Genomic DNA, 532,834 nt, shown 5'->3' on the forward strand with positions numbered 1-532,834 from the left:
ATGATCCTTTGCAAGTTTACAATTTTACCTGCTCTTAGAAAGCTAAAACATTAATTTCACGACTTCCAAATACAAACAAAATATTAAAATTAAAATACCAGTTTAGTTTTTGAAATATATTTTTTATAAACGCGAAAAAATATGCGACGCACGCTAGACTAGACAGCCGTGACATAGCGAGTGAGTATAGAATGGAGAGCTTTTGGTTATGATTGGAAAATTGATTGCAATGATTGGTGCTGGCTGCCGGAGCAGACTGCACGCCGTCGCTCGAATTATGGGCACCAAATTGGTGTTTTAAAAAGAGGACTTCCTTTTTACTACTAAAAAGTCGTTAAGAATTCATTTGGAAGAATTTTATGGATTAGATTTTTATTGTCAAATGTTTTTTACCGTTATGGTTGTGGATTCAATTCCCATTCCTATATTTGCCTTCTTCTTCTTCCTCCTGGCATTAATCCCGAATACTGCCAGAGTCTGCCTTCCTACTCACCTTACTCCACTTTGCACGGTCTTTTGCGTCCTCGGTGGTTAGACCATTGGCTCTCATGTCCTGCATCACGACATCCAACCAGAGTTTGCTTGGGCGTCCGGGTCGGTCTTATTCATATATTTGTATGTATTTATAATGTTCATTGTGGTAACTACGTTCATTACAATGATACAAAAACACGGTTAACGACATTATTCCATATTTTTATCAAAGCTTCAAATAACACAATAAAACGTTTATAAATATGAAAGAAACAGAAAAGTTTTATATGAAAATAATATTAGAAAACATAAATTAATTTGTTATAATATCCTTTGAAGGAACATCTAAAGTTGAAATCTCATAACTTTATGAGTGCTTTCCGAGGGTTATTCTGTATGCTTCATAAAACTCATGTTTTCTTTTAACTCTGAACGCGCTTGGAGATATACTATAGGGTTGTCATTGGAAGAAGAAAAAAGAAAAAAGATTTTTGCGATATGATGCCGTAATAACTATACCGTCCGTATCTTTTGTAATCTATGGAACTAAATAAATAAGTAAAAATTAACAGCTAAATAGTCAATAAATCCATCTATATGAGATACATATCTTTCATTTGGTGCAAACAATGACGTAATTACATTCTTTTTGAAAACGACAAGTTAAATATGTAAATATATACGGAAAGACTAGCCTCAAACTTTGATTTGGCTCCTTCAAATTCTAAGAAGTGTATATACGTCCTTGTGGTACAAACTGGACAATATACTATATCTTGCTATCGTCATTCGAAATCAATGAATTAAAAGTAAATAATCATGATATTACAGTAGAATCTCTTCTCTCTCTCATTAATCGCTTTTAAAAATAATAAACTAAAAACTTTATTTTTATTTTTTTTACTATAAGTTTTTTTTTTTTTAAAGTATCGTAAAATGTTAACCCTAGCGAGCTCATCGATACGTAAAAATAATTTTACGGACGATATTACAGAGAGCATTCGTACGCGTAACGCGTGTGGAATATAAAGCTTTTCAACAAAACAAACGTCTTAACCTGGAAACCTACTTATAAAATATTCGTAGGGAATCAGAGTTACGCCTTATGGGTCGCTTTATTTACTTTCAATATATTTTCAGCCTTTTATTTTTTAGAGTTCTGTATATGACTGAAACCGCGACGATTGTAGATTTGAATAACTGGTACTATTACTAGTCAAGAAGAAGTGCGGCGTTGAGTTCTGCTACTCAATATACAGGGTGGAAGAGGCAGCGCTTCTTTTATTGAAACTGCATGTAGGGTAATATATTTCAAACCCACACATAGAGAAATTAATCAAGGTACCTCAACAGTTTGAACGTAGGATTTTTTTTTCATTTCACGATTTTTATCCATACCTGTATTCCGTGTGACGCGTGTACGACGTGTGCGACGTTTCCGATTTGACAGGTAAGTGTGTGCATGCCTATGTTATACTTTACAAATGGCGTTTTATTTTAAAACGATAATTTTATTATTTATTTTGTTTGAAAAAATAACTTTTTCATTTTTGGGAATTATTTTTTTTCCGAATTATATTATATTAAATAGAGTAGTTAAAACTGTGGTTTCATTTAAAGTGGTGCCGACAATTCCACCCTGTATACAGATTATATGTCTTCTATTATTCAGCTATATGTAATTAAGAGTGTATTGATACTTGGATATCTTTGCGTGTCTTACAATATGCTGGTCAAAGCATAGAGCTCCAAAATATATATATGCACAAAAAAATTCCCATGCCATTACTTAAATTAAATTTATATTATATGTTTATAATATTTTTACTTTTCACATTTTTTCTTTTTTAAATAATCTTCTGGTCATGGTTTTCATTATGTTAGACCTACTTTCTGTAGACAACCTTCATTTTTCATTTCTTTAATTAACTCTTACATCATAAATTTTCTATTCCTACGGGAATTTTTAAAATAATTACTTCTATTTTAAAGTCTAAAAAAAAACATTTTTTTTATAACATTTAAATTTTTGAGTTACAAATGTACAATGTAAAGTATAAATAGTAATAATCTCATACACTAGCTTTACACTGTATCTCGCACATAGCAGGGTATGTAGGGGGAACCTGGGAACTTAGTGTTAACACTCTGTTGCCATTACGCCCATTTCCCATTTTCTGTCGAGACTCAGCACCGCCCTTTGACTCAACACCAGAACGAAGAAATGAAAATATTAAATATTTCATTTCCTTGAGTGAGAATCGAACCCATAACCTGTCGCGTGTACACTTATAAGCTTGTGCCCCAGCGCCACGACTGGCCTCACTTTTTCCTTATAATCTTATACCTAATAACCTAGGCACCGGCAGTCGTAAATCTTTAAAATTACGCTTAAATTATGCAATAGTTAAATGCAGCTTGAATTTATGCGTTTAATATAACTATGACAGATTTATTGTTACCTATTTGTAACTATATAGAAAAATACATAAAGTAAAGTTATTAAATATGTGAACTTCTCGCGACAGTTTGTGGGTTTGATTCCCACTTGAGACACCGAAATATTGGATATTTTCATTTTCTATTGTTTTATTGTTGAATTCCGCCACTCAATACATAGTGCTTCCAGAATTCAACGAAAAATGAGAAACGGAAGTGTCCTAATAGAAACGGAGTAACTCAGCACTTAGTTCCCAGGTTCCTTTTCTACCCTGCTACGTGCAGGATACGCTAAAAACATATATTACGATGAATTTTGTGAAAATATGGACACCCTCAAGTGTCGTGAACGTTTATGGAACCAGAAGTTGATTTGTGGCTGACGTGTAAGCTTCGTACGACAAATCTGCCGAGACTATCACTTAGCTGTCAAATTTCGACGTTGGAAATTCAACGACGATGGCAGAAACAGACGGGATACTTGAAAGCAGATTGGCAGGTAAGTAATATCGCTTAACACTTAGGTATATTGGCTATGTATTCTGATCCAATTGTGTATTTTTTGTACTTGCATACATAGTTTAGTTCAATTCTTGAAAATATTGGATAAATATATTTAAAATTGTGCTTCCTTCATTTCTTAAGATAATTTATTTCAGATTTCAAGAAGGCAGTTAAATAAATGCACGATTATGGGTTAGTCTTGTTTTTGTATAATGTTAAAAATTATACGCCAGTTTTTTGGGGCAATTTTTACGTGAAAGCGGAAGATATATTCGATTGTTATACCAAAATATAATTATCCATTACATAAACGTTTTCCTGTATTTAGATATTTAAAAGATGACATTTCTTTTTTCTACAGTCACCACAGAAATTCCAAGTCTAAATGGGTTAAAAGTGATGATGATGATGGAGATGCGTCTTATAAAATATTGAATGTTATGTAAAGAAAATCATAATTACAATGGTACATTTATACCTGGACCCTTTCAGATATTCCGCTTCCGCTCTGGGAGCTGGAATTGAATTATTCTGAATAAATTGGAATATCTATATTTAACCAACGACCTTTGTCTCAAATAAATATGGGTAATAAGAAATAGAGTTTTCTAGCGAGAACTATTTCTGTACGTAAACACAAATTTAAAACAAAACTAATTTTTAAAATGTTATAATGGGATATGATTTCAAATAAGTAAACTCAGTTACGCTAAAAGTTTTAAACTTGCTTGTTACTTCTGTGGGATATTATTCACCAAGTTACCTGCTCCATTAAAGATGAATAGGCCGGGTCAAACGCTAAATACGTTAACTTGGTCCAACTTACTTGCAGCTCATTGAGGAACATTAATGAGGCACATTTATAATTTAATACAGAAGTAGGTATGGCTTTTGAACTGACGTCGCTTTGAAAGTTTTTTTTCTATAATGAATATATAGAAGCCTTATTGCAAGAATATGCCTAGTTATTCGGCCTAGGATAGATCTATTAAGGTAACATTATTATTTATGTACTTCTTTTCTATTTATAACATACTTTAGTTAGCTATATTTATATCTCTTTTTATATCTATCAAAGATAATCTTGCGTTTCTTTTTTTTCATGAGCATGAGCTCGCGTATTCATGTCCGATGACAATACAATGTTTTCATAGGAGGAACCTTTGAAAGCATTTTTTTTAATTGTACGCGGCGTTAAGCATCCCCGCTCTAAGCTGTTTATCTCGAATGATATTAGATCCTCTGCTATATAAGGGATATAACGTCAAGCTAAAAAAAATAATTAAGCAGTTCAAGCAACTCTTGGATTGCTACTTCGACCACCACAATTTCTATAAAAGATTTTGTTGATTTAAAATTTGCTAATTTTCAGTGTTATCTTATGTAATTGCATTTAAAATAACAATGAAATTTCATTGTTATTTTATAATTCATACAAAATTATTTGTACATTTACAATTTCCTGATAAGATAATATTATTTTAGGTTCTCGTGGTCGTGGTACTGCGAGCTCTAATGTTATTTCGCGTCAGTGGAATATTTACAGCAGGGAACAGAAATTATGCAATAATAATGTGGCCGCAATTAGTTGATTAAATATCCTCTGTAATCATTTAAAATGTTCTTCATTTTGTTTATCAGCTTCACGCTGTATCCCGCACACAGCAGGGTAGGCAGAGGGAACCCTGTGTTAAGTAAGACACATCGTTCCCAACTTTCAGTAGGGAAATAAAAATATTAAATATTTCATTCCCTAGATAGAGAATCGAATTCATAAACGTCGCATGCTTGTACCACTGAGCCTATGTTTTAGGTATGCAAAAATTTATGAAATTTGTAGTAATTTACCTTTTTTATGATAAATCTATCTAAACTAAACAAAAACAAAGCACTTCCCTGCGTCCTAATAACAAAATGCGATAGTTAATGTTTTAAGAGAAAGGCCAATTTCCTAATGCTCCAAAAATCCCTGATCCCTAATATCCCGCAGTTCTCCCGCGGGATCAGCCTTCGGAACTCTATATTACCCCAAGATACACAACCGGGTAACACGCGACCGAACGTGAGCTCAAAAAAGTTTGCCCGAATGAAGGATGACATGTGCTTGTGATATATGGGATAGGCGGAAAAAAGGAAGGCATTTCGTAAGTGGAAGACCTTTTTTATAATGTAATAGTGTAACATATTTTTTTGCTTCACTCTCCTGTATACAGCAGAGTAGGCACAGGGAACCTGGGAACCTAGTGTTAATACACTCCGTTCTCCGTGTCCGAGTCCCATCTCCGATGTCTCCATTCTCGCGTAATGGAGAACGGAGTGTGACTTCAATTTTCCCTTTTCGCCGAATTCTCGAGACATTGTGTGTTGAGTGGCGGAATTCAACGCCGCGCTATTCTACGACGCCAAAGCAAAGAAATTAAAATATTAAATTTCATCAAATTTTAAATGTCATTTCCTCGGGTGGGAATTCTAAATGTATTTGTTTAATAATGAAAAATATATATAAAAAACAATATACAATTAAAAAATAGATATATAATATATAATAATAATAAAATTATAAAATAGTTGCCTGCCTTAAACTTGTTTAAACGATATTTAAACTCATATTTTGTTATTAGCAACAACGGGAAAAGCTAGTTTACTCTATAAACGCTTTGTCGAGCCGCGTTTTATAAAGTTCTTAGCTTAAACTGTCTGACTAATATTATCTTGAAAACATTTTCCACAACTGCTTTGTTTTATGAAGGAATATAAAATTTCCTATAATACTATAGGTGTATGTTTTCTTATGCATATTTTATACGCGAAAATCTGTCTTATCTTCTTTTTTTTCAGCTGTGTCTAAATATCGCGTGGAGAGACCCCATTTTCCACTCAATTTAATAAATAATATTTCTTCTTTAGTATCTATGAAAAAGCGCGGTGTTGAGTTCCGCCATTTAACACGTAATGTGTCAAATTATAGCTAAAAGTATAAATAGCACAGAGTCTTAGAACTAGGTTCTTCCTACTTGCACATTGAAAGGAAGGAAAAAAAGGAAACTGACAAATCTCAAATGTGCTAAATTTATTTATTTACTAGCGGCCCGCCCGCGGCTTCGCCTGCGTGAAGTACGTTGTTATTAATTTCTGTCTCCATGAGTACCTACGTCCTATAAGTGACGTCCATGCAAAATTTGAGACTCCTAGCATTTGTAGTAACGAAGTTTCATACAAATTTTCGACCCCAAAAACAACCCCTTAGAAATCGATTATTGCAAATTCCCGTCTTAGCGAGCACCTACGTCCTATAAGTAACTCCTATGCAAAATTTGAGATTCCTAGCACATGTAGTTTCTGAGATTTCGTGATGAGTGAGTGACCTTTCGATTTTATATATATAGATTTATTTATTTATTTGGTTTATCACATAGGTACAGTACAGCTTTGTAAAATTGGTATATATATACTTAAAAAAAATATATAAGAACTATACATATGTTTGTTACGATAAACTCCACATGCAAATATTTATGTGTGAGAAAAAGATTACCTAATAAGAATCACAGTAAAAAAAAATTGTCCTTACAACTAAAACTGCATAAAAGTAAATTCTAAGTTGCAAAAAGTGACAAAGGAAAATTCGATATAATACTATTATTAAACTTTATATGCCAAATTTACATGCAATTACTCCAAAACGATAAAATATGTCGACATCTTCAAAATTGTCTTGTCTCATTGTAAGTATTTCATTCTCCAAAAACGTCAAAGTAATGACAGCCTTTAAAAAAATTACAAACAATATTGACGGGATATTTAATAATATAAAAAAAACCAATAAAGCGCGTGTCGGTCTCGTCTAATGAGGGTTCCGTACCGATTTCAGTATTGCTATGGTAATATATAATACTAGCGGACGCGCGCAGCTTCGCTTGCGTTATTAGGGATGAATTCTAATAAACCACGAAACATGTGTTCAATGAAATATTTTTAAGAGTCTTAATATCAAATTTTATAAAAATCGGTGGCGATTTGAGAATTTTCCCATACAAACTTGCAACCCCTTATTTGCACCCTTATTCTAGAAAACCATGAAACATGTGTTTAATTATATACGTTTAAGAGTCTGAATTTCAAATTTTATAAAAATTGGTGACGATTTAAAAAAAACCTATACAAACTTTCAACCCCTTATTTGCACCCTTAGGGGGAGAATTATAGAAAACGATGAAACACGTGTTCAATTAAATACTTTTAAAAATCTAAATTTCAAATTTTATAAAAATCGGTGCCGATTAAAAATTAAATCGGTAAAATTTCCATACAAACTTTGAACCCCTATTTCACCCCTTTAGGGTTAAAATTTTTCAAAATCCCTTCTTAGTAGATGTCCAGATTACGAAAGTAAACTTTTGTCCAAATTTGACGTTTCTACGCACAGCGGTTACGGCTGTGCGCGCGTCTTGCCTCAGTCAGTGAGGACAAGTCCTTTTATATATATAGAAGATAATATATTGCTGGCTGTAATATCTCAAATTCGGGATTAAAGCGGAGAACGGAGTGTAGGTACACCGAGTTCCATTGCCTACCTTGTTACTTGCGGGATACAGAGAGAAGCTGAAGCTAATAATAGTCATTAATGTGAAAGCTCTATCAAACACAAATAAATTAAATTTCATACAAACACAATTAAATTTTACGGCAGTAATTTTGGCTCATATAACTACATTTTAATGAATTAATTAAGGTTTAACAAAGCGTACATGAGGGTGTTTTTTCAATTTGGAAAGCATAATATACTGTATAATCCTATATCTTATAAAACAAAGTCGCTTTTCGTGTCTGTCTGAACTTTCTAACTCTTCTTCTTCTAAACCACCCAACGGATTTTTATGCGGTTTTCACCATTAGGTCGAGTATTTCTCAGGGAAGGTTTATATATAGTTTATTATTTGTACATTCTTATGTAAATTAACATAAATACGATAAATGTGTCTAAAGTCCTACCCGTTGAGACACTTTCGCGCATGCGCTGCTTTAATGGTAAGTACTACATGAAAATAATGTACTGGAGTATTGTTCCTCTTAATAAGATCTACAAAAAAGTCCGCGAGAGCATATTTTTATCTTATAAGGATAACGTGTTGTGATCATATTTCTGTCTAAAAATAGTAATTTCAATATATTTTTTATTGTGAGGGATATTTTTCCATAATGGTATTAATCCTTATCCTTTAAAATACTTTATTAATTTTCTACGTTAAACGAAGATAAAATTTGCTATTTACACTATTTCGAAATTGCGAATAGTTTTAGAGAAAAACGCATTTAATTGTTGACACATCACGCCGTTGACTCATCAGCTGTGCCGACTTAAGTTTTACTTATTCCTTACTCTCAGCATATAAATAAGTATATTAGTTACGTTGGCCATTTAATGTAGATCAAAACTGTCTTTTACTGTTTTTCATTTTAATAAGTACTTTAGAAGTTGTTACAATATCAAAACATCCTTGCTGCGAAACGCGCCCCGCGACGTTTTGCTTATACAAGCGCGTCATGAGCAGTCATCGGTGGTTCCGTGGTAGAATGCTCGCCTGCCACGCGGGCGGCCCGGGTTCGATTCCCGGCCAATGCATTCTATTTAATTTTTCAGGCAGCCACGTAGTGCTTGCTTTTCATCAGGGACAGAATACCCTCTTCAGCATTAACCACAAGCTCGAAAAAAAAAACCCGCCCGCTATAGAGGCATAGCAACGAAGATTTAGATGCGTTTGCACGTATTGGATAATTGGAGTTGAATGTATTATTTCAGCGCGATATATTTGGTTTCATATTTTTTGTAGTAGTTATTAGTAGGAAGGCTTTTGTTTATAATTTCTTCCGTTTAAAAATAGTAATTAAACTATCTAAAAATTGTCATTTAAATATATTTTAATAAGTACTTGAAAAGATTAGTAGCACAGATTTAAAATTACGATACCTACTAAAAAATCCTTGCCGAGTAAAACAATTGGAAAATCCTTATTGGAACTACGAAAATGCGGGTTGCATTAGAGTTTAATTAATTTTCACATTATCTTAAGTGCTTTGCAAACATACATTATATGAATAATCCAGTAGTAAAAGCGGGCGAAGCCGCAAGGGGGTCGCTAGTATTTTATAATTATCTGCAATATGACATTTAAATTATAAAGTTCAATAATATTTTATATTTTCTTATAATTTATCTTTTATTTTAATATTTACCCGTAGATACATAAATAAATATGTATGTATGGATGTATGTACAAACATTTTTAAATAAACTGAATGTTATAAATATGAAGTATATATCTAATATACGACGACCTTTTTATCTGCCCGTTAAATAAATTCTGTTAGAACTGCATTAGTTAGTTAAGTGCGGTTATTTATATAACTTTAAAATAATAAAAAAATATATTAGTAAAGAAGCTAGAAGTGTTGGTAAAAATTGAATTGTTAACAACATTTCGGAAAAATATAAAAAATTAATACAAAATATTTGTTTTTGATTCATTGCGCCACAGTTGCCAAGTTCTTAAGCAAAAATCGAAGTTTAATTTTGTTAATTCGATATGAAATAATAGGCTTAATGAATGATCTGAAACTTATATAAGATATTTTTTGGGCTTACTTCAAGCTTAAATAAAAAACTAGGTTATTATAACTTTGGCCTCAATAAGGATTTGGATTTAGTAGAAAGTTTTAATGTGTTTTATGTAAAAGTTGGTAGACTAAAAAGGATTTATTTTGGAAACCAACATCGTCATTAGTGTAAGGCAACCTTACATTTTATAGTTTTTCACTAAACCTTGCTTGGAATGAACGTCTAATACAAAGTTAGGGTGACACAATGTTATAGTAAATGACGTAGACCAAAAATTCAATTTTATTTAATTTTGGCGTTGATCCAGTAGAGTTGAAATAAGTAGGGTGACAATATTTTAATGTGTTTTATATATTATGAAATTATTGGCTACACATATACAAGCGCAGTAGATAAAAAAATGCTATGTTAGCAAACGTAAGTCAATGATTTTAGTTACCAAGATTATTAACTTGAGAAAGCAATGAGAATCAGATTTACTGGTAAAAGCAAGAGAGGTATGTAATTGCATCTCTTAGAAACATTACCAGTTCGTTGATTGATATCAATTAATTGATTAAGAAATTTATCACAAAATTCCCAAAAAAACACAAAAAAAAACTTTTATTTTAGGGTCTAGTTGTGCAAGCTTAATCTGTACACCCTTCTTACATAAAGCTAAATGAAAGGATCAAGTTTCACGGGCAGCCTGCCAGTCAAGATTGATTAGTCGCGCCCATTCGTGAGGAGTATAAAATAATTTTTATGGAAATTTCGTTTCAAGGCTGGCGCTAAAACGTGTTTTAATATACAAAAAGTAAGAACGTGACGAGATAATTCAATATACTGATTGATGGAAGAAGCTTCACTTAAATTTCGCCTTTCATCTTTAATTGCCATTGTTGTTTCCAGGAAAAAATGTTTTATTAAGTTATACTTTTTTATAAATTTATAGATACAGCAATATTTATATCGTAAATGAAATAAATTTGAGCATAAAATTGAAAAGATTCTCATTTCAAAAACTGTTTCAGCTATCAGTTATGCTTAAAGTGAAGCATTGCGTTCCACTGTCCAACATAAAATGGTGAGAAAGAGAAGGACGTAGTGATCTCATGAGCGTAGGAAAGGGGGGGGGGAGCCACATGGGCCGTGCCCACCCCTAAAACAAACAAGGAAAACTAAGAAAAGTCCTCATTTTTAATTTAAAAACATTTTAATATGTTTACAGTATGTAGCATGGTCACCATGCTATCTCAAGATGTTATTTACCAAGCAGTCTGAAGCAGAGCTCCGATTACCTGTTATGCTAGTAGGAATAGCGAACGATCTCACCTATCGCCGTAAGATCAAACGTGCAATTTCCCCTTTGCAATCTTCAAAATTTTCTACGAGTTTATGGTGAAAATGTTAAAGGGTTTTAACGTATTGGAGGAACATATTGTAGTCGTGTTATTATTTAAACGTTTTTATTTTTACATTTGTGAGTTCTAGTATTATTTTTTAACAAGTTCATTGTAATTTCTACGTAGGAGGTAAGGCATAGAAAATTAGTGTCAATATACTCAGTCTTTGCTTTCTATTCGTTTTCCAGACATTGCATGGTAACTTGCGAAAATTAACGCCGCCGCATTAACGATTGTAGAAGCAGGGAAATGGAAATAATTCAATACATCGATTGCATTGCCTTTACTTTTCCTACTCTGCCTTACGATAAAAAATATTAATCTAAATTTATAATAACCATACATGCGACCTTAAACTACGTAGAGATATCCACTAACAGCTAAAAAATGTAAAGTCTAACATAAAAATTGTTTTATAAGCTAGAAAATCTATTATAATATGTACGAGTATATTCAAAATATTTCAGTTCAAATATAACGCCCTTTTAAGTTGGGTTTTATGAGTTTTATACTTTTTACGGCACTTTTACTCCACTTTACGCATATTTTATAAGTCGAGGCCATAATAGTGTCGTTAAAAATTAGTGCAATTTTTTATATCGCGTAATAATATTAGCGTAGAAAATTATATATGTTACACGCTTGTTGGTTTCGGGTTCGATATTATACTAATGAAATGTTTTTTTGTATAGGTACTCACCATTAACTGTAGGAGATGTTTTCTTGAGCTTCATATTTTATTTCGTACAGCAGGGTAGGCAGAGATATAAGAGTAACAAAATCGGAGAGTTTTACACTATCAACCCTAATTCGAGATATTGCCGCTTTGATGCTGTTTCAATAAAATAAAATCTTGGTCCTATTATTGAAGAGAAATGTTTCTGGGAAACTAAATACACATTAAATTTCTTAATATTTCATACTGATAGCCGACTAAATAAAAATATATTGATTCTATAGCAATTAAAAGGCGACTTATAACGTTTTTAATTATATCCGGTTAAGGAAATGGGAACTAATCGTGAGGGACAACGACAGTGACGTATCGCCGCCCATCGGTCAAGTGAACTAATATCAGACGAACAGGTGACGCTCGACATATGTAAGATTACTATTTACATATGATATTTGGGGTTAGTTCTATATATAGATATTTACAAATATAGTTAAATTTGGGGCTCTGAGAAAATCTAATGATAAGACATTATTTAAGATTTCAAGAAATTTCAAATCAAATTTGAGAAAAAATTAAAAATGATCAAATTATCCATAAAATTATTGTCGCACCCTTGTGAGCTAAGACGGCCCAAAATATTATAGATAGAAATATTAAAGACTTTTAGCTTCACGCCGTATCCTGCAGAGAACACATGGGAATTTAGAGCTAGGACACTTCTGCTCCCCACTTTAATACGAATTCTGGTAGCATTGCGTGTCGAGCGACGTAACTTAACGCCTCGTATATGGGTCATAATCAGAAAAGTGGACATTTTCGAATTCGTAACGTAACTGATAAGTAACAACACTGATAATATTTGTTACGAAACTGATGACATAAGGCATTATACACAACAAAATAAGAATATTATATGAATAAAACTATTGTTTTTTTTTATTTAATGAGACACAGATTAAAATTTTAAAGATTCAATCGTTGAATTAACAAATTATAAATGTAAGAAAACATAACAAAGTGACAATATTAACAATATAATAATGCTAGTTCGTAACTTAATAAACTTATATTTCTAGTTCACAAAGTTAATGATAAAATTAAATCCACTTTAAAATATATCAAAATTTGAGTCGTTATCTTTGGAATTAAGTTTCATTCTTTGTAAGTGTTTATTCCGCATATCTTCATATTTCATAGGATTGGTCTGTTTAAGAAGTTCTCTATATCTTTATTGTCTTTCAGCATTTGACATAGGAGCCATGACGCTTACTGAAAATAAAAAAATGTTTATCAATAGGTATTTAATAATATTTTATGTTTATTGTTTAGATCTTTAACAACGCTAGTACAGAAAGTATTTGTCTTTATATAAAAGCCTCACCCGCTTGAGCTACAGAATTATTAATTCGCTATCTCCAGAGAAAAAAATAGTAATTACAAAATAACAACTAATTTCAGGAAGAATAAAAAAATGTTTTTAATTAAATCGGTTAAGCCGTTTCTGAGATAAGCGTGCACAAACACATTAGACAAACAAGCAAACAGGCAAAAAACTTAAAAATAATTATTTTTGGTTACTTTACGTTGTGAAAAGTCACTAATTATTTTTATCCTATTTTTTTTTAAATACATATCTTCCGATGGTAACGTAATTATGAACTAGGCTTCATATTTTCTCAGTTTCGTTACGTAACGAAATGTAACAAAATTGAGAATAAAGTCTAAGAAATTCTAACCTTTTTAAATATTTGCTCATAAGTCACGTGTTGCATGTGCAAGCACTGAAGTTCTTTTTTGAGATTTTGTAAAAAGAAGCAAATAACATAAACAAGAAAACGAAATTATAGAATACTTACCAAAATAAAAGCCGTTTATAACCCTGAGATGTAATTTCACGCATTCACTCTAAAACATTTGAACCCCTCAACTGCTGCGAGAACACTACTGGTTGTAGCTACGATGGCTTTGACTTTTACAATAATGGTGCCACAATAAAAATTATATTAAATACCATTCAAAATAATTGCTTTCATAATTTAATTGTACATTACTAGCCCTGAGTAACGAAAATGCAATATTTTGGGACAAATTTACTTAACTAATATATATTATTTATTAAATAATGTATCAATAAAAGTAGTTATATTTAATAATATGCATAAAGTAAAGTAATATAAACATATCCGAAATCAAATAAAATCATAAATGTTCGTAACAAATCAATTCTCAAAAAGTGAAGTGGTGAATGGGACACGAAAAATTGTATGGAAGCATTTTGAAAAGTTTTTTGCAACTAACATAAAATACTATTATTAGCCATAATACATTTAAAATATTACAAAAACCTTTGAGTTAATAAATAAATTTATCTTAAATGGCAAAATATTTAAATTATGTTTAAAATTGTATTTTTAAAACGCATTCAAAGTAGCGGGACAAGAAAAGACACAAAATGTACACTTTTTCTGATTATGACCCATATATAGATAGATAAATTAAAATATTGTATACGATACAGATAAAAAAATTGTTTATTTCAAAGCGCCAGTAATTACGTATTACTATCGTTTGACGAGCCCACGCTGCGGTGGGATTGGCTGTCAGCTTTAATTAACATGCTCAGAGGTCCTTTGTCCTTGTATTGCATTTAACGGTGGCTGCCTTCCCTTATTTGCAAAAGATTTTATGTATAGATACATTTTTGTGATAGTAATTACTTTGGTACTTGTCTGTCTGTAATCGTAAAACTGCATAGTATAATCTTTTAAGCTGAAATATAAAATAATTTTTATTCTCCTCTCCAATATATAATTTTCCTTAGAAGGGGACAAAAGCAAAAACATGAGTGTAGTCATGTAGTGTATAGTATCTAAATTAGTTGAATATGACCTACTTACTAACGTAATTACAGGCTTAGTGGGCAGAGAGTTTGAACAGCTTCTAACGATTAACATTTTAATATGTTATGTAAAATATTTCTCTGTCTTAGTGTGGAATAACTCTCTAAATTACATACGTTGATGAAGACATTAGTCCCCAATATTCTACAAAGCTTAAAAAAAACTAATTGTTTAATAGTATACCCATTAAAGAAAATAGAAAATAGAGTTATATATGACAACTGACCATGCAAGATGTGAAATATGCGTAAAGATAAAATAATGAATACTTTATGCATGCCAATATATGGTTGTTAGCTGCATTGTTATTGACTTTTATTGTATTTCCGTTTTGCTTCACTGTTGTAGAACTTTATGAATAACAACTATGAATACTAGAAAGTACTTAATTAAAGGAATAACGTTTCAATGTAGTAATATTTTTTGCCATATTTTTTTTTATTGTGACATGAGATAAAAAAAACAATATTAAGCAGAGAGTGAAAACACTACAATTATGTTATCTTATGCTTAGTAACTAAAGGGCGAAACGCGACATGGTTTCATAACAAATTCATAGGGAAATGTATATTATAAATATACATTTTCGTTATCATACATTAGAAGCTTAAACACCCACTTTGTAAAGTTAGATACTTTCATATTCCGCCCCAACGGAGTTTAACTCTGTCGCTCACGACGTTGAATACGTCTTTAAAGTTGCAATTTCCATACTCATCTCTCAAAGGTGCAAAGGCGTAAAGTCTTGGAGCTCAGCCAATTTGATTTGTTTGTCCCACATCTGAAACGAGTCGGAGAGTTTTTGAAAGCATTGAGAATTCTCTTGTATAAAGAATTGTATAGAAATATGAGTCAATTTCTACGCTATATTAGTTTTCAAATATTTACATATTTTATTTTGATAAAATGCTGAGAAAATTGAATCATAGGTATATTATGTAAATGTAGTAAATGTAGTAAGAAGTTAATTCAAAAATAGATTATTTTATTTAAGGCACTATTCGTTTGATATAAAGCTATATAATTAATATACATTTTTTCTTTTGAAATTTAACATGTTTAATTTTAATTAAATCATTTATTAAGATAAGCTATAGTAAATACAACACAGATCACACACATATCAAAATCAAAATGGGGAACAGAGTTTCTTAATACTAGGTTCTCTCAGCGTGAAGTTGATAAAAAAGGTTTAGTTAAACACTTGTTATATCACTTCCATTCACTGAATACTATGTACGTATATGTGCACCTAATGCCTATGACGCTTAAACCAATAAAAATACATTTTTTGTTTTCCTATTTAAAGTATTGAGTTTTACTAAAGCAAATAATCCTTTTCTAAAGCACTTTTCAGATGCACTTCTAAGAGAAATGTATACATATAAAATATATACAAAACGTCTCTGTTTAGCGTAGTGTACCGTAACAGGGTACTCTCGGGGGATGGTCTCGGGCACGCACCTAGCAGTAGCTAGTCGCCGTAATTTCTTTCCCATATAAATATTACATACCCCTTCATGCTCCTTGCCTTGCATAGACTTAGATGAAATTGTACGCTATGTTTTTATTTTATTTGTTTTTTTGTGTCTGACTGTGTAATAGGAAACTTAAAAAAAACCAATTTGTTTTGTAAAATATCGTCTTTAGTTTAGAATAAAAAAGAATAGAATAGCTATGAATGAAATGTAAAAATTAGTCTAAGTTGGAATTGAAGTCACTTTTAGAATTCATGTCAATATAATATACCCCATATAAATTCATTGAAAATATGGCGGCTGGGAAATATTGTCACCAGGAACAGAAAATAGGCGAAAAACTTTATTATTTAAACAAATAAATATTCCTATTGAATATAAAACAAAGTCGATTATATGATTTCACTCCAAAATGTATAGTAGGTCACAAAGTTTACCTCTGCCATACAAATGTTAACCGCCTTATTAATTATTTCTTTCTCTCCTTATTCGTATGCAGTTGAATATTATATGCAATCTCCTTGGTTTCTAGTTCCGACCTTTTGTAATATATTCATGAAACTACTGGCGTTTTGCTATAATTTAAAGAACAGACTATAATATTTCTGAAAGTAAGATACCTACAATGGAATATGGAGGAAAATTTTGAACTATTTAATTTATATTTTTTTCACGTAATTTCATAGTGACATAAATTAATCAATATTGTGGATATATCTGTTCAGCCTGGATTATTTTTGTATCTCTTTTCTTATAGTAGGAGAGCGGCACCAATTTAAGGGTAGTATTTGAGGCAAGCTGAAAACTTGTCACATACTTCTCCTATTACACCCCAACACGGAATTCATACCCTAATCTGGCTGGTGATAGCGGGGCTAAATCTAACACTGATTTTTTGTAAATATATCTATATTTTATATATATTACGCAAACGATAATTAATTATTTTGTCATTAAAAAATATTTTTATATCTACACTGGCAAAAAAAAACAATTATAGAGTATAAAATCTTATTTAAGATTAGATGCTTTCAAAATCTAAATTTTAAGACACAAAGTAAATATAATAAGCGAGCGGTCTTGGTATTTTCTGCCTCGATGATTCTTTTGAGATATTCTACGAAAAATTTGAAATACTTGTTGAAAGGAAATTGGTACTTTTAGCGTTGTGCTCCATTACGAGCATAAAGCTGTATTCGATTTAAAGCTAAATTGAGTTTTTAGCAATTCAAATGCTGTCATGTTTCATTCATTAGTTCATTTATTAAAATTTTTTGTCAAACTATTCTATTAGTTGATTTGTTGGCTTAATTCTTTTTAAGCTTTCTGAGAGGTTTTATACAAGTTTTGGAGATGTTTCCTGCATGATTATTTAATATCATTAATGTAGATTAAGTAAGCTGAGTAGCATTTTAACTGACAAAAGGTATTTAAGGTATCTAAATGGTATTTAAGATCTTCTTAGATTACATTTAGGTTTTTCGGTCATTTTAGGTTAGATGGAATCTACAATTTCGGAACGAATCTTAACTTTTACATCTTTTTATTACTATAGCAGCTGTAAAATACCGTTTACTCTGTCAACTCAATATCTCGAATTTATATTGAAATCACTACAATCGAATATCGATCGACAGTAACATATTGGCTGCCATACGTTTGATGTCAGACGCTTGTCATTGTATCGAATGCATCGAATTAATAAATCTGTCGATATACGAGCACAGTTTGATTAAATGAAAATAAAACATTTTTAAATATTTTTGTGAGTCATTAAGATAGTCTCCATTAATGGAAAGATAAATATCTTCTTAAGTCTGATAATGTTTAGTCGAACATAGTAGGGTAGACAGACGGAAACTGGGACATAGTGTTGAGACACTCCGTTTTCTATTAACAGCCGTCGCGTTTAATTTTGCCTGCTCCACGACGACGGCATTATTTTTATTTAACATCATTTTTTAATTTTAAATCAAAAAATTATACTTTTGTACTAGTTTCCGATAAGTTACAATGCTTATTATAAACTACTGCAATACTATTGGAAAATGTCAGAGTATGTCCGCATTTTGGTGCAGTATCATATAAATTTTCGAGTTTTTCATATTTTTTTCAACAATATTTCAATTTCGGTTCTGCAAGTGGCAATCAACCTAAGTGCTCTGGAAGATAGGTCCAATAATGTTAGAAGCTTTTGCCTAAAGCATTTTAACTTACAGTCACATCATAGCATAGCGTACTTTTAATTTTTTGAAAAAATTTATACGTATTTATATGATAAACATAAATATATTACTATTTTTTATAATTTTTTTTGGAAAGACAGATATGTAAATATACGATTCCATTTAAGTTGTTTACTCTTATTAATGTCGCAATTTCAATGACCAAAATCTGAACACACTAAACAAAAAACATTCCAGCGAATAATTAATTGGAAAACATTTTTAATAATTTTAAGGGTAATTTTCAATACGTTTTCTATAAAACTATTTTCTAAATAAGTTTAAATTTAAAGCAATTCTAATAATAATTATATTATATTGGAAATTATCTTGCAAAATGTGAAAAGATGATTCTGATCTAATCTTGCGCCATATTTTTGTTTTAATTTTCCCTATATACCATAGGAACAATGTATGGTTAAAAAAAACATTACTTCATAAAATTGATATTTAAATATTTAAAAAACCAATTACGTATTTTTTGTATTTGCTGTAGGTATATCTTACTTTTGTAATAAAAAATGTTCAACAAAGTTAAATAAGTAAATAATCATTTTAAATTCTTAATATTTTTCATCCTCTCGAAGCTTAAAAGCTTAATATAGCAATTAAACTAAGTGCTTACTGCTTAGTATAGAATCAATGATAGTTTCTCCAATACTGTCTAATGCATTGAGCTCGCGGTCATTGGTCGGGCCTTCACTTATACATATATGTGCTTTCGGGCTTAATGGCGTTCCGTTACACCGTACTATATATCTATATTTATTTTGTTTTCTTTTATTTTTAAGCCTTTCTGTAGGGATCAATTATAATAATTTTTGAATGCTTGAGAAAAAGTCAAGAAAATAAAAAAAGAGCAAGATTAGAAATCAAAAATTAAAAAACAAAAATGGAAAGAAACAATATTGATTTATTAATGCCGAATTACCTTTGACGGGTTAAAGTTTTACTACGAATTCGATATATTATATGTCTCTGTTATTATTGTTTACACAACATATACGTAATAGTTCCCCGCGCACAGCACGCCCGGCGGAGAGGCTTAGTGTTAAGACACTCCGTTCCCCACTTTCCGTCGAATGTTGCGGGTATTGGGTGTGAAATGGCGGAACTTAACGTCGCGCTTCACCTCGACACCAGAGCGAAGAAATGGAAATATAAATTTAAATAAATATTTTATTTCTTTAAGTGGGGATCGAACCCACAACCAGTCAAACGTTTAGAGTCAAACTTTGTGCCCCTGAGTCCAAATTAACGTATGTACGTCACGTATTAGTTAATCCGCTTATTTAGCTTTTACATTAATTTCATAAATAATGAGCTTAAAGCTCGTTACGTGGAATATATCACATTAAAACGTTATCATTTTGCGTAAATCATTATCGAATATGTACATTATATTGGTAAGATAAAAACCAGTAATTAAAGATTTGCTGCAACAAGAATAAATACTGTAAAATAAGTAAGTCAAAAAATAAAAAAAAAATCAAAATCAGCTTCACACTGTATCCCGCACACAGCAGCGTATGCAGAGGGAACCTCGTGTTAAAACACTCCGTTTCCCCTTTTTCGCCGAATTGCATTCCATGTTGAAGAACGTTTACGTTTACGTTGCTCGGTAATAGATTCATACATTAATTATTAAACTTGCAAATGTCTATTAAAAATACTGCAAAGAAGGATTTCCAAATTTTTTCCAAAATTAGTCACTATTAATCTTCATACACGTTCTAAGTAAGTTCTGGTCACGAAAACCAATAAAAAGTCTGCCCTAATATTAGCTCGAGTGCAAAGGGCTTAGAGACTCGTAAAAAGTTTACAGTTTTTTTTACCGAACCAGTACTAACGTTAGTTCTTTATGTGGATTCTGAAAGGAAAAATCGAATGCTGTATGCTTTTAGCGTGGAAAAGAGAGTTTATTTATCTTTTTCATGACAGTTACGGATTCAGTTAAACTATGTAAAATTGCAAAACATATTAGATAAAGTCAGAAAATCACAATTTGTCCATTTTACCTTATTTAAAAAATATAAAATTAAAACTTATATTATCTGTAAATTCATTAGCATAAATATTTTAAGTTAAAAATAAAATGACGACTAAAACATTTAATCTAGATTATAACCTAAAAACTTATTGACAGAATTTAATAAGCGACTCTCGCCTTACAAAGCTAAGTTTTAAGAAGTGTTTAATATAAAATGAAAGCAATAAACAACAAAATTGAAACTTCTATTAAAGTTGATCCAAACAAGACTACGTTTGAAAGATACAATCAATTAAGGACGAATCCAAGACAACTTCCTTTCCTTCACTTTGGTGTTTTCCTTCGAAGAATTATCGAAAAAAGTACTTTATTTGAATAGCAATAGAGTTGTTTATTTAACAGCTATTATTGAATAATTACAGTTCCATTGCTTCCTACTTGCCAAAGGGCTCTAAAGAACATAAACAGTCGTTATGACTAGTCTGATAGTCAAAAGTTGGGCGTCGTTGCCAAATTCGTATTTTATTACTTCACAATCTCGCTTCTGTTTAAACTTTGGCATAAACATTAGTATGGCGGTTTCTATGACTTATACGCTAATTTTCATATTAGAAGTCAATTTATTTATAGGTACTTCTATATTTATATTATAAAACTGAAAGGATTTATAGAAGTATTCGCCAATTAGTTTAGTAGGCGCCAATCTCGAGAACGGCGAGAATTAGGGGAGACCTATGTCCAGCAGTGGACGTTGAAAGGCTGATTGATGGATGGATGGAATCTCGAGAACTACTGGTTCAAATTCCACAAATATTTTTGCGGTCGATAGGCTCTTACATCATCTTAATTATTTCGATAAACCATACCTGAAATCTGAATAAATCCAAATCGATTTAAATAAAAAGAAACGCTAACTACCTTCAAATTAGGGCATTGTTGTTGTCGTCCTCTACATTAAGTCAAAGAAATTCACTCTTCAACTTGTCAGATCTTTGAAATGCTAATGCTCAAACAAGGTAAATCTTACCCAAGGCCTGTTTTTTTAAAAGTTCCACTTCTGTAGCAGTTTCATTGAGGGGAAAGTGAGTTGATTGTCGTTAACTTTTTTTCGTCCCTTGTTATATATAAGTAAAAAAAAAAAGAAATCCTGATTTTGTGTATATTTAAGTCTTAAGAAGTAAAATGTAAAAGTAAAATATTTTAGCTGTGCAAATAGTTTCAAATTGTTTATGGCTGGTTTTTTGATGACACACGATTGATTTTATTGTTTTTTTACCATGGTAGGTAGAGGGAACCTGGGAACCTAGCCTAGTTGATTTCTGGAGTGTGCTGCGGAACTCCACACCAAGCTTCTGCTAGAGCGAGGAAATGAAAACATTGAATATTTTATTTTCTCGAATAGAAATCGAACCCAAAACCTGTCGCATTTTTAATAGCAGGTTTGTACCCCTGCGTCACGACTGATTTTTAATTATTATTAAAACTTATATTTTTATATATAAAAACTTTTGAAGCTACCCACGTCAATTCACAAAATTCCAAATAGGGTCCAGGAATCTTAGATAGGGTCTCTTTGGAACCTTAAAGTCCTTTCTAACAAAGTTATTTCAATTTTTTTTTGCTCGTATTTTCGTACGAATTTCAAAGAGGAAAATTGGAATTTTATCATTTTTTATGGATGTGGCTTTATCTATACTTATAACAAAACAGTAAAAATATATTGTCTGTACATTTAGTATTTTTGACTGAAATGGATAGAGGCGGAGTAGCTTATCGACGTAATATTGTTGACGACAACGAAGAACGTCTTGGAGTGCTCCTAAGGATAATATAAGAAGATTGAGAGACTCTCATGTTGGTGCTTGTAGTATGTATTAAGTTTCTAAGCCTATTTTTATTTATTTTTCAACAAAAACCTATCCTTAAAATAAAAATTATAAATCGATACTACTACTTTTAAAGTTTCATAAAAATTAGTCCAGATGTTTCATTAATTAGCCCGGACAGACAAAAAGACAAACTTTCCATAGAGTAGCTTTATATCGCACTAGTATCTGTTGGACACGACATCCAATTTTGCTCTATTTCCGCCCGCTGGGACAAAGATTTCATCTTTTTGTGACATATTTTAGTTTTAGGTGGTTTTGTAGAAGGGATAAATAGGCTTGTATGTGTAGAGTACAAAAAATATATACCCATATGTATATTTAAATAACCCAGCCACAACCACATATCATATAAACGAATAATGTAAGTATACCCAAAGCTAGGCAAATCGTAAAATGATTCGTTTTCCATACATACAATCTGACAGGTATTCCCCATGTATTTCAATAGACGCGTGTCTAGACCACCGGGGTAACGTAACGGGGTGCTAAGTGTGCAAATAAAGGTGTCGGTTATACTATAAAATGTTAAGCTCGTCCAATATATGCTAGGTTTAATAAAAGGTTTTTGCATGTAATATGTATATGTTTCTATTATACATGCTGTATTTTATTTATAAGTTACACGCTGTATATCGCACTTTTCGCGCATTTTCATGATGCATTGCGTGATGCAGCTCCAAAGCAAGGAAATGAAAATAATTTAATCTCTCGAGTAGAAATCGAACTCACAACCGTCGTGTTTACAGTCAGACAAGTGTTTCTGTAGCATCGAGGGCCTCATAATATATGTACTGCTATTAAATAACTAATTTAAATAAATATACGTAAGTAACAACTTAATTAAATATATCGATTGCCTTTATTAATGTCTAAAAGAAAACGCAAATATGATTATATTTAAAAGATTACTCATATATTATATATCCTACTTACCTGTCTCATAAAATGTGGGATATGTATAACCATAAAAAAATGCTTTAAAATTCATCATCATCATTATCAGCCTGTCGTCGTCCAGTGCTGGACATAGGCCTCTCCAATGGCACGCCACTGAGCTCGATCTTCAACTCTTCACATCCAGCCGTTGCCAGCCACTTTGCCACTTGTTTAATTGTGGACATTTAATTATACAAAAAAACCATAATTTGTATAAAGCAACATAATGATTGTAAACTAAGAAAGGTTCCCCTTTCAAGTTTTTTCGCCCAAGTGTTATTACTGAATAGTAGAGAAACTAGAGAATATACATAAAGGAGCGGCGCGACGCACCTCGTAAAAAATAATCACGCTACATACAAAACATCTACAATTATGCCACAGAGTATAATCATTCATATGTAAGCTGAAAAAAATCACCAGCTCGACAAAAATATATGTATAACATTATTTCACTCTGTGGCTACGTAGTTGTGGGTATATAAATGTACAGTATCCAATAAAATGGTTTTACGGCGAACTTTACGTGCTCCTATTGTAGAAAATTGTTAAATTTAGAGCAAGGTCTACATAGAGCCGTTAAGTCCAAGTTATGAGGTTTGTATTGGTTATTTTGGACGTGCCTCATAGCGGAGTAGTATATTATTTAATCATGTATGTTTATTTATTGTTATACCAGCCTATTGAATTTGAATTTCCATACCGACTGTAAGAGATATATATTTCTACCAACAAATCTATCTGTAACTCAGTTGAAATGTATGTATCTGTCTCTCTATATATATATTTTTCATTTAAATTTAGTTCATAATTTTAAATTTCCAATCATTTTAATTTTGCTCTTACAAATTTACGTAAAAATTCAATAATTAAACCTTTGAGAAATAACTGTATTTTGACTCTAAGTTAACATTCTTAAACTTTGCCAAAATATTTCATCCACTAAAGTACCTGGCATTCTGTAATATTTTCGTAGTAAATAACTTTATGAAGCTTCGCGTCATACATTCTTCAAATCTACGATCTTTAAATATAAGGTGTGTAGGAATAGGAAGGGAAGGGGGTCTCTTAACACCAGGTCTATCTTAACACTTAAGCGTTAAACTAAAAAATAATTATATTTAATTTATTGAAAAACAAAATAAAATATTGTTGATAATAATATAATTTATTATTGCAATAAAATGAAAAACCTGTCCATTTTATTTACATATTAAAGACTATTAACATAAAATTTGACGTATCGGAATGTGTAATTTTATCGGCAAGCGTTTTCCGATGACTCATAAAATATTATTTGCATCCAGAGAGTATCCGCTTTACGCCCCTTCACTGACCTTTCAACATAGTTTATTCACTCGTATTTAATGTAACGTTAAATAAATATAAATAGTCCGTCGTGGTGCGGGGGCACAAAGGTGTGACTGCAACGCGACGGTTATGGGTTCGATCCCCATTCGAAAGAATGAATTATTATCTATATATATAAAAGGACTTGTCCTCACTGACTGAGGTAAGACGCACGCACAGCCGTAACCGCTGGGCGTAGAAACGTCAAATTTGGACAGATGTTTACTTTCGTAATCTGGACATCCACTAAGAAGGGATTTTGAAAAATTTTAACCCTAAAGGGGTGAAATAGGGGTTGAAAGTTTGTATGGAAATAAATTTAAATCGGCACCGATTTTTATAAAATTTGAAATTCAGACTTTTAAAAATATTTAGTTGGACACGTGTTTCATGGTTTTTTAGAATTCACCCCCTAAGAGTGCAAATAAAGGGTTGAAAGTTTGTATAGAAATGTTTTTATATCGGCTCCAATTTTTATAAAATTTGAAATTCAGACTCTTAAAAGTATTTAATTGAGTACATGTTTCATGGTTTTCTAGAATTCTCCCCCTAAGGGTGCAAATAAGGGGTTGAAAGTTTCTATGAAATAATCTTTAAATCGACATCGATTTTTATAAAATTTTAAATTCAGACTCTTAAAATTATTTAATTGAATATTTCATATTAAGAATGTTTCATAGTTTATTAGAATTCATCCCTAAGGGTGCAAATAAGCACGCGAAGCTGCGCGCATCCGCTAGTTTATTAATATTTTCATTTCTTCGCTCTGCTACGAAAGCATAAAGCCTGGCGTTCAATTCCACCATCTAATAATGCTGAGGTCGACAGGGTAGATATGTGTATAGTTAGAAGTCTACAAGCTGATCAAAATCCTGCGCTTAATGACAGGTAAAACATAGTCTTGGAGGTGAATCTGCTCTATATGGCAGACATAATAAGTTTCTAAGTTTTAACGTAAGAAAAAATTTTTAAGTTTCGCAAATTGCGAGAGGAAACCCAAAACTTATTGCAGCATTACATATATATTATTAATAGAAAAAAAATCCTGCAATAACAACTCTATAATTAAGTTTGTACAACAATCCGTACATCTGTTACAATTTTATTTTAATATTGATCTGACGGTTTAAATTTTCATAAATAGTAAAATAAAGTAATTTATAGAATCGCTTTCAATATTTTAAAATCGCAAAACCCAGCATTGAATATATTAATAGTTTTAAATGAAATTATAGTACAAAAAATATTGGCAGGAAATGAAATTATAGACTTTGCAATATATAAATTTTCAGGAAGAATATCTAGATCTAAAATATGTTAATTTTCCTACTCTATAATCATTATAAAAAATATTATATAAACTTGACTAACTATTAAGTAAAATATAGGTAAAAAGTAGATGAAAGATGTTTTTTACAACACTTTATCTTGCACAGCAAGATAGGCAGAGAGAATGTAGTGTCATGGCACTCCATTCTTCATTTTCCGCCTGAACTCGAGATGAGTTCGATGCCGCGCTTCATTTAATTTTTCCAGGGCGGGAAAATTACAATTATTCATTCCCCTAAATGACAATCGGAACCACTGCCATCGCGTTATAATCAGATGCTTTTTGCCGAGCCAAAATACCTCATTTTCTTTGTCAAAATAATATTTTAGATAATACTAAAAAGCTTTATTTTATAATTTATTTGTAACGGGAAGCTCAGCAGCTGTCCTGCTTGTCTGTTACTTGGCTGTAACAAAAAGCCCCTATGATGTGAGGAAATTAGTACACAAAGCACGAGCTGTCCTAATGAAATTCTGTTTATTCAGATGTAAGCACGAAGTTGGTAATACATTTTTGGAATGTGCTCTGGAATGTTGAATATAAAGTTTGAGAAATGAAAATGGAATTATAATTAATATAGGTGGTACGATTAGAAAATTCAAGATTTCTTAATTATTTTTGTTTCAGCGAGTTTCATGGTATATCCCACAGTCAGCACCCTACTGAGGCACCCTGTGACCCTAATTATAAGACACTCTAAATAAATAATCTCTAGATAAATAATCAGCTTCACGCTGTATCCCGCACACAGCAGGGTAGGCAGAGGAAATGCTCCGTTCCCCACTTTCTGCCAAATTCTGGAGGCATTGCGTGTTGAGTGGCAGAACTCGAATTTCTCGGATACAAATTATTCAAAAACTATAAATAAACGAATTATGTAACATTTGCTCGACAATCTATATAATTAAAATAAATTATCAGCCTTCAAATTAAATTTCAATTAAAAGTTATTGACAGTGACATGTCCTATATTAAATACAAAAATATTCAAGGAGATTTACTTTTACTGTATTTTGTATATATAAATATTCCAATCAGCAAATTCCTTTCTAACTATATTATTTTCTAAATATCACATATATTTTTCATATGCAAATTCTTTCCAGCCATTAAATAGGGGAGGGTGCACACACGTTATACGCAATAAAAACGATTTAGTGCAATTTTTCCACGCGTACGAATACATATCTCATAACACACAGCTTGGATTGTCGCTGTTTCGTCTATTTATAAGAATTTATTACATTTTAACTATGCTCGACGGGTTTAAAATTGTATTTTTAATTGCTCCTTTTTATTATACATATTATATAATTTATACATATATATGTTATCATTTGAGCCGAAATAGAACCCACAATTGCATTGACGGTTTTGTGTTTAATGAATATTCCGACTGTAGACATAATAAAATATAACGTAAAAACAAACTATTGAAATCCCTAAGTACATACTTTATTGTTTTATACAAATAACTCCACTTAAAACAATATTATTTTAGCTTTATGAAAATCTCATCTGATATTACAAATGCTCTCAGATTTAGATATTTCAATAGTGAATTTATTTCATCAAAATGTTACACAGACCTATCGGGAATGAAATGGAGGGCTCTACAAAACGTCAACCACTTGAAAATAATGATGCCAAAATAGAATTTCCATCCCGACTCGCCTTTTCGTGCATCGATGCGCTGACGAAATATGAAATGCTTGTGGCTCGCGACGGCACCGCTTTAGTTGCACAATCGTGCACGTATATCCCAGGAAAAGTCCTTTGAGACGAACTATCTAAAGCCAAATGAAATGTTATATTTTCTATATAAATGAGGTTGTGAAATATTTTCTATAATGTTGAAATAGATGTGCTTGACTGAACCTAGTAGCTGGACTTGGCTAGACCCTATCCTGGCAAGTTCCCTGATTATTTTGCAGAATAAAACGATAGTGACGTCACTCAACCCAACCCGTCAGTAATACCACCCATCATCAGTGCTGCAGTGCTCTCTTGCAGTTTCTTGCTATATGTGGAAAGCTAAGAAAAAAAATCTATAAGTACTTCTAACCTTTGTCTGTGAACTGTCAAGAATTATGTATATCAAAATACTCATACAAATTTTTGAATAACAAATAATGTTGCTTCGGGCATATGGATAGGTACTCGAGAAATTTAAAACGTACACAAATATAAATAAATAGTAAATGTATAATATGTATATGTATGTATAAATATTGAAATTCCTTTTTCCATTTCTCAACGATAATAATAATTTAACAGTGACAATAATAATATTATTTTATAGCCTCATTAGTAACTACAAATATGGGCTCGGAAAATAGAAAAGATTATTTAATTAATATTTGAAGTGGAAATTGACTCTCGTCGTCGTCTAAAGTAAATGAAGTGCTTGTTACGACAATAATAAATAATTATAAGTAGGACGAAGATAAATATTGTTTTTCTGTAAATTATTTATCTTATTATTTATCTTCTGTTTTGTTTTTTTTTGTGTATTGTCTAGATTATTTGTTTTGTTTAAGTGTAAGAAATTTGATAATGGCAATATTTTTTTTTGCCTCTTACCTCGAAGTAATATTAGATTATAATTAATGTAAATTTATAATTATAATTTTAAATAAGTATTATTTTTAAGCAATTATTTCAGTAGGGATCGAACCTACTACCAGTCGCATTTACGCGTCTAGTCACAAACTTGTGCCCCTACGCCACGACTGCCCTCTATTTTTACGATGCCATCCTAAATATTCTTAAATTTTTCTCCATATACTTAAATATTTAAACTCCATCTTAAATTACAAACTAAGAGACGTGAATGTATGTTAAGATTTAAGGGAAAGCGGAATAATTAAAGGCTTCATACATGTCGAGTGCGTGTTAAGTCTTAATGCCATGAGTTTGAGCTCCGCTCCAAGACGGCTTACGCGAACAGACGAGCAAACATCTTAATATAATCCGAATAAACCTCGTATTTTTGATCTACAAAGCTAGTACATGATATTTATTTTATATTTTACATTTTAAATGTAATAAATGTCTAATAAAATTAGTAAGAGTAACTGGGAAAAATTATTGTCCTCTCTTAAAGCACTCGATAAACCTGTCAACCTCTAAGGGTCCAGATATTTAAAGTCTAACTGAAAATTAGAGATGGCTTAGATTCCATTTTCATTAAGTAAGGTTTGTGTATTATTTGCACAGATACTCAGTCTAGTATAATCACTCTTCCCTTTTCGACTTTCACTGATTCTGAAATTGTGTATTAATGGGAACGGAATGTTTTAGTACTGGGTTCCCTATACTTACCGTGCTATATACGGGATACAGTGTGAACCTAAAAAAAAACTTTAGTTTACAAGAAATGTTATTCAATAAATAGTTTAAACTTCAACTTAGCAGTTATAAGTGTAAAATTAGTCTCATTGTACGAAGACGGGAGACGTCCGTCCTGTTCCGCAACCAATCTATTAAGCAATCGATGCGGAAATTATTGTTCATTCATTTTATTTCAACATGTCTGCATCTATCTTTTGTGATATCTATTTTATATATTTTGGTGTTTTAACAGAAAATGTGTATTTAAATTTTATAAAATTATTTATAAAATGTTCTTTTACCAGTAAATATTCTTTATAATAAACTGTGGTTGTGACATAGTTCGTTGTAAGTTCAAAATTTGATTTGGCAAAGTATTATATTAAATTCTACGATACAGCACGTGTAATAAAAATAAGGTAGCGAAGAAAGGAGAACAGAGTGATTTATCATTGGATTTTTGATTTACCACTAGGTTGATATTTTATCCTCCCCAGTGGGGAACGAAGAGTCAGACGCTGTAAGCACTGAGCGTTTAGGTTGTTCCTTCTAGATAAATGTGACAAATATATAAAGGGAAAATAGTTGAAATGTTATAGTAATAAACATTTCATTAACGCCTCTGTTACCGTTACCGTACTTTTAGTTACGTTAAAAATGGTAATATTTTGCACTGTACTTGTACATTAGCGCTGCACCAGCTCTAGGTAATTGAAAAAGCGTAAACTTCTGCATTATTTCTGCAATTTTAACATAAATTTTTAGTATACTTTTTAGGATGATTTAATATTAAATAACTGTTTTAACATAGTGAAAATAGTACGTTTTATACATCTAGTTGTTACTTATAAACAAATATAATGATAGAAATATAGGAAAATATATAAGTACTAGCGACCCCCTTGCGGCTTCGCCCGCTTTTACTACTGGATTATTCATATAATGTATGTTTGCAAAGCACTTAAGATAATGTGAAAATTAATTAAACCCTAATGCAACCCGCATTTTCAATAAGGATTTTCCAATTGTTTTACACAGCAAGGATTTTTTAGTAGGTACCGTAATTTTAAATCTGTGCTACTAATCTTTTCAGGTACTTATTAAAGTATATTTAAATGACTATTTTTAGATAGTTAAATGACTATTTTTAAACGGAAGAAATTATAAACAAAAGCCTATCTACTAATAATTACTACAAAAAATATATCGCGCTGAAATAATACATTCAACTCCAATTATCCAATACGTGCAAACGCATCTAAATCTTCGTTGCTATAAAGGCAGGCGGGTTTTATTTTGCTTGTGGTTAATGCTGAAGAGGGTATTCTGTCCCTGACGAAAAGCAAGCACTACGTGGCTTATTGGAAAATTGGTGGAAAATTAAATAGAATGCATCGGCCTGAATTCGAACCCGGGCCGCCCGCGTGGCAGGCGAGCATTCTACCACTGAACCACCTATGCGTGTGGCGGACGCATGACGAGTGGCGAGCCGTTTCGCAGCAAGGATTTTTTGATATTGTAACAACTTCTAAAGTACTTATTAAAATGAAAAACAGTAAAAGACAGTTTTGATAGTACATTAAATGGCCAACGTAACTAATATACTTATTTATGTGCTGAGAGTAAGGGATAAGTAAAACTTGAGTCGCTACAGCTGAAGTGTCAACGACGTGATGTGTCAACAATTAAATGCGTTTTTCTGTAAAACTATTCGCAATTTGAAAATTGTGTAAAAAGCTAATTTTATCTTCGTTTAACGTAGAAAATTAATAAAGTATTTTAAAGGATAAGGATTAATACCATTATGGAAAAATACCCCTCACAATAAAAAATATATTGAAACTATTATTTTTAGACAGAAAAATGATCACTACACGTTATTCTTAAAAGATACGAATATTCCGTCGCGGACTTTTTTGTAGATCTTATTAAGAGAAACAATACTCCAGTACATTTTTTTCATGTAGTATTTACCATTAAAGCAGCGCATGCGCGAAAGTGTCTCAACGGGTAGGACTTTATTCATATTTATCGTATTTATGTTAATTTAAATTAAGAATGTACAAATAATAAACTATATATAAACCTTCTACGAAAAATACTCGACCTAATGGTGAAAACCGCAACAAAATCCGTTGGGTGGTTTAGAAGAAGAAGAGTTAGAAACAACAGACAGACACGAAAAGCGACTTTGTTTTATAAGATATAGGATAGGATAAGTAAGTCATCATCATCATCATCATTATCAACCTGTCCTCGTCCACTGCTGGACATAGGCTTCTCCAATGGCACGCCACTGAGCTCGAAGTAAGTATATCTTCTTATTTTTATCTTTTTCTAAATATAACATACATAAAGGCTTTAATGACTACGAACTTCCAATTCACCATTTCCCATTTAATTCGCCCAATTAAATAAAGAAAAAATATTGAAATCAAAAGTCAGATTTTCATTATTTACCAGTAAATAAAATATGGATACGCCTTTTCCGGTCTGGAGGCGTCAATGGCGAAATATAGATGCAAATCAACAAATCCCTTTAGGGCCCAATCCTATTGACGTTACTGTCGAGACAGCCTTTATTCGGAACCGAGGGGTGAAAAATATACAACTTTTGCTGATTATTTTAAAGATACAATAAATTGAATTTCTTCTTCTTTTTATGATGAGATACATGAAATTATTTATGTATGTATCTATATAATAAAAATAATGTTTAGTAAATGTTTTCGAACGTCTCCTTATAGTTTTCTCCTATTTTGTCTTAGTAAAAATTTAAGTTAAGGTGAAGGTACAATAATACTAAACTGAATTCCAAATATTTAAAAAAACTGTTACAATGTGTACATAACACACGAACTAAAAAGAAATAATTATTCTTCACCTTTTTTCAACCACTTTTTAAAAGCTTTTTTTTTAAATGAATTACATGAAGCACTTACACTTTTAGGTCTAATCCTGTCATTTGAATTTCCTTTTTCAGATGTGATATTATTCATTTTCCTTACATCCAGCCATCACTCAAAAAGGTGCCTGAATAGATTAAGGCTGTCAATGTCAAAGTGGCCTAAGTGATATTTTAAGAAAAATTGTACTAACCGTAAATAACATTATAGATATATAATTCAATAATGAGGTTCTTATTTCCATTATTATAGTTAATAGTTTTGGATTCCTAAGCCTAAAATTATGCAAGCTTTTATGATCATATAAATTGTGTATAACGAGGTTCTGACTTGATAGTTCAAATTTAAAAAAAAAACTTTATTTTTTTCTTTTTAGAGCGTTTAAATAAAAGCTTTTTCTAAAAAAGATTCGATATACTCTCAACTTGACATTAATAATAGATACGAGCTTAAGCTTTTGAGAATTCCAAATGTCAAACAAATTTCATATTTATAACAGTTAACTAGCGTGGAATAGAGCGGAACTATCCCATAGAATATTAAGGCGCTTTTACTCTTTCCACATCAAAAAGCCAGTACCAAGCGACCGGAAGCAGGATGTGACGCAGCCTCCCTGAGCGCAATTTAGATGAAATATCTGGATAAAACCAATTTTCACTGGCTTGTACTTCATAAGCAATAACGAGATTTGTTAACGTATTTCTTACGAGGAGCTTTATAATGTTGTATTTTGTGATAATTTAATATCTTTTTATTATTATTTTTTATTCTCCGTCCGTATTGAGGCCGTCGTGGGAATGAATGAATATTTATTCATATTTTCATTTCTTTGCTCTGGCACCAAGGCAAAAGCCCGCCAGTCAACACGCAATGAATCAAAAAATTCGGCGCAATGTGGGGAATGGAGTGTCTCAACACTAGGTTCCCTGTGCCCCAATTCAAATCTCCCCAATTTTGTATATAACTGAATGAATTACTACTTCTTGCTGGTATCGAGGCAACGCGTGACTTTGAGTTCTGCTAATAAACGCGAATTCGGCGGAAAGTAAGATCGGAATAGGTTCCTTCGGCCTACCCTGCTATACAGCGGGATTCAAATTCTACTAAAAAAAAATAAAGTAATATCTTGCAATATTATATGTCAATAAATTACATTTTTATAAAGAATTGAGTAAATAGTGCCTTCAGGCGATAAACCTAGCAGTGTCATACATGATGTTGTACCGCGTTTGTCAAGGTTCGACATGACGAATATTCTACAAGGTCCACATATTAATTATTTCAATTTTATAAAATGTCAACCAAATCGTTTTGCTTGACAGTACAATTGGTCAGTGACATTTTTATAACATTATATTTTGAATATAAAATGGTTTTTTGGTTCGCAACTGGTTATTTATGATAACCACAGCATTTTATATTTTTAAAAATTATACAGAAACAAAAGGGCAAATAATATTTTAATTAAACTACGAGTAATTTAAAAATATTTTATGTTTGTATGAGTGCCACTCATTGAATTTGGTTCTGACCACTCATTGGTAAGAGATGAATAAGCAAACCTCATTTGACCTACCATAACAGTCCTGGTACAAAAAAAAAGATAGAAACTCGAAATATCTCTTGTTCTCTCGATCACGTAAAGAACAATAATAATAATGTATAATAGATTAAAGTTTAGTGATATTTTTTGTAATGCAATTTCATTAAGCCTGATTGACCCCTAAAGCAAAATCAAATTACTCTCGAGTCGATGTTAAGATACCATGTGTTTCCTGGTGTGCCGCTATCACGCAATACCTCCAAATGAACGGAAAGTAAAACAAGGTCGTACGTAATACGCATATTGTTTAACATGCCTTGTAAAATTAATGTGGAATGTGACGAATGTGTTCAAAGTGTGCTTGTAAACGCGAATGGTTGTGGGTTCGATACCCATTCGAGGAAATAAAATATTCATTTAAATTTATATTTCCATTTTTTTGTTCTAGTATAGAGGCAAAGTGCAGAGTTGAGTTCAGCCACTCAACACGCAATGCCTTCAGAATCCGGCGGAATCTGGGGAACGGAGTGTCTTAACACTAGGTTCCCCCTGCCTACCATGCTGTGTGCAATATACATCGTGAAGCTGATTTAATTTAATTAAATATTTAATAAATAATAATAATATAAATTTTCCTACTTTCCAAAGCAAAAAATGTGCAAATTTTATGTACAAAAAAAAAACAACAAGTGGCACATTAAAGTAATTTGTAACTTGGTTTATTTAGATGTAAAGTGAACCGCGCACCTCCACATTCCTTGACGTCGTAAAATCCTGACGACGCGGCGTGAATTATCCAAATCATTTAATCTTACTTAATCACAACAACAAATAAAAACTATATGATGTAATTAACACCCTTATGGCACAGTGGGACGGCGTTTGAAAAACGTGATGGTCGTGGGTTCAATCCCTACTCGTTTATGTTTAAAATACTAGCAATCCAAAGGCGGCTTCGCCCGCTTACACATCTTGGTACTCTAATGTAAGTATGTACTCATATAAATCTGTCCAGTGCTTTTTGTTTGAAAGTAGAATTCTCACCTTCACATTTATAAAATTAGAAAAAATAAGATAACATTTTCTCAACAGACAAACCACCACTTAACATGCAATGCCTCGAATTTGGCAGAAAATGGAGAAAGGAGTGTCTTAACTTCAGGTACCCTGTCGACCCTACTATATGCAGGATACATCGTTAATTTGAAAAAAATAATGTACATACCCATATGGAAATTGCGCCTTTGTGAAAGTCGATTAATGTGATGATATAGATGTATAATTATGTTGATAAAATTCTTCCGTTACCATCATAATGGATGGACAAGGCGAAGTCCTAAATTACTAGGTGTGGAAAACGTAATGAAGAGGAACAAAAGTTATTTTGCTGGAGACTACGGAATACAGAAATCAAAGTAGTTACATAACAACTTGATAACGCTTTATTTGACATTTTATTAAATTAATTAAAATTGTAATTAGTGTGTGATCTTACGTATCAATGGACATATCCAACCTTGGTAACTTTAGTGAACAATATGTATCATATACTCTTATCACCTAGAGCTACTAGTTTTTAAGTTTCTTAATAAGTTATTTTATCGATTAGATGCAAATATTTTTAAAGGAACAATAAATTTAAACAGTTTTTCTAACATTCTAAGTTACTAAAACGTAAATCTTACAGATTATTCAAGAATCTTCATTTTTTAACCTTCCTGCACTCTACGCCATTGAAAGCCAGTTATGTACGAAGTTCCGTTTCGCGTCATTATAGACACAGTATAAAAGCTGACTGAAACGTAATGAGATCAATCAGTAGCTTTCGAGCAGTCTAACAGAAGTGCACGATGAGATTTCTGGTGGGTTTTATTGCGTACTCTCAAAAACCAAGGGTCGTTGTTGCAAGCTCCATTAGTTACCGACAACGTTCTCCACTTGTGCTGTGAATTGTGATATGTATTGTGTAACGGATATTTAGTTATTTTGCGCTAGATTTTGTTGAGTCCATTTTTTAATGAATCCTCTCAATTAGATATTTACTATTATAATCCTTTAAATTACAATCGATTCGTTGTTAAAATACTTGAAGTTTAATTTATTCATGAGTCAAGGTTTTAATACTATTTATATTTTCATAGATTGTAGCCGTCGCCGTCTTCGCCTGCGCCGCAGCCGCACCTTCCGGTGCTCTGCTGGCCGCACCCTACTCCGCCGGGCTCCTCGCCCACGGAGCTCACTTGGCATACGCCGCTGTCCCCGCGGCCCTGCCCGTCAACTCCGGTGACATCCAGGGAGCCGCCATCGACGCCCACGTGCAGGTGGCCGACCACGTCCGCGCCGTCAACGACCAAGCCGCAGAGATCCAAGGCCGCGCCATCAACGCCGCTGAGGACCACGCCTGGTCCGCAGTCAACGCCGCCCAAGTGGCCGCCGCCCAGATCGACGGAGTTGCCGCTAACGTGTCGCCTGTCGCTGCCCGCCAGCTCGCCGGTCACGGTGTAGTCGCCCCCGTGGTCGCCGCCCCCGCCGTCGCTGCCTACTCTGCTCCCTGGGTCGCCCCCGCCATCTCTGCCTACTCTGCCCCCTTGGTCGCCCCCGCCATCTCGGCCTACTCTGCCCCCATCGTCGCTGGTGTCGCTGGATCCCACTCCGTGTCCGTCCAGAGCCTGTCTCAGTCCCACCCCGCCCCCATCGTCCACGCTCCCCTCGCTCTCGCCCACGGCCTCGCTCACGCGTGGTAAATTATTAGACCAAATTTAGATTTAATAGACAATGAAGACGTGCGATTAAAAACATTAAGTTGTTACATATTTTGTATCATTTCATATTCCTCATTTATCTATATTAACATTTTTTAAATTTACCAATTCTGTAATTTCTAAATATTTGAAGTAGAGTAAATTATTAACTAAACTAAAATCAAACAATGATATGAAATCTTGTTTTAACATCTCAAACATATTTAAATATACATCGCAACTACGATCTATCAATAATAATTAGTATAAGTTGTTATTATTTCTAGTTCAAATGTAGGTACATTTGAACTAGAAATAATAATAGAATTAGAAGATAATAGATTCTCTTTTAAAATACTATTATCAACAGATGAAGAAGTCGTTTGAATTTGTTTCCTTCCACTGCTGAACCTCAAGTCAAACAATGAATTAAATATTTACACGTAATCGATAAATTCTTCACTTAATTTCTTAATTTCTTAACTTATGTATATAGTGACATTGCCTGGAGGACACAGGTATTCTACACATTACCGAGCTATTGTATAAAATACCTGAATTATACAGATTTTCAGTAACATTATATAATATCAAGGAAGTTAGAGAAGATGCTTTCGTGTCAATGAAATTTCAAAAACTACATTAGAAACATAAAATTTCTTATTAAAACTGGATTGGACGGTGACATTTTCATAACATTATAGAGTCTCCCGCAATTTCGTTTGGGTGGACTTTATTAACTTTAGTCGTAATATTTCCATTTCAGCAGTTACCAGGAAAATTACATCATTATCTTTAGCCTTACGAATTTCGAGAAAACCTGAGGCAAGGAAAATCCAGTAGGTATCATACAGTGCAGTACATTACCGAAAGCACTTATAATTTACATGCTGATTTCTACGCCCAGTAGTTTCAATTTTTCTTTCTATGTTAGTCACCTAATGAGTGATAGAACAGTTTTATATGTGAATACTAGTGAACTAGTGTTCATACATATATAAAACTGCTGCTTTCAACTTTATTTCTTCATGAACTTCATGATCATTTCCATACTACTTAATTAGTATTAATAATTTAGAGCCAAAGATTCGCAGACATCGCTTGTACTTAGTGACGGACCACAATGTCGCGCTTTGATTTATCGCAACGGTAATATGAATTGAAATTTTAAAAGTATAATTTTCTTGTGTAAAATGATGAATTTGATGCTTAAAAGTATGAATTTGGAATGAAAAACCGATAACACCACAAAAACAATTAACTCACTTACTCTTTTGGCGTTATCACGGTCTTACGTTCAAAGGCTTACTCTTTCTGAGTACAAAGAAGTGGTTTTTCGCGGGTAGACGCAGAAGTGACTAGACGTATTTTTACTGCTCCTAATTTTTCTTATTAACTAAAATAGTAATAAGTGTGCATATGTGTTAATAGTTTGATACGTGTGTTAAGTTGAACATTACTAAACTTTCTCACAAACTTTCTACACTAAATAAGTAACAATGGTGACACCAGTGGACCAGCTTCTCAAGAGTATGGAGGAACTCTCCTCTATGTTTTCTACACGAATGGGCGAGTTTGAAAAAAACTTGTCTCAGCCGGGTCCTGCAGCAGCCGCTACCACCATAAAGGCTTTATCTACAGAATTTCACTCCTTCAAGGCTTTTGTTTGGAAGACACTGAATTTACTAAAATCACAGGTGGAACTTGTTGTGCTTGGTATGGACCGCCTGGAGACACAGTCCAGACGAAAAGTTCTTCTTATGCATGGTGTAAAGGAGGACAAGGATGAAAACCTGATGCATAAAATAATTGAAGTGTTATCCGGCCAAATGAAATTGTCTGACGTGAGGCCTGCAGCTATTGAATCTTGTCACCGACTGGGCGCTAAAAAAGACTCTCCTCGTCCCATCCTCGTTAGATTTACTAGTTTGCAAGTCCGCTCCAACGTGTGGAGGGCTAAAACATCATTGAAGGGTTCTAAAATGACAATTACCGAATTTCTAACAAAATCACGCCAAGAGGTATTTATAGCAGCTCGTAAGCATTTTGGAATCAATAAATGTTGGTCGGCTGATGGCATGATTATTATATTAATGCCAAATAAAGCTAAAAGTAAGATTTCTTCTCTATCTGAACTAAAACAGTTAATGCATCGATGTTCTGATATGAAATCAGCTGACGACAATTAAACTGGCTGGATGTGATTTGCTTATACCAACGTAATTTCCTCGGTTTATACTTAATTGCTGATGCAATAACATATTTTGTTACATATTAATATTTTTTTTATTTTGTAGGGTACATTCATGTTCTCGTAAGATTCAATCTTAACACGTAATAATTTTGTTTTTTTTTTGTTCTGTACCATATGTAAGTTTATTTTTGATTGTTGGTATTTTTTTATTATGTCCCATTGTGTTTTTTTTTAATAGTTGTAAATGTAAAATGATAAAATTATGTTATTTTTTTTTCTTAGTGTTAATTTTGTATTCAGTCAACTTGTGCACATGGATCAAATTTGCACAAGTTTCTGAAAGTCAAAATCACTCTTCACTTTCTGATTCCGAACCACTTGTAGATAAATTGTCTAAGACCTTTAACAACCCGTCTAATACTTTTCCTTGGTGCATATCAACGCTCAGAGCATTCCTGCTCACTACTCAGATCTTCTCGCATCCTTTAGCTCCGGCATAGTCGATTGTATTTGTATATCTGAGACCTGGTTAAACCCTTCTCTTTCCTCTGTTAGTTACAGTATCCCAGGTTATCAGCTGTTTCGCAATGATCGTACTTTGCAAGGTGGCGGTGGGGTCGGTATCTACCTTCGCAACAACATTACTGCTCGTATTATTGCCTGCTCCCCCAATCAATCGACAGGAACCCTAGAATATATTTTTGTGGAAGTAACGTTAAACCATAAAAAAATTCTTTTAGGGACTTTATACTCCCCAAATGATAAAATCAACTATTTTAGTGCTTTAGAAGGTGTTCTGGAATATCTTTCACCTCAATACGAGCATGTAATCTGTACGGGCGATTTAAACACTTGTCTGTTAAAAAATGATACAAGATCTAATTTATTAAAAACATTATATGATACCTACAACTTACACATTCTTCCGATGGCGTGTCCCACCCATTACTTTCCTAACTGTAGACCCTCTCTTATTGACCTCATCTCTGTCTCTAACCCTAATCTCGTTGTTTCTCATGGGCAAATGACAGCTCCATTCTCTTTTCATGATTTAATTTTTCTTACGTATAAATTCCGTCCTCCCAAGGTTAGAGGTAAAATACTTCTCCAACGCAATTTTAAGCATATGGACCTTGAACGCTTAAGGGAGGATGTGAGAAACATCGACTGGTCACCCATAATGTCATCAACAAATATTGACAGTATGGTAAACTCTTTAACTACTGAACTGATTCGCATTTACGACAAACATGCCCCTGTGAGACCGGTTCGTATGAAGCATGCGCCTGCTCCCTGGCTAACACCTATTATTAAAAGAACGATGTGTAAACGTGATAGAGCTAAAACTAGAAATAAAAAATATCCTTGCCAACAAAACCTAGCTGCATACAAAAAATTGCGAAACATTTGCAACAGAATGTGTAGGGATGCTAAACGCCGATACATTCACACCACTATTCAGAATCTCAGTCAAGCGCAAGTTTGGAGATTCTTAGAGTCGTTCGGGGTAGGCAACACCAAGCATACTCATTCGGTATCATTGGATCTTCATGATTTAAATTTATCTTTTACTACACCCCTATTAAATTTAAGCCCTTCAACTAAATCTGAAACACTGTCATTTTTATCTTCTACTGTCCTACCTGACTCTACATCTTTCTCTCTTAAAACTGTAACTGAAGTTGAAGTCAAGAAGTGTATCAAGTCCATATCCACTAAATCCTTTGGAAGTGACTGTATCAGCATGGACATGATCCTTCCTGTGTTGGAATACATTGCTCCAGTGGTCACCCACATTATTAATTTCTCACTGACTTGTAATGTTTTTCCCGCACAATGGAAGTATGCTTATGTCATTCCTTTACCAAAAATCTCCAATCCCTCTAGCGTCACCGATTATCGTCTTATATCTATCCTTCCAATCCTATCCAAAGTCCTAGAATCCTTAGTAAATAATCAGCTGTATTCTTTCCTTTCCTTTAACAACCTACTGTGTCCTTACCAATCCGGTTTCCGATCCTCTCACAGCACGGTTAGTGCGTTGCTGAATATCACGGAGGACATTCGATGTGCTATGGATAACACCAAGCTCACTGTAATGGTACTGCTGGATTTCAGCAGCGCTTTTAACTGTGTTGATTTTGATATACTTCTGGGCTCTCTTCGTGCAGTTAACATCTCTTCTGAAGCCTTAAGCTGGTTTCGCTCCTATCTCTTAGGTCGTCAGCAATGTGTAAAATCTAATGATGTCACATCGACGTGGTTAGAGATCACTTGTGGCGTTCCTCAAGGCGGTGTTCTTTCTCCACTTCTATTTTCTGTTTTTATAAACAATATATCTAGAGTCATTTCTTCTCCCTACCATCTGTATGCGGATGACTTGCAATTATACCGGCATTGCTATGTTAGCGATTTGCCTGGGACTATTGCAGCTTTAAATAATGATCTCGCTGCTATTTTTACTTGGGCCGAATCTGTCGGACTGTTAGTAAATCCAAGTAAGTCACAAGCAATTATCATTGGAAGCAGCAAACTTAGACAAAAAATAAATTGGAACTCAATGCCGAAGATCCTGTATTCAGGAGTAGTAATCGAATATTGTAACAGAGTAAAAAATCATGGCCTAATTTTTGACAGTAACATGTCCTGGGTACCGCACATTAATGATGTCAGCAAGCGCATGCATTTCTCCTTTCGTTCTCTTAAGCGTCTCCAATACTACCTACCTCATAAAACCAAAATTATGCTTGCACAATCTCTTCTCTTACCTATCCTCGACTACGCTGATGTATGTTATTTGGATGTGACCGAGGAGCTGCTTAACAAATTAGAGCGACTCCAAAATCTTGCCATACGCTTTATTTACGGTTTGCGTAAGTATGACCACGTCTCCGAATTTCGAACTCAGCTCAAATGGCTCCCAATTCGACTTCGCCGAGATATGCACGTCCTGTCACTCCTTTTTAAGATCCTTAACTACCAGAATTTTCCTTGTTATCTTCGATCCCGCTTTGACATTCTTCCTATCCCTACACGCTCAAGGAGGTCTGGTGTCATACCGACACTTAACGTACCTAAGAGCAACACCAAATTCCTTCAGAAATCCTTCTCTGTATACGCCGCATCCCTTTGGAACCAACTCCCTAAAACTATCCAGAAAAGCCCTTCCATAAAGTCCTTCAAATCCCAATTAAAACTACATCTCCTTGCATCGTTAGACAATTAATCTTTTTTTTTTTATTATAGTGGTTACTTATACAATCTCTCCTCATCTTATATAGTGAAGCTTAATTTTCTTTTTGTTCCTTTTTATATAGGTATATATACTTTATGTATTTATTATATAGTATATATGTATTTATATTTAGATGTTATAATATATTATTTATTTTGTATAACTATTTATTTATGTGTATGTCATGCCTAATTATTATTATTATTTTTTTGTATTTATTATTACTATTAGTTTTATTTTATTGTTTATCTTGTTTTTGTCTTTCTCAATTTCCCTGCACTATCTTGTCTTTCCCGCTACTTTGCACTTATCCACTTCCACGGGTTGACTGGAAGAGATCTCTTCTAGAGATAAGTCCACCGTTGTGTATGTCTTTTCTTAATGTATGTTTTATTCTGTGTTAATTTAGTGCAATAAAGAATCTTAAAAAAAGAAGGAAGAGTAATAATAGATATTATAAATCTTCCTTATAAACAGACACATTTACATTGATATTTTTTTTCATATTCAGAAGCAATAGTCATCAATTCAGGGGTTAATAACAGGATTAGACAAAAGGTTAACAGTGCCTAACTTTAGCAGCCATTCAACACAGCCAAATGAAACCATAATACAAACACAACAAAAGCTGGAAGCAAGGTTGGCAAATGTCTTCATGGAAGGCATATGACTTGCTCAACCCCATTGTCGTCAAAACAACGTCGGCTCAATAGAGGGAATTATTTACTGAAACGGAGACCAAATTATTGAAACTGGGAATTACATAAAACATATTTCACACGATACGCAAATAAAAGTCTGCAGACGTTGTCATTCTGCTAGCGAAACTACTATATTACTGCATTGTAAATCTGTATGTACAAATAATTAAAATACCCATACAGGTTGCACGCAGCAATAATTAGCAGAAAAATAAATTTAATCAATAAAGCCTTGCCGTATCATAATAAACCTCAAACTGTAATAGATTCAAAAGATTTTTAGCTATATTGAGATAGGACTTTTAATTACTTAGTGTAAATAAAAACTTCGTGTATATATTCACTTGAAAAAACACTGTTAAATTTGGAATCCATGACAAATATAGATTTTGTTTATATGTGTTCTAGATACTCGTACAATTAGGTAGGTATATAATTAGAATTCTTTCTATACGGAGAACACCTTGAAGTATTATTAATGTTATAAAAAGTCTATTCAAATAAATGTCAAATGAGAAATGATACAAAATGTGTAACAACTTAATGTTTTTAATCGCACGTCTTCATTGTCTATTAAATCTAAATTTGGTCTAATAATTTACCACGCGTGAGCGAGGCCGTGGGCGAGAGCGAGGGGAGCGTGGACGATGGGGGCGGGGTGGGACTGAGACAGACTCTGGACGGACACGGAGTGGGATCCAGCGACGCCAGCTACAATGGGGGCAGAGTAAGCAGAGATGGCGGGGGCGACCAAGGGGGCAGAGTAGGCAGAGATGGCGGGGGCGACCCAGGGAGCAGAGTAGGCAGCGACGGCGGGGGCAGCGACCACGGGGGCGACTACACCGTGACCGGCGATCTGGCGGGCAGCGACAGGCAAGACGTTAGCGGTAACTCCGTCGATCTGGGCGGCGGCCACTTGGGCGGCGTTGACTGCGGACCAGGCATGGTCCTCAGCGGCGTTGATGGCGCGGCCTTGGATCTCTGCAGCTTGGTCGTTGACGGCGCGGACGTGGTCGGCCACCTGCACGTGGGCGTCGATGGCGGCTCCCTGGATGTCTCCGGAGTTGACGGGCAGGGCTGCAGGGACAGCGGCGTATGCCAAGTGAGCTCCGTGGGCGAGGAGCCCGGCGGAGTAGGGTGCGGCCAGCAGAGCACCAGAAGGTGCGGCTGCGGCGCAGGCGAAGACGGCGGCGGCTACAATCTATAAAAATATAATTAGTTACTAATTATCAATAACCTTTACTAATCAATAAATTAAACTTCAAGAATATCAGCAACGAGTCAATCGTAATTTAATGGATTAGATCTAATTGAGAGACTTTTTTTAAAAAATAGACAACAAAATCTAGCACAAAATAACTAAATATCCGTTACACAATACATATCACAATTCACAGCACAAGTGGAGAACGTTGTCGGTAACTAATGGAGCTTGCAACAACGACCCTTGGTTTTTGAGAGTACGCAATAAAACCCACCAGAAATCTCATCGTGCACTTCTGTTAGACTGCTCGAAAGCTACTGATTGATCTCATTACGTTTCAGTCAGCTTTTATACTGTGTCTATAATGACGCGAAACGGAACTTCGTACATAACTGGCTTTCAATGGCGTAGAGTGCAGGAAGGTTAAAAAATGGTAGTTTTTAATTTATGTGTAAATCTAATATACATTCTTTGAATAGGATTTGGACTCTCAACTATCACGTGTCCGCACTTCGCATTAATAAATTTTATATAGATAGTATGTATACTACCTATATAAAATTTATTAATACTACCTATATAAAATAATGTATTATTAACAACTCTAAGACAATTCTAAGTGCTCAAGCCAAAAGGATCTCTAATAATATAATTGAAAAAAATTAAACTGACTTAAAATTAGTATAAAAAACAAAACAGCCTGTGAATTCAAAATTAAACAAATTATGGTTCCTACTACCTGCCTACTATCTTCTAAATTTTCTCACATCTTTGAAACTACTCTAGCGATTTTAATAAAACTTGTACTGTTCCCTAAGTTTAAATATACTTAACCTAAATTATAAAAAATCATCTCGGTATAACTTTTAGTTGTACATAAATTCATGGACAAACATACATTTACCAAATTAAGCACACGTGTTTGGAAGCCTAAATAGATCATACTTAAATTGCAATTCCAACAATATTACACACATACATATCAAACTAACTACTTCCTATTTTTGAAGGCGGGTAAAAATGTCCGTACATTTTACGTCGCCAGAGCGTGACTGTAACGCGACGGTTGTGGGTTGAATCCCCACTTGGGGGAATAAATTATGATTTAATAATATTTTCATTTATTCACTCTAACAAGGCAAAAGCCCGGCGTTAAGCTCCGCCATTCAACAACATTTCAAAAGTGTGAAACGGAGTGTCTTAACACTATGTTCCTTCTATCTACCCTACTGTATACGAGATATATAGATACGAAGCCGCTTGATAATACACGTGTACACGCAAGATTATGTTTACTTTTAATTAATTCGATAACGATACGTACCTCTTTTAAATTTATTCATTAATTTGTTGTTTCTTAAAAATATTTGTCTTAAAATTATAAGTTTCTTAAAAATATTAAATACAAGCGGACGCGCGCAGCTTCGCTTATTTGCACCTTTAGGGGTTAATCCTAATAAACCATGAAACACGTGCTCAATTAAATATTTTTAAGAGTCTAAATTTCCAATCTTATAAAAATCGGTGGCGATTTCAAAATTTTTCCATACAAACTTTCAACCCCTATTTCATCCTCTTAGGAGTCGAATATTGCAAATTCCCGTCTTAGCGAGCACCTACGTCCTATAAATAACTCCTATGCAAAATTTGAGATTCCTAGCACATGTAGTTTCTGAGATTTCGTGATGAGTGTGTGACCTTTCGATTTTATATATATAGACTAGCGGCCCGCTCGCGGTTTCACCCGCGTGAACTATGTTATTATTAATTTCTGTCTCCATGACTACGTCCTAGTGACGTCCATGCAAAATTTGAGACTCCTAGCATTTGTAGTAACAAAGTTTCATACAAACTTTGGACCCCAAAAACAACCCCTTAAATTAGTTAGTATAGCAAGCAATCGATGACATTATTAATTGTAATAAAACAAAAAACATAGGCTCTAGTACATATTGTAGCACTCAAGTAGTCAATGTCTGAAATAACTACTGCTATACACAGTGGCGGACTAACCCCGTCGGAGGCCCGGGGCGGTGTCGTTGAATGAGGCCCCCCTAACAATCCCCCCCCCCCCCCCTCTTCCGTGTAATTTTTTTTTATATATTACATTTTTTTTCATGTACAAATTAGTGTGTATGCTTACTTAGTTTACATCTTGTAATTAATGTTTGAGTTACACTTGCAAAAACATAGAAAAATAAAATACTAATACTATGGAAGAAGAGAGGAATTTGTATTAAAACCGAAATAAGAATGGTACGAGCACTGATATTACTACCAATTGATAGATAGGTACAGGTGGAGGCAGATCATCTGCTCTAGATGTAAAGCCTGATCATTCTCAAATTCATTGTAAATTTCTACCAGATTATCTAGTACTACAGCCAGAGCGTCATCTGAAGCTTCCATCATAAGCTTAGTTCCAATATAGATAATAATTTGTCATCATGAGCTAGTTCACGCGCTGTAGTAATATTAGTTCCGGATATAAAATAAAATAGACTGAGATCCCAGGACCCCCAGACCTACGTCATTTTAGTAAAGCTGAAATTTTGAAGATTAATAGTCTAATAAGTAGGTAAGAGTGTATGCGTACTTACTAACTTGAAAGTGAGGCCCTTTCAAAGATAGTGCCAATTTAAGGTACACGCTTACCTACGTTAAAGTAACGACGCTCGTATTTAAATATGTTTTTGAGAAAAATGTAAAAAAAAACTTGGCTTTACTCTTGCCAGACGTCCTAAAGATTGTTTAATATTGGGACAAAATACGTATACTTCTTCTACTTCTTCTTGGCATTAATCCCGGCTATTTCCAGGGTGTGCCTTCCTACTCAACCTACTCCATTTTGCACGGTCTTAAGTGCCTCGGTGGTGAGTCCATTGGCTCTCATGTCCTGCATCACAACATCCAACCAGCGCTTCCTTCGGCGTTCGATAGGTTTCACTCCAGGGGCTGGGATAGCATGGCACTTGCACCCGCGTAACGTGGCCAAACCGTCTCAGGCGATGCTCTTGGAGTTTATCCGCTACGTCCACGGACTCCAAGACTATCTCGAATGAATGTGTTACGATTGCGGTCATACCGTGTTACGCCGTACATCCACCATCTATAGCAACTTCATTTCCGTGACGTGAAGCTCCTGAATGTGCCGAAATAGTGCTGGCCAGCATTCTCTACCGTATAAAATAACAGGTATGCTCTTGTATATTAGCCATCACCTCTGCTAAGAAGTCAGTCTGCATCGGTCCATTCGGGTGGCACCACTTGATCCGAGGATTAAGTTTCTCGAAGACGATGTTGGGCCGTCAGACTTTCGCCTGGAATTACTTTACAGTTAGTTACTCTGCCCATATGACACCGTCTGGTCAATAAGTAGTCAATTTGAGTTGAGTGGGACCCAATTTATACGTAATAAGGTGCTGAGAGTTCTTTTGGAAAAACGTATCTAATATTTTCTCCCTCTGCATTACGAAGTCCGTATCTAAAACCCCCGTGAACACGTTCATACGGCTCAGCAGCCTTATTGACGTGACCGTTCAAGTCTTCCCCAACAACAAACAACCATTTCGGTAGACGGTATAGCAAGTAGAAGTTTTTACCTGAGGGTGACCCGGTGTATATAAGCTGGCAAACCTGTCCGTTATTGCGGGACTTATTGCCCTTCCAGCAAGCTTCCTGGAGGAAAGCACAGTGCACCCGAAGTTTTATAAGTACATCTGCGAGTTCTCTGCATCGTCCGGTTAGAGCCAATATTCCACGTTACAAAGCGGAATTTCTGTCTGGGTACTAGCGTTTTAAGCAGTGTTCGTACTTGATACGTTGTTGCGTTCCATATTAGCGGCGGATGGCGCTTTTTAAATGGAGCAACTGCCATTTGACTTCCAAAACCACTTTGAAATAGTACGCTATAATTTTACATATATTATTTATGGACTATTTTAAGACCCCTTATAAGCACCCAAACCGATCTGATGGCTCAATCATCCTCCCAGACAGAGCAGAGATGTACCTTTATTTTGCGCTACTTCTGGGAGGGCCCCACTTTCACGCTAGTGAGTACACAAACTTTTATAAAATGACGTCGGTCTGGAGGCCCTAGGAACTTGAAGTAAAAAATTACGAAACTGGATCCACATGCAAACTAAATTATTTACATTAGAAAGATAAAAGTAATTTTAATTAATATAATTTAAACTACCGGTACAGGCTGCACTAATCCTTGTACCTTTTTGTTTATTTGGGGCCCCCTCCAACCTCAAACTTCCTCTTAAGTAGATACTATGCGTTTTTTCAAAGACTTATTTAAGATTTGATTAAGGGAATTTGCACCATTTGGAGGCCCCCTAGGACCCGAGGCCCGGGGCGGACCGCCCCCGCCGCCCCCCCCTTAGTCCGCCACTGGCTATACAAAGTCCACATTTAACTAATTTAATAACAACCAAAGGGACATACTTGACACTGGTAAAATACTTATTACTAAATTATTATACTACTATTTCTATTTTTTTCTTCCGTAGTCTTCACTAAAACGTCTTATGTTCTCCTACATACCGATTTTCACCACTAGTAATTTCGGCTTTCTTTTTTCTTCTTCAGGAACTTAGTAACGGAGGAGTTTTATCTATATGTAGGTATGTCAATAAGCTGAAAGATAAAAGCGTAATTTTCATCTATGCTAATATATAAAATCGGAAGAATTTTGTTTGTTTCTTTATATAAATGCTAAGAAGTCTGGAACTACTAGTCGATTTTTTTTGGATGAAAGCTGCATTCCTCAGGAGTGCTATAGGCTATATTATATTACAGTGTAATTCTTAGTGAGTCCTAAATACCAATAATAATCAAATTGCTTTAATCGTGAGCGCTGTAGAAATAATGAAATATATGTAAGGTAAAATGTTGATTTCCTTAGTTTTATAAACTCCACGATAGTATATATCAATCTACCCCTTAAAAATAAGTCACATATAGAGGCAATTAAAGAGCAACGAATATACTACTTTTTATCCAGGAATTTACGCGGCATCGGGATTTACGCGGATTTGCCGCGCAGAAGCCATTAATATTGATTGTTATGTAGCTAATTTGGTAGTGTTTTACAGTATTTTTTCAGATCTTTATATTTTTATGTTTTCATCGAAGGCCGCTGCTTGTCTGGTCTGAGCGATGAAAATAATTTAAATATAATCTTTCTCCCGAGAGGGGATTAGATCCACAACCACCGCCCTTACAGTCAGACACTGCGACAAGAAGGCATCAATTACATAACAAAATTTGTTGTTATGATTAAGAATGACGGTATACATAAAAAGGGTTTGAACGCATGGCGTAGACAGGATTTTACGACGTTGAGGAATGTGCGCGGTTCTTCTCATAGCTAAGTAAAACAAGTTACTAATTACTTTAATGTGCCACAAAATTTTTAGGACAAACGTGAATTAGCACAATTTCACATTTGTTTTTTGCTTTTCTTGGGAAATAAATGGGAAAATCTAATATGAAAATACTTAAGAAACGGTGGACTGTCTTGGCACTAGAAGCTTTATTTACCTATAGAAAAAGAAATCTTGTATCCCGCACATAGCAGACTCTGCTATATATTGTTTATTTAAATAAATGAGGCCGTCATGGCACAGGGGCACAAAGGTGTGAGTGTAACGCGACGGTCGGTATATTCGATCCCCACTCAAGGGAATGAATTAATATTTATTAATATCTTCATTTACTCGCTCTTGTAACAAGGCGATTCACGGCGATGAGTTCCGCCACTCAACACGCACGCAGAATACAGCATGAAGCTGATTTAGTTTATTTTTAAATAAATGAGGAATATGAAATGATACAGAATATGTAACAAATTAATGTTTTTAATCGCACGTCTTCATTGTCTATTAAATCTAAATTTGGTCTAATAATTTACCACGCGTGAGCGAGGCCGTGGGCGAGAGCGAGGGGAGCGTGGACGATGGGGGCGGGGTGGGACTGAGACAGGCTCTGGACGGACACGGAGTGGGATCCAGCGACGCCAGCGACAATGGGGGCAGAGTAAGCAGAGATGGCGGGGGCGACCAAGGGGGCAGAGTAGGCAGAGATGGCGGGGGCGACCCAGGGAGCAGAGTAGGCAGCGACAGCGGGGGCAGCGACCACGGGGGCGACTACACCGTGACCGGCGAGCTGGCGGGCAGCAACAGGCGAAACGTTAGCGGCAACTCCGTCGATCTGGGCGGAGGCCACTTGGGCGGCGTTGACTGCGGACCAGGCGTGATCCTCAGCGGCGTTGATGGCGCGACCTTGGATTTCTGCGGCTTGGTCGTTGACAGCGCGGACGTGGTCGGCTACCTGCACGTGGGCATCGATGGCGGCTCCCTGGATGTCTCCAGAGTTGACGGGCAGGGCTGCGGGGACGGCGGCGTATGCCAAGTGAGCTCCGTGGGCTAGGAGCCCGGCGGAGTAGGGTGCGGCCAGCAGAGCACCGGAAGGTGCGGCTGCGGCGCAGGCGAAGACGGCGACGGCTACAATCTATGAAAATATAAATAGTATTAAAAACCTTGACTCATGAATAAATTAAACTTCAAGTATTTGTAATTTAAAGGATTATGATAGTAAATATCTAATTGAGAGGATTCATTAAAAAATGGACTCAACAAAATCTGGCACAAAATAACTAAATATCCGTCACACAATACATATCACAATTCACAGCACAAGTAGAGAACGTTGTCGGTAACTAATGGAGCTTGTAACAACGACCCTTGGTTTCTGAGAGTACGCAATAAAACCCACCAGAAATCTCATCGTGCACTTCTGTTAGACTGCTCGAAAGCTACTGATTGATCTCATTACGTTTCAGTCAGCTTTTATACTGTGTCTATAATGACGCGAAACGGAACTTCGAACATAACTGGCTTTCAAGGGCGCAGGGTGCAGGAAGTTTGACAGATCGGCGAATTCGACGTATGATCGATTTTAGTTCACAAGAATGCGGCCAATGTCGTTAACTTTTTAATTTAGTCGAACAAGATTAAGTATGCAGCTTGTTCGTAGTTTAATTGTCTGCGTACATATTAGAGATTTATTGTACACTTGTAAAACTAGTGCAAATGTTGAGAAGTATTACATAATACTTAATGAAGGCCAGTCGTGGCGCAGGGGCACAACGTGGGACTGTAACGTGCGGGTTCGATACTCGTTCGAGGCAAATAATTTCCTATAACTAGACATTTAAAATTATTTAAATGTCTACTTCTTCGTTATTTTCGTTATTTTTTATTTATTCACGAACACAGACAAACAGACAAAAAATGAAAAATCGTTGCTTTTGAGTGTATTACGTTATTAAATACTACTAATAACATTTTATCTTATTTATTTACAAACATGGATCTTTTACGATTTTATTATAAGTATAGATAAGTATATACTTATTACTTAACTTCTCTAATAATAGCAGTACATGTTTTTTTTTTACATTTACAAGTAAGTTTGTAACAATTAATCGGTCTAATTGTATACACGGTTTCACCTTTCGACTAGACAACTTAGATTTTAGATAGTGGTTTGCATTGATTAAAAATATTATTCGTATTTGAATGTTAATTGTAAAAAGTGCATGTGACGCCATCATGGCGCATTTGGGAAGTGATTCAATGTATTGTGCAAATGACTGCTGGTTCGTATCCCGCTCGGGGAATATGTGTAAAAGATAAATCACTATGAAAATTTATTTTATTTCATACATATAGGAAAATAGATAATATTTATTTTATGAAAATATAAATTTGAATAAATATTTCACACTTGTACCCCTGCGCCATTACTAGCCTCCTCTTAACCTTCATTTTAGATAATTTGTATGCAGAAGATCTAGAAACCTAAATTTAAAAAAATAATTTATATACTTATTTATAACCATTTCCCAAATGGGGATCAAATCCACGAACGCCATGAGTTCACTTTAAAATTTAGCACTACAATAACTTAAATATGTTAACATATTTTTTTCTTTCGTTCTTATAATTTACTAATAACAATAAACTATATAAAATATAAATACTTTCTAGACTCCTTATAGGGCTGCCCTGACAAGGTCGACATCATATTACTTACATAGGTAGGTACATACTACATGTTTGTTTACAGTGGATCCGGGTTCCAATCAAACTTATAGGTTAAACACCTTGTAAGTAGTTATGATAAAAATCTGTCTATAGTTAATACCAGCCCGCATATATAAATATTAATTAAGTGATAGATAAGTTGATAGATAGATTTGGAGGCTATCGAAATACTGAGAAAAATATCTGTAATATGCTTAAACTATTATTATCCGATTTCTTAGGAAATAGTAATAATAATTGGTCAGTTGCCTAACAGAATAAGAACATGGTAATAAAATTTTATTGTTTCCTTTCCTACTTTATAAAAAAGTTTTATTTGAATATTTTTTATAATTCATATAACAGCGTGATATCAAGAATATAATTTATGAAGAAGCAATATCATAAGCACTAAAAAATAACATAGATATCCTTCAAAGAGTGTTTTTATCATTACAGTGAGCGAAGCGAGAGCTGATTGATGAGCGAAGTGCAATGCGACCTACAAAATGGATATAAGGAATGAAATGACAAAAATGCAAACTATAATAATTATGACATGTCGATTTCGTTGTGACATAAATAGGACGTGCCTTACGTTTTGTACGTGAAATCTCGGAAAATATTTGTATTTTTAATATAACCTACATTCTCGAATTTGGTTGGTTCTTATAACACAATTTTTTTGTAAGGAGAGAAAAAAGTGATTTATCGCTAAGGCTGCTGGAAGCTTTGCAACATGTAAAACGACAATTTTATGTTAACAATATTTAAATAACAAAATTTTCTTTTACTCCACCTGTTTTATACAAGCATTGTCCAGTATTATTAATGATATAACCCCAGGATAAATAACAAAGAGTTTTATAATCTGACATTATAACAATGCGACCCCCGCGAAGCCGACAAAGGGAAGTCAGGGGCAGCACGTAACCCTTGAACTGGGTCACGGTTCATTCACACTGACGCGAGAAAACTTTATCTATTTGGAAATAAGGAAATTTGATGCTCCTCAAATAATATCTATGGGAATAAAGCAGATATTTAAGCCTCATTTTATCTATGCTGCATATTTCCTCGGGTCTTTACGTGCACACCATGGAATGTTGTATAGACATGGTAGAAAATCGAAAAACAAGTGACTTATGTTTTCACTTTGCCTTACACGTAGTATAAGAAATGCGTAAATTAATTAAAAAAAATTGAAATACACGAAGCTAAAATAAGAATATAAATAAAATCGATCTACCAGTTTACTTTCTCACGGGTATTACCCGCACTTGCTCTAAGGAAAGGGTTTTTCAAGGACAAGGATAAAATTATAAGTCAAGAATTTTTTAACATTCTTAATAGGCTTCTTAAAGGTTTTTTACCTTTATTTATAAACGCCATCGTTGCGCAGTGGCACCAACGTGTGAATGTAAATACGGCGGTTCGATTCCCGCTCGGGGAAATGAATTACTTAATATTTTCAAATTAGCACCACTCAACACTCAATGCCAATGCCCTACGGGATGATGAAAAAAAAAGGAGAAAAAAAGTTAACAATATAATATATTTTGTTTTATCACATCTGAATGAACACATCAGCGTTAAATCTAATTTATTAAAAGGTTTTTTTCAAGTGACATTTTGCTTAACATGAATAAATCCATTTATAAAACTCAATTTCAGTAATTCTTTTGTTATATATTTCTTTAATATATTCACACGTCATCGCGGCGAAATAGTTATATGTTCTAAGCGATGGTTGTGGATACAATCCCTAGTAATAGTATTGCTTATATTTTGGTTTATTTAATGTAGTAGCAAAACAAAGCCTTTACTCCGTTACAAAACATGTTATATCTCAAAAAGCAACATAAAAAATTGTATTTCGAAAAATTGTACTTTAACACTATTTTAACTCTCTTAATTTTTCTGTAAAGTGCAGTTGACACCAAAATTATTTAACTGTTCGTTCATTTCTTCTTTAACTAAGAAGTATCCACTGCTAATATTTAAAATTGAAAAGATGAACATATCCTCAATAGTCACTATTTCTTATAGAATTCGGTCGTGATAAAATTAAACTATAAAGTAGAATATCGTGTAAATAAAGTCAGATATTTAAGTTAAATTAATTTACTAAGAAACCTCGAGTTCAGCTCTAGTTATTTAAGTTTAAATATTAAGGTTGACATGCAGACGTCTACATGGTGCCATTTACATACAACCTTACTTACGGTTTCTTTATGCAAGATATATTTATTTATGTATTGAAAGGTTAATATGTTTAAATAAAAAAAATAATGTAATTTTTTTGTAGGGGCACAAGCGTGTGAATGTAAAGGCGTCCGGTTGTGGGTTCCATTGCCACTCGAGGAATGATTTTTTTAATATTTTCATTTCTTCACCGATGTCGAGGCAAAGCACAATGTTAAGTTCCGCCACTCAACACGCAATGCCTCCAGAATTCGGAGGAAAGTGAACAACGGAGTGTCTTAACACTAGACTCCCCCCTGCCTACCCTGCTACATGAGGGATACGGCGTGAAGCTAAAAAAATTACGTAATACTATCTAACTCGAAAAAGTAGAATTCCACACTGATAATATATCGTGTCAATTCGATCCGATCCGTTACAATTTTATTATAGGTACCTATAGATATAGATAAATTTTCAAAATAATTTTCTTTAAAGATTTTCTTTTTAATTAATTTCTTTTATTTTCTATTTTAATGAAATAATTTAAGAATTTACTAGCGTATATACGTACTTCTAGTATATTAATACATAGAACGTGCCTCTCTGTAGACCAAAACTTAAATGAACTCCCAGAAACACTTGACTGGTTGTTCCAGACAATTTGCACATGTTTAAACTTCCAACATTTAATTAGTATTGGAAGTTCATGTGCGTATAAACTACTTTTTGACGCTCAGATAAGATGCAATTTTATATTTTTATATTAGGGAGAATAATGTTTTTATTGCATTTTTGATATTGCAAAAGTTGTAAAACATCTTTTCTTTTCTTTTTAAAGTAGGTACCTATATAACAGAAACTTTTTTTTTTGTTTTTCTCATAAGGGTTTTGAAATTTTCGTACAATATATTAATGATATAATTTACTCTATATTTAATTTTATCTATATTTTTTTTCACACGTATAACAAGAAGAATTTTGCTCATATTCTTTACTGTCTTCTTAGTTCTTTGATTGCAAGGCTTTAATATTTTAATTAATAGTAGAATAATTTCGTACAAGTTTCCCGACTTTCAAACTGAAAGTTGAACTGATCTAAGCAATTTAATTATATCGGGATTCCATTAAATTCAGTTCCGCTTTATTTCTACCTTGCTAACTAGATTATACGTATTCACTATAGTTTTCTAAATATGTTATTCACGCTTTATCACGCACATAGCATGTACTCAGCACCGGAAGCCTAGTGCCAAGAAACTTCGTTCGAGCAGAAATTTCCAGCAGGACTTCGAGTTGCGGCGTTCAACTCTGTACTTTATCTACCAATGCGAGGAAACCCAAATAATTCATTCACTCTATTAGGGAACGAATCCACGACCATCGCATTTACATTCAGACACTGTCCCAATGCGCCACGATGACCTATTTATAAAAAAAATAAAATTTAATTAATTAATTAATTATTAAATCTTAGAAAATTTAAAATTATAAAACACGTATAGTCCATATTAATAGATATAAACTCCAGTACATTACGTTTCATTGAAGCGTTAATATTCACTCAGTAGATGAGCAAGAGTCATTAGTTGTAGGACTTATTGATCGGAACCTTTTATCTGTTCCAATCACATCCCTACAGACATCACTCATTAGACCTTTTTTCATTAGAAAACTCGTGAACGTAATCGTGTAAACAAGGTTACTTAGTATAAACGCGGCGAGAATATGTTATTTCTTTTTTTTTTCAGCTTCACAGATCACAGTTAAGACACTCCGCTGCCGACTTACCGCCGAAGTTAAAGTAGCAAGCACCCGTTTTTCAACATTTATTATTGTTACTACATTCCTTTTGATCATAGGATGATGTAACATTGCCAATAGCCTTCCTCGACAGCCTAGCCTACCAAACCAACTCTTCCAATGTACTTATGTACAGTAAATGTACGTAAATAACTATAAAAAGTAAGTAATAATACTTTTTATCGATGTCTCCGACTTCCGTTTATTGGTTATTGAATAAAGCACTTCATACGTAAGTGGAGACCCAGATTCTTCCGGTACGATGAGTCTCGACGGTATCATGTCAATATCATTGTTAAAAAGAAGTAAGTATCTACTCATGTTTTTCCTTCTTAAGTAAAAAAGAGAAACGCTGTATAGAGGCTTAGTAGTGTTGTATATACTTGTATCTGGCCAAACTTATATAATGATTGCTATTAGGCAATTGATAGACGATTTTCATGATACAGTTTATTATTATATATTTATGAGAAAATCTATTATTGTACCTTCAATATTTTAGGGCACGGAGGAATGGGGAAGGAGAAGTTTGTGCCTACTGCAAAACTATCCAGTGCCCATCCTTGAATTTTTTTTGAACATATAATACAGCCAAAAAATTAAAAAAGAAAATTAAACAAAAAGATCAGCTCTAAGCTATAGTCGAAGCCTCCCTGGAAAATATCTCTGAATACGCTCATAATTGAGGCACATGCATTAGGCAAAAAGCAATATTGATAAATATTATTTTCACATCTAACAATATAAATCAATATTGTTGGGGATAAAAAGAAAATCCAAGAAAAAAATATTTATACTGTTATTATCATTTTTATAATTTAATTCTGTAGTTGGCAAAACGGTGTATATCAATTTAGCTATGATGAATTACAAGGCGTTTTAATTTTACATGTTTCAAAAATATATAAAGCGATTTGTACAATATTATATTTTATAGTTTTCTCTTTTATATATAAATAAATTGACTGTAAAAGATTTTGTTTAATTTGAACTATAAAAACAGTAAAATAACATTTACATGTTGTGGGGAACAGAATGTCTTAACATTAGGTTCTTTCTGCTTACCTTGGTACGTTTATTTTATTTTATATAGTAGAGAATACAAATAAATTTTCAAGTAGTAATAGTAAAAGCCTTGTAATAATATAATCATAGTTTTAGAAAAACATTTTTATCTCTCCTGGGATTGTATTAATATGTTTTATAGTATAAAACATATTGCCTACATTTATTAAAACACGCTTTTTCAACTTAATACCAAAATATTTTATACCACTATACAATTCGAATATAATTAATTGGGAAGCCTGCAAAGCTCGAGCCGTCAAAATTTAATTTGAACAGATTTTACACACACTGCTACTGCCGTAAGGGGCGCCTACATCTTGTTTGTACATATATACGTCTATCTGTGAACGTTTACACATGATTGATCTCGTCTTTGATCTGATCTCGCGTTAAATAGTTTTAGATGTTTACACAAATGTAAGGGGAAGTTGAGACAGACCGTGTCTGTTTTATTGAATTATAATATGAACAGTGTTAGTTCAATTAGTTGGGAAGTGCCTCTGTAAGCGCTACGGTTGTGGAAATGCATTATTTTACATTTGAATTTCTACACTCTGCTAACATGATAAAGCGAGGCGCTGCCTTCTGTTACTCTAGCCGCAATGCTTCGAAAATTTAGCGGAAAGTAGGGAATTAATACTAGGTTCCTTCTGGCTACCCTGCTATGGACGGGATACAGCGTGGAACTGAAAAAAAAAACCTTACAAAATATTTGATATGCAAATTTTAAAAGTTACTTTTACATATGGTACAAAAATATAGACACAACAGAGGTTTTGAATGACCTTTTTGACCTTTTTGACAGACGCAGCCTATTCGCTTCCGGCTTAATTGAACAAAGTGAACTAAAAGGCAGTGAAATGTTTTGATTAATAAAAAAAGGTTTCTAACATTTTTTGATAGAATCGACAACATTTATTTTGTATATAAGACAAAGAATATGATCATTCCTTTTAATTTTGGGTATATGGAGTAAAAATACTAGAATGCATTTTAACAATGTATAATTGTAATAAAACTTAAAAACAACAACGGTGAAAATATGTAACTATATACGCATTGAAAATCTGTAAGTAATAAAAATGAGGCGATAGTGATGCAGCAGCCCGCCTAGAAATTTTTTGCATTCCTTCGCTCTGGTTCAGTTCCGTTCCACTAAACGGACAGAAACCAAAGAATCGAATGTTTTCAGACTAAGTTGTCTCTATCTATTCTACTATGTGGGAAAATATGTGAAGCTGAAAATAAAATAATAAGATTTAAAGTATTTAAAAAAGTAGCTTAATAAATCTGAACTTAACGCTGTTAGGTTCTAATATTAATAACAAGCTTAAAACACCAAGGGTAAATAAATTACTTTCCGAATAAAAATATTAAAAGCAGCGGTGAATTTGTACGATTTTCCACAAAGGATATCTTTAACGTAACCATCGCCGCCCGCCCTCGGGGACGCTCTCGATCCGGTAAATATTTCTTTTTAATTATAGGCTTATGTTACAGAAAAAACCTTTTTCTTATATTTTTAGAGAACAAAATTGAATTAAACACACAGTTTTTCTTCTCTTAAACAAGGATATTTTAATTACAAAAATAATAAATCCTTATCTTTACATAATGTTATAAATGTGAGTTTTCAAAAACACGTTTTCACACGTAAATTATTCAACTGATATACATATATTCATCTAGAAATTTTTGAATTAGATTTTTTGAATATTTTTGTAATATAAAAAATATGATGTTGCTATATATAACAACAATAACATACATTATTTATATGTAATATATTATAATACATATAAAGTGTATTTTGAAATGAATCATTTTCTAAATGCTTAAATGAACTTGAATTTCCTTATTTCATATATTTTTTTATGAATATTGACAACTATTTAAGTACAATAATCAACGTGAGCGAAGATGTGGTCAAAACTATATATTTTTTAAAATATTTAATGAAAGTTTCTAAGAAATCTTAACCTTTTGCCTGTGTTGGCCCTTTTAATTTTTTTACACAGTAAGAGATCAATTAAAAAGCTTTTTGCAGTGTAATGAAGCCTGTTCAGTCTCGTTATGGCTATCGATGCTAGGTGGATGAAAAGAACGCAATTATAAACACATTCTAGAATTTTCTTTTTACTTTAGTTGAAAAATGTATATTTAAACGCATTTTTCTGACTTCTTTTCATGGAAAAATTTTTACATTACCAAATTATTGAATGAAATATAGAATTTAAAAATTTGTAGAGTCCATTTCTATTTTTAATCTATGCTTTATTAAGTCTAAATCTAAAGTAAAGAGTAGTTTCGAGATGTAATTATAATTAGTATTTTTCGTTGTATATCGTTGTAGTTTAAACTTAGGACAATGAAACGTTAATATAAAATAACGTTTCGTTTTCCTATCTTTAATCCTTTTTAAACCTAGATATATCCTAACTAAAACTAAAAATAAAAAGAATACAAACCAAGTATATGTAGTATTATACTATAGAGAGATTACTAAAATAAACTTCCAAATCTCTTTACCTACAATAATAGTTGTCTAAATCACCACTCGTACGTGAATCATTAGCGATAGAGGCAATATCGATTATAATAACAATAAATTAAGGTTATTTACGCCTCGAGCACACGGCCGCCAGCTAATTTGTGAATAGCGTGTGAGCGAACAATTAGGTTTAAACGGCCCTATAATCTTTTACTTAATAGTTTTTGGTAAGAGATGAGGATGTACAGAAATTATGATATTATTTGATGTAATGAAAGCAAATCATGCTAATATTTTAACTTATTTAATTTCTTCGAATGAGAATCGACTTCCACACATCCCACAAGCAGTCGTGTTTACAGTCACAGTACACGCTTTTGCCCCTGTGCGACGACTGGTCTATCATAGAATTGCATTCAATATATTCAATAGAACAAGAAGGACTGAAAGAAAGAGTTAAACGCAGCACCTTATCTAAAAAGAAGAATATGCATACTAAAGTATTGTAGAAATAAACGTTATTTGGAGTTAATTTTGAACTTACTCGTACATCCGCTGCATTAAGGCAGACATCCTAACTCCGCCGCGGTACCTTTGTGCGATTGCTATGAACATCCACCAAGCAAAATGTCACATTCACAAAGCTACTTTTGCTTCTGTATTTCATATAGAGTTTTCAATTTTATGAATATTTAATTTAAAATATATAATTCTTTAAAATAATTTTAGATTATAAATTATGTTTTAGTACACTTACATATCGATATTGGTAGGTAGATTATTAACCGGATAATTGTAAATATTCTATTATTTAGTAGAAATGTAAAATGTAGTTTCCAAACTCCAAACTTTTTGTCCAATTTTCGTCACATTACGTATTTAGAAGCGGAATTCAACCCCGCATTTGTTTTGTTACCAGAAGAAAGAAATGAAAATAATTAATTCGCCCATGTGGGAACCAGAGCCACAACCGCCGCATCCACAGTCAATAATTATGCTGTCTTCATTAAATATTAAGAGATAGGTACAGTATTAAACGTTTCTGTCATTTTCCAACTTATGTCATGACAAAGAAAATGCAATATGTGTCCTATTTTACACTTTGTGGACGGCTATTACGCGCGGGCCGCACATCATGTGTCATGTTTAGATTAAGCTATCAAGGGAACGCCAACTTTACCCAATTTTATTTAAAAACATCTTTTAATTATGTTTGTGTTTGTATTACTATTACATTTTTAACAATTTTACCTGAAAAATATAGAGGATTTTTATTCTGAGCTGAATAATTTAACCAGGCATATATTGACTGTATATAAAATACGATGGATTAAAACCATCGTATTTTAAAATCGTTAAAGTTAAATTTAAATCTAGCATAAATTTCGATACAACTAAAATAAATGAAACACAAATCACTTATAAATATACTGTCTATATCTGTATGGTATATCCAATATATATTTCAATCAATTTATCTGTTGCCCGACGCTGATTGAGTTCGTGAAGAAGCAATATGGAGACTTCCAATCCCCTTAAGCAAGCGAAGTCACTTGAATTGTAGTTCCCGTAAAGAGATTAGTGTTTGAGTAATTCAAGCCCTAACTATTAGACGTTCAGTCGACTAGTAAATTAACTGGCCTTTAAATTTACCTCCTAGATTTAGCCAATAGCAATAATTAATTATTATTTAGATCTCGAGTTCTACGTTTGTCCCAAGTGTTTCTCGTTTTAACTCATTGGATTGATTTTAGATATCTGTTTTTTGCTTACTATAGTTGTTGACGATAAAGTAGACGATTAAACCCTTCTATAGAATTAAAATTTATTTATTAATTTATTAATATAATATAATATATATTGTACTTGTTAATTGTTATGACGAGTATTAAAAATTACATATATTTACATACTTGAAGTTTAAACTTTAATATAACCACTTAAGTTTTAGTTTATACTTAAACACATTCTAATGTACGATTTTCATATAATACTGCTGACTTTATTTATAACATAATCTTTCAAAAAAACCCGCAAACTGGAGAACAGCCTTCAATGTTTGTAAAAGTTTTAATTAAAACAGATTACGTGAACCAAGAATAATTTCAAAGGTTCCGCAGATAATGGGCCTCTTTGGTGAATTTCTTTTCTTATTTAGTATAAATAATTCACAAATGTTCTGTAATCGCAGCCTGCCTTTGTCTCCCGGGGGGAGATAATTAGCCGGGATATCAATTCGAGCTTGGCTTGTGACGGATGCCAACTTCGCTTTAGAATCAACATGGCGACGAATTTATCTTTTGTCAGCGTTTCCTTTCAATTCTGTTAACGAGACTCGTGGCAAACTAATTAATTTTGCAACATATTGTAAGGATTTAAGGCCATGTTAAGGAGATACATGCCATGTACACAGCTTTTTAAGTGTGTCTTGTGTGACAAATAATATTAATTAAATTTATATCTATTCTATTTTTAATTTGTTGCGGTGTTGTCATCACTCGGTTTTACAGTTTCCGATCTTGGTGAACTACACGCTAAACTTTGTATGACCACGGCGGAAATTCATAGATTAATAGTAAGTATAGATAATTAAGTAATAGAATTCTACTATAGTCTCCAAATATGCAGTAAACAAGTAATTTTCATTAAAGGCAAAAACCACATTATGGAAATCAATCGACGGATCAATGGTACCTACACATTTCATCCCCATGTATGTTCAGCGATTTTCAGTGGTTCAGTAGATATTTGGAAACTCGTGATTTTTTGAAAAAAAAAGGAGGAGGAAAAAAGGAGTGTCTTACCACTGGGTTCTTTGTTTACCCTACTATATGCGGTAAGCGTAAGACTAAAAAAAAATAACATTTGATTTACCAAACAATTCCAACTACTCGCTAACCCACCATTTTTCCCTTTTATATAGGACAAAGATGTAACATCTCCGTAGGTCACGTATTTTTTGCAAACTCGATTAGCAATACATAACTTAGTTTAGATTCTCATTTGTGCATTTGGAGCGACGCCAAGAATGGCTGGAAATTTCACGATTTTCCTCCTTACCCGACAACGTCTCATGTAATTTTCATCTTTCACTTCGATATTGCGGACTTTTTCGGCATAGAGTGGTCGATTTATCCGCTTATGCATAAGCTGTTTGATTTGATGTTTTGAATTTTAAATTAACTTAGTTTTAGGCAGAATAATTCTGAGTTTTTTTTTTGTTTGTTAAGCAGTTAGACCTGACTAACCTAACCACATCTAAACTAATTTCGTAGCTATAGGTACTAAAATAAATAAGCATATGATAAATTACTAGAGATTCTTATTTTTCCGCAAATTTAGAGGTATTGTATATCTTTATTGATTTTAGAAAAAGAAATAATTTTGATAATTTCTCAGACAAATTTATATAAATTAATAAAAGTGGTAAGTTATTCAGGTGACCCATACGGTCGTTCGCCTTACCTTTACCTTTTCGATAAAAAAGTAACTTTAAAAGTACTAATTCAGTAATTCTTTTATTACATTTTTATAAGAAGAAACTATTTGAAACATGTGTATAACATGAAATAAAAATATATCTTATTAATAAGTAAATAGGTAAACATTAGGGCTAAAACACAAGAAAACACAAGTCATCATTAAGAAATAAAAATTTTTATTATTATCAGTTCAAATATCGTATTTACATTCTTTCAAAATGATTAGAAGCACATTGTTTACATAATTAAAATAAATGAAATAAAACCATTTCATCGAATTGCAACATTATATAAATCAAGTTAATAAAATAGTAAAATACTTGTATTACACAATCGTAACTAAAATAAATCTCATATAATTCCCATTGGTGTGCGGATATCATTTATATCTGTCAAAATCTTTTATTTCCAGTTTCATGTTTTATAGTACATAAATAGTGTAGTCAGAGGGAACCCCTAATGTTGAGAGGTTGCACTCCGCTTTCCGCCAAAATTAAAACTCTAAACCGCCAAAAGGCGGAAAATAAAGATCTACCAAGGCGGGGAAATAAAAATAATTAATTCCTGCTAGTGAGAATCGAACCCATAACTGTGGCGTTTACAGTCAGACGAGAACCCACTGGGACACGATTACACGATGGCCTGTTTTTATATGCACACATATTAGACATATAAAAATGCAATGTTAGATGCACTTTTATTTAAAAAAATAAAATATGCCATAGCAACGCCATTTAAAATATCAGACTAACAATTGATTTGTAGTAAATAAAGTAAATTTACTGCTAGACAAGTAGTGAATAAGACAAAATACCTACTACACTCGCAAGTCACTGCTTAATATTTACGTAGATATTATTTATTCTGTTTAATAAAAATAATAAAAAGTAATAGATAAACAAAATATTGAAATTCGAAACTAAATTTAATCATAGAGATCTTATTAAAGGATATTGACAGATATAAATTTGTTAATATAAAACGATGTAATGGAAACAGTTTCGTTGCACCGATATATAAGAGTCAAAACAAACTTAAATCCACTGCAACTATTAAAAAAACATAATTAAAACGTAAAATGTATTGAAAATAACATTCTTCCCTATCTTTTTCCATTTCATTGTCTAATATCATCGCACCGTAAATAAACAATGGCAACACGTAGGACTGGAAACCAGAGTTGGGCAAATTTTAATTGCGATTAACAATTAAATATTAATCATTTGTTTAAGCAGAAATCACAATTAATTAATTTATTATTCATTATTTGTTATCAAATTATTAATATGTAATTGTTAATCGCAATTAATATTTACCTAACCCTGTTGGAGACAATTAAAATAATAAAAAAAATAAACTAATACAACTATATATACAACGTCTACCTCAATTGTAACATCAGTTCATCATTTTACAAATGCATAATTCATATTACGCGACTATATCGCCATTCGTTATTTTATACTTGTTACTTGTAAAATAAAAATAAAGAAAATAAGATAAAATGTAAAAAGGGTTAAAATTATTGAAAAAATTGAAAAATTAAAATGAAATTAATTGGTTAAACAACAAGTATAAAACAACGAGAACCATTCAGTTAAATGCTCAATATCAAACAACATATTATACTTATGTTACATGGCATCGCAAGATGCCCGGTGCCTCACTCAACGGGTGACCTCCACTTATTACATAGAAAAACTCAACAAACCATATACACTGAAATGTATTGCGTTTCTATACAATTTACTCACTAATTTGGTGTTTGGGGCCGAATTAGGGTTAACTAAGCCGAGAGAATGGGAAACGGCATTCGACTAACGCCGCCAAGTTGGGTATTCATTCACGGTGGCACAGTCTCTATGGTCATTAGACTTGGCGTTACATTACACCTGCACAATAACCGAAGTAGAACAATGCAAAAACACAAATTAATGTCACGAATGGGTTTTAATTCGTTCACAAACAAATGTTTCCGTCGTAAACACCGAAACAAACTCCACCAATGAATACCGTTTTCAAATTAATTTAGAAATTTCTATACTGATTCTAAATATAATTTTAAACTTTACGTTCAATCGTTTGTCGTTCCCCACTCAATGTTACTCTTCTAATATCCGTAATCAAAAACGTCCCTAATTCACTGAATAAATTTCACATAAATAACCATCACATCTATAGCATTACCTAGAATTGTCTATAGTAATACGTAGTTGTAAGTCAAGGGACATCTATGAATACAGACGTAAAGCTCTTTATTCACTACACTACACTAATTACACGCACTACCCGCGCACATTGACAACTTGATATTAGTATTTGATATTATTTTCTAAAGTGGCAGTGAAAATACGACTTACAAGACTCAATTCGTATGGAACTTTATCGTATTGCTATATACTATTAAGGTTGTAGTTCAAAGTATGAAAAGCTGAATAATATTCTTTTTTCATTAGCTTCAAAGAAATAGTCTAATTAAATAGTATAGTAAGAATCCTGAAGAAATTTGATCCTAAGAAATTTGATAATCTCTCTCTATCTTATAATAATAAACAGAAAGAGACGACATTACCTTACCAGGAACTTATCGGGCAAGGTTTACAAAACAATAGTTTAACTTGTCAAAACTTTTCGAATAACCGTTTTATTGTTTTCATTTACGTAATCGAATGCAATGGGAAAATCTACTAACAGACTTGCATTGTCTCTGCAAGATGTTCCCGAGATTGGAAACTATAATAAATCCTTGAAGGACGACGTTCCCAACATTCAGGAAAATATGAAACTCTTGGATGTGATATAACTTTTAGAATATCTTTTCCGAAGTACGCAGCGAAGTGCAGAGTTTCTTGGCACGATATTTTATTAAATTTTCTTATTGGTAATTTAGTCTATTCTAAGTTTCTTACTGTAATTTATTCTGGTTATTACTACTACTGCCGCTATTTTATTGCTTTAATGGAATTTATTTCATTTATTTAGTATCTGCTGTCTAATATTAGGTTTATTTTAAGAAATCGATAGTCGTATTTAGTTTAAATTATGACAAAAACGAAAATAGTAATAATAACAATATTCAAGTTGCCAATGTGCCAGTGTCTACGCACCCCCTAACCTTACACGTGAGGGACCACTAAAATTTCACTAAACTGGTAAATTCACTAATCAGCTAGACAACTAGCCCCACCTACGATTGTCGTATCGATTAAATAGTATAATTTTAATAATCGAACCTATCACGTTATTTTACAAAAGGACGGTCCCACACTTATCAAACTTGAGATCTGTCATGATATTATAAATTTTATTTAGTTGACGTCTCTACGTATCGGGTATTTGATAGTTTAATACATTTGACTGGAGTATTGATTGTAGACATTTTAAAAAAAAATCGTTTAGTGTAATAAATAAAACACCATCAAATACCCTTCATTTTATATTGAAAATATTCCATCGTTCGCTTCACCGAAACTTTAGCGAAGAGCGATACGGTTCAAACAAAAGTTAAGAGACATTGAACAATCTAATCAGCTAAGCCATTATAACTAGCAAACGAAATCGATGTTCTCTAATCGAGAAAATTTGTTATAATCGTTATCGATATTCCCATATATTAGATACATATCCGATAACGACGTACGATTATAAGATGCGAGTTATAATTGCGGTTATCGATATCGATTAAATCTCTATCCCGACAGATTGTAATATAAAGTTCGAATAGCACCGCAGGAATGTGCAATAAGACGCCAAATAAAAAATAAAGCTCGAATACAAAATTATAGCATTTATTTAAAATCTTTGTTCGCATCAATTCATATTTCCGTACCAGGCGTCAATAAACTGATAAGTCGACATACACTTATATTTTTTAATCGTAATTAGCATAGGTCTATTCTACTGGATTAACTAAATTTGTGAATTTTTAAATTCTCTTTCATCAACCTATTCACGCCTGATACGAGTTTGATACAGAGTGTTAAGATATATCCCTTACAATATAAATAAACCTCTTCAAAATTTTTACCAAAATTATGAGCATTTAGCGTAAAAATCTTTTTTTTTTTAAAATAACGTCGTACTCTCAGTAATAGATAAATGGCACACTGCTCTGTTACATATATGTATATATAGTATATATATTTATACAAGACCGGTACACACCTATCAGTATACCTTGTCACCATACAATAATTGAATTACATGGATGGATATATTAGAAGCTTAATAAGCGATAATTTAACAATAAAGTCGAAGCGATCGACGGATTTAAGGAGGTAAGAATTTCTAATTTGCATGAAATAACCGATGTTTATGTGATAGATTTTAATAGTTTATATTTTCTTATTTTTTTGGTAAAGTAAGCAACTGTTACCGCTTAATTAACTGACTGCGTGCTAAGCGGCAGAACTTTACTTTGCCTTCGCACCTGACAAAGGACATGAAAATATTTAATTTTCTCGGGTGGGAATAGAATTTATTACCCTCGTATTTATAAATTTTCGTACGATAAATACGATGTTCCATTGCGCTACGATGGCTTCTTTTATTCCTTATCTTTAAAACTGTTTCCTTTTTGTTTAAAATATAAACCAATTGATTTTAAATAAAAATGATAAATAGTATATATTGATACTAAAAAGTATATTTTTTACGTATAAACAATAAAAAAAAGTCGATAAATCCTGCAAATTAGTAAACCCTTTAACAGTTATCAATTTTAACTTTATTATTAGGAGGGGAAAGAAGTTTGGACTATCACGAAATTTTGGTCCGTCGAAAAGAAAGAACCTTATTTCGACCGTACATTATAAACTATAGGAATTTAAAGGTACTAACTAATAATGTCCCGCAGGTTAGGAACGAGAAATGTAGCGTGGATCTAGTCTTCTTGGTGTAAACTTACGCCTTCTACTGTGAAGATCGACACTTCTGTAACAAATACGTTCATTATATTAAACATTATACATACATTAATCAAATCTATATCTATGTTACATCCATGTGAAATTGCTTAATATTTATTATTTATTAATATAATAATTAACATTGTGAGCATAAATAATTAATTTTCTACCATTTCTTAAGATATCATGTTAAGTTATAATAAAACGAGTTGAAATCAAGGAATGCAACAATACAATGTTTACTATAGTACTAATATTCCTTCTTCACCCTGGTAAGATAAAATATTTTAATTTCTGCCAACCATCATTTAAGATCAAAAAATGACGACTAGTCTCTTAGCAATATTCTCTGCCTACCTTGCTACAATTACAAACAATAGCTAGTCATCTAGCAAATGCAAGTAGAAGCGTATCCCACGACAAAGCTGGCCGCTGGATGCACGAATCTCTAAAGCCAATAATCACAAAACAACTTACCATCCGGCAAGTGCATCAACCTGACAGGCAGACTCGCGAAGTACTCATGCATGAGCGCGCGCGGCGCGGGAGTGCGGCGCGCCGGGTCGGGCTGCAGCAGCGCGGCGGCCAGGCGCTGCGCGTCGCGGCCGGCGTCGCGCAGTCGCGGGAAGGCGGCGGCCAGTGGGCGCGCCGGGCACGCGCCCCAGCGCGCCACGTGCGCGCGCAGCCCGCTGAGCCGCGACACGCCGGACCAGCTCTCCTCTGTTGGGGTGCCCACCACCTGGTGGACGTGAAGGGTTTGCTGATGAGCATTGATGCGATCTACGGTAGTGCACGCTTGCCTAGTCAATATCTATTCACTCTGTTTTTGAAGACCCCCACATTGTAAGTCATAGGAAATATAGATCCTGGCAATGAACTCCAATCTTACGCAGTACAGATAAAAGAGGAGTCACAAAATAAAGTTATACTAGTTCCATGTATCCATTTTATATATAAACTGATGTACCAAAACTCAAGTTTAGTAAATATAGACATCAATAAGTACTCTATATATTTATACCTTATTGACTATTTTATAACTTTATTTTACAGAATGAACTAAATTTAATTACAATTAATATAAGCTGTAGTCACCAAAACTCAAAATATTTCATTAATAACAATTAGTTAATTGCTAAAAAATGTTATCTTAGTAGCAGTACTAACTGTACCAAAAATACTTTATTTATATAGAAAAAAAAATAAGAACACCGAAGTACTACGAAACCAGCCCGCGTAGCTATTAAATAATAAAATTCATTCGTGAGCTATAAAAGTTCCACATAAAACTACAAAGTTGAGCAATGAAATCCTTCATAAATACATTACGAATGTTTTTACTAGCGCCACTTTGGAGGCGGAAAGGTCAAGAGTGAAACAGTTGTAGTTATGTTTGACAGATTACATTATGACACTGTGTTTCAACTTCTAGTAATACAAGAATTTTATGAATGTAGTTAAACTAACAAGCGATAAGTAAAGTTCTTTAATAAAGTTTATGCTGTTATCTATATGACTACAAAACTAGCTATTCTTAGTAAATGTTACACAAAGGATGACCCACATTTTTTTATAATCACTTTACGTGAAAATTACATTATTAATTAGCCTGTTATCATAAATTTCAGTTATTATTATAATTAATTATATAAACAAAAAGCACAACACATTAAATATTCAACAATAGAACATGAAAGTTCTCAATATAGTTACCTTAAATATTTTATCAAGCTGGTCATTAGTGTCCCTAACGCCGGGGAAGGTGGGCACCCCGCACAGCATCTCCACAAATATGCACCCAACACCCCACATGTCTAACGACGTTGAATACTCTGTGCTACCTAATAGGACATCTAGAAAAGAAAAATAAACACATTACTATAAAAAATATTTATTTACATGTATATGTTTTAGGTTCACGTCACTTCACTTAGTGTTACGTCACTGTTTAATACGCACTGCGGAATTTTCGAAACATTGTGTATTAAGTAGTGGAACTCAACCTCACGCTTAAAAGAAATGAAAAGAATTTACGCTTCCAAATGGGATTCAAACTGTCATAAGTTATGCCTTGATGGCCTTATTTATATTATAAAATTACTTTATTCATAAAGCTCCAAAAGAAAACGTTTACAAATCAGAAAGTTTTCATTTACAGTTTAACAATTTAATTTATTCTTACATTGAAATGCTAACGTAAATTGAAATCGGATGTAGTATCGACACAATGCACATGGCATCATTCAATTTAAAAGAATTACTCGCAGAGGACACGTCAGTACTGAAAATAGTTGTCAAGTGAGATTAAACAAAATGTCGTTAAATCCATTCATAAAATTTTAACCTACGTTGTTTTTAAAATTATATAATCAAAATTATATTTTATTATGTTAATCCAAAACCTAAATATATAAGCCAATAAAATGCATATATTGTAATAGTTTATTTGAAAAACAATTGTTTTTTTAAGCTATAGCAGGATAAGCAATGAGAATCTAGTGTCAAAACACTACGGAATTTTCATGTGACTTCTATAAATTGACAGTAAAATAATCATCTAATAAAAATGTATATAGAGTGAAAGCCAATTACTTTCATAATTTTATTAAAAAAGTTCATAAACATAAATTAAAAAGCGAAAGGCAAAATTTAAAAGCTATTAAAAACAATAAAAACAGTAAATATTAAGGAAATTTCCTTGTAACGCCTTCACGTTTTATGAGGGCCGAGATCGTAAAACATGTTACAATAACAGAATTATATTTTTAACATGGAAAAATAATTACATAAATTATGTACGACAAAGCCTCATTAGGAAGTCCTGTGTTGAGAGTTCTTATTATATAAAATGTGACATATAATAATAAACGCTGGGACGATAAATAAAGTAATCTTAGAAAATATTTATTATCTTATTTTTACGTTGATAAAGGCTTCTTTTAAATAGAAAAAAAACCTTTCGCTCCGTTTATATGAATAAGAAAAATGTTAAGGTATATATTTATTTAAGCTGTAAACTATCTAACGGCTTGGACATTCGTAATTGGTTTAGTATTAATATTCTCTTTGAAGTTAGTTGTAAAGTTGTTAACATTTATAGGTTTAACCCAGTTCCAGTTCAAACTTCGCTGTTAACTTAGGAATTCTATAAAGCTTGTTTTAGAACTTTTCATCTACAAGTTTTGATTTTCATCTTTGCAATCACAAAATTCTGGGACAGTAAAAAATTACGTTGCTTGTTGAGTGGCGGAACTCAACGCCGCTCTTTGCCTCGAGAAATAAAAATATAAATGTAAATAAATATTTCACTTCCTCGAGTGGGGATCGAACCCATAACTCGCGTTACAGTCACACTCACAGCCGCTGCGCCACGACGGCCTCATATATAATGAAAATAATTTAAATAATAATCACAATATTAGTTAATAGTTTCCAAACTACAATAAACGATTATATTTATACAAATTGAAAGTACTGATTCCTACCTATCCAAAACTTGAGATAAATTGGGTGAAAGACTTGAATAGCTATTGAGATCTGTAGTATCATTGAAAAATCGATATTTTGATTGTCAACCGACTCTCAGATAATAAACCTGCATTATTGAAAGGTAACTTAATATACGAGTATAACATTTTATTGATTGCTGAATAATTTAAAGCAATTTTGTTTATCTCAAAACATTTTTATATTCTTGTTTGAATATATTCTAAATATTTTAACACAAAATATACATTTCCTAAAATCTTCATGCTGATTTGCCCAGATTAAATATAGTGTCATGACACTCTTTTCCCAAGTTTTCACTTAATTTTCAGGCTATTGTGTTGAGTGGAGGAATTCTACGCTGCATTTTGTATCTTTATCAGAGCGACGAAATGGAAAATAATAGATTCCTTATCAAGTGGGTATCCAACACACAATCTACCTTATTTCAACATATGAATACTCGTATACATTATTTAAAACAATATAAAATATACAAAACTAACCTGGCGGCCTGTACCACAGCGTGACAACTTCGTGCGAGTACGTGTGGCTAGGGACCGACTTCGCACGAGCCAGTCCGAAATCCGCTAATTTCAATTCACCGTGTGAACTTATTAATAAATTCTGTGGCTTCACATCCCTATTTGAAAAGTAAAAATATATGTTATTTATTTATTTCAGCCTACATTCTCTACTTTTCGTCCTTTATTGGGAGTACAGAACTCAACGCAGTGCATCTCACAGAAGCTGAAAGTAATTCATTCCCTCGAGTGGGTATCGAATCCACAACCATTGCGTTTACTGTCAGACCCACTATCTCAAAACATATATGATAAATTTAATTAATTTTATTCCATATGATTTAGCCTTCACTTTAGTATGACCTTCCGCTGCCAGTTGACATACTAAACCCTCGTAGAAGCGATGCCAGTTATATATAATTATAAAAGTTACTTGAAATCATATAACCTTGTACCATTCACTATAAGTGTAATAGAATTCAATTTATACATTCCACGAAGTAGAAAAAGTAAAGGTTCCTTTAATCTACAATACCAAGAAATAATTAGAAAGTATGTAAAGAGGCCTATTGTACCATATTCTTTTATTTGTATTCTCCTATTTCTTATTTTGTGTGTACAATAAAGAGTTTTATTATTATTTTTAAAGTTTTAAACATCCAATTTACACCTTATAGCTATTATATAATTGATATCAACTTATGCCAATGTACTAAATAATTAAATAAGACATTAATTAGACAGCAACGTGTTCTTACCTATGTAAAACTCTTCTCCGGTGACAGTAAGCGAGCCCCCGTAGAAGCTGGAACATGAATAGCCTAACGTTGTGTCGGTTTAGACCGCCGGGGTGCATCTCCATGTATTGTGATAAATCTGTATCCTGTATAAACACACATAGAATAATTATCTTAAATATAACAAACAACAACCATAAAACTATAAATAGTTTAAAACATATACAATATAAGTTAAACAGAAAATAAACTTTGGAGTAACATAATGTGAAAAAAAATCCTACGGCTATACATTAAAAATTATGAGTGAAAAATAACATTATCTTTATAGATTAAAAACATCCTTCTATAAAAGATATTATTTTCAACCTCATGTTGTATCCTATGTATAGCTAGATAGGAAGAGCAAATCTAGTGTCAAGACACTATGTTTCCCACCTTCAAAACAACACGCAAGTGTCAAATAACAAATCTCAACGCCACACTTTGCCATACCATCAAAATGAAAGTAATTACCCAGAATGGACACCGAATCCAAAACCATCACGTTTCAAATAAGACGCGGACCACTGCGCAAAGATCCACAGGCTTCAAAGATTACATAATAATAATAAACCTCTATTCTCTATTCTCTACTTACAACAAATTCAAAAACAAATGTCAGTGTCTCCCTAGTATGCACAATGTCGTGCAGAGTGACGATGTTGGCGTGCTTCAGTTCTTTGAGCAGCGACGCCTCGCGTATCGCCGTGAAAGGTGCGCCTTCTTCCTCTTGTAGCCTTATCTCTTTTAAGGCTACCACTTGCTGTGTTAAACTATAACAAAAACATTTTTCATGTTAATTGAAAAGCTCCTATTAAGCTTTTGGCAGCCAAATGTTATATATAGAGATATTTTTTTTACCATTAATTAAAGAGATCTATCATAAATCTGAATTAAGAGAATATTACAAAAATAATTAATTAAAAAACAAATATAATAATAATTAAAAGTATTTAAAAGTTTCTGATATTACACCTAAATATTGTTTAAAATTATCTCAGGCAGCTTGACGTTATTATTTAAGTACCTATATATAATTTGTCAATATCAACCATAAAAGAAAAACCGGAGATATTTGTACCTAGAGTAATATAAAACTTCAATTACCACACAAAGGTTATTGAATTCTTAACCACCCTTCGAAAATACAAAATGCAAACGACTTTCTATTGTATGGAACTAAACAATGTATTTAACAACACAGGATGCGACACCGTAACGTGTTACGTACGCGAGTGGCAAGTTCCTTTAACGCCATCTTGTAATGGGGAGTTAATTATTCAATCTCAAGTATTCGTAAACTAATTTGTCGAGGGTGCGAGGCATACAAATTGCCTGTATACTTTAAATGTCTAAAGGTTTTTTCAATTTGTTTATTTTTTTTAGCTTCACGCTGTATCCCCCATGTAGGGGGGTAGGCAGGAGATTTCTCTTGCTAAGGCACTCCGCTACACTTTCCCCATAATTCTGGAAAAATGCGTGTTAACTGGCGGAACTCAACGCCGCGTTTTGCGGCCTAGAGCAAAGAAACGAAAAATTAAATATTTTAATTCCTCGAGTGGAAATCAAACTCACAATCACGAATCACTCACGAATTCTATTACTTGGGAAACTTAAAACGTGTTTCTGAAGAAAAGAAAAGAAAATAAAATATTAGCCTTAACAAAATACATAAATAAGAACCGAATATTTAAAAGCTTACTCTTTAACTTAGCTTTACTCTCTTCTCATAATTTAGGAGTAGAATTTCTAATATAACGTAAGAATAGAGCGTTCAGCAAATAATAAGTCAGTACTTGTAGATTGTGCAAGAAATCCTAGCCCACGTAGAACATCTGTAGTTCCTTGTTTAACCAGTATTAGCTCTATTCGAACCCGTCTCACTAACTCGCTAGCGTTAGCGAAAACTTATGCATTAATTGGAGTTGCCCAAACATTTCTAATCATGTTCTAGGAGCCCAGTGAGCGTGTTAGTGCCTCAATTAAAAGGTCACTATCGATTGTATAAAATAGCATAATAACAATTGGATAACGACTTGCGACATTAATTTCTTTAATAAAGAAAGGTCACCGAAATTGTTCTATCTATACTAATATAATAAAGCGGAAGAGTTTGTTTGTTTGTTTGTTTGTTTGTTTGTTTGAACGCTAAGATCTCTGGATCTACTGGTCCGATTTTCATTGTTTTTGTTTTGTATGAAAGCTGCATTCTTCAGAAGTGCTATAGGCTATATAACATTACATTACACATATATACTAATATATTTTAAAGTACTTTCTAATTTGACATGCAGTTTATTCTGCCATGTTAATAACAACCGTCGCGTCGCTACGCAACCGTTACCGCGACATTTTAATATTCATCCTTATGAAAATAAATATAATAGTCACTATTAACATTTTATCTAGATTGAAATTATAGTTTACTGTATAACATTCTAATAAATAATTAAGGAGATGTCACTGATTCCAAATGACCTAGCCTACGGGCGGCACAGTGTGAGTATGACCGACGCGAACGGGCAGATGACGTTGACGGTTTTATAAATTTTCATACATTTTCGAACTATTGTAAATGTTTATGTAATTATTTGCTGTTTATAATTAATTTAAGCTACACTTTGGTTCTCTTCTTATTTTATTTGATATTGCCCGCTAAAATTATCCTGCTTAATAGAGAGAAATGTTTAGTTATTTCGTAGAGTCGATATCTATGTACGCACGCACGGAAAACTTTAGGTACTTTTTCTAAACTTTAGGTACTTTTTCTATTAAGAATATCTATCCTTTAGTTACTTTTAATCCTTTTGTTGGTTAATTTCAATAACTCAGATATTTTTTTCTAATAATGTATATCTACTTATTATTCTTTTTGATTATTTAAGCTTATATTTACTTACTAATTCTATTGAAAATTGAAAATAATTTAATTAATATATTTAATAAATATTCTTATAGTTGAAGCAGGCGTAGCCGCGTCCGGGTCCACTAGTGTAATAATAATGTTGAAGAAGCTAATTACTTAGAATGACTCTACCATAGAGTTACGAATACTATAAAAATACTATAAAAAAAGACCATATAAAATTTAAAAAACTTAAAAAAGCCTAACAAAACAACATTACATTCATTATCGTCAAACATCAACAAATATTGGAATTCTCTCATATTACAGTGTACGTAAGTCAGAAGCACTACAATTGCATACCACGCATTAGGCGGAGTTATGCAAACCGGTGTCAGCTATTCCTGAAAATATTCCACAAAGCGACACCAGTCATTCGAACATTTTAGAATTGCGGAGCGGAAGAGATCTGAATGAAATTTTGACGAAATTATTTAGGTTAACAGTTTTGAGTGTTGTAGAAAATGTCAGAACTATTTAAAAAAATGATATAATGCTTTATTCGCATCTAAGTAAAGTCAGTCGCAAAAATAGTATCGATTAAATAAATCAATATAATATTACACATGTGTATACTTAGGTTTAGCGGAAATAAATTTAGGTTTTATATAACCTGAAGGTTCACATTATTTTCTTTCCAATTTTTTTATATAGGTACTACAGAACTTTTTAGTTTCCTCTAAATACAAAATTGTGTACATATTCAAAATTAGACGAATCAAATTGGCATATTTCAAATTATTATCACATTTTATACTGAATACGAATAGCAATATGAATTATTGAATTATGGTAGGAAAATTTGTGAACATTCTAATTTACCAGGGCAACACGTGGGCGGCACTGAAATTACAATCAAGCTGTATAATATTCAATATAATATGTACGTGCTCCGTGTATAAAACATGCGTATTTTATCGTATATTTAGGAGACATCCTTCAATTGAATATTTGAATGCAATATAATTTTCTTTAAGCGTTATGCTTAATTTAGTAGTATCCAAAATAGTAATTAAAAACTGAGGAAGTCAAAGAAGTAGAGAGCGAGAAGCAGGTCATGTGAATAAAATTTAAACTGAAAGTAGCTGCCGTACAAAAATTTGAACATCTTGAATATATATATCTAACAAATATTCTCCGAGCCTTGTTTTCAAGTTAGAGACTGCAGCATAAGTTTTGGAAACTTTAGATTTATACTTTGACAAAGACTGAAACTAAGAATAAAATTAAAACTTTTGAATAAAGTTTTATAAATGTTGCACTACAAACAGGTGCCTACTATAAAAAACAATGAAACGTCACATCTTTTCATCTTACTATTTAAAACCCGGTGGCAAAATGGTGGCTACAAGCACGACGGTTCTGAGATCGATTCCCACTTGAGGGATTAAAATATTAAAAAACATATATTTTACAGCGTGAACGCGTGCGCATGTTTAATATATACTCGTATATACAGAAATACAAACAATTTTCATTAATCATCACAGTACAATATTTACGAGTTAGATAAACAAAACGTTACGCATTAAATCATCAAGCAATCAACAATAGACTCGGTCCTCTATAAATGAATATAACAAACAGTATATTAAAACACACAAAGGACATAAAACGGCGCCACTCGTAATTACTATTGACTAGGCTACATAACATACTTGTAGTATATGTACTTGCCCACTACAAAATAAAATATGTGAAAAGTTAAAAACAAATGACTAATAATAGAAAATTACTATGTTTACATATTTATGTGTTTAGTAGAAATAACTTTATGACATACATAATAATATGGAAGACAACAATGTACATTATATTTTGTATGACAATAGTATTAGTGCGTAAAGCTAATGCCTCTTTAAGTGACACGTGAATGAAGTTTTATTTTTGCTTTATCAAAATTAAAGTTTTACATAATTATCTAAATACAAGTAAATATAATTATATTTACTAACATATACATATAGCAGGGTGGGCAGAAGGAACCTGGGAATCTAGTGTTAATACACTCCGTTCCAATTAAGAAATTTCCGTTCTCCACTTATCGCTAAATTTTGGAGTCATTATTTGTTGAGTGGCGGAATTCAACGCCGCGCTTTATCTCATCACCAGAGCTAAGAAAACAAAATATAACATATTTTATCCCTCTGAGTGAAAATCGAAGTCACAACCGTCTCATTTACAAGCTTACGCTTGAGCGTCCATATTCATTTAACAATACGAGTATAGTGCAATAATATTTTGTATACAAATATTTATACTCACTTGCTATAACCTTTGTAAACTGTAGCATAAGAACCCTCTCCTAGCTGCTCCAGCTTTATATACGCCTCGGACTTGCCGAACGGGGAGTCACCCTGTTAAACAAAATATTCATAAATTAGTAAACCAAACAATTGATTATAAAATTAAAAGTAAAACTTACACATATATATTTTATATAACTACTGATATTAACTAGGGATAAGAGCAGACTAGGAACCCCTCTTAGTTCTTTAAATATCTACATATGGGTAGATAAGAAAAAATCACATCCCTACCCTGCCATTCTGTGTGCGGGATGCAGCGTGAAGCTGATGACGTCAATCACGTTTTTACACGTGTAAAGTATATAAATATAAATGAATTTTCTATTTATGTATAAAGCTAATAAAAATAGAATACAGTACGTTAATATGATAATTATAAATCATTTTATTTTCCACATACATTTTTGTGGTTCTCTAGTTTTTTAGTTTCCGCTCTGCCCTACATATAGCAGGGTTAGGCCGCGGGAACCTAGTGTTAGGACACTCCATCCCCCACTTACCGCAGAATTTTCGAGAAATATTGTGTTGAGTCGCGAAACTTAAGACCGCGCTTTGTCTTGTGTTACTAGAGCAAGGAAATGAAAATATTGATAAATTATAATTCATTATCCAAGTGGGAATTAAATCCACAACCGTCACGCGCTTGCGCTTGTATACTTTCCAGTTAAAAACACACTTAATACGTTCATATGTTATTTTAATTATACAACATAAATATTTAAATTAACAATATTAATTTTGCTTCTAACAATAAATAATGTTATTAACCGTTAGCTAAAAAGTGACCTTTCGTGCCTATCGTACACCCATCAAGTGAACTTTATTTTCTAATAAAATATATTGTAAAAGCTTGTTTATTTAATTAATTTTAAAATAAAAGGGTTAATTTGATAAAGGGGTACTTAACCGTATAATAAATTTATAATCATTTACTTTGCTACAATAACATATTTATATAAAGAGCTTACTCATTAAGCTTCGTATGTAAATTATGGCAAATTATAAGTACACACGCAATGTTTTACAATAAATTCAATAAAAATATATCGTCAAATATATTGGAATGTGTACTATATATACATATAGATATATTTAAAAAAAAAGCCCTATATAATTTATCACTTTACGCTAAAATTAGGAGTAAGTATAAGATGTTAGAGCACCTTCACGCTTTTACCGCAAAGCAGGTTAGGCAGAAGCAACCTACGTAACCTGTTATATGTTTTCCAGATATTATAAATATGTTAAGTGGTGGAACTTCACGTTGTCTACCATAGCAGGAAGATGAGAATCTATACCAATATAATAAAGCGGAAGAGTTTGTTTGTTTGTTTGTTTGAACGCTAAGATCTCTGGATCTACTGGTCCGATTTACATTGTTTTTGTTTTGTATGAAAGCTGCATTCTTCAGAAGTGCTATAGGCTATATAACATTACATTACACATATAAACTAATATATTTTAAAGTACTTTCTAATTTGACATGCAATTTATTCTGCCATGTTAGTAACAACCGTCGCGTCGCTACGCAACCGTTACCGCGACATTTTGATATTCATCCTTATGAATAGTCACTCTTAACATTTTATCTAGATTGAAATTATAGTTTACTGTATAGCATTCTAATAAATAATTAAGGAGACGTCACTGATTCCAAATGACCTAGCCTACGGGCGGCATAGTGTGAGCGACGCGAACAAGCAGATGACGTTGACAGTTTTATCAATTTTCATATATTTTCGAACTATTGTAAATGTTTATGTAATTAATTGCTGTTTATAATTAATTTAAGCTACACTTTGGTTCTCTTCTTATTTTATTTGATATTGCCCGCTAAAATTATCCTACTTAATAGAGAGAAATGTTTAGTTATTTCGTAGAGTCGATATCTATGTACGCACGCACGGAAAACTTTAGGTACTTTTTCTAATATTAAGAATACCTATCCTTTAGTTACTTTTAATCCTTTTGTTGATTAATTTCAATAACTCAGATAATTTTTTCTAATAATATGTCTCTACTTATTATTCTTTTTGATTATTTAAGCTTATATTTTCTTACTAATTCTATTGAAAATTGAAAATAATTTCATGAATATATTTAATAAATATTCTTATAGTTGAAGCAGGCGTAGCAGCGTCCGGGTCCACTAGTAATTTATATATCTATACTAATATAATAAAGCGGAAGAGTTTGTTTGTTTGTTTGTTTGAACGCTAAGATCTCTGGATCTACTGGACCGATTTACATTGTTTTTGTTTTGTATGAAAGCTGCATTCTTCAGAAGTGCTATAGGCTATATAATATTACATTACACATATGTACTAATAAATTAAAATATTTTCTAATTTGACATGCAATTTATTCTGCCATGTTAATAACAACCGTCGTTGCTAAGCACCGGTTTGCAAAGTTTCTTTGTTGTTTCAAGAAAACGTCACCCAAAATGAACTTATATTTTGATTCATCCTTATAAAAATAAATATATTATAGAATATTTAATAAATATTCTTATAGTTCAAGCAGGCGTAGCCGCGTCCGGGTCCACTAGTTATTATATATAACGACCCCACGGAGAAGTAACCCACAACCATTGCATTTACAATCAGCGTCTCAATGTACCACAATGGCCTCAAAAATCTTAAAAAAAACTAGCACATAAAGAAGAATTTAATAGTTAATTATGATTATAGAATAATCAGAGAGAGATTAAGACAGGAAAAAAACGATAGGTTTTTCCGTTTTCACTTGTTTTTAAAAAGTCTTTGCCAATGGCTAAAACTTAAACAACTTCAAGAAACTTTTCTTTTTAATTGCACGGCTCTTTTATTTTATATCGAAGCGAGATTAAAACTAAAAGAATTTGTGGTAAACATTTTCAACTTGCTTTATTACTTTTTAAGATTGTATTTGTTAGTTCTAAACGAAAACAGACAGATTTTTATATATATTGTAGAGGCATTTGCTTGTTGAGTGACGGAACTCAACACCGCGTTTCGCTTCGACACCAAAGCGAAGAAACAGCCTGTCACGTTTACAACCACACTATTACCCCTATTTTTAGTTGACATACCTAATATTAAACCTAAATTTATTCAAGTTGTTTTTCCCCAAGAAAATCCGTTTCAGTTTCTTATTCGTCCTTCAGAGAACAATAAATATCAATCAATAGGCAGTATATTTCTAGAGCACAAAGAGAGAAAATGTAAAGGCGCACAGTCCGTGCGGAACGTAGCGGCACTTTATTATCGTGCGGTGTATCTGCCATGGCAGTAAAGTTGTTTATAACGATTAGCGTCTAATGTGAACTATTCTGAAGCGTAGTAGAAGACTTCAGTGCATAATATGTTTCTTAAAAGTGTCATATATAATAAATAAAATTTTTTATTTGTAATTTAATAATTTAAATTCAGTAATCCTTAAAAAAATTGGCCGAATAATTATATTTACTTTCAAAATTGTGAGCAAAAAGATACGAGCCAATGCTAAACTAAAAACATAATATCTTGATCTTGTATTCCAGATTTTGGTTGCATATTTGTATTTACAAATAGATAAAATAGCAACGGGCGCATCGTTTCTGCTATTTTGTTGCCTGAACGGTTAGTATATCTCATCCAAAATCAATTTTGTGTATGAAATCGAAATCAATATAACACTACGGAAGCTTCGTTTATGTAAATAACTTAGCTGAACAACGACCATATAGGAACAACAAAGAAATTTTTAACAGAACCTTTTTTTATTTTAAGATATACGTGCCACGGGAACCTCATGAATACAAATTTCCTTAAAATCCATTAACAATAGAATTTAATTCATGACAAAATATACTTGAGCGCGCTTAGCGTTATCTCCTACCATTATTTAACTCCCGCTTACACCGTTTCGCTTTCTTCCAGCGCCTGTCTAAATATTTGACTTAACTAATGTGATACGGTTTGTTAGAGCAGTCGTCATGCGGGCTCAGGCGCTGTGTGTAGAAATAGCTATTCCGTACCATTTCTTTTCAGCTTCACGCAGTATCCCGCATGTAGCAGGATAGGCGAGGGAGCCTGGTGTTAGGACACGCCGCTACCCACTTTCCGCTGAATTCTAGAAGCATTGCGGCGGAGCTCAACGCCGTTCTTTGCGTTGACGACACCAGAGCGAAGAGATATTAAACATATAATTTCCTCGAGTGGAAATCCAACCCATAACATGTCGCGTCTACATAGACATGCTTGTGCCGACGACTGGCCTGAACCTCTGATTAGGGAAAAGATTTAGATATGCATACACAAAAGCATCTAAAAACGATACAAATGAAAAGTACCTACATGTTATCGACAACATGTGTTCAATGTTAATATAGACATAGTCAAATACAGCTTCAATATAAGCTATCTGCTATTTTGCTCAAACTAATCGAAATGGGAACGACTTTATTGAAAGTTCTCTACAGTATAAGTTACTATTTGTATTAGGAACAGCTATCTAGGATACTCGAAAAATTAAGGTTTAAAAATTGAATAAGCATTAAACTCTACATTTATATGGGCAGGCTCGTTGCATATTGGAATAGCTAAGAAATTTGCACGATCAACAATTTGCATTCAATATAAAAATTAAGATCAGTCGTGGCGCACAAGCGTGTAAGCGCAGTGGGTTCGATTCCCACTTGCGGAAATGAAATATTTATTATTTTCATTTATTCACTCCAGTGTCGAGACAAAGGTGCCGCGTTAAGTTCCGCCACTCAACAAGCAATGCCTCGTAATGGTATACAGCGTAAAGCTGGAAAAAACATGCAGAACACATAAAAAAGTGATATTAATCATTAGCACACAATGCATAATGACAACATTTGTGTGTTTCACTTGCGACGCGTTACTGCTTTGGGACAATATATTTCTTTGTGTAAATACAGTTTATGTGTTTTTAATAAGACAGTTCGTACCTTAAAAGGATTTTGTATGCTAAAGTTACGTCGCGGGTTTCCTTTATATGTTAATTTCTTTGAAAACTTTAAAATTACTGCTTTAACTTTTACCTAAATGAAATACTAAGATAAAGATTTAATTTATATTCTCGTTTCACTCTTCCGAATATGAAGATTTTCACTGAAGGATCTCATGTCAGATCATTTTAATTTACATGATGAACAGAAAAAAAATGAACGGCACACTTTTATGATCTTAAATATCACTGTGCATCGATCAAAGTTAGACGCTGTTTCTTTTTGTATTCATTCTCATTGCTTCGCCGAGCGCACAGAGGCGTCATTATTCTTATACCCTCACGGGACCTTTACGAGTGGCCGAGTGGTTCGTGCCTTGCTAAATGATCCACGAACATCTTGGCAGATTTATAAGGCGCAAAAATAAAAATATTATGGGATCACAGAAATGAATCGTAAAACGTAAGGGATTTTTGTAACGTAGTAAACTCTTAATATACAGATTACTTACCCCAAAGGCACTAAACCGCTTGGTGCGTCTGTTTGAATGGTCGTGCGGTCCAAGGAATGCCTCAGACTTGGGCCTAGGAGGTCGTTTCGGCCTCATTACCACCCTTGCGTCCTCCCTCGCTCCCTCGTCTAAAAGCTTCGAATCTGAAGAGACTGACAGCTGTCTCCTGACACGGTACTCCCCGTTACCGGCACCACCGCTCCACTCTGGAACAATATTGAATATGATCTACTTTGCTTAAATATATTCAGTAATAGCTTTCCCAAGGCGCAGAAGCACTTAGCAATATTAAAGTCTCTTAAGACGTAGACTGTACGTATTTTAACCAAATCAGTATAGTTAGATTTTTTTACGTTATACATTTTCGTATACATGTATATTATCATACTATAGGTACCTTATACCTGAACAAAATAATCAATATCAAGTACTACAATTAAGGAATGAATTTAAATCAAAAGAGATGGAATACGTAGTGATAAATTTAGAAGCAATATCTCTAAAAGCACCAATCGAAGTTGTGGTATAAATCTCTTTTATCGATGTCTAGATCAACGGCAACAAAAAGAGTATCTAAGCGATTATAGCCAAAGTTACTTTGCTAGCATCGTCAATATTTTCGCTCTGAAGAGCACTCCTTTAACACCACAAAGGCGCTATAGCTCGCCGTAAACACGGGGCGCATAAATCATAGAAATCGGTTGTATCATACAAATCGATTATGAAGACAATCGATCAAGTCGGATAAAAATGGGGGGGAGCGATGGGAGAAATGTTATGATTTATAACTGGCGATTTTTTCGCCACATTCTACGATATTGGGTTAATAATATAAAAGATGGGAACCATTTGATATGTTAGGGCTATTTATAATATATTTTATTTATAGCGCAAGTTTTTGTCTTATTTGTGATACTTTTTTTATGTATATAAATAATCGAAATATTTATATAATAATTAAATATATATCTTGAAAGATGGTATCCGTACATCTATCTATATATATAAAATCGAAAGGTCACTCACTCATCACGAAATCTCAGAAACTACAAGTGCTAGGAATCTCAAATTTTGCATAGGAGTTACTTATAGGACGTAGGTGATCGCTAAGACGGGAATTTGCAATATTCGTCTCCGAAGGGGTTGTTTTTGGGGTTGAAAGTTTGTATGAAACTTCGTTACTACAAATGCTGGGAGTCTCAAATTTTTCATAGACGTCACTAGGACGTAGTCATGGAGACAGAAATTAATAATAACATAGTTCACGCGGGTGTAACCGCTAGTACCATATATAAGCAAAGTCAATTTCAACTGAACTAAATAGTCGTAATGTACAATTTAGAATGACCTATATTTACCTAAAAATATATTTAATAAATTATTAAAATCCAAAAATATAACTGAAAACGAACTTACTCTATTTAATTAAAGTTGGTTTCAGTGAAAACGCAGAACACGCAATAATCTATATCATAACACAAGTAGGTCACAGGAGGTAGGGTAGGTACAGTGCGGGTGTGGCTGACAGCCGATATCAGGGATGTGGGAATTCCGCACCTTTTACAAAAGGATATCATTTGTAATTCAAACTAAACTGGCGTAATATGACTGGATGTTACACATTAGTGCTCGCGGAGCGATTAACAGTTATAGTTAATTCATGACGGTTAATTGAAATATGCTCTCGTTACTAAATGAAGCCAACATACTTTAAATTTTCAATAATTTTTAACTAAAATCCACACATTTTACATTTTTATACATAAATTTAAAATACAGGTAGGTTTGGACATTTATTTATTAACGTTGTCAGCCAATTTTATATAAACATTATTTAATTTACAACCAAGCCGGAAAAAGGTTTCAGTTTTCAAATACTAGTTGTTGAAATATTTTTAAATACATATGAGTACATATATAATGAAATAGTTGTTAATTGAAATCGATTACTCAGCCTTGATAATGATTTACACCATACACCGCCTGGATAACGGATTCTCACAAGAAATACCGAACGGATTTTAATTAAAGTTTACAGTTACATAAGTTAGCAAAGCTATCTTTAGCAACAGTATATTTAAGATGGACGAAACTACAGGTATAAATAATATTTTATAAAAGGAGCAAATTTTAAATATCTATAGAAAGAAGAGGTATCATAAAATGTAAAGGCTCATTTAGTGCCATTCATAGGAAAATGTCGTGTATAAAAGTATGGTTGATGCTTACAGTCTGCGGCATTCATTTCGATGCTCACGTCACACTGACTTGCGGTTTCAGTAGGTATATCATAATTCATAACGGAGAATAAAAATGTTTATAGAGCCCTAAAGTCCTCGTCAATTCTGTCGACCTCGTTTTCGGGTGGTATTTTCGTAATTAAAATGGACATTTGGACAGGTGTCATTTGTCATTTCAGGTATTGAGGGTTCAAAGCTGTTTTGCGTTTGGATAACCACAAAAATTAATAAAGTAAATTGAGAAGGTTTCAGGTAGAAATTTCGATTAATATTTTCAATTACATAACTTCGTCATTCGAATGGTCTTATATATGTGTCCATACGCACATAATATATAATAGTACTTCAGCTATGTAAGAATTATAAAGAGAACTTAGGCAATTCAATTTCCACTTTTAGGTAAGTTAAGACTCTCAGTAGAGTGGCAAAACTTGCTTAGTTTATATATACACTAGCGGACCCGGACGCGGCTACGCCTGCTTGAAATATAAGAATATAATTTCTATAGAAATATAATTTCAATCTAGATGAAATGCTAAAAGTGACTATTATATTTATTTTCATAAGGATGAATATCAAAATGACGCGGTAACGAACGCGGTCGCGTAGCGACGACGGTTGTTATTAACATGGCAGAATAAATTGCATGTCAAATTCGAAAGTATTTTAATTTATTAGTATATATGTGTAATGTAATATTATATAGCCTATAGCACTTCTGAAGAATGCAGCTTTCATACAAAACAAAAACATAGTAAATCGGACCAGTAGATCCAGAGATCTTAGCGTTCAAACAAACAAACAAATAAACTCTTCCGCTTTATTATATTAGTATAGAAGTATAGATATCAAGATAATACTTTTAAATATAAACTTTCCTCAAATAAGAACCATCATATTCACTTTATAACTAAATCAAACATTTTAAATTCTCTACAAATTAAAAAAAAAAAAAATTTTACAATACAAGAGCACCATGTATAAACATTGGATCCTAAACCAACATTCCGAACACTAATAAACACATTTCTAGGCACCACATAATATAACAGAATAGATAGATAGATAGATAGAGTATATATATTTAATATTAGCATAACAAGATCGCAATTAGTATAAACAGCACACGGCTGTACATTTTGATATAGAACTGTTTCGTAATTCGATATCCCAGGTTTGCACTTTACGTAATATTATTAAGTGCCCAATTACTTTCGAGTGTAACTCAGTTGCTAGTGAGACTCACTTCGAAACTACTTGGGGGAGGTAAATTTGAGCAATGTATTATAAATTTCTTGATTAAAATTGGGTTATTTGTATTTAATAGTTAGCAATTTTTACTTAGAGCAGTTTTCTTATAAAACTATATTAAAATATTATACGAGTCATTTTAAGTAAATTCTAATGTACGATGATTTAATTTTGTATTTCTTTCCTTTTTCAAAACAAACATTGTTTGGAACGTAGACAAAAGATAAACTGAATTTGAAGCCAAGGGTAGACATGTAGAGTTCTGTCCGAAACATAAATACACTTCCATATTACTTATTTATTCATAGTACTTTTAGAGAGACCCTTCCTAAAGAATAATACGAATGTTATTTACTCGTTGAGCAGGCAGACGAAAGGGAAGCGAAAAAAGCTAATCTATTTAATGATAAACAAACAAAGAGTGTCCCAATTGGGACGGCCTGATTGATTGTTATTATCAATCAACATTTTTACCATATTAATATTCATAAAAAGTTACAATTACCATAACATTTACCATAATATTAAATAAAAAAAATATCTGTCACATTGTTAAGTCATTTTATTTAAATAACAGAAGACGACAACTTAACAACACAAAATATAACATTTTATAAAATCAAAAACATCTTTATATAAGTACAGATAGCTTCAAAGCTTCACTCTACTCCTTTGTTAACGAACAAAAAAGGAGTTCAGGAAAACTGAGAGCTGTTAGCGCCAACTGCTAAGAACCGACAATCCGATTAAAAACTGAAGTAGTTTTAAAATTCAACTCTCGCCACGCTCTACGATGTTGTATAAATATTTATATGGGCGGTATATTTACATGTGTCAAGCACATTGCCGGTGTACGCAGAGACGGCGTGCTTTACCTCATTGTTTGTGTACGTTTGCCGAAACAATAAATACATTAAGTAATCGTTATACCTAATTGTATCGGTTGTGGGTTCGATCCCCATTTGAGGAAGTGTAGTATTTATTTACGTTTATAATTCCATTTCTTTGCTTTGGTGTTGAGGCAAAGCGCAGCGTTCTGCCACTCAACACGCAATGCCTCCAGAATTCGGCAGAAAGTGGAGGAAAGGATTCGGATGAAACAAAGTGTATTAACACTAGGTTCCCTCTACGTACCCTGCTGTGTGATAATTACTTATTAGTTTTTTTTCTATTATTGAATTGATTGTTTTCATTTACTACAAGGTTAAACATTAAAACAACTAATTATACTTAGAAACATTTTTAAGGTAAATATAGCAGTTAATTAATAAACTTCAATTAGAAATTATGCATACACTTAGGTATCTCGTTACGTTATCGATATTGGATTCTCAGACATCTCCATACATAATTACACGTACACTATCATTTAACATGTAAATTGTAGTGCTATCGTATATTTGCTTACATTGGATAACAACTGAATTAATTACTAATTAATAAAATTATATCGGTTTCAAGTTTCTTAAGACACGAAATCTGTAGTTACAATAAACGATATTTTTAATAGCTTTAACATAAGACCCATCCAAAATTTGTATACATTTCAAGAAAAAACGCTTGCAAAAGTGAAGTCTAAAAATTCTATTTCGACTGAAATTGAAACGAGACGAAATTCTAAAAATGTTTTGCGAATGTCCGTGTCTATACTATACATCCAATTTAACTTGGATTTAAGTATATCACATATATATATCACTCATCCTTTCTTGTCTATTTAATAAATCGAACATGTAAATTAGACCTAGAGCTATTAACTGCACATTATTAATCATATTATTATAAACCGAAAATCTATTTTTGTATCAACTAGCAATTTTAATTTTTTCGAGATTTTCTTTGTGATGTAGACAGAGGGAACCTATTAATTATTCTGTCCGCTATGAACTTTCCGCCCATTTAAACTTTGCCAGAGTCAGAATATTTGACCAAGATCGCAATTGTGAAATTATGGGACAGTCAGATTAAACAAGATTAACCTTTAACTATGGACGTGATTTTTTTATAACACAAATATGGACGTCGGGTCTGTCAGACCAGTGTATTTATTGGTCATGTTCCGTCTGTTTTTTAAAGGAAGAAGACAATTTTATGTTTTAGTTTACATGAATAGCCTCAAATCAAGCAAAATCAATATAAATAAAATCGCTTTTTATTAAAGTTTACGCATCACAACGATTTAAGTAACTTAAAGTCACAATTTCAGTCTTTGGCCACATGGGATGACTCTTAAGAAAATAATACTATAAAAAAAGACAGATAATAAAATAAATATTTTTTTAACAAAATATAAAGTCTAACAAATAAAAAAATTACATCTTATGTTATAAAATAAAAATTTTGACAACACCTCAAGATAAGGTATTATTGAACATCGATACACAATGGCTTTCAACATTGTTGGCTAACAGGACGATTGCAGTCAACATAAGTATGTGTTGTCTTTTTATATATCTTATGGGGGCAAAGTATACATGTTTTTCAAGAACCCAAAACTATTTTTTTAGCTTCATGTTCAATAAATGATAGATCAGATCGCGAAACGCGAGTCAAAGTCATTCTCAATTTTTAGAGTAGTTTAGTATACGAAACGCGTCTTTTTATTTGATAAAGTGTTATTTTCTTTATAAAATGTCGTCGTCCAATTCTTTTGATTGATGTTGATTATAAAGAACCGATATATTTGTCCCTGACGTGCTTGGTCGATCATTTTTTTCCATTTTATCATAAAAACTAAAAAAATTGAATCTTTTTTTAGGTAAATAATATTTATATTACTAAAATATATGACAAACAATGCAAAATAATATATGATATATAACAATAAAAACATTTGAATACAAATAATACAATTAAAATATTAAAGTATATTTTGTAATATTATAAAAATATATGGTGTTTTCAAATCATTATGTATGGGAAACATGGACGTCGGGTCTGACAGACCCAGGCCCCGTTTAGAAAGTTAAATACTCACGTGTTTTGGACCCAGAGACACAACCACTGCTATCTACATTCATTTTGGCATTAATACGAAAGGTACTGAGCGACTCAGTGGCGGAGGTCACCGAGAAGTGGCCGATTTGTAGAATTCGTAGACCTAGATGGGTCTGTGAGACCCGACGTCCATACTTAAAGGTTAAGCACACCCTAAGTCCAGAAGATGAGTAAAAGAGGGATTACGCCATCATTGACAGACTTTACGTAATACGAACTTCACTAAAGACTTCTAATTAGTGAAGCTGGAGCTTACAGCGCTGCATCACGTTCCTGTAACAGGATAATCTACTATCGCTTGCTTCGTAAGACTACTTTTGCACTTTACTAAAAATCTTTTATCTTGTTTTAAATTTACTCATTAGACAAAACGAGGCTCTGGGTCCCATATCTGAGCAAGGGTTGTGGAAATGTCAAAAATGTGGCAAAGAAAAATATTTTAATATTTTCCGCGATACTTGGTTTTTACTAATAAACTAGTAATAACTAGTGATGATAATAATTTGGTATAAATTAAGATAATCTTAAATAGTTATTGATATTAAATAATGAAGCAAAGCAATTTATAGTATTAAATATAATCAAAATCTTCTAAGCTAAGTTTAAGTTATAGCAGGTAATAAATTACTAAGCCAATGAAAAGCATTCATCATTTTATCTAATAACGAGGTCTGCTAAAGCCATCAAATTGGAAAATTCATTCCCAAGTCCCGTTAACAAAATAGATTGAACATAAATACTTATTTCTTTACTCGTAATTAAATAATCACCAATTCACTTAAGAAAGCAGTGAGAAATATTTCATAGCTAAAAGATTATTATAATTGTAATAGTCAATCATAATCACAAAAAGAAAAAATAGGAAGTCTACTAATGAATACGAGGAAGTATATAAATAAGAAATATTTTCTGTATCTTTTCATAATTATATAAAATATGTGTACAATAACATTATATTAAATTTATATTTGCCGAGAGACACTTCCTAGAAATAATAATTGTAAATTCCCGGTAGAGCTCTCGGCGAGTCTAGCTTAATGACACTACCGTTTCGAATACCTGTGGGATTCTCTATTGCAATTTTACCGACTGTAGATTTAGATTGCACGTGAAGTTATAGGGTATACTTTATAAACATATAAGAGGAAGATGTTAATCTATTAATGTATACGCAAATCTGATTTACGAATTACTTTTTTTATATTAATAATTAATTTTGTTTCGTCTTCTTTTATGGTTATAATTTAAACAGAAGTTGTTAATATGAATATTAGGAACAAAAATTAAGTTTCTACCCTCATAATAATAATTTTGATATAATAAAGTATAAGGCAAAGATATTCAATGGGGGAGGTGTTACACTTTTAGTAGTAAACAGTAAAGGTACGACGTACAAATAAAAAAAATCGTAGTAAGACACAGATAAAATAAAATATGAAAAAGGCAAGGATTGATTTTTTTTAATTAGCTAAGTGCAAGCAAATACGTAGACAAAAGCTATACACGATGGGTATGTGACCAGCATCCAATCAATGTTTTGCGGTTTGTATGTTCTCCGTAACTAGGAAGGTCGGGGTGTTTAATATCACACGTGTTGCGGTGGATACATCGCTTGTTTGAGGTATGTGATATAAGTAGTTAAATATAGGATATCTATCTATACAATAACTAAGTTAAAGATAGAAAACCTTATTAGTAAACTTTAAATAATAGGTAATTCACGTGAATTTTCGCGAATCATGCGATCTCAAGATGATGACTTTGACAAAGAAAGTGATCATATAATGGTTACTTTTTTTCCTTTTTACGTCCGGAACCCTAAACATTGTAAATATACCTTTATATATAAGCACTTACACACACAGAATGCAATATCTTTAACCTCGAAGCAAAAATAAAAAGTTGGGCAGTTTATTTCTGATTGCAAACTTTTATTTCCACATCCCATAAGAAGTTCAGCAGTTATAAGTGCTCTTACCATAATGGGATTCCTTATCGTTAGGTATGTTGCCGTTGGGCTCCAGTCGGTCGAGGCACTCCTCCGAGTATCCGTTGTAGGGTAGTTTGCCGCGCGCGCCGCCGCCGCCGTTTTGCCGGCCTCGACACTCCCCTTCTACTTCTGAATCGTCTTTTGTGGCTGTAACAAACAAAAATATTTAGTTTTTATCCTTTAAACTGCTTACTTGTATTTATTTAAATTTGGATTTTTTTTAATTAATACGAACCGATTTATATTGACATATTTTTAAGTATCTATGCGTTTTTTTTGTTTTTATGAAATAAAGAAAGCTACTACAAAACATTTAAGAAACCATACACATATATTTTGTACATATATATATTATTCTATGAACCTATGTGAACATTGTTGTGGCTACAAAATCCAGACGTAACATCATCACCCACAATAGAGCCCGTAGACTTCCTATCTGGAAGTTAAATTATATTTGTATTGAACTAAACTGCTTTGAGCGAGCAGAGAATATGTCGATGTGCTTGTCAACTGCAAGTCAAATACAATTCAGGAAAATGAAACAAATGAAAGCCACAGTGTAAATTCAAGTGAATTCACGCTGTCTACGAAATTCAAAACACAATTCGGTACAAATTGCACAGCTTATCTTTTGTCCCATACAACGGCGGCTCGTCTGTCGCTGCGTAACTGATTCTCTGGAACACAGCGGACATTACGAGGACAACTTACGCTCACGACTGTAATTGAAACGCGGTACCAGAGATACCTTCGCTTTTCACGGAACACAGATTTCACTGAACAATGCGTTAATTAGGTACCGCGAGCACACGCCGAATAACTCCATTCCCCATGGACCAGTACCAATAAGCTTACTAAAATATCACAGTGTCAACACGAGCGATAATTTGAGCAAACACTTCTCGAGTAAATACGGTAGAAAAACAATAGCTCGTGGCTATTTTCCTGGTGGGATTATAGGATTAGAGGCGAATCGTGTCGGGGCACGTGCAGAGTGGGCGCGATAAGACCATCTTATACTATGGCAGAACAATGGGTGTGTGTATGTATACGTGCCAATAATACCAGTTCCGTTCTGTAGAGATGCAATTAGATAGATAGCATTGTTTCGTTATTCTTCAAGTCGCTCGATCCCGGAACAGATTTTATCGGTGGAACTGATATAATATATTGGCTTCCTATCATAATATTTAATAAATAAAACATACGAGAGGAAAGACTTAAGTATTTTCGAGAAGTATCCCTGTTGTATTATTAGTTATCCATCAAATAACATATATTTCAAGTACTGAGAAAACGTACAGAAATAGTTATTCTAGCTACAATTTTAGTTGAGTCAAGTTGTTCTTATCGTTACGTTACAATATCATTATTTTCGCTTACAATGCAATTAGATACAATTTCTTTGTTTGAACGACCTTCAACAAATAGAATCAACTAACAAGCGACTTTCACATTTATTGCATCTATTGACTGTACATTCTAAAGTTATATATGTATTGCAAAAATATTTCCAAAGAATTCAGTATTCTTCTATTTGGACTTATTGTATGGTGAGAGGCTTACTTCTAAAACGCTATTTCTCAACGAAAGATATTCCAATATTGACTTACAATGCCGTATTGTGGCTGTATGTGACTCACAAACTCGGAAACTATTTGATGTAAGGTCAAAATACATAACATTAATGTTTAACTACCGCCATTGAGTACTTTACTCATATTATAGCCATTTATAATTGTTAAGGGTTGCTTATACATTCAAATGTGAAATATAATTTTGTTTATACTTTTATAAAAAAAATCTCATGTTTTTCTTTAGGACATGTATGCCTCTATCATAATAAATATTTCCATCTAAGTAAGTTACTGATTGGTTTTGTGTAAATTCATTGATAAGCAGAACAACAATAAGTAAAAAGAATAATTATAGCCTTCATTGAATGAATTATAAATTCTACGCAGCAGTAAACTATAGGTAATATAAGCAACCGATCACATTTCCGATTTAGTAATTCAATATAGAAATGTATAGAAGTATATTAATACACTTGTACTGTAATGTACTAGTGGACCCGGACGCGGCTACGCCTGCTTGAACTATAAGAATATTTATTAAATATTATATAATATATTTATTTTTATAAGGATGAATATCAAAATATAATTTCATTTTGGGTGACGTTTTCTTAAAACAACAAAGAAACTTTGCAAACCGTTCCTTAGCAACGACGGTTGTTATTAACATGGCAGAATAAATTACATGTCAAATTAGAAAGTATTTTAGTTTATTAGTATATATGTGTAATGTAATGTTATATAGCCTATAGCACTTCTGAAGAATGCAGCTTTCATACAAAACAAAAACATAGTAAATCAGACCAGTAGATCCAGAGATCTTAGCGTTCAAACAAACAAACAAACAAACAAACTCTTCCGCTTTATTATATTAGTATATTATATATGAATATATTAATATATAAAATATAAAATGTGTAACAAACAGCGTTGTGCATAAGGTGTCGGGTTGCGGAAATGAATCGCTTGACCAACGACCTTGCTACGACGATGGTTTCGCTCGTAAATATCAAAATACATCCACTTTATAGTTAACTTTAACGTAACACTGCCTGCCAGGCGTTTTTAATTAACACAAATAATCGAAGTTAACTTCTGAGTCATATCTTATCTGAATGTTAATTTTATGTTGCATTCTTTTGAAATTAGTAAAAAAAAGGAATACTTTACCAAAATGTTTATTGTTAAAATAACGCAAATATTTTTATTTGTACGGGTATTTCTATTTAAAAGGTTAAATACACACATCCAGTTTACATAGCTAAAGTGCAAATATACACTACATTCGTACATTCATTGAAGTTATTCGGCGTAACAATGAGATTTAACGCGGCCATAAAAACCGTGATTCATCAAACGCCGTATATGACGTACACTCGAGAAGAATTTAATATTACATATAGCATTTTATCAATGGAACAGTCATTGTGTGGACTCGCACTACGAGCCAGGCTGTCGGTCACCATTACACTTCAATACATTTCTTTTTACTACGGGCTTTGTATGGCGTAGAAAATGTCATTTTTTTTTACAAGACTGGGGTTAATAGCCTTTTTTTAATTATAAGTGGGTATTATAGCGTACGGATCCTAAATATTTAACTAAAGCTTTTTCATCTACTTTTATTGGTTTGTTTTAATACATCTAGATAATATATAATTCATAACAATCATAACGGAATAATTTACTTTTCTATTCATAAAAAGTTCTATAGAACAATAGAAAAATGCAGAAGCCTTTCCAACTGCATCCTACAATAAGCATCGAAAAGCCTATACTTCGAAATCTTAAGGAGCAATCCACCTTGCTTTTGACCTCTTTCAGACATTTGTACTTTCTCAAAAAGAATGCATAAAGAAAAAAAAATAAAAACGTTTACAGTTCTATAGAATATTTTTTTTATAACATTCAATTGTAAAACTAAGTTATAGAATATAAATAATGGCAACGCAAAGGAATTTTAAAATACGTATAATTATAGTATTAGCTATATATAACATTTAATTTAGAATTTCTTTCATATTTTTAAGCCAGGAATTACCATTTACTTCAGCAAATTATACCTAATAGCATAACTAAAATTATTTAAAGTATAGTATTTAAAGTTTCATGCAAACGATTCGTATTGAAGTAACAATTTTAACTAAATAATAATTTAAAATAATTATTATGTCTCCAAAATTGACATCACAAATATTATTACCAAACCATAACATTAAAACGTTTAGAGGACAATACGATACCTACTATAAGTAGCGCTTTCTACGGAGCTCTACTACGTAGTCAGTTAATTAAGCTCGCTGTAACGGACGTTTACATTAAATCTGCGGTTAACCCCGCCGGGATCGTACATACTTGGTAATCACGCCCTATTTGAGGAAACAAAGTGAAGTGGGATTATCTTCTAAGCTAATTTTTATCCAGGGACACCTGGAGTTGAGTTAGGTTTTTACCATATTCACTATGGTTAAAAAAAATAGCAAAAATCAAACATTAATATTTGCACCTCTACAATAATAAACTATTGAACAATATTTACTACATTTAAGCAATTATATATACATATAAATGAATGACTCGTAGTAAGTAACTAGTTTAAAAAAGTTCAGCAGTAAAAGTATACATATAAACGTAGAACTGTTCCGCAACTCATTAACGTCGAGTTAAAGAAAAAGTGCAAAGCACGGAAACATAAATGAATGAATGATGAAGGTATAAAAGGGGGTGGAAAATTCTCTGCGGTGTATTTTACTTACATAGCTATCTAACTTTTCCTCTTGCGAGGTTACAAAAGCAAGAGCAATTGCGTTTCATAAGACCACTTACAACTTTTTAAACAGTTATCCTGCGTATATGTTGTGTTTAAGTTAAAAAAATATGCTAGCGCAGTTTGATATTAATATTATAAAATAAATACATTTTAAAGTAAAAAAATGTAGTAAATCTTATAAGATGATAACAAGGTTTATGTAACTACTTAAAATCAAGGTTGATTTAAAATTAAGTGATTTTTTATTTTAACTAAAACGCAAAACAAATTAATAATTATTCACAGTATTAAAATACTGTGAATAATAAAAAAAATAGTTCCTTAGAAGGAACTATTATATACAAAGACTATTAAATGAAGTAATAGTCAAAGTTACAAATTGATACCAAGTTCAAAGGTAATGAAGCAAGAAGGGGGGAAATGGAGAAGTTACGTCGAAAAGTTAGGAGAGTTGTAGCTTGTGGTCAGCCTTTAACGATACTTATTTAGAGACAATGATTTAAACAATGTTATATACACCAACTACGTATGTAATAATAATTATAAATAATAACATAATTGATTAAAAATAAAATTCATTTGTATTGTATAAACACATGGTTAGCAAAATAAATGATATTAGCGACATATACATATTTTCTATTTTTATCAAGACGACTGCTACATTTTCGCTCAAAAAATGATCTTAGCAATGTGACAGACATTACAAAAATTATATAACGCGAGACTCGCTTGTACCATACATGTATGCATACGAGTACATATAAGAGATACAAAATTAAATTATAACAACAAGGTTAGAACACGAAAGGAGGTAACAATATTAAACTTAATTTCTTTAATTTTTCACATTATAAGTTAGGAAAGGGGATTCTCTGTAGCTTCACATAATCTATATATATAAAATCGAAAGGTCACTCACTCATCACGAAATCTCAGAAACTACAAGTGCTAGGAATCTCAAATTTTGCATAAGTTACTTATAGGACGTAGGTACTCGCTAAGACGGGAATTTGCAATATTCGATTTCTAAGGGGTTGTTTTTGGGGTCGAAAGTTTGTATGAAACTTCGTTACTACAAATGCTAGAAGTCTCAAATTTTGTATAGACGTCACTAGGACGTAGTCATGGAGACAGAAATTAATAATAACATAGTTCACGCGGGTGAAACCGCGAGCGGGCCGCTAGTAAACTTATAAATCCACAGTAGTTATAAAGATTTACTTTCGAACGACTTATAAATAAGTCGTTCTATTTCATTATATGAAAGCCAAGTTAAATTTTAAGTATTGTGTCGTTCTCGATAATGTAAAAGGGAGATGTAATATATCAGTATCGAATTCTATGTTCACTCAGGATAAAATTCAAACTCTAAATTTCATTCGAGATTTTTTTAGTTCTAGGCGTTATTATATTTGCATGTTAGTACTTCCAGCTTGCACTAGACTATTAGGTTGATATTTGATTTGATGACTGGTGGTAAAAAATTATCAAATCAAATTAAGAATTGAAAAAACAACTCAGACATCCATATCGTTAAAATCATTAACAAACACCCATAAATTAATAACTTAAATACCATAAACAATGGAAAAAAAAATGAGGAACAAACATTATTATTAATACAAACGTTCTAAATATACTTTGCTATTTCTAAGAAACTCGTGTTCCCAACATATGTCTTTCCTCGAAGCTATAAATACATCATATGTAAAACTGTCTCTCGCAATAGACGCAACGTATATAATAAAAACGTCGTTTCCACAATTATTTTCAGGCAGCGAGTCGTATTGCATAATGTATAACCTTTACACCGTGACTTTATGCTGTAGTCTGTCCTTGCCGAACTAGGTCGGCCATATCCCGTTATAAACGTACACTGAAAACTGAAATTTAGGTATGATTTTGACTTTTTCGAATCAGAACTATTTTAGCAATCCCTGATAAGTTAAATAGATGATAGTTGTTGTGGAAATTGCACATGGTGTAGCGCTATTCTAATACTTCCATTGTCTACAATCTACCGAAAAAAAATAAGAATGCATAAAGATAAAAAAATTACGATAAAAAAAATGATCGATTAACACTTAATTATTATCAAACAAACATGAAAATATATTTATCAGTTTACCCGAGATTAAAATAATAAATAAGCCTACTTAAGTAACTAGACCTAACATTTGCAGTACATTGACATACTTAAAAAATAAAAACCTTGTTTAAAATTTAGTTTAACCCTACCTAAATTACTAATTATATACAGGTTATAAGCAGTCAAAGGCGGTTAGTATCGATTATCACAAAGGTCAAGTTAGGTTGCCGGCAGGTAGAATACTACTTGAAATTAACCTTTATATCATTCAGTAAATAATGTGCCGCTGTAATGACTCGAGTGTGATATTTTAATTCCAACGTATATATATTTCCAAAGTACTTATATAAATAAAGCTCGCGTATATACAATTCTAAACAAACACAATTGCTATTAGAATAAAGCTAATAAAACACGCGAAACGATATATCTATTTGTTAAATATAAACAAATACAAATTATTATACATATCTAACGTACCTAATGATTTTAAAACAAAAAATACTAACATATAAACAATATGTGTAAAACGAGCAAAGCCGCGTTTGAATCGCTAGTGTTACATATTTTACTTAATAAGTACACAACTCTCGTTCTGTATTAAAGTTTGTTTCTCGGTCTGTTCTCGGCACGATCGCTGCAAGCTGTTCCGATTATTATCAACCGCTTATTGGCGTCATAGCTCGCACTTCGCACTTGAATTATATGGCATCGAATTATTTATTGGCAGTTTGTGATGAATTATTTATCCTATTCTATTAATACTAGTTCTCTGTTCGCGAGTAGCTGATAAAAGTGGTGGTTCAACGAACTCGTGTAACGATTTAATCGCGACATGCGTTTGGCAAATCTACAAGAACAATTAATTTCAAATTTAATTTGCGAGGTTAATGCTTTTTTTACGTAGTTATTAGTTTATCTTTCACAGAATATATTAATATATTTAATAAAAAACTACTTCATATAAATTTGTGCCAAAGTAATTTTGTAACATTTTTTTTTTTTCAGCTTCACGCTATGGAAGCGATATTGCTTGTTGAGTGACGAGACTCAACGCCAGAGCGAAGAAATGAAAATATTAAATTAATAACATATTTCAAGATATTTTTTCGGACATGAAGTTTAATGTTGTTAGCTCTATTGGCTTTTTCAGTGACACCTGGTAGGTTGTGAAGATGGTATTCTGTCCCTGAAAAATTTGCAAGCACAACTTGGCTCCTCGAGAAGACGTCAAAGGCGTCCCATGTAGGACGCTGGCTTCGTCGAATCCCGGCTTGAGAGTTAAAGTTTAAGTTTAAAGCTTTCGTTCACAATCAATGTATCATATACAAATACAAAACACCAAATAATCACTCACGATTACGAGTGTTGTCAACAGTTACACAATAAGGGCAAAGTTCTTTAAACCACTTAAAGTTCAGTTAAACATGGTGATGACGTGTGCCTCAACAGTCAACACTGTATAATGAGTCACGCGTCTGCCTCTGACGTATCGTCAGCTCGTTTGTTTAAGCGAGTGTGACCTGGATTGTTAGCGGGTTAACGACTGGCCCTGACTCCCCCAGTCTCCTGGGAAAGGCTGTGAGCTCGATTCCCCAAGTTGTTGTACCACAAGCGGACCGAAACCTGAACTACATTATATTAGGTTATATAATTATTGAGTTTGCGTTAGGCCTGTAATATACATACATATTGAACAATTAGTTCAATGTACACATGTCTAGAAGTAGTTTATTTAATATTTAGAAATAAAATTAGGCAAAATGTAATATTGAATTTAGATTTTCAGCAAGCAATGTCTCTAGACACGAAGGAACCGTAAATATGGTTTTTTATGACTGACCCCTCCAAATGCAGACATTTCAATTACATACTAACAATGAATACTAAGTAAAAAAAATATCAAATATATTCACAAAAATTATAAATACAGAATGTTCGTATTTTTGTGTGGTTTTTACAATAAGGAACCTTTGATACATACAACTTCCTTGAATATTTTTGATTACGCATACAAATTTATATGTAGAGCACGCACGGCTTCTTAATGTACCTACCGACGACAGCCGTAGTAAACAAATTAGGGAGGAAACAACAAGAGGCCACGGCGTACGATGTCACATGAGTACGACGAGACCATTCGATAAACAAACCAACACAAGTGCACCGAACTCTGAACGTCACTGGACTTGCGCAACGACCGGTGGGTAACAAATTATAATTGAAGCTACGGAGGCAAAACATGAGAATCTATTATAACGACATTAGGGGCATCGCTTGTACGGCGTGTAAGGTCGCGTGCACACTTGTACAACAAAATCAACGAGAGTTAAATCGTCAGGAATTTGTTTAATGGTAAAAAAAAGCTTGTGTTTTGTTTGTGTTGGTTAAACAATGGGGAGTCGACAAAAGGCCGTCCAAGTTTCACGGCTTCGACGGAGGGAAAACAATGGGGCATTTCTGTGCGGCCGAGTGACTCAACCTACCCGCTAGGGCTTGCGTTTGTTAAATAGAAATTCAATACAGCTTCGAATAATTCGATGTATCGAATGACGTTAGAAGAATATTAGAAATTTGATACATCCAGTGTGAATGGCATTTAAGCAAAAGTAGCGGCGGTTTCTTGGAAGTCACGCTGGCGGGGCGAGCGGGACGCACGCCCAATAACACGCGGAAGTCTGTCATCAATCAGCGACTAGATAATGGTGATGTCGAACCCCCCGTGACGCGTGCCGGAAGCCGCCGATTCTGGTAACGTGTCAAGGATTTTATGTTACAACATGTCCATTGTAAAAGTTTCAACGTAAGCATGGTATAAAGTTACCTACTACTCATGTTAAAATGATTGAGAGAAAGTTCTTTGATCTGATCGCTGAACAGTACTTAATATGTATTAATTACTATTTCACGCTTGAATACCGGGACTATTTGTATGTGCATTTATTACTTAATTTATTAGACAAGCACACATTAGGTTGAGTAGTGCTGTAACGATCGACTTGCCTAGCGTCTGAACATAACGCACGTTGTTTCGAACCCTATTTGCAGTAATGTTTATATTTCATAAAAAAAATTATAATTAGAAAGACCTTTGCCCACCACACAAAAGATATCTCGTAAACATATGACAATAAAAAAATATATACATATAAACATTGAACAAGTCAAATAAATAGTATGTAATTGATTCAATAATTAGCATTGAGCAATACTGTTGATAGTATTGAGAACAGAAACCTCCGTATAAGGACCAGTCGGTTAGTCATTATTAATTAGCTGATTCATACATCGAAGGCTACACCTACGTCCGTCCAGACGTGTCCATCAATTAAAACTGAGAGCTTCCGTAGAATAACAAACGATATTGCACTGTTTTAACTCGTAATTAAAGGTCGACATGTTACAGTATATCTTCTCTATCGTTATTTATGTAGTGACGGAGTATAAATCGCTATAGTGACAAATCACTCAGTTCTATTTCAGCATATTTTGAGACACTGGATATCGCTTGTCAGAGTAACAGTTGTGCTAAAAACCTATCATAAATATTAATCAACGTATGTCCCACTTCGAAAGAAGGCAAGATAGTTTTAGGTAGCGCGTATATGTTTAGAAAATATTGTTACTTATAGGCACAGGAGATATGGAGATATGAATCCATACCTATATTATAAATTCGAAAGTAATTCTATCTGTCTGTCTGTCTGTATTTTACGCAATCAGGGCCAAACCGCTAATTTAATTGTGATAAAATACTCATATAGAGATACTTGAAGGTCTCGGGATGAACATAGGATACTTTTTTTTCTCATATTTGTAATATTTTCGATATATACCAATATATTAAAATACTTTCTAATTTGACATGCAATTTATTCCGCCATGTTAATAACAACCGTCGCTATGCGACCGTTGCTAAGCAACGATTTGCAAAGTTTGTTGTTAGAAAACGTCACCCAAAATGAGCTTGCTGAACGCATCTCTCTATTGAAAACTGAAAATAATTTCATAAATATATTTAATAAATATTCGTATAGTTCAAGCGGGCGTAGCCCCGTTCAGGTCCACTAGTATATTATATATTGTTATATTATTCTAACATGACCGTGATGCGAATACTCGTACATTGTTATTATTTCAATGAGTATTGTAATTCAGTGTTATGAACACAATATCTCACGACAAAAAATTTAAAACGAGTGAACTGATAAGATATATAAACAACTAAAATAATAATATTGTTTATCTATATTACACTGAAAAGATAAACAACAACTTTACTGCTGGCCTATTATTCTATAAACATCAATTTGATAAATGCTTGTGAACCGACCTAAGACTTTCAATTCTCATGTTAACGTCATATTTTGGGTGAGATTCTCATACTCATGTTATAAATATAAAGTGCTTTACATAAATTTCTTTGTGTAAATGAGGTCAGATACAACATTAAGAAAAAAAACCTTAAAAGAGTGCTCAAAAGACTTTAGAGGCAAAGGCGAATTCGTATGCTCACTCACATCGCCATAAAGAATTGGGATCTAAAACAAAACGACTTACAGTTTGAGCACAATTAGCGCTTTCCATTGTATTGAGAGATTTGAGGATAAAAAAAAACAAAAAATGAAGAGAATACTACGAATAGAGTTAGTGGCTATTCGCAAATATTATTAGGCGAGAACTTTTCAACGGACCGAGAACTTTTTAACATATGACATATCAAAACACTTACACAAATAAAACAATTCAGTTTGTTTATATTTAATGTTTTTATATTTGTAATATTCTAATTTTGTATATTTCATTGAATCGATAACATTATAATTATTACGGTGATAAAGAATTCTTATACAATATCGGACGTCTCGTTTGTTACACATACAAACAATATCTCGATATTGAGTATCAAAACAATTTATAAAATTGTATTTATCATAAAATATGAAAACATCAAAATATTATGGCTAACCACATATAAAACGCATTTCATTTTGGGCCTAAGTTATTTAAGAAGACATTTTTAGTAAACATTTCTTCACTCTGGTTCAAAATGGGGAACGGAGTGTCTTATCACTGTTCTTTCTGCCAACCCTTCTGTGTACAGTGTAAAGCTGATTTATCTTAGTAAACAAGTTCATCATTCAAACTAATTATCCACATATTAAAGTTTAATTAATATATTAGCAGAAGCACTCCGAACACCCCTCGTTCTATATTAATTTCTAATATACGCTTTACTACAAGTTATTAATTAGTAACTTATGTTTAGTTTAACACCTTTTGTTACTGTGTATAATATATCACGCTATTAGTGGTAATTAATGTAAGTATAGAGTATGTGTAATAAACAATGTTTTACAGGATCTGTAAAACAAACATATATTGGTATTTACATTGTTAGAGGACATTCGTGGCGCAGGAGGACAAGTGTGTGATTGTAAAAGCGACTGGTTATGGGTTCGATTCCATGCGAGGAATCGAGGAATGAAATATTTATTAATTTCGTCGCTCTGGTATCGAAGCAAAGCGCGGTGTTAAGTTTCCCCATTTACACGCAATCCCTCCAGGATTCTACATTAAATGTGGAAGGGAATGTCTTAACTCTAGGTTCCCTCTGATTACCCTGCTGTGTGCATGATATAGCGTGAAGCTGTATAATAAAATATACAATTTTAACTCGTAGTGCACTCGTTTGGACGTCAACGATACAGTCACTGACTGATAAGAGTCAATTAAAGAGGGCAGCCCTAAATCGATGATTCATTTCCTATTTGGTATCATAGTACTAAAAGGCAATTGATTAGATATATGATAACTACATCTTATACTTGAACGTTATCTATTATAGTTATTTACTTTAAGTAAGACATATACCTACTGTATATGAGGAATTAAAATGTTCATTATATATTATAGTTTCAGAATGTAGCTTTTTTTCAGCTTTTCAGCTTCTTGCTGTACCTTGAACAGAGTAGAAATCGAACTCACAACTCGTCACGAGATCGTAATAATTTAATAAATTTGTAATAAAATTAAACAATCGCATTATTATTTGAATATAATAAATATAAAGTGTATAATATATTTTCTATTGTATACATATTTATTATTTCTTAACGAGCTGTCGTTACTTACACTTTAAAAATGTAGCACATACGAGTAAAACATGTAAAGCACTGTGTACCTACTCATAATTATTATCTGTAGGTACAGACTTAATCGCTCAACCCATATTTCACGATAGTACTAGCAATTTTTAAACAAACTGAGGCGCCTGGCATTGCTACTCGCCTCTGTAAACATGACATGATTTATGATTCATATCTCTTGCTCGAACAGAGTGATAAATTTAAAATAACGTTATACACCACACACGTTATACAAACACAAGTAATAGTGAGAAAATATGAATAAACTGGATAAGTTTCTTTTTTTTGAGCCTCACGCTGTTTCCCGCATACAGCAGTTATATCCAGAGGGTTTCCAGCTAATTATTAATTAACTCCCCCGACTGAGAATTGAACGCACAATCGTCGCGCTACAGTCACACGCCTGCGCTTCCCACGCCGCGACGGCCTTAATTGTACAGAATATAAATCGCCCCTATCTATAAATATTACTAATATTAATACAGTCATAAATATGACAACGATGAGCGTGTGCACGTAAAAATAACCAATATTTTGCGCTAGTATTGTTTGTAATTCAAAGTAAATAAATAATTAAATTCCTTGTAAATTGAACTAAATCTAAGAAAGAAGAAATAAAACACAGTATTGAAATAAGATAAAGATGTGTTTAAATCTGTTACGATGTAAACGGCCCTCTTACGCAAAATGGCTGTATTCAGGGGGAGCGAAGCATCAGGGATTATGGGAGGAACTAAACAGTGAACCGTTTCGGTAGCAAGGCAAACGAGCCAATTACTATTAACTGGTCCATTCTATCGACGGAATACCATTTAGAGATAAAATTGCCGCTGCTTTTACGTGGAGCTAAATATACAACGACAGAAACAAGTTTATTTATCATAGAATGTAGTATAGCTAGATAAAAAAACCTCTTTATTGTGCAAAATTCTATTTTAGGATTAGTATTTAAAGATATCATGTACAAATTTAAAACAGACAGTACAATTACTGGATAAATATTATTTAAGAGCATTAAATTAAACATTCGTACGCAAAGAATATTATTTATTTAATAGTCACGAACGTTATTTACATCTTTTAATTATAGAAGAACATACGATAAAACAAGTATATCCCGAAAATATCTTAAGGTGATTTGCATTTAAACACCCAAAAGTAAAAATAAACAGTATACCTTTAAATGGCATGGGTAAAGGTACCGTATATCCAATGATTGTACGTGAGTTCTAAATATATAAACACGTGTTCTATAACAAGGGCCGTTTGCTGACTATATATACCCAGGACACCCAGGACAGTCGTAAAGAGGGTGTTTTATTCGATGTAGAGCCACACGAAGGTGTTATAAATTCATAGCGCAGTCTCGCATAGGTGACGCTAAATTTACATACAGATACTTTAGTCCAAGCAAAAAATATAAAATATTTCGAAACAACACAAATAACTTCAATTACATCGACATAAATGACATGAGCTGATGAGCATCATCAACCAGTTATTTTACCCACTAGCCCTGTCTTTACTGAGACAATATAAAAAAGTTTATTCAAAAAGTGTCCAGCAAATATAATCAGTGCCAAAATGTATTATTCGTGCGTCAACACTCTTGATTTCGTATTCATTATCGGCCGCTATCATATGACTGGGCGACAGACCAGCCAACGATTACTGATGAGATGGACGCACACCCAATGTAATGTTAATTGAGTTCGTTTCCACGCCGTCTGATGCGGGCACGGAATTTGTATTGTTTGACTGTGGGTAAATTTGTACAAACGATGTCTTGGCGATTTAAAATCGCTGTTACTTTCCTTTTTACCTATCAATGTCTAGTCGAGCTCAGCATTCTTGAATCTTAGAAAAAAGGTGTGTATGCATATTTATGTACTTCTACAAATTTCTTTGAAAGTCAACTTTTAAATTATTAAACACTGAAAAATGTACTGTTTTTGGGATTTACTATTCTGTAGAAGGGAAATATTGTGTTTTCAGCTACTTAAACTTCGTTAAATCACGAGATCTATCAGATACTATTTGGCTTTGTGAAGTAAAATAAAGTGTTCCCTCGAGATGAGGGACGAGGGTATACTAATAATAACACAAATTTCCCAGGCTGTTATTTATTTTATATTATGAACAATCTTTAGGATATTACAACATAAATAAATAATATATGTTTCTACTGTTGGGCTTGTTTATAAGAAAACCACCACGAGATAACTATAATTTTGAGCATTTGAAGGAATTTTTGTATTAATAGGCATACTTGATCAGGAGCATAAATAGAGTATAATTTAGGTGGGCTACTAAATAACCCATATGCACCGTCCATTATGTTATTCTATTTTCGTAATTGATTAATTTATAGCAGACGCCCACAACATTGCTATTAATATCACACGTATAGCTTTAACAGAACTATACACTAAGTAAATACTTTTATATAGGTTGTATAAAAAGTGATGTCATCGTACAGCAATTGTGCTGATCCTACCATAACAAGACGGTTGCCGATTCAAATTTCATATTTAAAATAGTAACGAGGCCAGTCGTGGCGACGGGGCAGAAGCGTGTAAATGTGGTTCGATTCCCACAATAAATTAAAGTGTTAATTCTTCTGGTCTATTAGGAAAAATAATGGTTACGATGTAGCTAAATTACCATATATACGATAGTCTATGTTTGGATGTAAAGTGAAACTAGGAGTGGACACTATTTCGTGACGTGAACTATTCACAAAGGACAAAATACTTACATAATCTACCGAAGCTAAGGGATAGGCGCTTCCTGAGCTTTTGCATTTTGCTCATAGCACCCCCCCTTTTTTCTCTCATTGTCACGCCTGTGGACAAAGAAAATGAACGGATAAAACAAATTTCTTTAAAAGCCATTATATTAATCTAAATCTATTAACATCTTTTTCTACTTCTATTGAAGAAAATTGAATTGCTGTAATATTTACAAAAGCTTTTAATAACAAAACATATTAAAATAAAAAACATATATTTTAATTGCTTGTAAATATATACGTAACTAGTTAAACCTTGTAACAGTTATTAGCTCTCACAACTGATGTATTTCCACCAACCTTGCGGTCATCAATGCACATGTTAATCCAATGATATATTAGGCGCAACACACGCAAGAATTTATAATTGTGCCTAAAGTTATTTATAACAAGTTTAAACTATACAAAATAATAAGAAGAATTAGCCTGCAATAATTCTACTTTAAACATTTAATTTTAATTATAATTAAGATAGGATTTGATTAAAAATATGAAACATTTACTCTGAAAATAAAGTTCACGTCTTTGTATTCGCGACATATAAAGTGCGGTCACTTTCTCTTGCACTTGATAAATTTAGATCCAAACACATGCAAGATACTTTTGTATTGAAAATTATATTAGAACACAAAAGAAACAAGCTGTAGCATAACTAAAAGAAAAACAAAATTTATCATTATCTTTACTACACTATTGTAGTTAAATAACTTAATCGATAAGTGAAACATTCTGTTTATTTGTGTTTTAATGGTACATTTAAATTCAATATATATCACAAGATCGATCTTGACTTTCTAAGGTAAAATAAAATGCTCCCTAGGGATAAAGGACAAAGAAACTCTAATAGCAGTACCAATTTCCCAGGCTGATATTTATTTAATATTACGAACAATCTCTAGAATATTACAATATCTACAGGATATTCATTTATTGCTGAGCTTATAAAGGCAATTTTACTAAGGGATAGATAACAATTGAAACCAATAGAAGAATTTCGCTATTGGATATATTAATTCAAGGTGATATAGGTTACTACACCCGCAGCACGAATAAGATATATGGGGGGCTTCTAAAATAAACGCATATATAGTATACATCCACCAATTTAGAATTTAACTGAAATAACCAAAATTTCATCATATATTCCATATTAAAATGATGAAAGTAAATAATAAAAAAGTTTTTCTTCTTTATAATTAAAAGTGTCGAGTTCGCGGTAGTATGTTTGTGTCATTATAAGTTTTTTATAGTGATGCATAGCTACATGTGAGTTACAAGCTAATCTCAGCGGTGCCTGCTTGCGTGCGAAAATTCCACGTACTCATTAGACTATACTTTTTCTCTTCACACGTAGGATATAATGAACATATATTTTTTTAGATTATTAAAAATACGGAATTATGACCGAAAGTATCTTAACTGTAATACATTAAGAAAATTAATAAATTCGAGATCACTAATTGACATATTTTATCATATAAATTCAAAAACAAGATAATTCAAGAGAATGACAATTTATCTGTAAAACAAACTAGGTGACCTACATTCAATTTGCTAATATAACAAGATTCAAAACATCACACTAACAACTCGTTAAGTAGACGTTAAATTAAAAGGCCTATTACAGTCGTAAGGCAATTTGAAAGTGGCAAGAAAATTTTCTATTTCATTTGAAAATTCTAAGTGGGTCATTTCTTTAATGAGTTTCATTAAAATTGAAATGTCTAAAATGTATCTCAGAGTCTTAAATAATATAGTATTTGATCTCAACCTTGCAATCTTAACAGTTAAGAATATGAACAATATTTAAATAAATTAAACGTTTTGATTCAATAAAAAATATATCTTTATTTTTTTTAAAAATCATATTTAGTACAATTAGTTTACAATAAACAACTCATTGTTAGTTTTCATTGACTACACGAACGAAGTCGCGGGTAAGAATATACAATTAAATACATAAGATTGCATAGCTGACAACATTTAAAAATATATTATCAGCCGAACGTTTCTCTTAAAACAAACTGTATAGATATGGAGATACAACTGACAATACGAATATTACGATTTTGAACTTTATGCCTAATAGCAAATAAATATTGGGTTATTTTCTTGTAATGAATACAGCAAAAAAATCCAATTATTTTTTTATCGATTGAACAGACGACCTAAGAAATCCTCAAAAGGCCTGCGACGTGACCTAAATATTTGCGAGTTGACGCAGTTGGCAGCAATAATGAACTCATAAACAACTCTCGAGAAAAAAATAAGGAATACGCCAATTAAACTACGGAACGCCATCGACGCCCTCGTGACGCACTGGGAACATATTATACCTAAGGTCTACCTAAGGGTCTAAGTCTGATAAAACCAGCAGTTTTATATTTGGCCATCTAGCAGCATTATCTTGGCATAGGCAGTACATAAATGGAAAACGGATATACAACTAACTTCCTAATACCTAAATGGGAAATTCGATAAGATATAAATAAAAAAGATTAAATAGTTTACAACGACTGGTTTTCTTAAAGTTTGGCACGCATCGGAGACGAGACCGCAATCTGCAGCCACTGAGGCCGCTTATCACGAACTGCATTCAATTCGATTGCAGTGACCCACAAAACGTATTACCGTTTAAAATCTTTAAACTTACATCTACTTGTATTAATTTTATACGAATTAAGTAAATACTGAACAAGTAAGTAGGTGCTTGAGGTCAGTTCTAAAAACATGTAATAGTATCAAAGAAATACTGTTCACATCACTAGCATTCTCTACCACGTACGATACCCTGAAACTTGAGGTCAATAAATCTATAAAGGATATCGCGGCAACGTGGACAACACAAAAGGATATTAACCATATAAAATGATTAGGTTCAATATTGAATACGCACCGAGCACTGCCCCAATGGTGCGTGTGTCAACACGCCTAGGGCTTATATAAACACGGCCACCATTGACAAACAATCACGACGTCGACGCTATCTAATCTGAAAAGCGACAGGAACAATATTCGTTCTCGTATACGTGTGCGTGGACGTAAAAATAACTTGACAATAGTGAAATTTCAGAAGTTTAAATATATAGCTTAATAAAAAATAATATTGAGAAATTACAGTTATATAATAATTATATAAAATTACATAATTACAAACGTGACATATTTGGTGTACGTGTTTTTAAAAAAGTCAATTGAAATATTAAAGGTAATATACCATATCAAGTCTTATCGTCATTTACAAATCACTATCATTTTATATCTTCAATGATAAAGTGTATCTCGAGAACACATTTCCGTATTAGCTCGACACGTAATTACTTTAATGATACTCCTTCCGGATCCGCTATCGAGTAGAATTTTCTATTCTTACTAGTGTATAGCCTCCTATAGACTAGAAAAGTGCATGACATTAATCACAAAACATGTTATCTTTCGCCTTTTATTAAATTAAAATAAGCGATTTCATATAATCTTATCCACTTAGATATACAAAGAATTTGTAATAATTATACCAAATTTACACGAGTCCTATTATATTGAAATTAATGTAGATAAAAATAAAATCATTAAAGTAAGTGATCGCTTCAATATACTCAGCAGAAGTAGCTCCAGACGTGTGGTTTTTATGCAAATAAGTTTCCTCGTGTTTTCTCTTTACTCAGGTAATAAAAAGTGGTCGTAAAGCTATCCTCTCTCCACATCCCCGGGGAAACGGTTTAACTGCCAATTTAAGACCGTTATCCATGATTAATGATGTAAAACATGAAACGGTCTTATTTAGGTTAGTTAAGATTAAGATGGCTTTATAATTCGTCTACTGCCGCTTCTCTTTAAATTGAGATTTGACTTTGCTTTTAAATATTAAATATGCTTAAGCAGAAGTTCTTTATAGTTGAAAATATCATATAATATATATTAATATATAATGTAATAAGCCCATATTGCCTCATTATAAACGCCTTTATTTCAATTAACAAATTATTGAGTATATTTAATAATAAAGTTACGACCACATTTATTGGGTAATGTTAAAACACATTAAAGTCCGGGAAAGGTAAGCGTGATAAAGATATTCAAAATATCCTCCAAACCCAAAAGTTTTAATGGATTTTACGATTTTTGTTTCAACCTTTTCGAAATTATTACCAAACTATGTTTGTGAAGTTACCGCAACTTTTACATGTAACGTACAGACATATAAAAACTTATAGCTTACAGATTTAGTACAGTTTATTTGTATAAAAATAACTTGATTTTGGAAGTTATGGAAGTTTATATAGGAATAGATTGATAGAATGTCGATGAGATATATCATATAACAACAAAATAAAACTAATATTTGAATTGATATTATTAAACACAGCAATCTTCATCATTTAAAATTTAAGCAAACACCTAAAAACACACATTTAAAATTTCTAATATTAACAAAAACAATAACAAGAATAATCATCTAAATATGATTCGCCCTACTCGCTATCAAGTGCATTGGTGACAATAAATTGGGGGGGACGAGCCAGATACCAAGTTCCGCATACCGGGAATGTCCGATGAACCCGATGCTCACGTCTCGCCCACGCCCGCCGGTCCACTCGACATTAATCCGGCTAAATGTAAGTGCTTTATGTGCCAAATTGATATATGGATTGATTTTCGAGGGTTTTTAGCATGGTATTTCTTTGTTGAAAATTACGTTAAAAAATTAAAATTTAAATAAAATACCTAAGCTCAATGGCGTGAATTGGATATCGAAATGTGTTTTAACTATTTTTACAAAGTCTACCCTGAAAATACTAGAAATAGACATAATCAAAACAAACACAAAGAAATCACTAAGATAAAAGTTGTTACATACTACTCTGTTACTATCATCAAGAAATCTGCTATCGTAAACGGATCTATTAAGACGAAAATTCATTTAAAGATTTTCCAATTTTCCCACAAATTACATAAACGTAAACCAACAACGTTTTCATCTTTAGGAGATGAAATAGACGAAACTCATCAAGCAGCATTTTATTGCTTCGCATAAACCATACTTGCTACTCCAAGAGCTATAAAGATGATCGACTACAAAATTAAATTAAAGCATTGGATCTTTTGCTGCAATTCTAAAGAAGATATTAACCAACTGCATAAAATGTAAATAGAACAAGTTACAGTCTAAATCAACACGACTTGTGTTAGTCAAAGTAAACAGTTATTTCCTAATATAAAATTGGTGTGTCTCCTACATATAGTCCTTGTTATATCAGGTTTGTACACCTTCGCGCTTTATAATGTTGTAATGCATTAACCAATTTCAATTAGCTAATAGCGAAGCCTTTCAAAAATGATAAGTCAGATGAAAATAATATTTTTTATGAAACCAAGAATAGGAGCTACATTCAAAATGTATTAATGTAATATATCAGAAACACAATTCATTAAGTTCACAACTACTTAAAGTTTTGTAAATGTTACAATATTATTGAAATCTTTTATATAATGTTAAAAAAACTAAGCCCCAATGTCAAAAATAAAATGTTTTATATTGTTATGTTTGTGAACATTAAAATGAGAAATAACTCAAATTCTTTTGTTTCACTTATGCAGACAATGTTATTTCAAAGCGAGGGTAAAACTCTGCAATTACCGAGCAGATGAATTAACATTGCATTCTAAATGTGCATTTTTAATGCAATTAACAACGCACTAGTGCTAGCACAAATATGAAATATTTATTAAACACAGACACTTGAACTCAATTTTTGTTGTTTTTAAGTAGATTCAATTTAAATAATAGCGGGGTCGCTACAAGAATCAGCCAGTATAATTAGAAAGTTTAATTTTATTAATATAATTAAAAATACAGAACACGACACTTACTGATATTCATCTAAGTTTTATCACAAAATATAAAGAATTCTGTAATAAAAGTAAATTAATTAAAAAAAACAATTGAACATGAAATTAAATCAAAGATCAATTATAACCCGGTTTGTATTAGTACAATAATTCTGTCAACTATCTGAAAGGAAAATAAAATAGAGCGTGACTGGAAACATGATCATGTAGATTATGACCGCGATTTCATATGGGTGGACCACAGAATTGAGTCTACAGAGAAGTTAAGTGTGACTAACATAACACTGTACTTCTGTCTTCTTTTTAGACATTTCTATAGACACGTCGATAATATTTATTAGGATAAAAGCTATAATTTGTATGAATTCAGAATAAGAACTAAATATTTCATTAAAATCTCGTAGAAAAATAAAATAAACTGTCTCTAAAACTTTCAAAGTATCTCAGAGTGGCCATTGTGAAGCAAGTGGTACGTCTAACCAAACTATGTAATAGAAACAACAAAGGCAACAGCGCTGGCGTGTTTTGAACATGCGAAAGTCGTTCGTCGACCTTGCGCGGCCCGCGTGCCATTCCACCCACCCTGCGCCCGCGCCGCTGCAGCTAAACAGGCTGGTGCATACAAAACGTGAACAGATAAGTATATGGTGATTTTAAGAAGTTCTTAGAGGTAATTTATAATTCATTAAGCAATTCGTTAACTTAATAATTATGTAAATGAATGTATTACATGTACAAACATAAAAAATAGTATTTTTCAGGGAAGTAAAAAAATATATTATTTGGAAACGCATTCTATAAAAAAAGGTATTTCCTTCTTCCTGGCATTAATCCCGGCTATTGCCAGGGTCTGCCCTCCTACTCAACCTACTCCACTTTGCACGATCTTTTGCGTCGATAAAAAAGGTATTTATAATTATAAAAATTACAAGTTATATAAAAAATAATTTCTAGGCAGTCAGTATAATAAAATACAAATATCGATTAAAGATGACACTACTGGCGCCATAACCCGATGAGTCTCGTAGCATATTTGAATGTCGGCCAAAATATGTTTTCGTGTGCTCCAGTTTTACCGTCAGAAACTTTTGCATAAATATATAGTTTTAATTGAATGCGGTGTTTATTTTTTATACTTTTATTATATGAGTCACAATTTTAAAATTTAAAAAAATCTTTTAAGCATTACCGAAGTTAATAAATACATTAATATCTAAAATCTGTGTATAATAAAAGCTAGTAAAAATAAGTTTACCTATACTTTGCAAGACTCTATAGTCTATAGTGGTATACCACTATGTCATACAAATAACAGAAACAAAATCACACAAGTACCAGATGAGTCAGACTGTAATGAGTCGTACGTATTGTTAAAACAAACACTAACAAGTGCGTTGGCGTTGCGAGTTTGATTAGACCGCTTGCTACAACTTCACAGATACTAACTTGTGGACTGTACTGACCTACCTATACGAAATATAACGAATAAACAATAATTATGTAGTCTTCTATAGCTATTAGATAGTATTAAACATAAAACTGAAGCATAATTTAAAATTGAATTCTTCTTTTGCATTCTTAAAATGCCTTTCATTTTTGATATAACATTTTAAAGGAAACTAATTAAAAAAGTTATGCTGCTTAAGTTACACTACGAAAGTAATAAGTTTAATGCTAACTTTATCGTTATTACAGGGTTTTCTTTGAAACCCGATCCAGTTTAAGAATTGATATTTCATAATTAATTTTGATAGATTTTTCAAAATCTTTGATATAGTACTTTAATTTTGTTAACAACTAATTGTAATGTTGTCAATAATGTGATATACATATGCATATACGAGAGAGAGAGAGAGAGAGAGAGAGTCAAATTAGGCCCGCCTTCAACGTGTTCCAAATCAATGTTTTCCTCAATGTGTGCACCTTGCAACAATTTGAGTCAGTATTTAGAGGTAATTTGGAACGATTCTAACAACAACTGTTACTAATTCAGTAATGATTCATTTCTTTAAGCATAAAAATATTATTTGATTCGTACAGATAAATATTTGTATGGAAAAATAACAATAAACATTATGTCAACTAATTTCTAAGTAATCTTATGTACTATAAGTTCCTTGAATATCTACTTAACAATAATGAGTTGGTTCATGACTATTACAATCTATATCTTTTTAATGACCACATTATATAATAAGTATTTCTGCAGGTGATTTTTATCAAATTAGGTTTTTTTCAGTCTAAAATACAAAGTTCTATGTCTGATAAACTTTTAAAAATATTACTTCATTATTTTAATCTGTTTTACGCTATGTATGCGTTTATTTAAGATTTGTAGTTTTTAATGTAACAAATATTATAATTGTTATTCTCGTAACCGGTGTTCAGGCAAAGCGCGCGGTTGAGCTCCGCCACTGAACACCCAATGGCTTCCAGAAGCTCTCTCTCAACCTCTGCCTACCCTGCTGTGTACAGGATACAGCGTGACGCTATAAAAAAAAATAATGGTATTTGGCTTTGCATATTTTTTTAAATACTTACTGTAATAGAAAAAAAAGATTAAGTATAAAACTTACATGATAAGATAAATTGAACAGCTTTCTCGTACAAAGTTGTACTGTAGTTAACTATTACTAGTTAACTACATTCTAACATTAATAAGTCAAGGTATAGCGTCATCCCAATAGGTTATATATTTAGTAGTCTTAAGGAGTGGGTTTCGACATAAGAAGCAATTTTAAAATTTAAATTCTACAAGACGAAAACCTACGACGCCTCTGCTTCCGTACATGACGCCATGCATACCTCTTGAATTTTAGTCATTAAAATTTTCTGTTGCGGTGAATGCTTAAATAATAATTTTAAATTATATTCCTTACATATTTAAATATCTCATTTACATATGAAAACTAAGCTAATTCAACATAATAGAGCTATTAAGATCAAAATTTTTCAACAAAATTATTATGTATTAAAGCCAGTCATGGCGCAGAGGTACAAAATCTGACTGTAAACACGACCAGTAGTGGGCTCTATTCTCACCCGATAAAATGAAATATTTAATATTTTCATTTCTTCTCTCTTCTGACGAGACAAAGCGCGGAGTTCAGTTCCGCCACTCAACACGGAATGCCTCCAGAATTCGACGGGAAATGGGGAACGTAGACTCTTTACACAAGGTTCCCTCTGCTTCTATTCTGCAGTCTGCAGGATAAGCGTGACGCTAAAAAATATATATCTTTGTTCAGTCAACATTCTTTGGAATGTTACTGTCATATGACATAATTATCAAACCAAGGCTCGTTTAGCCATTTACAAACAAACAGTATTTACAATGGAGTTTAATTATCTTGTATTTATTTGCTGTATCTAATGTGAAAGTTAATACTTAAATTGTAAACAAAGGATAAACTGTGATTACATTTCAAGATTTAATTGTATTTTAAAAGACGTTAAATTATGGCGTAATAATAAATAGATTAGTATTTATATCATAAAATAGATTAAATATTTCGTGGTTATTATGCACAGACACTATCAAGACATTTCAGAAATTTCAATGACAAAAAAAAATTAATAATATTTAATGAACAATTGAATAGAAGCAATACACTAAAATAAGCTACTATAGCAATCGAATACCTAAATAACCATTCACATATTGGAAATACAAGCCATCGAATACAAAGTTGGGGACAATTTAGATGGACAACAAAATCTATAATATAGACGAGACGCGGCTAAAAACTATTCAAGCACAACTGAAACGAGATCCTCGCCTCGCTCAGAAACCCGCTTGGAATATTAAACGTTTACTTTTTTTCTACATAGCAGTCAGTAGCAGGTGTTTATAATGCGGTCTGTTCCCGAAATTGTAATAAAGCCGTGACGTTGTAACATCATTCACTTTGGAGTTTCGTGGGATAGCGACTCCTCCGCTCAAATTATCTTTTAGTTATGAGATTTTATAACGCACTTAGAAAAAATATTATTTTGAGTACCTTTTCTTAAGATTTAAAGTATAATTTTAACAGGAAAAAAGTCTTTATTCTATTATTCAGCAGTATTAGATAAGAATAATGACATGTTTATAACATAAACCAAGTTTACGAGGCATACGACAAATGACCTCGAACCTGTGACCCTGCGCACTGTACAAACTATTGTAATGTAAATGAAATGAACGATGCATGTATTTGTATACGAAGATTACAATAAGCCTCGCCATATGGAAAAACAACTATGCATTTTTCTTTATTCTCGTAAGTTATGAATAAATAGCCAATGAAATAATTACTAAAACTCCATTTTAGGGTCCCAAAGCCTAGTCTCTAAACATGATTGAGTAGACTACGTAGCTTAACGCCGTACACCGTATGTAGCAATGAAGGAGCCTAGTGTTAAGGCACTCCGCTCGCCATTTTGCGCCAAGAGACGTTGCGTGTTGAATGACGGAACTCAACAATGTGCTTTTTCTCGACAATAGAGCGAAGAAATCAAAATATTAAATATTTCATTTCCTGGAGTTGGAATCGAACCCAGAACTTGTTGCGCTTACAGTCACACACATGTGCCCCTGCTCCACGATAGACCTAACTCATGATTGATTAGACATGCTCACTATTTATTTACCAACTATTTTAGATTTAAATGTAACTCATAAAAAGTAAAATAATACCATTTATTATAATAAGAAACACAAAGTAAATATAAAGTATCTAAATATACACATTGTGTACACAATTACCTGTTAACGCGTACACAAAAATCACGTTACCAAGATCAAATATTTCCCTTCCACATTAGATAATACTTAAACGTTAAGTAGATCTCTACACATGTTGTTTATACATATTTGCGGATCACGAGTTTTCTATTCTTCATCCATACAAATACGTAATCGCCTTATGATTAGTTTATAAATATATAAGTAGTATACAATGGTGTGGACAAAAACTTTTAACATATATAATGTGAGATTTCTAAGTCGGTGAGTGGAGCCCTGACCTAACAGGCTAACACCGCGGTCAACGAAGCGTTCATTTTCTCACCAAGTTTTCGTTATAATAAATAATATATTCTCTCATATCTGCCTTATTTTCTATAATATAAAAATTCAAGCCTAACTTAAAACCCTCTAAGTACACCCAACTATTGAAAACAACCCGGATAACAGAGAAAGTAAGTATTTACTGGGCGCCTTCATTTTGGATCCATTAAGACTTGAAGAATGGAAGACTGTTTTTACAACGTTATAAAGTATAATGACGACGGTCAAAAAGATTATTTTTTAATACCCGATTAAAATCAAAATTTTAGTTATTGATAATATTCATGTCAATCATATTTAATGTATACTATTTTATTAGAGAGATTTTTATAAGTTTAAGTTTAAACAGACGTAACCTTTTAACTTAGTGTACGGTTTGAAAAATAATATTATTATCTTTTTCAACTACAGTAGCAGCTCCCATAGAGCAATTAGGAGATTTCTAATTGTACCAGATGGTACAATTAGAAATACGCTATCTTTATCTTATTAGTATTTATTTATATTTATACTAGTGGGCCCGGACGCGGCTACGCCCGCCAAAATATAAGCCTAAATAATTAAAATAAGTTAAAAAATAATAATAAGTGGAGATTTATTATTAGAAAAAATATCTGAGTAACCTAAATGAACAAACAAAAGACGTAAAAGTAACTAAAGGAAATTCTTAATATTAGAAAAAGTACATACAGTTACAGTTTAGAAACAGTAAAGTTTGCCGTGCGCGCGTACTAAACATTTTTCTATTTTAAATAATTATTAATTTTTGCGAACAATATTAAATAAAATCTCAAATGATTAAAATTACGATATTTTAAGTGTATAACATCGGTATAGATAACCGAACTGAGATAAATTAATTATAAGCAGCAAATAATTACATAAAAAATAATAGTAATTCGAAAATATATAAAAATTTACAAAATCATCAAAGTCATCTGCCCGTTCGCGTCGGTCATACTATACCACTCGTAGGCTAGGTCATTTGGAATCAGTGACATCTTATTTATTAGAATGTTACACAGTAAACTATAGACGCTGTAGAGGCCGATATGGCCAACAGCATACTGCTCATTCGAAAAAAAAAGTAAACTATAATTTCCATCTAGATGAAATGCTAAAAGTGACTATTATATTTATTTTCATAAGGATGAATATCAAATTAAAGAAATCATCTAATTTTTGTAAATGTATACAAATCTATATCAGCGCGCGCCTTGTATGCATTAAGCAAACTCACTTTGGGTGACGTTTTCTTAAAACAACAAATTTTGCAAGCCGTTGCTTAGCAACGCGTAGCGACGATTGTTATTAACATGGCGGAATAAATTGCTTGTCAAATTAATTATTTTAATATATTGGTATATATCGAAAATATTACAAATATGAGAAAAAAAAAGTATCCTATGTTCATCCCGGGACCCTCAAGTATCTCTATATGAGTATTTTATAACAATTAAATTAGCGGTTTGGCCCTGATTGCGTAAAAGACAGACAGACAGACAGACAGACAGACAGACAGACAGACAGAGTTACTTTCGAATTTATAATATAGGTATGGATCAAGCGATTTCTTTTTGTGGTGCACACCACAAAAAGAAATCGCTTGATGATAATAACCTACTCCTAGTAGAAGTAGAGGTCTATTAATAATAATTTTATGGTGAATAAAATTACTTTTTAACGCTAAATTGGTATTTTACAGTTAAATTTCTTTGAGCACTCAGAGTTTATAGAAAGTTTTAGAAAAACTTCGTAAAAAAAATGTAACAATCATTGCAAGTTTTAACAATATACTATAGTGATACTTATACAGACAGCACTACAATTTAGCTAGAAACGTTTAAAATAAGGCGACTAAGTTGTAATTTTTCATATACAAATTACATAGTAGTCACCATCTATTTTAAATACCATAATTTGTAAAGAAATTAACTGATACAGAATAATTGACGTCATTTACAAGAAATCATTTTAAAAATCTCAGAAATATTTTTGTATGAAAAACTCGTACTAAAATTCTCGATATTTTTAAAATATAATATCTTTATTTTAAATTAAAAACAATAAGAGCTTAAATAAATAGTAAAACATTTATCAAATTATACAAGCAAACTAGATTTAGATTATGGCCAGTCATGATTTTTCACATCCAGTCTATTTACATCCGGTAGAGTCGTTGACCTGACCGAAGAGGCACCTGCACATCAGATTAACATCTGACGCCTAGCGGATGCGTTGTCAAGGTTGGGCTGTCGAGTTTCAATCAATTACTGTCCTGTGATTTCCGGTAAGAGAAGTACCACCTGGCATAGTGCCTGCAGATTTGTACTTACAACAATAAGATGAATGATGTAAGCAAGTAAATATCTAAAGACTTAAACGAGATTTAAAAACAATAACAATGTAGTGCTCAGAGATATTAAAACTCTTAAGTAAATATACCGTGAAAACAAGCTGCGTGTAAGCTTGTATATATAGTATACTAGCGGCCCGCCAACGGCTTCGCCCGCGTGAACTACGTTATTATTAATTTCTGTCTCCATGAGTACCTACGTCCCATATCTGACGTCCATGCAAAATTTGAGACTCCTAGCATTTGTAGTAACGAAGTTTCATACAAATTTCAACCCCAAAAACGACCCCTTAGGAGTCGAATATTGCAAATTCACGTCTTAGCGAGCACCTACGTCCTATAAGTAACTCCTGTGCAAAATTTCAGATTTCTAGCACATGTAGTTCCTCAGATTTCGTGATGAGTGAGTGACCTTTCGATTTTATATATATAGATTAAGGTTGAATTAATTATTAAATCATTTTCATGAGAGCTACTGTGCCAGACGATAAATATTACCAATTCAATATAACCGCACATTACTAAACCTTCATAGGAAATTTATTTAAAAAAAAATTCACCAGACATTGTAATGTAATGCATGAGTCAGTAGTACTCAGTTCCTGATATCTGGCCTTCATTTTATTTATCGTTTCATATAAAAGTTGAGTTTGTAAGTTTAAAGATTTGTTTATATTTACAAACTTTAATGTTATCAATAATAACTCATAAGTACCCATTGATTTGGAGCGAATACAAAGGGCCGCGCCCATTGTATTGTACAATTACTAGATATATAGAAAATTGTTTATATATTCGTACACATTTTTTAACCGAAATATTACCACATTTTAAGTATCAGTTGGACTATAAAAAAAAACTTATTAAACTTGTCATAAGATTAAAATAGTAAAAAACTCGTTAGTACCTCAAAAGTACTCAAGCGTTGTTCTAAAATTTTGTAATTACATCTCAAAAGTCCAATTACCAAGATAAATTGTAGATTTAAATATACTTTCTCCAATCAAAAATGACCTAAAACGTTCCTCATACTTAAATCATTTAATATTATTCACGTTTCAACATACATTGTTGCATGATCATTGTAGTAAGTTACCGGAGCAATAGAGTGAACCTTTGGTTGCACAGCGCACTTGATATAGAGTATAGAATTTATGTCACTAACAAGATAGAACACGCGCGAAGGGTTGGGTTAGAAACACCTTAAGTGCAGTTCGATACGACAAGGTGTAAAAAAAGCGTATTTTAATTGAAACGCGAAACAAAAAATTTAATAACTTGACAAATACATTAAAACAAAAGTTGCCCAAAACTATTATTTGGAGTATAAAATAACACTAAATTATAATAACTGTGAAATAGTTAAACAAATAACTTAACAACGAGCTAAATATAAGTGACAAAGAACCATGAAAGATATACGAGTATTACCTTCAGAGATGGTGGGCAACACGTTGACGAAGTTAACAATCCCGACGCCTGTTAGCTGACTCATTCACAAAATCAATTCAGCACTTCTAAGAAACGTCCGCGGACCGTATCCGCTAGGAATACAACAAAAGCCTCAACAGCGGTAGCACTTCAACATCACACAGCCCACATAGATAGATCCGCCATTTTTCGGCACTTTAGATTTGTATCATCACACACATGCGTACAACTGACGAAGAGAACTGCCAGACGCGAAACCGTTACAACAAAAACGTGGTGCGGTCACTGATCACTTTTTCTCGTAAGCGAGAGAAATGTGAACTATCATATGAGTGCGACCCAAATAGTTTTTCTTATTAAGAGATGCGCGCGCGCCGTCCTCTCGCAATGAAGCGCAGGGGCCTACTGAATACTGGACAAACGACTCGTTTGTCGACGAAACGAGTCGGCAAACGCCCGTTCGCTAGTTTACCTCTTATCTCGCGATGACAGTGTATTCGCCCGGTTATTCGAGACTGCATTTACTAACTGGTTCCCGATGTACTATATCGGCTTAAACATAGGAACAAAGATATTCATTATAAAAATAATTATATTAACACAATATGTATTATATTCTTATTAATCAAAATAGCCCAAAATAGATAATAATGCAGTACAAATGACGCTTATAAATACGGTAAACAGTATAAATAAATTTAGTACCTCTTATGCTAAAAATAAAAATTACACATTTGGAGTTGGGACAAACCACTCGGATTAATATAGAATATTTATGTTGTTCTGTTTGTATATTTACATTGTTTGTCTCTATCTGCAATTTAAACAAGTAGAGTCCCAGGTAAACCATGTTACAGATTACTTTTAAGATTAACAAATTTTTACTGTAAATCAAATATCATCATTTCAAAGTTCTTGCTTTCAAACTTTTACTAAGGAGCTTTAAGTGAAAGATCATGAAATTGTACGATTTACGGACTTCAATACAAGTTAATTGATTTGCTTTCATTAAATAAGATAACCTACATTTGTAATGTTTATCTGATAACTTTCATATTTAAACAAGTCTATAAACAAACTAATAAATATGAAATGTTGATTATAATTGATCCAAATTTACATATTATTGAGAAACAATTCACGTAAGCCTCTGACTCTATATTGAGCAATTTATAATCTAAACGTTTAAACGATATTAATGTGTTGTTTTTAATTAACACATTAATTTGAACATGCCCTTAACTGAAATATTTTCAAGAAATTATATTTTTTTAATAAGATTTATGTTGCACATTATGTAATGTGAGGCAATCAATATTTTTAAAATCAAATATTTCTCTACATAATAACAATTTTCACAGCAAGCTTCAAGCTTCAAGCTTTCAAACCAATTTTCTCGAAGTCTATGTTTTGGTAGATACAATATTTCCAAAATGGTTTAACATATCTATCAATTAGATACACTTTACAAGGAATATAGTAGGGCCATTGTAGCTTTTTTGTAATAGCCTCAAAGTATCTATACTAAAAATAACTTTTTCAATAAATAAACAATGCACATTTAGGACAACACACCCGTCCCACTTTCCCCTACAAAAAATAATATATACTTCTCAAACAAATTAAATTAAAAATGCTTTAACATAATATCATCATAACACGTAATATTTCATCTCTAAATGTATAAAAATTAAGATAATTAAAACCGTCGTATTACCGTTATACGTGATACTGTTTTCCGCAATGCCACTTTAGAAATTCAGGAAACCACGAGCGCATAAAATGATGTGCATTAAAAAAAAGTAGCGATGATAATTATGTTTATCAACATTTTGCCTTTCGCGAAGCAACTGCAGTTACATTCGAGCTGTGTAACTGCAATCCAATTATATATATAGTAATTATATATATAGTACTAGCGGCCCGCTCGCGGTTTCACCCGCGTGAACTGTGTTATTATTAATTTCTGTTTTCCATGGCTACGTCCTAGTGACGTCTATGCAAAATTTGAGACTCCTTGCATTTGTAGTAACGAAGTTTCATACAAACTTTCAACCCCCAAAACAACCCCTTAGAAGTCGAATATTGCAAATTCCCGTCTTAGCGAGCACCTAAGTCCTATAAATAACTCCTATGCAAAATTTGAGATTTCTAGCACATGTAGTTTCTGAGATTTCGTGATGAGTGAGTGACCTTTCGATTTTATATATATAAATACACTGGGTGTTTTAACGTGCCGTCATTTCATTTAAAATGAAAAACGCTACCAGAGACATAAATAATTGACATGGGAATCAATCAATGTGGCCGACCGATAAATTGTACTGAATATCTAATTCAATCGATTTTATATAAATGCATAGAACTCGTGTGTGCATAAGTTTTGAGACAAACGGGTTTTAAAAAATTAAAAAATATGAAACTGAAACTTCATAAACATTATTATTATTAGTACTACGAAATAATGATAATGAAACTATAGTAATAATACTATAATAACATATACAAGCCATTATCACATACTGAGGTTAAAGTTACTTCGTAATTATACACGCATTGTGAGTCTAATTTTAGAATATAAGGAAACGTGTTGGTTGTATGATTTGTATAATTTAATTATTTATATATACAACTGAATTATAACATATTATAGCTTCAATAATATTTAAAATATATATGTTCATATATGTACTTATAAAGGTCGTATTTTTATGTTTCTTTTCGCCATCATGCAATGCAGTGTAGAGTTAACGTTATATCAAAGTATCTAAAGCTTGCCGTTCTGAATTTATCGAAAACCAGTCCCACTGCTAGCATTCAAACTGCTACATTACTTCCACACTTCTGTTTCTCACTTTTCAATGAATTTTTGATTGCGTGGTAAGTGATGGAACACGACTAGCTTCTTTTTTAACATATTCACAGCAATTCCTATAGCAAAGCCAAATCTTATTTTGCCTGTATGCCAAACTACAGCCTAGCCTACAGCTAGCCTGTATGCCATTCTGATGTATAAGCTATTATTGCATTGTAACGGCTTCTGTAAATGCGTTCAATAGTTTTTGCGTGAAAGTGGAACAAACAAAAAAAAAGTGGAATCCATCCTCATACAAACATACAAACTTTATTTATGTTAATTGTTAACAAGTTGATGAGAAAGCGTTTACATTGGATTTTCATTTTCATACTAATCAAATAATGTGAAAAAAAAGAAAGAAATCTTGAAACACATTTTTCCATTGCTTATGCAACATCTGATACTAATGATTCTTATTTAAATAAAAAATTACCACGTCACGGCGCCACTTTGATCACAAGCGTGTTGTTAGCGACGTAACAACGTATCTACAGTTGTACCTACCTACGTATATTAAATAAAAAAGAAACGTATTACTTAAATATATAAATCGTGCTCACGATTTAGTAAATTTAGGCAGATACGTTTTAAATAAACAAATTTTAATGTTGTCTAAAAATAAAATTAAACCATGTAGCTATATCCATCCGCACAAACCAAATATTGAATTTTTTCATCAGCCGTGACATGTAAAAATAGCTTTCAAAAGTTTATCTTGTGATACGTCGTGTAGGTCATTGCTTCATTTTAATAAAGGTGATGTTATTTTTTTAGGTCATGTTTTTTAAGCCTTTTCTATTTCATAAAAGATATACATTGAACTTTGCTAGTTATTAAAATAAATCTATCATGTTTAAATCCAGCAATTATTTTCTGCTTTACTAATTTTTATAATGGAATTTGCAATTTCAGTTATATAAAGGATTAACAACTTGTATATAGAACGGATTAATCATTGATAAGGTATGCACATTATTAAATACGAATAATCTCATCAGTACAATCGAAGCATTTTAATACAGCGTGAAATATGACGTACAAACTCGTGCACATTCGAATACAAATCGTTAATTATTCTAGTAGGTATGCGACAACAAACGGCAGGACAATGAAATATTTGTTGGTCCACATCCTTACAAATGTGTGTCAGCTATAATATCGCATGGAAGCATCACGACCGCGCATTTATCGATTGAATGCTTCATACATTTCATGTTATCATTAAATTTCATGAGGAAAAGGAGCACGACTGGTTTATGCACAACATCTTTGTACTAGAATACGATTGAATAATAATATTCAATAAAATTCTTGTGTAGATATGAAAGAAAAATATTTTAGTGTACGTATATCTTTTTTATATTTTATACTATTCTTACAATTTATGCTAAAGTGAAAAAGTTGACCGCCTTATACGTGACTAGAAAGTGGGTTAACGTAAACTAAACAATAAAAACGATAAATATTAATATTTGAAAAAAATACTATATACTATATAATATAAAGGTAATAATTTCATCTAGACAAACCTTTTGTAATATTTTTTAACATCATATGGAATAATACGAAAAATAATACTGAGCAATTTGACAACTACAGTCATTCCTTTCAAGTGATTCCTTCCGATGATATTTTTATGTCAATAATTTATATTCTAGAGACACGCAAAACCATTTTTTAATGATAATGTTTCATACTTTTAAATAAAACAAGATAATTTTTATATTGCTTTAAATTGTCAGAATAGATATTTTTTAACGAAATTAATAATTGCAGACTCTAGATCGTTCTAGTGTGGTAGTGGTTTATATTTTTTTCAGGAATCACTTCAAGAAAAACTTAGCATATATAAAATATTGTAAAGTTATTTCAAAATTGTTGATATCTCCCGAATAAGGTATAAATTTAAGTAATGAACCTGATAATAAGATGCTTATCTCACATTTAGTTTCTTTCCATTCTACTAGTCTGTACACGAGGGCAAGTTACCAGCAGGGCACACTTGCTGCAGGCGTGCAAGCGCCCTCAGTCTATTTACAAACTAGATTAGAACCCTTTGAATGTGTCACTTTCTAGTTGATCTACTTACGCCATAATTACTTCTATCGTATAAGAAGTTATACATTTATTGATTCTTAAATTTAGTATTATACGAGAAAATAAAAAAAAAACAAATGTACTAGATAATCTATTTTCTATATAAAGTATAGAATATGATTTACTTGTTTCTCAATCTAAACAGTGAGCTAAAACTTAAAACAACAAAATATAAACTTGACGTTTTGCTTTAACAAACACATAACATAACGAGGTCAGGTTCGTTCCCATGACCATTGCAATAACTATAAATTAAATCGTCTATTTTATATATAACGTTTAAACATCTACAACAACTACTCTATAATAGCGCTATAGAAATTCAATTATCAAGGACTTACTTTTCTTATGGGTCCCAAAGGTATCCTCATGGCCGTTGTACGTTGTGTCCTCATCGTACTCGTACACCTTAAAACTGTCGAAGGAATACAGTTTGGCGGCTTTTCGGTCTCTTTTCACACGAAAACAAATTTTTACCGCTCTATCGACACCCGTATCAATAACAACCGAAGACGTCGACCGTACGATATTTCAAAATATAACAAATATAAACAAATCACGCACGCAACCAAGCCGTCACGAAATCAATTCGACAATCGGAAATAGTATTACGCGAAAAGCATTATTCTGCCAACAATGACTTATATTATCCGGGGGAAGTAAGTAAGACGTAGTAAGTTGCAAATTTAACGTCAAGTTCGTGTAATATTCGTCCGGGACGGTCGGTGAGGCGGGAGCGCTCGGGGATGACCGCGTGTCGTCTGGCCGGGTTCAGTCTCCCGACTCGCCGCGCCGGCGCCCGGAACCGTGTCAGACGGAGCACCCCGGCCTTTCATAGATACACCTCGCTGCGAGCCTGACGCATCAATACATAGGTTACCTACTGTATGCAAGCGTGATTGCTGCTTGCGTTTTTATTTTCGTTTCTTAGATTGCAAATATTGTATGTCATTCATTGATGCAATATAATTATGCGTTAGACTGCATAAAAAATATAAATTTGTATTGAAATACATATAGTAAAAACTACTACACAAATTACATATATAATCAGCTTCACGCTGTATCCACACACAGCAGCGTAGGCAGAGGGTACCTAGTGTTAACCTAGTGTTGTTAAGACACTGCGTCCATCATTTTCCGCCCAATTCTCAAGGCATTGCGTGTTGAGTGGCGAAACTCAACGCCACACTAATATAAATAATTATTTCATTTTCACGAGTTGGTATTGATCCCACAACCAATGGCGTTTACAGTCACATCCCTGTGCTCCTGCACCACGACATATATCCAAATTTTTTTCAATTTACATTCAAATAAATAATTTCAATGTCACGGTGCAAAGTAACTTAATTAATTCGCCGTACAACGCCAGGTGCACAATTAAATCGAACAATTGCGATTTGCGAGGCACTCTATTCCACGCAGGCAACGCTCGTGGACTTCAAACATTAAGGACTTATTTTATATAAGTTGTTTATTTTGTTAACTTAACATTTTTGAAAAACTCATTCAGTATTAAGTACCAATTGCTACTCCCTAAAGTATGCACATGTGTTATTTACGAATTTAATATTATTACATATTCTTTTGTATGTGTTGCCTGTTTTTTTTAACTTATTATACTTTCGAGATGGAAATATTCATAAACTAACATAGTAGGCCATTGACAATTTAAATATCCAAGGAATATTCTCTAGAGAATGGTGCCATTTTACCTCTTAAAAGTTTGCGTGGCTTTAACTTCACGGAACAAGTTCCACTAAATAGTAATAAATATAAATCTTAAACCTTTATTGACATTTTAATTTACAATTTAAAAATATATAAAATGAACAAATAAAGGAAAATGTTATTAATTAGTTTAAATACAATATACACGTGAGTGATAGACTAGCTAAGGAAGAAATTATAAGGTCACTTAAAAGTTATTTTAATATAAAATTTATAAAATATTATCTTATAAAATCGCGAAAATTCAAAGAACCTATTTAATATATGTATATTGTAAAGTTGTAACTCACATCGCTAACTGTACATAAGAAGATTATGAGAAAATCTATTATATTAATTTTTCTAATATGGGTGGTGGATTCTACTTCTTTGATGAATGTCTGGGAACATTTATCAGAGTAATTTAACGCAAAACAATATTTTTTTTAATATTTTATTTTATCTGTTCGTCACGCAAATCTTAGAATCGGCTTAACTGATAAGTGTTAGAGTAGAGTTTTCACTATTATATATTGGCAAGCGTCCCTTTACATTTAGTGTTTGTTTTAGTACAATCGGTTCATAAATATAAAAGTAATGTTACTGTAAACTATTTGGTTCGACAAAATTGCTACACAATGTTTTTTTTTATTGGCTAAAGCTTTAATTTTCAATGTGTTACTTTAATATGATAAGATATAAGAAGCCGATTAGTTTCAACATAATTGTATATTTCGAGCGGGCGAAACGCGAGCTAGTCGCTAGTACCTAAATACAAATATTTATTTTATATACTAATATGCATTTATATAGTATATAAAATATTGCACATTTATTGTATCTTATATAAAAATAACTGGGATACAACGCCACCTGAACCTGATATCGAATTCCATCGACCCCTGACATTTGCGAGAGCATTACAGGCCACCGAGCTGGGACGTTTCTAAGTAGGGCAAACCCGTGCTTATGTAGCGTCTGTTAAACCTAGACGTCTAAGGGTCCACCCTCGCTTCCGGTGACAAGAGCACTGCAGTAGTAAATATATATAATAAGTTTTATGTATATTTATATTGGCTAAGCTAAATCAATATCTTGATCTTGCTTGAGGCCACTCGCGACTGTTAAGGCGACATATTGAAGGTTCGATTTTCACTCTAGAAATCGAAATATTTATTATTTTTATTTTCTAGCTCTGGTAACAAAGTAAAAAACGATGTTAACTTCTGCCATTCGACACGCACTGCCTTCAGAATTCGGCATAAAGATGTATTGTGCTTTTCGTTGTTGCTAATGTTGGTAAAAAAAAGTTACCCCAGACAATTAAGTATTTACGAATTACAAACACGCACTTCGATTTTATCGTTTGAGTAAATATCAACAAAAAATATTTCTGTCAAATGCATCGTGAACCATGGGAAGTGAGCCGTAATCGAGGCATGACAGCAGGACTTAAACACAAGAGAAAACGCTTCAAACAACATTGTTTCATAATGTTTCTATAACGATATAGGTAGCATAATTGGTTTCGTAACACAGGACGTAAGACTTCTTGAGGTAGCCCAGTCTGCGGTGTAAGTTTCAAGGCGTATAAATTGCATTTGCATGTAAAAATAGATGCACTGTTAATACGTATTGATTATCGAATGAGTCATTCCATGTTTGGAGGTCAGAGGGAGTTTAAACTCGAAAGCTAATCTAATTATTAGTAAAGATGCTGTCTGAAATAAGAATTATTATTACAATTTTTAAGGCTTCATAGGTGCCTAAAAGTATTATTTCAATATTTTTGGGAATAAATTATAATATCGTTTTTTTTTAGCTTAATGTTGTGCTCCTGGTACATGCGGGGTAGACAGAGGGAGCCTGTCTTGTATTAAGGGCACCCCGCATCCTACTTTCTGCCGAATTATAGAGGCATTGCATGTTAACTGACGGAATTACGTTTGCCTTGAAAGCACAGAGACGAAATAAAATAAATATTTAATTAAATATTTTGAGTCGAATCCACAATCTATCGCGATTATAGTCATACGCTTGTGCCCCTCGCCACAACCCTCCTCGGCCCGAATTATATTTTATTTTTTTATATATAGAAAGAATCATCTTCCATACTCGTAACAGCTGGTGATACGTGTCTCAGACAATAAATCTAGCGTGAGCAGATATAGTATCGTAAACAAATTGTTGTCTATCAGTTTAAAAACGTACGCATCGTTTTGGCTCATGAAAGTAGTCATTTTTTGTTTAACATTCAATATACGTAATACATAAATTGGCAATTTATTTAAAACAAATGTTATTGATGGTTTTTTATTACATTTAATTTAAATATTATATTGTTAATACTATGCTATGTTCGACCAACGGAAAATTTTCTTTCCTTTCATTATCATCAGATGAAAGTTAGACATGGGACCGATCCATTTTTAATATCACTCTCGCTAAAGTCTCGAAACAGATATCGATCTATCTTGTCCGAAATAGACGCGCCATTCGCAAATTCATACAACCTTGACCTATGTACTGAAATACCTGACAGACTGTTTGATGTTGAAGTTAATATTCAGTCTGAATAATTATTTCATGCTTACTTTTTACCCCTGACTGGGTTATATAATAATTATATAAGCTATTAGCAAATAGCAGATTTTATTTGATTATATTAGTACATGTGAGAACATTATTATGTATGTTTCAGTATATTTTCATTGGCATACTAAGGAAGGCAGAGGGAACCAAGTCTTAACACACTCTGTTCCCCTCTTCATTATAAATAATTTTAAATATTCCCTAAATGATTACATTCATTTTGTATGATCATAATTTTATTATATTAAGTTCTCTTCACAATATGAAAAAGTCATCACAATAATTATTTAAATGTCTTACTAAAAATATTGAAGAATGCTAATATCAAGAAATCAACCTTTTGATGATGAGGAAAAATAATTAACTTACTATCATAGATTAATTGTTAAGTTTTCTCAATAATTAGAAAATTTGTTAAAACTTAGTGTTAAGGCACTCTGTACAAATTTGTGACAGTGGATTGTGTGGCGAACTCAACATGCTGTTTCTCTACCAGAATATGAAAATGTATATATTTCATTAAACTGAGGGGGTGACCAAACCCATAAACATGTTTGCAGTCAAACATAGTGCCACTGCATTACAATGGTCTTACAATCATTTTAATATATGATGGATAATGGTTAAACATTTTTAAGTATATTTGTGTATTCACTGTGAATATTAAATTATATTAAACTATTGATATATCAATATTAAATGGTTACAATTAAATATTAACTAACAATATACAATGTATTTTTATGTGAATTATAGAAAATTTAAACATCCTTTAAAACAATACTAATTAATTTGATCAAGTCATTTAGTAATACAGCATTTCTAAGTTGATTTAATATAACATAAGTAAATAAGAACCTATTTAGCACTTCTATAAAATAACTGTATGGCTATGGCAGTATTAATCAAGTAAGTTTAATTACATATCAAATAAAATTTGTGTATATTTTGTTTATTACATTTATTATGTTGATGAATAAGTGTATGTCATTAAAACTGCAGGTTTTTTTTTGTGTGTAACAAAATATGTATCAAATATGTTTTTTTAATGTAAAAGTATTACATTTAATTCTTCATATTTTGTATTTAGTTATGATTTTAATAGTTAGAAATTTCATATCTTTCATAGCATAAATTTATTTTTGTAGTAAAAATTTCATATATTTAAGTTATTATTCAATATAAATTAGGAATTACATAAACAACAACAATCGACAAAGCGATATTTGTCATATATCATAAAAAATATATACTTTCTTCGTCTTTAAGTTTAAAAGTTAAGCTGAGATAAATGTTTTAAAAGCAACATAGCTACTGTCAAATTATTTGTAAATAACTGCTAAATATACATAACCAAAAACGTTAAATATATCCAAACTGACAACTACAAACTTACCATCTTTGACATTCTTCGAAGACTGCGAGGATGACACTCCGGGTATTGTTTTATCACTCGCACAGTACATCGTAACAGTCTCTACAAAAATTATATTAATTAAAATAATTCAGTTCTCTATAATATAGCATATTATTATCTTACAATCAGTATAATAACACAAGACATTCGCATATAATGCGAAACGCGTCGGCCATTCCACATTCCGATTGTAAATATGGCGTCATAGACAATAAACACATTAGGGCACATACACATCCTTTGCTGAAAATTAAAAAAATATTTTTTAATAACACTATGGACGTTTGTATTTCATTAAAACGGTCTCAAAAGTAATTTAACTACGATGTTTTTACCATTTTTCGGAACTACAATATATTTGTTACTTTTCTTAAAGAAACATAAATTTCGTAATCTATAATGAAATTTCAGTACCCTGCTGAACATTGACTGTAACGTCAAATACTAAGTCTATGGTTAAATATATTTCAGCACTGTTTTCGGCAACAACGATGAATTTATCATAAATATATTTTAATTTACCATTCTAATTGAATAGTGATATAAAAATGATGCAGCATCAGTATTGGGTGACTAAAAAAACTGTTCTAAAGAGATTAGGGACAAAAGAGGATGAGTGTATCGTTTCTTCCGATGCGGAACTTGATGCCAAATTAGAGTTGTTTCGATCAATATCTGATAGCTGTTTGCAATTACAGCGTGTATTAGATCAGTATCAAGAGCGGATTTGTATTTTAGCGCAAGAAGAAAATGCTTTAGGAAAGTTTTTACGAGATGCAGGTAAAGACGGTGATGCAGCAGGAAAGCACATGATATCAGCTGGTAAAGCAATCTCGTACTCCGGCCAGCAACGTCTCTCAGTTAGGCCGCCACTGCTACGACTTTATCATGAGGTAGAAACATTCAGATGTCGCGCCGTAAAAGATATGAGAGCCACAGTGTCTGCCATGGAAAAAGCTCGTATTGAATACCGCGCTGCCCTTAGTTGGATGAAATCAACTAGCGCTCAATTGGATCCTGATACTGGACGTGGTTTGGATAATTTTCGAAAAACACAGCGGCAAGTTCGCGAAAGTAAAAAAGTTTTTGACAAATTAACTCTTGATGTACTTCAAAAGGTAAAAACCTAACATTATTATACATAATAAAATATTTAGTACCCTTATTAAATTTTATAAAAATATACTCATTCATAAATTGTTTACAGATTGATTTATTAGCAGCAGCAAGGTGCAATATGTTTTCACATGTATTATCCAATTACCAAAGTTCCTTTTTAAATTTTACAACAAAAACTGGTCAAACATTGGAAGCTACTGTGGATACTATGAAAGATACACCACAATATGAATTTTATATTTTAAAGAGCTTAGGAGAAATAGATGGTAATCAGGAAGAGAGTATACCAGACAAAGACCAGATGTTGTTCTTCCAAGTAAATGTTTACTATTTTTACTTCACACTATATCACACATATAAGTGGATTTACAGAATATAATGAAATTATTGAGTGTATTTAGTAGTGGTATAAACTAAAAATCTCTAGAAACTATCCTGTTATTGGTATAATAAAATTGTCAAATTTGATATTATTGTTAATTTTTAGCTAAATCTTTTGCAATCAATTTCAACATCAAACAAAACTATTATAATTTACAGGATGAATACAAAGATGAAAAGCCAGATAAACCACAAACTGAAGAGAATTCTCAAGTTGATAAAGAAATGCAACCGTCCAATGATAAACCTATTGAAGAACCATCTACATCAACTAGTTTAATTGACACTAACACTGAAGGAATAATAAAACCAGCTATAGAAAACAATGTTAATGAAGATTTAGCAGGTTTACTACTGGATTGTGACATGCCAGCTAATTTTGGTTCTTTTATGCCATCTCAGTTGTTACAGGTAATATATTTTTTGTATTTTTGAGTGTCATGCATCATCAAGGATAGATAAGAAAATCTATTCTGTGTTTTCTGTCTTGAATTTGAGACACTACCTGTTGAATGGCTTCTAATACCACATGCCAAATATTAACAAACCCACAAGCATTGCACTAAAAAAATATATATATACTTTGAGTCTGTCTTGGTACAGCAGTACAGAATTTGACTATAAAATTGACAATTGTGGGTTTAATTTCCACAAGGGGATATAAATTATTTTTATTTCCTTGCTTTAGTAACAGAATGTGGCAATGGAGTGTAAACTTTCTCTGTCTAATACATAAGAAATACAGTGTACAGCGAAAATAATCCTATATTCTTTAGAAGATCTTGTTATGAATACTACTGTGTTTATTTTTTATTTTTTATTTAATATGTTGATCACATAACTGACTAATTATTATTATATATTTTAATTTTAGAACTTAAACACCAACTTGCTAGAAGGTTCTCTGACACCAGTTCATTCTATCACAAAAGACACCCAGCCTGCTTCTCAGCCACAGCCTTCAAAAACAGTACCTAAGAAAGACGACAAGGCTGCCTGGTTTAAACTATTTGCAGAATTGGATCCTCTTGCTAATCCCGATAGCCTTTTGGGAACCAATAATAACCAAAGTCATGCAGCTTAAGTAAAATAGAATCAGTTAATGTCACAGCCACAGTCTAAGACAAAACTTTAAAAAGATGAATAATTATTTGAAATATTGGATCCTCTTGCAAATTGACATGACTTACTGGGAATTAATAACAATCAAAAAAAGAATCATCCAAGTTCTTGGCTGCAGCCTAAGACAGTACTTTAAAGATGGATAAGTAAAAGAGAATCACAGTACTTCAGAAAGACTACAAGGCTGCCTATTTTAAATTTACAGAATTGGATCTTCTTTTAAATCCCGATAGCTTATTGGGAACTAATAATATTTAAAGTTATCCAGCTTAAGTCATCTAAAATGGATGTATCCAAGGCCTGTATTTGTAAAATGCTCTCAAGTTTGAGATAGATCCTGAGATACCGTTTTCGTTATTAATTGATATACCTTTGAATAAAAATGAAAATGGTATTTGAAGATCAATCTCAGACTTAAAGTGATTTATAAATAAGGGCCTAGGACATACAAATATTTCAGGGGGCCATTGTTTTGTGTGAAGTTATTTTTAATTTCCAGGCTTAATTTTGTGTAAGTAAAATTTTCACTCTTCTGTCTACGCCCATGCATCTAATCATTAATGGTATATAATATTGTGTACTTAGTATATATATTTTTTTGAAACTATATTTCTAAGTAAATCCTTATTTAAATTAATTATGCATTGAAGATGAATGTAACTTTTTGTGCAATATTGTTTATTTTTGAAAGTTTAACATTTCTGTTTGATACTTAAGCATGACTTATCTTCCAAAGCATTGTTAAAACAGCTATTTCTATTATTTAATGTGAATAAAGTAATAAAACCAGAAAAAAACCAGTAAATATAAAAATTGAGAAAGTTATGCAATTCAGTATTGCTGCAGCTAAATTAGTTTTCAAATTACTTAAATGTTTTTTTCTTAATAGTATATGAGAACATTTCCCAAAAGTACAGTGAACTGAATATTATGTACAAATATTTTGAAACACTTCAAGAAAACAGGGTTATCGATTTATGTAATGAAATGTTAACAGCATTATTTTCATTCCCAAAATTATATACGTAAAGCTTAGCATGACCAAATGTAATTTATGGTTATAATTTGAAATAATAAAAAATATATAAAAATGTATTTTTAAAATGTAAATAAATACTGTGGTATATCAAAACTGCAAAATATTTTCTGTTAATATCTAATTTTTGCTATAAAAAAATGTTGTGCAATGAAATAACATACCTTAACATATTTTTAAGGCTGCTAAGTTACACTAACTATAGTCTTATACTAAAGCTTGCAGCGCAACCATTATATACCAAATTTTATAAACTATTTAAATAAGATGCCCAAAATGACTAGTCTTCAATTTTATTATTAAATATAACATAATAAGCACTGCATTAATCTATTATCATTTGATTTGTATATTATGTTATATGCCAAATATATTATACTGCCTATTATAATTTAATTTTGTTTAAGTTGATGTTTAGTCTAGTCATATGCATATGTTAAAATTACCAAAGATTTGTTAAAATGTTAACCTTTTTAGTGTTTATGTTTAATTTACATTCCACATGTAATCTTGTCTTATATTTTAATCATTATAATAAAATTGTGTCCTTAAGTGGTCTTTGATTATATACGTAATTAAATTATATTCAGATTTTTTTCAATTTTGAGAGTGCAATTACAAAAAAAATCAGCTTCACGCTATATTCCGCACGCAGCAGGGTAGGTAGCGGGAATTTAGTGCTGTCACTTTCCGCGAGTATCGGACTATAGATATAGTAGGTAGATAGAAAGAGGTCCGATGATGGAAGGCTGGCTCGTAGCGATACGACAATCCCTGCTATCGCTATCTAAGGCTTCCATTACTCCATGCACTCCATGCTAGATGCTAGAGATGCCGCAAAGAGATGCACATCAGTGCATTCCCACTGGTCACTGTGATATACATGAAAAAGTGGGCAAAGAAAGATAGAGCTACAACATCATCACAGATCGACTTGTATATGTATTATACAAAAAGATAAGGCTTTAGATTTGGAACTCTTTACAATTGCAACATAAAAATGTAAACCTTACAATTTACACTGTAAAATTCCAAATTTTTAATTATTTAAATTTGAAGTTTACGTTTTAAGAAGGGTATATATATACTCTATAGGTTTTAAATAAATGTCTACTTATTGTCAATACTCGACTGTCATGTAACTTGACATTGACAGTGACAAATTGTTATTTGTCATTATTAAATTTTTCGGATTCAGTGCAATTTTTTGATTTCAGTGGAGTCGATATGTTACTCGCATGCCCAAAAATATTATTTAACTAGTATTCTAAATACTATAGAAAATATTTTCTGAAACAATATACTTATTTGTTATACCAAAATGTTGAATTCATGTAGGTTTACGTTTTCTTACCATTAGTTTCTTATTATTAAATGACGCGAATTTTTTAACAATAGTTTAATGCAGTGATTCGCAGTTTTCTGAGCTTTGAAGATCCTCCTGAGAGAGTACTTGAAGTCCAATCAGACAACTATATATCAAGGCCTATACACTACAGGGATGATGCTATGTTACTTTATGGACCAAAACTGCCTGCGGGAGGCAAAAATACGAAGGATAAATATTATGAAATTGTGCTTCACAAACCATTTACTGAAAGCTTACATCATATGTACAGGTATGTGATCACTTGTCCTTTTTTATGGTTAATTCTTTTATAAATAAAATGTTGATCTTAATGTTTATAAATTATATTTTTGTTTGTCATCAGCTTATATCGATCGGAAAATCGAGAAACTTGTGAAGAGAGATTTATTGTGTTTAAAGAAAAAATACCTCTATATATTAAAATAACTAAAGAAGTAAGTATAAATATTGTTGTAACCTAAATAAGATATGATAACAAAGATTAATATTTGACCTATTTACTAGCTACTCCTCTAATGATAAGGGTATTAGAATCATTTGTTTTTTAATCACTTTTGGCTTATATTTATATGTAACTTTATATTTTTTGTTGATATTATCATGTGATCAGACTTAAAGCTATGAACAAATGTGTGGAAAGTAATAATGATTTATAAGGAACTCATTCCATCTATGAAGTAACCTTATTACATAATTATAGAAGAATTATAAATAAATTATTTATTAAGTCAGAATTAAATAAAAAAAATAATATGTGAATTTTAAATATTAAAATGTTGGGGTTGAGTACTCAACCATTTTTTTAATTATTCTACTTACATGAACATAGTGTGGAAAGTTTTTTAACATGTACTGTTATAACCATTGATGACACATAAAATTATGTGCTACATGTTAATATTATTCATAATTATGAAGGGTAATTACCCACCCACATAAAATTCTCCACAGCTATATTTCTAACTAATAACATAAGTCATAATAACAATTACTGTTAAAGTTAATCAAAACTAAGCATTGAATGAGAAACAAGACCTTGATTGAGCTCAGTCATTATTTTGTATTTTTATGTTAATCTTATTAAAATATAATCATTATAGATATTTAATAACAAGAACAGTTGTATATTTTTTATTTATATATAAAACAATTCACTACACTATATTTACCCGTCTCATATTTGGAGTTATTTTGTTTATTTACTGACAAATTCATTTTAGTGTTCAGTGGCAAGCCTCCAAAAAGTTTGCGATGAGCTTACTAAACACAAGTCCTGGTCCCTAGCACATCTTGTGACACACTTTGGACAGTATGAGCTGTTTAATGATCCTGATATACAAAGGTTAATAGATGATGTTGATTCTGCCACAGGAATGACTCCAGTGATGGTAAATGATAATCAATAAGTCTTTTTTCTTTTCATATTGTTCCACATATTTTAGACTATGCAGGGAGGGAGAGATAACCTATTGTTAAATCTAAACTTATTTTTTGTCTTATTTTTGAGAGATTGCATGTAAGAAACGGAAAGAAAAAGGTCTTGAAACTGTTAACATTTTTTATTTACTTTTTTTAAAAATAATAGTGGCTTTATAGATGTGAATTATTATATAAAGGAACATTTTAGATTGCAATCAAAGCTTCCAACTTAAGAATGGTACAAAGTCTTGTCTCATTGAACTGTACACTGGAGACTATAGACCTTGAGGGTAACACTGTCCTGCATTATGCTGCTGCTAGCAATAAAGAGATTATTAATGTAAGTATTATTACATTTTTTTTTAGACTTTGAGTATATTTAACATAAAGCACCATTTTTAGCTCACACTCTATCTCTCATAGCATGCCATAGCATGTCACAGTGATTGTAATATTAGACATCCCTTTCGGACTTTCCGTCCCAATATGTGATTCCCTATTAGAGTCTCAACACTCTAATTGGGAATTCTTTAGAGCTACACATATTCCTGAGTGACACAGTGGCCTAAATATAGCTACAAATGGAAAATCCATTCATTCCTATTGAATTAATTTTACAATTGGCATACATATACTAAAAATGGCATTAGAGACAATTATTATACGTGTATTTTTTTGTTAAATGTATCTAAGGACGTGATTCAGTTTCTTTTCTTTATGTCATGTTTGACTTGCCGCTGTTTTTTCTCTAGCGCGAGACGCAAAATATTTACATCCTTTTATAGCTATTACATGTTGACTATATTGTACGCTTTGCAGGAGATACAATTGGCAAAACAGTAAAGTTTTTATAACTCTATGAATATTTAATCTATCAATTTTCTAGATTCTATCACCAAAAGTGTCATCGTACCTAAACAAGTACAATAAGCAGGGCTACACGCCCCTGCACATGGCGTGCCTCGCAAATGCGCCCGACTGCGTGCGCGCGCTGTTGCTCGCTGGCGCGAACGTAAACCTGCCGGCCGCGCAACGCTCCGTTGCTAGCGGGGGGAGCTCTATACCGGGTATGTGTATATGTGTGTGTGTAGGTAGACCTGGGCACAGGTAGAGATGGTGGCTTAACGTGATGTAATATAGCCTTCATTGGTAAGTTCTATCGTAACTTAAACTTTTTATAAAAAAGGCAATGTCATCCAATTTTCACATTTTCTAAGCAAAGCTGAGTAAACAATGCAGGACTCATTACTGTTATTATTATATTGTCTGTTTAATAAATATTTTAATTAATCAATTTATCAATTCTATCATTCCTAAGTCTCTAAGCATTTATTATAAAAATTATTCATACAGATCCCTATATATACACGTAAATCCCAATATTCTGGTGAATCACTGGCACATTACCAAAAATGCATAAATGAATTGATCACCAAATAAAATTAAACAATACAAAATAAAACGTAATGGGTTAATTAAATTTTATTATATGAGCTGCAAAATAACAATGTAAATAGACTATATAGTAAAAATATTAGGCCGTATTGCCATTCATTACTTAGGCTTCTGTCGGAATCGATACATTAGTAGAGAAGTGGAAAGTGACTATGGACTCTAAATGTTTTTTGGCTGACATTGTGCCGGATATAACAAGTATTTATTTATTATTTAATCTGTGATTTATGTATTTTTTAATTTTTTAGGTCGTGTTTTTATTAAATCAATTGTTTAAACAATTTTTTCAATTTCGTGGTATCTCTTAAGTGTGGCAATGTTTAAGTTGTGTGTGTGATGTTAATTAATAAAAATATTATTTTTATTAAAAGATTTATTTTTATACAACGCAAAATATTAAATATTTACCGTAATTCATTGTATATTGAATATAAAAAAATAGTCAAGCATATATGTATATTAGATATTTGAATTAAATGAATCCTGTTAAGGCCATAAGTCGTTATTTTAATTGATTTTATTACTGCTAAGTATAATAATATTTATTGTTATAATATTTTATGTATACAATGAATCATTAAACAATTTCTTTTATGGAGCATAGTAAAAAAATATTTTAGATTGTGACTGTGATTGTAGGTTCAATTTCCAGTAGGATGCATAAATATATTCAGAATATTTCTCTTTCTCTCATTTTATATATTCAATAGACTATCTATCGATGCATAAAGATGGTATTTTTTACTTAGAATACGAAAAAAAATTAATATTACTATTTAAAAATTTTAAGGCATCGTCGGCGACGTACTCCAAGACAACCAACCCAAGTTATTCCAACAAGATATGAAACGTGGCGGCACTCCACTACACTGGTCGATATCGCGCGAAGTTATCGAAGCTTTGGCTGACAAAAACTGCGATATAAACGCTTTAAACTTCGATGGACGAACAGCTTTACATATAATGGTGTTGAGAGGACGACTGGAATGCGCTGTGGCCTTACTATCAATGGGCGCGGAACACTCTATTAAAGATAATGAGGGCAATACACCACTGCATTTGGCTGTGAAGCAAACTAATATAGAAATAGTGCAAGCTTTAATCGTTTTTGGAGCAGATTTGGAGTCTAAAAATAATTCTGGGTATACAGCGCGACACGTTGTGCCCAATGAAATGAAAAATAACGGTTATGATAAGATTTTATATGTGTTACACGCTGTAGGTGCACAGAGGTAAGTGATTAACGGTTATAAGACAAAGTCATTCTTCATCATTGTATATGTAGATCTCTTAAGAGATCGTCGACGAGATACTTCGTTTAAACGACGTAACGGATTTTAGTATGATTTTCGCTAATTGACTAGAGCGTAAACCACTTCAGCCTAGGTGACAAGATATATAGAGGCATTTTAACAGCTTCACCTGTATTGCTTAGACACTTCGCTCTGCACTTTACCTAATATCTAATTCTGGAGGCATTCCGTGTTAATTGGCAGAACTCAAAGCTAAAATTATTTTTTACTAGTGTAGAGAATTTATGGTTTAGTATTCAAAGCGCGGTTCTAAGAGGCGCGGGTTCAAATCCCATTACGTTTAAACTTTTGTACGCTTTATCAAAACGTATGTCTATATATAATTTTCTTAACTAAATGTAGAAGTAACACTAAAAATGTTCGTAAATATTATTTCAGATGTTCATCAGACATGTCAGGGTGTGGTCCAGGTTGTTCTTCCAAAGGGGAATATAATGGAGTGCCACCAGAATCTGTCGCTAAAGCACCGGTAAGAGATGAAATAAACGATATGTTAAACGCCGCTACTATGGCAAAGGCGGCGGCCATGGATGCTAATGAAAAACAGGGACGGTAAGTTTTAAACAGCTGTTTTGCAAACATTTTTAAAAACGTCACAATTTTAATTTTCCATGTATCTAATTAGGATTCAAACTCACACGTCTGGGAAAATCCTTCATATAAAATGTATGGGGATCGTACTGCGTTAAGTGATCTCTCAACGCTAATTAAATAATGTTACGAGATGTAAAAACAAATAAAATTAAGACCTCGTGGCGCAGTGGCACAAAAGTGTGACTAAAAACGCAACCGTTGTAGGTTTTGTTCTTACTTGGGGGAATGAACACTAGTAACAAGTTCTGCTACTCAACACGCAATGTCTCAAAAATCGAGAGGAAAGTAGCGAGTGTCTTAAAATGAATCTATATAGTTATATACGTGATACAAGTAGAAGCTAAAAAACTGACAAACAATTGCATTTCCAGCCTACTCTGTCTAGATGGCGGCGGCATAAGAGGTCTTTTATTAATTCAAATACTATTAAACCTCGAAGCGGCGGTTGGCAAGCCAATCATACATTGTTTCGACTGGGTAGCTGGCACTAGTACTGGTGGTATACTGGCACTGGCATTGGCAAGTGGCAAAACTCTCAGAGAATGTCAAAGATTGTACTTCAGGATGAAGGAACAAGCGTTTGTGGGTCACCGGCCGTATTCATCTGAAGTTTTAGAGACTATACTTAAGGAGAATTTGGGTAAGCTTTAGTATGTTCTGTACTTTTATAATAAATCATTTTATTGTTCAACAGGTTCTTTTAATATAGTGTATTTTAGGTACTTTTTTATTTAATGTTACGTTTATATGTAAACTAGCGACCCTATTGCGGCTTCGCCCGCTTTTACTACTGGATTATTCATATAATGTATGGTAGGACTTTATACACATTTATCGTATTTATGTTAATTTACATAAGAATGTACAAATAATAAACTATATATAAACCTTCCCTGAGAAATACTCGACCTAATGGTGAAAACCGCATCCAAATCCGTTGGGTGGTTTAGAAGAAGAAGAGTTAGAAAGTTCAGACAGACACAAAAAGCGACTTTGTTTTATAAGATATAGGATACAGAAGAAACAAATTATACAGTGAAAAATATGACTGTATAATTTATTTATTAATCCTAAATAATAATATTCTTTGTAAAAAAAAATAAAAAGAATCATACTTTTTTATTTACTTTCATAGAATATCTCAATTGAGTAATTATTGTTTATTTTCCCTTTTTACTTACAGGTACCGAAACAGTAATGGCGGATATAGACCATCCAAAACTAATGATCTTAGCTGTGCTTGCTGATAGGAAACCGGTTGATTTACATATATTTAGAAATTATCAATCTGCGCAGGATATATTAAATGAATATAATGGAACATTTAGTGAGTAATTTAAAAAAAAATAACTTCGTATTGTTAGCGTGTAAAATAAACAGATAAATAATTAAGAAAGACAGTTCTATGCCGTGGTCGAATTTCTAATTTTCTTTACTTTGTCTGAATTTTGAATTTTCTTTACTTTCCATTCTTCGTGAGTATTGTAAATGCTCAAAAATTCAGAAAGCCTTACTTCGAGGCGGCCACGAGACATCAGCACTATTGTGAAAAGCATTTGTGTCTAGGTCCTCAAGCGGAGGCCAGTGATCGTAAAAAAGTGGTACTCCTACCACCGCCACCACCACCCGCCGAACAGTTAGTATGGCAGGCTGCTCGCGCTACCGGCGCTGCGCCTTCATATTTTAGGGCTTCGGAGAGGTAAGAATTAGAAATATTGTGTTGCTCCATAACCGAAAGTAAAAGGATAATTGAACTGCTTTTTATTTGTTCATTAGTACAATATATAAAGTAAATGTATTTGGATTTACTCATTTACATTTTGCAAATTGTATAATATAATAGGTTCCATATTGTGCTGCTAGTGCTGAATAAAAAAATGTTACAGTAAGGACGACCATGTCCCGGCCGTCTTGAAGTTAGCTGTATTGATTTTATATTTTTTTCTGACTTTTGTTCATTTTCGTTCCGAGTGAACAATGCACATAAGTTAATTTTAGCTAAAAGCTAAAGCTTAACTTTGGAGCGGCTACAATTCATCGACAGTACTGTATCTATATTAATTATTTATTTGTTTACCTTCCAGGTATCTCGACGGCGGTCTGATAGGCAACAATCCGACATTAGACGCCTTAACGGAACTAGCGGAACTGGGACTCGCGTTAGAAGCGACGGGACAACACGAGAAGGCTAAGAAAACACGACTAAAAGTTGTGGTGTCTTGTGGAACCGGTATGTACAGGGGATGATTTAGTCATTAATTGTAATTTTTTTTCGGATTTTCCCGTTCCCGTAGGAATTTCGGGAAAACTTCTCTTAATTTTTTTAGCGTCACGCTGCATCCTGCATATAACAGAGTAAATAGGAGAGAACCTTGTGTTTAAAACACTACATTCTGTTTGTTCTATTTTATTTGTAAATTTGCTAATTAAAGAATATTGGTTAAAGTAATATGTATAATTGTTATATGTATGAATTTTCCTTGATCTTTTCAAATATTTTTTTCCAGGTTCAATACCAGTAACAGTGTTGAAAGACAGAGACGTGTTTATACCAGAGGGTCTGTGGGATACGGCGAGGCTGGCGTCCGGTATTACTGCTTTAAGCGGAATGTTGGTCGATCAGGTTAATATATTAAGTATTTATTTGAAAGTATTTTCTCGTTTAGTATCACGCTATATCCCCCACTTATGATAGGGTAGGGAACCTAGTAGTAAGAAATGCCGTTCAAAAAGTTAGATGCTGTGCCATAACGGCCTCGTGGTTCAAAATTATTTTTATTTATGCCCTCCTAGTAGTTTAAATATAGATTTGATATAATCTACTTAACATTCATTGATGGAAACGAAGTTGTATTTACCAATACGACTAGCGGCCCCTGCGCAGCTTCGCCCGCTGGAACTATACGAACACGATAATTATAATTTTTTAAGAGTTTTTAGGTAAAATTGGTTGATTGTTTTAGTAAGCTTTTTTATACATTAAACAAATCTTAATTTAAATATTTAGGGGATTGTTGATTTATTCTGCTCGCAAAAAACGTCGTATTTGAAAAATGTTTCATTATATCATACTGTAAGAAAATTTAAATAATAGTCAGACATTTCTATTTATATATATATACTTATTTTGATTTACTACGATAGTTTGTATACTTAATCTGGCCATGAATAATGTTACATTTAAAAAGAAACAAAATATTACATTTATTTTTTTTTTATTTTTATACGCTTCTTCATTGTGTTTTCTTATTTTCGCTCCATTATATCGTAACTATATTCCTCCAACTAATATAGTTGTGATTTTAAATGGAGTGGGGTTATAAAGAGAAGCGATTGGCTGCAATTGCATTACATATATAAAGTAAGTATGAAGCTAAATATTTTTTTTAAAATCCTTCATACGCTTAGTATTAGTCTAATGTTTGTGCATCGGGCTATTGATAGGTACAATGAAACCCCTTCTGTTTGTGACAGAAAAAGATCTGGCCGTCCTGGTTGTGTTTGTCCGTAAAAGAGGTTCAAAGCAGGAAAGGAAGAAATATCGAAGAAATCCTTTCCAAAAGCACAAGACCGACCGAAGACCATGATGTGTATTTAAAAAGATACTTAGGATTTGCAACCTATAAAAGCTGCAAGAACCAAATATCATTATAAGCAAATATCTATTGATAATTTGTTAACATTACCATTAAATGTTGCGGTCATTACAGGCGACCCAAGCGGACGGACGCGTCGTGGAGCGCGCGCGCGCCTGGTGCACGTCGCTGGGCGTGCCCTACTACCGGTTCAGCGCTCAGATGTCGTTCGATGTCGCCATGGACGAGCGCAGCGACGCGCGCCTCGTGCGCATGCTGTGGGAGGCACATGCGCACGTGCGCGCTGCGCGCGACCGCGTGCTCGAGCTGGCAGCCATTCTGCGCGACTAGGTGAGTTAGCGAGTAAATGAGAGACTATACGACCATGTCGTGCTGTGGGAGGTGCGAAATTCAAAATTGGAACCTTAAAAACAATAATGTAATTATGTCTTGTTTCAGATAACATTCATTTGTACGCAATTTGCACAACATAGAGATTGCTGCTTTTAGTGTTTGAGTAGCTTTATTACAGTGAACTTCTTTTAAGAGTCAATGTAACGGGTATCTATGTATTGCTTTAGTTCTCGAGGGTATTTAATCTAGCAATTAATAATTTATTTTTCATTATGAAATTAATAGTTAGTTGTAATGATGTGGCTAATAGTACATAATAAAGTCAAATATATCGCTTATACTATGGAGTACATTTTATTTAAACATTAGATTAACTAATATATTTTAGTAAAATGTTACTGTACCGGACTATATTTTCATAGTTGTTGTTTTTAAATTATTTAGTGTGTTGTCTACCGGTAGGTAGCGCTATTTTACAATTAGGACAATAACAATAGAGATTTTTTTCTTTATTAATAATTCGAAGAATTATTTTAATGAAAACAATATTTTGACTTACATAGTAAAAAATTAAAATCTAAAATATCATTAACTCGCGCTCTAGATATGTATTTGTGTAATTCTTAACTCCATTACCGAATCTGTTTGTATTGTTTTGTTTATTATTATTTGTAAATGTATGTTCTTTTATTTTGTTAAAAAATCCATAGAAACTAAGTAATATATATATTTTTATCTCATAACGCTAAGGAAAAGGCTATAGACTATAGTACGCGAGTTTTTAAATATAGATGTATTTAATTTATTAAGAAATACTTTTCATTTATTCTTTTATTCAAAATTCGTTCAAAATAATAATTAGAATGGTTGTTATACATTGATTTTTATGCTCTTACTTGTATACAAAGTACAGATTCCGCGTTGCTATATGATATTACAAAAAATACGCGAGATTTAGTATTAAAGCATAAATATAAGAAAAATTCTGTTTTTTGAGCATGAATTTCATGAGTCCCATTTAGTATAATTAATAAAAATTGTTCAATGCCTTTGATAACTTCAAAAATTAGAAATCTTGTCTCAAAACATGGAAAAACTTTACACCATAGATTTCTTGTTTTAAATATTTGATTATTATAAGTGATTCGTTTATTTTTAGTTATTAACAGAAAAACGATAAATCTTGTGTATATGTGTATTGTTGACTGATAATAATATATGGAAATGAAATGTTAAAAATATATTTTGTTTTTATTTTCTTTTTCAGAACATCAACCCCCCTCTATTACCAGTAGTGCAGGTGGCAACTCCCCATTCCCGTTAGGGGAAATGATTATATTTCAATAATTTTATTGGTCATACGGCACACCTTGTCACTTCTCCCTTCGTCTTACCATTGATAGATGCCACTACGTAACACGAAGTTTTAAAAAAATTGTCGAAATTCTTGAAATAATGAATCTCTATGTTCTCCTTTGCATGTTGGTACTGGTATTGGAAAATAAAACAAATATTTCACAAAGCACTTTATTTTATATATAAAAACTTTCACTAACGGAGGCTTATACAAAGACTCAATAATATCACATTTCTGATGTGGATATTATTAATCCACGAACTAAACTAATCTATATTAACTAACTACTAAGTACCAATGATCATTTAAGTCTCACGGCTAAGTGTTCACGTGAAATAACAAAAATAATATATAAAAAAAGGAAAATTTTGTTTTGTCTTTTTCAATTAGAATTTTGAGATTCTACTTCTGATATAAGGATTCGATTTCCAAAATGTTTTTAATAAATTAATTTTAATTATTTAATAAACATGTTATCAGGACTGACTTAAGAAGAAAAACGGTTAAAAGCTGCATACAGGCGTTAAAAGCTCCCTTTTTATTTTTAAGTAGGTACTACATTATAAGAATGATATTTTTGTATCCAAGACCTTTTGGAGACGTCAATTATTAAATTGCTTCGTGCTATTTCTTACTTAAATCAGCCATTTTCATATATTGTTAAGATTTAAAAACAAATATAGATAATCGCGAGTTTGACATTTGCAAGGTACTTACATAATAGGAACGTAAACACTTATACTAAATCTAATGCGGCAACATTACACAAAAAAAAACAATTAAATTGATTAAATATTATAAATATGTACGAAATGTACGTGAAAGGGCTTGCTATGGTTTTTTTTTTGTATTAAAAAATATTAATAATTTGAAACTTGAATTCGGTTGTAATTCCGTAAATAGACCAATAAATATGATCAATTTATTCAAATCTCAATAGAAAGAAATAATATATTTAAAATGGTTTCTATTTAAAAGTAAAAGATTAATAAAAAGTTATTTCAAGCGGTGTTGGAGTTTTGCGTATGAAACGCAATTATTAATATTAATAAGCAGAAGTTTCCTACATGAATGCGTTACGTGTTTCTCTTTAGTAATCCAATAAATAACAAGAAATGCGAGATGATAAATATGTAGAATATACATAACGTTAAGTGTAATGCGATTTTTTTCTTGTTTAATAATTTATACAAAGTTTTTTTTTTGGATTCACCTGTATCCGCACTTAGCTACCTAGCACTATACCTAGAGTTAGTTCGATCTGCCTAAAGCATTCCGTTTCCATTAAGATACTTGCGTTCCCTACTTTCTGCCGAATTCTGAGAGCAATGCGTATTGTGTGGCGCGCTTAGAGCGAGGAAAATATTAAATATATTATTCTCGAGTGGAAATCGAACCCACAACCGTTTACATTCGCACTCTTATGCCACTGTGTCACCATTGGGATCAGCAAATTACAAAGAAAATGTTAGATTAAGTTGTTATGATATATTTAAATTATTATTAGCGACATTGATATTGTAATTTTATTGTAATTTGTTGATTGCTATCATTGGACACTATAGAGGTCATCATAAAAACATTTAGCATATTTTATATAAAGTGATCCATTTAAATAGATGACAATCTTACTTCATTTAAATATTTGACTTCTAATGTTATTAAAAAATGGCTGTTTAAGCTACTTATGTAATTTTTTTATCCATTGTGCGACCATTAATTCCAAATGTGGATGCAAAACGTGGCGTTAAGTTCCCCCACTCAACACGCATTGCCTCCAAAAATTGGCAGAAAATGGGGAACGGAGTGTCTTAACATTAGGATATGCACTAGGCACTTGGAGTACGATACAGCGTGAAGTTATTTTTTTTAATTCTCCAAGTAATCGAATATTTATATTTTAATATATGTATACAATTATAACAGAATAATGCAAAGAGGATATTAACCACCGAGCCAATAATTCTTCGAATTTTGTAACAGGACAGAACAAATGAATTAATTATGCTAATATTTAAGGCATACGGAAAATCTCATTGAAATTATACAATACACTATGCTTTAAGAACCTTGCTCTATAATGTTCTACTAAAGTGACAGTTTCATAATTACTTTTTAATTGAAGTCATTACATTTGTTGTAATAAATCACTATTTTATTTTTTAAATGAAATATATTGTTAAAGAATTAAATGATTTATATTGTAGGTATCAAATATAAATAAGGAATATAACGCCGCTCTTTATCTTAACAGACAGAAAAAATAAAGACCTTTTAAAATATGGATATTCTTTCTTAAAGAACATGTTTATTGGTTCACTCTGTCTTCCGTATACACGGGCAGTAGGTAGGGGGAACCTTATATTAAGACTAACATTAGGTTCCCTCTGCCTACTCTGTTTCCCAAACACCGCCTAGTTTACGATATATTACGTATTGTGTATATTAAGTTTATAACAAGCCCTTCCATTCAGTCTAGTATTAAAATAATTATTTAGTTAGTTATGTAAAATTTCATTAACAACAAAGATATTTGTTTTTTTAATAATTTTTATTTTATTTTTGTGATAATTGTAAGCGTCCAATGCAATTCTTTCTTTACATATTTAATGTGAAAAAAATATTTTTGCAGAGATTGCAAAACCTATGCAAAAATTTACTTTTAAATTTATCATATTTTTATCAATTAAATAATTGTTAAAGACGTTGCTTCTATTTAATATGTAAGTAGTTAAGTATTAAGCTACTTTTTATATTTTTAAAATGTAAATTATAAAGAATTGGACGCTTATAATTGTATTGTATTCATTTAGAAACGAAACATTTAAAAACAAAAAAATTAAGTACTAAATACGTAAAAACATTTAGTTTTATTTATTTTTTTAATATTTGGCTGTATTATAATTATATGATATATTTAATATATTCTATATTTCCAAAACCTATTTATTACACAGATAATAAATATCAGCATATTGTATTACATATTATTTAAGCTAAGCCCATTTGAAAGCTTTTTCTTGATATTTTGTAAAAAAGTAACGCTTAAGTATTTTTTTACTAAAATATTGATATGAGATTAATAATCATAAATATCAAAAAGTAATTTAGATATTTCAAAAATAAATAAAAAATTAAATCACTAAAATAATCACTGAATAAGAATTTTGACTTTTTTTATAAATTAATTAAATATAAATGCTAAAGATATTTGCGAAACAACCATTTATACGAAGATTTATAAAAATGACGCCAAGAAAAGTGTTTGGCAAAAAAAGAATATAACATAACATTGAAAATTAAAGGAATTCACATAATGGCAGTAAAAACACGAAATGTACTAAATAAATACGATATTTGAGCACAAAACGCAAACAATCAAAAGAAAAAAAAAAGAAAATATTTAAATTTAACTTTGTTACTTTAAGTAGCTGCCAAATGAACGCATCGCGGCAAGGCACCGTGTATTACAAAATGGCGTCCAAAAGTTTGTACAACCTTAGGATATCTTAAATCTATTTATTGGATTTTAGCCTTAGGAGTTGGGTAACCAAAAATTTTAGTAGATACTACTAGCTGTTGTATCGAAAATATGTCTTTCCTACAAAAGAACTTTCTAGAAAACCGTGAAAAACCAAAAAGGTTGTCACCCTAATTCAAATATCACAAATGACCTTTGGACTCTCCAGTAAAGTATACTTACGTATACTATTTATTATTTAATTTAATAGATATCATCTTGCTCCATATTGGCTATTAAGTTTTTCTTTTCTTCCTTCCTAGATTTGGAGTCCATTAGAGAAGGTCGTATCGCGTTCCTCGGTTCAAAACACGGCTGTAACAAAGAAAAATAGAACGTTATTATTAAATATACTTACATTTTGTATTTTTTTAATATAAGTGATAGCGTAGAAATTGTTAAACCTGTCTTAACACAATTTCCTAACAATTTTTAACAGAGTATAATTAAAAGCTGTAAAATAGTATTAAAAGTACCTACAAATTATTTTTTTGTTAATGTACGTTTTTGTTAACGTCTTTGTCAAGACGAAGCCGCCATGTTAGTTAGTGCAATAATAATTACATTTAACTACCACAAAAAAATAACCTTTACTAAGACTATTAAATAGTAAAGAAATTCAAGATTTTATTTTTGAAAATGAGTTTTATTTTAATGGTTATTTTTTTAAATATTGGTAGCTAAATAGTACAATACAAGCGTGACATTCATGCTGTAAGCTGTATTCTTATAAAGTGAAACCTGATGATTAGTGCTCGATTAAGTTGCAATCTTCATTCACAGCTCTCTCTAGCCTATTTACCTGTTGATATTAAATAGCCATTTATAGCCATATTAAATACTATAATATTTTTTTCTGTATAAAATATATACCAGTAAATACTATGAAGAAAAGTAAGATTATTGTAAATAATGAAACAAACAGTGCCACGTCGCGTGTGTATTTAAGAAAAAGGATTTAATATATAAATTGATTTACAAAAAAATAATTGTTTTATTGTATGGCCTTTACAAAAACCAATGAACTCATCGACGACGCAATACATGTCCTTTTTACCTCCATAAAAATCTACTTTTAGCCTGTGAAATTTTAGTATTACAATTTACCATAATTAAAAATAGGTATATGAGGGAAAATAATGGCGGAATCAGTCATCCAACGCATAATGTCTATAAATGGAAGCAACGACGTGAGGAATACGGCAATGGCATACAATAACATAAATCTCTTTAAATATATATAATCTACAAGAATAAAAAATAATATTTATTAAATATACAATGTATCCAACGCATAAGTTCAACACAGTTCGACAGGTGTAAAAATGTGCAAGCAATTTATTATCTGTTACAAGAAAATGACAGTAAGCATTTCCTACATAGATAAAAAAAGAATCTTATCTAATAAAAACATATACTACATATTTTTTATATTTTACTAAATTAAGTAAATTGTGTATAAAGTTTATTTTTAATTGTTTTACAACGAATTTCCAGCACTTTGCAAAGTAGGAAGAATGAATTCAGCGAAATGTCATTTCGCTTTTTGGTTTTTCCCATTTATAGACAAGTGTGATAAGTAATGCCTTTATTGTAAATAAAATGCCTCCAAAACTCCTGCTATACATATGTGGAAAGAATTATAAAGGTAAAGAAAAATCTTATTGAAGTCACAAGTAAGAAGGGAAATTAAAAGTTAATAAACCTGTGCCCGTCTGATAAGGCCTTTCACTATTATACATACAGTGGGTAAAAAAAGTATTTGCACACCTAATTTTTTTGAAGTTACACCTAGAAAATTTCAGTTAATTATTGTATTTAATAGCTTAATCTATATATATTTAGAATTGATTATTAAAAATTCTTAGAAAACAGAAATAAAAAAATTAGATGGTAAAAACACCTTTTTTAAAGTCAAATAAGTATTTGCACACCAACCATTCCCTAGATACAATGTTATTCCCGCGACATTTTGTCACTTTAGGTAAAATGTGAACATTGTATGTATACATGTGAACATCGGGAAACGTATTCTAATAACGAGACATTTGTTTAGTGTTCAGAAAAAATCTTGAAGCCAACATGCCGAAAAAATTTGAACTGTCGTTATCGACGCGTGAAGAAATTATTTTACTCCGTAATGAAGGTTGAAGTTATCGCCAAATCGGGTCAAATTTAAAGTTAAATTACTCGACTGTGTAGTAAATTATAAAAAACCGAGAAGAAATGGGTAGTGTTGAAAATAAGGAAAGGTCCGTTCTTCCGAAGAAGCTCAGTACGAGAGAAAGGCGACAAATTTTAAAATCGGTACAAAATAAACCATTTACAAGCGCTCAAAGCTTAGCAAATGATATCGCGTCAAGTTCAGGTAAGGTTGTCTTTGCCCAAACTGTAAGAAACGTACTGGGTAATGGTGGTCTTCGTAGCAGAACAACGAGGAAAAATTCTTTCATAAGTAAGGCCAATATAGCAAAAAAAAAAAACTTTCGCGAAAGAATACTTAAATTCCCCTTTTAGAATTTTGGTACAATTTTATTTTTTTCTAACTAAAGCCAAGTTTATCTTTTTGGAACGGACAGAGAAACATTTGTGTGGCGCAAGCCAAATACTGAACTTCAGGCGAAACATGTGCATAGTACAGTCAAACACGGCGGTGGTCTTGTGATGGTTTGAGGCTGCATGACGGGAAATAGTGTCGGAAACTTGGCTTTTATCGAAGGAATAATGAAAGCAGTAGATTACGGTAAAGTGTTGCGCGATATTTTGTCTTGCAGCGCATCGAAATTAGGCGTAAGTGCGACATACTACTTTCAGTAGGACAATGATCCTAAGCATACAGCTATGAAAACCTAAGGAATGGGTGATGTACAATGTCCGTAGAATGCTGAAAACTCCACCATAAACGCCAGACATCCACCAAATTGAAAATTCATGGCATCTGCTGGATTAAAATTTGAGGAAAATAAAATTTTTAAATGAAAATGATTTGAAGGGTGCTTTGGTGGAGAAATGGGCTCAAATCTCGATTTAAACAACGTCCAAATTATTGGAATCGATGCCAAGGAGATTGCAAGCCATCATTGATGCTAATGGAATGCACACAAAATATTAGTGTCTTTTCTTTCATTTATGATTGATTTTTTTTTACAAAATACGTACAAGCCGGTTGGTGTGCAAATACTTATTTGACTTTAAAATATGTGTTTATACCGTCTCATTCTCTAATTTCTATTTTCTGAGAAATTTTATTAACCAATTCGTAATATATATAGATTAAGCTATTAAATACAATAAATAACTAAAAGCATTCTGTTTTTTTGTAGATGTAAAATCAAAAAATTAGGGTGTGCAAATACTTTTTTTACCCACTGTATATGGGCATACAGTATAAAGCTAAAGAAAAATCTTATTGAAGTCACAAGTAAGAAAGTTAATAGACCTGTGTACGTCTGATAAGGCCTTTCATTATTATACATATGTATACTTAATTAAGCAAAGAAAAACCCTAGGATAGAATAATAAACACACAAGTAAACAGATATTAGTTAAGTTACAAGATTACATTTGTTTGCAAACGTGACCTTTAATCATTACCTAAGTTCAAGAATTGTTCTAGAATTAACATATACGATGTAAAACTAACATAGGATATTTATGTGATTAATTGATTTTCCTCATATATTAGTTATATAATTATTAATATTATTTGTTGTAACATTATTTCCGGTTTTATTTAGCAAATTAATAAACAAATAATATCTACTTACAATCGCAAAATTAATAGGTTATTTGAATTTTATATAAGTTACCTTTGAAAGTCATTTTGTATCTTGTTAGAGGAAAGGTAGATGTACTGAGTTGCGAAATAATTGGATTAAAAACAAAATTATTCCATCAAGAAGAATTCCGCCATTTGACATTGAACGTATGTTTTGGCGGGAAATTAGAACGGAGTTACCTCCAATTAGTTTTCTATGTCTACACAATGCGTGAAGATAATAAAAAAACACATTTTTTTTTAAATTTAACCCCAATGTGTTAAACACTAATATATAATTTCATGATCACGTAAAAGATTAAAAAATAACGTTCCGTCTTTTGACCTTCACAGAGGTAATAACAATGTCTCAATGTCAAAAATATTAAGCAGCTGTAATAAGAAAATTATTATTTTTTATTTTATAGAGCACTCAATTTAAGTTTTATCTTTTCACTGTAAAGAACGTAATGTTTTTAAATGGACAGTACTAAATTTTAAAAAGGATAAGACTATCAAAAAATAGGAGAATCAATCAGAACAGACAGTCCAAGATCTGAAATACGCAAAAAATCTTCTTTAGTAATCTTCAGATAATTTGATTCTCTTTATGACAAAATAAAATGATATGACTGTACTAAAATTAATTGATATTATATATTTTTGTAGCAATTAATAAGTTCCGTAAACATTAGTTCACGCGGGGTCCAGCATATAGCAGGGTAGACAGAAGGACAGGGTACTCAAAAAACTCAAAAACACGTTGCCCACGCACCGCCTAATTTTCGAGGCATTGCGTATTGCAAGCAGAATAACGAGCAGTGGAACTCAACGCCGCCAATTTCACAATTTAACTAAAAAAAGTAAATACCTGCTATTCCTTCATTTATATACTAATACTAATATTTTATAAATGTAATCTATTATATTATATTTGAGGTCAATTGGATTGAAAAAAAACAGACATAATCGTATTACAAAAGTGTTGCACTTGACCCGTTGATCTGGTTTACGTGAATTATTCATGATTTACTTGTGAAAGCCATTTTTAATTGAAAACTAGAATTCATTTATATCGGACCACGCCCGCTATAACTAAGTCTCTGTGTAGAAAATCGTGCAATTTGCTACAACGAGGCTGGCGATTATTCAGTAATTAGTTTGCGTAACAATAATTGAAAACATTTTAATTAATAAAACACGATAAAAAAAATTAAAATATTCAAAGTTAAAATTGGAATATTATTGCTGCGTGTAGCAGTAGGAATAAAATTATTATTAGCAATGTACAAACAGACTATCATTCACTTCTTTTTACTAATACGCAAGGTTGCAATGTGCGAAAATATATGAAATGATATTATTGCTTCAACTGTGGCCGATACAAAAATAAATATTTTTCTAAAGCAAATACATTTTACATATAAAATTACAAAAAATATAAATATTAAGAAAATGTATAAATTCCGATAGATTATTTTGTTAAGAACTATTTTAAGAATGTAAAATATTTTGTATACAAATGGGTATAGATAAAAAACAATGATAATATCGACACTGCGTGCCAGAAATGAGCAACATCGATTGTTTGTTTTTTAAATATAAGCAAAGTAAACACAAACAATCAGTTGAACAAAACAATCGAACAAAAACAATAAATAAACTGTGTGAGTACATACACTGTGCAATAAAATCAATACATTATAATATATGATAAGTTCTTACTTATTTGTAAATTTTAATATGTTAACTTTTTAGGTAAAAAGGGAATACCTTTTTTGTATTTAAACTTTCGCTAGGGATAAATATGTAAAATTCATATTACACGAAAATTTTTGCAGTTATGCAAATTTTGTGGAAAGCGTGCGTATGTGTGTGTTGGACATACGCACGCTTTCCACACGTACGGGCACGGACAATTATACTTTAAATATATTATTTAATACAAAAAAAGATATATTTCAGATAAAATATAACAATAATTAAGTATATACATTCGTCAAGAATTTAAGGAGAATTTATCATATTATTGTATTGTAATAATTTGAGTCTGTGGAGCCGGAAAACCATCAAAGTGCATTAAAAATGCAGACATACTTTTTAGTGTGAGAGGAATGAAAACTTACCGTTTCACAGATATTCATGTTACAGCAGTTCTCTATAGTTATCTCACATTGGTCCGGTCGCGCCGTCAGCGGGGTAACATTCTTATTTACTATGATCCTCTTCTTAATCCTGGAAAGTGAGTGTTATATGAAGATGGGATAGTGAATATCCTATTAATATTATAAATGTTAAATTTGTGAGGATGGATGTTTATCCCACTTTCACGCAAAACCTACTGAACGGATTTAGATGAAACTTCACATTTATATAGTTTATACATTGGAATAACACAAGCTACAAATTATTTAAACATTTTATATAAATTGACTAAAATATAACAATAAGTTTAAGCAGGAGGAGCCATGTTGTAATGATTCTTCAATTCTTTAATATAAATAGATAAAGTTAATAGTTAATATTTTAACAGAAATATGAATTTGTAATTTTTTTACAATATGTTCAAGCACTGTATTTCTATATATAAATATTATGTTTTTGTGAATTTGTTTAATATGTTGTGTTACTGTTATTTTAGTAAATAATGCTCATTTGATACCCCATTGTAAAATAATTAATAAGAGTATTTAATGATGACTACAATGTAAGCAATTCATAAACAGTATTAACAGTTAATGAAACAAATTATGCCATGACTAATCTAGTAATTGAAAAAAGAAAAGAAATTAAAATTCATAACTTCCATTTGAGAATAACAACTTCAAGTTAATTAAAATATATGGAATGTTAAGAAAATATCTAAAAAATCAATAAAAAAGGTTGTTAGCTCTCCCACATACCCATCCATACAAATACATATACAATACACAAATGCACACACATAAAACAGATAAAAAATAAAATAAATCAATATAAACAGATAATAAATAACAACTGACCTTGGCCGTCTCTTCAAATGCATTATCTTAGTGATAAGCATAGCACAGATTAAACAAAGCAGTCCACACAACACTCCTAACACCATTAAAATGGGATCTCTAATTGAATCCCAGCCTGTATAGCAATTTTCGTCAAAGTATACATCTTTTGATTCTTGTAATATGCTCTTTGAAATATTTTCTTTTGTACAACTGTGAAAAAAATATATTTACTTGTAAACATATTGTTAGAGAGAAGAGTTTATAAAAACACAGTAAATTGGCTTTTACTTAATTTTGTTAGAAATAATATAAATGTGTGCTTTTTTTATTATACTTTTAAAAATACTATGAGTATTAAGTAAGACAAAATTTATAAAATTGCCTTATTAAATAAAAAATAAAATCTGCTTTGATAAGACTGCTAAGATAAGTGAAATGTTCAATTGTGACTATACAAATTAATGATATTAATTTAAATGAATTCCTAAAACACTTACTTGCATTGTTCTACAGCTGGCACTGTTTCTATTTTATCCATTTTCTTAGTTTCACATCGCTCCCCTTCGAACTCGTTAGTACATTTACACGTAGGTTTCTCCTCTCTCAACAGACATTCACCATTGTTCAAACAATGACTGTAGCAAATATTCATCTCACATCTTATTCCAGTAAAACCTCGCCTACATCTAAAAAAAAAATAGTTTTTAGTATTGAAGATTTATTTTAAAAAAGTAAATTATACAAGGAACATATGTATTACATCATCAACATACACAATACAATTTATTAAAACAGTTTAAACTTAAACTCGACAGCCCAATATGTTTTGGAATATTTTCGCTACTTACTTGCATTTAGGTTGACCTTCATTCGTGGCTACGCAGTCGCCATTTAAACAGAAATTTTGGCATACAGATATCTCGCACCGGTCGCCAATGTAGCCGGAGGAACACTTGCACACCGACATACCCGTCTTGACACCGTGCAAGCAAAACAAGCCCACATCTTTAGGTATGTTAATCGAATCAGTAAGTACTGTTTTATTATCTGACAATTTCGCTAAAGCTGTACATTCAGGAACACCGGCTGTTTGGTCAGAAATTTGGTAGTTTGCCACAATCCCGAAAGGCGCTTCGTTGGAAAAACCAATAAGTTCTTCGGGTTCAGTGGGAGCTTGCGAGTTTTTCGATAACTTCCACACTGATTTGAAGCCCCAATCTACCCAGTAAATGTCATCCTTTGAAACTGTCAAGGAATTAGGCTGATGGTATGTCCCAACTATTAATTTCTTTCTGTCTTTACCATCTAAATCAGATGTTTCTATGGAGTAGTGGATGCCTTCTTTGTCGTCTGCCCAGTAGAGGCGTTTGGTGCGTTGATCGATTGCGATACTGACCGGCATGTGGATATCAGTGTCAACGATAATTTTCCTTTCACTGCCGTCGAAGCGCGCTCTCTCAATTGTTGGTTTAGTAATGTTTGTATTGGTCCAGTAAATGTAACTGTAAAGATAATAACACATTATTTATATAATGGTAATATTTTTTTATAAGAATCTTTTAAAACGGTCATACCCGGCTTTATTTTTACGATTCTGTGCAACTCAGTCTAAGCACATATATCGTTTTTATTTTTAGTTAAAAACTTAGGCGATATAAGCTTACCCTCTACAGCTGTCCACAGCAATATCTCTCGGTATCTCATCATCCATTTTCATTAAAAGATTTCCATAAATGTTATTTTTTGATCTCGGCCATAGAGCTATCCAATATATGCTTCTTTCATTTGAGTCTGTCCAGAACATCTTGCCAGTTATAGGATCAAAAGCTAAACCTTGAATATTTTCATAGGACTTCCTACCTACTAGGGGCTGGTATTTCTTGGTTAGCAAGTTGTAGCTAAATATTGAGGCATTGTCGTTTTGTTTATCGACGAATAGCAGCATATTATGCACAGCATCGTACGCGAGCGCTGTAAGTTCTCTAAACCTGATGCCTTCATTGCTGGTTTTTGTTTGATTTGTATAGAATTCTAATTGGTCCCCGCTGGTGATTGCGATGTCTGAAACAATAGTTTTTACGTTTAATCTTCGTACACAACTAGCATTATTGGTATACTTTTTTTTAGAAAACGTATAAAAATTTGGAATAAAAATACAAAATCTACCTTTTCTGTTATTTAATTTAATACAGAATGCAAATCAATATACATATAGTTTCAGAAAAAACATTTTTTTGTATCTCTTGAGAATTTGGTCAATAGATATTTGTTATCGATATATTTGAGTTTAGACTGGGTTTAGAACCAGGTTAGGATCCACAATATTTGTTTATACCCAGACGATTGGCCAGACTTTTCGACTTAAGTATTTATAAACAAGTTATATAACTTCAATGAACATTATAAATATTTTAGTCATTGATACATTTTTGGCAGCGATGCATTGTATAGGTCGCGTGATGTCGCTCACAACAACCACTGTTACATAACAATTGGCGGTAAATGATCTGTGAGATTGTTATAAATATAATTCTATACTATTTCCACTGTGCTTGCGCTTCACGTTGTATCCCGCACGTAGGGTAGGCAGAAGGATACGTGTTAAAACACTCCGCTCTCCACTTTCACCGAATTCAGAAGGCATTGCGTGTTGACTGACAGACCTCAACGCCACGCTTTGCCTCAACACCAGAGCGAAGAATATTTCATTCCATCCAGTCGGAATGGAAGCAACAAACTATGCGCCACGACTGGCCCCAAATTGTATCTTATAATTCCATACGAAAGTATTATAAAATAAAATTTGCTAAATATTCTGTTTTCATCGATTTTTCCTAAATGAAAGACAAAAAATAGGAAAAGCCATAACTCTTATTATCTCAAAAGTAGTTAGTTTTGCAAAAATATCAGAAAAAATCCAACATATCGCTAGTAGAAAGGTTATTATTAAAGTTACTTATCAAAATTGTATGATGTAAGTATAACAAAGAATTCTTTCAATAAACAACGTCGCTCTGTGTCTAGATTTATTGATAATATTCCTACTTGGCGTGGCAACGGACGGACGTCATTACATTCGTTCATCACACGGGTCAAATCCTAACCGAGGTCAAATATTTTAATACATTCGCTGTCACAAATCAACAGTTGACGAGCGTTGGGCTCGAATAACTTTGAGAATTAATCGAACTCGTGCCCACCGATTCTTAGTAGACGATACTTTTATTTGGACTCGGACTTCGTAGCTATAGCAGCCGAAGTTTAAATTAACAATCTGGATGTTTGTTTTGCAATTACTCGAAATATCCACGCTTCGAAGAATAATATAATGATTGAATATTTGTATCTTCTTATTTGAATATTTTTGTTTCTATATAAGAATTCGAAGTTTAATTAACAGAAAGATATTTTAAAAATAATATTTATTTTTGATATCTTTACAAATGTCTTTGTAAAGTCACAAGACTGGAAATACTCTATGCGACTACGTAATTATACGGCGAATACCGACACGTTGTTTACGTTTAGGTGACGTAGACGCGCGCGCGTCGAATGTAACACTATGAGCTATTTGTAAAACATTTGATACAAAAATTAACATAAGATTATTTTAAGACGTCAAGTTCACAGAATTGATAAAACTATGGTATTTCTTACCTGAGTCATATCATGTTATTAATATTTAATACGTAAAGTTTTTACTTTGGACCCCTTTTTACGAAAATTGCGCGGACGCAGGTCTATGAAATTTGGCACATTCATAGTTTATATATAGGAGAAGTGCAGAACGCAAATATTTTTCAAAAATAACTATAAAATAAATAAAATAAATAAAAAAGTACATTAAATCAATAAATAAATTACACGCACTACCATGCATTTGACAATATACACTATTGTATTTATGAATTGAAATACATGTTGCCATGGCAACGCGTATTACTTAGGCGTCAACGTTTCCTCTAGTAAAAATAAAAACGCAGATAGCAACGGAAAAGACAAAAGCACTTATTAAAAATAAAGCAACTACAAAAGCAGCAACTTATAATTATAGTGTCAAAACACTACTATTCTCTATTTTCTAGTAGAGCCAATATATAATATGAATGATTGTTATTAAATCAAATTTATTGTTATATATTAATTCTTTAAAACTGTCAAGTATAAATTCGTTCCCATATAATTATCTAATAGTGTTCTTATGACGAATTGAAAAAAGTCATTACCCGTTTACATTGTAACGTATAAACATGACCATCGAGAACTGTCGTAAATCAGATCAACCTATCTCAACTTTAATAATAATAAAATAAAATTAATCACTGTTTATTATTTTCATTATAATTTGCAATTACTGGTTAAGAAAATAATTCTTGAGAAATTTTAATAGATATTGTCTTGTTGTTGTTTCCTTTGTAGAATGATATATTACATGTAAATGTTAATAATTAAGAGTGTTTTACTATTTCGTTTATTAAAGGCAGACACGATTTAAATATAACCATATATTTTGTATAGTACGCGAGGCGTTAGCTGAGCTTTGTGTTAGTGTGAGTCTACATAGATGAATGTAGGTGTAACGACGGCGAAAGTTCGAAAGCTCTAGAAGCACGGCGCATCCCTTATCCTTTTTGACGTGTTTAAATATTAATATTTTCTAGTATGATTTATTAAAGTAAAAGAAAAAAAAATGGCATGATTACTATAAAAAAATTTTAAAATATATGTGACCCACTTGTAAAATAAGAAAAAAATCGTAGTCTCTTCTGTTCTTGATTATGTAATGGAACAATTCTTTATTAATACAACTAACCTATCAGACGAGAGTAAATATGATGAGGATACAATTATACTTATAATTTTTTTTTCCAGCTCTAATGGTGGTGGTAGTGGTTTGGTGATCAGTAAGATCTCAACAAAGTCGTTGTTTAATACACTCATTACATTTTAATATGTAATGTAACAAAATTATTATTGCCCAGTCGATATCGACTATCGATTTATATATACAAAATATAATCAAATTTTTACCCAAATTTTTATTTTATTATAGAATCACATAAAATCGCTTTTTACACTTTAGGCTAAACATTCCAGTCATTTTCCAGATTATCTTGCAATGTAAAGAAACGTTTTGAAATAAGATATTTGCTATTCCATAGACTATCATTAACAATTATGAAACAATGCGGCATTTAAATAAGGAAATTATAAATGGATATAAAAAAATAAAGACAAATGCCTAAGTATTTCAGATGGTGATTTCTATGTCAATTTTCCGGTCGAGGATAATTATTTATATTTATTATTCATTGAACTACGTAAAATATAAGTGTACATTAATATAGGTAATAGGTTTTTTATAATAATAATATAAATGACTTGGGAAAGATCTATCTAAAGGAGGGTTGCTTTATTTGCTTAAAATGCCTCCGTATTTCCATTTGCTAGAACATTTTCATATATTAGACTTTATAATCATTAATATTTAAGGTTAGGTTATTTAAGTGTGAATGGTGGATATGCAATACGATTATAATAATATAAAATCAATTTTTCAAAGCTGATTATTTCCAGGCACAGACATATAAACAAAAATCTATTAAACTTGTATTCGTAAAGATATTGAAGTAACCAGCTCATTTTATTTTTGATGTTTGCAGGAATGTACCTTGCAAATTATACAGAAAATTATAATTTTATTATTATACATGTATTTCAAGAAAAAAACATATATTTCCCATCTTATTTTCCGATATTTGAACAGTGGACATTATTAGTTAGCATAGCTCGTTCTTCAAATATTGGAAACCCAACATGTAAACTGCCAATACGGAAAATTGTACATAGCTGGTGAGTGTCCAATAACATTAATTATACTTATATATACCTACATATTTTTTTGAGATTTTGGCTTCGATTTATAATTGCAAGAATGTTTATGATTTTTTAAATATTTGTTACCCCAGTTTGACGAGAACAACGTTTTGTTCTACCACGATAATACATTACTCTCCTTTGCGTTGCACAGTCGAGTAAATACACATTGAATATTATTTATCATTGTCTCTCTAGCTTATGCTATGCTTTTATATACATTATGCACAGTAACTTTATAGACGCTTAGTGTTTCATAAATATAGAATTTGGATTACATAATGTAGAGAAAATTAACCTGCAACTAATGAATGCGTAATTATTAATAAATAAATAAATAAGAGACGCCATTTGTAAGTCAAGTCTGTTTTTCGGCTCATTTAGAACGTCTACGCAAGCTACATTACCCATCTATTGACTTAAGTATCTTATAGTCCAAGAGCTAACCAACTTTATTAAAATATATTTTACTAGGATTTTTTTAGGTAAATTTCATTATAAACTTTTTACATTTCAAATTTAGCCTGTTTTCAAAAAACATAAGGATAAAATTTACGAAAAGCGGAAAAATATGTGATTTGGAAAACTTAATCTAAAAGATTGAATACTTAATATACCTTACGTATGGGGAAAAATGAATAGATACCGCTTTTCTTTACATAATAAACATATTATATATGCAAAACAGATAAACCGCACTTGTCTTAAGCGAAATAAATTTTAATATTTTTTTCTTTACAAATACAAATAGTAAAACTTTCATCTTTATTTATTCAAATTATTTTATTATGATGTAGATAAAAAATAATTTTTATTGTATCTTTCTTACTTTACATAAATAAATACACATATTTATTACATTAGCTGTTTACTACGAATACTAAAATATTAAATTGTATATTTAATATTATATAAATAATATTTCTTCAGCTCCTCCTGAACTACATCCTAACGAAAGTGGCGTACGTGACTCAAGGCTTCATCGAGTACATAGGTACTACATATACTGGCATCATATTTCAAAGGCTTCTAGTTCATATATCATTGTGAAACGTCTACAAACGCAGTGTTAATGATTTGATAAAAATAGTATGTTAGCTTATATTATTATTTAGTTAAGTTAGTTTTCCTTTGATTCGTGATATATGGGGGTTCAAATCCGAAATGAGCTAATATTGAATACGAAAGTTCGTTTTTAGTTTCGCTAAGCTTATGTTAAGAAAGTGTAGAGTGTAAAGTAATACTGCTAGGTGTTGCTTTTATGCCTGATTCGGACGTGCAAAACTCAACAAAATAAATAATTTATAGCTAACTCGGGTTAAATTAGGTCAAAGACATTTTTTCTAGAACCGTTAAAGTCGTCAAACTTCAAATTTAAATCGAAAATGGCTAACAATGAATAAATTCAAATTTGGAAACATGTAGCTGATTCACAAATGCGTAACTGTCAGTTTGACATTTGAAGATTAAAGCGAACTACGATAACATTAAAAAAAAGAATTACTTCAATTTAATAGATTCAGCCTCCAGCTAGATGGGGTGACGATATTCGCAAAGTGGCGGGCAACGGCTGGATGCGAAGAGTTGAAGATCGAGCTCAGTGGCGTGCCGTTGGAGAGGTCTATGTCCAGCAGTGGACGAGGACAGGCTGATGATGATGATGATGAATAGATTACATTGATATTTTATTTATAAAGAATAAAATATCTATAGTATTTTAATATTTCATCACCTTTATGGTGATTATTAAAGATATAAATTTGTTGCCCTTATAAAAAATAGAAATAGTCTTAGAAAGAAGTACATTTATATGAAAAAACAATATAACTGATAGCAATATATTTTTATCGTATGTAATTTTAGCTATAATTCGTTTTACACCCGACCTTTTGAACATTTTATAGTAGTTACGCGTGACTGTAGTCATTATGAAAAGTTTTATAATAGAAGTAAATAATAATAATTTTACGCGATAATCTATGAAAAAAAGATTTTATATGTTAAAGATATTTTTTCTGTTTAAGTAACTATGCACGTTTGTTTGTTTCATATTAATTTATCTTTTCTTTGTTTAATTTACCGAAGTTCTTTAAAAGATAAACAAAAATATGATTATTTTATTGCTTATTAATAATATTGAAAATACGTAAAACGTAAATAATATAACGTTAAATTTGCTAAATGAAAGTCATGTTCGTGTTTATTTTCGTCATACGTGCTAAATTACATTAACATACAAACACTTATTTGATTTTTGTATCTTATCGGAACTGTTAGTATCGAGGGCGCAAGGGCGTGACGCTCTACTACTTTATGGATTATCCGTGAATTATGTTAGCGTGTGTACCGTATATGGAAATATGTATGAAAATATTATATAAGTATGTATGTTTATATTGCTATTGCTGTGTTTATATTAAAAAAAAACATAATATACTTAGTTTCCTTAATAGTTCTCCAATTTTTAATACCATTCAAACCCTGAGTACCCTCCACTGCTGACATACCACTATTTAATAGGAACAGGTGAACGTCTATACCATAAATAACACTTTTCTCCAATAAGCAATCGACTGTGCTACGATAGTACAAATAAAGTAGGTAAAAAAATCTAAACAAATTTTAAAGAAAGCAATAAATATTTCTGCAATTCTTGTTTAATTTTCATCTTAAAAGGTTTTAGGTTTGCAACTAATACAATATTGACCTTTATTGCGTACGATGTAACGTTAGGCCTTCGGTTCTGTCTGATTTATAACGCATTATTATAATTTGTGTTCAAGAACAGTAATTTAATTATGAATTGTGATTATTGAAAAATAACTAACTTGCAAATGTTTAAAATATATAAATACAAAACATTGAATATTATTAGTACGTTGTTTTTTCAATATACAATTTTTAATTTGTTGATGATTCCTATACATTTTTAAATCATTTCTGTAAAGTGACTAGAATTTACCAGTTTTTGTATTATTCATAAATCGCAGTATAATTTTATATCTGATCATGATATGCTATCGTATTTATTTATAAGTCTTAGATAAATGTATAATTTAATGTTAATCTAAAAATGTATAATCTATTATTATCAATTTCCGCATTTTTTGGGGAAGGTAAGAGAATTTAATACTAACATACTGTTAAATATTGCCCATTTGAATTTGACTTTGTCAAACTAGACCTCAGAAACATATATCTTTCTAGTTTCTATTACAAAAACAGATTAGTACAAATCATTTTGTATTATTACTATTTATTTTTATTTATTTGTATTTTTATTCTCTTGTATTATTACTATTAATAATTCTAAATATTTTTAACGGGTGACATTTAAGCCGTCAATTTCTTATATAAAAAATACAAAGATAAACAAAACAGTATTCAGAGAATAAAACAACGGAAGTAACAGTATCAGTGCCTTGAATATATATTTTTCAAAATATTTTTATTTAACATTACACCTACGCAACTAGTTGAGATGAAGGGCATTTAATTTTGAAAATTTTATACTCATTTTATTTCCTTATAAAAGTTATAAAACAAAAACCTTGTAAATATTAACCAAGTTTTTTAAGATTTTATTTGTGGTTTTTGTTTTCTTATTTTAATATACTAATGTAAACCAGTGAGTACTGGTCCCAATAAGAGAAGAAAATAAGAATATAAAAGCTAATTTACACAGTGGGGCAAATAAATGCAGTACTTTATCTTATCGGGACCAAAATAAATATTAAAAGAAAAATATATGTAAATACTTAAACCATTTTGAACCCACGTCCGCCAAGTTTTTACAGGCAATGCTAAAATATAGTATATACCTATATTATATATATTTTTTTAGATTCACGCTGCACCCCGCACTTCGCAGGATATCCAAAGGGAATCTGGAAGCTAGTGTTAAGACAATTCGGATTCTTGAGGCATCGCGTGTTGAGTGGCAGAACTCAACGTCGCGCTTTGCCTCCTAACCAGAGCGAGGTAATGTAAAGAATAAGTATTTCAGTCTCAATAAAATATTAAAGTAAAAGTATTAGTCAGTAAATTATAGTTATTAATATTATCATCAAAAACATACAGTTATCAAGGATTTAATGAAAAATAAGGATGTCCAAACTACTGATAATACATGATTTATGTGTTTTAAACAATTAGGTGTTTATCTGAACACTGATGTAGCTGATGTTCTTCAATTAATATGAAAGATTAGAACAACTAAACTGCTTATAACCTTATTAATTTTTGTAGTGCTAATTAATAATTAAATTCTAATGACAAATATCCGTTCTAAAATTTCCATTCGATCTCGACGCATTGTGTTGTAAGATGCGGAACTTAACCACGCGCCTGATCTAGTACCAATTGTTTGAATGTGTATTAATTATAGTTTTCTTACCACTTATTTTAAATAAATCGTGTAGAATAACACACCAAACTTTGTTCGACATACCGAAAAAGGAATTTAAAAAATATACTTTAGGGTTTAAAAAAATAAAATAATCTATTTACTCCAGGGATAGATAATAAAATTTACTTCAGATTTAGTCATTGTGCGAAAAGACAGAGTGTTTTAACACTAAGTTCCCTCAGCTTACCATGCTGTGCGGGATACAGCGTGAAGCGGACTTTGTAATGTTGGCGTCATATACGTAGTTAAATTATTTAAACAATCGCTCTAAATCTTTACCTGGTCTAACTAAAAAGCAGCAAATCTGACCCCGCCCTACATTACCCGACTACAATAAAAGGTTACTATTGGGCAATTGTCGATTAATGTCGTATTTCAATTATTCAATAGAAATATCTAGATTACTCTCTCGCCCGTATTTCAATTAACCTATTTTTGATTTTGATTAATTTAATTTAAAGTTTTTATTATCGGTGTTTTGTAAAAAAATATATTTTGAATATTATGTAAAACTGTTACCTTTATGATTTTAACTTTAAAATATGTTAAGTTGAGTATATAACATAAATATTTAATAATATAAAAAAAGGAACATGACTTATTTTTCTACATAGCATGGTAGGTAGAGGAAACGTCGCGACACTTTATTTTCCACTCTCCCGTAGTTTGCGTGTTGAGTAGTGGAACTCAACGCCGCGCTCTGTCCAACGGTGTGGGGAAATGAGAATAATGAAATAACATCATTACCCCCAGCGGGGATCAAGCCTTGTGGGTTTGATCCCCGCTCGGGGTGACTATTACTTCATAGATAGTAAAATAAAATCGTAAATACTAAAATGATACATGAATATAGAAAATTGTATAGTAGTTTTAAAATTGCACTTTAAAATTAACCCAGCTATACTACTTTAAGAGTTAAGTGAAACTTATGGCTTCATTTTGTTATACATTCCACAGTTATTTTAATTTGATATTGCATTCTCTTGTATCTCCATTGACCTAATATTTTATTAATTCAGTGGAAATTTCGAAAAAAGAAAAATAGTTTTTATATATTTGATTTCAACTTTGATTAATATCGAATTGTATTTAACAACAATTATTAATATAATAATAATTTATTAAATAAATTTATTCAATAATAATGATATCCTACCTACCTACACATATATTTCCTTGAACTTAATCTGAACCCCACAGATAATAAAAGACATTCATATTATCATTAATATATGTGTAACAATAAATAATTATTATTTATTTATTTAAAAACAATTATTTCTCCGATATCAGAAGAAAACATATATTTATATGAACGACTACTTTTATTCTAGATTTATGTATATGTGAATAATACTATTACAACTAAAGTCGTTAATATTTCCTTAATAATCTATGCTGTTATAAAACTAAAAGTAGTAAAAATGTTGTATCTGTAGTTGTGTACATGCATTATATTAGTGTTAAAACAATGTACATAAGTGGATGTGAAATTACTAATACAATTATTACTATAATCCACGACTTAAAATTGTCTTTTCATAAACGAGTATCTTTAAAAATTTCTAGAAAATTATAGTGTTTTATTATTTACTATTTTTGCATATATTCTGTTTTATATAGGAACAGGAATGTTAAGCAATCACCGTTTGATCGTAAAAAAATGATATTTAAAATTATATTAAACATATTATGTATAATGATACAATGTTATTTATTTATACTTTTGATTTACGTATATAACAGATAGTGATTATTCATTTGTATATAAAATATAAACATTAATGAATCTACCCATATAACCATTGAAATGAAGGAATTAATTCGTAATTTAAATATATATTTTTTCTTTAAATTTGATTTAAATTACACAGTTTAATATACACATATTTAAGTATAATATATTTATATTATTATCTATAATTAAGTTATTTTTACGACACTAACTACTGCCTTCCTCAATCTTTATTAAGGGTAAATAAACTTTAGTCTTACATATAATAAAAAACCTATTTATATCCGCAAATCAGGTAAAATTAACAAAAATGCGGACGTAAGTTATATAAATATAACTGTTTTGTTAAATATTAATTCTCCTTGGCATACTTCAATAACATATAGTTTATTTAGTTTTAATAAAATCTTTTTAACATATTAAATTATTAAATTCTGTTTCAATTCTACCAACGTCATTCTAAAATTAATAGGAAGGAAAAAATTACAGCACTCATTTGCGATGTTTGTTAAGTTCGTTACATAAAACACGCAAAGATAAGGTTATAAAACTTAATTAATACCGTAATATTTTGTCAACGTTGTTTATTTGTATCTTATTCGAAATAGATAGTGATATTTATTTAAGATATAGATAAATATTTAAAAAAATCGACCCCGTGAAAAAATGCCGCAAAGCGCTTTTCATTTTTCCACTCTTCAGGAATATAATCCAGCCGTATTACATTGCGTTTGATGCGTTTGCGGCTAGTAAAATTTCTCCGCCTCCTCAATTCGGGCGGATTACCACTGGCCCGCTCGAAGTGGCCTACGTGACTCGCGGCCCCCTCGGCGTGGTGTCGTGGCGCCAAACGAATAACCGCCTTATCGACATTTCGGCTTGCACTTATCTCTTAAAATCAAAACTATCCACACACTGTACTTCCACAAGGATAACTATACAGACTTTAAACCTCGTTGCGTAACATCGAGAAAAAACGCACGTGTTAAATAAAAAATCGTACATCAGCTGATTTCTGCGATACTCAGTACTTACCCCACGAATGAACTAGATTGACATATATGGCTAGGATTGCGAGCAAACAGTTGGTTTTGCACATTTTGTGTTATAAATTTAGTATAATTATCAATAAATGCACATCGGATCGGATATTAGTCGAGTTTCAGCCGGAGTGAGGCAGAGGGCGCACAGTCGCAACCGCACGGACCGCGCGTTAGACCGAAACTAAATTCACGAATGGCCGTTTTGCCGCGAAGAGAAATACAAAATAGGTTCATTGAAGCCCGCGGTCCCGCGCATGCCTCGGCGCGTAGCGCGAAATCATATCTTATCACTGGATTTATAAGATTCTAAAATGGCACTCCTCTCCTCTGTTATTGCAATTATCAAAACCGAAAAATACTAATTATATAAGGCAAGTGCGTACTAGCACTGATTAGTTCATTTTATTCTTCGAGCGTTTATACAGCAATTAAAGTACTGAGTTTTTTTTTTAATGTTGTTATAGATTATGTAAAACACTACATAATCTATAATAATAGAAGAATATAAATAGGAAATAAGTAGAAAGTAATATCTTATACTTTTCTACTTATTTCTTATTTATATACATATATTTTTAAATAAACTGTTTATAATTTCAATTGATGTCCTTTCCATTCTTAAATTATTTCCAAATAATTGTATTCTTTAAATACCATATGAACATCATAATCAAAAATGCTTAATAATCATGATATGCCTTAGATTACTATATTTTTTTACAGTTTATATTTTTTAATACTTAACATAATTTTTTGTTCACGCTAGTCTTAGAAACGGCTTAAACGATATAAATACAGCTTTCACTGTTGTATTTTGGCAAATTTGCTTTAACATTTAGTATTTGTTTTGTTTCCATCGGCTTATAATAATAGCATTCAATAATTTATATCCTCGCGTACGCTGTGGAAATTATTGACAATAGAGCAGTGATATATTACAGTTTTATAGAGGACAAAAAAGTTCTTATTATATGTAATAACTAGCGGCCCTCTCGCGGTTTCACCCGCGTTATGTTATTATTAATTTCTGTCTCCATGACTACGTCCTAGTGACGTCTATGCAAAATTTGAGAGTCCTAGCATTTGTAGTAACGAAGTTTCATACAAACTTTCGACCCCAAAAACAACCCCTTAGAAGTCGAATATTGCAAATTCCCGTCTTAGCGAGCACCTACGTCCTATAAGTAACTCCTATGCAAACTTTCAGATTCCTAGCACATGTAGTTTCTGAGATTTCGTGATGAGTGAGTGACCTTTCGATTTTGTATATATAGATTATTTGTAACTGTTAGGGACGGTAACTGCGGTAGCTGAATATATAACAATCAAAGAAATTCACAGAAATCAAGTAAGTAATTAGGTAGGTATCTAAATAATAAATATTAAATATAAATCAAATTATTTCTGTTATTAGACTGATTAATATAGGTCAAAGTCAGGAAATTGTAAAATATATCTGTATAAAAAAAAACTAATTATTACGTTGTACGTGCTAATATCCGTTCATCACTTTAAAAACACAAATAGAGCAATTTTTAATTACGAATATATAAAAGTATATAATTACAATTACATTTTGAAGATTAACCTTCAAATTATTATTATAATTGACGTTGGTTACATAAGAAAAAATTACAGTAATTCTGTGCTAAATAGCTCTTTGTTTGCATCATAACCACGAAATCTAATAATTTTAAGTCCAATTTTGTATTTTATAGGTTTTTTAAACCTATATATAAGTTTTTCAGAAAATGATTTGGGTGGCTCACACTCATCAGCTGTGTTTACCCATTATAGTAGGACCCGTGAAGGGTTGCCGGATCCAGGCTTGTCATTCCCGGGATATTTGTGGGGCCACGAACGGAAATCGGAATTCGAGGTTAAGCTACCAAGAACTGAAGGTTGATATTTTTTGTGATTTTTTAATTACGTAAACTGTTCTAGTTAAATATTAAGCTTTGATAGATTTAAACAAGTAGGTACTCATGAATTCCGGGACAGCAAATTAAAATTACAGGTCGCGGGACAACATTCAAAACTCCCTAAACGGCCGTCTGGCAACCCCTAGACACATGTGAAGATGAAAAAAATACCTACATTGTCTGTATATTTCATAAAAACAATATTTACCAGACAGTGACGTAATCAATATTTAAATTTCAGAATATATAATACAAAATAAATAACAAATGTTTCACGCACCAAGCAAAACTGGTATAAAATGCGCCGTGGGCACAATTTTTTTTAATTCTTGACAGCAGGATATAAAATAGCGTAAAGCCCATTTGATATAATATACATTTGCAAAGATTGTTGACCACATAAATATTGCTAGTACATTGTTGGTTGCCGGATATCCGGTTTCCAGACTTCCTGAAAATACTTCCTAGAAAGAGAATGTAATTAGACATTCAAAATTAACCTATTAATTTTGTTTCTATAAATTTTACAAAATCATTCAATTCTTTTTATTCGAAGCAAATTTTTATAAAAGCTTATAGCTTAAATAGAGTGTGATGAATTTTGGTTCTCGGCTCTTGCAGTGCAGGATAAATAATAAAGAATTAAGACGAACAATGGACAATGTTTGTTTTTGTAAAAATCATATAGATAGATTTTTTAGCTACATGCCGCACATAGCAGGGTTAGGCAGGGGGAACCTGGGAACCTAGTTTGTTAAGACATTTCCGATCTTCGAATTCTGGAACCATTGCGTGTTGAGTTTATTTTAGTTACATTTCAGTTTTTGTTCAAGTTTGTGTATGAAGTCAGCATATGTATAGTTTGAAGTCAATTTTTCTTATTATCCTATCCTATCCTATCCTATATCTTATAAAACAAAGTCGCTTTTCGTGTCTGTCTGAACTTTCTAACTCTTCTTCTTCTAAACCACCCAACGGATTTTTATGCGGTTTTCACCATTAGGTCGAGTATTTCTCAGGGAAGGTTTATATATAGTTTATTATTTGTACATTCTTATGTAAACTAACATAAATACGATAAATGTGTATAAAGTCCTACCCGTTGAGACACTTTCGCGCATGCGCTGCTTTAATGGTAAGTACTACATGAAAACAATGTACTGGAGTATTGTTCCTCTTAATAAGATCTACAAAAAAGTCCGCGAGAGCATATTTTTATCTTTTAAGGATAACGTGTAGTGATCATATTTCTGTCTAAAAATAGTAATTTCAATATATTTTTTATTGTGAGGGATATTTTTCCATAATGGTATTAATCCTTATCCTTTAAAATACTTTATTAATTTTCTACGTGAAACGAAGATAAAATTTGCTGTTTACACTATTTCGAAATTGCGAATAGTTTTAGAGAAAAACGCATTTAATTGTTGACACATCACGCCGTTGACTCATCAACTGTGCCGACTCAAGTTTTACTTATCCCTTACTCTCAGCATATAAATAAGTATATTAGTTACGTTGGCCATTTAATGTAGATCAAAACTGTCTTCTACTGTTTTTCATTTTAATAAGTACTTTAGAAGTTGTTACAATATGAAAACATCCTTGCTGCGAAACGCGCCCCGCGACGTTTTGCTTATACAAGCGCGTCATGAGCAGTCATCGGTGGTTCAGTGGTAGAATGCTCGCCTGCCACGCGGGCGGCCCGGGTTCGATTCCCGGCCAATGCATTCTATTTAATTTTCCTCACAGGCAGCCACGTAGTGCTTGCTTTTCATCAGGGACAGAATACCCTCTTAAGCATTAACCAGAAGCTCGAAAAAAAAAAACCCGCCTGCCTCTATAGCAACGAAGATTTAGATGCGTTTGCACGTATTGGATAATCGGAGTTGAATGTATTATTTCAGCGCGATATATTTGGTTTCATATTTTTTGTAGTAGTTATTAGTAGGTAGGTTTTTGTTTATAATTTCTTCCGTTTAAAAATAGTCATTTAACTATCTAAAAATAGTCATTTAAATATATTTTAATAAGTACTGGAAAAGATTAGTAGCACAGATTTATAATTACGGTACCTACTAAAAAATTCTTGCCGAGTAAAACAATTGGAAAATCCTTATTGAAACTACGAAAATGCGGGTTGCATTAGAGTTTAATTAATTTTCACATTATCTTAAGTGCTTTGCAAACATACATTATATGAATAATCCAGTAGTAAAAGCGGGCGAAGCCGCAAGGGGGTCGCTAGTTTCATTATAAAATGAACCTTTAATTTCGCCAAATATATGTATTTTTAACCTGTTTTTTCTGTATCAGATTACGGCATTCCTTTTTTAAAAATCAATTGTAATTTTGAGTGGAAACAGTACAGGGTGTACAATTTATATAATTAACAATAACTAAAGTAACTTAAAAGTAAAATAATAACTTGACTATTGAGATATAAATCTAAAGATATTAATCATTTACTACACAAGTCGGTTATTGCCCGACTTCCTACAATGTCATGGTTGCCAAAACTTTTTAAGGTCAGTTTAAGTATTTTTAATTTATGATAATATTATTCTTTACTGTAAACTTCATGGTTTTAAAAAAATCACGAAATAATAAAAATATTTAAATGTACACTCATAAGTGGCTTATAAATAATGAATGTTTTCATTTTTTTTTCAATATAAAATAGTAAGTAATTATTAAAAAGAGAAGCTATTTTACATAAATAAATTATTAAATTAACAAACTTTAGTTACAATCTCAACCCTACTCTCACTACACAAGGAAGGTCATGTGTTATTCTCATGAATTACACTCATTTAAAAGTAATTTTCAATTAAGTATATTATAGTGTAGTTGCGTAATCACATATTACCTGTTACTGTTAGTCTGTCAAATGTAATTATGATATTATGTCACAAACAAGGTGATTCTTTATAAAGTGTATAAACCAGAAACAAATCGCTCAATATTTTCACGTTTTTTAAATATATTTGTTGTTTTTCATTAAGAAATTTCATTAAAACAAAATTAGAAAGAAATATTTTAATGTACTTACTTGAACACCGCCTAAACCTCCGCCTTTTTGGGTGGAATAAAGAGAATAAAGTGATATTTTTATAGAAAATGTCGGGAAATAAAGTAAATGCTTTATAAATGCATGAATTATGGATGTAAGTAAAACCAAAAAAACTAACTAAGTATGTAAACACAAAACTTTTTTAACATTCTCATCTCCCTCTAAGAGACTTGTCCCCTAATATGGTAAGTTAATACACATATAGTGATCGATAATGAAGAATCTACAGTTTTCCATATTTAAACGTTATTGTATGACTAAATAAGTAAATGAGGCTTAAAGAATTACTTTATTTTGAAATAAATATATACTTAACCTTTTTCTAAAGTGAAATTTAGGTCTCTAGGCTATAACCATCATTAGTTTTCAGACAAGGTTTTTATAATATTGATTGTCTAGTTAATGCAAATAAATTGTAATATAATATATTGATAAATAATAATGTTGTATTTATGGAAATTTAATATTAATATGTAAGAATTATCGCGCATATGAGACTTCCAGCAACGCCATCTCTTGACAATTTTTGGAACTACATGCAAAGATTATGTTTGTGTTTTTTTAAATGTATGTCGTTAACGTATTGAAAACTAGATGACGCTACTGATTCTAAATTTTGCTATAAGAGAAAAAACTTCATTATTTTTTTTTGCCTTTGCCTACCCTTCTTTACGGGATAAAACAAATTGTGGATTCGATCCCTACTCGAGGAAGTGAAATATTTATTTACGTTTATATTTCCATTTCTTCGTTCTGGTGTCGAGGCAAAGTACGGCGTTGAGTTCTGCCACTCAACACGCAATGCCTCCAGAATTCGGCAGAAAGTGGGGAACGGAGTGTCTTAACACTAGGTTCCTTCTGCCTACCCTGCTTTGTGCTTGATACAGCGTGAAGCTGAAATATATAATAAAATGCGAAATAGCATTTGACAATTAATTCAGTTCTTTAAAAACCTATTGTTGTCAAAATGAATATTGATGATAGTAACATGTGTTATAATATACCCTTTATGAAATGTGGGGGTTTTTTATTGTTACTGCTTTCTACCCCAAATTTTGTATTACGAAATGCATCTGTTCATATTCGAAGTAGGTAAATACTACTTACTAGGAGTCGTCACTTAAAATTCATGATAAATGATCTGCTTTTTGCTAATTCATTTAGTGTAGTGGAAAATAAGCAAAAGGTTCTAATTTCCGATATTAATAGTTAACAATTTTGAATATAAGTGGTAAATATGGTATAAAAGTCGAAAAAAAATATAGTAAATTTACCAAATCGATATCAGTTCCTTCGTTTCAGCCCTATCCAATGTTGGATATAGGCCTCCTTTCAAATTCCCAATGATTATCGGTCCTGCAGCCATAGCCTTATGCTGAATTTTACTGCATCGTAGGTCTACCTGTTAGGGAGCCTGTCTAATGATCATCGTCCGGTTCACAGATTTTATAATATTTTTTTGATAAAAAAAATAAAACTTTAATAAATATTTCAAAATCTATATCTATCATTTGTACTTTAGCTTTCGTTAAAATTAAATCGTAATTTACTTTAATTGAATTTAGCGTGAGAACGAACAGATATTTCCACATTGAGGGTGTTGCAGGGTAAATGGATTAGGCAGGCCATTATTGTATTAGAGGCACTTGTTCAGTTCCCTTGTGTGAATAGGGGCTTCTCGTTATTGATAGGGTCCATCTATTTTATAGTAGCAACTAGAATCTACAACATGTTATAATATTTCATTGTAGTAAAATATATATAAATAGTTTTTTGTTGTACAAATCTCTGGGAAATTAACTCTTTGCTTACTGTGTACAAAACGGCGGGTTTTCTTAATCATTTAAAATTTAGTATTAGGTATAGGAAGCTTATCATACGGCTAACCGCATGATAAATCTCCTACTTTTTAAATGATCTTCCTCCAGTATTAACGATAGTGTGATGGCTCCCTGCCCCCTTGCTACTCGAACTAAAAAGACAGAGGAAACTAGGCCTTAAGACACTCCCACAAAATATACATAGTAGATACGCATACGTACATATTTAATATTTCAATCAGTACAATGTACTGTTATTACATTGATGGACCGCATGATAATGTGTTCATCAAATTATCTTGAACTAGCGGCCCCCTCGCGGCTTCGCCTGCGTGAACTACGTTATTATTATGTTTTATGTCCCCATGAGTACCTACGATCTATAAGTGACGTCCATGCAAAATTTGAGATTCCTAGCATTTGTAGTAACGAAGTCTCATATAAACTTTCAACCCCAAGAACAACCCCTTAGAAGTCGAATATTGCAAATTCCCGTCTTAGCGAGCACCTACGCCCTATAAGTAACTCCTATGCAAAATTTGAGATTCCTAGCACTTGTAGTTTCTGAGATTTCGTGATGAGTGAGTGACCTTTCGATTTTATATATATAGATGATTAAAGTATTTTCTGTAAAACTAATAAAGTTCATGTTGAAATAATATTGTTATATATTCATTTGTTCTTGGACCTACATACAAATATGTTCATTGCTACAATGACAGACACTAAGAGCAAATCTGCATCCAACGTTAAGTATTCTACTTCTATTAAAATAATCGTATATGGCCAACTTTTCTTGGGACAATATACTGATTTCAGTAGTAATAATGTAATCAAAACTGTTATGATGTCTTATTGCATTCTCTTTAATCTATTGTCTTGTTTTCGCTGTTACTATTATTTCACTTATACAGAAATTATGTCACCGAATGTGTTTGACTCTGTCGCTGTAATGACACTATTTAAGCTTTTCTACTGCATCACAACATCTTTAATCTTCCTATTGGGCAAGGGTAAAAATTTCAACAAATTTTTAAATACCATAAATTTAACTGATCCTAATTGTTTATTGCAACAACAAGATTATATGTCAATAATAAGTTTATGTGCATTCAGTGTGATGGTCATCAGAAGCACAGTTCAATTTTTATATTATTCTATAAGTGAGGGTCACGATTTTTTGTTTTTCTTTGCAATGTCTTTGCTATCATTGCAATTGAATTTAACTAATTTGAAAAGAATAATAGTGTTTGAGCATTTATGGTGTAAGTTTAAGTCATTGAGAAAGACGATACTTAAAGATTTAGATTTTGCTCCAAATGCTGATGATGCAGTGATGGAATTAAATATAAAGAAAATGGAGGATTTTATCAACATCTATGAAAAAATAATCGACAGTATGAGATATGTAGGTCATGCAACAAAATTCTTGGTACGTCCAAACTACCTATATGTAAAATTTTCAGTGTTTTTTTGTAACAGAATAAAATTACATTTAATAATATTTGTTTTAAATTTTCAGATATTGATAGGCTTGCCATCGTTCTTCTTGTATATCTACTATTTTATTATTAAGCTCACAACTCAAATTTATACTTCTCGTGTACGTAATAAATATATAATTATGTTTTTGTTTTACATTCTGAATGTATCTTTTTAGAAACCCAAACATATATAATCTCATGAAAATTAAGGACAAATGGAAGTCATTGATTTATTTGATATTTTTATTATTGTATCTATTATATTTGTTGTATCTTTTATTTGGGAATTATTTATACTTAAATAATATTGAGTTTCATCAAAAATGAAAGAATCATAAAATAATAATGTTTATTTACAGACAAAAGCTATCGTGGCTGATTTTACAATATTATATTTAGTAACATTGGTGACAGCCGTTCTTGTAGAATTAGGAAATGCAGAAATAGATAAAATCAAGACTTTCCTTCGAGCTCAACTAATTCATATTACATGTAAGTGTGCTTATATTTTAGGTTTAATTATTTTAAATTATATATATATATATATATATATATATATATATATATAAAATAGGAAAAATATATCAGCTTCACGCTGTATCCCGCACACAGCAGGGTACGCAGAAGGAACCTAGTGTTACGACACTCCGTTCCCCTCTTTCTGCCGAATTCTGGAGGCATTGTGTGTTGAGGGGCAGAACTCAACGCCACGCTTTGCATCAACACCAGAGCGAAGAAATAGAAATTTAAAGCTAGTGAGAATTATGATAATTAAGTACACTTGATTAGTGGACATTGTGAAGAAAAGGCAACTATAAAGTCTATAACAATAATAGGACTATACTTGATTTAAAACCGAAATTACAATTTAGACATGCATGCCTAACATTAGGCATTCAATGTACATACATATTTTTCTTGTATTATTTCAGATTCACCGGCAAGAAATAGAGTAATTGATGCTCTTAAATACTTGGAGCTTCGTCCCTATAAATACTCCATATGGCGCATCTTCTACTTGGACATTTCGTTACCCTTGTCCATTATCAGCGCATGCACCTCTTACACTATTATAGTCATCCAGTTCCTTCAGATATATTAATCTATATATATAAAAGGACTTGTCCTCACTGACTGAGGTAACGCACGCACAGCCGTAACCGCTGATGGAAGAAACGTTAAATTTGGACAAAAGTTTACTTTTGTAATCTGGACATCCACTAAGAAGGGATTTTGAAAAATTTCAACCCTAAAGGGGTGAAATAGGGGTTCAAAGTTTGTATGGAAAAAAATTTAAATCGGCACTGATTTTTATAAAATTTGAAATTTAGATTTTTAAAAGTATTTAATTGAACACGTGTTTCATAGTTTTCTAGAATTCTACCCCTAAGGGTGCAAATAAGGGGTTGAAAGTTTGTATAGGTTTTTTTTAAATCGTCACCAATTTTTATAAAATTTGAAATTCAGACTCTTAAATGTATATAATTAAACACATGTTTCATGGTTTTCTAGAATTCACCCCCTAAATAAGGGGTTGAAAGTTTGTATGAGAAAATTCTTAAATCGCCACCGATTTTTATAAAATTTCAAATTTAGACTCTTAAAAATATTTCATTGAACACATGTTTCATGGGTTATTAGAATTCACCCTTAAATACGCATGCGAAGCTGCGCGCGTCCGCTAGTTATGTATATATTTAATGAAGTTTTACTTTTATTTTCATTTTTAGATATATTCATAAATAGTGGTGCACCGTATTCAGTTAAAATCCACGTTAAATATAACATTCAGCTCATTTGCCTTTTCTTTAGTACCGTCTACCGCCTACTTACCTAGAATGTGCCGCCCCTAGAATCCGGCGGACGAATTTTACAACATCGGAAGTGTTAGTACTCTCCTGTCCTCTCAGTTCACTCTTTCCTAGTGTAGCTGTCATATTCCAGGAGAAGTTTGGAGTTTTTCCCCGTATTTCCTCGCATGCCTCATACGACACCAACAGTACCAGAGGGATCGGAGCCGAAATTACATGGCATTATGTATGGCATACTTAGCAAAAACTAACATGTTATGAACACCGTGTGTCAACAACAATATATACCCAAAATAAAAACGATTTCACTCCATATAAATCTATAATCTTTCTCTCAACCAAAGGACTATGTAGTACTTAAGTTACTTAAAATTAGTTAATATAGTTACAAATATTAACAAATTGTATTAAAACGATAAAGTAACTAGTTGTAACGCTTACAAATGTCACAAACATACATATACATATCAACTGACATAAAACGGAAAATGGTGTATTTGAATGGTAATATTTTTTGTAATTATGTATATAAATGTAATTCAATGAAATGCACGACATTTCATTTGTTTAACTTAAATATTTGCTTTCAGAACAACTCTCCCTTGAACAGATAATCAGAAACATTTTAGATCAATCTTGTTCTAGCTTCAAATAAACGTATTTCTCCTTTTCTGTCACTAAACGGGCTATTTACTTAAAATACTCTAGAAGGTACGCGTTCCAGCTCGAGTGAAAGGAACGTCATAACTAACATGCGCCTGTAGAATTTAAAGGAGCAATGTTTGGGTGGGTTCGATTTCCCTGCTTAGTGTGTACAGAAAATATATGTTATTTACATTTTATTCCGTTACCGTATCGCCGGTATTGACGTTGAATTTGTTTTCTTCGTTACTAAAGGTTTTATTGAAGTTTCTGCCTTAGGATTTCTTATTATATTCCTTGTTAGTCGTTAGGCTCAATTACCTTGTTGACTTTGTTTATTTAAAAAATAAGAAGTAATTAAAGAGTGGGTTCATTTTGTTTTATTTATATTATAACGACCACATTACTAAGCATCTTATACTTAATAAAATATTTTTATTAGTAAAAATATTCTTTTATTTTCAGCTTCAGGCTGTATCAGTAGGCAGAGGAAGCCTAGAGTTAAGACACTCCGTTCCTCTCTTTCCGCCGAATTCTGGAGGCATGGCGCTAATGCATTAAATATTTAATTTCCTTAAGTGGGGATTGAACCCACAATTTGTGGCGTTTACAGTGACACATTAGAATCCCTGCGCCAGTACTGATCTTAAGAAATCCATAAATATTCATACTTAACAGAAATAATATTAAAAATAACATCTAATATTATAGTATTCTACATCTGATGCACCAACTGATAACTAACTACTACAGTCTACAGTCACGAAATGCATATTGAAATGTACTGCATAAATTTTATTCAGAAGAGTACCGCCACTAGAAACTTACAGTTTAATTGGACTGCCCATAATTTGAGAGGTTTTCATGCATTTATATGTAGATATGTATTATATATTTGAAGTATTCGTTATACAATATGAAATGTTGTTTTTGGCGTTTTAGCAAATAAAAAAATATTTTTTTTTGGATTTTAGTATGAAAAAAATGCTACGCTATAGCAGCACAATTGAGAAATGCTTTAAAACGATTATTATTGAGAATATCTATAGACGCATTGGTTCTAGGTTCAATCACGCCTTGCGTGAGTGTTTATATTTAAGTTATTTTACAACACCTTTCTGGCTAGTATAAAGCGGCACTGAGTCTCACTAAACCACTTACAATGTTTTTTTAAGCTTCCCGCTGTATCCCGCACTTAGCAGGATAGGCAGAGGAATCCTGAGAAACCTAGTGCATAGTACACTTCCTTAACATTATACATAAGACACTTCCGTTTACCATTGGGAATTCTTGGGCCATTGCGTGTCGAGTGGCGAAACTTAACTCGGTGCTTCGTTACCAGAGCGAGAAAATAAGAAAAAGAAGCTAAAACATAAGAAAAATGTTAAGCAAAAAAGAAAAAGGACTCTACTTTTCTTTCTAAATACATTATAACACAGCGAAGTTTAAAAACCATACGTAATATAACCCAGGTAACGTGACCTACAGTGACCTTGAAAGAGTAAAAACGTGAAATATTTACGTTCATTCTTACATACGGCCTTCCTCCGGTTATTTCGGACGACCTCGTCCACTTCCGCACCTATTGAGATAATTGTATTGTTCTTACTGATTTTCACTAACTAATTACTTAATGCATGTTGCTAATGCGTGCGAAACGTCTAAATGGAATAATATATCTAGTTACGTTATGAAATACGATAGTGTTTGGTGCGATTTTTTATGTTAAGTTAATGCTAACTTAGATTTTAAGCAAAAAAGTGGATTATTCTTTGAAAAAGTTGGTACCAAACTAAGGTATACTCTTCTTTACTTGCACGAAGTATCTTAAGCTTTCAAGATATTCATTTTCTTTTGCTTATGAGGGAATGCTTCTTAATTATAATTTAGTTAGACACAAAAAAAAATCAGAAGAAATTATACCTACTTTGCATTCAGTTTATGTGCAATTAGGTCATTTTAATTTGATTAAAATTATAATGAAGAAACCTCGTTTATGAATGATTTTTTTATATTTTTATATTTAAATGCGTGTTAACCCGAGGAAATGAAATATTTTCATTTTGAGACAAAACTCGCTATTGTATCCCGCAATGTCTCCAGAATTCGACAACAGAAGACGAGAAGACATCAGTGTGTCTTAACACTAGGCTTCTACCTATCCTGCTATATGCGGGATACGGCGTGAAGATGAAAAAGAAATACCCATTTGTAATGTTTTATAAATTATTCTATTGAATACAATGCACAATTATCAATCTGTACGTCTATAGTAGTTTCGAGTAACTGGCGCCGTGGTGTCGCTATTGCATTGCGCCTGATTGTAAGCGATGCGTGTGAATTAAAATTCCATTTGGAAGAATGTTCATTCTCATATACCTGGTCTGTTGCTTAAGTGCTGGATCAGATTTCGCTGTACAGCATTCGATATCTTTTTATGTCAGATATAAAATTATGATTTTATAATTTAAACATACTAAATTTTGCTAGGAGAAATAAATAAAATATGTTAAGAATCTAAAGAGTCCACGATGTGTCTATCATCTTCGGCTTTCCTAATCAGGCTAACTCAACAGTATATTGTAAACGCGACAGGTTGTAAGTTCGATTCGCACTCAGGGAAATGAAATACGTATTTAATATTTGAAATTTTTCGCGTTGAGGCAAAGCGCGGTGTTGAGTACCACTCAGAACTCAGAATTCGGAAAATAGGGAACAGAAGTGTACTAGGTTCCCTTTGCCTACCGTATTGTAAACCGTACCGTACTTAAAATTTAATACATTTTACTTGGTTTGGATCTAATAAATGTTCAAAATAGAATAATTTATTTAGCTAGATTCAGTCTGTTTATTAAAAAAAACTCCACAAGCACTAACTAAACATTAATACAAACAAGTATTAACGAGAGGACAATAACAGCATTAAATGTAATTCCCTCCAAAGAGGACATGAGCTTGAAAGTTGAAACTAAATCGCACGAGAAGTTGGATTAAAATGTTAATATTTAATACAAACGGTATATCTCACGCTGCTTAGAACTGGAATGGGGACCCTTTGCCGGTTCCTTTTCGTAAAAAAATATTCCTTGTATCTATTTTGGAGAGAGGATCCCCGAATAACTGATCTTATGTAATATTCTTTAAAGGAAAAGCTTTTTGGAACACGGTTTGGTGTAAAAAAGGGACTTATCGGCTTAAAAAGCAAAAATTAAGTATAAGCTTAAACATAAACCTTTTTATATTTAGTCAAAAGTTGTGATTCATCTCGTACATGCCTAGTTCAATAATATTTGTTTTCTTTTTTTTTTCTCAGCTTCACGCTATATCCCGCATACAGCAGCAAGGAAATTTGGGAACCTATTAAGACACTTCGTTACCATTAAGACACTTACGTTCTCCACTTTCCCTCAAATTCTGGAGTCATAGCGGGTATGTGTATATTTTCTTATTTTTGCACCTACTACTGGCCTTTAATAATATTTTAATGAATTTAATTAGACCAAAAAAAGTGTAATGTATGTAGATAGGTTTATTACTAGATAAAAATAATTGTGCAGCTTTACCTAAATCATTGTTCGAAAATGTGGAAGCATATGGAAACTAGACATGAGAGAGTTATAATGTACGTATTTACTTTGATTTTTATTACAACACATAATGCCTCCAGAATTCGGCAGAGAGTGTGGCACGGAGTGTCCTGACACTAGGTTCCCTCTGCCTACCCTGCTTTGTATAGGATACATGCATGAAGCTGATTTTACATAATTTTCTACACAGAAAATTTAAAAACAAATTTTAACATTTTAACATTCGAAAATATACTGTAAACAAGAAATGTAAATAAACACCGTCATATCCTTATATTTACTCCATGAGTTTCCCGGAAGTTCTTTTCTTTGCGCTCTTGAAGTTAAATAAACGGCCAATACATCCATACATTTGGAACAGGTGCTAATAATTAATATAAATGTTAAAAGTTAAGGTATTTACAATGAACGGTTTTTTAAATAAAATATGATCTAAATTTTGTATTTTATTTGACTGTTATAAAGTACATTTTAAGTTTATTGACTGGTCGAAATGTTAAGGACAAGGGCATACATACATACATATTCATATTAATATATATATATATATATATATATATATATATATAAAATCGAAAGGTCATTCACTCATCACGAAATCTCAGAAACTACAAGTGCTAGGAATCTCAAATTTTGCATGGACGTCGCTTATAGGACGTAGGTGCTCATGGAGACAGAAATTAACAATAACGTATTTCACGCAGGCGAAGCCGCGGGCGGGCCGCTAATAGAATATAAAATCATGTGAACATCTAAGGCTGTCGTAGAGCAGCGGTACGGCATGTGCTACAAACACAGGTTCGAATCCCACTCAGGGGAATGAATTATTTTCCACCCTGTCCAATTTAGGAATATTGCGTTTTGTATAGTAATATCAAATACTCTGTCCGTACTTCGTCTTATTGGACATTATTAGTTTCTCACTATATTTAACATGGTAGAAATAGAGAACCAGTGTTAAGACACTCTCCGCCTAAATCGAGATATTGAATGTTGAGTGGCGGAACTCAACCCCACGCTTTGTTGACATAATTAAAATTTAATTTAATATGAAAATAAAAAAAAATGGTTTCATATGTATTTTCAAAGTTTAACTTCACCACTCGTGAAAAATTTCGATTAATCCAACTATAGTGCGATATCGTTCTAAGTAACAAAAGTACTGACATAAATCTCTCATTCACTAATAGAGTTAGCCGAACTTGTAAAACTTTATCGCATTAACTTTGTATGCACCGGATTGCAATTTTAATTATAGCAAGAAGGTGTATCTATCTCTTTCTTTCCTGTGATAAGAGTATTAGAAAGAGCGAGCAAGCAATATATCAGGTAGTTTATTCGTTTTCGTTTCATCAGTCAGTGCAGTGTAGCGTTGGAGGAAGGTTGTGTCGCCCGTTAGTTCTATAACCGGTCGTATTTACAAACTTTATGAATGTGTTTTTTATTTCTTTTAAATTCTTAACATATTAGTTAAATAACTGGAAAATTGTGACGTTGTCTTGAGTTGGTTTTACTTGTGTTTTTAGTGGAAATTAGTGTTTGTTCGTAGTTATTTTGGCGGTTATGATGTAACCGAGTCCGAGGTTCGGTTCCCTTTGGATGGGATAGTCCTGACACTATGCATACTTCAATGATGATGGTAAGTCTACACCAAATTATAATTTTAATATAAACTTTACATTATTCACAAAAAATTAAAAAAAAACAACGCACAAAAGTTCTTAACTCAATTAGCGTAGACAGACACAATTCAAACTTAAATATTATAATCATAATTATAAATAAGTATTTTCTTTTATCTTTAATTAATTAAAAATCTTTAAATTATACGCGCATATTACAGTGTCCGATAAGATTTACAAACATGTTTATCGATGCTGAGTTGATCAGCTGATCAATGCTCTTAGTAATTTAAATTAAATTAACGTACATACTTTTAATAATGGTTCTCTCCTTATTTAGCATCACTATGTATCCCGCACATTTATATAACACGATAGGCACATGGACCTAGTGTTGATATTCCGTTCTCCACTTTCCGTAAAATTACCTAACATTAAGAGACAAGAGTAAAAAATATTTTTAGCTTTTTTAACTGGACCAAAAGTCATGAATGGTATAGGAAAACAAACACTTATGCATTCAATACAACACATGGCCCACGGCTTCCTTGTTTACGTTAGTTATTATTTAAAATAACCAAGCACGCTGTCTATATTATTTTAGTTGATTATTATATGCCAGTCGTGGCGTACAAGCCAGGAAGACAAGCTCGCTAATGTAAACGCGACAGGTTCTTGGTTCAATTCCCACCCGAGGAATTAAAATATTTAACATTTTCATTTCCTTGCTCTGGTAAAGTTGAGTGGAGTAAAGCTACTGCCACGCATTGATTCCAGAATTAGTTGGAAAGTGGGGAACGGAAGTGCCTTAATGGGAACGAAGTGAATTATTGCCTATCCTGCTAGGACTACACTTTACAATATGTTTATACATATACCATGAAGCCACAAACACTACCATAAAACATAACCTACTTTATTTTAAACTTATTATACAAATAAAAGGCTACATTACACCCACCAGCACTGGTAATTCCCCCCTAATGACGCCATGGTGCTTATGTCTTAGCAGCGAGCCGTTATCGTGAATCATAATAACATTTAGGCTTCAGGTGGCTCTGAAGGATACTTAGTGGGTACTTTAATTAATATATGGTATAATGGGTTAGAGTATTCTTTGTGGTAAGTTACTTGATCATGGCAGTGTTTTATATTGAGCTAGCGTTCCACACGCGGCCTCGCTCGCTTTAACATAGCAGGTTAAGCAGTGGGAACCAGGGAATCTAAACTGATAAGACACTTCGTTCCCATTAAGACACTTCCTACTTTTCGGAAGAGTGGCGGAACTTTGCCTCGATATCAGCGCGAGAAAATGAAAATAATCAAATTTTCACACCCCCGAGTAAGAATCGAACCCCTTAATCTTTGTTATGTCCCTGCTCCAAGGCGCCACGACTGTCTGGCCATGGCATATACATATATATTACGCCACATATATATATATATATATATATATAAATGTATTAATGCATCCAACGCATAAATCTGTACGTATTATGTGTTACGTAGCCATTTACATGCGCCAAAGGTCATATTGCAGTCTAGACATGCTCACATATTTAATGCATTTTTTAAATATTAAAATATATATTTGTTATTTTATTATTAAAACTATTTTTTTTTTTCTTATATTAATTGGCGAAAAAATTGTTACAACTTAAAACTATGTAATCATAATTGATTAATAGGACTAATGTCTTATTTCTGTAAACTGAGGCTATTTATATAAACTAATATTTTCATTGCTTCGCTCTGGTGTCGAGGCATAGCGCAGTGTTGAGCAGAGCAAAGTCTCCGGAAAATGGGAAACAGAGTGTTTTAACACTAGTTTGCCTCTGCCTACCCTACTGCGGGATATAGCGTGAAGTTAATCAAATTTCAAAAGCGACATGTGTAAAATTTCATCAAAACTATAAAACTTAATGTTTGGTTAACATTTCATTCTATTTACTAATGTGTATTTGTGGGCTCCCTTCCAACACATGTGCTAAGTGGAAAACCGAGTCGTCCCTATTTTCTCTGTCCCTGTAACGGAAGCACCTTGTAATGTGTAGTTGTACTACAGTTATTCTACTATAGCTAGTCTAGTTGTAGAAGTGTGTTATTATCGATATTGCCGGTATTTAGTTTTTTTTACCGATAATTGCTTCAAGGTCCTAAAAGTACAGTTAGATTATTTTTTTGTTCGCGATAACAAATTGGTTGTTTTAATATGCTATTAAAATCGTATATAATTATTTAGTCAGGGCTATAAGTAAGTACTTAGAAGATTTTTAATTCTGTAGATATCATTGCATTTTAGTGTATACTGTAATTAATACGAATATTTATCTGTAGGTTTAGAATCGAAGTTTTCCTTATTCTATAATAATAATCAATTCGGTAGCGAAAGTCGAAAAACTTTAAATAAAAAAGAGAACGACATAAAATTATAAAGAAAAGTGAGAACTCCGTTAACTGTTTTACTTTTACTATTTCTACCGTAAAGTAAAATTATATTCATATAAAAAAAAACAAGTACCGTGTAATCAATTGACGTTGCAAACTAGCACTTTCGATTATGATTGTTTAAAGTTGCATCATGGATAAATACAGAGGAAAATGAACTGTCTCTATCGCAAACGGGAAATAGTTAAAAATACATGTTATTTTTCTAGATAGGAAAAACCTAGAACCTAGTAAATTATGTTTTTCATATTTCACTTAAATTCGAGACATTGCGTGTTGATTGACAGAACACAACGCCGTACTAAACTTTTCCAAAACTGGAAAGTGAATTTTTTTTCCTGACAATCAATCGAACCCCTTAATCATCAGCCAGATTCACTGCCAGACGCCGTCCACTACGCCATGACATTTAGCAGCTTCACGTTGTATCCCGCTCACAGCAGGGTATGCAGGGGGAACCTAGTGTTAAGACGCTGCGTTCCCCTCTTTCTGTCGCATTCTGGAGGCATTGCGTGTTGAATGGCAGAACTTAACGCCGCGCTTTACCTCGATACCAGAGTGAAGAAATGAAAGTATAAACGTTAGTAAATATTTCACTTCCTCGACTGGGGATCGAACCCACAACCGTCGTTACACCCTTATGCCGCTGACGGCCACGATATTTATAAGTAAATTATTAATATCAAATAATAATAATATTAATATGCATAGTAAACAAGTCTACATGAGAAAGAGCAGTGGAGCAGTGTATTGATACGCTTCAGTTCATTCATATCTAACCGGTTTCGCTGGCATTATATTTTGTTGTTGTTGTTCTTTAATTATGGCGATCCGGATTTCTAGGTCTTATCTTTGACTTTTCTATTAGGTTATAAGACTAGTATTTTTTTTATTTTTAACATTCTTGATGTGAATTTAATGAATTATCTTAAAAATGTATCCACTTTCTCTCTCTCTCTCTCTCTCTCTCTCGATATGTCATCTAACCACTAATTTTTACATGTTGTTTCGTGCCCGTGGTCAAGTACGTGGCTAAGAGTTATGTATCTGTCATGTCATGACACATTTTAAATGGCTAAGGTAGTTTTTGCCACAGGCATACTTAGTGGTTTACATATATCAAAACGATTTACTAGGATTTCGATAAATAAACTATCCCACACAAAAAGAAATTTTCAATACGAAGCAGTAGTTGCTGAGATTAGCGTGTTCAACCAAACAAACTCTTCAGATTTATAAGATTAATGTCGCTGGTAGAATTTGATCTCTTTGTAATGTTTAGATATTATGAATGATTTTATTCTGCGATGATGTTATTATGTAGATATAATGTAAATAGTACTTTTATGTAGGTATTTTATAAACATTATGCATTTCTTAATAATTTGGCTGCAACAGCATACTTAAAAAACCTATAATATAATAAAAACAATTATATAATTCAATGTTAACGTTAAATTACGCCAATTCTATACCAATTAATAAAAAAATAGAGAACTTAAGAAAAAAATCCAAAGAACAATACTACAAAAACTTTAGTTATTGAATAGTATGTAATATAAAAACGTTCAATAAAAAACACAATACAAATAGTATTGGTGAAAGCGGGCTCGTCTGTCTGTCACTTGATTAAATAAAGGTATTATGTCTCGTTGATCCCCAGATTACCGCCTCCTTCCATCGAGGTGATGGTGTCGAGTGTCCGTAGCTAGTTTAATAACTTGCCAATCATAGTTTTTTTTTACTAAATAACTGAAAGTAATATATTTTCTTGAGACACATTAGGAATTTTCAAAATTCATACTTTTAAAAATTATTTAGGTAGTCGTGGTGCAGGGGCATGACTGTAAACGCGAAGGTTGTGAGTTCGATTTTCACTCGGAGAAAATAATATTCAATATTTTCACTTCCTCGCTCTGGTAAGGAGGCAAATCGCGTAGTGGAGTTCCACTATTCAACACACAATGTTTCGAAAATTCCATGGAAATAGGGAATGGAAGGAATAGTGTCTCAACGCTAAGTTTCCAGGTTCCCTCTGCTTACCCTGCTATGTGCGGCATACAGCGTAAAAATATAAATAAAATAATTATTTAGTATAGTTTTTTACATAACTAGAAAAAGATTAATATACTGTGAAAAAAGAATTCTTTTAGTCAACATGCGTAACAGCTATCTATAGCATACATAGAATAGGTATAGACTATTTATATTTCGCGTTTCAGGTGAACAAGTGATTTCATTATCAGCCAAGGGCGTTTACTTAAGTACACTTGATACGTTAGTAATAGATATTTATATAATCTTGGCTAAATATATTTTGTATTTTAAACGTTAAGAAAATTATTTCATATATAAAATATTAATTATAAGATGTTTTGGGGTTCAATTTCTTTGTTAGATTGTAAATATATTTGAAATTTGAATATTAAGAGCTAACTAGCGCTAACTTATCAGTGATTCTTCATTATATCTATTGTTTGTTTACATTACAAAAAGATAAAAAAATATTTCTAATATTTCTTTTTAAAACTAGTTAAAGGTTATAGTATAATTTTCCCTCTAGGTGTAGATATATAATGTAAAAATATTCTTATTTTTGTCTTGTTTAGGTAGTCAAAGTATTTCTAACTTGTTCTCAGACAAGCTTTTATATATAAACAAGTAAATATTTTTTTTTATAAAAATTACCATAGAAACTACTGTACCCAATCTAGATGAGGTTTACCGATGCTATTATCGAATATGACCCAAAACATCTATACACTGTAGGCTTACGAGAATTGAACGCAGTAACGAAGGATTACACCAGTCGATAAAGGATACTGTGAATGCCTATACAATAGTTAATAGGCAGCCTTGAGCTTTATTATGGAACTTTCTCCACAAATACCAAGGAATATTATTGAAGAAGTAATTTTCTAAGACCTTATTAGAAAAAGTTAACACCATCGTTGCTCAGTGATGCAGTCAGTCAGGCAGTGTTTATTAATTCAAACCCCAATCGGGGCAGTTAATAACTCTTATTTAGTCGTTCAGCTGTCGATAGGAATTATTACTTAGCAGAAGCAAATAGAGGGAGCACTTGAATGTACGTATGAAACGTACTACACGCTCGTATGAGAAACGCGAACAATGACTGTGACAATTGAAAACATTTGTCTTTGAATTCCTGAATATTATTCTTATTTTTTGCATATATGGAGTATTATTGTAGATACTGCAAGTACTATAATCAATTAAAATATATTACGCTCTATTCAAGATATATTATAACCTTTTTTAGCGTCTCGCTGTATCCCGCACACAGCGGGAAAACATTTTCCGCCGAATTCTGGAAGAATAGCCTGTTGAGTGGCGGAACTCAACGCCGCACTTTAGCTCGACAAGAGAGAGAGAGAGAGGAGAAATGAAAATATCAAATATTTCCTTTCTTCAAGTGGTTTGCGGTCACACTTAATGCCTCAGCCCACGATGACCTCATATAAGTAAGTAAAACATTAATAAACTAAACCGACTTTGAAGACAATTATAGACTACTGGCTTGTTACTGTTTAGTCTTAAGAGGCACTTATTGTTTCGATAACAACAATAGTTTAACTTGTTAACACAATGAGGGTCCAAGAAAACACGCAAATCTTGTAGTTCTTAATGTATTTTGTAAATATTTCTATTTCAGTTTTATATAGTTTCGATTGTGGTATATTTTATTTAATTTATTTTACAATTTATGGCAACAAGGCCGTCGTGATGAAATGGTACAGCGTCTGCTTGTGACATACGGTTATGAGTTCGATTCCCATTCGGAAGTAATGAGTTATTAATTCATTTCCTTGCTCTGGTAACAAGATAAAGCTTGGAAATGAATTCCTCTACTCAACAGGCAATACCTCGAAAACTGGGGAACGGAAGGTTAAAAAAATGTAGGTGTTAATGCAAAGGAGAGTAAAGAAAATTTCGATATGTATACTTACTTTATCTAAATTTATATCTAGATTATGAAATCCACAAAACGGTGCTCTGTATCGAGAGGCATTGCACCACTCTTACTTAAAATTCAATTCATTAGGAAATAGAGACCAAATACTGCTAGTTACTTAAGATTGCGACTCATAAAATATTATTTCATAAGTTTATAACATATATACTATATTCTATATAGATAAAATGTTATTTTAGTGATTTTAGGTTTTTTAGCGTCACTATATCCCGCACACAATGCAGAGGGGACCTAGTATTAAAATTCTCTTCTCTTCTCTCTCTCTTCTTCTAGTGGGAATCAAACCCACTATCTATCGTGTTACACATTCAATTAATTACATATATATATATATATATATATATATATATACGAGTAAATAATTGTTTTTGAATGTAACCAGAACATATAATGCTTTTCATTTATATAACATGCAAAATTGCAGTTCATATCCTCGAGGCTGCATGTAGTGCACTCAACTTTTACTCCTGATGCAGAAATATTCCTTGTTGAAGTCGGTTAGTGTCGTAGGCCCTTAAATTTAATGTGCAGCTTCTGCTTTTTATGTCCGCTTGAACTTTTGAGTACGACATCGTAGACATCATCTGTCGTTTTTCACGCGATAACCAATCTTTTGAATATAATTTACATAAATATTATACATAATACATATATGGGCTAAATCATAGAGTTTTCAGTATATATTAGGGTAGGCAGGGGGAACCTAGTATTCGCGACGGTTATAGGTTCCCACTTTGCCGAGTGGGAACCCATAACCGTCGCGTTTATAGTCACATGCTTATGCTCGCTTCTCTACGCCTCGATAGCCTTAATTATTATTGAATGTTATTTAGTAAATTCTTTTTTTTTATTTTGTATAATAATATTCTAATTCCTGAATAAATTAAAAATATATATACATAATCCCCATTAATAAGAAGTAGTTAAAAAATACGAAACACAAGTTAATACAAAATATATAAATGCATACGTCTACTCTATAATTATATCTTGTTACTTATCGATTTTAAGATTCAAACAAAATAAATGATAAAAAAACTAATTTAAACGTTCTAAAGGAAAGAAACGGAAAAAATCCTGTTATTTATATTAGACGATATCGGTCTTCGTAATAGAATTTTCGGATAAGCCAAGATAAGCGTGAGGCGTTGTCAAGGACACGGCGAGTGGACATATCGATAAATAACGTCAATATTAGTATATTACAATTTAATATTTCTTACGTATCTTAGGAATATTGTGTTTGATCTTTTAGGGTTTCGTATGTTAGAAGAAAAAACGGAACTCTTACATTATAACTGTTGTCCATCTCTCTTTGTTTGCTGAAACTAATAGAAAGTATTATTAACCTTTTTTTTTTATAAATAAAAAATATTATTAACCTAACCTAACCGTAAATAACCAAAAAACACCAAAAAAAACCCATTATAAATTATATTTGTCAGTTATAAGGTACGCCCGCAAATTTAAGTTTTCAACCTTTTATAATTTATACGGCCCGTTAACCTACAATCGTGAAATCACGCTTTAGACAATCGTTGTTTATATTATATGTCTAGAGAAATGGTAAAGTAAATGGGGATAAAACGCTTATTTTCTTATGTTACTTCAATAAATCTGGAGACTACAAATATTTTATTATTTGTTAAATAATGTCAGACAAATAAATTTATTTACGCTCGCTATCACATTTGGATCGAACTTGAATAGACGTGAAAATTGTAAGCATAAAGAAAAAAAAATCTTAGAATATTATATTAAAGGCAATGTTTTTAAAAATTATGTGTATATAAATGATGTATCAAACCAATAGAGTTACTGATAACTGTTTTATCGTCGAGTATAATACTTCTGGTGATAAAGAATCTAAAAAAGGTAAGATATTGATAGCTTTATGAATCTACTACATATAGCACGATAGATAGAGAACGCCTAGCATTAAGACATTACGTTCTCTTGTTTTCGATACATTGCATTTGGAAAACAGAACTCACCGCCATGATTACACTTACCAATCTGAAAAAAAAGACATTTCCCAAGTGGTTATTGAATCCATGACCATCACAGTACACTTAGATGCCGTCCTATAGTACCATGGCTTCTATCATTAACACATAATAGTCTATAACCTGTTACGTTCCCACAGCTGAATCAGCAGCTAGGCGGATGCGCACGCGCATCTAAAATTAACGCGTCTCTTGTAAAAAGCACGTAAACAACGCCCTTCATACGTTCACTCGATGAAATGAAGCTATTTAGGGCTCTTACTCATTCATACATAATGTTCTTTGTTGTTTCAATTGATATGATAAGTGTCGTTTGTTAGAGATTCTTATGAAAAAATATGGTTATTATAAGTTATTTTTTTTGTGTGGGATTTTTATATCCTTTTAATGACTAAAAAACATTACAATCATAATATAACAGTCTTGTAATTCTCTCTGCGTGCATTAATTATTTTATGTATAATATCAAGACCTCAATAAATTACGAATATGTACTATAAAAGGCGTTTTTCTCGTTCATTATGATAATTGTTTGAAAACACCTGTTCGAGTACAGGTGTTATCAGCTATACTTTTATAGAGTGTACATGCGTAATACTAGAAATATTAATAAGTGACCGTTTGAGAGGATGGATGCTCGTTCTACTTTGACGTAAAAACTACTGAACGGATTTCGATGAAACTTTACAATAATAGCTTATTTATCAGAATAAGACAGACTACAATTTATGTAAAGATTTTTTTATAATTTGGCTATAATATTTATGTATAGACGGCCGAAGCCGTATTTTGGTTCCTAGTTAAGGTAAATTAAGAATAACATATAAACTATGATGTATATTTACATATTAATTTTGAAAATTACTTCAACCCTTACGCCGTAAAAAGCAAGATAACCTTTTGGTAAATTGTGAAGTACTCGTATATCCAAATGGTCGAATGAATAATTCCAATCGACAGGCAAGCTTTGAAGATTTATTAGCAGCTTAAAGATTTTAAATCAACACCGACGTCTTGGCTCATCTCCAGATGTATGTAAAATCGCTCATTATAGACTTTCATAGTAAGATTTAAACAGTTATTTAAACTGGAATCTGTTTTTAAGCAATTTATTAGAATAATACTTGTTTTTAGCTAAAAAAGGCATAGGAACCTATTTTTTTTTGTTTTTATATACATAGGTAGGTTTTTTTAATAATTTGTTTAAATATATATTAATATATAAATAACAACTATACTGTAATTTTAACAATTACAATATAAATACTCTTAGAAGTAAAGCTCGAACAGACAGACCATTTCTCTCTCAGAATTCCCTAGTCACGTTTCACAACTTGGAGAAATCTATCTAGTGAATTCTTAAGGCACCTAAAATTATTTTACGTTGCTGTTTTTTGCATGGTGAAAACTAATATTGTACTTTTTCTAACTAGAAAATTGACTATATAAAAATAAAAACATCAATTTTGTAGCCTTAACACAAGGTTCCCTCCCTCTGCCTGCCTTGATGTGTATGGGATACAGCGTGAAGCTGATTTAATTAAAATTTTTTTTTTTTAAGTGTAAATTAAAAAAAATGTAAAAAAATCTTTAATTTGTCATAGCTTTAACTTATTTTTACAAAACTTTTTGTTACCAAAGAATATTTATTAAAAAATACTTTTCATTATACTCACCATATTCATAACGTTTATAATAATATGTAAATCGTACTCACGTCTTAATTAACGCCAATCAACCAATCTACTTTCGTAAAATACTCCCGGTGGGTAATTAAATTATGTCTACATTAAGAACTTCCTGGTGCTTCGCGGAAGCTAAGAGGAATGCTTAAGCGTTTAATCTTACTTAAAATCTTCATTAATTGATATTAAATTGTTAGTTCATTTTTTTATATTATGAAAGTGAAATTCTTGTAGGTAAAGGAACTAAAATATATTTGTAAGATCTAAGAAGAAAACGAAGGAAGGGAAGGGAAGAGTTAAAACGGAGTGACTTGACACGATTCTTTCCGTATCTTACTATGCTATGCAGGATAGTTTGAAGCTGAAAAAAATTGCTATGCAATGAAATCCAACAATGTGCATATATATATATTTGGTTTAAAATAAAAATATGTAATTTAAATACACCTCAATCAATACAATATCTTTCCTCGATTGGGAATTGAACCCAAAACTATCTCATGCTTGGACAGCATAAAACCCATACATATTTGAAACTTTTAAAAAAATCAGTTCGCACCAAATTTAAGATGTCCACTGAGATGAGGCAATTTAAAGAACACGATATTCTATTTATAGAATACGTCGTTACTTCATAATTAAAGAGTCCATGCCTTTTTCGCTTTAATTTAACCAATTACCTACCTTTGCCGTTAAAAATTCACAGGTTCGTTCCTTTTAAAATATTTTGTACGCAATTATTCGGATTTTTTCGATATCTATACAAAAGTTGACACTAAGTATTGAAGGAAAGTGGAGAACGGAGTGTTTTAACATGAAATTAATTATACATTTACACCTACATACTACAGATACATAAAGAAAAAATATTTAATGTATAATAATTATAAATATTATAAATTGTATTACAACAATATATTCAATATCGTATTTGAATTTCACAATTTAAAACTAATTTTAGATCTGATAAAGTTCCGAAAGCTTTGAAAGCTTCGAAAGCTTCGAATAGTAGTTTGTTGTTGATTGCAAATTTGTTTTCAAAAGTATAAAATATTGTTATACGAGTTTCGTATTACACAATATAATTTTTGGTCAAAGCAAATTTACTTGTATGACAATAAGAAACTTACTTAAAAAACCAGAATAATATTTTCAATCAAGAATAGATCTGAAGTTATGTTAATATTGAAAGGGTATATTCTTTTGAGGGATTGTAGAGCTTCTTTATATATTTTTTCTTTAAGTTTCACGCTTTATCTAAAATTGAGTAGGGTATATAGAACATATTACTAATTATTGTCGTTTCTTACACTTTCCACCGATATCTTCAGGCATTGCGTAAGGCATGGTGTCAATTTATCTATATGATTCTTATATATATGGAAATATATACATAATTGTTTTCGGTTATGGGTTCGATTCCTACTCGGAAGAATCAAATATTTACTATTATCATTTTTCTCCTAACGAAGCCAACGCGGCAAATGGGCAACGGAGTGTCTTAACATTAAGTTCCCACTGCTTATCCTATTGTGTGCGTGATAAAGCAAGTGAAGCTAATTCAGCTTATTTTATTTTTTAAATAAGTTTAGAAATAGCGAGCTTATTTCAACAAGACTGAGCCTAAATTACTGTCACATTCTTCCATTGTTTAATTTTTTTAACGTTTGTTTGTAACTGAAAAGAATAAAATTTTCAAGGTTTTGGCAAAGAAACCTGAGTATCGCAGCGTTGTAAATAAATACAAGTTTATTTTTATTGTACAAGAAGGTTATCTAACAGTCGACTATCTTTTTGACAGCTATTTTTATATAAAAGTGGGCCAAGATTTAAATTTTTTTGTTGTGCTATGTTGTAAATAAATAATTTATATTTCTTAAGGGTTTTGAGTTTTTTTAGTGGCCAGTCGAGGCGAAGGGGTATAAGCGTGCGACTGTAAATGCGACATGTTGTGGATTTGAATGAATACTTTCATTTTCCTTGCTCTGGTAACGAGGCAAAAAAAACGTTAATTTTCGCCATACAACATTCAATGCCTAGGAATTCGGCGGAAAATGAGAATCGGGAGTGACTCAATGGGAACGGGGTGTTATGCGCTATGTTCCCAGGTTCCCTCTGCCTACCCTGCCATGTGCGGAATACAGTATGTAACTTAAAAAAACATATACATTCCTTATATTATTGAGATTACGTTATACTAAGTGTTATATACTCATAAGAGTAACTTTTGATAATGAACGATTATGTTATTATATCTATAGTTTCTGCCTTATTTAAAATTAAAATAGCTTACTGCTAAATATATAGTAAATATATACACATACATTGTGTCTACTTTGATATATATACATAGACCTAAAACGTAAAACTATTTAAAAGAAACTAACGGGTTCTTATTTACAGGAGAAAGTGAGCAAAGGTAATTAAGCCATATTAAGTCTTAGAACGAAATTTATAATTTTTAATTTGTAAGAATGCGTGTAGATAAATAGCAAACATGTATATTTCAATATACATTAAAATGCGACAAATTTGTGGGTAATTCCTGTATCGTTGAGGAAAACTTTTTAGACGTATATTTCAACATAGTAAGTAAACTGCTAGTTGTATTTACCAGTCACGCAATAGTTTTCCGAGAACGGTTAAATGGTCAAGTTTTTTCTGGAATTAGTTTTGACTGGTTAAATTAACTTAGAGGCCAGTAGTAACTCAGGGTTAACGTAAACGTTGTGGGTTCGATTCCTACTAGAAGAAATGAAATATTTAATATTTTAATTTCTTTGCTCTGGTAACGAGGCAAGGTTCCGCCACTCAACAACCATGGAAATCGGAGAACGGAAGTGGTAACGAACATTCCTTACAAAGGGTTTCCAGGTTCCCTATATCGACCCTGCTAAAAAAAGTAATTTGAGTAAAAGTTAGTTGACTTTTTTGTTGATTATTTAAAGATTAAGATATTGTTTCCTATTTTAATTATACTAATTACAGAGTTAGATTCTGCTGTTCACTCAACACACGATATGTGTATTTGGGCGGAAAGTGGAGAAGAGAGTGTTACATCCTACTTATCTACTAAAATAAAACTATTTCTCTCATTGTAAACATAATTGTTACATTCCTACATACAAAACACATTTTAATTGGTTATTTAATTGACATGAAAAAAATATGCAAAAAATACAGTTTAGAAAAACGATTTTATGTTTCTTTTTCGTGAAGTGGAATAAACATCCTTACAAACTTTCCCATTTTAAATATTAGTAAGAAATAAGATATTCTATACTAAAATACACAAAAGACAAATGCCAAAGAAAATAAAATGTTACGATGGAAATATAGGTAAACGTTATACGTTTGTGGACAGACGTCCAGCCTAATAGTCCAAGTCGTTGAGTGCGAAATGCGGTCGTTTCCTGTTCGCTACTAGCATTTAGAACGCGATGACCCTTCTATAACAAATAAAGAATTCTATTAAAATACCGTAATTTACAAATTAGGACTAATACCATTTCTGTTTTTACAAAAATGGTAAAACTTGATCGAAATGTCAATATTTTTTTCTTTAAATATCTGTTAATTATAATGTCCTTAGTTGTATGGCGACGGATATGTATTCGATTACCATTACATGTCATGGATACCTTAACATAATTATTAGATACAATGAATAAAATATTCATGCGTCCTACAGTAAACACGACAATTGAGGGTTCAATTCCCACTTAAGGGAATAATTTATTTTCATTGCTTCGTTCTGATAACAAGAAAAAGCGGGAAGATCAGTTCGGCCGTTCAACAACAATTTTAAGACAATTGGACGATGCGTGGGGAACGGAATATCTATGACACTAGATTCCCTATGCTTTTTCTTCTACATGCGGGATACAGCGTAAAACTATTTAATTTTTCAGTGAAATGAACCCCCTATCATCATTTTCATTCTAATATTTATCTAAATAAATTGAAATACAAACATTTTTACGCGTTTCATTTTAACTTTCAATACCAAAACTATTCCTAATTGCATGACAAAAATATTCGTCCTCTCACCCTCATTTAGATTTCACAACCCTTGCCGAATCGAACCTCTGGAATTGTAGATAAGGGAGACCCTTGTAATCTGCATTTATTGCTCAATGTACCGTGTTTTTTATTTATAGCTACATTTAAAATTTGTTTTTATTTTTACAATTATATTCTTTGCTACAGCTTAAATAGCAATTCAAGTAAATAGATGTTTAATATAAGTATATATGTGGAAAAGTCATAAAAAAATCTCATTTATATAAAAAAACATATAAACTAAATTGTTGAATTCCTTGCGACTGCTAACGCCACGATTCTGGATTCCCACTCGGGGAAACAAAGTTAAGTTCTACCACTCAACACCCAATGCCCCGAAATTTTGGTTCCCTCTGCCTATCCTGTTATACGGGATACAGCGTGAAGCTAAAAAAGTATTAGTATGTAAATAAATAATGTGGATAACAATTTTTCGTTATCTAAAGCTGGGCTAATAGTAAATTTCTTTACTCCCTATACACCTTTGCCATCTATCTATCAATGGGATATAATTTAAACGATCTATGGTGTATATTAGTATATTTTAATTACGGCCTTGACCCACCCCGTATGTAAATAAATGAATAAGCAGTGATTTTTGTAAGGAAATTAGGAGTGACACCGAATTAATAGTGTTTATACCTTCTAACTGGAACGTTATTTCTGTGCACAAACCATTAAGGGCGATCGAAATAGATTCTGCTCGTCTTTTGACATACCTACATATAAATTTATGTAGGTATGTTAATAAAATAATATTTAATATTTAGCGAGGTGGACAAAGGGAACCTAGTGTTAATACACTTCGTATTGCTTCGTCTACCAGAGCCTGCAAGAAGCGAACCTACAAGACACGTGTACAGTCAAGCGTATATAAAAAAATGCATATACAAAAGATAAATTAATATTTTAGTTACAAAATTCGTTTAATTTCGTTCTTTATTAAAGAAATTAAATGGAAATTCCTAAATTTTCCCCCAACATCGTAGCGGGAAGTATCAGGGGAGCGCCTGTTTCAGGGTAAATATTTACCTGATAGAGACGATAAGGGTCATTAACCGCTGCAAATAGACTAGGTATAGCCGCCTGCGTTTGTGGTGTTTTGCAAATACAAATGCTGGTGGGATTGAGATTTAATTTTGTTTGTATTACGTAATAGCTGAAAATTGAGTTATTTTTGGTTATTTCTTTTTGATTTAAGAAAATAAACTAAAAAAACTAAAATATACTTAATATTAATAGCTTTAAGGTCAATTAATATCAATAATGTGATAGCTTCCTTTCAACTCGCAACATTCAATACATATAACATTACTTTTTCCAAAGGAAATATATTTCCGCTTGCTTTATTTACCTCAATGCAAAAATCTAGATCGAATAAAAAAAACTAGACTAACTTACATAAAGTAATTACATTTTATTTACAAATTAAAATTTTTATGTAGGTACTATGTCACAAGTTTTGGGTTTACTTTCAAACCGACCGGTCGGTCCACTGACGAGATCGACGCGATTGACGAATGTAGGTAAAGTGAAAGTGATATTAAAGATATGTTTATATCTATAATATGAATAGGATATAATTATTTTAATGTTTTCGTTATAATTATATATAATAAAAAATAAGGTTAGAATATATACATGTCAATGACACGCGTTCTCATTAATTTCTTTATTTTAATACGAATGCACAAACTGATGAATTGGTTCAATTCTATTATAACATTTTTTTTAATTCCGCCTATTTATATGGAAATATATATAAATAGTGGTCTCACAAATGAATTAAAATTAACTACCATCGCTTACACCTGTTCAAACCATCCATCGAAAAACACATTCACGTTTTATTGAAAAATTTATTCAGATGCACCACTCTTTCCAGTACCAACCAAAAAAGAAAATATCTAAAAAAAGATATCAAAATATCTATCTATATCTATTTCTATCTTTCGTTCAGTGGATACATTAATAACATTGTTTCGAGAGATATCAAAAAGTAGGGCACCACGCCCGCCACACCTCGCGATTCGTAGATTACCGAGATAATTACCCTTGTTTATTTACTTTATTACTTACCTTACTTAACTGTTGGTAATCATGATGGCTAAGTCTGTTATTTTGTGTTATACAATGATTGTAAGTTAATTATTACCGTTTTTTATTACTTGGTTAATGCTTTAAAATAAATTTGAGATTTAATGTTATTTAATTTGTATTAGTGTGATGGCCTCATGGGCAGTCGTGGTGCAGAGACACAAGGTGTGACTGTAAAACCGACTGGTTGTGGGTTCGATCCCCACTCGAAGATATGAAATATTTATTTAATACTATATTTCCATTTCTTCGCTCTGGTATCGAGTTCAAGGCGCGGCGTTGAATTTCGCCTCCAGAATTCCGCGGAAAGAACTATGCTATACATATGCGGAATACAACGCCAATCTAAAAAGAAACCTACTGCTATTAATTAAATTAAGTCGTTAGACTTTTTAGTACAAAAACCTAAACGTATGTTAAATAGATAAGAAAAGCGATATTGTATATTGAACAATTTATACTCCTATAAATTTGCTTATCTGTCTATCCACCCTTGTTTTATAAAGTAGTTAGCGCCCCTTGTTTATAAGAATTACCAGTATTGTCTCACTTTGGTTTTACCACCCAGGATGCAATGGGGGTACAAATTTGGGAGGTGATAAAAAATTAAAAATACCATGATTTATAGGTACCGTGGTACTGTGGGATGGTTTATACGGTACGGTTTAGGTTTGGGTTCACTCGGACAAGATGAATCTATTTATTTTCTCTGGCTTGCCCCCTTCCGACTTTACGCGGAATAAAGAGAAAGTAAAAGCAAAATAAATAGATTACAGCATTTTTTTCTTTTTTTTTATTATATATATAATACCCATTTGTTACACAATTTAAATGAAAGCTTAATTTTTCCCCCCCTATAAAACTAATACGCGTCTATCAGGGGTCAATCGTTATGGGTTTCGGTGTACGATCAATCACAATTTAATGTAGACCTCACTAATGCTCAAATGGCCACCATAATAAGTCCCTCAATGCGGGTAGGACCCGTATAGCCTGTAGGTCAGGGGTTTATAGTGATTTTTTTAATAAAAATGTAAGCTATCGATAGTTATTTAATTGAATAATTTTAATGTATTAATTTTTTGAACATATTTTATTCGTATTTAATTAATTAAAACAATTATTAGTATTACAACAATCTTTTAATAAAAAAAAAATTAAAGTTTTTTATTCTTCTCTTAGTTTAGGAAGAAGAGTACATAGGAATAAAGATATTGCGTGGAGAACGGTGGAAGTCAACGCTACACTTTGTCCAAATACAGACAAGAAATATAACAAAACTAAATATTTTCCCGAGTATTATTACTAACTATACTATAGTTATTAGCCACGACCATCATGTGATAATACATCAACGACGTTGAATGCTTTTTTGTCATTATATTTACATTCATTAAGAATTCAAATCTAAAAAAAACGGAAAACCGAGGAAAATGGATAATTTCTCAGTTTTTACTAAAACTTTATAAATTCTCTGACGACTCTTTAATTTGTCCTAGCCTCAAGCGAGACGTGTTTCTGCAAAAAATGTAATGGAACCAGCTTCTATACGAAAGTTTTAATTTACAGCTGTATTATGACAGTGATATTTTAAGCATCCATATAAGTAATTAATTACTATAAATTTACTTTTATGTAATATATTGCAATAATTATACATCTTCATTTAATATTTAGTACCCAAAAGTTTATTCTTACATATATATATACTTATTTTAACAATATTATTTGTTATTTATATTGCTTCTATGATTCTGATATTGGGCCTATTGATTTTGATAAGACTAGGGGTTAACATTTTCTATTCTATATAAAAAAATCAGCTTCAAGCATATTATCTCACACACAGCAGGGTAGGCAGAGAGAACCTAGCCTTCCTCACTTTCTGTCGAATTCTGGAGACGTTACGTGTAAAGTGGCGGAACTAAATTCCGCAATTTGTCGTGACACCATAACGAAGAAATGAAACTATAAATTTAAATAAATATTTCATTTCCTCGAGTGAAAACCAAACCCACCACCAGTCGGCGTTTACCATCCCTGCGCTACGAATGGCCTTCTATTCTATACATAATGTATAATTATGTTGCAATAACAAAAGACAACAGAGTGCAGCAATGCAATATTTTATATTAATTTAATTTTAAAAACATATACATGTAGACTTGTGAAGATTAATAAAAAATCGACGTTTGAAAATAAAATTGTTCATATTTTTCGCACTTTTACGATTTATCAAAGCAGGAACGTCATATTTATATAATGAGTACGTGACGAATCGCTTGGAAATGAACAAATTGTTTTCAAAAAGAACTAAATTGTGCACAATTATATTTGAAAAATATTTTTATTTATTTTACCTGATATTTTATCTTGGCCCTAAAAAACTTAAAGTAGAAGTCTCAAAACGAAAAGCCTAATAAAAGCAGATGTGCTTACCAGCTACCAATAACTTGTCCCTTGTGGAAGATTTGGAAGAAAGAGACGTCTACACCAGACCATTTCCATACTAACGTCCAAATTTACACTCCATAATGAGGGTCTCGTAATCTAGGAAGCCACATCGACTTGCTAAATTTACTTACTTGAAAGAAAATTCATTTTTGCTGAAGTCAAAAGAACTGGTCTAAATTGCGTCTGATAAGGCTTAGGTACTTGTTCTCACAAATTTAATTGTATTTTTTTTTTATATTTTTACGCGTCTTGACTGTTCAATGTCAGCTTTTGTGTAACGTAAAGTTACATCTATATTATAATTTTCATGTTTTTTTTTCGCTTTTAGCAGAGAAGAGAGTTTAAAGCGAAACACTTTGTTTTCTTAAAAATAGTTTTTCACCATAGTATGTGATATGTGTGTATTATTTATAAGCTTATATAAAAAACCAAATACCTATAGGTATATATATTTAAATGTATCCCAATTTGGAACTAACTTAATATCTTAATAAACATTATTTAAAAAGAAAAAGTTTAAAATTTTTATTTTAATATTAGTTTTAATCTACGGACAAAGTCACACCCAGAACCTAGTTTAAAAAATCCGTATATTATATAGAACCATCTAAGCTTTACATAAGCCTAATGTACAAATATCTTAATAAATCTCTTTTCCAATGCTAATACGTACAAAAAGATGAAAGGCAAAGAAAGCGTTCCCGAGGTATGCGCGTCTATTCGCATTTCAAACAGACTTATTTCCATAAATTGATAATCACTCGGCGTTTTTACAGATGTTATGTATTAATAACGTCGACTGTTTGTTTATTTTCGAATAAATACTCGTATAACTAAGTTTTTTATATTGAAAGTTAATATTAAGTGAGATATTTTGTTTCTTTTGGCTTGCAAATTATGAATATTACTTTTTATTAGCTTCATGCTGTATACCTCAGCAGGGTAGGCAGAGGGAACTTGGGAACCTAGGGTTGCCTCGTTACCAGAGCGACGAATTGAGAATATTAAATATTTCATTTCCTCGAGTGGTAATCGAACCCACAATCTCTAGTGTTTACAGGCACACGCCTATCCTGCTACACGCGAGATATATCTAAAAAAAAGTATTATATATAAGAAAATCCCATACTTCAAACGTAAACAAAGAAAATGTTACTTTTCATAACCGAAGTTAGACTTTCATTATAATATGTACTTTCACTCGAGTATTTCTTACGAATATTTTGCGTTAGGTAAAGATTTTTTAAACAAACGCTAAAGTATATTTGGGTATAAAAAGGTGAAGCATCGGTAAAATGATTGATTTTCTTTGACGCCGTGCCTTTCTTTAATGGAAAATGTATGAGTCATTCCTCACACCACTACCACATGTGTTGTCAGTCAAACTAGTTATGGTCACTTTCACGGTGGCAACGAGTTATACACCTCTTGATTAGTTTGTATTGGAGTAGAGTATCTATATGTACTTACTTTTAACTACGCTGTGTTACGCACTTAGTATTGAACGCGGAGGGAACCTGGGAACCTAATGTTATACTCCGTTATCCATTAAGACACTTCCCCCCCCACGTTCCACCGAGTGGAAGAACTCAACGCAGCGCTTTGCCTTTACCGGAGTGGTTACCAGATTGAGAATCGAACATACGACCCTCGCGTTAATATTTTCTTTTTTTGTAAATACTAGGAACTTTATTTAAAAACTTTTTTTGGGTTCATTTTACAATACACTCAGTGCTTTACGGTAGCAGATACTTTTTTTTGCTTTGTAATATTATCTAAATAACTGTGTGTAAATGTTTTATAAAGGAAGCTGAAATAATGTGGAGATGCAAACAGAATGAATATTAAAATTAAGCCTGCTTAATGGCGACGGAAACGAATATTATTGTATTATTGCGTCGATTTTCATTTCTTATTATATTTTTTCTATATTTACGACACCTTATAATTGAATCTACATGTAATCTAATCTTTAAATAATATAAGATATAGCCATTTATGTTTTGTGTAACCTGATTCTTTTTAAAGATTACAAGTTCTTGCATCACATAAATTATTTTGAAAGAGAAAAGTTATATATAGTAAAAAGCAATTGGGCACTGTTTATATTAAACTAAATGAAAATTCACTTTTGATAGGACAGCATCTAGATCACCAGAATTTAATGACAAATGAAAATGTAGAATACTTTCATTTTATTAGATTTTTTTATTAAAAACCTTTATTTTTTTTTTGTTAGCGATGACGTTTGTGTTTGTACTGTAACGTGTAATATCAAATAAGTTAACAAGAAAGGGTTGGCAAAACGATACAAAGGCAAACAAAGAGACGTTATTCAAATTTTCCTCTAAAGGCCACGCATTCCCACTTCGCGTCATAAAAAAACACTCATGCGGCTGTAATTTGGGTAAGAATCTTAAATTTTTCGCAATGTTCTTGAAAACACGGACTTCTTTCGTATTCCTCTCGTTTTATTACGCTCTAGAATACTAGAATTCACCTGCGATTTCTCTTGGATTTGCACTTTTTTATATATGCTAAGATATTCTTGTCCTTTTTTTATTTACCTTACTTTTACGATAATATATGGTGTGGTAGTTTGTGGATCACAGATAAAAGTTGTATGTAATATATTATATACTCGTATTAGAAGAATAGTTGAATTATTTGTTTGAGAATGAAATCTTTTGTCTTTATAAAGGTTTCCCTAATATTGTGAAGCGGAATAGTAATAATAGAATAAAAATTAATTAATTTAAATTTAATTAAATACTCGTAATAGAATAAAATTACATTAGTTAACCCAATATACAAATGTATGTATCAGTCGCACTTAATTATTAGTTATTTTCAACTGACTATGGGGGCGAAGTCGCGCGTAAAAGCAAGCTAGCTAGCTAAAACAAATTGTCTAGTCTGTTTCCGTTCAAGTACGTATTATAAAACACTACAATTATATTTATATGGCCTTCCCTCGTCCGTATCTCGAAAACTCCGTCTTTCGTACAGAGTAATTATTTTTTTTGTGCAACCATAAAAACTATTATTAAATCCCAATCGCATTCACTGATGTACGCGAAAGTGGTTTATCGAGTAACTCGAAACGGAGTTGAACTTCGTTTTCACTGCCTATTTAGATAAGGACAGGCCGACGTTACGAGATTAATGGTATTTAATCAACCATTGAAAGACGTTTCGAAATGGAAATTTCACTAAAATTATATATTTGCAAAGTTCAGCGAATCTTATAATTGTGATGATGATTGTGGGTTCGTTTCCCATATTTTAAACTTTCAAAGTAGATAGGTCCAATGTCCATATGAGCTGTAAGTGTAAAACTGAATGATATAGCACAAATCTCCGTTCCGTTGCTTAGGTATTTCGTAAGATGTTGATCGACCTTAGTTTGCCATATTCATAAATATATTTTAATTTCATACAAATATACTTAATTATTAATTTGATTTCTTTTATTAACTTCACAATGTCACACATAGCAGAGGGAACCAGGGAACCTCTGACATTCCGTTTTCATTTAAACGCCTTCGTTACCCACATTTCGCCGAATACTCTAAGCTCTAAGCTAATATATTTCATTCCCCTGAGCCCACTCCGGAGAGTGAAGTGAATGAAAGTGAAGTGATGAAGTGAGTGAATTGAACCTACAACCGTTGCATTTACAGTTACACCGCGTCGGCCTCACTCAATTCCTTTAATGATTCATAATTTTTTTTTAATAACATTTTGATAAATTAATATTGAAAAAGTAAAGAACTCTTTATTTAACAACCTGTTTATAAGTAGGACATAGTGCATAACATTGCTTACTTGGCGGGTTCATTGACTGATATGATAATAATAAATTGCACACATTAATGAGATAAAGAATAATTATGAATGAAAACTCGATATAAATGTAATTTCTTTGTTCTCATTGTCTTATTTAACACGTCCATATTTTACTACGATGTAACGATGTGATGTACGATGGATCTTAACGCCGCATATTATCGTTACATAAGAAGGGAAATACATCTTGGATATAAGTATTCTTCCGATTTAAATATGAAAACAGTCCAAATGTAATTCGGACCTCGTGCACGATGGTTTTCATAACATTAAGAATCTTTAAAATCGAAAAAAAATTAGATTTTTTTAGTACTCAGCAGTCACCGAAAATATGTACATCACTTATGAAAATTTCAACTGTTTAAGTATCACATTTCATGAGATAAAGCCTAGTGACAGAGGGACTGACAGACAGCTAAATCTTATTAGTAGGGTCCCGTTTTACCCTTTGGGTAAATAAAAAAAACTGTGAGATTCCCCCCCAACTCAACTTACACATTCGTTTATATTCGATATTTTTACGAATACCAGAACCTAGAAATAAAATAAATAGGTACTCTCAACAAAAACATCTACTTATAGGATATACAACTCGCTAAAGAAATGAATTCTACTTTTAGTCCGAGTTTACCTCCATACGATATTAAGCACGATACCAGGTCCCTGGGGTGTAATTTTTGTTAACATTAAACGAAATACTTTCCCGTTTCACCCTAAACGAAATAAAATATTAAACATTATATTATAATTATTCTCATTTCGCTGAACTGGTAAGAGAAATACAGCTATTTGTTACACAACCAAAATTTAAAACTAAGTGGAAAGTTAGAAACTGAGTGCCTAAACACTATGTTTCTTTTGTCTATCTGTTATATGCGTAAGCTAATAAAAAATACTTATTTAATCACTTCTCACACAGTAAGCTAAGCAGAGCTAACCTTGTGCCAAGAAAATTCGGACCGCCTTCCCAATAATTGAAAAATAATAATATTTCCGAATAAGATCAAACCTAAAACCTTCGCGTATACCTAAAAATGACTAAAAAATAAAACAAAAATAAATAATAAATATCCCAAGACAATTTCTTTCAATTTATTTTACAATTCCTGATTTGCATCTCTCCTTCATGTGGCAATTCCCCGCGCTACCTCCCTAGCTAGTACTTGTTAGCTCATTCATGGGGTTTTATGAATGGCCGCTGCGTCGTTATAGAAACTTTACGGTGTCTGTTTTATATTGGTTTGATCATGTTTATATTTAGGTATAACTAAACTATATAAATAACTGATTTGTTATACTGAGAGTTTAACGAGGTATTTTCTTTATCATATGTTACCCATCCTTCCCATCCCACCCATGACCCATCCCGTCATAGATAATTCATCTTTCTTCATGCATTTTTGTTTTTTTTTTAATAACATCGTAGTGAAGGCAGGCAGGCGGCACGCTTTTGCCGAGTGGCAAGTTACGCATTGAGGAACCTTATGTTAATATAATAATCCACTTTCCGCCCAGTTTATTAGATATCCCGTGTTTTGTAACTTTGAGTACCAGAGCGGGAAAAAATATATAAATTAGAAGCAATAATAAAATCTGGCATTTAGGCGGAAAGCGGAGAGTGGAAAACAGAATGCCTAGTAGGTTCTATACCTATCCAGCTAAATTCAGAAAATAAGATATAAAAATACCGAAATCATTACAATTATCTAAAACAAATATCTAATACACAATACTAAGCTATATTTATTGTTGCGAACGCTTTACAAAAGCCATTTTTTTAATATCCGCCCATCATCTTTTTATTTCCGTTGTAAATGAATAAGGAATGTTGACTTTCGATTTTGTATAGTGTCAACAATATAATGGCATGGATTCGTCAACGTTAAGATTTTTGATATCGTATTTTTTTGTTAAATTCGCTACACGGAAAAGTTTTTGCAAAATGAAAGTGAAATGAGAACCAGTTCTACAAATTAAAAAGAAGAAATATTTAACTTGGCTCGTGTAAGACTCTCTGTTCTCCCTTTTCCGCCTAATTTTCTAGGCATTTCATGTTGAGTGACGGGAGTCAAGGCCGTGCTTTTGCCTTGGTACCAGAGGGAATAAAATATTAATAAATAAAAAAACATCGTTCCCCGAGTGGGAATCCAAACCACAATTGTCACGATACAAACGAATATCAATTTAAAATATTATGCTATTGCAACTATCAAATTAAGAAGTGAATTAAAGTGGGGGACAGAGTGTCTTAACTCTAGGTTCCCTCTGCCTGCCCAGCTGTGTGCTGGTTACAGCGTGAAGCTCATTTATTTTAAGTATAAAATTAAATGAAATGAGCCTAATTAATTATTAATTAACCACAAATAACGTATAAAATATAAGAAAACACTGAAATATCTCGTTATATTAAATTGCACGAAATCATCATTGCACGAATATGCAATTGACGAACGGGCGGAATGCGTCTCGTTTAAATACCGATTCGAAATCTCGAATCGTCGTGAAATATCACGGCCATGTAATATTTAATAAAGATTATATGTAAGATTTTCTTTTACAAATGCGAAACAACACTTTAAAAATATTTAATGTTTAATATCTATTAATAGCTTTATGCAGTTATTTGGGAAATTTAGCAGATTTTAGCGGAAGTTTTTCGAAAATCTCTCTCTACAGAGAAGGTAATAATGTAAATATATTGTAACAAGCACAAAAAATTTCGATGTACCTTGATGCGAACGTATGGCTTAGCGGTCAGAGCGCGTGGACGGTTTCCAAGAGGCGCGGGATCAAGAAGAATATCCTGCTTCAAGTAAATCTTTGGTATTTACTTCAAGCAAGATATTCTTCTTTTTTTTAAGACTTCAATAAAAGAGAAAATGCATACATTGTGTGTATTGTATAATATAAATAATATAAGGATAAAAAGATCCTTTTAAAAGTGGGCGTCACACGTGTAGATAAATACTACACTTCATATATTTACTGTGAATATAGGTTTTTAAATCTTAGATATTTTACTGACCTTCGAGTTCTTCTTAAAGCTTGGCCGTATAGACGTTTTAGCCAGAACATGGGTTCGTAAATTCAACATGTTCTGCAAGAGACTCTCTGTTTTCTGTCACCAGAATTAGAGGCACTGCGTGTCCACCTTATGGTATCAGGCGCACAAATCTAAATAACTCATTGCCAATTTTATGTTGCCGTTGGCAAGTGTTTGTAATTATTGATTCGACATGACATTTTGAACGTTATAGTTACATGATCGCACATAAGAAAAGAAAGTGCACCTGTATACACATATACCTACGAATTCAAAGAGTCGCAGAGAGTTTTTCCAAGGTACTACTTACTAATGTTACTTATTGATAATTTTTGTTCTATTTCTTTTAATTCCTACTTATTTTAATTATAAAGATATGTTTTATAAATTGTCTTGAGGGGCCTTTCTCTTTATTCTAGTGATACTATAGGCTATCTCTATTAAAATGCAATCTAATCAGGTATTCTATTCAAATTCCAGCCATTGTTTTCATACTGTGCTATGGGGTCATGGTTGATCATTTTACATATCAGTGTGTCTTTTATATTCTGTGTTAAAATTTTAAACTTTATAGCTTACGCCTTAAGAGCTTTGTAATACTGTAATGTAAGGACCACACACGTTTTTATATTGTTAATACTTATTTTTATTTATATAGTTTCAGAGAATTATCTTTTAATTTCCTTTTTAAATTTTATAAATTTACACAGGAGCCAAAGAGCTGCTTTAAGTTCCACCACTCAACAACTCCTTCAGAATTTGGCGGACAGCGGAGCGGAGTGTATTAACACTCGGAGGACTCCCTCTGCCTAACCTTCTACGTGCGGGATTCAGTGTGAAGCTGAAAAAAAATTACGTTAGCACTATTTGAACAATTACTTTTGTCAATTTAGTTGAAGCAGTAGAAATGCAATAATAATCAACAAAACAGCTGTCGCTATGTGAAGATACCATATATATGTATATGTATAACTATTGAATATCTAATCTCTCTTATATTCTTGGATTTATGATAAATAAATAATATCTTAAATCTAAGAATATTAAATGACACATTTCTATAAAATTAAAAAATGTTTGGTACATTTGATGAATCCTGTCGTAAATTACGCATACGACATTTTCCTTATTCGGAAAGTGTTCCCATATACTATGCCTACGCTATCTAAGCCAAGTCAAATATTAAAATTACGTTTTGAAGAACGGCACACCATAATTCTAAGCGAATATTATTCGAGTCACGTAGCGAGTGAGATTATGTAGGGATGTTGAATCGATTCCCAAAAAAATCTTCTCTATCGAGAACAGTCTGCTTTAAATTTATTGCCAATATTTTTTTGGTTATCTCGTTACTTTACTTAATAAAGTGTTAAAATATATTGTCAACTGTTAAGTCACCTCTAAAAATCGGTGGAAAATATATCTCAAAAATCTACTGAACCGATTCTAATGAAACTAAACATATAAAATAAATACATACTTAAGAAATTAAGACTAAATAGAGCATTGTATTTAAATATTATCGAATTTGGACTATTATATATTTACATGCGTATTCCTCTTTTTAAATCAGTAGATAATAATAATATAGCCATCGTGGCTCAGTCGTCAAAAGTCCGACTTGAAGTCTATACGTGACAGTTGTAAGTTTCTTTGCAAAACGGAATAGTAACTTCCCCATTACTAGGTTCTCTCGTAAATTAAATGGTGACGTTTTATTGGAGTACGCTTAACGATATTGTTTATTGCTTCACGGTCTAGTAATCGAGAAAGTCCGAAAGAAATTTTTGCTGTACTCGTATAAAACAATAGAAGCTACTAAAAATTAAGTTTTTTTACGTAAAAGTAAAAATACTTTTAACAGCATAGTAAATCGAGAATATCTTGGGAACTAGCATATATTTTTGGAATAAAACTAACATATCTATTTACGGCAGCATTTGACACTTGGATTTGTTTAATAAAATTTTCTCTGTTGAATTCTTTTCACGATCTCTACACCTGCGGTTTCTTTAATCAAATTCTCTGAGTTTTTTTTATACTCATACACTGTTATGTGGGGAAAAGCGTGAAACTGATATTTAATAAGAACATTTATCACGACACGCATACATTATTGAAATATATGTAATTATTGCGTGCAAACGTATCCATTGAACGTTTCTTTCACATTCTTTTCCCGGTATCGATAGTTTACGGTAAATTGCCTTTTACCATTCGTTATACCACTTACGTCCTTTACTTAGTAGTGTGTCGACAACCGGTCTTGTACTCAGTTCTATAGAAAGGGACAGCCACTTTCCCATATGAATCAATGGGTCTTACTTCCCATTTGGGGATACCACTTTTTGTTCTGCAACCCCTCGAAATTCTTTTATGGGTTTTCGTCTTGCCTTTTTAGGTTTAAATATTCGATGTTTGCTTAATAATTGTTTTGTAATATGTCTGTGTTTAAAAAGGGCATGGGAATATTGTTCTTTATAATAATGTGCGTGTTTATCCAAATATTATTTACTTTTTTGACTATAAAAAAGCTTTAATTAATTATATATTTTTTCTGTTTCAGGTACGTGTTCGTGCAGTGTCAATAATCCGAAATATCTGACATGAGAAATGTTAAGTAAATTTTGTAGAATTAAGAATAATAATAGCACACTAATGGATTTTTTTATAAATTGATTATTGTATAATTTGTATTGTCTTTATAATATTCAATATTACTTAATTTAATAACAATATAAAATGAATTATAAATACAAGTATACACATTAAATAAAAGAAAAGCTAAAATAACCAACCACTCTTCACAGAAATCTTTACGAAACTTTAAACAATAATACAACTAACACAAAAACAAAATAATGAACCTGAAAAAAATAGGCTGTTTTTGCAACAATTGAACGCCATAATGAATTGTATGGCATATCTTTCGTGTAATCGACCTTGTTGTTATTAGATACTTATATGGGAATACCCATTACAAAAATATCACGATCTTCACTTAGTCTATATAAGAACAACTTATTTATCACGCTGATACCTCAATGTCAGAACCATATTATTTGTTGGTTGCCAACAAAAAATGTATTGGTACTAAAATAGTTAGTAACCTTTAAAATAGTACGTACTTCTTATTTATTTTATTAATCGCTCTCAAATCTGAGATCGATCTTGAGATGCCAATTTCATTGATAAATTAGAAATTACATATTATATGAAGAACTGTTTCTAAATAAAATAAGTTTAGGTGTTTTAGAGTTAATTTGGCGTCTTCTAACGTTTTTTAGTTTTTTAAGGTTTTAGATTATTTTAAAGAATTATGTGTATTTAATAGAGTCAATTGAAATTTTGCACTACAATTATTGAAAGCAAAAGTTAGTATGATGGCAAATTAAACAAAAGAATAAGTATATTTAAATTAAAATAAAGAGATGGCGTAAAACTTTAGTCACCCAACATGAAAAATTTATTTATGTGAATTGCTTAAAATTTTTAGTAATATTTCAAATATATGTATTTCTTTAAAATTATGTCTGAGTTACGCTTTATTATCTATAATTACTTCGGTTGAGAGAATACGTAAATAAACTACAATTGTGGTCAAGGTTGCTTCTCTAAGTGAACAATTGGCTAAAAGTAATTAATGAACTTAAAAATCTTCATAATTATTCAACAATTATATTAAACTTCTTTCAAAAACTATGATTTTTAAATATTAGAAAAAACTTGTGTATTTATCATTGATATAACATTCCTTTATCTTTAATTTCAACCTAAAACCATCGTGCCATATCTATTACATATTTCACTTACCCCTGACTCAATAAACTACGATTTTTAATGCAGTACGAAGAAAAAATATTATACGGCTCGAATTGAACTGGAAATCGAATCATAATTTTTTTTTTTTTTTATCAGCTTCACGCTTTATCCCGCATATAGCAGGGTAGGCAGAAGGAATTATTCGAGGCATTGCGTGTTGTTGGCCGACAACGCCGGGTTTATTGCCATGGTGGAATATTAATAAAAGAAATAGTTATTCATTCTTGGGAGTGGGATCGAATCTACAACCGTTGATACAGTCACACCCTTTAGCCCCTGAGCCACGGCGACCTCATAATACAAATCATAATTCTTGCTATTTTTTTTGCAAAAGCACAGATTTTTCTTACAAAACGCACTAACGATCCGGCGAGCGGTGAGTGGTGAGTGGCGACACGAGTGCATTCAAATCGTAGATCCAATTTTCCGATGCTGTACTCTCACAGCATTCCGGTATTTCAGGTTAATGGGATTGTATCGGAAAATATTCTGTTGTAAATGTTTTTTTAATCTTTTATAATGTATCTTTATATGAAAAATCTAATGTTACGTCCGTCACGTCGTCCAGATTTTTACTGTCCAGTTTTAAAGCTTAATATTGTTTAGGTGTCAAAACCCAATGTTTTCGAACTAATTAATAAATATTTTTTGCGAATGTAATCTGAATCCACAACCATTATGTGCTGTCAAATGAGCGCCAACTGCTAAATACGCTTCAATACAATAACAATTAAAAAAAACAACGGAAGTTCCAGGTTCAATATTCATCCTCTCAAATTAATTCTATATTTCAAAGTGCAAAGCTCTGTAAGCTTGAAATGGGTATTTTTTTGAAAAATTTTGGTACAAAATTATAATTTTAGCGTTCTATTTTAATAACTGCAACCGAAGAACAATATAAGCTATTACGGCACGTTCTTTTAATTGCTTTTCGAGACTATTGTTTCCAGGTCGCTGATAAAAACACATGTTCGGCGGTTATTAACCTCGTTTTTTTAAATTCACATACGAAATCCTTTACTAGATCCTTTTTAGATTTCCTTTACTATGTTTTTAAAAGATAATCTCACTATATTACATTCACAAAAATACATGTATTAGTAACTTTTTAATGTTTAATTTTTCATTTAGAGATGTCATTTTAAGAAGGTTAGTAAAAAAGTTAAAATTTTGAATTATTTTAGAATGCACATTCTTCTCTCGTATTATATATATTGTATAGATTTAACAATTAGTCTTTTAGTTAATGCTGTATCTCGCAGATAAAAGGCAGTATCAGGCAGAGGGAACCCAGTATTAAAACACTATTTCCTTATTACCAGAGCAAGGAAATGAAAGTATTAAAAAATTCTTTCCCCCAAATGGGATTCGAGCCCACGACCGTCTTGTTCACAGCCGCACGCTTGTGCCCCTATGCCACAACAGCCTTAAATTACTTTATAAACTTTATAATACATTTTTCTAAGCCCATTAAATGCACTTAGTTTTATATAAAATTATACAAATTGTCTAGACATCTTCAATATTAACTTTGCAGACAAAGTAGACAGCGCTTGCATAATAAATAAGACAACTTATTTCATTTCTGTTCGCGATGTACTGAAATATAGCAAAAATGAATAAACTTAAATATAATTACATCTTTTAAAAAATATTTATTTATATATTTTCTTAACTTCACGCTATATCCCGCACAGCAGAAAAGGCAGAGGGTACTTAGTGTTAAGACACTCTGTTCCCCATTTTCTACCAATTTCAGGAGTGGGAATTTTAGTTGAGTTCTTTGCCTCTACAACAGAGCGAATAAATGAAAATAAATATTTCGCTTCCTCGAGTGGATATCGAACCCACAACCAGTTTCGTTAACAGTTACACACTCGTGCGCCTATGGCGCCACGCCTGGCCTCAATATACAAAAAGTAAATATTGTCATATTATTTTCAATTCCAATATTATCATTTCATTTTCTTATTAATTAATATTACAATAATTGCATTTTCATTTCATCATTCATTTCAACTCGTATATAAATATGGATGTTTCAGTAATACTTTGTTTTTAATTCAGACATGCTCCACGACCAAGGCCAGTGATAAACAATTATGTTTTCATATGGCAGCCATGATGGTGGTCTAGAATAACATTATGCATAAGTAACTAATGTAAATATTAAAATATATAATATTTAGAGCGTTTGGACTTAGTAGTTAGTATATTATTCTTGTAAGTTTAATTTAGTCGTCTAATGTGTCACTTTTTGTACCGATATTGACTATTACATATATATTTATATTTCTATATATATATTATTATTATCTATATTTGATACTTGTTGTTTTTTTTCATGGCTATATGAAAAAAAAAGTGGTTTCTTTAAGAAAAGCAATTTATCTAATGAATGTAAATATAAAGTCAATGTTTGCAAATATAGTCTCTCTAAATAAGCGACTACTGAGAAACAAAGTGATGAAGACAGAGAGAAAGAACTAGAACAGAAGAGAGAGGGAGAGTTGAAAAACGAAGAAAAAATATATAGAAACAATCAATATATTTTCCAAAGGAATCTCAATATCTCTCAAATTTATTATGATGTCTTAGTTAGAGCTGCACTAATGCAAATAGAAACCTCAAATGAACTATAACGAAATAAGAAAAGTTAGCTTAGACGTAGTATTAAAACGACTTTCGGAGGTCGCGAGTTCAATTTCCATACTAAGTCACATGGTAGTCTACTAAAAATAAAAAAAAATCTTAAAAAATAATCTCTAAACTTATTTATAAAAAAATAGACCTATATTTAAACAAAACGTTTAAGTAAGCCTTTGTCTTTCCATTCTTATCATACATTTGCACGATAATGGTTCATGCAAACGTGTTTGACGCAATGCAATACTGTTGGTACCTACTATACACAATTATAGTATAGAAGTATAGTGTACGTTGATAATATATATTGTTATTGCAAGAAATAGTAATGAATGAAGTAGTAACATTTACATTTATTATGATTCATATATATAATATGTAGATATAACTAGTCTACGGTCAAATCCATCAACTTCTTAGGAAGTTGGGGAGCAGAGTGTCTTAACTCTAGTCTTCTTCCTAACCTGCTGTATGCGGGATACGGTGTGACGCTGAATAAAATTATATAAGAGAGGAACGTATCAGATCTTCCTCATGATATCCAAAGCTCCAAGCTAGAAGCCTGTGCGAAATATTAAATCATTTGCTATAAATAAAGCGATATCAACCTTGTGCCAACATCTGTTGAATAGTGAAGTCTAATTGACCTAATAAAGTATTCCCAAATAATGTTGCAACTGCTAGAGGAAATATGTTAATAATTAATGGCTGGTGCCTGAAATTATAGTCGCATATAGTTGAAAATGTTTGTATCAAATACATAACTATGATACGCATAAAAATAAAAAATAACGGTCAAGTGCGAGTCGGAATCTGACATTGAAGCCAGGGTACGGTTTTTCGATTGTGTTGTAAATTTTCCCGCAAAACTAGTTTTTAAAACTTACGGGTAGGTTCTTGCGTGAACATATACCTTAAACATTACCGAAATATTAACTAAATTTAAAGTGCAAACACCGATAACTGATTTATTTAAAAATATACTAGCAATTGAGACTAGTCGTGGCGCAGTAGCACAATGTGTTACTGTAACCGCGAGAGGTAGTGGGTTCAATTCTCACTCGAGGAAATTAAATATTTAATATTTTCGTTTCTTCGCTTTGGTGTACTCAACTCAACACGGAGTGTATTAACACTGAGTTCTCTCCGCTTACCTTGTTGTGTGCGGGATATAGCGTGAAGCTAAATTATTTATTTTATACTACCACTTTTCTTTATCGATAAAAATCACACAATTAACCTTAATTACCACGCAGGACAATGCTCCATATTTTAATGTTAATAGCCGTCCCTTATCTATAAGTGCTTATAAATCGATGTTTTTTTCATTAATCTAATGATTGATGCTCATATGACGTTTAATTGTAAACAATAACATACTATCAAATAGACTTTGCTCGTGTCCTACTTTTTTTTGATATTTAAGTAAATTGTAAAGGTAATTTCAATTTTATGATAGGCAAAAAAATATTTGCTTATTATTGAAATTTAATTTGGATTTAAGTCGTAATGTAGTTAATAGTTAGTTAGTAATAGTGGGTTCAAATTTAATTCAAAGAAGTATTAACTTTGCAATTTGCATTATCTGCAAGTGCAATATTGTAGGTTAGAAGAATGCGCCGTCAGCTTCCGGAACGTAATGTTTATACACTGAGTTTTTAATTTTTCATGTTCCTTATCTCCATTAAGAATATGAAGAAGAGATTCTTCCTTCTCCTTCCTTGTTATATGGTAGGAGGCAAGAAAAAGTAACCATTTAAATCTTTTTTACGGGGTAGTCAAATGGAATCTAGTGTTAAAACACTGCGTTCCTCAATTTTCCCGTCTTTTCAACACATGGCTTATTGATCGGTCGTTCTCAAGGCCGCGCTTTTGCTAAAGCAAACCACCAACCAAATACCAGTACGAAGAAATTAAATTAATAATAAATAGTCATTGACTGACACCCGAGTGGAAATCGAACCCAGAACTGTCACATTACAGTCAACGACGGCTTCACTTTTAAGTTAAATTTATGAATATTATATGTTCTAAATAACATTTACCAGGGAAGAGGACGTCCGTATATAAAAAAACCTGCGGATATTACAAGAGTAAACATATTTATAAAAAAAAAATGCAATGTAACGACACTTCTATAATGACTTTAACTGCATTCGCCAGACGTAAGATCGTCTGAGTATTTCATCCGTAGTGCCGACTAGAGGGAGGAAATGTTAAAACATCACTTCGCTTTTTTATGGATATTTTTCATATAAATTTAGGATATAAAACTACTAAAGTGTAATTTTGTGTAACATATGAGTTTTTATTTTAGAAAATTTAGGTTGTTTGTTAAATTTATGTTTTACTTGCTATCTGCAAGATATTGTATCTATAAGATAACGTTCATGTCATTATGTATGTTTTTTATTAAATATTTTGAGATTTCTTGACTTATAATAAAACAATTTTGTTTAATTATTATAGAAATTCTTTAGAAGACACTACCTACATCGATCAACTATTATTTTATACATTGTTTTTGTTTACTTTAACCAGTCCAGTCCAGTACATAATAAGCATTTCGTATTCGTATCACGAAATTTGGAATAACAGGTGACCTAGAGTAAACGAATCAACAAAGCTTGTAAATGCCATGCAGAAGGAGTTCTTAAAGATTCCTATCACGTCTCCATTATAAAATGTCAAGAGGGTATTCAGCCAGCCGTACAAAAATGGGACTGTTACACCGTTGTATAGATACTAGGAAATAGGTATTATTATTGCTTTTACTTTGCAAAGGAAAAAGGTTTCCCTAATGTTAGTAAAATAAAATATTTAGTAGCATTGAGACTTTCACTATATTTTGTAGTATTTATTGTATTGTATTGTATTGTATTGTATTAGATTTTATTTCCGAAAAGGCTATAGCACTAAAGACCAACCCTGCTGCAAATTATACAGAAGTACAAAGAGTATAATTTCGCTTTTGGATTTTAAGAAAGCCTCGATTGAAAAACTAGTTTATGCTTGGGTCTAGAAAACTTTATAGAGGTGCCAAGTAGGCTTCACAACCGATGGCTATTGGTGAGGTAAAGTTTTCAAGCAGCAGCCACGAACCCGACGAATGAACGAATCTGATGAAGAGACAATCTGATCTTAGCTGCAAGATATTGATGTGAAACTAAAGAACATCTCAATAGTATATTTACCTGCTTAAAAATTATTGTACCTCCTAAAATCGAAATTTATATGTTTATTAAGGAACCAAATTCCAATTAATACGTCCTTTGTACATGTTAAAATTCGGCATGATCCGAATGTGTAAAGCAAACATAACACTTAACCTACGTGACTTAATTTCACAATTTCGATAGTAGGTATTTTATTGAATGAATGTAGATGTTGCCCAATCGCTTAAACAATTGATGAGCCAGATGGTCAATCGTCGATGTGATTTCTATATATTGTTATGGTGATTGTTTTTCCCTACGTTACGTTTTTGGGAGTCTTATAAATGTTTTGTTTGGTTTTTTAAAAATCTCCTTTTAAGTATTCATATGTTAGCAAGAGGAAAGGTCAGATTTAACAAACGCGCCTGCTTAGTTACATCCTTAGGGGTGAATTCTAATAAACTATGAAACACGTGTTCAATGAAATATTTTTAAGAGTCCAAGTTACAAATTTTATAAAAATTGGTGCCGATTTAAAGATTTTTCCATACAAACTTTCAACCGATATGGGTACCTTCAAAAAGCGCGTCTATATCCACCTCAAAGGCCGGCAACGCACCTGTAGCTCCTCTGGTGCTGCACGGGGTCGTGGGCGGCAGTGATCACCATCAGGTGACCCGAACGCTCGTTTGCCTTGTCCTTTTTCAATAAAAAAAAAACCTCTGTTTCATCCCTTTTGGGGTTATAATTTTAAAAATCCGTTCTTAATAGGTGTCCACATTACAAAAATGAATGATGATGATGAAGAAGAAGAAGAAGAGATAAGACGTTTAAAACAATGTTGGCATTCCTCGTTCATGCTGATAGGTAACAATCTGATTAATATTCTGTAAGAAAGTTTTAATAGAAATTAATTCAAATGAGTTTCTTTCTAGGCTTGAAATTAATTTCACTTTAATGCTAATTCAAAATATAAGATTAACCATTAAGATTTTTTAGATGCTCTTTTATAAACATAAAATTTTATAATCGTGCTATATTCACGCATGAGGCCAGTTGTGGCGCAGGAAAAAAGATTACTGTGAACATAATTATTATGTGATTATTTTCAAATATAGATTTTTTTGTTTTTACGTCGTTCAGCGCCGGGTCTCCAAAAATGTATATTGCTCATTATACGTGATATCAGATCTTTAAAGTGTTAGGACACTTTGTTCTACACATTCTACATTCTTCATTTAGTTTAGGATCATTGCATGTTGTGTGTGCGTTTGGTCTTACCCAAGCATGGAATTGAAAATAATATAAAATACTGATATAAATGTAACTAGCTTCTCTGAATGATATTACCTTATCATTTATTAACAACTGAAATACTAAACTATATATATAAAATCGAAAGGTCACTCACTCATCACGAAATCTCAGAAACTACAAGTGCTAGGAATCTGAAATTTTGCATAGGAGTTATTTATAGGACGTAGGTGCTCGCTAAGACGGGAATTTGTAATATTCGACTTCTAAGGGGTTGTTTTTGGGGTTGAAAGTTTGTATGAAACTTCTTTACTACAAATGCTAGGAGTCTCAAATTTTGCATGGACGTCACTTATAAGACGTAAGTACACACGGAAACGGGAATTTCCAATATTCCACCCCTAAAGGGTTGTTTTTAGGGTTGGTAGTTTGCATGAAACTTCGTTACTATAAGCGCTAGGAGTCTTAAATTTTCTATGGACGTCACTTATAGGACGCAAGTACACACGAAGACGGGAATTTCCAATATTCCACCCCTAAAGGGTTGGTTTTAGGGTTGGTAGTTTGTATGAAACTTCGTCACTATAAGTGCTAGGAGTCTCAAATTTTCTATGGACGTTACTTATAGGACGTTAGTACACACGGAGACGCGAATTTACAATATTCCAATCCTAAAGGGTTGTTTTTAGGGTTGGTAGTTTGCATGAAACTTCGTTACTATAAGCGCTAGGAGTCTTAAATTTTCTATGGACGTCACTTATAGGACGCAAGTACACACGAAGACGGGAATTTCCAATATTCCACCCCTAAAGGGTTGTTTTTAGGGTTGGTAGTTTGCATGAAACTTCGTTACTATAAGCGCTAGGAGTCTTAAATTTTCTATGGACGTCACTTATAGGACGCAAGTACACACGAAGACGGGAATTTCCAATATTCCACCCCTAAAGGGTTGTTTTTAGGGTTGGTAGTTTGCATGAAACTTCGTTACTATAAGCGCTAGGAGTCTTAAATTTTCTATGGACGTCACTTATAGGACGCAAGTACACACGAAGACGGGAATTTCCAATATTCCACCCCTAAAGGGTTGTTTTTAGGGTTGGTAGTTTGTATGAAACTTCGTCACTATAAGTGCTAGGAGTCTCAAATTTTCTATGGACGTTACTTATAGGACGTTAGTACACACGGAGACGCGAATTTACAATATTCCAATCCTAAAGGGTTGTTTTTAGGGTTGGTAGTTTGCATGAAACTTCGTTACTATAAGCGCTAGGAGTCTTAAATTTTCTATGGACGTCACTTATAGGACGCAAGTACACACGAAGACGGGAATTTCCAATATTCCACCCCTAAAGGGTTGTTTTTAGGGTTGGTAGTTTGCATGAAACTTCGTTACTATAAGCGCTAGGAGTCTTAAATTTTCTATGGACGTCACTTATAGGACGCAAGTACACACGAAGACGGGAATTTCCAATATTCCACCCCTAAAGGGTTGTTTTTAGGGTTGGTAGTTTGTATGAAACTTCGTCACTATAAGTGCTAGGAGTCTCAAATTTTCTATGGACGTTACTTATAGGACGTTAGTACACACGGAGACGCGAATTTACAATATTCCAATCCTAAAGGGTTGTTTTTAGGGTTGGTAGTTTGCATGAAACTTCGTTACTATAAGCGCTAGGAGTCTTAAATTTTCTATGGACGTCACTTATAGGACGCAAGTACACACGAAGACGGGAATTTCCAATATTCCACCCCTAAAGGGTTGTTTTTAGGGTTGGTAGTTTGCATGAAACTTCGTTACTATAAGTGCTAGGAGTCTCAAATTTTGCATGAGCGTTACTTATAGGAAGTAGTTGTTAACTAAGACGAGATTTTGCTAAATTTGATACGTAAACATGTAGTTTTGGGGTTGATATTGTATATGCAATTTCGTAATTACAAATGCTGGTCAAAAGTCTCAAATTTTACATACGAATTATTTTAGTGTCTACGTTCTACCCTAGATGGGATTTTGACATGGATTTTGAAACAAGTTTTTTTTTCGAAATTCGACCCCTAAGGATGTGTTTTTCGGGATATAAGTTATAACATCTATTAACTATATAATGTATTTCATATTCTACACATAATTAAAGGATATAAAAGCGAAATCTGCACATGAAAAGTATAGGCCATCGTGGCGCAGGGGCACAAGGGTATGGGTTCGATTTCCACTCGAGGTAATGCATTATTGTACATTAATATTTTTATTTCTCCGCTCTAGCAGCAATTCAAAAGCTGGCGTGAAGTTTGGCCACCCAACACGCAATGCCTCGAAAAATTTAGTGAAAAGTGGGGAAAGGAGTGTCTCAACGTTAGGTTCCCTTTGCCTATACTCTGTGCGGGATACAGCGTGAAGCTGAAAAAAGAAAGATAAAGAGGCCAGTCGTGGTGCAGAAGCACAAAAGTGTTATAGTAAATGCGAGTGGTTGTAGGTTTTATGTCTACTCGACGAAATGAAATATTTATTTAAATTTATATTTTCATTTTTTCGCTCCGGTGCCGAGGCAAAGCGTGACGTTGAGTTCCACCACTTAATACGCAATGAATGAAGAAATCGGCGGAAAATGTGGAACGGAGTATCTTAGCTCTAGATTCCTTCTGCCCACCCCACACCCCACTGTGCGCTGGATACAGCGTGAAGTTATAAAAACTATAAAAATAATATAATATAAAAGCTATAAAAACTTAAGAATTAGGTCCATTAATATATCGATAATATAGGCTTAAAATTACTTAATTAATTAATTGTCTCCGATCGCGAATCATGCAAAAATGGTATGATGGATGCTGGCAAAACCAAAGTGTCAAGCCTTTTACAGAATATTGGATGCTCACCGATTCAAATGGCTCTAAGTTGTATGCAAACATATGGTTCCAAATGATACTCGGGTGCATGCCTCGAGATGAGAACAGTACTTCGTTTGAGGTCGATCTTGGGATCTTTACATTACCAATCGGTATTTTGACGTAAAATAATGTCTCGCTCTGCCGGTGACTCCCAGTGTCTTTGATGCTCTTGCTTTCCGTATGATCGCGATATTAACTGATAGTTACTCGAAACGTTAAAGCCCAACATGTTGATACTGGGAGTATATGAAAATATATTTTTTTTGTTTAAATTAATAATGCTCTATAACAAAAAATTACATAAAAATGATAAGAGCCCTATCAGTAATGAATCCCTGTCAAGGCCAGTTATTTCATCTTTAAGTCTGTTTATGCAATTGTATATTATATGAATAGTTCAAATTAATACTTATATTTGTTTTTAACATATAGTGAAAGTAAAAGAAAGTAAAAACAATTATGCTAATATGGTACCAAAAAATATTGAAGTTATTGAAATATTCATATTAGAAATCACTAAGTGCGCTGCAAACATGAAATATTAGAACATAAAGTAATTCAGTATATTGAATAAATAATTATATAGTTCAAGCGGGCGAAGCCGCTGGCGGTTGCTAGTACAGATATATTTGTAACTCGCTAATATGTATGTATAACAGTCCATATATACCTAGCTCTAAATTTACTGTAATTTTTTCTAGATTGTTTTGTTTACTGCTGCATTAAATTTATGTGTACTTGTTGCATTAAATTTATGTGGAATTAATTTTACTATTTATAAAAGTTTAACAATATTAATAATATAAGTGAATGTGAACCACATATTCTCTTCACATAATATTTTCTAGTAACATACTTTATACTAAACAAGTTAACTTGTCTCTGCAATGTCTTCCCTACTTTCGTGACGTGACTGTTTAATAAAGTTACGTGCTAGTTTACATGCACCCTCAAGTGCAATGGCACTTTGTTTTTTTTTGCCTCACGTTGTATCCGTTTATAGCAGACTAGACAGAAGGAACCTCTAGTGACAAGAAACTTCTCTAAATTATGCCGAATTTTCTAGATGATGCGGCAGCAGCGGCGTTGAGTTCTGCCACTCAATACGTAATGTCTCGAAAAATGGGGACAGAAATGTCTTGGGGAAAACTGCTTTTTTTTGGTGGGTGGTACCTTAAATAAATACGTATTATAGTTACATAGACTAATGAAATTACACGTATCAAATTAATAATTCATTAATCTTTTATATATGATATTTATATTTAAAATTTGATGAATACTAAGGTTGCCTAATAATTATATTACGTTTTAATATCTAAACAATTAATATATAACAACTAATCATATGGTGCGTCATTTAGTATGTACCATAGAAATTAGGTCATCCTTTAAGATCTTACATCTATACAATTAAATGAAGTAGGGTAAAGGTGCATTGTACTGTAAAGTAGTTTACTCGTAACCTTATATTTTTCAGTACGTGCTCTGTACACTAATGCTTGGCAATGCTGACCGAATCCCTGATCAACTCTTGTTTACTCTCATTTGGTCCCAAGTCCTTCCCAACTTGTTACGTCTTAAAGGATTTCAGTAGTTGTGAAGGGATTTTGTTGATCTTTTCCCTTTTTTTTTTCAGTTTTTGTTTCTTTGTAAAAAAAGAAAATCTTATTGTTCTGTTAATCTTCAAAAGAAATGATAAAATAGTGGCTATTGTGTGGTTTTTTCTGCTTTTGGTTCACTTAGGATCAATCTGGAAACTTGTTCCTTCTTTCCTTCGTTGTCTCCTTAAGATCGATTTAAGTAAATGAAGTCGTTTTATAACCAATTAAAAAAATGGATATTGTTACTTAATTATTAAAAATTTACATAAATATCATTACATATAATATAGTCTCGTAATATTTTAACGCAAATGATTAACTATCTTGATATAACATATTTTCAAGTATAATTAAAAGAATTACTAGTTAAAGACTTGGGTGGTTATAGATTTATATTAGAAATACATATATTTTGCATCTAGTTTTATTTTCTTCAAAAAATAAAGTAAATGAACTAGTAATGTAAAATATATCTAAAACTCTTTATAATTATTTCTTATAATGATAACGATGTTAATGATAATTTCAAAATACAAGCTCAAATAAATGCACTCAATATCTCCAACCTCATTTACTGAATCAACAGTTAATGAAATAACTTACGAAACCAAACGTCTAATATTGGTATAATTTACCAGCCGAGCACGCGGTGAAAGTAATATTTACCTATATTTTTTTATTAAGGCGTGTCATCTAATTATCCCGCACGCGTGACGCCTGGACAAACAAACCAAAACAAATAATAAATGCTGCTGCCCGCATAGCTACGCGTTTATATCATACTAGCGGACGCGCGCAGCTTCGCTTACGTAATTAGGGGTGAATTCTAATAAACCACGAATCATATGTTCAATGAAATATTTTTAAAGTCTAAATTTCAAATTTTATAAAAATCGGTGGTGATTTAAAGATTTTTCCATACAAACTTTCAACCCCTTATTTGCACCCTTAGGGGGTGAATTCTAGGAAACCATGAAACACATGTTCAATTAAATATTTTTAAGAGTCTAAATTAAAAATTTTATAATAATCTGTGGCGTTTTAAAGATTTTTTCATACAAACTTTCAACCCCTTATTTGCACCCTTAGGAGAAGAATTCTAGAAAACCATGAAACATGTGTTCAATTAAATACTTTTAAGAGTCTGAATTTCAAATTTTATAAAAATTGGTGCTGATTTAAAAAAAAATCTATACAAACTTTCAACCCCTTATTTGCACCCTTAGGGGGAGAATTCTAGAAAACGATGAAATACGTGTTCAATTAAATACTTTTAAAAATCTAAATTTAAAATTTTATAAAAATCGGTGCCGATTTAATTTTTTTTCCATACAAACTTTGAACCCCTATTTCACCCCTTTAGGGTAAAAATTTTTTAAAATCCCTTCTTAATGGATGTCCAGATTACGAAAGTAAACATCCGTCCAAATTTCACGTTTCTACGCACAACGGTTACGGCTGTGCGTGCGTCTTACCTCAGTCAGTGAGGACAAGTCCTTTTATATATATAGATATTAGAAAGAAAACCCGGTGAATTGACGACGGGATATTGCTTCTTATATAATGTGTATTTGTTATTTTTACTTATTTATATATGTATTGGAGATATTGCGGATTATTGGTACTTTTTTTGTTATTAAATTTTGTTAGCTCTTTCTTTATTGTAGCTTCACGCTGTATCCCGCAATTATAGCGTGTATGCTGAGGAAACCCTGACGCTCCGAATGCGTCTTGATTGGCGTAGCTTAACTCTGAAATTCGAGAATGGAATGTCAGGCGGTGTTATAGACAGTAATTTCGCCTAATATATATGCAAGTCACATCTACAATTCTATTAATTCTAATTCTACCCACACCTAATATCTGTCTTGAATAAATAATTATATAGTGGGAAAATCTCGTGAAATCAGGTTATGTTAATATAATTTTAAGCCTAGTTATATATATTAAAATAATAACGTACAATTTAAATTAATCATGGCATATATTATAATTTATAATGTAATAATAATAAAGATGTGCAAATTTTTACGTTTATATGTTTATATAATTCCGAGGCCAGTCGTGGTGCAGGGTCACAAGCGTGAGACTGTAAACGCGACAGGTTACGGGTTCGATTCCCATTCGCTGAAATGAAATATTTAATATTTTTATTCCTCCGCTCTGGAGTAAAGGCAAAGCACGGCGTTGAGTTCCGCGAATTAGGTGGAAAGTGGGAAACGGGAGTCTCTTAATGAGAACGGGGTATCTTAACATTAGGTGCCCAGGTTCCCTCTGCCTACCCTATAGCGCAAAGTAAAGCAAAAAAATATCCATACTAAAGTATTTATATTTAATTAAGTAAATGCATTATATCAGATTTTGACGTCAATTTCACGTCATATAAATTAATACTTTACATAGCTCATTTTGCACTCTTTTATAGGCTTCCCTTAAATCTTCTTACTTGTCATGATTTTTTATAGTCGTTATAATGGCTTTTATATTTTTTAATTTTTTTTCTATAAACTGCTCATCGTTGTTTTTATCTATTAAAAAAACTGTTCTATTATATTTCTACATAATTATATAATAAGGTCGTGATCTTGATGTTGAATATCAGTCAAGGTGCAAATAGCCAATGATGTAAGAATAAATTTTAGTATAAAAAATATTTTCTGTATTTTTTTGCATGTTTTGCTGATTTCACAAGTAGTCTAGTAGTAAACGCAAGGAGGGAAGGAGTAAAGGAGGTCTTAGTCGTGAATTCGATTTATCTATATAAAATAATTCCGAGTTTGTTAAGATTTCAAGTAATTATGGAATATTCAAAAGAGTTACTTATATATAGAAAATAGTTTTTATGTCGCAGTGACAGAAACTATTTTTAAAGATATTTACCATTATTAGCACTCGTCACCATATAAGAGACCACAAACATAAATTGTATAAAACTTTAAATATTTACTTTTTCATTTTTGTTATTTCTATTAACGTTGGTTCAATGAATAGTTGATGAGAACGAGAATCTTTACATAGTAGGGTACGTGTGACGTATTATGGACCCAAAGTTACAATTTTATTACTCAAACGTGACTTATTATTTATTTTGTTTCTTAATGTCGTCAACTTGATATTTACATTCGATTATAGATTACGTTATTTTAGTTTTTATATGGGTGCGATGATTACGAATGCCCAGATTTTTTTTTTCCAAATTAGATTGAAATATATATTTTTTTCAAAATTAACAACGTCGCCCGTGTCTTCGAATATACAAAATCTATAAAACCTTTATCTTGATTTTTGAACTATAGAATACTACTATATTTATTTTATTTATTGTAATCACACAAGTTCCTAGTTAAACTAAAATTATAAGACTCAATAGTATCTAAGCCGTACGTAAAAAAAAGGTAAAATAATTTTACCTTAACTAGTTCAGTACCCTACCTCATTAGCGGGTTTCATTCACGTAGTGCCTATCTGAAAACGCATTGTTCTTTGGCCCAGTTATCAATCTGAAAGATAAAATATTAGTAGGAAATATCTCGTTGAACATGCCCTTCAGCTGTGATCATTCAATTACATGAAGTAAAGTCTAAGATTATTTCAAATCAGAGGACGACAAGCTTTGGTTTGTAAATATTCAGTTACATATATTATTTTTTAATAATTATTTAGAATTACACAATTATTGTATGGACAAAATAACCAAAAAAACGAGTCATTTACCTTTTTCTTAACGTAAGTTATTAACTTAAGTTTATTTTTATAAACATGTCAATGATAGCAATAAATTTTCCCATTTTTCTATACTTTAACTTACTTGATGTCTTATCGCTTGTGATGAGTTCCATTGCGTGCTGAAAAAGTCGTCAATCCAATAATTTTTTTAATGCAGATTAAAATAATGATTTTTGTAATGTTTATATTATGTAACATTCAATGTTAACAGTAGGAAGCCATGGCGCAGCGACACATCGTTTGACTGCAACGTTATGGGTTTGGTATGGTAGGTTTTTCTTAGTGGGAATAGGTGGTCTATTCCCAGAAGAATATAAGAGAAACCTACTCTACCCTTTGGTAGACTACCTACCCTCTGGCACTACCCTCTGGCACCTCTGGTATGAAGGTCATTTAATATAATGAAAGACTATAACACACTCCCTATATACATAGAATTGCAGAAAGATAAAAACCCTTTTATTTAAAATATTTATTACAATAACTAAAAGCAAAAGTAAGAAAATAATATTTAAATCCACTAAAAAGGTTGTGCAACTCTGTTTTAGATATTCAAGCAATATCTTATTCTCCCCACGAGATTAGCGATAACGTATTGCGTAAGGATGTAAGATTAAGAGTACAGTTTAACGATGCCATTTTTTAGCGAATGTTATTAACATAGAAAGTGTTTCCTTTTAATGGAACTTACTTAATAATATAGTTTAAATACCGTGTTGCAAGCAAATGATTGCTTGATATTTTGCTTGAAATATTAACAGTGGTCATCTGACTAAAATCCGCGATGGTGTTGGGTTCGATTCTCACTCAGAGATAAAAGAACTTTTCAGTTTTCGAAAGGCAAAGCGATAGGTTCTGCCTTGTTGCCAGATTAGCTCTGGCTACAAATATAAATATGGTCTTTTCCTTTATTGTCACCGAAAAAAATGTGACAGTATAAATAAAGGCGATAAGGCACTTGAAAACGTCAATCAACTAAAGATAAAAACATCAATTTCAACGCCATATTTTTCATAGAAGAGTATAAAATAATAATATAGCACTGTAGGCAGAGAGTCACCAGAACAAGGAAATGAAAATAATTCATTACCCCGAGTGAGAATCGAACCTACAATTGACGACCCCGAATAAAATAATCAAATTGAGTGCAAAAAGTCTTGTGCAAACTATTTTTATTTAGTTTAGTTTGTAAGTATAATGGATATTTGCACAGTTTTTACAAAGTATTTACACTTTCACCGGTTCTTGAATATTCATCGTCAATCTCAATGAAAGCAGGCGGCGCGCGACGGTCCATTGTTCTGCTTTTTAATCGTTTTATATTTCAATGACTTCTATTACTTTATCGTTAAATAGTATGACAAATAAATTAGGTATGAATTGGAATTAATAGGGTATATTAATTTGTTGAGGTTTTGATTTTAGGTCTTTCTGTATTTTGTAGTTATGTATTAAGAGAAGCCTGTCGTGTGACTGTAAACGCGACAGGTAATGGATTCGATTCCCATTCGAGGAAATGAAATATTTACATGTCCACTCTGGTGTCGAGACAAAACGCGGCGTTGAGTTCTGCCATTACACATATAATACTTCCACAATTCGGGGCAAAGTGAGAAGCAGAGTGGCAATACTAGGTTCCCTTTGCCTATCGGCTGAATAATAAGTGTATTAAAATGTTAGTTACTAATAAAGTAAAATAAATAGAGTTAAAAATGTACTTGCTCTGGGGTTACACGAATCCGTGGGCGACGATCGTTTAAAGCTCGTTTTCTTGTCTTTCTTACAAAAGATTACCTGGTCATTCTCCGCTCTTTTCCGCGGCATGTTGGATGACGAAGTTCAACATCTCGCTTAGTCTATTATCAGAATCTATTAACTTACTATTAACGTCTATAATATAAAAAAAAATAAAATACCGCTTAAAGTGGAACTTAACACAATCATAGCTTTCTCAGAAACGTCCCAACGGTGTCACGATGGCGTGCGTGTTCTCTTTACAAATATATTTATTTTAAACATTAAGGTATGTTTAAAATAAATATATTCTTCAAAAAACCTTTATTCTTCAAAACGTCATTGTGTCCCAGTGGCACCTACCGTGTAATGGTTGGGGGTTCGATCCCCACTCGAGGATTATAATTATTATTTTCGTTTCTCGAGACAATTGCAACACTTAGTTTTCTTTATATTTTTAATAAAATAATGTATAAATTATATATTGCAGCCAAAGCATTGCAAGTAAAATATTTAATTTCACAATATAACGTCGTTATCTATTCACTTCATCTATTAACGACTGGACAATGTACTGAGAGATGATAAAAAATGAGACTTCGCTCAAAGTTTTTGCGTTGTTTTTATGTTTTTGTTGAACCTTGAGGTTCCTATGGGTGATTCATACGCTACCATACAAATTAAAGGCAAGGTTTATGAAATATTATGGCACTTTATTCTTGTAAATGATTAAAAATTCTTATAATAAAAGAAAAAAATAAGTAGGCTTGGTGGAAAATTTTGGCGAATATGAATGTTACGGCGATATTCATGAAAATATTAAAGAAAATATTTTCATCAGGTTTGTGATTGGACAAATAGCTATCATAGGTAATAAGTGGATACTCGTCTTTTATAAAATAAAATTTTAAGTAATATAAACAAAAAAAAACTATAAAATAAAAAAAATGCTAACAAAATAAGAATCACGTATCAAATAAAACTTATAAAATTTAAGCTTTTTAAACTTTAATAATAAATTATCTTGTTGCATCTATTTTACTTCTCCTTGACAAAAATGTTGCACAAGGTTTGGTAAGTTCATTTTAAAAGTTCACCAGAACTTTAGCTATTTTAAAAGTTTTCGTTGCAACACTCTTTGTTCCTCACGTCGAAAAACATCGGGAAAATTCTTACATATAAGTATCTACTATAACATTGTCTGGTAGATTTCTTTCTACCTAGAATTAGTTCCAGCTTTTATTACCAGGTTCTGCTTTCCGACTCAATCTACTTCATTTCGCAGTCATCAAAATTCTCAGTGGTAGTTCACATAATCGATGAATGTTGGGCTGTATTCTGTAACATTGTTTTTAGTGTCTACTAAAAAAAATAAGTTTCGAGAAAATATTTTTAAATCATTAATATACAACAAGCGTTCTTTAGGTAACTGATATTTCAGATCTGTGAAAAATATAAAAATATTAATCTTACTAAAAATATTATATACTCTTCAAACACATATACATGACATTTCGTCATTTCTCAATGACTGCTGAATGAGATATTTGTACTAATCATCATTAAATTAAAAGTTACATTTTTAAAACCATGTGTCATGAAAGTACAGTTAAACAAATTGAATTTGTCTCGTAAATTCTTACCCAGAAATATTTATATTTACTAAAGAAAGTGCGGCGTTGCATTCCATAAACTGGAGATAATGTTTCTCATTAGTATTTTTTTTTTCTTTACAAAAAAAGCGAAAGATTGATGAACAAAAATTATGAAAATCATTTAATTGATGTTACTAAAGCACAAAGGACTTTATTTTCTTCTCCGCGTAATAATTAGGTATAGTACCAAAATTTTTTTGATCAAAATATCAATCTTTGACAACGTGTGTTGTTTAAATTGTATGCAAAATATGGCAGGCATACAGTCTTTGTATCTATTTTTGTCTTCTTTCTTTGATGATTTAATGCTCCAAATGACACGATCAATTCTGTCAGTTTTTGCTCATATTATTTTTACGAGTCATTTTAATGTACCTAATGCATTTTCTGAGAAACATTTGAAACCTAAAACACTACCTACAGTTGTACGAGATATGCATGAATCAACAGTTAAATATAATATTGAGTTCCGTGACCTAATGCAATGTTTCTTAAACGGAGACCTCTCCGTACTCCCTATCTCTCCCACGAGATGATGACTGGGATGAACGAGGATATTAATATATTGACAACATTTTTTTTATACAACTGCAATTTAGGTTACTTTTGAAGAAATATTGTGTAGATTATTTAGTATTTGCTAATTCATATTCTGTAGACTCGAATACACCATTAACAATAGTTATCCCGTAATTTCAGTAATAGGATATTTAACCATATTCCTTAACTCTCCAGTACCTGCCCACGTAAGTACATCTTATCTTGAGCGTGGCGTCGAATGTCAATATTTATATCAGCACTAACAATAAGTCAAATATAACAAACCCATTTTGGATGTAGCTTACCTTATGTTTGTATTTCCTTTGCAAACAAGCTGACGCCTACTCAGGTGGTCATCTTGCCATTACCGTCTCTATATTGAAATTAATATGATTCATATTTTTATATCTCATTAAGGGGGTCTTGTATCGGAAGCATTTTTTCGATTCGAATTACAAGACGACTAATGACTTAACAAGTCTTTACAAACATTGTCTGTTACGAATTGTCAATGCATACCTAAGCTTTAATGACGTATTCAAAGAAGAGTCACGTTCACTAGCCGTGGCGTTCATTTTGTTTAAATATTGTACTGGCAACATCTATTTATATATTAACTAGCGGCCCGCTCGCGGTTTCACCCGCGTGAACTATGTTATTAGTATTTTGTCTCCATGACTACGTCCTAGTGACGTCTATGCAAAATTTGAGATTCCTAGCATTTGTCGTAACGAAGTTTCATACAAACTTTCGACCCCAAAAACAACTCCTTAGAAATCGAATATTGCAAATTCCCGTCTTAGCGAGCACCTACGTTCTATAAGTAACTGCTATGCAAGATTTGAGATTTCTAGCACTTGTAGTTTCTGAGATTTCGTGATGAGTGAGTGACCTTTCGATTTTATATATATAGATAAAGAATTTATCCTTAATAATAGGAGAATTGCACTAAATGAAGTATTAAATTCTGGTTAAATACGTGTAATATGAAATTATTGTAAATATTTTCATATCTTCGGTTTTTCGCTCTGGTGTCCGTGCAGCTACCTTACTCAACGTGCAATACCTTTAAAATTTGGAGGAAAATAGGAAAACGAATTGTCTTAACACTAGGTTGTTTTACACAAAAAAAAATTAAAAATTATCATTTGGCTTTAAGTTAATAATTTACAATAATTTTAAGTCCTAATTAAAAAATAAAAAAAAAAAACATAAACCTGACTAAAGTACTAGTTTCTTACTGTTTCAATTCCAGATAAAGACTAATACAATGGGGAAAAAAACCTTTTTTTGCATCTCGGTGAACGGGAAGCATCGTCTTTGTGTGAAATTGTATACTGTCGATCGAATGAATGGTACAGATAGTCACTGACATGGATAGGTTGCAAAGGAATGAATGCAGACAGTACTAGGCTTTATAGCTAGTCCTTCAGTTTACCTGGATTGCGGATATCGTCCTCGATCCTTGATTTGTTTTTAATTTGCTTAATATTTTTTGATTATTGTTTTTTCTTGTATTTATGTCTCTATCTTATTTAGCCGACTACGCCGAAGCAAAAAGGATGGTTATGATTTTGAGTGGTATGTATGTCCATCTGAATCCCTGCAGCTACTAAAATACTTCTTGTAATTTGATAAATGAGATGTCGTTGGAAACGTCTCCATTGTCCGTTGGCTATATACTAAGTGATGCCATATTAATGGAGTCGTAAAAGCTTTGTTAGAAATTTACCTTGCTTTTATTTTAGAAAGATACAGAATTCTTTTTTTATATGAAAAATATTAATACTAAAATATACTCGTATGGTAGGTTAGTACTTGACATATAATATCTATTAGTTAGAAATTTCCGTATAGAATCAAATTTATCTATAATTGGCTTAAAAGATTTTTTTTAATTCCTTTTACTTTTAGAATCACACTGTTACATAAAGGCTTTGTCAGTGTTTATTAAATTAACTCTTGACGTTTAATTCTTATATTTTCAATTCATTCAATTCTTACCTTCATATCATTGCTAATACTGGATAGGAACTGTAAAAAGTAACTATGGTCTCCTTTAAATCTTCTTTTAACAGAGTATAGACAAACAACTAGGTTTATATGTAATTTACTCGTCTGTGGTAGTTGAGCCCCAACCCAAACTGTGCGATGGGCATACTAATTAGGTCCGTCCTAATTACTAACATATAGGCAGTAGCTAGTAGTTTTTAAGGATTCCTGAATTAAAAGAAATCAATGTTCTTGCCTAAAACGTGTTAAATTTTATTTTGTAAAATATTTATTATTTACAACTATAATTGGAAAAAAATATGATTGGAAGGATTTTTACTAAATTCAATGATTTTCATGTTCATATCGCAATTGAAAACATATAATATTTCTATTTCAAACAAAATGTCATTTTATCAATATGCGAAATTGGAATATTAAAAAAAAAAATTGTTTATCGTTCCTTACTAACATTTTACAGTGATCTTGAATTTGAAGCCTAAGTGTCCCTTATCAGCACCTTAAATGTTTACACGAGGTATGCCCTCATGCAGGTATCGCGGGCTTGCGACACAGACGCCTTATCAAAGTTAGCTGTTTATCACCACTCCTACTCATCACTATCTTGCCTCCTTACGGTTGCAACATTCCCCTTGATTAGTCACAGGTGGGGATTTCTTTTCAAATTGTTCTCTTGAAATAGTTTGTTCCTTGAAACAAATTAATATAAATTATAATGTATTTTATTAAATTTACAAAAAAAGTAAAGGTATGTTACCGATAGTTTAATAAGGCTTTTAAGTGAATTTCAATAAGTAACAGAATAAAACTTTAATTGAATATATATGTGTATTTATCTGTTTAATAATATCACGAATTTTTCGATTAGAAATCGAACTCACAACCTGTCGTCTTTAAAGTGTTACTGGCCGCTGTTAATTGTTTTCTTTCTTTTTCAAATTAAACATAACATAACTAAGCCAAAATAAACATATTATGACAAAAAAAGTTTAATTTTCACGTACAATATTTTCACACCTCAGTAATCTGAAAACACTATCGTTCACAAGCGGTTGCTTTAATCATTAATATTGATCGATTTTGTTCATATAACGAAAGGAGACGACGACTTTATTAAAGGCATTGCAAAAATGATGCAACTGGTCATAGTTGGTTTTCGATTTCCTGCTCTCTGTGAAACGCATAGGACTTAATATTGAGTAGAGAGTATTGCCACTATTTATATAGTGTTGTAGAATGGACTTCATCAAGGGTTAAGTGACGAACAGGAAGAAAATCTCGGCTTGTTTTATAAATTACACATTCCAATTGGCAAGTTGATGGAAATTTTAAACGTGTTTCGTTTTATTATATTTATTTTAAATATATTTTTTGTTTTTTACCCTGTCAGATAAGATATACTTATTTCTTGAAAAAAAAAAGCAACAATTTTTATTTTCGATTATTTTCACTTTAGTACTAAATAAAAATTAAGCCTATTAGGTAGCCTTTATATATCTTATATTTTTTGTTGTGGATCAGAACCCGTTACCATCTCAACTTGAAGCTATTGTTCATATAATTTCAAGCTTAGTTCAACATAAAATTACTTCGGTCCATGTAACTGTCGCACACTACATAGATTCTACCCGTGAAATATTAATTGCTTCCAACTCCGAATTTTGTACGATGTTTACGCTACTATTGCACTTGACGTGGTCCAAACTGTTTTAATTATCGTTTTAATTTAAAATTAATTAATACTTTTATCAAAACGAGAGTGTGAGAAATTTAATAATTTACATATTATATATTTTGTAGTTTCACGTAACACGTTGTTTCCCTCACAGGAAAGTAGGCAGAGGGAACATGCTCTACGCGAGCCATCCCCCTTATACCTTATACCTTAGTAACGCCAACCTAACAGCCCACTTTACTAAAACCAAAACTTAATAAAAAAACGCAAGAATAAGAAAGGCACTAAAGTCGCCATTTATTTTCTTATAGATAGATATTTTATTATTATTATTATTTTAGTAAAATATTCTAACTTCAGAAAAATTATACTTTAATGTTTAGTTTAAATTGCCCCAAATAATTACTAAACCAGGACTCATTTTTTCAAATTAACCTTTTCTCGGCACGTTTGACTTTTAGGTCACCAGGTTTCAGCGTCAAGAGTCAATTTGTAGCAGTTCTCTTTGCAGTATAGAATGAAGGCCAGCCACCTCAAACGTCTGCATTTCTTGAAAATTTTAATTACAACATTACTTATTAGAACTTACCTTAATGATGATGCTATTAGAAACAACAAGATTTTTTTAGCTTTACTTAGTCTCCCGCACACTGTAGGGAAGGCAGAGGGAACCTCCTCCGAGGAGACCTCCTAGACTCAGTTCGAAACTCAAAACCGCGCCTCGACACTAGGGTGAAGAAATGAAAACATAAACAGTTCATTTTCTCAAGTGGAAATCGAACCCACTACCTGTCGCGTTTACACGTTTGTGCCATTGCGCCACGACTGGCCTCAAAACATTTCGGCGGCTTTAAAATATTAGTAGTGCACATTATTAATGCAATGTTGTCATAATTTTTATTTATTTATTTATTGTACGTAACACCAGTAATAATAAAATCCTCGATAATCCTCAAATGAATTCACGATTCTCCTGTTATTTTCTCGACAATTTGGGAGAACACGTTCGTATACTTAAAAGGAATGTTTTATACTCTTTAGATTTTACCTTGTGATACACCCCGTGTGCCGTACCTAATCCCTTATAATTTTGGGAAATCTCGAAGCGTTTCTAGACAGGGTTTTTTCCTACGATTGTATGTTACGAGTTTACCTGCTATTGCTTGAACATGTTAGCATTTGTATTTTGGAAATATATTTTCTAAATAGAAGTTCTTTTTCTCTATTTTCTTCATATTTTTGTACGTAAGATGTAAAATAAAATTTTTACGATTATCTTAATATTTTAAATATATAGCAAATATTATCTTATATATATAGCAGGGTAGATAGATTCGAGACGAGACGTTCGGTTCAACATTGTGTTTTGACCAAAACTCAACGCCGTTTTTTGTTTTTCTAGAACGGGAAAAATATTCTCTCTTGTGAGAATTGAAGCTGCAACCAACTACTTTACACTCAGACGATTCTTCACGAGGATCTCTGGCTATAAAGAGAAAGACGTTCTTCTTCATAATATAGTTTCTTTATTTTATAGGTATCTATGTTCGATTTTGATGTTTCAAAGGCATTGTACTACAAATGTAGTATTGCAGATTGCCCTCGCGATGGGGGATGTTTTCAAGAGAAAATAGGCTATTCGTTTTGATTGGATGAACGGCTTTCGGCAGTTTGATAGAAAAGAACCTGCCCCTCTAAATCCCGGTCTAAACTGAAATTTATCTTTCATTTTACCTTATTTCATTGATTAAGTCCTTGAAATGCTGGAGTTAGGCGCCGTTTGTTCTAGTTTCGGTAGAATTGGAAAATCTCCAATCTCCATATTGGTAAATGGTGAACTTTTGCATTAGAACGTACTTTAAAAGTTTATACGGTAAAGTTTAATATGTTTTATTTTTTATACTTGTATATGTTTTTAAATTCTACAAATTTAATAAGAGAATTATAAAACAATATTCTCTGTTATGAAGTCAGTAAACGGCTCTACTTTAGCTAAGGTTAAAATATAATTTCTACTTAAAAAATAGGCTACCATACAAACCGACAAACAAACTAAATGCTAAAGTGAAGTTTTATTTTCATATACATATGGTCATGTTATTATTAAAAACCACATTCTTCAACTTGATCTTCCTTTCTCGAATAACGTTATTGTATTCTAAGGCAATATATACCTTCGTATTTCAAAAGATTAACAGATAAACAAATTCGTATTTATATGTAAGTCAATACTGTCTGTCTGTGTTTGCAATATTTCTTTTGTTTTTTATTATATAGATTCAATTGTCAATTGTTGTTATCTTTATGACTGTTTATGACAATGATATTTTTTTTTAGTGAAACATAAGAGACCCTAGTGCCCTTATTTGTATAACGTTTTTTTTTTTACTGCTGTTACGTTAACGCTGTTGATGTACTGGCTTTTATAGCAACACCGCGTCGGTAGGAAAGAGGGAACTCTGTCCCTGAAAAATTTGCAAGCACTACGTGGCTGCTTGAGTGGATGCCAACGATCAAAAGTCAAAATTGGCATAGGCAACTCTGGTGGTCTCCCGCGTTACTATACTACCGAAGACACGAATCGTCTCCAAATGTCTTTCTTTTAAACCTGTAAATCGTAGGATCGTGAAAAAATATGATAGTACAAATTATTTTATTAAAATATTGTTTAACGCCACGGTAAAATCAAGATAAATCCACACCACTCTCGATGTTTATCATTAGCAGAACGTTATTAGCTTTCACTATCTACGTCCTTTGTACGTTCATAAACATGTTATTTGTGGGCTGTGGCTTCAGGTCCAATAATGCAGTGATGTAATTGCTGTTAGATGGAAATTGACTGCGAGGAAAGACGTCATTGAGATGATGTTTCATATATTATCTAACTCAAATTTAATATTAAAGATTTTAGTTATTATTTTAATTAATTGAGGTTAGTCGTGGCGTAAGGGACACAAGCGTGTGGGTTCGATTTTCAGTCGAAGAAAAAAAATATTTAATATTTTAATTTTTTCGCTCTGGTGTCGAGGTTGAGATCCGCCTCTTAACACGAAATGTCTTTAGAATTCGTCGGAAAGTCGGGAGCGGAATATCTTTATACTAGGCTCCTTCTACCAACCCTGCTACCTGCTACTGCATGATGCAGGATACGAGGATTTCAGAATAAAAGATAAAATGTACTACAAAAGCACATACTAAATCATAATTAAGTTAAACACTGCTGCTATAATTCCACGTGTGGTAATCTATATTATGAACAACATACAGTTTTAATTGTGGTTTTATTACTATACTCTCAATGTCACTTTGGTCACATTACTCATATATATATATATATATATAGGTATGTACATATGTGCGTATATACGCCTATGTCGATGGAAAATGCTATTCAAAGGAGACGTATTTTATATTTATGTTTATACTATTAATATTTGGTTTGCGATGTATTGTATATACCTGTATTGTACACATTAGTCAGTCATTATTGCTTGCTATTTATAAAATAATGAAACATACTAGAATATGTGGGCGATATTTGAACCCACTCACCTTCATGTCGACCCTGTTTCATATGCAACTTTATCGCTTCACTCATATCAATACTTTTATACTTATACACTAGCCTCTGCTGCATTTCTATGCTTATTGGCTATTATTTCTTGCCTTTAAATTTTATATATTCTTTTATATAGTTTTTTTCCTGCAAAAACTGGATAAATAGAACGAACCTAATGTTGTCTTCTTCACTTTCCAAGTTTTCGGAGCATTGCGTGTTGAGTGGGATTCCATGCTACGCTTTGCCTTAATACCACAGCGAAGTAATAAAAATATTAAATAATTCATTCCCTTTAGTGAGAATCGAGCCACAACCGTCGTTTTCACAGTCAGACGTTTTGCCACTGCGTCACGACGGTCACAAAATTATTGTAATATAAATATCATTACTTCATACTTCCTTAACATACCATGGATTACTCTTGCCCTTTATTCTGTGCCCTGGTACTTGGCACTGGTATTTGAGACCCAAAGGTAGGTTTGAAGGACCCTTTGAAATACGCATTAAGTTTGCATCCACTGTCCTAACTCATCTACCATTCTCATAATGAAACTCAAAATTATGTTACTAATTACGTTCTAGAAATTAAAGACCTCTTCCTCTTCGTCAAGACCTCTTAAGATTATAGAGATGTCGTTATAAAACTAGTTCCTATTGCAGAGCGAGAAAATGAAATTATTAAATATTTCATTCCTCCAAGTCGGAATCGAACCCACAATTATTGCGTTTACAGTCACCAGCTTGTGCTCCTGTGGGCCATGACGACCTCATCAAAATTTGATTATTTTAACATTTAGTCAAGGTTTTATATAGCAAAAAGTAAAGCCAACTTCAGTAAATCTCTTTGTATAAAAGATTAAAAATCGTGAAGTGTAAATATTTGAAAAGCACTTACCTTTAATGGAATATGTATGAAGTTAACGTTTTTTGTGACACGCTTCAGCTACGAGTATTTATTACTAGCTACTGTTTTGTGAATTTAGGCACACCTATTCTGAATTCTGACTTTATTTATTAACCGACTTCCAAAAAATGAAGTAACTTACTTATTAAGTTATTTTTTTTGTTGTTATTTACCTTTAAGACTCAGGTTTTCATTGCTTTTAATAGTTAAGGGCAATTAAGTTACATTTCTAATGTTGAATGTTGTTTTGATTACTTAAAATATAAAGTTTATTGATATTTTATATTAATATTTACACAGCTTATATTATATTTTACTTCGTATTTTAATATAATAATTATATAACATTTTAAAATATCTTAATACTACTCTTATGGCACACACGAAGCGTCGTCAAATCCTCCAGTGATTTTTCAAGAAATATTGTATTTTGTTTCTAATTTGATCCTAATTTTTAGCAAATGTCAATAGCCATAAGCCGGTGACATCGTAGCAGACATGTCACCGTACCCACTCATTGTGCCGTGTATTTGGCGAACACAAGAAGCATTGTATGCAAATGTGGCAAATTCACAAACACCTACGATAGAGGTCGATCGTGACTGACTGCTTAGACAAACATAGATCGCCATTGCTAAAGATATCTTTGTTGCTGAAAGTGTATTAGAAAGTATTTTATAATGAAAGAAACTGTAGTAGTTATTAATAGTTGAGGCGTTGTGATGCAGTGGTACAAGCGTGTGTCAACGCGATGGTTGTGAGTTCGATTCGCACTCGGGGAATGATGACGTCATTAGTTGATATATTTATTTTGGAGAATTTTTTTAAACTGTGGCAAAGAATTGAGAAATGCTCATAAAATAAAGTAAATTCCAAGTATTATTGTTAGTAAGTATTTTTCTTGGGACATGTCAATTTAAAATTTTAAAATATTATATTTTGAAACGTTTCCTAATTTTTAATTCCTTTTATATTAAATGTTACGAAAATTTACATTTAAATGTTTTAAAAGTATAACATTTTAATGACATCGTAAAAGTAATTACCGGATAAGTTTCACAATAACAATTACGCTTGCGTAAATGTTAAAAAGAAAAACCCGAGTTAAAAATTTAATTAGTGATTTCAATCGGTTTCCAAATTTTGTTACGCTGGTAAACAAAGACCCACTTAGTGTAAAAACACTCCGTTCACATTCTTGTTCATAATTTTGTATGAAAATTTTTAATCTTTTTATATGTGTAATAGGACGGAACTTCAGAGGAACTATAAGTAGTATGTATGCTTTCAATTGTTTCTTATATAGGAAATAATGAGTTTAAGGGACTGAAATCGGACCAAGAACGAAATGTGAATAGCATAGCTATAGTGTGAATCTTGCCGAAGTGGCGGAACTAAACGCTACGCTTTATTTTGCCAGAACGAGAAAATTAAAATAATTTATTATGAACCCATAACCATTGAATTTATGGTCTCACTGCGCCACAAGGGCCTCTTCCTGTTTTAATCGTAAATAAGGATTTTTTATGAAATCTTTTAAAAAAACAATGGTTGATAAGTAAAATTTTAATTAAAAACTGAAAACTTTTATGATTGTAATTGATATTACAACAGATTCAAGGAGTTCCCAATTCCAATATTTATATTACTCTTACTTCGTGTTTCATTTTGTTATCTTAACTAAATTACATTTATAAGCTAACTGTTAGAATGTTAACTTAGTAATTTAATAAGCCAACGAGCTCATCGAGATGGTTGTGGTTGATGGTTTGATCACCACTTGAGTGAACTATGTATCATCATTTTCCCCGAAGGAAAGTGGAGGGACAGAGTATCTTGACACTACGTTCACTCTGCCTATAATGCCTATTTCCTGTCCTATCTATGATGACTACAGGGTGAAGTGGAATATAAATATATACATTTGCTAATTATAGATTCCTTATTTTTTAGCTCTACGTCATTAGTTGCATATAATATTAGAAACCATTTTTAAAATTTCATTATATATCTTTTTTTTTAATTCCTTTAACTAATGTGTTAGACAATAGTAGAAACATGTTAAGTATACATCGTTTCCTGCCAACCTATAATTAAAAATATCAATTATAAAGTCAAACATAGAAATATATTTCGAAAGCTCTTAATAGAAATAAGAGTAAATATAAATAAATTAAATAGGTCATGGCGAAATAAAAATGCAGGTTAACCAAATATTTTAGAGCATTTACAAACAGATATACTATTTTCTTCGTAAAAACCAGGTTAATGACATACGAGTGAGTGCATCGGCGATACCGATTCTGGGGTCGAGTTCCGCCTTCCAACATGCATTGCCTCCAGAATTCGGTAGATAGTGGGGAGCGGAGTGTGTCAACACTCAGGTGTCTCATTCCTCTGCCTAGCTGCCTAGCTGAAAAAAAAAAAGAAAACCTGGAAAAATAAACATAAACGTTCAAATGATTATATATATATATATTAAGTACAAATAAAAACAATATATTTGTAAGTGGTGTTCAAGTGTAATAGCAATAGCAATGGCACAATTACGCTCTAATGTTTTTTAATAAGGCAATGTAGAGGCAGGGCGGGTACAAACGATTTATCGAAAAGAAAATAAACACTAATATATTTTTATTGTTATAAGGCTGGGACATTATTACTTTTGGAATATTTTTATGTTAATAAAATATTAAAATTGAACTTTTGTTTAGCGTAAGCGTTATTGAAATTGAGTATTAAATATTAAATTATTAAAGTACTAAATAATAAATTTAAAAAAAATAAATTGAGGATGATTTTAATATTAATTTATATGTAAAAATATCTTCTTAAGTCTTCATTAGATTAATTTCAATAATTCATATGTGAAGCTGCTATGGCTTTCTCTAATAATGAAAAATAAAGTAAATTGCAGTAGTTTTCTACGATTAACTTGTTATTACATACATGATATAGTTGATATGATGATTACGTTATAGAAAAGTTGCTATGCTTAGTAAAAAGTGTTATAGAGAGCAAGTAAAAGTGCGATGGCTCTCACTGATACACTTTAATAAAGAAATTGCTATTAACTATTACGTTCAATATAACAAGTTAGTAATTGTGTACCTACATGAGAAATAAGTAGATTGTTTTTTGGAGGGAACCTAGGGAACCTAACACTCCATTCCCATTAGTACACTACCAACTTTTCGTCAAATCCTGCAGTCCTTACTTGTTGAATGGCGGAAGTCAACGCCGCGCTTTGTCTGGTTTCCAAAGCGAAGTAATGAAAACATTTAATATTTCATTTCCTCGAGAGGAAATCGAACCCACAACCTATCGCGTTTATAGTCGCTAGCTTGTGCCCCTGCGCTACGATTGTTCTCAACTTGGATTCTATTAAGGAAAATTTTACACAAAATTATAAATTAAATTATAATTAATGTTTTCTTGTCAAAAGCTGAAAAAACATAAATTTATAAAGGCAAACTAGAAAATTGGTTGAAATTGAATACAATTACTAATAAAAATCGCATAACAGAACTAAATATTCATGAAAGTACTAAAAGTGTTATGAAAAACTCACTCCAAATAAAACGTCTTCAACTTCATATTGTGTTATAAAATAGAAATAATGTTTTACGATTGCATCGTATACGAAACCCTTTTTGAAGATCTTATGAAAAAGGAATATGTTTTATTAAAGTACTAAATATCAGCATTTTGTGAGTAAAAGTGATATTTTTTTATTATTATAAAGATATACTTCTCTAAATGTTGTTCCTCTTTTGTCTTTCCTCTCTAATATAAATAAAATGCTAATAATTTAATTTAAATATTTTTAAAGAATACTTAAATCGATAATCAAAACATACAAAATCTTTATGGGAATCCTGTGAAAAAGAATAAAGATTTAAAAAACAATGAGCGAAATTGAACCCATTACCGTTTTGTTTAGTCATATCATATCTCAACTTTGCCAAGTGTCACATCACTTCATTCTTATTTCCATATAAAGCACGGTTACCATTAAATATTATTTTTCTCCGCACAAAATAGATTTTGCAGAGTGAAATTTTAAACTTAGCACAGCCCTTTAGAGTAAATTTATCGTACGTTAAGCTCTTACTCAGCAGTTCCATCCAGCTCCAGCTTCACTTAGTTGCTAGACTCTAAGCTTTTAAACAGTAGCATATAATGTATCAGCGCTCGCAAGAACGCTGACCTAAAGCTTGTTGCACTTCATCATTTAAGTTTGAAACTGAAATATATTTGTATATATATATATTTATATATATATATATATATATATAAAGCTTTTACAATAAAATCGTAACGAATCGGTGTCTGTACATGAAGATATAATATATGAAAACTGTTATTGATGGCATTTATTTGGATTTCACTTGAATTATGAAAGCTTATCTTGATATTTAGCGTTTGTTTTATTTCAATCTGTTTATAAATAAAAAAAGTTAAAAGTTTTCTAGGAGCTGCAAAAGTCGTATTATCTATTTTGGTCTTATAAAAAACATTAAATACTTTACATTTAATTTTAATATAATTTAGGTACTTATAGCAAATATAATTTCGTAATAAAATATTTTAATAGTAATAATTATAGTCGTGCGTTTATATTATTAACTTTTAATAGACGTTTAATAAAGTTCAAGGTGGTATACGATTCTCAGAATATCGATTTACAGATAGATAGTGAATTTAAATATCATAAGGAAGCAAAAGCTGATGTTTTAAATGTTATTAAAAATTCTTTTAAAATTACGTTTATGTTTTTATTTTCTTCCTTGTATTAAAAATGTTTTTTTTTTCAGTATAATAGCGATTGAGTCAAAGCTTCTGGTTTTTCTACTTTATTGTGTATTGAATCTGGTAGACAAAGTACTCGGTGAGGTTGTTGAGTGAATAATAGCTATAGTTTTTAAATGCGTTTAAAAGGATTCAATTAATGAATTGTCATAATTAAAAAGATTTTTTAGACTTTTAAATGGTATTCTATCAGTATTGTTATACATGTATAAATAATATTTTTTTAACACACATATGTAAGTAATAGTAAAATAATAAGTAGAGGCCAGCCGTGGCGCAGGGGCAAAAGCGTGTGACCGCAACACTTTGAAATGAAATATTTAATACGTTTTTTCGCTCTGGTTTCTAGTTTCGTGTTGAGTTCTACCATTTAACACGCTTTACTTCAGTGTCGGTCGGTGTCAAAAGCGGGGAGTGGAGTGTCTTAACACTAGGCCCTTCCTGCTTACCCTACTACCTGCGGGATACAGCGTGAAGCTGAACTTAATAAATAAAATATATGGTAAATTTATACAAATGTAGCTAAATTATTAATATAATGTACGGTCACCTTATAACGTAATTTGGCTTTAAATCTGAAGATCCCTCCGTGTCTCAGCAAATCCCACTATAAATCTCCGTCGAGGTACCGCACACGTGTCCATTAGCAATAAAGGTACAACCGTTTATAATATTTATAGCACGTTTTTGGTAAATTAAATATTGTTGCATATGTTTTACTACATTTTAGTGCCTGTTCTCTGTCTTTGATAAAATAGTAAAATTTGTGTGTCTATACATACATGAAATATTTTTAAGTAATAATTATCGAGGGTATTGAAAAAATAATAATAAAAAACGAATCTTCTATATTTAAAACGGTTTGTCTGTCCGTTCTGTACTTTTGTCCTACACGCACATAATACTAATAAATTAAACAAATAACCAAACGCTACGGTCTCTACATACCTCTTTCGCCTCGTCCACTGTCATCAACCTCTTCATACATGCCCTCCGGGGGGTCCTCGTGCTTTTTACGTGACCTTCCTCCAGTATCTGATACTGTATTTTTGAAGGTCAATCGAGGTCTCCACTACCTCTAGTGACACATACTGTCTTAACTACATATTAGACTGATAGTCCTCAAAACTTCAGCTTTGCTAAAATTATGTAGGTAGGTAGGATCTTGGGTTATTCCGTTAATAGTAAAATATTTCTAAAATAAATAAAAATATGAAAAAAATAAAAAAGCCAACGTCACGCGGTGTTCCCAGGCGGTCACCCATCCAAGTACTAACCGCGCCCGATGTTGCTTAACTTCGGTGATCGGACGAGAACCGGTGTATTCAACGTAGTATGGACGTTGGCGACTATTATATTGAAAATTATGGACTAATATTAATGCTATTTTTGATTATTATAATTCCTCATTGTAGAAGTAACTTTAATTTTGTCGAAATAACATATAAACTTAAGGAATTTAATAACTTGTTCACCTTTTGAAAAGTTTCCCCATAATAACTTACTATACAATATTAAACTTCTTTTTTCTATCACACAAAATATAAAAATCCCAAAAAAGAAATCTCAATCATTGTTTTTAAAACGATCCATTTCATTTAGCTTTTAATAACATTCCTACCACATAAATTCAAAGTAAATCCGGGCGCAGGTTTAGTAATTAGTTCATTGTGTGCCCACTGCGTACACAGCGTCGGATTTGGGTAAAAAAAGGTGAAGGAATGCAATTATATCGTCGGAACATAGGATAGGTCTCGGGCGGACATAAATCGTGGCTCCCTGTCAGTGCCGAATACAGATTAAACGGAATTATTTAGTGACTAGTCACTACCTTTCTTGATTTGATAGCGATACAAATCATTTTAAGTTGTATGTTGGTTTTTGTATACAAAATTATTAGTAGCTATGTTTATTTAAATCTTAATTTTTTTTTTATTTGTATAAAAACCTATACTGTGTTTAGGTCGGAAAATCGATTCTAATTCGAATGAGTGTTAATAGGTTTTTCTAAGGTTTTTTTAGTAGGCGAGATTGTGACATAGCACTAGGTTTTCTTGCAAAATATAATATTATATTTTTACTACTCTCCTTTTAATTTAACGTACTTATAACAATATAATCTTTATCCATTAGCTTTCATTGTGCAATCAATTTAAGTCAATGCTAAACAAGCTGGGGCCGGACCCCGCGGCGACAGACGGACAAAATAGGTAATTACCGAGTAATTGCTTCCCAGTAGTGCACTAAATGTGCTTGATGGGGACCCATTATGATTAATACACCAAAAATCGTCATTAAGCCAAGTTTAAGAGTACTTTTCTATTATAATGTACGAAAACTATTACTTAAATTATTATTTGTAGGGATTTTTTTATAATGTTTTAAAGATATTAGTTAAAATAGTTTATTTTAATGTCTTACTTTTAGTAACTGAATATTCAGTTAATTGAGGAATGCTCCTACTTAGAAAAAATCTTGGCGTTGGATTTATTTTTTATAACTTTTTTTTACCTTTTGAGGTACCTACAGAACCCTAAAAAAACTGGTTTGTCAACATATAATCTGACTTTTAGACTGAATTTTGCTTGCAAGAAAATGTCCATTTTATAACCAAAGGTTTGACCGCCACAAAACGCCATGGCCCATGACATAGAGATAATTTTGCAAATGTCCCATAAATAATGTTTTTGTGCTACAGATATGCTTGAATTTCACCCTAACATTGCCAATTTTGGCTACTTTTTGTTGCTTAAAATTTAAATATTTATAGTAAAGATGTATACAATGACGAATAATAATAATGGTGTAATATAGTATGAATATAATATGTAGTTCTAGTATCATAAATAAATATACAAAAATAATCTAGTTCCTGATACTGAAATTATAACCTGAAGAGATTGTTTCTGGATGTTTAGATGCTTAATAACCAAATCAAGACAAATGTTGATAACATTTTGACAACCATTGTTAAACCTGGTTTAACATTGTTCTTTGCTATTTTACTTTTTTATCATGTTTGTAATATATGAGGCCGTGGTGGCGCCAAGGCTCAAGCGTGTGAATGTAACGCGATGATTATGGGTTCCATCCCCACTGGAGGCAATTAATTATTTAATAATATATTCATTTCTTTGCTCTATCAGAGCCTAGGCAAAAGTACCGTTGAATTCTGTAACTTTCTCAGCCATTAAGTGCCTCGAAAATTCGGGAATACAGCGTGAATCTAAAAGAAGTTCATAATTTGCATGAATTTCAAAATAAACACAACAAAATTTTGATACTTTTATAAAAAAAAATGTTATTCTCCTCCCTTAAAATATGAAGCCAGTGAAAATATAATTACTATAACGATAGGTCACGACCCCACCGTCGCCATAATTACCTCTAAGAAGGTAATTGACTTAAGCAAATCGGATCAAGATGAACGTTCTGTCCGCCAAGTATTTTTCACAACGGTCTTTTTTAAATTTAATTTTTTGAAAAAGAAGACACAATTAGGACTTAAATTGCGTTTTTTTTTAAATAAAGGATGAGGTGGACAAGAATTGTATTTAATTGAGGCTTGATTGTAAATACACTAATGTTTCGCTTAAATGGGAAACTATTTTCTTTTATTCTATACTACACAAAGAAGTGATATAGTTTAAAAGAGACGAAAACTAAGTGAATTATTTTCATCAAACTCAGTTTCTCATTTTTCATTCGAACCTAGGACCTCTAAGAAAAAAATGGTAATTAAAATGATGATATAATCAAAAATATATATTGTTCTATCTAGACTATAACACCGGTAGAGTTTCTTCATAGTAAGGAACAATAGGCCCTAACAGCTAACAAGATATCGTATAACAGTATTCGCACTAATAGGTTAAAATAGGTTTTCTACTGAACTCTATTTTGATTATGTTATGTGGAATTATTTTTATATGTTATTAATGAAAATATATAATATTCATTTTTGTTTCGTTCTTATGCATCTTAAGGGTATTCTGAATGAGGCGAATGCAATTTAAAATAGATAGAATTTTACTTACTGACTGCTCTTTTCTTACTTATCTTGTTAGATATGGTGTGTTGACTTTGCCTGATAATACAGGGAATTTTTTTTTGAATCGTACACAACACTATTTATATATATGTTGGGGCCTAACACTGGAAAACAACGTTTTTTATCCTATTTCATTGTTGTCAATTAGAAATTTCATTTAAAAATAAACCTATTGAAGAAAGCTTACAGAATCTAAAATAAACTTTTCACTCTCAGCCATGGTATGTTTTACTATCAGGGACATATTACTTTGTAATATAAGAAAAATGTTTTAATATAAATGTGAATGCTAGAAAGGATAAAAAGTTCTCTCAACTCCTAAGTTTAAAATTTAGTTTAAACCATAGCGTTGTAGTGTAATGGACGGAGCTTTAAAGTTTTTCTGAACTTAATTTATGTCAGTGACACTGCATTATAGCACTTTAACTTTAAATAGACAAGTAAAATCTAGTTTTAATAATCACTTATTTAAAACATTCGTATATCATGGCGCAGTAGCTATAGCTTCTGATTGTAAGTGCGATAGTTGTGAGTTTGATTTTCACTGAGAGGAATAGAACATTTTCTTTACCTTCTTCGTGTACGACAAAGTGTAGCGTGGCGTTCAACCAATCAACACGCTGTGTTTTGAATTTGTACGGAATGCAGAGAATCGTAACACTTCGTAACGCTTTCTCTGTCTATTCCTCAATATAGAGGGAATGAGAAGCTAAAAAAATATTACAACTTTTACCATTTTAACCAGTTCCTAAAACGTTTAATAAAACAATAGCATCACAACTGCCAGGTGGTGACAAAATGCGTCACTACATTAGCTCTAATGGGCGCCTTCTTCCTGTCCGTCTTATAAATGCTGGTTGTGCTATTTATAATTGTAGTTAAGTACAGCAAGTTTAAAAGTTAGAGCCTAAAATTTTAAGGTATATTTCTATAGCACGATATAACAATATATCGTTATTCCGTTAAGCTCGAACAAAAACTCTTTTAAAGCATTACAGCTAATGGACTTATCCCGATTGTACTTTCAGCTCACACACACCTTTTAAATAACTCGGCTAGTCCGGAGGGAATACTATAAATGAAATTGCAAATTGCATTAAGAACGGAAAAAGAAACAAGAGGAAAACCTTTTTAGATCCGTGAAATATGGAAAACTTTTACTTTAATTTATTTGGAATTCTGACAGATAAGTAAAATACTTTTTCGTATGAGATGGTTTTTATAGTATTTTGTTTAGTGATTTTAATTAGGTCACATATACGTATTAACTGTAAAAACGATATAAATTGTGATAATAATGTGATATCAATAACTTCACATAAATTACATTTGACTTATGAAACTTTTAAAGCAAAAATATTCAAAAATTTCGCAATTAAGGAATACATGTCATATTTCATTTCAAAAATCCTTATTTTGATGAGTTTGAAAGAGATATACGGTACGTCCTTTCAATACCGGGTATATTTTGACGTTCAGTCATTAACCGCAGCATGTCACAAAAGCTCACGCCGACCGCGAGGACGCCTGCAATCAATGTTGCTGCTTTAGACAGAATGCACCTTGCATTTGCACTCGTATATTATACTAGCGGACGCGCGCAGCTTCGCTTGCGTATTTAAGGGTGAATTCTAATAAGCCATGAAACATTTGTTCAATGACATATTTTTAGGAGTCTAAATTTCAAATTTTATAAAAATCGGTGGCGATTTAAAGATTTTTCCATACAAACTTTCAACCCCTTATTTGCACCCTTAAGGGGTGAATTCTAGAAAACCATGGAACATGTGTTTAATTATATACGTTTAAGAGTCTGAATTTCAAATTTTATAAAAATTGGTGACGATTTAAAAAAAACCTATGCAAACTTTTAACCCCTTATTTGCACCCTTAGGGAGAGAAAACGATGAAACACGTGTTCAATCAAATACTTTTAAAAATCTAAATTTCAAATTTTATAAAAATCGGTGCCGATTTAATTTTTTTTCCATACAAACTTTGAACCCCTATTTCACCCCTTTAGGGTTAAAATTTTTCAAAATCCCTTCTTAGTGGATGTCCAGATTACGAAAGTAAACTTTTGTCCAAATTTAACGTTTCTACCATCAGCGGTTACGGCTGTGCGTGCGTCTTACCTCAGTCAGTGAGGACAAGTCCTTTTATATACAGGGTGTCCCAGGAGTCAACGATAAAACGAAACCAGGTGATAGACCAAGTCGTGACAGTTATGAGAAAAATATAAAAAAAAAACTTTGTCATGTATTTTTCATATTATATTGATTTTAAAAAATATCGGAAAAACCGACACCCTGTGATGGTTTTTCAAGTCCCAGGACTACAAATATTACTCTTTCTTCATTTTTTTTTTTTGTAATGTAATCATGAGTAACCCTCCTGTGAATTACAGTTTAAGATTTAAACATACCTGCATCAGTTTTCAATAAAATGTGGTGTTTTTGCCAAACATTAAATTCAAAATATTTACTACACCCAACTTTAACCGACTGTACTATAAAAAAAATGTACTACACTGTTTTTGCAAGTAACTTTAAAAGTTGGCGCATTTAATCTGGATTCCGAAATGGTACGACACTTGCTGGACTACTTCTTTGTTGAAGAGAGAAAAATCGAAATACACGATAATCGGGATGACGTTCAGCTTTTTGGTATCTTTTCCGATACATTCTAGCTGCAGCCTTTGCGTTACATAACCATTCTCCATGAATGAAATGCATATTGGCAATGTGTCAAAGACCGAGTATATGGCCTGCGAGAGCCCGGACTCGAGCACTGTCCTTATAAATCCTGGGCCATCCCCTAAGGTGGAAAAGTTCAGGTACCTTGGATCCGTTATGCACGAGTCTGGAGGCATCGATCACGATCTCCTTGGCAGGATAAGAGTTTGAAAGGTATCCTGTGATCACAGACCACACCAGTGACCGCCCGCCACTTAGCCCAGGCTATGCTTATCCGACCTGTCCGATCCGAGTGTCGTACCATTTCGGAATCCAGATTAAATGCGCCAACTTTTAAAGTTACTTGCAAAAACAGTGTAGTACATTTTTTTTATAGTACAGTCGGTTAAAGTTGGGTGTAGTAAATATTTTGAATTTAATGTTTGGCAAAAACACCACATTTTATTGAAAACTGATGCAGGTATGTTTAAATCTTAAACTGTAATTCACAGGAGGGTTACTCATGATTACATTACAAAAAAAAAATGAAGAAAGAGTAATATTTGTAGTCCTGGGACTTGAAAAACCATCACAGGGTGTCGGTTTTTCCGATATTTTTTAAAATCAATATAATATGAAAAATACATGACAAAGATTTTTTTTTATATTTTTCTCATAACTGTCACGACTTGGTCTATCACCTGGTTTCGTTTTATCGTTGACTCCTGGGACACCCTGTATATAGATATCCGTATATATTTGACAATATCCATTCTTCTTCCTGGCATTAATCCCGGCTATTACCAGGGTCTGCCTTCCTACTCAACCTACTCCACTTTGCACGGTCTTTTGCATCCTCGGTGGTTAGACCATTGGCTCTCATGTCCTGCATCACGACTTCCAACCAATTTGACAATATCCATATTGTCAAATTTAGGTTATATTAAAATATACATTTTCAAGTGTGTACATTATTTAAATACGCTAGGTTAGGCATATTGCGGTGAATGTGGATGTGGATGAACCATTGAACTCGTTACCCAAAACGCAGATGTTAAATTAGTAATTAACATTAGATTAAATTGATAGTTTTTAAAAAATTGTGACTACTTTTAAAATTTTTTGCGAAATTTCAAATTTTCTACAGCATATTTTTGAATAGACACCAAAATATACACAAATATATGCAACCCACAAAATCCCATTTTAAATTAAACTATTTTTTTTTTGGAATTTTAATATCACTAAAGTCTCCTATCACTACTTATTTTACAAAAACGCCTTTAAATAAAAGAAATCTTTATTTCATCAGTTTTGTTGTATTGCAAATTGCGACGTCCAGTGTGTTCGCCGTTCCTTAGGCGACATGGCTGGCACCGATAGTGCATTACTGAGTGAAATAATGCGAGGTTACTGCTCTTACGTCGCTATAAATAATTAAGCTGTTGCAATTGTACACTTGAATTAGGTTGAGTGCTTGATTTACAGTTTGTACTTACTTTAGAATTATATTTATTGTGTTATAGTAGCACTCATAGACGATAATTAACGTTTAAATGGTATTAAATTGATAAAAAATGGTTTATATTTTCAATGCTTATAAATAATAATTAATATTAATATTTATTTCTTTTTTCAGGTAAGCTATTAAGGACTATCAACTTCAACAAGAAGTAATAAATGCTTAAAAGTAAGAATAACATACGTAGAGAAAGTAGACAAAAATTACATTGGTCGTTAGTTCTCCAATTTAAAACAATCATATCTTTATATTTTTTATAGATGCATATAATGTGACAATATAATGTGAATGACAAAAAGTGAGAAAGACTAGAGGACAAATATTTAATATTTTAATTTCACTCTGGTGTCGAGGCAAAGCGCGGCCACCGCCACTCAACACGGAATGTCTCCAGAATTCAGCGGAAAGCGGAGAGCGGAGTATCTTAACATTAAGGTCCCTCTGGCCACCCACTTGCAGGATATGATGTGAAACTAAAAATTAAGAATGCCAAACACCAAAATCTCTTTATCATTTACGAGTTAATTTAAAATTTACTTTTTAAGTCGTTGCGCACGTGCGCAGTGTACAAAAAATTAATTGTCTATTAAAACTTCAATAGATACACTTTCTTAGATTGAAAGTATTATGTTTCAAATTAAAAAGAATTTGATACAGTAGTCAAAATGCTGAAAGCTTCAAGTATATATGTATGTATACTTGTACAAACTTTCTTCATATATCTCTATAGATATATATAAAACAGTTCAGATTTTGTTTATATAATTGTTTATATGATTTTGAATAATAAAAGAGTTTTATGAGTCTAGCCGTGGCGATTTCTATTCCCACTCGAGGAAATTAAATATTTAATATTTTCATTGCAAAGCGCGGCGTTAAGTTCCGCTACCCAACACGCAATGCCTCAAGAACTAAACGAACAGTGAGACATAGAAATGCTCGAAAGTTTATATAATTTTGGTTAATTGTTATTAGTTTTACACAACATAAAAATATGAAAACTGATTTATACTTACAGTGGGTAAAAAAAGTATTTGCACACCCTAATTTTTTGATGTTACATCTACAAAAAAACAGAATGCTTTTAGTTAATTATTGTATTTAATAGCTTAATCTATATATATTTCGAATTGGTTAATAAAATTTCTCAGAAAATAGAAATTAGAGAATGAGACGGTATAAACACATATTTTAAAGTCAAATAAGTATTTGCACACCAACCGGCTTGTACGTATTTTGTAAAAAAAAATCAATAATAAATGAAAGAAAAGACACTTAATATTTTGTGTGCATTTCATTAGCATCAATGATGGCTTGCAATCTCCCTGACATCGATTCCAATAATTTGGACGTTGTTTAAATCGAGATTTGAGCCCATTTCTCCACCAAAGCGCCCTTCAAATTATTTTTATTTAAAATTTCATTTTCCTCAAATTTCAATCCAGCAGATGCCATGAATTTTCAATTGGGTGGATGCCTAGCGTTTATGGCGGAGTTTTCAGCATTCTACGGACATTGTACATCACCCATTCCTTAGGTTTTCATAGCTGTATGCTTAGGATCATTGTCCTACTGAAAGTAGTATGTCTCACTTACGCCTAATTTCGATGCGCTTCAAGATAAAATATCGCGCAACACTTTAACGTAATCTACTGCTTTCATTATTCCTTCGATAAAAGCCAAGTTTCCCACACCATTTGCTGTCACGCAGCCTCAAACCATCACCAGACCACCGCCGTGTTTGACTGTACTATGCACATGTTTCGCCTGAAGTTCAGTATTTGGCTTGCGCCACACAAATGTTTGTCTGTCCGTTCCAAAAAGATAAAATTTGCTTTCGTCAGAAAAAAATAAAATTGTACCAAAATTCTAAAGGGGTATTTAAGTATTCTTTCGCGAAAGTTAGTCTTTTTGCTATATTGGCGTCACTTATGAAAGAATTTTTCCTCGCTGTTCTGCTACGAAGACCACCATCACCCAGTACGTTTCTTACAGTTTGGGCACAGACAACCTTACCTGAACTTGACGCGATATCATTTGCTAAGCTCTGAGCGCTTGTAAATGGTTTATTTTGTACCGATTTTAAAATTTGTCGCCTTTCTCTCGTACTGAGCTTCTTCGGAAGAACGGACCTTTCCTTATTTTCAACACTACCCATTTCTTCTCGGTTTTTTATAATTTACTACACAGTCGAGTAATTTAACTTTAAATTTGACCCGATTTGGCGATAACTTCAACCTTCATTACGGAGTAAAATAATTTCTTCACGCGTCGATAACGACAGTTCAAATTCTTTCGGCATGTTGGCTTCAAGATTTTTTCTGAACACTAAAGAAATGTCTCGTTATTAGAATACGTTTCCCGATGTTCACATGTATACATACAATGTTCACATTTTACCAAAAGTGACAAAATGTCGCGGGAATAACATTGTATCTAGGGAATGGTTGGTGTGCAAATACTTATTTGACTTTAAAAAAGGTATTTTTACCATCTAATTTTTTTATTTCTGTTTCCTAAGAATTTTTAATAATCAATTCTAAATATATATAGATTAAGCTATTAAATACAATAATAAACTGAAATCATTCTGTGTTTTTCTAGGCGTAACTTCAAAAAAATTAGGTGTGCAAATACTTTTTTTACCCACTGTATAACGAATTTGGTAATGAAAACTCATTACACTTTATTATAAATTGAAATTTTCCAATTAGCTTAAAATAATTTTTAGTGGTGAAGTCTGTCAGTGGTCAGATTACGGCCGCTAATTAAATAAAACCAATAAACGTGGTGGTATTGGGTTAATCCCACAACCTTATCCTATGCTATATATTACTAAAAATGTTACAATTATAGTTTAATAAAAAAACACTTTTTAAAAAATGAATAAAAATTCAAATGCTTCAGGGAAACCATCTAGGAGTTTTTCTAAAAAAAATTAAGAGTTAAAAATTACAGTTTGGCCATTGAAAAAAAAAAACAAAAAAACAATGACAGTTTTGTGTCCTCGTGGCGTATAAGCAGTTGTAGGTTTGACTCGCACTACAAAATATTAAGAGATTTTAATATTTAAAATATTTCGAATTAAATATTTTTAAAATACATTTTTAAATACATGTATTTACGAAGCACTAATAATTATCTTTTATTAACCGCATGTTGCGTTTTAGTGGCTGAACTCTCCGTTACGCTACCTATACTGTTATTAGTATATAATCAAAATCAAATATAACATATTGCCGTCTCTATTGTCTTCATTATAATGTGTTCCACTTCATTAATATCTTTGACTGCACTTAGAACTGCTTTTAGAACTAATCAACTAGAATTACTGCTTGCGGTATATTTGGCAAAATTACTGTCATTGACATATGTCTAACAAGATTCTAATTACTAAAAATCCTTAATCTATTTTATTTATGTAATATTTAAATTTACGTTTTGATAATGTTTTAATGTTTTTTTTATTTTTAACAAAATGTTGCCACATCTCAATAATAAATATTACTTATAGAAATTGATTGATGTAATTCTAAATTGTAATTACTTTTACCATAACATGTATTAAATTTTATATGGAAGTAAAATTATACATATATTTATAGTCGTGTTGTATTAGACTCGAACCTGCAATCATCGAGTTGGATGATACATCTCTACTAAGCACCAATGGCATCAAATTAATTGAAATACAATATGAAACTATATCCTTTACGTTCATCCCATTTCCTGTCACCCACGTTAATGTCAAAACAACGTTGATGTTTCACGCTGACGCTCGGCTAAGGATATTATTGTAATTGAAATTAATTTACATTATATCTAAAGGACGACTTAAATAATTTTTTTTTTTATTTTTTTTATTTTAGAAACTACATCCACGGGCGCATAGTTGGCCGTGCCTTTTTTTATTTTATGAAAGTTCTTTTAATGTGGCGTACTTAATTTTGGGACAATTTAAACTGTACTTATATCTAGAGCTTATACTAGAGGGGTTGGATGAGACCCCTACCGACATTTTTTTTTTTTTTTTTTTTTTTTTTTTTTTTTTTTTTTTTTTTTTTAACGCCTTCCTTAAGTTTTTGGATTAGTGCCTCTATCACCCTATCGTCTCTTTGTGACATTGCCCCTTTTAGGTTCGCCTCCACCACCTCCGTAAATGAAGCGCCCACAGCTCGGCTGATGAAGTTGCCTATTGCGTCACCGCCATCGTCAGAGTAATAGACACAGGTGTTGGTGTGTCTCGTCACTGCGACGACTGCGTGAGAGACGCTCTCATGTACTCGGATCCGTGCGCGTCCGGTTCGGACGATGACGACGTCTGCGAAGGTCTGCCCCTGGGCCTCATGGATAGTCATGACTCGCGAACCTGCTCCAGCTCCATATCCCTGGTCTTTCAGCTGCCTCTTCTCCTCCTGCGTGTGGACCAGATATAGGGTGCCGTCGTTACAGTGTGGTATTCGCGCGTCGGTGTATCCGAGAACCTTTAGGGAGTGGACAATGGGGCTTGCGGAGTAAATGTTGTTATATACTCCGGCGAGGGCATAGGCGACGTCCATTGGGCTCCGATGTGTGCAAGGCAACTCGCATGTGATGTTGGTTGTCAAGCTAGGCCTACAGTACCTTAATTCGAATAGATTTTGTCTGTCGATGTAAGGCAGCTGATTGATATCTCCGATGAGTGTGACCTCGTTCGCTCCTGACAGTCTGGCCGCCATAACAATGGCCCCGAAGTGGTTCATGAGGGCTTCGTCCACCGTTAGCCGGTTTATAGCTATTCCCTCATGAAAACCGTTGACTAAGATCGAGGCCATTGTTCGCACTCTCTTTGTCGCTTTCGTGCCAAGGCGGTGCGCCAGCTTCTCTCTTAGATCTTTCGCGGCCTCTACTGTGGTTGTCGCTACTACTTCCGTGTCCTCATCGAAGTGCTTGATAATGTGAGTTGTCTTACCACACCCCGGAACCCCATTTACCCAGGAAAGTTTTGGTAGCTCCCAATTCACGAAGGCTGCGCCCGCCTCAGGATCGCTTGAAATGGCGTTTGCCATTCCGAGTATCCTATCGTCCAGCATCACCCTCGTGCATTCGGCCACTACTACCACTTGATCGCTCTCTGATGTTAGGAATTTGGGGGGATCGTCTACTCTTTCACTTTCGACCAGGCCTATAAAGCCCTTGGTGCTGCTATAGGCCGCCATGTACTGTCCCGTCATGCTTCCGTGAATGACACGGGAGCTGACGTTGTCATAGATGGCGGCTTTGGCTTCATCGAGTTCTACTTCCAGGAGTTTGAAGTTCCCTCTCTGGAAAGTCTGAAGGATCTTTTTACAGACATTGGTGTTTACCTCGCGGGTTGCCTTTAATGTGGCTAAGAACTCGATGAACGCATTTATAGCATGTTCCTTTGGGCTTCTGGCTATTTTTAGGTCAGGTAGTGTTATGTTGCCTCTGCTGTGCTCTAGTACGCCTTCGCGGTGTCCTTTTTGTTCCCGTTGATTTCGGGTATCGAAAAAGGCTTTGACCTCTCTCTCTTGCGTGCTAGTTTGGCGCGCAGCCTTAGAGGCAGAACATTTTGGGGTTTCTTTTTCCCTTGGAGCGACGACTCCCAGAATGGCCCTCGCCAAAGTCCTCGAGATGTTATGTTTGGGGGTGGGTGTGGTCTTGCTTGTGGATGGCTCGGGGTACAGAGTTTATTTATTGTTGGTTTTGTTGGTATTGTTGGTGTGGGAGAAGCAGGTGTCGAGTGTGTTTGTTGGATTGGTACGGGGATTGGAAGTGGTGCGGAAGTTGGTATCTGGGGAGCTTGTGGAAGCGGTGCAGGTGTTGTTGGTGGTGTGGGTACTGGTGTTTGGGAATTTTGTGTGAGTGGTGCAGGGGTTTGTGATGGTGCAGGTGCTGGTGTTTGCGATGTTTGTGAGGGTGGCGCGGGTATTGGCGCGGAGGGGGGAGCCACTAGCGAGCTGTTGCGTTTCGCGGCTGTTAAGATGGCTTTACGTGCGAAGGTGAGGAAAGGTGTCCTGGTGGCTTCTGATTCTAAGATGGTGTGGAGTGATTGCTGGTCTAGGTTTTTGTTGATGGTGACCTCCAGCATCACTCGATCTGAGCCGTATCTTGGGCAGTCCAGGATTACGTGCGTGACCGTTTCCTCACATTGCGGATCGCAGAGACAAGATGGGCTGTCCTTTAAGTGGAATCTGTGCAAGTAGGCGGCGAAACCTCCGTGGCCGGTCAGTAGCTGGGTGTCTGTTGGTGTTATTTTTGTTTTCCTTACCAGAGTATATGCCTTTTTGACGTCTGGTAAGAACAGCTTTGTGACTGATCCGGTTTGGGAGGCCTCATATCTCGCTTGCCATGTCTTGACAGTCTCCTCGCGTATCTGCTTTCGGACATATGATACTGGTACTTTGTCATAGTCCGGTGCCGTCTTCTTTTTTATTGCCGCCGTTTTCGCCAGCTCGTCTGCCCTTTCGTTGCCGGGTGTTCCAACGTGGGCCCTCAACCAGAAGAACCGCACTGTCCTGCCCTCGTTCTGGATGTCACGTATGCAGCTCTTCATTTGTAGGCCGAGAGGGTGAGTCGTCGATGGGGATCTTAGTAGATCCAAGGATGATCTCGAGTCGCTTATGATGTTGGTAGCGCTCGTTTTCGACTTTTTCACCATCTCTATTGCCCTGAAGAGTGCATACATTTCCGACTGGAAGACAGTGTTGTGCGGCTCCAGGCGAAATGTGGAGAACTTCCTCTCCCTACCCTGGTCCCACAAGGTTAGGGCTGCTCCTACTTTACCCTCGATTTTGCTGCCGTCGGTGAAGATTAGGGGACCGGCTATTTGGTGTTTATCGAGGGTCTCCTGGTCGAGGCTCTCCAAGCGCATGTACTCAGTTGTTTTGAGTTGTGATGGGTGTGGATTTTGTAATGGTCCCACCCTGCGCTCTATTTCGCGTCCTGGTGGTAGGAGGTCCACGCAGTACCCCTTTTTGATCTTGTACAGATTGGCGGCTTCCTGGATTCGAAGGTCAAGGGGGATTAAGCCTGAGAGGACCAGTGCCGATGTCAGAGACACCGTCCTGTACGCCTTGCATATTTTTTGGGCAAATCCTCTTTGCAGCGAGTCTAGTTGTTTCCTTATCATCAGCTTCTCGGCTGCCGAAGACCACGCGCTTGCTGCGTAGAGGACGATTGGCTCTATCACCGCCACGTATATGGTTCTCACTATCTCGCCATTAAGACCCCACGTTACCCTCGCCTAAATACTTAAGGACTTAAATAATTACTAGATGATTAGAAAATATTTCGAAATGATATTGAATGATTATATTTAAAGTATACCATATTATTTCCGCTTTGTTAGGACATAGCGTGACAAAAACAAAAACAAGACAAAATTGCGTAAAAACAACTGTATTAATTAACAATTAACATATATTTTATCTACAAGAAACATATAAATTAAAATTTCTCCGTATTCTTCTTATCACTAAAAGTCTAGTTGTTGTCAACCATATGAAAATGCGTAATATATGTAATTTTGTAATATTATAGAATACTATAAAATCTCCATAATTCATATAACGTGTGTTCAGTCATTATGGCCCCGTGTTTAATGTAATGTCACACAATGAGCCGTGACACGCGATCAGACGGAGAGAACTCTGGGAAATGAGTGGTTGTGCTGAGTGCTGTAGTATAGGAGACTGTGACGGAGAGAATTATTGTAATTGAATTTATTTTACTATGTATAGTGTTTATATAGATAGGTGAATAGTAGGGCATAGTTTAATATCAAATACTGGTTTTTCTTTTATTTAATTTTATTGTATTGTAAACATTGTATTACATTCATTATATTTCAGTAACCAGGTAAGATATATTTAAAACATAATTTTGATAATAATTAGTTGACCTAATAGTCTTCGTTTTTGTAAATATGATAAGCTGCAGGCGGAAATATACTTACTTATATTTATCAAAAAAAATCTATTTTTGGTTCTATGTTTTAGGATATGTATTAGGACGACAACTCCTATACTATAAACGTCGTACAAACTAACCAAGAACTAAGAGTGAGGTTTGAGGCCATTGTGTTGGACTATTGAGGTGGTTTATTATCACCCCAGTTAAACGCGATTACGTTTGTTCGAGCTTTTGTATGGATGAAAGAGAATTTTTTAACAATAAATGCCTAGATGCCACCTGCGTTATTCTTATTAACTTTTTTTTTTCTTTCATGAAATTAATATTTTAATTAGCGACCAGCTCGAGCGACGTCTGTGTAATAATAGAAATCTAAATTTGATGTAATCATATGATACATCACTATGCCAACTCATTCACTCACTCTCTCTCAAAAACGAAATAAGGGTTTAATATAAGTTAATCGAATACTACTATATAATACAGAAGAATACTATATATTTAATATAGAATTGATTCACAAGCATTCCACAATTTCCGGTTCAACAGCGAAAATATGACAATCCGTTTCGGACGTAGTAGCTAGTAGCTGCTAGAAACTCGCCCAGTTTATGTGTTTTTAACGATCTTTTCTAAAATATAATTTATTTTTGTTTTATTAGGCAAAAAGTTTGTGTGTCACTTGGTCATTAGACGCTTCCTCCTCTGTTTATGTTTTTGTTTTAAATGTATGGTACATTATTAGACCTGTGTTTTATTAAGCCAATTTATTAAGAAAAATTTATTCAAAATTAGATAGATTTTAATGCACTTTTTCAATATTTTTAAAAATATATTTAATATTTAGTATGATAAACAGATGATTTAAAGAAGGTGTCTGGGCATCGGATTGTTTAGCCTAAAACGATGTTGGAGGCCTACGGTCAGCAGTGACCGGCAAAGACAGGCTGATTTTTTTTTTATTTGTTTATTTGTTATGTGTATATGGATAGAACAATACACCTCTATAAGACGTAAGAAAGTTCATATATAAGATTCAATCCAATCTTAAATTTTAAGAAACTCAATATTTTAAACTATTGTATGCAGATAATCAATCCTCTAAGTTCTGGTTAAGAATGGAACCCGTGGTTCCCTACTTGAGTGTTCACACCAACAAACCACTTGAGAAAAAGGATCGATGAATTTTTAATCAAGTAACACTACTGGCAAGCTTCTTTAATCTTCACAGTAGGAACACGAATACTTCACCAAACGATAAGCTTTTGCCAAAAAAGCATTTTGTCAAAGCTCTTTGAGTGTTCTGTATTTAGAGGCTTGTGATAGTTCCCGGTGATTTATCCCGCGTCAACGTTCTGCCGTCGACGTCGACGTCGTTTTATTTCCACCAATTCGATTACGCGAAACTTTTTTCAGACATTCAGATCGAACAAAACCTTTGTTTGACATTCGCTTGTACGCTTTGTATATTGAATGAAATTCCTTTTTCTGACTGACGTTTAAACTGTAGATATAAAATGTGGTGGAATTGATGACTGTTAATTAGTAAATTTATATTTTTTACATTGTTGTGATTATCAATATCATTCACTAACTTACAATTAGATAAATAACAAAAAGTTTTTTTAGTTTCACGCTAAATGCGGCATGTAGAGGGGTAGGTATATGGAATGCTACTGCGTCATGACGGCCTTTAATACTTTTTTTATAAATAAGACGGCCTTTAATACTTTTTTCTAAATAAGACGGCCTTTAATATTTTTTTCAGTGTAATATTTTTTTTAATTGTTTTTTTTTTCACGAAATAGCAAAGTGTAATGTTTTTTAAGGCCATACTAATACTTTAATTAAGACTAAACAGATTATCTTCACTTAAATTTATATCTATACATATTTTTTATATATTCCAAATATGTTGCTAACGTGGCCTTTTATTTGTTCCCGATATCAAGATTTAGTGCAAAATCATGTTTTGGGAATACGTGACCGGTGTCGGGTCCGGTGTTAAAACATAGAAAGTCTAAATACTGTCAACTTTGTATTATAATAAATTTTATGTATAAAATCGAAAAAAAAAGATTTACCTTATAATTTTATTTTGGTATTAAAATTGGTGTTATTACTTTAAAAAATAAAAAAAATATATGAAATAATATGAATAACGTTCGTTATCAGCTAGTTGGTGTTTATTTTGTCGGGTATCTTTTATTTATATAAACTTATTAGTGAAACCGAACTGTATTTCTCTGGCATATCAAAATATACTAGAAAAATAATTTAGACGCATACACAATAGCTACCATTCTATACAAGACCTTTCATTCTAGATCCTTCTAATCCTTACACAACATTACTAAAAGACAAAATATATTCAATTCTCTCGTATTTCCTTTCCGAAAAAGCAGGTGTAACTATAAAATGGAGTTTTATCGTTTCTGAAATAGCCGGGCGGAGCGGGGTCCTGTTTATTTTCGATCGAAACAATTGGACTGACCGAACACATCTGAGGCCAGATCAATGACCAGCAAACATTATTAGAGATCACTTATTGAGATAACACTTTGGTATTACGCCATTCGATAGATTATCTATTTAGGATAATAAAGATATAAAAATTGGTGTATTTGTGTTTTTATTGTATTGGGGTTTGATTCTATTACTATTCAGTAGAGTCAATGGTAAAACAACATAATTAACCACCTTTTGGTTCTAGATCTCTACATACAAGTAATTTCACGTGAAAATAAAGTAACAGTGTTCTTGAGCTTCCGAAAATAAACCATTGAAGATGATGATGTATTTATTAGCTTCTAAGATTATTTTAGAATTTAGTCAATCCTATAAAGATAGTAGATGGTAGATATAAAATAGGTCAATTTACTTTTTTAAAAATTATATAGGTAAGTCATGTTTAATATAAAAAATATCCTGACAACTTTCTTCCTAGATATATAAATAAAATAATAAAAACTCTACCATTACGACTTCGTCATTAAGTAACGAATAACGATATATAATTTACTTAATTAAATAATTCACGTGCACTCTACAGTAACTGTTACATAATACGGATGTTGTTTTACTTTCAAAGATTTCTATCTAAAACATCAATCATTGTATGTTATTAAAATTGACAACTGACAGCCAAAATGTGCTCTTAAAGGTGTAGATTTTTTTTCATCATCACGCTTCATTTTATCCGTATGTAGAAAGAATCTACTATCATGGTATTCGGTTCTCCCTTACCGAAACCTTTGCGAAACTTAACGCCGCATTTTTATTTTTAACAAAATTATTTTAATTCCTTTCCTACGAGTAAAATATGGGTTCGTATATCCATGGCGTTTACATTTAAAGTTCCACTGCGCTATTATGGCCTTTACATGTAGGTATAGTAATTGATCTACAAAAACATAAATTGATTTCTCAATCACGTTCATATCAAATTATGTGGATGATAAAAACAGGGGCACTGACCTTTCATCATTATTTATTGATATAAATATAGTAGTTTTGTGTGGGCGTCGTAAAAATTTCAAATTATTTCTCTAGGCCGACTTTCGACTTGTTGGTGAAATGTTATGAATGAAGCCCTAGTTTACTGCATGTATTTACAACTACAAATTGCATTATATTACAAACTCGCACGGTATTGCATTTTGTTAAAAATTCTAATCTATTTTTTTTTTTGGTAGGCAAAGGGAACCCAGTGTTAAGACACTCCGTTCCCCAATTTCCACCGAATTCTGGAAATCGAATCGCACTCCCGAGAATCGAACTATACAACGTATCGCGTTTACCCGATATACGTTTGTGCCCCTACGCCGCCTGGCCCCTACTGACTGACTGACGGGACTGTTCATCTACATACATTATACAAAAAATTTAGCAACAATTTTTTATTCAATATCAATGCAACAAATAAATCATTCATAAACCAATTCAAATATATCCATGTATTAAGGTCATTATAATATAATAATTAGAGTTAGTACGTTCGTTAGTAAAGGGGTCAAGAGCTGCCGAGCGCAGCGGGCCAGGCCGACAACTGAAATAGCGCCGGAATAGTTCAACAGTCTTGGAGAATGCTCGCGAACGCTACTTCTATGTGTGCCACCTTAGAGGTTTAGTTTACTTTGACTAATGTTATATAGGTAAACTTGTCGATATACTTAAGATATTTCGATCGAATGAAAATGTGTAGGAGTTACGAGCAGTAAACCCAATGATTAAGAGAATTCGGCGAAAACTGAGGAAGGAAAGTGTCTTAATGACAACGGAGTGTCTCAGCACTGGTTACAAACTCCCTTCCCTGCGGGATACAGCGTGAAGCAAACAAAAAAAGAATAACTTCAATAATCACTATAAAATCTCAACACGATTCCTTTTTACACACCCTCTTTTTACTTGTTGTTTATACATCGACCTTTTACACATTGCCGCCCTTATAAACACTGAAACAGCTTCCACGAAATATGCTCGTTTCGAACCGTTAATTAACGCATAGTTTGATAAAGTTACTTATTAATATATATTTTATGTTCCTCATATTATATATAGACTAGCGGACGCGCGCAGCTTCGCTTACGTATTTAGGGGAGAATTCTAATAAACCATGAAACATGTTTTCAATGAAATATTTTTAAGTCTAAATTTAAAATTTTATAAAAATCGGTGGCGTTTTAAAGATTTTTCCAAACAAACTTTCAACCCCTTATTTGCACCCTTAGGGGGTGAATTCTAGAAAACCATGAAACACATGTTCAGTTAAATATTTTTAAGAGTCTAAATTTCAAATTTTATAAAAATCGGTGGTGATTTAAGAATTTTTCCATACAAACTTTCAACCCCTTATTTGCACCCTTAGGGGGTGAATTCTAGAAAACCATGAAACATGTGTTTAATTATATACGTTTAAGAGTCTGAATTTCAAATTTTATAAAAATTGGTGACGATTTAAAAAAAACCTATACAAACTTTCAACCCCTTATTTGCACCCTTAGGGGGTAAATTCTAGAAAACGATGAAACACGTGTTCAATTAAATACTTTTAAAAATCTAAATTTCAAATTTTATAAAAATCGGTGCAGATTTATTTTTTTTTCCATACAAACTTTGAACCCCTATTTCACCCCTTTAGGGTTAAAATTTTTCAAAATCCCTTCTTAGTGGATGTCCAGATTACGAAAGTAAACTTTTGTCCAAATTTCACGTTTCTACGCACAGCGGTTACGGCTGTGCGTGCGTCTTACCTCAGTCAGTGAGGACAAGTCCTTTTATATATATAGATATGTAACTTTGCAAAGGTTTAACGTTTTTGGCATATTTGCTTTAGTAAAACATTAAACAAGTGGATAAATATGAAGTATTTAGTTGTATAGTTATAGTGGTATAGTTTTCGGGTGAATGAGGTATTGAGTATGAATGAAGGCGTTGAAATTCAACTATTAACATCATCAACAACCCCGAAATTTCAGCAGAAATTAGTGTGTCTTAACACTAGGTTAGGCTAAAAAAAATACAATTATAAACTCCGAAACGTAATGAAACGAAACACTGTAAGAAATAATTAGTAAAATACTGCAAAACCACGAAATATAATATGTGTTCACTCCTACCTTTCGAGGTGTACTCGTATAAACAAAAATCCAAGGTATTCGTACGATTCCCCAAAATTATGGGCTCAGGTTAGTTCGGAGTCCGGACCATCCTCACGTCTGTAATATACTTTATTTTATTAGGAAATTCTCAGACTACCTGCATATTACTAGATTGAATTACATACGAGACCAGAATATGTTGTGGATTAAAATATGTATTATTGATAATGAAAACTAAAGGAAGAGGATGAGAAAATGAAATATTTAAAATTTTCATTTCTTCGCTCTGGCGAAGCACGGCGTTGAATTCCGCCTCTCAACACATAATGAATCCAGATTTTAGCGGAAAATAGGGAACAGAGTATCTTAATATTAAGTTCCCGCCCGATACCTACCCTGGTGTTTGCGGGATATAGCGTGAAACTGAAAAAAAAGAAGTTAAACACATACATAGATAGATGTACGGAATATATAGATAGATATACCCAATTGTTTTGCAAGTTACTGTAATAGCTAACGAATGAAACGAAAGTAATGAAACTGTCCTTTATGTCTTTAATTGTTTTCAATAACTTTAAAATTGTTAATATCTTTAGGTATATGGAAAAACATACACCTAAATGAATAATTTTTTTTATATTTGTTGTATTAGGCACAAATGAATAAATTGGATGTCGTGAGAGCCCATGCTCTAACCACCGAGGACGTTAAAGACGAAGAGGAAGCCTAGACTAGGCTCAATTTTAATCTTCTCTATTAAAGCTTTCTTCTCAAATTTTCCTAATTAATAAAATCTAATCTAAACAAATTTTCATCTAACAGTATATACTTTTGATAGCAATTACTAGTAGGTACAGTAATCGTTAAGAACAAAACCTCATTATTTTTTATCAGGTTCAAGCACCTCTTGTAAAACATTTGTTACAATGTATGATATGTGTAGTTGACGTCATTCTGGTACGCCGAACGTTTTTGATGGTCATTTAGATATATTTTTTATCTGTTATTAATAACTATGTTAATTATTTTTTTATCTGGATGGTTTTTTTTTATGTGTGGATGTGAGAGTAATTTATAAGCAATGGGTTATTTAGTTAACTAACTAGAGTGACTGGTAAAGTTATGTCTTTGTGGCAACTATTCTTATACTTAGGTAACAATGTCTTGAAAATTCAGCGGCGAGTGGAGAACAGAGTGTCTTAACACTAGATTCTTTGTGCCTACTCAGTTATATGCGCAATAAATCGTAAAGCTATACAGAACATTATGGCGTAATGGGTTAGAATCTGACGTTAAATGCGTGGGCTGTGGGTTGGATCTTCATTCGAAGGAATGAAGGGCATTTATATTTCTCAATCTGTCACAATAAACCGTGGCGCTTAGATCCACTAGTTAACACGTAGTGGGGTACGGATACGGAGTGTCTTGACACTATGTTCTCTATGGCTCATCTATGTGATAAAAACTGTGAAGCTGCATTTGCCTAGCCATGTGCACGTGTCACAGTTAAAACTCTCCCTTCGAGTGTTTCTTAGAGACTCAAAGCCGGGTCAGGGCGCACGTCACATCTGCTTGAATATTTTACAACCGATTAACGCCTGGAACATTTTTTTGTCTTTTTTTTTAATAAGGGACTTAGTTTTGTTTAGTATTAAATATAACAACAATGAAAATAATGTGTTTTTAGTCAAACTTAATGGCTTAATATACCACCCAATATGCTACACCAGAACAACAGGAAAAGGAGATATATAATTTGAAGATTTTTTATTATTTGACATTGTACTGGTATGAAATGTGACAATTTCTGGAAAGGAGTGACTTACTTTTAGTGTCCATCTCGCATAAAGCGAAAAATGTATTAAGAAACTAAACATAAGTATGTACTTGTACATATTGTAATACAATATGTATTTATATATTTTTTTTATTCTTCTTGTCATGTGTTATTAGTTGACTTGCCATGGTTTGTATACATATTTATAATCCATATCCGCTTAAACCCGAATAGAAAACGGAAACGCCATAGTTCACTGACAGCTTGTCGCTCTTTTAGCTTCGCGTCAAATTTCCTCAAATCATCCCGTATGAGGTGCGATTAGTCATCCTATATTAGTATAGATAAAGCATAAAATTTATGAGTACGTTAAGTTACGTCGTTAAGTCGTTGTTTATATTTTTTTTTATATTTCTTAACAATGGCTTAACAGTGGCAAATACTTTTCAAAATTTTTTTTCTGATATATCAACTGAAGTAACACGTTCACTGCCATCATCTCCTTCGGAAGCAGAATTAATACTAAAAACCCATGTAAATAGTTGTAGACAAAATTTTGTGTTTAAGAATGTGTCACCAGAAGAAATTGTCAAAACTTTTAAAAGCCTTAATTTAAAGAAAACTGGTGACTTATGGGGCATGTCTGTTAAAGTTTTTAATTCAATTATACCTAATATTGCTCCTTACCTTGCTTTAATTTTTAACAATTGTGTAGAATCCGGTACTTTTCCTGATTTAATGAAATATAGCAAAATAGTGCCGCTTTACAAAAGTGGAGATAGATCTGAGCCTGGAAATTACAGACCGATTTCTGTTTTGCCATCCTTAAGTAAAATATTTGAAAAAATAATGTTCAACCAGCTCACAATTTTCTTAAATATTAACAATTGTTTCCATAGTGAGCAATATGGTTTCACCAAAGGCAAGTCCACTACGGATGCGGGTGCCGCACTCCTAAAGCACATTTATGACGCATGGGAGAGGTCACAAAATGCAATTGGAGTGTTTTGTGACTTATCCAAAGCCTTTGATTGCGTAGACCATGTAACTCTGTTGTTAAAACTAAAATATTATGGTATACAGGATACTGCCCTTGACCTTATTGCCTCATATCTAAACCAAAGAATCCAGACGGTTAGTATAAATAATGTAAAATCATCTGAATCTCCTCTAAAGATGGGCGTTCCACAAGGATCTATACTTGGTCCTCTTTTATTTCTTCTTTATATTAACGATCTGCCTTTTTATGTGAAGAACCTATGTGATATTGTACTTTTCGCGGATGATACCTCTTTAATATTTAAGGTTGACAGAAATAAAATAAACTATGACGATGTGAATAGCGCATTATCGCATATTCTTCGTTGGTTTGATGTTAATAATCTAATGTTAAATGCTAAAAAAACTAAATGTATTGAGTTTGCTTTGCAAAATGTTAAAAAAAAAATTCAGTCTACTAATTAAAGGAGAAACTCTCAATTTGTCGGAATCAGCTATTTTCTTAGGTGTTACTATAGATTCCAAACTCCAGTGGAACGCTCATCTGGAAGCACTTGCGGATAAACTCAGGTCTGCCGCGTTTGCAATTAAAAAAGTAAGACAAATGACGGACGTTGACACTGCCCGACTAGTCTACTATAGCTATTTCCATAGTATTTTATCTTATGGAATGCTGCTATGGGGCAGTGCTTCAGACATAAATTCAATATTTATCCTCCAAAAAAGAGCCGTGAGATATATTTATAAACTAAGAGCGCGAGATTCTCTGCGAGATGTTTTTAAAGATGCAGGTATTCTTACAGTTGCTTCCCAATTTATATACTATAATATTCTCTTTGTCCGACAAAATATACATTGTCATAGTAAACATAGTGACAATCATACGATAGAAACAAGAAATAAAGATAAGATTGTTACTCCAAGTTTTCGCCTCCAAAAAGTTAATAAATCTTTTATGGGTCTGAGCATACGTGTATATAATAAAATTCCACAGTGTATTCTAGATTTGCCACTTCCAAAATTTAAAATATCAGTAAAAAAAATTCTAACAAGTAAAGCTTATTACACTGTTCAAGAATACTTAGAGGACAAACATGTATGGAATTAATGTCTATTGAATGTAATGCAGGATAGCTGCCAACTAATGTAATAGATTGTACCATTGATTTTGAAAAGAGCAACTGTTGAGTTTCTTGCCGGCTCTTCTCAGCAGAACTGCCTTCCGAACCGGTGGTAGCTTTTTGTTCATATGTTGATTCGACGATTCAAAAGTGCTTATTATAAGTTTATTTGAATAAAGAATATTTTGAATTTGAATTTGAATGTTTTCCTATTAACGTCATATATTAACATCTACCAAAATGACGATAATAATAATTTAGCCACTTAAGTCTCCTTAACACTCCACTAACGAAATATTTTGTAAATTTGTAGATATAATGGATTTTGCATTTTCAACTTAGTTATTATTTTTTTTACTTAATACCATTACACAAATAATAATCACACATTACAATTCAACAAACGAAAAAATCATACATAAAAATAACCCCCATAAATCAAAAGACTAGTCAAAATCTATCTCCATACTGAAAGTTTTCTAGAAACATTTTTCTGAACCGTAAAGCACGTAATAAATTACAGTATAAGCGCTAAACTTTTTGCAGGAACTAAGCTGCTCTCGCCTCGAATATTTTCATTATTATTGCCTTACTCAATTTGGTTCTTTTACGCTACACTCTTTGTTGCTTCTCTATAAAATTGTATAGACTTTCTTGTGAACGTTAGTTTTTGTCTTTGAAAGTATTTGATGAAAGAAATCGTTTGTGAAAAGCTTTTTGTGTCATTTGGTTACAGATATGATATTAATACCAGTGATTATTTTTTTACTATTTTTCTATATAAATGTATATATGTATGATATATAATAATAAATAAAAATATCTTTGTGTACCGTTATCCGTTAACTATAGTCTCTTACTAATATTTTTTATGAATAAAAGGTAATAGTTCAATTATAAGGCCGCCTTTGCTCTATATTAAAATTTATTATATTAATTAAATATGTATAATAGACCTTTTTTTAAAATAATTATGCATCTCCAAAGAAAGGTGAAACCAATACCATAGACCATTTCGCTTATGCTTTTAACACTCGAAAGTCATCCAAAATCTATTTGTATATTATTATATTTACTCTACTAACTATATTTGCGCAAAAAATATTACAAAGGCAAAACTTTAAATTAAATATTTAAATTTTTAAAGAATTTCTCAGTGTACAGTTTCCCAGAACAAAACAGCTGCATTAACTAATTGCATCATTACAGCTCATATTTATAATAAAACAAAACCCACTCAGTTCAAATCCAGCTTGTGCGTAATAGGGGAAGCGTATTTCATTTGTCCACAGTGATCGCACGGGAAACGGCGTCATATCCTTGTGACATCATGCCACGCTTGCCACGTGGTTGGGTTTCATCAAATATGGCATGTTAATTATGATTCTGTTAGCGTCATACTTTCATACGGTTTTTTTTGCTTTGCTACTGATGTGGAAATGTTCTACTTATGGGATATTCTTTTTTTACACGCATGTTGTGAAGAATTTCATATAGTTGATTAAAAATCTAGGCATCACGAAGAGTTTTTGAACTGAATATAAAAATATATATAAAATGTATGTAGTTCACATTTCAATAGAAGAGCAATATGTTGTGAGATAACTAAATCTTTATGTTCTTCTTGTCTAAGATTTTAGATAGCAAAGAAACTTAAACATAAACTTTGTCTAAAACAGACCAAAAACTAAGTAAGTGACTACTCTTTTTAAAACAAACTCGTTTGTAGCACAGCTACAGTAGTCAGCCCGATGCCATTACCAGAAGAAAATAGTGTTGGTAGCTATACCTACTTAGTTTAAGTCCTTACACAAGATGTTCTTCAAATAAAAAAATCAAATAAAACAGAAGCGCAAAGAAGAAGAAATGAAAATATAAATTTCCATATTTCATTTCCTAGAGTTTCTATTGAACCCACAACCAGTCGCTTTTACAGTCACACACAGACCAATTGTCTAACTATTAATCTTATTAAAAAGTATTGAAAATCTTAAGTTGTCTTCAAGGTAATCCTCATTAGGGCATGACTGCCTTAATAAAAGTGACCTTCTGAATATTGAACTAGTATGGAGATTAAAAAATATGTACATACAAAAGAGGAAACCTGACTTATGTATGTGACAGGTTAACTTAACCCTGGCACACTCTAAGAAGTAACTACTTTATTATTGAAGTGACCCATTTTAATCAAATTGTCATAATAAAATGAATACTTATTATTATTATAGAAGCCTAAATATTTTTTATTGATTGCTAGTATAAAAATAGTTATTTAAAAAAATATTGCGTGGAACATTATTTAATTAATGTATATGTATTCAGTAATGGAAGAAACTACAATAAAAAATTAACACTTGTTAATATTTTGTATTCAACATTATAATATTAAAAACTTTGAATTATTGACCTTTGAAGTTAAATTTAAATGAAAACATATATTAATAACTTGTATTTCCATCGATATTACTATTTAACATATACCATTAAAAAATACAAAAAAAACTACTGACAGGTTTAAATTTCAAACTATTTCATTTTAAAATATATAAAACCATCCTGAAACAGATAGCCTAACGTTATATATTTTATATATATTTCGTTGGAAGTGAATTATTTGGTCAACACGCCGCAGGCCGTAACGTGGCCCGTGTTTACACGCACTGTGTACAATACTGCGCAAAATCGTACAGCAAACTCGTATTCAGCGATAGAAACTTTTACAATGTAAATTTAATATGGAAAAATCGTGTTTCAAATGTGTTTTATAATGCTTTCAATATTGAATAGGGTGGTTTTTATTTGAAATATTATTATGTAGGGTTTGATGAAATAAATTGAGGCTTTTTATATAATATTAGCGGCCCGTCCGCGGCTTCGCCTGCGTGAACTACGTTATTAATTTCTGTCTCCATGAGTACCTACGTCCTATAAGTGACGTCCATGCAAAATTTGAGGCTCCTAGCACTTGTAGTAATGAAGTTTCATACAAACTTTCAACCCCTTAGAAGTCGAATATTGCAAATTCCCGTCTTAGCGAGCACCTGCGTCCTATAAGTAACTTCTATGCAAAATTTGAGATTCCTAGCTCTTGTAGTTTCTGAGATTTTGTGATGAGTGAATGACCTTTCGATTTTATATATATAGATAATCCATTGTCGTTCAAACTATGTATTTAAAATCATAATAGTATAAATATTAAACGTAATATCAAGGAAGCGTAAGTAGTTGTACTCGGAGGATTTATTTTTAATTCATGTCCCTTCTCTTGCAAGGCAAACCGCGGCGTTAGGTTCCGCTACTCTACACGCAATGTCTCAATGTGTCAGCGTGAAGCTCAAAGTAATAAAGGTTATATATTATAATGCTGTAACATATTATATACAAATCTGTTCCGTTTCACGCGTACTCTCCGACATAGTAGAGTCAACGTCCTACCAATGCATTCGTTATTCATGGCGCATTACATATTACGGAAAATATCATAAACACGCGTTTCATAACAAACTAGCCTTATTCTGTATTATTTATGATTTATTGCAAATACACATCTCTTTATGTTGATTTGAACAGTATGTGTTTGTAATTTATGAACTTTAAACTGTACCATGAACATGCCGATTGAACTATTAAATTTTGGTAGTATGATTCATATGTTTTTTTTGTAACTTCACCTGTATCTCGCACATATCAAGGCAGAGGGAACCTGGGATCCTTAAGACACTAGTTTCTCATTAAAACACTTCCGTACCTTAAGGTTCCGCCATATTGCTACTATTTGCCTCGTTACCAGAGTGAGTAAATAAAAATATTAAATATTTCATTGTTAATAAAATTCAGCTGATAATAAAATTGACATTCTGCTTAAGATACGAATATGGTCTGTAAATGGTTTTTTTTTAAATGGCATTACGTTAAATAATAACTAATATACATAAATCAGCTCTATAATATCACACTTCAAATAAACAATGAGAGGAGAGTAAAATAGCATGCACATTATCAAAAAAGCTGTATTCTAGATTAATTTCTGCAGCAATGTTCTATAGGAAAACCAAAATAAAGTTAGAAATTATACACAAATGTTTAAATATAGAAACTGTAAGTCACGTTTGTGTGGGATTGGGAATTACGAAAATAGTGACTGTTCCTCATATATTTAGATTTAACGAACTGAAATAGATGAAAGAATGCTTGCACTATTTGCATCTATGTATATTTTATTTTGTTAATAAGCGATGTTTGAAAAAATAGAGACCGTCCGAAGAGTGTTGACTGTAACAACGGTTGTGGGTTCGATCCCAATTCGAGGGAATGAATGGAATGAATGAAATTATTATTTTTTAACATTTTCATTTCTTCGCCTTTAATATTTTCATTTAAAACGATAATGACCTTGTAGATAAAATGAAGAGATCTTAAATGTAAATATCGATGTCTATCATCAAACGGCATGTAAACCGTATAAACTATAAACAAAAACATTGCAAAGCATCCAGGTAATGACGTGAGGAATGAAATGCTTACGGTTTAGAAAATAACAGTGTAATGATGAATAATGCCACCGCGTGTTTGACCGTCATTTTACATAGAAAATAAAGCCTAGTGCTTATTATGTATATAAGTATATACCTATATATTATTATAATATGTTAGTATTATTTTCGAGGATTTCTTCTGAATTAACTTAAAACATAAGCAAGTCTAGACATTGAAGTCATGGGTTATATTATTTATAATTTTGTTATATATTTATTTATAATTTTATTACTAGGTGATATTATTATAACCACAAGCATAATAAGATAATTTATTTGCTTCTAGCGTTCGATCTTGCTCTAGTCTATATATATAAAAGGACTTGTCCTCACTGACTGAGGTAAGACGCACGCACAGCCGTAACCGCTGATGATAGAAACGTGAAATTTGGACAGATGTTTACTTTCGTAATCTGGACATCCACTAAGAAGGGATTTTGAAAAATTTTAACCCTAAAGGGGTGAAATAGGGGTTCAAAGTTTGTATGGAAAAAAAATTAAATCGGCACCGATTTTTATAAAATTTGAAATTTAGATTTTTAAAAGCATTTAATTGAATACGTGTTTCATCGTTTTCGAGAATTCTTTCCATAAGGGTGCAAATAAGGGGTTGAAAGTTTGTATGGGAACATCTCTAAAACGCCACCGATTATTATAAAATTTGAAATGTTGACTCTTAAAAATATTTAATTGAACATGTGTTTCATGGTTCTTTAGAATTCACCCCCTAAGGGTGCAAATAAGGGGTTGAAAGTTTGTATGGAAAAATCTTTAAAACGCCACCGATTATTATAAAATTTGAAATTTAGACTCTTAAAAATATTTAATTGAACATGTGTTTCATGGTTTTTTAGAATTCACCCCCTAAATACGCAAGCGAAGATGCGCGCGTCCGCTAGTTGGTTATAAGAATAGCACTGGTATTCCACGGAGAGAGTTCGATAGTCTTACCAATTTACAAAGTTGGCGTAAATCTGTTGTAGAATACCATAGATTACTTAAAATGACGATAGTTAATGGTTCAATTTCCATTTGAGATTCAAATATCTATTGAAAAGATTTTCTTTGAAAATATTTTACCATGGTGACTCTACAAATATAACGTTAAACACCCGAATTAGCACACAGTGACTTTTAACACAGAAGAAAAGTAGAGAACGGGGTAGGTTAATGCTGGAGTTGCAAATAAAAAGATTAATAAATCAAAATAAATTTATTTCTGTATAATGATATGCACATTATCTAAAAGGTCAATCGTTATAACCTTATTTTATAAATTATGAAAAGATAAACCGCTCAAAGCGTGAAATCGTAATAAATAAGGCACATTTCAGACCGGATACGCGTAGTTGCCGCGTCTGTCTGTCACGTATCGCTAAACTCATAAACATGGTTGACATTTCAGAACACGCCAGGCCCTCGGACTATATCAAAGAAGGCGGAAGTCCCTTCTCGTTTAAAAATAAAGATATATGATGCTGGGCATTGTTGTTACGGATAATTAATGGTATTTTTTTTGCTCGGTTTGTCTTCATCATGGCACAGTTTTGGAATGAATGAGAATTGTAGATTTTAAAATATTTCAGTTTTTATTGTTAAAAGTGTTTTTATTACACTGGAGAAGTTGTATTTCTTACTTAGAAATCGACTATTTTATCATAACATTATTGCAGTATTTGAAAGAAATAAATCATAATATAATCATTCCCTTTTTTCTTTCCCATGAAAATATTTACTATCATATCATTCATATTATTGTGATTGAAATTATGTTATGTTATTTTTATGCTCTACAATATTATATGACCAATGCGAGCCCAATATAAAATAATAAAAGCGGGAAATGAACGATATTGTATAGTAATTGTTTTTTTTGTTGCGATGTAGTAAACGAAAATTTCATGTTATTTGGTTATTTTTTTAATGTAACCACAAAAAGAATAAAAATGTATTTTTAGATAAATTTGAAGGCAGCGAGACTAACGTACGCTTCATTTTCTTTTACGCTTTATTTTCTTGACAATGTCCACTAAAAAAATTTCCTTTTCTTGCCTATTTATAGTCGTTACACGAATTATTTATGAATCTGGGAAATCGAAATGTTTTAAGAACGAGTCCTAAATGTGATCTAAAGCTACACTACATAAAGTCATGTCAACTACACATAGATAAACGATATCTTATAATACTCCTATAGTAGCTATACATAATATATTATACTAACTTTAAACTGATAGCAAACTCCTTTAACTCGCAGGTAAATTGAAATCTAGAAAACGTTCACAGTATTCTCTGGAGTCTAGACTCTAGACTCTAGACAGATCTCGATACCGGTAATGTTCCGTTATAGCGTAGTTCTATGAATGGCAAACTAGGCACATCTTTTTATACAGTAACCTACTAACGTCCAGTTCTAAACACGTGAAAAGTGGGGTTTAATATTCTAAATTATATGAATAAATATCCGCTCCCTACTCTCCGCTGAAATCTGGAATTGAGTTTTTTTTGTTGAGTTGAGTGGCGGTACTAAACGCCGTTTACCTTAACATCGGAGCGAAGAAATGAAAATATTAAATATATCATTACCTCGAGTGGAAATCGAACCCATAACCTGTCACATTTACAGTCACACGCTTGTGCCCCTGCACCACAGCTGGTATCGAATCGAGATTTTTTTACTAAACTGTTATATAAAGACTCTACTTTTAAAGTAGAGTAACATAATTTACTCATTATATTCATATTTATATGTAGTTTTTTTAATATCTATGTATAAAAATTATCAACCTAAATGTTATTCTAATGTAAATGAAACAAAAAAACGTATACAACAGTACTACTTTCATAGGATAAGTAGATAGCAAATAAACGAGAAGCTTTTAAAAGAATTGCAATTTGACTTGTTCGGTTTAAACGTGCTAGCTCTAGAGAGAACCTCAGTTTATTTTTATTTAATTAAGTGGTGTGGTCAAGACTTAATTCGTTCGCGCGTGTGGCGTCCCATTTAGATTGCATTGTGATGTAGGTTAATTTAATTAACGAGCCTCTTTTAAAAGACTTTTAAATTGAAAAAAGTAAATTAATTGCTTTGTTTTCTTAGCAAAAAATGTATCTATTTTTTTATAAAGTACCTTCTCTTTCTTTTTAATTGTATTCATTGGTTTTACTTTTTTTTTCAATTAGACATTTGTTCGGTATAAGATGGCTGAATAGACAGAGACGTTTGCCCTTTGATCTCTAATATCTATATAGTGATTATCTGTTACTTTTTAGTGAAATTAGTTTTTAGATAGTTGTACATATTGTTAAAATTAGAAGAACTATTGTACAAAATTTTACGTAGATCTCTTAAGGAAGCCCATTGTAATATTTAATTACCATTAAATTTTAAACAAGAGTACACAGAAAAGAATATTGAGAAAGATGAATTTACTTCTTATTAATAATTGTTATACCAAACATAATAAAAGAAAATTATTATCTTACTATAACTAAATATAAGTAAATAGATTACATTTACGAAAATGTAGTTTTAGCTTAAATATATACAAAAAAGTTAAAAAGAACGGTACTTAAAAAACCCGACTCTATATATAACGCCAACAATAAGTCAACAAGACAAATGTAGCTTCCTAACACACATTAGTCAAACTGTCTACAAGTTGTTTGTTTAATTCAATCAGAATTATATTCAATTATAAACATTCACTAAATCAACGTTTATTTTTGTATGCGTCTCTAAAAAAATACGTCTAACGAATTCCGGACGTTCCAACTTATGTTAGCATTGCATTTGGTAAAAAATAAATAATCCGATCAAGCTTTATAAATAACTAGATTTGTGGAGCGACGAGCTGTTCTACGGTGAAGGATATAAAATTAGAGTCCGTTTACATGTTCAGTTTTTTTTTGTATTTTTTGCTTACAAACAAAAAGTGTTACTGGTGTGGCGGGAAATCTATTTTGATATAGATAATATATGGCAAACTAAATCTTGTCAGTGTAAACGGGCGTTTGATTCAGTTGCCTGAAATAATCAGAAGCTGCCGCGGCGGGAGCGAAAGAGCTCATGCGCATTGCGCTCGCGTTTTCAATTTATTATTTTCAAAGAATAACAAATAAATATTTCTATGTTTAATTTAATATATTTTAATATTATCTTAGTGCAATAGATAATAATGGATTGTTAAAAGGGTAATGATTATGCTCTTTGTGAATGAGGAGAGAATAGTGAAAAAGTTGTTATTTTTTGTGTAAAAAAACATGTATTTCAAGTGAATAATAAAGTAATGTTAATAGTGATATTACAGAATTATTAAAATACAAAAATTTGAATATTGACAAAAAATATTCGTATAGTGTCGCATTCGTGCCAAAAGCCATGTGTGGGAGTTAATGTATTCGTAAATGTGCTTTAAATAAGTGTTTATGATTTAGACATGGTGGCTATGCTAGAGGTGGCTTCACCTAATAATAACTATTTCGCGTCATTTTTACCTGTAAGTTGTTATTTTATGTCAAATTATTTTTAGAAGGACAAAGAGTTTCGAGTTATATGTCTGTCAGGCAGGCCGGTAGAACTAAATCCCATCAAAAACATAAATGTAAAAAGAAAGCCAAGTTCTGTAATAAAACGTATGCTTTCAGCGATAAAAGAAGTGAGATGTAAATGTATGCCAAGTTCAATGGTCAGTCCTGAGATTTATTTTTAACAATATAAAATATTTTATAACAACTGAAAATGCCCATTCTTCTTACAACTTGGAGACTTTATTTATGTGTAATATCTGACTTGGCTAGTTTTCATATGAATTTACAATAGAATCTGAATAGAATAGAATAGAATTTGAATACATTCATTAATATCGATGTAAATTAATTTGAAAACTAGCCAAGTCAGATATTACACATAAATGAAGTCTCCAAGTTGTAAGAAGAATGGGCATTTTCAGTTGTTATAAAATATTTTATATTGTTAAAAATAAATCTCAGGACTGACCATTGAACTTGGCATACATTTACATCTCACTTCTTTTATCGCTGAAAGCATACGTTTTATTACAGAACTTGGCTTTCTTTTTACATTTATGTTTTTGATGGGATATCATTACTTTTTGTACAGAAATTATAAGTAGGAAGGTTCATAATGTTATCAAAATAAAAATATTCTTTATTCAATTTGGCCATTACAAGTACTTTTCCTATAGGAAGCTACTATAGCAAGAAACTCAAGAGTTGCTCTTTTTAAAACATAGTTTAGAGTAAGCGCTTCATAGGACATTTCTCTTCGCCGAATAAACCAAGTAGGACACCATTGTGATAATACACTTCTATCTTAATATTGTACAAATCTACTGCAGCCTTTATTTCGGAAGTAGCTCCGTACGTAGTTAAGCAAAGCATGTCTTCTTTAGAAGAGTAAGGATTCCCGTTTCGAGCGCTAGTGTAGATACTTAAATCATTCCAGTTACGACATACGTACTCTACCATAGTCTCGCGCAATTTATTAGTTTGTTGTATATCAATACGCTCAAACAAAGAATATGCAAAAGCATGGAAGAGACAGCTCCCATCGGGAGGCATTGGAACAATTCGGTGTAAGGTTCTTGTTTCACCCACAAGCAATTCTATTGAACGACTCATTGTTCAACATGTCTTGGAAAAAATATAAACAATAAGTTTATTAAGTGCTGACGGTACCAATCTGAATTGATATGATCCCAAGGTTAACTTCGTTCTCTGCCGTTTTCACAAGTGTTCCTAAAACCAGTAAAATCATGAAACCCAGGCCAAAAAAACCATTAAAATATGAGCGCCTTCGTACAATAAAATGTATCTAATATAATTAGGTATTTCCTTTTTTATTATAGTCAATAATATTATGTTTTATTACTCTTAAGATGATATTTAATTATATATGAATTTAGATTATATTTATCTATGAATCTCGACTCTAGTTTTTATTTTGTTGATTAAATGACAGTTGTCAGATTAAAAAGTAATTAATGTATGCTGCGTTTAGAAATCTGATAAATTTATTATTATTTTTTTCTAATTTTATTATTTCGTTGGAATAACTCAACACGATGGAAAGAGGGGAACTGAGTGCCTTAACATTAGGTTCCCTCTGTCTACCCCGCTATGTGTGGGATACACCGTAAAGCGGATTTATTTATTGGAACGAAGTTCCTTACGGCAGGCTTGGAAGGGATAGGGATTTCGCTGCGTGACCGAACTGAAAAAAATGTGATAGTAAAACCGTAAGAAAAATGCGTGGAATAAAACCGTTAAATGAGACGTGCGCAGGCGCGACAGTCGCATACACAGACGAGTAGTGTATAATACCTTTCTCTTTCTCCCTCTTTCTTTTTTTAGTTGATAATTTGAATTACGATGTTTTTTTATTTTAAGTAATTTATTATTTCCTAAAATACTGAATTTTCTAAATACTTTCTTGTACTTAAATAAAAACAAATCAGCAAAATTTAAGAGAAAAATCAAGAAAACCTATATAAAATTGAGCACGACTTTTTTTGCAATTTGTGTCGATTCTACATTAGCCGAAAGACTCGTCGTTCGTCGAACTTCGTTCCTAACTGGTGTCCCACGACACCACATTTTGGTTTTTTTTATTATTTTGTTTAAGTAATTTTTAATTTTCTCTTTTTTTCTCTTACTTTTTTATTAACAATTACTTAAATTTTTACTGTTAATAATTACTTTATATTTACTTCTGTTAAGATAGCTGGTAGGCTGACAATGTTTCAAAATAAAAATCAAATCAGCTTCACTCTGTATCCCGCACACAGAAGAGTAGACAGAGAGAACCTAGTGTTAAAACACTCAGTAACTAGTAACCAGTAACCAGTCAGGTTTTACAGTCACACTTTATGCCCCTGTGCCACGACTGACCTTACAGATAGTATATTATTATTAAATTTTATATATATTTCTATCAATATAATTACTTTTTAAAAGCTTTTATTTATATTTATTTTTTAGTGTATTTTTTCTGTTTTAGGATTCTGTACCTCGAAAGCAATAAAACAGAACCCTTATAGGACTTAGTACTTAAATATTGTAATAATAATTTGTTATAATAATTTGTTATTTGTTATCATTGTGCCGATAGTGGTTTCGGTTAACGGTTTAATAGCGAAAAGCCTCGACCAACACCTTAAGAGGCTATCGCTTAGCTGTTGGATCAAGAACCGGATACAGAAGGCAGTATTACTTGAGACGGCACGTATTGTGCGGCGGTTCCTCTCTCTGGAGCCCTAGCCACCGATGGCTTGGACCCTTGTCCCGCCCTCGGAAGAGTGGTTTTTTTATATTTTTAAATGTATCTTTTTTATAATAATTTATATTTAAAAATGTAAAAGTGATTCACTAATTTAATAAAAGTTCTTCAGGTATTTAATATCAAATACGTTAATCGACTATGCAAATGCTCTTAGTATAATAAGTACTAAAATGTTTAAATTATCTATATATATAAAAGGACTTGTCCTCACTGACTGAGATAAGACGCACGCACAGCCGTAACCGCTGATGGTAGAAAAATAAATTTAGACAAAAGTTTACTTTCGTAATCTGGACATCCACTAAGGGAATTCGAAAAATTTTAACCTTAAAGAGATGAAATAGCGGTTCAAAGTTTTTATGGAAAAAATTTTAAATCGGCACCGATTTTTATAAAATTTGAAATTTAGATTTTTAAAGGTATTTAATTGAACACATGTTTCATCGTTTTCTAGAATTCTCCCCTCTTATTATTCCCCCCCTAGAGAGAACCTTTAGGGGTGCAAATATTCATTAAATATTCATAAAATTTGAAATTCAGACTCTTAAACGTATATAATTAAACATATGTTGTATGGTTTTCTAGAATTCACCCCCTAAGGGTGCAAATAAGGGGTTGAAAGTTTATATAGAAAAATTTTTAAAACGCCACCGATTATTATAAAATTTGAAATTTAGACTTAAAAATATTTCATTGAACACATGTTTTATGGGTTATTAGAATTCACCCTTAAATAGGCAAGCGAAGCTGCGCGCGTCCGCTAGTAATAAATAATAATGAAGGATGTTAATCCATTTATTATATTTTTATATTTTTACGTGAAGCCCTTGAAGTCCACATGATGACAGGCTTTCTCAGGACATAAATTAGAGTCATTTTCAGCTACAAATGGAGACATATCTTATCTTAAAATATACTTGAAAGCATCGTGTTGTTTGAGATGGCTTACGTAAGTAATAGTGAAGTTAGTCTACAAAACAAATAAAATATTTACTAACGTGTGACATAAATAAAAGCAAATATATATAAATAATGCATTGCTCTTATTTTGTTGGCAGGCGCTATGCCTAAAAATCAGTTATCATTAACTTTGATTGCTATGCTTTCATTACAGGTGCTATAAGTAAATGTTCCTAATTGAATCTATTTATTGAAAAATTATAAGAAAATATTTAAAAAAATACTAGTTTCGGATTTTTCCCTTGACATACACCCAATTACTTAACCGGATGCTAAATTTCACCATTCTAGATCATCTGGAACTTGGTAAACATTAAGGTCTATAGGTCAGTCACCCCCCTAAAAATTTACGATTTTTGGACGTCATTATCTAAATAACTGTTTGAGCTGTGTTTATGAAATTTTATGCACGTATACAGGTAGGGGGTCTAAATATTTGAGCCAAATATGACAGCTTTAGGTGGAATAGTTTTTGAGTTACGAATAGGTAAAAAGTGGCTTCAAATGGTTCGTGTAAAATAACACACGGTGCTGCTCGCCAGTTCTGAAACCCAGAAACTTGGCGCTCCGCGCGTTTTAAATCTCGCGCTTTTCCTTAACTAATAAAATATTTTAAAAATCTAAATGGTTTGTTCATAAAAAAATTAAATTCATATTTTTAACCATTTTTAAAATTTTGTAAGATTTGCTTTTTTGACTGTTTTTATATGATTGTTATAGTGTGAGATATACAATGAGATCGTTTAAATTTATTTATATTTACATTTATTTGGTTATAACACCAATATACATATTTACATATTGTCTAAATTGGAACTGAACTTAAACTCACTGTCCAAAAACTACAATTACCAAAACTCTATAAATTCTTCAAAAACTGGAAAATTTTATCACTCCATTTATTTATTTTGTACATATAAAATATTTAGAAGATGAAAATTTCCGAGGGATTGTTTTTGGCGATAAATTTTGTTGCATAATCGATGCATGCAAATCATAACACGGTTTACATAATAACATTTATTCCACACAATGTTTGTCCAACATACCGTGCACTTGTCATACAGAGATAACATTCGTATTTTATATAAATATAATTCGTGCTAGAAATTAAAAATATGAACTAGATATATTTTTAACAATGCTACATTTCTACACCTTATTATACTTATGACGGTTGTGAGTTCGATGTCGTTCGGGGGCTTAACAATAGTTTCCCTCTGCTACTACTATCTACATATAGCCTATCCTGCTAAATGCGGGATACAGCAGGAATAAAAAAATACTATATTTTTTGTTATGTTAAGTATTTTATCTTTCGTATTTTATAAATATTATTACTAAAATAGATAAATATAATAAAATAAAATAGTTTGTAATTCATCTAGCGTGTGTTTGAACTCCCAACCTTATTATGTTTTGATAAACTATCTTCTTGATTACTTCCTTGTTAAAACACAAAACAAGCTAAAGATAAAAAGCATATTTCATAACTTTGATATTTTGCCAAACGAATGTCCTTGGCCAAATGTGGGTCTGCTGTACGTTGTTTTTGTGTAAATAAGAACTATATTCCTATGTTTTGTTTTACTTTATTATATTTAAAATATTCATACCTATTTTAGATATAGTTTTATAACATCATTTTCTTTTTTACCAATAATAAAATAAGTTTTTTTTTCTATTTCAGACTGTTAATTCACCGCCTGTTCCCCATCGAGATATCTCTGGTGCATCTACTACATCCTACCGGCCATATAATGAAGAATATACCTCCGTCCAACCTCATTTAGATCGACCACTTCAAACAGAAGTAGATGTTGAACGTTCCAAAAAAGATAAGAAATGGTCCATTGGTAAACTATTCCGCAGAAAAAAGAAAGAAGAAGATAGTGGCACGTCATCTCAGTCTGATGATGGAAATCGTTCACCATCGAAAAAAAAAAGTAAAAAGAAGAAACGTGCACCACTTGTGAACAACTTTGATCACATAGTGATCAGAGATAGTAGAAGGGCTCAAAGTCTAGCAAATACTAATCTTAGAGATGCTACCGACGATGGAGTCTTGTCGGATCCTTCAGCTGGATTTATAAAGTACAGAGCTGATAATCCTGAGACATACAGCATTTCGAAAGAATCTATTCAGCTTAAAGATGATACTTCCCGATCCGGAAAAGGAATCTTTGATTTGCCTTCACGGAAGAAAAGAAAAAGTCGTATGAAGGCGCGTGTTGAAGCGTTACGAAATAGCATGAAAGGAGAGTCAAGCAGTGATGAAGAATCTTTAAAATCTTCTTCGAACTCTTCTTCAATGATTAGGTTTCGAAGTGATGATTCATTAATGAGGTCACGAGATAGCTCACTTAACAAAAGATCTAGGAGTGCCCGAAATGAAAGATATATTAAAAGATTATCTCGTGACGAAGAAAATCAATTAAATAAGGAAGCAGAACTTCTTCAACAAGGATACACAAAAGCAGAGGTTGAAATGTTAACAAGAACGCCAACTAGTCAGAGTAGTGGTTACGGCACATGCAAACGTGAAGCAACTTCTAAAATTGTTGCTGACCAACTAGCTATGAACGATTCTAACAGACGTCCTTTTAAATCTGAGTCAATATCATCATTCCCGTCAACTCAAAGTTACCCTTCATCTATTAATTTTAATGCTAAAGTTAACAACGAACGTATTAATTACTCCATACAATATCCAAATAACAATACTCATAGAACTTCATTATACGCTAAAAGCAACAGAGAAAGCAGTGTGTCAAACCAGTATGAAAACCCTGAAAGTATTATGTGCGTTAAATTTCCTTTAGGAAATGTTACAAATATTAAAAAGGAAGAAAAAGCTCCCCCAGTACCGCCACCTCGTGATATGCATCGAAAAGTTGTTACACCTTTATCGATGTATTATGAAAATAGCCCTACTGTAATTGAACGTAGCTCAAATCACAACGTTAAACATGGAGTCGTCAATAATGATTTTGAAAGAATTATGAGACGAAGTCAGGAGAGATTAGTTAATTATGGATCAAATGGGTTACGTAGACCAATATCAAACTCAGAAGACCATATAGCCATGCAGAATAACGAAAATATGTATAGCCATTACTTTAAAAATGAACAACCTCGTAGGCCTGCGTCAGTTTCCGCGGAGCCTAATCATTATGGTCTCTTTGTAAATAGTCCACCATGGAGAAAGCAGACTATTCAAAATAGCATAATTACACCAGAACCAGTTCAAATGAAACAAGACTATCTATATTACGCAGATCAAAACCCGCGATCAAGACGTCCTATTAGTATTAAGAATACCCAAAATAGTAATCAAAATCAATATTTAAGTGACTCTCAAGTTTCTAAAGACAAAAACGAAATATTATATCAAAGACCTAGAAATGCATCCGAATTTTGGAAAAAAATAGACGATGCTGAAAAACAAAGAAAACAACAGAATACTTTTGCACATTCACGAAGTAATAGTGATTACTCTGGAACCTCTCACATGAGTAGGCCTTTTCAGTCTAATGAATCAAAAAAATCGGCATGGAGAAATAGAGATGTAACGCAAAATGTTGAGGCCTCAAATAAAAGTAAATCTGTCGACATCATAGATGGTGCCAAAGTATGGAAAGCTACTACAGAATACAAACGTGCAAATACTGTTGAGCCACCACAAACATCAACTTCTCCTCCAAAAACACATACTCGTCATAAATCTGATACATATGTCTCAGGTACATGCCAAATACCATCCGACGACGAAAAAAATTCCGAAAGAAGGAAGTCAACAAATCTCGATGATGCATTGAATGAACTTGAAGCAATATATAATAGCTTAGGATTGGGTGATGAAGATTTACTAGACAGAGCTGAACGACGAGAATTGATGACACCAAAGTTTTATGATCATTTTAATGATTGGAATGGTAATGATGGTGATATTCAATTAAGAAGTCAGCCTTCTACTCCTTTAAGACGAACATCTCGTAGGTCAACTTTACCTGATAAACTTCAAGACGATATGGCCTTTAGAAGAATGAATTCTTTTTCGAATAAAGAAAAAGCAAATGGAAAAGACACACAAACCCAAATCAGCTATATGTTAGCTTCACCAGTCTACGTGCCTTATGCTTCAGACGATGATAGACAGTCTGAACGTAACGAGCCAGACATAGTATTTGATGATGTAGTGTATAGAAATATTAAACAAACGAATAATCGCCTTAAAACTATGGATCCTCAGCCACCGTTTGGTATTCCTGTAGGACCTGTGTCACCGGCTCCTCAGAGTGACTATTTACATGCTACTCCAGAAAATAAAGTAAGGTCACGCTTTGTGCCAAAACGGTCACCTGATATTGTAGCTGACGATCTAGCTTATAGAAGCCTGAGAAAAGATAGCAGGCATTCAGCGCTTTTTAATGGTGAAAATTATAATGGATACGTCAATAATAATAGTTACCCTGAGTTTCCTGTTAGTAAAGATTCTGCTGCAAACCTTAAGAAAAAACGAGCAGTGCGATCTCTGTCCGCCAATATATTTACTATGATTCAAAAGGAAATTGATGATGCTCTAAACATAAGTAGGGTGCCACCGTTACAAAAAACTCACAGCAATAGTGATGTCATGAAACGACTCCGTGAAACCTTTGAAAAAAATGACAACCAGAAGGAGTCTCCATTATGTCCCCGGAACAAGGTAAAACAACGACATAATACTGTCAACTTATTTGCCAATAGCACTTCTTCACTTTCACATCATTTCGCAAAAGACGATTCATTCATTCATAGTGATGATATATGTCTTGCTAAATCATCTTCATGTGATAAATCCAAAAGTTCATCGCCATCCAACCGATCACCACAAGCATCAAAACGGTCATCAAAAGATGAATTTCAACAGGTCCTTAGTTTGCTAGCACAAGAAGCTATGGATACTAGTAATAAGCTAGGAGTTGCTTTAGCCGAACTTGACAAGAATCGAAATAAAAACGAGACATCTGATATTCAAAATAGAATATCTGATAGTAGAACGATTTTTTTAAATGGTTTAACCGAAAAAAACTTTGACAGTGCTCAGGCTGAATTGACTCATGACGAAAATTTAAAAGATATCGTTTCTCCTGTAAGTGAGAAATGTAAAGCTATTCATGATGAAAATTCTAAAGCTAAAAAAACAGAAGATAGTTTGTTGGTAATTTCCGATCAGCTTCATAAAGTTGAGGATCAATTAAAACATAATTTTGAAAAAGAACTGAATGTAACTGAGAATAACGATACACCAAGTATTATTAATATAGAAAATTCTGCAATTTCATATGAAAAGCGAGGCACACCTGTTGTCAATAGTTGCATAGCTAATGGTGCACCCAGTAATATACCACAATTACTGAATGAGAGTAATGAATGTGAAACTGCAAATAACATTCAATTACATAAGCCGGCTCCAAGATTCCACTCTCTTAATCCATTTTTAAGTACTGATGATAAAGTAAAAGAAATTAATGAAATAAAAGCATTTACAGAATTAAAAGAAGGCATATCTGATTTAATCGCTGGTATTGCAGAAGTAAATGAAAAATTATTTGATTCAAAGAGATCTAATAACGACAAAAGTATTATTTTAAATAATGAACTAGATTTACCTAAATATAACGAAGAAATACACATTAATTCAAACGATAATGCATCGAATAGAGTGTCTGGGACTTTGTCAATATATGATGACGACCTAGATACCAAAAAAGACATTGATTCAACAGAATACAATTCATCAGAAGAATTAGCAACTATATTTAATTTTAATTATGACAACAAAAATCTTAATTGTAATGATGAAATAAAAAAGAGTAACGATAAAAAGGAACGAGATGATTTAAACTCGCCAAAAATTGTAAAATCAATGAACCAACATTTAAGAAGGCTTTCATTCGACGAGAGCTCTAGTCAAAGTAGTTCACTGCCAACCACCGTAGTCCCTTGGAGAGCTAAACGGCAAAATAATTCACAAAACGAACACAAAGGTACGTGGTCTCTTATCATGCACGGTGTTTGGATTTCACTTTGATCATTTGCATCCCGCTCGTGTGTTTCCTGCTCATTATGTCCGTACTCGTATATCATTGATTGGCTGTTTTATGTTTTATTAATTTAGAATATTTGGTAAAAAAATATTTTATTTTTTATAGTTGCGTTGTTATTATTTTGACAGGCGATAATACGAAGTCAAAGCGCAATTGGCACGACAATGGCACGTTGATGTTAGCTTGTTCCTACACATTAATGTTCTCCCAGCACCTGGCAGACCTGGATTGGCTGACGCTGCTCGGCTTGCTGTTGGCAATGATCACCATCATTGCTATGCTAATTATTTGATGTTACACGCTATATTTTGTTATATGTATATTTCAAAACATTCTTAGTAATATCTACGACGCCGGGCACATCTTATATTCTGAGGAACAATACATTAAATATTCAAATTGCAAAAACAAACTTTGTTGAAAGTTTTAATTAAGTATTCTAATGAACTCGATATTTTTAACTGTGATGTTATATTTTAAAATTGTTTTTTTTTTTATTAAAATTAAAAATTGATTCGGAAATGTGCCAAATTTGATTGATACAAAAATGTTTTTAAAATTTTATCACTTACATAACGCATGAATAAAGCTGTTTGCATGTTAATTTTTTTTATTTATAGCATTGTGTTCTTTTGTATTATTTACGAAGCTTATTTTACATGATAACACAAACATATTAGATTTATTTGTTATTAATATGTTGCAAATCTAGTAATTCTTTATTTTTATATATAAAGCCTTAATATTTTAAAGGAGTGCTGTTTGTGCAACAGTATTTAGTTCTAAAAATTTATTCTGACGCCTCTAGTTTACTATTACTGTTCATATTTGAGTTCGAAAAATAATTATCCTGTGCTTTTTACATCACTGGTAGATAATACTAATATAGTTTGTGCTTACCAATATCTTAAAATAAAATAGTTTATTAACATAGTAAAGCTGTATGTATTTATTTTATGTTGATAACATTACAAAGAAATATAAATATTAAAAATATATGTACAACGGCCCATAAAATATAAACATTTGATTTCTACGAACTAGCCAAAAATCTTTATCTAACGGTTATAATTGGATGGAGTCATGTTTGAATATTCTATTATTATTAATAGTTAAAGAATGTTATCAACAGCTAGCCTTGTAAATACAAACAGTAAATTAATATATTTTTACTTATTTTTTTATAAAATATTTATTGGAGAGTTTTTTTAAACATTTCTTAAATGAAATCCTGTTCTTTTCTAGGTGAAAATCGATTGCCACAATAATTGCTCTGCCGACTTTTAAAGGTTAAGTCCTGTTATTTGTAAGCTATTGTAATTATTTTATGTGTAATTATTACTTACCATTGTACTGTTTTATTCTATTGTTATATAAAACTACTTACTTGTACGTAGAGGCTTCCAGTTTAAAAAAGCGTTATTTATATGAAAAAGTTATGATCAAATAAAATGTTTTTAGTTAATTTGATGTTTTATTTTCCTTCCTTCTTCAATTTTCAATCAATCTTTTTTGTTTATTCAAACACTCAACAAGTAAGTAATGCTCCGATAAATTCAGTCTTAGCTCCATTCCCTCTGCCTATGCTTGTGTGTGTGGGATATAGTGTGAAGCTTATTTTTTACTATTTAATCAATCTTATATCAGAAGTCCTTATTAGGCATTTACAGGCTGTAATTTTGTCTTAAAATAATTAGTAGTAATTTAATCTTGGCTCTGGTCCTTGCTATTTATTCTAGAGGATAGTGTTTTCTTTAAAATGTAAAAGTAATCAGAAAATAAGTATTTATCTTTAAAAATAATTGGTATCGAAATGCAGTTTAGAGGAACGAGTCATTGAAATTTATTAATTTGGAAAAAATAAGCTAACTTCGATTAGTTTCATAACACAGCTGAAAAATATTATTAGCAATTCATAAAATAAAAATTTTAAAAATAAAAGTACTATGGTACGGTTAAACGGTAAAATTTAATTAATTAAGTTATGATTTTATTAACAATTTCCTCCACCTAATGCCATCTACCATCTTTGTAGAAAATTAAATTTCATTGTCAACTACATCTATAAGGGTTTATTAAAAACAATATATACCTACTAATACTGCTCAAGTTATTCAATCAGTCATCGATAGATGGCGCTAAGCGTGGGGATATGTAAAATAAATAACAACAGTAAGCAATTATTTTAAATAAAATTTATTTTCATTACAAAAATTATACTAATGTATTCGCATATAATTAGTGTAATAAATTCAAGTATAAATTTTATATACTTATTTAATAAAATGGCAACATCGAAGCGTGAGCGACCTGACAGCTGTCTAATAATTTGCAAAACGAACGATGGTTGCATCGCGTAACGTGTTGTGGAATTTATTTGCCTTCGATTTTATTAGATATCGAATTGATTAGAAATTTAGCACCTATTGTTGAATTTTAAAAGTAATTGTTATATATTTGTAGTGAACTTGTTATACATACGTTATTATGTGACATTGCACGTGTATTTTTACTGTAGAAAATTCATAACATCAACCTACTTTGTGTTCCTGAAACCTGCCTCTGCTGTGGTTTTTAAAAGGTAACGGTTTTATTTATTTGTTGTTTATATGAATATTCTAGACGTCATTTTATTTATCACATTCGATTAACTCTTGTTATTTTAAATAGAAAAACTTTTTCTCGAATTAATTTACGTTACAAATATTGTTGATGGATGTTGTTATCTAATGGTGTGCTTTATTTACTGAGTCATATTACTTTTTATTTACTATATTATGTATTGATCGAGTAATTCTTTAATTACAAGATCTAATATTTACGGCATTCAAATAAATATTATTCAACATATTTAATAATCAAAAAACAACTATGTGATATATGATATGACCTCAAACTAAACAAGAGTCACTTGGTATTCAGCTTTTTTTGTGTAAATAAAAGTAGAATAAAAAATATTTATATAATAAATGACTATTATGTGCATTTTTGTTATACTTTAGAAAAATGAATTGATACCTTTATGTCTGTAATATTCATATCTTCATTTTTCTCAAAATTTGTTTTGAAAATTAGCTACTATTACTGTATATTACACTTTATAACGCTATAAAAGTCATTGACTTCTCTGTTGAAATTACATCATACAAGGGACATAACTAATGTGGATCATCATTTCATTAGACTATGGAACCTATACTATTTTAGATGCCATTCATAACATATCTTCCGGGACCCTAAGGCCAATCTTGTTGATAACATCCTCAGATACAATTTAGATTCAACAACAAAGTTTTAAGAATAAAATTTAGTAGCTCTTTGGATAATATAATTTTTTTTTATTTATAAATTAATAGATAACAAATTTATCTTTTACAAAACCAATGCTTATGTATTTTATACAGATAAAAAAAATAAAAAAATATCAAAAATGATTCTAATACCACACATCTTTGCTAAATTATGCATTAACCACAAGAATCAACCGTGCATGGATGATTATATCTATATATCTAAGTATGCCAGCCAATAATTGCTGTTTCCGTTAAATGTTTCTGTTTTCTATTAAAAAATCATATAATCATTACAAAATAAATAATTACTTTGAATTCAGAAAGAAATAGACCAAGAAAAAGTTTGACCAATAAACAGTTATAGATTATACTTAATTACATGAAATTAATTTATATAATAGAACTTAAAAAGCTAAGGATGTTGAGATGGTGATTACAATTGGAGTGGCAGAACTAATGATGTGCTTTGTCCCATTACCAGAACAAGAAAATATCAAATATTTCATTTCCACGAGTGGGAATCAAACCAAACAAACAATCCTCACATTTACAGTTGTAAGTTTGTACTCCTGTGATACAGCAACCTCAAAAATATAGTAAAACACCATTATCGAGACCATATTTTTGGGACAGCTCCTGACTGCAAATTCAATGATTGTTGATTCCATTTTCATTCAGGGAATTGAATTATTTTCATTTCTCACCTCAACATGCAATGTGTCAAAAATTGGGGTTGGAAATGTGATACAGATTGTCATTTGGGTCTCTCTTTTCACCCTGGTATAAGATGAAAAAGTGTGAGGCAATATTTTTTATAACATAAAAACGCCTAGACCAATGACTTATTCTTTTAATATAAAAACAAAGTGCACAATTTTATAGGAGCATCAACAATATATTTTATTTAGTTATGTCTCATCTAATTATGGCACATGTTAAAGGTTAAGTAAATATTGTTTAGTATGTTTAATATTGTTTGGTTCTTATAAAAACAAGATAGCTTTGTGTATCAAAATTGGTTATTGGTAGTTTTTTATATGATTATTTACTCTGCTTATACAGTGTACAGTACATATATTATGGCTTCTACGTCTTGTCATGTCAACTTTAATTTCAGTTACATAGTATGTAAAATTTTATTCCGATATTTATGATCTACTAGCGACCCCCTTGCGGCTTCGCCCGCTTTTACTACTGGATTATTCATATAATGTATGTTTGCAAAGCACTTAAGATAATGTGAAAATTAATTAAACTCTAATGCAACCCGCATTATCGTAGTTCCAATAAGGATTTTCCAATTGTTTTACACAGCAGGGATTTTTTAGTAGGTATCGTAATTATAAATCTGTGCTACTAATCTTTTCAAGTACTTATTAAAATATATTTAAATGACTATTTTTAGATAGTTAAATGACTATTTTTAAACGGAAGAAATTATAAACAAAAGCCTTCCTACTAATAACTACAACAAAAAATATGAAACCAAATATTTCGCGCTGAAATAATACATTCAACTCCAATTATCCAATACGTGCAAACACATCTAAATCTTCGTTGCTATGCCTCTATAGCGGGCGGCTTTTTTATTCGAGCTTGTGGTTAATGCTGAAGAGGGTATTCTGTCCCTGATGAAAAGCAAGCACTACGTGGCTGCCTGTGAGGAAAATTAAATAGAATGCATTGGCCGGGAATCGAACCCGGGCCGCCCGCGTGGCAGGCGAGCATTCTACCACGGAACCACCGATGACTGCTCATGACGCGCTTGTATAAGCAAAACGTCGCGGGGCGCGTTTCGCAGCAAGGATGTTTTGATATTGTAACAACTTCTAAAGTACTTATTAAAATGAAAAACAGAAAAGACAGTTTTGATCTACATTAAATGGCCAACATAACTAATATACTTATTTATATGCTGAGAGTAAGGGATAAGTGAAACTTGACTCGATGCAGTTAATGTGTGAACGGCGTGATGTGTCAATAATTAAATGCGTTTTTCTCTAAAACTATTCGCAATTTCGAAATAGTTTAAAAAGCAAATTTTATCTTCGTTTAACGTAGAAATTTAATAAAGTATTTTAAAGGATAAGGATTAATACCATTATGGAAAAATATCCCTCACAATAAAAAATGTATTGAAATTACTATTTTTAGACAGAAATATGATCACTACACGTTATTTTTAAAAGATACGAATATGCCATCGCGGACTTTTTTGTAGATCTTATTAAGAGGAATAATACTCTAATACATTTTTTTCATGTAGTATTTACCATTAAAGCAGCGCATGCGCCAAAGTGTCTCAGCGGGTAGGACTTTATACACATTTATCGTATTTATGTTAATTTACATAAGAATGTACAAATAATAAACTATATATAAACCTTCCCTGAGAAATACTCGACCTAATGGTGAAAACCGCATCCAAATCCGTTGGGTGGTTTAGAAGAAGAAGAGTTAGAAAGTTCAGACAGACACAAAAAGCGACTTTGTTTTATAAGATACTAGTGGGCCCGGACGCGGCTACGCCCGCGAAAATATGGGCCTAAATAATTAAAATAAGTTAAAAAATAATAATAAGTGGAGATTTATTATTAGAAAAAATATCTGAGTGACCGAAATGCACAAACAAATAAGTAAAAGTAACTAAAGGAAATTCTTAATATTAGAAAAAGTACCTAAAGTTTGCCGTGAGCGCGTACTAATCATTTTTCTATATTAAATAATTATTAATTTTTGCGAACAATATTAAATAAAATCCCAAATGATTAAAATTACGATATTTTAAGTGTACAACATCGGTATAGATAACCAAACTGAGATAAATTAATTATAAGCAGCAAATAATTACATAAAAAATAATAGTAATTCGAAAATATATAAAAATTTACAAAATCATCAAAGTCATCTGCCCGTTCGCGTAGGTCATACTATACCACTCGTAGGCTAGGTCATTTGGAATCAGTGACATCTTATTTATTAGAATATTACACAGTAAACTATAATTTCCATCTAGATGAAATGCTAAAAGCGACTATTATATTTATTTTCATAAGGATGAATATCAAATTATAGAAATCATCTAATTTTTGTTAATGTATACAAAACTATATCGGCGCGCGCCATGTATGCATTAAGCAAACTCACTTTGGGTGACGTTTTCTTAAAACAGTAAATTCTGCAAGCCGTTGCTTAGCAACGCGTAGCGACGATTGTTATTAACATGGCGGAATAAATTGGTTGTCAAATTAATTATTTTAATATATTGGTATATATCGAAAATATTACAAATATGAGAAAAAAAAAGTATCCTATGTTCATCCCGGGACCCTCAAGTATCTCTATATGAGTATTTTATCACAATTAAATTAGCGGTTTGGCCCTGATTGCGTAAAAGACAGACAGACAGACAGACAGACAGAGTTACTTTCGAATTTATAATATAGGTATGGATAGGATAAGTAAATTTTGCTTTTTACTTAAATGCCAACCAATATACATTATTTCTTCACCTCACTCTACAACTATGTACCATGACCAATGAACACTTTATTGTTAACATTTTCAATAATAGAATTTAAAAGAACTTTATCATTTAGCATTATTTCAATGAAGAAAATGATATTTACATATTATACAATAATATTAAAAGTTTTATTGACCCAATTAAAAAAAAACTATTTAATTTTTTATTTTTGCTATGCTAAAATTTTTGTGATTATTCATTCTTTTTAGTGTGAAGTGTGGGAATATAAAATATATATTGCAGAACAATGTACAGATTATAATAATATGTACAATGTATTTTGTTCATAATAATTTGACTCATTAGCATATTTTTTATATATTGGCCTCAATGACTAACCACACCCACATGAAATAACAGCATGCATGAGATCAATTTTCCTTATATTCATTTATATAAAAAAATTATGAAAAGTCTCCTAAATATTATGTGACAATAAAAGTTAATTCTTGATTTCTTTTATTATCTAGAATTATGTTTTAAATATTGACTTAAGTCAAATATAATGTTTATCACAAACGAGAATTTTTTAAAATTATTTTTACGACTATAATTCACGTGTGTTTAGCGAGGCAGATCTAGAGCCCTTTCAATATTTTCTTTATAATATTATTATAACAAAATATTTATAAAAAGTTTTATAGTATTGTTTTTATTTATATTTTATAGGTTATTATATTATTTCAAACTTATATTTTAGAACCAAACCAACCACCGTCCAAACGCATCAGTTCGCCCAAACGTATTCTCAGTTTTGCCCGCTTAAAAATTGTATCCAATATGTTTACTATAGACATAAATGAGAATAATAAACTTATGTTATTTATATTTACACTCATATTTACATAAACATAATTTTACCAACAAAAAATTTGAAAGTTCCTATTTGCATAATACAATAAATTAATTTCTTAATTTGCATTAAAGTATCCATTTTGATACCTTTTAACTTTCTACTAGTGTTTGACAGCAGACGCATATGTAATTCGATTTATGTGAATTTTATCTATAGATATAATAGTGATTATACGGAATTTCTCATTATATAAATGTTCGTTTTTTTTAAGAAATATATCTCTATCTATATGTCCTATTAAGAATTTATTGACCAGATTGAGATTAAACTAAAAAGGTTGTAACTTGTAACACTAGACACTTAGCTATTATTACCTAATATTAGACCACACGATACATTATCTATATAGAAAAGTTAAAAATAACAGAAACTATTATAACTACATTTTATTCTACATATACATTTAATTTTATATTAATTAATTGAATGAAATGGATTACGAGTTTACCTGTAATCTATCTAATTTATCCTCCGATTTGTTCATTCTGAACCATTTCAAAATTAATTATATTTCAGTTCACGGAAATTCAATTAATTGTGTACCTACAGCCAGTGCCATACTTTTGGAGAGCTATACATTCCTGATAACGGAATTAAACGTTGTATTTCATATTGGTTGAACTGTTCTTTAAAATAATTAATAAACGAGGTTAATTTTATTAAAATGCCTAAAGGTATATAGTATTCTGAGAATGATATTTTAAAAAGAAAAAAAAAATATCACCCTATATTGATATTTTACAGTCAATTATTTGTTAAATTTATTTTTGTATGTTAGGTTTGTGTTAAATATTTACATTTCACAGATTATGGTGCTAAAATATAATCCTTAGTCGGTTATTGGCCTCGTTGAAACAGTATCGTTTTATTTATTTATTTTTTATTTGTATCCTCTTGAAAACTAAACATATAAATTTCATCAATAGTAAATCTTTATTGTGAAAGACTAAAGTACGGTCGACGAGTCTCTATCACTTGGTTGTCCACAGTTTTATATTTTCCATTTATCCGAAAAATATAACAAAAAAAATACTGTTTAACGATTTTTTTAGTGAATTTCAATCAATACATACTTCATAAGAAATTTATTAAGAATTATTATTATTATTTAGTATGTAGAAATATTCTTGCCTAAGTTTTCTCTTTATGACGAATATTATAATTGTTTCGAGAGATCCCACATAGCTTTAATTTTTTCACATCGAATCTTCAATAAACTGATGATAAGGATCTCTGCCTAACATAAGACATTTTATTTTATATTGTTATTTAAATATTATTATTATAAAAGTAATTTTATCTTTTTAGTTCATCTAGTTTTTTTATTAAAAAAAGGCCGTCGCGCTACGTGGGTCGGTGGGAAAGTGCATAACTAAAAACGATGGCTATAAGTTCTATTCCTACTCGATGAAATTAATTGTTTTCATTTCACTGCTCTAGTACACCAAGAACTATTTTGATTTTCATCACTCAATACGCTCCGGAAATTAGGCGGAAAATAGGGGACAGAGTGTCTTGACATCAGGTCCACTTTGCCCACCATCCTTTGAAAAAAAAAGCATGAAATTATATATTTTAAAGATATTTTTTGCAGTTTTCCTAACCCTTGAAATCTTTATAAAATGATAAATGGTTCGAATATACGAGTACTTTATTCATAACATTAGTACACCATATAATAGCTGTGTATTCTATACCATAGCAGCTGACTTATACGGTTTCTTGGTAACACATTAATGTATGCATTTCATATTATGTCAGTTATAAATATATATTTCTTTATTTCGCATACATTAGTGTTGGTAGAAATAAGGTAGAGTTAGCACGCTCCTTTCCTTACTCTCCGCCTAATTGAAAGACACCTACATAGCGATGACTTTTTCTTTTGAACACCCTTTGTGTTATCAGATTTATTTAATTTATTAGTAGAAATATTTAAAAAAAACTACATGAACTAATTGCCATTTAGTTTAAAATATAACAACAAATCCATTATAATTTCTTCTAGTAGTAAAGAAAAGAAATGTATTGTTTCTGTAATTGCGACACGAAAGTAGGGTACAAGGTCGCGATTTGTATTACCGCGGTGCAGACGGAAGCCGGAGACAGGTAACGGGCGCTCTCAGCTATCGCTTTACACGTTTACTTGTTTGTTACAATGTATTATTGTTCATTGAACCCTGCTTCGAGAAAAATTAGCAGTAATTCTTAAAATACAATTTTAAATACAATTTTAGATTATAAGTATAAAACATAATATATTTTGGTTTTTATTATTGTAAACCTGGACTAGAGATTTGTTTCAAATTAACTTTTAGATAAAAAACATTCAAGTCCTTGAGCAATGTCATTTGTTCATTTAAAAAAATCTTACTATTAATATTGGTGATACCGAGTTATTTAAAATTAATATATTGTTATATATTTACACATAGATCTATGTCTATTTGTGAACACAATAATTTTATAGTCTATTATGTTTTGTATTAACATAACATTGTTAGAAATAAATGCATCAAGTAAAATGTGATTGTTTGTGCCATTCAATGACAGATTCATAAAATCCTCTGTCTGACAGATGAATTGATAGCAGTTAGAAATGGAAATATATTCAATCAATTCAATTTTTCGAGCGCCAATTACTTGCGGAGTAGCCTTTGTTTTAGGTATAGTTGCAATACCTGCTTCTTTTTTGTTTGGTGACATTATTTATGTTGACTTTCGTGGTGAAGTGCTGTTAATAAATATTGTTGTTTATTGTTTTATCAGGAGTTAATTTTGGTTGTTGTTTTTTACATAAGAAAATGTTTTTTTTTATATAATGACTAAATAATTACCCAATTGTCACGGTTATTTTATTTATTAAAGTTGTTGAACCTCCAAATTGTTAAAAGCTGTCGTTTTATAACTGTTGTTTTTGAACACGATTGTTGTCGTTGTTAGTATTTATATAGGAATAGATAATTTACTTTTGTACAACATGACTTTAATGACGTATGTTTTTATTAGATTACCAATCTGCCTTCATTGTTTTTATTTTTCTTTTTTCAAAAAAATATTATTTATCAGTGATATGTAAATGTATATAAGAGGCGCACTGCGATGAAAATATCTTTTATTTCCTTCGTATTATACTGTATAGTTGGAGTTCAATATATAGGATTTCAACTCAACAGGTAGATGATAAGATAAAACATATCTGCTATGAAAATAAGATTATAAAGGTGACATTCGTTGATCATGATATAAGATCAATATTCGAAACGCTATATTTATGTTTCACAAACAAAAAATATATGTTTATTATCTATGCAAGTATATTTTATTTGAGTTCCCCTAAATAAGATTTACATCGACAACCATCGCGTTTTGCAAATGTGCTAACATTTCAACTGTGCCGCAACAAAGTAGGATTCTATCATATAATTGATGGGTATTTAATGTTACTGAACTCAAGAGACACGTCCAGACGCTTTCACCTCATTTACTTGGCATTGGTGACCTTAAAGAATCGGTTCCTTATAAGAAGTTCCTTCCGCGCTTTGTTTTTGCTTCTACAGTGTTATGATGTAATCATTGGGAAATAAGTAGGAAATTAGGTTATTATTGCATATACTAATCGAATTATTGTCTCTACATTATATTTACTCTATGCATATCATGATTGATAGGATTTTAATGTCTCTATAATATTGTTATGTATGAAGGTATTGTTTTGCAGTTGAGGATTGTTGGTTTATTCGCAGTGGTTGCAAATTTATTTTAATATTGTATATATTTTAGCTCTAAAAGCCACTAAAACACTAAAATGGAAAGGTGAAATGTGCCACTAAATTATTCGTGTTGCATCTTTTGCACATTTGACACAGAAGTGCAATTAAAAAATGTACAAAAAGTATGAAATATTACGGAAAACTTAAAGGCACGGGCAGATGAATTTATATTATACTCACGCAAGTTTTATATTAGTTGTATAATACTTCTACTATCAAGTTTCCTCAAGGAAAACGTAATACTTAGAGGGCACAAAAAGGCAATTGGTATCTTTTTAATCTCCAAATACATCTGCCCCTCGGTTTCCTCCCAAGTCGGCGATGTCCAGCAGAACCGGCTTCCGCGTGACGTGTTCTGTGCGACTAATGGGTCGCTTCGTGCCAGTAACGTTCTTCACGTCGCGCTAACAGGTGCGCTCTTAGCGCTATAACGACGCTTTAACGATATTGCTTTTCGCGACAACCCAAGAAAAGGCAGTGTTTTGTTTATGCTAATTAGTTCCGATTTGAGAATCGAATATTCTCGCAACCCAATCGATTATTACTATAAAAGGTAACTCGTGTAATATAATATTGTATATTATTTTATTTTTATTTCGGCATCGTTCACCAAATTGCCGGACGCAATTTATCGATATGATCGTTGCAGTTAATTTAACTCAATTTAACTCGGCGCGTATTCAATTATCGGTTTTGCACCTATCTGTTAAATCTGTAGAAAGTTGCAAAACTCACTTAATAGGAAATATGGCAAGATATTTGGCCACTTTAGTTAACTTTCTTTGTATAGTTAAGTACACTGTTGGAAGACTTACGAAGGTTTAGTAGAAGTAAGTATTTTTCTTCCGGGAATCACATACCAAAATGTCTATTAACATAAGCGATGATAAATGTGAACGTCACTTTTGATATAGACGTGACCTTAACGGTCATTAATGTTTAAATATGGTTTAAGCGGACATTACTGTCTGCCACTCAAATAGCTCGTGTCGATGAACTTGATTGTTTCGTATTGTGATAGGTGCATGTACATGTACATGTAGGTACATGTTGCGGTAGAGATAATTTTATTATAAAAATAGCTATAAATAATTTGTTATATTGATAAGTGAGACCATAAAGGTGTAAACAGTATCGTGTGTCAGAATTTGCCGGAGTATCGTATGTCGTAGTGAGAAACTCTGAATTTTGATATTATATTTGGTGACTCATGAAAAGAGTAAGCTTTTGTTATTATCATATTTATTTTATATTATTTTTTTTATAATATTAAAACACAAGGTTTGATTTTAAAGCTGTCAAAACATAATTCTTTAGGACTTACATTTGTTTTGTCAATATTGCATTAATTTTTATCTGTGCGGAGCTTAAGTATGTATCAAAGTTAACTTCGCTATCGCGTTTTCGATATTGTGTGTTAAGTGGCGGAACCCAACGCCGTAAGTTAAACAAGTCCGTCCGACTAGGGACCGGATCGAAAACCATCGTGTCGTTTTTAGCTAATCTCTTTTCTACAGTTAATGTACATATTAATTAATTGTTTAAATTAGCATCTCTTTTATTTGACCTCATAACCTATGTGAATTAACACAGTTTAAACAATTTTGTTTATGAAAGTGAATGGGAAATAGCAAATTATAAGCGCAGAACATATACAAACCATTTATTATTTTATTGAAACGTAAGGCTACATGTAATTTATTTATGTAGGTAACTTATTTTTAATTGATGCCTGTTGCTGTTAATGTAGGTTCATGAAGAATAATTCTTTTTCATCCTTAAACATTTTATTAAGATTATACATTTGGTTTTAGGTTGGGAGATATTTTTTTACCTCGATATTATATATGGCAGCTTCAGAAGGGTAGGCTCAGGAAACTTGGGAACTTCGTGGCAAGGCACTAGATTCCCATTAAAACACTTCTGTTCGCCGAATTCGCATTGCGTGGAGAGTGGAAAAACTCAATGTCACGCTCTGCCTCGTTGCCAGAGCGAGCGATAATAAATCTTTTATGGCCCCGAATGGGAATCAAACCCGCGATCGTCTCGTTTTACAAATGCACGCTGATGCCCCTGCGTTACAACGGCCTCTAAATGATTTATATGTAATTTATTAGACGTTTTTTCCATACTTGTACAATGTTCGCGGTCGACCGATCTATATTTATCGTTGATTCATTTGTAGTCATAAATCTAAAGAAGCTTATTCTATGTCTTCTACGTACGACACGCGATTATTACCTCACTATGCAATAAATTATGGAAATCATATTAATTTACGTTTATAATTACATTAGTAGTATAATTAAATGCCCTTTTGCTATTTGTAAATGTATATTATATATTTTTTATAAAGAGAATATGTGGGGGCGCAACTCAACGCCGCCTTTTGCACCTGAGGGTAGAAATGAAAATAATCAATTAAAAAAATAATTTCCTCGGATGGGGATAGAACCCACGACCATTCGCGGTTATAGTCATACTTGTATCCCCGCGCCACGATTGGCCTCAATTCGTACAATACTACACAATAAATGAATAAATATGAATTTCCTGGTCGAAATAGCTTTCTGTTTTAAGCAATCCCCTGACGTCTGACCTCTATCAAACTTCCATATATGGCTAAGGTCATACTTAAATGGATTTGTCAAGAATGGAAAAATGCTTAGAACATCAATTATCGATCACAATTATAATAGTATTTGGTATTTACTTTTGGAATTTAACACCGTCGTGGCACAGCGGTACAGCGTCTGACCGTTTAAGCGACGGTTTGATGTTCAATTCCCACTCGAGAGAAGGAATTATTTTTCTTTTCCTCGATTTGGTTACGAGATAAAAAGTGGCTTTGGGGTCTGTCACTTAAAACTTTCTTCTTAAAAATAAGTAATTTACTGAAAAAATCCTCAAGTTTTACACATATTTTTATTGTTTTTTAATAACAAGGAATAAACGTTAACTATATTAAATTCAAATTTTAATATTACATTCTTTTAACTCGCTTATGAGCCGAGCCACTTAACAAGAACTGATGATGCTCTATGTACCTACCTTGAAGTATAAAATCTTTTTTATAAAGAGAAAATTGCTTAAGCGATAAAATCCCGACCGACGTTACTTTTATTTACGTGATATACGACGCAGTGCGCTTATTATATCAGCAGGGGTGTACACAAAGAGACTATATTACGGCAAGAGAACCAAAGTTTATCTTTTTTTCTTATGTTTTGAATAAAATATATGAGAAACTGTTAAATATTATAATTTTGTCACATGATATTTATTATCGAATATGTAGAGGTAAAGTAAGTTTAAATTGTTATTTTCATGATAGTATCAAGTGGAGGTTGAGACTTTAGGATATTTATATTTGCCGTAAAATTTAATAAAAAATTATTGATGTTCAAATGGTTGCATTCATTTTAAAATTTCGATGAATTTAAAATAAAAATTGTTGTGGGTTCGATTCCCACTCGAGGTAATGAAATATTTAATATTATAGACTGTCTTAACACTAGGTTCCCTCTGCATACACGGCTATATGCACGAAGCTGAAAAAAAACTTTGTTTTCGCTTTCAATGGTTAGGTTTTAGTAAACATGAAGTAGATATAACCTATGAATTGCATTTTTAATGTGCATAGAGACTAATTTGCCGACTGGCAAATGAGGCAACTTCTCTAAAGCTTTCCACTGGAGTTCAAGAGGATATTTATTGGAGGGATGAAATTCACACTGAATAATAGTCGATATCTGTATAAGATTTTACTTATAATAGTTTTATCGTGTATCGTCATATTGCAAGGTTATATTTAAATTGCCTTTGTTAGTCATTCAGTTAGGATGTATGAACCTCTGGACCTCGACAGATGGATTGATATATTTAAATAGTGTCTGGTTTACTGCTCGTTACAGTTATTATTGACAATTTAAATTGCTTTTGTAAGATTATGTAAATATCCTTTTCATTATAAATGCAACTGCAAAATCTTTAGAGTTGCTTAAAACCTGACCTACTTTGAGTACTGCACTTTAATTTTAACTGCGGAAGTTGAGTGGCCCAATATTTTTTTCCTTTGTGACCTGAATTTCTTGTATGGATGATAATACTTTATGAAATCTCAATATAAAATGTTATATTGCCAAAAATGTCGTGTCTTTAACATGTTATTAAATAAATGATTTTAACGTTTCCAAACCCTTTTTATGGCAAAATAAATAGGTGTCGTTAAAATGTAGGTAAATTAATGCGTACTACGTTACCTTATATAGTTGCTAAGGTTAGATTTATATCGCTGAAGTAAAATAACGTATTGTCAATTTTCAACCATGAAATGCTACTTTACATAACTTGAGTTTAAATTAAAGTAAATAACTCAAAAATCATGTAAGCATTATTTCTTTAACTCAAATTGTCTGTATTTTACATACACAAAGGAATAAAGAGTTGATTTAAATATATGAATATGTTATACGTCCACAGGTATAAAGCGATTTGACGAGCATTTCTAATCAACTTAATAGTTTTCAACTAAGAACTAAAGAAATAGCTCTGAATCATGCTCGCCTATTGCATTCGTGAATTGTGTTAATGTATCTGTCATTTGTACGGGGACGTGTGACGTTTACTTTTATAACTGCGTTTTTTTTTTATTTTTTAGGGTTCCGTAACAGACAATTATAGAATCACTTTATTGTCCGTCAGTCCCTCTTTCAAGACCGTTTTCTCAGGAACCCGTGGAGGTGTCAGGCTGAAATTTATATCAAATACTCAGGTCTACTTGTCCCTTAGAGATGTGAAAAAAAGTCTACTTCTAAACCAATACAATCAAAAGATGCAGCCATTTATTTCGCAAATTTCAGAGTCTATTGCATATGTCCTCAAACTTAAGTTTGTCAACTTTTATATGTTATTCTTGCCATTTACCTACAAATTAGTACGGAACTCTTGGTGGGCGTGTTCGACTCGCGCTTACCTGTTTTTTTTTTAAGTTTTACTTTTTAATTTCGTGTTTCTTTGTTTGATAGAGCTGCATGTAGAACATACTGTATAACGTCGTTAAATCGAAAACATAAAATTTCATACTTTCTTCCGTATCACAGTGACTCAGTGTTTGTCGGTATTATGTTAAGTGGTTTAGATCATGTATCACATGATATTGTTTGTTATAATGAAACAAAAGAGATTTCATTTAATAGGCTTCAATCTTAGAAATATCATAGTGGAGGATGCCTTGATTTAACAGATATTTAATTTCTATATATAAATTATAAGTAAACATTTGTTTTTAAATATAAGTATTAAAAGGTTCTTGCTGTCTAGAAAGGCAGCGGTTGTAGGAGAAATGAGACAAATAAAAAATAAAGTAAAAGTAATTTTAAAACGATTTATTCACATAATTGTAATATAATATGTAACAGTACTTTTGCACTTTACTTACGACTTACATTAAACTCGAAAACATAACATCATTAAAACATAAGTGTAATTCAACAGCTGACACAAATAAATGAAGTGGAATAATTTTATCTCTCTATATAATAAAAATTATGGCGGATATTTTTAGACTAGACGCTTCATTCGTGTCATATTTTAAATAAATATAATGATATTTATCTACTTGTACTATGTAAACCTCTCGAATGTTGACGTTCGATGTTATTTTTAGGTGTTATTATTTATTATTTAAGACTGTCATTGTACGAGAAGATTTTGTATTATAAAAATATAATATTTTTGTATTATAAAAATTACCACTTTTGTATAAAGGCAACAGGAAGGCGAAAGAAAGTAATTTGATATTTAAAAAGATAATTCTCGCATACATAAAAAGTTAATTCTTGTAAATTACTGTCAATATAAATTATGTTCAAGAGATATTTTAACAGGTTTTTCTTTATTTACAACGTAGCGGGTATGTATATGAAGAAAGATAAAATTAAATTTTATTAATCTTGCCTTGCTTGCTATAAGTGAAACGGCCAAAGTTGTACGGGAGTGTTTCGCAAAACAAGTTTGTTTGTATGGCGAGGAAAGTCCGCCAGTCGCCGTCGACAGTTTGCCATGTTTACTCATACGAGCTGAGTAAATATTGATATGCCGTGTTATCATATTCATATCATATGCCACGAAGAGTTAAGCTTCACTTTCAAAGACGTTTTGCTTGTGGAATCGTATGTATTTATGTCGCGTGAACGGCAGTTCTGAGATGGAATTACACTGTGAGAACTACACATAATGTTGCAAACACGTTTTAAATCTATTTTTTTTGTTATACACAGCTATGTGACCTTTTATCGTTTCGGTGTTTGCCATTCTTATCTATACAGTAATAATAATATTATGACAATTAATTGAGCAATATATATATCCATAAATTAGTCGTTATTTTTAAAATAATTATAAAGGATTTCTCATGAAAATATATAATTATGCCAAACTATATATTGTTATGCAAAATCCTATATATGTATACCTACCTATACATAATCACTGCACTGTTATTTCTACCTGTTCAATTAATCAACAGTTTTTTTTTTGCATTCAATTTATCTCTGTCATGTGTTTATCATGTCTCGTTTACTTTTATTTGCATGCATTCAAGTTTCTATTAAATTATTTTTTGTTTATAAAGATATTATTATTTAATTAATTTTTGCGCACCTATTAAATGCAATTTAAGTAATTTAATTTATTATCTTGCATATTTAGTCGTAAACTATTTATTATGAAATACTTTTTGAAAAGTGTAGAGTCACTATACTCAGTAAAAAAAAACTCTTGCAAAAACAGAATTTTAATAATTAATTAATTTATTTATATATACATTTACATAAGAAATAAGATCGGAACTTACACTCATTACACAACCTACTGTTCAATAAGAACATATCATATATTTTTATAACAAATATTTTATTATCTTTTTTCTCCATAGTTTATTGCAAATACTTTGGTCTCTCGCAGAGCATCCTTTCGGGTGTTATTTGAATTTATTTCTGTACTGCTCCCGGAGCGATGTAGCTGTGAATAATGATTTATGCACAGAAGTTTGCGAGGTAACGTTACATAACGATCGATTTGTTATATTGTCTGTATATTAATGTTTAGATCCAGATTGATTGATGGACAAACATTGTTCATTTTCGTATATGTGTTTATATAGTTATTGAATTTTAAGCTTTTAATAAAAATCGATTTTTTTTATCATAATCTCTTTTTCAAGTATTAGTTGCGGTAATATGAGCAGAAAATATGTGATAGTCTATTAGATCATCTATGGTATTAAAAATTCTTTCCTAATGGTATGCATTGACCGATGACGTTATAAGAAGTAATGTATTATTCTCAGTGAGCATGATTTATGATAGGTTCATATAACTCCTCGTTCTGAACTCTTCACTTTGTTTTCACGTACGTACTGTCTCACCCTCGCTCAATGATATACCATAAGATGTATCATGTAGTAAATAATACTTTTTCTAAGAATCCTTGTGTCTCATAATGTTCAGAATGTGTCATAAACCTGGATCGGTTGTAGGTCCACAAATATTTTGGTTTGTCTGGCATGGACTGAACTAAACTTTGTCAGATACAAAAAAGTATAGGTAAAGTCTAATTGATAACAATACATGGTTCTGACGTTCTCAACACTAATTGATAACCTCCTTATTTTTGAAATTAGGTAAAAAATAAAAGAAATTAATAATAATTTATTTATTTATTTTCACTACTATTTACTATCAATATTTATAAATTTTATATAAAATGACATTATATTATATATAAAAAAATAACATTGAAAATAACAATAGGTATAACATACCAAGATAAAGCCGTTTAGTGGAGCATCTGCCTCCGCTCTAATTTCACTGGTGACGATAACAGCGTTGATAACGAATCTAATAACAAACGCTTTCGGTTCTTGCTCGAGGCCAATCGCTAGTTTCTTCTATGATATGGACGAAGTACTGGTTTTATTTGTCTAGAATACCTGAAAGTTGCATATTTAAATAGTAATTATCATCAAATTTTGATTTTACTATTGTAGAAGTTTTTTAAAAAATAAATAATTATTAAAGATATAAATAATTTCAATTTTTCGTAATATTTTAAACTGCGGCGTAAGAACTCTTCTCATTGCGTACGTATTTGAAATTGCTACGAAACATACTAAAAAAAGGCCAAAAGTAATGAACAAAGTGATCTATCACTAACTGCTTACACGCGTAAACATCGAATATACTTATTTAATTACTGGATTTGCCTCAAAAAGTAACATTTTCTGCGCTATTTATCTCGTAAGATTGGTCCAACGCGTTCAACGACCGTCGGTATGCGGATCCATGCTCGCTTGCGCTTAAATACATGGTTCTGGCGTTCTCAACACTAATTATATGTATAGTAGATGATTTCACCCCGTTATATTGATTATCATTAGTTTATAGTGTGAAATTTGAAACTATACCAACTCCTCATTATTTGTCACTTAATTTCATTATTTTTGATGAAAATCAAGTTTCTTTTTCTAATTGTGTATACCAAGAAGACAATGATTAAGAAAAGTTTCTTTTTTACTAAATATCATCCAAGTCTCATAGACCTAAAGTAATTTATGATAATATTTAGTATAAAGATGCCTATATTTAATACTATTTATAAAACTATCGAGGCGATGGAAAAAAGTCAATATGGACGTAAAAACAAACATTAGTTGCGTCTTCGTGTGAAGTAGAGTGTGAGAATACACAATTCTATAAAAACTGCGGAGTCGCTCAGAAGATTGCGATTAGATTCCTGCAGACGTGCAGATATAACAGACAAGAATGTATTATAATGTAATATTAATGTATCAATAATGCTTTACTATCGTTTTTTTTACGTTGAAACATTTAATAGATTAGAAATACAATTTATATAAAAACTTGTATAAATATTTGGAGATTTTATATATCTTTAAAAGCATATGAATAGTCATATTTTATAACGTAAATATATAAAGCTATGGAACGACCATATATCTACTTGCAAATAGCTATTTTAATTGATTTATATTGAAAGCCACGTGTACATTTTCACGTTTTTCTATACAATAAATGCCGTCTAAAAAGAAACTCACGAAATATCACGTTGCATATATTTTTAATACACACAATCCCACAACTATAATTCGAACTCACGACCACCGCTCGCAATTAGGTCAGAAGTACGTCTTAAATGCAACGACTGAGTTAATTACTCTCTTCCAATTCACGTGTTGATCGACGAGTGCATTAAAACGTGTTCGACCCATATTACAATTAACATTGTTTCTATGATTATAATATTATTGATTTGTGTTACGAGGTTATCTTTTTAGTGCACTCTTCAACGATTAAACTTATCTGCGCCATGCATTTATCACTTATTTATAGGTACTTTATCTATCTTTATGTTTTATAGATTTATCTCGTGGTGTACAAGGAAATTGTCTGTCGGCAAAGTAGTTAATTAAGTGCCTTCTCTATTAATTCAACTTATAATTGAGGCCGTTGTAGCGCAGACGTGTAACTGTAACGCTACGGTTTTGGATTCGATTGCCTCTTGGGGGAATGGATTATTGTTTATTATTTTATCTTTTTCGCTCTGGTACCAATGCCCCGAAAATGGGGCAAGATACCAGGTTCCCTCTGCCTATCCTGCTATATGTGGTATATAGAGTGAAGTTGATCTAAATATAATTATATCCTAATTTTTATAGGTGAGACAAATGTAATTTCAAGTTGCTTGTTTTACTGATTTGGTTTCATTATTATATTTAATAATTTAGATTTTTTTGAATTGAATTTAATTTTAAAAACTTTTAATCACTTCAATAAACATGTGCGGTACGTGTCATTTTGTTTATTTTTATTTAATAAACATGTAAATTTAATGCTGATATATGGAAGTGGAAATGGTTTGTTTAATGGATAACCTTTTAAAAAAACCTTTGTCGTGTCATAAACCAGTAAAAGTCACGTAAATTTACTAAGTTATTTAATTCAATCTGTGAAGGCTTATAGGTGGGCACTTTGTATTTAAAAAAATATGAACTTCCTGTAACATTTAATATGTACAATTACATATCAATAAAAAATCGGCATCACGCTGTATCCTGCACGCATAAAGGAAGGCAAAGGGAACCTAGTGTTAACATATTCCGCCCCCCATTTTCCGCCGAACCCAACGTCGCGCTTTGCCTCGACACCAGAGCGAAGAAATGAGAATGACATATTTCATTTCCTCAAGTGGAAATCGAACCCACACCTGTCGCATTTACAATCACAGTTTGTTCCCCTGCGCCACCACTGGCCTGCATTGTACATACCTATGTAACTTCACTCAATGCCAATGTTATATATGCTCACTATGACTACGATGAGCCATTAATGCGATTACTCCTTGTTTAATAAGCATTTTCCTTTTACGTTCGCGGCCACTTACGTGAGTAAAAGCGTACAACCTACATATTACGTAATAATTGAATGTGCATTATTGAAATTTGAGGCTGTCTAGGTTCGATTCCCAATTGAGGGAATGAATTATTTTAAGTAAGATAAAAATACATAATGTTTCTTGATAAAAAGTATTAAAAGATTAATAATAATATACAAAGTTGTTATTAAGTCAAAGAGTTTTTGCTTATATTTAATATACTTATTGCCAATAGTTTACATTCTTAACAAAAAAAATATTGTGTTAGCCTCTTTACACATAATGTTTAATGATGCTTATTTCTTACTACATTTCCGTTTGTTATATGACCTTATGTATAACTTGGGTATGAACTCTGAAGTTAAATAAAGTAAATAACTGTACAGTAAATAAATCATAAATCCTTCTCTTATATCAAGTTAGATAAAGGAGAATAATTTTAATTAAAATATCCTATTGTTACTTTCCTTTTAATAACATACCAAGTTGCGAAGTTTGCTCACTCCGATTCATGTAATTACGAGCCAGCTTCGTCGTACAAATAGTAATATTGGATAGAATTGTACACATTTACGAAGAGAAATAATTGTGGAGTGGATTTTTTGTTTGTCTAACTTTATTATTAGTTTTACTAAGTAGTAAATGTAATTAAATGAATAAATAAGGGGGAAAACCTCGGTTGACTTTCGAAAACACAGTATAATTGTAACAAAGATACTTGAGGAAGGTCACGTAAAAAGCATGAGGACCCCCCGGAGGGTATGTCTGAAGAGGTTGGTGGCAGTGGACATGGCGAAAGTCGAGGTATGTAGAGACCGTAGCGTTTTGTGCTCCGTTCTCACCGACTACCCCGCTAGGGATAAAGCGTGAAACTGTGTATGTATGTAGGTAGATAAATAAATTATGTAAATCACTAAAGGGACTAAGTATTTTATGGCGTCTTTTGTTTCGAAGCTTTGGGAGGTCCGTCATTAAATCGAGCGACGTTATGTTAAATTTCCACTGTATTTTCAAGTAATACTTTCAAGTATTGCTTAGGGTATTGTAGCAGTGTAATAGTGTCTAATTATAAATGAGAAGAATAAAGGAAGGAAGAGTAAATGAGAAGAATAAAGAAAAGGGTTCGATCACCATTCGGGCCGATGAATGGTTTTCATTTCCACACTCTGGTCTAATAAAGTGCGGCGTTAAATTCCGCGACTCAATGAAAAGCGAAGGACGGAGAGAATGGAGTGTCGTAATACTAGGTCTTTTGTATTCACCTTCCTATATGTATGTAGGGAAACAGTGTGACACCTAAAAATATAAGTAATCAATTAACTTTTGCATAAACCAGTAGGTGTTATACGACATAAAAACTAAGCAGCCCAAATTAGAACAACGTGAGCCATTTCCTAACGATGATACATCACCTTAGTAGTGCGTAACACAATCATTCCCATAGTTTACAGGAGAAGCGTAACAATGGAACAAAAGCCGATGTGCCTTGAAATGCAATCCGCGCTTTGCGATAAGCAAAACAGTATTGTTTTATTCCGTGATTTTGCGACTGCCGGCGCTCGTATTGCACACAATGATGTCACATAGATCTTGTTTCACACGTGCAAATGCAATCCATTTGGTTTTATGAAAATGTTTGTTTACTTACTTAGAAAGGATAAAGAGATAATCTCTTTATCCAATTCGATAGGCAAATAGCGTGTAATTTTCTCATGCAAAATTCGTTATTTTTATGTAATGTATGTTATTTTGAATTTCAGATACCGCACGAGACTTCAACGCCTACCTCCAGCCTTAGCCTGTATAAATCACTGCCAACAATTCCGCCCTACTTGCTTAATGTCGCAATGCTAGACAAGATTCAAACTAGATTTAAAGACGCGCAAATATACAGGGAAGACATAAATCGTTCGTGACATCGTCTGAACTTGGGGGACGACATGAGCCAGTCCGCAGACGAGGCCAGAGCGGCCAGGATACAGAAATATAAGGAAGAGCGAAGGAGACAACTGACAGCTAGAACGGCGACTTTATTCTCTTCTAATGTGACTGAGAGGTGGGTTCGGTTTCATTTGAATATGATAAAACGTATTTCTATTTAAATTAATAAAACATTTTTGAATTGTTTATTATAAATACTATGTTATTAATTAAAATGTTGTTTGTCTCATTTCAGACGTCCAAAGAAAGGAACTAGTCGATCGCCCTTAGAAGATACGGTAACAAATCTTAAGTCTTCCTCTGAATTAAATTTGAACACAGCCTCAACTTCAGTGCCTATTAGAACTACGCGAACGTCACGTCTTAGAGCTGCTGCTGCCAATAATTCAGACTCTTGCCAGTCTCCGAAGAAGACCAATAGAAGCTCTTCCGTACTATCACTTTTAGAAGATGAAAAAAATAAATCACCTAAAAATGCCAAAATAGTAGATAGAGATAAGCGAATAAATTCCAACAGAAGACATAGCCACGAAAAAGAAAATTTGAAAATTGCGACCGCAAGTTTTCCAGAGAAAGAAAATGGTGCTATTAGATCGAAACTTAAACATTCCAATAATAAAAATATTTTTGAAAAAGACAAAAATAATTTTATAGTTAGTAGTCCTAAAGGAAAAATTGTTGACGAAAAGAATTTTTTAAAGTTAGACGAGAGAAAGAAAAGTATATCTTTGACTGATGAATCTAAAATAAGTAGTGTAAATGACGAAGATAAGAGTGTTGATGTTGATGACATATTGAATGATATACTTGGCGACAAAAATGTATCCAGCAATTTGGAAAAAGAGATATTCGAAGATATATACAACGATTTGGTCGAAGATAAAAGTAGCGAAATACGATCAAATGTTCCGAAAGTAGAAAAGACGCAAGAAAAGGATCTCAAAAAATGTTCAAATAATTCATACATTCCTATTAAAGAATCTACAGCTAATAATAAAGTTGATAAAGTGAAAAATGAAAATGGTGTTGTGCCAAAATTAGTGAAATCCGATGTGGGCTTGTTAGGTGCCGTGTGTGTTCGGAAAGTAGAAAGATTCAGTGAATTGCTCAGTAATCTTTGTTCCCCTTGTGAAGCTGATATATTGTTTGAGGATATTCTTGTCGAAAATGGCATAAACGGAGAAAGTAGCTTGGTGAGTAGTTTTATTTGTTTTATCTTTTTTAATTGACGCTTAATCCCGCATATAGAAAGAGGGAACCTAGTGTTAAAGCAATCCAATCTTCATGCACCGCCCAAATTTTAAGAAATTGCATTGCACAACACAAATTCATTAAATTTTAAACTTAAACGCCTTTAAACTTAAACGATTAATACTTAAAGCTAGTCAATAGGACCATAACGTTGACAACTTTTTAACTACTTTTTAGCTTATACATTGTAGTTTTATGACACTCAGAAAACTTCTTTTCCAACGAAATTACGTCTTAATTCATTATGTATGCATACTAATTTGCTATAAAATTCTCTTACTCTACTACTCAACTACAAGAGACATTATAATCTCGAACACATAAATACATGTTAGGAAAAGTAATATTGTATGTCGTTGCTATGTTCTGGAAAGAGGAATCGATACACGTGGGCGGATTGCGAAGACAGCTTATATCGACTATTAACTCCAGATAATCTCTTTATAGTTAACATCTTATCATCTTATAATTAATATTAGAGGAAATTTAGAATGGATAGAGAAAATCTATTCATATGGAAACAAGGAAATTGCTTATTAGATATAATTTTGATATAAATTGACCATCATGTCTATATTTATAGTAAAATCATAACTGATTGACGTCTACATGGAAGATATATTGGATAAATTGATTTTTAGCCATTTACCAATGTACCTAATAGAACCCGAAACAAATAATTTGTATATTTTTGTCTGTTTGTCTTTGCGTTTCTTCATGCTTATCTCAGAAACGGCGCAATCCATTTAAATAATAAATAATTGTGTAGTTCAAGCGGGCGAAGCCGAGCGGGTCCCTGAGTAATAATATTATTTTTATATTTTAAAGAACTCTTAAAAGAGTTGATGATAAAATAAAATTTTATGACATATATATTCTTATGTTCAGTAACATATGTAATTATTATAACATACTTTTTAATTTATCCTTTCTTCAGTACCTACTGTTCTTTTATGCATAGCGTTGCCTTCTTTCAATGCCGTACCATATAATTTGATCACACATTTTGGTAACTCCACCTGTCTTTGTAACAAGCTGCTTCTTTAGAATAATTCAATTATAAAAACATGAATGTAACATTGTTGAAGCAATATTACTTATTAAGCAATTTAATTTTAAATAATATAGTTTTAATGGCTTTTTTCGTTACCCTGGCGGAAATTGTGGGTTCGATTGTGTAAGGCGATTGATACTAACCACCTTTTAAATTGAAGTAAAAAATTAAATATTCTTTTTGTCAATTTGTTTTTCATAACACTGCTAATTGCTAATTATCATACAATACAATATAATTTGTAATATAAAACAAAAAACATGATATTGAATAGGTCTATAGCTAACAAGCTGCCCTCCACACTTTACACTTGACACAATTTCTTCATTAATGCTCTAGTGGCAACCTTTTATCTTTTATTAGTCATAAGGAAGTACTGTCATGAGCGATACGATAAGGTGGCATATTGATTAAGCTTCATTTCTCCCTTATATTATGTATGTATTTTTTTATACATTGGATTTTGTAATTGTGCTAAAAATACTATTTTTATCTTCTTTAGAATATTATTGTTTAGACATTCTGAAGAAATTTCAGATTGAATTTTACTTTATTAATCATATTAATTACAGCTCTTTCATTTATTCATAAATTACATTTTGTCAGTACAATTAAATAAATTTGTTTATTATTACACAATTCAATTTCGTACCTATACAGGTTTATCTTCATCGACGGATTAACAGTAGTTTATGGATAGGGGACCTCTGTACCTACCTATTTCACCCCCCATGTATGTTCAGTAATTTGAATAATTGTAAAGTATTATAAGCATGCGAATATACAGAACCCGACAGGTTGTGGGTTCGATTCGCACTCGAGGCAATGCAATATTTATGATCGTCATTTCCTTGCTCTGGTAACGAGGCAAAGCATAGCGTCTAGTTCCACCACTCTACACTGTGAAGATAAAAAAAATGGTCCTTCATCTAGAGAATCTTCACAAATTAACAGTTTATTTTGAAAAAATATTTCTGAATTTCTTTTACGTTTTTTGAAACATATGAAATATTCAATTAATTTTTGCATTATTCATTACCAATACAGCCAGTTTATTTTAATAGGCCATAGTAATATTTTTTTTGTTGGCAGTCTGTAAAATATTATTACACTCGGTCTCTCGGTCTACAATTCGAAGGTCTTCAACTAAGGATAGTTAACTCGTTTTCATTTTAAATAATAGTATGTTGTTAAACTTGACTCCCCGTTAGTTATTACTACTTGCCAAATAAGGTGTTCATTCATACAACCTTCACCTCTACGTAGCTGGCGAGATAATCCACGATAATTAGTTTGGTCGTTATGGGAAAACTTCTATTCTATTACCTATTAGGTATAATTCATTCGAGGCTTTTGGAATTATATTTCGAATGTATAATTGAGTTGGTTAGTCTAAGGTTCAAATTCATAATAATTTAATAGTTTTTTTTATTCTTGTATATTTTTTGTTGCTGACGGTTTATTAACACATTTTTTTTCATATAGATTAGATGCTGTCCTATAGTATAATAATACACTTATGAATATTTGTGCCTTACGCTCACTATATTCTCCTTGATGATATGGCGATACATTAAACAAATTGAAAACACCTTGGCCTATAGTTATTTTAATAGCATTCCTTGTAAAAAAATTCAATGAATTGTTGTTTTATCTAAAAAAAAGTCGAATAATTTAACGAAACTTAATGAATTTGTCGCATATTGTCAATGACATATGGGTATTAACATATCAATACAACCTCATTGTTTCATTCATAAAATTTTTATCTACTACATAAAAAATGGTACATGAATAGTAAAAAAGTTTGAATTTAATTTACAATTTTAATTTAATTGCTTTGTGTATACAAAACAATACTAAAAATAATACGTAAGTGACTGTCTCTCTGTCTGTTTTTTTGTTACTGAACGGAATTAAATTCCAAATAATTATTAAACAATGTATCAATATTCTTAATTTCTTCTAAAACAAGTAATAGTTAATATACCTAACAAAATGTTATATTTACTTCACGCTGCATCCCGCATATAGCAGGTTTGGCAGAGAGAATATTATGACACTCTACGGAAGTCGAAGGTGGAGACCTCCCGCCGAACTCTGTAGACAACGCCGCGCTTTGCCTAGTATAAATGAAAATATATATATTAAATATTACATTTTCTCATAAATATTACTTCCCCGAGTGGGAATCAAACCCTTAACGTGGTGCGTTTACAGTCACAGGCATGTGCCACTGAAATATATTGAAACACTGAACTATCTTGAACCAAATATATTGAAAATGAATATATTACAAGCAAAACTATTATATTATATTGAAAATATAAATATAACCCTGTAACATGTAACATGTGTATGACAAACGGTCACATACAGTGTTTACATGTCACATGCAATCGGGTCAAGCGTCCCCGCATGTGGCTGTCACGAAACGCATGTAAATTATGATTGAAGCTTCACTTAATCGCCTTGTATTGCTGAGGGGATTTAGGTGTTACTCAGTTAGTACAAGATAATTATATTTAAAAACTTTTAGTGAACATGTTTTTTGGGGTATTTTTTTTTGTATGATTGTACATTCCATCGCGTACTATATGATATCAATTCGACACCCTCTTAATTCAAAACCACAATCTCTCGCGCTTACAGTCACATGCTAGCGCCACTGAGCTACGACTTGTTGTTTGTTGACTTCGTAATTTTATTTATTTATTTATTATTATTTTATTTACAAAACCAATACAAATTACATTAGGACAAAAATAGATTGACTAAAATAAACTGGTCGCATTGGTAATGAATAATGCAAATATTAATTGAATAGTATTCATATGTTTAAACCAAATATGCTAGTACTATAAGTAGATCATTATTGAAAAACGTGAAAGAAATTCAGAAATATTTTTTTCAAAATAGATTAATAGATTGGACTTAGGTGATAAACGATTTATATTACTTCAATTTCAAGAAAACATTTAAAACAACGGCTTAATATATTTTCTCTATATCCTTTCACACTTGCTTTTAACGCATTTCGCTACCAGCAGTATATAAAGTTTTAAGTTGTTTCGTAAAATTTATTGCAATGATCTACTCAGTCTCGTTCTAGACAGTAATACCGAATTTATGGTTTTTTTTTCTTAGGATAACTTTTAGAATATACTAATTGTACGTATAGAGTATATTTTTTTTTCGAGTAAATATCAATTTGTGCACTAAAAATGATATGAAATTTATTTAACTAACTAATATTGTTATTGTTTTGTTTACGATCTATTTCATTTAATTTTTTAAAATAAATGAACCTGTAGTTATATTAATTTATATTTTTTATGTGATTTTTATGAAAAATGTATAGAGTATTGTCTTGTCTTTCATTGGGAATTACAGTCAAAATTTTACATCTGTTGCCCTTTGTTCAATTGTTTGAACAAATTGTAATGTTCAAAGTTTCAAAATGTAAAGTTTCTCCTTAATAAATATGCATACAAGTTTCATTATATATATATTTTTTAAATATACAGAGATCTCAGGAGGTTGGTCAAGCGACATCGCCAATTTTGGTAGCACCCACCAGTATTAATTGTATTGTATTGTACGAATACACGCTGACATGCGGTCGACCTCGTCTGCCCGTGCAAGATCTCTTCGTATTTGGATATGATCATCGATCTGGCCTCATTTTATATTATGAAATTCCTTTTTTCACAAAAAATAAAGCAGCTTGTCTTACGTTATTACAACATTGGGCATTTCATACGTGTACCAATAATTGCTTTTAAATTTTTATTGCTTCATAAATATTTGGTTTTTTCTTACTTTATTATTCTTCGTCATATACAGGTATTTTAATTTTTAAGATCGCATTTAATAAATTGCAACGTCGATAAGCTATTACAAGTGTATAAGAAGTAACATTAGTTTCTTTACTCGCATGTCATGTTTCGCTCGTCGTCGTAATAATTATTGGTTGTGTTCTCTGAATGTACCGTTCATGCTTGAAATTGCGTGGCCGCACGTACATGCCCGCGAGGTGCGTTAGCTTTTTATTTTTTGTTAAATAATATGTTTTTTTGCTTCTAATATACTTTTATTAGAATGTTTATGTAAATCTCTTTACTAAAACTGAATACAAAGATGAGAATTGGTAAAGAAATGTTAAAACCTTTTAAATATTTTTTTAAATAACAATTTTCTAAATATTTATTGCTTTCGTTCCTCTCCTATTATTATTATAAAGAATACATATTAAATTACATGATGCTATTTCTTATACACTAACTTCTAAACATCATTAGTTTGATGGCAGGGGACCTTTACTTAACGAAACTAAGTGAAAGACATCGACGCTCGCGCACCTCCAGTTGCGAATACGACGCGCACGCGACGCGCATGCACTGTCTGTGCTATAAATTAACTTGAGTTTATTCGGTTATATATCATTATTTTTTTTATATTATAACATGTTTTTTTTAAATAACAAATTAATGTTCTTGACTGAGCTATAGGCGATTGTGTTTATTGTTTCATATAGTGGTGGTTTTTAGTATTTACTTTTTGCTTCAGTGTCTTGGATGTCTTCACTTTATTTATATTCGTATTCTTGTACGCCAGTGATGAAATAGATAATCTCTTGTACTATAATGTTATCATATGAAAAATCAAATTCGAATGTATTTGAAAGTGTATTGGTTTCTTATAATAATTGCTACAAGGCAGTGAAAACATTCATATTGCAATTTACTTCCGTTGTATGGTCACGTCATGTTCACATATTCCAATTTCTATACAACATTTATATCTATTTACGTCTGTTTCTTCGCAAGCTAGCGATAAATCTACTAATCAAGGATTCTGTGGCTGGTGATAATTTAATAATTGACTTCTATCGTACATCTAGTATGGTCGTTCGGATATACGATGTGGGGGTAACCTCGTTCGATCAGGCCTTATATGGCCAACAGTTTGTGGCTTATGGATTGTAGTAATAGATATAGATAAGATATAGTAGTTTGGCAGGATCATTATTACTATGAAAAAGTTGTACTAATACAAGAAAAGTTTTATTTCATTGTTAGTTAATTTTATTTTAAAACTTTATTAAGGTTCTAAAGACGTTTTTCTTCGCAGCTAGTTTTATTTGAGTCAGCTGTCAGATAGAATTGAATTTATCTCATAAAGGAATTGGCGGTGTAACGTCCCACGATGTAAGAGATTAATGTGAAGTGCTTATAAAATTAGGGCAACGAATCTTTGTGTACAATATGTTAAATATTTATCTTATTGTTATTAATAATAGTTGTCAATGATATTTGTGTCGTGACACGAGTAAGATGTGCCTGATGACGCAGGGTGGCTGTGGGTTCAGAACAGGAATGTTTATATTTAAAAATAATTTCAATTATGTATTACTTTGTGGACTTCGCGGTGTGTCTAAAATTGAGCGGGAAGTGGGCAACGGGGTGTCTTAAAATTAGGTTCCCGCTGTCTGCCTACCTTGCTAAGCGGGACAAGTGTCGCCATTCAACATTTAATATCCGTTTTTAGATAGATGTAGTATTATCCATTTATATACCTCTGTGAACGTGTAGGAGAATAAAAAAATCTGTAATGCTTAAAAATATTTTCTTTTTCATTTGTTTTTTTTTGTTTTTTTTTATTCTCATTTTAAGAGCTGAGTCACTAAGGTGACTATGTTGCTCTGGTTAGTAATACAAATATTTATTAAAATTGTATTAGATTAACCATTTCATATTAATTACGTTTGCTTACATTAAATTTAACTATACCGTACAACAATTTAGCCAAATATCAATATCATTTGTTGTTTTCAAAATAATATCAATATAAAACCAATTATTTTTAAGTCATTGTTGTTTCTTATAAAACCAAATTACTAATTATTGCAATTAACCATAATGATTGTTTGTTTATTTGTAAATTATATTTTAAATGTTTTAAACAAATTAAACAATAAAGTAATTGACCTTTTACAACCTACTGCCTACATCTTTTTTATCTAAGCATGACTCGTTAGGTGTATTTCATTGTTTAAACATACATCAAGGTTCAATTTTAATATTTAAATATACGTACTTTTTAATTATTTTTTCTTGAAATTCAAAAGAATGACAATAAATAAGGAACAGCGTCATATATTTTTCAAACTCCGAAATATGCAATACTAGAAAAACATTTGTTCATTTTGAAACTCATAAATACGTTTAATTTGTTACGCTTCACATCTTAGAAGTGATATAATCCTAGACATGCTTAATTTATCACGCTCTGCGTAGATAAACACTGGGGAGAAACGAGAAACTGCATGTTTTTAATACATGCCAATAACAACAATCATTAGATTTCTCGTTAGCTGATGAAATATCTCTCATTCTATTCTAGATTGGTGCCGTCATGGCGCAGTTGCAAAGTTTGACTGTATGCGTTTCGTATGTGGGTTCGATTTCCAATCTGGGGAATGAATAATTTTGATTTGGTCGCTCTCTCGTAATGACATACTATATGTATAACAGTAATAAGCTAAGCTGTTCTATACGCAATGCCTGAAAATGGGGGAAAAGTGTGTGAAAACATAAATGTAAATTGAGATTGTAATGCCATTTCGATATGTTTCGAAAGAAAATCTTTCGTTTTCGTGTTTTCGCTGAGACGACTACGATAATAACTTTAAATATTATGTTATGTATATTTTTGTATTTTAAAATTAGTGATTTTTCTACCCGGATTTTTTTAAACCCTGGGTTTTGCCGTCGGTCCGGTGAACCCATTACCGTCATATCTAGTCATTCGCTTTCCAATGTGGTCTTGGCGTTAAACAACATTTAAACAGGAAATATCTAAGCTTATCTTATCCTCTTCGATTCAAGTCCCTGTAATAGAATTTATATTTGTAATAGCAAACGTGTTGTACCTATCAATTTCATGCTTTAGTGTGACAAGTTTGTAGTGGGAGGTTGTCTAACTTTATCTAGATCAACATTCTATTCTACGAAGGACGCCACTGTCTGCCCTCACGGACCTAGGTTTAGGTTTCGTAACAAGTAGTTTACTCCTTTAAATAATTTGATATCAGTTTCAAATTACATTATTACATTGCTTCGTTTCGTAATTTAATATATCGTGGTGTTGTTTTCTTCCTACAGTTAATTATCTTACCTGGTTACTAAATGAGATAACAAGTTATTATTATATCATAGGTGTTGTTGTTCTTACATGTTTATTGTAAATAAATTTCCTATTTAAAGTTTTATACTATGTATAGATTTGATCGTCTTATACGCTATTAGTCTCTTAATTCTTTTATTTCTTAATTGTGTTTTAGTTTCTTAATTCTTTTATTTTGATTTCTCCTTTCGCGTTGTGGTTTTTAATTTGAATCCAATATTTCTCCTTTTTCTTACTAGATATAACGATTGTCACCACAAGTAACTCTTGATTCTTATGCTAAGCAAATCATAAATTTCATGAGTGAACAATAGTGTGTGATCAAAATGAGAATTTACTTCAAAGAGAGTAAAGTTAAGCCGGTGAGATATTAGATTTCTTAATTTTATCTTAATTTAGTTCATTAAAACTATTTAGTTTATATAGTTAAGTTTGTATTTGTATTATTTATTTGTTAATCATTTATCAAAACTTGATAACTATGATTGAGTCAGAGTAACTACGATAACACATCTGTACATTACGTACATATCTTTGATACTTAATGTCTAAAAAAATATTCCCAACAATAAATTACACTAACACTTATATATAACATGAATCCAATCAATAACTACATAATGTTTAATTCATAAGAATTTTTTTTTTCTCCCTTTTTTATACGTGACTGAATGTGTGTTAAAATTAACAAGTGATTCCGAAATATTTTCATATTTTTTTTCTTTTTATGTTAATGTTATGACATAAAAAGAAAAATATAAATGAAAAAAATATATTAAATTAAAATTATTCTTTGACTTGTATTTGAATACAAACGTAATTCATACATTATACAAGTATCGAATGGAATATGAAAAGACATTTAATATTCAGTTATTCACGAAATATTTCACTTATAGGTACTGTGAATATTTATAAAATACATTCATTTTATAGTTTCATTTCTAGTAAGAAATGAAGATATAAAATGAAATGTTACACAAATATAAAATGTTACACAAAAAATAACATTGTAGATATCTATCATAATAACCGTATATTAAAAGCAACACAAAGATAACTTCAACATACATATTTCATAAGAAAGTATTTTTATATTTATCTAACACAAAACAATGAAATTACACATAATAATATACATTTGTTTATTTAACAGCGTGCACCGGAATGTACGCCGCCATGCCGCCGTGCCCAACCCCGTGTCACGAGCACGCCGAAGCAGGCCGATGCGCGTGCGCAGCCCAACGATGTAGACGGTAAGTCTCCACTTGTTGAATTACCAGCATTGTTGTTGATATTATATGTAGAAGAACGCTGTGGTAGTGAAGGAGTATATATTGTCGTTGCTAATTACATACCGTGCGTTTTATTTGCTCAGTGGATTTCTTCTGTTGTGACTTATTATTAATGTAATTTTACGTATTTAAAACTTTATTTGATTATAACTTATTATTTATTATATTAAACTACGTTTTAATTATTAAAAAATATATCTATTTTAAACGATCACAATACAAATTAGCTGCTGACAGCTGCTAATGAGCTCTTAGTAGTCCCCGTAGTTACATGAAAACAACGAAGAGTAATGTCATATTCTGAGTGCCCAAGGTATCTTTGACCGCGGGTCCACTGTAGTGGATTGCGACAAAACGGTTAACGTAATATAATATAGCCAATGCTTTCCTCGATAAGTGAACTATCCAACATAAAAAGTTTCTTTTAATTCGAGCCATTCATTAGTTCCTGAGATAAGTACGTTCAGCCGACCGACATTAAGTAAGCCAGATGTATGGACATAAATCTATATTATGTTATAGATATAATAAATTATTTGGGTTAATCTTTATATGTTGAAAACAAAAATAACTATATTAATTTTATAAAATTTTATAATATCGTGAACCACCTATATAATTCTAAAATTATTTTAGTTCATTTCGGCATTCAGGTCAGTAAAAAATAATAGCGTTGCTTTATGTGTGTTTCAGTCGTCTCAAAGATAACACTCATATCTCTTATGTTTCGTGCATATTTCTCGTTTATTTCTACATTTATCTATTGCTTTGTAGCTGGTCCCTTTGGTCTAACATTTTAGCCGCAAAAAGTGAAAATAAAAAAATTTAAGCAAAAAAGCCTCTGTTAATCTACAATCTACAATAAATGCCAAAGAAATTCTATATTATTTTATTTAGAAAGAAATTTGAGCTTCAAAAAATATTGCTAAGAAAATACAAACACTCTTATAATTCGTTCTTGCCAGTCTAGACTAGATGTTTCAAAGGTTATACTGTTTACTGAATATAAATCAAGGATAAATAAAGACCCTTATTTTCAAGAAAAATGTATCATTTGAAGGTATAAAAATAAAAAAGGTATAAATATAAGGTTCTTTTATATCTCTAATTAAAAATAAAATCTAATCAAATTTCATCGTTTTGTCAATAAAAGTGTATTTTGAAAGGAAAATATAATTATAATTTACTTACTGTTATGGCGTTATTGTTGTAAAACAATGCTTCTCAATATTAATTTAGTTTGCGGACCAGTTTGTGTACGGTTTCATATAGCCGGCGGCGACTCAAAGTCATTGAATTATTAAGTTTATGTATGTAATATATTATATTACATATAATAATATAATATAAATTATATATTAACAAGATTATGCTTAATAATTATAACACCTACATTTAACGTAAAAGTATATTAACACCACCATTGCATTTTCGAATAACAAGTATGTAATGCAGTATTTACTTCATTTTATTACCTAATAAAAACAACTTTATCTTATAAACATTTTGAAGCAACAAGCACCAAAAAGAACAGACAACATCGGAAGTTAATTTTGAAACTTTATGGTTTCTTACCATATTTTTAACAATTTTTATATAGCTTCTTTCTCATTTCCTTTTCCACATCTTTAATACTTGTAATCATGCAAAAGTCCACCTCCACTTCACTTATTCAAACTACCCATTTAAAATTGGTACACGTAGTGCTGATACCGGCAGAGCTCGGTAATGTAGCGTTCTCAGGTAAAATGCATTATTGAAACACCATTCCGAAGACTATATAATGATATTCCTCCTGCAAGCGGTAAATGGAGCAAGGATGTTCACTATTCACAGACCTTCAGGCTTGGTTAACATTTAATTAGTGTTTTCTGATGTAAGAGCTTGTATAACATTTTGATTTTAAATGCATTTTTCTTGGCTTGTATTGCAGTCAGCTTACCTGCAAATATAAGATACAACTTAGGATCTATGGCGCGGGTGTCGGACTCATCGCGTTGTTGGAGTGAGTTCAGAGCAGTGCCTGGGGCTTGCGACGCAAATATAATGCTTAAATGCCTCCACTGTCCGAGTTGCCCTCTTTACCTCATCAAATTCAAAATGATTGTACTTGTGCCGTCCTCAAGTACGCTCTAGAAATGAATTGATGATGATGTCTATTAAGAGGGGCTGACCAATTTTAACAAATTAGAAGAGCTTTCGCTGTTATAGTTACCTCTGCTGCACCTCAATCATTTCATCGCCTACAAATTACGTATTTCTAGGAGTACAGTTAAATTTAATTATATAAATTATTAAATGAATATATTATGGAGGTTTTTTGTTTTGTAATATAGAAATCAATACACGAGTACGACATAAAAAGTAATGCTGATGGCTCATGTATAAAAGAACCACGCAGTATTCTTCCATATACCATTACTTATTATGTTAAATCTTATATGCTAGAAATACATGCTAAATAGTTCATAACAAGAAATAACCAAGTAATATTTTCTTAATTAATTTCTCATTACTTTGAAATTGAAATTATATTACAAAAATATCTCAGTTGTGGCCTGTAAACAAGATTTGATTCAGGTTGCTTTATTAGCTTGGCTTACGCACCCGCTCCTATCTTAGCTCTTAATGAACCTTGATTACCTCTCGGTTTCTCGCTTTATAGCACAATGTAATGAGCACAGTAACAACTGCAATAAAGTCCTGCCAAGTCCAATGACTCCGTACTGTATCCTTGATTAATTTTTATTTAAAATCTATTGTAAATATTTGTTTCGGAGAAGTTTTCTATTATTGAATATATAATGAGAAAATGTCTAAACCGGGAAACGTAGCAACGATATATAAAAAAAACGTATAAAATACGTAATAACGATAACGGAATTGAACTTAACATCCTTCGTGATATATTCTTATGTCTTAACATATAATATTATATCGTGTTTTCTCTATTTTAAGTGTCACACGTTGTTGACTTTTCCTATTTGTTAAAGCAACAATTGACGTTGAAATAATTGTAGTCGACGTTAAAAGTAATTATTCGTCCTTAAAATGAAATTATTTCATAACAAAAACGAGCACATATCGTCAACATAAAAGACCATGTTGAATTTTAACATTGTTTTTCGCGAACAGTACATTCATAAATTCCTATGTAATGTTGCTTTAAACTCCTCCTTTGCTGTTTCACATTTCAGTTTGAATATCATTTTCTAGGAACATAGTCTTAGTTTTGTTTTACTTGTTTGTTATATAATATTTTATAACAGCAAGGTCGGCGCTTATTAGTTCTTCAGGGACTCTCTCCTGTTGCAGGGACAATGGATTGCGTTCTTGACCTTTATTCAGCTATACTAGGATTAGGAATTTCAACCCTGAACTTAAGAAGAGCTTTATTATGAAAGAGAACTCTTTTAATTAAATTGTATTATTACAGTTTTCATTGTTATTTAAAAGTTCGTGTAATAATTAAGTTGTAATTTTTATTCTTATTAACTTACTTGATTTTTTGATAAAGGAATAGTGAAGATATATTCGTACGAATACATTGGGTTATTTTTACACATGTTTTTGATTTTAAAACGGAATTATTTTTTTAAAAAATTATTTGTTAAAAGCAAATATTTTAAATAAAAATCATAGCACCATTTGTTACCATTAAAATATTTTTTATTACAACACACGAATATTTAGATTTCCCTTGAGATCTGTCCCGTTCAGAGTAACCAGACTTCAATACAAGACTAGAATATTTAAGGCCATTCTCTAGGGCATGTTCAAAACTTATATCAAAGGTAAATTCTCTATGCACAGATCTTTAGCACTAACGTTACGTATGTATAGCATATTTATAAACCTATTTACATATATATTTACTAGTTTTAGCACTATATTATTGATTTTCATTCAGCAAATGTGACCTAATTTTCATTTTCCTTTCAAACTATTCTAAGGACATTTTTAAATGGCCCGAATAAACTTGGAAAAGTCAAACGCTATTCACACTCCGTCAAGTGTAAAGGTGGGATAACACTTGTGTTGTGTTCTTTAAGCCCTTTCTCGTTGAATATCAAAGGGGCTCCTTGCTCACTTTACCGGGTATAATGTTATCACAGAATTGAAGATATGAATATAATAACTCTTTTCGTAGTAAACTTAAGTTTATATAAAAAAAATCAAGTAGCAGGGTATTTAGAGGGAACAGAGAGAATCTCCGTTTCCCATGTTCCGCCGTTCCCCGAGTGAGAATCGAACGGACAATCGTCGCCTTACAGTCATGTAATTATAGCATATAAAAAATATTTTCTTTTATAAAACAGAATCTTCACTAGGTGTAGGAAAATTCCTACATACCGTTTGATACACGTGTACCACCGTACGCTAGTTAAGTCAATATAACAACAAGCATTTACAATAATATGAAAATTGCAAAAGTTTAGCACCGGAATTTATGCATTGCAGTTGAAATATTTAAAACATGCTTGATCCGCGCTCGTGCCACTTTTGTAATATGCTCTTCTTAGAACGAACCCCTGTTTATCATACATAGGTAGATACCTTTGTAAATGTAATTGCGTTCACATTTACTTTAATATCAACTTCATGCATGGCAGCTATGGTAATGCTCACCCGTTAGGATTCCGACAAATTAGGACATATATGGGTGAATATACGCTATTTGATTTTTTTGTGTCCCAGAAGGAAATGTAATCTCTTCTATTTAATATTTATAATTTCGCTATTTGACACTTTTTTGAAATTGTTAATGATGGGGGCCAGAAGATTTTCTCATATTTTTGTATTTTATAAGTACCAGAGGAAAATGTGTTACCAGAGGAGTGACACTACTGAGCAAGGAGACTTATATTACTTAAAACACGTAAAAATTATATTATTAGAATATTTTTTATTATATAAGATACTTTCAGTCTTCGTAATTTCTTAATGCAACATTATTATATTAATATCAATAGTTTTTTAATGCTTAAGTTTTCAATATCCGTTTAAAATAACTATGATGAATTAATTAGATGCGTAGATGTATGCGCAACCATTTCATTTGGCACATCTTCCTCAGAATCAGTATATACTGCAGCAACATCCAATTTATTTTATTTTTCCACATTAAATACCCCCGTATTTAATGTGGACAAAAATTGCTACAAAAGCAACTGAGGTTCTTCATGTACAACGTATTGCCCAAACAGTTTCCTCGTAGTTGATGCACTTTTAATGTACCAGTGAAAAGTTTAATATTTTGTTTATTATGTTTCAGTACCTTTTTTGAAAATCGATCTTTTTCGGTTATCATAAATATTTGAATGCCGGGACAGTTATATCTAATTCGGTAGCAAAGTCGTTAATGATAGCAATGTCAGTCCCTAAAGAAACAATTTTGTCAACGATACGTTTACATGTTGCTCCGATACCATCTGGAGCTCCTATGCCATGACCGGCTTCATGGTAATTCCAGGTAAAATGAAAAATATTTGGATATATTTCAGTTAATTTACAAATTAAGTAAAAAAACATATCTTTGTTACGGTACTGAGTAACTGGACCATCGCTTAAAAAATGAATGTTTTCAACTGAAAAAGGAAGGAGTGCCATGACAGGTTTCAAATGAGTCCAGATCACAGGTACATTATGGCTTAAGTTTTCTGATATTGTGGCGAAACATTTTGTTTCTCCCTTGGTATATAAGACCACAGTGTGCAGACTTATTTGCGTTCTATGGCGGTGTTACTGAAAAGTTTCTAGTTGATTGTAGCTACACGCGAGTTCTCTGCTTTCTAGTCTTATCTCCATATTTTTCTAATTGCCCCTTGTTCCCTTTCAGTCATATCATGTATGTTCCTAATTTGTCCCTTTTCTTTTGGTATTGCTGCATGTGTAATTGGATCATTTTTAATTTTTTGATAGCGTAATCTTTCAGCTTGACGCTTTTTTTCTAATCTCTCTTCTCTTGTTTGCTTTTTTTTAACATTCACCATGATGCCTGATTATGCTACAATATCTAGAAGAAATAAAATGAAGCCTTAACATATTAAATATTCATCGAAACAGAATCTCGAATTTAAATTTGGCACAGAAGTGACGCCAGAGAAGTGACAAAATCGTATATAACTTACAAAAATAACATCACTCAATTTTCGCACCACAGTTTAACGTAACACATGATATTTACACACAATAAACCTTGTATTTAGCAAATAAACAATTTTGTAACAATAAAATACGAAAACATATGCTTACCAAAGGAAATACTTCAACGACTGGCACAAACAATATTATTTAAGTTTTGCTCGAGACCGTTAGCTTGCTAATAACTTCACACTGTTCTACGCGCGTAGTTCAAGCTCAAAACATACATCGGTGATTTTAAGTGAATTTTTTTTTCTTTAGAGTTTTGCCAGGTGAAGTGACGTATTTGTAACATGACATGAAAATAATATATTTCTTTTTATATTAATAAATATTTTTACCGTGTATTTTGATGAAATATGTTTCGATGTTTATAAAAGTTAGTGATAGTTTAAAAATAAAACATATCTTTATGCATATACAAAGTATATTGCCGTTAAAACATTATAATGCATTAATGGGAAGGCCAGAGGAGTATACATTTTTAACTTTTTAAGCTAATAATGCTTTAAATTAAACTATTATCGTGAATAGACTATATGGGCCAGATAAAAGGCCGTGTTATTTATTGTTTAAGCATAGAGAAACAATAATATAATAAGGTCAACATAACATTTTTCTACAGACCATTGAAATTCAAATAGCGTATATTCACCCATATACTGTGTATACATATTTATGGCGACATTTTCTTAACATAACGTTTTTTAACTGCTTTATATATTTGCCTTAAACAGAAGGTGATGACCAATTCTAGAATATCATTAACACTGTTTTTCTTTTCCTTGTTATATAACAATAGTTTTTTTTATAATATTCTAGACATAATATGTAAATTTACATCTTAAAATGGAAAAATCATTAGTAATTAAGTTATATTAAATTTGTTAAGCAGATTTAATATTTAATATATCATGATATACTATAGTATATATACTATACTGTTAGCGATATTTCGCGTTAGCGATATGCGAGCGGTATCGATACCCATCACTACGATTCCCACGCGTATAAAACAAGCGCTGAGTCATGCATAACCTAATTTGCGGGTCGGTCGTCGTCTGGGAAGGTGGTTGGTGTCGATACTGTGAGTCCGTTCTATTTTATTACATTAGTTATGTCATTTTATGTTTGAAAAGGTAACGATTGTTAAATTGTTAGTAATTTAGTATTTCTAATTCATTAGAGTGAATTATCAAGGTAGTTTTGAATTATATTAACCCAAGGCCATCCTAATCCTAAATAAATTGTACCATTGGCTTTGAAAAGAGCAACTGTTGAGTTTCTTGCCGGCTCTTCTCAGCAGAACCGCCTTCCGAACCGGTGGTAGCTTCTTGCTTGCATATTCATTCGACTAGTCTATTTGAATAAAGAATATTTAGAGTTTGAATCATTGTATTTTTTAATATTTACCGCTTCTGATTTCTAATATCAGAAGTGGGATTGAATCTGCCTCACAATTCTTATTTTTGTATAGAAACAATCGTTACTTTTCACTAAAATATCATATGTGTTGCGGCTGTACCTAGTGGTAGTCCTTTGGAATTTTCGAGAAAAAGTAGGCGTCGTATGTTGTTGTATGTACGTAGAAGTGTGCGCGTAGTGATTCACATTCACGTAGTTCGTAAATACATAGTCGATTATTATTTGAGTACGTATTTGTATATGCCGTAGTCAAGTAGCGCATCCGTGGCAATGTTCCGTACAGCTTACGCACGCCATCGCAAGAGTAGGTGGCGATCCTACCCTCATTATTACGATATGAAGTACGTGTTAAGTTCGTATAACGCAAGTGCGACATGATCGTACATGTTGTAATTGGTCGACATTGAGAAAAGTAAACATTTATTTTGTAGTAGGTAGGTAGATATTCAGTATCGCACGTTAGTCACCAACCACCAATAGGATGATTTTATTTTTATATTGGATTCTTATTTTAAAATAAACCGACTTGCAAATGTACTCGTAATTATCGTCACTTTGATAGACTTGTTTTGTTTAGTTACGTTTGCTTAAGTAACGTTGTCATTGTAATTATAAAAAGAAATATTAATTAAAACTTATAATGTTAATAATTAAATGAGACAATCAACACCATCTACAGATAAAAATAGTTGATTTATAAGGAGCATTTACATAAATCAATAATATTATTGAGACGATATTAGTTTATTGTGTGGCGTTTAAAACAATTTGGTTCAGTTATGGTCAGGTTAGGCCGAGTCACAATAAAATAGAACCATTGATTAAGTAGCCAGTACAAAATTGATAAATAGATGCATAGGTTTCTCAGTCTAATAGGATGTTTCTGCCGGATATTTATTCCTAATTATGTAATTAAAACGGCTTGTACTGCTGTTACATACAAATTATAGCTTGACAAGTGACAACAAGTTTGTGAGTGTTGTATATACGGGCAAGAATAGTTTGATTCTTGTATACATTATAAAGTCACGTAAATAATTCTCAATATCTTAGATAAACTGGCGAAGTAAATGACAATTAAAGTTGAGCTCAACTTGTACTTAAATCTTGTGATGGAGCTCGCGGGGTATCATTGCAGGTGCGGTTTGTAGGTCCATATCTAAAATACACAATCTGCGCAGGAGTCAACGCGTACTTGTCGGTGTCTACGTTCGGTTGACTGAGAAGAAATCTGTTATAAAATCCTACTGTTTGAACTTGTTCTTTATTTTTGTGTTATTGTTTAATGCAATGGTTGAAGGGCTATATGTTAAATGACAGATTGCAGAAATATACTGATAATTACTTTCTTTACTTATGCATTTTCAGTTTAGTTCTTCATTTGTGGCATTTCTAGCGTGTCAGTTGAACACAATTCACTTCAACTATGTCACGTCGTATGGAAAACCCAAAAGGAAAATTGACCGACAGAATAAGAGATAACTGTACACAATTAAAGAATACATGTAAAAAGAGATGGAATAAAAATGTACTCTACACCTATAACGAAACAAACAAATATTTAGAGTTTTTACAGAGCGAGAAAAAATATTTTATATGAGTGTTAATTTATATTTTCAGATTTATAATTTAATTTTGTTATGTTGTAGTGAATACAAAAAATATCTAAAGTACTAAATACAAACATCAACTGAGACTGAACGTTTACGAACGTCTCTACGTTTAGAGGCTAAGGGGACCTTAGGAGGAAGGGCATCATATAAGAGACGAGCTATTGTAAGACAGGATTAATGAATTTTATTGAAATATCAAAATCAATTTTGTATTACAGGTTACTGCTGAATGACAATGTGATATTTATTAAAGTGATATTGGTCCTCTTGCTAATTACCTGGATGTCACGTTATTAGACTAGCTAATATGAATATGCTGTACTTGCAGCTCAGATGGAGATACTTGTACGGTATACATTTTGCTTTCAGTCTCCTTACGTACAGGAATGTATTGCGATTGCCAAAAACCAGCATTTTGATACCTGCAACATATTTTATTGCTTATTCATACAGGTATCTCATGGTACTGCCTTATTTTCAATCAATTACTCAATTGTTTTGAAGTTTATCAAATTAGCATTTTTCTAAATTTTATTGACTTTTTGCTGCTGATGTTTGAGTGCACGCTTACATCAGTAGTATTGATAGTAAGATTTCAAAATTCTCTTTTCCTTTTGCAAGCTTCAGATGGCTTCAAAACATTTAGTAATCAGGAGCGGCCGAGCCTACGATGCTTTAGATGTGTAACTGCACGTGGGCGGTAATAAATGTTATTTGATTACAGACTCTAGCAGTAGGGCATGCGTTACTTGACGCTTGTCTTGTCTTAAGGACGCATAGGGTGTCCAGGCTATACGTGGCTAAGAGAGATTGACCAGCCGTAGTAATTTGATGAATACGACCTACATGATGAGCCTCTATGACGACATCTATGATACTGTATACCTCAATACGTATGATTGCGGTCATCGTATTGGGAAGCTTCACACGTTTGAATATGTTCTGCGTGTGGAATGAGCTCGTACGTTGGAAAACGTTCTGCGTACGAGTGGGTCAGATAAGAGACCATGTTTCACATCTACAATACTCTGTATGCCTCAGTACGTATGATTGCGGTCATCGTATTGGGAAGCTTCACATGTTTGAATACGTTCTGCGTGTGGAATGCGCTCGTACGTTTGAAAACTATCTGCGTACGAGTGGGTCTGATAAAAAGACCATGTTACAGGATCCACATAGTAAGAGTGCCTCCGGTGGATGCACTGACGCGATGCTCTCCCGCCAACGCAACTCTACGTGTCTGCTCGCCTCGTGCGATGCGTCTCTACGTATCCCTGCTCGCCTTGCGCGATGCGTCTCTACGTGTCCCTGCTCGCCTTGCGCAACGCTTCTCTACGTGTCTGCTCGCCTTGCGCGACGCGTCTCTATGTGTCTCTGCTCGTCTTGCGCGACGCGTCTCTACATGTATCTGCTCGCCTTGCGCGACGCGTCTCTACGTATCTCTGCTCGCCTTGCGCGATGCGTCTCTACGTGTCTGCTCGCCTTGCACGACGCGTCTCTATGTGTCTCTGCTCGTCTTGCGCGACGCGTTTCTACGTGTATCTGCTCGCCTTGCGCGACGCGTCTCAACGCGTCTCTGCTTGCCTTGCCCGACGCGTCTCTACGTGTATCTGCTCGCCTTGCGCGACGCGTCTCTACGTGTATCTGCTCGCCTTGCGCGACGCGTCTCAACGCGTCTCTGCTTGCCTTGCCCGACGCGTCTCTACGTGTATCTGCTCGTCTTGCGTGACGTAGCTCTACACATCTCTGCTCGCCTCACGCAACGCATCTCTGCATGGATCTCGATAGACGTATCCTTTAAATATTTCTTTACTATTTATGTTTTTCCCTTTGAAATTCAATTACTCTCACTTTGAGTGAGATTTTTGTAACGACAATGTATGATTGTTTTTCAAAGCGAAGTAGTTTTATCTCTATTACAAACGATTTTGTATCATGGCCCCTATTTTAGGCGAGGAATGACAGGATATGCCACGACGGGGGTACGGTGATGTGATTAATTAAGAGCTTTTTTCTCGTACAGATCATGATACTGCTGAATCCTCAGGTGCATCTAGTAGCTGCTAGATTGCTGCTTCAAGTGTTTCGAGCGAAGACAGCGATCAAAGTTCCTTACTGAGGAACTCCCCAGCGAGAGTTTTCAATGACGCCGAGGACGACGTCCGGTCAGGAGAGGCCGTGTTAGCGATATTTCGCGTTAGCGATATGCGAGCGGTATCGATACCCATCACTACGATTCCCACGCGTATAAAACAAGCGCTGAGTCATGCATAACCTAATTTGCGGGTCGGTCGTCGTCTGGGAAGGTGGTTGGTGTCGATACTGTGAGTCCGTTCTATTTTATTACATTAGTTATGTCATTTTATGTTTGAAAAGGTAACGATTGTTAAATTGTTAGTAATTTAGTATTTCTAATTCATTAGAGTGAATTATCAAGGTAGTTTTGAATTATATTAACCCAAGGCCATCCTAATCCTAAATAAATTGTACCATTGGCTTTGAAAAGAGCAACTGTTGAGTTTCTTGCCGGCTCTTCTCAGCAGAACCGCCTTCCGAACCGGTGGTAGCTTCTTGCTTGCATATTCATTCGACTAGTCTATTTGAATAAAGAATATTTAGAGTTTGAATCATTGTATTTTTTAATATTTACCGCTTCTGATTTCTAATAATACTATATATTTTGATATATTAATTAAATGGAATGAGGAATGCTGTTTCGAAGACAATAATACCCGAAATACAGAATGCTTATTGTTGATTTATTTTATAACCAATTTGTTGCAAGAAAGTAGACTGATAAAATAAATCAACTGAAGTTTGGGTAAGAGCAATAAAGCGCCACATGTGCTTGGATACACTATTACTAAATATGTTTAGTGAAATGTTTGTTATTTATTACAATATTTAGTATAAATTGTCGTACGAACTGTATATATACAAGGTAAAGTTTTAGGTTGGTTAAAAAAGTAGATTTGTTTAGTTCTATAATAATATAATAATTTATTTGTACCTTGCCCTAGTAATATTTTAACGCTGATGAAAAATAAAAGCTTTTATTAGAACTAACGTCGCGCTTTGGCTTTGAAAATATTGAATATTTAATTTCCACGAGTGGGAATCGAACTCCCACTCCGTTGCGTTTACAGTCACGCGCATGTGCCCCTGTGCCACGATAGGCCTCAATGTTTTCAATATTCAAAATTTATAATTTCAAGATAATATACAATAGATATCATTATAAAGAAATTTAATATTTAAATTGATAATAATTTTTGCTTAGTATGTAAAAAAAAAGTCTCATAAAGTTCTTATCTCTTCACAAAATAGGAACTGTCGATTTTCCCGTATTAATGAATATGCGATGACCGTGTATATTTTTTTCGACACGAATAGATTCGCATCTTTTTACTCCACTGGTTCGTTGACACCTTCTCCATATATATCAGGTTTATTACACTAGTTTGTTTTCTCCAGTAGACATTTTTTTTGTTCAATTTGCCCCTTGGGAGGCGGTTTTATTTTTGTTATCATTCAAGTATACTCCGACAGATGTTAGCACGCGTGCGCCGGCGCAGGTCAGTCGACGATTCGGGTTCGTTGCGCGCGCTTATCTGATTAGAGAAATTCTATCGGGATCCCCTATGACACCACCAAATCTACTATTTAACTTAGACGTGTAAAGCATACCATATTTTTTTATTTATAGTTCACTATGATTTTTGACAGTAAATACAATTAAAAGTGATTTTTTTAAAGTTAACTATAAAATAATTTGTCCATGTAACGATAGAAGATAAACTATATATTTTTTATCCAATCTGTCAACATTTTGACATTTTTTTTCGTAAAGACGGGTATTTGTAAGGTGTAAACGTTTTTTCGTACGTTTGGATCGCAACTCTCGCGCTTGTGCCAAGCGGTCGACGCATATCTTGTGTGTCAGCTAGTGACATCGACCCGTCTGCCCACATAATCGCGAACAAAGGAAGTTTTATTTCCCAGTTTAATGTTTTCCTTCCTATGATCTGTGTTTTCTCGATACCATGATGGACGCGGTGTTAGTGCAGGACGCTCCCATACTTTTATCATGGATTGTGTTTCTTGTGTTGATATGTCGGTGTTATTATCAATTGGGTGAGTTGTCGTGCTTTTGTTTTTAAACTTGTGCTGTATATTCTTGTGAATATTGGTTATATTATAATATATTTTACTTATTATCACCATACTTTGCTTAAAATAAAAACATTTTATGCAAATGAAACACTGTGTAGAAAATAATAGTAATAAAATATGAAATATTTAAAATTGATGTTGATTGGTGTAAAGCTAATGTAAATTGGAGCAAGTTGTATCAAATAAATAATAATTGACCTACTGGCGACGTGCATCTCAGTCGTTTGACTTGTATTAAAATAGAAATGTATAAATATTAATTGTTGATAAATAACTTTATGAGTACCTACAGTTGTAAGAAAATGCCGATGTTGTTACCATGAGATGATCGCGTGATACACCTTGTCTTTAATAGTAACTTTGTTTGTGAGATAAGCAAAGAAAACTTAGTGAATCATTATTCCGTTTTCCGAACAATTCTAAATATCGCACATCAGGGTATAACCTATATTATATATGTTGCCACCAGTAGAAATCGAATCCATTACGTAGTACAACTTTTTATAAGTACACTATAAGGATTATAATTATTTATATGCATACATTTAATATATTTATTTTCTTTTGTTTTTTGTCCATTTAATCAAATACATATCTTTTAGTTGTTAGATTAATTAGGCCACTGAGATACATCTCGGAATAATATTCTAAATCATTAAATAGGTTACGTCAACTATGCCTAATTGTCAATCTACATACCTGCCTGTGGCAGTGGCCGCTCAGATACATAATTATCTAATGCAGTAGATATGTATTAGAGTGTCAACAATGGTAAAGGAAATTATACCATTGTTATGGGAAATGTTAGTTAATTTGTTTGTAAAAAAAAAACCTTTTGTAATTCTTCCTTTAATTAGTGTACTTACTTTTAGTTTTAGTTTTTGTTTCCTTACATTTTTGAGTTCATTACAACTAGTAAACATTGCGTGCTGAATTTCAAAACTCAAAGCCACACTTTGACTTAGCTGAGGAAGAAAAAAATATTATTAACTAGGTTAGAAATATCTATTTGTATTTCATTTAAACCCATAAACCAACCAAGACCTGAAAGAAAAGTACCCTTTTTCTTGGTTACAAACGGTATATAGTACATTTAAGCACCCAATGTTACCTGTTAACTCGTTTATGTAAAGATTTTAAGTTCATTCAATTTCTGAATTGGGTCACTGGGGAAAGTGCCGTACAAGTTTTACGTTTCTAGCCTTTTCTTACTTAGATGGAACGAGCAGTCGCTCGTCGCATATAAGATGCCCTCGAGAGGTATGAGGGCGTTCTGCAACGCGTTTCATGTGATTTTTATTACGTGAACAGGATGAAAGTAGAGTAAAACTTTATATGAACACTAAATTGCAAGATTCATGTTCATATAATAATGAAGTCAGCTGGTATTTTCTATCAAGCCAGTCGCGTATTTCTTCAGAAAGCTGTGCTGCTCAAAATTGGTTAAGGTTTTTTTGTATAGGCTCTTTATATTATAAAATAGGTAAATATAGTTTAAATGTCTATAAAACTATTCAACGTAGGTAGCAACTTAACAAGTAAACGTAACAAGTAAATAATTGACTTCATTGTTAATTTATAAACGTTTGTCAACATGTTTACCGAATTTTTTGGTACAGTTGATTATCAAGGCGTGGGACGGCTTAACATCCTGTATAGTCAATTTTCCGGCCTTAATTTCTTAGATATTTTTAATTAATCGACCACTAACCTCCAGTTTCTTTTTAGCAAAAAATCCACATAAATACTGTGTCGGTGGCTTTTAGTTTTTTCAATGTTTGTGTTATGTCTTTGGTATGCTGGTACGGATGTATGTTTTGTTTATAGCCTATAAAACATGGTGTACGCCTTCACAAAAGCAACACGTAGTGAAACACGTGCTCTAAATATTCCTGTGTCACACGTAATCGATAATTATGCTTAGTTATGAATAACCTTCTAAGGCCGTCACATATTGTTCGCCTATCTATCGATGTGGGTCAACAGAATTATCATGTTTCAACTATATTAAATAATAGAACACCATTTTAAATATTTATCTATTTTTTATTTAAAACCAATATAATTTTTTAGTTTTAAAATTAAATTCTATTATATTAATTATTAAACCATTACTGTATTTCCCCAATGGTGTCAACAATGTCGCGTGCATTTAAAATGTTGAATAAAAGAATTTTACGAAAAATATGTCGTATGTTCAGTAGTGATGTTAAGTCCTTAGCAGCATTTGGATCTAGGTGACCTGGTTTGCGCCTGCAACTGTCCGATGCGCTTTGCGAATTGTATTGTTGCTTTAAACCCTAGTATTGTTTTGCGGTGGTACCTACTATACACTAGGAACCATTGTTCTCCCTGAGTGTGTCAATGAAAACAACTTTTATAAAAGCGATACGATGTAAAACTTGTCAAGGTTTTATACAATTGCATACGATACGGCGTGAAGATACTGAAATTGAATACGGTGTGTTGCTGTTGTTTAAAATTATATTGCTAATATCTTTTTTTTTCTTTTTATGGTCAGTCGTGGCGTAGGGGTACAAACTGTGACTGTAATCGCGACTGGTCACTGGGACATGAAATATTAGTTCAAATTTATATTATGATTTCTTCGCTCTGTTATCGAGGCAAAGCGCGGCGTTGAGTTCCGCCACTCAAACTCAATGAGTTCAGAATTCGGCGAAAAATGGGGAACAGAAAGTCTTAACACTCTTTTCTTTCCACCTACCCTTCTGTGCGGGATGCAGCGTGAAGCTGATTTGACTTGATTTTTTAAAATTGGTTTTAAAATATCCTTATTCTGTAATCTGTTAATAGAATAAGAAGTAAAACAACTAACACTATGTTATAATAATATCGTGTTCCGAATTCCCAACATAAAGTAATGTATTTATAACGTTGTTTCCTATTTATTTTAGTGTATCAATAAATCGTGATACAAAATGCTATGCTAATGCTGACTGGTGCTAGAATGCGGTGTTAAGTTACTACGGCGAGCATCGGATGCTTTTAGCTTACATAAAGTGAACGTGAGGACAGAAATGTTTGAGTACATTGTATTAAATTTTAGAATTTTATGTAGATATGCATGTATTACTTTTGTAAGTTTTTTAAGTCTGTTTGTGGTAAGAGAGATTTATTAATGCAATAGTCTATAGATATTAAAATAATTATTACATTATATAGCTTTTTATGATATGGTAAATTATAATTAAAAATACTACACCTGCGAAAATATTAAAAAAAAAACTTTTTATCGAATATGTATGGCAATATATTTTTAGTTATCAAAAATATCGTCGAGTCCCGCCGGTTTCGGTGCAATTTGGTGAACTGAACTCGACGGTAACGAGTCAATTCAATTATTTTCTTCCACATTACGCTTTCATGCAAACTGAAGTGACGCGGGGTGGTGGTGGGAGAGTGAGGGGAAAGGCATTGGCCGTCTCGGATAATAAAAATGTGTCCTCGACTGTACACTTCAGTGCATTATCCATTCTACACGTGGACGTGGATGTGTTATATATAAGTATCTATTTAATCTTTATATACCTATATACTTTTTAGGTAACTCCATTTAGCGTTCCCTTATTAAATAATTGTCTGCTTTTAAGTCGTTTTTGTGCTACTAAAATTATTATACTATACTTAGGTCCGTATTAAGAAATCGCTCTCAATCACAATCGTTTGACATCGACCTTAAGGTGCCGTTTTCTTTCATAGATATGCAATTTAGGAATGATAACGGGATCTCAAGATTAATCTTAGACTTGAGAGCGGTTTATGAATACGGCCCTTAATTAGCTAATACTACAAATGCGAACTCAATATTAAATTCCTTTTGGTTTCCTTTAAATACATCTGATGGAACTTTTAAAAACATTTGTTAAAAAAACATACCAGTTAATATAGAATAGAAGTAAATTAGTTCCGAAGTGTTGACGTTAGTTACCAAGAATTCTATTCCCTCGTTCTACAATCTAGCCGGCTCTTTCTTAAATTAATTATTTTATACTGGTCTGAAATAGAACTGCGATGTGTTCGTGTGAAACCCGCGACTTTGAATGCGATGGTAATTTAACCTGAATACGAACGGAGGCGGTTTATTTAGAACTTATCAAATATATTGTCTGTAAACGGCTTCCGAGAACGAGCTTTTGCATTATGTATTATTGAAATTTTGTTTGTATAACGTCAATCAATATAATGGCTGAGGTTAGCTGTGGCGCAGTGGCAAGTGAAAACGTTTGACTGTAAACGTCACAGGTTTGTGGGTTCGATTCCCACTCGAGGAAATTAAATATTTAATATTTTCATTTCTTCGCTCTGGTGTCGAGGCTAAAATTCGGCGTTCAGTTCTGCTACTCAACACGGCGGAAAGTATGCAGTGGAGTGTCGTAACACTAGGCTCTCTCTGTATGCGGGATACAACGTGAAGCTAAAAAAATAATAATGGTTAAAACGAAGAAAGAAAATCTATTGTCTTGACTAGACAAGTGCAATATAGTGCGGTGAGGTGTGCAGTTAAAAAGTTAAATAAGAAAGTTTTGTAAAGAATATCTTTACTTTTATTATAATTTATAAGTTTTATCACCCTTAACTTGCAGACTGTCTGATTGGAGGGAACATGTATTATTATTACTGGAGACAATTTAAGTGAGCTGGCCCATTATTTAAAAATATATATATATAATTTACCTCCAAATTAAGCCAGTCGTCGCGAAGGGGCACACGCGTGGCAGTGCTCGATTCCCATTCGATGGAGAGGAAACATTTAATATTTTTATTTCTTTGATCTAGTGTCAAGGCAAAGCGCGGCGTTGAGTTTCGCCACTCAACACGCAATGCCTTCGGAATCCGGCGGAAAATGGGAACGGAGTGTCTTAGCACTAGATTTCCTAAGCTTATATACCCTGTTGTGTGAGGCTTAAAAAACCTCTGAATTATCTCGCTGAATATTGATCATGTAACCTTTGTCCGTATAAATTTGGCCTGACATTTCGTATCAAAGAAATGTGTTACACGCTATGTGCATAGCCAAATATAACTATGAATGATTTCCGGTTTCTCATCAATAATGCATTTTGTATAAATATATCTAATTATTATGTGATTTCTTAATATTAAATTTTTTTAACAAGATTTCTTTTATATTTAAGCACTGAAAAGTTTCATCTAAAAACACATCTATCTATATGCTAAGACTTACCGTGCCACTTTAGAAGTACAAACATAAAACTGTATGAAGATATCGAGATGTCTCCAGACTTCAAAGTCTGGGCGAAAGTTGAATCGATATTGCACGGATGCATTCCAGTTCGAGATTAACTAAAACGAAACCCTGAGAGGATATTGTTCGGGGCGGGCGGTCTGGCCCAAATAAAAGAATTTATGTAATCCCACATAAGCCACAATATTGAATATTCAGTACATTTTTATTTTCATTTAGCCCAGTGTTTTGTGTTCAAAGTTTGCAAAGTTTGTATTCGCGCTGTCAAAATCACTGTAGTACAAATTTCACTTAAAATACAAAACGAAGAGGTCGTCTAGACGTTTTTATGTCATATTATTTTTATAAAATATTCTGAATAAACGAAGTAGAATTAGATTATATTATATACTTTGCATGTGGTTGTGGCTATTCAATTTGCATAATCCATTAAACTTTAAAAAGTTACACAGTTTATGTATTGGGGATTCACTTTGCTTAAGTTATGTAAAATAAGAAAAAACTGGTAGCTTTCGCGTCTCGACGATCGACGACGACGGCGATTTGTGGTCAATCAATTTTAAAGCTAACATTTCTTTTATTAATTTATAATGACGCAACTTATCAGTGGTATAGTCGATTTGCATTTAAAAATTATTTATTACTTTTTATTTTAATCTTAATTAAGTAATAAAACGTGTATTAAATATAAATGTATGTTAAAATTGTATATTCAGTTTTCGTTTTAATTTACGAAAATCCATTGTGTATATATGTATATAGTTTGCTTGAACAAGTTTTAAATTATATTAGTTTGTAGGGTGCCATTATAATTGGTTTGTTAATATGAAATCTGAACTGCTTTCAATATTTTATTTCTAAGTAAAACGGTAATTAAATTGACTGTAATTGAATATTTTTGGGGAATCATAAAAAATGTTACCCATATTGTTAGCAAATATTGGATCCTAAAAGGTGAAATTCACAGAAAAAAATGTTCATATAGTGATTCACGTTTATTAAAAAAGGGGAAGGTTTAAATCATTTTGGCATGGTATTATTTTCCGTGACGTCACCCCCATGGCCTTCGCGGCCGGTTGTCGACCCCCAGTACCGTTGGCGTGAATTCTATAGTAGGTACCTACATTTTTATTCATGTAACATAATAGTTATTTGTTAGTGCATTGACAGTTTCAAACAATTATTTATATAGATTTGTCGTGATATGATCGTAATGTTGATAGTTTTGCTTTATGTTATGCCATTGTTTAGGTATAAATTTATTGTGCGCATTTTAACGTTCGTTTATTGTACTTATATTCAAGGTGGGCTTTAAACTTTTACAAACTTTAATCAGATCTAAGTAAAGTAATTATTTTATTCAAATAGTAATTTTAGTTTAACTAGTTTTATCCATAGCTATCTATCTATTGTTTTAAATAAAATATGTGTAGGTACTAGGTACGTACCTGTATATTTTGTAAAAAAGTAGTAAAGACGGCCGTAATAAACCTGGCCTTATTAAATAGCCTATCTGACGTACACATTATGGCTTATAGACAAATGATTCATATTCTTGATGAGTTTTTCTTATTACAAGTTTTTTCTGCTTTTTTGAGATTCGTATAGTCTTTTAAAATTGTATAGGTATACCTACTTAAATAAGTATTATTACATCTATAACGCCGTACTGGTGCAGTCATTACGTAATATGGAATGATTGCACGTGTCTCAAATTCCACATTTATCCATTCGGGAACTTTTGTTTCCGGGAAGTTAAATTTTTATTGTTTTTAATTTTCTTCTTGAACTGGACTATACTTTGTTCGTTCGTACTGGACGGAAACCAATTCTCGCTCTCAGCCCATAATGTTTATTTTAGATCTTCTGTCTGATCTTTCCTTATCTAATCGCTTTCTCTGCCTACACTGCAAAATATAAGATAAGCTTGGCGATAAAAAATAACTCCGAATAACAAATAACATTAATATTTCACGTCAACTTACGTAGATAAAATCGCAAATAGACTGGATTCTTAACTAAACGAATCAAGATTAATAAGGCGAATTAGCATTCAAGTTATTTGCGGAACGCTCACAATAAACATACTCCGCTTAGCTTATAAATACGTCCGGCTTAAATTGAAAGATTTAACTTCAACTAATTGTGTAGATAGGTACAGACGAAAATAGCATTGCAAAATACATTTTCTTCCTGCTTTTATTTAGTTTTAATAATTCAGATTGAATAAATACATATGTATTATGAATGTTTATTTATGTTCGAGTGTACTTGAGTTGTTAATTAAATTGTGGTTTAAAAGTTGATTTAGTTCTTGCGTGTGAAAAGCTGTAAAAAGAAAAGTTAATTCGAAATTACCGTCTTTTACTCTAATCATTTAAAGTACGTATCTGAGATTCGCAGTATACTTAAAGTTGATTTAGGCGGAATATACGAAATATAGAAGAATTTGCTGTTAGTTTCCTATTTATTTTCGAGTGAATTTACGGTATCTTATTTTCACACAATCTTGCAATATTTTATAAACTACGTCACCTCTTCTAAATAATAACCTAGAGCACTAGGTATAAGCTCCAGTGGTGGAAATTCCAATAATTTGTGTACTGTATGCAACGTTGGTATTGACTAAATTGGAAACTCAATAATGCTGTTCAGCATTCGGAAAAGTCTTTTACCGTTCTTAGAATTTCTTGAAAGATTTAAACTATCTTAACGTTATTGGATTAATACTTTTTAGTTTATTGACATAATAATATTAAGATAAAAGTCATTAAATTTAATCAAAATATCAAATAAACTAAAAAATACAATAATAATTTATCTCAATGTCCACATTTTTTATTTAAGATAATATAGATATGTAAATATTACACTATTAGTTATGAAACGTGCTATCCACACTGTTTACATAATTCACTCAGCGGGCCTGTCTTTCTTTTTAAACACGCTGCATGCCGACTTGCTAAATGACTTGTGTTCACTTGGCCTTAGTCATGGCATTGTTTTTATTTTTATAATTGAAAATAATGAGCGAGGCCAGTCGTGCAGTGGTACAAGAGTCATTGTAAACGCGACAGGTTGTAAGTTCGATTTCTTCTCGAGGAAATAAATATTGAATATTTTATTTTTTTTGCTCTGATAGTCTGTCTTTTAATCTTCTAAATACGACGCTGTATGTATTGGAGTACTATAACTATAGAATTGTTGTATAGAATATTAAAAGATGGATGGCGTGTAAATTTGGCTTACATATTCTGACATCATATTAACTAAAATTAGACATTCAATCTATAAAAGACGAGGTGCCAAAGATTTTTTTGAGCTCCATGTTTTATTCTGCATAATATAGCTGTTATGGAGATGAAATCGAGTGTTAAGAACACTGTTCTTCAGCTGTCGCTCAAGTTCGAGTGGGTGCGTGTATGTTGAGTGGTGGAAGTTAACGCCTTTCTTTTCCTTATTTCTGTTCAGTGTAGGAAATTAAAAAAAATATTCCGCCTGAGTGGGAATCGAACCCACTAGCATCCCGTTAGCAGTAAGAAATGTGTGTCAAACGCCTGTGAAAGCTTACAATAAATTATATCTTATTTATATATAAATAATGTTTAGTAAAATCGGATATCTTCAGTATGCGACCAAATAAAAACTTTCCGTATATTTATCGTATACGAATTGGTAAAAAGTAATGGAACTAGCAAGGGTCATTCTTTGTTCGCCTCAACTTATGTGCCTATTCAATAGGCAATATTATGTAATTCAAATTCAAAATATTCTTTATTCAAATAAACTTTATAAGCACTTTTGAATCGTCGAATGTACATGTCAACAAAAAGCTACCACCGGTTCGGAAGGCAGTTCTGCTGAGAAGAGCCGGCAAGAAACTCAACAGTTGCTCTTTTTAAAGTCAATGGTATACTCGTATTTTACTATTACATTAGCTGGCAGCTGTCCTGCCTGACATTCAATAGACATTAATTCCATACATGCTTATCCTCTAAATATTCTTGAACAGTGTAATAAGCTTTACTTGTTAGAATTTTTTTTACAGATATTTTAAATTTTGGAAGTGGCAAATTAAGAATACACTGCGGAATTTTATTATATACACAATTTGCAAATTGACTCAATGCAGCTCTTACCGGCTCTTACCCTTATAGACTTCCATTTTATGCATTAGCACAAACTGTTCTGAATACGTACTTCATAAATTATCTACTTCTATTCGTTTACGAGTAGTTTTAATATATTTCCATATAAAAGATGAAGTTTTATTCATAGTTTTTAATATTAAGTCTCATTATTTTCAATAAATATACAAGAATGAGCTCTTTCGTTTAATAAAAGCATGGATAAATATATCTATGAAAACCAGCCAGCCAGCTAGTTTCTACATCGTATTTTATATAGGTAGTTATAAAATATTATTATGATTTTTGTAAACAAACTCACACCGGTGTCCTTGTAGGAGCTGTAATTAATATCGCAGTTCACACCCGTCTGTAATTAAAACTATACTTAGGTGAACCTTTTAAACCTTGTTTACTTGAAGGCTTTCAGTAATTCATCACTCAAAGCCTAAAGTATACGGGAAACTTTAAAAGATTTTAAATTTATTTTGGTTATTTCAAAAAATACGTTAAAATCTAGATTTTAATTAACGTTCCAACCCAGAAATTGATAGAATACAAAAATTCGTTATGTTTACGTTGGTATGTTTATATTTGTAGATTTTATTTCTAAATGTTAAAAATGTATAAATTAAAAATGTCTGTATTTCATTAGAAGGCATTATATGCGTGAAGGCGTGTGTAAAAACAAAGAACAAAATGATCTGTGGCAAAAGTATCTAATATGTTATTATATATTTGTTCGCAATCCAAAACCGTAATCTTGAATTTAGTACATAAGTATATTTAAGTACTATTCCACATATTTATATAAGTTATTTTTATACATAGAAAAAAAAAATGTAAAAAATTTGGATTCTTGTTCTAGATCTTGGTCAAATAGAAACTATTTGTGTAGCGGAAATTTAATGCTGCTATCTCCGGGCATTCGGAATTTGCTAGGCGTACCTGCTAGACTACTGAACTATTTCTGTTATTCGGCTGATATACTCGTTCATTTGGAAATGCAGTTGTACATGATGGGTTTACATTTCTCTTACGTAAAATTGAATTATTTTCTTTTTTTACAAATATGATTTTTTTGTAACTGACATCTACAGTATCAGTATCATGTAAGCAACTGTTTAATTGTTAGGTAAACTAATCCATTATATCGCAAGTTGCCCCCTAAAAAAATACTAAATTATTATTGAGATTATATAAGTACCCTAAAATTGCTGTCTGACTATTAACCATAGAAATAAAAGTTTAAAACCGATGTAAATTCTTTAACATTTAACGATCCCCGGTTTTCTGTCATGGTACGGCGCACATGAGTTCGTTGCTGGTCACCGAAGCATCCTGCATTCTTGATTGCAATGTCCTCATGGCATGAAAAAGACTCCTTACTATAGAAATGTAAAAAGACAAAAGGATAGTCAAGAGCAGCAGACGCAAATTGCAATTTACATTTACTTGACAAGTTGAGTAAACAAACCACTGAGAAATAAAACTGGTGATAAATAAAATTAACGTCGCGACCCTCCTGTGTAATAATTTCTACGGCATAAAGCAACATAGCTAAATGAAAATTAATATTATTTCATATTTTAATGAGCCTTTTGACTTATATTTAGTGCCCTCCTAAATTTATATCATTTTGGTACAAAGCTTGAATTAATTCAGGTATTATGCGACTCGACAAACGTGTCTGTAATACTAATTTAGATAGCTTAGTTCGTGGTGAATTTAATTTAATATATTTAAATTTTAAGGTAAACTTATTAGATTTCATAGATAAAGTTCACAAAGTTAAACAAAACTAGCAGTTTTTCCTAATGTCTCAAGTTATTGCTTAGAAGCAGATTTATTCTTGTCTAGACACGTTTGTATCCTTCTAGTTGCAATCGGCATTCCGATCCTGTAAACGTCGGGTAACTAGTTGGCCACAATTTTCCTGCAACATTTATATTTTCTCAACTTATTCACGTGAAATATATTAAATTTATTAGAGAAATTCCTTGAAATACTCCCACTTAGATGCAGAAATCTACTAAGTATTCGCTATTCGTTTGAGCTTTACAATTCTTCCGCTTGAACTTTCATTTAAAGTGACATGAAATTTCTATTTCTGTTTTTCCACAATAGTTTATTAGTACTTATTAGATTTTATTAAGTTGGAAAAATCGTCCTATTTGTTTTCTTATGAAAATTTCAAGTAGTAGTTGCACAAATAATCTAATATTAAATTTTGTTTCATAATTACTGTACTCTCAAAAATGGAAGTCTTTCTCCCGTCTCAATTCACGCATATGAAAAGCATAACATCTTCCTACACTGTTGGTTGTAATCGATGGGCAACTAATTACTTTTCTTTAATAAATCAGCGAACTTTGTGAAGAGTCCTGTAAGTTTTCGCGAAGGACTAGTGCGAGTTTTAGATAGTTTCAAAGAAGAAATAATCTATTCTCTTGCAAAGCTTTGATCACGCTATCTCATTACTGTAGATAAATAGACTTGCTGATCTGTTTAATTACAAATTGGAATTGTACTTATTATTAGTTATTTCGATTTGGGTAAATATATTTTTTTAAATATTGTTTATAAACTGTTACTTAATATAATATAATTTATTAAATTACGAATTATATAGACATTATGTAAGACTGGCCCTAGTTTCAATTTACATTTTAATATAATATTTATCTTTCGAATTAGATTAGATTATTATTATTATGTATAGTGTCTGTCTAATATTTCAAATTACGTTCGAGGATATTTTTTTGTAATTTAAATTATTATTTTTCAATACTATATAAATTCGGTTTTAATTGCTTTCAGCACAGTGTATGCCAAATGATGATAGAGTAGAGTTGCAAACTCTCGTTATCGAAGTATCTAGATGTCGATCCTCGCCAAAAACGTTGTAATGCAAATGAATTTCAATTGCACAAATGGACCTGTCTTACTTATTTTTTAAAAATAAAAATGTCATAGGCTCTTAAACGTATTGTCGTACTCTAAGGTACGTCGTGCGCGAAGGTTGTGTGTTCGATTCCCACTCGAGGAAGTTAAATATTATGGTATTAAGGCAAAGCGCGGCGTTGAGTTCCGCCACTCAACAAGCAATGCCACAAAAATTCGGTGGTAAGTGGGGAACGGAGTGTTTTAACACAACGTTCCCCCTGTCGACCCTGCTATATGCAAGATGTAGTGTGAAGCTGAAAAAATAAATAAATATTTTTTGCACAACTCTAGCCTCCAAAAATTTGTTTTTACCAGTCGCATCGTCCTCTAAAATTATTATCATGTACATACCTTACCAAATTGAAGTGCAAATAATTTTCTCGATGACGTACCGTCATAAATTACAGGTAACATCCATTTCCGTTGATTTCCGTTACCATAACACATCCACTTTACCCGCGTCTCCCTCATCTGATCGCCGTATTTCCACGGCTGCACGCCTTGCTCTACACACTGTACTCCGTAGTCAGTTGTCAGTTCTCCACCGACTGTCGTTGGAGACGCACGTCCTTCGTCCTCACTTACTTTGCAGCCCTTTAATTATATCGGGAGTGATATTTTTAATGCCCTCGAAACGCATCTCGCATGTTCTACAGTGTTTTCATTTTGAAACTTTATAGTGAAAAAACAAAACGTTTTGTGAATTTATGCCAGAATATTGTGTTTACAGTAATATCAGGTGAGTTTGTTTATATTATGTTGATCAGCTGTCAAATACAACCTACCGAGAATTGTGGCCGGATTGTTATTGAAAGGAAATAATATTTTTATTTTATTAATTAGATAAACTCACTTGGAATATTATTAATTAAATTGAAACGTTTAGTTTTACATAAAACGTGCTCTAGATGCATGTCTCTTAATATAATGTATGGATTTTGTTATGCAGTGAATAAAAATAGATTCTTTTTGCTGTTAAGTCGGTCATAATGATTTATCATGGGGCGTTTTTGTGTCACATTTTAATATTTAACTAAAAGCAAATGCAAAATGAGTGTTGCGTCACTAAAGTGCAAAGAGCTATAAGTTTTTGTTCTGGTGTTTGTAACAATAATAACCTTTAATCGTTTGTTTTTACTCGCATTGACTTTAAAGAAAATTAACAGTTTCTCAGAGGATTATAGATATTGTAAATTTTAATGGTTGCAATATATTTGATGTATACGTTAGTATGATATCTCAAGATACGTTTTCAGATAAGATTATTTGGTGCGATGATATATGCGATATCGCTGTCGTATGTTATGATTTTTGAAACGAGAAGTTTTAGAATGTTCTAGTTCCCATGTCTTCTTCAGATAAAATACTCTTGAGTTGTTCTCAGATGCTTAATTACAATGTATATTTAATTTTCGAATTAGTAAATCCGTAATAAATTCGTAGAAATTGATTATATGTCATACAATATGGTTTCGAAACAGATGATAAGATATTTTGTCTATAAATATTATCGGACAGGAAGGATCATAGATGTGATAACAACAGTTCGGTGATTAAATAATCATTATTTGTTTTATTTTTATAAGTTACACATGTTTATGTAAGCTATTATTGTACGTTTCTTTGATTATCATTAGAGTTCTAGGTATTACTCGTATGTCACGCTACATTAATCTATAAGGACCTTCTTTATGTATTTCAGGTTAGAGGGTCAATCAGTAAAATTGTTAACGCTATATAAAAAAAATAAAAATTCACGCTTTTTGGATTTAGCCAGAGAGAACATAGTGTGAAGATACTTCGTTCCCATCAGCATAATTTTTGAGATATTGCTTGTTGAGAGGCGAAACTCAACGCCGTTTTTCGTCTACCAGAGCAGAAAGAAAGAAAGTTTTTATCAAAGATATTTTAATGATGTCCTATAAATAAATATCAAGATAATAAATCATGCACGGCCACAATGTTATTTGTATTCTATTCGAAAATAACAAAACGATCGGTAAACTCGTCCGTAACGTTCGAAACGATAATAAACAAATCATTACGTCAATGCCTTCACATTAACAATTATTTTAGAAACCATACACCATAAACTCCTACGATGTAAACTGAAAACTTAATAACCAAGAAGTCATTATATTTATATGAATAATGTATGAATTGTTCTTATTATAAATTTTATTATTTCTATTTTATTCACATTTTTCAGATGATTTTTTATATGGTTTAATTTGCAGCGCAAAATATTCTTAGGATAATAATAATGATTATATCTTTTTTTATTTTACAACAAAAAATATATTTTTTAAGCTCACTCGGCCTCGCTTCCGACGATTAAAGCTCTTATTCGACGTTTTAGTTTTTTCTGCTTGTTTTTCCAATATTCTACCGACGTACGAGTATGTGATGCATCGGTTTTGCGGATACTAATCTCGTATCTTCCAATCAATCGCTCCACAAACGAACCAATACCGCAAAAACCACTTTTAATTTTACGTGCTACTGAGCTTTTATGTTAATTATTCATTTTGAGTAATACATTTATGATTTTGAATGTATATTTTTATATTGACACAAATACGTATTTTAATATAAAAAGTTTTACGTAATTTTTGTATTTCGTAATTTTTTTAATTTATATATATACGAGTATACATATTTTGATGTATAATAATTGTGGTGATGGTGGTGGTGATCGTGATGACGTAACGTTCTTGACCAGTGTAGATAATATATGCACTTTAGCTTGATGTGTTTTTTGATATTTTGTATGTAGAGCTTATAAAATTTTATGTAATATACAATAATTGGTAAGTTAATATATACAAAATTAACGAATATAAAATTTACTTATTTGGCAAAATTTTGCTTTATGTTTTATTTAATAAATAATATTTAATAAATACTTCAGTTGAGATGAATAAAAATAAACATGAATTTGATTATTGATAAAAAAAAATATTAATCGAATTTATAGCTATCACATAGTTCAGTCACGTTCGCCCTAACACGATGAAGTTCCTAGAACTGTAGTTTAGAATATATTACGAAAATAGAAAAAAAATATTTGATGTTAATAAAAGTTGACCCAAATTGGTAACGAATGGTTGACATGATTTATTCGCCTATAAATTAGTTCCATTGTAAACCACGTTTAGTGCATTTTATATACGAAGAAGCAACTTCTTCGTATTTTACAAATGGAAAAAGAAACGATTAGATAATTTATTTGCTAATTACATAATAAAAAGAGATTAAAATTACATATATCTTTAACTTAGAAAGATAATAAGAAATTGTAGAATGTTTTGTATAGATAAATAGTTTCAATATACACTGAATTGTCTATAGATATTGATGTTCCTAAATCACTTAAATTAAATCTAAAAGTTGCTTTAAATTTTCGTAAATCCCCTAAGTTATAAGAGATCCGATTACTTTGCAAAATACTATAGATATACTATAACAGTTAATACTATAAATAATTGAAATTACTCTTAACAAATTAATAATTTAATATATATATACGTATATATACTAGCATTCATGCTCTGCTTTTAATCAGCTCTATTCATATTAAGTAGGTACATAGCTTATGTAAGAAGGTAGCAAGTAAGTCTATATACTTGGTCTTATTATGCAGATGGATTTCAGGATTTTCAGATGGAGATTACAATTTTTATGTTATCATTATATATTAAAACTAGGTAAGCGTCTGTAAATGATATTACATATATATTTTGCCAAAAGAAGAATCATGTGTTATTAAAAAATTAAAACTGAACATTTAATGCACATATCTACAATTGTACAAAAAAAACGGTTTGTGAAATACGGCCTGCTGAAAGACACAGAATGACAGACCTATAGCGGAGTCCCGTTTTATATTGGTGTGGAACTCTAAAAAATATTAACTAACTGAACAATATCAAAAGCATTCTCTGACAGTTCTATTTAGCGTATTTAAGTTTATATTCGAAAATTTCATCAGCATTATTTATAGGCGTGAGATGAGGCGTGAGATGTCCATGTCCATCCAAGTAATAAGTCTGGGGTGCCAAGTTTTTGTTTTCTTTCATATATCACTCAAACGTTCTGCATTAATGTATTGAATTATATTCTAATAAATGCCAACAAACATTATCAACTTCGCTCTAAATGAACGGACGTTATAAATTTTCTATTAAACACTCTTTGATCTTCCGGATATGCCTTTTCTCGCTTCAATATTGTAAGAGATTCTAAATCTATAATTATACTGCATTTAGCGCTTTTAAGCGTTTTATTATGCATAATATGCTTATAGTTGAATTTCAACTGATCTAGAGTGCAGTTGCAGTGGTTATGAGTTTAATCAGTTTCAGGTCAGGTTCTAGGAAACAAGTTCAAAATAAAATTTAAGGTTCTTCTGAGTATACTAATTCCATAACAACCTTTTATCGTGTATTTTGCATTGAAATTTTTAGCATCACGCTGTACTTCATATATAGTAGAGTAGGCAGAGGGAACCTAGTGTTAGACACTCCGTACCCCGCCTGCCCGCCTTGATATCAGAGCAAAGAAATGAAAATATAAATAAATAATAATTCATTCCTCGGAGTTCCGTCAAATCTACAACGATTGTGTTACAATCATTCGTCGCGACGGCCTCTTAATAGTGGATGATTATGTATTATAAATATAATTTTAATAATGTTTAATTACAATTAAATCTTACACTGCTTATCAGAAGTAACGCCGTCTTAATAATAAGTTTGCCAATATTAACCCCAGGACAAACATACATGTTTGCTTTCTGCAAACTGGGATGTTTGTATTTGATTGTATAAGAACAGTTCTTTGCTTACCCAAGAACGGTTTCTAGACGTTGTTTTTCCAGAAATATTCGGTTATCGTATTCATTCTGCTGAAATTTTATTATTTTTAAAGTTTGTTCAATTTAATGTATGCGTATAAAATACTCGGTAATGGGGTATTTGCTCTATAAAGTACCTACAGTCTAACTTTATTTGGAATATATAAGTTAATAATTTATATTTCGGAATGATAATGTTGGATTAAATAAAATTTATATAACTTTTATTATTTTAGCTTTATATTTATTATTACAAGAAAATATTTAAAAGATTATATAAAAGCTAAATAACATATCTGTTTAAAAACATATTTTCTATAAAATAATAGACTTTTACATCCAAAAACGCTACAAGTAATATAAAACGGCAGGTTTTAAAACTTAATTTGGCGCAGCTCTACTTAAAAATATTGTGAAATGTAAATGTTATTTCGTAAAACTTATTTACAACCTACGAAGTTGTTAATATGTTATTATTTTAGTACGTACGCTATATTCTTTTTAATTTAGCTTAACGCAGTATCCCACATATAACAGAGTAGGCAGAGGGGGAACCTATTATTAAGACACATAGTTTCCAACTTTCCACCGAATTTCCGAAGCCTACCAGAAGAATTGCCTATCAGAGCGAAGAAAATTAAAATATTGAAGAATAATAATTTATTTCCTCGAGTGGGAATCGAATGCACAACCGTCCCGTTACAATCACATGCTTGTGCTCCTGCGCCACGAGAACCATCAATTTCGCCCTGCGTGCCCTGCTATATATGAAGTGCTTTCTGAAATTGATTTGAACATACAATTTAATTGTGTTTCGCTAAGCTAGCAATTTAATGTGAAAATTGTCAACTGCGATACCCTTAATTGTATTACCTTGTTGAAGGTTGCGTACAGAATAATTTACCGTACAATTAAACTCTTTCACGAATTGATATTATATACATGAAAATTAATTGTGGTGTGAAAATTAATGCGTGAGCCTCATTACATATTTAATAAGTTTAATTTGTCGGTTCATACGTTTCTATAGAACTATCTTATAGATCGTTAGTGTGAGGTAGTTTCGATCTTTTGAAATACTTATATATTTTTTGACTATATATAGATATAAATATTGTTCTTGACAGTTGTTTTATTTTCGAGTAGTATATATATATCCTTTTTTTATAAACGCCACACAGTAACAAACACAAAGATTAATGTACTAATAAGCACGTTACTCTCCATTGCAAACGCAATCGGGTAAAAAAGGTATTATTGAAATTATAGAGACTTCATTATATATGTAATTATTATAAGTAATAGATAATTTTGTTTATAAGTAACAAATATTTTTAAATATTGCTACAAAAGCTTCTGTTATACGACATTCGAAAACGCCCAATATACTCATAATAAACCACCAATAATTGCAACAAAATTGACTTAAAACGTATCGAACAATATTTAAATCGACCTCTTCACTTTATTAATATCATTTGAATGGAAAAGAATTAAATTGAAACGCGATCGTTTTATTTATATTTTCAACGTAATGACGTCGCTTCGTATTCATTAGGCGATAAATGAAGCATGTTTGAGCCTCTATTGCCTTTCATTCCTTGCCTACAATTCCGTTTCATTAGATCCCGTTGCTTTAATAATAATGAATTATTATAGAACACTTTAATTATTAATAAATAAAATTAAGTACAGGTGTTATTATTTTAAAAGATTTTGTTGTTGTTTATTAGTTTTTGTATTTTTTCTTAAAAGCTTATATATGGCTTTGTTTTTACCTTGTTCATTTAACTAGAATAGTTGAACAGTTTTGTTTACTTTTATTTTAGCTATATCCAGCGAAAAGCAGGAAGAGATGTTAGTGTCACATCACTCTATTTTTTTGGTATTGAGCGGCGAAACTCAACGCTGCGCTTTGTGTTATCAGAACAAACATAAATTCATTCCCTATTGTTGGGATAGAACCATAAACCATAAAATTGCGTTTACAACATGTATTTAATTATTTAAGAACCCTCTTAACTAACCTCTTTTTATGCACTTTAATTTACTATAATTAAAAATATATGCTATAACATATAGAATAATTAGAATTGTCATAAAAATATATTATTAATACTAACTCGGTAGTAGTATCCTAAACTTAAAAGCAAGTCTCTTTAATGTACAAACAGGTACCTATAGGTAGGTAATTATTATTATTATTAGAGTCGCGTTATCGCAAATCATGATTGTTTTGTTGCGTGGGCTTTAGTAATCTTTGTTTAATGCCTTCTAAGATTTTCATTGTTCGCCCTTAAATGGTATCAGCGACATAAATATTGTTTAATATATAGGTTATTTGAAAAACAAAAGCGGAAATTCTATGATTTTTATTGAAGCATTTTTTTTTTCCAGTTCTTTTCTATTGAAGAGACATGAAAGGTTAAAAAAGCCGTCGTAGCGCAGGGACACAAGTGTAACTGTATTACGACGATTGTGGGTTCGATTTCCACTCGAGGGAATGAATTATTATTTATGAATAATTTCATTTCTTTGGCGGAAGGTAGGGAACGTAGGATTTCTCTGCCTACTTAGATGTGTGTAGGATATATCGTGAAGCTGAGAAACATATGAACTTATGTAAGTACATACATATGTATGTAAACATAAAATATATTATTAATGGTTATAGAGTGTCGAGGCCATTAGATGCATCACACAAAGCTCTTTATTTATTTAAGGAAGTGTTTGCTATTCGCTAGGTAGGTACTTATATACTGGCTTTATTATTAGTGTGAACTTGTTCTAGTCTGCATTAACTATTTTAATATTTAAGATGTTAATCTTAAACATGTTAATGTTTATGTCTTGTATGAAAAAATTGGCACAAAATTTGAAATTACGTTATTTGCCTTAACATTTCAAAGCCTTATAGCCTCAGCTAACTAATTTACACATTCACACTTGTTCGTTATATGTGTAAAAAGTACACGCCATGTCCACTCTCAAAACTTAATTAAACCTCCAAATGTGAATCTACGACATTTCGAGTAACTTACCTATGCACTATGACACGCTAAGCCCGCCTTAATGCGATTAATCCTCTGCGTTCTCTCAGAGTACTCGGCAGGTAGATTTTTTATAAAGCTTCAGCTACGTAAAGCTTATTACAAAGACTTTGTGGAGGAAAAAACAAGAAACGCGTACTATTTATTTTTTAATTACTTTATATATATTAGAAAATGTATTATTACGTTGCTGTTGTTATTTTTAAGCTTCAAGCAAGTATAGGTAGAGGGAAAGACATTCCCCACATTCCAAATTCTGACGTCGAATTTGGGAGGAAGTGTTAAGTGGCGGAACTCAACGCCGTGCTTTGCTTCAATACTATTCTCATTATTCTATATATAAATTACAATATTAAATATATCGTCAAGTGAGAATAGAATCCACAACCTATCGCGTTCACAACCACACGCTTGTGCCTCTCCGCCAGGCCGGACTGGCCTCCATATTTTTTTAATCTAACCTACATACACTGGCTGTTGTATATGTAGGTTAGATTAAATAAATAAACTGTTTTTGCAGAGCAACTTCATTGTAATATTTTTATATCGGTGGTTAGCTAGACTTATTTCAACTACTGTGAGGACAGGTTTAATATATTTCTAAATATTAAACCTACGCCTATACATAATTTAAGTAACAAAACGTAATAAATAATAAAATGCTGCTTTAGTATGCCGACTTTAAAATGAACTTTTACAGTATTAAATTGCAGAGAAATAATATCAAGAAACTGGTGACTGGTCACAGACTGATTCATCGTTACTCAGCTTCACCGCATATTTTTATAAAATTATAGTCCATATAGCTCATTCTATATAGTCCATGACATGTTATGCCCGCGAAAGCAATATTTCTATTTGTTTTACAATATTTTTTAATATTAGAACCTATTTATTGCTATGATTAGAACAATTTTTGTTTTATACGAGTCAGTTATGGCACACACACTAGTTAAGATTATAATATATTTTTGAGAGGGAAATGAATACATGACTTCCGTCGCGTTAGGGTCAGTAACCATTACCCTTACGGCAAGTTCAATACTGGGGTCACATGTCCTCATTGATACGAATTTGCGTATTTTTCTACATAACAGAATAGACAGAGAGAAAGTAGTGTGCAGACACTTCTCCATTATCCGGTCAAATTTTAATTTAGTCTTGTCGAGCGAAAGTTTGTGCATAATTTATCACCTCCAGTGGGTATCGAACCTACAACCATTACGTTTATAAAAAGATATTTCCTCACTGCGCCACATAACCTATTTACATATTTTTCAACTTCAAAGATGGTGGTACTTGATCTATTTATTTGTAAATCTTACCGCACGGGAATTTCGAGTTTTTTATAAGAGTGGTATCTTATGCAACTTTGCGTAGGTATACACATTTACCTGTCACAAACAAGAGTTCCAACTTATTAACCTTTATTTTGGAAATGGGTAAAATGATAACGTCAAACTTAATTGTTACAGTAAAAGCTTTACAATTGCGAACTGGTTTTAAAAGCTTTACATATCAAAATTATATTTTGGTTAATTCTATAGTAAACAAAGTTTAGATTAACTTATATACACTACTACACTACTATTATAGTACATATAGAATTATTTTAATGTTAATCAAAATCTCCGCTAGGGTGGGTAACTTCGTCACGGCGTCACATAAATTGAAAATCTTTGGTGTTTGAAATGTAAATCATTAATGTGAATAATGTAATCTCAAAGCCCGCGACGCTCATGAAGCTAACGCTAACTTTAACTTGTTTGTAAATGATTAAACAAGGAAGTGAACAGAAAATTTAAACTCATAATTTATAATAGTGTTGATTTTCATTGCATTAGCATCAATTTTTTTCCTAAAGCGAGGAAGTGAAAATATTAATTAATTCATTCCCTCGAGTACAAATCGAACCTACAACCGTAGTATTTACAGGCTAAAGCTTGTGCTACTGCACCACGACGGTCGTAATTTTTATTAAATTATTTGCATTATCTACCTATGTTACTAGGATTATTGCCATTATTTTGATTCTTATCAAATACAAAAGTAAATTTCACCTTTTTTTAAAGTATTTTATGGGCTGATATCAATATATTCTGTAAATTATTTTTGCAACGATATAATCAGGGTCGTTATCCTCTGGAGTTCTACGAACCTGCGACCCTATGTCATTGGGCCCATTACTCAGGGATTCTGGGGTAGCCGTTGACCTTAGCTCGTTACTTTCGACTTTTCACCACTCTATTTAAAGTACAAAATCTTTGATTTCAATTATTATTTATTATTCATCAAGTAATTTAATTACAATTTTAAAATTATTTTACTCTGGTCGCTAAATTCATTCAACAAATAATTATTTATGTAAACACAAAAGAACCAACGAACATGAATAAAGTAATTAAAAATTTTATAAATACTTTTGAATGCTATATTAATTACTTACTGAATGTATGAATAATTGTGAAGAGAGGGAATGATTTTATAATCTATCTGTATTACTATTTTTTAATTAATATGATCTGTTTTTAACCGACTTCTGTAAGAAAAGGAGGTTATCAATTCGACTGTATTTTTTATTTTTTTATTTTTTTTTATATTACCTCATAACTTTTGACTGAGTGGACCGATTTTGAAAATTTTTTTTTTGTTTAAAAGGTGAAGCTTCCCGAATGGTCCCATTTTTTTTTGGTCCATGTCTGACAATGGTATCTATGAGAAAATCACATAAGTCTTAAATTTGCATTAGGTATGTACGCGACAAATAGCCGAATAACTCAATGTCGCGCTAACCGATTTTGATGATTCTTTTTTTATTTGAAAGGATACACTTCAAGGATAATTTGGTGAAAGTTTGGTTAGGTTCCGATTAAGGAATCCGGTGAAAATTGAGAAAGTTTGAAAAAAATTGATTATACTGTAATAGTTAGATTCCTGATCGTTGCATTTCTTTTCAACCAATCTCAAAAAAGAGGATGTTCTCATTTTCAACCAACTTCAAAAAAGGGAGATTCCGAATTCACCCGAATACTTTTTATGTTTGTTCTTGTCAATATACCAAAATGTAACTTTGCACAAAAATAATAGCTAATTAAATGAAGTTTTACATAGAACAATCACAACCACTCGTTGACAACCACTACCACCACCATCACCACTCGTTCAAGAAGCATCATTTTAAGATCTACCCATCACTAAAAATCGTAAAATAAATTAATTTTTAACAAAAACAAAAACCGACTTCTAACAACGAACTAAAAAGTGAAAAATAATTATATAAAGATTTTATAATTTTGAAGTCGGTGTCAAACTAATGCTACAACACCTTTACTACAATATCTAATTACTAAGCCTGTTTGTTTTACTTGGCACCGACTTCAAAATTATAAAATCTTTATATAATTATTTTTCACTTTTTAGTTCGTTGTTAGAAGTCGGTTTTTGTTAAAAAGTAATTTATTATGAATAACCTTCTAAATATATATATGTACGTATGTATAAATGTCGAAATGTAGCTTTGTAGTGTTGCTAATAACGATTGTCGTTAGCAAATCCGAACGGTAATAGGAGAATAATGTCAATAAATCAGGTAAGGCAGAGGGAACCTAGTGTTGAGACAATCCGTTCCACACTTTCCGCTGAATTTATTGAGGCAATGCGTTTTGAATGGCGGAACTCAACGCAGGGCCTTTGTCTATGAAAATATTTATAAATAGTATTTCATTCCCCCGAGTGGGGATCGAACCCACAACCGAAGCCAATTACACACACGCCACAGCCGGAAATAATTATAATAATTAAAAATATATTTTATAGCTTTTAACGAAAATGCTATTTATTTTATCTCCCAACATTCATTCATTTCCTATTACTGCTGTATAAGGAAGAACATAAAGCGCCCGGCATCTCGTCCATCGTAACTTTCAATTTATATATATTTTTTATTGTACATTTATTGTATTGCCTTAACATCAATTTTTCATGGTCCTCTCTCAAATCAACTGAGGAGTCGTTCAAGCAAGAGTTCGTAAAAGTTATATAATTATTTTATTATCGCTTCAAAGAACTCTATTACTTTAATACTGTCCTCTTAGGTAGCAACGATACATCGTAGATTATGTAAGACGAAACCTCTCGCGTGTTAATTACTCTTTCCTGAACTAAAAGTATCAAGTCTTCGTTCTTTTTGCCACCTATAATTAAACTAGCGACAAGAACACGGCTTCGCTTGCTCTGACTTTTCGTTGCTTTATAATACAAAACATTTACATAGGTAAATTCTAGTTTGCGTTATTCTGATATAAAAGATATATTATTCTAAAGTTTCATCTAAATCGAAAGTGGAACAAACATCCACCCTCGCAAACTTTTACATTAATAATATTAGTAGGTTAGGATAAGATAGGATACGATATTAGTAGGATTATCATAGTAAATATTAATAAAAAATTAAAAATATTTATCATCTCACCTTAGAATATCATGTTTAATTGCCTTCAAATTGATTTTTACGGTCCGCCGGGTGCCAGGTCAAGGGCGATACTAGCTTAGTTGCCATTTGTAATAACATAACATTTTTATTAAATTCATTTATTTTAACTTTCAAAACCTATAAAAAGTTTGAACTTGAATAGACAAAACTTATCGTGAACAGTAAAAGAAGATATATGAAAATGATATTTTATTCTGATCTCGGGCTTTCCTACCTCACCCCTGTTTGTCCACGGGTTCATCACAGCTGTCTGGCACGATGACATCGTAACTTGAACGATTTGTATACGTATATTTCTTTATTTCATCTGTTTTTATAGCTTCACGCTGTATTCTGCGCATAGCAGGGTAGGCAGAGGGAACCTGGGAGCCTAAGGACAAGCGTTGACACTGCGTTCCCATTTAGCCACTTCCGTTCCCCATTTACCACCGAATTGTAATGCATTCCTATTTCATTTCTTCGAGTGGGCTTCGGACCCACAACCTGTTGCTTTTGCAGTGAAGCCTCAAATGTTATATCTGCCTGTTTATTATGTTTAGCTTATTATAATTTCTAATCGTATCTAAATATAATTTTAGTTTTATCTAATACGTTTCAGATTAACAGATAATTAATGCCTTTTCTTGGTGTGTCGTCTTCAATATATCATTAATTTAATAGGTTGATAACAGATCTCATGTAATATTATCAAAAATCGTTTTAAAGATTAGGTATTTGAACTAAGAAGTATGTATATTAAAATGTTAGCTATTACTGTGTCGCCTACACGATTTCATAAGTATAGTAAATTTTTTTAATTACTGAAATAGTTACTAATTAATTTATATAAAAATGCTTTATTCGAAGAACTCTCAAGGTCCTTTATATAAATATTTTTGTTTATTTAGGTTTCATGGAAAGTCCTTTTACTTTGAACAGCGGTCGACATACGGATAGAACGATGAAAATTTCCAATTTTATAGTCCCAAAATTTGCCTCATATTGTTCAAACTTTGTGTCATCAATCTTCGCAACGCTGAAGTATCTTCCGGCGTGTTATAATTATATTTTTGTAATTTCAAGCATCATCAGTATTTGCAAGTTTCCTCTGTTAGATATCAATTTGTAACTAGTTAGAGGCCAGACGTGGCGCAGAGGAACAAGCGTGTGACTGTAAACACCACTGGTTGTGGGATCGATTCCCACTGTAGGAAATTAAATATTTAATATTTTCATTTTTTCATTCTGGCGTCGAGGCAAAGCGCGGCTTTGAGATCTGCCTCTCAACACGCATTGCCTCCATATTTTGGCGGAAAGTGCTGAGCGCAGTGTCTTAACCTAAACCTAGCTCCTTCTGCCTACCCTAATTAACTTTGACAAAAAAAACAATTTGAGAGGCCTTTTAATGACGAACATGAAAAGTTTTTAGAAATTAACTTTTAAAGTTAAAACAGAAAACACAAAGGCTAGTTCAACGTCGCGTACACTATACGAACTTTCCACGTGTATTACATTTGCCTTTGTATAAGGGATCAAAGTAGGCCGTACAATGTATTAGTTCTAGCTTTTGTCAATTTTTGTAGCCTTTTGTTACGTGACATTCGTTCAAAATTAGTCTATAAAGTTTATATTCGACGATATTTTGAAGCGACACATATGAATAAAACTAAAGAGCTTACAGTATTTATTGCAAAACTTTTATGTATTTTGTGGCCCTACGTTGTATCCCACACATAGAAGTGTAGGCATGGGAAGCTGGGAACTTAGTGTTAAGACACTCCGCATTTAAGACAACTTCGTTCGCCCGTTTCGTTTCGTTAAAATAATAAATATTTGATACCCCCCAGTGGGAATCGAACCCACAATCGTCACGTTTAACAGACGCACGCTAGTGCTCCTGCTTTGCTACGGCATACAGGGCCGTCGACGGATAAAATACATACATACATTCATAATATTATAGTGAAAGAAACATCTATTCACTGGGTAGATCAATTATAAACCTTCACTTTTTAAATCGCTTTATTATGAACACTTTCTACTTAAGACTGACACTTAAACACTCAGCACTTAAACTATCACTTAATAACGTTTGCTTAGAGCTTGCTGGCAGTATTACAACGTCGGGAAGACTGTGCTCATTTCTGTTTTTGGGGTGTTTTTATAGGTTACAATTTCCCTCCAAAACTAAGCTTACCGGATGTATCTCATATTCATAATTCACAATAAAGATAGTTTCAGTGCTGCCATCATTTATAACATAACATAACATAGTAACTTCAACACAAATTACACATTTCGTTTCATTCTAATTAATCATTTTCACATTTTTACTATAAACTCAATGAATTCTACCGCTAACATTATTATATATTAATAAAAGTACTTCATTTATATTTTTATCTTCAGTCATAATAACATCATAACAACTTCTCTTTTTTTAAATACACAACTTACACATTTCGTTTCATTCTAATTAATCATATTCACATTTTTACTATAAACTCATAATGAATTCTACCGCTAACATTATTATATATTAATAAAAGTACTTCATTTATATTTTTATCTTCAGTCATAATAATATCATAACAACTTCTCTTTATTTAAATACACAACTTACACATTTCGTTTCATTCTAATTAATCATATTCACATTTTTACTATAAACTCATAATGAACCGCTTACCGCTACCGCTAACATTCGGCCAATCCTGACGTAAACGCGCCCTCGCGTTTAGTAGCGATTAAACAAAACTAATAATTAATACATAATACATAATTTAAACATAAAATAATATAAACACTAGAGTTTTTAAGTTTTATAGTCAAATCACTAGTTTTCATCACTTTTACTATTTTTATTACTATTTTTAACCGCCATACGTACCTACTAACACTGACTCTTTACTAACACTGACTCTTTACTAACACTGACTCTTTACTAACACTACTCTTTACTAACACTGACTCTTTACTAACACTGACTCTTTACTAACACTGACTCTTTACTAACACTGACTCTTTACTAACACTGACTCTTTACTAACACTGACTCTTTACTAACACTGACTCTTTACTAACACTGACTCTTCACTAACACTGACTCTTCTAACACTGACTCTACTAACACTGACTACTAACACTGACTCTTCACCGACTTGAAGCCTTCTGCAAGGCTTTCACTTTTCCCTGGTTTTGATGAATGTACGCCGATTGCATGCTTTGCAATCAACGCACTAATATCGATTGCAGATCACTGCAACCGACCCACTCGGCCGGCACCGACCATCGAATGTAACCCTGAAAAAGACTCATTATTCACTTATATCGAGTGCAACTTTGCACACGACTCTCTTATTCACTTATATCGAATGCAACTCTGCAAACGACTCACTTATCGAATGCAACCCTGCAAACGACTCACTATTCACTTATATCGAGTGCAACTCTGCACACGACTCTCTTATTCACTTATATCGAATGCAACTCTGCAAACGACTCACTATTCACTTATATCGGATGCAACTCTGCAAACGACTCACTATTCACTTATATCGAGTGCAACTCTGCACACGACTCTCTTATTCACTTATATCGAATGCAACTCTGCAAACGACTCACTATTCACTTATATCGAGTGCAACTTCTGCAAACGACTCGCTTTTTACTCACTATTCAATACAATTGACTGTACAAAATTCACTTGACACATTACATTCATATTACACTACATAAATATAACATTAACACCATAATACATTATTATTTTCTCTATTTTTATAAATCACTAAAAGCATATTTCATACGAGTACAATTAATCAAATGCATGTTTATACATTTCAACATCACTGTATAGAACCTAATGTAATATTATATTATATTTACTTTCAATAAATCATTAAAAATATGTAACTTTGATCACTAAAAACAATATCTGATGAACATTTCCATATCATAAGTACAACATCAAGTATAATATTTTAAATGAATTAGAAAAACATTATTATTTTCTCTATTTTTATAAATCACTAAAAGTATATTTCATACGAGTACAATTAATCAAATACATGTTTATACATTTCAACATCACTGTATAGAACCTAATGTAATATTATATTATATTTACTTTCAATAAATCATTAAAAATATGTAAATTTGATCACTAAAAACAATATCTGATGAACATTTCGATATCCTAAGTCCAACATCAAGTATAATATTTTAAATGAATTAGAAAAACATTATTATTTTCTCTATTTTTATAAATCACTAAAAGTATATTTCATACGAGTACAATTAATCAAATACATGTTTATACATTTCAACATCACTATATAGAACCTAATGTAATATTATATTATATTTACTTTCAATAAATCATTAAAAATATGTAAATTTGATCACTAAAAACAATATCTGATGAACATTTCGATACCCTAAGTACAACATCAAGTATAATATTTTAAATGAATTAGAAAAACATTATTATTTTCTCTATTTTTATAAATCACTAAAAGTATATTTCATACGAGTACATTTCAACATCACTGTATAGAACGTAATGTAATATTATATTATATTTACTTTCAATAAATCATTAAAAATATGTAAATTTGACAACTAATAAAATATCTGATGAACATTTCGATATCATAAATACAATATCAAGTATGAATTAGAAAAAAAGCACCATTTTATACACCTATGAATTTTATTATTATCCGAATCACTAAATATTACATCGTTATTAAAAACTAACCAAGGGTGGAATTTATCCACTTATATATTATCCCTTTGTAAGAAGAACTCCCCTCTTTTAATGGCGATCACCCTATGTACCCTAGTCGCACGAAAGAAAGGTCTACACTACATTTAGGCACAACCTTCCTACTTTGACCTGGTTCTGATCGAACAACTTCTTCCACACGAACTAAATCTCTGGGTTCATTTTTGTTTATATTTCTATATAATTTACCATTCTTTTCTAAATCATTTTTATAACCTTTTGTAATATATTTCGTTTTTAAATCTTTACATTGTATTTCAGAATCTTGACTATGTAACGACTTTAACCACGTGTTTTCGTCTAATAACAATCTATACTAATATAATAAAGCGAAGAGTTTGTTTGTTTGTTTGAACGCTAAGATCTCTGGATCTACTGGTCCGATTTACTTTGTTTTTGTATGAAAGCTGCGAAAACATTCTTCAAAGTGCTATAGGCTACATTACATTACACATATATACTAATATATTAAAATATTTTATAATTTGACATGTAAGTTATTCCTCCATGTTAATAACCGTCGCGACGCGACTTTTGCTAAGCAACGGTTTGCAACGCTTGTTTGTTTTTAAGGAAACGTCACCCAAAATGATCTTGCTTAACTCATATATGGCGAGTGCTGACTCAACCTTATGAGATGCATACAAACAATGTTTAACAAAAATATTGTTCTACATAATGTAAACTCCGCGATGTTAAATGTTTATCTCTGAAGCTTGAACAAAAATAACTATTTTGATTAATTTACTTTAAAATTGGATTTTTGTTAATGTATAGTTTTTTATATTTTGATATTCATCCTTATGAAAATAAATATAATAGTCACTTTTTGCATTTTATCTAAATCGAGATTATAGTTTACTGTATAACATTCTAATAAATAATTAAGGAGATGTCACTGATTAAAAATTACCTTCTGGCGGCACATTAGGTATGACCGACGCAAACGGGCAGACGATGTTGACGGTTTTATAAATTTTCATACATTTTCGAACTATTGTTAACTTGTATGTAATTATTCGCTGTTTATAATTAATCTAATGTACATTTTGGTTCTCTTATTTTATCTGATATTGCTCACAAAAATTATCCTATTTAATATAGAAAATTGTTTAGTTATTTCATAGAATCGATATATATGTACGCACGCACGGAATTTAGGTACTTTATCCAATACTAAGAATATCCTTTAGTTATTTCTACTTCTAACCAATAATTTCAAGATTTTTTATTCTAATAATAAATTCAAAATATTCTTTATTCAAATTTACTATCACAAGCACTTTTGAATCTTCGACTGAACATATAGACACAAAGCTACCACCGGTTCGGAAGGCAGTTCTGCTAAGCAGAGCCGGCAAGAATCTCAATAGTTGCTCTTTTCAAAGTCAATGATATAGTTTACTGTTACATTAGCTGACATCTATCCTGCCTGACATTTAATAGACATTAATTCCATACACGCTTATCCTCTAAATATTCTTGTACAGTGCTTTAGTAAGCTTTACTTATTAGACCTTTTTTTTTTTTTTTTTACAATTACTTAAAATTTGGGTAGTGGCAAACTTAGAATACACTGAGGAATTTTATTATATACACGTATACTCAGACCCAGAAAAGATTTATTAATTTTTTGGAGGCGAAAACTTTTTTTCTCGTTCCCGTCACTATTTTTACTATGACAGTGTTTATTTTGTAGGTTTTGTTTTTAGAAAGAGAATATTATAATATAATATAATATACAAATATGTCTCCATTTATTCTCTTGATTATTTTATATTTTCTCACTATGTCTATCGTTAACTGAAAATAATTTCATAAATATATTTACTAAATATTCGTATAGTTCAAGCAGGCGAAACCGCGTCCGAGTCCGCTAGGAATATATCTCTAATTTAACTACACTTCTCTTCTGAAATAGAACTTCGTGATAAAGCATCAACATGCATCATCCGCTCGGCTATTACGGTGTTCAACAATAAGACGACATTCTTGCATTATAATATACCACCGGGCACTTGTAGGTAATAAGTCCCATAACGCTACGAATTGCAAAGTAATCAGTGATTACTTTTACCTAACACTAACAACTACAGTAACCAATAACAACAACGTCTACAGGTTTAGTGCTTCGCGGTTCAATAATTTGATATTTTACCGTATGAAGTTTAAATTTGTCACTGTCCACAATTTATATTAGGGACTTCAACGAATATAAAATTTTTATTTGTTTTGTAAATCATTATATACATTTTTACAGAAAGTATGTCCAATTAAGGTAGGTACTTTTAAATAGAAAACACCAACTACTAACAAATTTACGTCTGCACTTATTTACTTGCAATCTTGCAACAAAATTACCTAACGGCGCTTCGAGCGTGAAAGTTGAGGACCAATCACATCGTCAATGTCACGTATGGAGAACACACGAAGGAGATTGTACAGTAAAAAAAAGACTATATCACACATTAAGAGAATGCATGTCAAGAAGTAGTCTAGTCAAAGTACTACCTTCACCTATAAAATTAAAACATTTAGTTCTAAGTCAACGTAGGTTGTTGTATTGACACCATTAACGTGAACGTTTGTAATATTTATCATAAGTATCATTATTAATACTACTATTGGAATCATATACTAAATTTCGTTTATAGCAATCTTGTTTCATGGCCTAATTTAAAATAATAGTTACTTGTTTGAATTAGTCGATTACATTTGATACTGATATAGCATTTGATAATGAAAATGTTATTGCAATTAAAACACCTTAATCCTTGAAAATTTCCCCATATTACTACAATTTGAAGCTCTGTTACTTGTATCGCTCCCATTCTTATAAATTTATCATGGCATGTATTAACATCCTACCGCCTTAATATCCTTAATTACACGTTTTTTTTTTTTATTAAAATCATTTTATTATAATAATAATTCTCTAAAGATTTTTACACCTAATTTTTAGCATATCCGCAACACTAATTTTAATGTTTGTGTCAATTCTTCCCAAGAAAATAACAATGTGGGTAATCCTTTGAACCACTTGTCGTTCATTTTTTTGCCTTAATGATATTTAGGATTAAAACACTACATAAAGCAGGAAAATTATTGTGAGGGTAAATATCTCGCACATGATTATTACTAGTAGGTAACGGTACAACTTCGCTTATGTTTCCCCATTTTAAGTATAAGCAAATCCTATAGTTTTTACAAATGTAGTATTATAGTGATTCAAACCAGCATATAAATTTAAATATAACAAATACCCTAATAAGAAACAATTACTTAATAAAAGTAACCACAAAAGTAAAAATATTAAGAAGAACAATAGTCACTTGTGAACAACAAAATTCAATAGAAAAAAAAATAATAATATTATACAATATATAACACTTCTAACCTTCAGTCTTTAATGGGCGTTATTTAGTCCTGCGTCCCGCTTCTGAAGTGAAAGAAACATCTATTCACTGGGTAGATCAATTATAAACCTTCACTTTTTAAATCGCTTTATTATGAACACTTTCTACTTAAGACTGACACTTAAACACTCAGCACTTAAACTATCACTTAATAACGTTTGCTTAGAGCTTGCTGGCAGTATTACAACGTCGGGAAGACTGTGCTCATTTCTGTTTTTGGGGTGTTTTTATAGGTTACAATTTCCCTCCAAAACTAAGCTTACCGGATGTATCTCATATTCATAATTCACAATAAAGATAGTTTCAGTGCTGCCATCATTTATAACATAACATAACATAGTAACTTCAACACAAATTACACATTTCGTTTCATTCTAATTAATCATTTTCACATTTTTACTATAAACTCAATGAATTCTACCGCTAACATTATTATATATTAATAAAAGTACTTCATTTATATTTTTATCTTCAGTCATAATAACATCATAACAACTTCTCTTTTTTTAAATACACAACTTACACATTTCGTTTCATTCTAATTAATCATATTCACATTTTTACTATAAACTCATAATGAATTCTACCGCTAACATTATTATATATTAATAAAAGTACTTCATTTATATTTTTATCTTCAGTCATAATAATATCATAACAACTTCTCTTTATTTAAATACACAACTTACACATTTCGTTTCATTCTAATTAATCATATTCACATTTTTACTATAAACTCATAATGAACCGCTTACCGCTACCGCTAACAATAGCCTACTTATGTTATATGAAGCATCGTGGGTACTTTAAATTTTATTTCCATACACTTTGATTCTCTGTATAATAGACGTATATTGTTTCTTTTGCATTATTTTTGTGACATACCATGAGTAACTTAAAATATTACTTTATACAAGTAGATCTTATTACTAACTAACCTTGGTCATTCGATTTCTATGAATTCTAATAACCCAATGACGAATTAGAATTTTTCACGGGCTAAGATAATAAATATTCGTTTTTATTTCACTTGACTGCAGTATTGTATTTAATTTGTATCTATACGTATAATAAAATCGTAACAAATCAGTATCTGTGCATTAAAGATATAAGAAAAAATTGTTGGTGGCATTTAATAATAATATTTTAATTTTCTTGACATTTAGTAGGTTCTTCTCGTACTTCAATTGTTTTATAATAAAAAAAGTTATATCATTTTAAAGGATGAACCTTTACTTTTCAATAAAGAAATTGTTTTTAAAATGATATTAATATGAGAAAATTAAAGCAATGCTATCTATATTAATAATTGTGTAGGTAGCCCAAGCAGGCGAAGTCGCGAGAGGCTCAATAGTATTATAACATCAGTCTTTTTAGTAATTCCTGAAGTTGAAAATTGAATATAAATTTTAGAGTGCGCATGTTTTCAGTCTTGTAATTTATATCTTTATTTTGTAGTAGCTACTGTATAAATATACGTTTAACTTTAATTTATTACTTTATCCTGTAGTATTTGCAAGTGTAATTCTGATTTAATGTTGCTGGATGTAAATACGAAGATTATTAGTATCGAGTTACCTACTAATGGACCGTCGTAAGATAAAAATAAAAGGTGTTTTATTTCGCTACATTATACGTAATGGCACGGTATGATGCTATTTTAACTCTATAATTGTAGGTACTATAGATTTCTTAGAAGCACTCCTTGAACGAGAGGTCTTTGACGTCTAAACTGTTATATTTTTTATTTGTTAAGTTAGAATTGCATTATTTATATAATAATATGTCAATAATAATAACAAACCTTTATGTTAATGTTAAATTAATAAATTAGCTTCACGCTGTATCCCGCACACAGCAAGGTAGGCAGAAGGCAGTTTTCGCCGAATTCTGGAGGCATTGCGTGTTAATTGGCGGAACTCAACCCCGCCCTTTGCCTCGATGTCAATGTTAAAGTGTTTTTGTTTCGTCATATTGATTTTAAAGAAACTTTCTATAGTAAACTTTGGCTTAGATTCGTTTTGACATAACTTATCATACAGTCAGGTATGTTATTTCTTGTACGTTGCGGTTCTACACCGCCCTCACCACAGCCTTCAGTGTTTCTAGATAATTGTAGATCATATTTCCTATATGTTATAAGAAATTACTGTTAAATATTGACCACGTAACTGTGCCATCATCGATATTTATAAGACTGATGACTTAGTGTATTTTTTATTGAAAACAAGAAAAAAAGATTGTAATAATTTTTCTTTATAAATCTGGAATTTTTGAGTTTATTATTTAATATAATGTTTAACTGAATAACATAAAATCTTTTTATTTAAAAATACAATACCCGCTGTGCAAAGTACCTATAGTTACTTAGGCATTATTATAATATCGTATGTCATACGACAAGAAAAATATTTTTTATGTTTTTTCACATACAGCACTAATATTCTCTGCTATTTATAAATCATAATTAATTTTATTTTTCTTTTGTTGCAGTAACTGTCACAAAGGCAAGAAGTCGTCGATCGATTGAAACACCACATGGCAAGAACGAAACATTACAACAGTCATCCAAGTTATCAACAAAAAATAATATAAATTTACATTTTGGATATAAGGCGACTCCAGTAAAATCTGTTTCATCAAAATCACCAGAAAAGCGACGTAGTTCTGAAACGAGTACTAGGCCTAGCTGCATACCACTGTCTAGAAGAATCCCGGAAAAATCGACGTGTAACTCTATATCGCCTTCTAAGCAGGAATCTATGAAGGAAACGACAACGAAATTAGATAATACGAAATCTAAATTAGAATCACCGAGAGGAAGATCTTTACGTAGAAGTCCTGAAAAAGTGAAAATTGAGTTAGAAAATTCGCGTAAGGATAAAATACAACGAGCTCAAAAAGATAGTGAAAATCTAAAAGAAAAATATCATAATTCAAAGAAAAGACTGACTAGTTTAGATAATTCTTCGAAGAGTGAAAATGCGACAGCAAAACTACCTAGCAAAATTATATTGAATGTTAACTTAAATACTAACTCCACTGTGGAAACTAATGCTAGTGAATTGAGTAATTTAAAAGATTCCTCAAAAATGTCTACTCTTCATGAAACCGTTAGACCACATACAAGTTCTCGACTCTCACAGGAAATGGACAGTTTAGCAGCTTTGACAAAACAGACATTAGATAGAGTTAACAAATTATCAAATAATTTACATAACCATAAATCTCATGCAACTGTACCAGATCCGCCTCGTTATGATTCCTTGTTTCCATCAACATCTGAACAGAAAAATAGTAGTCATACTTACAATTATGGACTTACAAATGACAGTCCTCCCTTGAACCGGGGTGTAACTGAAAGGTTAAAAGATATAGACACGGCAGCACAAAGACTGATCGACTTTGAAAAACAATCTGCAATATTTTCTGATCTCAATAATGATACATCTAGTCAAAATCGTCGCTCTGAAACGTCGTCGATGTCTCTACACACCCCCGTGTCGATTCTGAAACGGAAATCAATTCATGAGGATAATAACATTACAAATCCTCCTAATCATTCCATTACGTCACCCCCCGTTACCTTTTCACCAAGCGTGATCGAGTCAAGAAATTGTCGAAGTGAAAATAGACAGCGTCAAGGTATCTTAAAAAAGAGACGAAGTTTAGATGAGTCTCAAGTGGCAAGAAGAAGATCTTGTAGTCCAGAAGTATCATTTGCAGATGATGGTTCTTCGGATACTTGTAAGCCTATACTTAAGAATAGACGATCTTCTCTTGAAGACGTAGTGAGAAATCGATCGCCCGATGGACAAATCCAAGGTATCTTAAAAAGGAAAATGAGCCGTGAAGAAGATCATTTAAATGATGATGTATCCCACGGTTCGCCAGAGCCTCAAGGTATATTAAAACGGAAATCTAATTCAAGCTCTAGTAGCAGTACTACTTCTTCTCATGTTTCTATCGCTCAAGCTGTGCTGCTGGCAGCTGCAGGAGGGGCCGAGATTGTGGAAGAAGATAAGGAAACTGTAAGACCGATCCTTAAAAAGAAGAGTCTCTCGGAGGAGAGGCCTTCTCCTGATATTTTGCATTCAGAGACACCAAAACCTATTCTTAAAAAAAAAATAACAGAATTCGATGATCATGACTTTGATTTGCCTAAGAAACCGATTCTCAAATCTTCAAGGAGGTTACCTGGCGAGGAAGGACTTACTTCTAGTTTTGATTTGAGCGAAGACGACAGAAGCTCTCGCAGGCCGTCACTTCTTAGATCGCGGACATCAGATCACTCCGGCTCAGAATGCGAGGCGCCGGTAAAACCGATTTTAAAACAGAGAGGTTCAAGTCTCACTAGGGAACGCAGCCAATCGCCGCGCCCACGGCTTTCGTTTTGTGCAGATAACGATGTGAATATTAGTGCGACGAATTTTAGTAGCGACGCGAACGACGTGTTGGCGGCTGGACCGCGACGAGTCTTAAATCTCGCGCCCGACGCGGAAGAAAATTATCCAACTGCCGTAATTCGACGCAGAAATTTGCGACCTAAAGGCAACCCCCGGTCTATGAGTTTAGTGTGTGATGTAAATGACGAATTACTCTCGATTTTGAATAATCGCAGATTAAAGGTCGACGAAAATTGTGAGCATAGTAATAGTGATTGGGATCAGGATACATTAAATATCAATAACAACCCTAAAACATTTCCGTCAATCGCCTCTCGTATAAAGAACATGGAGGAGGCTCTCACAAAGGATAATTTTCTTAGTGACCAACCTACAATATCTAAAGTGAAAAACCGAGATAAAGAACGCCACAAAACTCAACCTGTAACAATAGACGAAATGAGATCAATTACATACAGGTAAGCTACTATTGAACGGATTCAAAAAGCTTAAAAAAATTACACTCTACATCCTAATTCTATTAACAGTTTATGATTCATACATTTTTCTTGGCTTAAAACTTTTAAATGTTCATTGACTTCTCTGCCTCACAATGCATTCACTTTATTCAAATATTTTTCATTTTGACTGTTTCGAGGTCGGTATGTAACTTCCGTAACACATGGACAGCATCCTCAAATATAGCTTTTCTTGTACAAAGGTTATTACGCTTTGTGTCGGTTGTAGCTGAAGTCCGACCCAAATTTTGGCTCTTGGCCATTATTTTGATGAGCAAGCGCTCCGCGTGGGCATGTATCAATTGTTTTGATTTGCTGTTGTAGGATTTACGGTTTGGTCCTAGCGTTCTCTTTACACATGAAGTGGAAACACGCTTATTCAGTAATCGAACCATTGTTTCATAATTACTCATAAATAAATAATTAAATTTCCATTTCTTTTAATAAAAAGTTTAAAAAAATATTTGTATGTTTGTACTGTTTTTGTAATCTAATTTCAATTTTCCATGAAATAATTTCAATAATTATTTTGAATATATGCAATAAACGTCTATATTAAAACATTATTTTCTAATTGTAATTTTTTTATATTATACTGTTTTTACAGTACTGTGTTAATTTAAATATATTAAAGTAAGATTGCCTATCAAATTCCATTCCTCGGTACGTTTAATTTTTTTTAAAAGAATTCAGAAGTGCTTAATCTTGATGAGTATTTAGTAATTAACGTTTCGTAATTTTGGTAAACATTTGGCGCTAATTTTGTGAACATTCATCTGACATCATCGGTACAGTTTACTGTTTGAATCATTTTCAGTCTAGATAACGTAAGAAACAAATGTGGACTGCAACATAGTCGCATTTATATTGTAGTGCAGTAATTTGATATATTTATTGTAAAGCAATGTACCGTTTTCTGCAAGACTGGCCTCATTTCTATTTGTAAGTAACTCATGTATGTTTATATCTATTTTTAAAAGCTATTTAATATTTTATACTTGTTTTCGTTAATGTTACATAATAATGTTATAAAAAACACATTGAGTTAAGATCGAATGTGGCTAACTATTGCATTATATATATAAAAAATAATAATATATATACACAATCCACGGACCAAACCGTCTTCAAAAATTAAAAATAAACCCTAATGAATATAAATAGGAGTCGTATATTAAAATTGTAAATTTTTGTAAAGCGTAATGTTAATAATAGTTTATATTATATGTTATATATAAATTTATTATTTAAATAGAATAAAATATTCATTATACAAAATTCAGCATTATTGCAGTTTGAAATTAGATAAATATACACATACATTAGTTGTTTACGCGTAGCCCTAAGCGAGCTATCTGTCTTGTTGGTCGTATTTTTATTATATTGTCACATTCGTTTTATAAGTCGCATCTAATTTGAGAGCAAATAGTTAGTTTATTTTAGCGTGTCTGCCATTGCATTAATCGTCGGTGATTAAGTTCGGTTCTTGTATCATTTACTGGTAGTACGCTAGTTGAGACAGCAACTTGATGACGGAAATAAGCGCTCCAGTCGTTACTGGGTCAACACTATTTCTGGCTATGTTGTGCTCCGCAGCACGCATTCAATGTTTTATGAGCAGAACATCTGATGCGGTCAGCTCTATATGCCCTTAATTGCTGCTTCTTAATGTAATGTTTTGGCTACGACGTAGCTTTGTTTTATTTATAGTAGTTTTAAATAATACTTTTCTATACTTTTTTGTTTCTTTTTATATTTTAATATTCACAATTATTAATTAAACACTAGTATACAATTAAATGTTTAAAACTGGAAATGGATTTGTAGAGTAAATTGTCAATGATGTCAAACTCCCTTAGTTTCACAAACAAGGCTGCCAGTCCAAATCACTCATGCTATAATTCATCAGAATATATGAAGGTGAACTGAAATTGAGACTATCTCTTTCTTACCAACGAATATAATCTACTTTATCGCATTTCTTTTCTCATTTCGCAGCTTGGAGCCGGGCCAAGCGAATTTCCAAGCGTTCGGCGTCGCGGGCTGTAGTTTTCCGACCCGTTCCGTCGAGTCCGGTGCTGTTCTCTCGGCCAAGAGTCCCTTTGTGGGGGAGCCTGAGAAGGATCCTTTCGCAGAACTCGATTTGCCACCGTTCAACTCCCAATTGTTCCACGCGAGCTTGCCGACAATCGACGGTGCTTCGAAGAATGCTATTGTCAAGGACGATAGTTTCGGTGAAGCAACTTTTTTAGATTTCGAAAAGATTTGCGCCGACAGTGATGCAAAACAATCAACTCTCGACGAAATCGAACAAGAAGTAAATAAAGTTCGCGTGGCTCTGGACGAAGACAGCCGCGCTCTTGACGAGGACGATTGCAACCAAGCCGAAGCCGACAACTGGAGCCTGAACGTGTCTTGTGACAGTGGAGTTTACAATCGCGCTTCGTCCCGCGACTCTGGGCCGCACTCTGGTTAGTATTACATTAGACATGTTGTTAATCACCGATAGTATATAGCAATTGGTCAGTTTGAATAAGCATTAAATTTATTTTTAACGGCTTGGCGCACTGGATGAGTGTACGCCGAAAACTGCTTTTGACTTATTTAGTGTGCGGAGCAATCAAAGCTTACTGTTATGGCGGCATAAACGAAACATATGGATAGAATCGAAACACTCAGATTGCATTAGTCGTTGTTTGTTTATGTTTTTAATATAATTACGAATGTCTTGCACTTATTTGGACGTTTTCAAAATAAACTCATTTCAGCCTTGCGATATACTTCACTCCTTTTATTTAGGTCAATGTAATACGTAAAATATTCATTGTCACCGGTTGATTTTAAAGGTTACCGTCTATTTATCACTTAAGAAATAGTTTAAATTAAAAATAGTTGGTATTAATTCGTTTAGTGAGTTATTATTTTTACTTCATATTTAACGTAAGACCGCGGTTAAACGTGCACGCAATATTGTATTTAGTGTATGTCTATTTTTGTTCGTGCTCGAGACTAATAACGAAATTATCGATTTTCAGGCGAGGAGTTGGGCTTGATTGAAAGTCAAGAAATACATGAAAACCACGCAACGAATAGTAGTAACGACTGGTCCTCGAATTCTATTGAACAAGGTCTCCTCAAGATGGATCGTGTAAGAAAATCTACGGAAAATGAACTTCTTCAAAGTCTCGAAGGAAATGGCAGCGACGATGAGAACATAGATAATTCGTCTGGATTTGCCTTGGGATTAGTGAAAAGCAATAGTGTAGTTGCTAGAGCTAGCATGTGGCAACAGTTGCAGCAACAAGCTAAAGGTATTTATCAATAATATGTATGTATGTGAGTTTAAATACTGTTAGACGTCATTCCACATATCTGGACGAACATACGCGTCGCAGAAGTTCTGTTTAATTCTTACATTTCATCTACATCATTTCATTATATTTAGGTTTTTTATAAACAACGTTTTCCGTGAACTACATATATTATATATCCTTTATTGATCTCATTATGACTAAGAAAAAATGACGTTCATCTATGATTTCAATGAACATGAAATATATTAAAAACATGGATAAGTTTAAAATTTTTACGTTTAAAATTACAGGTACGCCAAAGCCCTTGATTCGTCACAGTCGTTCAAAATTAAAGGAGGGGCCTTCCGTGACGGATCGTTTCAATACTCAACCTATTGTAATACCATCTCCTGAATCCACTAGTCCCACCAAAGATGTGTCTCTAACGGAATCCAAAAGCACTGCCAATGTCCTAGATAGAGACGAGGATGGTAAGTACTTTTTGATTAATTGTTATATAAAAACTTTTTTATTTTCATTTTGTATTATCATTTTTCTATAGTCGATTCTTTTTTTTTTTTTCAAATATTTTATTTTCATTACGTTAAATGGCATGTAAAACGCTTTACCGACGAAGCTTTCTGTCTCATTGTCGGCTCTGTTTCTTTTTTGCATGTTCGACTACTTACTACTGTGTATGTCCCGGGTTCTATGCACAATGTATTATAAACGCACTCACGGTGGCAGCTAAGTTAGATGAGGACGATCCTGCCAAAATGTCTTTAGCGGACAAAATGAAGATGTTTAACGCGAAATTGACTCATAAACCACCAGTTTCTGGACTACCCAAGTCTTCAGATCGAGTACCTCGAGCTTCAAGACTTAGGACCATGCCAGTGTTGGCAAGTCAAGTACAAGAGGCTATGGAACAAAACGAAAGGCTCACTAAATCCCTGACACATGAAGATGTACCGAGAAATCCTGATTTTCAACTCAAAATGGAGCTTTTTAGATCAGCGAGCGCGAAAAACACATCCTTAGAGTATCTCATGAAGCAAAACGCCAAATTTAGAAGCTTAGGTCTGATTTGTATAATTTGTGTTTTGTTTTTATTGTTTTTCTTTTTTTTGTTTCTTTTTTGTTTTGCTTGGGTTCAACACTAATTGTATGGCGAAGGTGAGTGCACGAAACTAATGGTATAATAGCATGAGATGGTGCTCTGAGTATTGCGCTTACCCATTTATTGAATATCCGGTTTTATAATAATATGATGTGTATTCAGTTTATTTAATAAGATTTTTCTGTGTATTTATATACCTAGATTTACTTTTAACGATATACGTATATAGGAGCTATATAAACTAAATTAGTAGATGTATTTGACCTACCCCATTTTTTCTAAGAACAAATGTTTTCACTACCTATATTTAACATATTTTTACTGGGAGAATCATGTCATTTGTTAAAACTTTCTAAAACTGTACGATGCTCTATACTAATATTATAAAACTGAAAAGATTTTTTGGTAGAATGTGCTTATCACAGAAACTATTGCTTCGAATTATTTTTTTTATTAAGGAGGGCTATAGCATATATTATATCCCGTTAACATTTCAATGTAACATAGCGTACCTACAATCATAACTATCTCGGGCGTATTCTAATTATACAATGTAAGTACAAGTCTTACACAATCCTTAGTTATTGCGATTTTACCATCGGGCGAAGAAGTTAAAGCTAGAGAGTAATAAAAATCTAATTATATATAGCATAATAATACAGCGTGTGCAATATCCGTTGAACATGATTGACTTTTGATTTTTAATTTTGTATATAAAATGTTTTGAACTAACTTCTATTTTGAGATTGTCATAAGACATATTGTGTGAACACAATAAGTGATCTCGTTACTGCTATAACAGGTGTTTTCTTTGGCAGCTGGACAATTAAAATGTTAATTATAGCTTTTGTTTCCATTCCATTGTTTACTCGATAAAGATATCGCGTAAAATATAATTATTGAGAGTCTCTTAATTAATATAACATATTTGGACCAGTAAGAATTATATAAAAATAATATTTAATGCATAGAATTTATTTAGGCTAATTTATCTATAATTAATTGTAATATAGAGATATTTATGCCTATGTCCAGCAGTGGACCTTAAAAGGCTGATGGATGGATAGAGATATTTATATTACAATTATGAGCTAGAGGGGTGCTATAATATGTATTTTATATATATATGTTAGAAAAGTATTGTAGTTTTATATATTACATTATATTATATAACTGATTTATAGATCAATAACCTCATAAATGCTTTGACAATTTGTACCCCTGTAATACCTTATATTTTTTTTATTATAATTATGCATTAACTTTCGCGTCAGTCATCAAAGAGGGCTTAATTTATTTTATTTGTGGAAGTTTGCACTGTGACCTTTCAGTTTGTAGTAGAAAAAGATTGACATAATATAAATTACGCTATCGGTGACGTTTTCATGGAAAATAACTGCTACCATATTTTAATAAGCATGCTTAAAAGTTTTATTTTACTTTTACTGAACTAGTACTAATCTAATATGTATTAGTTTGTCATATTGAGCGTTTACCAAAATAAGAATAACTGCACTGTTTTCCGCTATGGGTGTTAATGACATGGAAAATAAACTTTTATATATTATTAAATATGTTTTTTTTCCGTTCTTAACTAGATCTGGATGATGATTCGCCAACGGAACGAGCTCAAAGAATGATTACACCTGAAGTGAGAGGTATATTGAAGTCAGGATCCACTGTGGTGCCTTCGAAGCCCAAGACTTTGGCGAAAGGAGAAAGTTCTGAGGTGTGTTAAAATATTTCTGGTTTATGTAAAAAAAGATTATTTTTTTTGTTGCTTATTGGTTTTAATCGAGTCCACGGTAATATGATCGTAGTGGGTTCGATTATCATTTAGGATTTTTTTCTGCTCTTTTAGACAAAGCGTGCTGTGTCCCGCTATTCAACACGTAATGTTTCGAAAAATTGTCGAAATTGAAGCGGAGTATATTGATACTTATCTGCATTGCGGGAAAATATGTGAATCTTTTGTTTTTACTGTTTTCAACACGTTAAATAGGTTCTATTAGCCTATCTAGTAATTTATTTTAAACTCGCTATTTAACTTTTATAATAGTTTTAATATAAAGAAATTACTCTTTATTAAAAATAGTTTCACTTTAAACTGCATATAGGTAGGGTAGGCAGAGAGAATCGGGCGCCAACCAGCTCCAGGTTGTACTTTTCACCCGAATTAAAGACATTTGATATTGAGTAAGGGAACTGAAAGCAAAGTTATAATTCAACTATATCTCATAACTTATGTAAAACTATCTTGTAAGTTGGTAAATCTTTTCCAGGGTTTAAAAGATGAAGGCATAGATAGTTCATCAGATGACGAATCGTCTGCGTCCAGTGTTTCATCATCAGAGAAAAGCTGTTCCACTTCCGATAGCTCAGACGAACTGCCAGATACAAAACCAAGAAGGTTCCAAAGGAAAAATAATAAACTAAAGTCATCTCGAACCGATTCGGACCTAACTAGACTCCAGGATGCCAGAAAAATACAATTGCCTGGAGCTAATGAGTTTAAAGAACGTCTCGCTCAAGCAAAAAATCCTGACGTTAAAATACCAATTTTAGGGAAATTAGGTCGAAAGCCATCTGAAGATATGAAAGTTGAAGATGATAAAACAAGGTACAGGCGATTCATCAAGAAACTGGACGAGCCCTTACAACTCGGGAAATTACGACGGCCATTGGAAAAAGGTCCGTCGATGGACGAAAAACCACCCATTTTAAAGATTTCGTCCTTAAATCAAGCTGCAAAAAACAAATTCTTTGGATTGGAGCCTAAGAAGGAAAAGAGTATTGATGAGCTCGCGGCTGCTGTGAGGAAATATATACCAGTAGTAAGTATTTTACCTTCACGCACTATACCGCATATTATAGGATTAGCAGAGAGAACCTGGTGCTAAGATAGTTCGTTTATTATTTTCGTTCATTGTTTTCGTCGAATTCTGGAGATATTGCGTGCTGATTGACGATATACGTCGCACTTTTTCTTGTTGTTAGTGAGGATCGAATCTTAAACAGTCGTTAACTCTATTTGTCCGTCGATCGACCAAAAAAGGTAGAACTATGACCTAAAATAGCAGAATGCTGACAAGATTATTCATTAAAATTAATAATATAATAAAATAATTGTGAAGCGTGTGGTTGTAAATGCGACTGTTGTGCTTTTGATCTCTTTGGAATGAAATATTTAATATTTTTATTTTCTCGTTGCGGCTTCAATACAAAGCGTGGCGTTGAGTTCTATTAGTCAATACCTTAAAAAAATTGTAGAGAGTTGGGACCGAGGTGTCTTAACTCTAGATTCCCACTTTGCTATATGCTAATAATATGCTGCTTGAAATTATTAAAAAAAAAATATATAGTTATCACTAAGCACTAAAATATAAAATTTTCTCAAGGTAAGCAAATCAGTGTCGAGTCACGCGATGGAGATAGGCGGGTCGGGGAGCGACGGCGAGTCTAGCGGCGGCAGGGAAGTGCGGCACATCAACACGAGGCGGCACAGGTTAGTTTAAAATATACTATGGACTATATTATAAACGTCACGTATCAAGTTAGGCTTTCAGGACTATTGCACGTTGTTCACTTGGGAAGAAAATCTTCGAAAGTAAGAAAAATCTCTAAAATTAAATATGCACATTTATCTGCAGCTAACTTCAGGGCGGCTGTGAGTCAAAGAAAGATACTAATAAACCTTTGTAGTATTGTTTTTCGTTATCTGTGAAAATTGGAAAGTATTTTTCTAGGATTAGTAAATAAATAGAATTGGTGCACCAGAATTGAACTAATTCTATAGCATGACCTAATTTAATTTGCGACACAAACCTAAATGCTTAATCTAATCTATCCAATAGAATAGTTCTTTTTACATTGAAAGTAAGAAGGGGCTATGTAAAACTTATTTTATGTAAGTAATATAATTGTAATTTAATTATACAACCTACTTTTAATTTTTGAGATTTTAATACCGAATATCAGTATTGAAATCTCAATAATTACAATAAATCACCTCAAGTTTTATTGTTTATTATTTTATTATATCAATAAAAGAAAAAGGATATTTTGGGTGAAATTTAACTTCACAGTGTACAATTTACGTAACGGTATTTTATGGCGTTATAATAGTTAAATTGAAAAAAAAAATAGGCTGTTTGTAAATTCGTCTTTTATTAGTCTTTTTTTTATGTCTCTAAAGTTGTCAATTTGCGACTTATGGTCGAAAATCAACTTTTATCGACCTATTGCCATAATATAATCTTTGCTTTACATTGAAAGCGAAAATTTATTAAAATAATTTAAAGTGTGACATAAAGAACAAATACTGACATAAACATTCATTGATGTTCAATAGATTGTTAATAATAGGGTTCTGAGAATATAACATGTATCTTCAATATTAAAAGGTCAATTGTTTGAATGGGTAATAAATGAAAGGCCCAGTTGTATTTATTCAGCTTTATGCTGTATCCCGCACAAAGCAGGGTAGGCAGAACCAGGTAAGTAGCGGAACTTAACGCCACGCTTTGCCTGGACACCAGAGAAAAAAGAAAGAATTTAAAATATATATTTTAATTTAATTTTCTCGAGTGGGGCTCCACAAACATTCTTCCCTTCCGTGTCCCAGAGTAAGCAGTTCTTAATTATCACTTCTGTTTTATTTTTTACGTAATAATTAAAAGTTCCAGCGCATTATAGTATGACATATCGATTTTCCACTTCACGTTTTAACATTTTGGGTCAAGTGGCGGAAACAATAACATTTATTATATAAATTTTAATTGCATTTTTGCAACGAGCTATGAGGTTAATTCTTCACATATTGATGCAACTGTTATGCAGTCATATGATATAAGAATATTTTATAAATATTACACATTACATACTTTATACAATCTATTCGTTTGAAGATAATATTGCGCATCTTCAAGGCCGATTGAAATTCTTTAAATATCATTACCGTGTCCTCGTTTCTTAGTTACTGTAATTATGATGACGTGATTTTTTTTTATATTATACTAGTTTTTACCTGCGACTTCGCTTACGTGGTCAATGGGAAACATTGATAAAATATGCCAACTGGAAGACAAATGTTGTATAATGCAAACAACTCTATGTTTGTATCGTTTTAAACATTTAATTTTGACTAATATTTTTTTTCCATTTATGGATATTTCAAAAGTTTTCCTTAGTACCTACAATGTACAAGTATTAATCGTAAAGATAAAGGATACCCTTTTTTTTAAGTACTAGCCATTTGTTTAATAATTTAACATCATCGTAGTAAGATCGCCTGAGGTATGACCTCTTCAAATTGTTCTAAAGCAGCGCAATAGTTAAAAAGCCGTTATTCTCAATGAGAACAGCCAAACGCAATGGTGCGTTCAGTAGGTACGATAGCTGTTTTCTTTTTTTTATAATTTCAACCCTAATGAACCAAGCAAAGGAAGTAATATTATAATTTATAACTTTCATAAAGTAAAAGAAAACGTGGGGAAAGTGTAACGAAGTTGCCGTACAAATCTGAAAATAAGCTACCGCCGCAAAACAAATTATAAGTTTTGATGGATTTTTTTTTGGGAACTACATAGCGTAATAAGGTTTTCCAATAAATATCTTAATTCTTATTACATTATTTTATATAAGGTCCATATATTTATTCTATATTTTTTTTGCTCTATGCTGTATCCCGCATTTACCAGGGTAGCAGCAAAGGGAACATAATGATAAAACACTCCGTTCTCCGTTTCCGTCAATTTTTTTGAGACATTGCGTGTTAAGAGGCGGAACTCAATACCGCTACCAAATCTAAGCCTTGTTACCAAAGCGAGGAAATAAAAAAATAATTTTTTTATTACCCCGAGTGGGACTGGGAATTGAATCCATGACTACGTAGCGCTTATATTTTTACATTTATACCTTTACCAATAATAATAATTGATCGTGGAGGTTACAGATTGTAATCCTGAACTAGGTTAATCTACTTTTTTTATTAAACTCTAGTTAAACCGGTTTGTGTAAGCGTGACTTTGACTTCCGAAAGTGATGCAACAATTAATTTCTAACTTTAGTTATATCATAACCTTTAGTAATTTTGAACCTCTATAAAATCAACTAATAAAACGAAATGCGATAAGAAAAAAAAACAAAAGGCAGATATATGATTGTCTTCCGCCTATCATGCCTACTCCTGCTATACGCAGAATACAAGTAAGGTTAAAAATGTACCTATTCTAAAAAATTTTTGATATACGAATCGATTTGTATCGATTTAAATAATTTCTTGCGGTTAAATAATTTCTTTTTAATTGTACCTAGTCAGATATGGTAGTGCAGTGATTATAGCACACTAGGTGTATGGTTAATTTTCACCTATTAGTGTGTATGGAAAGTTTTCAAACGCTTATTAGGGCGAGGTATCCACTTCATTGGCGGATAGTGAAACTCGTGGCTTTTGCTATTTACATATTGGTTATGTATGGAATATATATGGAAAAGGAAATTTATAATTAGATGTGTGCCTTAGTGGTTTTGTATATGTAATTGTATTATATTTTTTTTGTTGGAAAAACAAGTATTATTACTATTTAATAATAAAAAATACAGTTATATATCTTATATATTTAAATAACACAGATACTATAATTTATGTTAACATTTTGTATAATACGTGTGGGTCGGATATATGATTTTTTCATTTTATTTTTCTTTAATATTATACAGCCGACCTTTCCAAAGTTTGTCTTATTGACGCTGTCAAATTTTACCGTTATCACATCTCTCTATTATAAAGTTTTTAGACGTTTGCTAACGGAAAACTTATTCATAACTTTTATATACTTAGTGTTTAAAAAGAAAATAAAAATGATAAAGAATTATTTTAAAACATAATATAATATTCTATAATTTTCAAAATTATTATGTAAACATATTATTAAACATCAGTTCAGCATAGGAACATATTGAAATACAATCCAATTAAATGCAACATGGACGGATAAACTACTGTATTTCAAAGTGAAAATCTCGTTATTTAATTAATGAAAGGTTCGAGGTGCCCATGTGGGTCAAGTACGAGACTCACAATTGGACAGTAAGTTACTATAAAGCCGATGAGTTTTGCTCTCGTTACTTAACTAACTGCAAATTATTATATTTTTTTTTGTTTATTTTTTAACAATGTCACAATAATTGAAAATTATAAGTTCAATTTAGATAAGTACCGTATGTTTTAGGTATTGAAAAATCAGCATTACTTTTTTTCTCGCGTACCAAGGTAGGCAGGTGGAATCCAGTGTTAAGACACTCCGTTGTTTTATCAATATTAATTATGTACTCATGTACATAATTATTGTTGGTTTTTCTCCGTTCCCCAATTTACGACCATTTTTAAGACATTAAGTGACAGTGAGTTCGTGTTGATTGGCGGAAATCGCCGTTGGGTTTTATTCATCACAACGGGCAAATGATAACAATTATTCCCTCTATTGGTGATCGAATCCATAATCATTACATCTAAAGTCAGGCGCTGTTCTATTATGCTATGACGACTTTTAAGTGTTGCATAATTAAGATAAAAAAATAACCCTTGACATCTTTCTCATTATTATTATCATGATTATGACGTCGAAACCACAAACAATGTCACAGTAGGCATTCCTAAGGCATTGTTTGACCCTTTTTCTTGATCTGGTTATATTCTTTACAAGTTTACAATTTGTATTTAATTTTTAACATTTTTAAAGTATTAACTAAGCTATACATTCTCTTTTTGAGATTACAAAGTTTCGGTTGTTTGTTTAAGTTTAAAACTCCCTGGTTCATTTTTTTATACCTTTTCCAAAAATATTATTTTATTTAAAAAAAAAAATAACTGAAAAGTAATATTTTAATCAACTAGGTTGACTATAGCAGGTCGTGTTTGAAGTCAATGCATTAGACATACATACGAGCTATCAACATTTGAATATCAAAGGTTGTCGTATAATGTCATACGCTTTCACTGGCTCGGTGTAATGTGGTCGTGATGCATGCCTTTGCCCCGATGTTTTCGAATATTCACATAACTTTTATCACGTTTTTTTCATAGTAGGTAGTGAGTTTAGGTGACGAAGCCTGCATGACATTACCTACTTACTTGATGCGGTAGGGAAATTTAGTTCCCACACAAAAGTAATATGTGTATTTCAAATAGTAAATTTGTTACTCTAATACAATATTTCATTTTTACCATTTTTGCACATTTTTTTTCTTTCTTAAATCTCATTAAATGCGTTTATTATGTGTTAATATATTGGGTTATATACATCTTTGAAAACTAGATATTTCAAACATTACAGTGTTCCTACACACTTTATGTAAGAAACTAGTGGAAAATAGACACTTCGTTCCCATTATGATATTTGCCGAATTCTGGAGTGGTGTTGAGTGGTGGAACGCCGCGCTTAGCCTTAGAGCGAGGAAATCAAAATATTATTTTTTTTATTTCCCCATGTGGAAATTGAATCCATAACCATCACGGTTACAGTCGCACCCTTACGCCACGACCGCCTTGGTTCCCAGGGTCCTTCTGCCTACCTATATACGCTATGTGCAGGATACAATGTAAAGCAAAAAAAAAAACTAGAAATGTGTCACTAAAGTTAGAGACAAAATAAAATAAATTTACCATTTATATCTATTCTATTTATAAATAAAGGTCTAAAGTAAAAATCCGTGTTATTGTCGCTGAGTCATAACACAAACGAGACTAAGATAGATGATGTCAATTATAGGTGATTTTCAAAGGTTTAACCTTGGAGCTTTTGTTTCTTGTTATTTGAATTAGACATTGACTTTCCTAGTTTGTTTTTTTTAAGTTAAGATAAGCTAAAAATAATACTTATCGTACGTCGTATCATATATCAAATATGTCCAACAATACTCATAGTTAAAAAAAATATCTAAGTAAATTAGAAATAACATAATAGCTTCAAATATTATTACATATAGATTAAGATAAAAACTAAAGAACAATAATAATAATTTGTCATTACAAATTACAAAAGAACGAACCTACTTTTTTGTATTCGGATCACACGCGAACAATATCGCAGTAATTATACATTACACAATACGTGTAGATACCGAGTGGCCCACAAACCTAGCTGTTGTAACGCGGGTAATTGCTCGCCGATATGGATCTCATTTTGATTTTTGATTTCTATGAATCATAGATCACAATGGGTCGAGCGTAATCGTTTTTAGATTATTTCATAGTTAATCTGAAGTTATATAAATATTACCAGATAGATTAGAGAGAGAAAAAAATCACTATTGAGACAAGACACAGAGTGTAAATACACTCAAATTCTCATTTTCCGCTGAATTGTCGTGACATCGCCATGTTGTATGACGGAACTGAACACCGAGGCTGTTAATAGCTTAACTTAATTAGCGAAAATAATTTATAAATTACTTCGTGTAGAGATCTAAACATAGCGCTTATAGTTAGATGCTATTAAATCATAGAAAGAATTTTGATAGATAGCTGTTGGACGCTCTTTAAGAAAATTCAATTTAAAACTTATTCTTCAACTTCTTCATACGATATTGGAAGCTCGCGAAATATCTTTTGGCAATTAATTACAACCGATCGCGATATCATAATGATTTAGATTGATGAATAGAAGCGGTAGCTTTGATTTCAACTTATGTTATATTAAATTTTATTGTTATTTAAAATTATGTTCTTTTTATATAAATGTTTTTTTTTTTATTTTTAATTTGACGGCGGTGTGTTGATGTTTATGAAACTCAGTGATAGACAGAAATTTTGAGTTCAGTGACATCCACGGGTTATTGCTGGGCGTAGTAAAAAGAAATATATATCGTTATTAATATCGTTCATAATATTAAATGCTATACTTAAATTTAAGTCATTATTTTAGGTTGATTTTCTTTCTCAGCTTAACTATGTACAATTTATGTTAAGTTAATTGCAGAAAAATATTGTTATAATATATCATCTCTATTAATTTTGGAACTAATTCACTAAAATTACCCGGCGTGACTATACATAAGTGAATAATTTTAAATATCTACTGATGCTTAAGCAAGGCAATTTAGGTTAATATCAAAAACCAACAAATTTATCTTAATGTCTGCAACTGCATTGACGTAGTAGAGGCGTATTTGACGATGTTTTTGTATGAGTATGAAATAATTTTAATTATGAACGTAGGATATAAAAGTCTAGTTAGAGAAATAACAGAGTTGGGTTTCGCCACTCAGTACAGTGACTTTAAATAATTGGAAAACAAGTTAATATTTTAGGAAATAATTGGAAAGCTAGCTAGCTTGGCTAGCCAGGATTATGTAGAAGAAGATGGCTTAAATATTTATAAAATAACAATAAAATTGTTAAAAATATAATTGAAAATTTATATCACTGAGTCAAATTTTATTATGTGACCGTTGCCTAAATATAAAAAGATTTAATTAAAAATATATACCTATCACAGGTAACTAAATTTTTCCTTGATTGAATACCTACTTACAGTAAATAAAGATAATTATTTTTTTGTTCAAAACAATCAATGGGTGGCATGTCTCTTGAAGTTAGCCATTGTGTTTCATGCTGACGATTAGACAGAGATGTTGACAATGTCATGCATTCGATGTACCCAAGGCTTTCCGTTACAACCATAATCGTCCAGGAAACGTTTATAGTAAACTTATATAATACAAGCTTTACTATCATTGTCCGTTATTGGTTTTAGTTCCGTGGTTTTAGTTCGCCTTGTAGTGATCAAAGAATGCATTTGTATCACAAGATTTCCTAAAAAGGAATTTTGCACACTCCAGAAGTTAATGCTTAAAGTTACTGAGATTTATTGTTGACAAAGAAATTTGTATTCATCCATACTATGTAATTGATTAAAGAACAGGTTAACAGTTAATAAATAAATTTGAAATTTGATAACAATTTGAGAAACAAGTTTTACATGTTAAGAATATTATAGTAGGTAGGTTATAGCAGGTATTATAGATGTTTCTTTTCCTTTATTAGATACAAATTTTTCGCGATCTCTCAGCATCTTAACTTTACAATTTATCTAGATCCGCACTTAGTTCGAAAATGTCTAGACATTTATCTAACTTAATTCTGTTTCATTATCTCAGCCATTTTTCATTCGAATTTTCTAAAATTTTATCTTTTCCTAGTTAATGCAATCGATTTAAACCTGAGGTCATAAACACTGTCATGAATCAACCTTGCCAGACTTCTGTGTCTAGACTGAGTCTAGACTAGTACGCTCAAGTGTTTAAAGCGCCCCGTGGACCTTAATGTTGTGTGCGATAATTTGGTCTTATCCAAAGCTGGGTTTTATGATATAAAGTTACTTGATAATTAAAGAAGCTAACATTTAATATAATGTAGTTGAAAATGGTCGCTCATAGTTTTCTATTAATTATAGAGTTTTGGAATAATGAATAAGAGTTTTTGTTTTCGTATGCAATGATAACAATTTAAATAACATATTAACATACATGTTATTTATGTAGTTTTATTAGTTATTTTTTTTAAAGTAATTATTTTGAAGGAGTGATAAGTTCTGAATCGATTAAATTTAAAATTAAAATTGAGCGAAAAAAGCACCTTCTGTAATATCAGTCAACCGCAGAAAAATGTGTTGCGTCACTTCACAGTCGGTGAATTTGAAACATGACTCTTATGTTTTAAGATTAAAACTCTATCTAGCGTAAGTTTTATACTTTCGGTTTCAACAGAAATATGTAATGCGTTAGTGTCGGCGCACGCTGCGCTGCACTGATTCCATTTTACCTCGTACGCAATCTGTTATGCCTTTGCGAATGTAGGTTAATGTCTCTGAGATCGGCTACTCATGTACTTGTCCACTTCAATTGCCAGTTTCAATGATAATTTATAATGCATGGTATATTAGAACCGCTTGAAGCTTCTGGTTGAGACAAGTGTCTATTAGACACTATTATTAGCATTTTCGAGATTTCCACGCAATGCTTCCAGAGTTAGGCGAAAAAGGCGAACGAAGTGTCTTAACACTAAGTTCCCTCAACCTCCTTGTGTGTGTGTGGGATACCGCGTGAAGCTCCATATCTGTAATGTGATGATGATGATACATTTGAATGTATTTATTGTAAATTAGTTAATCTTATCTTATTATTACTTAATAGGCAGGCCTTGTATATTAGAGGGAACATTATGGGACCGGCTTTCGGTATAATCGAAAAGGCAATAAAAAAACGATCGTGACATGTCATTCGTTTCCCTAATCACGGACAACTCGTCGATGTTCCCACGTTTTCGTTAATATTTTTTCTCTATTCTATTATATCTTTCAGTTAAAAGAACTACAGTAAGTGAAGTCTTATTCTTTTTTTACTATATTTAAATATTTCCACTTCAAATTTTAAATTCGCTTGTAATATATTATGACATATATTTTTTTTATGAAAATGCCAAAGTTTAATACTTTGCCATTTAGACGTTGCGACCGCACGTGTTCCAGAAAGGCTGGCGGAGCGATGCTCAAAGGTCAAACATTGAATAGAATCTCGCAGATGCGTTTTACACAATAGAGCCCGCTAACAATAATTCAGCATCACTTGCGTAAATCAGGAAGAGCCTGGACTATATACTCGTATGTAGAGATGCATTGGTTACGACGGTTACTTCTTACTTGTCTTTCAATACGTATTGAACATGATTGTTGCTTCTATTGAATATATATCACATCCTGCTTATACTTAAATGTGGTCCATTGTACTGTAGCTGCTGTTACATCGATAGCCTCTACCGTAGAGTTCGTCATTGTCTATTGAAATATCTTCTTTTAGCTTTGTTTTTGAATAATGCTACTTTGTAAGCTATATCTTGTGAATATCTTTTACGATTGTTCATGTTATACACGAATATTTTGTAATTGATAATCAAATGGCCTATCTGTTAAAATGAGGAGTATAAATAAAAATATTAATTTTGTTAATTATTTTATTGCTTTCTGGCGACCTTTTTAATTTTCATAACTCGTTTCCTAGAAGATATCAAGATATCAATATTATAATAGCTTATTTTAAAATAAATCCTTTGAAGTTTTTCAAAGAAAAAATTACATACCTTAGATAAGATTTAATTAAACATATTTTTTTAAATATTACTCATGTACTGATAAGATAATTAAAAAAAAATACAAACACCAAACAAGATGCTAAGTTACGAGTACATATTCGTGTAACATAATTCCATTGCGTCATCAATGAAAGTAATAATAAATTATAGAATATTTATTATACAAACCTACTATACTCTTAAGACGTGAACGATTAACATTACCATTTTAGTGCACTACGTATACGAGTATGAGAACAAACTAAACGAGAATACGAGTTGTTTGTTTACGTGTATGTTGTAGTACGTCCGCGTGTAGGTAACGGACCATTAAGAAGCCGCGGGGCGCCTCCACGGCCGGCCCCGACTGCGGCACAGCCAGCCAGCCAGTCGCGCGCGGCGTACGCGACCGCTCGCACCGTGACGCCAGCTCCTGACAGCTCATGGCATATCCTCATAATAAACAAAATATATCCAACAATAAGAGAATTAGTCGCTTATATTAACTTCCCAGTGCTTACGAAGATATGAGACGTTGAATTCGGTTCGGAACGACAGATCGATAGAGCGGTCCCGATCTCTAGCGGAGTTCAGCAATATTTCGGTGCAATATGTTTCACTTTGCAATCAATTGTAGAGTTAATAGATACTGACTCTACTTCTGTCTAAGGACAAGGACTGACCGCAAGTTCGTTACAAGTGCAGTGCTCGTGATAATGGATTTCCTTGATCGATTACTATATTAGCTTCAGCTTGTTTTAATTCTTTGACCAGAGTAAGTACATGTGTTTACAAATATAATACACACCTCACGAATTGTTTATGTTTTGTATTTCTCTCGGTTCGTTTATATATGGCTTTTATCTATTTGTTAGTAGTTTTAAGCTATTTGATATTAAAAAGTCGCTATACAGCTGTTTCGTTATTAGTTAAGTGTTATGTCGATAATTATTGCGATAATTGCGCTATCTATATTTTCGCATGTCTTACATCGAACGAATCCATTTTTTCGTTTCCTCGTGCGACTGATATTGTTTGTGTGTGTGAGAAAGTATTGTTGTAGTCGCTACCCCGGCTGACTGTGAACTTGAAGGGTGCGTTACCCTCTAAATTGTATGTCTAACAGGACGGGATTTCGATGAGTTCAAAGTGCTTGCGTATTCACAGTTTTGAGAGGATTGTGTAGATTAGAGATATGTTCTTCCTATTTTATAGTTAAATAGTATAAATATCAAATAAAATGTTAAAGTAGAATTTAATTTTCCATCTCTTTGATAAGGTCTTCTAAGTGCAACTATTTTTTTGGAAAAAGTTTATTCAATTCGCGATTATATTCAATTTGATCAATATATTTGTAATTTTAAGTACCTAATAGACTAGAATATTAATTATGAAATTAAAAATGAGCTAACAAACTGTTAAATTAGAAAGAGCAGTCGTAAAATCATCACGTCTTATCTAATAATGGCACGCGACAACTGGCAACTGTGCAACAAGGACTTTCACTATCGATATATTATATCTGCTATAAGGAACGGTTGTTCATACATATCAGACAATAGGTCACTTTCTAGTGTCCGTTAGGTTCCCTGTACATTAGGTTCTTAAAGAGAAATTGTATACAACATAATTAATCATTTTTGTTAATGAAGCCTTTTGATGTTTAAAATGAAGGATTTTTGTTAAATAAATAACCAGCTTATTGATCGTTTATTAGAAATTTTGAGTGGCGGAACTTAACGCGCTTTGTCTCGATAATTAGGTAAAAAAAAAATGAAAAATTTGAATATTTAATTTCTTCGAGTGGGAATCGAACCCACAACCTGTCGCTTTTACACGCTTATGCATTGACGCCACGACTGGCCTCAATTCAAGAAATTTACTTTTTTGTCGTATTTTATTGATTTGTACATGCCAAATACGGCTGATACATATTCAGTGCATGAGTTGCGGATCCAAGGAAGGCGGTCAGATCTCGATTGGTTCGACTCATGAGTTTCACTGCTTTCGTATTCCAGGAAGTTAGTGAGCTTTTCCTATGAATATATTTCCGCATTGATACTAATAATTGTTATTATATGGTTTTTTTATTATTATTTGTTATGGTCATTAAACCTAATTAGAAGTACAGCTGAACGTACTACCGCTTCTAAAGACGACAATTATATATTTCGTTTTGTATAGATATTATATAAATATAGGTAGGTGCATGTACATTAATTTAATGTCGGGTTAATTACTAATTGATATCTCTCTGTGTGCCGATTATTTAATTGCATTCGCAATAACTGTAGTGACTACCGCAATGCAGGATAACACATAGCAAAACACGATATGAATAACATCCTTTAATTATGGTATTATATTGAGATCCTTATTAAAACAAATAGTGTAATTTTTAATTACATGTTTTAAACATAATATTAGATATTTCTTTTTTTGTCTATTGCTGTCACAGAACCCTTTTCTACGATCATATGCTGTCAACCGTGACTCAGGTTTTTCGTCACCGGCGAACGCTCGACTGAATGATAGTTGATTTTATGTTTATTTCTTAAAATATAAGGTTACAAAACCGCATCAACTACAATAGATCATTTACAAAATGTTTATTGTTGCTTTTCCTAATTAAATTACTTTTTGTATTAATATTTAGAAGTAATATAACTATATCAGACTAAAACAAAGGACATGAAATACCTCTGTCTCGTCTCTTAATATACTGTCCTTCATATAGCTACATAGAGTTAATTTCTGAACTTTAATCCGAGTTTTTTGCAGCAGCTAATTTTCAACTGTAGCTTTCGAATGTTAATTTGCCGACTTTTTATTAAATTACAAAATGTAAATGAAATTTGTGGTTCACTTTGAGTGAAGTCACGTCCCAAGGCTGGATGGATGGTCACGTCTTGTAATTTGTTTAGCTAGCGTATATTACATTTAACCTTAAAATATATACCTTTATAAAAAGTTTTTTCTTTGCGCGTTCCAGAGAAAATCTGGTTTAGCTAAGTAGACTAGCCGTTCTCACGGCCGTAGGCACGTTGCGCCTATTTTTATTAGCCTGGAAAAAATTAAATAATTTGTATATAAAAACATATCTATATAATGTAGATAAAGCGAATAATCCTAAAAATATCTAAAATATTCCTATAAATATCTAAAACTGACATCAAAAATAAAAGAAATAGCTTCGAAACAGTATTCGAGTTTCATATTTCAGTGTAACGATTGAAGTGTTTAACTATAGGTGTGTCCAAATTAAGCTCCTCTCGGTAATTAACCAGCACGCCGCTACTAGGGTTGTCTTCCGTGCCTATATTTACTTTGTTGATTGACTTATACTCAAAGCTGTCTGTCTATTTTGGTTTTTGTGGTTGTGATTTCCGTTACACAGGGCTTTTGTCTTGTGGGGGGTTATGTTTCGACTCTACTTGTTTTACAAATAATGAGTGTTTATGAGTGAGTTACATGAGCTTATTTTAGAAAAAATAAAATTATGAATATAATGAAAAGTATAAAATATTTAGTATTTTCATTTTCTCGCTTTGGTAGTGGAGGTGGAAGCGTGGCGTTGAGTTCTGCCACTCAGCAAGCAATGCCTCCAGAATATGGCGGGAAGTGGGGTATAGAAGTGTCTTAATGGGAGCAGAGTGACTTAACACTAGGTTTCCAGGTTCTCTCTGCCTACCGTGCTATGTGAGGGATACAGCGTGAAGCTAAACAAATATCTTTTTGTTTTTTTTATATAAAGAACTCTAAAATATAATAACTTTTCGTATCTATGCAACTATGTATTTCTATGTCGTAAATATTTGTATGTTGTGAGTATTAAATGTACAAATTAGTAATAGTTACGTACAGTCATTTTTATGTACTGGCACACGTGTTTTCTAATCTTTAGGAATCTATGTTGTATAATTTTATTATGAAACGACCTTATCGCAACTCGCTTTTTGCTACCAGCTACTTTATTTAATTACCATGGTTATATGTAACCAATGTATAAATTATATTATTAAATTCAGGATATCGAGACATAGCCTACTTTAACGTAATTATAATAATATTTTCTTGTTTCTTATAATTTTTATTATTAATTTTATGTAAGTAACGTAAAAATGTATTTCTTTTGGTATTAAGTTATTAAACGTAATGTCGATGTAAAGCACTTTCGATATTGAAACTGGTTATTCATTTTGAGTGTGAGAAAGAAAATTTACATAAATTAATCTATATATATAAAAGGACTTGTCCTCACTGACTGAGGTAAGACGCGCGCACAGCCGTAACCGCTGATGATAGAAACGTGGAATTTCGACATATGTTTACTTTTATAATCTGGACATCCACTAAGAAGGGATTTTGAAAAATTTTAACCCTAAAGGGGTGAAATAGGGGTTCAAAGTTTGTACGGAAAAAAATTTTAATCGGCACCGATTTTTATAAAATTTGAAATTTAGATATTTAAAAGTATTTAATTGAACACGTGTTTCATGGTTTTTTAGAATTCAGCCCCTAAGGGTGCATATAAGGGGTTGAAAGTTTGTATGGAAAAATCTTTAAATCGCCACCGATTTTTATAAAATTTGAAATTTAGACTCTTAAAAATATTTCATTGAACACATGTTTCATGGGTTATTAGAATTCATCCCTAAATACGCAAGCGAAGCTGCGCGCGTCCGCTAGTATTTAATAAAGTTTAATAATATTTCATTTAAAAAAAATGGTTTTATTAAAACAAAAATCGTTTGTAACTACCCATATTATTTCTCCAACCTGTATAAAGGGATCAATGTTGTTTTATTAGTGAGTGAAGCAAGTATAGAACGTCGCCGTAGGGCTAAGCGTGCGTATCTCGTTGAAGTGCCACGCCCACTGGATATTACGCGCATGCGGTCTTCGCAATCTACGAAACGCATTTACCAACTAGTGATGGCCATGCTTCAAAACATTTTTCATTATTTATTAATCTAAATGAGATGTGTAAAATTTATTAGTTGCAGGCACAACACTAGCGCTGCTTGTACTTGCCATAAGTAAAGGCATAAAACTTGTTTGACATTCATTATTTTATTTATTTATTATGTTCGTAATAATTAAATGTTACATTATTTATTAAATATTACTTGTAATTATTATATAAATTATATATAATGTTTTCGAGTAATTGCAAATAACTACTCAACTCAACTAAACTTACTTATATGTTATTTTATGATAAAATTACTTAAAATGGTGTCATATTACCACGTACAGTAAATGCATAAATTGAGATAAGAGTAATAGACATTACCTGTAATATATACAATAGTCATAAAATTTAGAACATATTTTTATCGTATAAACTAAACTACACTATTCTGCGCCAATGCAGAATCCAGAAAACGCATTGCGATTTAAATCGTACAATCAAAATGCCCTTTCAAGTTTATTAAGTTAATGGAGTGTATTTATTTATATATGATACTTAGATAAAAAATGGTTTTTGCTTATTATACTATTTATATTAATTAGCCTCCAGAATTTCCTCTGCCTACCCTGCTATGTGCGTAATACAGCGTAAAGCTGTAAGCTTAAAAAATACTTTTTAAAAGCTCAGTTTTAGCGAAAGAAAAATTACATAAAAAAATATTATGATTTTTCCTTCCATATGTAATTGAAGACGTCCCCATGTGTACGTTGACAATGAAACGCGGCCTGCATAAATGTAAACAAAGCGACATGTTTATCAATATGATTATATAAGCGTGTCGGGTGAGTAGATAGATTACCGCGCTTCAACAGGCTTGAAGGGCGGTAATCGGGTACAAGAGCTTGCTATGTATTTCTTAAGTATTTTTTAAGCTATATGTATTTTGTACTTCTTAAGTATTTATTTTTCTTGTTAGACCCTATATCCCGCACACAGCAGGATAGGCAGAGGGAACCTAGTGTTAAGTCACTCACTTAGAAGCATTTCGTTTTGTGTGGTGGAACTCAACGCCGTACTTTTCCTTGAAACCAGAGCGAAGAAAATGTAAATATAAATTTAAATAAATATTTCTTCTATTTCCTCGAGTGGAGTTAGAACCCACAGCCAGTAGCGTTTAAGTATTTTTAAGAATGCGACAAAGATCGCAATTGCTTACTTCTTTAATGTTTTTAATATTTTAGTCCTTTGATGTCATTTTCTGTATGTGCATATAGAGATGACGCAATCTTACGTAATTATTATATTTGTTATCTTATATACTAGCGAACTGATCGAACGTGTCAAGTTAAATATTGACTATATAAAGAACTAGGTAAAGCTAGCCATAGTCCTGTGGCATACTCACGTCGTACACTCTATAATTGTACTTTGAAATGTTTTTAAAGATATCTTTGTACTAAATGTATCTACAGAAAAACATTTTTTTACTTTAACTTCACTAGAATATCACCACTAATATATTTATTTCACAATTCCCTTTGGTCAAAGATGAAATGTCAAAAATTGTTTATTTAAAAAAAAAAACCTATCAGCTTATTGGTACCTCACAAAATACCAGCAATTTAGAAACGATATGTCATATCTTCGAATGAAATCACGTTCAATACTTACAGATATAATTTGTTGTGGTCACGTAATACATAATAGTATATCGAAGTGACCTGCTCTTGCGGTGTACACTATAGTGCATCTAACCGCGAATTTATCGCCATTGATTTTGTTTGTATATTACTCGTATGTTGAACAGATTTTAGGTTCCCTGATGTTGTCTAAATTGGAAATTATGTATTTTGTTATTATATAAAAGCTTTTTGGATTTTTTGTTATAATTGTCTATTATTAAGCCGTCGTTGCGCAGGGGTTTAAGTGTGTGACTGTAACGCGATGGTTGTAAGTTCAGTTCCCACTTGGCGTAATTAAATATTTTCATGTCTTCGCTTTGGTACCAAGACTAAAGCGCGGCCTCTAGTTCTGCCACTCAACACGCAATGTCGCGAATATTCGACGGGAAGGTGAGAACGGAGTATTTTGACATCAGGTTCCCTCTGCCTACTTTGTAAAATGCGAGATACGGCATGAAGCTGGTTAATTATTAATTTATTTCCTTAATCTGGAATTTTTAATTCATAAAAATGGAGCACAACTTAAAATCCACTTATCTGTAATCTTTTTAAGTCATTAAATTAGTATGAAAGCGCTGACGACGCGGACCAGTTAACTACTCTATTAAAATGAAATAAAAGGAGTGTATAACAAGAAGCATTTATAGATGAGAAATAATGAATGAACTATAAAAAAGCAATGCTATCCACGAACAGCAATTACATGTTCTTATAGAACTTTACATGGTACATAGCCCATGTTATGTGTAAATTAAATACATTAAATCAACAAAAAAACACCTGTGCCCACATGTATGTGAATGCACGGCTTAGGAGACAAGGGGGCTTGTGAGTCGGCTTTTATTAACATTTACAATAACGTGCGAAACGTTTGACCTTTCGTCGTATTGAATTAAGTTTTCACGATCGTATGCTGTTTGACATATTGTGTTTTAATCAAATGCATCAAAATTCAGTTAAATTAGCATATATTACACAGGTATGTTAATTCCTATAGGTCTATATGTTTTGTGACGCTTAGGCCTTTGACCCGACGAATAGGTAGTAAGTTCGATTTTTGAGTTGCGTATTTCTTTATAGTATACGATATAACAGTATAAGAATAGAATTTATCTCTGGTTCTTTTAATAATATTATTAGCTCATATGTAATTGATTAATGAAAACTATTTTATCATAACTTTCGCACGTAAATTTACAACATTAATTAATTATCAAGAAGTAGTATTACATATCTACATCAGTCAAGTATTGTATTTATTTTTGATTTATTAAAATATTAATTTTTATTATGAAAATGTCAGTGATTTAATAAAAACCTGTCGTTAAATATAGTCTAGAATAAAGAGAATTAGCCTTTATAATCTATCTATACTTGCAAAGGCCGTTGTTGAATATTTATGTAGGTTATTGTCTCTAAGGTTGTATCGCTATATCTTACAGTCTCGTACAGTCACGTTTACTTTTAATATTGTAAACATTTAAGTTCTTATTCCTTCTTACATCATAATATTTAATTTTTATTCTACGAATAGTAAATAATATAACAATGGTTCTCATTCCATATTTCTCTTGGAAACTCGTTCGTTACTCTTTTCGTTCGTCTTCTTCGTTACTTGTATATCTTAAAACTCTCCACCTTAGTGGGAGTCGATCCCAAGTACATTATATTCATCGAAATGTCTCATTCGTGTGTCGGAACTCTGTCGGAAAGTAGGGAGTGTCCCTCTATATGCTAAATAAATATAACACTAAGAAATTATCGATATCACATCGACTGTAAGATTCAATTGATAGATATTATTCTTATTTAAAGCACTTACTGTTCATTCATTTCGATTTTCATAGCGCACCTCTTATGCAACGTCGGGCTCATTATCATTTGACACAGATTCATAATCGGTTATTTATACATCATTTGCATTTAAGTACGTTGAATGCAATTAGTACGAAAAATAAAGTTTCTTTTTATTGCATTTATATCTATACATAAATTTCTATCCATATTAGTCAAAGATAATATTGTTACGACAAAAGTTGAAATATCTGTTTTTTATATGCAAATAATTTAATTAATATCAAATTAACCTGATATACTAGTATTGCTTGCTGCGTAAGTAAATCGAGGGCATTTTTTTTAGAAACTACTTTTTTTTATCAATTAATTACCAGAATATAAGTAGTCCATGTTATCTAATGTGACATAATATATGGGGTTTGTTATAGGTATATGTACATTTATGTTAAGTATATTTTAGCGCTTGAGCAAAAAGTGATGTATTGTTTAACGATGCGTACCATCTCCGTGGGAAATATTTACTTAGTTTGTTAAAGTGCTTATGGTTTATTATTGTTTCTTGTTGATGAACAATTATTTATTAATGCAGTATAAATACTGGAATATTATTATTAATTAATTCATTAATTGTGTACTGCATTTAATAAAGTATATGTACATACTGTAATAACACATCCATTTCCTTGTGATATTGGTTATGTTTATTATGACGATCATAACACGTACCTAATCAAGCTATATTTAAATTACATTATATATCAGAATTACATCAGAATGCCACATAAGCTACAATTTATTTAACGATTTTGTATATGTTTCGTATAACATTATACTAAATTAAAGCGGGCGAAGCCGCGCTCGGATCGCTAGTCTATTCATAGTTTCCTAAGAAATCATTCATATGTAAAGCAAAGCGAACGCAGATGTTACAAACTAAGGGCACTCCTTACATTCACCGAATCGCAAAGCACGGAGACTGATGAAAAGTGGTCGTACTTGAGACGAAGTAAGAGGTGTTCTGTGGGAGGTAGACGTCCTCTAATCTAACGGTGATTTTTAAGGGCTTCCTTAGCTTATGTAGCTTATAAGTTAACGCCGACCGGTATCTACGATTGCGTATACCATACAAGTGGTTTGTTTATAAGGCGATGTTAGTAATTTATGTATGTACAAGTTAATGTTAAACATTTTGCATTAAATAATAATTTAAATTAAGAGGAAACACTACTTAAATAATAGTTAAAAATAATCTGATTTTATGAACACACGAGCAAGGGTTTTTTTGCTGTATAATATTAGTATAGAATGAATATTAGCCCTTCTTCGAAACGTAAATTGCATACTACTTAGAATGAGTTGCACTAACGGTCATGTCAAAAGTGCTTACTAAGCTTTTTTCGACGAAGACGGAGTACCTGTAGTAAATGAATGGGGTAAGAAACTTAGATAGATATTCATTTGTTTTAATTGAATATGTATCTAATTGTTTTAAAATGATCTTTAAATTATATTTAATTTAATTTTAAAAGTTAACAAAACTTAAAAAATATATATTTATTTTACTAGAATTAGATAACGAAAACCGCCATATGCGAAATTCACTCTACGCGAGATTGTATCACCACGTTTCATAGCTTTCCTGGTAATCTAAAGTTAACCGCCTCCAATTTTGTCGTCCTCAAAAGCACATCAAAAATTGTTGTCTCATTATGGAGATACGACGGTTTTTACAAAGCTATTTAGATGCGTGATTAAACAAAAGGGATTCATTTAAACGTGCGTGTTTGGTAGATTAAATTAGCTAGTTTAAATATTTAGCGCAACATGTGTTTAATTGTTCTATTTTTTTTTTGCCTAAAACGGTAGCTGTAATAAAGAACATCTGCTAGTTTTTTTTTAGCTTCACGCTATATCCCGTATATAGCAGGGTAGGCAGACGAAACTTAATAAGACAATTCGTATCCCTCTTTCCGCCGAATTTTGGAGTCGTGTAGAATGGCGGAACTTAACGCCACCGCTTACCAAAGCGAGAGAATGAAAATGATAATAAATAACAATTCATTTTGCTCTAAAGGAATTGAACCCACAATCGTCGTCGCTTACCGTCACACGCTTGTGCCACTGCACCACGACTTCCACTTCTAAATTTCATACGAAAAAAATAATTTCAGCAAAATCAGTACAATTTAGTTATTGCACAAAAAAAACAAAGTAGTAAAATTACATTTGTCGTACACTTACAAGTGGTGAGTCAAGTTCAGTCGCTTATATTCATTACAAGGTCTTGCAATCTTAGATGCATTGTTACATCAGAGTGTGGATTAGTACCGTCCTCGTAGGTAACTTGGCTGTTGTATTAATAATATGTGAAGCTACAAACTTTTTGTGCTCCTTTTTACGAAAATTGTGCGGAAAAAGAGAGAGAAAATTGTGCGGAGAGAGAGAGTGCTAATATATTTTTTTTAATTATGCACAAAAATACATTAAATTAATAAAATAAATATAACACACACCACCATATGTTTGACAATATACAGTATAAATGAATATAAGTGAAATGACAGACACGTTGCCACGGCAATTCTGTAGTCACGACAAAATCCATTCTTTTAAAACAAGCTACGAACCCAGGGTATCTATAGAGGATAAGGAAAAAGATTTCAGTATACATTCATTAATTTTATATGCTAGTTACAAATTATGGTAGCAATAAATTGTTGGCTAGTTGCCGATGATGAAAGAACCAGTTGGAGATGACCACCTGCAGGGGACCATTAGATGTGCGATGATACGTATGTAAAATACCAGCTCGTACTGTAGCGTTATCTCATATCTGTTTAAAGCAATTACAAGAGCTGAGGAATTTTAAAGGAAAATATGACTTGGAGTTTGTTGATCTGGTGGATGAGTCATGGGTTTTAATGGAGAACATTGGGAGTTCGACTCATACCTTATCGTTGAGATATAGCTTTTATAGTAAATGAAAATAGAAATATACTTGTTTGTTTAAGGGCAAGTTATAATATTAAAAATTTCTAATATTTACTTGTTTAATTACTTAATTTTGAATAAATATTTTTTTGAGCTAACTCCTGAATATTCATACAAGACATACAAATTTCAAATTAATTTCGTATATTTTCACTAAGTTGGACATATTTGTTAATAGTGGAACGGTGTACACGCGCTTATGAAATCGCGTTAGATATCGCAATCTTTTACGCAAGCAATTACCGTCGCCCTTTCTCAGCAGGATGTCGTTAGATTTCTATTAGTTCTCATATACGTCTGTCTGTACAAGAAGTTAAAAAGGAAGCTTTTTGTATATTTTTGTTTTATTTTTGTTGCTCGTTGATGATAACAATAATTCTTCAATAGGTTTAAACAAAGTGGTGCGTGTCATACGTCCGCGTCTTTAAGGCGACATTAACTTTATTAAAAAAAATCAGCTTCAGCTTGTAACGATAAAAAGATTAAATTCTTCCTTATATTATCATGTAAATAAAAAAAATGTTATTTACATGACATAAATGTTAGTGTGAATCATCTTCGTTGTAGGTCAGCTTTCGATTTTGCTCTTGGACGGCGCAAATGACCAATGAATGAGCAAGACCTAGTACATCATTGTTTATCTAACACTTGCTTTAAATTGTTTTAAATACTTAAAATGTAGTTATTAATTGTTTTATTAATAATTATTAAGGAAACTACGACGTTTTTTGTACTTTATTTAACTATAACATTATGCGATTTTCTTAAACACCCTAATTACTTTTAATACTTTTCTCCGAAAGTCTTCTAGTATGTAAAATGTATCGTCGTATATTATACTTATTTAGACTGAAAAATAATAATTTTGTAATATTTTCCAATCTGACACTAAAAGTGTCTCTATATTTATTTTTAATCTACTGAAAATTAAAAAACATCTACATATACGCAATAGTTGAAGTGATACACTTTAGCGTTAAGTTATTTTAACGACCAGAATCTAGGTCACATTTAAACTGAAAACTGTATTTTTTTCATATAAAATGAAGTATGAATAATCTCTGAGAGTGTGCCTAGAGCGTGAATTACAGCGAGCGGAGATACAACCATTTTGTGTAGCATAAAATTAAAAGATGGTAGAAATATTAAAACGAGAAATAAATGATTAAAACTTTTAATATTTTGTCGTGGTTTCTACTTCTATTATCATGAAGGGAAGAGGTACTTAGAGAAATATAATATACTAGCGGACGCGCGCAGCTTCGCTAGCTTATTTAGGGGTGAATTCTAATAAACCATGAAACATGTATATGAAATATTTTTAAGAGTCGAAATTTCAAATTTTATAAAAATCGGTGGTGATTTGAAGATTTTTCCATACAAACTTTCAACCCCTTATTTGCGCCTTTAGGGGTTGAATTCTAGAAAACCATGAAACATGTGTTCAATTAAATACTTTTAAGAGTCTGAATTTCGAATTTTATAAAAATTGGTGCCTATTAAAAAAAATCCATACAAACTTTCAACCCCTTATTTGCACCCTTAGCGGGAGAATTCTAGAAAACTATGAAACACGTATTCAATTAAATACTTTTAAAAATCTAAATTTCAAATTTTATAAAAATCGGTGCCGATTTAAATTTTTTTCCATACAAACTTACAACCCCTATTTCACCCCTTTAGGGTTATAATTTTCAAAATCCCTTCTTAGTGGATGTCCAGGTTACAAAAGTAAACATCTTTCCAAATTTCACGTTTCTACGCACAGCGGTTACGGCTGTGCGTGCGTCTTACCTCAGTCAGTGAGGAAAGTCCTTTTATATATATAGATTAACATTCTTTTATATTTCATAGTTATTTATTTTCAAGCTTTCGTTATGAGCTTTTTTAATAATTTCAAAGCAACCTTCCTTTATTGTCTAACTATAAAGTGCCGACGAGTGTATTGTACGGCTAAATACATATTTAACTTAATAACTTCTTAGATTTACCATCGTTTAGGTAAAGGGTAATAAAATTTGTCACGGTCCACATTAAAATACTAAACAATCTCTTATCAATAAGTGTTTAAAAAGCTTGCCGCAAACATTTATGTAGGGTTCAAATTTAAATATAAAATTTGAATTAGTATCTGAATTAGTAGTATTTTAGTTATAGTGGATGCTAAAACTGCAATTTTCATAGAATTGGTGGATAATTAAATTTTATATGCACTTTCACCATAGAAACCATATAGTTAAAGGTCCAACAGAGTACCATTATCATTTAATCCTGTGTAATTGATACAGAGACATGCAATTTCTCAAGACACTTCATGGGTTTCTCGTGTGAAGCCCAGTCCAGATGGTAGCCCTTCTGTTTTATGCAAAATTTGAATGTTTTTTTTTTTATTTTAGTAAGTAAATAAATAAAAACTGGTACATCGATATTTGCATGTGAAAGGTCGTCCAGTGTTTCGTTACCATGTAATATTGAGTGATTGTCAACAATAAGTGGCTTGCTTGAGAGTACGTCGTTTAAAAATTTTTTAAACATTATATTTTAATATTAGGTATGTTATACTGTATGTATAGGAATCCTATGAGATTTATTTAAATAATAAATATTTATTGATTTAACAAAACAATAACTTGCTAAAAAAGAAAATTACAAGTTTTATAATTCACATAGGCTTAATTTGAAAAAATAAATAAAATTTTACATTTGACTGTGACGAATACGGAAATAATATAAATTTCTAATAACCTAATTAAAATATCATTAACTTAATAATTAATTACTGTCGATCAGCAGTACTTGAAGTTCCGATAAAATCTTTTATTGCAATGATAAAAGATTGTCGCAAAAATCCAATTGCTTTCTCTACAATTAAGTTACCGACCGGTGTCGAATTGGGTTAATGAGTTGTGGCCCGTGTGGGCGGCGTAGGCGTTTAAATGCTATACTGATTGATATATTTATTATGTAAGTTATCTTCATTGTTCATCGTCTGTTACTGGGAATTGTATTAGATTATACAAACATTATTTTTTTTATGTGATGCGTTCATGCTTTATTTAAGTATTTTATTATTCATATCGTCGATATCAGCTTCAAAAGGAATCTAAGAGAGACAAAAGAGAGAGATTTTTTTTATTGATTTAAAATAAACTATATATTGCATAGGAAGGTTAATTACAGGCAAAAGCTTTAAACTTCTCGAATGATATTTGAATCTACTACTATCATTTAGAAACACCGATCACAAATTGTAGTAAACGAAAAATAAATGTTCGTAGTTAACCGTCCAAGTTCAAAATTATGAGCGAGTATCATTACGTTAATGAGTTCCAGATTTGTTTTATGTTGCTCCGACCTAAGCGTGTGTTATGGTGAGAACTTGGAAAGAAAAGTGGCAGTACTTAGTACAAACAAACGTTACTTATTTAAGCTCTCTATATTGAAACTATTAATATATTAAGAATAAAATAAATTCTGGTATAGGTACAAAAATTATATACCTAATATAATTTTTGTAAAAATTATGGTGTTGATTTCCTTTTTAAAATAAGTTGTTTATTTTTTAGTTATAATGTTGATGTACAAATATGGTAAAACTTAATGATATGAGGAAAGGATGGTGGAAAACTCGTGTTGAGATCTAAGATTTAAAACGAAAAAAGTAATCTAAAAATAATTTGATCAACTCATTCTCGAGATTTCTTTGTTTTTAATATGTTTAAACAACTGTATGGTAGTAATTGGATTCATCATACTAAATTAATAATTGACATTAGTTATTGAGGTAGCCAAGATTACTTAGAAATAATGTATATAAAGGAAAATCGTCTTCTCTTGTTTAATTTGCTTTAAATATATTTTCATACTTGTTTTCCTTATGCAAATACCAGTATATATGTATTAATGATTATTATTTTGGTTTCAGGTACGTTTTACAATTCAAAACATAAAAAATCAACAATTATTAAGATTGGGTGAGTTGGTACATTATATCCGTATACATATAGTTCTCAGTAGTGAGATTGGGTTCGAATACTATAAATAAAATACTTCACGTTTACTTGAAACAATAGACGCAAATCGATTACAATACATTTTGTTTAAGATACCGTTCTATTTTCGTGTTCCAAAGGAAATACAATTTAGTTGCATTTGAGTGCAACCACTTGGCGGATCGAAGCGATGCTTGTTTTCGAAAAGGTTATTAACCGTTACGTTACTGCACTGGTTACCCATGCCATACACTGTGTGTGCTAATTTGAAGGCACCGACGTTATATTTTACATGGTGTATTTATTTGTCTGTCAAACGATTTCGTCTAATATATGACATTAATTATGGCAATAATTTAAATTGATTTTCAACTTACGTTTGCAAGTTTTGTTCGCATGTAAAGCGGGGTAGGCAGAGAGAGCCTAGTGTTAGACACCGCGCTCACTATTTTATTTTTCGAATTATTTTATTCGCATTTGGTATTAAGTGATGGAACTCAACGCCTCGCTTTGCTTCAATACCATAGTGAAGAAATGAAAATATTAAATATTTCATTTTCTCGAAAGAGAATCGAACCTGCAACTTGTCTCGTTTAGAGTCACGCGCTTGTGTCCCTGTGCCACTACTGCTCTCAATAAGAAGTTCTAAGTGAAAAATGTTTCATACAAAGTCCGACGATGCCTGCCACCCAACGTGCATGTGGTTTATCACTTGGTTGTTTGTAGAGCAGATGAGAACTGCTAAAATATGGAGAAGAATTCTTACTCTACTTTTTTATGTTTCCTCTTTTAAATCCTATTTATTTTTTTAATATGTAGGAAAATGATTCATATATATCTATACATCGTGCGAAGGCGATATCGACGAAGGCAATAGAGTTGAATGTTATGTCCGGAATCACAGGTCCTATCGCCATTTCCGCTCAATGGCGCCCTTTCTGTATACGTTTTATCTGTTCCCCTATGAAAGCCCGTGAATAACTGGTTTTTCCATATACGTTGGAATTTATAACGATTTATTATTTCCCTGCACTTTGGGCTTACCTGTGAAAGTAAACATACCTATATGTGTTTAACGAGTAGCCTAATACAAATTATGTATTTTATATATAAATCTTTTTTTTTATGGCTTCACGCTGTATCCCGCACGTAGCGGGGTAGGGTAGACAAAGGGACAAGGGAATCTAGTGCTAAGACGCTCCGTTCCCATTAAGACACTTTTCACCGAATTGTTAACCCATTGCGTATTAAATGTGTAACTCGTTAACAAAGCGAGGAAGTGAAAATATTTATGTATAAATCTTAATACATTTTAGTACTAAGTGCTACTTTTCTTATATCATATGCATAAAGCTTCGAGCTCTATATATATCCGACCGGCGTAACGTTATTGAAATATCTAGACGCATCCATCCATGCACTTCCGGTCTGCTAGCGGGAAATCCACTTACCGACCTGACAAACACCGCTGACAATTGATCATTTACCTTATAATGTAAAATATGAGAAAGTTAAGTGAATTTTGTATTAAATTTAAAGGTGTTTTCACCTACAGGCGTCTTTTTGTTTTTTGGTTATAACCTATTTGGTTTTGAAATATTACCTATGTTTAATATATTGTAACGATATATGTATTGAAATTAACAGGCTGAATAATTTTTCCATTTCGTAAAATAACATTATTTTTTTCATTAAAATTATAATATCATTAAAATAAAAATAAAAGTAAACTCTCTATTTAAAACCAAAAACAACAGTAAAAAATATTTTTGCAGTAGCATTTCATCAGTCAAGCGGGTCCATCCGCACACTTCCGGTCCGTGAGCGGAGAATCCACTTATCTACCTGACGTTCAAATGAACGCGACAGTTTGCCGCTGTCAATTATTTATGAAGCTTATTGAAACCCATCAAATACCCATACCATTGTGATATTGTATTGGTATTTTATTTTGGGCTGTATTATTTGAATATTAAAAAGTAGATAAGCCCCTAATGTTAATTATACAGATTGGAAATATAAAAGTAAGCTTATATGCTGTCTCCCGCACATAGCAGGGTAGACAGAGAGAAACCTAGTGCTAAGACACTCCGTTCCTCATTATGACGATTTTAGTCACTTTCATATATCTAACGAAATATTAAAAGCTGGTATTAGAACTACTATCAAATCAAAAATTATAAAAAATCTATCTTAAATTATTTTTAGATATAAGACATACGAGAAAGTAAAAAAACCTTTTCGATGTATATATACCGAAAAATATTTATACTAGTAATTATTGGGTCATGCCCACATACAATTTTTTTTTTACTTGTGAAAAATTTCCACATACATTTTTCCATTTTCATTAGTAGACACAGCGAATGCTATCATTTATATTCATAATGAAACTTCTGAGAAACTCTCTGAGAAAAAATGTATATGAAAAATAAATATAACATGGTAGCCTATCGTTGTGTGAAGTAATATTTGCCATATCTGAGTATTCATTTATGTATATATGCATGCATTTCATGTTATATAATAAATCGTCGTAGGCAGAAGGAACCTAGTGTTTAGACACTCCATTTTCCACTATCCGCCGCAAATTTTGAGCTCAGTCTAAAGATTTATATATAATATTGATATTTCATAGTTATTGTATGATAAATTAACATAAGCGCTTTAAATTTATGCTGTTTCCTGTATTAAGTTATATTATATACATATACTTTACTCGGATCTCATGATTCATTATTAAACTAGCTTAGCATAGATAACACACAGGATGTAAACATTATATTAACTGGGTTATTAAAGGTTAATAACTATAGTACTAATAATGACGAAATGTGCAAATCAATTAACATGTATGACACAAATGACACAAATGACTTTACTGCAGTACGGTGTCTTTGTAAGCAAATTTATGCGAATAATGAATATTACGTTACTGCCTTATCTTAATTGCGTAGTCAAGTGGTTGTTGATATGGTGTTGATAATGTATAAAAGATTGCCCCAATATTTTATTTATTACTGGAACAGTATCTAAATTACTTTTTTTATAATGATGGTTAACGATATGAGCGTATATCATTTAATAATTTAATATATTGCTTAATTAAAAAGCCTTTTGAAATGTCCAAGCGCCTGTTTAGAAATTAAAGCAAAACTTATTAAAAGGCTTCAAGTAACTTTGCTCTTTTTATTTTAATCTGTTACAACAATGGAAACTTGACTTTTGTTTTAATTACTACAATTTACAGCAACGGTCATTTTGAACATACATATAGAAGTAGATAACAAAAAGATATACATGAGGTTTAATGAAAATTTTGCAACTCTACCTCGGGATGGCTTTATTTTAATTTTCTAGTAGTTATTAGCAGTAGTAATTCTACGTTTCACTTCACGAACATAAAGAACGTCAACTTGAAGTTTTTTATTCAAGAGTCTAGACGGTGGTGTGGGGGACACGAGGGTCGTTCTTGCTGACTTCGCTCTTTAGAAGGTCTTATTATTTTTCCCTTATGAGATGTTTTCTCACATTTTACGCTTTTTTTTGTTTGCTTGTTGTTATTCTTTTGTCAGCATATTTATACAAGAAAACGTTTAGCTTCACATTTTTTTAAAGAAAATCTGAGAAAGTTTCTTTCTTACGCTTAATTAAAAATTATGAATGCTTATTAATATTTATTATTTTTACTCTCCCTTCCTGTTTTTAAAACTTGCTTATCTAATATCTATATATAAAATCGAAAGGTCACTCACTCATCTCTCAAATTTTGCATAGGAGTTACTTATAGGACGTAGGTGCTCGCTAAGAGGGGAATTTGCAATATTCGACTTCTAAGGGGTTGTTTTTGGGGTTGAAAGTTTGTATGAAACTTCGTTACTACAAATGCTAGGAGTGTCAAATTTTGCATAGACGTCACTAGGACGTAGCCATGGAGACAGAAATTAATAATAACATAGTTCACGCGGGTGAAACCGCGAGCGGGCCGCTAGTACATACATATATTGGACAATCAGTTAGTACCACTAATACAGAATGCACCATTTTGTTTGCCATTGAACTTGTAGAGTACACACGTAGCCCTCGTTCACTAACAGCAGTGAGCTATTTGGTATATTGACACGGGGGCCGTGGAATTGGACGTACGTTTTAATGGGAAAGCGGACAAGTGTGATGTATGACGCGATAATGGGTCCTCTAGAGATTATTTGCTACTTTCTTTTTCCACATGCTCTACTATAAATTGTAAGCAGTGCTAACTTTCGAGAGGTTGTAGGTATTTGGGAAGTTTTATTGATTTATACTTAATACGAGTATATTGTTTATTTTAAGTCACAATGAGCAGATGTTATTTCTTTTTTTTGATACAAAATGTTATTAATTTTTTAAAATTAATAATATTAATAACAAAGAAGGATTAGCTATACGAAGCAGCGATATATGGGTGATGCAGCTTAGTAAATGACGCTTTCTTCAATTAACTATGATATTTGCAAATTTCATATTGTTTTAATATAAGAAAAATATTGCTTATAGAGTCTGTTTTAATACTAGGTTCCCAGGTTCCATCTAAATGCCATGCTATGTGCATGATACAGTAAATTAAGTATATTTATCTGCACTTACTAATTTCTATTTTACATAACTTACCAGTTATAGGGTACGTTTATCATTTCAACTGACGGGTGTAACATACAATTCACAAGTCCGACGCACTGTCGCCGGTCCCGCTTTCATTTCCGCTATCTGTCCGTATTGTACACGTTTCCGTGTTTGTTGAACACCCAGTACTATACATTTATTGGCAAACGTTTGTGGGAAATATATAGAAATATTAAATTTTTCATATTGAATTTGATATTAAAAATAGTATCAGTTTTTTTGTAGCAGTATAGGCGAAGCGAATTCAGTGTTACTGAGTGGCGGAACTAAGCACCGCGCTATATTTATTGGAGCAGGAAAATTAAAATAATTTAATTATTAAACTTCTTACAATTCAAGGACCAATCATCAACATTATAGTTAGACACTGTCCCATAGCGCTACAACGGTCTCTTTCTTTTTAAATTTCTTATAGTATTTATAATCTATGTAAATATGATAGTTATACGTAGGTGTAGGCATAAATACTACTTACTCAAATATTAAAGTAGAATAACACTCGTCACATGAGCTTATCTGTTCCCTTTAGAGCTATGCACAAATGTTTACATATCGTCTTTGTCAAACGAAGACAACTTTCAACGTGTTTCAATGCATTCTCCATGTAGCGTTCTATGAGAAATACAAACAGGCAGACAGACAGACAGACATACATAAAGCCTATCAACGCCGTCACAATCAAAACACACCCTTGTCACACACACTATGGAGGCATTCATTGTTTCGTAGTACTCTAAATAAGCTGAGTTCTGCTTCTTTGATATTTTCAAAGAGCGCTGTTGAGGTTTGAGGGAAGGCTCTTATGTAAGCTAAACACTTGAATGTTTGTTGTTTTTCCATTCATATATAAACATAGTATATTTTCTCTATTTATTTTACTTTTAGCCATATTTATATAATGATATAGGCACGGTAATTGCAGTTAAGTACTAATTACTATACCATGTTGTTTTTTTTTTAGTTCTTATCGTATACCTGTCAATGTTACAAGCCTAATACAGCGTTACAAACGATAAAATACGATTAACATATAGCTATATACTAATATATGTGTTTTGAATCGTCCGGTAACTAGTTAAACTACCGTCGGTATTGACAGCTTAATGGTGTGCAAAGATAAGTGGATAAAATTGCTTTTACGGGTATAGACATATAGAAATGTAAGAAGTATGGAACGCATTAAATTTATAAATGCGATGGTTTACAGTTCGATTCCTGATTTGAGGAACGAGTTATTTTAAAAAACAACGCATCGTTGATGACCACCACCTCTCGATATCTAATGTTTCAAATTCAGACGGAAAGTACCTGAAGAAACCTGAAAGAAATAGATTAAAAAATATAGGTAATTTGGTAGTCTGGTAGTGTAAGTGGTGGTAGTGGTGGTAGTGACAATTATGTGAAAGAAAATGCTAATATTTTAACATAAATTTCATACTACTTTAATAAAAGAAAATGATGAATAACTAAAATTACTTTCTTTAAAAGATTTTTTATAATTGTTTTTGTTTACAATTCTTAGTAATTATGATACGAAAGTAGGTCTGCCCATTTTAATATACAAATATAATGCGTCACATTCCTTAATCAGATAATTTATCAATGTTTATCAATTTACTATCCAGCTAATTTGTTACAGTGACGTTTGGTATACCGTTTAACAGTGCTGTGTGACCAGTTTTTTTTTGGACTAAACATCTCGATTTCTTTTTATTTTAACTTAAACTAAAAACTTTGGAATTGCTTTAATTAAAGTTTTTTATAGAGAAAACTGTAGAAAAAAGATTTAAGAATAATAGAACAAGTAAGAAGTTGCATCAGCCTTGCTTTCTAATAGTTAATTAGTGTTTATTTATTTATTGAATCATAAAAACTTTGTAGACGTAATACAGATACCAGTGCTTTGCGCCTAATAATCGATACTTTCTAATTTTGTGTCAATAGGAGAGACAGTTTGGTTATATTTTGTCCATATATCATGTTCTTTGAAGTTTGTAGGGGAATTTAATTGGGCAGAATGCCCCGATTGGTACTGTTACTGTATATTTTTTTCTTTCTTAACTTAACGTTTTCTACGAGTTAAAAGTAAATTAACTTTTAAAAATTCGCTTATTGGTTTAAATTACAACTTTTACACTTGGTACCACCAATTGATGTACATTGCACTGCAGTTAATTTAAATGGCTTAGATTAGAACGGACACGAGCAAGGTGATTTACGAGTGCTTACGATGACACTCGCTGAGAGGCTCGATTCAATTACTTAATAATTTTCCATTTACTTGAATAAAGCTTACTTATATTTAACTGTAGTATTGATTATACGTCTTTTCGTATATATTTATATGGTTTTTTTCAGCTTCAAGCTGTAAAGCTTAAAATAATTGCCTCAAAATAAAAGTGGTGTTGTAAGGCATTTTAAACATATACTCCTACTTATATATTTTCACAAACATGAGTTTTCCATGTTCTTTTATTAAATCAATATGTGGTTTTTACATCAAAATTATTATTATTATTAGTTATTAATTTTACTTCAAAATACCATTTTTGGAAATCAAAAGCAAACATTTTCATAAATGATCGTCTACGTTCCAACTAAAATGCCTTTCCGCCCACAGTCCGGTATCGCATTTTCCGCTGCTCCGAAACTCGGCATTTTCGCCTGTAGTGTACATATTTCACTTTTATACCTACCTACCTACCTACCTATACGGACGTTTGTAATGCTAGCAATGCGGTATTTTGTACGTGGGTGTGATCGTTTTGAATTACTTTAATATTTACTTTTGTTTAGTAAATTTGATTTATGCTGTTTATTATTCTATTTCTCTTTGTGTTTGAATTATTTTTATTATTATTAGTTTTGTTAGCTTTGGAACTTTATTAAGGCTTTCGTGGCGCAGGACCACTAACGCAACGGTTTTTGGTGTGTTCCCCACTCGGAGAAATGAATGATTATTTAATAACATTTTAATTTCTTAGCTCTGGTAACAAAGCGCGGCGTTGAGTTCCGCATCTCAACACGTAAAGCTTTATACTGGCCGCCAAGTCAAGAAATTTGGCGGAAAATGGAGAGCAGTGTCTTCCTTATGTTCCCTCTCTCTACCGTGCTATATGTCTGGATCCAGCGTGGAGGTGAAAAAAAACTTTATCAACTTACCTTTTAATAAGCTAGCTACCATTAAAAATTACTACTAATAAAAAATTATAGAAGCTCTACCATTAAATTGATATCGCTATAATTAACAAGGAAAGCTCAGCTGCGGCTTAGTCCAGTCCAGACGGGCGATGTCCTGCAATTTGCAACGTGTGTTAAATATTACCGACACTTTACACTGCATAAAGCAAAATATAGAGGCGAAATATACTGAAAATTGATATCCCCTACCATCAGAAAATATAATAATACTAGCCGACGCGCGCAGCTTCGCTTGCCTATTTAAGGGTGAATTCTAATAACCCATGAAACATGTGTTCAATGAAATATTTTTAAGTCTGAATTTCAAATTTTATAAAAATCAGTGGCGATTTAAAGATTTTTCCATACAAACTTTCAACCCCTTATTTGCACCCTTAGGGGGTGAATTCTAGAAAACCATGAAACATGTGTTTAATTATATACGTTTAAGAGTCAGAATTTCAAATTTTATAAAAATCGGTGCCGATTTAAATTTTTTTCCATACAAACTTTCAACCCCCATTTCACCCCTTTAGGGTTAAAATTTTTCAAAATCCCTTCTTAGTGGATGTCCAGATTACGAAAGTAAACTTTTGTCCAAATTCCACGTTTCTACGCACAGCGGTTACGGCTGTGCGTGCGTCTTACCTCAGTCAGTGAGGACAAGTCCTTTTATATATATAGACAATAGTAATATTTTTCTATAGCGTATTGTCTTCGAAGATTTCCAACGTGACATCTCGGTAGTTGTAAATTAGTTTGTTCACCACTAGATGTCGTGCGCGCTTGCCGCTTGAATAGTGTTATATTTTAATGAGCGCAGCGCCATAGTCCTTTGTTTGCATACAATGCAGTCTGGGTGTACAAATATAAGCGTGAAAAGTTTCATTGTCACTATACTATGTTAGGGGCTTGTTAAATGTCAGCCTCCTGTATCGATTTTGATGCTAATCTACAAGGATGAAAGGCTGTAAATTAGCTTCAATATTTTTTTGTAGTCGTTTAAGGTACTTACCCCGTTTACAGCTTCTTTTATTGTTTGGTAGATGTTTATTATTGTTTCTGTGAAAATTTTATTGCGCATTTTTTATTATTGTGATTAGATTACATCGGTTATTTTTTTGGTATTGTTTACGTTTTTTATATCGCGTGATATAATGTTTGTTTTGTTTGATGCGTCTTGCGTTTAAGCTATACGGCTATTTCAACAATAATTTCTATAATTATAAAAAAATAATAACAATGAAAATCACTCATGATCGTTCATAATCAAGATCCTCTAAGAAAAACCGGTCAACGATCATATTGAATAGAATGGACCCTCTCAAACGACTTGATTCGATATGGAAGTCATTTATAATACATAGAAACTATTCTAACTCGAGTGAAATCAAAATTCAATTAAATCACTTTCACGCTGTATCCCGCACACAGCAGAGTAAGCACAAAGAACCTTGTGTTAAGACACTCCGTTCCCCACTTTCCGCCGAATTCTAGAGGCATTACGTGTGAGTGGCGGAAGTTAACGCCGCGCTACAACTCGACTGAAAGCTACATAATAAACAACGCATCATAAAAAAAAGAAAGCACCGAGCATACATCATATAAGCCCGGCTCAGACACATTAATACTGGCTCTAAGTCAGCACGAGACGTAAAAGGCTTTATTGATTGTAAACCTGTGAGCGCCAATTGCAATTAATTACGTTTGCAGTGTCATAAACAGGGAAGCCAATAAACGCAGATGGGAATAGAGTTCCTATAGTATAGGTACATGCTATCTGCAGATAAAAGATTCGTTTGATTTTTTTTGTGTCTTTGATTTATTTTTAAATAGTGGATTTTTTTGATTGTACCACGTAGCGCTAAAAGTCTCTATAATAGACGGAGAGTGTAAATGGAGCGTCTTGTCACAGATTCACCATATCTTATCCTTTAAATCATCAAGTAAAGAAAAAGTAGAATAGGTAGTACTATTTAGTTTAATATAAAAACATATTTTATTGCTCATTAGTTGATTTATTAAATAAGTTACAGTATTTAATATAACTGTATTATTATAAACAGATCAATTGCATTAAACAAAATATTATAGTTTTCTATCAGAAATAAATCTCTATAACATTTCGCCAACATGAAATAGTGCAATAAATCGTCTCTAGTTTTCGTAGTAGTGGTGAAAGCTCGTGAAGGCCGCCCGCCCAGTCGCGCTACGCTCTCGGTTGGGCGTGCTCGCTTTCCATACATACAGCTAAGCTTTGAGCTTTGACTTACACGTGTTCTTTGTTACGGTAGGTGGTATAGTATGGTTTGTCAATGGTTTTTATTGAATGGATCGTAATTGATACGCGAAGCTTTTTTTTTTAATATATTTTTTTTTAATAAATTACTAATATTAGTTTTACCATTTATTTTTAGTTTTTTGTAACAAGTGTAAGAAATTATTCGTTACTTACTATATTTAGAATTTAAGTCAGCTCTTTTGAATTATAAATTTGTTTTATATTTCTAGTTTCTAAATGCGTTTTTTATAATTTGTTTTAATATATTTACATATACATATCAGTAATAAATATAATTACAATAATTATAATAACACATTTTATTTGTTTATTTTAATATTAAAAATTAATTGATCTCATCTTTCACTTACAGGTAAAATGTTGTGAACTTGTGAAAGTAATTTAATTCAATATTTCATCTAATAAAATATAATTGGTAATTAGGAACCAATGTTTTTGTTTTGATATTGTTTTAATTATTTTTTAATGTGTATTTATGCACCATTTTCCACTGAAGTAATGTTGTTTCTATATTATTTTGTCAGATGTGGGGTGCAGTAGCGCGCTATTTTTAATTAACATCAAGTAAACTAGACACTGCTACGTTTTGATTAATCATGTGTTATTATTTTTTGTCCTAATTATAATTGAATATTATTTTCTTTTAATCTGGCCACAGTGGGGCAGAATGTGAATAATGTAAATATGACGGTTGTGGGTTCGACTCCCACTCCAGAATAGGAATCATTTTTTATTTCCCCGTTCTGACAAGCGTCGTTGAGTTAAAAAATACAACTTGACGATCATGATTACTTATATGACTCTATGAAGATTATTTAAATATTTTTTATTAAAATGAACTCAGTCTATTTTCGGAATGTATTATACCTATAAGAAAATTTTTACATTTTCACTTTTCTCATTCTAAGTTCGTAATGCTCAACAGTCTCTTGAGGTTTTAAAAATTTTCTACGACAAAATAAATTTTTATTCTTAAAGAAAAATCTTTTTCGCATTGTAGATTTATATATGAGATTTATTTATCATTGTCGTATTTTGTCATTATCATCATCATACATTGTATGAACGTAATGAAATCATTAACCTACGTACTTTATTGCGTTAAAATTGAAAGCGAATTAATTTTTAAGATAAATTACGTTAGTTTTTTTAATTAAACGTTACTTTAGGATGTAGGAATTTTTGGTTAATCTATATTTATAAAACCAAAAGGTCACTCACTCATCACGAAATCTCAGAAACTACATGTGCTAAGAAGCTGAAATTTTGCATAGGAGTTACTTATAGGACGTAGGTGCTCGCTAAGACGGGAATTTGCAATATTCGACTTTTAAGGGGTTGTTTTTGGGGTTGAAAGTTGTATAAAACTTCGTTACTACAAATGCTAGGAGTCTCAAATTTTACATGGACGTCACTTATAGGACGTAGGTACTCATGGAGACAGAAATTAATAATAACGTAGTTCACGCAGGCGAAGCCGCGGGCGGGCCGCTAGTACCATATAAAATATATGCGTGTACCATATGATTATTTATCAATAGTCAACAAGCAGTGTTACTGTCATTCCCAATTACCAAGCGGGGCGGCTTATCTGAACTCTTTCCTCCGTTTTAACTGTAAACTAACGGGGTATTATCGTCGACCGAGTTTGTAATTACTGTATGTATACATTAAGTCTATATGTTAGCGACACTCATAGCTCGTATGGAAATATTTAGTTTAATAGCCATTAATGAGGAAATAACATTGCAACTTGCGTTTTCGTTTTTTGTTGAATATGTGGTTATTTTGAATTTCCTAGTTATTGTATTGCTACTGCAATTAACTGCTATTTTTTAGTTTTTATACCTCATAGATACAAAATATATTGTATGATAATAATATACCAAGCACTATTCTGATATAATATGTATGCGGTAGATACATTCAATTATTTATTTTTCATATATGCCTACTAGAAGCCAACGACAAATCGCTCTAGATATAATAACAATAATATTTAAATATATTATAATTGTACAACATATGTAACAAGTAAATAATAATTACCTATAATTATTAAATAATTATTAGATTACAAAATCCTTTGTACAATATCGAAACGACTGACGATGTTTGTTTGTCTGCATTGTTTACACAACTACTTTAATGGCCCACAAGGATAACAGAGGCCTGTGACGTCGAAGGGACGTATACAAACTTCGTTTTACTTCAGTTATAATTTGAACGCGGTCGTTAACGAACCGATGACACTGTCACACTGACTCGAAATTATTTTTAACCTTTTTTTTGTCTCTTGAAATCCTTTCATCCTGTTTTAGACATGTTAACTTTAGTTTTTGTATAGCTTTTTGTAATTTTTGATAGCCATATTGTTATAGTGAGCTATTTTAGTTAAGTGCAGTAAAGTTTTAAGTCAAAATGTTGTCAATGAGACCTGCGGAGGAAAGGCTCTTCAGTTTTAAGAGTCTAAAAGAGCAATTCGAAAAGCCCAGGTAAAAAAAACTTTAATTTTGGTCGTTTCCTTGTTGTATTTATGTCGTGTTATTGTTTTACATTTATTTATGAACATCTGTTTATTACAGGAAAACGGTTATAAAAATATTTTAATTTTATAAATTTTACCATAATATATCTAGAAAATAATCTCTAGTACTATAATTTTTTAATTTTCGACATTTACTATACTATAAATAAAAAAAAAAACAGCTTCACGCAGTATCCCGCACACAGCAGGGTAGGCAGCAGGAATCTAGTGTTAAGACAGTCCGTTCCCCACTTTCTGCCGAATTCTGGAGGCATTGCGTGTTGAGTGGCAAAACTCAATTATAAATATTACATAAATAATAGTTAATAAAAAAATAATCGCTTGTCTGCAGGTTCGGCGGTGGCGTACAACGGAGCGCCACGAACGCCGATATGCCGAACCGTGGTGGCACCATTGCCGAAAGGTAAATTTTAAATTAAATTATTTTCTTTATGGCTCTGTTATTTTTTAAATTGTATACGTGTTTAAATAGGTATAAATTATATTTAGCTTTACGGTGTATCCCACACATAGCAGGGTGTGGAGTTTGGATACCTAATGTTATGAAATTCTGTTCCCCATTTTCCGATGAATGCTGAAATGGCGGAATTTGGCACTAGAGCGAAAAAAATTAAAATATTAAATATTTCACAAATGAGAATGGAACCGAGAACCTATCCTGTTTACAGGCACACGCTTGTGCCACTGCGCGACGACTGGCTTCGATTATTACTTATATTTTAAAAAAAACTTGTAAATACTTTTTATAAGCGCACAGTGTTAAGTAATATGACATTTGTTTAGAACATTATCAACAGACAGACAAAATAATTAATATTAATCTGTGTTTCCTCTAGTGCAAGAGCGCGCACTTGACGCGATAATATTGCAGGGTCGACGACATTGTGCATTCGTTTCGATTGCATCTATTTTAATTTTATCAAACATCTTAATATATATTTGATGATAACCAGATCTTAGGCAGCTGTTGTTTGTATTAAAATAAACATTTCATTATTTATTGTTTATTATTATTATTTAAAATTTTCACGCATAGTCAGTTTTGTTATGGAATTTCAATGTATTTCCTCTGTTTCTGCATATATGTAGTTGTGTATTGAAAATTGTTTATAATATATCAACAATAACATTTAAATACAGGTAAATGACATTATATTTATTTATATTTATTTTTGTAGTTTGATATCAGACGTAAATTTCATAAATTATAGACAAATAGTACATTTCTAAAAAAAATAACGAGATAAGTATCTATCGAACTTAGTATGACGACCTACCGCAACGTCTGGAAATGTTGCTCTATTCAAATATTGTATTGCGCTACTTTCCTTTGTTCATGTATTGTTTACAATCTAATCTATATATATAAAATCGAAAGGTCACTCACTCATCACGAAATCTCAGAAACTACATGTGCTAGGAATCTCAAATTTTGCATAGGAGTTATTTATAGGACGTAGGTGCTCGCTAAGACGGGAATTTGTAATATTCGACTTCTAAGGGGTTGTTTTGGGGGTTGAAAGTTTGTATGAAACTTCGTTACTAATGACATTTGTCTTTGTCATTCGTTACTAAATGCTAGGAGTCTCAAATTTTGCATAGACGAGTCACTAGGACGTAGCCATGGAGACAGAAATTAATAATAACATAGTTTACGCGGGTGAAACCGCGAGCGGGCCGCTAGTTACTTATATAATAAACTTAAATAAATCTTCGCCAGAAAGTACGTTACACAAAACTGATAAGGCCTTATATATAAGAAATATACTTATTACTAACAATGGAAAAAAAGCATTAGATTTTAAAGCAAAATAATAGTTCGGTCAAGTACTAAAGAAACAATTAGTAGCTGATGTAATGGACATAATGCTATCTTATCTTATCATCGTTGACTACTTGGAAGTGTACGATATGATTTGTTTTAGTTTTGTTTGTCTTATCGATATCGTGTTATGATTTATAAGAAAATCGATATTTTCTTTTATGTTTCTGTATTTTTTTTATATATCTGGCGATAAAGCGTGAAGCATGTTAAAAGAGGATAGGAAAAGGGATTGTAGTGGGTGAGACTCTTAGTTCCTCAGTTTTGAAATATTAACGTGTTGAGTAGCGAAATTCAACGCCTCTTTTGCCGCCTTTCTTCCTACCAGAATGACGAAATGAAAATAATTAAATCCTTCGAGTGGGGGAATTAAACCGGTGCTGTCACCCTCACGACGGCTTCTGTAGTTTTTTTTTTCACGCTATTTCACTATATTAAGCAGAAGTAGGCGACCTACTACGTTGTGATTTGAATCTGTCACATCCGCTAGATTTTTTTTCTCATCTTATTGCCAGCACTATTGAGCTATTTTATTTTATTAATTTAATAATAAAGGGGAAAATATAGAAGTGCTCTATCAACATCAGCGTCAGCTTGTTAGACATAGCCATATCTTAAGTGCCTCTCTCACCCTCTCTTTCATCCCTCTCAAACTAAAAATATGCTTAAATCTCATTTTTGTCAAATTGAACAGGTACTAAGTTAAATTAAGAAGATGTGGTTATTATATATTAGTTCTTATTCGTAATTTAACGAAGCTTTTTACAATTTTATTAAATAAATTTTGAACATTCAAAACAACTATTTTTATTATTTCTTTTTATACAATCTAATTTACATAATCTCTAATTTTTTTTCTTCACAAACAGTAAAAGGGCTCTATCATATTAAACCATAATTACTTGAACATTTTAGCAATGCAAAACAATATGAAATATTTTTTAACGTTTATAATTCAACTGACATTAAAAATAATTAATAGAAAAGTTTACCAAATATAACATAAATTTTCTTCATTTCAGACTAGCGGCCCTCCAGGCGGCAGGCGCGAACGACTGGCGCGCGAGGGTATGCCGCCTGAGTCCCGAGAGGGAGGACTCGAAGGCGATAGAGCGGGTCAAGAACAGAATTAATGTTAGTATTTGCATGCTTTTTTTTACTTAACTTAACGTAACCGCAACTTGTCGTTTGGTTGTGGAAAAAGAAAGATACCTAAGAATTATTACTTCTAGTACTAACAAATGATGTAAATTTGATATCTGACCGAAAGGAAATCGAAGGCAAATAGGAAAATAAAGGAGTGATGTATCACAAGGGCTTTCGCCTCCCCTGTGGACGAAATGCTAAAAGAATTTTAAAAAATCAATTACACTAAACACCAAGTTTAGTAGTTTAACGTCAAAGTTTCTTTTATCTTTATGACAAGTATAATTAATAAACGGTAAAAATAATTCTCTTTACGTTTAAAAGTATTCGAAATATCATCCACCGCCGCACACAATACGCGCGAGCTCTATTCATAAATTACAATATTCTTTGCAGAACAATGACATAATACAAATTTTCAATCCATATTAGATAAAGACAATACCCTACACAATGTCGCCTATATAATAAAGAAGCCTACTTTTAAAACTGTTACAAGAAATTTTTATAAGCTTACTAATAAAATATTTTATTTCCCATAGATTTTAAATGATATATAATTTTATTAGGATTTTGTTAAGCGGCTTGAACAATTGTTCATTAATTATCCCTTAACTCAACCGATTGTGGCATTTCTCCGGAAGATAAGGATTTTTAAGAAATAGATAAACTTTTTTTACAATCAGCTTAATTTCGTCAGAAATATGGTGTTTAAATATAAAGTATGTAATAATAATAATTGAACTATCTTTTAGTGTCTATTCGATGATTTATTACGTAGTTTTGCGGTTTGTTTGTTGTTATAGTTGACTTCTTACCTTTTTTTATTATTATTTGATATCTTAAATATTTTGTTAAGTACTGATATCTGAAGTACTGATCTACATAATAATTTGGGCAATTATTATAATTAGTAATTTCCTTTCGGGAAATGTTCACATTTCCTCCCGTATCTCTCGCTAATTTTACGTGTAGATAATGGGACTATCTGTCCGGGAGTATCTGATATTTAGATATTTTCTAAAAACTACAAAAAGTATAAAAAGTTCAAAGAACTCAACGAGTATTTTTCAGTAACTAAATAAACTAGTGGTTAATGCGTATAATAATCCTGGACTTCCCAATTTCAATTACCACATATATAGCACTAAGCAACTCTATAGTAACAGGTTTAATACATATTATTAATTTTGCGTCACTGTTCGCAAACACCACGTATAGTTATTACTAATGCGGAAATGTCGTGTATCCCGTCATTAGGCGCGACGCGGAAATCGCTAAATATATTTGTAAAATATATCTTTATAAATATATGTATGTATATAGTGCCCATATATAAGAGCTAACTGTGCTCACCCCACAAACACGGTTAAAAGCTGAATTGTTATTAAAAAAATTAACTCGAAAGCTTCATGTGTGAGCTTAATGATCGTTAGACACGGCTATGATTTAAAATTAATATTTTATATTTTGCCCATATTACAAAGAACTAAATGTGTCTATAGCGAAAAAACGCGATGCGTCAAATAGAGATATCTCTGGCTAGTACATAAGCGACCTTGATTTTGGTAAGCATTGATTATTGTTCGCGAAGATCGTCTACGCTTAGTGGTAGCTTTTATCCTTTCACGGTTACTTTAAAAATAGTATAGTTTAAAATAGTTAAAGAGCTTACTTAATAGGAACGTATAGATTCTAACCGAGTTTTGGAAATTCCTGATGTTCTTGGGCATAGTGCGTCATTTTAATTCACCAATCTATAGTCGGCTAATCAACAATCAGCAGTAAGCGCAGAATACTTTGCATTTGATAGAATAGTAACAGCACACATCTTGTTAAAGATGTTTTTTTTTGCATCAGAAAGTCATTGTCAGTTTTAAGCAATACTGACTTGATCACAACTTAGCTGGAAATCTAAGTCTATTTTTATTAATTATTTTTATTATATCTACATAGAAAAAAATTAAATAAAAATATGCAACATTTTCAAAAAATGTACTCTTTAATGTAAGCAAAATGCTAATATTGTTCAAACAGATTTAGAAAATTCCATTTTGCTTAGTCAGTTACTTATTATAGAAAAAATCTTTTACCGAATAAAACTGTAATTACTTAAGTCCAGACAAAGAGGAAAGTTTATGCAGCAAATGAGAATATGGCTCGGAATTTTGGCAAAGGCATTATGTAATTAAATACAAGGATTAGACATTCTGAGCTTTACTTGTCAACGAATAAGGATCAAAATTGGTTAATTCCTTGTAAGTTGACAAGTTCCAGGGTATTTTCTGTTCGGAAAAACATTAACCTTAATAACCCTTTGGTCCGATACTTATCAGTCACACGATATTAACGTTTTAGTTAGAAGGTCGAGGAACTTTGACTAGGTTTTTTTATTATAGTCTAATGTTAGAAACAGTTTTAAAATCGTATTATAAAGCTGATGTTCTTCAAAGTGCTTTTATATGAGTGTGATAATTATTATATTATCGCATTTTAGTGAGCGACACACTTTGCGTAATAAAACCGAGAACATGCCTTGCCTTATTTGATATATGAATATTGATTTGAAGGAGATTTTAAACCACAATTATTTGAAGATATAAAATAATTATGTGTTATCTTTATCATAACATTTTTAATTATTTTTGATGAATCTGTATTCATAATTAAATAAACAACAACTAATTCGCAATTATCTAAATCGAGTATTAGTAAATAAAAACAAATATTTGATCCAAAGCTTGATTAATTTTAATTCTTTAATTCAGTTTTATTTTAGCTCGATATATGTGAAAAACAAAACAAATTTAATTAACCTTATATTGATATATCAAAGAAGTAAAGGCTGCCTCGTGCTCAATAAATAAAACACTGGCCTATATAAAATAGAAATGTCAATTTCTAACCGTTTACGTTATTGTGATATTAATGAGGTCTTCCTTACGTTGATTACATATGACGGTCACAGAAAGCTTACTTTTCACATATAGTAAGGTAGATAGAAGGCATCCACACACATTGCGTGTTGAGTGGCCGAACTCAACACAACTCTTTGTCTGGTTACCAGAACGAGACAATGAAAATAAATCACTCCCACGAGTGGGAATCGAACCTAAAATCGTTGCGTTTACATACGCCGTTATAGTTTGTCATTGTGTTATGGTACTTTTGAAAGTTCAAAATTTTAATAGGATACAATGGTCGTTATATGGATTTTCATTATTGACAAAATTGTCAAAAAAAGGAAATATTCTTCAAATAATAAATTTATTGATAAATATTTTTCCACTGGATAGGCTTACAGTGCCATCTATAGAATGTACATCATATTACTGAGTTTGATTGTTTACGAACAGCGCCATCTAATAGTGATACGAAGAACTTTGCGATAGAGCTTTAGTACGAGAGTTAAGCACAATAAGTATTTAGTACTTTTTAAAATTCTTTCTTTATGTATTTTTTAAGATTTTCCTTAATTTGTTATGTAGTTTTCATAAAATACAAATTTTGTTTTAAATTTCTTATGTATATTATCTGATGATATTGTATTTAAGTAAGGCATAAATCTGTAGAAATAAGGTAGAGTGCGCCTTTGTCTTCGAAATGTAAATAATGTCGTACTATGCCGTATAAGCTTAACCTAACTCCGTAGATCTCTTTACCCAACCATGTCAGGAAAGAGGTCACTAGCGCTTAAACTCATTATGATTTAAGGTCGTTTGTATTGTTTTCAAACAAGCTAGAGATTTGGATTAAGAGTTCATAATGAAAATTAAGGTTTCCATACCGATTTAAAATGTTTAAACTAAAATAATTTCAAATATTGCCAAGCCTTGCATTTATCATAAATTTAATAATTTCAAACATTTAAGAAATAATTTGATAAAAGACTTCATATTTACTTTGAATAAAATATTATTTTACAAAATTCAACTTTCGTTTCGTTTCGTGAGTATAAATTAGCTAACCTACTAACTGAATCGATAGCAAATATAAAACAATTTTATAATAATACAATTTGAGCAGGATAAAGGGTTTCCGTTGTTCATAATAGATAGTAAGGAATTGAGTCATTATGACTTTTTATATTATAGTAATATAGCCCATTGTATTTTATTTCGTCCACTTTTACTTGTTTTACCTCAGAAAAAATATAAAATCTCTTGTTAAAGATCTAAATTGGAAACACTGTAAAGTTTTACGATTTAGAATTTTAATTAAAAACGTTACGCCTTGTTAACTTATAAGAATAATATTTAGTTAGAATTGTATTTAATATTATTTATATAAATTTTGTAACGGATATGGAAGCAGTTTTGGTTATTTAAAGTATAATATGTTTTAGAAAAGTGTCAAGACATTGCGACGTTTCGCGGGAAAAGATAACAAATTAAATGTAATCATTATCCCGAGTGGTGATCGAACCCATAACCAACACATTTACAGTTAGATGTTGCCTCACTGCGCTACAACGGCCTCAAAATATAATTTATTTGTCAGTGACAAAACAATGTCAGTGACACTGTTTTACAGGTATCTTAAAATATATCTAAAATAAATCCGATTTTTTTTCCAATTTATCTGAAAATGCGTGAATATAAAGTTATTTCACATAAATATTATCTACTTTTATTCTACTACAGTATTAGTTTCTTTTATATAAAATTTTGTAAAACTTCATTGTTTTTGAGAAAGAGCAATAAAGTTTCAAAGAACATTTTAATCTTAAAAGGGACTTAAGGTACTGTATGGAATTGTTCACCTCTCTGAATAGGGCTGTCATTATTCATTTTTAAGATTTCTAACAAAAATATCAAAAATTATTGCTTAGTTTTATTGTGGTTAGAAAAAGTTTACGTGTGCATATAAAATATGAATAGGCTATATTATCATAGTTGCCTATTTTTTATGTAGTAAAAAGCCACCATAATGTTTTTTTTATATCGCGTTATCTCATTTATGTAGCCGAGAGCTAGTAAAAGTACAAAAACTTTTTATATAGGAAACCGACAATACTTTATCTATAGAAATATCATAAACTTAAAAAGTTAATTTGTCGGCGCGCGCTATTCTCAGCAACTATTCTAATTGAAATGTTTTGTATTGGATAGTCCGTTTAAAAAGGAATCTACCTCGAGGCTATATAACACGACATTAATCTAGCCTTACTCGATAAATGGCTCTTCGAAAAGCCTGATATCATAATTATAGTCTACATACTAACTTACATCACGCTACGACCAGTGAAAAACGTGGAATAAACTTCCGAGATCATGATGCACTAACTAATGATTTTTAAATTTAATGTACAAAATTAATAAATATTTCAAAGTGTCAGCCCTACATAAGAAGTTAAACGCAGAGATAGCTAGCGTCACGAATGCGAACTGGTTTCTGTTGAGCCTTGCCAAGCCTTGCATTTTGCATTCGTTTTTTAATGTATGCAAAACCGCATTATTTTATTTGATTTATTTCCACAGAAAGATTACGTTTAAATGCCCAAGCGGATTAAGTTTAAAAGATAAAGGACATGTTCTTTATACTGTAAATATTATTATAATTGCTTATTTGTTTGTTTATTTCTTTTACTTTTACAATATTTTGTGAATTCTCATAAAAGAGCTTTTAAAACATGTATCTATAATTTACATAGTATATTGTAGAGCTAACAACTAATGTATGATAAAACAATACTTTAGCTTATTATCGTAATTGTTTTATTTCTTTTTCCGCATTATTATATTTTATAGTGCAAAATAAAAATAATATATTACATGTAATAATACTTCTGTGAAGTGTTTATTGTGCGAGAGGGCAAAGACTTTTAGCAAGAGTTTACTGCAACAATATGTATTAATGATACTGTTTTTTTGTATGAAAGTTTAAATATATAATTTTTATTAAGCTATTGGCAGTACGTTTATATAATATATTTATTTAAGAATTACATATGTATTGTAGATTAAATTTATTTCTGGCGAAATAGACATGTAAATGTTTACAAGACTTACGACGAGATTATGAATTGAAATCTTACTTAAGGAAATAGCCAGCCAGCACAGAAAGGATAGATAATTGTGTTATAGAACTAATCTAGAACTTTTCTCTGCTTTCATAGTAAAATATATAAACAGTATTAAACAAAGTGAAACTAGTATTTTAAAATAGTTATATTATTTAAGAGCAAATAAAACACCTCGTAGGTGTTCATCTTTTTTTATACTCCTTATTTGTTGACATTTAATTCTAGATAATATCATATCTTATTATGCTAGTTATCTAGTGTATTTTAATATAAAATGATGTATAGCGTTTGTGGAATCTCATTAGTACGTAAAGTGTGCCAACGAATCCGATACAGATGCTTCACATTTGGCCGAAAGCGAATAACTAATTATAAATTTTGGCCACCGGTGGTGTGATTGTAAACATGTTCATAGGGAAAAATAGGAATTCTTATATATTTACTTTTGACTTTCAACTAACTTATTTAATTTTTTTCAACAAAAATAACATAAGATTTTGTATTATATAGGTAATACAAAATATTATAATTTTTTTTTCGAATATTTTCATTATTATATACGAGTATTCTAGTAATAAATTGTAGGTACGTGTAATTCAATAATACCAGTTTCTCTTCTAAATATCCGACAAGTTATAATTAAAACACTTCTAATAAAGGATGCTTTTAATACGATTTCCATTTACACCAAAGCGTTGTTTGCAGTCGATTCACGTAATAACCAAATAATAGTTGTTAATTTATAACCATATGTGGTATTCGTATTGCGTATGCGATGACCCTCCCGATGTAGACTCGTCGGCGCACATCGCCAGTTGTTTTGGCGGCCTCGCTCGGCGTGCGCGTGCGCAGCCTACACGTATATACTTAAACTTACGAAAATTTCGCTTTCTCCGATACATCGCAAAATCTAAATTGAAAAGTGCCAAGTAATCTAACATCTCGTATATATTATATTTGGTGAAATTTCTTCGTCACTTTTACGATGTGGCTGGCTTTAGTTAAGTTAATGTGTGAAGTTTGGAATATACGATATTTTGTTGATAGCTGTTTTAAAACTTGTTGATATTAAAGTGTATTTACTTCCATTAGAGCCAAGTATTTATTTGAATGTAATAAAATAATGTAAAATTATTATATAGGAAGGACTACCGCTCTTTTGCATCTGATCTCTTATCCGTGTTATCGTCGTTATCGTTGTTTTATCTTGACTATGTATTATCTCCGCATCATATAAGTTTTGGCAAATTCCTATTACTATTCGTTTTTTTGCATTTTTATAATGCATTTTTTTACATTATCAGTCATAGTAACTCACAGTGGTATCGTCACTTTCTATACTTAACATACATACCCTTATTATTTTTCATGTCACCTTAATATGTCCTACCAATTATATTACACGTTATACTATGATATGCATCGGTGAATTTTTATTATAATTATATGCCGTGATTAATTCGATATGGCGCGAACTATTCCTTCGACCTGAAATGATTCTAAATATTGTACTTTATATTTCAATTAAAAAGTGCCAACAAACGAGCGAATAAATAATCAATAAATGCCAATATTCAATTATAAAATAAAACTCCTATCTACGTGGCAATAAAACTTTTATTAGTTTGTCATTGAACGCAATATTGTTTTGAATTACATGTATTGGAAATTTGCAATGTAATCTAAGCTATTACATTAAATTATAAACATTGTATAGACAGACGATTTGTTTAAAAAACGAAGTAAAACATTCTCACAATACATTTGGAGAAGCTTAATTAGCTTCGTGCCCATTTTGTCGTACCATTTTAGGCTTGATCGAGTTGACTTATTTGGGAAGTTGCGGTGAACTTATATATATTATTATAATGATGATGATTTTATTTACATGAGTGGATGCAAATATATTATTGTTTGGTTATCCTCAATTATATTTTATGGTTGTTGTTGATATCCTAACTAATTTTGTATTATGTCTCTCTTATATCTTATCTTAAAGGTCGATGCATGTTCTGTTGCACTCTTGTTTATCTGTAAACACTTATAACATCCATTTATAAGACCTCCTTGTTTGTATCCAGCCAGCAAGATTTATCTCTAATATGAAATCTGCTTCATGCATTATTTATTAGACGGCGTTCAACAAATTACGTACTAGATTATTACAATAACAATTTAATCGATGATCTTAACAAAAAAGGGTTATTAATACTAGTTTGTGAGGAGTGGTTTTCACCAGTCAAGGTTGCTCTTAAACGATACAGTTTGGCGCACCTTCAATATTTACTATTCTCGCATCAAATGTAATGCGTCATTTATTACAACTACTGGGTCGATAATGTTTACCAGCATTCTAGGATCTGCGCCTGAGTCACAGCCGTTCAGTGCCAGATAATAGCCACTGTTCGATCAGTTTGCGTTTGTCAACCTCTCAATGCACTCGTATTATTGAATCTTTTAAATTTCACATTTTTCTTATTACTTCGAATGTTTTTGTAATATTTGTACAAAGAAAATTTAATCATGATGAAGAAAATTTAATAATTTTAAATATTTTTTTGCGTTTAGTTTAATTACTGACATAGTTATGGATGCAAAACATTTATGATACAAGTGCATGAACAATTTATTGCTTTATTATAAGTGGACAACAATGTGTTATGTGTAGTACCATAAATTTATTCTAGTCAGTGATGTGATTTGATTTATAAAAATGTTTTACGGAGTAATCATTGCATTCGGTGCTGTTTTGTACCTAATATGGAAGTTTGTGTTTGCGAAGAATTTGCAACCCACCTTAAAGGCAGCTAGCATTTCTACATTACAAAATGAGGATATTATTGATAGTAACACTGGAAAACAAATAACTCAGGAAAGAGAGAGTTATGAAGGTGTAGAACTGAAATCAGTAGAGAACAAGAATAATAATGTTTCAAATGTTACTACATTTAAAGACTTCCCGAGCATATTAAGAGAAGAAGTGACTAGCAATATAAAAAAAAATGTGGAAGACACCAAATTAATTACTCCTAGTTTGCTTCTAGAACAACGGAACCAAAATAATCATGATAAATCGTTCAAAAGAAATAGTCCACCCAAGGAACGTTTTGCTGAATTTTTAGAAAAGACTGTCTTAAACGATGACAAATTACAATCTATAATACAAAATTTATCGTTGAACGAATGTTCATTAATAAAACCCTTTGACGATGCTGAGCTAGAGCCGGCCAAAAAGGAAAGACCTATAAGTGAAAAGGCGATTAGATTACAAGAGTCGATAGATGAAATTGGAAATCGTTTCAAAAATCTCGATGCAATTATAACAGAAAACAAAACTGATGTAAATAACATTGATAATACTACAACAGTTAAGCCTTTGTTATTAAAACGTTTGGAAAAACAAACAGGACTTCCAGGTGGATTGAACTTTGGTTCTGTTATAGGAGAATTGAGATTAAAAACAAAAAACGCAAGCAATGGAAATCTCAAACCTGTTTTTAAGAAATTCGATATCGACTCCGTGGATAATAATGAGGCACGTCTCTTGTATATAAACATTTTTAATAAGCTTACGTATAATTACATACTTTTCTCTTCACATTGTCTTATACAATATTTAGGCTGCGAGTGTGAAATAATTGTCATTCACATGGGCCTACGTAATACGAGTACTCTTACTGATGTTGGATAAAATGATTAACATCTTTCACGTTATCTTTTAACGTAACTTAGTACATGTCGAGATGTTGCTTTGATATGGAAACTAACTGTTTATTCTTTTTGTATACTTTCAATGATTAAAAAAGTAATTCTTATAGTCATATTTTATTTTGGTAGAACAATGTAATTTTTTATGAATCACTTTAGGTAAAATCGCATTTTTTGTTACAAGTACAAAATTTCATCATTTTTCATTTTATACTCAATATATGACACTGTTAATACTATAGTAGTATTAACATTAGCAACTACTTACATCTTACTAAACTTATAAATTTCGACATTAGTGTTTTTTTATGTAGAGAAATGTACGTATACATAAAGCATTTCATAATAATAACAATAAAACACTAACACTAACGAATTACTAATATCTATTAACAACAAAATGTATTGTTACAGGAATCGTTAAACGCAGTTGTAGATGAAAAGAAGAAGGTGCATATCGATGAGAATGAATTAGGAAATAACATCTTAGCGGACAGGAGAAACAAGTTGGAAACAGCAGCACAGGTAAAAATCAACCCTTATAAAATATTTTAATACTCAAAAAATATAGATATAGTACTTGTTTATAAAAAATATAGCGATAATTTTCAGCTCCAAGCACTCTGCATTCTCCTTCTTCAGCTGTAGTAGTGACTTAGGTGTGACTCAGTCTTTTCAACAATGTTATAACAAGAACATATATAAAAAAGCATAAAGTATGTCATAATAGTTTATTTTTTACTAAAGATCGAACGATCGTCTTGTTCGCACTACCAAAAATCGTCTCCTAAAGTTTTTCTTGTTGGCCATTCAATATTCATCTTTGTCGTACATTGACTTGTAAACATTAGTCTTTCCAATTTCCATAAATTCAATGCAAACAAAAGCGTAAGTAATCAGCACTTAAATATATCAAATATATCGCTTAGTGGACAAGTTTCTTCAATTTACATGAAACTTCCTACCGAGAAAGCGGTCAGACGGTCACGCTCCAAAACCACAAACACTGTGTACTTTGTAACGTATGTATATACTATCACTGTCTACTGCCTAATGCTATCGAAATAACGTTACTACAGTCGTTAGCGAGCCCGTAAAATTAGACTTGACAAAAAGATACTCGCTAGCGCCTATAGAGGTTGGTAATTGATGACATTGCCATTGTTAGTAAACGATCTTCAATTGGATCCATTTGATTGATATTATTGCTGTTAATTATACATTAGTGGTTACATAGAGACTAATGGTTTACTTCACACGCTCGTTCACTATTGTTATAGTTGGATCGTGTTTTTTTAATTAAAAGTGGTTTTCGACAACTTTACCTGACACAATTTTAAAAAAAGGAAAGTATATAAAATCACAACAAACCTTATCAACGATAATAAATATACGTAAATAATATTTCGATTGAATTTTCGATTTATTTGGCCGTTAAAACTTTAACGTTGAAATGTGCTAATAAATTTAAAGGATTTGTGGAAATATCAAGGCGATTTTGCATTGTATTGTTCCAGTGTTAATTGGCTCGACCTATGTTGCCAATAAGTTTCCGTCTTTCGAAATCCTTAACAAAGTCGGTCAAGTCTACTGATTCCGTGCTCTCGCTTTTTACACTACGTACGTACATAATTCACGTTTTTTACGTTCTTATGGTTATATGCGTAAATGGTAAAGAGGAAAATGGTTGACAGACAAAGGATTTTTAAACGAGGCTCGTGTTTGTCATTTATGTATGTACTAAGCTATTTGCATTGTATATATTTACATTCCTTTATATATCTATTATTATATATCTTTGATGGTAGCTGTCATAAGTATTTTTATAAGATAACTAGCGGCCCGCTCGCGGTTTCACCCGCGTGAACTATGTTATTATTAATTTCTGTCTCCATGACTACGTCCTAGTGACGTCTATGCAAAATTTGAGACTCCTAGCATTTGTTGTAACGAAGTTTCATACAAACTTTCGACCCCAAAAACAACCCCTTAGAAATCGAATATTGCAAATTCCCGTCTTAGCGAGCACCTACGTCCTATAAATAACTCATATGCAAAATTTGAGATTCCTAGCACTTGTAGTTTCTGACATTTCGTGATGAGTGAGTAACCTTTCGATTTTATATATATAGATACACTAGTGGACCCGGACGCGGCTACGCCTGCTTCTACTATAAGAATATTTATTAAATATATTCATGAAATTATTTTCAATTTTCAATAGAATTAGTAAGAAAATATAAGCTTAAATAATTAAAAAGAATAATAAGTAGAGACATATTATTAGAAAAAAATATCTGAGTTATTGAAATGAACCAACAAAAGGATTAAAAGTAACTAAAGGATAGGTATTCTTAATATTAGAAAAAGTACCTAAAGGTTTCCGTGCGTGCGTACATAGATATCGACTCTACGAAATAACTAAACATTTCTCTCTATTAAGTAGGATAATTTTAACGGGCAATATCAAATAAAATAAGAAGAGAACCAAAGTGTAGCTTAAATTAATTATAAACAGCAATTAATTACATAAACATTTACAATAGTTCGAAAATGTATGAAAATTTATAAAACCGTCAATGTCATCTGCTTGTTCGCGTCGCTCACACTATGCCGCCCGTAGGCTAGGTCATTTGGAATCAGTGACATCTCCTTAATTATTTATTAGAATGTTATACAGTAAACTATAATTTCAATCTAGATGAAATGTTAAGAGTGACTATTATATTTATGTTCATAAGGATGAATATCAAAATGTTGCGGTAACGGTTGCATAGCGACGCGACGGTTGTTATTAACATGGCAGAATAAATTGCATGTCAAATTAGAAAGTATTTTAAAATATATTAGTTTATATGTGTAATGTAATGTTATATAGCCTATAGCACTTCGGAAGAATGCAGCTTTCATACAAAACAAAAACAATGAAAATCGGACCAGTAGATCCAGAGATCTTTGCGTTCAAACAAACAAACAAACAAACAAACTCTTCCGCTTTATTATATTAGTATAGATAATATGATTTTTGAATTATATAAAATATCAGGGCTTAAGTGCTTTTAAGCCCATTATTTCTAGTGAAATCTTTTCTTATCATTTGTTATTATTAAATGAAAATAAAAGCTTAACATATTACTGATCGAACTCTCTATAGCAGAAGGAAATTTTGAATATACGAGTAGTATTACGAAATTAACGTTTCTAATATAAACAGTGTCAAAGCTAACACGATAAATTAATCAATAAAATACGAGTAGAGCCAGTATTGCTAAAGCGCGGGCATTTTAAGTTGTATGAGTAAGTTCAAAACATAGCCATAATGAGTCATTGACCGCATACTGATATAATGCAATTCGTGGAATGGCCAACATTCCCTCTGCAAATAATTATTGGCTTTATGGTTTGGATTGGTACAATATATTAGGGTTTTAACTATAGTAGTTAAAGTGTCAATATAAAAAACCTATGTTTTTTTTAAACGTATAAAAATGATCGTAGCTGGATTTGAACTCGCGTCTCTTGGAAACCATCCAGGCACTCAGAATAATGACAAAAAGTCTTTCTAACGAATAATTACAAACGAAAATAGAACTCTACCTATTCTAACAATAAACAAATTTTCAGGGATGGAGAAAACGTGTTCCGCAAAACGACGCCTCTCTCTTCACGGTGGCGGGGCGTCTGGAACGGGACAAAGTGACAGCGACCCCACCTCTGACCCCGCCGCCTATAGCCACTCCGCCTGCCTCGTCCCCCGTTGTCACGCCGGCTGTCCCACCGCCTAATAGATTTAGGTAAGATTTTTTTTAGCTCTACTATCAACAAAACAATAAACATAGCAGAATAAGCAATGGGAACCAGGTAACATAGTGTTAAGAAACTCCGTTCCAATAAAGACACTTCCGTTCATATAATTTCATATTCATAATCCGTTCATATTCCTTTCATATTAAATTAACATAAGAAAATTTGAAAGGCATATGGGGTGAGGCCGTAGAAAATATTATCGAATAAGTTTGTATCGATATTATCCTTCATCACCGAGCAATTGATTAATTGAATTAAATTACAAGGCGACTCGGTCCACGTAATGCGGTACATCCGTTGACAATGCTGTTGCGTGACCACACAGTAACTTTATATAACCAAATAAAGATTTAATCGCATTCTATCCGACCAACTGATGTTACCTTAAATGGTTCTAACCTTTTACTGTTCTACGATTGTGCTCTATATCTAAAGCGTCATCGAAATTATATATAAAAAATGCATTTTAATTTCGGATTTCAAAACTGGCCTAAACTTCGATAATAAAAAAATAAAAAATCTATTGATATGTCTAAAACTTCGCCTAAATGTATTTTGTACTTTATTATTGATAAATCTGATTAAAGATCGTCGAGGCGCAGGGACACAAATATGTGACTATAAACGTGACGGTTGTGGGTTTGATTACCTGCTTCACGCTGTATAAATCAGCGTGTTTGATTCCCCCGACCGGAAGTTGAATCCATAATCGTCGCATGTACATTCACACGCTTAATTACACATACATTTCTATAAATTCATATAAAATTATACAAATGTTATTTTTTTGTCAACAGATCCCGTAAAGCCCCGACCTCCCCTACAAATGGGTTCGCTTCAGGGCCACTCCGGTCAGCATCGTGCGCGGTTATGAGCGCAGTGGTGGACAATAAGCCTAAAGAAACGCCTAAGATCGATAGGGAATCGTTCAAACGAAGTCATTCTGTTAGTGAGAGCATCAGTAGAGTTGATGAGAGTAAGTATTTTATAAAATAGTCTATATATTAACAATGGTGGGTACATTTATATGTACATTCATAAATGTAACGTAAAACATATTTTACGTAGGGTTCTTATTGGATAATGATTTAATTTTTATGGGATTTATAGCCATTTATGTATTGATAATATTAATATGGATAAATTGTACACAACCTTGGTAGTTTAAATGCCATTGTAAGATCCAAATATGATAAAATTGTCAATTTTATAGTGAAAAATAAGATTATTTAAAAAAAATATCAAAAATGAACAATCATTATCGTAATTTTTAGTCATTTGTGTCCCAACAATGGTGTCATCACTGTATGTGAGTCACCGTAATATTATTAAAATCTTAATGAATGAACAATGAAACCTTTATAAAATAATATTCCCTTTCGCCAACAAATGATTACAATGTATTGCCAAAAATATTTAAAATGATTCACTAAGTGATTCAGAATGGTAAAATTGCAAAGAAAAGTAATTAATATACAGTCGATGCCGCGTGACGCAGGGGCACAAGCTTGCGTCTATAGGCGCGACGGTTGTGAGTTCGACTCCCACTTGGGGATTGAAATTTATAATATTTTCATTTACTCGCTTTGGTAACGAGGCAAAGAGTGAGAGGTGTATCTCAATACACCACTAAACACGCATTGCCTCAAGAATTCGCCTCTCTGATATGTGCGGTAGAACAACATTATCGATTATAAACTTGATGATTGTAGGTTCGATTCCCACTTGGCAAAATGAATTATATTATTTTCCCCGTTTTGGGTAGACAAAGCGCGGTGGTGAGACTCACCAAGTAACTCTTAATCCGCATTCAGGGGGAAAGCAACCTACTATATGTAGGATAAGTGTGGATACAGTGAAAGTAAAAAAATGAATAATTATATTTTCTCCATTTTAGAAGAAGAAATATTAGGTGTAGAGAAGATAGGTAGCCAAGTTCGTGTTCCGCGGGCGGACGATGAAACTTTCCAAGCGTTTTTCACTCCCGCGCTACAACACGAGAAAACACAGTCAGATGACGTTGAAGTCGATTTGGACGCCATTGATAGTGGGTCGAGGCAATTGTAAGTATTTTAAAGCTTCTTTTATTTGTGAAATTTTAATGGAATTAAAACAAAATAGAATAAAAAACAGTGTTCCTTCGGTTAAAATACAATAAAATTTTGTTTTTTTACAGATTGGCAAGTGAATGGGCGCGCAGAGCGAAGCGAGAGCGACGTCACGCCGCCTCACGGAATCCGCTCAAAGCGCTCGCCGCTCGGACCGACCTCCGACAGGAATATATCGCTCAACCGCTAACTGTGCGCGATCAGATGTTGCGGGAGAAAAGTACGCTTTTTTATATAAATTATGTTGTTTTTTTTTTTGTTTTATTGTATGTCGCTACCTATGGCGAAGTAGGCAAATGGAACCAATTGTGAAGATACTCCGTTCCGCACAGAACGCCCCATTTTCAAGACATTTCATGTTGAGTGGAGTAATTCATTCTCTCGAACGAGGAGAATCTTAACACTAGGTTTCCTCTGCATGCTTCGCTATGTGGGAAAAAATATAAAGCGTAAATTATAACAGTGCCACCTGTGAATTAGTTAATAAGTTAAGTTATATACATATGTTTTATTATATAAGTTTTATATTGTAGGAGCCTTAAAAAAATACTAATAAATAATTTCTGTTCTATAGTAACCTCAAACTGCGGCCTAGCTGCCGAAGCGCTAGCAGCATTAGCTTCCAAAGAGGATTTCTCCAACGTAGCACTGAAAAGTGCAACAAATGCGCCCGTGCACGGTACAAAGCCGGTTATGCTATTACAGGTTAAAGGGAGACGGCGGGTTCAGGTTAGTTTTATTTGTGTCTATATGTTCGTTTTTCTCATTAAAATATTCTTTTATTATTATTTAAATATAAAAATTCAACCTTTCATTCATTTAATTTTAGATTTTTATATAATTCATGGTAAATTAATATAAAATATAATAATTAATGTAAACACATTTTGTAGTTTATAAACTACAAAAGACGGAAATAGATAATAATAATATAAACAAAAAACGATACACAATTAATGTAAGTGTGACATTCAATACTTTCATAATTACAATGTTTTATAAGAATAATATAACAATAAATTTATGTATATTATTACGTACGCACGAGGAAGTATTTTATTACATACTACGTGTTACCTTACGTTATTTTTGCACGTGGGCGGTTAATTGTTACAAATATATTATTATGTATTCATATTATATACAAGCTTTTAACTGCGACTGTGTCCGCATGCTTAAATACAATTAACTTCAGTGCGTTAGACAAGTAATGGCCCCATAGTCATCCTGAAATTGCGCGAAAATCCTGAGTTTGCGAAATTCATACATATGTATGAATTTTATATTTTTTTCTTACTTTTGATCGTTTACTTTCTGAGTTTACAATACGCAAAATTCAGAAACCTAACTTCAGGGCGGCCGCGATTCGTTTACCGTACTGTAAGAATTATGTATGCCATGTGACACATTCTAAGTGTCTGAGGTAACTCTGACCAAAAGTGTAGAGGAGAGAGTACTTTTAATCAATAGCGTGACGTAATACAGGCTTTTTATAGCCTGAATTTATATTCCCATTTATATGGACTATGGTTACATTATTATATAAACGAGAAAGAATATGGAAAAGAAAGGAAATGGCTACTTTTGTTTGATTTTAAAAACTATCTTTTATTTATCTGGATATTATATTCACTTTGAAAGAATATTTTTAATAGTTACACAAATATACTATTAAAAAAACGAATTGATTAACAAAACAAACACAATAGCGACATTACAACTTATATATAGTACATTTTTAATGACATGAAAGGATAAGTTGGTTGTATTATTAAAATTACTAAATTCCGTTTTTTTTCTTATTTTCTATATATATCCAAATTCTAAAAACTTTATTTCTTTTTAATTTCAGACACGGCTAGTGGAGCCCATCCATACTAGTGTGAACCGCGGCGATTGCTTCCTTTTGGTCACTCCTGATCAACTGTTCCTTTATATTGGCTTATATGCCAATGTTATTGAAAGGTAAAATGTTGTATATATGTTATTATTGATAGTTTGAAACCAAACTAACATATACTTATGTAAGTGTACATATTAAATAGTAGGAGTCTAGTAAGCTAAAAACCTACTTTATATATTTATGTAAAAAGATAACATAATTAATAAGCATTTAAAATCAATTATAATATTATTCTGTAATAATTATATTTTCTTAGTTTTTATCTCGAATTATTATTTGACAAATATACAATATACCTTATGTTAATGTACTAAATATCCTTGTTCTAGAAACCGAAGCACAGACATCGCACAACACATACAAAACACAAAAGATCTCGGTTGCAAAAGCTCAAACGGTCTCATTAAAATTGACGAGCAAACCAAAAATTTCTCAAATAAACATTGGAATCAATTCTGGTCATTACTAGGTGTTACTGAAGGAATTGAAAATTATAAACCTATAGAAACAGGTCTGGCTGATGAAGACGAAATATTTGAAACCTGTGTCGTACAAACTAACATGTGCTACGAAGTCATAGATGACGAATTAGTACCGATAAAGGAATATTGGGGTCAGTTACCCAAAATAGCGATGTTACACCAATCAAAAGTCATCGTTTTTGACTTTGGCTCGGAAATGTATATTTGGTACGGCAAGAATGTTGCCTTAGAAAGTCGAAGGAAAGCAGCGCAACTAGCTCAAGAGTTATTTGATGAGGGTTACAATTATGAAGAATGTCATATAAATCCATTAAATGCCGCCGAATTCCAAGGTGCTAGAGATGAAGCTAATACTACTTATAAATCAAGCAATAAACGACCGGAATGGACAATTTTGTCCAAAGTTTCACAGCACATGGAAACTATCTTATTTAAAGAGAAATTCATCGACTGGCCCGATTATAGTCGAGTGATTAAAGTTAAACCACAAGAAAATAAATCTAATTCAATAGAAATAACACCGTGTGATGCTGAGGAGATGTGGTCCAATGACTATCAAGACCCAGATTTAGTGCTCGAAGGTTCTCACATAGGTCGTGGCACTCATTACTATGATAAAGATTCAATGAGACATTATGATATCAAAACTAAATCCGTTTGCAAATGGGTAATACAAGAATATGATTACCAAAAAGTTGACGATGAAGAGGAAATTGGGGAATTTTTCTCCGGGGACAGTTATATTATCAGATGGGAATACCAAATCACGGTTACTGGCCGGGAATTGAATGGGAAACCATCTAAGCATAATTTGACTGGTCGTGATCGATGCGCTTATTTCTGTTGGCAAGGAAAAGACGCGTCGTCAAACGAAAAAGGCGCCGCAGCTTTACTTACAGTTGAATTAGATAAAGAAAAAGGTCCTCAAGTGCGTGTGGCTCAAGGAAACGAGCCCCCTGCCTTCCTTAACCTGTTTCAAGGAAAACTTGTCATTCACCAAGGAAAGAAGGGCACGGATAAGAGTAGATACAAATTGTTTGTTACTCGTGGCAATATATCGAATGAAGCCTATTTACTTCAGGTGCCGTGTTCTGTACGACAGTTGAGGAGTCGGGGTTCATTAGTTCTAGTCGATACGGAAAAAGATTGTTTGTACATTTGGCATGGATCTCGTAGTTTAAAACATACTAAACAAATAGCCATCGAATTAGCTAACAAATTGATCTCGAAACAATCAAGTTTACTCAATGGTAATGTGAAAATACAAGAAATTAAAGAGGGTGAGGAGAGTAAAGAGTTCTTAGATGGTTTGGGGGTTACCAATAAATATTATAATTCAGTATTGAACGGCGGGAAGGATTGTGGTGATATAACGCCTAGATTGTTCCATTTCACGGACTTGGGCGGTCAGTTCGAAGCGAACGAGGTGCTGTCGCCGTTGAGACACGAGCAGCTGGTGACACCCTTCCCTTTTGAACAAAAGGAGCTGTATTCGGCTTCGCAACCCGGTTCGTTATTTTTTTCTATTTTTTAACCAGTTAAGGCCTATTTAAATATATGTAGTGCTGTAGCTGAATTTAACATTGCACATTGCCTAGGAAATAAGACTTTTCAACCTTTTTATTCAACTCTTGTTACCGACTTCAAGTGGGAATCCAACCAGCAACTGTTGCGCTCACAGTCAGATGCTGTATCATTGTATCACTCAATATATCTTATTCAAATTAATATATATTTGTAGCGTATTATAAATGATTAATTGTATAATATTTGGTTTGTATTTCCAGCGTTATTCCTGCTAGACGATGGTAAGCGCGTGTGGGTGTGGCAGGGGTGGTGGCCGCGCGACGCGAACGACCTCGACCCCGCTGAGAGGAACGGTATGAATCATTTTTGTATATTTTTTTTATTAGTAGACTGGATCCTAGCCCATACTGTAAAACTTAAAATTCTGTCCTCCCGTAGAAATTTCGAGAAATCCTTCCTTAGTTCACCTACACTTCCAAGATGCGTACAATCCTACATGTCTTATACGTGTGTCTATTGTTGTTGTGTATGCGTTTATAGACACATCCTGCATACATTCGCTCATTCCATACAATCACCCATTCATTAATACGTTGGCTATAGTGTACACAGACTAAACGCAGTCTCGTGCGCACCATGTGTTTACACTACGAGTGAAGTGTGGGTCATCTGTATCCGTATCCCGGATATTCGAAGGAGAAAAATATACGTCTCCGTATTCATATCCGTGACTTTTTTGGCTGATATATAAAAACGACTTTCGAATTCATCTCCATTCAAATGACATCAGCTGATATTAGTTTGTATGGAGAATTATTTGATGATATTAACATTAAGAAGATTTTCAGTAAATTTAAAATAACCCTGGATTAATTAAGGTAGCAAGGAATTGGTTGTCAGTCACATGCACCCATATCGATTGAGTTAGAAAGATAACCTCCCTATCCGCGGATCTCCACCGTTAATATCTCTTGTATCCACTTGTATTATACTTTTGTTAGCGATCCTGTACATCATTTTTTTAAAAAAAAAAAACAAACATCATTAAAAACTACTATTATGTTTAACAACACACAGGTGTTGGAGCATTCGCAGCACGTTGGCAAGCGATGCGAGCTGCCGCATTACGTACAGCCGAAGCCTACTATCGCATCTCCAGAGATCCAGGGGGTGTTGGCGGTGTTGGGGGTGAACCCGACGTGCGGGTGGTTGCAGCCGGCTTGGAACCCCTGGCCTTTACGCACCTGTTTGATGTATGGCTGGAACACGATGAAGCCGCTGATGCTAATATTGCTGTGAGTCTTATTAAATATTTATAATATATATTATATTTATATAAAAAATTAGCTTTCAGTAATAATTTGATTTAAAAAAATATAGTTATATATACTTTATCTTTATTTATGGTGTAGTAACATCTTTTCTACATGGTAAAAAATAATTTAAATTTTGTATTAAGCGTCTATAACTTGATGGTCATAGATTTCAAATGCACTCAAGTGACGATCTAATTATTTTCATTACCCCGCTCTGGCTATAAGCACGGCGTTGAGCTTTGCTACTTAACATTAGATTTGATCTGTCTACCCTGTCTTGCGGACAAAATTATGTAGTAACAAAGAATATGAATATAAAAATATTTTAATATAACTTTATCTTTAAATACAGTTAAAACTAACGAGTAAGTATATGTATTTTTAAGACAATTGGTGAAGGCTTTATAAAATGGAAAGGAAATTTTGTAAATATATTATTATGCTTAAAAAGGATAGGGTGACGCACATTGCACAAAAATTTCATGATATTGTTCTAAAGCAATTTTAAAATCTAAAACTTTAATCATCGTTTAAATCAAATAACGTAAAATGAAATTAGGTCAATCAGGCAATTTCAATTACAACAAAGAAAAGCTGTGTTAATAGTTAATCTCAATTATTAATATTATTTATTGTAACATCCAATTTATTTTGAAATTTCTATATCAAGTCATTTATAAAAACCCACCTATTAAAAATCATCTATTATATTATGTGACGGTTGTGGTTTTGATCGAAACCATCGGGGGTATTTTCTCGCGCCACCCAATGTACAATCTTATCTTGAAACATTAGTTCCCACTGCCTACGCAGAAACAAACGTAAATCTGTCTTCTTTTTGTTATGCTATATGCGATAGATTCGACATACCTTACACAGCGTAGAAATATATGTACAATACAAAAAAATAGCTTAGAGCACGCATTCTATCCCCACACACAGCACGGGTACAAAGCCGGCGAGGCGCTACTCGGCACCGTGGAACTGTCGCGGCTGACCAGCTGCGACGCCGTGCTCCCGCTGGCCGCGCTGCAGCGACGCCCCCTGCCCGATCACGTGGACCCCCACCACCTGGAGAGACACCTCACCGCTGCTGATTTCCTGGTACTTGTTCCGCGACTACACACGTAGTGCATGCATGAATTGTTCATTATTATATATATATAGGTTATGTTGTGGCCGCCCTGAAGTTAGAGTTAGTTGTGGATGATTCCGCAGATTTGATTGTAGGAATATTGTTAGTTTTCTTTCCTCCTGAGTGAACAATGCGCAAAAATTCAGAAAGCCTAACTTCATTGGGGTCACAACTCATCGACCATCGTGTATTGCATGTAGAGTAAACCGGAAGCCCTGTTAGTACTGACTTATTTTAGTGTCACTATAAGTAGTGTGGTGTAATTTAGGGCTTATTAAATGTATGTGTGTTGTACGTACGTGAGTCAATATTTGTTCAACATAATATGTTTCGTTGTTTGTTTTTAATTAACAATATTAATATTATATGTATATATTATATCGTCGGACTTTAGCAAGCATGGCTTATTATTAAAAATCGAGACAGCCAAAGCTAATTTTCTACACCGCTATACTATATTAAACATAACTATGCTTTGTTACACTTGCACTTACTGTTACAGCATGCATTGCCGTCTTTCAACTTACACATTTTTTATTTTAATCCAGTTATAGTTAGAAAACATTGAATAACTTGGAAGCTTCAATATTCATATATTTTGATTAAGTTATCTTCAGTATTGATCTGAAAAATAGAACCTAATAAAGCATTAATATATAAATAGACTCCGAGAAATAGGTTCCGGTTCCGGTTGTCAAAGCGTGAACATCGTTGTAGTGCAGCTCTCAAACTTATTGTGATTAAAAATAATTTACGAGCAATTAGACACGGTGAATAGTGGAAGACACAATTATACGTGCTGTGGAGTTGTAGAACTATTAAATCTGGTGCAATAAACGTGAAAATAAGGAGATATAATTAAATAAGAGCACATTGCATTTGATTTTAGGCGCTGTCAAATAGACTTGACAGACTTGACGTGTCAGTGACATTCATCAATTACGTCGGTGTTGCCAACGTAAAAATACCACTCTACCGCTGTATTCCATTATACGCAAAGTTAAAACTTAAACATGGAGGATCAATTTCTAATTCTATTTGGAGAGATGAAAATCGAAATGGAGAAACAGATGGCTGAATTGAAAGAGTCTATAACTAATTCAATCGTGGAAAAAATTAATAAAAAAATAGAGCCTATTATAGCGGAAAACAAAAATTTAAAAGGAAAAATAATGAGCCTTGAAAAAGAGATGGAATATTTGAAAAGAGATAAGAGACAAAACAACATTATTATTTTTGGATTAAAAGAGGAAGAAGACTCTCAGTCAGGACTAATACAAGCGGCAAGGAAGATATTCAATAAAGATTTAAGCATAAACATCCAGGATTCTGAAATAAACAAAATTTATCGCATCGGTAAAAAATACCCAGACGGAAAACCGAGACCTGTTTTACTTTCTTTTGTAAATTTATGGAAGAAAAATGAGATAATGAAAGCCCGGAAAAATCTCAAAAACATATATATTGCAGAGGATTATTCTAAAGAAGTTCTGGAGAAGAGGAAAATGTTACAAACGAAATTAAAAGAGGAAAGAATGAAGGGAAATTTCGCGTATCTTAAACATGACAAGCTAATAGTAAAGGAAAATAATACAACCAACGAAAAAAGAAAAAGAGACTTATCTTCTCCGCCGCGGGATAATACACAAACCAAAAAATTACAAGCCTGGACGTCGTCACAAAAAAATAGGCGCAACGCTTTTGATGTAATGAGAGGCAGATCCAACTCCCTCTCTTCCTATACGGTGGACGATAGGCAATAGCAAATAGGCATCGGCAACCGGAATAAACAACAGCATAAAAACAGCAACAATAGAAAAAACTTACCTCCCCCAAGCCGACTGGTCCTCGTGGGGGAAAATGACCACGACCCTCTAAAGATAAATAAAAACGGAAAAAAGAAATTTAGCGGTATATATATAGCAACTATAAACTGTCGATCATTAGGAACCACCGAAAAACTACAAGAACTAGAATTAGCATTAGATGAAATAAAATGGGATATCATTGGTATTAGCGAAGTGAGGAGATACGGGGAAAGAATTGAAGACCATGGGACATATATACTATACCATATCGGGGAGACGCCCGGATTATACGGAGTCGGTTTTATGATAAAAAGAAACTTTGCCAAAAACATAAAGGAATTAAGAGGGATTTCAGAACGGATTGCACTCCTCAATATTCAACTACCTGTAAATGGAGAGGGAGAGAAAGAATGGTCTATTATACAGGCGTATTCGCCTACAGAATCAAGTAGAAGAGAAGACATAGCAAAAATTGAAAAGTTCTATGAAGACCTACAATTCACTATTGCAAATGTTTCCAAAAATATAATAGTTATGGGGGATTTTAATGGACAGATTGGAAAACAAAAAAGTGGAGAAGAATATACTATAGGAAACCATGGATTTGGCAACAGAAGTAAAAATGGTTCACGATTAGTTTCCTTTGCTATTGAAAATAAATTAAGCATCCTAAACAGTTTTTACAAAAAGAAAATATCAAAGAAATGGACATGGATATCTCCTAATGGGCGGTATAAAAATGAGATCGACTATGTTCTGTCTAACGATGTAAAAGTTTTTGAAGACCTGTCTATTTTAAGCAACTTTAATTTTAACACAGATCATAGAATGGTAAGAGCAAAACTCTCAGGGACATGTGCTAAAAAAGCACGACAATTTCACAACAATATGAAAGCCATCAAATGCACTGGTAACATTAATATACTTCTAAACAACCTCGAAACCTCTCTGGAAACAGTGGAAAATGGAAAAAAAAATATATCGATGCAAGATAAATACACCAGATTGATCAAACAACTAAAATCAGAAACAAAGAAAGTAAACATGACAAGTAAGATAGCGACATCATATATAAGTAAGCAATTATTACAAGAACGGAAGGAACTATTACAAGGGAAAAATAAAAACTATTATAATCGCCACAAGATAGCAGAATTAAGCAAAAAGATAAACGAACAACTTAGAAAAGAACGAAAAACAAAAAGATTAGCGACATTAAAGAGACATATAGAAAAAACAGGAGGAATAAAGAAGGCGCTAAAAGAAATGAATTACAAAAAGGACTGGATTCTACATATGAAAAATAAAAATAGTAAAACAACAAACAATAGACCAGAAATACTACAAATTGCTACAGAATACTACCAAAATTTATATCAAAGCCATAATGGAGAACACGTAATAAAGGAAGATACGTCATTAAATGAAGAGGAGATTACACCAATTTTAAAGGAAGAAACAATAAAATCTATTCAAACACAAAAATTAGATAAGGCACCAGGATCAGATTTAATCACAAATGAACTACTAAAAACTGCACTACCAGTGTTAGCATCAAGACTTACAGAACTGTTCAACGAGATTCTCCAAACGGAAACCATCCCGGAAGATTGGACTAAATCCACAATCATACTGCTTCATAAGAAAGGTGACAAGGACGATATAGGAAACTACAGGCCGATCAGTCTAATGTCCAATATTTATAAAATATTCTCAAAAATAATACTTAAAAGAATTACTAACACATTAGATTTAAATCAACCTAAAGAACAAGCTGGTTTCCGTAGTAAATTCTCAACTATAGATCACATTCACACTCTAAGACAAATACTACAGAAATACAGAGAATATAATAAAACGTATTACATAGGGTTTGTTGATTTTAACAAAGCATTCGATACATTGAAGCACGAGTATATTTGGGATGCTTTGAAAAAGCAAGGAGTGCAAGAAAAATACATACGAATAATTAAAAACGTCTATACAGCGAGCACTGCACAAGTCCAACTTGAATCTATGGGCAAAGAATTTCCTATAAGAAGGGGTGTACGCCAAGGAGACCCTATATCTCCCAAATTATTTTCAGCAGTGCTGGAGATGATCTTCAGAAACCTAAACTGGACCAAAAGAGGCCTAAATATAAATGGCGAAAATCTAAACAATTTACGTTTTGCAGATGATTTGATTTTGTTCTCAGAGGACGCTGGAACTCTGGGGTTAATGCTTCAGCAACTATCTGATGAAAGTGCTAAGGCAGGACTGACAATGAATCTAATTAAAACCAAAATTATGACGAACGCCCAACAAACAGTAACTAATGAAAAAATAATAGTAAATAACGAAAGTATAGAATATGTAAAAGAATATATATACTTGGGCCAACTGATATCTACAGATAATTGCATGAAAAAGGAATTAGAACGAAGAATAACGAATTCTTGGAAACGATTTTGGTCTCTGAGGGAAATAATGAAAGATAAAGATATGCCAATGAAAGGAAAAAAGAAAATATTTGAAATATGCATTATGCCATGCTTACTATACGGTTGCCAGACATGGGCGTTGACAGAAGCACAAGAAAGCAAATTAAAAGTCTGCCAAAATGCAATGGAACGGAGTGTTTTAGGTATAAAAAGGAAAGACAGAGTAAACTTACGAGAAATTAAAAAGAAAACAAATTTTAAAAATGTACACACAACTTACAGACAGCTTAAATGGCGTTGGACGGGACATATGTTAAGGGAAAGTAAAGAAAAATGGACTAAGTTAGTAACCGAATGGTACCCAAGAAACAGCAAAAGAAATAAAGGCAGACAACCAAAGAGATGGGAAGATGACATCAAAAAAATAGCTGGTCCAGTATGGACCCGTCTAGCAAAAGACAGGAAAATATGGAACTCTTTAGAGGAGGCCTTTGTCGACAGACAAGCTGTTTCACACAAATATCTAGTTGCCGATGAATAAACAAAAAAAAAAAAAACAAACAAATAAAATTAATTAGATTATTATTATTGAAAAAATATTGATATTAATTATTAAAAATCAATTTAGTTTGTAGAAAAGGCAAGTTATATATTAATTGTAAAGAACAGCAATAAAGGCTATTTTATTTTATTTTATTTTTTATTTTTTTTTATATAAATAGACAAATACGCACTTATACACGATGCACTTTATTGCTTGTAAATATATTGTTCATTATGGAGAATGAAAGTAATAAGAATTTGTTATAAATTTTCATTACTTTCCTAAGATACGCACAACGTTTATTTACTTATTAACAGTGATTTAATAATTACAGGAGGCGTTCGGCATGACCAAAGAAGAGTTCGATGTTTTACCCGCTTGGAAGCAAACGAACATGAAGAAAGATGTGGGCCTATTTTGACCCATCAGCGGTAATTATATGGAAAGAAAAATAACCGCCAACGCGGATCCTTCGAGAACCATTTAGAACATTCGAGAACTATCTGAAATATTCCTCCATAATAAATTGGAGGTCCTTTTGTACAACAATTTCGTACTTTTTTACTGATTGAATTGAAATCACGCTTTAAATATAACGATGGAACATTTTTTGTAATAACCGAATGTATTCGTTAACGTGATATTTTTCATGTATGAAAATGTTGAGGATTTGATGTATGGAAATGTATGGAATTAATTTTTATTGCGTTGTATGTCGCATCCATAGCATGAGATTTTTTATTTATTTTTACTTGTTTATTATTTTATTTAAAATTGATTTATTTATTTGTGTTTTTTTCTTCATTTTGTTTTTTCACTAAACTTTCTGATTTGTTATTTTATTTATTTATTATAATTTTTTATTATAACTTTTGTAACTTTTTTAATAAAATATATTTAACGCATGGATATGACAATACAATGTTGAAAGTGATATTTTTGTATTGCGCTCTAGTGTTTTTCTAAATGTGGCTGTTTTATTCAAACATTAGGGATGTTACGGATTAAGCATGTAACATTTAGAATCCGGATACGGATATAACAATAATACTGTATTGGTTTCGCTTACATAATATATAAAATTATTTCGGATTATTCCTCACTTTCGGATAATTTCAATTGCGAATATTTGAGATTTATCTTTTTAAAAATCTGTTTTGAAACTGTTTTTTTTTTGAGTTCTTTTAACGGTGTCATCTGTTTCGCTTGTGATATTTGTTGTTTATCTTTTTATAGTAACAAAATTTATTCGTATTTATCGCTAACTGCCTTTATAAGTCTTACTTAGACTCCACCCATATAGGAATTATCCGAAACCTTTATAACGGATTCGGTTAGAATTAAAATTGTTTTTTATTTCAAGTATTCGATGTTTTCGGTTATAGTTACACAGTTTCGTAACGTCCCTGTAACAACACTAAGCAAATATATAGGAACGTATCTGGTCAATGTATGAATATCGTTTGTAAAATGCTAGATAACTTGTACTATTATATACGCTTTAGGGTAGGCTTTTTTAATCTGTGACGATTGGAAATATGAATAAAAATGTGATATCTTATAATATTATTTATATTTCGAAAATAACTAGACCGAATTTGTTGGTAATTTTATTATTATTATATTATAATCAAAATAAACAGTCTTCCGGTCGTTTGTTGTTCCGCGGCGGTTGCGGGTTCATATTTCCAGGTCACAGAATGTTCTATACTTAACACATCACATATCTAATCTACTCATTAGCTACTTTTATACCGAGCTAGGACCAAGTTACAAATGACTAGCACATAATAATTACGATAGTATCTCGAAATATTTAATATACAATTTTTTTAACATCTCTAGTGATTTTAACCGATGTTTAAATAGAATGTTTCAATGACTTCACTTTTATCTGACTAAAATACGAAATTGCGATTTTAACTTATACACAAATTCATATCGATGAATAATCGATTTTTCTTGTCAAAATAAATCGTTAACTAACCAATCGACTCTCCTAGTATGATGATAATATTCAGTAACAATTATTATTTTATTTATTGCTATTGCTGTATACATTATAGATGTTTATTTTTGTAACTAAGCTTTAAATAATCGCTTCGTTCGCATCGATTCGGTGCCACTATCGATAACTGCCAATGAGTAGAACTAACGAGTCATATTATAGAAGTAAATAACTAAATAATCTGTTTTTTTACATTTTTTAAAGTGTTATTCCACGCTAAGAATAGAATTTTTTTTTAGAAAACGTATAAAAATTTGAACGTATCTCTGATCAGTAAGCCATACGCATATGATGAAAATAGCGTATGACTTGGGCGGCTTCCAGGAGACCCGGGTTCAAATTCCGGTAAGTTAAAATTTTTATACGTTTTCGAAAAATAATTAATCTGTATTGTGCATTTACTGTACGGCTACTGGAATATGTCGAACTTTCAGATCCAATGTCTAATGTTTTGCTTTGGTTGTGTTACTTATACTATTATTATTGTATTTGAGGTTTATTTTGTATAATAATGATGTAATAAATTGCTAAAATTTGATGATGGTTATTGATTTTATTTATTACCCTTTGTGTTGGGACCTATATTTTCATTTTTTTCCCCGAATCTATTTCGAAATTATTGACGTAGGACGTAATCCTTCATATAGTCTAAACTAATAAAATATTACTTTTAAATTTGTTTTTATAACTAAATACATAAATAAAAACTAAGTACATAAATATGAGTTTTTGTATAATTAAGAGGTGGCTCAGCCTTACAGCGTCTGACTGTAAACGCAATAGCCACGGGTTCGATTCCCAATCGGGGATATTATTTTCACTTCTTTATTCAGTCTATCCTGTTATATTATAAGGGATACAGCGTAAGGTTACATTTTTTTTATGAAATGATATATATTGAATTTCCTTGTCTGATTTTAAATATATTTTTTTTTATATAAATAAATTATAACGACGATGACGCTTCTGATTAGACTTAATATGATGAATATCCCATTCAATGTTCATTCATGTTAATGATATATTCTTTTTTCTACCCTCTAAATGTGGTAGATACGTAGAAATAAAACGACAAGTCTTATTGAGACCAGGCCTTGAGGTTGTAACAGAAAACCTGATGATATGTGTTTTTTTTTCGTTTTTTAGCTTCTTATTGTTTTTATATTTTACGCTTAGAAATGAATGTTGAACACTCCATTTTTATAATTATATGCATCATATTGTTATTAATTCTATTGAAAAAATGCTATAATTCTGTACAGGTTATCATAATATTGAATACTTATGCTTAGCATTTATTATATATAAAAATTATATTATAAGTAATATAAATAAAAAATCTTTATGTTAATTTGTTATTTATTACACATTCACGTCAGTTATTTACAAAATTGCACAAAGTGAAACGTCTACTTGCACCACTTATGTCTAATTTTAAATATAAATTTAAATAAATCTACGTTCTACATTTCAAGTGGGCACTCCAGTCGGAGGTACTTTTGAAATGAAACTGCCAAACGTCTTAAGACAATACTCTAAGCAGTCTTTGGAAAAATCTATCTGCTTCTGGTTGCTCATCGTCGTCATCTTCGTCATCGTCGTCGTCATCGTCATCGTCATCGTCGGAATTTTGTTTGACTGAACGACGTGACCTTTTTACAACATCCTCATCGTCGTCGTCATCATCATCATCTTCGTCGTCATCATTGGAATTTTGCCTGATTGAACGACGAGACCGTTTATCAACATCTTCATCGTCGTCGTCTTCGTCATCATCATCATTTTCGTCGTCATCATTGGAATTTTGTCTTACTGAACGACGTGACCGTTTAACAACATCTTCATCTTCATCGTCGTCGTCGTCATCATCGGCATCTTCGTCGTCATCATTGGAATTTTGGCTGATTGAACGACGAGACCGTTTAACAACGTCTTCATCGTCGTCGTCATCGTCGTCGTCATCGTCGTCGTCATCATCATCATTTTCGTCGTCATCATTGGAATTTTGTCTTACTGAACGACGTGACCGTTTAACAACATCTTCTTCATCGTCGTCGTCGTCATCATCGCCATCTTCGTCGTCATCATTGGAATTTTGTCTGATTGAACGAAGAGACCGTTTAACAAAATCTTCATCGTCGTCGTCATCGTCGTCGTCATCATCACCATTTTCGTCATCATCATTGGAATTTTGTCTTACTGAACGACGTGACCGCTTAACATCGTCTTCATTTTCATCGTCGTCGTCGTCATCATCGCCATCTTCGTCGGCGTCATTGGAATTTTGTCTTACTGAACGCCGTGACCGTTTAACAACATCTTCATCTTCATTGTCGTCGTTGTCGTCATCATCATCTTCGTTAACCTCTTCTTGGCGTTCTTTTTCTTCATTTTCAACGTCAACATTTTCTTCTTCGACGTCTTTGATTTCTTCTTGCCTTTTCTTTCCTTCCTCTTCTTCATCGTCATCATTTTCTTCATCATCATCTTCTTCTACTTGTCTTTTCATTCGTTTTGACTTTTCATCGTCGTCATTTTCATCATCTTCATCAATATCGCCATCCTCTACAATTTCTTCTTGCCTGTTCATATGCTTTTTAATGTCATCATTATCTTCTTCATCTTCATCTTCATCATTATCTTCATTTTGTTTCAAAGACCTTCGTGATCTCTTAATAACTTCGTCATCATCATCGTCATCTTCTTCTTCAATTTCCTCTTGTCGTTTTTTATTTTCTTCTTCATCTTCATCATCGTTGTCATCATCGATATCTTCATCATTAATTTCTTCTTGCTTTGATGCAAGTTCTTCTTCATCACTTTCATCGTCTTCATTGACTTCTACTTCGTTTACTTGTCTTTTAACTTTTTTAATTTTTTCTTCTTCTAGTTCATCAATTTCTTGCTCTAATTCTTCTTGTTGTCTTAAAGCTTTAATGTATCCTACAACTGCGTCAACTTCAATGTTTTCATCACCTGAGCCATCAATACTTTCATCCTCTTCATCGTTTTGACTATCCTGTTGATGTCCATGACCATCTCCGTGACCATGTCCATGACCATGACCATGGCCATGTCCATGACCATGCTCGTGGTTATGGCCGTGGCCATGATTGTGATCCATTTGAACGGCACGTTCATGACTGTGGCTATGGTCGTTATTGTGGTCATGGTCCTGGCTTTCGTCATGATTGTGACTGTGTTCGTGGCTGTGATCATGATCATGGTCGTGATCGTGGTCGTGACTGTGTTCGTCTTCATGATCGTGGTCGTGGACGTGATCATGATCATGACTGTGATCGTGTTCGTGTTCATGATCGTGACTGTGTTCGTGTTCCTGATCGTGACTGTGTTCGTGTTCCTGATCGTGGTTATGGTCATGATCGTGATCATCGCTCTTTAATAATCTACGTGCACGGTACCCTACTCTGTTTTCATTTTCATCTTCTGATTCGTCTTCTTCAATCTCCACATCATTTTCTTCTTCCTCTGGTTGCTCTGCGACGTCTTCACTTTCTAGTTCTTCTTCTTCGTTAACTTCTGGTTCATCAATTTCAGGCACATTTTCTTCTTCTTCACTTCCATTTTCTGGAGCACTGTCATCTTGCTCTGGCTCTACTTCAGGTTTAATTTCTTCAGATTCTGGTTCAAGTTCAGCTTCTTCAGATTCTGATTCTGATTCAGCTTCTTCAGATTCTGATTCTGATTCAGCTTCTTCTGATTCTTGTTCCGGTTCAGATTCTTCAGATTCTGGTTCAGACTCAGGTTCAGGTTCGGGTTCTGGTTCTGGTTCAGGTTCTTGCTCAGGTTCAGGTTCTACCTCACTTTCAATTCTGCAGCCTTCTGGTGGAGCAGAACGATCACAAATCTGCAATGATAAATGAAAAAAATAAATAAATATATATAACATTTTGTTTTATTATGTCATGGATAATCAAAGCTCAGTGTAATCACAATTAAGCTGTTGAGGTAGTTTGCACAAGTTTGCACAAGTTGTTTGTCTGAGTGAGGTAGAAACTAAGTTAAAATAAGATACTTCTCACCTGCTCTTCTTCATTAAACCATGTGTCCATTGGGCATTGCATGAGGTAGGAGCGACCAGAGTAGCATTGGTAGTAGTGTAGGCAGCTGTCGACGTTGGCAATGCGTAGGAAGTTCTCCTGGCCGATGCACAAAGTCTCCGAATTTTGTCTCAAGCTGATTGAGAGGGCGGAGGCGCAGGCCAGCGCCGCCGCTACAAATAGCAGCTGTGTGGTCACTGTATAAGATATAATTTTTAGTATTTATGCCAGAATCACTACTTTATCACTACTTGATGTTTTTATTTCTTTTAGTTTTTATTCTTTACTTTGAGAAAATAATGTGAAAAAATTATTTAATTCTATTACATTGGTTTTCACTAGCGATAACCAAGTTGAGCAATAAATAAATAGATGGAAGATAATTTCAAGATTTGAATTGAGGTATTAATTGAGTTATATTTAATATTCTCAACTATGTACTCTCAACTCAGCTCTCAACTTTAATATTAAGGTATAGATGATGAGATATCGCTGGCTCTGTTATCAAGGATGCATACATTCTGTATGGCAAAGTCATCTTACGTAATATTACCCATTCCAGACAAGTATTGCTCTTAATATGGAAATCGTAAATTAGACAATTTAACTGAACTGGCTTAGTTTCAATTCCTTCAACTACAAGTTGCTCAATTCAAATGCATCGAAATGTTGAGAAACTGGAATTGCTATCCAAAATTTCTGCTTACGTAATCACCATTATATCTATATATACCAATATACATACTTGTAGATATATATAATATTCATCTATTTAAACTAGATAAAAATTTAACGTCCATTTATTCATTTTTAACTGTAAGATTATCCAATATTATATAAGTACTTAGTTAAGTTAAACCTTATTATATAACATAAATAAAATCTACAGATGATAAATTTTTTGATCTAGTATTTAAACTTTTATTAAGTTTAAATTTAATTAACTTTAAAATAAATCTTATAAATTACTAGTAAAAGTAAGTTAAAAACTACGTACCACCCATTTTGACCGCAAAAGTACTCGTGCCGTGATGCGATCCGCGATCAAAGTAATATATCCAGAAGTAAGACACCAACTTTATCTAGGCGATAGTATCTAAAGAATCGAAGATAATGTCAGCTCCATTAGATACTGATGCTGACGATCGACAGCTTCTTATCGCTGGTTATCCTTTACATTATACCGTGTTCACTATAATTATTCTGCAATATTACGACACAATTGTCGCATTGTGTGTCTGTCGCAATTTTAGGAAGGTGTATTCACTTCAATGAAACCCCGATACTATTTTATATACTTATTTTTTAATTATACTTTATTTTTATTAAATGTACAAAACAATATGAGAAACCTTGCACATAAAATTATCATAATATATTTAAGTAATAATTATCATGAAGTTGTTCCGTAAGTGTGTAATGAATAATGTATTTATTAATATATCATTTTTGTTCTTCGCTTTATAATTAAACGAGGTAAACGTGCTGACATGTGGATAATCATAATATTATAAAAGGGAACCTAGTGTTAAGACATTCCGTTCACCACTTTCTGCCGAATTCTGGAGGCATTGCGTGTTGATTGGCAGAACTCAACGCCGTGCTTTGCCTCGACACCAGAGCGAAGAAATGGAAATATAAACGTAAATAAATATTTCATCTCCTCGAGTGGGGATCGAACCCACAACTCATTTTACAGCCTCACTTTGCGCTCATTTTACCTTTGCGCCACGGAGGGTCTCAATATTAAAGACGGTTCTTCAATTTAATAATTACTATAAACTATTCATATTCTCGAGGCCACTTGTGGTACAAGTGTACCAAACAGTATAAATATATTTACCCACCATATTAAGTCAGATATAATGTATCACTTGGACTCCTATTATATCACATTATATATATTTTAATACAATAATATCATAATGTAAAAAATACGCGTGTATTTAAATATTAAGCCCCGGTTGTTATGGAGATACTTTCCTCAAATCTTTTGCAAAGCTTCATTCTCGATAGAAGACAATTCAAACTAAAACTTTATTAATTATTATATACGCTTACGTTTTCTTTATCCTTTATTTGTTTTATAGAAAACCCTTATGAGCCCAGTAGTAAACGCGATAGATTGTGGATTCGATTCCCACTTAAGGACACACAAAATGCTTCAGAATTCGGTAGAAACTGAGGAACGGAGTCTCTGAACACTAGGTTCCCTCTACCTAACCTGCTGTATGCGGGATACAGCTTGAAGCTTTTCCTTTCTGATATTATACGCAATGATTCTAAATTCTGGTTATTAAAAAAGAGTTGTGAAAAGAGTTTAACTTAATAAAAATGAACTAACATAAACTAGTAATTTTAGCATATTTAGGTAAGTTATGTATTTATGTATATCATATTAATATTTCAAAGTAATCGCAAAATATCAAAATTTAAAAAATATTATATACTTTTTTAATACAATAAAAAAACAAGACAATAATGTCTTTTACATTGTTAAATATATATAAAACAGCTTTATATTCTCTCAGTACCGTTGGAACGCCATTCCTGCATTTTTATATTCTCCCACGTGACCTTGTACTTGGAGATTGATCATGTTGGAATACTTATCTAATGAAACTGCTCTACGGTTTGTCGTATTTGTATAATAAACAACATATTTATCTATACCTTTTTTATTAAACTCTTCCGTTACTGTCTTACTAAATGCATATGATTTAGACGAAACTATATCATTTAACATGTAGCCTACTGTACTCAGTTTTTAGTCCTTTGGGGAGAGTAGAGAAATTATAAAAATGTATAGTAATTCTTATGGAAACGGGAAAAGATAGATATTTTCCTTTTGATGACTTAAAGACGCAAAAAAATTGGGAAAAATGATTAGAGTGATGAGTAATAATATATTATGATAATACGTATAATAGATAAAAATAATATTTCATTTGGCAACGGAAATCTTATTCAGATAAAAATTATTTTGCTATATTTTACAATATTCTATGTATTTCGTTTAAGTAAAGTTACTTTGTCTAGCCATTATTATTAAATTGTTATTTACTGTAAAATCGCAGAGGGAACCCAATGTTAAGACACTCCGTTCCTCACTTTCCGTCGAATTCTGGAAGCATTGCGTGTTGAGTAGCGGAACTCAACGCTGCGCTAAAATTGTTACGCGTAATTGCGTCAGAAGTTACAACTCAGACATAAAAGTAACGTAGACTTGCTCGATGACGTAGCTATGTATGTAAATTCTATGAATTTACATTTTATCTAGGATCGATGTTGACGTATCGATATTTAAAAGAAAAATAATAAATAATACATAAAACGAGAAAATAAACATATTAAAAGAAAAAATATTTGTAGACAATTTTTTTATCAATTGTTCATAATTTACAATTTCTCTTGTATCATAGCAACAGAAGTCATCAATCATAATAATCGAAATCATATGACATTTTCGTCTAAGTCCCCCGCCATCTGAAGTAGATGACTTCAGATGGAGATTTTTTAATTAAGTTGTCTACTTTTTCCTACTAAATAGAGTTTGTGAATAACCTTCCCTTTAGATCACAACCGTCTATGACTGACTGTTTAAAAATCTTTTGAAATATATACCTTTATTCATATTTATGACATCATTAAAATAGTTTTGAAACATACGTCTATAAGATGACAGACCTCTATAGAAATTTTTTTATAGGCTAGAACGTAGGTACTCCTTAATGATTTTGAGGTATACACTACTTCTCTTTTTTGTAACTTATAGCATAGATGGTTAATTAATATATGTTAACATATATTAATTTGGTAGGTACGGAGTGTTGTGTTAAAACACTCCGTGTGATTTTTTCCGCCGAATTCTGGAGTGGAATTGGAACGGAACGGAGCTCAAGGCCGCTTTTCGCCTCAACACCAGAGGGAAGAAAATGGAAATATGAAATATTTCATTTCCTAGAGTGAGAATCGAACCCACAACCTGTCGGGTTTTTGCACAGTCACGCTTTGAGCTTCCGCGCCACGACTGGCCTCCAATTATCTGATTAAACTTTATAGAATATATTAGATTACTAAATAAAATACTGTTAACAAATATACGATACTAATTTTCCTACTAAAAATGTTTTTACTTTGTTACCGGAATGCAGTAAAATGTAGACATCAATTTCTGGAAAATTTTGATTGTTTCTACGCGATGATATCAATTTTATCACAATTCCAGTGAAAATGTTGCACGTGATAACTGTTTATATGTTTATGTCACTTTAAAGAAAAAACATTAATATTGTAAAATTATTGTATCTTTAATTTTTTTAACGTATTAACATGGTTTTATATTTTAACCCAAGTCTCTGGATATCCATATCCAACCCTAAACAATAAGGTTCCGTTAAGGTTTATAACGTTCCAAGTATCCTATAAAAGGTGACCATGGCAATGACAAACATGTTACTGTTATCTATTCTACTACAACTAGCTGTAGAATAGATATGACTAACATATTTCTATTATATGTTATCATAAGCAAAGTAAAAAAAATATGTAAAAGTACATATATATGCATGTAAACTATGTTAACGATACTTCAGTTCTACAACTGAAAAGTATTACTATTTTTATTATTTTATTTTACAAAAAAACACATAAAAAGCATGTGCAAGAATCGAAGGCTATAGAGATAAATGACAGCCGACTCTTGACCACAGAGACCATCGCGCTTACCCTGTAAGGGATAAGGCTTGAAATTAAATAAAACTTTTGAAATCACAAATACAAAATTTCTAAAATGGTGCTAAGAACTCCGTTTATTATTAAACGACAATCCCCAGCACGAGTATCTCAATAAAACACACGAACATCAATAATTCCTACATCATGTTCGTATAAAATGGAAATATTCTTAAATTGCCTACATTACTTATTCATACTGTTTGGGCGCTCCGCACCACTTTTCACGCTGATTGTAATCTCTTTTATCGCGAGATAGCGTTTAAGTGCATGTACCTGTGTTCTTAAATTTTTCACAAATACAAGTCATATTTTATGTATAAATTTAAGACGCCTTAAACGACACATAAAAAAATATTTGAAGTGACTTGTACTTATAAATAATATCAAAATTGTTCTTTCTTAACGTATTGTCATGTTTATCATATATCCCTTCTATATCATTAAACCTAAAATTAAAATGAAATCATCGGCACACTATCTTTAATATAGCACGGTAGGCAGAGAGCCTAGTGTTATGCCACTCTACTCTTCATTTTTCTAAGAATTCTGAAGGCATCAGTGAAAAAATGAAACTATTATTTATTTCATTTCTTTGAGTGGAAATAGCATCCGTTGCATTTACAATAACACGATTGTGCCTCATGGTAATACTTAAAAATCTGAAATTCTGAATAATAGTAGTTTATACAATTAAAGAAATAAATATGAACGCCTATTTGTTACTTGAAAATGTCTAAAATGGTCTATTTTATTTTTCTTCTTCAATTTCTATTCCATTAATTCGTTTCAAAAATCTTTTCCAATAATGAACGAGTAAAAATTATTTTCTTCACTTACTAGGTTTCAACAAAGTGCATAACGGGGTTTTAATTAAGGCTATCCCAAGACAAACTTTGTTTGTTATTTACTTTCAAGGAATTCCCTTCGTAAAGTAAATCAATTTAAGTAATTGACCTGTGATTATTTTTAAAATTACATATTTAACGGGTGTGATACCCGCTGTATTTCATATATTGCAGGGCAGGCCAAGAGAACCTGTTAAGACACACCGTTCACCTCACACCACCCAATTTATGGAAATATTGCATGTTCTGCAGAGAAAATCAACGTCATAAGACCTTTGTCTTGTTATCTGAGCGAGGAAATGAAAATAATGAATTCCCCTAAGTGGAAATCGAACCCACAACAGACAGACGCTGTGCCATTGGGCCGCGAAAGCCTTATAATTTGATTATTATAAGCTTAGTAGTTATACTAGTGTTATGTTCCAGTGGGGTTTATAAAAAATATTAGTAAATGTACTTATTGATTAATAGGTACGAATATATAATTATATTCTTTTTATTTTCTTACCGTACCGTACCGCTTCATACCGTAAAGGATGGTGAAGCAAGGCGTATAAAAAGTCATTCTATGATTCCACCCAACTCTAGACATGCATGTGCAATGCACATTGAATCATGGAACTCAACGGTGCTCCTCCTGGAACCCAAAACGAGAAAATGTAAATAATTAATTGCTTCAAATGGGGATCGAATCCATAATATTATCCCGTTGCTATAGTTTTATATGTAAAAGAGATTAGCATAGTAAACTAAAGATAAAAAGTGACGACATTTAGGAAAATCCCAACAATATCTAAAAGGGTTAGACGTTATAATCTGTTAGTGAAACGTCCGACGAGGTGTGTCCAAAGTTTTAGCTTTTTATCTTTCGATATAGTTTGTCACTAAGAAATCTAGTGGATTACTGGACAAGTGGGTATTATGGGTGATATTAATTTTGTTTACATAAATTGGGAAAAGCCCTAAATTTTGTCCAATTTTTGAGTTAGTTAGTTAGTTAGTTGAATAAAATCAATGTCATGATTTAGTTGCTTAATAAAGCGAGGTGTTAAATGAACATATATTATTTCCTTGAGTGGGAATCGAACCCACAATCACCGCACTTCCATTCAGATGCTGTAGCGCTGCGCAACGATGGTAATTTGATACATTACTATATATTTTTAAATATCTTGGTAAAATGTATTTATTTAGAACGCCAATGTAACAGTAATGAGTTATGTAGTGTTTTTAAATTATTATCTTCTTTGTTTAGCCAGGAAATTCCCTACGGCGTTGGTAGCTCGATATACGATACAAAACAGGTAAAAAGGGGAATTTCGTATTATTACACAAATAAGTCCACTAATACATTAAAATTGTCGCGAAGCAATACGGAACGTGTCTTAATGCATATTTAGGCCCAGTATATGAAAAGTGTAGATTCAAATGTCATAATTTATTACTTTGTATGAAGATTAATGTGATGAGAAAATCGGAAAGAACGTGATTTTTTTTAATACTAGTTCCCCTTGCGTTTGCAATCATAACATATGGGCAACACAAATTTAAATTTATTTTTTTAATAAATATTAAAATAAATATTTTTTTCGCCTGCTTAAATCTGCCACCGGGAGAGCTTCATGGCGTTTCTGAGGTTAGAGTACACTAACACAGACAACCAGAAGAACAGACATACAGACAGCAGCAGACCAAAAACATTAATAATAACTATTTTGGGTTCTATGACATTGATAAATCGCATATATCTTCTATGGACCTACAGACAGAAATCAGTTAAAATTGTATTATATATATTGATGTGGAATACTATGAAAACTATTTAAACATTTTAATTTACGGTACTCACAGTATTGGTAAGTGATTTTACAGACATTGATTTTATACATTTCTATATATATATGTAGAAGCATCAGAAGGGGCCTCAAAGCGGTCTTGGCTATCACTATTCATTTGTGGGCGTTGTAGCAACAGAGATGTTTAAATAAAAGTCACTTATATTCTACAATGTCTTATTACTCGTTTACATAACAGTTTTACAATAAATTTCACAAGATTAATAAAATTACAATAGATTAGGAGCCAATAGGTTAATTGGTGAACATCTCACGCCATAGCTGTCAATCAATGACGTCTGCTATTCCTCGTGGCTACACCTACTACCCTATTCGGGGTTATCCGCTCCATTTTAAATATTCTTCTAATATAATCCATTACATAAAACAATTAAAATCCAAACGTAATAATTGCGAAATTATAATTAAAACCAATACATAGCAGCGCGCCGTCATATATATATATATACTAGTGGGCCCGGACGCGGCTACGCCCGCGAAAATATAAGCTTAAATAACTAAAATAAGTTAAAAAATAATAATAAGTGGAGATTTATTATTAGAAAAATTACCGAGTAACCGAAATGAACAAACAAAAGAAGTAAAAGTACCTAAACTTTGCCGTGCGCGCGTCCTAAACATTTTTCTATATTAAATAATAATTATTTTTTGCGAACAATATTAAATAAAATCGCAAATGATTTAAATTACGATATTTTAAGTGCATAACATCGGTATAGATAACCGAACTGAGATAAATTAATTATAAGCAGCAAATAATTACATAAAAAATAATAGTAATTCGAAAATATATAAAAATTTATTTATTTTATTTCAAAGTCATCTGCCCGTTCGCGTCGGTCATACTATACCACTCGTAGGCTAGGTCATTTGGAATCAGTGACATCTTAATTATTTATTAGAATGTTATACAGTAAACTATAATTTTAATCTAGTTGAAATGCTAAAAGTGACTATTATATTTATTTTCATAAGGATGAATATCAAATTATAGAAATCATCTAATTTTTGTTAATGTATACAAATCTATATCGGCGCGCGCCATGTATACACTCTCTTTGGGTGACGTTTTCTTAAAACAACAAACTTTGCAAGCTGTTGCTTAGCAACGCGTAGCGACGATTGTTTCTAACATGGCCGAATAAATTACTTGTCAAATTAATTATTTTAATATATTGGTATATATCGAAAATATTACAAATATGAGAAAAAAAAAGTATCCTATGTTCATCCCGGGACCCTCAAGTATCTCTATATGAGTATTTTATCACAATTTAATTAACGGTTTGGCCCTGATTGCGTAAAGGACAGACAGACAGACAGACAGACAGACAGAGTTACTTTCGAATTTATAATATAGGTATGGATAAATAAAAATAAGTTAGCCAATTTGAAAGCTTAGCATTATTCTAATCTTAGTCGATGTGGGAGACTCAATTAAGTATAGTCCGTAAACGGTCGGTAAATACTTAATAAATTAGTTCAATTAAATATTCTCGGCGCCGTTCTACTCTCACGACATATTAGACTAATTGAATTGCGGTTATTGTTCCAGTACAGCGTGTTTAAATCTTTGTAATTGTTATTAGAGTAGAGTTTAACGCCGTTAGCTGTAAGTATAATTGTCTATGGTTATTTTATAAAGACACTTGTGCTACAATTGGTAAGCTTTTAATTGTACACATAAAGTTTGTAGGTTCGAATCTTATTTCGTATTTTAATATACTAAAAATATTTTCTTTTTGTTTGTATGGTTATATACCATCAAAAAAGTAATAGTAATGAGTATTGGGGCTGTCGTGAGACATCGGTACAGCGTTCGATCGTATACGCGAATGTTGCCAGTTCAATTCCCATTCGGTAAAATAAATTATTTTAATTTTTAGAAAAAAACGCGAAAATTTAGTTCCAGAACTGAACAGGCAATGTCTTGAGAATTCGGCTGAAAGTGTGGAATACAGTGTGAAACTGATAAAAAAAACATTCCATTTATTTTGTAAGGTATAGGTAAAAATTGTAGGTAATATAGTGCTTTTATATAGAATTCGTACTTATACAATGTCATACAATAACGTAGTTTGGGCGACGGTGCCTAATGAGGCACTCTGCCTTTACTAGACTGAAAAAACATTCACATTTACACTACAAGCATTTTCACGTGCGGTATATGAGGTCATAATTAACATGGCTTGAATACATGCATCTTATGTTTCCCACTGTGTAAAAAAAGAAATAAAAAAGGTCAACTAATACTATTTTTCTGTATTTTATCTATATTTATCTTTTCTTTATTATTTTCTGCTTGCTCTAGCAATGAGGCAAAGCGCGGCGTTTAGTTCCGCGACTCAACACTAAAGACCAGTCATCGCATTTGATCTCCTATAACAAAAGTAGACACGTACTCTAGACACCTGCAGATTGCAAATCAACCCTAGTTTAATTTACAGTCCCAAAATAAATTTTCATCAATAAAAAAATAGTGAATGCTCACTACGCAAAATAATTCTTTCAGGTAATAAATAAATAAAACCACGTAAAACCAATGATGTTCGTACAATACGTTTATATTATTAAGTAAAATACATCAATACGAAAGTTTATATCGAGTTGTAAGCTGAACAATCTATCACGTAATGTCAGGAACATGTGTTAATTCATCAAAATGTATTCTTCTAACACTGAGATTGTTAGTGATTATTAATACAATAAAAAATAATTAATAAATAAATAATATTTTTAAGCAGTTTATACGGGTTCTTTCAATTCAAACACGACATACCTTTGAAATAAAATTATTTATTAGAAAGTTTCTGTTTCGATAAGTTAAACCAGTGTTTCTTAAACTATGGGTCGCGACCCCAAAAGGGGTCGCGTAGCAAAATTCTGGGGTCGCGAGAGATTTTAATGTCAAATATTTATATATAGCATTTTATAACATCACTAGAGTTGGCGGAATACAGTGGACTTGCAGCGTCTAGACACGCGCATTTGTTGAAGGTTTTGAGTTATCTCCAACGATAGCAGTAAACTATTGATAACTATTGAACTTGATTTGTTATGCAATAAAAAACAGGCGCATCCATCTCATTAAATTTCTTACTTATATTTTAATTTAATACTTACCACGCAACTACTTGAATATATTCGAGCGAATTAAGACGGTCAGAATCCACTTTTATTTTTTAAACTAAAATAAATGAAATTTTATAATTTTTTGTGCAATTTTTAATTTTAGATTTTTGTATGTTTCAAAACGAATTCTAAAACTATATATTTTCATATGTATATGTATATTGTTACCTAATAAATAAATCATCACAAAATATTAATTTATTTTTCTTTTATATTTGTATGGGGGGTCCTTAAGAAACTCTCAATCATAAATGGGGTCGTGAATGACAAAAGTTTAAGAAGCCCTGAGTTAAACAGTACCACCGATATGCAAGACGCTTCTGTCCAGTGTTAAAAAAAAGATGAGAATCGAATCGATGAACTTGAAAACAACTCTAGTCGTTTATATAAGTCTGTTACCGATCTTGAGAGCTATCTTAAGATATCGTTTTAATAATATGAATGAAATTGTCATCTCAAAATCAATGACAGAGTTAAGAGCGATTTTAAATACGCGCCTAAGAGCGGTATCGGGTTACGCCACTCAGCAAGCATTATCTAAACAGCTAAAAGTTGTAATTCGTCCACCTTGTAAACGCCATAAAAGATAAAATTGAAAAAATAAATACAAAGAGGTAATAATGAAAATGTTTTATGGCGTGAAATGCCGTCAAGTCAATTTACTAAAAACCCTGAAGCCATGGGATGTTTTAAATATGTAGATATATATAAGTCAGACACGTTCGTGAACGTTGTACCAACTGATTTGAATGCAAATTATCAAGAAATATCCTTCTGAGGAGTTTCCATTTTTTTATATGAAGAGTATCGTGCTTCACATCCATTATGTGAATATTTATTGAGGATTCTTCAAATTTATTATTATTGTTCGATGTCTAGATGGATAGCTAGTTGATCTATAAATTAAGTTTCTTTTTTTTTATTTTGAAATTTAGATTAAAAAAGATAATTTAGATTTTAAAAAAGTCTGCTGTTGTTTGTTTTTAAAAGGCTCAACTGGTCTGAAGATCATACAGGCAGATAAATAAAATTTAAATTGTTTGTTGACATTTTAGTATCGTGTAAATAGCTGTAATTATGCACTTGAAAAACATGTTAATTTGCTATTATAGTCTCTATAATAGCAAATTAACATATTTTCAATCAATTTTTACACTTCAATTTTATTTACATGTATAGAGATTTTAAAAAAATTATATGAACTTGGAATTCTAAGAAAAATCACATTCACCATCAGTTGAAAGCCAGGACAAACTATTAGTGACAGTTTTAAAAATGTACATGCGTCAGTAGATATTTTTCTCTATAAAAGTAGGAATTCAGGTGAAAAAGATTCTTTTGGATCCTACATAAGTATGTGGTGAATGGTATTTTTAATATCCTTCTTTTGTTTGAAACAAATATGTGCTAGAATTGATATGATACTTTGTCGGTTAAATAGAAAAGTGGCATGATTAAAAAAAATCATTTTTGGAATCAAAATTATCACCTTTGTCTAAACAAAATTAATTTTATACAGAAAAAATAATAAAATATAATATACAATACAATAGCGAGATTTGAGTTTGTGTCAACAAAGATAAACGCAGCGTAATTACATTATTCTTCCATCAAAGCACAGCTAATGAAAATTTTCTTTTAAATATTCCTAAACAAACTTTATGTACTAAAAAATCAAGTCATGTTTAATGATATTAGATCTATTTTAGTCACACTATTTACGTTTTCCATGTATTATTGAGAAAATAGATTAAATTATATTATTTTGCCGAAGCCTATTTTTTTTTCTTTATACTTTTGCCATTAGATTTGTGTAGTTGAAATATCTAATAAATAAAACTCCACTGAGGGTACCGGAGTCGGATATTGAGATAGCTATGCATTTCTCGTGATCTCGTCGCCTGTTCTCTCAGTAGCTGAGAAAAACTTTGAAATACGAGTCGCTTTGAGATGAGACACCATTGCTGAGTTTTATTTACTCTATTGAGGTAGGATCCCTAGTAAAAATTGTAATTGGAAAGCACTTTTTACAAACTTCGTCCTAGAATGTTGTTATCATAATAATAATCTTTCCTTATTAAGAAAATAAGAAATATATTTACCAGTAGTCTAAATAAAAGCTATTAGCTCGCTAAAAAAAGCTAACTATTTGGACATTTTCATGTACAGATAAAAAGAGATATTTGACATGTAAATAAAAAACAGAGAGACTTACAGAATTCGATCTTTTATCTCATTAGCGTGGGGCATTTATGAACTATGGGTATGACATTAATAAGAACTCCTAGCATTAAGCTTTGTGACACCACGCTTTGGGGCACGTGTGGTGCGTGTTATGTGGCAGAGCTCAACACCGCGCTTTGCCTCGAAATAATTAATCACTCTACAAGAGTGATTAATTATTTCTATTCCTCGAATGGGAATCCAATCCACAACCGGATGTTATCTGCACCACGACTGGCCTCATTTTCAGTTTTTTATTCAATACTACAAAGAAATCATTATTTTTAAATACAAATATAATTACGATTACGATATGATTGCTATATGCTTAATGTCAGATTCAAACGCCTTGTGAAATACAAGATGGTGCAACGTAGTCCTATGCTGACGACTTTGAAATTATATTATTACTAGCGGATGCGCGCAGCTTCGCCTGAGTCAATCAGTGGTGATTAAAAGATTTTTTCATACAAACTTTCAACCCCTTATTTGCAATCTTAGGAGGAGAATTCGAGAAAACGATGAAACACGTGTTCAATTAAATACTTTTAAAAATCTAAATTTCAAATTTTATAAAGATCGGTGCCGATTTAATTTTTTTTCCATACAAACTTTAAATCCCTATTTCACCCCTTTAGGGTTAAAATTTTTCAAAATCCCTTCTTAGTGGATGTTCAGATTACGAAAGTAAATATCTGTCCAAATTTCACGTTTCTACGCACAGCGGTTACGGCTGTGCGTGCGTCTTACCTCAGTCAGTGAGGACAAGTCCTTTTATATATATAGATTAGTAAGTCCATAAGTTCATAAGTTGAGGCCATCTTGACACAGCGGTGCAGTGTCTGGCTGTTAACGTGACGATTGTGGGTTTCGATTCGTACTCGATAATTATGAATTAACCCTCTACCCACCCTGCTATATATGATACCCTGCATTAAAATTTTATTGTTATTTTTTTTTGCGTAATACAAAAAGGATTTTCGCAATATTTCTTTTATTCCTGTAAATCATAAATTCCTTGCTTGCTGCGTGTTACATAATTGAATTTGAAAGATATTAATTACAAGATTTTTGCCATTATCATTTATCTCATACGAGTAGAAGTATAATGATATAATTAATATAGGATTTTCTTAACAGAAAGTCTAATAGTTTCGCGGAACCAGTGACGTTATCACTATCCTGCAGAAGCTCGGGTCTTAAAATTATTACGTAAAAAGATAGATAAATCGGGAATATATGTTACGGCTTTTATTTAGGATTTACAAAAAAAAATGTAGTTTATAAATATATAAATATATATTAAATGCGGCAGGCTCGAGAAATTAAATATTTCAATGCCTCGAGGGGGAATCGAACCCACAACCTTGCGTTTACAGTAACACGCTTGTGTCCCTGCTAAGACTGGCACAAATAGAGTTGAATTAATAAACAGAGTTATTTATCATAAGTTATCTATACTAATCTATACTTCTATACTTAATATAATAAAGCGGAAGAGTTTGTTTGTTTGTTTGTTTGTTTGTTTGTTTGAACGCTAAGATCTCTGGATCTACTGGATCGATTTACTTTGTTTTTGTTTTGTATGAAAGCTGCATTCTTCAGAAGTGCTACAGGCTATATAATATTACATTACACATATATACTAATAAATTAAAATACTTTCTAATTTGACATGCAATTTATTCTGCCATGTTAATAACAACCGTCGTCGCTACGCGACCGCGTTCGTTACCGCGTCATTTAGATATTCATCCTTATGAAAATAAATATAATAGTCAGTTTTAGCATTTCATCTAGATTGATATTATATTTCTATAGAAATTATATTCTTATATTTCAAGCAGGCGTAGCCGCGTCCGGGTCCTCTAGTACAAGGTAAAGCAGTAACGACGACGACGTATACCTACATATATGAACAGTATGAAAAGACGCGAAGTGAAAGACTGGCCAGTGGCTAGCTAATACACGAACGACACTGTCTGTAATGGACGCCATCTATTGTTGTTAGACAATAACTCGTACTCATTGTTCATAACTTCTGTTATCTCATACGGGGCCTAACTTCGTATTTATAGACATTGAATTAGGTTAATGTGTTGTTAACTTTCTTTTGTTCGAGTGCATTTATTTGTGATACTATCTTCGATTAACAGTATATTATTATTATACATCGTGATAAATTTATAAATTTCTTTTGTTAAAAAACACCGGACAAGTGCGAAAAATTGGAAGTCACGAGCTTTTACTGAAATTTAGGCTTAGAGTAACCTGACCCTTTTCATGTGATACCTCACTGGAGGCTTTTTTTAACCAAATTTTGCCCCCCTCAACGTATCTACAATAGTGCTAAGCAGCCTTAGGCAATAAAACCCACATACGCACGTCTAACAAAAGAAAAATTGTAACTAAAAATATACTGGAAGTTTTCGTTCAATGTCATTATCTAGAATAACCTTTGGTTTTTACTATCTTATTTTGGACTCTATTCTTATATCTGGTAATATTTTTTTAACCTGCAAATTGAACTAGAAAATTTAATAATAAATTCAAGCTGTCGTATAAAAGGTTCTTCTGTGGTGTATTTGTTTTAGTTTAAAAAGAATAAAAGGCTTTGGCAATAACCTGATGATGTAAAAGATTCCATTTTTCCGGTCTGGTAAGGCAGAACGAGGTGATGTCTTTGGGCAACTACAGTGCTACTATTTTTAAAATAACATTATATAATTACGGAAAATGATAAAATAAAAAAGTATAGAACATAAAACCCCATATGCCGTAGGCTGACATTAATTAAGTCAAAATACGCGATAATTTATGTGAATTCTCTTTAACGTTCCGCCTTTGAGTATACAAAATAAAAAAATCATATTATGTTTATTATATTCAAATCATGGAAATATTCTTTCCATTAAAAATGGCGGCTATTTATAAATAGAGTTATTAGTTATTACGTTTTACATTTATTATTACTTTTACTTTGTTGGTATAGTGGTGGATGCAATATAGGCATAGGATTCAAAACCCTTAAATGCTTTTAAGTTTTATATTTATAATTTCTCTAAAATAGAGATTTTCATACAAGATTTATTATTTAAAACCCAAGAAAGTAATTATAAGTAGGTACATGCTTTGACCAAAGATTTATAATTAAAAAGAAAGCTAAGAAAATAATTTTATTTCATATCATCCTAGCCATTATCATATTAGGAGTAGGACCATAAACAATTCAAAGATAATATTTATTATTCCATTAGATATGCGCTATTGCGTCCACGAGGAGTCGTAAACATGGTGCATGTACACTTGCACATACGTTATATTGATTCTTAAATCATATAAATGGTTTTAATTATAACGATACTATCGTGGCATAGCTACCTTTCAACTGTAAGGTTGGTGGTTGTCAGTTCGATTTCTATTTGGTGCAATAGGTTAATTTCATTTTCCCATTCTTTCGTTCAAGATATAGCGTAGCGTGGAGTACCATAGAGAATTTATGTAAAAAGTAGACTAGAGTAGAGTTCTCTTCTTAAACTGCTATACTCTATTGCACTCAATATCTCAACAAGCCAATGTAAATTTGAATACATTGTTATAAAAGATATATCAGTTAACAACTATCAATCAACTATCTTACAGCGGGAAGCAGATTTTTTTTTATTTTATGAAGCTTGACACAACTTCCGGTAAATAGCGAATTTTTTTAACATCAATATAGACTTTAATTAGTGATTTTGTAATTAAACATAAGCTTTACTGTGAAATACCTCAATAGAAGCGCTGAATATACTAATTAGCTAAAACCATTAACCTTTGAATACATCTTAAACGATTTTACGTCGCTTACTCATTAATAAGTTATGTATGCTAAAATTAACTTTTACCTCATTTAGGTTTTTTTGCGGGTAGATTTAAAATTTACAGCTAAGAGGATCCCTCGAGTGATATAGTATTTATTACGGAAATATCGGTATGGTTTGTTTTATAATATAATTAGCTGCGTTGATGACTTAATAAATAATGGGAATCGAATGTTATTGTTTTATTAGACAGGAAACTAAAACAAAAATATAATAAGAAACAATAAACAATATATATTTTGTTTTGCCTTAAATGGCGTCGATAAAAATCGAGAATTTTTAAAAAAATCGAAGAGACTTATTATAATAAAAAGAACATACAGGTCTCCTCTATTCTGTGTATTTCAAAGAATATTCTTTGAATTTAAATCTAAAAACAAACATTTTATGCTTAATTTGGGATAAATATTAAAATTAAAAAAAAATAAAATAAAACTACTAACAACAATTGTACGAGAGCTTATAGAACAATGATCCAAGGCATTTAGAACTCTGGGTGCCTATTGTACAAACCTTTACATTTAAAATTGTATATATGAATGGTGACAACTGAGGAACTCGGTCGTTAATAATTTGCTCTTTCGCTTTGTAAAATATAAATTTTATGTACAAACACAGCCTGAGGAAAATTCACGCTTCAGTTATACTCTTAGGCTATTATATCCTTTAATTCATGTTTAGCCAGCACTTGGCAGCAGTTGGCAGCTCTTGGCAGCTCTTGGCAGCTCTTGGCAGTTTTTGCCTAGAGAGGTACTTACTTTGATTTCTCAAAAATTCTTCCATATCATTTCATGGAACTAGCTGCTACTCGACCTTTGCAATAACTGCATGAGTTTTGAACACTGAATGGTTGAAAGGATGGCAAACTTTATTTCTATTAAATAGAATAAAATATTAAAAAAGTAAACCGACTAAATAAATGAACTAACTCTGGTTTGAAAGAATTAGAAAAGGAGGAAAATAAAACATATATAACTGAATATGTATCGAATAAATCACACTCTTGCAATCAAAATTATCTAACTCAAAAAGAAATACCTTAAAATATATTCTACTAGCGGACGCGCGCAGCTTCGTCTGTTTATTTGCACCCTTAGCGGTGAATTCTAATAAACCATGAAACACATGTTCAATTAAATATTTTTAAGAGTCTAAATTTAAAATTTTATAAAAATCGGTGGCGATTTATAGATTTTTCCATACAACCCCTTATTTGCACCCTTAGGGGAATAATTCTAGAAAACCATGAAATATGTGTTCAATTAAATACTTTTAAGAGTCTGAATTTCAAATTTTACAAGAATCGGTGCCGATTTATTTTTTTTTCCACACAAACTTTCGACCCCTTTTTCACCCCTTTAAGATAAAAAAATTTCAAAATCCCTTCTTAGTGGATGTCCAGATTACAAAAGTAAATATCTGTACAAATTTCAGGTTTCTACCATCAGTGGTTACAGCTGTGCGTGCGTCTTATCTCAGTCAGTGAGGACAAGTCCTTTTATATATATAGATAATGATAATGTGCTAATAATTTTCGTTGCAAGTTTTTCAGCGAGTAGGTAAGATATTTTTGAGAATATTATATTATACGTAGTTGTATTCTTATTAAATAAATAGATTTTTTTCGTCGACTATAAATAAAAGCTTTATATTAATTTCAGCTTGAAATTTCCACGCGCTATCGCGATAAATGGTCTTGATGGACAACAGTGCTCCTATAACGCTGCCGTTTTTACTTTTTGACTTACGGAACCCTAAAAATGAAGAGAGTTTGATATCTTACCACTAATTTCTTTTCGCCTAACCCACAGACTACGACATGACCGATAAAGAGAATTCAATTAGCTATCGTGACAAATGTGACAGTGACACAGGTTCTGAATTCTACGGTTCGCATATACCCACTTCTAATAACCGATTATCTTTATGTAAACGGAAGATGAAATAAAGTTCAGCAGATCTAGTTTTAAAACACTCTCCCCCCCACTTTTCGAGACGCTGCGTAAGTGGCGGAACTCAACGCCGCACTACACCTAACGAGCGGGAAATTGAAAATAATTCATACCACCGAATGAGGATCGAATAGACAACCATCATTTTTGTACGACGCTATGTATACGCTACGCCACGATGGACCATTATACTACAGGTAATATGGTTTTCCAATGAATGTATTATAGATTCTTGGAGTCTTTTCTCATGAAGCTTCTATTATATAAATACTTTGTAATATTTTATTATAAATTTGATGATTATCTTCGTACATTTTTCATTTAATCTTTATATAATATTGATAAACATAATAGTTGTCGGTTGGTTGAGGCTCTATAAGGGTGTTTTTCTTGCAGAAAGAAAAAGGAAAAAGTACATAAAAAAGAAAAAGAACGATATAAAATAAAAAATATAATAAACCAGTTAACTATTTAAAACGCACCTTTACCTTTTAGAAAGTTATGAAATATTTTTCCAGTAACCATTTTGTTAAAGTTATAAATCGTAGTTAGCAAATAGGTACATCCCACGTTTGCCGTTTGTTCCGTGTAGGAACAAAGTTTCCTATAGAAAATACTCATTTGTACCTTATTTCTTCTTTACCTTAGTATATTTTATTTTATTTTTTAAAGGTTTAGTAATTAACTTTCAGTATATAATTATATTTATATTCTGTGGACATTTCATTTAATTATTACTTGTTTAAAATAATTAAAATATTAGTCAAAGTGAATGTCGTATTTATACGAAAATAATAAATAAAAACTCATTAGAGTTTACTAGAACTTACTCAAAGAGAATTTAAAAAAATATATTCATCGTAGGAATAAAGATAAATTAAATCATAGCAGTAGTTATGATAGTAATAATTTGTTTATAATAATAGTTCGAAACATAATTATAGAAAAGACAGATTTTTTTATTATTTCTGAAAAAGAAACGTTTATATTATTATATTACTTGATTACATTAAGTTATTTGCCAGCAACTCGTCCAAATATTCGTGTAAAAAAATTGAAAAACCCGATTAATACCGTTAGTACATATTCATACGAGTATATCACACTTATATTGACTTAATCGTGTATAACTAAAACCTACTATAAAAATGTTCTTTATAATAGATATGTACTTTAAATTACTAATATTAAACTTAATAATAATATTTACTATAATATTATTTTATTTTTTTTGCGTAACGCGGTATCCCGGAGGCATGTAGACGAGATACGAGTATATATACGAGACAGAGTAAGCATGGTAAACTAGTGTTACTAGATACTAAGTTCCGCATTATCCGCCACATTCTGGAAGCATTACGTGTTGAAGTTGAATGGAGGAGTTCAACGCCGCGTTTTCGCCTCATTATCAGTGTGAACAAATGAAAATATTCAATATTTCATTTTCACGAGTTCGAATCGACCTCACAACCTGTCGCGCTTACAGTCGCACGAGCCACGACTGGGCGTTATGTTACTATACTTCTACAATAGAAAAATATATTTTTCGTAGAAAACAATGAATATAAAACGTGAATGTAACTAAAGTTATTCATCAGACTTAATTTGCTTGAAGATATATGGCAGTGGTTAGGTCAACACAGAAAACTACTTCATTTCTATATTACAATTTAAAAAGCAATGTTTGTGTCGCCTCTGGCTATGTCTTTTATTTTTCAATTCAATTATGTTATAATACAAATTATTTTAGTTAACATCGTTTAGTTTGTAGGGGTATTGCACTAGTCTTATTATATTATTTATAAACACGCTATATCAGCAACCTGAATTTATTCGCTACAAATGCAATTGTGAAATAATGTTCCACTATTGTTTTGTAGCGTATAAATAACCAAAGTAAATATATAATAAAAGAGTTGAATTTAAGGTCTCGTCTTAGTAACATCGCCAATATACCATAGCCCACATTGGTGACCCCGACGTGATAGACCCCGAGTATTGTAGGGGTATTGCACTAGTCTTATTATATTCTGTATAAACACGCTATATCAGCAACCTGAATTTATTCGCTACAAATGCAATTGTGAAATAATGTTCCACTATTGTTTTGTAGCGTATAAATAACCAAAGTAAATATATAATAAAAGAGTTGAATTTAAGGTCTCGTCTTAGTAACATCGCCACGATTCAGTACCCCACATTGGTGACCCCGACGAAAAGTACCCCAACGGGGGGTACCTTGCCACCTGCAGCCTGACGTGACAATCCACATTGGCGAACATCTAGACTTCAGCCCGAAGCTATCAACGAGACCGAGGCAATGATCCATACAACTCCCGTGGTGCTACATTGATTACCACGTAAACCGGACTTCAACCCAACGACTGCCCGACGCAAATCTTCACTGGTTTGGTGAGTGCACATTCTAATCGGCTTCCCACAAGCGGGTCTCACCGGTTAGAATTTCAAGAGCCAATATACCACCAAACCCTTACAATGAGATTTTCGACGCAAGATCGAACGGGCAAATCAAATAAAAGCTGATGAAGTAATGGAAAATATCAAGTTTTACGAAGGCATCGACTTTTTAAAAAAACTAAGGAATAATTTATTAGTATGCGTGATAACAGATTAGTCGACGCATTACAGGATTATTACATCCGAAAAGGATAATTAATTCTGGCACTCTGAAATTACGACTATCACTATTTAAGCGCCTTTAAATAAATACAAGTATGGTAGAACGAAGAAACTAGGGAAACTTCTCAGTCAGTAGAGAATCATGACACTGACTGCACCCTCTCCGCACGCACCGCCATCGATAATTACCGAGGCATCCCAAGCATGGTCGAAGCCCGATACTGTCCACAGCGACAATTAAGCAATGAATGAAAAATTACGATTTTCTTTCCAAGGCTCAACCCGAAGCCCTACAAGTGCAAGTCAACCGTAGATACTGCGCATATTTCGAAAAAGAATATAAAGTATATTACACGACACAACGAACCCAGGATTCAGAACAATAAGAATAATGTTAACGAGTCATTATTTCTGACCTGGTATGGAATACTCAAGTACGTGGACAACACGAAGCTATCGTGTCAAAAGGCGGAACTCTCACGTGACAACAATTCGTCACTTATATATTCTCCGAATTCGAACGGGTTGAAAACTTTCGTGCGCACTCTACCTGTAGGTACGTAGTACCAATCGATACATAATTATGGTCATTGACCTACTTACGCCAGCCTTCATCGCAAACAAAGTCGACGAATACAAAAATTCACCATCAGCAGAACGACAACAATACTGAAACAATGCGCAAGCGCAGCAGCCGACGACAGCAAAACACCGCATCGAGTACGAGGTCCGGGCGAAGAAAACAACTTGTGGATCAATTTAGTTTATAGGCATAATATTTTATTTTGTTTATTTGATATTCTGTTTTGCACATTTTTTTTCCCAAAGGGGGAGAGTATTGTAGGGGTATTGCACTAGTCTTATTATATTATTTATAAACACGCTATATCAGCAACCTGAATTTATTCGCTACAAATGCAATTGTGAAATAATGTTCCACTATTGTTTTGTAGCGTATAAATAACCAAAGTAAATATATAATAAAAGAGTTGAATTTAAGGTCTCGTCTTAGTAACATCGCCAATATACCATAGCCCACAAGTTACTTATTTCTTTCTTTATTTAAACTTAACTTATCATCTCGATACAGATCATCGTATTCGCTGTGTACGCGATGTTTGCGGGTTCGATTCCCAATTGGGGCAATAAATTGTATTCATTTCACCGTTCTAGTAAAAAAAGTGCGGCGTTGTTTTGCGCTACTTAACACCCACCCAATTAAATTTTGGTTGAAGGCTAGTACCTAGACAAGAGGTTCTCTCCGCCAAACCTGTTATACGCGATAATTAATACTTACTAATTAATTAATAAATTTGTACTATAATTTCTTCACTCGAGGCAAAGCACGGCGTTGAGTTTTGCCACTCAACACACAGTGCTTCCAGAAGTCTGAGGAAAACGTGAAACGGAATAATTTAACACTAGGTTCCCTCTGCCTACAGCGCGGAAGCGTGTACAATTTTTAACGCAGATTTTTTAAAATAATTGCTATAATTTCCTAAGCGGACTCGTAAATCTGTCAGTCATATATTTCCAGAGACACAATTCATTAAATTAGCACGATGTATAAAGAAAATCATTGTTTAACCGTAAAATTGATAAAATCTTATTATTTCTGAAAATAAACACAATTACTTGCTCATATAATATTTGTTTATTTATGCATACTACGGAATAATAATTAAAATTACGCATACGTACACGTTCTTTGTGTATGTATTCATTGTTCTCTTGAAAATAGGTAATTTGGTGTAATAGACCATGCTTTTTTAAATAGCTTTTTTATTTTTCATAACAATTCTTTACAACTTATGTTTTTTTTTAGTTTTACCTTGTATCTCGCAAGAAGCAGGGTAGGCAGAGGGAGCCCAGAGCTAAGGCACTCCTCACTTTTCGCCGAATCCTGGAGGCATTGCATGTTGAGTGGCGGAACTCATGTCGCGGTTTGCCTTGACACCAGAACGAAGAAATGACCCCACAACTTGTCACGCTTATAGTTACACGCCTTTGTCCCTGCGCTACGATGTCTTAAACCATCTATAAATAAGTTATGCAGGTAGCATAAAGCAAAGTAATTAGAAATAGTAAATTTTTTACAAAGCTGTAAAAAAATATAATTTACTAGGTAAGTTGTGAGTTCTGTCCCCACTCAATTTTTCGTTCTGTTTTCTTAGCAAAGTGCGGCGTTGAAATCCACCAGTCAACAAGCAATGGCTTCAGAATTTCACGAAACATGGAGAACAGGAGTATCTTAATGGGAACGGAGTCTGTACACTAGGTTATCAGGTTTGCTCTGGCTAGCTTACTATATCCGAGATAGAGTTTACCTTTTTAATTTATCATCAAATTTAATGCTTCAAGGTTAATAATATATATTTTTTTAAATCAAAACATCTGCTGGACTTTTAAATCAAAATATGTTCTTAAATTTCAGTGCATAACGCCATAAACCAATTATACTTACAAACAAAGATATTTATACAAGAATGTACGTACAACTGTTTACGCAGTCATAATTTATTCTCCCTACAGTGGCAGGTGTGGATTCGCTTTGCATACGTGTGATAAATTGTATTATAATAGAAGGTTGCTATTGATTCTTGGAGATCAGCTGCATTATGATTGTTGTGCTGTATTGTATGGAATCATCGGTGGAGTTTATGGGGGAGGTGAAGTTTAGAGAGGAGGTGGAGTTTAGGGATAGGGAGGATTCACATTATATTGCAAGTCACATTTCGTTCTCGATCCAATCTTATTCCGTTAAAATATTCTTATATGTATGAGAAATAATGAGAGATCGTTCCGGTCAAGTTCCGGTCCAATCACGAATATATGTTCATCATACAAGAATATGAGATCGTACCGAGAACGAACTGGAACCGGAAGTAAGTGGAGTGTGGAGTGTATCCTCCCTAATATACTCATTAATACTTAACAATAACAAAAACTTTTTCTTTAAAAACAAATAGATATCCTTATTATAAACAAAAGCGAAATTAATATGTGACATTATTATTTTTGACAGATATAGTAAATAAATTTTCCTGTTCGCTGAAACTAAACGTGACCTATGTAAATTCAGTTTTCGGTTGCTTTCACTGATAGGACCACGGAATTGACTTGCAGTACAGTTTCATTTTTATTTTTAACTCGGTCATTCATAGTTCCCACAGTTTTTGTTTGGCCTACATGTATTGTGATTCTATTGACTTTGTAATATGGAATTTTACTTTTTAATTTGTTTTGTGTATATATATATATATATATATATGTATGTTTATAATTTATGAAATGTCTAAATCTGCTTTTCACCTTTTAAACAATATTTGTTATTTCATATATTTTTCATTGTCATTTATATACAATTTGATATTAATACAAACCGTCAGTCAGTCAGGTTGATCTAGAAAATTTTTCAGACACTCCTCTTCTGAACCACTGTGGCGACCTTGAAATAAAACTGAAAATATACATACATAAGTAGGTACATATAACATATTAAATTATAATGATTTATAATTTATCAACACGAAAACATGTAATATTTTCATGTCTCATGTGAATAACGGCTGACGAAACCAACGTCTAATTATATCCCAAAAGACAAAATGTCCAAATATTTACTGCGAATTCACATCGCCGCTCTATTCAACTTACTAAATAATAGTATGATACTAATATTTCATTGAACCATGTTTTCCGGTATTCCATTTAGATATATGTATGTTGATATATGTATGTTTCTATCTATCTATCTATCTATCTATGTATGTAAAATAAATATTAGAGACCATAGTAACGCAGTGGTAGAGAGCCCTACTTACACGAGGTGGTTGTGGGCTCGATTTCTATTTAGAGAAATGATTTATTTTCATTTCTCCGCTCTGATATTGGTGAGACCAAATGCGTCTTTGAGTTTTGTCTCACGGTCTTGAATTCGGGCGGAAAATAGAGAACAGAATGTCTTAGGAAAATGTAGATACATATTGTTAATTTTTTTTTTACTTTACGCTTTGCAGCATTATATAGCAGGGTAACCTTAGTGGTTAAATACTCCGCTCTCCGCTTTTTGTTTGAACAATCGGAATAGAATTCGAGGCATTTGAATTGCGGAATTTCCACCGTTTTTTTTATTTTTTTTCTCGAGTAGGCATACAATCTACAAGATATTAAAACATAATTTTAAAATATTATAGGTCTAATACATATAATATGTACAATCTGCATAATATATAATATGTTACTAGTTGGGTTACTTAATGGTAAGAACACCTGCTTGCTAATCGACTGTAAAGTTCAAGTATCTGATACCATTAACGGGGTATCCGGACCCTTCTATACATGGTTTCTCCTTGATATTTTATTTACGCATATGACTAAGTTTCGCCTGTGGCTTCGTTCAGATGTTACAACTTCAAATTTAGTTTGGCGATCATTTTTTTCTTCAATATATCGCGATATAAGCTCTACGTAACATGGTAGACAGAACCTAGCATTAAGACACTCCGTTTCCATTAAGACACTTTCATTCTCCACTTTCCGCCAAATATTTTGAGGTATTGTAGTTACTAAAGGCAAGTGGTAAGTAGAGAAAGTCAACGCTTTGCCTCAGTACAAGTGCGAAGAAAAATTCAAATATCTAAGAGATATCGAGTAAAGCCGTAAAATGTAACTTTAAGATTTTATTAAAAAGGATTGTCGTATTTTTTTCGTACCTTCTTGTGAAACACGAAAAAAGAAATATTGCCCAATTTTTTACGGGAACAGGATAAAATGGGATATTACATTTTGTTGTCCATACATACCTGCAGGATACAATTAGCTTAGTTACAAAACAATTTGAAATTATTTATCATACAACTTAATTTTAAATCTATATATTTGGTAAAAAACCAATTGAAAACAATATTTGATAAATATTTTAAATAAAAAATTAGTGATTATTTATTTTGTCTTCAATAAAACGTACAAGTATATTTAATATAGTGTTTCGATATTACATATGTACGTATATTATTATTTGCAAACGTTACTTTAGAATATTGAAGTAAATAGGTATCCTTTATCATTGCCAAGGCTTATAGTGCTAGTACTACATTATCATTTAAGATCAGCAAGATCAGACTAAAAGGTTTCAGTTTCAGCTTAAGCTTAATAGTTTTAAGCTTAGTAATTTCTAATAGGAGCACATTTTTCTTTAATAAGACATAAAAAATATTAATATGTTTAGCGCAATTTTCTTTAAGATTTCTTCTTTTACATAGTTTAGTTCTTAGTTCAGCAGTTCTTAGTTCTGTTTTATTCTGTTTCTTATTTTATGGCTTTTAGACGAAGCTGTGGAGCACAGTTTATTTCGCCAATGTCACTAGAATGGAGAAGACACCATAAAGATAATAAAGAAAGAATAAAAAAAAGTCTAATTAGACAGCCTATATATTAAAAATATATGTACAGTAACATACAGTTCTTTTCTTTATGAGGTTTATTTATGTTTGTAGATGACATTATTATAAAGCGTATAATACCATATTACCCGTATTTTTGACTACAAGCACTGGCCATAAAAAAGTACACAGATAAAGTCAAATACAGTAATTCAAAAATTTCACCAAAATTGGGTAAAATGAAGTAATTCTCAAACAAAAACAACAATATTATAAAACACAATCAAAACGTGCGTAATAATATAGTATAATCCTTTGACACCGTAACGGCGGTAATTCGCACTTATAATTCCCATAACTGCGAATATTACTCGCCTTATGAGATCGTAAAGGTAACTTATAAATTTAGGGACCTTTATCGAAAAGCTTCCATTATTAATGTATTAAGAAATAACATTTAATTGCTATTTTTTTATTAGAGAAAAAAAGTAAATATTCGCTATTGTGTATCTTTAATAACGATTTCAAATTATTAGATCGTTATTGTTAGAAATTCTATTAATAAGATAGTAAAAGCTTTGAAAACATATTGTAGAAATGCTAACAATAAATGTTGCATCTACCGTATAAAATTTTCCACGTGGTGGTTCCATTTTCCAAGATTATATGGCTTAATTGGGTACAGCGTTACTGCGATATTTAACAGGTATTGGCTAAAATAGCCTCGATAAAGTTGTATACAAAATAACTAACTTTTTATTAAAATTTATTTGTGAAAACAACTTAATCATAATAAGACGATAAAATGCGAGTTTTTCATTATACTTTACTGTATTTATTGAATAGCGTTAAAAACGAAAGTAATTTGTAAAAAAGTAAAATAATAGCAAGGGAAAAAAGTTTGTAAAAACTGTGTCAAGAATTTAAACATAGTGTTGAAACGCTTTTAAAAATTTTTATACCGGAAATGACCTTTAGTACTGGCTATAATTGAGATTTTCTGTAAAATCTGTTTATAGAACAATCAATGAAAATTATCAAATTATTGTAAATGAAAATAAATATATTTTTAAATATTAAGGGTAAAAAAAAAACATACAGTACATTTTAGTATCAATTCAAATTATTTAATTTAAAATACAAAGGTTTCACAAAGACATATGATACTGGAGTCTCTTTCTCTCTATCTTATTTTTAACAAGTTACGGAGAACTCTCTACTCTCCTCTTACTATTCGAATTTGAACCATGTGCGTTGAACGACGAAACTAGAAGGAGAACAAATGAAAATAATTTATTCCCCCGAATGCAGATTGAACCAACAACCATCGCGTTCACAGTCAGATCCCTAAGTCAATACGGCCTCACTGCAGTGTTATATGAACTTAAAAGTGTCAAGACCGAACTAACAACCTCTCTTGAAGCTAAGCCTCTATTGAGTTACGTAGACTTTATTGTCATCGACTATAAAAAGTGACCTCTTTACAAGTGGACGCGTTTTACTCGATAAATTAAAAAATAACCTAGATGAATAGAATTTTCTTTTTAATTCTATATAGTACACATTATAAATAATTCTAAAAAGTTTTTGTTTATTTTGCAAATATTACCTACAATCGAACTTTAACTTATGCGTCACAACACTGCTAAAGTCACATTAATATTTCTTTAATCTCTAAATTTAATTATTTTTAAAATTATACAAAACCTACTTCCTTTTGATGGAAATTTGACGTTCAATGTACCCTTTGTATAACTCAGAGATAGAGTAGGAGTAGGATATCTGCATAGTTCAAAATTCATTCACAATTTCACATAGAAAATGCTTAATTTTTTCCTAAAACAATAACTAGAACTGCTCAAATTTCAGGATGCAACGCTTTTTGATCATTTCACCGTTCTTCTTTGACCAGCCAGCCAGTAGTCATTTCGAATCTAATAAAGCAATTGATATTTAATTTTCTATGCATTCACTTTTAAATGGTTAGAGCACATTTTATCTTACTTAAGAGAATAATTACATGTACTTAATTTATTTTAAGTTCCCTATTTCGCGTTTAAAAAATACTATTTAAAAAATAAATAATTCCTACCAAATACCAACGGCGCCATGACTAGATCTAATACATATATTATTTAATAATTTCTTAAAAGTACTAAATACACAACAGAATAAAAGGAATTTCTTTTGATATTCTAATTGTGGCTTATATATACACTTTCTGTGTAAATTCCGTAGCTATAGCTATCGGTTGAAGTAACAAGTAATTTATCAAAGGGTGCCAATAGCGTTGAGGTGTCATGGTTAATTTCCGGGCCCCATTATTGTATAGCGAGAACTGATTTAGTTTTCTATTCTACGATTATTTTTAGAATTATTGAAATTCTAAAATTAGAAAATGTAGACGTTTTTATGTTATTAAAAGGCTTAATTTTTACCTAACAGTCTAGTATTGTAATATGTCATTATTTGTATAGCAATTGGTGGTGTTGGTTTGTTAGTCGATAGTCAGGAGCTACTTGCATGTGTAAAGAAATCAAACACCTCGAGGCTTTTACAGAACTTATATTTCTTCCAGGGCTAAATACCATTAGGCTTGTACAATTTATATCTCAGGACTTTTACAGAACTTATACTTCTTCCAGGGCTAGATACCATTAGGCTTGTACAATCTTAAATTATAATACAATATTTTATTCTAAAGGACCACTTTCCTCTTCAGCTCCAAATCTAATAGTGCGCATCAGAATTTTCATCACATCAAGCATCTTTTTTATTAAATTGTCAACTCGCGCTAGTTCTATGTATAAATTTTCAAATATATCTTTTTATTAAACAAAGAGGTTGATTTACATTTTTCTATAACAAATTATCGTGAATATAAAAACTATTTATATAAAATCATTACACATGTTTATTTAAAATGCTACCGTATGGCTTTTTTTAAATATTGCATAAAATTATTTTAAAATTAAAATTTTCTAATATTAAAGCAACTTTTAAGTAATCGTGAATGATTTTTTGTAACGATTTACGTAACTTCTTTTTTGTCTTTAGGTAACTTACGACTGCAGCTCGAGACCACTGTTTTTATTAATTTTGTTTGAATTAGAAGATCAAAACGTACCATATGAACACTATAAACTAACTATACCTGAAAAATCCATTTACAAAACTTATTTCATCTATTTTTTTATCTAAGCATATAAAATATTTCACATATTTAGTGATGATTTTCAATATATATTAGTTAATGTATGTACAAGCAGTACTCGACATCTTGATATACAAAAAAATAAGTATGAAATCGGGTCATGACAGAATTCTAATAAATATTAAATGAAGCAAGCATTTAACCTTTCCTTTTGTTTTAAATAAAACGAAGGTAAAGGGACATCTTTTGTTTAACTTAACAACACCTGGAACATTTTATTTGGACCGTAAGAAAATTATTTAACTCTATTGTAACAGCCATTAATTCAATTACAGTTTGATATCGTTGATTCTAAGATAAATTGTAAGTCTTCTGTGCAAAATTGAGTAATTTCATTGTTTATACTTCGTGTATTGTCGGATATCAAAAATATTTTTTTTTGCCTATAAAGTCAGTAAGCAGAGCCCGAATATAGCATTCTAGGTAGGAACCTGGCAACCTAGTGCTAAGACACTCCGTTTTACAATTTCCGTTGAATTCTAGAACTCTACTCCGTGATTTGTCTCGACGCCAGAGCGAAGAAATGGAAATATAAGCGTATATAAATATTTAAGTTCCTCGAGTAGGGATCGAACCCACCACCGTCGCGGCGTTGAGTTCTGCCACTCAACACGCAATGCCTTCAGAATTAGGCAGAAAGTGGGGAACGGAGAGTCATAACACTGGGTTCCCTCTACCTACCCTGCTGTGTGCGAGATACAGCGCGCTTTTTTTTTAAATATTGTTAAAGAAATGTAATGCAGAAAATGAAAATAAGTGTCGAAATATATTACGTATAGCAGTTTCGAAATAGACGTAGCAATTGACAGATATTGTCATTGATAAAAGAATCCAAAGCTCGGATCCTTCGAGCTTCCTATCAGTTAGGACATGGAATATTTTTAAAAAAGGCATCCAATTCGATATGTTACAGAACTTTTTATTAAAACCGTATTGGTAAAATTAACAAATAAAAAGTTTTTAGTGGCTTATCTATACACGTTCGCATTACGTTTAGGAATTGTAAAATTTTACAATCTGTGCTTTTACAACATTTATTCTAAATATATTATTTTTTTACATTTTATATATAGCTTATACGCATACGCCCGCAAATAAATTTGCATTTGGTTTTGGCTGCTTTTTGTTTAAAAATTAGATTTTTATTTTAAAAGAATCTTATATTTGAAGTTTAAAAAAAACGTAAAAAAATGTTACACAACATTTAGGAAACTTTCTATATATTAAGTTTATTTATGTATTTGAATAGTATTATTTACCTAATAATTCTCAAAAATTGGGCGGAGAGTGGCGAACGGAGTGTCTCACCATTAAGTTTCCGCTGTACACAGAGGATACGAAGATACGCGGTATACAGGGTGAAGTCAGAAATAATTATACGGTAATTTAGCGTATTTTTATATAAAAGTACGTTGAATTGCAATATCTTTCTCAAAAACACTTTATGTTTTTTAATACATTAACCAAATAGTATTCATATTATCAAAAAGAAGGCCTAATTTCGTTATAACATTACCGTGTAATTGAAATATAATTGAAAAAAAGAACAATATCATTTTCTCAAGTTTTTTTCCTTACACAATATCTCAAACGTTCCATTTAATATTCTTGTTGAAATGACAAACCTTATATTTGTTTGGTGGAAGAGATCATTTTTCATTCTAATAGAAGCGTGTGAATAATTTTATTCAAGTGAGCTATCGAGTCCAGTTCTTTACATGTAATTGTAATTTAGAACATTTTACATTTTCTGAGCTGCATAATGTCTTAGTATGTAACCCCATATAAAACGACCGGTGGGACGACAGGGTACCAGATGGGCCGACGTCATAAAGAGGTTGGCGGGAAACGGATGGGTCCGAAGAGCTGAGGATCGAGTGTGGTGGCGAGAATTGGGGAAGGCCTATGTCCAGCAGTGGACAAAAGATGGCTGTTGATGATGATGATGATGATGAACTGCATATGATAGGTTATGCTGTGGCTTTTTCCGTTGAGTTAGATATATTTCAATACTGAGTGTAAATGAAAAAAAACAGGTAATGTATGGATGGATGGTGCCGTTACCTTTATCGGTACCAAATTGCAAAGACATTTTTTTTGAAGATTCCAAAGAAAAAAAAACCGATATTTTAACTTTAAAGATATTATGATACATAGATAATTATATGCAAATATGTATTAAAAGCAGAATTAATTTTCATATATTTCATTTGTTCATTTTATTAACAAAAAAATTTTGATTGTTTAAATAGTTCAACTGAATAATGTTTAACTATGGCAATTGTGTACTAGATTTGCGCAAAAAGCCCTCTTTGTACTTGGAACTACTAGCCAAAAAGTTTGGTTCATAAAACACAGGAGCTTTCAGGCAAAGATTTTGAAATATGCTTTTGTTTTGCAAAATGAGAATGACTTTGAAATATGTATGTGTATCATATTTTCATCTGACGGATACAAATTTTACTGAAAATGTTTCGTTATAGAAAATATTAAACATTTCTAGTTATTCTTTTTTTATTTGGAAAAATATTTAATAGCGCTTAATCTAATTTTTAAAATTCGTACGTATATTTTAAATGTTATTTTTATTTAGACTGAACACAAAATACCTTTAAAGAAATATTTTATTGTTTTATAAATACAATTTGCCTGTTGGGTAGAAATATTGCATGTTGAGTGGCGTAACTGAACGCCACGATTTGCGTCGTCACCAAAGCGAACGAATACAACATTTTAAATATTTCATTTACTCAAATGGGAATTGAATCCACAACCTGGTACGTTTAAAATCACACGTATCTTGTGCCATTTTAAGACTTTAAGGAATTCAGGGATAAAATAAAAGATATACATATTACGATACCCAATTTATTGAATCATTTAGTAACTTTGACATGATAATATATAACAACGAACTAATTATAGCGGGTATCCTCATACACTTAGTATATGAATATTTCACAAAAGTTCCTATAGTAGACATATATATATGTAATTATGTATGTATGTAGAGCTTTTAGTGAAACTATGCTAATAGCCAATTGACAGAATAATGAACCCAGCCTATAACAAAATTGAAATAGTTTAAAATTACGCCTTTCCCCTTTAAAGTGTAAACATAAACTATACTGAACTAGAAATTAAAACAAATAACATTAATTAAGTCTTTAATCTCATACTTCATCGACTCTTTTAGAACAATTAATTCTACAGAAGGAAATATTATAGGACAATACGTTTAGGAAATAACAAATATTAGTCTATAATAATAATTAGAAATATAATTACTTTCTATGGACATTAATTGATGCGGTTAGACACTCGATAAGATTGTTAAAACATTTAAGAAAGGTTAAAGGACATTAGCGCCCGTATTTATAAGCCATTTTTAACTGTTGATCTTGAGATCCCGCTTTAATAATCTGCAACTAAAAACAGCATCTCAAGATCTATCTCAAAGTTGAGAGCGCTTTAGAAATACGAGCCTTAAAGTATTTCAAAGATTACAGAAAGTCTTACCGAGGCTTTACCGCACCATGTCATGAATCGACATCAATCGCTTTATTTACATAATTATTTTCAACGACAACACAAGATAAATAAACTTATATAGAAATAACAAACAATTATAATGTTTATTTCCAAGCCAGAAGATAAAATTCAATATTATGCATATCACAGTACCGTACATAATTCAGTAAATAAATGATCTATATAAAAATATTCAAAGAGTAAAACCATTTGAAACGTTCGTGTAATAACTAATTAGACTAGACTAGTGTTTAGACGTTCCTAAGAAGTTCGTCGGATGTGAGCATGCCGTCCTGTAACAAAAATATATTGTACATACTAATTAGATTTTAAAGCAGGTTCTAACGAAATTAGATAAGCGAAATTGAGAAAAAGGATTTTTTCTGCTATGTGAGCCCAGAAGATTATATTGTCAATATTTTAATTGGTTTAAATAACGTTACTATTTTTTTAAATAGGAAATATTAAACATTAATAAAAATTCTTCGAAATCAATAAGAAATATTTTTATGTTCAACATATTTTAAGGAAAAGGGTCATTGGTGAAAAGATTATTTTTCTATAAACAAAACTTTTCATTGCTTTTGAGTTATGTAAGATTTAAGGAAAATATGATTTCAGTGAAAATAATAAAACTAAAGGAAAAATGTAGTCGTAAAAATGAAAAAGGGCAAATGCCATCACTACCTTGAGGCGATCGAAAACTACGAACAATTGGCCTCTGCTTGTTTTTAATTTAAATGTAATAACTTGCATAACCAATTCTGAAGTTTAGAAAGTATTTAGATAATTGTCATATTATTTTTCCCATAATCTCTTATGTAAATATCCTCTTGCCCACTCCACAAGGCACATTCATGCCAAACTTCAACTTTGCTGGGATGGAAAATATTTCTCACAGTAAATAACTTTCCATATAGTAAAACAAAAATTTTTATATAATTTTAGAAACAACCCAATATTTATAAGTTATTTTTATTTCCATACCTATTCTAAGTCCTATTCTAAGTCTAGAAATTGATAAATTAAATTAAAATAGAAACATTTTCCTACTATTAATTGGAAAAAATGAAATTGTTAAAATTGAACCAATAAAGTTAATCCTAGCACACAATGTTTCACGAATATAATATAAAAGTTCGAGTATTTTGGTTCAATAATCTCAACAGCAACACAAAATTGTTGTCTTCTGGCTAAGTGAAGTTTTTCTTCTCTACATGTATATAATCCATACCTATATTATAAATTCGAAAGTAACTCTGTCTGTCTGTCTGTCTGTCTGTCTTTTACGCAATCAGGGCCAAACCGCTAATTTAATTGTGATAAAATACTCATATAGAGATACTTGAGGGTCCTGGGATGAACATAGGATACTTTTTTTTCTCATATTTGTAATATTTTCGATGTATACCAATATATTAAAATAATGATTAATTTGACATACAATTTATTCCGCCATGTGAATAACAACCGTAGTTGCTAAGCAACCAAATGCAAAGTTTGTTGTTAGAAAACGTCACACAAAATGAGCTTGCTTAACGCATCTCTATTGAAAACTGTAAATATTTTCATAAATATATTTAATAAATATTCGTATAGTTCAAGCGGGCGTAGCCGCGTTCGGGTCCACTAGTATTAAAATATTTTGGTAATGTAAAAGTACAAACCTGATTGAGATCGATGAACTTGCGTACGACAGAGCGGGCGAAGTCGGGGTTGTTGATCATTTCGTTGACGAACCAGTCCTGAGGAATACTAGTTAAACAAAGAATACAATTTAATAATATGTTTCAATTAGCACTTTCAATCAATTAGTATTTTCAATCTGTAACTTCAATCTTTCTTTCTTCTTAATGTGTTTACAATATAGAAATGACGACGTATGGTGGGCAGTAGTAGCATCTCTAAGTTTTGTATAAACGAAATTAATTTATAATTTTTAGGCTTTAAAATTTATATTTTTTGAGATTTTCTGCTTATATCATAGATGTTTTGTTCTTCCGACAACATATTCAATATTATAATGAAAAGAGTGTATATTATGGGAACGCAATAGCCATGTGTAGTTATCGCCTCCAAAATATTTATTTATTTCCTTTTTTACAATTTCAAGGTTCAATCTAGTTCAATCAAGTTTTTTAAATTAATCTGTTGTAATTTAATTTGCAACCTACAAGTATTGCACAAATAACACTATATAAGCTAAAAATTTTTTAATCTTTGGTCTCTGTAAAAAGAAAGCTAGTTAAACTAATTTTATATTGATTTTATAAGGTCTACATGTAATAAATTCAGTTATAAGAAACACTTATAAGAACAATGTCTCATACAACTTCATATCATTTAAGTCAAATTATATTTTGTTCGCAAAAAATATTCTCAGTTTACAAAAGACGATTCGTTCTCAGCCAATATTACAAAAATAGCAAGTGAAAATGAAATGTGTGTCCTATCTAAATCTCATTCTCTTTACCAAATTATTATTTGATTTGTCAGGGACTTCCATAATAATATTGTTTTAACTTGAGGGTGACTTCATTTTTGTGACGAGACGATAAATTTTGCGATGTTTTAGTGAAAATGCATTTGTAAAAATTATATTTTAAGATATTTTATATTAAAATAGTATGTGTTTATTTAATCTACTTTTGTATTTTGCAATATCTCAAAAAGCTTGCATATTACTATCCTAATCATTGATAATACAATTATTACTTAACATATCTTACAACAATTTTTCAGCTTCACGCTCTATCCCGTAAGGTAGGCAGAGGGAAACTAGTGTTAAAACTCTCCGTTGCCCATTTACCGCCGAATTTTCGTGTTGATTGGCGAAATTCAACGCCGCTTTGGTAGAAATGAAAATATTAATAAATAATCATTCATTCCCTATAACCTATATACTTTTTATATTTAAAAATGACGCTAATTATGGATAAGAGAATGTATTTAAATTTAACGTGACGACACACAAATACAATTACAAGTTTTCTGAAACATTTTCTATATATTTTAACTCAATTTCATTGCAAGTAGAAACTTTAGAAAATGTCAAAATAGTTGAATCCACTTTAAATAACTTTGAAATGCATATAAAGCTTTCTGAGCGTATGTACCTACTCGGGTGAAGAGAATTAGCTTATTAGTATTAGTCTAAAAGTTTCATAGTATTTTAGGCAAATTTCTACTTGACTGTTATAGATATTATTGGATAATTTTTGTCATAAACCTTTATACCAAATTGAATATGATGGTTGTGGTTTCGATTTTTTTTAGCTTCATATGATATCCCGCATTTCGCAGGTGGGAAACTGGTAACCTGGTAATAAGAACTTATTTCCATTATAACACTTCAAGATATAATAACAAAACATTAAAAGTTTAAAAGATATTTCATGGGATTATCGCTTTACCATACTTAGAGATTTAAGTTAACTTGGGTTGAAGATATATTTTAGGATCTAATGGACCTTCCTAAATAATCAAATATTCTGTATGTTTTAAAACAAACTTTGATGTTCTCCCCAGCTATTATAAAATACAATAAATACCATTAAAAGTAATAGAACCTTTACTTTTTGAGTTAAAAGATCTTTTCTGGGTATAAATAATACAATATGTTTTAGGTTAACCAAATAAGAAAATAGGGCCAGTCTCCAATACACTTCTACGTAATTCATGATTCGTTCTCCTTTGATCATTATTCATATTGAGAGAATTATAAATGAGCTTTACTCATGCTAAGATTAAGTAAACGATACTGTTGGATATCTTAAATATGCTGAAGTTTTGAAATATTTGTTTATTTATCATTTTCATTATTATTATACTTTATTCCGCATTCAGCAGGGTAGGCAGAGGGAACCCTAATGTTAATACGCTCCGTTGTCCACTTTGAGAAAAAATTATAAATAATAATTAATTAAGGAATAGAGTTCAGAACCGTCGTGATACAGTCAAACGTTTGTGCCTCTGCGCCCCGACCTCCTCAATATTTCTATAATTTTTTGTTATTTTCTAAAACTTCACTTAGAATTAAAATAATATTATTTTTGTTTACACCTTTTGTTTTTCAACTGAAGCATATTTTAACGCAAAATTTTAACCATACATCACAAAAGTTCATTTGACACATGTTTTACATTTCTCTTGAGCTCATGACACAGTTGTTTTCATAATTTATGTTAGTGTATTGCACTTGAGATACAAATATATATATATATATGTATAATATATCTGGTGACACTTCTTGGACCAACATTCTATATATATATTTCAAAAATATGAGAAAAATTTCTATACGTAACGTCTAATATTTTTATGATAGCAAAGTAAAAAAAATAAAAAAAAAGGTATGTATGTTTTTAATTATATTTTAGAAGTTGTTCAGTTCTTAAGTTATGACATTTCGATCGTGCGGTCAATACTGTGCAGAATCGAATCCAAAACTACCTGTTTTATTTTTTAAGACACTATCAAAGCAGGTTATTATGCTTTTAGTTAGGTAGAAGGTATGAAAACGTATAGCAATTTTAATTGAATAAAATCAAATTGGTTGGGTAGCTATTATATTATTAAAGTACATTAATTTAATAACTATGCACTTTTTTACCTTTCAAGTGTTTTTTCTTCATTTCCGTCAAGGCCATCCTTGTCTTGTGATGCCTCGAGGTTCTCCCAAAAATTATCCAAGCCGTAAACTGCAAAGAAATATTGAGATAAAAATCTAGAAACAAAAAACAAAAGTATATATACATAGAAAAGTGTTGTAATATTTTATTAATGTTAAAAAAATAATTTTATAATGATAAATAATTGACCAAAAGCTCTCCTTTTTTATAGACTTAAAAACTTATAAAATATATCAAAAAATATTACAACCCCATACCTACATATGCAAGTATAACCGTCGATCTGAAATACATAAAAGGTAAAAGCACAATAGTTACACCAAACCTAGAAAGTAATTAGGTAATATTTGGCCTCATACGAGTACGAGTATATTCACTAACAATAAAGGGCCACGTTTTAGTGACAATATATTATGTCTAAAGATACAAAAACTCATTTTGTATATACACTGATAAAGCTGATAATGTAATACAACTTTCACATTATTTTCGTCAATTAAAACTAACGAATAATATAAGTAAATAGCGAAAGCTCACATTTAAGCGAAATTATTATGTTTCTTATTCTTTTTTTCAGCTTCAAGTTGTATCCCGCAGGCCTATTTCCCCGGGCAAAGGGGAACTTAGTGTCAAAACACTACGTTACCAGAAGGATCCTCCGAATATTTCGAAGCATTGCGTGTTGAGTGGTGGGAATCAACGCCGGGCTTTCACTGGTGCCAGAGCGAAGTGGGGATCGAACCCACCATCGTTGCGTTGGAGTCATGCCCGTGTGTGAGCTCGGACTGCCTCACTAGTATATTATGTTAGATCTATATATAAGTATAGTAGTGTTTGTGTAAGGCCGTTTTCACATACACTACTGTTTACTGGTAGTGTTTGTACGGGACACTGTCCGCCTGTAGGGGTTTCACACGTTTACAGTGTGCCTTCATTTGCATTTGCAAATGCATCACGACCGCGTCGCATCGAAGCGAGAGTGTGAAATATTCGCTCGCACTTGTATGTATGTAAATCTAAATATTGGCACTAGCCTGACTGTAACTGAGGGAGGTTGTGTTTTCGATTCCTGTTCAAAGGATATGAAAATTATTATTATTATCATTTCTTCACCCTGATGTTCTAGAGTTCCGCCATTCAATACGCAATACCTCCAGAATTCGGCGGTAAATGGAGAACGGAGTGTTCTAACACTAGGTTCCCTTTGCCTACCAAGCTGTGGGCGTTGATCTAATAAAAAAATATAGCAAGCTTTGGTAGACGTATAGTATATGTGAAAAGGCCAAAGTGTGATGCCCCTTCCCAAGGCATTACGATATGAGCACTAATTAATATAATTTTTGTGACCTTCCGTGAAGTAGGTGGTGTCAATATTAGTCCAATATGACGTTATTGGATATGACTTATATGAAGCGTGTTAACATTGCCTATACCTCCATTTTCCTGTCTCTTGCCGTATCCCCTAGCGATAAGAACCTTAGAGTTTGGCTTGAAGCTCCCCTTGATCGTCCTAACTTCGCGTTCAGGGAATTCTGGTTTATTGCGGACAAATGTTTTTAAACTCTCATTATATTAATCACTTTTTGTGTAAGCACTTTTTTTCATCAAAGTTTATTTAAAAAAGTTATGAAATAACATTACGCTGAAGAAAATTTGATTATTTTTTCTTATTTTAATATAATATTTTGTATTAGACAAGCAAATAGGTATTCTCATAAGAAATAGACCGACCGTCAAGTTTTCGACCCATTTCGTGTTGTTCTTATAATATATTTCATGTTTTACCTTCGTTATTTGGCATTCTTTTCCCATATCCCCTAGCGATAAGTACATTAGATTTGGGCTTGAAGGTTCCCCTGGTCACCCTTATTTCCTCTTCTGTTAGAATGTCAATGCCATTATTGATAAAGCCTTAACTAATTTGAACACAATCTTAAGGTGGTTTCTATAAGCCGCAATCGAATTTAATAATCGACTCTACACTGCAATATATGTTTACGAAAATATTTTTGGAAAGCATTAATTATAGAATATATTTGATATTTTTTATTATTAATCGTAAGCTTCTTAAGCATTTGAAGCGGTAAAAATTCCTATCTTAGTATTACCTTCTTCGTTTACTTCGTTATTACCACTTCTTTTGCCAAATTCGTAAGCCACCATCAAAGGGCATGTAGGACTAAACTTCTTGTGATGTGGTTCATCTGTCAAAAAGTGTTGAGTGTTGTGTGTACAAATGTATGTTAGTGTTCATAGTAAATGTAGTACTGTAGACACTTACTGTGTTTTTATAGTGTACTAACACTATAAAAAAATTTAAAAAATATATAAATTAAAAATGTATTTTCGTTTAAAAATATAACACTGTGCCAAATAGCCATATAATTAAAGCTTCCATAAAATTATTTACTTTAAATAAATAATTGTTGTTATTTTATAATTGCAAGCGGGTCTCTTATAGAGTCGTTTTTCCTTAGAACTAAACACAAAGTTGATTACGTTTTTTTTTTGTTACTTTTAGTTTCTCATGAAACTTAATTAAAATTAAAAATATCTGACATTTTATATTTAAAACGTAACCAAGTTACAACCAGGCTATTAAAATAACAAAAAACATCGTCTAACAGCGAACAAGCCTTACACAGTAACAGTTTTTAATTTGAAACTTTCTTCTTTAGCCTTAAGGTCTTAGTAAATGATGTAAAAAAGTATATAAAAAAAGCTGATAAGTTTTGAGGAAAGTTTCAATCTAGGTCTCATCTTGTAGTAAATTAAGTTTCATTCGACCCATGGAAACACAAGCGCCACAAAGAGCTCATTTGAAGATTCTTTAACCATTTCAAATGGATTTTCTTTCTAAGCTATACTGTCTTGTTGCTTGTCACAGTATTAATACTTATTGCAATTTGCTGGTCATTCTTTGTGACCGGAATACCAATAAGTTCCTCTAAGGTACCTTCCGATTCCAATTGAGGTGTTCTTTTGCCAAAATCTCTGGCGATTCCGACGGAAGGGCTCTTAAATGTGGGTGTACCTCGATTTGTACGGTCCGACTGCGTTTGTTGTTCGACGTCGCCTTAATCGTGATAAAATATTTTTACACGAAGCTTAAATATTATATGTTTTTTTTTTATATTTAATGAAGAAAAAAACAAATTAACTTTCTATTAAAACAATATTTACTAAAAAACTAATCACTGGATGATAAAAATACATAAAATTGGCGATAATCTTTAGTACTTAAATAAAATAAATAAAGTCATACTTACAGGCAGCTAGCGGCATACATATTATTTTATTTCAAGAGACAAGTATATAATAAATTGCGAAAAAAAGCCTCCCAAAGTTAATAATTACAATTTATAAAACAAAAATTCATACCAAACAACTTTATAACTTAATTCGTTTTAGCAAAATATCAGATATTATAAATTACTTGCGTTAACAATCTCTTTGAAGCAATTGTATGGCCCTTGTAGGCATCTCTTTGTAATCATTCTTTAACAGAATTATGTACTAGAAAATTTTAAATATTTAATAATATTGTCACTTTTAATATTTTCAATTTATATAAAGTAGCTTAATTTAATTTAATTATTGTATTATTTGTTCTCAAGAATATAAACTTGTGCCATCATAGCAATGTGGACAAGTTTTGAACTCTACGTGCGATGATTGTAAATTCAACTTTGACTAGTGCGAATGCTTAAATTGAAATGAAAAATATGTTTATTTAATATCTTCTATCCTCTAATGCAGAATAAAAGCAACTCTAAAGTAAGTCTACGATGGACATGGACAAAGGATGATGGATGGACATGACAGGATGGACAAAGTGTTAGAACACTAGATTCTTACTGATTTTCCACCAAATAAAAAAAATAAAGAAACTTTCATAAACTTACGTTCAGTTCGGGCGCGTTTCCCAAAACCTCTAGCGGTCATCATTTCAACATTCTTGAAGCCGCGTGTAGGACGCTGTTGCTTTCTTGTCAGCCTTCCGTCGGGAGCGCCTTCGGTGACACAGAGGCACACCGCCATTACGACTGCTAACACTGTGATGTTCATGGCTTGGAAAAGAAAGAAAATGTTAATTAATGTTGAACAGAAATAAAAAAATAATAAAAAAAATAAATTCAGCTTCACGCTGTATCCCGTACACAGCAGGGTAGGCAGAGGGAAACTAGTGTTAAGACACTCTGCTCCTTATTCTCCATCGAATTCTGGAGGCATTGCATGTTAAACCTGAAGAATCTCAATAACTGGACCAAATATTTAATGACTCTATAAACAAATACCTTAGACCCCAAGGACTCCCCCCCCAATTATAGAGTTTCGTCAACGAACGTGTCTCTTGTATTCCACACGACTTTGCACTTAGTCAAGAAAACGTAACATAATGGACCCACTCGGCCACCATTTACGAGGCTTACTTTACCTTAACTTAAACTAATAGTACCGTTGGAATTCACTCCAAAATAAACAAAATAAATGACGATCAAATTTATAGGAAAGCTCTTAAAAATTTTGCTCTTCTAAAAACACTTATAACGTTATTTTTAGCACTTGAATAGATTGTAACGAGTTGTTCGTGTAAACGTTGGCCAATGGCACACGTGACTTTTATGCCATTGAGGTCGTAAAATAGAATTAAATTGCAATACTCATGTACTTCGTTTTAAGTAATTGATAATTACAAATTATTTAGTTTTAGATAATTTATTAATGTCAAATTATTATTGCTTTTTAATTTGAAATATATAATATTTTCATTTCTTTCTCGAGGCAAAGCGTGGTGTTGAGTTCGTTCGTAGTAGCGCACTCAACACACAATGCCTCCAGAATTCGGCGGAAACTTGGGAATAGAAACGTGAAACGAAAATGGAAACGGCGTTTCTGTTAATTCCCCCTCTGCCTATCCTTCTAAGTACAAGACAAATAATTGCAATGTAAAAAGATATTTTTTTGACATCAACGAATTGACATAAAAAAGACCAAATGTTATCTAATTGTCACGTTACTCTATTCATGTCGTATTTAGCTAACAAGCTCTAACATAAGGTTTATAGATCGTTATAGGTACTATAATTCTACACTCACACTTTTATAGCTGTGACATAGAGAGCCCTGTTAGTGGGTTTTTATGCGGACAGACTTCATGCATTATGTCTATAAAGTGACTGGACGTAAAATATGAAGACCATATTATCCTGAGGACATCGTGGCGTAGGGCACGAGGGTGTGACTGTAACGATGGTTGCAGGTTCGATTATCGCTGGAGGGAATTCATTATTATGTATTAATATTTTCTTTTGCTCGCTCTGGCACCAAAGTGAAAGCCTGGCGTTCAGTTTTAACACAACACGTAATTCCTCGAACCATTCGGCGGAAAGTAGGGGACGGAGTGTTTTAACACTAGGATTTTTTTCATTATATTCTAGCGCAAATAACCATCCAATTAACTTTAAAAGTCAGTGTTTTTTTCGTGAATACAGACTGATAAATCTAAATTATAATACACGTATATAGATCCTTGTATTGCGAAAATATTTAATGATAAGTAAATATTAAATATTTAATAAATGATATAGAAGAAAATAATAGCGTTCAGTATTTTTCCACAAATAATATATTATAAATTTTTTTTATTTAAATCATAATAATTGAAAAAAATAAAGACTCTTCTTCATTCTATAGAGATTTTTTTTGAAAGAATTGTCATAATAACTCGTAAGCATAATTTGTCGAAATTTTAAAACATATTTAATTTCTATAAAATATTTAATTTGGTCGAGAAATATATTTACAATGTTAGTTAAGCCGTAGCTAGTTGGTGAAGTTATATAGCCCGGAAGCCTTATTAATCGTCTAATCCTATATCTAATGCTATATCCGACTGTCATCAGCTCGTGCCATTATTATACAATTATAAATTACAATTGTATGTTTGAAGATGATTTTTGGAATATCTTAAACATAATTATGTTATTTTGTACGTTTGTATGTTATTCTACTATCTCTAAACGGCTAGATCGATTTGGATAAAATTTTGTTTTTATTTCAGTGAATCTAAATATCGATGATTTTAAAGCTTAATTAGATTCGGTAGTTAATGATTCGATGTGTGCTTAAAATATTAAATTTTAAAATTAATTGTAATTCACAACACCTAAGTTCTTGTGCTGTTAAAAATAATTATAAAGAAAATAACAAATACCTGTAATTTAAGTATATACTTCTCCCAAAACTACTTTCGTTAACAAAATTTCGAAACTTCGTAAATATACTTTGCACTAACTTTTTAGATTAAGTTTCAAACAACGATCCCGTCATATTCTCGTCTGATTATATATAATATATATGATCAAATCAATATCAATTTTCTTGAAAGCTATGTCAAGCTTTTATCTAAAGCTGAAACTTTATACTATAAAGTTAGCGACGACCCCTCAATAAAACCATTATAGTATTTATGTATATTATATCATAATAATAAATAGGTGCCAAGAGCGTCAATTTATAGATTCTTTTAATTTTTTTTTAGCAAAACGCGGTATACCGTATATAGCAGGGTAGACAGAGGAAACCTGGGAACGTAATGTTAAGTAACGTAGTATACGTTACTATTAAGACACTTATGTTCCCCGCTTTCCGAAAATATTAAATATTCCCCAGAGTAGTTAAATACCCACAATCGATGCGTTTACAATTGCACGCTTGTGCACGACGACGACAAAAACATACAACCAAAAATGTTTATTAACAAACTTAAATTACAAAGTGATTGTTCTCTCTCCCTACTTTATCATAGTAATAGTGTTTTTTCTTTTATGTTCATTTTATTAGTACGGTTCATTTTTATGACGAACTAACTGTATTAATTAAATGAACATACACAACGGAATTTTGAACAATATAAAGTAAGTTCAGTCATTCTAACAAATTCCAATCGTAGCATATCTAATTATACCTAAAGGGACGTGTGTTTGACATGCATGCCTACGCTCCTGACAGTGGCCCCAGTCAGTGTATACAAATTATAATAACGGAACCTAAATGTGTGTGATATGGACCATTGATGATATTTACATAGCTTTATGGAGGATATCGATTGGTATTTTTTATTTGATTTTATTTTAAAATTATATTTAAATACTTTAACTACTTGCTACTGATGTCCTTGTATCGAAGAAGCATAAGTGTGCGACTATAAGCGCGACTGTTGTGGTTTCATGTCATATTGGGAAATGAAATATCTTATATTTTCTTTTCCTTGCGTTGGTTACGAGGCAAAGCGCGGCGTTGAGTTTTGCCATTCAATGCGCAACGCCTCGAGAATTTAGTAAAAAGTTGGAAACGGACGTGTTAACACTGGTGTCCAGGTTCTCTCTGCCTACCCTGTAATGCGTGGGATACAGGGAGAAATAAAAAAAAATACATACAATGAGAAAACATACCAGAAATAGTTTTATCGATTCGCAGGAAATGAACCCACAATATTAAATTTTACTTATTATTACTGTCTGACTAGAATTTTTGAAATACAATTAAAGATAATTGCAACACTTAATAAAAGTAACTGTATCTTTTTTTATTTTATTTGTGAGCAAATTGTCATTACTGTATAATCTTATTAGCTTGACTCTTATATCGTCTCAGCGTTTTATATTAGGTACTACTGTTTACGCCAATATTGGAGAAAATTAAAAGACTTTTTTTGATGTTCAAGCTGGGCTGTACTGGATAATTTAATAAAATTTTGTATTTATCAAATGAATAAACAAGAAGAGCTTTTTATAAAGAAATATGATATGGTTTAATATTTAAATATAATGAATGATACAAAAATAGAAGAAAATGTACAAAAATAATAAAATATATATATATAGATACCTATTTTATATATATTTATTTATAGTTGTCATTTGAAAGTGAGATATATTTAGATTTTTGTAAAAATTAATTAAAGTTATCGAGTTAACGTAATAAAAGTGCGATCACCACTTATAAAAATGTACATTTTATTTAGATAATTTGATATTATAATTCCTAACGTGAAGCAATAAATTCTGAATAAATATTCATTATATCGTCATTTAGCACGCTCTTTCCACAGACAATCCCTCCTGGCTTATGCTATGGTAATTCCTGATTGTGGGTACTCATATTTTATATCAAAGGAAACAGTTTTATTGCTCTAAGAAGAGTAGCTAATTTCTTGAAGATATATAAGATATTTATCCATGGGAAGACCTGACCATCATGGCAGGTGGTAAATGAGATGGCTCTGCGTTCGATTCTCATACGGGAGAATTAATTATTGTCATTTCCTCGCTAAGGAATAATGACGAAATGACAATAATTCATCAGCGGTGAGTGCTGCCACTTAACACTCAAGATAGAAGAGAATAGAGTGTCTGTACACTAGATTCTTAAAACTACCCTGCTATTTTTTTTTTCGAGCAGGAGGTTAATGCCGTTAGCCCTATTGGCTTTCACAGCGACATAGGTTGCGTAGGGAAGAGAGTACTCTGTCCCTGAATTCCATCTTTTTCTCTTTTCTATTATTGGGGTATGGTATCTAGCTAAAAACGATCAGATATATTTAAAAAATATATATTTCAAAACTTAAAAAATCTTTTAGAAGACCTTTTATTGACATTTCTGTACAAAAACTTAATTGTAGTTTCCATCTAATAACACGATTTGTTATTGTAGTAGTGAAAATGTTCACTTAATTGTTATAGAAGCATAATTTTATTACAAATTAATTAAATTACGGATTCCCAGCGGAAATGTGTAAAGTGGTTTGAAGGTAATTAAAATGGTCGCTAAGTACAGGCACGCCTACAAGACAGCTACATGCCAATTTACTTTTAAATTAAAGGGTTTATCGTATATATGTTTATAAATTTGTCGAAATTTTGGGAAATAATTCTATGTTTGATGACAAGTTTAGTGAAATAGTAAAATATATGTAAATCATATATATTTTAAATAATATTAAATGGGTACCTAATATAATATTAGCAGAAATAGGCAGTGTTGTAATAATGATTAAAATTTATATTTTGTAAACTTTTACCATTATAAAAAATATTATAACTATAAATTAATCTCAGTTCTCTCTATAAATTAATTTCAGTCAATTCTCAAACGTTTATAAGTTTTTTTATTGATTTAGAACTATTGCTATTAATAGATAATTAATATTCTGTTTATATTAATAACACATTTCTGATATTAAAAAATATTAACATAAAAATCAATAAAATTTAGAATGTCATATTCCCAAACTATCTTTCTCAGGAACATACGTCAACCACTTTCCTCTATTTATACCTTCAATCTTGGAACTGTTATGTAGAAACGTAGAATAGATCTCACTTAAACGCCTGTGTGACCCTTTAGCCTGAACTGACGTTTGATTACCAGAATTACTGACGCATAACGGAGATGCATCCACTATGTCATTTTGGCCACCTTCAACCCTAGCCCTATTATTGAGAAGTCCCACGCCTGTCTTACTGAACTAATTGTCGACAGACATAAGACAATCCAATATATTATAATATAGATATAATATTTTATGACTTGTTTAGTTTCCTTAAGATAAGATATATACTAAACTAGCGGCCCGCTCGCGGTTTCACCCGCGTGAACTATGTTATTATTTCTGTCTCCATCACTACGTCCTAGTGACGTCTATGCAAAATTTGAGACTCCTAGCATTAGTAGTAACGAAGTTTCATACAAACTTTCGACCCCAAAAACAACTCCTTAGAAGTCGAATATTGCAAATTCCCGTCTTAGCGAGCACCTACGTCCTATAAGTAATTCCTATGCAAAATTTGAGATTCCTAGCACTTGTAGTTTCTGAGATTTCGTGATGAGTGAGTGACCTTTCGATTTTATATATATAGATAACATAAATAATATCGCCTAAAAGCTTTAAATGTAAAATTAATAATTATATTTAGGAACTAAGACTAAATATTTTTGTTTCTTAAGTTGTCAGCTTATTTTAAACATTACGAAAGTTTTATTTTGTCTCTATATTTTAAGAATTTCGCTTTGAAGTTGAACTGAACGTTGTAAGTATAAAATTATAAAATTAATTACATGCCCTTTAGCCCTATGAACTATACTAATTATGTATATAATATAAGACAAGGCAAACAGAAAGGTCTCTAATTAAATATCATAATATTTTTATACGGATTCATCCGACCCGTATGACATTTGATAGGGGAAAGTAAATTAAATCGTGGTGGTTTTCAATAGTTTCGTTATAGAAGTAGTAGGTATAAATCAACACCAATATGTAATGATGAACGTAGAACATTATCTATGACACGTGCAAGTTTCACTACCTGTGAAGACCCATAGTAAAATTTCATTTATTTACTTTTCCATCTAGTGATAAGACATTCCGTTCCCATTAAGACACTTCCCTTTCCAACTTCCCACAGAATTCTAGAGGCATTACGTGTTGAGTGGCGGAACTCAACAACGCACTTTGCCTCGAAACCAGAGTGAAGAAATGAAAATAGTAAACATTTCATTATTACTATTACAAGGGGATATCATATACTATTTTCATTTTCCCGCTATGGTAAAATAAGGAAGCGCTAAATTTCACTACTTATACACTACATAGTGAGTATAGTGAATTTGGGTGGGATACGTAGAACGGAGTGACAGGACACTCTTGGTTCTGTCTGTTTCCCATGCTATATGTAGGATAAAAAATGTACCTGTGCCTACCCTTGTTATGTGCGGGATGCAAGGAGAAGCTGAAAAAAAAATCCCCCAGTGAGAATTGAATCTACAACCGCCACTTTTATAAACAGACCTTGTACCACCGCACCAGGATAACCTGTATTAATTATTATTTTTTTTAATATAGCATGAAAATATTGAAGATAACATATACGTTATATAGGTGCTATAGCAAATTTGTTGTGATGCAATAGTTGTTTGTCTTTTATAAATCGAATTTCCTTTGAGTAATTAAGGTGAGGCTTTAGTGGGTACGTTTAATTGTTTCAGTAAATTACTTTTGTCCCAAATTTGTTTTATTTAGAGATAATTTTAAGCCGACAATTTAGATATTAAGAACAAAGTATTAGTGTAAACGAATTTTGTTATTTTGATGTAAACTATTAGTATTTCTAAAATAATCAAAATTTACATAATTAAAAGACAACCTTTGGTCACTTACAATTAGTTTAAAATAGCAAGTTATTGAGATTTCATATTTTCATTTGGTCGCTTCGGCAATATCTCGGATATTTGGCGGAAAATGGGATAACGGAATGCAAAGAAATGAAAATAGTTCATTCCTCAAACAAATGTAATCGAATTCAGGAGTTTTGAATCGTTTCAGTCAAATGCCGTGGCTGCCCCTGTTTTTATAATTCATAATTATATACGTGTATATTAACATATATTTCAAAATTAATAATTATTATTTAATATTCATATATTAGCCGAGCTCATTAGAAAACTTTCAAAGATTATACAGATATCGATATTAAGGGCGTATCAATGACATTAATCCTACCCTGCATTATTTACATTTAATAATTTATATAGGGTGAGTTATAGAAGTATCTATTTACAATATTAGTTTCCAAGATAAGTAATTCTTAGTTGAAGATATGTTTAGGTCTTTTGGGATCTATTTGTATTGGTTTGTTGTTAAACAAATATATTAGTAAATGATTGTATTGTATTGTTGTTATATATTAAGAGGTTATTGTTAGAGGAGAGGTTCGAGGTTATTTATATTATTTAATTTTATATTATTTAATATATTATATAATATATTATTTTATATATTTAATTTTTTTATATAACAATACACATATAAATACTATAAGTTTATATACTAAATTAAATTGTTCATCAAGAACCTATAAATATTACCTGAAAAAAAAATTAAAAAGTTATAACCATACCAAAATTCATAAAAAGTTATAACCATTATAAATTATTCATCTTAAATCCATATTTTTAGAATTAAAATTGCATTTATCTTAGTAACATTGGCATCTTGCAATACTAGCGTGGAAAGCGTACTAAAATTTTTCAACGATCCTGATGTCCGTCCGAATAGTAATTTTTCAAGAAGTTCATTTATCACAAAGTATATAATTTTTGGTTTAAAAAAATATTTTAGCCTATTTGGGAGTATTATTTGGAAATGTTAATTTTAGTACAAAATTATATAATCTTTATATTATCTATTAATATTAATATTTTATAGAGATATAATATAGAATATTTATTATTTATTACTAGTATAAATCTTAACTGCAATAATGTTAATATATTTATATAGTACACTGACAACGCAAACGCCTTTCAGACGCCACAGTCAGCACAATAAAGGCCTTCAACCTCTCGACGTCTATAAAGACGGCCACATAATACCGCGAGGTATGGTAATCGCTACCCTAGATGATAAATAAAATCTCACCTTTACCTGTATATTAATACAAGATAAATGAACATAATATTTGTAATTTAAGAAAATAAGGAATTAAAACCTACATATTAGTCAAATACATATTTTTAAATAGTATGTTTTTAATTACCTATAATAGAAATTTAAATAAGGTCTCTAAATTTATTTTTTGTTTTTAGGTTCACGCTGTATACTGCAGCAGAGTAGGCAGTTAGAACCTGAAGGCATTGCTTTTTAAGTGGTGGAATTCAACGCCGCGTTTGGCCTCGACACCAAAGTAAAGGAATGTAAATATTATTATTTATTAGGGAATCGAACCCATAAACTAATGCGTTCACAGTCATACGCTTAAGCCCTGACGCCAAGACTTGTCTTCTTGGCAAAATTTATTCTTTAGTAAATATTTAATATAATGTGATAATAGAATATATAGTATAGGTAGGGAGTCGACGTCAAAATTGTATTATAGCAAAGTAGAGTGCTCTTGATGCATACAAAAGCAACGCGATGGACTCATATACAATATCTTCAATATAATTTTATGAAATTTTAATAAAAGTTTAAAAATTTTTTTAGCTTTCTTTACAATATGATATTTATCAAAAATCAGCTTCACACATACAAAAATCAGCTTCACATCCCGTACACAACAGGGTAGGCAGAGGGAACCTAGTGTTAAGACACTCGGTTCCCCACTTTCTGCCGATATTTGGAGGCATTGCGTGTTGAGGGGCAGAACTCAACGCCGCGCTTTGCCTCGACACCAGAGCGAAGAAATGGAAATATAAACGTAAATTAATATTTCACTTCCTCGAGTGGGGATCGAACCCACAACCGTCACGTTACAGCCACACCCTTGTGCCGCTGCGCCACGACGGATGATATTTATGTAAATTTAAATTTTCAATTCATTTAAAAAAAACAATAATATTGAAAAAAAAAGACCAATTCTTAAATTTTATTTGTTTATATTAAACTAGAATAATCTGTAATAATACGATATCTAAATCCTCTAAAAAAATATTATAGAATTCGAAAATAACATTACCGTAGGGCTCAAAAGCGTGAGCGTCACTGTGTGTTCAAAGCAAGACAAACCTCATCGAAATTGCATATACGAGTACAAGCAGCGAGCCACCCACTCAACATGTGATACTAAATAAACGAACAGATATGATTACGTTCAATCCCGCTATTTCAAAATGTCGAATGTTCAAACATTGTCACAATGTTGAAAATCCGTATATAAGTTAAAGGATTAAGGACTAGTTGTTTAAGGATGCAGTTGTTTGCCTTTTCATCATCGTCATCATCATCATCATCCTGTCGTCGTCCACTGATGGACATAGGCCTTGTCACTGAGCTCGATCTTGTTTGCCTATTAGTTAGTAGGTACAGTACGTACAGTTTATTATTTCTTCAGGTTAGTTAGATTTTCATGGAGATTAACTTTATTTTTTAAATTTAAAAATTATTTGTAAAAAACAAAAAACTGTATATAAAAATTTTAGAAAAAAAAAGCCAAGCAAGGAAATTTCTCAAGAAAATAAGCGGAATTATAGGGCCTCATGGGAAAATGGTTAAAGAGTAAAATTGGTTGTATTTTCGTAATATATTGTTGTTCCAATGCTTTTTTTGAAATAATGTTCTAATAAACACACCAAATCTTTAAGAATAAATTATATTTTAACTATAAAAAAATTTAATACTCTAGACGTAATAAATTTCAACTCATAATTTAGACCAAGTTCGCAGATTTTTATAATTTATCGGATAATCCTAAGCGCAACTTTTATTAAAATTTTACTGTTAACTTTAGAAGTTTATTCATAGTACCTATTTCTTAGGTTCTGTTAATTAAGCTCAAATAAAACTAAAACCTTTGGGTAGCACTTTCACGGCTATTCTTTTAGAATATATACAGCTTATTCAAAAAATATTTCTAAAAGAAACTATGGAAATTATATTTTTAAGATACATACATAAAAATTATAATTATTATTTAATATATGCATAATATTAGTGGTAGCCTAGAAAGCTTAGGAATGGTATATACTTAAAACCAAAGAGTACTTTCAAAATGAAATCAGTAGAACATATCAATTTTTTAGTAAAACATGTCAATTTACTCATGAAAATGAAAGAAAAGATAAAAATCTAGTAACTAATTTAATATTTTAATGGAAATTGAGGCAATAAATAATGGCTATAGCAATTAATTTATTTAATGATAATTTTACTATAATTTTATGATTAACTTTATATAACACAATAACATCACTTAATTAAGGCTAACTCAATTATGTTTTAATAAAAATCAGTATGATAGTATCATATTGTTCGATTTTATATATGCAGTTTGCGCCACGAGTGGCCTACTAAATATAATAATAATATATTTATCAAAAAATTAAAATAAACGCTTGGCAGTCAAATTTGTTAATTCATAATGTAACGAAGGCTCGCTCATTTATTATCTTTTCATGCCAACGCGGTATCATTCCGTTTTTAATTGAAACACCTCATCGTCCATTATGGGTGAGAGTTAAGGCGGTATATTAATCTACTCTTATTTAAGCTACTAGCTCAGCTATCCTCGGTACTCGATATATTTTTAGGGTTCCGTATCTCAAAAAGTAAAAATGGAACCCTTATAGAATGGCATTGATGTCCGTCTGTCAATACCATTTATCTAATAAATATAAAAATCTATGATCTCTTGAAATACAGACGACTGAAATACAGACGACTGAAATACATTTGTACGTCGATTTTGCTGCATTTTGTATGAAATTCGTCGGCTAATCTAAATCTTTAAGTTACTTCTCGTTGACCTACAGTTATGAAATTCGGCACGAAGTGAAAACTGACAATAATATAGGTATAACATACAAAAACAAAACATTAGGTACAAATTTATATTTGTAGTTTATATCATACAAAATAAGTGCATATGTCTGTCAGTTTAAGTTTATAAATTTTTATAAGTTGTACTTCCCATTGACCTTCAATCTTGAAATAGCTACGGAATCCTCGGTGGGCGAGTACGACTCGCACTTAACCGGTTTTAGTTGACATTACACGAATTTATATTAGATTTTGCGCTGTATTCAATTTACACAAAATTGTATTTTATTTTTCTTATACTGACTCTCTAAATTTAATTAGATCCCGGAAGCACAATGGGGGTATTGTTAAAAGGATAATCTTTTTTAACTTGTAAAACCGTCGTTTGATATAAAACGCAAAATTACAAAGTGAAAGTCATTGTACAAAAAAATATATTTAATAAATTAAAATGAAATTAGTTTCACGCTCACAGGGGGAACCTAATATTAAGACTCTGACTTCCCAATTTCTACCGAATACTGGAGGCATTGCGTGTTAAGTGGCAGAACTCAACGCCGCGCCTTGCCTCTACACTAGAGCGTAGAAGTAAAAAGATACATTTAAACAGAGATTTCATTTTCTCCAGTGGGTATCGAATCAATAACCATCCAGTAACCCCCATTTATACCCTTAACCAATAATAACCCCTTTGTACCCTTGCGCGACCACTGGCCACAATATTCTACTACTACTATCTATTTAATAAATAATTTCTGAAAGAAGCTTAAATTATACACAAATATATTGATTTAGGTGTCAAAAATATATAAAAAGAAATAACAAAACAACGTTACGTTACGTTATGAAAAAAGCTGGTTGGTTTTCATATGAGAATAAAAAAATATCAAACTTTGAATTTTGATGACACCTTTGTCATGTATATGACTCACAGATTGGAAATAGTATTTTTATTGATGTTTTGGAAACTTTCATAAATAACCTTAAAGTTTATTTGTATGTATAAAAGATATTGTTAAAGATGTTAAGATAAATATTATAATATTGTTTCATTACATCTTCTTTACATAATATAAAAGAAAGTCCAGTCCAGGGGCGCAAGCGTACGTCTGGCACGTCATAGGTCGTAACGTAAAGGTTGTGGTGGTGTGTGGGTTCGATTTGAACTCGAGGAAATGAAATATTTAAGATTTTCACGCGAGCGGTACACTAATATAACATAAAATATAAAATACATATATTTATATATAATTTCTAACACGACATCAAAATGAATGAATAGTACAAGCTATTAACTCTAATTATCCGTCCATCAGTCCGGCACAAAGAAAACGGATTTATTGTTAGAAAATGTAAATAATAAATGCCTAATACTCATTATCAAATTTCTGTTCATTGTAGAGAAAATAAGTATTGGGAAGTAGAAATTAACGATGTACGAAGAGAGTGAGTATCGAACCCACACCCATCATATGTATAAAATAAACTGTTGATCTAAACTTACATTGCAAATATCATAATGAATTATAAATTTATTGTTAAACATTAATGTATTCAAGAAAGGTAACGTCCAAAGGTAACGTCCAAACCTACAAGTTGTTACTTTAAAGTTTCATTAATTCTATTCAGTACTTTTTGCATGAAAATTGAACATACATTATATTATATTTGGCAGGATAATAAATAATATATTTAATATCTATAAATATAGCACTATAGAAATAGGAAATCGAAGAAACATCAAAACTTTTAAATAGAAATTAGTTTTAAAAAGTTCATATATTTGTAAGTAATTGGGACAAGACACTCACTAGAGTTAAAATGCTAATGGAATACGACCATTTACAAATATTTGTGTAGAATTAGGGTAAATGGATAGAGTTAAGTGAATTTAGTGTATATAGATTGAACTGTATAATTTTAGATTCACAAGCAGTTGGTTGAGTGAAATATAAGTTAAACTTTGAAACATTATGTAGGAATATAATATGACTTTAGAAGGGTATGTTAGTAATGCTATTATCCTAGTATGGGTGGAGTACCCACTGATTTAATTTCTTGTAACTTTAACTTTCTTATAACATTTAGTTTGAAATACCAGGAAAATTAATTTGAAATATTAAGGAAATGTATTACGCTAAAAAACTTCTCAAAAAGAGTCCTATTTTTCCTTACCCTAGTTGTAGCCTAAGTATCGAAAAGAGCAACATTGCACGCTTAGTAATCCAACTTTAGCCAGGTGATTTTTTTTCCATTCAACTTATTTTACAACTGCAAACTTATATTTGCAGTTTATCTATATATATAAAAACGAAAGGTCACTCACACATCACGAAATCTCAGAAACTACATGTGCTAGGCATCTCAAATTTTGCATAGCAGTTATTTATAGGACGTAGGTGCTCACTAAGACGGGAATTTGCAATATTCGACTTCTAAGGGGTTGTTCTTGGGGTCGAAAGTTTGTATGAAACTTCGTTACTACAAATGCTAGGAGTCTCAAATTTTGCATAGACGTCACTAGGACGTAGCCATGGAAACAGAAAATAATAATAACATTGTTCACGCGGGTGAAACCGCGAGCGGGCCGCTAGTTTCATATAAAATGAGTACATACGCCCGCAAACTTAAATTTATCAATCTTTATAGTTTGCACTTCCTGTCGACCTACATCCTCACCCTGAAATCAAAGTGGAACCCTCGGAGGGCGAGTCCGACTCGCACTTGACCGATCTTATTTTTTGATATAATTGATTAATTTTATTTATTACAAGTGAAAACGATTTGTTATTACATATTGCAAATTAAAATATGTATAGAAAGTGTGCACTTAATAATTTTATGATATCAGTAGTAATATAAAATAGTAAGTAAGGTTTCCACACATTAAGAAGAAAATGACTTAAGATAACATACAGAAAGGCAACAGAATGAAATGCATTAAAATTATAAATGTGTTTATAGAACTCTTAGATAGCTAGATGAAGAACTCAACATGGCTTCGTAGTCGCTTTGTGAACCAATAAAAACTATTATACGATTAGCTCTTTGCTATCCTTTTGAACTTTCTTCTATTAAATTTAAATTTTCTTGTGAACCCTGTGTTGTGTGCGCAACTCTGAAAGTTTCCCTTTATATCGCTAATATGTGCATATTTTCTTTATACGCTCAATGAATTTTACTCTTCAATAGATTTATAAGCAGTAGCGTATTGATAAACTTTTTATAACTTTAATATTATGCAACAAAAACTTTAAAACGCTATAGTATCAATTTTAATTTGTATATTTTTAAACTCGATACGAATACTGTTGAAATATTTTTAGCTTACTCTTGAAATTGTTATATAAAAATTATTAAATGCATTGATATATATTTTTATCCATTTTTTTTCCTCTTTATTCGTAACTGTATTAAAATTAAAAGCACGCCTACAAATCACTTGTAAAAATATTATTTGTTGTTAACATAACTTGTAAAACTTTTATATTAATTTCGTGAATAAGCATTCGTGTAAAAATTCACTTATTTCTTAAAATAACAACATCCGAAGGCAACAATCGAACTATACATAGAGTAACCCAGTTAAATGTTATTTCCCCTTTTGCAGCTACGTCGGTTAATTAAATAGCAAAGATCAAATTTTAATTTCTGAAAGTCCATAAATATTATTTAAATAAAAATAAATCAGCTTCACGCTGTATCCCGCACACAACAGGGTAGGCAGAGGGCAATTAGTGTTGAGACACTCCGTTTCCCTTTTTCCGCCGAATTCTGAGGCTAGTCGTGGCGTAGGGGTACAAAGTGTGACTGTAAAATCAAAGAATGAGGAAATTTAATATCTATTTAATTTTAAATTTAATTTATATCTTGAATTCTTCGCTCTGTTGTCGGGACAAAGCGCGGTGTTGAATTCCGCCACTCAACAAGCAATGCTTCCAGTATTCGGCGGAATTAATATTATTTGCTTATTATTTCGCTACTTTTTATTATTATTATTACATGTTTATTTTAGTCATGGCGATTAAAAATTGTAATTATTTATTTTAAGCGTTTGACGTAATCTGGGAGATAAAAAGGGATTTTCCTGATTAAGGCTTACCCTTTTTTAATGTCAACTTTTTGTTGTTGTCGTCACATTTTTATTGAAACAAGACAGAAAAAATAAAAGTAAACGTCTTGACGTGAGAATAAAAGATTCAAAAAAGAAAATGCGGTCGAAATTTTTTACAAAGATACTGTACCCAGTTTTTTTTATGGAAATATTTTTTTAAGAAAGGTCTCGTAAATATATATGTTTTTATTTGACTTACACTTTTCCGTTTTCCTTTTTTTAATTGATGTATCTACAAAGTACTATTTCATGTAGTAATCCTTCATCATGTTTACTTTGCACCAAAGCACAAGCAAGTATTATAAGCATTTATATAAATAAAGAATTATAAAAATATGAATAAAACTTAAATAGCGACACTTCTGTACGTTAATTAACGTACTTGACCTATTCTAGTACTTTTTTTTTATATTTACGTAAAAACATTATGAATTATTTTGAAAATCTCAACCAAAGTAGTTTAGTTCCAGGTTGCAGGGTGTAGGCGGGCAATTAGTTTTTTTCTTACATCAATGCTACAAGGCTTTTCAGAGTTTTCTTCATAACTTTAAAAGTCTTACTGTATGAAATATCATAAAGAAGTTACTATGAGAATTATACTAATAAATAAATAAATACTAGACAAATTTATACCAAAAAAAGAAAAAGCCTTCAGAATTCAGCAAAAAATGGAGAGTGAAGTGTTTTAACACTAGGCTCCCTATATCTATTCTACTACTTGCGGTATACAGCGTGAAGCATATAAATTGAATGAACAAATACTACTATTATTATAATTAGACGCCATTCGCAATTAAATTAAATTTCACCAATTTGTTAGTAAATTAGTTTTCACCAATTTTATTTAATATCTATACATTAAACAAAGTTGGTGAAAGGTGATTACTAACGTCATTATAGGAAAGGATTGATTGTCACACTTCGGAAAATACCATTATATCATAATTATCTACGTACGTAACATATAAGTATGTTATATTGAAATATAGTATATAGGATATACTGTTTTTTTTTTCTAGACAATATTTTACTATTATTCGTTTGAAATTAAGCAATTGTATTGTAATATTCAAAATTCAAAAGTCATTATATCAATATTTATTCTATTAAACACCATATATTTTTATAAGATGTAGATCCAGATAAAGATAAAGAACATAGAGAATATCAGAAGTTATTTTATTTCTTCAATTTCAATTTAAAAAGAAATTAATATTATTCTTTAACACCCACATTCGGTTTCAATTTCAGTTAATAAGCTACGTCATAGCGGTACGTTTATTTTATTAGACTAAAAGAAAAAAGCGATATACTAGAAATAACGTTTAGATTTTTATAATTAATCAATAATATTGATAAAATTTCATATTAATTACTTATTATATACAAATGTATTAATTATTTCTTTGGTTTTATTCTTATAAGTGATTAAATTAATGCATAAAAGTAAAATTACATCCAAAGAAAATTTTACGTGATTTTGACGATCTTTAAAAGTTCTTTCTACATATACTTTTTGTATATACCTAGTGTACAAAAAATATACAAGTTAATTAATTTTATTAAATTTAATTTGATAATTGAGAATTTTATTTAATTTTTCTCTAAATATCTTAGTTTATGTTGGTATAAAATATGTAAAGACGCTACCGTAGCGGAATTACGATATGTCTGGCTGAACGCGATTGTTCCAAAATCCACTAATAAAAGTACTTTTATAAAAATAAAATATAAATGTTTTCTCATTCTGGTTAAACAGAGCGTGGAATTAAACTTAGTGTTACATACTCCCCATTCTACTTTCATATTTAAAAAAAAAACGATAAATAAATGAGAACTAAATATAACATTGCCTAATTACAAAGTTCTTTAATCTGGTCATAGGATTTTACGAAATTCAATATTATCGTATTTATTTTTAACTGTTGTCATTATTAAGTTTAGAAAGCGGCTTAGTAATTTGATATCCCACTAGCAATAGTTAGAAAATATTTAATTGTAAGATTTAAGATTTTTTAAAATATAGGGCTTAGGTAAGATTTTTTTTCGTAAAATTAGAAAATTAACAGGTTAAATTTACGATTTCTTAACTTGTATGTATTAATATACAAAATATGAAAAAAATAAATTTATTTTCTTCATTTAATATCCGGAATGAGCGTTGATATTTTTACATACCTAGTTTATAATTTATTGTAGTAAGTTAAAATGAGTAAGAATAATAATTTTGTATATGGCAATAGAAATTATATAAATTACGAACATTTACAAATAATTACACTTTCTTAAATTATAATCAAGCGTATTATGCATATAACAATTTTATTGACGAAACATCTTTTATCTTGAAAGAATCAAATCAAAAAAGAATATCTGAACTTATATAATTATTTAAAGAGTTTGACTGTTCGCTTGTTTTAAACTTTGAAATTGTTTCATTTGAATTTAATTAAAATTTCAGCTTAATTTTAATTGTTAATGGTAAAATTATTTCTGACAAACTATGTAAAACACATTTGGTGTTTTTAATTATTAAAAGGTATTCTGATAAAAAAATACTACGGACAGCTCAAAAAAATCTTAAATTTAGGGTTAATTTAAATATATTAAATTACAAGTGTTAATAATAGTTAAAAATAATACTATTTCAAGTTAAGTTGAACAAAATTACTTTAGCCAAAAATGTTTGTATATATAAGTAAAATGTTTAAAAACTTTGATATGAATATATTATTGTCAATTAAGCTCCAATTGAAAAGAAAAACAAATCTAAAAATCGAAAACAATTACTTCGAATAAATCTTATCCGTTGCAATTTAACGTAATTTCGAAAGAATATTTGTAATATATTTTATATTTTTAATAAAAATATTCACTATAAAATAAATAAGTGTACCACATCACATAGGTCAGCAAGCACCCTCATGTATAGCTACACCTAGCGATGAATAAACTAAAAATAACTTTTGAATTAATGTTAATTAATGCTACTAGAGAAAAATGTAAAAAATTAAAAATAACATTTTAAAATCACTTAAATTTGACGACTTATTTCTCGAATAAGTATTTAAAAGTTTTATTTCTTGAAGTTGTAGTCTACTTTATGAAGTCCCGCCACTTAATTCGTTTAAATTATGCATACTCACGAGATATGACTTAAACTTCCATTGTAAATATTTACTAAATTCCTACACATATCAAAACTAACTTTAAAACTCTCTAATTTCTCCGTTATATCCCCTATTGTGTAAATTTCCATAAAATGCAATTTCTAAGCAACTTTTAACTTACCTGTAAGTTTCGTAACGTGTCACAGAACACAGTCTGACGCGAGATGCGCGTAGAGGCTCAACCCGGAATGGCCAAGCGGGCCACTGTGCCCCGTTATATAGTACCGCGAGTCCGTAGCGGTTGGTCCGCTACGCCGCGCCCAGCGTAGGCGTGCGTAGGCCCCAGCCTACGGCGTGCTACGAAAGTGCTACGTTTGAGATACATGTTGGAAAATCTTAAATATTTTATGCATAATGTAAGTAAATGTAAGTAAGTAAATTATATTAATATTTTATAAGGTAGTATTTAAAATATAAAAATAAACGTGGGCTTAAAGTTTGTGACTTAAGATCCTGGAATTTCGCAAAGCTGTCTTTTCTGTAGGTCTTTGAACATTGTTGACTTGAATATTCTACGTTAATTCAATGCGTACAAGATAAGCGCCCAAAATAGCACATATATGACCTGAGTTTTGAAGTTGCCACATTTTTCCTTACCAAAATGAAAAAAATAAAAAAATTTCTCCCCAAAAGAGTATCAAACTCACTAAAATCGTGTTTTGCAGTCAGACGATGGAACAAAATACATTTTTTCTTTTATCTTGCGAGCTTTTAACCCTTACTTCTAAAAGACCTTAAAAAAAGATGTTTGTATTATATTTGTTACCACTATATATTTACTTTGATAACTAAAATTCGGCGGAAAGTGGGAAACGGATTGTCTTAACACTAGGTTCCCTCTGCCTACCCTGCTGCGGGATACATCGTGAAGCTGATTTTTTATCATTTAAATTTAGCTAAAAGTATTTCATCTAAGAAAAGTACTTAAATATTTAACATGACGAGACTTAACTAATTGACACTTTTAAAGAAAACAACATAAATTTAACCGCTCAATTAAAGTTTCACGGATCTTAACAATAATAAATGTATCGAATGCAAATAAAATAAAAAAGATATGTTATTATCATCAAATAAACATACATATTATTTTTGCCTGGGGTTGATTGATCCAAACTTAATTTTACGTTTCCAGTGGTTGGTACATTCCTTACGTATTCAAATTTTTACTTTGTTACAGAACGTGCATAGAATGTATTTCAATTGGAGGTAAAAAAATGTATTGTGAAGCGTGGCGTTCTTGTAATACTTAGATATATTTAAAACAACTTAAATAGAAGCAAAATAAGTTAACAAACAATAAGTTACGACAAATGAAGCCAGTCGTGGCACAGGGGCATAAGCGCGGCGTTGAATTCCGCCACTAAACACGTTATCCCTCCAGAATCCGTCGAAAAGCGGGAAGAGGACTTTCTTAACACTAAGCTACCTCTACCAACCTTGCAATATGTGGAAAACAGTGTTAAAAAAGTTTTTAGAGTAAAAATACATCTTGTATAATATGATATTTTATGGTAATATATTTTATTTATATCACATTCTAATAAAAAATGTATATAATTTTAAAATTTTTCAAACGCTTTATAGTAAGTTGTGGCAATTGCTAGACTTTATTTTACTAATGAATCCACTTACAAACCGCTTCGTGTGAGATTCCAATTTTCCGTTCAAGTATTGACAATTCAGCTTAATTAAAGCCGAAAAAATTACATCGAAATTAAAAAGACATCGCAAGAAAAGACAAGGTCATCGGTAACTTGATTTTTATTAAAATTCCATTTTTACTGCTTAAAACTATATGTGTTTATTTTTTTTATTATATCAACAGATAGGATTGTCAATTTGTCCTTATTATAGAAATGGATGGATCTGACATTTAATAAATTGTATAATACTAAGATTGATATGTATATTTCTATTAATCCAAATACACTCTAAAATATTTTTTGTCAACCCTTTTTCTTAAAGATATGATAATCTAAGCTTTATTATAATTATTTTTACTTAAAATTGTAATTAATGAAATTACTATCAATTAAATTTATAATCTTTATTCGGTTGCTTCTCCACTTGCAACGATAAAACCTTTTCGGACAACAACACTTATCTTCTTTAATATGTTAAAAAAAATCACACTCCTGTACAAAAATACGTACACAATCCTTTTTATATTATAGAAAGACAATAATATTGTTAATAGAATTAGCTATTAACGTTTATTGTACAATCTACAACCAGAATCAAAGATCAAACAAACAAACTTACAATATTTCCAATACATAATGTCGCTATATAATTATTATTATAGCCTATTTAATATACTAATTCTAAGAACAATAATCAATTATGAATATAAGCGAGTAAGGCATATACATAATTTATTACAATTATGTTATCTTGGTAGGATTAAGATGAAAGGTTTTGACAGACGTCTATAAACCTACGAGTATTTCTATTGTCCCAAAAGCCTTGAATTAAACAAATATTTGTCGTTACGTTTGTTGTTTGTTACTTACACGATTGTGGCAGTTTCATTGCTTAACAGTACAAAAATGCTAGCATATGTTTTTATTTATTTATTTAATTATCATTACATTATACATTTACATTATATTACAAATCTTTGATATTATCGACTTTAGTTAGCTTTTTTCGACTAAGATTGAAAGATTTCGATCTCCAGGAATCCAATATAATTATTATTATAATTATAATATTTAATTATCATAAATTTAAATTTGTAAGTTTAACTGATCGAATTCTAAATCTAAATAATAGAATGATACTAACGAGGATGTCACGGTGAAGAAGTAGAACGTTGTCTCGTCGAGCGAATGAATGAAGAAAGAGTGGCAAAAAAGATTTATAAAGAAAGAGTAAGTGCTAAGAGAGGTAGGTAGGAGGAGACCTCAGTGTAAACTCAAACACACAAACAAACTCCCAAAAACCCAGTGTCGATGATACTGGTGGAAGGTCACGACATAAGAATAAGGACCCTGAGAGGATGATGATAATGGCGACGCGAAAGAGGTATGCAGAAACCCTATGGTCCGTTTGGCTTGGTACGTTTGGAGTAAAAAAAATATTAATTTGTTGAACGACGATTTACATTTGTATCCTACATGCGAAAGATGGTTGAAAAAAAATACATTAACACATTTAATGTAAAAAATTGCAATTTATATATCGTTTTATATTAATATCAAAATTACACTCAGAATTTTACAATTTTTCTCGTGTAATTAGGAAAAGAAGCATGAGTCGAGTATATTATTACGTGTTTTCTACATTTTAAATTTATAAATGGAAACGTGTACAGAAAGTATTTACATATTAAACCTCGACACAAAACGGATGCTCGTATAAGCTTGAAGCCTACGTGTGCTCGCGGCGTTGTAGCTTTTAACAGGTAAAACGATAAATATACATATGTCTAAAGTATATTTTTTTGTGGTAGGTTTTTGCTAAATTAAATGATATTATTATTTATTTAAATAAAAATTTTATATATTAAAATAGATTTAAATACGGAAGAAGTAGAGAACAGCGTATCTTTAAAGCACACCTTTATCGTGCACTGAAAAGTACAATACCTACACAAGAAGGATGTGCTAGTGGCTTCTGAAGAGTCCAACTCTTTAGGACCTGACTCTATCATCATCAGCTGGATGATAACTGAATTTTGTTATTTTACAATAATACATATTACAAGTGGATCAAATTCAGTTTCTTAGTAAGTTACATAGAACTAGATAGAAGTATTCTAAAAAAATATTATGTTATCTTTATCCAATTCTCCATTTTCCGAATATTAAGAGAGTATCGTACACTAGGCGGCAATATTCAATGGCATACATCTCTATTACCTAGCCGGATGTTAAAACAGATATTATACATATAAATGTTCTCTCGAGTGGAATTTAAAGGTACGATCGTCTGTCACGTTAAATCGGATACGTCCCAACAGCATCGTGATGTGAAGTATATTTGTATTATAAAAGTGCTGCTATTCATAATTTATTTAAATATTACCACGTTTAGAGGATAACCTATTATCAAGACACTCCCGTCTCCGCTTTTCATCCTCATTTGAAACAATACCTATAGATTAGCGGATAACAACAACGCAAGATGCGTTTTCTTGTTTTATCATAGAAGAGAGCGGAAATAAATAACTTCTCGATAGTCTTAATTATATTATTGTTATTTTAAGGCTGCCTAGAATAATAAATAGTAAACAACAGTTCAAATTTCATTTAACTTAAAATCATAATATTTACTAATTTCTATTTTTAGTTTCTATTTGTCCATCAGTAAAAAACTGAAGCCTCTACCAGTAATTAATAACCAAAGAATCATATTCAACCAACGAGTATTTACAAAACTTTTAAAACAACAACTACAACTTACATTTCACAAAAGTCGAAATCATAATCTTTAGACTATGAAAGAATAGAAATCCCACAAGTTTTGATACTAAAATAGGTCATCCGACAACTTAGCAGTTGCAAATCAAAGAAAAACTTGCCCTCGTAATTACTGCTTTGCATTTTCTTTTTGTTCATCGATAAATATTGATGAATGGAACAGCTTCTGAAGTAGATAGGTATATAATATATATAAAAATATATATATGTTCGTCCGTTTTCCGTATTCACTTTCCATCGTAGAAGAACCCCGTAGTGCATTTTTCTATTAACTATTTATTTATATTAAATATATATCAATCAATGGCGTGTTAGATATATATGGACCGTTTATTTTGAAAGTGGTGTAAGTCCATTTTTTCCAAAAATGAGCTATCACGTAATTCACGCTTAATTTAATGTAATTTTTTTATATATAACTAGTCCGTGTTTAATTTCTCAAAAAAAACCCATGTTTTGAACAACTTAAAATCAGTCGGTTAATGAAATTGCATAATCATCGACATACTAACCTTTAATTTTCTCGAAACAAAAGAAAATGGACTTACACCACTCTCAAAATAAACGGTCCATATATATAAAGACCTATGGCAATTTAAATTATTTAGGAAACGTATAACAATTTTAACGTCGAAGTTCTTATACGTTTGTTACAAGTCAGTTCAAAAACAATAGCCTAGAATTATAATTTGGCTGGAAAGAAAGCTATTTATAAAATATTTTAACATTTTTTGAGTGTTATTCCACACTTAGGTAAGAAAACGTATAAAAATTTGAACGTAGCGGGATGCGAACCCGCGCCTCTGTACACTACCTCTAACATTTTTGTTAAAAATTTAAAATTATATTGGAAAAAATTAAATAACCGTGTTAATAACGTATTGTAATATTAGTTTAGTTTTAAACTAATACAATTTTTATATGTTATTTTATAAAAAATCTACGATATTAAATGACCTGAACCCGATAACAAATCCATCATATAAAGTTAAACATGTACGAACTACGCCAAAATGGCACTACTTTTAATCATGATATGGAATATAAGCTTTACACAAGATGTAAAGGTATGTAAATATATACTCAATTTTGTCTAAGTATATTTAACATAATAAATAAGGCGAAATATGTCTACCACACCAGTTGCGCCACAGAAAAGAGGGTAGCCGAAAGACTAATTATTCCAAATGTCAGTTATTATTAACTAAATCTTTATATGATCTATTTTTTTTCTAGAGACACGTTTTTTTTTCATGAGACATTAATAACAAAAATGTGAAAAATACAATTTTAACTTTATCTCAGAAATTATAAATGAATCAGGCTAACACCCTGTATGAGAAATATTTGGAAACCTAGCAGTAAAGGCAAGTGCTAGCAAAAAAAGTAGTAATGTTTCTATTATGCCTATTAAATTTGTACTTCAAGTATCATCAAGATATCGGACAACATATAATATCTAATTCATTAAAACTATATTACATATAGACAACAGATGCAAATTAGTCCAAAACTTTATAATACTGCCGTAACTTTAATAATCACTACTTACTAAAAGTGCTTTAAAAATATAACACATATATACATGTCCCTAACATAAAAAAACTTGTGTAAAATATAAGAAATTTTATGATATATTCAAAAAATCATTTGCATTTACAGTTTCCTCCGAGTTCCCATATAAATTATGTATGTTGTTCCCGTAAAGCGAAAACTGACTAAGTCGAAAAACCTACTTTTGAAATAATGAAAGTTAATTTTGGAAAATGTTATGTAACTTTCATTTTCTTAAAAAAAGCCTCACACTTTTAATAAAATAAAATTTAATAAAAAAAGTTTGTGTTTTAAAATAGTGTTTTATTAAGTGAGAAAAATTATGGAAAAAATGCATTTTGTATTAATAATTGTTATTGAAAACTTTGAATTCCTACTACTGATTATTCAGCTTTCAATTGTAGTTGGTGACTTTTCATCGTCTTTCAAAGTATTTTATAGAAAAATAAAAATTGTATCACATTTCAATACAAAAAATAGACTTAACAAAAAGAATTTTACTCCATACCTAAATCCAGTGACATTCGTAGGACATAGTAATTACATACAGACAATCTGATCGGTAATCTTGATAGAGTCCAGAACAAAATCCCATTTTGTTGTTTTTCGTCGTTTATCTATCTCTGTGTCACTAGCTGCGATAAATAAGCAACAAAGTCAAGTTAATCCTATACATTAGAAAATATCTGATTAAATTTTAAATAAAATTGCTTAACTAAAGCCAAGCTAACTTTTTTTAAGCTAAACTCATTGGAATTTAGCTTAAAAAAAGTTAGCTTGGCTTAGCTAAATATTGATTTACAATTTTTTTTCTTAATTTCACGATACCTACATAGAAGCTAGAGTCTTTAGGTGTTCCCTAAATAGTATGTGTTCCCTTTTAGTCAATAATTTTTAAAAAAAGGAAGCAAATACTTCCTTTTTTTAATTTTATATCTTTAAATTAATTACAAGTATTGTCAGTATATATGTTAACCAAGTTGTGCCATAGCCAACCACGTACCATATCGAATTCTGGCAATAACTGAAGTTACAAGGTGCCTTGAGCTTGACAGAGCATTCCTTTTGGCGGGTTGCAAGTACTTAAATAATATTTTAATGACTAAAGGTATTTTTTCCTTAAGTAAAAATATCATTTTCCCGTGTATATTTTTCGTTTCCGTCACCGTTTCACCCTTGTTAAGCGTACGTTTGCATATTATGATTTTTATTAAATCAGTGCTTATATACATAAATAAATGCTCTCTTATTTTTATTTGTATTTTGAAGTAAAATCTAACAAAGTTGTCTGAGTATACTTTCTCTGTTCGTGTAATAGAGTTGTTCAAACGGTTCCCCCGTTTGTATAATAAATGTTAATTGGAAATTTTCTATTTATTGAACGTTTAGGGAGGAAATCACCCTTTAATAGAATATTTGTTTTTCTGTCAATAAAAAATTCTGAGCTCATTTTTTATGTGCTTACACTAGAGATAATTGGTTATAATATAAGGAAAAGCGAAGTTCAAATTTTTATGTTTTTTAAAAATAATGTTGTATAACCTTTTCAAAATATTAATCAACTGCTTTGCCTTAGTAGTTTTACGATTTCTTCTGATAGTTCAAGGGTTTCATATTAAATTAAAGAATTTTAATTAAATAGCTAATATTTTTATGCTTAAAGAGTGATATTACACATAACATTATACCATTTGAATAGTTTTTTCACGCCACACGTTCCAGAAATTTTAGTAAGTGGTCAAAGATTGACCAAAAATCCAATAACGGGTTTGCAAATTGAATTATTTTGACAAAATTCAATGTTGACGGCTATCCTTTCCCCAAAATAAGGTTGCACTATTTATCTATATATAAAATATTCAAGGATGCTTTGTTAGCTAATATTCGTTTACTTTAATACCACATTTGGTACTACCATAACCTGGAACTACCCCCATAGTTGTTGTAAATGAGATTGCCACTCGTATAAAATATTTTTATTACAAAAAGTACAGAAGTTGAGTTCTCCCACTGAGCACGCATTTCTGAGCACGTAATGTCTTAAAAAAATTTTAAATCTTCTATGTCAACCTCTTTCTGTATGAAATAAATAATTATTTTTCATCTGTTAACTATTAACTTAAAAACTTAGTTGATGTTTTAGTAGCTCTTATTTCATTGTGTATAAATTACAACATGGTCCTATGAAAGCACTCACGACAAACTTTTATATTTTCATATACACTTTCAATGAACAAAGCTCAGAAAAGTTACATACTTGCATATTTCATAGTTTTAAGCTAGAAACTAACTTTTCATACATTAAAAATGAAAAAAAAGCGCTAAAATATTTTAAACAACTTCATTAATTAGAATTAACGTAATTAATGTGTTAATTTAAAACATGAGAAGGTGGGAAAGCTTAAGTGCGATCGGATTTAAAACATGATTACTAAATGAATGGTATGGTAAAGGGATTTATGATTAAGTGGTGCATGGTTGGCAAAGGAAATCTTGTGTTGAGACTCTCTGTTATTGCGATTCTTTCGAGATATTGCGTGTTGAGTGGTACTTGACGCCGCACTTTGCCTCGACATCATAGCGAAGATATGAAAATACAGATTTAAATAAATTTTTCATATCCTCGAGTGGGGATTGAGCCCACGATCAGTCGTGACATTTGTGCCCCTGCGCCAAGATGACTTGCCTCTGGACTGTGAAGAATTAAACAATATAAGCATGTTATATGTTTAAATACTTCAAATATACTCTTAATAACGTATACAAATATTTATCAATCTTTTTAATAGAATTATAACAAGTTAATGTATTGGTATTGTGCAAGCCAGAAAGTTTTAATCCATTCATGAATATTTTTGATACTATTATATTACCTTACACAACTAAGCTCTTCTACTAAAAGCTCGTTTATAATCTTAACACCCACCTTCACTCGAAATGTGCCAAGATGAATTAAATTGAACTTAATTTTAATATAATATAGAATTTTATAATATAGACTAACTTTTTATTTACAATATAATCAATCAATAAATTCAGCTTATTTTCTGTCATCTACCGTAGCCTAGCGACTATCACTGGATTCCCTTTTACCTAAATATTTTATAACAAAATATTTAAATTCGTAGAAAAATCTGATGAAAAAAATTGTAATTTAAAAACACCTGAGTAAAGAATTAATAATTCAATTCGCAGAAATATTTTACGATAAAACGATTAATATCATAAAGGAAGTATCGACGTAACGTCTTATTAATGTACTAGCGACCCTTTTGCGGCTTCGCCCGCTTTTACTAGTGGATTTTTCATATAATGTATGCTTGCAAAGCACTTAAGATAATGTGAAAATTAATTAAACCCTAATGCAACCCGCATTTTCGTAGTTTCAATAAGGATTTTCCAGTTTTTTTACACAGCAAGGATTTTTTAGTAGGTATCGTAATTTTAAATCTGTGCTACTAATCTTTTCAAGTACTTATTAAAATATTTTTAGATAGTTAAATGACTATTTTTAAACGGAAGAAATTATAAACAAAAACCTTCCTACTAATAATTGCTACAAAAAATATGAAACCAAATATATCGCGCTGAAATAATACATTCAACTCCAATTATCCAATATGTGCAAACGCATCTACATCTTCGTTGCTATAAAGGCAGGCGGGTTCTTTTTTCGAGCTTGTGGTTAGTGCTGAAGAGAGTATTCTGTCCCTGATGAAAAGCAAGCACTACGTGGCTGCCTGTGAGGAAAATTAAATAGATTGCATCGGCCGGGAATCGAACCCGGGCCGCCCGCGTGGCATTCTACCACTGAACCACCGATGCGTGTAAGGTAGGCGAGCGCAGCGGACGCGCTTGTATAAGCAAAAGGTCGCGGGGCGCGCAGGGACGCATGGCGAGTGGCGAGCTGTTTCGCAGCAAGGATTTTTTGATATTGTAACAACTTCTAAAGTACTTATTAAAATGAAAAACAATAAAAGACAGTTTTGATCTACATAAATGGCCAACGTAACTAATATACTTATTTATATGCTGAGAATAAGGGATAAGTAAAACTTGAGTAACATACAGCTGATGTGTGAACGGCGGGATGTGTCAACAATTAAATGCGTTTTTCTCTAAAACTATTCGCATTTTCGAAATAGTGTAAAAAGCAAATTTTATCTTCGTTTAACGTAGAAATTTAATAAAGTATTTTAAAGGATAAGGATTAATACTATTATGGAAAAATATCCCTCACAATAAAAAATATATTGAAATTACAATTTTTAGACAGAAATATGATCACTACACGTTATTCGTAAAAGATACGAATATGCCCTCGCGGACTTTTTTGTAGATCTTATTAAGAGGAACAATACTCCAGTACATTATTTTCATGTAGTACTTGCCATTAAAGCAGCGCATGCGCGAAAGTGTCTCAACGGGTAGGACTTTATACACATTTATCATATTTATGTTAATTTACATAAGAATGTACAAATAATAAACTATATATAAACCTTCCCTGAGAAATACTCGACCTAATGGTGAAAACCGCTTCAAAATCCGTTGGGTGGTTTAGAAGAAGAAGAGTTAGAAAGTTCAGACAGACACTAAAAGCGACTTTGTTTTATAAGATATAGGATAGGATAGGATAGGATATGAAAATACGTTTAAAAATAAAGGAAAATGTTATTTTTTTGATAAATATTTATCAAATTAACTTTAATAGTCGGATATATTTATATTCTAATACGAACTTAAAATTCTTCATTGTGATGTAACTAGATTTTAATAATTAAACGGCAGCGTTAAGTTCCGGTACTCAACACTCTGTTTCCTAATAACACGTTTTAGCTATTTATTTATATTATTTATTTATTCATAGGGACATTTTACTTATTTCAACCTCTATCTTGATATATCAATATACAATATTCATCTCAATTGAAGAGTAAAAGCTCTTAGAAAATTTGTGTCATCATGTTTTCCATCCACATTGCTTTTAGCTTTCAAATACCAGTAAAATTTGCATGACTGGTTTGTACTTACTCTAATATATGCAATCTAGCCTCAACGCAAGATAGAATCTCGGTTATAGAGTGAATGAAAAATATCTAAATATATGTAATATTTACTTACTATTCATTAATAGATATATATAGATATATGAAGAAATATATGTTGGTATTATTTAACCTAATAACGGTACATAATACATCTACATAGTTATACTACTAAATATAATAAATTATTGTTTTATTTATGCTACCTACATAGATATCCGAGTTTCCGCATATGCAAATGAAAAATAAAATACGAAAAGAAGAAGAAAAAAACCAGACAAGCGCGAGTCGGGCTCACCCACCGAGGGTCCCGTACAAAAATTGTAACTCTAGAGCTTTTTCTGAAATTCAGGCTTAGCTTAATCAGAGACTTTTCATCTGATCTAAAATTTTAATTCTGAATTTATATGAATATACACTACATAGATAGATCAATGAACGTAACACTTGTAAAAACATCATTTAGTTATACATTTCTTTATACATCAAATATTATTATACGATAGATTCCAATAACGTTTGAGTCTCGCTTATTTCGTAGATACCTCATGTATTTGTTTGGTTCGCAAATAAAATGTTCATATGAAGATCATAGCATTGGATGTTTATTTTAGTTTCGATCGATAGTTGAGTAACGTTATAGCAAAAAGACATGGGAATTAAGTTTTCGAAT

General features: G+C 31.8%; 13 protein-coding genes, 1 long non-coding RNA gene and 1 other non-coding gene across 28 annotated transcripts; 8 read left to right on the top strand and 7 right to left on the bottom strand.

The window, feature by feature from the left end:
- Positions 1-35,784: 35,784 nt before the first annotated feature.
- LOC146537549 (uncharacterized) lies at positions 35,785-36,783 on the top strand. The gene is made up of 2 exons (XM_085187942.1): positions 35,785-35,836; positions 36,116-36,783. The coding sequence occupies exons 1-2, from the start codon at positions 35,825-35,827 to the stop codon at positions 36,716-36,718; spliced, it is 615 nt and encodes a 204-aa protein (XP_085044068.1). The 5' UTR covers positions 35,785-35,824; the 3' UTR covers positions 36,719-36,783.
- Positions 36,784-43,378: 6,595 nt separating this feature from the next.
- Positions 43,379-44,394, bottom strand: LOC146537550 (uncharacterized). The gene is made up of 2 exons (XM_085188024.1): positions 44,324-44,394; positions 43,379-44,046 (listed from the first exon to the last, which is right to left on the bottom strand). Exons 1-2 carry the CDS (start codon positions 44,333-44,335, stop codon positions 43,444-43,446), a joined length of 615 nt encoding a protein of 204 aa, XP_085044150.1. The 5' UTR covers positions 44,336-44,394; the 3' UTR covers positions 43,379-43,443.
- Positions 44,395-49,903: 5,509 nt separating this feature from the next.
- LOC146537551 (uncharacterized) lies at positions 49,904-50,956 on the bottom strand. Its single transcript, XM_085188501.1, has 2 exons — positions 50,836-50,956; positions 49,904-50,571 (listed from the first exon to the last, which is right to left on the bottom strand). Exons 1-2 carry the CDS (start codon positions 50,845-50,847, stop codon positions 49,969-49,971), a joined length of 615 nt encoding a protein of 204 aa, XP_085044627.1. The 5' UTR covers positions 50,848-50,956; the 3' UTR covers positions 49,904-49,968.
- A 13,749-nt stretch (positions 50,957-64,705) lies between these two features.
- On the bottom strand, positions 64,706-132,960 carry Eip63E (cyclin dependent kinase Eip63E). Of its 5 annotated transcripts, none has more exons than XM_085187686.1 (11): positions 132,739-132,960; positions 107,364-107,450; positions 92,003-92,161; positions 83,537-83,742; positions 78,043-78,134; positions 73,471-73,645; positions 72,852-72,976; positions 72,076-72,212; positions 69,797-69,936; positions 68,561-68,822; positions 64,706-68,108 (listed from the first exon to the last, which is right to left on the bottom strand). In XM_085187686.1, the coding sequence occupies exons 1-11, from the start codon at positions 132,806-132,808 to the stop codon at positions 68,059-68,061; spliced, it is 1,503 nt and encodes a 500-aa protein (XP_085043812.1). In that variant the 5' UTR covers positions 132,809-132,960; the 3' UTR covers positions 64,706-68,058. The 5 variants fall into 5 exon arrangements, with proteins under 5 accessions (XP_085043812.1, XP_085043816.1, XP_085043813.1 ...); XM_085187690.1 differs by lacking the exon at positions 132,739-132,960 and adding an exon at positions 127,379-127,784; XM_085187687.1 differs by lacking the exon at positions 132,739-132,960 and adding an exon at positions 122,084-122,502.
- Positions 132,961-133,183: 223 nt separating this feature from the next.
- Positions 133,184-136,293, top strand: ICA69 (islet cell autoantigen 1-like protein). Its single transcript, XM_085188077.1, has 4 exons — positions 133,184-133,877; positions 133,967-134,194; positions 134,419-134,670; positions 135,134-136,293. Exons 1-4 carry the CDS (start codon positions 133,308-133,310, stop codon positions 135,341-135,343), a joined length of 1,260 nt encoding a protein of 419 aa, XP_085044203.1. The 5' UTR covers positions 133,184-133,307; the 3' UTR covers positions 135,344-136,293.
- A 1,292-nt stretch (positions 136,294-137,585) lies between these two features.
- iPLA2-VIA (calcium-independent phospholipase A2 VIA) lies at positions 137,586-147,737 on the top strand. Its single transcript, XM_085187546.1, has 15 exons — positions 137,586-137,751; positions 137,826-138,036; positions 138,130-138,220; positions 139,007-139,174; positions 139,414-139,545; positions 140,092-140,272; positions 141,451-141,892; positions 142,352-142,525; positions 142,939-143,207; positions 143,751-143,894; positions 144,134-144,266; positions 144,652-144,797; positions 145,075-145,190; positions 146,278-146,493; positions 146,602-147,737. The coding sequence occupies exons 1-14, from the start codon at positions 137,739-137,741 to the stop codon at positions 146,491-146,493; spliced, it is 2,436 nt and encodes an 811-aa protein (XP_085043672.1). The 5' UTR covers positions 137,586-137,738; the 3' UTR covers positions 146,602-147,737.
- A 665-nt stretch (positions 147,738-148,402) lies between these two features.
- On the bottom strand, positions 148,403-171,385 carry cue (Low-density lipoprotein receptor repeat domain-containing protein cueball). 3 transcript variants are annotated; one of them, XM_085187549.1, is made up of 8 exons: positions 171,170-171,385; positions 159,779-160,175; positions 158,963-159,616; positions 158,612-158,800; positions 158,133-158,324; positions 157,257-157,365; positions 152,115-152,175; positions 148,403-151,688 (listed from the first exon to the last, which is right to left on the bottom strand). In XM_085187549.1, the coding sequence occupies exons 1-7, from the start codon at positions 171,231-171,233 to the stop codon at positions 152,122-152,124; spliced, it is 1,659 nt and encodes a 552-aa protein (XP_085043675.1). In that variant the 5' UTR covers positions 171,234-171,385; the 3' UTR covers positions 148,403-151,688; positions 152,115-152,121. The 3 variants fall into 3 exon arrangements, with proteins under 3 accessions (XP_085043675.1, XP_085043674.1, XP_085043676.1); XM_085187548.1 differs by lacking the exon at positions 152,115-152,175 and having other exon boundaries at positions 171,170-171,384; XM_085187550.1 differs by lacking the exons at positions 152,115-152,175; positions 157,257-157,365.
- Positions 171,386-177,455: 6,070 nt separating this feature from the next.
- LOC146537556 (uncharacterized) lies at positions 177,456-180,647 on the top strand. The gene is made up of 3 exons (XR_014878153.1): positions 177,456-179,595; positions 179,836-179,968; positions 180,409-180,647. It is a non-coding gene; the product is annotated as an uncharacterized LOC146537556 (long non-coding RNA).
- Positions 180,648-186,881: 6,234 nt separating this feature from the next.
- On the top strand, positions 186,882-294,781 carry LOC146537557 (uncharacterized). Of its 3 annotated transcripts, none has more exons than XM_085188257.1 (3): positions 186,882-187,155; positions 288,915-293,256; positions 293,445-294,781. In XM_085188257.1, exons 1-3 carry the CDS (start codon positions 187,135-187,137, stop codon positions 293,606-293,608), a joined length of 4,527 nt encoding a protein of 1,508 aa, XP_085044383.1. In that variant the 5' UTR covers positions 186,882-187,134; the 3' UTR covers positions 293,609-294,781. The 3 variants fall into 3 exon arrangements, with proteins under 3 accessions (XP_085044383.1, XP_085044384.1, XP_085044382.1); XM_085188258.1 differs by lacking the exon at positions 186,882-187,155 and adding an exon at positions 283,153-283,460 and having other exon boundaries at positions 294,562-294,781; XM_085188256.1 differs by lacking the exon at positions 186,882-187,155 and adding an exon at positions 283,158-283,460.
- Positions 249,996-250,114, bottom strand: LOC146537558 (5S ribosomal RNA). The gene has a single exon (XR_014878180.1). It is a non-coding gene; the product is annotated as a 5S ribosomal RNA (ribosomal RNA).
- Positions 294,782-295,672: 891 nt separating the features above from the next.
- On the top strand, positions 295,673-456,998 carry LOC146537559 (uncharacterized). Of its 6 annotated transcripts, none has more exons than XM_085188250.1 (26): positions 295,676-295,897; positions 316,980-317,275; positions 317,396-318,353; positions 327,810-327,909; positions 376,678-379,048; positions 381,086-381,558; positions 382,123-382,398; positions 382,692-382,871; positions 383,128-383,460; positions 385,099-385,229; positions 385,783-386,334; positions 386,899-387,005; positions 425,030-425,101; positions 427,543-427,654; positions 437,814-437,924; positions 441,024-441,193; positions 442,004-442,182; positions 443,104-443,269; positions 443,383-443,534; positions 443,889-444,043; positions 445,167-445,279; positions 445,547-447,207; positions 447,487-447,579; positions 448,304-448,521; positions 449,485-449,646; positions 454,787-456,998. In XM_085188250.1, exons 2-26 carry the CDS (start codon positions 317,160-317,162, stop codon positions 454,871-454,873), a joined length of 9,048 nt encoding a protein of 3,015 aa, XP_085044376.1. In that variant the 5' UTR covers positions 295,676-295,897; positions 316,980-317,159; the 3' UTR covers positions 454,874-456,998. The 6 variants fall into 6 exon arrangements, with proteins under 6 accessions (XP_085044378.1, XP_085044376.1, XP_085044379.1 ...); XM_085188251.1 differs by lacking the exon at positions 295,676-295,897 and adding an exon at positions 305,191-305,317; XM_085188252.1 differs by lacking the exon at positions 449,485-449,646 and having other exon boundaries at positions 295,673-295,897.
- Positions 335,042-339,757, top strand: LOC146537560 (uncharacterized). The gene is made up of 2 exons (XM_085188260.1): positions 335,042-338,920; positions 339,178-339,757. The coding sequence occupies exons 1-2, from the start codon at positions 338,138-338,140 to the stop codon at positions 339,247-339,249; spliced, it is 855 nt and encodes a 284-aa protein (XP_085044386.1). The 5' UTR covers positions 335,042-338,137; the 3' UTR covers positions 339,250-339,757.
- On the top strand, positions 450,360-451,440 carry LOC146537561 (uncharacterized). The gene has a single exon (XM_085188261.1). The coding sequence runs from the start codon at positions 450,691-450,693 to the stop codon at positions 451,438-451,440; it is 750 nt and encodes a 249-aa protein (XP_085044387.1). The 5' UTR covers positions 450,360-450,690.
- An 803-nt stretch (positions 456,999-457,801) lies between the features above and the next one.
- Positions 457,802-461,657, bottom strand: LOC146537562 (uncharacterized). The gene is made up of 3 exons (XM_085188259.1): positions 461,519-461,657; positions 460,504-460,718; positions 457,802-460,328 (listed from the first exon to the last, which is right to left on the bottom strand). The coding sequence occupies exons 1-3, from the start codon at positions 461,523-461,525 to the stop codon at positions 457,983-457,985; spliced, it is 2,568 nt and encodes an 855-aa protein (XP_085044385.1). The 5' UTR covers positions 461,526-461,657; the 3' UTR covers positions 457,802-457,982.
- A 31,564-nt stretch (positions 461,658-493,221) lies between these two features.
- On the bottom strand, positions 493,222-521,362 carry LOC146537563 (allatotropin-like). Its single transcript, XM_085188209.1, has 8 exons — positions 521,254-521,362; positions 502,435-502,599; positions 501,397-501,605; positions 500,638-500,746; positions 500,315-500,407; positions 498,511-498,598; positions 495,566-495,653; positions 493,222-494,191 (listed from the first exon to the last, which is right to left on the bottom strand). Exons 2-8 carry the CDS (start codon positions 502,595-502,597, stop codon positions 494,150-494,152), a joined length of 792 nt encoding a protein of 263 aa, XP_085044335.1. The 5' UTR covers positions 502,598-502,599; positions 521,254-521,362; the 3' UTR covers positions 493,222-494,149.
- Between the last annotated feature and the right edge of the window lie 11,472 nt (positions 521,363-532,834).

The sequence above is a fragment of the Heliconius melpomene genome, chromosome 7 (genome assembly GCF_056956725.1).
Source record: "Heliconius melpomene rosina isolate 202511_hmr_F chromosome 7, ASM5695672v1, whole genome shotgun sequence".
Classification (NCBI taxonomy): Eukaryota; Metazoa; Arthropoda; class Insecta; order Lepidoptera; family Nymphalidae; genus Heliconius; species Heliconius melpomene.

Bases quoted from the DNA above. Each gene is read 5' to 3' on its own strand.
- ICA69 (XM_085188077.1), top strand. From the start codon at position 133,308: ATGATGCAGCATCAGTATTGGGTGACTAAAAAAACTGTTCTAAAGAGA. The intron at 133,878-133,966 runs GTAAAAACCTAA...AATTGTTTACAG, and splicing joins CTCTTGATGTACTTCAAAAG to ATTGATTTATTAGCAGCAGC. The intron at 134,195-134,418 runs GTAAATGTTTAC...TATAATTTACAG, and splicing joins ACCAGATGTTGTTCTTCCAA to GATGAATACAAAGATGAAAA.
- LOC146537561 (XM_085188261.1), top strand. From the start codon at position 450,691: ATGGAGGATCAATTTCTAATTCTATTTGGAGAGATGAAAATCGAAATG.
- LOC146537563 (XM_085188209.1), bottom strand. From the start codon at position 502,597: ATGAACATCACAGTGTTAGCAGTCGTAATGGCGGTGTGCCTCTGTGTC. The intron at 501,606-502,434 runs GTAAGTTTATGA...ATCACGATTAAG, and splicing joins GAAACGCGCCCGAACTGAAC to GCGACGTCGAACAACAAACG. The intron at 500,747-501,396 runs GTATAGCTTAGA...CACAACACTCAA, and splicing joins CTGTGACAAGCAACAAGACA to CACTTTTTGACAGATGAACC.
- LOC146537559 (XM_085188250.1), top strand. From the start codon at position 317,160: ATGAGCCAGTCCGCAGACGAGGCCAGAGCGGCCAGGATACAGAAATAT. The intron at 386,335-386,898 runs GTAAGTATTTTA...AATTTTCTCAAG, and splicing joins TGAGGAAATATATACCAGTA to GTAAGCAAATCAGTGTCGAG. The intron at 443,535-443,888 runs GTACGCTTTTTT...TCTGTTCTATAG, and splicing joins TCAGATGTTGCGGGAGAAAA to TAACCTCAAACTGCGGCCTA.
- Eip63E (XM_085187686.1), bottom strand. From the start codon at position 132,808: ATGTACTGTGCGAGTGATAAAACAATACCCGGAGTGTCATCCTCGCAG. The intron at 72,977-73,470 runs GTAAGTAGAGAA...GTGTTTATACAG, and splicing joins CATTTGTTTTTGAATTTGTT to GATACAGATTTATCACAATA. The intron at 69,937-72,075 runs GTTAGTTTTGTA...TTTCTTTTCTAG, and splicing joins GCTGTGGTACAGGCCGCCAG to ATGTCCTATTAGGTAGCACA.
- LOC146537562 (XM_085188259.1), bottom strand. The intron at 460,329-460,503 runs GTGAGAAGTATC...TTATCATTGCAG, and splicing joins GGTTTAATGAAGAAGAGCAG to ATTTGTGATCGTTCTGCTCC.
- LOC146537560 (XM_085188260.1), top strand. From the start codon at position 338,138: ATGTTTCACATCTACAATACTCTGTATGCCTCAGTACGTATGATTGCG. The intron at 338,921-339,177 runs GTATCCTTTAAA...CTGAATCCTCAG, and splicing joins CTGCATGGATCTCGATAGAC to GTGCATCTAGTAGCTGCTAG.
- iPLA2-VIA (XM_085187546.1), top strand. The intron at 138,221-139,006 runs GTAAGTATAAAT...AATTCATTTTAG, and splicing joins ATATTAAAATAACTAAAGAA to TGTTCAGTGGCAAGCCTCCA. The intron at 139,546-140,091 runs GTAAGTATTATT...TCAATTTTCTAG, and splicing joins GCAATAAAGAGATTATTAAT to ATTCTATCACCAAAAGTGTC.
- LOC146537557 (XM_085188256.1), top strand. From the start codon at position 283,401: ATGGTGGCTATGCTAGAGGTGGCTTCACCTAATAATAACTATTTCGCG. The intron at 283,461-288,914 runs GTAAGTTGTTAT...TTTCTATTTCAG, and splicing joins ATTTCGCGTCATTTTTACCT to ACTGTTAATTCACCGCCTGT. The intron at 293,257-293,444 runs GTACGTGGTCTC...TTATTTTGACAG, and splicing joins TTCACAAAACGAACACAAAG to GCGATAATACGAAGTCAAAG.
- cue (XM_085187548.1), bottom strand. From the start codon at position 171,233: ATGTGCAAAACCAACTGTTTGCTCGCAATCCTAGCCATATATGTCAAT. The intron at 158,801-158,962 runs GTAAGTAGCGAA...TTTTTTTTTTAG, and splicing joins GAAGGTCAACCTAAATGCAA to ATGTAGGCGAGGTTTTACTG. The intron at 157,366-158,132 runs GTCAGTTGTTAT...CTCACTTTCCAG, and splicing joins CATTTGAAGAGACGGCCAAG to GATTAAGAAGAGGATCATAG.